This window comes from Pelobates fuscus, chromosome 12 (genome assembly GCF_036172605.1).
Source record: "Pelobates fuscus isolate aPelFus1 chromosome 12, aPelFus1.pri, whole genome shotgun sequence".
Taxonomy (NCBI): domain Eukaryota; kingdom Metazoa; phylum Chordata; class Amphibia; order Anura; family Pelobatidae; genus Pelobates; species Pelobates fuscus.
In genome coordinates, this window is record NC_086328.1 from 73,245,207 (window position 1) to 73,821,922 (window position 576,716).

Sequence of the window (576,716 nt, forward strand, 5' to 3'; positions counted from 1 at the left end):
GCGAATGCTCCCCCCAGTTGGTAGTTCCTATCTCCCGAACGTCGTTCGTCTGTTCATTAGCAGGAATATACAACAGACAAGAAGTCACTCATTGAAACTGGAAGAGAGGCATTCACTTACAGCAGAGGAAAGGGGTCTTCACACACTTGTGTAAAGATGTTGAATTCTCTATCCAAAGATGTTGAATTCTCTATCCAAAGACGTTGTCTTGTCAGATTCTAAAGAAAATGTTTTAAAAGGATTTGATGCTTTTAGGCAAAAACAGAATATTCAAGGATATAATTGAAATGTAAATAATGGGTTTCAAGGTTGAATATGATGGACTTTAGTCTTTTTCCCAAGCTAGACTACTATGTAGCTGTATAATAGTGGTTTTTGATCCGTGATCTGTGTAAAAACTCGGCCATAAATTTAAACATTACATTTCTTCACATCCCAAATTATTACTAGAGCTTCCTGATCTATATAGGCATAATTTTTCTCAGCCGGATCTAGAGATCTGGACGCAAAACTATCAGGCATGTATGAAAGCACTGCACCCAAACCATGGAAAATCATCACAGTCTAGTACCAAAGGCTTCTTAAGGTCATCGTGAACAACGAGCCGTGATTCCTGATGAAACCCCTGAACTGATCTGGATTATTTTTGGATATGTTGGTCTCCCAGTTCAGGGCTATCAGGGGATGTAACATTTGTGGTGATATTATGTGTTTTGGGCTACTTTTGGGACTTTTTAGAAATGTGTGTTTTTTGTGTTTGGAGATAATTGAGTTTAGTATAGTGCTTGACTCAATTATCTTCTAAGTAAAGGGGAAGGCTTATTGTATTGTATGTGGGAGTGTCGTACTTTTAATTACTGTTCTAAATGGATTGTAAGCTTTGTGTCCCTGTCCCTAACAAGGTCCATGTGGGCGTACACCTTGCTTGGGGACATGCATAAAAGGCCAGCAGTGACTTTCATTAAACACAATGCTTTACCCCTTCATTAAGTCTTAGCTCATGTTTGGGGGATTGGAGAACTACATACATTCTCGGGATAGCTATATCATAATACTCCCCTGAGTATAATCACTTGCTCTTCTAAGAGCTGTTCCTGCTTCGCTCTCTGGACTAGGAGAGGTCTACCCACTGGAAGCTGGATCCTGGTCTTGGGTCCAGGATGGGTTGAGGATGGCGAAACCCCAACCAATCTGCGGCAGTTTGTGGGGTTTACGGTGTCCCAGTACGGTGCTTATGGTGCTCTCAAGTACTAGGAAGCAGCGATGGATGGAGGTACCCGGTAAGGGTGCAGGCGGTCCGTCACCGATACTTTTTCACAAAGCTCAGTCCAGGCCAACTTGCTTTTAATATCTAAAAGACGGTGTAGTGGATATAGTAAGTGGACCAAATTCGGTTAGAATCTATGGGCAAACCCATATAAGAACATAGCTGGGATACATTGACAGGAGTGGGAGCATGAACTAGCGCTTTCACTTCTTCCGCAGTTGTGTGGAGACCAGTCTTGTCCACTTTATGCGCATAATACTCCAAACTATCATGTAATAACTTACAGTCAAACAAGCCGAGGTCAGAAAACAGTAAATCCAATGCACAGTATAAACACACTGTCAGTTAACTAGAACAATGACAGGGCAAGGAAACAAGGACAACCAGGAAGTATATATACCATATACTGGGTTCTGATTGGTTACAGAGGACCATGATGTCACAAGTGTGTATACATCATCAAAAAGACCCACATAGACTGACGGACCAATGGAAAAGTTCCATGTCATATGTGATGTCATAATGAGGTACCAGGAAACTAGGGAAGAGTGTGTGTGCATCAGAACACAGAGACATCATTTCTGTGATTGCATGGCGCTGCGAGGGACAGGTATTGTGACAAATACCTGCCAGGATCTAATCCTTTATCAGTTGTCACACTGCAGGCAGTGGAGCAATTTTAAACGCTATCCATGTATACTGAAAAGATCCTTTGTAAGTGTTAACAAATGGCTGAAGTCTGGATGTACCTCCAACTGTAAGTACGCTTGATGTAAGTCAATTTTTATAAATTTTTCTCTACCCGCAAGGGTTTGAATTCGTCTTAAAGGATATTGATCTACAGACAATTCTGGCTTAAGCAAAATCTCCGCAAATGCGGATGTCACAATTTTTTTCTGACAGTAGCTATTGGCCCATTCACTGCTGGAAAACATAATAATAATAATAATAATAATAATAATAATAATAATAATACATTGATGTTGTAATTGTTCTAGTTTTGCATCTATTTTAGGTTTCAGTGCAAAAGATACAACTCTTGATTTAACATTTTTTAGAATAGCATTTGCCTTTAACCCCTTAAGGACACATGACATGTCTGACATGTCATGATTCCCTTTTATTCCAGAAGTTTGGTCCGTAAGGGGTTAAGTGAAGCAAAATATGCTTGCTTTTGACTAAGCCTAGTGTCCCATCAAATAGTCTTATATTTCTGGTTTAGTGTTTCAATCCAAGTAGAATTTGAACTGTTATTGTCTAGTACGTAACTATTAGAGGTAACTGTTGTGGTAACTTCGGCACGACCAAAGCTTTGATCCAGGATCTACCAAATAATTCTGGTCCGCCTTTAAGCAAATGTAGAGTTGTAGTGGTTTAGTTATACTATTAAATGGTACGGTAGGATATACACATCCAATAGGTTTTACTATCTCATTTGTATATGTTTACATGGTGACAGCTGTTTGAGCAATTGGTTGTTCTACTCCCAGTCTGTTCCAATCAGCAGATGTGATGACATTAACTGCTGCTCCTGTATCTATTTCCATAGTGAGAGACTTACCACCTATGTAAACCTCTGCTTGCAGTTCTGGAATGGTCTTTTCAATACTACAGACTTGTAATGTGTATAATGGTATATCTTCATCAGAATCTGTTTGTGGTTTATCCACTTTAACATGAAATGCTGAACATGACGTTTGACCAATCTTCCCGCAACCATAGCAGGTGTTATCCTTCAAACTTGCAGATACTTGCTGTGTGTCCTTAGTCACCACATTTGAATCACTCTGTCTGGGGCACTTGCTGTCAACTTGGGTATTGCTTGTTTAGGTACATACTGCCACAAAAAATTCCACTTCCTTATCACAAGCTGCTTGAGCTGAGGTATGAATCATTTGTACATCTTCAGAAGCCCGTTCCATGATTGTAGCTATATCTGTAGCATGCTTTAATGTCAAATCGTCCTCTATTAACAGTCTACTTTGTACTTTAAATTCCAGAAATCTAATCACAAACCTTGTCATGCAAGGCAGTGTTTAAATAATCTCCAAACCTGTAGGTACTTGCTAGTTTTTAAAAAAAAAAAACTTGTGACATATGTCTTGATGTTCTCATTCTGCAGTTGTTTGCGTGTGTAAAATCTAAACTATTTTGCTATCTATAGTGGCTTAGGCTGTTAGTGGTCAGATAACGGAGAGATTAAGTCAGCCAGTTGTTTAGCTTTAAGTTTCTATGGTCAGAGAATGTCCCTTAATGTCCTGTAAGCTGCTGGGCCTGTAGTTGTCCGAAAAACTGACACTTTTGTGTTTTTGTATCAGCTCCTGTGCTGTTTACTGTATATTTTGCAATATATTGTTATATATTGTTTGCAATATAGCTCAAAAAGTTCAACCCATGTGTCCCTTGTTCCTGTGTCTGGTGCAAACAAAGGCAATGCACCACAGGCAAGGTGTTACTGATAACTATTGTAGGGTCCAATCACAGAACCTCGTTGCCAGATGTTATGTTCCTGTATGGTCACAATTATAACATTCAGTCAGGGCCGGCGCTTCCTATAAGGCGAACTAGGCAGCCGCCTAGGGCGCCATATAGGAGGGGGCGCCCTGCGCCCCCATCACCGGCCCTTTAAATGTTGCAGCCGCCTGAGCGCTCTATAGAGAGCGCTCAGGCGACTGCCGCACTGCATCACCTCACCTCCCCTGTAGCATGGCCGAGCTCCTCTCCGGTCCGCGACCCGGCCGGACTGACAGGAAGTGCACACTGAGTGTGCACTTCCTGTCAGTCCGTCCGGGTACAGGAAACAAAAGCTCCTGTACCGCGGACCGGAGAGGAGCTCGGCCACGCTACAGGGGAGGTGAGGTTAGGAGGAGAACTGGGGAGGGGGAGGGTAAGGAGAACTGGGGGAGGGGGGGGTAAGGAGAACTGGGGGAGGTGAGGGGAGGGGGGTAAGAAGAACTGGTGGGGGTAAGAAGAACAAAGGGAGGGGAGGGGGGTAAGAAGAAGATGTAGGGGGAGTAAGAAGAGGGGTGGGGGGAGTAAGAAAAAGAGGGGTGGGGGGAGTAAGAAGAAAGGGGGAGGGGGAGTAAGAAGAAGACAAGTGGAGGGGGGAGTAAGAAGAAGAGGTGAGGGGGGGAGTAAGAAGAAAGAGGGGAGGGGGAGTAAGAAGAAGACAAGGGGAGGGGGGAGTAAGAAGAAGAGGGGTGGGGGGTAAGAAGAAGAGGGGAGGGGGGAGTAAGAAGACGGGTGGGGGGAGTAAGAAGAAGAGGGGAGGGGGAAGTAAGAATAAAGGGGGGGAGTAAGAATAAAGGGGTGAGTAAGAAGAAAGGGGGAGGGGGAGTAAGAAGAAAAGTGGAGGGGGGAATAAGAAGAAGAGGGGAGGGGGGAGTAAGAAGAAAGAGGGGAGGGGGAGTAAGAAGAAGACAAGTGGAGGGGGGAGTAAGAAGAAGAGGGGTGGGGGAGTAAGAAGAAGAGGGAAGGGGAGTAAGAAGAAAGGGGGGGAGTAAGAAGAAGACAAGTGGAGGGGGAATAAGAAGAAGAGGGGAGGGGGGAGTAAGAAGAAAGAGGGGAGGGGGAGTAAGATGAAGACAAGTGGAGGGGGGAGTAAGAAGAAGAGGGGAGGGGGAGTAAGAAGAAGAGGGGAGGGGGGAATAAGAAGAAAGGGGGAGGGGGAGTAAGAAGAAAGGGGGGTAAGAAGAAGAGGGGAGGGGGGAGTAAGAAGAACACGGGGGGAGTAAGAAGAACACAGGGAGGGGGGTGAGGAGAGGGGGAGGTAAGAACACAGGGAGGGGGAGTGAGAAGAACACAGAGGGGGGTGAGGAGAGGGGGAGGTGAGAAGAACACGGGGGGAGGTGAGAAGACACGGGGGGCAGGTGAGAAGAACACAGGAGAGGGGGTGAGGAGATGAGGAGAAGGGGAGGTGAGGAAAACACAGGGAGGGTGGGTGGGTGTGAAAACAGACCCCCCGGGGAGGGTGGGGGGAGAGGAGAGACCACTAAGGGGCAGGGGAGAGCTCTAAGGGACAGAAGGGAGAGCTCTTTCACACTACACGCACACACACAATGCATCCCTATACATACACAGAAACACACAATGCATCCCTTACGCACACATGCAAACACACACACACACACTGCTTCTCTTACATACACACAGAAACAATGCATTTCTTACACACACTCAATGCACACACTTACAGACACACACCTTGCATCCCTTATGCATACAAACACAGATTCAAACAATGGATCCCTTACAAACAACCACAAACACACACTGCTTCCACTACACACTAACACACTGCATCACCTACACAAACTGGTATGCCTATACACTACAGTCCATAAGCACACACATTAGATCCTCTACAATAACACATAACACTTGCCCTACACACTACACTCCCTGTGAGCGAATTTAATGGGTGGAACATATAGTTGGACTTATGGGTGGGCCTTATGGGCATACTCACCGTCAGGCCCTGGGGCCCAGACCTTGAGCTGTGTAAGGGGCCTCAAAAAATGGAGCTGCTTCCTGTTCTCCCAGAACATTGAATTTTGTGACCGCAGTTACAAACAGCCTCCAGAGATCCGGTTCTACACCAGACCAGTGGAGCCAGACTGCAGCTAGAGCCCATCACTATCTTCATCTGGTTGTAAGTAGGCAATCTAGTATATTATTAGTGACACTAATCTCTAATTAACCTCACATTAAAGGGACACTATAGTCCCCATAACCACTGCAGCTTAATGAAGTGGTTCCAGTGTCTATAGCCGGTCCCTGCAGGCTTTTTAATGTAAACACAGTGTGCAGCACTGGCGTTAGTTCATATGGCAGATCATATGGGTGGGGCATTGTGATGTCACATGGGGGGGGGGGCGGCAAATTTTTCTTTTGCCTAGGGCGGCAAAAATCCTTGCACCGGCCCTGCATTTAGTGTCGTGTTTTTACTTTGTGTCAGTAACTGTCACCAGATATAACAGAGGCTCCAAAACACAGATTTATGTCAACCTTTATTCAGCCTCAAGCACATATGTGCATCACTAGCTGATCCCACAATAAGAACTCAAAATGGTTTCCAACTGTCACACAGAAAGTTAAACATTCCATGGGACATGTCCTGTTATTCTTAAAGGAACACTATGGTGCCAGTATTATAAACATTTCTGGTGGCCTCGCAACGATCATGCTGAAAAAGTTATTTTACTCGCTTTTTCTCTTGCGGCTGGTGCAGTCTGGCTCTGCCGTCACTCCAGTGTTTCCCATTGGGAGGATATTGCACATGCACAGCAAAACATTGAGCTGTGGCAATCAGCATCTTCTCATAGAGATAAATTGAATCAAGGCATTTATATGGGGAACATTCAGCGTCTACATGCAGAGCATGGAAGCGTTGAAACCCAGTGCTGCACACTAGGAAGTACCTCTAGTGGCTGTCTGAGTGACTGCCACTACAGGGGTTACTAGGCACCAATGTAAACACTCAGAAAAGGCAGTGTTTACATTGAAAAGCCTCCAGTGACAGGCTGTAGATCCCAAAACCACTACATTAAGCTGGTGACTATAGTGTGGTTTTAAAGCTGCAGCAGTATCCAATCAATAGCACCTGGAAGCAGTCCAAGGAACCAAGGCTGCCGAAGTCCAAGATGCTGTCCACCCACCAAAAGTCTGCCCCATGGACAAACTTTCCTCTTCTTCCATTTCATAATTCACTACCTTCACATTTTCCCTTCTGTTGCTTCCATAAGTTAATCCCCACTTCTCATGTTCCCCTTTATCTATTTGTGCCCCTCTCTATATATTACTGCCCTATCTAGAATGCAATTATCCAGTGGTTGCAATTTGCTCCAGGTATGGTGTCAAAATGTCATCCATCTCTAGTACTACCTGGGTTGAAGGGATCCAGCAGTTTTTACTGAATACCTCAGAGATACTTCAGATACTTAGATATTTTTGCCACACATACAGTGAAGGCATGTTTACATGTTTGCCTGATGACATACACCCCCCAACACTGGCATCTCGAGAAGTGGGCCCCTAATGGGAGGAGGATAAAGGGGGCAGACCAGTAACATAATCCTGGAAAGGGGGCAGGTCAGCCTGGCGTGAATACACGTCACACTGCCAGCCAATTAAGCAGGCTAGCATACCAAAGGCAAACCATGCAGGCAGCACTGTTTCAGTGCTCTCTTCAAGGTCCTAGACCAATGAGTCTAATGCAAGCACATGTAATGATGCACTCACAGTACTCCTTTTGGAGACAGTTCCCCAAAAGCAAGACACAGGGAACCAATGTTAGATGGCATTACAGGACCCAAAAATCTGGACTGTACTGCCAAAATTGAAACCATTTAAAGGCTTCCATATTTGCTTCACATATATTCACATGCTTACAGATAGTTCACATACATACAAACATGCCTGCATGAATACACATACATACATATGCTATTACACATACACAGGGCCAGATTAAGAGCCCAGTGGGCCTAGTGCTGATAATTATGATGGGCCTAATTACAAAATCTTATTGACCAAAAACACTAAAACAGTCCTACCTCCTAAGCGTCATGTATCTGATGGAGATGATGCTATAGGGAAACTCATAGGATGCAACTATGAGAAAACAAATACCCTTTGCTAATCTCATGCTTTCATCTTTCAAGTAAACCCATACCCCCTAACAGCAGTGTCCAGTAAAGCAGGAAGTCTATGGATGCAGTAAAAGGGTGGGCTACTGACACAAATCACAAAACCAGAACGGCCGAAAGGGCGAACATACACAAAAAGGGGGAATGTCTGTGTCCCTATGTCTCCCAGTCCCTTAGTGTTTGTGTCCTCATGTCTCCCAGTGTCCCCATGTCACTAGGGGACATTGAGAGACATTGGACACTGGGAGACATGGGGACACAGATACTAGGGAACACTGGGAGACCTGGGAAATCTGAGACTCTTGGGGACACTGGGTGACAGACACGAGGGGACACGGGGAGACATGGGGCACTGAGATACTGTGATATATAGGGGACACTGGAGACTTGATAAAAACCTGGGTATAGGTCAAAATGTTGCGGTGTCCAATAAACCTGCTTAAAGCTATCACAGTGAGTGCCTGATATTTTTTTCTTTTATACTAGGGGACACTGAGACACTACGGGCACAGAGACACTATGGGCACAGAGACACTATGGGCACAGAAACACTATGGGCACTGAGAGACTTGGGGCACTGAGACACTGATACATAGGGGACACTGATACATAGGGGACATTGGAGACTTGATAAAGACCTGGGTACAGGTCGAAACGTTGCGGTGTCCAATAAACCTGCCTAAATCTATAACAGTGAGTGCCTGAGATTTTTTCTTTTATACTAGGGGACACTGAGACACTAGGAGACATGGGGACACAGAGACATTGGGAGACTAGGGGACTTTGGGAGTCTAGGGAACACTGAGACACTAGGGACACTGGCACACTACAGGCACTGAGAGACACCAGGGACACATGGCGATACTGAGATACTAGGGACACTGGCTGGGAGACATGGGGACACTGCCAGCGTCCCCATGTCTTGGATCTGCTGTCTGGACTCTATGTGCAGAGCTGCTCCCCGCGGATCAGTGAGTAGAGAGAGGCAGGGAGGGAGATGCCGTAACTTCTTATCACTGCCTCTCTCCACACAAACTCCTACTGGCCGGCGCTGGTATTGCAGAATAATCTATGTTTATACTGAGACAGACATTTGTATTGCCGGTATTACTGCAATACCGGCACCGGCTAGGCAGCCTCAAATACCTGAGAAATACTTCTGAGAAATACCTGGCAACCCTAAGAAATACATGAGAAATACCTGGCAACCCTAAGAGTAGTAATTTTTTTTTTTTTTTTAAACCAATGGGCCTATTCCATGGGCCTGGGCCTGGAGCTGCAGCTCCATCAGCCCCTATGTTAATCCGGCCCTGCACATACACACATAGATGCATAGAGAACCATACAAACATATCTCATACATATGCTTTCATATCTACACACATGTGCTTTCACACTTGAGCACATGTGACATGCCGTTATACACACACAGACAACTACTTGCAGACATTGTGCAAATAGACATGACTTTACACACACATGTACATGCACGTGCACACACCAGATTTGTTCAAGGCAAATAAATTGTGCCATCTTAACTCTATATTTATGAGCCACTGTCTACCTTATTCATACAAACCATGTGATTAGCAATGTTTTATATATGGCTGCGCATAGGACAGTCTGCCATGTCATTTCTATAGGCCAAGTTGTTCTACCTGGGCATATCATTTTGGTAGCACATTTGATCTAGATGTTGTGCACACTGTGCTTGTTACTGCTTCCCTCTGTCATCTGTTCACTTTGTGTCTGCATTATGCACACTAGCAGTTTATATGTGAAGCATTGATTCAGAAATGAGTTTCAATCAATGCTTTCCTCACACACATGCAGCACCCTCAGGCACACACACAGCCCCCTCACACACATACACACACACACACATTACCCTCACACACACAGCACCCTCACACACACACACACACACACGGCACCCCCACATACACATATACAGCATCCTCACAAACACACACACAGAACCCTCAGACACACACAGAACCCTCAGACACTCACAGCATGCTGACACACACACAGCACCCTCACACTCACTGCACGCATCTTACTCACACACACACATGCTGCAGCCTTCACACATACACACAGCACACCCAACACACTGTGCCTCTCACACATACAATACGTCCAAACATATATATATATATATATAATAATATATACCACAGCACCCCACACACTGCACCACTACACATTACGCTCCAGATACACGCTAGATCCCTTACTCAACTCTGGATCATCTAATCTACACACACACATACACACACTAGATCCCTATATACCCTCTGAATCCTCTACACACACACACACACACACACACACAATCTCCTATACACGCTCTGTGTCTTTTGCACACTAGATCCCCTACACACACACACTGCACCATCTACACACATTACATTCCTGACATACAAGCTCTGGATCCTGTATGCAAACACTACATTCCTTGTAAGCAAACACATACTACATTCTCTAAGCACACACCCTCTACAACCCCTACACACACTTCATCACCTATATACACACACACTACAGCCCGTATGCACACACACTATGCCCCCTATACACACACTCCCTACAGCCACTAGCCACACATATAACACCACAAACACTAAATAAATTGACCTATTTACACAAAACCACACCACAATCAGCTCACTCTACACACCCAATCCCACAAGCAGGCTCCAAACACATGCACGACACACTTTCCTGGCCCTTTTGTCCTCTGGTATCCCACTTATGGAGACACCAGAGACAAGTTAAACACAGCGCAAGCATGTTATTAAATTTGCTTGCGCGGGACAGAACAAATACAGGGCCTTTTTCTCATGCTATAGCTCTTCAGCGGGGCTCTGCGCATTGAACCAACATGCTCACTTTGAAAGGGGGCGTGCTTGTCATTAGTGATGACAAAACACACCCTCTCTGGTCCGCCACGCTTCTCAGGGGGCCCCTGTGATTAAAAAATGCCCGGGCCGATTTTTTTTTCCCAGTCGGCCCTGTGCTTAGGAAAAGTCAGCAAAACCTAGTCCTTGTTCAAAAATAAAGCATAGTGTGGTATTTCCATTGGGAACTGTGTGTACTGTCTCGATTTTTAGGGGTTTCAGTAATAGATTTTTGGGACTTGCTTGCTGTCTGCACTAGTCCTTCACCCAGGGGCATATTAAGAAAGAGCTAGGCCTAAGAGCTACAAGTACTTTTGTAAAGGCAGTAGTTGGAGCCAGCGCAGGGTTCGTTACCTGCCTGAGAGAAGGAAACATAGAAACATAGAAACATAGAATGTGACGGCAGATAAGAACCATTCGGCCCATCTAGTCTGCCCAGTTTTCTAAATACTTTCATTAGTCCCTGGCTCAGAGGGGTCGATACCTGCCTGGGTGGAGGGAGAGGCAGATAAGCCTGTGCAGACCAGGTGGAAGAGATATAGCATGACCCTGTTCTCACCGAGGATCCCGCTCTGAAATGGCAGATCCACATCTTGGTGGTATTTAGTTAGTTTAACTAGGCATTTATCTAATTTTGCTAATAGCTATTCCAGTTTTAGTGTATGCTTTTTCCAATAGAAAAATACATGGTGGTTTAACATATTGTCACAGGCTTGTAGCCTTTTGTTTTGAAAGGTTGCCCCACCCGATTTTCTGTGGTACCTGTGATGGAGCTCCTGTACTTTGACCGAGTACCTCCGCCCAGACTGCTTCCTAGACCTTAGTTACCGAGGCTTGACTGAGGTTCCTCTGGAGCTTTTCCACCCGACCAAGCTGGAGTTCTCCTTTGAGGCAGGTATAGTTCCCTCTGCCTATTCCGCTGCAGCTCTTCTTCCAGGCAGGTATCGTCCCCTCTGCCTATTCCGCTGCAGCCCTTCTTCCAGGCAGGTATCGCCTATTCCGGTGCAGCCCTTCTTCCAGGCTGGTATCTACTTGTGCCTGCAATGTGATCTATATTGCCCTGTGGCTCTCAGGCCTAGCTCTCTTGATTTATCCCAGGGCTAAAGGGATCGTGCAGCCAGCCAATAGGTCCAAAGACTCTGTTACAGGGATCCCTTAAAATTCACACTGGATGCAAATTAGCAATATGCAAATCTAACCGAATATGAAACTTAACAAGCCTTGCTATTCAGGTTGTGTACATAGTGGTTGCTACCAACAGAGGGTGCTCTACAGGCTCCCTAGCCAAATCCACCTAGTTGGTAGCAAGCATTAGCAGAACAGGAAAGGCACAAAACAATTTACAATACACTAATACATATACACACCCTCAGGACCGGATTAACATAGGGGCTGATGGAGCTGCAGCTCCAGGCCCAGGCCAGGCCCATGGAATAGGCCCATTTAAAAAAAAAAAAAAAAACATTTTTATTTTTACACACTACTCTTAGGTTTGCCACCTGACTGGTATTTTACTGGCACAGCTGGTATTTAAGGCTGCCTGGCCGTGCCGGTATTGCAGTAATACCGACAATACAATTGCAGGTATTTTTCTCAGTATTAACGGAGATTACTCTGCAATACCAGCACCGGCCAGTAGGGGTCACTGTGTGTGGAGAGAGGCAGGAATAGGAATTTACAGCACATCCCTGCCTCTCTCTACTACCCACTGATCCGTGGGGGAGCAGCTACACAGCACAGAGAGTCCAGACAGCAGCTCTACAGCTCAGGTAAGTGAGGGATGGGGGGGAAAGCAGCAGGGAGACATGGGGACACTGAGACACAAGGGGACACAGACACTAGGGGACACTGGGAGACATGGGGACGCTGAGACACACGGGGCCTCTGTGAGACATAGGGACATTGGAAGACACTGAGACATTGGGACATGTAGACACTAGGGACACAGTGTCCCCATGTCTCCCAGTGTCCCCAAGTCTCCCAGTGTCTGTGTCTCCATGTCTATCAGTGTGCCTAGTGTCCCCATGTCTCCCAGTGTCCCCATGTCTCCCATTGTCCCCATGTCTATGTCCACACGTGTCCCCATGTTTCCCAGTGTCTCCAAGTGTCTGTCTACCAGCCAGTGCCCCTAGTGTCCCTCAGTGTCCCCATGTCTCCCAGTGTCTGTGTTCCAATGTCTCTTAGTGTCCCCAAATGATTTAGCGTCCCTATGTCTCCCAGTGTCTGTGTCCCCATTTCTCCCAGTGTCCTCAAATGTCTGTGTCCCCATGTCAGTGTACCCATGTCTGTATCCACAAGTGCCCCCATGTCTGTATCCACAAGTGCCCCATGTCTCCCAGTGTCCCCAAGTGTCTCAGTGTCCCCATGCCTCACTGTGTTCCCATGTCTCACTGTGTCCCCTAGGTTCCTAGTGACATGGGGACACACTGAGACATGGGGACACTGGGAGAAATGGGGACACTGAGATACTGGGAGACTAGCGGACTGGACGACATAGGGACACTGACACTGTGATACATAGGGACACTGAGACACTGGGTGACTTGCGAGATTGAGACACTGGGAGACAGGGAGACACAGGGAGCAATCCATCTATACAGCAGAATCAAACTGTAAGTAGTTTGTTGGTGATTTTACAAAATGTTCCCTTGTGTCAGTCCTTGTGATTTACACCATGTGATGTCACACATACATAATTAATTTTGCTAATTATTTATGCACACCCTGCACCTAGATATAAGACTTAGATATAAGAGTAGTCCAGAGTCCTACATAAAGTGTTCATCTGAAACTCCTGGTGATGGTTACTACACATCACAGTACCTGTTCGGATGCTTGTGTTATTGGGCTATCAAGCTTGACATAGTTAATGTGTAAATCACAAGCGAGTGTCACGACTAGTAATGTGGTCCAGCACGCAGAAACTATGTATATATATACATAAGTCAGAAAAGGAAAAATAACAGGACAGAGCGTAAACCGGACCTTAGAATGGCCGGACTAATACGCTAGAGACAGAGAATGGTCAAAGGGAAAGCCGAGGTCAAGGAAGCCAGAGAATACTCAATACCGATAAGACAAGCCAAGTCAGGGAAACCAGAGATCAGAATAACCAGAGAAACGCCAAGGATCAGGATACCAGGAAATCAGAAACACGAAACTAGCACTTTCAGGAAACCAGGAAACTGAAACCACGACATGGCAAAGTACTAGGGTGATTTAGGGGTTTAAATACCCCTCTCTAAGCTATGATTGGTCAGAGGGCGACCTCTGACCCCAGAACGTGCGTGTGCGTTGACGTCGTGACGTCACGCACACGTTAGTATAATTCTCGGGGGCGGGGCTATCCATAGACGCGACCACGTGGTCGGCGCCATATTGGATTCGGGCGTGATGCCCGGAAGAACTACATGCGCGGTTCCCGGCTCGCCGACGAGCAGGTAAGCTCGTGTAGTCGGAGCGGTCGTGCCGGTCGGGCACGACCGTGAGGCTCGGCGGGCCGGTGACCGCAACAGTACCCCCCACTCGAAGACCGCGCACCGGGCGGGAAGGACCCGGCTTAAGAGGAAAGCGGTTGTGAAATGACCGGATAAGACGGGGCGCATGGACCCGGTCAGCAGGAACCCAACAACGTTCCTCGGGACCATAACCCTTCCAGTCAACGAGATAGGACAAGACACCTCTGGATAGTTTGGAGTCCATGATAGAACGGACTTCGTATTCTTCTTGATCACCCACTACCAAGGGCGGAGGAGGAGTGGATACCCTGGTGTAGCGATTGCAAGTAAGGGGCTTGAGCAGAGACACATGGAAAGTATTCGCTATTCTCATATGAGCCGGTAGTGCCAAAGTATAGGTCACTGGATTAATACGTTGGGTAACTCGAAAGGGACCAATGTACCGAGGGGCAAATTTCATGGACGGGACCTTAAGCTTGATATGTCTTGTGGAGAGCCACACCCTGTCACCTGGAAGATAGACAGGATTAGCGCCCCGTTTCTTGTCAGCTTGGACCTTTGCTCGTAATGAGGCTTTTTGCAGAGCTGAATGGACGGAATCCCAGGTATCATGAATCGATTCTAAACGGGTGTTCAAAGCGGGGATTTCTGTGTCTGAGAATGCAGACGGAAAAACAGTGGGGTGATAACCCTGATTAACAAAGAATGGACTGTGATTAGAAGATTCATGAGTGGCGTTGTTTCTGGCGAACTCAGCCATGGGTAAGAGCTCGTACCAGTTAGATTGATTGGCATTTATAAAGCAACGTAAATAGGCTTCTAAAGACTGATTCGCCCTCTCTGCTGCTCCATTTGTTTGAGGGTGATATGCTGACGAAAAGGAGAGTTCGACGCCCAATTGTTTGCAAAAGGAACGCCAAAACCTAGAAACAAACTGGGTACCTCTGTCAGATACTATGCTTTTGGGTACACCGTGCAACCGAAAGATCTCTCTCAAGAATATTTGAACTAGATCTTGAGCAGATGGTAATTTTTTAAGTGGGACGAAATGTGCCATCTTCGTGAATCTATCAATAACCATAAGGACTGTATTAAACCCGTTTGAACTGGGTAGATCCACAATGAAATCCATGGCCAAGTGGGTCCATGGAGCACTAGGTATGGGCAGTGGTTGTAACAGTCCAGGAGGTAACCTAGGAGGAACTTTAGAAACGGCACATATTTGACATGCCCCAACATAATCTTTGATATCGTTTCTATGAGCAGGCCACCAAAATCTCCTGGAGATGGCAGAGAGAGTTTTATGGACTCCAGGATGGCCCGCTGTGAGGCTGTCATGGAACAAATCTAGTACCTTCTTTTGAAACTGAGGTGACACATACAGTTTGTCCGGAGGTTTTCCCACAGGTGCCTGAGTTTGATCTGCTATTATGGCACAGAAGAGTGGAGAAGACACTTCGGAAACTGTAGTGGCAATGAGGCATTCAGGAGGTACAATGGGATATATCACCTGTTCCGGAACTTCATCTGTCTCAAACTGCCGAGAAAGTGCATCTGCCTTGGTGTTTTTAGTACCAGGTCTGTATGTAATTACGAAATTGAATCGGGAGAGGAACAATGACCACCTAGCCTGACGAGAGGACAGTCTCTTAGCGTCCCCAATATAAGCCAAATTCTTATGATCAGTAAAGATCAAAAGTGGCTCTTTGGAACCTTCCAAGAGATGCCTCCATTCCTTAAGGGCAAGTACAATGGCCAAAAGTTCCCTATTCCCTATGTCGTATTTCCTCTCTGCAGGTGTGAGTTTGCGAGAGTAAAATCCACAGGGATGTAAAGGCGTATCAGGACTTTCTCTTTGAGACAGAATGGCTCCAACTCCTGTCTCTGATGCATCCACCTCTAGGATAAATGGTTTGGATGGATCAGGATGGGTCAGGACAGGTGCTGAGGAAAATAAAGATTTTAATCGTTCAAATGCCTCTCTTGCTTCTTTGGGCCAAGATATACAATTTGCTCCTTTTTTAGTTAAATTGGTTATAGGGGAAATCACGGAGGAAAATCCCCTTATGAATTTGCGGTAGTAATTCGCAAAACCTATAAAGCGTTGAGTAGCTTTAAGGCCCTTGGGTAATGGCCACTGTAAGACTGCCTCCAGTTTGCGAGGATCCATCTGGAAACCAGACGGAGATATAACGTATCCAAGGAATTGTATCTCCGTTTGGTCAAACTGGCATTTCTCCAGTTTACAGTAAAGGCCGTTCTGTAACAGGGTTTTCAGAACAATTCTCACATGTTCGTGATGTGTCTCTAGGTCTGGGGAATAGATGAGAATATCGTCCAAATACACTAGAACGAACATGTGAAGGTACTCTCTTAGGACATCGTTAATAAAATCCTGGAATACCGCTGGAGCGTTACATAATCCAAACGGCATAACCAGGTATTCGTAATGTCCCATTCTGGTGTTAAATGCGGTCTTCCATTCGTGACCGTCCTTAATCCTGACTAGATTGTATGCACTTCGGAGATCGAGCTTGGTAAAGACTCGAGCTCCCTTCAATCTGTCAAATAGCTCTGATATAAGGGGAATAGGGTAGGCATTTTTTATGGTAATCCTATTCAAACCCCTATAATCAATACAAGGGCGTAGGTCTCCTTCTTTTTTAGAGACAAAGAAGAATCCAGCCCCGGCTGGTGAGGAGGACCTACGAATATGACCCTTTCTGAGAGCATCCTTAATATATTCCTCCAAACAAAGATTTTCCTGGGGGGACAAGGCATAGACTCCTCCCTTGGGAGGCATAGTCCCTGGTAATAAGTTTATAGTACAGTCATAAGGTCTATGAGGAGGTAACCCTTCTGACTGGACCTTGTTAAATACCTCTTTCAAATCCATATACTGCTGTGGAATTTGTGTGGTCAAGGGAGGTGTAACAGGAACATTAATGGTGCCAATAGGTTGTGGGATTTGCTTAAAGCAAACACCTTTGCATCTCTCACCCCAACTCACAATCTCTCCTTCAATCCAATCCAAACGTGGATTGTGTTTCAGGAGCCAAGGGAAACCGAGTATTATCGGAACTGTAGGTGAAGATATGATTTGAAAGGTAATTTCTTCAGAGTGGAGAATACCCACTGAAACAGTGATTGGCAGAGTTTCGTGTGTGATGAAAGGCTGGGTAAGAGGCCTTCCATCAATGGCCTCGACTGCTATAGGTTTCTCTTTATGTCTTAAGGGCAGGAGATGTTTTGCAGAGAATTCTTTGTCTAGGAAATTCTCCGCTGCCCCAGAGTCAATCATAGCCTCACACTGAACAGTAGTGTTCTCGAAAGATAAGGTTACTTTGACAAGGAAACGGTTCTTAGTCAATTTAGGGGACATATACATCACACCTAAGGTCGGTCCCCGTACGTGCCTTAGGTGTGCAAGTTTTCCGGCCGAACCGGGCATGACGATCTTAGATGTCCCTTCTTGCCACAATACATACATAACCCCTCGTTACGTCTGTGTTGTCTCTCTGCCTCAGTGAGTTTAGCACTACCCAATTGCATGGGTTCAGGTTCTGGAAGAGGCGTTTGGCTACTCACCACTGGGTTAGAGAAACGAGGAGCTATGGACAAATTAGAACGTCTGTTACGTTGTTTGTTTTTCTCTCTCTCTCTGAGCCGGTTATCAATGTCTATCATGTAGGCAATAAACTCATTAAGATTAACCGGAAGGTCTCTAGCTGCAGTCTCATCTTGTATATTCTCAGCTAAACCTTCAGAGAAAGCAGCCACCAGACCGCTATTGGTCCAATCAACCTCAGATGCTAATGTCCTGAACTCTATTGCATAATCGGCTACAGAACGACTGCCTTGCTTGATTCTCATAAGGGCTTTGGCAGCGTTCTTCTCCCTGCCTTTAGGTTCAAATGTAGCCTTAAAGGCCGTAAGAAAGGTACTGTAATCACGGGCTATTGCGTCACCACTTTCCCATAAGGGGTTAGCCCAAGTCAAGGCTTTTCCAGTTAATTGGTTCATCAGATAGCCTATTTTAGATCTATCTGTTGGGAATGAACCTGGGGAGGCCTCAAAGTGGTATTCTATTTGGTTTAAAAAACCTCTAAATTCCTTAGAATCACCTCCATAACGAGGGGGCGGTGACAAGGTTATGGACGGTGGTTTATGCGGTACGGGAACCACTACAGGAGGCGGAACCACAGGTGGTACAGGAGGAACCTCTAAATAGGCAGTCCTCTGGAGCAAGGTCTGAAATGCCTGGGCAAATTGGTCTAACCTGTGGTCCATATCCTCCACCCTATTTTCACAGGCGATCATATGTTTGCATAGTTCTGCAGGATCCATGGCCATGTCGTAATGTCACGACTAGTAATGTGGTCCAGCACGCAGAAACTATGTATATATATACATAAGTCAGAAAAGGAAAAATAACAGGACAGAGCGTAAACCGGACCTTAGAATGGCCGGACTAATACGCTAGAGACAGAGAATGGTCAAAGGGAAAGCCGAGGTCAAGGAAGCCAGAGAATACTCAATACCGATAAGACAAGCCAAGTCAGGGAAACCAGAGATCAGAATAACCAGAGAAACGCCAAGGATCAGGATACCAGGAAATCAGAAACACGAAACTAGCACTTTCAGGAAACCAGGAAACTGAAACCACGACATGGCAAAGTACTAGGGTGATTTAGGGGTTTAAATACCCCTCTCTAAGCTATGATTGGTCAGAGGGCGACCTCTGACCCCAGAACGTGCGTGTGCGTTGACGTCGTGACGTCACGCACACGTTAGTATAATTCTCGGGGGCGGGGCTATCCATAGACGCGACCACGTGGTCGGCGCCATATTGGATTCGGGCGTGATGCCCGGAAGAACTACATGCGTGGTTCCCGGCTCGCCGACGAGCAGGTAAGCTCGTGTAGTCGGAGCGGTCGTGCCGGTCGGGCACGACCGTGAGGCTCGGTGGGCCGGTGACCGCAACAGCGAGGATCATTTTAAGCTTGGATTTTCTGACTTAGCATTGCTAGCAGTAAAATCGTCAGTGAATTTAGGATTGTTATTGCTTTAAAAAACTGCAATATATAACTGTGTGATACTGATCAGCATGATACTGTAAGAAAACCTTATCCATTAGTGACTCGTGTAACCCATGGAGTTTATTCGGCACACATTCGAGAAAGTTTCTCTGATCATTTATTTTGGTGTAACTGTGCCCACTATAATTGTTCCCAGATTCCTGCCAAATGGAAGCAGATAGATATACATGTGTAATCATGAGCTCTTCTAATAAAAGTGATGTATCATTTGTGGGACTGACGATTATAACTTCTTGTAAGTGAGATGCTTTTTTTTTCTGACACCTCACAAATCAACTCCTAAAGATCCTACAGGTATTTGAGTGATTCTTGGCTTTTGACTCACCCTGCATTTTAAATATTATGAATGTGGAAAAACTAGAAAGAGACAAGCCTGTTATGCTAGAAAGGTAAACATAGAAACATGGAATGTTCACAGCAGATAAGAGCCATTCGGCCCATCTAGTCTGCCCAATATTTCTAAATACTTTCATTAGTTCCTGGCCTTATCTTATAGTTAGGATAGCCTTATGCCTATCCCACACATGCTTAAACTCCTTTACTGTGTTAACCTCTACCACTTCAGCTGGAAGGCTATTCCATGCATGCACTACCCTCTCAGTAAAGTAATACTAATAAATATATAAGTAATAATATTAATATTAATAAAGGTAGAGTTTGTTAAAGATAAATAAAGAACATAAGGGTGATCCCACTGCATTTCTAATACTAATTTGGATCAGTTGTCTTGCAGTATTAAACCTACAGTAAAAAGTCTACTTGTTTATATTTATAGGATGAGTAACTATGCTATTAGATACATTACTTATAACATAGCTTACTGGTTTTACAGATATTTTCTAAATATTTGCACATGCTAACACTCTTATAAATTCCATATAAGACCACTAGTGATGTACCGAACTGTCCGCCGGCGAACAGTTCCCGGCGAAATTAGCGTGTTCGAGTTCGCCGCGGCGGGCGGACACATGCGCAGTTCGATCCGCCCCCTATTCGTCATCATTGGGCAAACTTTGACCCTGTGCCTCTCGGTCAGCAGACACATTACAGCCAATCAGCAGCACTCCCTCCCTTCCACACCCTCCAACCTCCCTCCCAGCATCCATTTTCGATTCATTCGGAAGATGCATGCTTAGTGAGAGGAGGGAAAGTTTAGCTGCTGCTGATTACATAGGGAAATTGATAGCTAGGCTAGGGTATTCAGTGTCCACTACAATCCTGAAGGACTCATCTGATCTCTGCTGTAAGGACAGCACCCCAAAAAGCCCTTTTTAGGGCTATAACATCAGGCTGCTTTTTTTTTTTTTTTTTTCCTTCTTCTGTGTGAGGTTCACATTGGATACTGTGCCTATTTGCCCAGTGCCACCACTCATATCTGTTTTAACAATAGGTTAAGCTTTACATTTAAAATAAATATTTTTTTTTCACTGTAATAGAAGAGCAGTTGCCTGCCTGCCAGCTTCTGTGTAAGGTTCACATTGGATACTGTGCCTATTTGCCCAGTGCCACCACTCATATCTGTTTTAACAATAGGTTAAGCTTTACATTTAAAATAAATATTTTTTTTTCACTGTAATAGAAGAGCAGTTAGTTGTCTGCAAGCGTCTGTGTTTCAGGCCTACTTCAGCGTGTGCTCTGCAGACCTGTGCCAGCGTGCTTTGACAGTTGCCAATCATATCTGGTGTCTCTATAGCGTGCTTTTACAACCAAAATTTTGTTTCCACTGTAATAGAAGAGCAGTTGCCTGCCTGCCAGCTTCTGTGTGAGGTTCACATTGGATACTGTGCCTATTTGCCCAGTGCCACCACTCATATCTGTTTTAACAATAGGTTAAGCTTTACATTTAAAATAAATATTTTTTTTTCACTGTAATAGAAGAGCAGTTGCCTGCCTGCCAGCTTCTGTGTGAGGTTCACATTGGATACTGTGCCTATTTGCCCAGTGCCACCACTCATATCTGTTTTAACAATAGGTTAAGCTTTACATTTAAAATAAATATTTTTTTTTCACTGTAATAGAAGAGCAGTTGCCTGCCTGCCAGCTTCTGTGTGAGGTTCACATTGGATACTGTGCCTATTTGCCCAGTGCCACCACTCATATCTGTTTTAACAATAGGTTAAGCTTTACATTTAAAATAAATATTTTTTTTTCACTGTAATAGAAGAGCAGTTAGTTGTCTGCAAGCGTCTGTGTTTCAGGCCTACTTCAGCGTGTGCTCTGCAGACCTGTGCCAGCGTGCTTTGACAGTTGCCAATCATATCTGGTGTCTCTATAGCGTGCTTTTACAACCAAAATTTTGTTTCCACTGTAATAGAAGAGCAGTTGCCTGCCTGCCAGCTTCTGTGTGAGGTTCACATTGGATACTGTGCCTATTTGCCCAGTGCCACCACTCATATCTGTTTTAACAATAGGTTAAGCTTTACATTTAAAATAAATATTTTTTTTTCACTGTAATAGAAGAGCAGTTAGTTGTCTGCAAGCGTCTGTGTTTCAGGACTACTTCAGCGTGTGCTCTGCAGACCTGTGCCAGCGTGCTTTGACAGTTGCCAATCATATCTGGTGTCTCTATAGCTTGCTTTTACAACCAAAATTTTGTTTCCACTGTAATAGAAGAGCAGTTGCCTGCCTGCCAGCTTCTGTGTGAGGTTCACATTGGATACTGTGCCCATTTGCCCAGTGCCACCACTCATATCTGTTTTAACAATTGGTTAAGCTTTCAATTTAAAAGAAATATTTTTTTTTCACTGTAATAGAAGAGCAGTTAGTTGTCTGCAAGCGTCTGTGTTTCAGGCCTACTTCAGCGTGTGCTCTGCAGACCTGTGCCAGCGTGCTTTGACAGTTGCCAATCATATCTGGTGTCTCTATAGCTTGCTTTTACAACCAAAATTTTGTTTCCACTGTAATAGAAGAGCAGTTGCCTGCCTGCCAGCTTCTGTGTGAGGTTCACATTGGATACTGTGCCCATTTGCCCAGTGCCACCACTCATATCTGTTTTAACAATTGGTTAAGCTTTCAATTTAAAAGAAATATTTTTTTTTCACTGTAATAGAAGAGCAGTTAGTTGTCTGCAAGCGTCTGTGTTTCAGGCCTACTTCAGCGTGTGCTCTGCAGACCTGTGCCAGCGTGCTTTGACAGTTGCCAATCATATCTGGTGTCTCTTTAGCGTGCTTTTACAACCAAAATTTTGTTTCCACTGTAATAGAAGAGCAGTTGCCTGCCTGCCAGCTTCTGTGTGAGGTTCACATTGGATACTGTGCCTATTTGCCCAGTGCCACCACTCATATCTGTTTTAACAATTGGTTCAGCTTTCGATTTAAAAGAAATAATTATTTTTCACTGTAATAGAAGAGCAGTTAGTTGTCTGCAAGCGTCTGTGTTTCAGGCCTACTTCAGCGTGTGCTCTGCAGACCTGTGCCAGCGTGCTTTGACAGTTGCCAATCATATCTGGTGTCTCTTTAGCGTGCTTTTACAACCAAAATTTTGTTTCCACTGTAATAGAAGAGCAGTTGCCTGCCTGCCAGCTTCTGTGTGAGGTTCACATTGGATACTGTGCCTATTTGCCCAGTGCCACCACTCATATCTGTTTTAACAATTGGTTAAGCTTTAGATTTAAAAGAAATAAAAAATTTTCACTGTAATAGAAGAGCAGTTAGTTGTCTGCAAGCGTCTGTGTTTCAGGCCTACTTCAGCGTGTGCTCTGCAGACCTGTGCCAGCGTGCTTTGACAGTTGCCAATCATATCTGGTGTCTCTTTAGCGTGCTTTTACAACCAAAATTTTGTTTCCACTGTAATAGAAGAGCAGTTGCCTGCCTGCCAGCTTCTGTGTGAGGTTCACATTGGATACTGTGCCTATTTGCCCAGTGCCACCACTCATATCTGTTTTAACAATTGGTTAAGCTTTCGATTTAAAAGAAATAATTTTTTTTCACTGTAATAGAAGAGCAGTTAGTTGTCTGCAAGCGTCTGTGTTTCAGGCCTACTTCAGCGTGTGCTCTGCAGACCTGTGCCAGCGTGCTTTGACAGTTGCCAATCATATCTGGTGTCTCTATAGCGTGCTTTTACAACCAAAATTTTGTTTCCACTGTAATAGAAGAGCAGTTGCCTGCCTGCCAGCTTCTGTGTGAGGTTCACATTGGATACTGTGCCTATTTGCCCAGTGCCACCACTCATATCTGTTTTAACAATTGGTTAAGCTTTAGATTTAAAAGAAATATTTTTTTTTTCACTGTAATAGAAGATCAGTTAGTTGTCTGCAAGCATCTTGGTGTCAGGCCTACTTCAGCGTGTGCTCTGCAGACCTGTGCCAGCGTGCTTTGACAGTTGCCACTCATATCTTGTGTCTCTATAGCGTGCTTTTACAACCAAAATTTGTTTTTCACTGTTATAGATTGAATAGCAGTTACTTGTCTTCAAGCGGGTGTCTCAGGCCTACAGTGTGTGCTCTGCAGCACTGTTCCAGTGCACATTGCCAATCATATCTGGTGTCTCTATAGCGTGCTTTTAAAAACAAAATTTGTTTTTCACTGTTATAGATTGAATAGCAGTTACTTGTCTTCAAGCGGGTGTCTCAGGCCTACAGTGTGTGCTCTGCAGAACTGTTCCAGTGCACATTGCCAATCATATCTGGTCTCACAGTAGCTTGACGCATAGTACCACAAATCCCCAAAAAAATGACAGGCAGAGGCAGGCCACCCCGCAGGGGCCGCCGTGGTCGTGGTGCTGTGATTCCCTTTTGCCCTAGAATAATGCCCAGTTTTCAGAAGCCACGTACCCTGAACTTGAAAAGTTCTGAGGACTTAGTTGACTGGCTAACACAGGACACCCAATCTTGTACAGCCTCCGCTCGGAACCTTGACGCACCATCCTCCTCCAGCTTAGCTTCAAGCACCTCTCAAGATAGCACTCACCCGCCTGCCGCCACCACCAAAACTAGCACCACAGCCGCTTTACTTGGTATGTCAGAGGAGTTATTCACACACCCGTTTGAAGAAATGAGTGATGCGCAACCATTATTGCTAGAGGATGTAGATAACAGGGATATGTCTCAGGCAGGCAGCATTAAACACATGGAGGTACGGTGTGATGATGATGATGTTGTACCCGCTGCTGCTTCCTTTTCTGAGTTGTCAGATGCAAGCGAAGCGGTTGATGATGACGATGCGTCCATGGATGTCACGTGGGTGCCCGCTAGAAGAGAAGAAGAACAGGGCGAAAGTTCAGATGGGGAGACAGAGAGGAGGAGGAGGAGACCAGTTGGAAGCAGGGGGGGGTCGTCGCAAGGAGCTAGTGGCACAGTCAGACAGCATGCATCGGCACCCGGGGTCAGCCCGACAGCACGCCAATCAACGCATGCTGTGTCCACCACCAGAATGCCGTCATTGCAGAGCTCAGCAGTGTGGCATTTTTTTTGTGTGTCTGCCTCTGACAACAGCGATGCCATTTGCAACCTGTGCCAAAGGAAACTGAGTCGTGGGAGGTCCATTACCCACCTAGGTACAACTGCTTTGCGTAGGCACATGATCTCACATCACAAACGCCTATGGGATCAACACATGAGTACAAGCAGCACGCCTACTCTAAGCCGCCATCCTCCTCCTGGTCCAGCATCTTCAGCCACGTCAACCACTGCTGTCCTTCTTGCCCCCTCTCAACCATCCGCCACTCCGTCTCCCGCCTTGAGCAGTTCCCGCTCATCTGCCCACAGTCATGTGTTTCTGTCAAGGACATGTTTGAGCGTAAGAAGCCAATGTCACCAAGTCACCCCCTTGCCCAGCGTCTGACAGCTGGCTTGTCCGAACTATTAGCCCGCCAGCTTTTACCATACAATCTGGTTGAGTCTGAGGCGTTCAAAAAATTTGTAGCTATTGGGACACCGCAGTGGAAGGTACCCGGACGGAATTTCTTTTCACAAAAGGCAATCCCCAACTTGTACTCGATTGTGCAAAAGGAAGTCATGGCATGTCTGGCACACAGTGTTGGGGCAATGGTCCATCTGACCACTGATACCTGGTCTGCAAAGCATGGTCAGGGCAGGTATATCACCTACACTGCGCATTGGGTAGACCTGCTGACGGCTGACAAGCAAGGAATGCGTGGCATTGCAGAGGAGTTGGTGACACCGCCACGAATTGCAGGCAGTCCTGCTGCCACCTCCTCTACTCCTCCTACTCCATCCTCTTCCATAACCTCCTCGGCTGAGTCCTCTTGTGCCGCTGCTTCTTGCTCCACATCAACGGCACCCCCCCAGCTCCCCAGGTACTATTCCACATCCCGGATACGGCAGTGTCACGCCGTCTTGGGTTTGACTTGCTTGAAAGCAGAGAGTCACACCGGACAAGCACTCCTGTCCGCCCTGAACGCACAGGTGGAAAAGTGGCTGACTCTGCAGCAACTGGATATCGGCAAAGTGGTGTGTGACAACGGAAAAAATTTGATAGCGGCATTGAAGTTGGGCAAGTTGACACATGTGCCGTGCATGGCACATGTGTGTAATCTGATCATACAACGCTTTGTGCATAAGTACACAGGCTTACAGGACGTCCTGAAGCAGGCCAGGAAGGTGTGTGGCCATTTCAGGCGTTCCTACACGGCCATGGCTCACTTTGCCGATATCCAGCGGCGAAACAACATGCCAGTGAGGCGCTTGATTTGCGACAGCCCTACACGTTGGAATTCAACACTCCTAATGTTCGACCGCCTGCTCCAACAAGAAAAAGCTGTTAATGATAATGAATATTTGTATGACCGGGGTGCTAGGACAGCCTCTGGGGAGCTGGGAATTTTTTTGCCACGTTACTGGACGCTCATGCGCAATGCCTGTAGGCTCATGCGTCCTTTTGAGGAGGTGACAAACCTAGTCAGTCGCAGTTGTGTGTGTGCGTGTGTATGGCTGTCTGCCTGTGTGTGTGTGTGTGACAGGGTGAAGATTTCTTGCACATGGGTGTGACAGGGTGAAGATTTCTTGCACAGGGCGCCCAAAGGCCTAAGGCTGGCCCTGCGCATGGGTCAGTGGCTCTGCACCAGACTTCCCTCCAATTGATCAAAGTTAAAGGATTTCAAGTGGACTGATTACAATTACAGGGCCTCTAAAGAGTCCTGTATTGTTATTTGTCATCACTACCTTCCCGCGTCGGGAAGATTTCTTGCACAGGGCGCCCAAAGGCCTAAGGCTGGCCCTGCGCATGGGTCAGTGGCTCTGCACCAGACTTCCCTCCAATTGATCAAAGTTAAAGGATTTAAAGTGGACTGATTACAATTACAGGGCCTCTAAAGAGTCCTGTATTGTTATTTGTCGTCACTACCTTCCCGCGTCGGGAGTGGGTCATTTGCGCCCCTGCTGCCTTCCTTGCATGTGGTAGCTGTTTGTCAGGGATTTGTCAATCCATATCTGCCAAGTGACCCTATGTAGGGGGAACAGTCTCTATTCTGCTCTGTGTCAGTGTGTATCAGGGATCATTAGGATAGGTGTCAATCCATATCTGCCAAGTGACCCTATGTAGGGGGAACAGTCTCTATTCTGCTCTGTGTCAGTGTGTATCAGGGATCATTAGGATAGGTGTCAATCCATATCTGCCAAGTGACCCTATGTAGGAGGAACAGTCCCTATTCTGCTCTGTGTCACTGTGTATCAGGGATCATTAGGATAGATGTCAATCCATATCTGCCAAGTGACCCTATGTAGGAGGAACAGTCCCTATTCTGCTCTGTGTCACTGTGTATCAGGGATCATTAGGATAGGTGTCAATCCATATCTGCCAAGTGACCCTATGTAGGGGGAACAGTCCCTATTCTGCTCTGTGTCAGTGTGTATCAGGGGTTTTGAGGACAGGTGTCAATCCATATCTGCCAAGTGACCCTATGTAGGGGGAAGCGTCTCTATTCTGCTCTGTGTCAGTGTGTATCAGGGGTTTTGAGGACAGGTGTCAATCCATATCTGCCAAGTGACCCTATGTAGGGGGAACAGTCCCTATTCTGCTCTGTGTCAGTGTGTATCAGGGGTTTTGAGGACAGGTGTCAATCCATATCTGCCAAGTGACCCTATGCTCTGTGTCAGTGTGTATCAGGGCTGGGCTTTGAGGACAGGTGTCAATGTTAGGTGATTTCTGCCCTTTATGGATTAAAAGCAGACTCTGCATCAACTGTGCAATTTTCCATGGGAGTTTTGCCATGGATCCCCCTCTGGCATGCCACAGTCCAGGTGTTAGTCCCCTTGAAACAACTTTTCCATCACTATTGTGGCCAGAAAGAGTCCCTGTTGTTTTTAAAATTCGCCTGCTCATTGAAGTCAACGGCGGTTCGCGCGGTTCGCCGGTTCGCGAACATTTGCGGAAGTTCGCGTTCGCCGTTCGCGAACCGAAAATTCCGGGTTCGCGACAACACTAAAGACCACATATCCAAATAGACTCCCTACTAATAAAACTCCGGGACCAGATGGTTTTTCGAATGTGTACTATAGACAGATGCAGCCTTTGTTAATTAATCCCTTAACAGAAATGTTTAATCAAATAGCCCTAAATAAAACTTTTCCATCTGAATTGTTGCAGGCGAACATTATTCCAATACTGAAACAAAATAAATTAAGTTCTGATCCCAGTAATTATAGACCCATAGCGTTAATTAACACTGACATGAAGCTATATGCGGCAATAATTGCCGAAAGAATTAAGAAAATCATTTCGTCACTGATTCACCCTGATCAAATTGGATTTGTTCCCGGTAGGTTAGCGTCCAACAATACTAGGAGAATAATTGACATTATAGACTGGGCCAATAGAAACAAGCTTCCCCTCCTGGCCCTGTCATTAGATGCCGAGAAAGCTTTTGACAGGGTCGGGTGGGGTTATCTTAGTGAAGCCCTTAATGCTTTTGGCTTTACGGGATGGATACACAACGCCATTTTGGCCCTCTATTCTTCTCCCTCTGCCAGAACTGTGGGTCCGAACATTACAGCAGGGTGGTTTGCACTCAAAAATGGCACGCGACAAGGATGCCCTCTCTCTCCTCTGTTGTATATCTTGTCTATTGAGCCATTGGCCATTAACATTAGGAACAACGCATTGATAAAAGGTGTACAAATCAACTCGCTGAATGCTAAAATATCTCTCTATGCGGACGACGCGTTACTCACGCTATCAGCTCCTGAGTCGTCTGTAAAATTTTTAATGTTTGAGATTGACAGATACTCGGCTATCTCAAATTTTAAGCTAAATATAAATAAATCCACGGCAATGTTTATGAATCTGAATAAGGAGATAGTAAACAGTTTAGCCCTTAGCTATAAATTTATATGGACTGATTCACAAATAAATTATCTGGGACTAGTCATAACATCTAAAGTGTCAGAAATAATGGAGAGGAATATTGCGATTCTCATGAGAAATATGAATCACAAACTTAGAAAATGGAGAAACCTAGAAAATTCCTGGCAAGGGAAAATTAATATTATTAATTCATATATTTTGCCCAAATGGCTATATTTATTTACAATGATTCCGCTTGGGGTCCCTAGATCTTGGTTGGCAATGATCCAAACATACTTCAACAATTTTATTTGGAATAATAAAAAACCAAGAATTGCCCAAAAGATTTTAACTAAAAAATTGACAAATGGAGGCCTACATTTTCCTAGTATTGTTTATAGTTATCATGCTAGCATTATCAGGCATATATATTTCCTTCAGGACCCTAAACAGGTCTTGGAACCATGGTATATTATGGAGGCTGAGGTGGCCTATGTAGACAAACTACACTATGTGATGTGGACAGTTACAAGTAAAAACTTAATAAATTCGTCTATAAATAACTCAGCGATACTATCTCAAATATTAGAAGAGTGGATACTAATTAAAAAAAAACTAGGCCTAATAAATATGATACCTAAGACATGTGCCTTGGATATAATGCAATTACTTATACAAGATTTTTCGTTAAAGAATTGGGTCCGAGCGGATAAAATAAGAATTGCAGAAATTATGCAGGGAGATAACATACTACCCTTCCAGAATATTATGGACACTCTGCATATCCCGCGCAGAGAAATTTTTACTTATCTCCGCATAAAAAACTTTATTCACAAAAATGTGATTAAATCATCGTCCATTATTTCCAAAAAGTTAGAAGTTATATTCAATTTCCAATCTATTAACAGGATTATGTCCGCTGCAGCAGCAATGTTGGAAGCTCTTAAGGAGTCTCCCCACAGCTTGATTAAGACGTGGGAACAAGAACTAGAACTGCAAATTTCTTTGGATGACTGGAATGTCTCTTTGAGTCTGGTGAATAAATATATTCACTGTCTGAACTTGTCTGAATGCCACTTTAAAGTCCTCTATAGATGGTACTATACTCCGGCAAGATTGGCGAGAATGTTCCATAATTCCGATCCAACTTGCTGGAGATGCGGTACGCACCCAGGTACTTATATACATATTTGGTGGGCCTGCCCAGCTGTCAAAAATCTATGGTCTTGGGCCTTTAATATTTTTACAACGGTGACCACTAATAGAATTATGGAGAATGCCGCTTCTGCTCTTTTACATCTAAATTTGTCATTTGATTCTAATAAAGACATTTGTTTTGCGATTCATTGTTTAGTCGCTGTCAAAATCATCATAGCGAGACAATGGAAATCATCTAAGCCCTATAACAAACGACTATTGATTGATCAGGTCCTGTTCCAAATATCTATGGAACACGAGATGATCAGCAATGAGAATTCGAAGAAAAAACAGTGGTATGGGGACTGGCTGGATAAATATAAGACAATATTTTGCTCCTCTAATAGTCTTTCTTGATTATACCACTACTCGAAATTTAGTAGTTGGCATAGGGAAAGCGATGAATATTGATTAGTGACAATATAATATAATATAATACACAAAAGCGATTATACAAATATTCAAATTAATTGATCCGATGCTCTTGATTTGGTGGGGTTTTTTTTTTTTTTTTTTTTTCTTTGTTTTTGTTTTTTGTTCCTTTTTTATGTTTGTAATTTCGTCTGTATGTGATATATGATATATGCCGAGTTATAACTGAACATAAGACAAATCCCGATGATGTAAAATTTAATGGATTGCTATGCGATTTGTGTTGTCTGCTGGACAAAATGTGAGACCAGTATATTGTTATATATGTACAAAAAAAGAAAAAAAAAAAAATTCTCTAATAAAAATTATATTAAAAAAAAAAAAAAAAAAAGACCACATATCCGGCTGATCACACCTACAAGGGCAGCCCAAATCATGTAACCATCTTGTCGGCAATGCAATTGCTGCAATGCTCTATTTATATTCTGTAGCAGAGCTGCAGGCTTCAACAATGGAATTGTTCTAGAGCAGGAGTCCTCAACCCAGTCCTCAAGTACCCCCTACCAGTTCAGAATTTCTGGATTACCCAGTTGTGTCTAAGGTGTTTTTAGAAAAAGAAAAAGAAAAAAAAACACTTTACACACAACAGGGTAATCCCTAAATCCTGGACTAGTGGGGGTACTTGAGGACTGGGTTGGAAACTCCTGTTCTAGGGGATGTCAAGTTCCTGCAACCAGTATGCCATAATGAACAATAATATGAGGGTGTGGCTTAATGGTTCACCAATATGGAAGCGTGAACTGCAGGCGCTGTGCTCCAATACCAACGTGAAGCTAACCAGACCGGATATCAGCCTTATGGACTGTGGCAGAAAGACAGGCTCAGCTCATCCAATACCTGATACCCCTTGTGGGGGAAGCACAGGCCGATGGACAAATATTTGTCTAGTCTGAGTGACCTCCTTGGCCACACATGACAACCGTTTCTTCTGCCACGTCTGAGGCCTTGGTGAGCACTAGACCGGAAATGGGGTAGCACCCTGCAGCAGCTAGTTGAACAAAGGGAGAATGTAATAAATTTGTTTTCTGTGTTCTTTCCAGGTTGATTGAAATAAGTCTTGTGTATGTCTTCTTATTTCTTCTTGTTGGGTGGCTCACCATATTATATAGATATAGATCTATATTATAATTCTCCTTTGTGTCAGTTACAAACATCAATACGCATCAGTCTTATGTTTCCTTCAGGTTTATTCTTACAGTTACGAATACATAATAAAACAACAAAGGATGTTACAGAATAATGGATGTTCAACAGATGTTAATTGCTGGATGTTAGCAGATGTTAATTGCTGGACTCCTGAAGGGAGAGTTAAACTCCACATAGTTAGAGAACAGTCGGACAACAAGCCTCAAGCAACAAGCAACAGCAAGACCTCATGGTCCTTTGTCCCCTATTCTATATAGCTATGACCATTATAAAACCAGCGCTTTTGAATATAACTCTGGCCATATAAGGACAAGACCCTCAATTACCACATTGCAGAGTTCTCATGGTACAGCACGGCAAAGTTCCATCTGTTCTTTTTAAACCATGAGACATCCATGCCTAATATGAACATAAATAGGAACATAGTAATAATCTACAGAGAACTTAATACAGAGATTGCTGCGATCTATGTTTTCTCAAATTTGTAATTGAAACCATACTACGCATACCAGTGTTATGTGTTTGCACTGCATCTATGTGTTATTCTCCCCAGATTATCACACTGTTTCTAATAGTATGTAATGGCTCTTTTAGACATTAAAGGAGGGGATTTGCTGTGTGTGGCGAAACCAACCTCGCCACTGTTCACTGGAGGAGTCTGGTTGCTTGCCTGCTCCCTTTGGACTATGGTCCTGCAGGTTAAATTGTTTATTTTCCCTGCAGAAAGGCTTGTTCGTGCCTTTCTGCTGGGGTGTTCGGTAGATTCCAGCTACTGAACAAACTACCGTACGAGGGACCACCTAGGAGCTGGAGTGTGCCGTCAATTGACCGCCCAGAAGCTGCGATTAACCGCAGCCTAATTGATGAACGCTGGGTGGCCTTTGTTCGTTTGCCGAACACGTGGCAGCGGCCATTTTAACTCGCGAACAGCCAGCGGTGTTCAGCACTCAAACTATGGAACTGAAAACTGACACTTTATTGCGCGAACACCGCTAAGCCGCCAGCCTCCTTACCTCGGCATTCGGTAGTGGAACCGACTGGCTGTTCATTCGGTAGTTTGACCGTATGAACAGCCTCACCCCAGATAGCCATTCCATGGAGCCTATTCGTGTAACGAAAGACTATGTGAAAGACTTTGGCTCCATGGCGATTGAACTATATGTATGTGATCTGAGCGCCATTCGGTAATAATGTGCGCTCAGATCTAAGCTATCTGGGGATATGTTGCATGTATGTGTTTTGTGTACTAAATGTGTCAGTGGGTAATTTTGTGTCTTTTACTGTCTTTTTGTCTGCCATGTGGGTAATGGAGTTTTGCCTCTGTCCTTGGAGATAATTGGATTACTTCCCCAATTATCTCCAGGCCAGGGAGGAGGGATTGTGATGCATTGTGGGATTGTTTAAAGGTGTATGTCTGTGATTGGTCCGTGTCCTATATGTTTCCCAGTTTCCCATCTGGTCCCCTAGGGGAGTGTCCACCAGGTGGGAAACCTGCATAAAAGCCGGGCAGGTAGCCCCAGTAAATGAGTTCCTGCTTAACCCTCAACGTAAAGTGTCGTCTCATTCTTGGGGGGGATTTGATTGTATGCCGATTGCCAGGAGTGTAAGCTGTTCGTATGGCTTTTCCTGTTCGGCTGCTTCCAGTGTTTGTGTGTCTCTTGTTCGGGAGTTGGTGAATTTGTGTAGTTTGCAGTTCGGGAGATTGTGATTGCAGTAGCTGCTGGTCTATCTGGAAGGGGATTATCGCCTAAACGTTTTTTATCCCCTTGTGAGCGAAACGGTCCGTTACACTGTGTTTAACTGAAAAAAGGGGTAGTCTTGGTTTTTCAGTCAGTCAAAGTCTCTTTGCACTCCTTACTAGGGGTAGGGAGTGTAAGTCTGAGGGAGTGTGAGAAGATTAAATTGGGGGGAGGGCACCTAGTGATGCAGTGAGGCATAGGATGAACGGAGAGAGGGGTGGGGGATTTTTATTTAAAAGGGCGTGGGGTAAGTTTAAGAAAATCCTTTTTTTTTTAAATGCACGTTTTTCTCATCCTCTTGTGGGAGGCGGAATGGGGGGTGGGAGGAATGTGATACCCACAGGGGATGATGGGAAGTAGGATAGTTAACAAACATGTAGGGAATCTTACACTACAACCAGTTCTCGACTGGTCGGGTTTCAGTACAAATTCCTTGTACTGAGTGGGTAGGAGCAGGAATCAGGGATATTTTGAAAGTGAATTGCGTCATTCACTAGAGCATTTGGAGATAGTTGACCATGATTACCCCACGTATACAGGGTGTGTATATTATATGCTTTTCTCTCATTGGAGAGTACTCCCCATCTTTTCGGGTAGGGGCATCCACCTTTGCGATCTCTTACCCTAGAGGTACTCTTTGCTTATCCTTAGTCTAGAGCAGGTGCCGCAAGAGCAGGTAAGTCTTCATTGGCGGCGTTTCCATTTCCACGTGGGAGCAGCGCCGCAATATGATGCACCCGTTGGGTCCCAGACAGCTCTCTGATAGGAGTGGATCCAGCGGGCAGCATAACAATATCCCCTTTAACCACATGGCCTCATACCAGGATCCTCTGGGAAAAAGTATATTTGTTAAACAGACAATTGCTGCCCAACGTTACACTTTTGCTTCAGTATATGCTCCAAATACGTGACAGAAGCTCTTATGCCATAGCCTTTTGGAAAGGCTTAAAGGCCAGCCTCTTACCTCCAGACTATGGACCAGGTCCCTGGAGTCCCTGAAAAAGTTGTGTGCTATGCAGTCCAGCAAGACTCTTGGTTGGCTGAGCATGATATGCCAGAGGGTGAGGACTACAATGGCCCTAGCCTGTTGTGGGAGGCCTTTGGGAGTTCCGGAGAATTATTTTTTTTGAAATTTGAAGTTTATTGATTTTTGGTAACATAGAATGGGGGTTGGGTGGGGGAGGGGGTACAGAAGAAAAGGGTTGGGGTAGGGAGGGTGGGGGTTGGAGGCAAGCAATTACCATACAGATTTTTATACATTTTACATACATTCCTCAAGCATTTCAGTTGGGTGTGTGATGATGTGGCCCTATCCAACTTATAGTGCTGTGGTGGGTCTCTAGTATTGGCGTGTTGTTATTATCCACCGTAAGTAAGTGGTGTATTTCTGTTTGTCTTAGTTGAAGAAATCCCATCTGTGACCTATCTTGGGTCTTGTGCCCCTGGTTGGTCTGTTTTGCTACGTCGCCAGTAGGTCCACAGATCCCACGTTTCCCTGTGTTTTTGTGAGTTTGGATGCAGTGAGCTGTATTGCGTTTCGTAGATTAGTTGTCTATTTATATCTTGGACAAGGTGGTGTATGGGCGGTATTTTTGTGGACTTCCAGGATCTCGCTACTAATTTTTGTGCTGTCAGCAGGATATGGTACATCAGTTTCCTCGCAGCAGATGGAACACTATTGGGTATGTCTAATAATAGAAATATCCGGGGGTCGAGGTCTACGGTGGTTTTGGTGGTACGTGTTATTATTCGTTGTATGTTTTCCCAAAACATCTTCAGTTTTGGGCACCTCCACCAAATGTGTAGCACAGACCCAATGTCTTTTGTGCATCTTCAGCATATCGGGGGTGTTTGAGGGTATATCTTATGTAATCGGGTAGGTACCATATACCACCTGTACACTGTTTTTTGGTATTGGTCTATAAGTTGTGCTGATTTAACCAATTTTTTTACCGAGGTCAACATACGCTTCCATTGGTCTTCAGTGATGGTAATGTGAAGGTCTGAGGCCCAATGTTGTGCTTGTGTGGAACTGTAAAACGTTTGATGTGGATGTATGGTTTTGTAACAATCAGATAGAGGTTTAAAATTAGGTGGGGTCGTTCCTGAGATCCCTATTTTTTCCCATGTTGACAATCCACTTGTTGAATTAAGATTATTTGTCTGTTCTTTGTTATATCTATTAAGTAGGGATTGGAGTTGTATGTGTGAGTATTGCATCTTGTGTGTAACATCATAGAGAGAGCAAAGTTTCGGAAAGGACATTAGTGTGCCTGCTGCATGCATGTGAGCTAGATGGGTGATTCCTTTAGTTTTCCAGGGTGTTGCATGGAACGTGGGGATGCAGTAAACAATAGCGTCTATAGGAGTTGCCATGGATAGTGGGTGGTTAGTTTCAAAGTGCGTTCTATGAACTTCCCATGTTTGAAGTGCCAAACCAAGCTGTGAGGGTATATTTGGGATGGTTGGTCTAGTGTGTTGTGGTAGCCACATTAGATTTTGAACCCGGAAGGGGGTTATAGCTAGGTTCTCCATATCTAGCCATTGGGGTCTGTTCATCGTTGTAAGGTGCATGAGCAATGGGGATAGTACTGCGGCTTGATAGTAAGATTTGACGTGGGGGAACGCCATCCCTCCACTTTGCACAGGTGCCATTAATACTTTTTGTGAGATTCTCGCTTTTCCCATGCCCCAAGTGAATTGTAGCAATTTCGTTTGGATGCTTTTAAAGTACGAATTTGGTTTTCTCAGGGGAAGGTTTCTAAAGAGGTACTGGAGTTTTGGCAAAATTGACATTTTAATTGCTATTATGCGTTCCGTCCAGGACAAATATAGATGACCCCAGCCCCTCAGGATTTCCGTACACTCATTCCATACTCTATTGTAGTTGGAGGGAAACATATCGTTTGGGTTCTTAGTAAATGTTAGGCCTAAGTATTTTATGTTCCCAGTGCGCCATTCAAAAGAGTAGTTTTGTTGCAGTCGCGTTAGTACCTGTGGCTCTAATCTGAGTCCTAGTGCTTGTGTCTTCGTTGTGTTAAGAGAGTAATAGGACAACGTCCCATATTCTGTAATAAGGTTCATAATATTAGGTAGGGATTTTTCGGGGTTTGTTATATATAGTAGTATATCGTCTGCAAATGCGCTAATCTTTATTTGTCTCCCGTGCCACTTGACCCCATCTATGTCTTGGTGGTCTCTAATCGCTACAAGTAGTGGCTCTAAGGCCAGCACATATAGCAGAGGAGACAAGGGGCATCCCTGTCTCGTGCCATTTGTTATCTTGAAAGTTTGGGACAGGAACCCCGCTTGTAGTACTTGAGCTGTGGGGTGGGCATATAGGGCAAATATCCGGTCAACGAGTTTCTGTGGGAACCCATATTGTCCCAGCACCTGATTGAGGAAGGGCCAGCCCAGGCGGTCGAAGGCTTTCTCAGCATCTAGCGCTAGTAGAAGACCGCCTGGGCCTGATCCCTTCATCTTCTCTATTACCAGGGATAGTTTGCGGGCATTGTCCATCCCCTGCCTCCCCAGGACAAACCCCGTCTGGTCATCTTGAATTAGAGTCGGAAGAATTTTACCTATTCTGGTTGCTAAGATTTTAGCATATATCTTGGCATCCGAATTTAATAGCGATATGGGTCTAAAGTTTTTGCATTGGTCTGGGGTTTTGCCCGGTTTAGGCAAGGTCACAATTGTAGCTAGGAGCATTTCTGGAGGGAGTTTTCCTGAGTCCGTCGCTGTGTGAAACACCTGTACTAGCTTCGGGCCGAGTATATCAGCAAATTTGTTATAATAAAGGTTAGATAGCCCATCTGCTCCCGGGGATTTCCCTGCAGGTAGTCGTTTTATGGTGAGTAGGACCTCATCCAAGGTGATCGGTTCTAGGAGTTCAGTAATTTGGGTCTTTTGTAGTTGTGGGAGGGGGATTTTTTCTAAATAATTGCGAATCAAGGTTTCGTTTAGTGGTTTGGCATTGGGTTGGTCTTGTAGGTTGTATAGGCCTGAGTAGTATTTTGCGAATTCCTGAGAGATTTCTAGGGGGTTTTGTAGTTTTTTGCCATCTGTGGTAGTTAAGTGTGCTATTCTAGCTGATGCTAGTCTCGCTCTTAAGCGGTTTGCTAGATATTTTGTGGCTTTACCACTATGGTGGTATGCTGTTGCTTTTAACCTGTGTAAGTAGTAGGCAGTTTTTGTGGCGTTAAGTTCTGTTAGTCGATTTGTCAGAGTCTGAACCTGATGGGCCAAGGTTGGTGATGGGTTAATTTTGTTTTGTGTAACCGCTATGGTTAGTTGTTTCTGGCATTCTAACTGTGTAATTTGTCTATTCTTTTTTAGGTAGGAGGCCTGTTTAATAAAGAGGCCTCTAACAACCGCCTTGTGCGCTGACCACACAGTTTGTTCAGATACATCTCCATTTGAGTTAATTTGGAAATAGTCAGCCAGTTCCTTTTTTATCTGGAGCAAGAAAGCCTGATCGTGTAAGAGTGATTCGTTTATTCTCCATGTCCCTCTCCCTTTAAATTGAAATGAGTCAAATAATTCTAAGTACACCGGGCTGTGATCTGACCAGGTTATGTCCCCTATGGTGCAGGTCGAGACTTGTGCCAGTGTTGGTTGGTCCACATAAAATGTATCTATGCGGGTATAGGTATTATGTACTCTCGAGTGGAAGGAGTAGTCCCGCTCCCCAGGGTGTAGGGTTCTCCAACTGTCATATAGGTTGTGGAGCATAAGTATTTTGGTTAATGCTTTACATACAGATACCATATATTTTTTTCTTTCCCCCCTATGTTGTGCTGTTGTGTCTTCTTCGGGGGACGTGATGAAATTAAAGTCTCCACAGAGGATCAGGCCACCTAGTTTATGTTGCTCAATCTTTTGTAATAAGCGTTTGAGAAATGGTTCTGCGCCTGTGTTAGGGAAATATGCGGAGACCAAAGTATCCATCTTGCTGTTGTTCCTGCAGGGGTGAGAGGAGAGCTCTCTTTGGTGGATGAGCTCAAGGAGCTCACTACACCCTCAGCTGAAGCGCTGACATTGAGACAGAGTGCTGCTGGCCTCTGTCTCCAACTACTAAAGGAAAAAGATATTTGTCCTGTACTGGTGGGGGGTAGTATGGGCAGGGCCAGTGCAAGTATTTTGGATATACAGGCAAATAGGCATTTTGCCGCTCCCCCACCCCCCCCAAAAAAGCATCTTCACCTGTGCGCCTCTTAACTTTTGTGTTTCATATCACCTTTTAAATGTCTTACCCCCTCTATTGTATCTTACCCCTATTTTTCCCCATTGCGTGTCTTACACCTCCCGTGGGTATCTCTTACAACTCCCCTTCTGTGTCTCTTATCCCCCCTCTTTGTATGACTCATCCTTACACATTGTATGTGTCTTACTCCTCCCAGCCCCTTTGTGTGCTTCCTTCTCTCTATCCCCTCTTTCACCCCTTCCCCCATTTTTTTGTGATTTCTTCCACTCCGCCCTTGTCCCTTAGTGGTCTCCCCTCCGTGTTCCTTAGTGGTCTCCTCTCCCCTCCCCTCCAGTATCATATTAGTCTCCCTCCCCATCCCTTAGTGGTCTCCTCGCCCACCGCCCCCCCCCACCCTTCCGTACCTTAGGGGTCTCCCCTCCCCTCAGTGGCTTTGTCTCCCACCCTTCTCTGTCCCTTAGTGGTTTCCTCTCCCCTCCCTGTTCCTTTGTGGCCCTCTCCCCTAACTTCCCTGTCCCTTAGTAGTCCTCCCCCTACCTTCTTTGTCCCTTAGTTTATCTCTCCCCTCCCCTCCCTGTCAATTGGTGTTCCACTCCCCTCCCTGTCCTTTAGTGGTCCACTCCCCTCCCCTCCCTATCCCTTAATGTACCCCCCCCCCCCCACCCCATTGCCATGTTTTGTCACCTAAAGACTATTCTGACTAACTCTGGTTCTCGCACCTTCGCATCCAAGGCAACCCTGAAGTGCCCTTCTCCTATGTGACATAAGTCCCTTATGTCATTGACTTTTCCCATATTTTGTCACCTAAAGATTATTCTCACTACCCCTGGTACTCGCACCTTCCCCTCTAAGCCAACTACCCTGAAGTGCCCTTCTCCTAGCAGTAATTGGAGTCCAGAGAGCCAAAGACAAAGACTATAGCGGGACGTATATGAAACTCTTCTGGAACTCCGGTCCGGCTGCGGTTAGTAACAACTCAAACTGAGTTTTCACCATTTCCAGAACAGCTAGAAGAGCACTTTTTGGAGGGAAGGTGCGTAAGACTGTATAGAACAATCACTTCCTGGAAGCCAGGGGGAGAGTACTTTTTTTCATCCACAGGAACTCCCGACATTCGACCAGCGAAAGCATTTATCGCTTTGGAACTCTTTTGGACATGGACCACATGTGCGGCTGATCAAAACGTTACCCCGGTGGCATTTTGTCATCTCTTCATGGATCCAGGTGCTATTTTGCCAACATGGGTGCTCAGATCAGAGCTATCTGCGGATACATGATGTAAGGGGTTCCTTTTGTTTTTATGATGTTTTAAGGGGCGTGGGGAGGTTTGTGTTGTGCTCTCTGTATCTGGAAGATAATTAGTTTAGCGAGCTTAAGGGAGAAGGTGTAGTTGACACTTTTCCCCAGCGACAGTTACATACTACGAGAGATGAAAAGGTTGGCTGGGTAAGTGACTCTTTTAAAACTATATTCTATCCTAAACAGAGTCTCAACCCAAGTTAGTTTCCATTGGAAGGGCAAGATATGTGACAGAAGCTCCTTTGTCATGGCCTATTGAAGAGGCTTAAAGGCTAGTCTCTTGCCCACAGACTATGGAGCTGGTGCCAGGAGTCCCTGAAAGAGGTGTGTGACAGCAGCAATCACTATAAGCAAAGCTGCAGAGCAATAGGCAGAGGGGACAATACGTGCCTGGAAGGAAAGCTGCAGAGGAATAGGCAGGGGGGGACTGTAACCGTCTGGAAGATTTTGCGCCATACCAAGGGGGAAACTTCTCCAACCACTGAACATCAGGGGCTTCAGTACTTTCAGCGTCCTCTCCTTCCTCTTCCAGTGCTCATAAAGGTAAAAGGAACATTTGGTGACTAGTATGACTGTGACTGACCACGAGTGTGAATATGTGTCTGTGAGACTATATGCCTGTGACAGTGTGTGTGTGTGTGTGTGACAATTTGAAACATTTTCAACTGTGTGTATGGATGTGACTGTGTGTCTAGGTTTATGTATATGTGACTACGTGTGTATAATTGTGTGATTATGTATGTTGTGACAATGTGTGACTGTATTTTTTATGTATGTGACTGTGCATGTGTTTGTGTGTATGTGACTGCATGTGGGATTGCATATCTATGCACCCAGCAAACGTTCAGAGACCTTGTATCTACTTAACTGGCCAATAGAATAAAAGAGAAACTCAATTTTCACTTCATCCAGCAAACTTTCAGTGGCTTTCTATCCCCTTAACCACTCAACAGAAAAAAGTTAAACTTAGTTTTCATTTTACACAGTAAACTTTAAGGTATTGACTGAAGCTTGTAAGATACTCCACTTAATTTATGCTACCATTTGTCACATATTATTTTAACTATAACAATGAAACCAGCTTTGCCTGTAGTTTACCAATGTATATTTCTGTACTTGTAGTTTTACATTGTTATTTTCAGTGAAAGTATTTCACCAATATTTAATGTACATATATGTAGTGGAGAGCAGTGGTAGCAGGCCTTCTTCTCCGCTGGTTACTCCAACAGCTACTCAGAAACAAACAGGATACTTTAGGACAGCAGGCATAAATACAAGATGATACACGAATATCCGATCACCCTAGTAACTGAAATACAGTAACAATTAGGGTGGGTGGACAGCCCTTAGCAAATGGAAAGGTATTGTGGCTAAGCCCATTTCGCTACAATATAGTTATTAATATTTTGGGTGGTAGAATTTGGTTGGCTAACTTTACACTTGTATACAACAAATGTTAGCTTTACCCATTCCTCTCTTTCTCCATCCCATGCCCATCCAACAGTAAATACGTTCACCTGTGTTCTTATCAACATTCCTGTCCAAAGGCTTTCCATCCATCTAACCAGTTAACAGAAAAAAATAGAAATTGAATTTTCACTAAAAACATTACAACCACACTGGTTCCTTCTCACTTTTTAACATGCTGCTCTAGCTGTTTGAGATATTACACAGTTACCTCCTCATTCCCTTTACATCATGCATTTCAAACTCAAAGGCTAGCATGTGGACCGGAAATAAAATAAAACTTACATTTTCATAGAAACGTAGGTTTATTTTGAAAACTACAGTATAAAAAAAAACGAAAAAAAAACAGCACCCTCCTCTTCTAAACCCCAGCACCCTCCTCTACTAAACTTTATAGGGGATTTATTAAATATGTGCGAGAGGCGTGATGTCTGTGTGTGATATGTATGCTATGTGCTGGCTGTATGAAATTTGTGCTAGAATTATTGACTGTGTGTGATGGGTATTTGATTTAGATAAAAAATATGCATTTAGGCACATGTGTGAATTCAGGTTTGTATTTTTGCAGATTCACATGCACACAGTATCACGGTCAGATGCATACAATTATACACATACACTGTCAAATACAGCCACATGCACAAAGTCCCAGGCACATAGTCACGCACAGTTACGAGTAAATAGTGGCTCCCTTGATAAAGGCATTTTTGCCGAAACTTCTCACTGGGTCTGGTATGCTTGATGTATTTTTTCTATATGTACTTATATTTGTGGGATTGTATTGTATTGGTATCTCATTGAACTACTTATTGTACTGATATGTTGCTACTTTTACATTACGCTTTTGGCGTTTATATTACATCCAGAATTGTTCAGGCTGGTACTTTATAATATGATATGACTTTATATCTTGGTTTCTCATGTAATGAGATATTTCAGTATTGTGTACCCACTGAATAAAGATTTTTTTTGTATATATATATACTTATGGTTGTGCTCCTTACAAGCTTGTACAAGTAAATAGTTAAACACACCGTTAAAGGTAGTCACACACACATGCACACACACACACAGTTACACACAGTATCACACACACACAGGTACAAGCAGACACACACAGTTACAGACAGTCTCTCTCTCTCTCTCTCTCACACACACACACACACACACACACACACTGGCAGACTCTCTCTCTCTCTCTCACACACACACACACACACACACACACACACACACAGTTGCAGACTGTCTCTCACTCACACACACACACAGTTACAGGCAGTCTCTCTCTCTCACACACACAGTTACAGACAGTCTCTCTCACACACACACACACACAGTTACAGGCAATCTCTCTCACACACAGACAGTCTCTCTCTCACACACACACACACACACACACACAGTTACAGACAGTCTCTCTCTCACACACACACAGTTACAGATAGTCGCTCTCTCACACACACACAGTTACAGACAGTCGCTCTCTCACACACACAGTTACAGACAGTCTCTCTCTCACATGCACACACGCAGTTGCAGACAGTCTCTCTCTCTCTCACACACACAGTAAGACAGTCTCTCACACACACAGTTACAGTCTCTCTCTCTCTCTCACACACACACACACACACACACAGTAAGACAGTCTCTCACACACACAGTTACAGTCTCTCTCTCACATACACACACACTTACAGACAGTGTCTCTCTCACACACACAGTTATAGACTGTCTCTCTCTCACACACACAGTTATTATTATTATTATTATTATATTTATATAGCACCATCAGATTCCGTAGCGCTGTAGTTACAGACAGTCTCTCACTCACACACACAGTTACAGACACCCACACACACAGTTACAGACAGATTCTCTCTCTCACACACATAGTTACAGACAGTCTCTCTCACACACACACAGTTATAGACTGTCTCTCTCTCTCACACACACAGTTATTATTATTATTATTTTATTATTTATATAGCACCATCAGATTCCGTAGCGCTGTAGTTACAGTCTGTCTCTCTCACACACACACAGTTACAGTCTCTCTCACACAGTTACAGACAGTCTCTCTCTCTCTCTCTCTCTCTCACACACACACACAGAGTTACAGACAGTCTCTTTCACACACACAGTTATAGACAGTCTCTCTCTCTCTCACACATACACAGTTACAGACAGTCTCTCTCTCACACACACACGTTTATATAGCGCCACAAAATGCTGCATATTTCCTGGAGAAAAGGAAAAACAACATTATATTTAGACTCAAACACAGAAATATATACCTGAATTCACACTAAACCTATCTACGTTCATACGCATAGGCACCCCACACAAATTAGAGGGCTTAGTTTCTTTAGCATCACATAAAATGGCTAACACCAATTTTACTGTTTCAGATGGGCTGTAGCATTTTAGTGCAGATTAATCATGCAATACCCTGTACAAACAGTTATTTCATGAAAAGCTGGGCTTTGTTTTTGTTTTTTTGTCAAACCATTTTAGAACTGGATTGTAGGATTGTTACCATTGCGACCTAAACACTACCATACGCTGTGTTAGTCTTGGTGCTTGGAGTGTCACCATTAAAGTGTAAAATCTGCCCTGGTTGCAATATACTCTAGCTCCAACTATTTTAAACTGATGAGTCTACGGTTGAAGAAAAACAGTAAACTCTACAAACTATAATTGTAATTATTATTTGTACACGTTTTCCTATTAAAGGACTGTGTGATTTGTTCAGATCACAAATGTAAATTAAATGCACATGTTCACTACATATACATATATGGCACAGTTAAAGTACCCCTATAGACACCCAGACAACTTCAACCCAATGAAGTGATCTTGGTTGTGTTAACCCTGCGATGTAAAACATTGTAGTTTTTAGAATGGAGGAAATGAGCAGCGATGAGGGAGTCTTGGTACTGGTAAAGTAAAGTAAAGTTAGTAAAAGTTTTTTATACAGATTTTTACATGGGGGGGGGGGGGGGGGGGACTAAATCTAACTAGGGACAGGGTCACTAACTATACTGTGAGAAATGCAGATTTATATTCCTAACACACTTTGCTAAAGCCTCTTTGCAGGAGAAACACGTTAGTGTTTTTAAAGCTGTTTTATGTTACTTTTTTTTTTTTTATCTCCAATAAAGATAGCTCATTTATGCTATTGGAGCCTCCAAGCCTATCCTTTTTATTCTATTTTATTTTATAATATAATTCCTTTTACTCTCTCCAACACCCCCACTGGAGGACTCGAGGAGTGATATCCTTGGTAGGGATCATACCACCTACAACTACATATATTGAGCAATATCCTATTTGCTCTTCACTTGTGAGTATACCTCCATTTTTTTTATCATTTTATTTTGTATTATCCAGAGAGCACTATTTTGTGTTTTTATCCTTTTTATATATCACTAATTATTCGAATACCGGCCTACTGCCATTGTGAAGGAGCAAATACCACCACTACCACCATTGGAGACCCCCTTTTTGAGGACATCCAAGGACCATCTACATATCCATAGGCGGGGATTGTACCGTACAGGCGCACATATCTGGAACTGAGTATAGGCTCCAGAAAATTGTAAGTGCAATTCCTTTCCCTTCATTTACCATCACTTAATATACTACACTATATCCGTGTCTTTTTCCTTTCCTCCTCCATATCGCTCTGAGCGTGGGAATTCCTTCACAGGCGCTGCTCCCTGATCCTACTACCTACATCCATCGTACCACCAGAAAAGAAGAGACTCTGGTTTTTGGGAAGTTTCAGCAGCCACATACTACAATTGCAAGTACTGATATTCCACCTACCCCTCCATTTATATTCCTAACGCTTTATCACAGCTTTTTCCAGCTTCCTATGTTTTGCTTCCCTCTAGTGGTCACAGTATAGAATGTTTGTAGATATTAATCAGCCGGTATTTCTCACATAACAGAGACAAAATAACACGCAAAATATAAATATCTATAGGAATATGGAATAGTGTGTGAATTGAATTGCAGGGTGTCCTGTAAAATAGTCTCATTGTCTGTTATTTTAACAACTAACACATGATGGCTGCACTTACCACTATTAATCCCCACAATTCTAACAGTTAGTAGTGGACTTTATGTTGAAGGCATCTTTTGCCTTTCTCCAGTAAGAAACCATTCAGGATGCAATTAGGGTATAATAATGATCAGGCTCTCTCTCGTTTCCATTGCTCAATGATCCATGTTGTATGTATTCTTCACCAATTAATATTTGTGCTCTGATATTTTATAAACTTGCTGAACTTCAGCTTTTTTTTTTCACTCTGGTGAAATAAGAGGGGATGGGGGAGCATGTACCCCAGATGCCAGAAGGAGAGGTGCGCCGGGCCGGGTCTGCCTCCAACTAAGTGGCCCATTCACGCCTTACTAAAAATGGCTGCTTGCAGAGGAGATGCAGAAAGCAGTCCCTGCCTACCCAACATCTAGGCACCAGGGAATGTGCTCCAGTCTCTGCTTATCCAAAGCCACCAATGCCCATAAAGGTAGGACCAAGGAGGTAAATTTGGTGTCTGTGTGTGTGTGTGACTGGAACTATGTGTATGCCATTGTGTCCTTGTAGCAGTGACTATGTTTGTGACTGTGATAATGTGTCAGGTGTCTGTGTGTGCCTGTAGTTGTATGTGAATGCCTTTAACTATATGTATGCAGGGCCGGATTAAGAGCCCAGTGGGCCTGGTGCTGATAATTATGATGGGCCTAATTACAAAATCTTATTGACCAAAAACACTAAAACAGTCCTACCTCCTAAGCGTCATGTATCTGATGGAGAAGATGCTGTAGGGAAACTCATAGGATGCAACTATGAGAAAACACATACCCTTTGCTAATCTCATGCTTTCATCTTTCAAGTAAACCCATACCCCCTAACAGCAGTGTCCAGTAAAGCAGGAAGTCTATGGATGCGGTAAAATGGTGGGCTACTGACACAAATCACCTAACCAGAACGGCTGAAAGGGCGAACATACACAAAAAGGGGGAATGTCTGTGTCCCTATGTCTCCCAGTCCCTTAGTGTTTGTGTCCTCATGTCTCCCAGTGTCCCTATGTCACTAGGGGACATTGAGAGACATTGGGACACTGGGAGACATGGGGACACAGATACTAGGGAACACTGGGGGACCTGGGAAATCTGAGACTCTTGGGGACACTGGGTGACAGACACGAGGGGACACGGGGAGACATGGGGCACTGAGCCACTGTGATATATAGGGGACACTGGAGACTTGATAAAAACCTGGGTACAGGTCAAAATGTTGCGGTGTCCAATAAACCTGCTTAAAGCTATCACAGTGAGTGCCTGAGATTTTTTTCTTTTATACTAGGGGACACAGACACTACGGGCACAGAGACACTACGGGCACAGAGACACTATGGGCACAGAGACACTATGGGCACAGAGACACTACGGGCACAGAGACACTACGGGCACATAGAGACATGGGGCACTGAGACACTGACATAGGGGACACTGATACATAGGGGACATTGGAGACTTGATAAAGACCTGGGTACAGGTCGAAACGTTGTGGTGTCCAATAAACCTGCCTAAATCTATCACAGTGAGTGCCTGAGATTTTTTCTTTTATACTAGGGGACACTGAGACACTAGGAGACATGGGGACACAGAGACATTGGGAGACTAGGGGACTTTGGGAGTCTAGGGAACACTGAGACACTAGGGACACTGGCACACTACAGACACTGAGAGACACCAGGGACACATGGGGATACTGAGATACTAGGGACACTGGCTGGGAGACATGGGGACACTGCCATGTCTCCTATGTCTCAAAGTCGCCCAGTGTCCCCATGTCTCCCTGTGTCTCCATGCCTTTCAGTGTCCCCATGTCGCCCAGTGTCCCCTAGTGTTTGTATCCCCATGTCTCCCAGTGTCCCTTAGAGTATGTGTCCTCATGTCTCCCAGTGTCCTGATGTCACTAGGACACTAGGGGACACTTAGAGACATGGGGACACTGGGAGACATGGGGCCACTGAGCCACTAGGGACAGTGGCTGGGAGACATGGGGACACAGACTAGGGGCCACTGGGAGACATGGGGTCACTGTGTCCCTAGTGTCTCAGGGTCATGGGCGTCCGAATGGGGGGGGTAAAGGGGGGTAATTTCCCCCCCCCCCTGATTTTTCAGCTTGTGCAGCTATTTTTCATTTTAGTGTGAGAATACAGTGCAATACCAGCGCTGGCCAGTAGGTGGCGCTGTGAATTGAGAAAGGCAAAAAGCTACAGCTAATCCCTGCCTCTCTCTCATGACTGAAACCGCAGGGGAGCAGCACAAAGGCAGCCTACAGAGCAGGTAAGTGAGGGATGGGGGGGTGGGGGAGACCGCATAGAGGAAGGTAAAGTAGAAGGAGCAGAAAGGTTCTGCAAGGGGCAGGAGGGGTCAGCAAGGAATAGAAAGGGGCAGCAAGAAGCAATAAGGGGTCGAAAGGTTTTCATGGAGCAGGAGGGTAAAGTAGAAGGAGCAGCAAGGAGCAGGAGGGGTCAGCAAGGAGCAGGAGGGGTCAGCAAGGAGTAGAAAGGGTCTGCAAGAGGCAGGAGGGGTCAGCAAGGAATAGGAAGGGGATGCAGGAAGGGGTAGGGACAGTCTGCAAGGAGCAGGAAGAGGCAGCAAGGAGTAGGAAGAGGCAGTATGGAGCAGGAAGGGGCAGCAAGGAGTAGGAAGGGGCAGCAAGGAGTAGGAAGAGGCAGCAAGGAGTAGGAAGAGGGAACAGGAAACAATATCAGTGTTAATGTGTTCACTTTTATTTACTGAGTGTCAGGAAACACAGAGGGCCGCTGGGCAGGGGTGCCGCTGATTGGCTAAAACATTGTTGGCTAAAACATTTTTATGAATCGGGAACTAGCGATTGGCTTAGAGTGTCAGCTGACCACTCTAGCCAATCAGCGGCACCCATGCCCAACGTCAATCTGCACTTCCTGACACTCTGTTTCAGAAGTCGAATACCACTGAGCGACCTGGAGATCTGGAGCTGAAGGAAGCCTTTGGGGGTAAACCATTTGAGAGCAGTTTCACCCCTTCAAAGAAAGAGCACGCAGGGGCCTCTTTGCATCACAGCATTTTCATTTAGATAAAGTTGTTATGGTGACCAGAATGTTCCTGTAATTTGATGAAAGGAACACTATAGTGTCAGGAATACAAACATATATTCCTGACACCATAGTTGTGAAAACGCTATTCATCCTTGCTTTATGTGAAAATGACTATGCTCCTTCCCTTTCATGACACTGTCAAAAAGGGGCCAAGCATGGATGTCATTACAATTATGCCCCCCCCCCCCCCCCACGGAAAAATTCCTGCGGACGTCCATGCTCAGGGTCCCCATGTTCCCCAGTGTCCCAATGTATCAGCATCCCCATGTCTCGGAGCTGCTGTCTGGACACTCTGTGCAGAGCTGCTCCCCCGCGGATCAGTGAGTAGAGAGAGGCAGGGAGGGAGATGCCGTAACTTCTTATCACTGCCTCTCTCCACACAAACAGCGACCCCTACTGGCCGGCGCTGGTATTGCAGAATAATCTATGTTTATACTGAGACAGACATTTGTGTTGCCGGTATTACTGCAATACCGGCACCAGCTAGGCAGCCTCAAATACCTGAGAAATACTTCTGAGAAATACCTGGAAACCCTAAGAAATACATGAGAAATATCTGGCAACCCTAAGAGTAGTGTGTAAAAAAAAAAAAAAAAATGTAAAAAAAAAAAATTTTTTTTTTTTTTTTTTTTTAAACCAATGGGCCTATTCCATGGGCCTGGGCCTGGAGCTGCAGCTCCATCAGCCCCTATGTTAATCCGGCCCTGTATGTATGACTGTTGGCATGTGTATGTTACTATATGTCACACAGTGTATGTGTCTGAATTTGTGCACCTGACTACTGTGCAACTATGCCTGACTCTGTGTGTCTGAATTTGTGACTGTGTGTATTTCTGCGTGTGACTTTGTATGTTTGTTTGACTTTGTTCATCTGTGTGTATTTATATAGGTAACTGTGTGTATAATTGTGCAATTATTTATGTTGTTACTGTGTGTGATTGTGTGTCTGACTGCGCATGTCAATGTTTGTATGTGAATACATATATATATGTATGCATGCATGCATGTCACATTCTCAAAGGTTCTATTCCACGTAACATTCTTTTCTCACGCTACACTGCTTGTTTGTGTGTTCTGGTCAGTTCTTGTATGTCAGTTTTATTTTGAAGATAACCAGATCTATCTAACAAGGTAAAAACTCTCCTCCCCTTCTGGATCATGTCACCAGCTGTCTCTCCCCCATTGCTGACTTAATGACTATGCACAATTTTCAAAAACTCAGTCTTACAAAAATGGAACTTCTTGTTTTGCTTGCATCAAGCAGTCATCCTTCTTTGTCAGCATTCCTTCAGGTCAAACGTGCTCTACCTCACAAGCTACATCCAGTCAGTTTTCAAACATAGCATGTATCATCCACCCTTCCTAAGGCCTTAAGAAACTAGAATGTGGTTCATATTTCAGTTTTCTCCTGCCTTAACTACTGCCAAATTAGTCTCATATGCCTCATTCAATTCCAGATTGCACCCCAAAAATTCAAACTGTATGTCACCACTAGACTCATCTTCTTGACTTCTAGCTCCTCCCCTCACACTAGCTTCCTATACATTTTAGGGTTCAATTTAAAATCCTGACCACTATAGGCACCCAGACCACTTCAGCTGGGTGCCATGTCCATCTAGGATCAACCCTTTCTGCTGTAAACATAGCAGTTTCATAGAAACTGCTATGTTTACAAATGGGTTAATCTCATTGACAGCCGCTAGAGGCACTTCCGCGCTTCTCACTGTGATTTTCACAGTGAGAAGACACCAGCGTCCATAGGAAAGCATTGAGAATGCTTTCCTATGAGACTGGCTGAATACGTGCGCGGCTTGTGCCGCGCATGCGCATTCAGCCAATGACGGGAAAGGAGGAGGAGAGTCCCCAGCGCCGAAGGAGCCCGGCCCTGGAAAAAAGGTAAGGGATAAACCCTTCCAAGGACCCTATAGAGCCAGGAAAACAAGTATGTTTTCCTGGCACTATAGTGGTCCTTTAACTATAAAGATTTTATAACAATGGCACAATCTACATTCTCATTAATGAAGTATGTCTGATCTGGGTCCCTTGGCTTGGCTGAAGACCTCATTCATTTCCTAAGTTACACTTACATGACTAATTTTTCCTACAAGACTTCACTAAGGCTGCTCGATTCCTATTTAATTCTCTATCTTTTCCAATTACATATTCCCCTAGTCTTGATTACTCTAAAAAATTATTAAAAGCTCACTTCTTCAGGAAAGCAGATATAATAAACAAGAGTCTCCCCTTTGCATTCAAGAATCCTAGCACTTTCTCTAGTTGTTGCATACTTTTTCCAGACTTAGCAATCCAATTTTACATTGAACATAATATACTATTAAAGGAACACTATAGTCACCTAAATTACTTTAGCTGAATAAAGCAGTTTTAGTGTATAGACCATTCCCCTGCAATTTCACTGCTCAATTCACTGTCATTTAGGAGTTAAATCACTTTGTTTCTGTTTATGCAGCACTAGCCACACCTCCCCTGGCTATGATTGACGGAGCCTGCATGAAAAAAATAACTGGTTTCACTTTCAAACAGATGTAATTTACCTTAAATAATTGTATCTCAATCTCTAAATTGAACTTTAATTACATACAGGAGGCTCTTGCAGGGCCTAGCAAGCTATTAACAAAGCAGGGGATAAGAAAATCTTAATTAAACAGAACTTACAATAAAGAAAGCCTAAATAGGGCTTTCTTTACAGGAAGTGTTTATGGAAGGCTGTGCAAGTCACATGCAAGGAGGTGTGACTAGGGTTCATAAACTAAGGGATTATACTCCTAAATGGCAGAGGATTGAGGCTGCAGGGGCATGTTCTATACACCAAAACTGCTTCAATAAGCTAAAGTTGTTCAGGTGACTATAGTGTCCCTTTAATTAATTTTGTGTGATTTTACTTTACATCTTCCATTACCTTGGTACTTGGAGAAGACTGCAAGTCAGCCTCTTTCCCACTGACTATGGGCCCTGGTCTTGAATGGGGTTCTGTTTTGGGGAGGCAGGTACTTGGGTGCCATTTGGACTGCTTTCTCTCCTGGTTTGGGTTTGCAAGGTTGGGATATCCTTGTTTTAAAAGGTAATTATTTTAGGCTTCTTATGACTCTCCATTGCCCTCTGTTGGTCAAATAAAAAAATGCATTGTTGGCATAATAGCAATATGCAAATTAGGATGTTGTAAAAACTTACATGATATATCTTTGTATTCCAATTGTTTGGAGAGTTTTAACAATGTTATATACTTGAGAAATTATGTTGCTTGTTCTCCACATTATGTATGTTGTTAATATTTTAATGGTTGTCACCACATGTTTAAATACTAGTCCCCAAAGGCTAGTCCTAGTTAAAAAATAAAGTTTTGTAAGTTAGTTAAGTTTGGAACTGTGTGTCCTGTGTGAATTTTTAGTTATTTCAGTAACAGAATCTTTGGATCTGAGCTAGGCCTGAAAACCGCAAGTGTCTTTGTAAATACAGGAGCAATCATTATAAGTAGAGTGGCAGAGGGGATTATACCTGCCTGGAAGAAGAGTTTGTTTGGGTGGAAGAGTTCTGGAAAGACCCCAGTAAAACTTCGGTGACTAGTGCTGAAGTGTTCCAGGCTTCCTGCCCAACGTCTAGGAATCAGATTGGACAGAGGTACTCTGTGGGAGTACAGTGGTGGAATGACTTACTAGTAATATATATATATATATATGTATATATATATATATATATATATATATATATATATATATATACACACACACACACACACACACACATATACACACTGACCACAAAATAAATACTTCTTCTGAAATCTAGGGATAGAACATAAACCAATAATACTTTCCATGTGTCCTCATGTAGGCAGGGCTGAGCAGAGAATACTGTAATCAACAAAAGCCATGATTGTTGTGATGTGGTATTAACTGGAAACACAATATTTTATTATATATTTATTCATACATACATACATACATACATATATATATATACACACACACACACACACTGGGAAAAAAAATCAGCACTCCCAGGTTTTCCAAAAAACAATGCTTTACTTGGAAAAAAAAACACCAACGTTTCAGTTCAATATGGTAACTTTCCTCAGGACAAACATTGTATATACAGGGAGTGCAGAATTATTAGGCAAATGAGTATTTTGACCACATCATCCTCTTTATGCATGTTGTCTTACTCCAAGCTGTATAGGCTTGAAAGCCTACTACCAATTAAGCATATTAGGTGATGTGCATCTCTGTAATGAGAAGGGGTGTGGTCTAATGACATCAACCCTATATCAGGTGTGCATAATTATTAGGCAACTTCCTTTCCTTTGGCAAAATGGGTCAAAAGAAGGACTTGACAGGCTCAGAAAAGTCAAAAATAGTGAGATATCTTGCAGAGGGATGCAGCACTCTTAAAATTGCAAAGCTTCTGAAGCGTGATCATCGAACAATCAAGCGTTTCATTCAAAATAGTCAACAGGGTCGCAAGAAGCGTGTGGAAAAACCAAGGCGCAAAATAACTTACAAAAATGGAACTTCTTGTTTTGCTTACATCAAGCAGTCATCCTTCTTTGTCAGCATTCCTTCAGGTCAAACGTGCTCTACCTCACAAGCTACATCCAGTCAGTTTTCAAACACAGCATGTATCATCCACCCTTCCTAAGGCCTTAAGAAACTAGAATGTGGTTCATATTTCAGTTTTCTCCTGCCTTAACTACTGCCAAATTAGTCTCATATGCCTCATTCAATTCCAGATTGCACCCCAAAAATTCAAACTGTATGTCACCACTAGACTCATCTTCTTGACTTCTAGCTCCTCCCCTCACACTAGCTTCCTATACATTTTAGGGTTCAATTTAAAATCCTGACCACTATAGGCACCCAGACCACTTCAGCTGGGTGCCAGGTCCATCTAGGATTAACCCTTTCTGCTGTAAACATAGCAGTTTCATAGAAACTGCTATGTTTACAAATGGGTTAATCTCATTGACAGCCGCTAGAGGCGCTTCCCACTGTGATTTTCACAGTGAGAAGACACCAGCGTCCATAGGAAAGCATTGAGAATGCTTTCCTATGAGACTGGCTGAATGCGTGCGCGGCTTGTGCCGCGCATGCGCATTCAGCCAATGACGGGAAAGGAGGAGGAGAGTCCCCAGCGCCGAAGGAGCCCTAAAAATAGCTAAAACTAAAAACAAACTAAAAACTACTTCCAAAAATATTCAGCTTTGATATTAAGTTTTTTGGGTTCATTGAGAACATGGTTGTTGTTCAATAATAAAATTAATCCTCAAAAATACAACTTGCCTAATAATTCTGCACTCCCTGTATATGTGCACCTTTCTGGAAAATCAAATTTTCAACATTTGAATCTGCATTAGATTCGATGGCGCATAACATTCAGGGCAAAATTCAAAGTTTTCGGGGGGCGGGGCCGGGCCGCTGAGCCTAGCAGTCGCAGGAAAGAACAGCTCCTGCACAATATACTCAATTTAACTTATAAATCGTGAATTTAGCTGAACTCAGCGACCACCAACCTCGACCCGCAAATTACACGGGCTACCGGAGCCGGGGAGAGGCTTGCTCCCGGAGTTCCAGTCCCCCGGAGGAGGGGTCCCCTGCAGCATCCAGCGGGTACCTGCCTGGCGGTGAGTGGAGTGGACGGCCGCCGCTGCACTATCCTGCCCAACGGAGCCCGGAACACACAAGGCACACCGGCGGACCCGGTCCTGTTCCCCCCCCCACTGGACCGGGGGGGTGATCCCGGTCCATGCCCCAAGTTACACACAGAGGCGTTAGCAGACCACCATGCAGGCCCCAGACACGCGGCCAAGATGGCGGAGGCCACGAGAGCGGGAAACGAAAGCCTGAAGCTGACAACAGGTACAACCTGGCACGGCACACAAGGCTGCACACACTCAACGACCCACACCATTAAGCGGCACCAAAGTCCAGAGTCATAGCGGACGCAAGGCACTAAGGCCCCTATACGACACGCTACTCACGAGGATGGAGCTGCCCGTGCGACATCTTGCCCTTCTTCTGAGCTGGGCGCTCACCAAGAGGAACCCCTCTGTAGCCTGCCATACTTCCTGGGGGAAAAACCGTGATCCGGCAGAACCCAGGACCCACGATCCCGCTGATAGGATCAATGGCTAAAGGGCACGAGCGCCTGTCAAGGCCTCGGGCTGAAGGTCGGTGGCCCACGGATACAGAACCGCCACAACACTGTGAGACTTACACCAATACTCACCTTGCTGTATACCCGGTGGAGTATGAGGGGGGAAAAACAGACACACTAGCCACGCGAACTTAAAATCACTTTTGCAGGACTTGGTCCTAAAACCCCTGCTGTGGACCGGGCAAGCTTTCACTTGCCCGGTCCACTAGCCGTACACACCTCGGGGCTTAGCGGGTAGGGCCAGCACATATCGGGTCACAGCAGGCTTATTTCTCTGGACAGAGGACAATAGCAAAAGGGATATGATTGGTCTATGTAATTACCATGTATACTGTATTTTCTGCCAGTGTGACTTAACTTATGTCCTCTTAATGTGACCAGACATACATGAACACTCTTTAGCCCATACTAAACAGCGGTATCTTAATTTCATTAATTTGAGTTAGCTTTCTTATATGTCTATGTCAAGTTTTTCCCTAGGTTATCCACAGACTAGTCGGACTGTTAATATAACACTTCCCATGTGCTGAGAACCAAGTCTATGGTTAGTAAACCTGGTAACCAACCGTTAACACCTATCCTATCAGCTTAGACATATTAACGAGGATATAACCAGCAGGGATCCACTTCTCAGAACAACATGGCTTCTCATAACCTGAAATGCAAGCTTACTGTTTCATACACTGCGTACCATGACTACTTAGACCAGCTGTAACTGCACAAAATGTAGGCCCCTCATTTAAGCATAGTCGAGCACAACCCTGTTAATACATAGATATTGCAACGACGATACTCAACATCAATATTAACTCTACAATATATCAATACTGAAACGACGACACTCGACACCAATATTAACTCTACGCTAATGTTACTAATCGATAATGTGATAGAACAAGATGTTACCGATATAAAAAAAAAAATTAGGCATTGTTATCCAGGAAATGTAATTTCACATTGTAAACGATGTACAAACCCTAAACTGTAAAACACTCGTGCATTTCCCTCTCTTTATTCTGTACCCCATTGCACATGCCTTAATAAAAGAAAGATTGACAAAAAAATTCAAAGTTTTCCAGCGACTTAAAACTGCTGAATTCAAACTTGTGAATTAAAACATACAAATTCAAACTTATGAATTTACACAGGCAAATGCATTCAAGCAAATTTCTTTCATGAAAGAGAGCTTAAGAAAGAATGGACTTAACATGTAACACTAAAATTTAAATGCCATCAATGTTACTATGGTATATGGCAATAAATATTTATACACACACACACACATATACTATTGAAGCATCCTGGTCTTCCATAACACCTCAGCAGTGCCACAGGCTGATAGCTTCCATGCCAATACGCATTGAGGCAGTAATTGCTGCAAAAGGGGTCCAAACAAAGTACTGAGTCCATGTGCATGCTTATACTTTTCAGAGGTCCGATATTGTTCTATGTACACTCCTTGTTTTATTGATTGCGTGTAATATTCTAATTTACTGAGATTGTGGATTTGGGGTTTTCATGAGCTGTAAGCCATAATCATCGAACTTATGACAAATCACTTCTTGAACTATCTTGCTTTGCATGTAATGCGTCTATCTCATATATTAGTTTCCCCTTTTACGTTGCATTATTGAAATAAATGAACTTTTGCACGATATTCTAATTTTTTGAGTATCACCTATAGAAGTATGTGCTGACATTTTAGGATGAAAAATACTTTAAGGGGAATTGTTACTTCCCTGGAAAATTCACCACTAAAACACTTTTGTTAATTTGTTTTGTGAGAGACACGTTTTTCTTTAAAATGTATAATAAAGATTTTGCAAATGACACCATAAGTAAGTACAGACAAGGTAAAGCCAGGACAACCAATGCAAATGAGCAAGAAAAACAGAATTAATGTTTTCATTTCTCCTCCCCCTTGCATGCTTTCTCTGTGCTGACTGCCAGCTGCCAAAAGACAGAGCTTATAAGAATGACTGACATGTAGCAAAGATGGAGGCACCCAGTTGTATATTTCTACATTTAATTCGATCTTTCACACCCCAATTGTTACAGGACACCTCCACACCCACGAAGCACTTCAGCTTGCTGAAATTATATATGGGTGAGGAGTATCCCATGTCAAAGACACTTTTCTAAATAATTAAACACTCCCCAGCTGTCAATAGCCCCCACCCCTCCAGTCGCCCTTAACTTCTTCACATACATCAGATCATACCAGCATGGTGAGTTTGCACAGATGATAGTTCCAGAGGCTTCCCATTGAGAAGCCTCTTGCAGGATATTTCCCCTTGAAAAAACTGTTAATGTCTTCTGGTGAAAAAAAAAGAGAAATGTCATAGACTGCAGTTCATGTTTACTTTTTTTCCATTTGTGCAGTGGAGTGTCTCTTTAGTATGATTTAAAAATTCTTGGAAATTACATTTCCCCTTTAATGTTAATGGGAACCTGTGATCCTGAAAATAACAATAATTATTTAGAGACTATAGCTTCCCTTCTGTCCACCCCTCGTTTAGTTAAATGAGTTTACTCACCTAGTTTCCAGTGCTGGGACTCCTCTGAGCAGCCGCCTGCATCTTCGAAGACCTCAGCATGCATGCTGACTAGTGATGTCCCGAACGGTTCGCTGGCGAATAGTTCCTGGCGAACATAGCGGGTTCGCGTTCGCCACGGACGGCGAACATATGCGATGTTCGGTCCGCCCCCTATTTTTTGGGGGGTCTTTCAGCCAAATTTACTAATACTAAGTAAAAATTACTTAGTATTAGTAAATTGTGCCCCTACTCGCAATACCGCGAGTAGGGGCATGTCTATTAAACAGTGAGCAGCCTATGGCTGCTCACTGTTAAAAAAAAAAAAAGGGTCCCCCCCCCCCGAGCGGGTTGGGGCCCTAAAGTAAAAAAAAAAAAGGTGGGTGGGGGTCCTAAATACCAATAGGGGGGACCAATTTTCTTCCCCCCCCGGCCCCCACCCCTGAGCGGCGGGTGCTGCCCCTAAATACCAATAGGGGGGGACCCATTGTCCTCCCCCCCGGCCCCCACCCGCCCCTAAATACCAATAGGGGGGGACCTATTGTCCTCTGCCCCGGCCCCCACCCCTGAGCGGCGGGTGGGGCCCCTAAATACCAATAGGGGGGGACCTATTGTCCTCCCCCCGGCACCCACCCCTGAGCGGCGGGTGGGGCCCCTAAATACCAATAGGGGGGGACCTATTGTCCTCCCCCCCCGGCCCCCACCCCTGAGCGGCAGGTGGGAGCCCTAAATACCAATGGGGGGGGGACAACCTATTGTCCTCCCCCCCCCGGCCCCCACCCCTGAGCGGCGGGTAGGGGCCCTAAATACCAATGGGGGGACCTATTGTCCTCCCCCCCGGCCCCCACCCCTGAGCGGCGGGTGAGGGGCCCTAAATACCAATGGGGGGGGGACCTATTGTCCTCCCCCCCCCCGGCCCCCACCCCTGAGCGACGGGTGGGGGCCCTAAAAAATGACCCCCCCCCAGGTGACATGGGGTCCCAAAACCCCTAGTCACCCCAAAAATTTTTTTCCCACGCTGTGTAATTTGACTCATAACTCTGATTGGTTACTTAATCCACCAAAGTGTTATGAGTCAAATTACACAGCGTGGGAAAATTCCACAGAACTTTCCCACGCTGTGTAAAATGACACAGAGCACTCTGATTGGCTTAAAACCAACCAGACTGTTCTAAGCCTAATTGCAGGGCGTGGCAAGGCTTTATAAGCCTTGACCCGCCCTGCGGAGCTCAGTGCGCGGCATGCCCTCGAAGGGTTACGAAGGATTATTGGTTCAAAATGGCTTTATTCAAACAAACAATTCAGGGCGTGCCCTGAGCAATGTATAACAGCATGAATCTATAGATTGAACAAGCAAACAGAACATAGTGGACGCGCAGGTCCCATCGTAGAATGCGTGAACATCACTCGAGAAATTTTATGTACTATACAGATATGGTATTTGGTTACTTTTAGCACGTTAGGGTAGTCATATGAGTGACCGGTTTGCTGCTCGAGGAGAGGTATACTCGTAAGTGTGGACTTTGTGTCTGCCTATTGGGTTCCATTAACGGTACCTTATCACCTCTGGGCCTCTTACTCTTCGGGGTGATGAAGGGTATCGGTCCTGCGATATTAGTCAGTTTCTGGTCGTAAGTGTGTCTTATTTGCGTTTTGTGATCGCAGGGTGAAGGATCACAGGATGTTTGCTCCTATTTAGATGTGTGATTGTAAGTAAGTGACACAGCCGTTAGTAATCTCGGGTTGAGAGGGGCTGCGGCTATTATTCAATTAGTACAGAAATCATTGTTGGAAGATTTTAGAGAGAAGATGAGTGAGAAATGAGTGAAGAGCGAGAGAAAGAGAGAGAGGAGAGAGGGGAGGGGAAGGGGAAAGCGGATTGAAGGAAGGATGGACAAGGTGGTGTAGTGGGGCGAGGGTCCCCATCGCCCGTGCCCATGTTATCGCACGTATCGTGTCTGATGTTAGTCCCCATTCGTGTGGGGGCGCGAGGTTCCCTGGGGCTGCAGGCAACCGTTCCCAGCAGTGCTTCGGTCCGCCATGTAGAGTAGCCATGGGCTCCACCTCTCCACGTGTTTGTCCTCGAGGCCCATAAGTGTGGCCTGCAGCGATTCCGCTCTATATATATCTTCCACACGTTCCATCCATTGCCTTATCGTCGGGATATTTGATTGTTTCCAATATAGCGGAATCAATGACTTAGCCGCGTTAATTAGGTGTCTACGAATGTTTTTCCTATATATTCCTATGGGTTCAGGCGTGGAGTGTAGAAGGACCGCCTCTGCATTGAGGGTTCCTTCTGTCCCCGAGATTTCCACTATTTTCTGTAGAACTTCGTCCCAGTATGGCTTGACGAGTGTGCAGTCCCACCAGATGTGTAGCGGCGTTCCCCGCTCATCCTCACATCTCCAGCATGTGTCAGGTATATTCGGGAAGATCCTGTGTAGACTGTCAGGCGTTCTGTACCAGAATGAAAGGAGTTTATAGTTAGTTTCTTGAAATTGGGAGCTCGATGAGCATTTATGGTGCAAAATGAGGATCTTATCCCATTGGGACGCGGTGAAGGATGTCTCCATCATGCGTTCCCAGCGCCTGCGGAATTGGTCGTTGTTGGTGAGGTGCCCTACTAGCATATGTTGATATAATAGTGATATTGCCTTAGCTAGGGTAGTTTTGCGGTCACAGAGTGTTTCGAACCAGGTTAAGTCCCTATGTAGCTTTTCCTTGTCCGGGAGTGTCCGATAGTATGATCTGAGTTGCATATAACGGAAGGTTTGTAGGCTGGTAGGTTGGTCGCCCTCCATTAGTTCCCTCAGGGGGGTCACGCCTGTGTTGGTTAGCAGCCTATGTATGGGGAATGATTCCTCCTCTCCAAGGAAGGACCATGCCGCCTGCGGCAGTCCTCCTCCTATCTGAGGATTGTGCGGTATTTGGGTCATCGGGCTTGGTGTTTGAGATATGTGGGGGGCTCTCCTGATAGTATCCCATGCTTTCAGTGTCTGCGCAACCGTAGAGGTTGGTTCCAGAGTCACGGGTTACGAAGGATTAATTTTTTTTTGCGCTTTTTTTTTTAAAGTGTGACGGTTATATTGGCTTTTTAATTGCCCTTTTGGTGGCTGAAGAAAGAAGATTTTAGAAAAAAGAAGACATCTAATGGTAAGTTTATTTTTATTTATTTACATGTTTTTAGCTTTATTGACTCCCCCCTCATTATTTTTAGGGTGAGGGGGGTAGGTAGGGGGACCATTTTTTTTGGGGGGGAGGGGGTGACTAGGGGTTTGGGGACCCCTGGTCACCCGGGGGGGACACACTTTTTTTTAGGGCCCCCACCCGCCACTCAGGGGTGGGGGACAGGGGGAGGACAATAGTTCCCCCTCCCTCATTGGTATTTTGGGCCCCCACCCGCCGCTCATGGGTGGGGGCCGGGGGGAGGACATTAGGTCGTCCCCCCTATTGGTATTTAGGGCCCTCACCCGCCGCTCAGGGGTGGGGGACAGGGGGAGGACAATAGTTCCCCCTCCCTCATTGGTATTTAGGGACCCCACCCGCCGCTCAGGGGTGGGGGCCGGGGGGGAGGACATTAGATCCCCCCCCCCAATTTGTGTTTAGGGCCCCCACCCACCGCTCAGGGGTGGGGGCCAGGGGGGAGGACATTAGGTCCCCCCCCCCCCTTTATTCTTGTTTAGGGCCCCCACCCACCGCTCAGGTGGGTGGGGGCCCATCACTATTGTGGCCAGAAAGAGTCCCTGTGGGTTTTAAAATTCGCCTGCCTATTGAAGTCTATGGCGGTTCGCCAGGTTCGCCAACATTTGCGGAAGTCAAATTTGCATTTGCGAACGGCAAATTTCATGTTCGCGACATCACTACTGCTGACATCTTTGCTTTCACCTCCACTCCGTTGCTTCTCATAGAGGAGCAATCAATAGAGCTATGCAGGCATGGCCAAACGCCATACTGCTCCAATGAAATGCTGCTATCAAGTTTTACTTGGTCTGGAGGAGTTGACGCCTCTAGTGAGTAAAAGGAAGGCAGCAACTAGAGGTAGGTTTAACCCTGCACCCAGAACACTTTATTGGGATGAAGGGGTCAGGGTGACTATATGGAATCATGCTGTCACATACTGTATCATGCTGTCACATGGTGTTTTGAGACCAGATTGTTCGGACTACAAAAATAATAATGCCATTGGTCCTTCAGAGATTAAAATGAGATACCTCAGCAGAGTTCAGTGATGCCTATGGTAATAATTCTAAATAAATTACCTCCCTGTCCTAAACTTAATCTTGGGGATGCAGTTTGACTGCTTCTGAAAAAAGCTAACAATAGTCAGCACTCAAGATTGTCCTCCCCTCTGGTGTACAAATACGGTGGATTTATAATGTTTAATTTATAGATACCATCACATCATAGTAGAGCAAAACAGCTGAACTGAAAACATAGCTGACAGTTTATAAACACCAGGGACACTTGTTGGTAACATGTTCATTCCAAAACAGTTTAGCATTTATCTTACATACAAAATATTGGCATCAAAGATACCCCCCTAAGTGCACACAGATGTTGAAGGAACACTTCAAGCTCCATAACCACTACTGTAGTGGTTATGGTGCCAATAATGTACTATTGCCATCCCACAGTGAATAGTCAAACTGTTTAAATGAACACTTCAAACACCTGTGTGTGTGTGTTGCAAAAACACTAATTTGAACGCCAAATTTGGCCAGTGTTTGTCACTAAATGGCTACTAAAAAAGACTGGACATATCCCATTTGCACTTACTTGGATTGTCTACTTTTGCAAATGGTATGTCATCATGGGGGTAATTCTTATTCCTGGGCTACCATACGGTCTCAAAGGCAACGTATCCAATCTGGCAAATTTCAATGTGAAAAAACTGAAACGCAAGCCTTATATTTGATTCTTTCACTTTTGAAAACACCATAAAACCTATACATGAGGGGTACTGTTATACTCAGAAGACTTTGCTGAACACATATTAGTGTGTCAAATACGTAAAATGTATCACAATAATTATATCGTCAGTGTAAGTGCCCCTTTGTGTGTGAAAAATGCAGGTAAGTCCCCTGGACAGCGTGGATGTGCTATGCCGCCCGCTGGCTTCTAGAGCCGGGTCCCCAAGGACTGCATAGCATGCCCGCTGTCCTTAAGGGGTTAACATTGTTACACGCCCCTGGCTGTCAGACAATCGGTCCTGTTACTTCCTGGTTGTTTGTCTCACTAGAACTAAACTGAAGAAGCAGGCACCTGCCTTGCAAAGACTTCTCATTGAGCTGCATTAAGAAGTCTGATTGGACAGTCACAGAAAGTCAAAGATGGGGCAGAAGGCTGAAGACATGAGATCTGTATCTTTTGAAAGTTGTTTTTAAATATACACCAAATTAAAAAAAAAAAAGGAAAAAAAAAAGTTAGGGTAACTTAGACGTTGGAGCTGTACCTAAACTCCTATAAAGTGTGAATGCATATAATTTTATTTACACTCACCTTACTGTATTTTTTTTTTACATACTTCACTATCCGTTTCCGCTTTGTGTTTACATATTTTCACTAGGGGTACACTTGCTAAATAGTGACATATATATATATATTTTTTTTTAATTTGGGCAATGTCCCGCAATAAAATTTTGCCAACATGCCTGGAGTCTGCTAAGAAATTGCTACTGCTTCCTCTGAGGTTGGAAGTTTCTTCCCAGTGGTGCAAGGCCGCACTCATTGGCTGAGAGCTTCCAGCTGATGCCTTGTATGGCAGGGTTTAGCTTTAGGAGAGCTATATGAAGCTTTTTGCAGGAGTTTTCAGCTCCAAGGAATGCAGATATGGCGTAGGCAAACTCCAGATAAGTTGTCAAACCATTTGAGCTGCAATGATCAGGGTGCGTGGAGTGTTCCTTTCAATGACAGATGTTATATTAGTCATCTCTGCTTGGAAATATAAAAATAAAAAAATAAAAAATCATTGTGATAATGTGCAACTGTGTTGATCAAAAGGTTTTACCAAGCAGACTGAATAGCCTCTTTCAATTCAAAGTGCCAAATATCTATCTAAATATAATTGAAATGTGTTTTCTGTTTGGAAGGCATGTACTAAGACATTCTTTGGAAGGATTATATAAAAAGTTGACTCCTTATTTATAGTATGTATGCACACAAACACACAATAGAGTACCATATTTCTGTACATGTGAAACAATATTTAACTTATATACAGCTGTCTAATGGATGTCCCAAAGACAAGGTCTCAGCTGCGGATTTTCAATCAAAATCTGAAAAAGAAGAAAGTATACATTTTTAAGTATGATATGATGGTCTTATCTCTGGGATATGTGCATATCTCCATTCACTAGGAAGTCTGTTCTGCAGGACAACAACAAAAAGTACGTATCTATTTGGAAGCCAACTTGACATCTTTTTTTTATTGCCCATGTTACCTTACATTATAAACAATGTGTATGGCAGGGGATAGCTGGCAATAGGACTGAATGGTCTTGAGACTCAGATCTTATATGAAACACACAACATATGAAAATGACAAATTAAGTTGCAGGTTCTGACATCATAAATTCCTGCAACCTCCATCAATATGACCTACGTAGAGTGAAAGATCACTTGCAGGGGTCTCTGCATGCTTTACAAATAAATATTTTCCCTGTGCCAGCAAAGTCAAAACTATTAATATTAAATTTCTAATTATCTTATAGTCTGGTCAATATATACTGCAGTCCCTTGAGAAATATCCCAATTAACCAGTCCAGGCTTGAATAGCAGTGTGTATACAAGCCACCAGTCCACACATAAACCTACATAGTGCTGGGCTAGAATAGGTGCTGCACAATTCTTGCCTGCTGCCACATTCTTATAGTGCTGTGCCAGTAGTAGGCTCAACATATCTTTTGCAATTTTAAACTGCACAAGAAGGGTGTGAGGCTGCAGCCAACATTCCTCTTGTCAGCCCTCCCGTGCTAGTGGCTCAGGGCAGCAATTGTCCCATTTGCCAGCCTTTGTAGGAGTATGGGGCCAACGGCATTAGAGAAACTAGTTCACTTACCATTTTATAAATGGGATTTCTTGTTATCCCATACATGACAGTTAAAGATGAGATGACTTGGGTTGAACAATGTTTCTAGCTGTAAAATGAATTCCATCACCAATTAACTGTGATTCTATCCAAGGAGAAACCCAGATAAGGTACCACCGCTCTCCCAAAAAGTTTCTGACATTTGTCTTCCAGCCATGGTCATAAGCACGTGCATGACCACCAAACCATTCTTTGGTTGTAGCTCCAGAATATAGAAGAGAACAATGTAAGATGAGAAAAGCAAAACAGAAGAGAAAGCCCACAACACAAGTGTCGGCCACAAATGCAAAAATGAAGGTTGACGGAGTGACTTGACCTAGAATGAAGAAAAAACAGTTAACGATTGTATGGACCCCATCCTTTAGTGGTAACAATAAAACGTTTGCATTGTGACTACACATCATTTTAATATTCCATGATTTTATATACACACACACACACACACACACCGTTTTTTTTTTTTTCTTAAGTAAGAATGCCTGAACTGAAAGCATAACGGACATAACGTATTCTTGGAGCTATTTTCACCTTAAATTTGAAATGCACTTTGAATTAACCTTGAATTATCACTATAAGTGAATAACATTGAAAAAGTCAAAATCATACCATAACATTATTTATTGAAATTAATTGATGAATTCATAAAAAGTTCTCCATAGACAGGTAAGGATTTGGTAACAAGAAAAAAAAAAAAAAGTGGATTTGGAAAAAAAAAAAAAAAATCATCATCTTTGCAGGATTTATGTGCAACTGAATGTACAGTCAATGCTTTTTTATTTCTTTGAGAGAAGCAACATATGAAGTTTATTACTTGGCGTGTCGGAGCCATTCACATGCCTTAAGTGACAGCCCATATTACCTGCTTCACCTATCTTATAGATAAGAGAATGTCCGAAACATGCAGTATTAAGACAACCCTGTACACTGCTAATGTATGACAAACTGTACAATACCCAACATCTTTCTACACATTTCAAGTCTCGATATGATAAGATGTTACTTTCAGGTAGGCCATGAACAGGAAGTTATTTTTATTAACTTGTGGCAACATGTTGGGGAAGAATGTAATGTTTTTTAAATTGCTTATATGTAAGTGCCTCTGTAGATGTCAGGTCCATTACATGGTCGGTCTAAGCACGATTTATCTAGACACAAACACACATATAATGCTACTTAAAATTAGAATAATTCTGATTTGTCTTCCCAGGCGGGTCACTTTGTCAGTAGTGAGTACGAAGAGAAGATAGGAATATACAACATTCTGTCCATGATATCTAACAAGATGTTTCTGTGTGCTGCAATAGCAAAGACAGTTACTTGGATACCCTTGCTCTCCCATACAGCATTTATACTCATAGTGCTTAGAGAAGGTGATATAAAGTCCCATCCTCCCAGCATTGTGAGTCAAGATCCTATACGGCAAAGCGTGGGGATCTCAGAAGCTGTCCCTGCAGTTGCAAAACGCAGAGACAGCTCTTGCTCACTAACAGTCTTTGTGGAACAGGCCACAGGAAATGTTTTGTTTTTTTCCACATCAGGACAGAGATAAATGCTCTATTTCAGGTCCCAATCGGTATCACCATGGCACCCTGGTTTACCAAACAATAATATTTTAGGAAATTATCTATTTTTCATTTATCATAGCCATATAGGTTTTATGAATAAAATACACATACCTGTGACTAGCATCATCCAAGGCATCAGAAGCAGGAAAAAGCTGTGGAAGCTGATGCCTTCATTAAGTAGTTCCATAAATATCTCAGCATTAAGAACGGTCGCAAGAAGCAGAGCCAACCAGCCATGAAACAGGGTACAAAAAAAATAGCGATAGTTTGAATGCCCTACACACTGTCCAAGAAGAGCGCAGTGATGGTCACGTCGAAGGACACAGACATTGCAGTTGTAGCAATGATTACATCTTGGGGGAACATGCGTCTGGCATGTATAGCAATACCTAGGTAAAATAACAGGGAAAATTAATATTGTTATGAACTTGTAGTAGCTCAGGATGTCATTGTTATGAAAGATATGTGGGAAGTGCCACAACTACTATCAACACATTTCGTTCAGAATAGTTAAATATCCACAGTGTTGTTCTAGCAATTCCCACTCAATACACACACACACACACACACACAGGCATACCCCACTTTTAAGTACACAATGGGACCAGAGCATGTATGTAAAACGAAAATGTACTTAAAGTGAAGAAATACCTTTTTTCACTTCCCAATGCATGTACTGCATTGCTATAGTCATCTACAGTCATTTATAGAGTTCCCCCATTGAACTTCGTAAATAGAATTCACAATGATACTTTTCTTAGGGTCACGTTGAAGGTTTTGCATTCAAAATATATTGTCAATTGCTGTGTCCCTCAGGAATATCCAAAATGCATGCAGAAGTGAATGTACACTGTTTGTATAAATCAAAAAGCCTTATACTGTACATTATTTTATTCCACATGTCTCTCATTCGACAGCTTAGGAAAGTTTGTAATGGGCTGTGACTCAAGTTGAGAATGACTACGGAAAGTACTGTACAGTATACTTACCTTTAGTCGGGTTTTTGGACAGACGGCAACTCTGGCGGCAACTCTGATCTCGCTGGCATCTCAGGGGTGTGGGACTGGCGGGAACTCAGTGCATCAGCTCTGCCTCTTCGGCCATACTGTGGCTGTGCGGTGCGGGAATGTCCGTTCTTGCAAGGCAGTTTAACGTACACTCGCGGATATGTCCGTACTAATCGTTATGTTTAAAGGATCACTATAGGGTCAGGAACACAAACATGTATTCCTGGCCCTATAGTGTTAAAACCACCATCTAGCCCCCCTGGGCCTCTCATGCCTCCATAAATATAGCAAAATCTTACTGTATTCAAGCCAGAAGCTGTAGATCTACATGCTGTTTGCCTAAAAAAAACAAGCAGTCTGCTGACATCATCAGAAGTGGTAGCCTAATCCAATCACAATGCTTCCCCATAGGATTGGCTAAGACTGACAAAGGGGAAGATCAGGGGCAGAGACAGCATGATTTAAACACAGCCCTGGCCAATCAGCATCTCCTCATAGAGATGAATTGAATCAATTAATCTCTATGAGGAAAGTTCAGTGTCTGCATGCAGAGGGAGGAGACACAATGTTTGGATGCATTTTAGGCAGCCATGACCCAGGAAGGATCTCTAACAGCCATCTAAGGAGTGGCCAGTGAAGTTATCACTAGGCTGTAATGTAAACACTGCATTTTCTCTGAAAAGACAGTGTTTACAGCAAAAAGCCTGAAGGTAATGATTCTACTCACCAGAACAAATACAATATGCTGTAGTTGTTCTGGTGACTATAGTGTCACTTTAAAAGTACATATCTAAAAATAAAAAAATAATGACAAAAATCCTTGATTAGCAGAAAATAACAAAACAGCAAAAAAACACAAACAAAAAAATAAAAGATTGGCAGTCGTTCTGGGAGGGAGATTATCAGGTTTGTTGCAGGGTAAGATTGGGGATTTTTCTCTTTATAACATTTTCTCTTTCTTTTTGTTTCTCTTTCATACTTTTCATTTTCCCTGCTCTCCATCTCATTCCTTTTTAAACGTTACGGAGGTAAAAAAGAAGGAAAAAAAACAACCTAAAGCATAATGCTCTGTTTTTGAAAGGTTATTCGTTTTTGTAGACAATCTTAGCATTTTAAAATCTAGATTTTCTCAGAATTCATCTTTATTGAAAGTATTTGACCATGTCTTCCAATAAGTGTACTCCTTTATATTCCAATTTATTTTGCTCGATATTCCTCTAATATCTTTATATTGACATACTACACCATCAAAGTCTTCTTTTTGTTTCACTCTCCATATATTGGAATACTACAGAATATAATCCATGGTTCTTCATACATACTGAGACAGGGATTGTACTGTCCAAGCACTAAACAGCAGGGCTCTGAGCTAAGCAAAGAGTGAGCTAGCCCTCTTAAGCACCTATCTAATATCTACAATTGATGTGACATATTGCACTATTTGTCGTTTGTGGGGGTTTTTGCACATGTAAAAAAATTTTTTTTTTAAAGTATATATACACACACACACACACACACACACAATAGGGGTACCGTATAATAAGGTGTTAACCGTAACTATTAGGAGCAGTTCATCACCTATTGTTGTGCTTTATGACTTGTATGACACTAAGGAAATTGTACAATAGAACATTGGTGGGTTAATGTGTGAGGAAATACTGCTACCTAAGTAGTGTGCTGTATATAACGAGTGAGAAAATTGCTCCCACTGTAAATGTATTTATTTTTTCGGTTGGAGGATCTAATGGTATACTCACACCCAGCCTTGCCCCACATTGCCATGCTCCAGGAAGACTCCTTTAATTGTGGGGTTGCTTCGGACAAATTTCCACATGTTCCCCACAACATTAAATAATAGGTAGAAGGACAGAATTAACAGGGGCCAGTAACTACTCCCTGCATCTCGGTGCATGACGTAAAAAATTTCCAGAGTCACAGAAGAGACAAGCAAACATGTTATACACAAGGGAAGTACCACGGAAGGGTCCAGGTCCTTCATAGTCATGGTCAAACACCTACAAAACCAAGAAGTACAAATTATTTGAATACAAATTATTTTGAAAGAGGTATATACATTTCTATGGCATAATAAGAACTTTGCTCAGAACAAATTATATTAAATCGTAGGCAAAATGATACCTTGCAGGCTATGTCACTTAAAAGACCTGTAAATAATAGGGCCACATGGTCATCTTAAATGTAAACTAGGTTTGTCAGATCTACCGTGTTTTCCTGGACACAGAGTTGGAATATGATCCTGGCAGGTTGGCAGTTTGTGGCCCCCATTCACTCTTGTTGTACACTGAATTCACTCACACCTCACAAACTCCTGTCTCTAATGCCAGCCACTTTCTTACTATACTTGGTAAAGCATTGTTTTCAGAATGCAATGCACTCCAATGCTTTGCCAACACTATGGCTGTAAATGTATTACAGGAGATGTAATCCACTGCATCTAGAGTTCCGAAGGTATCACTGCTCTATATGAACAGTGTTTCAAGCAGAAACACTGCACATATAGACTTCTGCCACTATGACCACATCCATGGTGGTTGGAGTAACCCCTTAAGTGAGGGTAAGCATCTAGGTATCCATTAGTACTCGAACCCCAAAATGACAAAGGTGACAGATGTTGGGTGTTCAGGGACCATAGTACACAACACCTGAAGTGATAGATGCTGGGTGTTCAGGGACCATAGTACACAACACCTGAAGTGACAGATGCTGGGTGTTCAGGGACCATAGTACACAACACCTGAAGTGACAGATGCTGGGTGTTCAGGGACCATAGTACACAACACCTGAAGTGACAGATGCTGGGTGTTCAGGGACCATAGTACACAACACCTGAAGGGACATGGGCTCAACATGCAAGAGACCACAGTACAAAACTCCTGAAGTGACAGATGCTCGGTGTTCGGGGACCATAGTACACAACACCTGAAAGGACATAGGCTCAACATGCAAGAGACCCCAGCACAAAACTCCTGAAGTGACAGATGCTGGGTGTTCAGGGACCATAGTACACAACACCTGAAGTGATAGATGCTGGGTGTTCAAAGACCATAGTACACAACACCTGAAGTGATAGATGCTGGGTGTTCAAAGACCATAGTACACAACACCTGAAGGGACATAGGCTCAACATGCAAGAGACCACAGTACAAAACTCCTGAAGTGACAGATGCTGGGTGTTCGGGGACCATAGTACACAACACCTGAAGTGATAGATGCTGGGTGTTCAGGGACCACAGTACACAACACCTGAAGTGATAGATGCTGGGTGTTCAGGGACCACAGTACACAACACCTGAAGTGATAGATGCTGGGTGTTCAGGGACCACAGTACACAACACCTGAAGTGATAGATGCTGGGTGTTCGGGGACCATAGTACACAACACCTGAAGTGATAGATGCTGGGTGTTCGGGGACCACAGTACACAACACCTGAAGTGATAGATGCTGGGTGTTCAGGGACCACAGTACACAACACCTGAAGTGATAGATGCTGGGTGTTCAGGGACCACAGTACACAACACCTGAAGTGATAGATGCTGGGTGTTCAGGGACCACAGTACACAACACCTGAAGTGATAGATGCTGGGTGTTCAGGGACCACAGTACACAACACCTGAAGTGATAGATGCTGGGTGTTCAGGGACCACAGTACACAACACCTGAAGTGATAGATGCTGGGTGTTCAGGGACCACAGTACACAACACCTGAAGTGATAGATGCTGGGTGTTCAGGGACCACAGTACACAACACCTGAAGTGATAGATGCTGGGTGTTCAGGGACCACAGTACACAACACCTGAAGTGATAGATGCTGGGTGTTCAGGGACCACAGTACACAACACCTGAAGTGATAGATGCTGGGTGTTCAGGGACCACAGTACACAACACCTGAAGTGATAGATGCTGGGTGTTCAGGGACCATAGTACACAACACCTGAAGTGATAGATGCTGGGTGTTCAGGGACCATAGTACACAACACCTGAAGGGACATAGGCTCAACATGCAAGAGACCCCAGCACAAAACTCCTGAAGTGACAGATGCTGGGTGTTCAGGGACCATAGTACACAACACCTGAAGGGACATGGGCTCAACATGCAAGAGACCACAGTACAAAACTCCTGAAGTGACAGATGCTGGGTGTTCAGGGACCATAGTACACAACACCTGAAGTGATAGATGCTGGGTGTTCAGGGACCATAGTACACAACACCTGAAGGGACATAGGCTCAACATGCAAGAGACCACAGTACAAAACTCCTGAAGTGACAGATGCTGGGTGTTCAGGGACCATAGTACACAACACCTGAAGTGATAGAGGTTCAGCATGTAAGAGACCACAGTACACAACACCTGAAGGGACAGGTGTGATGCACCATTTTTATGATATCCAGACAGCTATAAAATTGAAGCACTCTCTGGATTAGTTGCACAATCACATTAACAGAATCGCTGGAGAGACCAGAGGAGACTCAGCACAGCAAGTAACCAAAGAAGTGACTAGCCTGCCTTACACAGAGTTCAGCTCCATCTTTACATTATTTATTTAAACAATACAGTCCTCGCCTGCCTATAACACAGCGATACCTGTTACCGTATATAAACCGCCTGGACTCACCGCTCACCCAGGAAACCAGCAGCACAGCTTTGAAATCCCCTAACTACAAGGAAAAACTAGGCAGGCCCCGCCCCCCGTCGTGTGATTGGTCCAGGAACGTTCTAAGGTTCTACCCGCAGTACACAGGCAGCCAAGGACTTCGTACTTTCCGGATACAGTGACCTCTTCCTGACACTGATAAACAACGCCCTCTGCAGGCAGACCGAGGGCGGGACAGGATCTCTGGTGTGGCTTGCCGCCATCTTTGTTGATGTTCGTTTCCATAGTAACTGTAACTCCAGAACCTATTTATTGCATACGATCTAACCATTGTATTAATGGTGTTCAGGAAGTAATTCGTAAAATTCGCTTTTCTTGTGGAATATGTCTGTGGCAACTACCAGTTCTAGGCTTCCTCTTGTATTTTTTCACAGTTCCTTTATGGTATTACACTGACAGGTTAAGTTTAGTGGTGTGAAAGGGGGTGTGGTCTGTTCTGAAAAAATATAGGTCGCTAACTAATAAGAACAATGCATCTTATTTACACAGTTGTTTAAACAATTTAATTGTAAAAACCTGTTATTGTGATATTATTGCTGTGGTTCTCTGTTATACACAGAGTATGCCAACAATATGGAGATCCTAGAAAAGAGGGGCAGCAGGATTTGGGACTCTAAATGGGAACATTTGTGAGGTTTCAGTATCCTAATAACCCGAACACCATAACCACTAAAGACCTCTGATATGACAACTTACTTTGGTGCTGGTGCCACATCCACCGCATCCAGCCTCATCCAACAGGAAAAGCTAGACAAAAGCGACATAGCCAGAGGGACAAGTGGTTTTCAACCACAGAAGGTGCAGACCATGACCTCCAACAAACGCACCATCAGAGAACATGGAGTCATGCTGATGGACACATTGATGGACACAAGTCTTTTCGCAGACTATGTAACTATGTAAGAACGAAAAATTCATGCCACCTTCCCTGACAAAAGTTGGGTGTGAGGGAAGTGGGCATAAAAAAAAAAACCCTTGATAATAACTTTTTTTAACATCTGAAAACACCTCATCCTTGCCTCACACACACATACATTTATTTATTTTTATTATATAAGCCTAGTGGGTGAGTCTAGCTAAAGATCCCATATTCTATTGGGCTGTTAAACCTAATCAATAACTGGGTGGGTTTGCAGCAAAATTAAATATTTTCTTAAGTGGATGCTTTCCACTGGATGATACACTGGGATTGATCTTTATCATCACACATTTCACCAGATTATAGGCAGGTCAAGGCATTGATTCATGTATACCTCAATTGATCCATTACACACACATATATATAATCATATACGGTTTAAATATCATAATATTGTCATAAAAATACAAAATACATCTGCATGCACTATACAGATATACACAAAACAAACAAATAAACATATATTGACTGGTTAGCACCATGGTAATGGCACTGCCTTAGAACTGAGAAACCCAGATTCAAATCCTGGTCCAACCACTGTGCCAGTAAATGTCACTGGGTAAGACAATAATAAATACCTCCCACCTCAATAATATGAGAGCAACATGAACTAAGAGAGTCATGCCTGCTTGCACGTCACCCAGATTAACAAAATCTGCATCAGATACAAGGGAACCACACCATTCCTGGGCATGAAAGGAACACCTCTATAAGTAATCTGATAAACTTGCAGTGTGTGCCATAGATCAATGGAAAAACTACCATCAGACAGCATGCTAGCTGCATGTAATGTATATTGTCCACAATCCCAACCTGCACCATCACTCAACAGCGAAGCAATGCCACCATGGAGATTACGACTGGGTTAAAGACAAAGATTACTAAAGACAATGGAACTGGATAAACTTTAGAGAGGTAAAACATCCTGGTTACTGTCCACTGGATTGACAGAAGAGCAGAGGCTAAAAGAATCAATAACCCTGTTTACCAAAGAACCATTCAAGCAGGGAGATAACAGCTACTTTGGCTGTGATCTTTCACTCACATACTCCTTTGGTCTCTCTCAATTTTTTTTTCTTACTCACTATGACAGACATTCTATTGACCTGCTTTTTTCCTGCCTATGCTTTATAACTGATTGACCTGTCGCACTTTTCTCTTTTCAGACCAATCCCTCCTTCCCTATAATCTCAAAATATCGGCTAAACCCACCATCTCCATCTTGCCTCTGCACCTGTAAAAATCGGTATGCTGTGCATACCACCTATATTGTGAGCAAGTGTTCAGATGAAAGGCTGACCAAAGCTTTTCATGTAAACATGCTCAAGCCCTGTTTCGAGAGGACTGAAGATGTGAGCGCAATATGTGCCCCCGCTTCCGAGGATAGTGAGGGACTGCCCCTCCCCGATTTTTTTAGACACCTCCCCGTGTACTATTGACCAAGTAAGCTTGGGTCAAAACTTAACCCCCTTAGAGAAGAGTGAGGCATCTCAGCTGCTTCAGGGATACCAAGGAATGTTTTATGCCATACCAGGATATACCTCCGCTGCGGTACACTGTGTAGAAACATAGGGAGAAACGCCGTTACGGCAGCAACCATATCGTATCCCTGAGGCAGTACGTGAAAATATGCTCGTTGAAATAAGGGATATGCTTAAGTTAGGGGTTATAGAACCCTCTCAGAGTCCTTGGGCTTCGACGGTAGTACTAGTACCGAAGCGCAACGGCACCATGCGCTTCTATGTAGACTATCGAAGACTCAGCGATTGCACCATAACTGATGCCTACCCCATGCCCAGAATAGATGAGCTATTAGACCGTATGGCTGGGGGGAATTACCTGACTACCTTGGACTTGTGCAAGGGGTATTGGCAGATCCCCTTGGAGCCTGCGGCCATCCCCAAGTCAGCGTTCGTCACTCCATTTGGGCTATACCAGTTCAAGGTTATGGGGTTCCAGAACTTCGCATGTGCGTATTTAGATGATATTGCCGTCTACAGCCGCACTTGGGAAGACCACCTGGGGCACTTGTCCAGGGTACTCAAGCGAATTTGGCTAGCGGGTCTCACATTGAAACCTGACAAATGCCACGTAGGCATGGCCAAGGTACAGTATCTCGGCCACAGAGTAGGTTCCGGTAGGCAGCGTCCAGAGCCTGCTAAAGTAGAGGCCATAGCTAATTGGCCCCAGCCCTGTACTAAAACCCAGGTATTATCTTTTTTAGGGACGGCTGGCTACTACCAAAAATTTATCCCAGAGTATAGTGCCCTGGCCAAGCCTCTCACCGACCTTACCAAAAAGGCCCTACCTAAACAAGTAACCTGGACCCCAGAGTGCGGGGACGCTTTTCAGAGACTTAAAGCTGCATTAAGTGAGGCCCCTGTGTTGGCAGCGCCTAACCATACTAAACAATTTCTTGTACACACAGATGCCTCCATGTTTGGGTTGGGAGCCATGTTGAGCCAAGTGGGGGACGACGGCATGGAACAACCGGTGGCATACCTCAGCCGTAAACTTTTTCCCAGAGAGGTCAGCTATGCAACCGTGGAAAAAGGGTGCCTAGCCCTGAAGAAACTTCAACCTTATCTGTATGGACGACCATTTACCCTTATGACCAACCACAACCCCCTCGTCTGGCTAAACCGGGTAGCTGGTGACAACCCCAGGCTATTACGGTGGAGCCTAGCCCTTCGGCCATATAACTTTACTATGCAATACCGTCCGGGCAAACAAAACGGTAATGCGTACAGTCTGTCCCGACAGACTGAACTGGACTCCTAAAGTACTTTTCTCGGACATCCCCAAGCCACCCCGACAGGGTCTAGGCGGATATGCCGACCTATGGAACTATAGGGGAGCAGTGTGAAGAAATCCATCTTTTATGTTTAATATTTCTTCCCTATTCATTTGGTAGATGTAACTACTGAACAGAGACCACCCCCCTGGCTCGTTAAACTTCAAAGAATGCCTCAATTGAACCCTCTACCTGTGCCGTCGGCGTTCGTACTACCGAACGCCAAGTGGCTAAGAAAACCGCGGCCATCTTTTTTTATGCGAACAAAGGCAGCGGGACTTGGTCGTTGAGTGTCTGGAACTAAATCGGACACTCGACTTCCCGAACACCGGTCTCAACAAGCGAACGCTGGATCTATATTTCCCGAACAGCTAAAGGAGCGCTGTTCGGTACTTTTGTTCATTCGAATGAGGGAAACAATCGCTGCTAAGAGCCAGGGGAAACCATTCGTGGAATTATACGGTTTTTGCCACTTAACGAAATAGACCAGCAAAACTACCCAAACTCATGGAACTATTTTGGGCAGTCACCTCGCGGTTAGCCGGTCACAAAAGACTTCCATATTTTTTGAGAACCCCTGAACCGATCTGGGTGAAATTTTAATATGTTAGTCACCCAGATCGGGTCTATCAGGGGACATATTGTGGGGATACCATATGCCTAAAGGGGTGTTCTAAATATTGGGGAAAATTTTTATTTTTCTGCCTGTAGATAATCAAGTTATTACTTTATCAGACTTGATTATCTCCAGGACTAGGGGAGGGAATTGTATGTTTGTGCTGGGAGTGTTTTAAATTTTTACTGTAAATGATTGGTTGTACTGTGTCCCTCCCTGTGGGATGTCCCCTTGCATGGGAACTTGCATAAAAGCCAGTGTGTGGTCATTAAAAGCCAGTTCTGTTGCACCCTTCTTCTAGACTTCGGCTGATGTTTGGGGATTTGTATGCTTTATTAAGGAAATCATCTTGTAAAGCTATTGTACTTTTCGATTTCGTTTATTTCATATACCGAACGGAGAGCTATAATCACTGATGCTCTGGCGGTTCGGGAGGAAACTACCGAATGAGGATTGGATATCCTAGGTTTCCTTACACTTACATTTTCCGAATGAGCATAATTAGGGAACAAACATATCCAAAAATCATATGAATTGGTCCAGTGGTTCGGGAGATGAGAAGTCTCATTTGACCGACCGCCAGCATGGCTTTCCTGTCCAAAATAGTTCCACAGATTTTGGCTGTGCGACCGGTCCCTTCACCACAGTTCAAATACCGTTCGAATGCACAAACGGGGGGGGGGGGGGGCAAATAATGTGGCGTTCATATTGTCAAACGCCGTTCGACTCCTGCCGAAGTTCCAGAGAAGGTAAAAGTTCAGCAGTGTTCGTGCCATCGCATATCCGATTTTAGTTCCATGAGCTCGACGGCAAAACACAGCTGACCGCATTCGGCTAAATTAAAATGGTCGTTGCCACGTGGTCGTATACAGAACGGCGGCCCCTTCGACTACTTTGAATAGAATATGGCGTATACTGCGCCCAAAAGTAATACGTACATACACCCCAGGGAGGGAGAGTTGGTAAATACCTCAAAGTAATAAAACAGAAAAAATAATAATAGTGCAATACAGTATTTTAAAGTGCAAGATTTATGCTGAATCACTGTAAGAAAACCACTCACATAGGGTAGAGCTATATAAGAGCTCTGCTTTATTCAGCGTGGACAGTACAATCCCCGTCTGAGGATACAGGATGGTAGGGATGGTATTGATCCTCCAGATGCAAATGTATAAATATATAGGTACAAATGTCCAGAAAGAGTGTCCCACTTAACGCGTTTCGCCTCTCCAGAGGCTTTATTAGTACCTATATATTTATATGTTATATTTATATGAAATAGTCTATTTTATTCTACTTAGACATATATCCTTTATTATTTTATCCTACATTTTTAAGTCCAATAAGCCCCACTTGAGATGGTGTAAGGGTGATCCAATAGCCTCCCAAAAAACAATAGATGGCAGGAAATATGGAAAAGTTGAACACATTTATTGGTATAAATAAAAAATGAGCATAAATATAAGTCCAATAATCACCAAGACGCGTTTTGCCAAAGTGTGGCTTCTTCAGTTGGTGCATATGATATTGCTGAGTCCTTGTGGCTTCTTTTATATGTCCCTTGTTCAATTTTCATGGTCTTTTGATGGTGGAATGTATCACGCGTTCCACCCGTCTGTCGGCATCTTCTTCCTGTTTCCACACGTCACGTCCTATCACGTGAGCGGATCAACAGTCGTGGAACACAATTGGCATGATCTACATACATCTGGGCATAGGCAAGTCCGTAGGCAAACCTACATTTGTTATCAGCAAATACCTTTCTTAATAGCATACTTTAATTGAATGCAATATAAAATACAATATAAAATATACCTAATAAGGAAAGAAGGGGAATATGTTATAAATCTCTAATTCCACGATGATATAACATATTTCTTTAGCAGCAATGTGGAAAAATAAACGGTTTTAGAGGTAGATTGTTTAAATGGTTAACTTAAAGATACAGGGATCGGGGGCGGAGCCTGACCTGCAAGTAGACAAGACGTGTCTAGCTGGAGCTCCTGCAAATACCTGCTGTTTTAAGGCAATATCTCGAGCCACAGTGTCCTAAACCTGAATCTGAGGTGCCCAGCAGAGAGGAGACATGATATCACACATTTAGACACCTGAAGCGAAGCCAAAAACCGCAGGGAACCGCGGCAGTAATTTGCGGCCTGTCAACCACAGAGCAAGGGAGACGCCCCCGGTCCCCCCATGCTGAATACCGCAGCTTGACATGGCAAGAGACCACAGAGGACCCCCACCCCCTTTGGACCGGTGGGGGTTATCCCGGTCCCCACGGGTGGAACCCACAAAATCAACACAAACAAGCGACTGGAACGGAACAGACACCGCTCACTATAGATCTAAGATGGCGGAGGCATACCCCGACCCTGCACAGGATCAACAGCAACAAACGGTGGCCCATCAATGCCCTATTGACCCCATACTGAAGCGCATAGACAAGCACTTTGCACGCTTCTGGGCGCAACTTAAGGCACGATCGGCAGACCCACTGACCCGAGACCGGGAGGAGCAGAGCAGCGGAGCACAGCGGAGCACAGCGGAGCACAGCGGGAGTGGGGTACAACCCCTCCTGGCATAACTCATCCTCAAGCATCTAAACCACTCACCCTGCACCGGCCTAGGCTGAAGGCCCGCAGGGCTCAGCCCCTGGGGCACCGACCACGGAAGCGGCAGGCCCACCGCCACAGACGGCAACAGACCAACGGGAGCCTCGCCTGGAGCCAAACAAAGAGAGACTTGGCCTCCCTTACAAGTACCCGAGTGTTTGGGCTGAGAAACAGGTCTCGAGGATTGCCTGGGGTAGGAGAGCCCCTATCCCCCACGCCTACCGGGATATTGCCGGGACTCAACACCTGAAAGACACCCTGACAGTCAGCAGGAGTATAACGCCTCCACAAAGCCAAAACTCGCCCGGGAGCCAGAACACCTCAGCAGCGTAAGGTAACCATGCAAAGCCAAGGCCCTCAAGACGACCTAGCAGGCACCAGCAAACACCAAACATACTGCACCTGTCGTCTGACGGGCCACTGGAATCCCTGCATGAACTGTCCTCACATGGCGGCTTGCAGCCCACCCGGGGTATAGGTTGACTGACTGCTTAACTGTGCAGGCATGCCAGATCACTTATTATTGCTTGTGATGCATGTTACCCATTTATATTAGCCACCTGTTGATGTTTAAATGTTTTTGCTAGCTCAAGCTTTCTCTCTCTTCTCACCACCTACTCTCACATTGATCTCACACTAACTCACCTGTGCATCAGGTCTCCCATGCCATACATCGCTATAACTCAGAACTGCAATTCCAGCAACGAGACTATTCATGTATGTGGTAAGCCTTAAAGCTATATACCTAATCTGTTACTTTAATCTAGACCAGCTGTTAGTACATAAAACGCAAATCTCTCACCTACGCACAATCAAGACTAACAGTGCTGTTGTATTTAGCGTAGTTTAACATGTTTAAACCCTTTTATCGTAAAGATCTACAGCGACATGAACAGATATTGATGCAAGCGCTTATAATTAAACCTACGTGTGACAATGTTTGAAATATTAGTACTTCTGGTTTAAAATTATGCCTCATATTTTGGCACAATCTTTCCGGCTTTAGCATGACATTATTATAAAAATGTGCTGTCAAATCGCATGCCATGTCAAAACATTTGTCTCTAATTAGCTTGCCAATGCTGTTGTGGCATCGCAAGAAAAATGTTAACTGTCTATCCATGCACAAGAAAAAGAATTACAAAAAAAAAAAGATTCAGGGATCGATATTTAAAAGTAAGAGAATGTGACAATACCACCATCATATACACTGCTCAAAAAAATTAAGGGAACACTTAAACAACACAATATAACTCCAAGTCAATCACACTTCTGTGAAATCAAACTGTCCACTTAGGAAGCAACACTGAGTGACAATCAGTTTCACATGCTGTTGTGCAAATGGGATAGACAACAGGTGGAAATTATAGGCAATTAGCAAGACACCCCCAATAAAGGAGTGGTTCTGCAGGTGGTGACCACAGACCACTTCTCGGTTCCTATGCTTCATGGCTGATGTTTTGGTCACTTTTGAATGCTGGCGGTGCTTTCACTCTAGTGGTAGCATGAGACGGAGTCTACAACCCACACAAGTGGCTCAGGTAGTGCAGCTCATCCAGGATGGCACATCAATGCAAGCTGTGGCAAGAAGGTTTGCTGTGTCTGTCAGCGTACTGTCCAGGAGGCGCTACCAGGAGACAGGCCAGTACATCAGGAGACGTGGAGGAGGCCGTAGGAGGGCAACAACCAAGCAGCAGGACTGCTACCTCTGCCTTTGTGCAAGGAGGAACAGGAGGAGCACTGCCAGAGCCAGGGATACCGGGAATATTCCCGGTGGGCCGCAGCACCTGGGGCTGACAGGAAGCCCTAATGTTTTATTTAAATAATTTTTCCATCGGACTGTGAAAGCTTCTGTCAGTCCGAGGGAATTCAGGAGGCAGGTGCTGGGGGCTGGTGTCGGCCGCAGGGAGCACTGAGTCTCCCTTCCCAGCACCTTCCTTAGCACTTACCGGCCCAGCATGGTAGCTCCGCCCCCACATTGTAGCTCTGCCTCCACGTTGTAGCTCTGCCCCCACGTGGAAGCCCCACCTCCTGCACGTAAGCAGTTGACCTTGCTGCAGGAACAGGCCTAAGCGTGTGGCCTCCCAGAGAATACTCCAGTGCCAGGTAGAATTAAATACTGTGAGTGTGTGTAGTGAATGTGTGCAGTGGTGTATCCTGGTTTTGTGCTGCCCTAGGCAGGACAAAACTCAGGCACCCGCGCCACCCCCACCCAACCTTTTCCCCGTCCCGCATTCTAAATACACACACACACATTCACTGACAGATACGCATACACTCGCTAACAGAAACACACACACTAACAGACACACTCAGTAACAGACACACTCACACTCAGTAACAGACACACTCACACTCAGTAACAGACACACTCACACTCAGTAACAGACACGCACTAACAGACACGCACTAACAGACACGCACTAACAGACACGCACTAACAGACACGCACTAACAGACACACACTCAGTCACTAGCAGACACAAACTAGCAGACACACACACAGTCAGACACACACACACACTCACAGGCAAACACACTAACAGACACACACACTAACAGACACACACTCACTAACAGACACACACTCACTAACAGACACACACTCACCAACAGACACACATTCACTAACAGACACACATTCACTAACAGACACACACTCACACTCACACTCACTAACAGACACTCACACTCACTCACTCACATTAACACTTTTTTTTATTTTTTTTTACTTCAACCCCCCCCAGCCTCCTTACCTTTGGGAATGCTGGGGGGGGGGGAGGGAATCTTTTTTCCCTGGTGGTCCAGTGGCTGCTGGGCTGCTGCTGGGCGGTCGGGCGGCGCTCTTGGCCGGCTGGCGAGGGAGCACTTCATCTGAGCTGTCTGCTCATCTCCCTCGCGCGCCGCACAGTGAGGCTGGGAGGCGGAGCCGGAATATGACGTCATATTCCGGCTCCCAGCCTCACTCTGCGGCGCGCGAGGGAGCTGAGCAGACAGCTCAGATGAAGTGCTCCCTCGCCAGCCGCCCGCCCGCCCGACCGCCCGCAGCCCAGCATGTCTGTTAGCCGCAAGGCTAACAAGACATTTGCCTTGGGCATTTGGGGGGCGGCTTTTTTTGCCGCCCCCTAGAAAATGCCGCCCAAGGCAAATGCCTTGTTTGCCTCGCGGCTAATACGCCCCTGAATGTGTGTAGTGAGTGTTGGTAGTAAGTGTTTGTGTGTAGTGAGTGTATGTCAGTAAACTGAGGGAAGGGGGTATTGATGGAGTGAGGGTGGGGAGTATTAATGGAGTGAAGGGGGGTATTACTGGTGTGAGGGGGTATTGATAGAGTGAGGGAGGGGGGTATTAATGGTGTGAGGGGGTATTGATGGAGTGAAGGGGGGTATTAATGGTGTGAGGGGGGTATTGATGGAGTGAAGGGGGTATTAATGGTGTGAGGGGTATTGATGCAGTGAAGAGGGTATTAATGGTGTGAGGGTGGTATTCAGGGTCGGTGCAAAGAATTTTGGGTACATAAGCGAAGATGCATTTTTCCGCCCCCCAAAAAACATCTTCACCTGTGTGCCTCTTAACCTCCCTTTTGTGTTTCTTATCCCATCTTTAAATATCTGACTCCCTTTAGTGTATTTTATCTCCTATCTTTGCCTTTGTGTGTCTCCTATCTCTCCTCTTTGTATGACTCTTACATCCTCCCACGTTTTGTGTGTCTTACTCCTCCCAGACCCTTTGTGTGACTCCTTTTCTCCCAGCCCCTTTGTGTCTTTTACTCTTCCCAGCTTCTTTGTGTGTGTCTCTTTCTTTCTCAAGCCCCGCTGTGTGTTTCTTTCACATCCAGCCCATCTTCCTGTCCCTTAATGGTCCCCTCCCTTCTCTGACCCTTACTGTTCCTCTCCCCTCTCTCCTCCTTTCCCTGTCCCTTAGTGTTCCTCTCCCCTCCCCCCTCTGTTCCCTATCGCTTAGTGTTCCTCTCCCCCCTCCCTCCTTTTCCTGTACCTCAGAGTATCTCTCTCCTCCTCTCCCAGTCCCTTGGTGCGCTACCCACCCCCATAGTGGTCCCCTTCCCTTCCTGGTGTGCCTCCTACCTTTCTTGTAGCGTGGCTGAGCGGAGCGAATCCCGGTACAGTGAGCTTTTCCTGTGAGTCTTGCCAGGTACAGGAAACAGAAGTTCCTGTACCACGGTACACTCCGCTTGGCCACGCTAGAGTCAGGGGTGTATAAACACTGACAGTCACACACACTCAATGACAAACACACAGATGTCTCTGACAGCCAGACTCACTTATCTGACACACTCATTCATTGACAGACACTCACACGCACACTGACAGACACACAAATACTGACAGACTCATTGACAAACACACACTGACAGACACACACACACTCACATGCCCACACATACACACACACAAACTCACACACACACTGACAGACACACATACTCACATGCACACACACACACACTGACAGACACACACACGCACACAGACAGACACACACATACTGACAGACTCCTTGACAAACACACACTGACAGACACACACAATCACATGCACACACATACACACACACACACACACACACACAAACTCACAGACACACATACTCACACACACACTGACAGACACACATACTCACATGCACACACACACACACACACACACACGAGCTCACAGACACACATATTCACACACACACACACACTGACAGACACACTCACATACACACACACACACACACACACTCACAGTAATTAATAGTCTAAATTTAATTAAAATTTTCCACCCAGCCTCCCTACCTGGAGAGCTGGCGTGGGTCTCTCATTGGTGGTCCAGTGGGGCTGCTGGGAGGCGTGCGGCTGAACTGGATTCCGAGGTGGCGAGGGAGCTCTGATCTCTCTGATTTGGTCCCTTGCAGGCTGTTTTCTGATGCCGCGGGAGCCGGAATATGACGTCATCAGTAAACAGCCTGCGAGGGAGCAGATCAGAGAGATCAGAGCTCCCTCGCCACCTCAGAATCCAGTTCAGCCGCACGCCGCGCCGGGGGTCCAGGAGGTGACCTGGCAGGAGGGAGCACTTCCCTCTTGCCGGTCACTGGAATTTTGCGCCCCCAGAGCCGGTGCGCCCTAAGGCGGCCGCCTGTGCCGCCTTATGGACGCGCCGGCCCTGGTGGTATTGATGGAGTGAAGGGGGTATTAATGGTGTGAGGGGGTATTGATGGAGTGAAGGGGGGTTTTAATGGTGTGAGGGGGTATTGATGGAGTGAAGGGGGGTATTACTGGTGTCAGGGGGTATTGATGGAGTGAGGGAGGGGGGTATCAATGGTGTGAGGGGGTATTGATGGAGTGAAGGAGGGTATTAATGGTGTGAGGGGGTATTGATGGAGTGAAGGGGGTATTAATGGTGTGAGGGGGGTATTGATGAAGTGAAGGGGGGTATTACTGGTGTGAGTGGGTATTGATGGAGTGAAGGGGGGTATTAATGGTGTGAGGGGGTTTTAATGGAGTGAAGGGGGGTATTACTGGTGTGAGGGGGTATTGATGGAGTGAAGGAGGGGTATTGATGGAGTGGCTGTATTGATGGTGTAAGGGAGGGGGGTATTGATGGAGTAAGGGAGGTGGGTATTGATGGAGTGGGGCTATTGATGGAGTGAGGGGGAGTATTGGTGGAGTGAGGGGGGGTGATAATGTTGGGAGGTAGGGAGGGGGTGCAGTTAAGGAATTTAATACCTTTTTAGAACTCCCTGGTGGTCTGGTGGCCATAATATCCGGTCTGCAGCTCCACAGACCTGCAGACCATGTATCTTGCGACATCCAGTCAGAGCGTTGCCGTGGTAACCCGCGGCAACACTCTGATTGGCCAGGTCTCGCGAGACACATGGTCTGCAGCTCTGCACATTGGGATTGGCGCTCTGGGGCCTCACAACCAGCGGCATACAGAGCAAGCCACCGGGGCCACTGCTAGTGTCGGGTGACCTTACACAGTCTGCCCTAAAGTGATTTAGGTGGCTGCGAGGCCCCAGGCAGCGCAAGGCCTTAGGTGGCTGCCTAAATCGCCTAATTAAAGAGCCGCCTCTGACCACAGTCTAGCACCCGGTTTTAAAACAGTGATTATATTAAAACAGGAGTGCAAGGCAAGATTGAACTGTATATGTATATGTATGTGTGTAATATATATATATATATATATATATATATATACACATACACACACATACAGTGGCGTACACACAACACATGGTTCCCCGGTTCAAAACTGATCCATGGGGCCCCCTCTAACTCCCTCCCCCGACAGACACACACACACACATACAGAGACACACACAGACAGACAGACCGATACATACAGACACATACATACACACACGACACATACATACAAACAGACAGGCACAAATACAGACAGACAGTCACACATATATACAGACAAGACACACAAACATACATACAAGCAAACAGACAGGCACACACATACACAAGATACATACATAAAAACACACACACACGACAAACATACAAACAGACACACACACACATACATACAGACACACACACAAACACACAAGACATACATACATACAAACAGACAGGCACACATACATAAATACAGACAGACACACACACACACATAATATTTAAGTCACCCTCCTATTTCCTACCTTTTTAAGTGCAGGAGGGTGACTTTCCCTGGGATCCAGTGGTGGCTCAGGTTGATGGGAGTCAGAGTTCCTACTCTGACTCCCTCTGCTTCCTCCCGTGCGGGCTCTCAGTGATAGCTGGGATGAGTGACGGGGAGTCACTTCTTCCCAGTGTGTGATGATCTCAAAACGATGCAGCGCTGACAGGGCACCCTGAAAATCCATATCCATCGGGTGGTCCTGACAGCATGGGCCACCCGATGGTTACCTTAAAATGCGGTTTGCCGCGGGGGCTGGAGCCGCAAATGATGATGGCGGGCACCTGGTTGCAGGGGTCTGCAGGGCGTGACGGGCCCGGTCACAGCTGCGACCCCTGCGACCTCTATTTGTACGCCAGTGTACACATACACCTTACGTGGCACAAGAACTTATGGAGCTGGCATACATTTTTGTTCCAGGGCTGCTTTGAATTCCCAGTCCAGCCCTGGCCAGAGCCCTGCAAAATGACCTCCAGCAGGCCACAAATGTGCATGTGTCTGCTCAAATGGTCAGAAACAGACTCTATGAGGGTGGTATGAGGGCCCGACGTCCACAGGTGGGGGTTGTGCTTACAGCCCAACACCGTGCAGGACGTTTGGCATTTGCCAGAGAACACCAAGATTGGCAAATTCGCCAATGGCGCCCTGTGCTCTTCACAGATGAAAGCAGGTTCACACTGAGCACATGTGACAGAGTCTGGAGACGCCCTGGAGAACGTTCTGCTGCCTACAACATCAGCATGACCGGTTTGGCAGTGGGTCAGTAATGGTGTGGGGTGGCATTTCTTTGGGGGGCCGCACAGCCCTCCATGTGCTCGCCAGAGGTAGCCTGACTGCCATTAGGTACCGAGATGAGATCCTCAGACCCCATGTGAGACCATATGCTGGTGCGGTTGGCCCTGGGTTCCTCCTAATGCAAGACAATGCTAGACCTCATGTGGCTGGAGTGTGTCAGCAGTTCCTGCAAGACGAAGGCATTAATGCTATGGACTGGCCCGCCCGTTCCCCAGACCTGAATCCAATTGAGCACATCTGGGACATCATGTCTCGCTCCATCCACCAACGTCACGTTGCACCACAGACTGTCCAGGAGTTGGCAGATGCTTTAGTCCCAGGAGATCCCTCAGGAGACCATCTGCCACCTCATCAGCAGCATGCACAGGCATTGTAGGGAGGTCATACAGGCACGTGGAGACCACACACACTACTGAGCCTCATTTTGACTTGTTTTAAGGACATTACATCAAAGTTGGATCAGCCTGGAGTGTGTTTTTCCACTTTAATTTTGAGTGTGACTCCAAATCCAGACGTCCATGGGTTGAAAAATATGATTTCCATTTTTTAATTTTTGTGTGATTTTTTTGTCAGCACATTCAACTATGTAAAGAACAAAGTATTTCAGAAGAATATTTAATTAATTCAGATCTAGGATGTGTTATTTTGGTGTTCCCTTTATTTTTTTGAGCAGTGTATATACCGGAAGAGTGAAGATATATATATATATGAAGTTTGTATACCTGTGTAATACGAAAATGGTTAGTTAAAAGTGCAGTGTTAATAGATAATGTAGATTACCGAACACTATAAAAAATATATACACATTTTTTAAATATTCAACAAGATGTATTAAAATAAAAAATGGGAGACCTTATCATTAAAAAAAAATTTAAGATAAGAAATTATACAATTTGAAATCTTGAATAAGACCACGGGGAATAAGTGTTTCCTTCCTATACATGTTCACTCCAGAGATAAGCATTGGTCCAGACGTAGGAAGTGACTCCAAACGTCAGACAGCGACAGGGCACGGTATGTTGCCATTTGTGATATTGGCGGCCATGTTGTTGGTGGAGTAGGAAGTCGGACACAAGAAATAAGTATTAAACACGTATTGAAAATCATCAAGTTCTGATTGGAGGGATTTATAAAGCGGGACTTTCAATACTCTGCCTCTGCTCTGCCTTGAGGAAGTCTACACAGACGAAACCGGTTGGCACACAGGAGCAGTTAAAGCCTTTTTTCTCCAGTCTGGATTTCTGCACTAAGTATACCACCTTATAAGGAGGGTTATGAACCCATAACAAGTGGGAAGATTACAGACTGAGTTTATGGTTTGGACACCACCATCTGCTACAAAGTGCAGGTCTTGCAGACCTATCTACATCCCTTTGTGACCACTTTCAGTGGTCCAACGTTTGTGAGTGTAATACTTTATTTTCTATTAGATTAGTGCTTATATATTTATGCACTATGTTGTGTCATTTATTTATTCTTTTAAAGTGATTAAAATTGGAAGAACTGAATGTCCATATGTGGTGTACCCTGTCCTATCTTGATGGTTGCCCGTGTTCCCCTACCTCTATACCTTCCCTCTCCTGAATTCATCCGAAGCGCTCTCCCCTTGACGGTGGTACTTAGCCATCATCGCCCTGGAACTAAAATCGGCCACTCTTCCCTCACTTCCCCGGTCACTTTTACCCCTTGTATTTCCACCTTTCCTGACCAGCCTGACCAGAGTGTTAATATGAGGGAATGTACAATGCACGATGAGGAACAATCGCTCCTTAAGAGCCAGGTGGAGTCCCCATTTATTTCACCAGAGGAACTGCCCAAATTTGACCGGCCAAGATTACTTTCGCTCTGGAACTATTTTGGACTTCACCCATATGTGCGGACGGTCAAAACTTTACCCGAGTGGACAATTCCTTTTAGATCTGGGCGCTATTTGGACAACTGAATGACATGTGCGGTTCCTTTGTGTTGAGACTTTATTTTGGAGTACTTTTATGTTTTCTATGTTCGGTTAACTTACCGGTCTTTGATTCAATTATCTCCCAGACACAAAGACACCTAGGCGGGGATTGAATGTAATGAATGGAAACCCCATGCTGGGGTCAGTGCATAAAAGGCAGAGTTTGGCTCAATAAAAACAGTTGTACTCCTAAAACTGTGTGTCATCCAGTTACTGGGGGAATGCGTTTTATTCACTAAGTAGAGCTTTGTTCCAGCTCGAGAGGATTTCGGCAGAGATATTAGGTCTCTGGATTGCAGGTTTGCTATACCATATATATGAAAAGTATTTGCATTTTCACTCATGTTTCTCACTGAGTTTTAATTATTATTACACCACACCATTTTTCTGTTTGTTAATTTTTTGTATCACGGTTTTCAAAGTTTACCGAGGTGTTGGTGGTTCGGGTACCACTATTTATTTTGTATTGTACTTTTTATATTAGCCTGTGCTTTGTTCAAGGCCATGAATGTACTTACATAATGTGGCGGACCGCCTTGTACCCTGACACTGGGTACCTCCGCCAAACACGCTCTCTAGCTATCGCCGGGACACCATCAGCACTCCAGCCCCTAGCCAGCCCTAGCCGTGGCCACGGTCTCGCCATCGCTTCCCACCCTGGAACAGGGTCCTGGATCCAGCTTCTAGTGATTAAAGCTCTCTTGCAGAGAATATAGCTGTATAGCTGGTACACCAAAAAACTAGTTGAGACTGAATGAAGGGTGTAAAGGAACTGGTTTATTATGGCCAATTTTGCCTGCTTTTTTTGCCTGCTTTTATACACAGCCCCCAGCATTGGGTCTCCATTCAATGCAAGTCAAGCCCCTCTCATAAATCTTTGTGCGTGGGAGATAATTGCGTTAAAGACCGATAAGCTAATTATCTCCCAGGAACAAAAAGACAAACATAAAAATATAAAACCTAAAAATTCCACAAAACATCATAAAAACATAAAATAACCCCACAAATAATACATTCCCAAATAGCTCTGATCTGAGTGCCCAAATTCTCCAAATAGCGATTAGAGCCATGTAGTATAGGGGAAAGGCCACCGTGTTGAAGTTCTGACTGGCCGCACGCGTGGTCCTAGCCCAAAATAGTTCCAGAGCACTCAGAGAGTGTTTGTTCCTCTCAGGCACCTTCCTTTCAAAAAGTGCTCTCCAGGCAGGTTGAAAAGTGGTTCAAAACCCCGGACCAAGATGTCCTAGAACCACAAGGTCACCTCATGCTAAAAAAAGATCCATAACATTCGCAGCTAAATACCGCTGGGATGACCGGGAACCACAAAGTCCTCATTCCGAAATTAGTTCCGTGGTTGTTGCAGCTAAGTACCACTGAGGACTGTTCGTGGATTTGTTCATGCGAACGGCCACCAGGAAGCTAGTGTTTGGTTCAATTCCAGAGAAGGGAAATTGCCGAACCAGGGGCACTGAGGGAAAGCTACTAACAGCTGCTGGGCAGGGTAATTTCTGAACCTCCTGGACCATAGTAGGTGGGCAGGAGGCCAGCTTCCACACTCCTCCAGGAGTTTGTGGCAAACGTCTGTGGACCACAGCATTTGTCACAGGATTCATGTATAGAAGGTTCGGAATCCTCCTCAGAAGGTTTAGATCTAGTAGAGTCATGGATAAACTCATCTGACTTAACAGAGTTGTCACTCTCAGAGTTGTCCTTAGAAGCTAACTCAGAGTTGGACATTCCTGCCTTATCCCTTTTCCATTTGCACACCAATTTTGCCAGATGTTGGCGTTTCTTACATGGTGTAATTGTCACTGACAGGATGTACCCTGTCCATCTCTGAGGTTTTGAAGAACTCACTCCTATAATACTATGATCCACTAAGCTCCTGCCTCAATGCCCCTGTTCCCTAACACCCAGTGGCGTACACACACTCCATGGGGCCCCGGTGCGAAACTGATCTGTGGGCCCCCCCTACCGTGAACCTCTCCCCCCTGACTGTGGGCCCCTCCCCCCGACACATACATACAGACACAAACACATACACACACCCCCGACAGACACATACATACATACATACACACATGCAGACACATACATACAGACACACACGCAGACACATTCATACAGAGACACACACATACATACACACATACAGAGACACAGACACACATACATACACAGACATACATACAGATACACACATACAGAAACATACACACACACAGAGACACAGACACACAATCATACACACATACAGAGACACAGACACAAACATACATACACAGACATACATACAGATACACACACACACACATACAGAGAGAAAGACACAGACATACATACACACAGAGACACAGACACACACATACATACACACACATAGAGACACAGACATACATATGGATACCACACACAGAGACACAGACATACATACAGATACACACACACATACACATACACACAGATACACAGACACAGACATACACAAATACAGAGACACAGACACACACACACATACAGAGACACAGACATACATACACACATACAGAGACACAGACATACATACACACATACAGAGACCCAGACACAGACATACATACACATACAGAGACACAGACACAGACATACATACACACATACAGAGACACAAATACACAAAATGTTTCCTACCATGTGTGGGTCCAGTGGTGGCTCAGCCTGATGGGAGTCAGAGTTCCCACTCTGACTCCCTCCTCCTTTCTGTTTCCTCCCGCGCGGGCTCTTAGTATGCTGGGATCTGCTACCCGGTCGTGGGGGGCCGCAGGGTGGCCGGGCCCCTTGGAGTGCCGGGCCCGGTCGCAGCTGTGGTACGTACGCCACTGCTAACACCAAAGAAGTTCTCAGAGAGGCAGAGTGTCCAGGCGCTATCAATGGAACCAACTTAAACTCGCTCTGGAACTCTGGTTCATCCACTTACCCTTGTTTTTCCCAATCATTTTGGGTCACTGTTTTACCTACCTTCCCAACGTCCCAGAAAGGCGCTTTTTGGACAGAAAGTACAGTTCCTTAGGACGAACAATCGCTCCCTTGAAGCACTAGGGAGCTCTCTTTCTCCAAGGAGATATACCTCCCTTTAAAAAAGACTGACAATCGATGCCAACCTCTTTTCGGCTAAGTTTATTACAGTGGTCAGCTAAAGCTGGGAGAGGATGGCGTTTCCACAGTATCCTATGGATTCGAGTGCTATTTTCCCAGAATGTTCGCTCGGATCAAACCTTTCAGGGGATGTATGACATGGGCATACGTTGTTGTTTAAGGTGTGTTTTTGGTATATTTTTGTATTGCACTCTCTGTATCCGTGAGATAATTAGTTTACCGAGAATTAATTATTATCTCCCAGACACAGAGACGCGTGGGCGGGCTTAGTATGTTCTGAATAGAGACCCCATGCTAGGGGTCTGTGTATAAATATGTGTGCTTTTACCTAATAAAACCAGTTTTTGTACCTTCCTCAAGTCTCGACTGATGTTTGGGTATATGAGAGTTATAATCACTACTTTACTGCGGGACCTGGGAGAGACTACAGCGGAGGTACCACTCTAGGAACATTTGGTGGCATACCTCTCCCAACTGAATGCATATCCCTAACAAGGAGAAGCAGTGAATGGACCAGCAGTACGAGCTACTAAATCAAATTACGCTAAAAGACTTACTGGAAGCTCGAGGGCAAGCTGTGAGCAATAAGTCTTAAATCGCACTCATCAACAAACTCATGGAGAGGGACAGATACAGTACTTCATCGGTAGGAAGTTCAGAGGAATCCCAGTTCCAGAGAGATGTTTGATGGTGGCTCAGCATCTAGTGTCCTAATCCCTTACAGGATATCATTGTACAAATAATAGCTCAAGCCACAGAGGCACAGAAAGCTTGTGAATCAAAAGCCGGATCGCATCAGGGAGATACAGCCTCTCCACAATGATCCACGAATGGAGGACAACAAAAGCTCAATTACGCAGCATTTAACCCCTTAAGGACAGAGCTTCGGAAGCTTGTCTTTCACTTTATGACAATGGCATTTTTTGCATTTTTTGACTTTTGCGTTCAACTGCAATTTGCATTTGACTAATTTATTGCACCGACGCATATTATATACCATTTTTTAAAGGACAGAAAGGGCTTTAATTTGATGTAACATATATATATATATATATATATATACATGCTTATTTATTATAAAAAAAATACAGAAAAATGCAAAAAAAGAGAAAATTTTTGTGTTTTTTTACAGTTTTTGCAATAATAATGTGTGCACAACTAGTGCAGGTTAAGGAAAGTAATTAAAAATAAATTCATTTAGTTGTTCTGATTTACAGAATATATAATGTGTCTGGGATTTTAAGTTTTTTTTGGTAGTTACAGGTCACAAAGCACAAGGATTAAAATAAACTTTTAATGTGGAGCGATTTTAGAATTTGGTATGTAAGCTTGTAAGCTTAATAGCCATAAAAGATAACAAAATTGCCACACAAAAGTATATATTTATATAAAGTAGACACCATAGGCTATTTACCTAAGGTTCTTTTGATACTTTCTACGTAGCCATTTTACCGCCAACCTCTGCTAAATATTGGAGTAAAATTGTGTTTTGGGTTTTTTTTCGCACACAAACTTATAACAAAGAACTTCTCATGTGTATTTTGTAAAGTTGGTGTTTGCTATTCCTGTACAAAGTTTTATTATGTGTTCAGTTACTTCTGCTGAGTACAACGGTACCCCCATTGTATGTCTTTGGCACTATTTCGTGAAGCTACAGTGCCATATAGGAGACCTGTCCTTTTCAGTATTCACAGTAGAATTTTGAGAGACGGATTTAATGAGCCTATGCTTCCATTTGGGGTATTATAACAGTTTGACTGTTCAAAACCCCCCCCCAAAGGCCTACCATTTGTAAAAGTAGACACTCCAGGGTATCTCATAAGGTGCATATTGTGCCTTAACATGCCCCCATTGTTTTACCATTACATGCCAAAGTATGTGGTAAAAAATAATTTTGTGCATTTTTTACATACGGATTGCATTTTTGCTGGGCATTTTGTATATTTCATATGTGCCACTAAGTTTAAACCCCCAGAATTATGCTCAGCTAAGTCTTCTGAGTAAAAGGACACCCCCATTGTATGTCTATGGCACTATTTCGTGTAGCTACAGTGCCATACAGGAGACCTGTCCTTTTCAGTATTCACAGTAGAATTTTGAGAGACGGATTTAATGAGCCTATGCTTCCATTTGGGATATTATAACAGTTTGACTGTTCAAAAAAAAACCCACAAAGGCCTACCATTTGTAAAAGTAGACACTCCAGGGTATATCATAAGGTGCATATTGTGCCTTAGCATTCCCCCATGTTTTCACCAACATATGCCAAAGTATGTGGTAAAAAATAATTTGGGGCATTTTTTTACATACGGATTGCATTTTTGCTGCCCATTTTGTATATTTCATATGTGCCACTAAGTTCAAACCCCCCAAATTATGCTCAGCTAAGTCTTCTGAGTAAAAAGACATCCCCAATGAATGTCTTTGGCACTATTTTGTGAAGCTACAGTGCCATATAGGAGACCAAGCCATATCAGTTTTTACAGAACTTTGAATTTTGACGCTGGGCCTATGTGCAATTTCCAAGCATCTTCGCAGGTTTTAAATTCAAACTACCCCACAAAGGCCTACCATTTCTTAAAGTAGACACCCCAGGGTATTTCAAAAGGCATATTTTGAACCTTAGCGTGGGATAATTTTTCCGCTAGCTTGTACCAGGTGTAGTGGTAATAAGCGTTTTTTTCTGCCTTTTTGACACACAAAGTGAGTTTGCACAGTATATTTTGCAAACCTTATGTGTGCTACGACTGTATAATACTTCATATGTTGCTCAGCTATGTCTTCTGAGTACAAAAATACCCCCGTATGTACCTTTGCCAGGTATATGTGGACATCGGAGGGGCACATTTGGGACACAGCCATTACATTTTTTTCAAACTTTACATTTTTACGCTGTGCCCATGTCCCATTTGAAAGTATTTTACCAGGCTATATAATCCAAATACCCCATAAAGCCATACCATTTCTTAAAGAAGACATCCCAGGGTATTTCAAAAGGCATATTTTGAACCTTAGCGTGGGATCATTTTTCCGCTAGCTTGTACCAGGTGTAGTGGTAATAAGCGTTTTTTCTGACTTTTTGACACACAAAGTGAGTTTGCACAGTATATTTTGCAAACCTTATGTGTACTACCACTGTATAATACTTCATATGTTGCTCAGCTATGTCTGCTGAGTACAAAAATACCCCCGTATGTACCTTTGCCAGGTATATGTGGACATCGGACGGGCACATTTGGGACACAGCCATTCCATTTTTTTTCAAACTTTAAATTTTTACACTGTGCCCATGTCCCATTTGAAAGTATTTTACCAGGCTATATAATCCAAATACCCCATAAAGCCATACCATTTCTTAAAGAAGACATCCCAGGGTATTTCAAAAGGCATATTTTGAACCTTAGCGTGGGATCATTTTTCCGCTAGCTTGTACCAGGTGTAGTGGTAATAAGCGTTTTTTCTGACTTTTTGACACACAAAGTGAGTTTGCACAGTATATTTTGCAAACCTTATGTGTACTACCACTGTATAATACTTCATATGTTGCTCAGCTATGTCTGCTGAGTACAAAAATACCCCCGTATGTACCTTTGCCAGGTATATGTGGACATCGGACGGGCACATTTGGGACACAGCCATTCCATTTTTTTTCAAACTTTAAATTTTTACACTGTGCCCATGTCCCATTTTAAAGTATTTTACCAGGCTATATAATCCAAATACCCCATAAAGCCATACCATTTCTTAAAGAAGACATCCCAGGGTATTTCAAAAGGCATATTTTGAACCTTAGCATGGGATCATTTTTCCGCTAGCTTGTACCAGGTGTAGTGGTAATAAGCGTTTTTTCTGCCTTTTTGACACACAAAGTGAGTTTGCACAGTATATTTTGCAAACCTTATGTGTACTACCACTGTATAATACTTCATATGTTGCTCAGCTATGTCTGCTGAGTACAAAAATACCCCCGTATGTACATTTGCCAGGTATATGTGGACATCGGACGGGCACATTTGGGACACAGCCATTCCATTTTTTTTCAAACTTTAAATTTTTACACTGTGCCCATGTCCCATTTTAAAGTATTTTACCAGGCTATATAATCCAAATACTCCATAAAGCCATACCATTTCTTAAAGAAGACATCCCAGGGTATTTCAAAAGGCATATTTCGAACCTTAGCGTGGGATCATTAAAACTATTTTTTAAACTTTTGTTTTGCTTATTAATTTTTTACAATTTTCCTAAACTTTCGTAAAACTTTTTTTTACAGATTTAACATTTTTCTAAGCTTTTTTTTTTACCGTTAACCCCTAACTAGCAGTAAGCAGCACTAACAGTAAATTCCCCATTTTACCATAACTCCCACCCACCCCAGCTAGCAAAATATTTAATTATACAATATTTAAATTAGTTAATTAAATACATTTAACCCCTGAGGGTTAAAAATAAATAAAAGTTAATCGTCAGGGGTTAAAAAAAAAATTAGATCACAGTATAATACTGTGATCTGTATTTTGATCACTGTAGGCAGTGATCGACTGGCAGGGAAGGGGTTAATTTTTATTTGGACTGGGTAAAGGGTTTATTTATTTTTTATTTTTTACTTAAACATTATTAAAACTTTTTTTTAACTTAATTTTTTAACTTTTTAAAGCTTATTTTAAAACTGTTTTTAACGTTAACCCCTAGTTAGCCTAACACTAAATCCCCCAATTCCCCAGCTAGCTAAATTTATCAATTTAAAATATTTAAATTAATTAATAAAATAAATTTAACCCCTGAGGGTTAAAAAAAAAAGAATTAACCCTCAGGGGTTAAAAGAAAAATCAGATCATAGTAAAATGTAATCCCTGCCAATTGATCACTGTAGTCAGTGATCAATTGGCAGGGAAGGGGTTAATTTTTTTATTAAAATGGGTAAAGGGGGGTGGGATTTTAATTTTACTTTTTTTTTTTACACCAGGGGGCAGGATCAGCACTGATCCGTCTCCCTGCACTTCACACTGAACCCGGAAGTGCAGGGAGGCGGAGGTAAGTATACAGAGCACATGTGCTCGCTCTGACATGCTGTCAGAGCGGGCACATGTGCTGGGGCAGCCGGATCCGGTGCTCCCGGTCTGCCTCTAATACAGAGGCAGACCGGAGCACCATTAACCCCACGATCACAGCGATTGCAGCGATCTGGGATTAATTTTAGCGCGTGACGGACGAGGTCCGTCACTCGTCATTAAGGCAATCCCTTGAGTGACGGACCTTGTCCGTCACTCGTCCTTAAGGGGTTAAAACGTTTAGAAGAAGATATTGATAACTATTTGCAGGAATTTTAGACACAGTGCTATTTGGTGGGCCTGGACAAGGCTAACTGGGCTGCCATACTAAGCAGCAAGCGGTCTGTGCAAGCAGAGGAAGCCTACTGAGCAGTACCTGACTCAGACATACACAATTTTAAGCATGCCAAAGAGACTCTACTAGCTCAGTATGACATTACCCCCAAAGCCTACAGGAGATAATGGTCAATGTGACGGAGCTCCAGAACTCCAACCGAGTACCTCTGCTCAGTCCACTTCCTAGCTGCTTGCAGGGGACCTTGAAAACCTTCAACCTCAGTAGCTGAAGCTTGACCTGGGTCTCTCCAGAGCTCTTCCACTGGACCAGGCTGCAGCTCTCCTTCCAGGCAGGGATCGTCCCCTCTGCCTACTCTGATGCAGCCCTTCTTCCAGGCAGGGATTGTCCCCTATGCCTATTCCGTTGCATAATGTTACATAATGCAAGTAACATATCCAAATAAAAACAACAATATATACATTTCTACTTATTTGGTTTCCCTAATTTGCATACTAGAATTATGCAAATGTGCACACTTCTAATTGCACACTTCTAGTTTGCACACCTCTTTCAGGGACTCCTGGGACCAGGTTCATAGTTCGTGGGTAAGAGGCTGGCCTTCAAGCCTCTCCAAAAGGCTTTGACATAGAAGCTTCTGTCACAGTACTGTTGTACTCTTGAGACATTACTAAACACAAATGAATATTTTAGAGCAGTAAAACGTATAATGCTGCTGATATCATCTGTGAAAGAGCAGTTCTTTTGCGAAAAAATGCAAAAAACAAATATACCCTTTGGCCAGGGTTTGTGACTAAGCAACTACCAAAAAAGACTGGACATACCCCATTTTGAATACTCTAGATTGTCTACTTTTGCAAATTGTGTGCCATGAAGGGGTTAATTTTCATTCCTGGGCTGGCATATAGTCTCAAATGCAACAGAGGCCCAGCAAACCAATCTGGCAAATTTCAATTTGTACAAACCGAGGAGGGAAAAGCCATATATTTAACCTTGTAACTTTCCAAAAAACTCATAAAACTTGTACATGAGGAGTACTGTGGTACTCATGCGGCATCGCTGAATACAACAATGTGTATTTTATTGCAGTAAAAGTTAACAGAATTATGACATTCACAGTTAAAATGCCATGCAGAACTAAGAAAATAACAACATTTCTTAATTTCTCATAATTGTTTTTAGATTTTATTCACATTAACTTATGTTTTATATATATATATTAATATAAATTCAGCTTGGTGCTACCCGTGTTGTACATATATATCAAAATAATATCAGGGGTGCACTCTCAGGTCTTGTGAAAGTACACTGAACAAAATAATAAACGCAACACTTTTGTTTTTGCCCCCATTTTTCATGAGCTGAGCTCAAAGATCTAAGACTTTTTCTATGTAGTGAGCACTTCTCCTTTGCCGAGATAATCCATCCACCTTACAGGTGTGGCATATCAAGATGCTGATTAGACAGCATGATTATTACACAGGTGTGCCTTAGGCTGGCCACAATAAAAAGCCACTCTAAAATGTGCAGTTTTACTGTATTGGGGGTTCTGGGAGGGTACGAAAACCAGTCAGTATCTGGTGTAACCACCATTTGCCTCACACAGGTCAACACATCTTCGAATAGAGTTGATCAGGTTGTTTATTGTGGCCTGTGGAATGTTGGTCCATTCTTCTTTAATGGCTGTGCAAAGTTGCTGGATATTGGCAGGACCTGGAACATGCTGTCGTATACGCCGATCCAGAGCATCCCAAACATGCTCAATGGGTGACATGTCCGGTGAGTATGCTGGCCATGCAAGAACTGGGATGTTTTTAGCTTCCAGGAATTGTGTACTTATCCTTGCAACATGGGGCCGTGCATTATCATGCAGCAACATGAGGTGATGGTCGTGGATGAATGGCACAACAATGGGCCGCAGGATCTCATCACGGTATCTCTTTGCATTCAAAATTCTTTCAATAAAATGCACCTGTGTTCATTGTCCATAACATACGCCTGCCCATACCATAACCCCACCGCCACCATGGGCCACTCGATCCACAATGTTGATATCAGCAAACCGCTCACTCACACGACTCCATACACGCTGTCTGCCATCTGCCCTGTACAGTGAAGACAATACCTCTCCAAAGTGCCAGATGCCATCGAATGTGAGTATTTGCCCACTCGAGTCGGTTACGATGACGAACTGCAGTCAGGTCGAGCCCCCGATGACGATGACGAGCATGAAGATGAGCTTCCCTGAGACGGTTTCTGATAGTTTGTGCAGAAATTCTTTGGTTATGCAAACAGATTATTGCAGCAGCTGTCCGAGTGACTGGTCTCAGACGATCTTGGAGGAGAAGATGCTGGATGTGGAGGTCCTCGGCTGGTGTGTTTACACGTGGTCTGAGGTTGTAAGGCCGGTTGGATGTACTGCTAAATTCTCTGAAACGCCTTTGGAGACGACTTATGGTAGAGAAATTAACATTCAATTCACTGGCAACAGCTCTGGTGGATATTCCTGCAGTCAGCATGTCAATTGCACGCTCTCTCAAAACTTGCGACATCTGTGGTATTGTGCTGTGTGATAAAACAGCATATTTTAGAGTGGCCTTTTATTGTGGCCAGGTGAATAGAGGCGTAAGTATGGCCAGCCTATGGCACACCTGTGCAATAATCATGCTGTCTAATCAGCATCTTGATATGCCACACCTGTGAGGTGGATGGATTATCTCGGCAAACGAGAAGTGCTCACTAACAAGAAATAGGCATTTTGTGTACATAGAAAAAGTCTTAGATCTTTGAGTTCATCTTCTGAAAAATGGGGGCAAAAACAAAAGTGTTGCGTTTATAATTTTTTCAGTGTAGATAGTGATTTTAATAGCAAAAAGTTACATCTGTAATAAGATCGTATTACAGATGTAATTTTTTTACTATTAAAATCACTATCTTCTTTCACAAGACCTGAGACTACACCCCTAATATTATTTTGATATGTTTTAAGGCCGTAAGGCCTGTATTTGTGGGAGGAGTTAAGCGTTCCATATAAACGCTACTCCCCCCCCTTCCTACCTGCCGTACGCACGCTGTTCACCTGACCTGCTCGCCTCCCTTTCGTCAGCACGACTTCCGGGTCCTCAACAGCACTTGCGGTCCTCGCCTCATGACAGCCGAACTTCCGGGTCTCTTCCCTGCTGCTCTTCCGGTCCGCTCATGTCATCCTCGCAGATTTCCCGCCAGTCGGCTCCTTTCGTACGCACAGGATGCAAACTAGCGAACACCAGGTAATCGGTGGGAATAGCCGCGTTCGGGCTATTTCCCGCCGTTCAACACATTTCATTTTCGCATTTTTTCCCGCACATACGTACAGGTCGCTTAATTCTCACGCTTTCTGTTTTATTCATTTATACTGGTAGATTCATTAAACTTTGACCAAACGAGGTCTCATGTTTTACTGCTACCTATTTCCTCTAATTTTATACAGCCATCTACTGTAGCTGGCATAGAGAGATATGCTGCAGGTATAACTGTGTAATGGGTACAAACTACGATATCTTCACCCACAATTCCAGGTGTTTAATTGAACTGCTAAAATGCCTAGCCTGTGTGCTAGGTATTACTGCACAGACCCTTCTCACATTGTTAGTGAGTGTGGATTTATTGATACGTTTATCACTAACAGATTTGTGGACTGAAACGGCTTCATATGCAACTCCAGTACGGGAGGCAAATACTATTAACCCCCCTGCCTGTCAGCACAATACACTCCAGAGATTCCTTTTCTAATGATGCCATTTAATGGCTGTAGTAACGTTGTGCACACACAGTGGCAGTATATCGACGTGATAGATGAGCATTTCTCCAGCAATGCATTGTCAGGGGTTCTTTTGTTAGTGTAAATATTTAGCAAGCTAAAAAAAAAATAAAAAAAAAAATGCAACTACACAGTTCCTCCCTTCCACCTACCCGCTCATACGCTAGTTCACTGGTAGGTGGTACTTATCCCTCCACAGGTCCAGAGGGATGCTAAACTTCAATCATTGTGTGCAGGGATGTATATTGCAAGTTGAATCACCGGGGCTTAAGAGTATGCATTGTTATTTATAATATCCTGTACCCCTCAAAAGTACTGTAAGTTTAATTATTATTCCGTCACCTTCCAGCTTTAACGATTTCACTATCTGGTTATATTACATACGTGTCAATCTAGTAAATTCATGCACTTTCTATGCTATGTATTTAACTTGAATATTAAGTTCACTGCTGAATTTGAATTGTCTTATCTATCAACCATTGCAGACGGTTTATAGTGAGCAAGCTGTTAACCAATTGCAGCATTCAGTTGAGAATGCACGACGTATTGATTACTAAAATTTTCACTCCTACTTTCCATCATGTTTTTCATGTGCAAAACCTGGTTTATTCGGCTGGTATCTCCACCCGATGGTTTTATGGTATTTGCTGTCTAGTGGTTTATGGTATTTGCTGTCTAGTGGTTTTATGGTATTTACTGTTTTATTCTGTATAATATGTAGCTTCCCTGCCGTCCTGTTTTCAGGTTTATTATGGGTATCTACAGTTGGTGCATCCCATGTAATACTACTCAATGCCTGACACTATGCATGTACTGTTTTATGGGGTCAAGTTAATCTACAGTTACACGCTATATAGGTTGGATTATTTTATCTCCCAGATTACACTGACGCTTGTGCCACTCTTGTTATACATGCGTCAAATTACCTCAGGTTCAGGCGTTACCGCCATTTGACATTCCCCGCTAATTACTATTAATGTCGCATGCTGTCATTTGTCTTCATTAGACAATCACTAGTTCACTATTGTCGCCTATTTCTATCAGGTACAATTAAGTTTCGTCCACATTTCAAGCAACTGCCTCGACAAGGCCACGTTGTTACGTGATGGGGTATCGTACCGACATTCAAACGAACGTTCAGGTAATCAGTGGGAATAGCCTCGTTCGGGCTATTCCCGCCATACAACGTCTGTGCAAGTCACGACCTATGTTTTATACGCTCAAGCTCACAAACGGTCTGACTCATGAACGCTTGTCACTCATAGACAACACGATTCATATGAGACCGGCAATCAGGTTACATTTCAGCAGACTATTTGTTTTTGGTAATTATTATCAATTATGTCTGTATATTTATGCGAAACTATGTTTGTTGCAGGTACCACTTCCATAGTTTTTTTTCTTCTCACATTTGCACCTATTTCATTGCGTCCTTTATTCAGTCGGTATAATTGGGATTTCAGCATTTTCCTTAGCGATTTGCAATTTTCTGTAACTGTCAGTTTTACTGTTTTGGCTGCAACCAAACACCGGTGTGATACATTAATAACATGGTTTAAACAGGTCTTCAAATGTTTCTTTTATTTATTGTGGTCTTACGTTGTAGGTAATTCCGTTTAAATCACGGTTGACTCAGACTGATCAGCTGACAGTACAATTGCCTGTCTCAATTACGATTACGTAAGTTCGCAAATATTAATGTTATAACTAAGGTTATCTATTATTCAGCCGCTTCACCACGTGGATAACCATTCTTTCACTGTTATTGGACTGCCTGTCCTATCACTCCCAGCTTTGGCTAGGGTAGTAATTTATGTAATACCCTCGTTGGGAGGACTACTCTGTAAGTTATACTGTGCAGGCAAGACTTTAAGGTAAATGTTTTTATATGTGTAATTGGAAACATTCAAATGTTACGTTAGTTTCACAATTACTGTTGTTGTCATCTGCTATTAGTAGACAATTACTGGTTCGCTATTGTCGCCTGTTTCTAACAGGTATGAATGTGTTTTTGTTTACATTTCCTACAATTGTTACGCAATTGGCCTTTAGTCAAACGATTGTCACCTGTTTGTCAGGTTTAATTTCGTTTTGTTTCCAGACAACTGCCTCCACTAGGCCACGTTGTTACACGATTGGGTTTTGGGGTACGGGGGCTTGTCTCCTGCCTTGCCTCATCAGGCCACGGCTCCACTCGACAACTCTTCTTTCGCACTCGCTACCCGTAACAATCGTTTTTGTTACTCACTACCTTGCTAATTTCACCCTCCTCTCTCCGTCAGCTGCCACGTTTTCTTGGCACAACGCCTTCTTTCATCTCCTGTCAGGTTTATTTAGTAACCATCACGAGAATCTTCTGCACCCTCAGGGTCTATCGATACTGTTCTATCAGCTATATCTCCATAGTACTTCACTGTACGGCACATTATTTTCCTTCCCTCGACTTCAGTTCCTTTCCTCTTCCTTTTTTTTTTTTTCTTCCTCCTTCCTCTCCCTTCGTTTCCTCTGTCTGTCTGGGAATCTCTGGGTACCTATCATTAACCACAACTTGGGTTACCAAACACGTTCCGTTACCCCCTTATCAAGCCCCCGTCTAGGGTCAGAGAACTGGCTATCTAGGGTTAGGAGCTGGCCTCAGCTGTACAACGTAGCTGGTCCCGCGAGGCGAACTCCCCAATCTCAACACGGAGATTTCGCCCCTCGGCCCAAATCATAGTTAGTGCCTCGCATTCACCCACCTATCGGGTTTATAGTTAGGGCCTCACATGACACGGCCACACGTTTTTGGATCTTTACTGTCACCGAGAGGCCACCTCCCCGCCACCACGCTAGTGGCTCGAGCCCCACGCCCAAATCATAGGTAGAGCCTCTCGCCAGCCGCTTGGCTACTAGCAGGGCCTCACCTGTCACGGGGTAGTGAGTTTTTTGCTTCGGCACTAGTTAGCCAGCCAGTTCTATTGTACTTAACCGTGTTGTTGTTATTTGAGTTCATTGTTGTTATGTTCTTTTTCAGGATGTCCTACAAAGGCAACGTCGGACGAGGGATTGTAGCATTTTCGGATCTATTAGGGCCGACTAACCAAGAGTCGCTCGGTCTTGTACCTCACCCAACTCACTTCTCTCAAGCATAATCCGCATTTTAGCATCCCCTTCCGGTCACTCGGCTGTTGGGGCTCGCCACAAGCTATTATCTAGAACATTATTTGTTTGCTCTACGATACATATAACAGAATCGTGACATTCTTCCAAGAATCAGTGGAGCATGACTTCCACAGGCATACTGATCACCCTGTAGTCTTTTCTACATTTTTGCCACCTTTTATTCAAACCTTCATACGCACACGGTCGCACTATTCCGAACTGACATACACGTTTCTGACAAGCCTTTCAAACCATACCCCGTTTTACACAAGATATCAAAAGATAATTAGTTTATCGCTCTACAGTACGTACGTACACAGATGGGAATACCGGGCAGTATCAGACTCCCTAAACAGCATTCGCGCCACACAACCAGGTCTTAAATCTATGTGCCTGCAACCATACAAGGGTTCGGGAACCCTACAACTCCACGATCACAACGAACCAGACTGGTAAGTCAAGTCTCCCCAAGGAAAATTTAAGAAGGTACAAACACTACACCGCGTCACGTCAACATTCGAACCAGACAATCAAGACACTTGACCTACTAATCATTCCCTAACTACTTCTAAATACGATTCTACATTCACACTCCTGTCATTAGAGTAAGTAGGACCACCGGCTCCTATTTTTCACTTCCATTCTATAAGCACGACATCCAGTAGCTGTACGCCGGAACAAACAATTAGAGGCACTAGGAATCAGCTATATTATACAGGAACATTCCCAACGCATGAGTAGTAAGACAACGGTTTTATATAGTGCTATAAGTGTGTTTTTCTGGCATTTCCTTTTGCCCTCTTTTTCAGGCCTACCCTCTACGTCGGTTCCGGCACACCACACCGACTTAATTCCAATCACAAGGTATTTCACTATACGATATTAACCGACCACAAGTTTTAAGGCCGTAAGGCCTGTATTTGTGGGAGGAGTTAAGCGTTCCATATAAACGCTACTCCCCCCCCTTCCTACCTGCCGTACGCACGCTGTTCACCCCACCCACCTCTCCCTCTCATACAATTCATTCAGGGGGGCCCTCTTTTTCAGGCCTACCCTCTACGTCGGTTCCGGCACACCACACCGACTTAATTCCAATCACACGGTATTTCACTATACGATATTAACCGACCACAAATATATATATATAGAGTTTTATTTTAATTTTATTATTATTGTGAAATAAAAGCCCTGTTTCTTTTAAACACAATTATATACCGTTTTTCCCCAAAAATAAGATTTTTAAGAAATAATAATAAGAAAAAAAAAATGCACTAGGGCTTATTTTCAGGGGGTGTCTTTTTTTTTTATATACTACATTTGGTTCTCACTTACCGACCGGGTTCCATTCTTACGAATCGTTCCATTCCCTGAACATAGACCAGTTCATTAGCACATGGGATCCCATGAATCTATGTTCAGGGAAAATTTACTGAGCATAGATTAGTGAACTAGCAATGATCTCAACTAGGGCTTATTTTCAGGGTAGGGCGTATATTACGAGCTTCCCCTGAAAATAAGCTAGGGATTATTTTCGGAGGATGGCTTATTTTCTGGGGAAAACAGTATAAGTGTGGATATACTTAATATGAAAGAGGTCATTTATGGTTGACCAGACATATACCTCACATTCTTGGTTTTGTTTTGATCAGAACGTGTACAATTTCCTTGAATCTTAAGGGGTTAACATTCTGTATTTGGCTCCTAAGCTACTCTTGCTGCTGATAATATTAATAATGTTTATTGTACCCACGAATAAATTATATTCAAAATAATAATACACAAGGCTATGAAATAAATGTGAACACTATATTCACAAAAGAAAGCCTAATATGTGGATCTACCTAATAGGTAAAAGTACTGTGTAACAAACAGATACCTATAAATCTGGCAACAGTGTAAAGCTATTAGTATAAAGTGTCAATATAGGTAGACTGTAGCAACTTCCACTAGACCTGGAAATAGGTCTGCTAGATAGTTAAGCCTCAGAGTTGATAGGATAAATCTCAACCTGATAATTGTAAGTGAGGAGGTCCTGTTCAAAAGTTTTCAGTGTCCTCCACTTGATACGCATTTCGCCCACAGCTCATTATATTATTACTCTTTGGATCACGAGGAATAGTCCTGCTATTATCTGGGAGGGCGGTCATTTTTTGGCTTAGTTCCCCCTGTTGTGGGGGTTAGCCACAAGACAATATCATTTCATGGCGACTTTAGCCGCATTTTGATCATCAACATTTAGATCTTTTTATGATTGCCTCCAAGTATTAGTAGCAAGGATCTATCTATTTATTAGCCGAAGTATGGGGCTGTGACATTATCCCCAGCACCTTGAATATTGGCACACTATTTTATGCCGTTATATATACTGGGGCTTTTTTTCGTTTTTGTGCAGTTATATATATTTTGTCTGCACTACCTGTATACATTGCAATGCCTCTTCTATCATTAGGAAGCACTTTATATGTGTAAAATTGATTGTGCAGCTATACCTCTTTCTGCACAATTTATATACATCGTGTAGTGCTTATTTTATTACAACTTAGCACAAAAGATGTTATACTGACTAGTGTTGTGCAGCTTTATATGCAACTAAAACTAAGGCATTAATCCACACTATACATATATATGCTTGTATAGTATAATTTCAAAACTGCTTTTTTGCATATAGTATCAAGTGGAGGACATTTAAAACTTTTGAACAGGACCTCCTCACTTACGATTATTAGGTTGAGATGTATCCTATCAACTCTGAGGCTTAAAGGGACACTATAGTCACCTGAACAACTTTAGCTTAATGAAGCAGTTTTGGTGTATAGAACATGCCCATGCAATCATAGCCAGGGGAGGTGTGGCTAGGGCTGCATAAACAGAAACAAAGTGATTTAACTCCTAAATGACAGTGAATTGAGCAGTGAAATTGCAGGGGAATGGTCTATACACTAAAACTGCTTTATTTAGCTAAAGTTATTTAGGTGACTATAGTGTTCCTTTAACTATCTAGAAGACCTATTTCCAGCTATAGATCTAGTGGAAGTTGCTCCAGTCTCCCTATATTGACACTTGTTACTAATAGCTCTTTACACTGTTGCCAGATTTATAGGTATCTGTTTGTTACACAGTACTTTTACCTATTAGGTAGATCCACATATTAGGCTTTTTTTGTGTATGCATTCACATTTATTTCATAGCCTTGTATATATAATTATTTTGAATATAATTTATTCGTGGGTACCTACTTACTGTCTTTTAACTCTACTATTAAAGGTTATATTTTAATTGCTCTATGGCACTCATTTTTCCTTTTTTCCTTCTACTACCTTTGTAGTTTTCTAAGGGTTAACCCCTATACGAGTGTATTCCTTACGCTTCCAGTCCTTTACTTTTGTTCTTATAAATTAAGATCATTCTACATTTTTTTACACTTATTTTGCAAATGTTATAATTTGACAAGAGTTTATTTCTCAAGACGAGTTCATAAGTTCCAGGTCTCATCCCAAATTAATCAAGGTGTATTTGTTTAAAATCCCTGTGTCCACAGAGAGTACATAGTGTTGTGTGTTTAATCTCATAAAATCCAATGGATATCTTTGGGATGTTCCAGTCCATTTGAATGGCAATTGTACAGTGTTTAGTAAGTAAATAGTCGAGCTGAACGTCTAATTTTTAGGACTACGTAGCAGATCCTCTCTATTGTTTCACTTATACTGTTGTGTGCTTAGGTGCAACTTTGTGCCTGAGAACTTTTGGGAAAATTAAACAAAAGAAGAGTCCCAAAAGATTTAACGTTCTGATCAAAAAGTAGATTACACTATCCGATTTAAAATATGTTTTCGTATATATTTTCGCACAAATATTCTGACGAACAACAGCCTGCAGATGGGCTCACTGGGTTAGAGGAGCCAGATTTAAAAAAAAAAACATATGCAATGTAATTTGACTACACACATTTATATGCATACACTTGCCCACAAAAATGTTGACTACATGGACATGATATTGTTTTATTTTATTTTTTTCAAATGTCACAAAGTCACAAAAAAGAAACTGGCTCTTAAGTTTTTCTTTTGACTAGTTTGTGAATACTGGTATCAGACTGTGAATGATATTTGGGAATACTTTATGTAATGTATGAATGCTGTGATAAGTGTGTAACTGATAGTGAGTCAATGCTATTATTAATATTATTATTATTATTGCCATTTATACAGCGCCAAGAGATTCCGTACTATGGCGAGTGTGAATTCTATGGACAATAAACAAGAACTATAGGTATAGCTGAATGTTTTTGGTGATATTTGTCTGGAAGGTTAAATAAACCTATTCAGGAGTCTACACAGCATATAAATACAAAAAAAAAAAAAAGCTAGAAAGGTATGGAAAATAACAAATATAAACAAAGAAATGCACATGTAAATGCACGTATATAAACTAAAAAAAATGTTTAAAAAAAATTTAAAACGATAAATTGATCTGAAACCAACAAATATTTCAAATGTCAATAAAAGATCAGCAAGTAATATAATCCATTGACTATTCACCTCTCTCATGTAATATTTGCTCTGAGTAATATCACGTTCCTTTATCTCCCACATGTGAGAGTGCCAAGTGGTTTTCGCAGAGTTAAGAGGTGTGGCTACACATACATTTATTATAAAAGCCAAAACAACTGGTTTGATTTTAGGAGCAGAAAGAAAAGAGCAAAATGATTCGGTCTAAACTCTGGTGTTTGCTGCTTTTCCTGAGTCCTGCTGTATGCATGGCGGTGGAGCAAGTGATAATACCAACGGAGACTCGGCTTCTGGGAGGATGGAACAAGCTGCCTCTGCAGACAGAGAAAGCAGATGAGCTAAAAGCCCTTGTAGAACTTTGGTACAACCGGCAAAGTGACAGTCCCTATCTCTACAAGGCCAAGGGCATAAATGCCAAAATGCAGGTAAAACAGGAACAAGATTAATGTAAACTTACCTGGGATTCTCCAGCCATACTCTCTTCTTCAAACTCTAAACTTTCATTCTTTATTTTCCTTTCCAGCACAGTGACATGTTCCAGATACTATGTATTACTTTTTGTATTGGTATCCACAAACTGCCATTATTTTGACTTTATTTTGTCCACTAAACGGTATTTCACAAGGTTCTCCTATATTTTATTGATTTTTTCCCCCTTTTGGATATATCCTGATTTGGAAATGATTGTTTTCAGGTTTCATTTACCTAGGAAGAATTCCAAAATAAAATACAGTTTTGTTTTTTTTAAACTTTCTATAATATTTGTAGTTATGGCTTCAAAGGTTTACTCCAAGCACCATGACCACTGCAGTGATTTGAAGTAGTCATGGTGCCTGGAGTCTGTATGAGCAGTGTTTTGCTGTGAAGCCATGCACGCTCAGAATTTAACCCCTTAGCTCCTGGAGGTGTATCTCCACCTCCAGAATCTTCATGGGATGTCATCAGCCAGCCCAGAACAAAAGCTTTGGGTCGGCCAATGTTAATTCTGTGCAGTTATTCTTTTACACAGTGTGCCGTTCATTGGCTAGCTGCATAGGCTTTTGGCTTGTGCAGCACTGCATAGAACATATTGCTCCGTTGTATTAGCTAAATAATAGCTATTCATATGTAGTGACATACTAACAAGGGGGTAAATCTATCTTACATTATTATTGTTATTATTACATTTAGAATCTCTGGCCTTCTTACATAAATTAGAAGAGAAGCATGTAGCTCAGTATGTCTTTGAAACGGTCAGTTCAACATTAATTGGACCTATACGTTCTTCACAATGAACATAGTTTTCCATATAAGGTCTTATTCTTCTTAAATTAATAATCCAAGCACCATAACCACAGCAATCTTACGGTGCCTGTAGTTCCTTGGCTTTGTGCCATGGTAAGTTGTCAAACCATTTTAGCATGTTTAGACAACTTGCCTGGATTTTATCAGGCTCATGTGCCCCATATGTTTCATATGCAGGAGAAGCTGAGTTGCTCTATTGAGCAAACAATGATCATGCAGTCATGCATCATCCATGATTCAATGTACAGCGATATCTGACTTCTATTTCAAGAGACAACAGGATGGAGCAGATACTGAACAAGTGCCCTTTAGGATCAAAGTAAGTTGTTAAACCATGCTAGACTGGCCATCTTACCATGGACAGTGCTAAAACGGTTTGACATCTTTCCATGGGATGATGCAATCCTGATACCATAATCACTAAACTTAGTCATGAAAAACATTTGTATTTTTAGGTAATATGTATTTAAACTTTATTTTGTTAATGAATACATTCTATTAAACAAACAAAAAAAAAAACAATGATTGGGTATTTCAAGTACTTTTTTAAAAGCTGATATACTGCAATATAACGGTGGCAATGCTAGGATAACATTAGCTGATAGAAAAAAGGGCAGAACAGATGTGTTGACTTTGGGATATTAACTAGGATGTTTGAGCCTCCAGCAAGTATCACATAACAACATATTCAATTCTGACCTTTGTTACCTGTCAAGAAATTATTTTTACGAAAGAGTTATTTACATTATTGCTGCTCAAATGTGATATGTATTGTGTGCCAAATAAAATAAAATTTGAAACCTGCGAAGTTTGGCAGATCGGTAGAGGGAATGGCTGGCTGGTGTGCTTGGTGCGTGGTGTGACATGTTCTCCAGTAACGGGGAGGGTATAATTCTGGTACATACAAGTGTCAGTATGGCAGGTTACTCTGCAGTTGTACCCTGCTCCTGTTTTGGAGCTCGTAGACAATACATGGAGTTCTGAATGTTTTTACCCAATTCTTTGTTAAACTGTTTAGGACAACCTCCTCAGACGCATTGATAATGCAGAATTAGAATTTACATTTCTGCATTGCCAGTGTCAATTTTGTTTAAACCTGGATAGCAGCAATTGACTGAAACAACCTGCACTCAACATTGAAATTCTAACACTGCTATCCAGGTACATTTCACATTATCAGAGGCCGAGTAGTGGACAGTGCTGGAGAGAACCTCAGTCTCTGTCAAACTGCTCTGGCACAATTTGACAATTTGACAAGGAACGGGGAGGACAGCATCTGGAGACTGCTTGGAACAGTTAGGCTGTAGTAGTTACGTTGCTTGGAGTGTCCCTCAGAGAGTTTGTTCTGAAACATTTTTTAAATAAATAGACATTTAAATAAAAAGACATGTCTGCAGTAACAAAATAATAAATAAAAATAAAAACTCTCAAAATATCACGCCGTATTGTATATTCAACAACAGAGCAGGATTAAAAGAGAAAAGTCAAACTCATACTTACATAATCCACTCAGTACTTAGGAACAGACAGCCTACATGGTCATAAGTGATGGAATTGCACAAAGTCTGCAGGATATTTTTGTAGCAGACTCATTCCCTTTCCATTTGGTTGTCCGTACCCCTCTTGTTCGTTTCTCGAATGAATGATGTGTAGTCCCCCTTATATACCTCCCAAAAGACCGACCACCCCTGGTTGTTAACCGCAATCAAGTAATTAAATTAAGTGCTTTCCCTGGGTGGCTGCCATTCATATAAGCAAACACACGTGCTCCATTGAATGGCGGCCTTTTTGTCTCCTGAACCCCGGCAAAGATTGTACCACTGCTCGTCCCACTTCCCAACCAGCTAGACGAACAACGTTCAATAGATAGGAACTACCAACTGGGGGGAGCATCTGCTCCCTGAAAGCCAGGGGGAGCATTCGTCGGTGTTCACACAGGAACCCCCGAAAGTCATAACTTTACCCGACTGGCGATTCAGTTCTACCGAATGGATCTGAGCGCTAGTTGGACAACTTGGGCGCTCAGATCCGGGCTATTCTGGGATATAAAACTTGTGTGGTTCCTGTGAATTATGAATATGTTTTTGGGGTGTTTTATGTATGTTTCCTGTAAGTTCCTGTAACCAATAGATAATTAAGTTATTCCGTTCTGACTCAATTATTTCCCAGACACAGGGATGCCTGGGATGTGCTTGTGTTTGTGCAGACTTGAACATTTCTGTTCATCGGTGGTACCAATCTGATGGAGATTGAACAATTTTGCAAAGAAGAATGGTGAAATATTGTAGAATTCAAATATGTAAAGTTGATAGAGCCTCACTCCAAAAGACACACAGTTGTAATTGCAGCTAAGATGGTTCTACACGTGTTGACTCAGAGGGGTGACTACTTATGCAATAAATAAATGTTTTTCTTATTGTTTACATTTTGTGTCACAATGAATATTATTTTGCACCTTTAAGTGGTTTTGTGTAAATGAATAACAATTTTATATTTAAAACGTGAAAAGTAAAGACCTATTGAATAAAACAAAATTGACATTGACAGTTTTAAGTGTATGAGACTGACTCTCTAAATACAGCCATCTTAGCCACTTTTTTATTTTAAATGTAATGTTTGCAGTACTTAAGTGGTTCATGAAAAATGAGGGAGGGTTCACTCTGAACAAATAAGAAAACAGAAGGAACAGATTTTTAAGGCAAGAGAAAAGGGTGACAGCAAATATGTGAGTTAAGAAAAGCAAATAAAATACAAATCCAAATATTTAAAAACAGATTAAATAGGTAAGCTGATATGTGAGAGAGTGAGAGTGTGAACAGCTGAACTTGATGGACTTGAGTCTTTTGTTTTTTTCAACCTACGTAACTCCATAATTTGTCTGAGGCATCAATTTTTGGTTAAGGAGCACTTCAAGCACCATAACCGCTACAGCTATCTGTGGGTACCGTGCCTAGAGTGCCATGCTATAGGCAATCTCACTTATACACACAAGCTCACTGAAACAAACACTCTCAAACTCACTACAGACAAGCTCACTGACACACTAGCTCACTAACACACAAACTTACTACAGACAAGCTCACTCACACAGGTTGACTGGCGAAGCTCCAGTGTGGGGGTTGGCTCCACCCAGGCTGGCCATGCAGAGTTGGACTTTCAGTGCTCTCTCACTCCTCCCTGTTGCTAGCCGGCTGCCAACTTTGCACCATAACCGCTACAGCCATGGCACCCTCCCAGAGTAAGCAGTTAAACCGTTTCTGTACATTTTACCAACTTATCAGGGTCCCCCTGACACCTGTGTCATATCCATTTTCTCCCGCAGTAAAAAACAGATATTTCCCCTGAGCCTGATATAGGGCCACGCTCATTGACTGAAATCACTCAGCTAACGCTCTTAGTCAATGACTGCAGTCTTGCATACATACTTAGGACAAGCTCACTGTCACACAAGATCAGTATAGACAAGCTCACTGACACAAACAAGCTCACTAACACACAAGCTCACTACAGACAAGCTCACTGACACAAATACACACAAGCTCACACAACAGACAAGCTCACTGACACGGGTTGAGTGGTGAAGCTCCAGTGACTTTCAGTGCTCTCTCACTCCTTTCTGCTGCTAGTTGGCTGCCAACTTTGCTGGTGTTCAGCGGCTGTCAGCCTCAATGTGGCTGCCTAGTTAACTGTCCGCACCAGCCCCCAACGCAAAGTCGGGGGAGGGAGGGTTAATAAATAATAGATGCTATATGTAATGTGCAGCACTGCTGGCCTCAAGCCAAGTGCCATGGCCCACTGGGAGATTTCCTGGTATCCCGGTGGGCCATTCTGGCCCTGATAGTTTACATATTTGTCTAGGCTGAAAAAAGACTGAAGTCTATTAAGCTCAACTGTGAAGCCCCTTCTTTTGTCCTTTTAATCCAAAAGAATGCAAAAAAAACAATTGTTTTCATTTCCAATTATGCCACGAAAAGGGAAAAAAATCCATCTTGACTCCATAATGGCAATTAGATTTCTACTTGGATCAACAAAGCATGGCCAGGCTTAAAGGACCACTCTAGGCACCCAGACCACTTCAGCTTAATTATTATTATTATTATTTTATTATTTATATAGCGCCAACAAATTCCGTAGCGCTGTACAATGGGTGGACTAACAGACACATAATTGAGATCAGACCACTGGACGTACAGGAACAGAGGGGGTTGAGGGCCCTGCTCAATGAGCTTACATGCTAGAGGGAGTGGGGTAATAGTGACACAAACGGGTTAAAGTAGGGGAATTAAATAGTTTGTTAGAGAAGGGTTTATTGAGTGCTTGGTAGGTCATTTTTGACAGTTGCAGGAAAGGAGTCATGGGGTGGGGGATGAGAAGCCTGCTGACAGTTTAATTGATATGCTTTAACGAAGAAGTGAGTTTTCAAAGATTTTTTGAAGGAGTGGAGGCTGGGTGAAAGTCTGATTGAGGAGGGAAGGGAGTTCCACAGAATAGGTGCAGCCCTAGAGAAGTCTTGAAGGCGAGCGTCAGAGGTGGGGATCCGGGCAGAGGATAGGCGTAGGTCTTGGGATGAGCGCAAGGGTCTCGACGGGACATACTTGTGTATGAGGGAGGATAGGTATGTTGGAGCAGCATTATGTAGGGATTTGTAAGCAAGTGCCAGAATTTTGAATTGGGCCCTATATCTAACTGGAAGCCAATGCAGGGACTGACAGAGCGTGGAGGCGTGGGAGGTGCGACCGGACAGGAAAATAAGCCTTGCAGCCGCGTTCATTACAGATTGCAGCGGTGCAAGCTGGGAACATGTAAGACCGGTCAGAAGGGGATTGCAGTAGTCGAGGCGAGAGAGAACAACAGCATGAACCAATATCTTAGCCGCGTCCGGCGTTAGATATGGGCGGATACGCGCTATGTTCTTGAGTTGGAAGCGACAGGATTTGACTATCGATTGGACATGGGGAGCAAAAGAGAGGTCAGAATCGAAAAGAACCCCTAGGCAGCGAGCCTGCGAGGTAGAGGTGATAGTAGCGCCGTTGACTTGGATGGAGACAACAGGAGTAGCAGCACTTGAGGGAGGAAAAACTAGAAGTTCTGTTTTGGACAGGTTGAGTTTAAGGAAGTGAGCAGCCATCCAGTTGGAAATAGCAGAGAGGCAGTCAGAAACACGAGTCAAGGTGGGCGGAGAGAGATCAGGGGAGGACAGGTAGATTTGCGTGTCATCTGCATATAAATGATATTGGAAACCAAAGGAGCTGATGAGTTTACCAAGGGAGGCAGTATAGATAGAGAACAAAAGGGGGCCGAGGACAGACCCTTGGGGGACGCCGACAGAGAGGGGTTGGTGAGAAGAGGCAGAACCAGAGAAAGAAACACTGAAAGAGCGCTGGGAGAGGTAGGAGGAGCACCAGGAGAGAGCAGTATCCCGTAGACCAAAGTTACGAAGAATGTGAAGAAGCTGTTGATGATCAACAGTGTCAAATGCGGCAGAAAGATCAAGGAGGATTAGGATAGAGTATTGGCCGTGAGATTTAGCAGCAATTAAGTCGTTGGATACTTTGGTCACAGCAGTTTCGACAGAGTGACCAGCGCGGAATCCAGACTGAAGGGGGTCAAGCAGAGAGTTGGATTCGAGAAAGTCTGTCAATCTGGCGTACACAACTCTCTCGAGGATCTTGGAGGCAAATGGGAGTAGCGAGATAGGGCGGTAGTTGGATGGGGAGTTGGGATCAAGGTTGGGCTTTTTCAGAATCGGGGTTACGGTTGCATGTTTGAAGGGTGAGGGAAATGTGCCAGAGGAAAGGGAGAGATTGAAAATGCTAGCGAGAGGAAGAGCAAGAGAGGGAGACAAAGTGCGGATGAGATGCGAGGGAATAGGATCGAGAGAGCAGGTGGTGGGGCGGGAGGACAGGAGCAGTGCAGAAACCTCTTGTGCTGTAGCAGGTGCAAATGTGCATAGGATGGCAGGGGGAGTGGGGTTGGGTGATATAATGATAGGGGAAGGAGAGAGATTAGATATCTCTTTCCTGATTGTAGAGATCTTCTCAGTGAAATGAGATGCAAAGTTTGTGGCGGACAAGGTGGTGGAAGGAGGGGTAGTCACAGGGCGAAGAAGAGCATCAAAAGTGTGAAACAGGTGTTTGGGTTGATGGGACAGTGTGCTTATGAGGGTTTTGAAGTAGTTTACTTTGCAGAGGAAAGAGCCATGCTGTAGGAGCGCAGCATAAATTTATAGTGGACAAAGTCAGATGCAGAGTGAGACTTTCTCCAGCAGCGTTCAGCAGTTCTGGAACATTTTTGGAGGTAACGGGTCAGCTTAGTGTGCCAGGGTTGTAGTTGGGGGCGCTTGCTGCGTTTAACTGTAGGAGGTGCCATGATGTCAAGTTGAGAGGAGAGAGTGGAGTTGTAGAGTGAGGTTGCAGAGTTAGGGCAGTTGAGATTTGAGATGGGTAAAAGGAGTGTTTTGAGTGTGGTGGAGAAGTGCTGGAGATCGAGGGAGTTGAGGTTTCTGCGAGGTTGGAGAGTTGATGGTGTTGAAATTTTGGTATGAGGTATGCAGATGTTAAATGTTAGCAGATGGTGGTCAGACAAAGGAAATGGATCAGTGGAGAGATGAAGTGGTCTGGGTGCCAGGTCCATCTAGGATTAACCCTTTCTTCTATAAACATAGCAGTTTCAGAGAAACTGCTATGTTTATACTGAGGGTTAATCCAGGCTCCAGAGCCTCTAGTGGCTGTCTCATTGACAGCCGCTAGAGGCACTTGCGTGCTTCTCACTGTGAAAATCACAGTGAGAAGACGCCAGCGTCCATAGGAAAGCATTGTAAATGCTTTCCTATGCGACCGGCTTAATGCGCGCGCGGCTCCTCCCGCGCTTGCGCATTCAGCCGGTGACGTTGCGAGGAAGGAGGAGAGGAGGAGGAAAGCTCCCCGCCTGGCGCTGGAGAAAGGTAAGTGTTTAACCCCTTCCTCTCTCCAGAGCCCGGCGGGAGGGGGACCCTGAGGGTGGGGGCACCCTCAGGGCACTATAGTGGTCCTTTAACTCAGTGGAGATTACCAGATTGTGGATTTCAGAAACTGGAAGTAGGACTGTAGCTGTTGGAAGCCAGGTAAGTTGTCAAACTATTTTAAATTGTTTGACTACTTCCTCAGGTAGAGGGCATCAGGGAATTCCTGACACCATAATCCCTACAACAGGCTGTAGTGGTTATGATCTTTGGAGTTTTCTTTTAAAATGAGGCTTCAATCTAAAATATTATTTAAAGTATAAAGACGTTTCATAGCAGATCAAAAAGAAAATGCATTTATAGGTCTTAAAAAATGTATGCTCAACCTTTCCATGATAGGGGCTGAAATCACTTACCCAAGTCCCAGACCTGTATAGAGGTGAACTCCAGCCCCATTCCATAAAAAAAAGGATAACCAATGACTGCCAGTGCATTAGCTACCTTTCAACATTTACCTTTTACATGCCAAATAATGAGTGCCAATGCACTGAAATATTCCAAATTTACATATTAGGCTAAGTGGACAACAGAGGTTATAGCATAATCTTAGAGAGGCTCACATAAATGTAACCTCCCTTCACACTTGCCATACCAAATACTATGTGCCATATATGACTATCCACTTTCCATTTGCATGTAATACACAGATAGGATAAGCGCTACAGTTTCAACTGAGTATAGATATGATAGCAGGTAGCAAACACTAGTAGTAAGGGTTGCCCTCAACTCTTTACTGAAAGATATAGAGAAAACAAGGTACACAAAATATAGGTTACACCAATATAAAGTCTGTTCTCAACTGGAAATTTTGGCGGCAAGTTTCAATTCAGTTTTCGTCATAGTCTTTTGACTTAAAAGCCATTTTGGTTTAGTCGTAAATTAGTCTAAATTGTTTTAGCGTTAGTCTAGTTTTAGTCAACTAAATCTGCAGTAGATTTTAGTTGACACGACTAAAATCTAATTGGTATAGTTAAAGCCTCTATCTGTCTGTTTTGCCCCTTCCCCGGACCCTCTGTGTCTCTTGGTGTCCCCAGCCCCTCTGGGTGTCTCTCTCCTTAGCCCCGGTCTGTCTCCTTTGCGCCTTTCCCAGACCCTCTGTATCTCTTTGTGTCCCCCTAGACCCTCTGAGTGTCTCCTCCCCCAAGCCCCTATCTGTCTCTTTTACTCTTCCCTCTCTGTCTCTTTTGCCCCTTCCCCAGGCTGTCTCTTTTGCCTCCTTCCCAACCCATCTGTGTGTCTCTTTCTCTCCACAGACCCATTTGTGTGTCTCTTCCCACAAGCACCTTGTCACTTTCTCCCCCAGCCACTCTATGCTGCTTTGTGTGTCCCCCAGCCCCTCCATGCTTCTCATCTCCCCCACGTGTCTCATTCCTCCAGCCACCCATGTGTCTCAATTCCTACCACTGCCCCTCCACTTGTCTCATTACCCCCAATCCTCCCCATGTGCTTATTTCCCCCAGACCCTCCATGCATCTCATTCTCAATAGCCCCTCATGTGTCTCATTCCCCGAGCCCCCTCATGTGTCTCATCCTCCCAACCCCTTCAAGCGTCTTATTCGCCCAGACCCCCCTTGTGTCTGATTCTCCCAGACACCCCACGTCTCTCCCCATGTGTCTGTTCGCCAGTGTTCATTTTGGTTTTTAAATTCTTTATTTATTCCAAAACAGGTTAACTGATTCGATACAGACATAACAATATAAATTAAGTACATTTAAACATTTGTACATGCACAGTAATAGAATACAACGATCTAATGCCAGTGGAAATACGACTTAATGGATAAATTAACATTTGTGACCGTTTAGTGCGATCCGCATATTGTATTGCAATGTATTGTAATGTAATGATACTACAGCAGAAATCCCATCCTGGTATACAAACATTTGCTAGTACAAAGTGGAAGTGGATCTCGTGGTCAAGGAATGCGTCTTATATATAAAAAGGTAAACAATAGGACGTAATTGTACCTCACTCTTCCTCTTTTTATTAAGTCAGCAATCTCACATTGTAGAGTTGGTTGAAACAAGAAAGAGAAACGGAAGAATATAGAGAAGTCCCTCAGGGAATGGAGAGGGCGGAAAGGAGGGAGGGTGGGGGAGAGTCGGAGGGAGCCATCCACAGCAACAACCCCTAGAGGTCGACGGACCTAAAGACTGGTTCAAATTGTTCTCTGTGGCAATCTGTTTTATGAATATCCCCTAGGGGGATCCTTAAAGTCCCCCCATTTGGAGATAATGAAAATATTCAGCTGCTTATTATTGTCGAAAGGTAAAATGAGCAGTGTTAGTGGGGGGACTGAACCCACCCCACCCAACTCTCAACCACTCACAGCGCTGGCCATCCAAGGGCCCCAAGTCTTTTCAAACTTCTTCATGGTCGCTCGGACCTGTGCTGTTAATTTGTCCATAAGGAACGTGTCTTTAATTTTTTGTATCACCACAGAGACAGAGGGAGTCTCCCTCAGTAGCCAAACCTGTGCCAGAGCTCTTCTGGCGGCTAGGTTCACTTTATGTATAAGGTTTTGCCGCCAGTGTTAATTTTGGCGGCACATTTCAATTTAGCTTTAGTCATAGTCTTTTGACTAAAAAGCCATTTTAGTTTAAGTCATATTTTAGTCATCTGAATTGTTTTAATTTTAGTCTAGTTTTAGTCGACTAAATCTCAAAAATGTTAATTGACTAAAATCTAATTAAAATTAAAATTATTAGTCGACAAAATTAACACTGCGGATAACCGTCCAGATTTCAAATAGTGGGAGTATATGGATTTAAAGCAGAAAATAACCGGTGATGGTGCACAGTGTATGGAACTAGGTGCAGTACATGCAACAATAATGTGTACGGTATATCACTCACATTTGAGAGAGCTATGAGACCAGTTCTGAGTTTAACAGCATGCAGTGGTACAATCCTCTCTGACGGATATGTAGATCTAGGGGCTTGTCCCTCAAGGTATGGTTAGATATATAAAAGATAAAAACGGCAAACAATAGTGCTCACTGTAATCAATGTAATAATGGTTGTAAAAGTAAGAATATTTTAATCACATGTAGTGGAGCAGTAGATATTGTTCAGATGGTAGCGATTGGATGGTATGATCCACATCAAGAATAGAATTTTGGGTATATCTTTCAAGGAGTAGTATCCAAAGCTTTCTTGTTAAAGGACCACTATAGTGTCCTGAGGGTGCCCCCACCCACAGGGTCCCACTCCCGCCAGGCTGAAGGGGGTTAAACACTCACCTTTCTCCAGCACCGGGCTCCCTCGGTGCTGGGGACTCTCCTCATCCTTCAGTCGTCAACGGCTGAATGCGAATGCACGGCAAGGGAAAACTGCTTCATGCTGATTTTTGCAGATAACCATGTTCTTCTCAAGGAATTCTTGAATTAGTTATTGTCAGGATCCCGCGGGCGGCTGCGAGGGGAGGCTGCAGTCCGCTCGCGGCACTCACCCTCCGGCCGTCCGCGGTCCCCTTCCTGGTGTGCGCTCGGCGGGCGGCATCCTCCCAGCCACGGATGCCGCCCGCGTCTTCCTCTACGTCCCTCAGCGGCAGCATGCATTTTAATAAACGCCGGGGTCAGCGACCTGACCCGGCGTTAAAGGCACAGTGCCTCAATCACAGTGGGAGGTCTAGATATCTCCCACGTGTGATTGTTAATTCTGATTGGAAATTATCCAATCAGAATTAACCAATGGATTTAAATACTTACCTTTCCTGTTCCTCTCTGCCCTGTTGTGGTCTTTGCTTGCTAGTATTGCTACTGAACTTGTGTTTCTGGTTACGTACTCTCTGGCTTGTTTATCTGACTTTGTGACTTTCTCCTACCCTTTGACCTCGGCTTGTTTCTCGTTATTCTGTCTTCTGGTTCCCCTTACTCGGCTTGTCTCCTGACTATTCTTTGTGTGCTTAGCCCGGCCACTCTAAGGTCCGGTACTGCACCTTTTATGTGTGTGTGTTAGCGTGTTTGGTTCCCGGAATCGTGACATTTATTTAATTGTATGTATTTATTTATTAATTAATTTGTCATATTGGTAAATTTATCATTCTACTAATCTCCCTGAAGGTCACTGATAGGATCAATTATGAATTGAATGTAATTATGATTCCAACTGGATGTCTGAAAGATGAAAACAGTGAAAACGAGAACTGTCTGACCCCCAGTGAAACTGATCGCCCAAGTGATGCAAAGGTACTACTTTAATGTTGGTGTGGATTACTCTTTAATCTGTTATCTTTAGATAATTGTTTGTATCATTTTCTTTTCATATAATATTTTTATATGGATATAGAGGTATATATATTTATACACACACATGGTTAGGTGTATACGTGTGCCCTTTTAGAATACTTGTATTTGTGTGTATGTATTCGCAGAGAGGGGGATACATAAGAATGAACTGTGGAATATGGGAAAATAATGCCAGCGAGGGTTCGGGAGACATCATAATAAACTAATAGACCGAATTGTAAAAAATAAATGTCTCCAGAACCCTGAGTTGGAATTATTTTCACTGTCAAACATTATATTACATGATATTTTAAGGTAAGGATTAATGGAAGTGTTAAGGTAAAGTAGAGTTTAATGGTTAGTGTAATGGTAGTATTGGGGTTAATATTCGCAGAATTATTAATTAACCCCTTAGTGACCAGGCCGGTTTTAAAAATTCTTGCCGCTGGGACCAAGGCTCTTTTTACATTTCTGTGGTGCTTGTGTTTAGCTGTAATTTTCCTCTTACTCATTTACTGTACCCACACATATTATATACTATTTTTCTCGCCATTAAATGGTCTTTCTAAAGATACCATTATTTTCATCATATCATATAATTTACTATAAAAAAAGTATAAAATATGATGAAAAATTGAAAAAAACCCCACTTTTTTCGAACTTTGACCCCCAAAATCTGTTACGCATCTACAACTGCCAAAAAACACCCATGCTAAATAGTTTCTAAATTTTGTCCTGAGTTTAGAAATGCCCAATGTTAGCATGTTCTTAGCTTTTTTTGGAAAGTTATAGGGCTATAAGCACAAGTAGCACTTTGCTATTTCCAAACCAATTTTTTTCAAAATTAACGAAAGTTACATTGTAACACTGATATCTGTCAGCAATCCCCGAATAACCCTTTACATATATATATTTTTTAAAAGAAAACAACCTAAGGTATTAAACCTGGGGTATTTTGAATCTTTTCATGCAGCTATTTTACCACCGATCTATGCCAAATAAAAAAAATAATAATAATAATTGGTGATTTTATTGAGACACATAGCAATTTAAGAATATATGTACTTTATAGGGTTACTGCCAAAGAACACCCCAATATGTTTTCAGCAACATCTCCTGAGTACAGTGATACCACCCATGTGTGTCGGGTTCTCTGGGGGCTAAAATACCTTATTTGGAGGGTGCGCATTCCAGTTTTCCAACTTGGAATTTTCACAGTTAGTCATCATGCACCCATGTCCCATTTGGGACATTTTTGAAGCCGTACAATATAATTTACCCCCATCAAATCATATATATATATATTTTTTTTAATTCTTTATTTTTGTTGTGCATGTTTTAACAAAAGATCCTGCACAGCCACGACAGCATGGGCAGGTACATTTATGACAATAGTAGAAGATAACAGCATGGCATTTAATAACAGCACAATTTTTTGAATGGAAAGTCTAGTGGTTACCGCTAATGAACTACACTAATATAAACTATGTATGTAAAACAAGAGCTGCGCTATGTCACAGTTGCTTCAGATGGTCTCTGGGAATTGGTCGGTTGTCAGTGGATGTGACAGCTATGTTGGTAGATGACTCTCTCGTTACGTAAGTTTAATCTAGTTGGAGAGTGGTCGTCAGGCTGGGCTTTTAGAGGTAAATTTCTATTACGTTGCCCCTAGGCTATAGGTTCACTGTTGTTCCATGGGGCTTAAAATTAGGTGGTTACTCAGCGGTTCAGCTGCGCTCCTAGGATGGCTTGGTCTGTTAATATTATGACCCGCCGCATGTGAGGCTGTTCTGGCCCTGTCTATGTATCCTAGGTCTTCCGAGAGATGCTATTCGTGGGATAGGCGGGATCTGCCCCATGGGTTACCCTTTATGAGGGAGTGAGGAGGGGGAGATCATAGCGAGGGAAGTCTACGGTCATAGGGCCCTTGCAAATAATGTTAAGTAGTGTCATTTAGTAGTGATACAACTGAGGCGACCATTATCAGGAAATTCTGCGAGTAGAAGCCCATCTCCCAGACCCTCAGGGTGTTGGATCGGGAGGTCTGTAGGACCGAGAGGGCATAGTCTAGTGTCTTGGTGCTGTGTGGGGACCTTTACATTGTTGCGGCGCCTCTGATCTTCCAGCGCTGCAAATCGCTGTTCTGTCTTGGCTTGCTGTGCTTTGAGCGTCTTCACCTCTTGCTCAAGCTTTGTTATGTTTTGGGCTTGGGTTTCAGTGGAGGCCTCCACTTTCCCTATGCGGCCCACCAGGCCCGTGAGGTCTGTACGTAGCTGGGCCACGTCGGACTGGATTATTTTCTGTAGGTCCCCCAGCATATCTTTTAACACCATTGCTGTGACTGGTCTGGCGTCCCCTGTTGTGGGAGCCTGCTGCGCCAACGGAGTGAACATGCTGCCGGCATAGTCGTCTATGCTGAGATCTTCTGAGGAGTCTGTATAGTCCTCTAGTGCAGCGGCCATTTCGGCTCCATGTGCGCTTTGTGCATGGCGGAACATATCGCCGATGTTGACTCCCGGCTTGGGTTTGTCCGCCCTTTGCTTTTTTGTCTTTCTCCCCATACCTCTTGTGGTCCGGTTGGAGGTTGTCAAATCCGTGTTTTCCGTCGGGAACGGTGATTTTAATCAGATCGGGCGCAGAGCCCATCGAATGTGCGACCGTCTCGTTCTGCTGCCTGGCTCCGCCCCCAAATCATATATTTTTTAAAAGAAGACACCCTAGGGTATTTCAAATGGTGGTATTTTAACACTTTCCATGCACTGATTCTACCACCAGTTTCTGTCAAACATTTGGATAGTCATTTTTTTTGTGTTATTTTTCTCTCACATTGTACTTTAGGCATGGATTTTTAGTTCCGTTTATATGTTACTGACAAAAAAAAAACAATATGTGTTCAGCAACATCTCCCGAGTACAACAGTGCCCCCAATGTACAGGTTTTATGGACTTTTGCAAACTTACAGGGGTCAAATGTAGGGCTTTTCCATGTTTGCATATTGCAATTTGCCAGATTGGTTTGCTGGGCCTATGTTGCCTTTGAGACCATATAGAAGCCCAGGAATTAAAATTAACCCCATCATGGCATACTATTTGTAAAAGTAGACAGGGTATTCAAAATGGGGTATGTCCAGTCTTTTGTAGTAGCTGGCCAAAGTTAACATTTTCTTTGTTTTTTGCATTTTTTTTACACAAAAACTGCACTTTTACTGGTGATTTCATCGTCTGTATACGTTTTACTGATTTAGAACACTCATATTTGTGTTCAATGAAGTCTCCCGAGTATAACAATACCCCCCATGTACAGGTTTTATATACACATTTTTACACATTAGTACCACCCGCAGGGTTTTGTAAAACAACCAATAAACATGTACAATACACTCAGACACTCCCACACAAAATCCTCCCCTCTGCCTGTGATACAATTACCTTACACAATGGGTTAATATAATTATCACAGGCAGGAAAATACACAGTTTTACACAATATTCATAACTTTAAAGGTATGCATCACATTCACATAAAACTTATATTTTCAGAATCAGCATACTCCAAATACACACATACGTCAAAATCATACAAATTGGTCCAGTGGGTCAAAAGTTAGATCAACGTCATTTGTGACCAAATGAAGCATGGCTTTTCTACCCAAAACCAGTTCCACAGAGTCTTCTATCCTGGAGATAATTGGGAAGTAATCCAATTATCTCCAAGGACAGAGGAAAGACTCCATTAGCCACATGGTAGCAAAATACAATAAAATACATAAAAATATATAACTGTGCAGCTATTGCATAAAACAGGTACATTCAACATATCCCCAGGTAGCTTAGATCTGAGCGCACATTTTTACTGAATGGCGCTCAGATCACATACATACACTTCAATTGCCATGGAGCCAAAGTCTTTCACATAGTCTTTCGTTATACAAATGGGCTCCATGGCATAGTTATCTGGGGTAACACTGCTCACATAGGGAAAGTACCGAATGACCTGGCTTTCGGATCTTTGCAGGGGAAAATCAAGCATTTCAACTTGGGGCTAAAGTCACAGGGCAGGAGGCTGGCAATCAGTCTTCTCCAATGCCAAGTGGCGAGGCTGGTTCTGCCACATTTCTCCCCTTTCCCAGAAAGACTAACAAGGTATCTGGCCTCCTGTCGGTCAGTGCCTTCGTTAGTCCAGCAACCCACCCACAAAACATAGTCAGTAATGCAGCCCACCCACAATGAAAAGTTACTGCACCTGGGGAAACGTGCAGCCAGTCTTTGTCCAGGGGCTCCATCACGGCTGTGTGGGGTAAGGGTACTCCGGATCTGTGGGTTGCTGAGTGGGCAGAGACCTGAGGGGTCGAAACGTCGAAACAGATGATTTACATTTTGATGTAAAGCTTTTTCGTACCAATAAATCCACTATTGAAAAGTCCTTCTGAGTGCTCCAGTTTATCGCTTGCTATATATATATATATATATATATATATATATACACACGTGTGTAATTTTATTGTGTATTTTATATTAATATAATGTTATATATACGTGTGTGTGTATATATATATATATATATATCTTATATATAACGTTATATATAAGATATACATATATATATACACGTATTATATATAGATATAAAATATATATATATATATATATATATATATATATATATATATATATATATATACACACACACACACATTTTTTTTTACATTTATTTATTTTAACTTTACTTTAACTTTTTTTTACTTTTACACCAGCAGGGGGACTGCCTGTCAGTTCAGGCAGTCCCCCTGCTGGCAGCACAATGGACACCTATGGGGGCCATGTGATCGCTCGTTTGGAGCGGTCACACGGCCCCTGGGGGTCCTAAATTGGAGAGGGGGTGACCTCTCCAAAGAAAAAGACCGATTGCCAGCGAGGGAAAGCGGCAATCAGTAAGTACATGGGGAAGGAGGGAGGGTATGTTTTTTTTATTTTTTTATGTAATTTTTTTATTTTTTTTATTTCTTTATTTTTACAATCCTTACTGAGTGCTTCGACCCCTCGAGGTACTCAGTAAGGGTAATCTTCCCTACACTGCCGGGCGCCACGTGCGGCAAACCCGGAAGTGATCGCTCTGAGGGGGAAGGGGGGGGGGGGCGCGAACACTTGGGTCCCTGGCAGTGTAGGGGGGTATTCCACGATGCTTTGATATCGAGGCATCATGTAATACCCTTAGAGCAGCTGGAAGCGATCACGATTGCTTCCAGCGCTCAAAAAAGCCGTGGACGTACCAGGTACGTCCGAGGTCATTAACGGACGTTTTTTGTAGGACGTACCTGGTACGTCCGCGGTCACTAAGGGGTTAAAGGAAAAATCAAGCTGAAAGTGTGCCCAAACTTGCAAATTGAATTTCAACTTTAAAGGAACACTAAAGTGTCAGTAATACAAACATATATTCATGACTCTATAGTCCTGAAATGCCTGTTTAGGTTACTGGTTCCCTTCCGTTTGCAGTATAAAGGTGATTTTACTCACCTTTTCTCCCACGCTGCACTGGTCTCACCGTGGCTGGCACCGCCTGGCTTTGCCTCCATGGCTGAGATCATCAATGATGTTCTCAGCTACTAAATTTGTTTCCTGCGTCAGTGCTTTAACGTCTCCATGCTCTTGATGGAAGTGCTCAAGGTTCCCCATAGAGATGCATTAAATCAATGCATCTCTATGAGGAGATGCTCATTGGTGCAGCATGGCATTTTGCTGCACATTCGCAATAGCCTACCAATGCTTTCCTTTGGCTGAATCAATGCATCTCTATGGGGGATGTTACTGTCTCCATGCCAAGAGTGGAGACGCTGAACGCCACTGACAAAGGGAACACCTTTACTGGCTGAGAACATTAAAAATGAGGATCTCAGCCAAGGAGAGAGGACTGGATGGGGTGTGGCGAAAATATCCTCGCCACTGGGTTTTGGAGAGGACTAGTGGCCAGCCTTTTGCCCAAAGACTATGGGCCCTGCAAAAAGACATGTTAGAAAGTGACTTTGATGGGATAATGTGCCTCTTCCCCTCCCCCTTTTTCCTGTCCTATTGTTTCTCCAGCAGGGCGTTGTCCTAGGGACACTGCCAGATCAGTTAAAACTGGCCGGTTTGTCCCTCCTCAATCTCCCATCAGCCCTTGCTATTTTCTGACCCCACCCTTATTTGTACTATAGTGCACTTTTAACATTGGACATATTGAGCGCTTAGATCCAAGCTATCTGGGGATATGTTGGACATATAGGTTAAACATTGTATTATAAGAGTTATGTATTTTTATGTGGTTTTTGTAACAGTTTTTGACTTAGAGATATTTCCTGTACCTGGAGATAATTAAGTTACCACAGCCACTTAAGCCAATTATCTCCAGGATAGAAGAGAAGATAGACCGGCTGCACAGCCTAAATCTGTGGAACTGTTTTGGGCATGAAAGCCATGCTTGCGGTCGGTCAAATGTTAATTCCATAAAACTTTTGAACCTCTGCTCTGATTTGTGTGAGTTTTGGATATGTTGTTCACCAAGATCAGGGCTATATCAGGGATCTATTTGTGGGGATATGTGGTGTTTTGTGGTGTTTTCTGTGTTTTGTGGAAAATGTGTGTTTTCTGCCTGTGGCTTATTGAGTTAGTCCATTGTGTTTATTAATTGAAATATTTCATCTCTGAATCGGTTATAGTAAGCATTAGATTACATTTGTTACCAGAAGGAGCTATACAGGAGCAGAAAAACTGTCCATGCAGAATCCAAACATTGAAACCAAAACATTCATGTCAACACATACTCACAAAATGGTCTTCGCTATGGAGATTCAGTTTGTTGTATTAACTTATTATATTACCAGATAAGAGGGCAATCACATTATTGTGATTTGATAAATTCGAACTGTATTGATGATTTAACGGACGTTAAAAATTAATGCCGGGGTTAAATTTCAGAGCCCGATTTGAAAGTCTTAATCCATTCAGACCAGATAGTTTTGTGTTTAAGGATTTTAATGGAAAAAAAAAAATGTAATATTTTTAATTCCATTGATTGTACTGTGACTAATTAAAACCTTTTTCCTTCCATTGTAGGTAGTAAAATGTGTTTTTCGCATTGAGGAAGCACGTCCAACATTTAAGTCAGGAGTGACAGGCCACCGATGTATGACAGACAACATTTGACACATTTTTTCCGGCTGCCAATAAAACTGGTTCTTTAATAATTGATCTTACATATGGGCCTCCAGCCATTCTTCTTTAAAAAAGTCAAAGTATTCTCTTCTTTCATGTGCCTTCTCCCTTCATTTCACTAGTTGGAAATGTAACTCTGCTTTTGCTATGATTTGAAATGTTAATGCTTATCTACCATTATGACTGGTATTGCTAATTATGTGACCATGGAAAAATTGTGCCACATGTAATAAATAAAAGTGTCACCAAACATATATTTTGCCAATTGATTTTCTATTATTTGCCATTAATGAACAATAATAAGAGCTTTGGACTGTCTCAGTGACTTTTTCAAAACGACAAGATGGCTGCATCTTCAGCTGTCGGTAGACAGAGTTGATGGCTTTCCAGAGTTATCTGAAGGTGGAGAAGGGAGCGGCTGCATTTATGAAGAAAGTAAATATCAAGTTACCCAAGCACTGCCTTTACCTGACAATAAGAGAAAAAGAAACTCCTTCAATACAGTAAATGTTTGTGTGAGAAACTGAACTATAGGTTTTTAAATTTGTCTTCATCGTCTTGTTTTGGGGTAAACCACATGCTTCTGGCAAACACAACTGTAAATTTTCAGTGAGTCGCTCATGTAAAAGGACTCCTGAAATATGTTACTGCTCAAGGATATGTAAAGTTCTTGCACACAGTTACTTAAAACAAACACGTTCCAAAATTGCTGCCATTATTAGACTGCTCTTCCTCCACTGGTGCCGAATGAAACATTTCTATGACCCCCGCTTTGCTGCTCTCCGAGAAAATCTGAGCCACATAATGTGCGGTCTGCATCTGTCGTGAACATTACTGGTAGTAGCTGTGATGTTTCTGCTTCCAGCCTAATCAGCTGATTCACTTAGATCTGATAAATGGAACTACCGCCAGGGGCTAAACTTTATTTCTCATAAAACTACAGGACAAGAGGTTTATGGGATGAGATTTGTGATAATATGGGGAACTGAAAAGCCAAATAGATAAAGAAGTCGTAGTTTTAAGACTCCCGGTGTTTCCTTTCTATCTTTGTGTGATGTTTGAGGTCACGCAGGACAGTAAAAGCATCCCCCCTCCTAACCCCCCAGTTCTGTCCTGCTGACTGGACGTTTCTCAGTTCCTCAGAAAGATTAGACCTTTAGGCTGTTGCAAAAAAATATATCGTTATGGAATGGGTTCATTTTAGGTGCACGTCTTATTGTTATTGATTTATTTATTAGAAATTATTTATTATCATTTACCATAATATCAGAATTTTTTGTTACGTCTCCCCTCTGATATCATGCATTAACACTTCACTTAGTATATAAGCCTATAGTTTCTAACAGAAATTACCGTATATACTCGAGTATAAACTTACATTGCCATAATACAGACAAGGACCGCCGGGCTCATTACAAGCCCGGCGGGCCTGTTGGGGGCCGGGAGCAAGCTGTAACTTACCTGTGCAGCAGCTCCGGTTAGCTCCCTTCTCCTCCGCTCCGTTCAGCTCACTGTCTAAATCTCGCGAGACCCGCGGCCGTCAGTGCGTTGCCACGTGTTACTGTGGCAACGCTCCGTGCGGCACGCAGACGGTGGGATTTAGACAGTGAGCTGAACGGAGCTGACAGGGAGCTGACCGGAGCTGCTGGTCAGAGCTTGCTCCCGCCCCCCCCCCCTGCACAGCCCATCCACTGGACCACCAGGGATTGAGATATCCCCCCTCCCTGGCCAGGCAACAAGCAGGGGGGACAGCATTTTTTAAAATTAAAATAATCAAAATAATAACTCATTAACAATACTAAAATAATCAAAATAATAAAATAATACAATAAAATATTAAAATTACTAAAATAATCAAAATAATAAAATATTAACAATACAAAAATAATAAAATAAAATAATAACCATATTAAAATAAAAATGCCCTCCCCCCACCCAGTTTACACACACGACACAAACACACACAATCTGCATCATAAACACAAACACTAAATTCATACAAACACACACACTCTACATCATACACACTGCATTCATACAAACACACTCTGCATTATATACACACACTGCATTCACACAAACACACACACTCTGCATTCATTATATACACACAGTCTGCATTCATTATACACACACACACACACACACACACACACACATACACTGCATTCATTATATACACACACTGTAAATAAATATTCAGTTAATGTAATTTTTGGGGGATCTAATTTTATTTAGAAATTTACCAGTAGCTGCTGCATTTCCCACCCTAGGCTTATACTCGAGTCACTAAGTTTTCCCAGTTTTTTTTGTGGTAAAATTAGGGGCCTCGGCTTATACTCGAGTATATACGGTAAGTAAGACTAACCACACCTGCTAGCTGCACTAATAAAAAAGTGATGGCCATGCTAAAAAATCATGACCTTGCCAGGAAGGGGTTCTTTGTGAACCATAAAGAAATAAGTAAAAAAAACACATTAAAGTGAGACTGTCTTGCGTGTACCAAGTGTAGCGGACCTCTGGTGTCCCGACTGGATACCTCCGCTAGTTTCTCTTCTCAGCTGGAACAGGAACCTTTCAATGATTATAACTCCATTCCCCAGACATTGGACGACACATGATGCTGGGAAGAACAACTGGTTTTATTGTACTGAATGCAGCCTTTTATGCACAGACTCCAGCATGGGGTCTCCATTCAATAAATACAGACCCCGCCCAGGTGCCTTTGTGTCAGGGAGATAATCTAGTCCTCTCTCGCTAAATCAATTATCTCCCGGATACAGAGAGTTGAACACAGAAAAACACAGAAATTACATGGAAAACAGTCTCAATCCCCACAAGTCTTATGTCCCAGATGGTCCTCGATGGAGCGCCCAAGCTGTCCAACTAGAGCCTTGATCCGTGGAGGTAAGTGGAAACGCCACCTCATTAAAGTTGAGCCCAACCGCTAGCCTGTTCCTAGTTGAAATTAGTTCCAGGCGATTATGGTAATTTATCGGTACTTTAACAGGGTCTCTGGCGGGTTAGGGTAGGGGAGCCCCCACTTGCCTCATAGGTAGTGATTATCCCTTCTGATGGACTGTAACTCACCTCCGAAGAGCGCTCTCACTGGGCATTGGGAAAGGGGTGAAGACCAGGATAGAATATGACCAGGTGAAGGTGATACTCGTGGCTGAGCAGGAGTTCCAGGGGAAAAACAGATAAGTCCAGCTAAGGGGTTCTGGATACTCCAGGTTGTGGTAGTAGCTGAGAACGGGACAGAGAGAGGCGCTTGCTGATTCCACATGGAGGGGAGGGGGACCAGAGAGCCAGGGTAGTGTTATAATCTTTAGTGTGGATTTTTACTCAAGAATTTGGTGGTATCCACCACACCAAGTTTGCCTAAATTAACCCATATCACAAAGATGCGATATATTTGAGATATACTCCCAAAAAGTCCCAAACATCTTGTGTGGTAAACAGGGTCGCTGGTGGATTATATAAGTCATGGCCATTTTATAGTAAATATCACATTAAAAGGGCTAGTCTAACATTTGAAGAATCACTGAATAATACTCTTGACTCTAGAAGGGTCTTGAAATCTAGATTCACTAAGCACTTAAAATCACAAAACCATATTATGACAACTGTTAAACCCAAGCAGATAGAATAGAATGCTTCCATGCAATGGCAAATAGACATTGAAAAAATAACTCTTTTGATAGTTAATATTTTTGAACATAGGTGTAAGAATTGTTTCCAGATTTGAATGATCCTCCTAGAAACATGAACACTTAAAGGATCACTATAGTGCCTTCCCTCGGAGCCCCCCTCCCGCTGGGCTGAAGGGGTTAAAACCCCTTCAGCCACTTACCTTAACCATCGCCGGGCTCCCTCGGCGTTGGTGACATCTCCTCCCCCTGCCGACGTCACCTCTGAAAGCGCATGCGCATCAAGAGCTGCGCGCGCATTCAAACGACGTTCGCATATACATATTTATGTGTGTGTGTATGTATGTATGTATAAAGTGTTCCATCCTCTGCACTGTCTGCTTGTTTGTTTTTCTTCTCCCTCTCCCCCCTCACTCTGCTCTTCAGAAAGATATTTATGATCCTCTGCAAAAATGGTGTCTATTTTCAAACAAGCCTGTGTCTTATCTGCACTCATGTTGCTTTAACCCCTGTATCTCAACTTTGAATTCTATGTGTCGTCTTGCTCAGAAATGCTTCAGACAAATTTTATCTGTTTATTTTACATCTACATCACTGGACTAATATGGCTACACTCTCTACTTGTATAGGATTAACATTTATGAACCTTTATATAGGGTCAAAATAATATTAGAGGAAATGCCTGCCACACAAGGGACTCCTTTAATTGGAGATACAATCAAACTTCTGTTTTCAAATTTCATAAAGTAAATGTTGTCAATTCAATTCATAAGCTCATGGGTGTGGGTGAGGGCCCTAAAAGACAATCGGGGGGGCTATTGTTCCCCCCCCCAGACCCACCCATGAGCAGCAGCTGGTGGCCCTAAAAACAATGGGGGGGGGGGGGGGAGACCTATTGTCCTCCCCCCTGTCCACACTAATGAGCATCAGGTGGGGGCCCTAAATGACAATGGTGATGGGGGGTATTTTTTCATTTAGCCCCCACCTGTCGCCCATGGCTGGGGGCTGGGGGGGGGAGAAACAATAGGTCACCCCATTGTCTTTTAGAACCCCCACACGCCGCTCATGGGTGGGGGCAGAGGGGGTGGGGGGACAATAGGTCCCCCCCATTGTCTTTTAGGGCCCCCACCGGCCGCTCATGGGTGGGGGCCAAGGGGGACCCATTGTCCCTTATTTAGTTGAATAGCCCCCACTCGCGGGGCACGGGTGGGGGCTCGGAGGGGGACACTATGTCCCCCCCGCTAGTTAATAGATGCCCCACCATGGAGCCATTTATTAGAAGGGGGTTGGGGGCTTTTTAAAAATTATGTTTACAACAGTGAGCAGCCTACTCGGCCATCTCAGTCTCCCTTATGTTAATAGAGTGAGGCAGGAAATGGGGGGGGAGGGCTGAAGAAGTGGCGGGGAGCACTGCTCCCTGCCGCTTCTATTTTTACATATTACAAGGAGGGAGCTGCGAGCCAGTAGCTCCTTCCTTGTAATAAACTAAACGAACAAACAAACAAACACCGACATTCGACATTTTTACGTCTGTAATTTCTATTAATTAATTCGTCTTTCTGACGAATGAATGAATACACGAAATTCCAGTCCGAATTTCGGAAAATAGCGAATGCCCAAGTGTTTAATTGGGTATGCCTGGGAATTTCCTAGCACTATCTAGTGTGGGCAGATGAAGTGGAGTACTAAGGGGGGAGGGCAGGGGCAGAGGGGGCAGTGCGCCCCGGGTTCCACTCACTTGGGGGAGTACCTGGTGATGTGGATTAATTTAGAAATAAACAAATATGTTTAAATGTCTATCTGTTCCTGTCCAAATCTGAGATGATTAAATTGCGTATACGCAGAAGTAAGCTCACACTGACACATGGAGTTCAGGTTAAAAGCACTTCAGAAATTTTAATGCCATCTTGTTGGAAAAAAGTTATGCAGGCCTTTTTAAATGCAAAATGACATCATCATTGGTTATCAGATAATAACAAATAAACATCATTAATTGGATTAAATGTTATGTGACTATATCAGTGTCCACCCATCAATATTGTTAATTGGCTCAGGGGTTTGAGTGACTAGCTGGGTGTCCTCCCACCGGGAGGTGGTATTGTTCTGGACAAGGGTGTGGACAGAAGGCTCAGGCGCCATTTTTCCCAGCATGAGTTTTACTCGGTGGAAAGGGGGGCTTGAGCGTCATTTTACACAGTCAGTGATGTCAATCTTGTGGTCAGGTGCAAAGTTCTTTTATGAATAGAACATTTCATTAGTACAGTGTTCTCATGGCCTTGGCTCTGGCCTTGGTTATACTTTGTTGCATGTTACAGGAGATTCAATAATTCCGGAGTCAGCTATGTCTTTATAGAAAATACAGTCTCTGTTCATTGTATTGAATGTTGCTGGGAAATTCTGTCATGTAATGTAGTTTAAGATGGAGAATCTGTCAGGTAATGAGGACAAAATGGAGGGTTTGTTACAGTGTGAGGTTAAAATGGAGTTAGCACAATAATTCAGTACAAGTTCAATAAAGATTTTTAATAATTCTACATCAGTCCCCCCTATGAAATGTTAATATTCTAAAAGATAAACTTTATTGGTTAGTTCCAGAAGACAAGTTAGCCCAAAGGCACAAAACCCTATGAAGTAACGATTCTTAAAGTCTTCTTAGTTCTTCAGAGGGACATCATGAATAGACAAGCTTACATTACCATATGGACCTGTGTTATCTGGAATATAGGCACAACAAGTCATGGTGACAGGTAAACGTTGTTGGTTGCAATAGATATAATAAATGCAAATCAAAATATTATTATTATTATTAGGTACCCCCCTTGGCACACCTATGGCATCAATATATATATATATATGTGTCAAACTTTCCCTTTAGAGGGGTGCTCCTCTTTATATTCTGAAGCATGAATGTGGTGTGTCAAGAGTACCTTGTCATGTATTATGTGTATGGACATAATAACCTTGGCTAGGGCGCATTTGCTTATGCATTGTAGTATTAAACCTGTCCCACGCTACATCAGCGTAGGTGGACTCAGATCATTTAGTCAATATTAATATCACCACAAACTCAGGATGGGCAAATAATCCTGAGGGAGCTTGGCGTTTGGATCTCTTTAGCTTCACGAGGTCTCCTTTTGGGGTCCTCGGCTTTCCATCGATGGCAGGTGGTCAGGCATTATTATGGCCATCAAACACCTACTTGCTGGTATCTTTTTATTTAACAAGTCATTTTTTCTTTAGAGTCAAAATCAACAAATGTCACTTCTCATGTTGCAGAGAGAGAGAGTCTTGAATCTGGAACAATGAATCCACTGAGTGATCTCTGCAACTTTCACAATGCACTACTGGGTATATGGTCTTGGTTGTCACATTGATGACCGGCTAGGCTTCTGGCCATTCTGACAAAATGTCTATGATAACTAGTGCATATTTGACCCAGTAGCTCTTTGTCACCTGGATTCTTGAAAGGGATATTGAGAGTTAGCTAGGTGCTTAGGGGTATTTTAGAGATCAAAGAGTTCATGAGGGTCTTGGATAGGTATAAAGTTCCATGGGCTCACTGCCCAGTACATGTTTTTGGGTAAACAGAGCTTGAGAGTGTTGGAGTACAGCCCGTCTTCAAGGGTTGCCCCTTTCTGTTTTTCCAGCTTTGTATTTCTTCAGGGTCAGCAGCTGCTTGTCATTCTTTCAGAAGCTTGAGATCTGTAGGTAGGATCTACATGGTGAGTATAGAAGTTTCTTTAGCGGACACCCTTCTGTCCACTTCCCTTGGTGCACTTGTGGCTTGGTTGGCAGCTTTTGGGCAGCTGAGTGGTGCTTCTTATCTTCCAGATTGATCCAAAATAATATGCTGCACCCAGGGCATATCTTGAGTCAGTGTAGATATTGGCATGTCTTCCTTCAGGCATTTTGTATGCCACTGAGAAGGCTGTCAATTCAGCGTCTTGAGCAGATGTGAATGAGGAAAGTGAAGATGCTTGACATACCTGATCTTCTGTAGCAACAGCAAATCCAGTATGGTACCTTTCCTCTTTATCCGCAAACAGAGTGGAGTCAGGATCTGGTAAAGCTACTGCATGCTCTGTTGAAAGGTGTCTTGTTTCTTCTTTCATCTGTTCAAAGCAACCATGAGGAGCAGTAGAAGAGGTTTCCTCACCTATTTCTGTGTGAGATTGGGGGGTATTTGTCTTTCTATTCACAGTTCTCTTGCTGACCCCCCTCTGTAGAGATTTGTAAATTGAATGTTCATGTTTTGTTCTAATGAGTCAGGTTCCTTTCATGAGATTTCTGGGGACTTAGTGAAGAAAAAAAACATGAGGGACAGCCACCTCCCTTACTTCCATGGGAATCTGGGTCAGGGTCGCACTATTTCCTTGAGAGTGCCCAAAACAGTTCTTTCAGTGTGGTATTCCCCCCTGGGAAGTGGCGGAAGAGTGGCCAGAGCAACTTTTCTTCAAAATATAATGTTGTCAGGTAGAGGCAGAGTTGTCTATGAGTGGAGGAAATTGGTAAGGAATAAGAAGGGAGGAAGCATATAAAGGATATAGATATGGTGGTGGGGAGATGGAAGAATGAGTAGTGGATAGAGTGAGAGGGAAGAAGGTGGAGTAGGAGGAGGAGAAGGCGGAGTAGAGGGAGGAGTAGGAGGAGGAGAAGGAGGAATAGAGGAGAAGTAGGAGGAGAGAGGAGAAGGTGGAGTAGAAGGAGAAAGTGGAGTAGAGGGAGGAGTAGGAGGAGGAGAAGGAGAAATAGAGGGAGGAGTAGGAGGAGAAAGTGGAGTAGAGGGAGGAGTAGGAAGAGGAGGGAGGAGTAAGAGCAGGAAGAAGGAGTAGGAGGAGGAGAAGGTGGAGTAGAGGGAGGAGTAGGAGGAGAAAGTGGAGTAGAGGGAGGAGTAGGAAGAGGAGGGAGGAGTAAGAGCAGGAAGAAGGAGTAGGAGGAGGAGGAGGAGAAGGTGGAGTAGAGGAAGGAGTAGGAGGAGAAAGTGGAGTAGAGGGAGGAGTAGGAAGAGGAGGGAGGAGTAAGAGCAGGAAGAAGGAGTAGGAGGAGGAGAAGGTGGAGTAGAGGGAGGGGCAGTAGGGGAAAGTGGAGTAGAGGGAGGAGTAGGAAGAGGAGGGAGGAGTAAGAGCAGGAAGAAGGAGTAGGAGGAGGAGAAGGTGGAGTAGAGGAAGGAGTAGGAGGAGAAAGTGGAGTAGAGGGAGGAGTAGGAAGAGGAGGGAGGAGTAAGAGCAGGAAGAAGGAGTAGGAGGAGGAGAAGGTGGAGTAGAGGGAGGGGCAGTAGGGGAAAGTGGGGGACTGTAGATGAAGGGGAGGGATCGGTGGGAGGAATGGATGGATTGGTTAGAGGAATAAGCGGGGGTGGGCAGGTAAGGGAGCAAACAGGTGATGTAGCAATGGAGGATACATCAGGAATCAAGACTAGGTAGAAATGCAATGGAGGCTGCAAATAGCCCATGTACAACAACTATTAACTGGCCCTATGCTTTCCCTAGAGAAAAATAATAAAAGGCTAACATGCTCATCTTGTCTCCACAAGCCTCGAACGTTTCACTCCCATGGGTGGCCCATGATGGCTTGCCCACCACTTCTCCACACGGGGTCTTGTGCCCGCGGAGACAGACGCTATCCCTGACTCTCGTTCTTAATTTAATAATTTATATCTAACATCTCAAAATGTAATTTCTACTTATATCACAAATATACATTATCACAATTTTATGTCTCGTAAATGGGATAAAATTTATTCTACTCTTCACTGATAATGTATTTTTAAAACATACAAAATAGACAAATAACATTGCCTTCTGCAAAATAAATGGAAAAGATAATGGAGATTTTGTTAAGTTTATAAATGGCTATACATTAATTCACATTTCTTGTTCTCCAGTTTCTGGCTGTTGATGACAATGTACAATGTAATAGAGCAGCGGAAAATGCTAGTAGAATGCTTGGTTGCATAGGGAGAGGTATTAGCAGTAGGAAGAGGGAAATGCTCATGCCATTGTACAGAACACTGGTGGGACCTCACTTAGAGTACTGGATACAGTACTGGAGACCATATCTTCAGAAGGATATGGATACCTTAGAGAGAGTTCAAAGAAGGGCTATTAAACTGGTTCATGGATTGCAGGATAAAATTCACCAGGAAAGGTTAAAGGATCTTAACAGGTATAGCTAGGTGAAAGGACGAGACAGGGGAAATATGATAAAAGCATTTTAAATACATAAAGGGGAAACAACACAGTAAAAGTGGAGACTATATTTAAAAGAAGGAAAACTACCATAATAAGAGGACATAGTCTCAAAAATAGAGGGACCAAGGTTTAAAAATAATATCAGGAAGTATTACATTACTGAGAGGTTAGTGGATGCATGGAATAGCCTTCCAACTGGAGTGGTAGAGGTTAACTCAGTAGAAGTGTTTTAAGCATGCGTGGGATAGGCACTTGCTGCTAGTAACAGATCTAGAATTAATATACTATAATGCCCAAAGTCTCAATTCCTATGCATATGCAATAATAAAATATCTGGGCTTACAACAAAAATTATGTTAGTCAGTCTTTAAACTTGGCTTATTCATTTGTTCAAGAAATCTTGGTTTATTAGAACTTTCTTTTAGTAAATGTTCTTTAAGATAACCCTTCTTTCAGCATGTTATCAATCTTTGTACACAAAGCTAAAACACACTTGTTACTTATACGTGAAACGATAGACATATATATTCTATCTACATATTAACCATTACTTGTCACAGACACTTTCCTGATATAGGGAAACTAATAGTAGGATAATTTTAGTAATTGTAACTTTTTTGTTCATAATATATGGGAATTAAGGAAGACAGCATGTCTTTAAGATAGGATGAGCATGACACAATACACGGGCGGATATGACCTCACTGATATGGTAAGGGCAGAGTGAGGGCAGGAGGAGGCGTGGGTACTAAGGACAACCTTCTTTAGTTCTAGGGGCCATTTTCTTTTAGGGCATTTCAGCTGTCAAATGAAAGCATTATACATTTAACAGCCCGTGAAGCTTTGAAATAACATGGTGCAAAAAATAAACTCACGGGATGCAACCAACCTCCCCCATCATTCACCAGCTATTAATCACTCAACACGTCCAAATACATATACAACGCCACGGAACCTCCTGGCGTCGCACAAATGGCAGCAGCAACAACACACAAACCCTAGAAACCTCACTCCTATGTAAGTAGCAAAATACACAATTAGAATATTTTCTAGCAAAAATTCCATTGCTAAGTCTTATCAGTAATAACTCTACGAAACACAAATCTGAATCGCACTGAGTCGCAACCACGCCCCCCCCCTCCTCCTCCCTCCCTTGTCTCACAGAAGGCAAAAAGGGAGGGGTAGGAGGAGAGAGGGAGAGAAACAAGAGGTAGGGGGGGCTGCAAGCATGACATTTTAACCATGTCAGTGCTGGAAAGACAGTTACGTTACAATTATTGCAAAAGCAAAGAGACACAAAAACACAACATTTAATAATACTCTTCAGTGAAACTCAATACAAAACCCCCACCCTCTACCAGGGTAATGGCTAACACAAAATACAAAAACAATTATTATAATATACATACATTCTTAACCCTTTGTGATCTAGTTCTTCCTCAACCCTACCTTCCTGCTGAATAGCATTGCTACTCTGTACCAGTAAGCTTGCTTTCTTCTCTGTCAGTAATCTACCACATGAAGGCACAGCAATTTTACACACTTTAGCAATCTCTATCTTCAACTAGATCACACGCGCTAGCCAGCCCTTATTGGGCTTTTCTAACCCTGTTCCATTCCCCTCTTATACAGGCGTCCCAGATATAGGGGGAAAAGGTTTTAAACAGTGTCTACAATGGTGGACTGACACTCGAGAGGGGTGGGTCCCCCCCCAGTGCGTCTTCCCCCCAGTGCGTCTTCCCAAAACGTAGACTAGTCACTAATTGGAGGTGAGAAGTGTGTGACCAATCACTTCTCTCACAATAGAAATAGGAGAGGATAGAATAATAATATAGGAAGTATAGAAAAGGTAAAGAGTAAGGAAAAATCCTTAGGGACAGACACAGGAGTTTAAATGACTCCACATTAAACAAACAAGACAACAGTACAGTTGAAATACAGTGCATGCATCACAGTTCAAATGAAATCAACAGTAATTCCTTTCCTTTAATCATGTGCTTACTCCAAAGTCACCTTTCTCAACCTCGTAGTGTCCCCGCTCGGAGAATGACTTCCTCAAGTCTCACTACCAGCGGCCAAGGATAACAGCTAACACCGGTCCGAAATCCTTTCTAGCCTCCCTCGTTACAGCAGTCCACTTAAAGTGGCCGCGCCACCCTCACTCCCGTAGTGCCCCTATAAAACCCACTTTATAAGTCTCACTACCACGTGATGCGGAAAACAAGCAATGCCTGCCTGAATCCCCCCAGGAAACTGAGTCCCCTGCCACAAGGCTAAGTCTCCTACCACAATTAAATAATCAGTGGACCTTCAACTCAACTAGAGCCGAAGGGTCCGGGTCAGGACGTCCCCAACTCAACTAGAGCTGGATGGTCCGGGTCAGGACGTCCCCAACTCAACTAGAGCTGGATGGTCCGGGTCAGGACGTCCCCAACTCAACTAGAGCTGGATGGTCCGAAAGCGCACAGTGAAGCTAGCTAGGCTATCAAAGTGACACAAAATTGGATCACAGGAAACTATGATTCTACACAGATCCCACAGTTCCACAAACTTCTTTTTCCATACAGCCACAGCCACGAGGCTCCTAAAAGAAGTAAACAGGCAAAGAAGACCCCCAGGAACACATCCACAGGTCAACCCCCCTTTTTCCCTACAACCACAGCACCGTGGTTCCTAAAAGGAGTAAAACAGGCAACAGAAGACCCCCAGGAACGCATCCACAGGTCAACCCCCCTTTATCCCAAAAGGGGTAAAATACAAACAGATAGACAGACAAACTGAAGACCCAGGCAAATCCCCTCAGGTCCACCCCCCTTTATCCCAAAAAGGGGAAAACAAGCAAAACAGAGAACCCCAGGCAAATCCCCTGCAGGTCCACCCCCCTTTGTCTCAAAATGGGGAAACAGGCAAACAATTCAAACACACCCAGGCAACAGATAGACTAAAATGCAGGTAAACAAGTGAGTAACGAGACACCGGGCAAGATATTACCTGTCTTTGATGTCCTCCCGGGAAGCAGTCACAGACACGTGGACGGGTCAATCAAAGGGGCCGGAACATACCGGTGGCTCTGCAGAAGTCTCTACCGTGTACCTGGAGGTGATCAATCTCCTTTCCTACCCCCAGGATTCCCCCGTCCACCAGCGTCTTCCTTAGGATGGCTCACCGGCCAGAGGCCATAGCCCGATGCCCCACGTTGGAAAGCGCCAAATTGATGTGGATTAATTTAGAAATAAACAAATATGTTTAAATGTCTATCTGTTCCTGTCCAAATCTGAGATGATTAAATTGCGTATACGCAGAAGTAAGCTCACACTGACACATGGAGTTCAGGTTAAAAGCACTTCAGAAATTTTAATGCCATCTTGTTGGAAAAAAGTTATGCAGGCCTTTTTAAATGCAAAATGACATCATCATTGGTTATCAGATAATAACAAATAAACATCATTAATTGGATTAAATGTTATGTGACTATATCAGTGTCCACCCATCAATATTGTTAATTGGCTCAGGGGTTTGAGTGACTAGCTGGGTGTCCTCCCACCGGGAGGTGGTATTGTTCTGGACAAGGGTGTGGACAGAAGGCTCAGGCGCCATTTTTCCCAGCATGAGTTTTACTCGGTGGAAAGGGGGGCTTGAGCGTCATTTTACACAGTCAGTGATGTCAATCTTGTGGTCAGGTGCAAAGTTCTTTTATGAATAGAACATTTCATTAGTACAGTGTTCTCATGGCCTTGGCTCTGGCCTTGGTTATACTTTGTTGCATGTTACAGGAGATTCAATAATTCCGGAGTCAGCTATGTCTTTATAGAAAATACAGTCTCTGTTCATTGTATTGAATGTTGCTGGGAAATTCTGTCATGTAATGTAGTTTAAGATGGAGAATCTGTCAGGTAATGAGGACAAAATGGAGGGTTTGTTACAGTGTGAGGTTAAAATGGAGTTAGCACAATAATTCAGTACAAGTTCAATAAAGATTTTTAATAATTCTACATCACCTGGTACGCACTTTGACAGGGACCAGGTTGCCATAGCAACCCGTGGCAACGCTCTCGTGGATTGTGAGAACAGAGGACCTGCTGCTGCTAGAGGTGGGTAAAAGGTGGACACTCCTGGGCCCTTATGCTGTACCACTGGACCACCAGGGACCTATTCTGTGCCACTGGACCACCAGGGACCTTTGCTGTGCCACTGGACCACCAGGGAATGTAGTGTGTCCCCCGAATACATGTGTGTCTGTGTATCTGTATGTCTGTGTATCTGTATGTGTTTTTGCATATGTGTATCTGTATGTGTCAGTGTGTGTATGTGTGTCTGTGTATCTGTGTTTGTATCGGTGTGTCTGTTGTATCGGCAGGCTGATGCAATATACGATCCTATAATGCAGTGGTTCCCAACCTTTTTTTTACTTGAGTACCCCGTGGCAGCCCATTTCCATAAATTGTACCACTCATATTAGCAAAATATAGCTGCTGTTATATCAAACGTATACATTTTTTCTGCCCCCCCCACTCCTCTTCTGCCCCAGGTAACCCCTGCGTCTCCTCTGCACCAGGCTCTCCCTGCTCCTCTTCTACCCGAGGCTCCCCCTGCTTCTCTTCTGCTCCAGGCTCCCTCTGCTTCTCCTCTGCTCCAAGCTTCCCCTGTTTTTCCTCTGCTCCAGGCTCCTTCTGCTTCTCATCTGCATCAGGCTCTCCCTGCTCCTCCTCTGCACCAGGCTCTCCCTGCTCCTACACTTAGGCTCTCCCTGCTCCTCTTCTGCCCGTAGTTCCCCCTACTTCTCTTCTGCTCCAGGCTCCCTCTGCTCCTCCTCTTAGGCTCTCCCTGCTCCCCCCTGCTCCTTCTCTGCCCCAGGCTCCCCATGCCTCTCTTCTGCCCCAGGCTCCCCCTGCTCCTCTTCTTCCCCAGGCTCCACGTCTGCCCCAGGCTCCCCCCACTCCTCTTCTGCCACAGGCTCCCCCTGCTCCTATTCTGCCACAGGATCCCCCTGTTCCTCCTTTTCTCCAGGCTCCCCCTGCTCCTCCTCTGCACCAGGCTCCCTCTCTGCTCCAGGGTTCCCTTGCTCCTCCTCTGCACCATGCTCCCTCTGCATCTCTTCTGCACCCGGCACTCCTGCTCCTCCTCTGCTCCAGGCTCCTCCTCTGCAGCAGGGATCCCACTGCTCATTTTCTGTACCAAGCTCCCCTGTTTCTCATATGCCTCAGGCTTGCCCCAGGTTCACCCTGCTCCATCTCTGCCCCAGGCTCCCTCTGCTCCATCTCTCCCCCAGGCTCCTCCTGCTCCATCTCTGCCCCAGGCTCCCCATGCTCTGCCTCCAGGGTCCCCCTGCTCATTTTCTGTACCAAGCTCCCCTTGTTTTTCCTCTGCCCAGGCTCCCCTGCTGCTCTTCTGCCCAAGCCCCCCGCCCTGCTTCTCCATGCTCCCTCAGATAGACATGCGGCATACACTGACACACCTGCAGATACACAGATACAAACACTGATGCACATACAGATAAAGACACTGACATGCATATGCAGAGACACATATACAAACAATAACATACATACAGATACAGACACACAAAGACACAGATACAAACACAAACACAAAAACAAACACTGGTACACATGCAGATGCAGGCACACAGATACTAACACTGACATACATACGGATGTACAGACACACAGATCCAAAGAATGACACACTCACACGGATACACATAGAGACAAACACACATGCAGATACATAGATACACAGAAACAAACACTGGCACATACACATACAGACTCACAGATACAAACAGGGACACAGATACAGACACACATGTAAATACAGACACATAGATGCAAACACTAACACGCATGCAGAAGCACAGACACACTGATACAAACACTGACACCGATAGACACACAGATGAAAACACTGACAAACATCCTGTTGCACAGACAGATGTACAAACAGACACACACATACAGATGTACAGACGGATACACTCACTGACATACATACAAATTCACACACTGACACATATTGATGTACAGACAGATACACACAGACACACATACAGATGTACAGACATTGACACACATGCTGATACAGACATACAGATGCAAACACTGACAAACATTCAGATACACATACTGACGCATACAAATGTACAGACAGATACACACTGACACACATACAAATGTACAGACAGACGCACACATGCCGATACACAGGCACACGGATGCAAACATTGGCACACATACAGTTGCACAGACACACTGATAGACACACACACATGCAGATACATATATACAAACACTGGCACAGATACACATACTGACACATACAGGCGTGCAGTCAGATACACAGACTGACACACATACAGATACACCTGTGTCTTAGTGCAGGGACAGTTAGCCATTGCCTCAACCTTGGCTGGCTCGAGCTTCTGCTGCCCACACCCAACTCAGTGTCCCAGGTACTGAACTTCAGACATCCCTATGTGGCAATTGTTGGGTTTTAGGGTCAATCCGGCCTCCCTAATCCTGTCTGTCTCTGGGCCACCTGGGGGTTCACACGTACCAGGTGAGTGAGTTCCTCCATCCGGTTCTTAAACTCCAGTACAGAGGGGACGATGGGGGTCCCTTCCCGTTCCCCATTCCCATTTTCCCTCCCAGTGTTCTCATACCAGCTCTAGGGGGCCCATAATCCGCCGCCCGAACAGGGAGAATCCTGTAGATTCCTGGGGCACCTCCCGATAAGCAAACAGGAGATGCGGCAGGAATCTCTTCCAATCCTTGCGAATCGTCTCAAAGGTATGCATCATCTGCTTCAGCGTACCATTGAGACGCTCGCATAGGCCATTGGTCTAGGAGTGTTATGGGGCGCTCAGGATTGGCTTAATGCCACACAGCTTCCATAGCTGATGAGTTGCCTCGGCAGTGAACTGTGTGCCCTGGTCCAAGATGATCTCCCAGGGAAAACCCATCCGGGAGAACACTTGCATCAGGGCTTCGGCCACAGTCTCTGCATAAATGTTGCTCAGGGCGACTGCCTCGAGGTACCGAGTAGCATGGTCCACGATGGTGAGAATATATTTCTTCCCAGAGGGACTAGGCTTAATCAGGGGACCTATGATATCAACAGCTACTCTGCTGAAGGGGTCTTCAAAAATGGGGAGGGGATGTAGCTTAGCTTGTGTCAGTCGCCTCGCTTCCCCACTTTCTGGCAGACATCACAGGACTGGCAGTATTGCTGGATGTCATTGGAGATGCCTGGCCAGAAAAAGCTTTGGGTGAGTCGATGCTTCGTATGACCCTTGCCCAAGTGCCCTGCCAGGGGAATATCGCGAGGTATCTTCAGTAGCTCATGTCAATATTTCCTGGGTACCACTAGCTGCCTGGTGGTAAAAGGAGCGGTCCCTGCACTTCCCTTCTCTACTGTGCAGTATAACAAGTCCTTTTCCCACGTAAACCACTCTGTGTCCAACTTAGCCCGACTGGTGGCTACCCGGTTTCTATATGTCTGTAGGGTAGAATCTGCGACTACTTCTCTCCCAAACTCGGGAGGGGTATCCCAGGGCAGGGGGGGCTGGGGCAAGGGGAAGGTTACTGGTGCCTACCTGAGCCTCAGAGAGTGAGCTGTCCTGGGTGGTGCGGGCCTGCTGCCTGGTGATCGGGTAGGCCTCTTCGGGATCGTTGGTGGCCACATAGGTAGAGGTAAGCTGGCCCAGCAGTACATCGGCTGGCAAGTTGTTCATGACCTCCAGGTGCCCCAGTCAAGGTGGATTTGAGCTGTGGGTAGACAGTGCACTGCTCCCTCTGCTACCCGGACAGCCACGGATCCTCTGGTCTTGTCCTCTTCTGCGACCAGCTGGTGTTCCACTAGGGTCAGCATGGCTCTGGAGTCTCGTAGACCCTGTGCGGGTCGCCAGTTCAGCTGGACTGGTTGCCGGTGATGATCTCGGTTATCTTTCACCACTTGAAGGAGATTAGCTTTGTGTAGGGACATCCAGGCTTCCTCATTAGGGTTAGGGGCATACATGGAGGCTGCCTGATAACAGTGGGCAGTGGCCCGCGGCGCAAGAGGGGGCCCCGGACAGATCCATGAGGATTGGTCCCTCAGCTGAGGGCAATCCCTGGCTGGCCGGGGGTCTTCTGGGGTGGTATCAGGGCCGGTGGACCTCAGAGAGGGTTGGTGCCCAGCGGGGTAAACTGGGGACCAGGCGGATGGGTGGTCGTTGATTCGGGATGATGGTGGGGCCTTGGGGTCGCTGAGTATCCGCATACTCATTGGCTCTCTGGGCTGCTTCGGTGAGCATTTTGGGCTGTCGGTATCTTATCCAGTCTCGCTCCTCGGTGGGGAGCCCATTGTAGAAATGCTCCAGCAGGAACAACTGAAGGACTTCTTCGGGTGTCTCGGCATACTGCGATTGCATCCAGCTTTGGGCTGCCTTGTTCAGGCGGCAAGCCCACTCTGCGTGCGAGTCTTGAGGCCCCTTCTTTAACTCCCGGACCTTTCAGCGGTAGGCCTCTGGGGTAATGGCATACCTCGTCAACAGGACCTGCTTTACAGCGGCATAGTTGCGCAGGTCGCCCTCGGGCACGGCCCAGTAAGCATCGGCCGCCTTCCCGGTCAGTCAGTTGGGGCAATTTTATGTAGCAGGCACAGGCGTTCAAATGGAGCCACCCAAGGAAGCACTCATTAAATGCTTCCTTTGCGGTTTTGACACTTTTGTTGCGAGGTGAGAACATTCTTTACTAACATTCTAAATGAGGTATGGGTGTGGTCCCCGTTCGGGAGGTAAATGAATTCCCTTCGTGGAAGCACTCCTGAATGGGGAGCAGGCACAATAAACGAAATACACAGAGGACACACATATTACAAGCGGGAACCACACAAACCGGCAGTTCCGCAACATTAGATATAAGATAACGCCAGAGACTAATGAAAGTATTTAGAATATTGGGCAGACTATATGGGCCGAATGGTTCTTATCTGCCGTCACGTTTCTTTGGGCATTTCTCAAGGGGGAGTTATGTCATGTTACCTTGTGTTCTTGCTCCTGTGCAAGTCCTTTGGGGGGTCTGCAGACAGCCTGTGACCTCTCATCAGTGCTCTCAATGCTGGGTCGGGGTGGCTCCACCCCCTTATATTCCAAGAATGAATGCATGACAATACCTCACTGGCTTTAGCAACAGCTGATTGACATTGCTATCTAGTTTGTAGTCTATGACAATTCCCAGATTCTCATATTACCCCCAATTCACTACGATGTAGGGTGTAAGTTACTTGTGTATTTTTAACCCTGAACTGCATAACTCTGTATTTATCTACATTAAATTTCCTGTAATCTATATATATCCATCTGCCTCAAAGCAATATCCTGCTCACATTGAATTACCTAATTTAGGCTTATTTCTTCTGCAAACACTGAAATATGACTATCAGTGTGGAATTTAAATTTATATAATTTTTAAAACCTACTTGTCCAAGAGACTAAAGTGGTATGCCAATCTACTTGTCTGTCTATTGGTATTATATATGCATAATACTATGAAAAAGTACAAGTTGTTTAATTTGTTTACTCAAACCTTGTCCTTCCTAACCTGCACACACACCAACACACTGCCATTCTGATGCGTCTACACACACTGAGCCATCTACACACAAACTACATCTGACCCTCATATAGTACAGCCATTTTGCATATTTCATATTACCAGCAGCCTTCACAGCCCAGCAGTAGGCCTGCAGCTTGTCCTCCATGCAGAGTGTTGGCTCTATTCCAGCATCCATAAGCTCTGTGACTTGTGAGGTGCAGCTACTGCTACTCACACCTGGCGATGTACTAGGGGCAAGCATTGGCAACCTTTGGCACTGCAGATGTTTTGGACTACACCTTCCATGATGCTTTGCCAGCATTATGGGTGTAAGAGCATTATGTTGTAGTCCACAACATCTGGAGTGCCGAAAGTTGCCTATCCCTGTACTAGGGCTTTCCTTCCACTGCACAAAAAAAAACAAAAAAAAAAACAAAAAAAAAAACAACACGGCGGGGCTAAAAGAATAGAAAAACACATTCCTGATGCCTATTTCAAGATCATTTATAAGATGTTTAATACAAGCAGTCCCAGAACATAACTCTGAGGGACACCACTTGTCACTTTTGCCCAGCTTGAAAATGTACAATTAATGATAACTCTTGTCAAAGGTTCCAATAATATACACGGAGGAAACATTATTTTAAAAGGTCTACATTTTCCTTGTCTTCACCCACCTCTATACAAGCAATTTAACCCCTTAAGGACACATGACAGGTGTCACATGTCATGATTCCCTTTTATTCCAGAAGTTTGGTCCTTAAGGGGTTAAAGTGTGTGTATAGTACTTCAAGTACCAACACTTAAAGTTTGGAGTGAGCCTTTAATCATATTTTTTAAGGGATCAAATAAAAAAAATGAATAGTCAGTACAGAGGAGTATTGTTTAGAATATATTTGCAAAACAGAGTAAATTAACAAACTCATGTAGTTCAATTGTTATTTTAAAATCAAAAACAGGAGAGGAACCCCCAACAAAAAAGAAAAACATGTACAATAATTTCTGAAAGAGGCAATTCTAAGTTGGAGGAAAAATATATATGCTTAACAAGTTAGTGAAAAAAAATATCAATCTTCTCTAATACTTAACTATATACTAATCCGTAAAAACAAAGCTGCAGCCCTCGGCATGGACATTTCAAAAAGTAGATATTAAATGTAGACTGCAAACATGGAGAAGGAATATTTTTTTATTCTTAAAAAGGCAGGCATTGTGATTTTTTCAAAACCCCAATCTGTTAACATGTGACATATTTTTGAAGACATACATGGACTTAAATTATATTCTGTGTCACAATAATTTAGGAAAACTTGAAAATGAATAGTTCATAATTTAGCGGTGTATACCTGTGACAATAATTTTCAATACTTTGTTTTTTTTCCAGATTCTAGCTACAGCTGTTAAAAAACCTGTTACAAACATCTAGTCATAAACGATTTAACTATTAAAACATGCAAAGAAAAATATGTTAATTATGAATCAGTAATGCAGTGTTAAAATCTAGGGCCAACCGAAATTACACATATTGTGGGAAGTAATGTCAGCATTACTATGATAAAATATATATAGATAATATCTATTATTTTGTAGAAGGTGCACTAAAAATAAGTATAATTGGGCCTACTGATTTTCAAGTTCAATTCAGATACTTCAAGGAACACTCCAAGTACTATAACCACTAGAACCCGCTGCACTGGCCATGGTGCCAGGAGTGCCTAGGTGCTGTATCACAGCAAGATAAACTGTTTTACTTGGTTCCTGCTGTGCGCCAGCAACATCCTCTTTAGCAGAAAAATCTAGCTTTACTCTAGGGACTTTCAGCTTCAGAGTGACACAGGTAAGCCGTCAATGTGTACTAACCATGGGACCGTGCATGCACCTTCATGGCAGCAAAACTACTACAGTGGTCTGTAGTGATTATGGTGCTTGGAGTATTTAATACATGTTATTTAGACATATGTGAATCGTTTAATGTGTCAGTCCTATTGGATTCACCTGTGTAAATTAAACATATTGTACATTTAAGTGGAACCTGAACACATTTCAGAACTATTTAAGATGTAATCAAGGCATACTACATTGTCAAGATTTCTCTTAAAGATGTGGCTGTATGATGAATTTCCCTGGGGCTCGGTTTGGGAGGGGCATTGAAGTTCTTAGAATTCCTGATTTACAAGAAGGCATCGCACCATTCTTTCAAACAGCCGCAACAGTCGCGGGACTGCTTTGCATTGGCAGAACAGCTATCCTTCAGCCACTCCTTAAAGAGCTCTTCATCCTTCTTCAATAAGAGAAACTGACCCAGCACCACATAGGCCTGTAAAAGCAGAGACGTATAAAAAACACATTTCATGAACAGCTTTGCAATGCTGAACTACTGTGAACAATCAAACTACAACATAATTCACAGGAACTGAAAACGACAGAAGCAGTCATTCATATAAAATGGGGCACTAAAATAAAGTGCAATTTTCTTACAGAAAAGCAACCATTACTGCGTGTGCACAAAATATTTCCATGTCGCCCAGTCTGTATTAGATTATAGAACGACACACCAGAGCGGCAGCTGTTGCCATGTCATTCTAGAGCTGAATGTGTGTATAATGAACCCAGTGTGTGTTTGTGTATAGTGAATGCAGTGTATGTTTGTGTAGTGTGTGATTAGTGAATGCAGTGTGTGTATATAATGAATGTAGTGTGTGTTTGTACAGTGAGTGTTTGTGTAGGTATGTAATGTGTGTAAAATGGGACCTTTTTAATTAAAAATTTTTTTACATTTAGTTTTATTTCCCTGCTTCTTACCAGGCCAGGGAGTGGGGATATGGCATTCCCTGGGGGGCCCAGCAACACTCTTACTTCCCTTCCCAGAAGCTCCACTGTCTAACTCTTGTGGCCTGTGTGCCGCACGGAGTGTTGCCATGGTAACCCGCAGGGAAGGTAAGCAAGAGTGTGCTGCGGGCCCCCCAGGACCCTGATGGCGGCCCTGGTCTGCATTATCAGTATCTTTATTGGCCGATACCGATACTGCTGAAAATACAGAATATCGGCCAGACCGATAATCGGTCGATACCTAGAACAGTAAACAACTCCCTGCCACCACTACTCTAGGCTAAAAATACATTAAAGATATGTAACAGCAAGTCATGCATTAGGAGAAAGTAATGTCATACTGAAGCTCTGAAGACATTTAGAAACTATTTGACATTTGCTCCTGTGATTTTGTTATGAATTTTGTTATGATTTTGTAGATGAATTGAGTTAAGCATTTATCTTTGACAGAAAGAAAACAAAAATTATCTATGATTATGAAGGGGACAGGGAATTGTCTACTAAACAGTGCATCTAGAGGGAAGTTGCAAAGGAAGTATATAATTTTTGCAACATTTTTTCAATGCACGATCTATAATTTATTAAAACAGCATTATTTCACCCGTTTCCTTAATTGAATTCATATCAGAGTGAACTGCAGAATGTGTCTTTTTCCAAACTGAACAGGTCAGTAAAGAAAAACAAAATAAAAGCAGCTAGCGCCATCATATCACTCTTATTACCTTGTCAAACCCTTTCTGCTCGAGCCTCTGTCCCAGTACATCACCGATACCTGGGAGACACTGTACAGTCTTGTCTCCCATTGGCTCAGCAACAAAGTCCCGATGTTTTTGTGACGTGGACGACATCTTCACACAATTTTAGATTACTAAAAGAAAATAGGCAACGTAGTTCTGGTTAATAAATGCAACAAACATTCCTAATATAACGATAGCTTATTATGTGATAGCCATCATTGGTGGTGTCACATTTCAGAATTAGTGCTACATTCCAACTCTCCTTGTGCAAACTATATGATAAATTAGATTAAGATAAGGAAGAAATCCGTGCATACAGGTAAATCATTCTGGAAATCAAAAGTACAAAGATCAACAGGTAAATGTAGGGGCTATTAAATGTCTGAAACATGATTTCATGATATGAGAATGAAGTACATTCTCTGTGAGACTAGTACAAATATATACTGGTTGTGTGTGTGTGTGTGTATATCTCAGTCGGGACATTAGCATCCTGACAGTTTTCTGATTGACTGTATTGAACAATAGAACAAAATGGAAGGCAATGCTTCTCTATGACAGCGCTGATGTCCCTCGGTGCTGGGTTGTGCTCCGCCTCCTCTGACAGAGGAACCTAATGCACATGCGCGATGACGGCACAAGGGTATTAAGCCATCCAAATTGAATCAAAGCTTTCCTAAGGGGATTTCACTATGGTTGGATGTCCTCATGCAGAACATGAAGGCACCCAGTGTCATGTAAGGGACCCAGAGTCTGGTAAACTACTGGAAGCGCCTCTAGTGGCTGTCTACCTGTCTTACTACCGTAATGTAAACATTGCATTTTCCCAAAAACTGATATGTTTAATTTTGTAGGACTATGGGGAGATGAAGATGAGATGAAGTGGTCTGGTTATCTGCCATTTGGAAGTTAAATTACTTTGTTATACAGCCCTAGTCACACGTCTCAGCATGTGACTTGCACAGCCTTCCTAGACACTTTAACTTTGATATTCTAAAATAATTATGCACAAATAAATTACATTTAGAAGGAAAACAAATTCTCTCTCAATCATTCTAAATGTATATTATTAATTATATATTGAGGACTTGCCTGACAACCAAGGCAGAAATTCAAGAGAATTTAATTTGCAAGCTCTATATTTGTAATATACCTGTACATGGGGGGTACTGTTGTACTCACAAGACATGGCTGAACAAAAATATGAATGTTTTATGACGATGATATTATCAGTGAAAGAACAGTTTTTGTGAGAGATGCAAAAAACAAAACCAACAAAACCAAATACGAACACTAACTTTGGCCAGAGTTTATGACAAACTGGCAAAAAAAACAAAACAACAACCCCAATTAGAATAGATACAAAATGGAAAAGAGATCCAGACTCTAGGTTCTACAGATGTGTCCTACAAAGACTTAAAAGAGAAGCCGGCAAAGGAACAACAGCATCCACAGCTCCTGAGGAAGTCCCGAAACGCGTTGAGCCTGAATTTTGTTTTTATAGCAGTCCAGAGACCGTTTACTTCACCATCATGATTGTACTGAGAGCCGCAAGTATATCTAGCCCTATGAGTCGCGACCTAGGGCTATTTGGAACATCTTTATACTTGTGTGCTAGTGGCTGGTGTTTGTTTTTTAACTATTGGTCTTGCTATTGTACTGCTTTATAATTATCCTTTTTTTATCTGAATTGTATTGATAAATTTGCAGTTTTTTATACCTTATATCTTTTTTGTCAGCAGTGATTAGCGCCCTCAATAGGGGAGATTAACACCCTCCCCTTCCCTATTTCCCAATTTGAATACCTTGGATTGTCTACTTTTGCAAATATACCAAGATGGGGGTAATTCTCATTCCTGGGCTGCCATACAGTCTCAAAAGGCAACATGAGCCCAGCAAACCAATCTGGAAACTGAAATGGGCAAGCCCTACATTTGACCGTGTATCTTTCAAATACCCATAAAACTTGTACATAGGAGGTACTATTTTACTTGTGAGCCATTGTTGAACACAAATGTGAGTGTTTTGGAATAGTATTAACTTACGATATCAGTAAAAGTGAAGTTTTCATATGAATAATGCAAAAAAACATACATGAGCACTAACTTTGGTCAGGGTTTGCTACTAAAAAAGACTAGACATTTTGAATACCCTGGGTGGTCTACTTTTGCAAAAGGTATACCAAGATGGGGGTAAATTTAATTTTTTGCTGCCATACAAACTCAAAGGCAACTTATGTCCAGCAAACCAGTCTGGCAAATTTGAATGTGTAAAAACTGAAATGGGCAAGCTCTTTATTTGAAGGACCACTATAGGCACCCAGACCACTTCAGCTCAATTAAGTGGTCTGGGTGCCAGGTCCATCTACGATTAACCCTGCCTGCTGTAAATATAGCAGTTTCAGAGAAACTGCTATATTTACTTTAGGGTTAATCCAGCCTCTATTGGCTCTCTCATTGACAGCCGCTAGAGGCGCTTCTCACTGTGATTTTCACAGTGAGAAGACGCCAGCATCCATAGGAAAGCATTGAGAATGCTTTCCTATGGACTGGCCGAATTCAGCCGATGACGTCGGAAGGAGGAGGAGAGTCCCCGGCGCTGGAGAAAGGTGAGTGTTTAACCCCCTTCCGCCCGGCGGGTGTGGGACCCTCAGGGTGGGGGCACCCTCAGGGCACTATAGTGCCAGGAAAATGAGTTTGTTTTCCTGGCACTATAGTAGTCATTTAACTCTGTATCTTTCCAATCCACCATGAAACTTGTACATGGGTGGGCATTGTACTTGTGGAACATCACAGTATACAAATGTGTTTTATTGCAATAAAAGCCAACTGTATTATGACAGTTAAAATGCTATACAGAACTTGAAAACAATAACATTTCTTAATTTCTCACACATTGTTTTAGATTTTATTTATACTAAATTATGTCTCATATATAAATGAAAGCTGTTTGTCCTGAACAAAAATTATATATAATAAGTGTGGGTGCACTTACTATAAAAGAGGTAAATTATGGTTGACATACAGCTCAAATTCTAGGGGCTTTTTTTTGTTCAAAACTTGGACAATTGCCTCCGTCATTAAAGCTTAACTGAAGGAAAGTGGGAATGGAAAGAAAAAGCAGAGTGAATGAAAGGAGAAGACTGAATATGAAGAAGAGATAAGAAATAAGCAGAAAATTTGAGGGTGGTTTTAATTAGGAGAGGAGCGTAGACAAAATGGTGTGAGGGAAATGAATGAGTAAGATTGTAAAATGGAAATAAAGAAAATGGCAAATGGTATGAGAAGAAGCAGATAGTATGAGAAATTTGGTGGCAATGGGGATGAGATGAGATTGGATGAGAGAAGAAAGGTTAGTGATTGAGTGAGGAGCTAAATGTAATAGGCCAGTGATGGGAGAGGGGACAACGAAGGTTTAAAGAAGGAAAAAGAGGCATTGGTGTGATGGGAAGGGGATACCTCAGAGAACAGATTTAAAAAAACTCTAGGGGCAGGGCCTGAACCACATGGCGATCAGATGTGTTTTGGGAGAGTCCCCTCAAGTACCTTTAGTTTATCTGCTATACCGGACTACCATCACGCTTATCTAACCCTAAACTTGTAGTCTGTGTAGCTGATCAGGGTTCTCTGGAGTAATCTTCCAAATCGGGTATCTCCTTCGCCTTGCTGAAGACCAATGCTGTCCAGTTACCCCCCACCCTGTAGACCAATGGGGGTTGTCCTGGTCCCCACTGCTTTGCATTACTCACTTGTGTCACATACCAAGGCTGATTGCAGTAACTAGGTAGAAGAGCAGACTTCAACAAGACATGCCCTACCACTGGGGCCTACTTGTCTGCACTCCGAGGCTACTAACCTTGATCCAGCGTAGCAGTCTCTCTGAAAGCTTGAAGAAATATTTACCAGATTCTGGGACACTGGCACGGTGCACCGCTGTATCCTTACCTCAAGAGGGAAACGGATTGGACGTCAGTCAAGAGGTGAATGAGGCTCCTTCAGGCGTCACTCTACTCCAAACTACCTGTCTCAATCAAAGCTCGCCCCCCCTAGAACAAAAGTATTGTTCCCCCGAAGTATTCACCACGCAGAAGAAAGACTGCCTGCCACAGCCTTCTGTATTCCCCATAGTGGGAAGAACTTAGACATTCAGAATTCCCAAGTCCGTGGCATCGCGATGCAGGCCTCAATACTCGACATCACCACTATGCATCACCCAAACATTCCCCTACCCGTTAACCCTTTTATGATAAATATTACAGTTGTGTTTCATTTTGTAATTTGCTTTTTAGCTCTTTATTTTCTTTATTATTCTATTGCTCACCAGCAACTGCCTCATTAAGCCACCCCAGGTGGTATCTCACTCTTGCATCCTCTTACAGTTCTACTCTGCAATAATCTATATGGTCTCCTGGTTGACTTTAAAATGGACATTATAGTCACTAAAGCAACTTTGGTGTATAGATCATGCCTCTGCAGTCTCACTGCCCAATCCTTTGCCATTTAGAAGTGAAATCATTTGTTTATGCAGCCCTAGTCACACCTCGCTGCATGTGACTTATTCATTCTTCCTAAACACTTCCTGTAAAGAGTCATCTAATGTTTACACTTTACTGCAGATTCTGTTTAATTTTAAAAGTATTCTCACGCTCTGTTAATAGTTTACTAGACCCTGCAGGAACCTCCAGTGCCTGATTAAAGTTCCATTTACAGAGGAGAAATTTACAGGAAAAAAAAAAAAATCTCCAGACATCATGGTTTATTACTTTATCATGTAATATGCAAATCAGCATTACTACATCTGTGCAAATAAAAAATACAAGTATGGTCTCTTCTAGCCAAACATCAAATTGATGTTTCTTTGATTTATGTACCTTAAGCTCTTAAAAGGACACCCTATTACCCAAATTTAAAATAAATAAACAGTTTTTGTAGATATATCCTAAATAAAAACTTGCATTCATTTTTATTGGTGGTAAATCTAAAGACAGTTTGCAAAACCTGCATATCTCTAGTCTGCTGCCTTTGCTAGCCCTCTCCTTCTAACCCTGCCCAGACTTTCCAATGCAGCTCAATGAGAAGTTTTTGCAAGGCAAGTTTAACTCAACTTTTTGCAAAATGAGAAAGAGGTCACATTCTTCAAATAAAGCTTTACAGCAGCTAAAGTGCTAAAAGTAACACTATAGGGTCAAGATTCAGGAACACAAACAAAACCACCACCTAGCTCCCCCCCCCCGCCCCTCTTTTTCCTACCTACATATAGTAAAATATTACTTGTATTCAAGACTGCAGCTGCTGACTCTGTCCCTGACCTGCCTGCATGCCTGGCATAATCAGAAGTGATTATGTGATCCAATCATAATGCTTTCCTATAGGATTTTACTGAGACTGTCAAAGAGGCAGATCAGGGGCAGAGCACAGCCCTGCCCAATCAGCATCTCCTCATAAAGAGCCATTGAATCAATGCATCTCTATGATGAAAGTTCAGTGTCTGCATGCAGAGGGTGGAGACACTGAAGGGCAGCACTGCACAGTATGCAGCACTGCCCCAGGAAGCACCTCTAGTAGCAATCTGAGGATTGGTCAGTGGAGTTATCCCTAGGCTGTAATGTAAACACTATATTTTCTCTGAAAAGAAAACAAACTGCATAGCATGAGGACAGTCAGCTTCATTTAGGCGACCAAAAGTCGCCTATCCACCAGTGGCTGTCTGGTAGACAGCCATTAGAGGAGGAGATAACCCTAGCAGGTAATTATTGTAGTTTATAAAAACTGCTAAAATTACATGCTCAGGGTTAAGGGAAACTGCACCCAAAACACTTCAATGAGCTGAAGTGGGTGCCTAGTGTCCCAGAAAGTATGGCTGGATAACTAAATTGGTCAGTTTGTAAATTCCTACAAGTAATATACTGTATGTCATTATCATAATCTGATGAACATGACGGGACGGGATCAGGTTTAAGCCCATCAATAAAAGCAAAAATTATAAATACTCCCTTCTGATAAGGAACAAAATGAAAATATGGCATGATAAAGGACCACTATAGACACCCAGATAACTTCAGCTCAATTAAGTGGTCTGGGTGCCAGGCCTCTAGTTTTAACCCCGCAGCTGAAAACATGGCAGTTTCAAGGAAACTGCTTTGTTTCACTGAGGGTTGATCCAGCCTCTAGTGGCTTCCGCGATTCTCACTGTGATTTTTGAAGACGCTGGACGTCCATAGGAAAGCAATGAGTAATGCTTTTCTATGGGCGGTTTGAATGCGTGCGCAGCTCTTGCAGCGAATGCGCGTTCAGATCCAACGTCAGCAGGGGGAGAAGAGTTGACCAGCGCCGAGGGAGCCTGGCGTTAGATAAAGGTAAATGGCTGAAAGGGTTTTAACCCCTTCAGCACAGCAGGAGTGGGGGGGGGGGGGGGCTAATGACTATAGTGACAGGAAAATGAGTTTGTTTTCATGGCAATATAGTGGTCCTTTAAACTTAAATGGTTACTCTAAGATTCATAACACATGATTACAGCTCGTATTAAAAATTACATAATAAATCAACATTTCAAATTAACCACACATTACCCGACTAAAGCTCCACATTGTACCTCTAGGAAACATCAATTAAATTAATAACCAAAAGTAAAGATAAACCCAAAAATGAAAATTCAAAGAACAGGTACTGCAAGGCGATGTAGTTAAAATTTACACTATAGAAAATTACAAAAAAACTAAAAACAAAACATGACAAGCAAGTCGTGGTGGGTGTATGGAATAACCCAGAATAAATCCAACTTTTGAGTCTATGCAGAAAACGATCAAATCATAGGAAATAAACTATTTATTTCTTGATGTAATAACCAGAGTTACTCACTTGAGTGCCGTGTCACGGGAAATCAAAGTAAACTATAAATTTTGGGTCACGATAGCGAAACCAAAAATGCTTTTACATCGGTAATGGTGGCCTAAAATTAACATTTCACTTTGAATTCTCCCCAATTCTAACAGCAATTTACTGAATAGCCATGATGTCTATTTGTAAAGGTTGAAAATAGCGGAGCTAGGAATAGAACCGCCTGGAAAAACAGTGGAATCCTAAGAATGTTGGAGAGTTCCACATTCCCCCTGGATCCAATACTAATCTATTCAAATGATAACTGTTTATATTTAGTGTGTATGAATAAACCCACCTTTTAGAGCACTAACTCCTTCCCGCCAAGCTGGCTAACGGCTGCAAATTAAAAAAAAAAAAAAATACTACTTCCGAAAAGCTCACCCCGATCACGACTAACAGGAAACGTGACTCCCAGCATGCCCTCACCCGGAAGTACAATTCCGCCATGTTACTACTCCGCGTTCAGGGAGGCCGCCATATTGGTACTCCGAAAACAGGTTGTGTTGAAGTTATACGCTGCTCTCACTCCTATCAGCTTGTCCATAGAGAAAAACCGATTCACTAATTGAAGGTAAAGCAGTAAATATCAGGGAACTGGCGAGCGCACATGTTTGTGTTGTGTCTGTGTACTCAGACTGATGCTGGATAGCTCCCCAGGAAGTAGGTAGGAGCCATGTGCTCTATATTGGAGCTTGGGGGCTGTTTTGTTGGTTCTTGTGATGACTTTCTTACCGTAGCAGTGTCCCCAACCAGTAATTGTCGTTAATTGTAAAACTTATTGCAAAAAGTTATGATTATGAAACGTTCTCATGCAGCTTGGCTACTGTAGCTTGAATTTTGCCATTCGCTAGAGGTTGAAATTTGTTGGATGCACCTCTTCTACTCATACTTGCTGCTGGCTGTAGTCGTTATGGTGCTTTGTTTTTTTTATTTTAACAGAACAGTAATTCTTCTTGAACACAAGATAGTGTAATGCTACTTACAATAAAAACAAAAATAACTATTGATTCCCACGGTGTTGTAAACATTGGATTGGAACATATTCTTTAAATGGTTTCTCCAACCCGTTTTAGTTTTTATAAGAATAAATGCCCAATTGGCATTGATCTACAGGTCCCCCCCTAATGAAACCCTCAATGAGTGTTTTAAAATAAGGCTTTACTTGCCAAAACAGCGCTGGGCAAAGCTCTTGGCGCTGCTTGGCACGCAACTGTCTGATGTCACGGGACTGCATAGAGAAGCCTTTAATTTTAGGATTTCATAAGCTCATAGCGCATGTGCATGCTCTGAGGCAGCAAGGGGAGAGAGGGAAAAAAGTGTGGGAGGGTGAAAATATCAGAGGAGAGGGATACAATCATTATGGGAGACCAGAGTCCCGCTTGCAGGCTCTTCAGCAAAGGAGAAGCTGTTCTGTCTCGACAGTGTGCAATGCATGCTGATGACAAATGTGAAATATGCACCGAATTGACATTATGCAGCCTGGTCTGTGCTGGCGGTGCAACTTGTCCCCAGCACACAATTAAAAATAAGTCCGTAAGTGCACCTACTACAATAACCTGTTCAAAAATCAAAAGTGGTCATGGTGGTTGGAGTAACCCTTTAACCCCTTAAAGACACGTGACATGTCATGATTCCCTTTTATTCCAGAAGTTTGGTCCTTAAGGGGTTAAACAATGGTTTTACCAAATTAAAAATGTCCACATTCCTACATTATATCCTTGTGTTGCACAGCATTCTGGAAACTGCTGTCTAAAACTGCTGTGTAAGATGACTATTTGAGATATGTTTCCTAGTGAATTGCTCTGTGTTCATACACCCTTTTTGCAATTAGCTGTGGAATATAACAGTGATAGCCAACCTTTAGGGCAGCAGAAAAACCATGGGTAATATACCTCTCAGACATCTGGGTCAATGTTCGGTACTGTTCCATATCACTCCAACTTGATCCCCAAGCAATATTAAAGATAGTGAGACAGTAAGTTCTGTGGACAGCATTGTGGTACAAACAAGCATAAATTTGTCTGGATGTGTTACATGTGCTTATGCTATTTTTTATTTTGCTTTTAGACGGAAGAACACATTTGATTCTTGCGCCATAGCCGAGACTACAGCAACCGCAGATTTCAAAGATTTTCGCAGATTTCAAAGGAATTCAATGAAACTTCAGCTACAGTTTCTTTCTATGTGGATATTTTTTTCATGCATTTAACAGTATAATTCAAATCTGTAATTATGTCAAAAGCCACTAAGAGAAAACACGTGGTAAAAGAAGTTCTATGTGACTATGTGCAGCCAACGGAGAACCAGCGCATAGTGAGGGTAAGCATACTGTGGTTACAGTACTTTATTTTGTTGTCTTAACTCAATGATTCACACGGGAGCAGGCTGCTGAGAGAAATTGTGGGTTCCTGTATTTTCTTATTTGTAAATATTAGACACTAAAGTCAATGGACCAATAACTTCCTATGTGGGCTGTAGTCACATGACCGAGTTTTACTCTGTTGCTGCAGATGGAAGTGCCTTTAGGGACAGCTACTAGAAGAGGATTTAACTTTGCCAAATACATTGCAAAAAATAAAGATGAAAAAAGCAATGATTTTACATTGCACGGTTAAAACTACTGGACTACTATATCTATATATCTATATATATATATTATAGATGAATACTGCACAGTTTGGATCAGTTTCATTGTTTAACAATAAATACATTTTTTACATCTAATTATGTTTTTCATAAACAAGAGCGAAGGTGACTCTCCACTGACTGATCCCGATACTTGGAAGGAGGAAGTTTGTAGAAGTTAGAGGAAGTGTAATCTGGCACAAATCACATAACAGGTTATTGTAGTATCTCTGTTCCTTATTTCTCAGATGCCATACACATTTGACATGTTATTTACTATTGTGAGAAATTCAAAGTCAATTTCAAATGTAAGGCCAAAGTACCTGCCGTGAAAGAAAAGCTGACTTAGTTTTTCCAGTTTGGCTAGAGCGATCTTTAATTTAGAATTCACGTTGAATTGTCACTTTATAAATAACACTGTTATCAATATGTTCAGTTTATTAGGTGGGCAGGACAGTATAACTGGAACTGGGGAAAATAAAAAGAGCGTAACAAATTATTACAGTAGGTATAGTATATAACGCATTTTATTTTTCTCATTCTGAGTCTTTAAGTGTAACGGTGATATAATGTCCCTACTATAAGCATCTCAGTTACCTGTTACATTGTAGGGTATTTAGCTTTTATATGGCACACTCTTTCATCTCTTTGTTTCTCTGTATTGTCAGGTTTTGGGAAGTCCTGGTAACAATCTTCATGAGGTTCAGACGTCAGAGGGCGAAAAGTTCCTTGCGAGCATGCCAACAAAATTTAGAAAGAACATTTGGATCAAGCGAGGTAATACTGTTTCCACATCTGTGTACAATGTTTTATTGATTTTTATAGTCAACTAGTCCATTACCTTATCTGATTTTTTTTTTCACTTGCTTAAGTAATTTGTTGGTTTTATTTGAAGCTGTGATTATGACATTTTCTAGCTTCAATTTGAAGAAAACTGGAGACTGCCATTCAGTAATGCTTGAAGCTTGCTAGAGTGCTTTAGGCGCTAACAGTGTCACCTCCTTCTTACTTTATAAAAGTGCTGATTTCAAGACGTTTCTTAGTTGCTCCCTCCTGGCTCTTCCCTATCACAAAGCGTATTCTTGGGTTCTTGTAGACCAGCACTTGTTTCAATACTTCTTTATGAGACCTATTGCTGGCACAGTAACGTGATTCCCTTACATGTGCCCTGACTCCCAATGCTTCACTATGAGTATTACTGGATTGGCAGAGATATCAGTAGTAGTTCTATTAGTAATTGATTAGAGGTATGTTAACGCTTTTTTGGGGGGGGGGGGGGGGGAGGCAGGGGCGTACAATGGATTTTAATCACTCCACTGTTATGAAATATTAATATTATTATTACTGGTATTTATCAAGCCAGCATATTCCGTAGCGCTTTACAAAATTATCAAAGGGAGAGATTTAAAGGGATACTCCAGGCACCCAGACCACTTCTGCCCATTGGAGTGGTCTGGGTGCCAACTCCCACTACCTTTAACCCTGCAAGTGTAATTATTGCAGTTTTCATAAACTGCAATATTTACCTTGCAGGGTTAAGTCTTCCTCTAGTAGTTGTCTTATCAGACAGCCACTAGATGGACTTCCGTGTTCTTAGAACACAAAAAGTGTTTTAAACAACGCTGGACGTCCTTATGCCATGTGAGGACCTCCAGCGTCGCCGAAATCCCCATGGGAAAGCATTGAATAATGCTTTCCTATGGGGAGATCTAATGCGCGTTGTCAGGGTATTTATATCGGCAGACATTTTGTGCTATGATAGAAATTAAAATGTATATTGTCAGTCACTCTGAACTGAGCAGACTCCATTTTGTTATTTTCAAGCTAACAAGAGACACAAGATTTCTATCCCTTCTGTAAAACTAACCACTTTGCCGGAAGCTAAGGAATGTTTAGTATATACAAACCTGTTGATAAGAGATGAGAACGGGGGATGGACAGACTGTCTAAATGCTAATGGAATATAATCAATTCTAAACCCAGACATTTGTGACAGAGAAGATTAAATAATTTAATTTTACTTTCGATATTGTATAACGTCCCATTGTAAGTTTAGGGGTCATACTTAGTTACAACTGTCATATTAGAAATTATAGCAGAATTTGCCAGACACATAGTCTGAATAAAGCCTAAAAAAAAAACTCTTTGAACTGACAGAAAACTCAAGTTATAGACAACCATAAAGATAAGGTAAATGATGTCAAAATAGCCACCAGGAAAAGTTAACTCTTTCCTGGATAGGTATGTTCAGTGGGACGAGACTGCCCTCTATAGACCAAATACTTAAATTGTTATCTGGAAGGTAACCACACCCCCAGTGTTTATATTGGTCTATCACCTAGTGAATTTTCCCTTTAAAAAGTTAAGACAAAGGGAAGAGAGAAGAATGCAGAGAAAGCAAAGGGTATGCAAAGGAGGCAGTCAGGATCGCAGGCTAAGAAAGAAAAGCAGAGTCAGAGCAAGAAATCCAAATAAGTTCCTGAGACTACCTACTAATCTGATGAAAATATCTACTCAACTGGTAAATATACTGGTTTCATTTAATTAATCTAAATTAATTAACATTTTCTAATAGTATGATATATGACTGGATAAATCACGATTAGATTTCGATATTTAGAAATCTTAGTTAACTAAGAAGTATATATTTATAACCATTTCTATTCTGCAGATAGAAATGAATAATTATGTATTTATGTGACATCACATGTTAGCATATCGTGATATTTATCCAGGTGTATTGATTTGCTCTAAAATAAGATAAAATATCTGTTTAGGCAAGTTAAAATTCTGCTTATAGAACATGGTAGATTACTCTTATTGGATGGTTCCAGGAAATGACTAATGAGCTGGTATAAATGTTATTTTATTTAAAATTACATGAGAATAGGTATTAATTACCTAGGAGGTCTAGCCAGCATTGAAAGGGTTATTCTGTCAGCTAAAGTTTTATGGCCTTAAGCTGCAGCTCTGTGTCTGTGTGTAAGCTTCACTGTTGTTTCTCTGTGAAAGACAGTCATAAATCTTGTCTTAGCCATTGGAAGATGTTTTTACATTATCATATTGTATTGCATACTATGTTATACTGAATTTTCATTGATTATTGTCACGCATGTTACTTATTATTTATTATTATTTAAATTGTATCTATTTTTACAACAAATTGTGATTTTATTTATATGGAATACATTTCACTTACACGATAACGATCTTTGGGATCTGAGAATTGAAATAGTGGGCAATTCTCTACTGTTTGATATTACTATCCCATAAATATCCCCACAGCGTGCACGGCCATTGGTTGAAGAAGGCCTTGCTCAAACGAGTTATAGGAGGTGGGGCGTAAAACCCAACAGGACAGGAGGTAGCAATCAAACAAGGTGGAGTGAAGCAGAGCTGCAGGAGAGAATAGAGTGCTGCTCTTTAGGAGATAGCAAGTGACAGGTATGTGAGGTAGAGGTTACTTTGGGAGGCCATTTGCTTTCCCAAAGAGATGGGTTTTGAGGCACTTTTTAAATGATTGAAGACTAGGGGAGAGCTTGATTGTCGTAGGCAGGCTATTCCAAAGAAAGGAGCCACCCGCGAGAAGTCCTTCAAGCGTGAGTTGGCTGCACGGGTGAGAGCAGCAGAGTGGAGCGACCAAGAAGGTGCATACCTGCGGATCAGTGAAGAAATATAGGAGTGGCTAGAATTGTTCAGTGCTTTATAGATGTGGATTAGTACCTTGAATTGACTCCTATAGGATACAGGAAGCCAATGTAAGGACTGACGAGGGGAGAGGTGTGAGAGGACCGACTAGAGAGGAAAATCAGTCTGGCGGCAGCATTCATTACAGACTGTAGAGGGGCAATACGACTTGTGGGAAGACCTATTAGGAGAGAGAGTTACAATAATCCATGCGAGAGATTACTAGAGCATAGACAAGCTTCTTAGTAGCATCTTGTGTAAGAAAGGGGCAGATGCAGGCTATTTTTTTTAAGGTGGAATCTACAGGATTTGGATGTGAGGCCAAAATCAAGTATAATGCCAAGACAGCACGCTTGCAAGGATGGACTGATGTGGGTACCCCTCTATTGAAGGGAGAGCGAAAGAGGGGGATCAGTATTAGGAGAAGGAAAGATGAGGAGTTCAGTCTTAAGGAGATTGGATGTCCTCCCGCTTTTTGAAACTCTATCAGAGAGGGAGAAAGGCAAGTAGTGACACGTTGCAGGGCGACAGGGGAGTGGTCCAGGGAGGAGAGCTATATCTTAGTGTCATCAGCGTACAGATGGTATTGAAATCCAAATTAGATAATAAGTTTGCCAAGAGAGGCAGTATAAAGAGAAAATAGAAGGGGACCAAGTACAGAGCCTTGGGGGACTACAACAGAGACAGGACAAAGGGAGGGATCATTAGAAAAGGAGACACTAATTGAGCGTTGGGAAAGAGAGGTGGAAAACCAAGAGAGTACAGTGTCACAGAGACCAAGTGATTGAAGAGTTTGGAGAAGGAGAACATGGTCAACAGTGTTAAAGGCAGCAGAGAGGTCAAGAAGAATTAGTAGAGAGTACTGCCCTTTGCATTTAGCTGCGATTAGGTCGTTAGTGACTTTAATAAGAGTAGTCTTAGTAGAGTGGAGGGGGCGGAAGCCAGACTGAAGAGGGTCAAGGAGAGAGTTGGAATTGAGGATTCAAGTCAGATGGATAAAGGCAAGTCTTTCCAGAAGCTTTGATGAAAAATGGAGCAGGGATATGGGACGATAGTTAGAAGGGGAGGACTGGTCAAGAGATGTTGTTTTATTAAGATGGGTACTACAGTAGCATGTTTAAGGGCAGCAGGGACAACATCAGAAGAGAGAGCAGTAGAAGATGTGTGTTAAGGAGTGTTGATGCGAACATGCTGGCTTCACTGCCAGCACATCAAAGTTATAATGTCCTATATTCTTCCTATAAATAATAGAAACAGTTGCCGGGTATCAATTGATACCTGTGTCTCCCTGGTGTGTGCAGGTATTTAACCCTGCTCACAGCGCATTGCTATGAATTGGTATTTAAATTATGCTGACTTTCAGTGTTGCATGCAGCTTATCGGTCAGTCTTTGCCCACAAAAAAATGGCACAAGAGGGACTAATCCGGTATATGACAGTATTACTTATTAAGTCTGTGTGATGTTATTATTGTCTGTATCACAAGTTTTGGCCTGATATTTGTAGGAAAATTTGGTAAATGCGAATGTGTAAAAATATGAACAATGTTTACATTCCATGCATCAGATTTTGCAGTATGCTGAAATGGTGATGCAGATTAAAGCGTTATTTACATTAGAAATGTTTCACTCAACAGGAGATTACCTAATTGTGGACCCTATTGCCGAGGGAGAGAAAGTGAGGGCAGAAATAGCTTTCATCCTTTATAAGGATCATCAACGTCTTCTACAGAAGGAAGGATTCTGGTGAGATGTTTTCTTTTTGTAAAGAAAAGTTTCAAAGTTTGTCGCAATGTGGAAAATTCTTACTCATTCCCCTCATTTGTCACTAGGTAGTTTCAAGGACAAATAATTGATTTTAATGTTCCTTTCCAGAGTGTGTTCTTATTTTCCTCTTTCTTCCCCTCCCCCACCCCTAAAATCTACTATATTTTACTCTTCTAAGTGTTTGGTTCCTCAAATCTTTAGTTTTTTTTTTCACAGGCCATCGGGGTTTAACGAAGAGAAGACCGAACTTGTGAATCAACCTAAACAGAGGTATGGATATATTTCTAATTAAAAACAATATTCAAATATTGAAAGGGGTGATTGAAATCTAAACAATATTAAGTAATCTATGAATACATTTGTAAAAATTGCTTATCCTTTTATTTGCCACCATGACTATTTCAGTGATTTTTTTAGAGATATAATCGTCTTTATGCCAGGGGGCTAGTTGTAAGCAGTGCAGTTTCTAAAAACAAAACAGGACCACTACACCAGGTCACTTCATTGGGATTTAGTGGCATTAGTGGTCCTTTTATGTTTTTGGGCAGTTTAGCACATACAGGTGATACTCGAAAAAATTTAAATATCGTGCAAAAGTTCATTTATTTCAGTAATGTAATGAAAAAGGGGAAACTAATATATGAGACGCATTACATGCAAAGCAAGATAGTTCAAGCCGTGATTTGTCATAAGTACATTGAATATGGCTTACAACTTATGAAAGCCCCAAATCCACAATCTCCGTAAATTAGAATATTACATGCAATCAATAAAACAAGGAGTGTACATAGAACAATATCGGCCCTCTGAAAAGTATAAGCATGCATATGGACTCAGTACTTGGTTTGGGCCCCTTTTGCAGCAATTACTGCCTCAATGAGGCGTGGAATGGAAGCTGTCAGCCTGTGGCACTGCTGAGGTGTTATGGAAGACCAGGATGCTTCAATAGCAGCCTTCAGCTCTTCTGCATAGTTTGGTCTCATGTCTCTCATCTTTCTCTTGGCAATGCCCATTAGATTCTCCATGGGGTTCAGGTCAGGCGAGTTTGCTGGCCAATCAAGCACAGTAATCCCACGGTCATTGAACCAGGCTTTGGAAAATGAAGTCAGCATCCGCATAAAGCTCGTCTCGGAAGGAAGCATGAAGTGCTCAAAAATCTCCTGGTAGACGCGCCGTTGACCCTGGACTTAATGAGGCACAGTGGACAAACACCAGCAGATGACATGGCTCCCCAAATCAACACAGACTGTGGAAACTTCACACTGGACTTCAAGCGTCTTGCAGTGTGTGCCTCTCCATTCTTCCTCCAGACTCTGGGTCATTGGTTTCCAAATGAGATGCAAAAGTTGCTTTCATCAGAAAAGAGGAATTTGGACCACTGAGCAACAGACCAGGTCTGTTTTTCATTAGCCCAGGTAAGACGCTTCTAACGTTGTTTGTTGTTCAGGAGCGGCTTGACAAGAGAAATACGACATCTGAAGCCCATGTCCAGGATCTGTCTGTGTGTGGTGGCTCTTGATGCACTGACTCCAGCCTCAGTCCACTCCTTGTGAAAGTCCCCAACACTTTTGAACGACCTTTTCCTGACAATCCTCTCCAGACTGCGGTCATTCCTGCTGCTTGTGCACCTTTTTCTTCCACACTTTTCCCTTCCACATAACTTTCTATTAATGTGCTTTGATACAGCACTTTGGAAACCTCCAACTTCCTTTGCAATAACCTTTTGAGGCTTTCCCTCCTTATGGAAGGTGTCAATGCTGATTAGAGTAGGACACTGTGAGCCTAGAATATTGCACCTTTTCACAATATTCTAATTTACTGAGATTGTGGATTTGGGGTTTTCGTGAGCTGTAAGCCATAATCATTGCACTTATCACAAATCACGGCTTGAACTATCTTGCTTTGCATGTAATGCGTCTCTCATATATTAGTTTCCCCTTTTACATTGCATTACTGAAATAAATGAACTTTTGCACAATATTTAAATTTTTCGAGTATCACCTATAGTCCCCCAGTCTGTCTTTCTCTCTTTGCAAGCCGAAAGAGGAATCCCCACCGATAACTGGAAGATGCCACTTGATAGTGGTTTAACACTAAAAGGTAAGAAGAAGCCAGTGGATTCCAGACACTATAGCTACTTCATTGACATAAAGTGGTTTTGTTGCTTGGAGAGATCATTTAGTTTTATAATAAGTAGATGACTATTTCTTTGTTTCACCAGTCACCTTCAAAGATGAAAAAGAGGTATGAGAGGTAAATACAAGGGCATATGGTCAGATGGTGGTGCCAGTTCCACCTAGGGCTTGTACCCAGATAAGCTAATAGACTCCTTTAGTTTTATAATCCCTTTTCTAATTGGAAAAATGTTCTTTGATGTTTTGGAAAGCTTAGGTCGATGTAGTATAAGGAATATGTCAAAAAGGATTTATTTTTTTACTAGTAGTAATGAATACATATCTTGAATTGTGATAATTGTAGATTATGCTAGCTTTAGTGTACCTATAATCTTAATTTTATTAATGACAGGAGGCGAGTATTTGCTTAAGTCTCTTTACTAGAACTCCACAGCAGCACAGAAAAACAACCAATCAGAAAAAAGTTAGGTACTTTAAAACTCCCCATCCCATGCATCATTTCCTCTTTCAAGCTGCGACAAAACAGAACAAAAAGCAGAAAAAAATAATGGGGAAGAAACGAAGTCCTAGATACAATGAATACAACAATGTCCACCATCCGAGAAGAACTGCCAAACCAGATAGCGTTGATGGACTGTAAACTGAAACGAGAGGAAAAAACAGAATAGAAAGGGTTGGTTAGCCATTGAAATGTACTCTGAACAAAACATGTAGGCACCCAGTGTAACAACCAAATTTACCTTAATATGTAGATATCCCAACCCTACATATGAAAAACAGACATAAGAAACAAGTGACAGGTAGCAGAGACAACAAGCAGAGTTGCATACGTACCTGATTAATCTAAACTATTAACATTAAACAAGGGAGGGATAAGAATGGGTGGGAAATACTCGCCTCCTGTGATTAATAAAATTAAGATTATAGGTACACTAAAGCTAGCATAATCTACAATTTTATAACATGACAGGAGGCTTCGTATTTGCTGTTTCAACGCTCAATTCACCAATCCAACGCTGTTTGTGTCGCTAGTACCTATTCCAGGAGATATCAGAGTAATCCTAATTGGACTTAACAACTGCGATAAACGACAGAAGACGGATCAGTGAAGATGCCAGCCGACAAAGCATCTCAAACACGGAAAAAAACACCATCCGCCGATAGATCCATTGTACGTGGTGTTGCGACCTGTTTCCTAGCAGTCAGTCCATGAGCTGGCAATCTGACCTATCAGCCATTTTCCTGTAGTAGTAAAATATCGAAGGTCATTTGCAGACTTAGGGCCGCAAGAAGAAACTGCCACCATGTCTCAACTCTTGATCTGTAAGGTGGCTCCTCCGATCGTGCTAGGGTCATCCGGCGATGTGGCCTTGCAGGTAGATCTCCAATCTCAAGGAATGCGCCTAAGTCCACCACCAATATCACAATAGAACCGAGTAGGATCTTTCGTTCCCTCCTGACCTACCCGGTGAGATGTTTCATCCGAGAATAAATTAGTATGCAGGCAAGAGTGTGGTCAAACCAGCCGTATCCTAAGTGATTCCAATATTCCAAATGGACTGTGTAATCTTCGGCTGCGGTAGAGAAAAGACTCCAAAAGGACGTCCATTCAGGGTTCCGAACTGAACTTGTGTGGATGAACTGTGGTCGACTATTCTGGGAATAGAGAATCCCAGAAATATTCAAAGGGATGGGAAGCGTAAACCGGAGTGGAGATTTCCATCCAGATATGTCATCGTCTAAGATTGAAAGATGTACGGATCCAATGGTGATTGGGACCTGGAAACCACAAAGAGTCCTCACGTGCTGTAGTGAGAGAGTGAAATAATCCGATTACCCGTAGTACGATCCTGTTCCATGCCCGACCTGTCAAAATTTGTGTAGGGGTTCCTGGTATACACGCTACCTACAAGATGGGGTATAATATAGTGAGACCCTTAGGTCCCTGTACCCCTGATTGTCCAGGCACGTAACTCCCAGAGTAAACCATAGGACAAGGGACCCAGGAATGTGAGTTTGATAATTGAAGTCAAAGTCTCCCTATAGAGGGGTACCTCCCTTCTGAGCTTGGAGTCCCGCGAACACATAGCGTTCTCCAATGCGCAGGCAAGGCGTAAAGTCCCTTCGTTCATGACAGGCGACTCCAGAGAGCAGATATAGTGAAAAAAGAAGGGTCCAGCTTCAGCCGTCCGAAACATGTGATGTCCTTTTTAGAGAATGTCGGCAGCCCTGTCTGAGTCTGCTACCATCCTGAGCTGTACTCCAGCGGTAGGACTTGACCTGACTTTGGTGTCTGTGTAGGAGTCGGGGCACACCAGGTACCTCCATAGAGACTCGTAGGTCTCCTTGACGGTAGTTGAAAAAGTGGGTTAGTGCGAATCCAAAACAAAATGGCTCCCGTGAGGGATATATAGAGTATAGATGGAAGACCCACCATCTCCGAACCCTGTTCACCAGGTATGTTCTCCGAGGAGATGGGGCAGTACTGCCATCTTATCCCAAGATCGTAATGACCGGTGAACTCAAGACAACCGAGGTTTCCGGTCTTACTATGCGATCCATGCATACGGTTTACCTTCAGACCGGGTAGTAGGTCTTCTCTAGTCTTGGTACCCGAGCAAGGCAGTGCCCGTCTGCTCCATGAAGGTCTCTGTATCTCCTGTCATCTTGACATGGGAGAAACTGTCTGCGCAGTTTGTTCGCAATGGTCTGGATATCCAAAACTGAAAGCAATTCTCCGTTTTATATGGTGCAGAATATACCAAAACCTGTACTCTCGTACAACCTGAGGCTCATCCGTTAGCCATACCATCTCCAGGAGTGTGTGTAAATGAGTGGGAGTCTCCCCCTGTGTACCTCTGTGGGTATTTCTCGCGTGTGGTACAGTAGTCCGGATCCAGTCGATCCATTACCGGAGATAAAATAGAGCGATCCAGTCTAAATATGTATACCTTGCATGACCAGGCAGTCCTCCATAACGAAATCAGTAGCACGGACGACAGATCTAATTGAATGCCGGAGGGACGCCCCTCTATGCAGTCATCGATGTCTTGTACAGGTACAAGCCTGAGTGATGAAAAAAAAAAGGACGGCACCGTAGAGTGTCGAGCGTATGAGAGAGCCGCGCCCTCTAATAATGTGATCGAACTCCGTGATAGCGTCCGGCTGATAGCCTGAACGGGCCGCACCCGTTAATAACCACACAGTAGAGTCTACATCCGTGACCGGTTCTCTCTATGGGAAAGTGTCACTCCAAACATGTCCTCTGTATCCAGCTCAGTATCTGGCTACCAGGTTACCAGAAGCAGAATACTAAGTATGTGAAACAAAAGTAGTGATAAGGGTAGTTCAGCACCGTGTAGTCCGTGCTGGACTACCCTTATCGTTATGAGCCCTTGAGAAAGGCGCAATTTTTCGCCGAAACGCGCGTTGGGCTATGTATATTTAATAACCTTTTGTTTCACATACTTAGTATTCTGCTTCTGGTAACCTGGTTACCACTATATGCTATACAATAGCAGGGATTCCATTTATACTTTATTTTGCCGGCAGAACCCCTGCTATTCTCAAAGCAGTTTGCTATTACTTATGATTATCTATCTCCAATTCATCCTTTTGTTTCCAATATACTTACCTCTTCCTGTCCTCTCGATTTCTCACAGCTTGAGACATTTTTTAGGGATAGTTTGAATTGGTATAATCTATATCTAGGTGTAAGATCCTGGTCTGTACCTTAGGATCACGCTTCACCAGGGGAACTTCAGGTTTTTATATGTTTCTTTCCACTTATTTGAAAAGTTTGATATACACACCGGCCCTTTCTCTCTATATATTCGTTGATGCAGTTGGCTGTTTTTTGCTGTTAACTTTTGATTATACTATGGTCACTATCACTACTTTTCAAGACCCACTGTATCAATTTATCTAGTATACGAAATTTGAGGCTGGAGTCTATATCCTTAATTGTGTGTTTTTTGTCCATATTGACTGTTTGATCAGTCCAATGTACCTAGGCAAGTGGTGCTACCTTTACTAATTACCTATTAAACTTGTTTTTTATTTTTCTTGTGGTTTGCACCGTGTCTATAATACATTTTTAATGTGATTTATATATATTGCTCCACTGGGGTACTGGTTATGTAGGGATTTACTCTCTGGTTAGGAGAGTTTTCTCCCTCATTTCCTTTAAAAAAAATTCTGTGTAGTATTTAGGGTTAAGCCCTGTTTGTACCCCTGTAACCCGCCCTTGTGTATTCTTTACCTGATTCTTTCAGGTTGTGTAAATACACTTTTTTCTCTATATGGATACCTGTAGGCAGATAGAGAGTTAGTTGTTAAAAGACAAGGGAACACCGCGTTCCCCTGTAGGTGTCTGAGTACCGGTCCTTGTCTGTGCAAAGTTCTCCTTGGAGACGTGCCGTCGCCGGTCTGGTGTTAGCCGTGGAAAGCCAAGGAGCTGGCTAGACTCCTAAATATATATGGGAAAACAAGGGACTGGCTGCACTCACCTAAACATGCTTAAATGGGGTGCTGCTGGGGGCCAATAAGTACAGTAAAAATAGAAATCCAGCGCACTCACTTATCAACTAAACAGCTACTTTTGATGCTGACAGATTTGACTAGTTTTATTAAAAACACCTAATCGAGGCAAAAAATAATGGGGGTTTAGTTAAACTATATGATCATACATTGCATAAGCCTGCCACAAATGTCAATGTACCCCATCTTTGGCAGGTCCTACTCTCACTGTTAACTGTCTACTAAATGAGCTACTCACTTGGGGAAATCCTTCCATCTCAAGTTCTCTGCAGTACAAGGCTTAAATAGGGTCCTGAGATGAGACACCTGTGACAGGGGGCGGTGCAAAACCAAGGAGCTGGCTAGACTCCTAAATATATATGGTTAAACAAGGGACTGGCTGCACTCACCTAAACATGCTTAAATGGGGTGCTGCTGGGGGCCAATAAGTACAGAGAAAATATAAAACTAAATACAGTATATACATATATAAATAATAAATATATGACTAAATATATTAAACATTAAATATATAAAAATAAAATAATATGATATAAATATATAATTAAATACAGTATATACATATATAATATATAAATAATAAATACATAACATGGTAACTGAATAATATAAATATGAATCATAAACAAGTCATAATAAAACCCAAAGCCACCCACTCTAAGCAGGAGGCAGTGGTACTCTGATCTGTACTGTCTGCGGAGCAGCAAAGAAAGAGGAAATGATGCATGGGGAGGGGAGTTTTATAGTACCTAACTTTTTTCTGATTGGTTGTTTTTCTGTGCTGCTGTGGAGTTCTAGTAAAGAGAGACTTAAGCAAATACGAAGCCTCCTGTCATGTTATAAAATTCAAGCAGAAGTAAAATTATTATTATTTTTTTTTTTTTGGTCTTTCAAATACAGCCACCAAAAGACTGAGACCAAGGCTTCTGAGGTTGAGAAAAGTCAGACCGATGAGAGTGATACAGACTCTGAAGATGATAGTGAACTCTTTGTGAACACTAATCGGGTGCACTATGAAGATAGTGACGAGGAAACTGAAAGTGACGGAGAAGAAAATTGAACTTAAAAAAGCACATCTAGAACATTCCAAAAAAAAAAAAAAGACTAATCAGACTCGGTCTTCATCTTCAGAAAATATTTGGATTTAATTGATCGTCCTCTTCAGTCTGTGGGACTAAACACAAGATTGGACAAATAAATCTTTAATCTTGTGGCAACGTTTCTGTGGTTCCAAATCTTTTTAATGGTTTGTTTTTTTTGTGTGCCTGAAGATATGAAGATATATCATTTTTGGAAACTTAACATCTCAAACATTGCCTGAAATGAAGGTGTTTGGAATTAAATTTGTGTTTTGGTTAAATAGAACACATGTAATGAATCAGTTTGCCTTTTTCAAAATATTGTGTGCTAAAGACTATTTAGAGCATTTCCTCTGTAGGCTCGTTCATTTGTAAAATAATTTTGCTAATGAATATCTGTTATGCCAAGGCCATTTCTAAGGTGTCAATCATCTGCTTTAAAAAAAAAAAATGTTTATTATTTAGCCATTGGCATCGATTACAGATGGACACATTCCAGCAACAGGAGCTCCTTAGCTGGGTCCTGTAACAAAAAGTACTTATTATATATATTGGATAACTTCTCTTTCTCCCACAATCGGATGTAATTTATGATTCAGCTTGATTTAAAAATATTTTGGTAATTTAGTGCATTCTGCAAAAAAGGTTTACTGTATGTTTCTTTTTGCATAAGAAATTAAAATAGTTTTGACATTCTTAAAGGTTTCCATTTTTTATGATTTATGTGAGAATGTATTAATTGAAAACCAGCCAAGTCATAAGTCCATGAATATACTGGTAGTTTATACACATAACTAAAATGTGACTAATGAATCCTCGAGGAACTGGTTTCTGTGAGAACTTTAAACACTGCTTCATGGGCCCCTAGTAGTATTTCTTGGCTCAGATAATACAAAGTGCCAACGGAACTTACTACGCATGCAAATTTGCAACGTTATAATATCATTCAGCAGCTCTGTACAGTTAGTGGCCCATGCTCATGTGAATCTGCTTTTTAAGGGGAGTGGGGAAAAAGTATTTCATACATATAAAAAGTTGGTTGCTGGAAGAGTAAGACCTTAAAGGATCACTATAGGGTCAGGAACACAAACATGTAGTTCTGACCCTATAGTGTTAACACCACCATCTAGCCCTCTCCCCCTTCTTGCCTTTTGAAATATAGTAAAATCTTACTTTAAGTCTGCAGCTGCTGCCATGAGAAGTGGTGGTCTGAGTCAATCCCAATATTTCCCCAAAGGATTGGCTGAGACTATTGAGGCAGATCAGGGGCAGAGCCAGCACAAGTCAAATACAGCCCTGGCCAATCCACATCTCCACAAAGATGAATTAAATAAATGCATCTCTATGAGGAAAGTTCAATGTCTGCATGAAGAGGGTGAAGACACTGAATGGCGGTACTGCTCACTGTGCAGCACTGCTCCAGGAAGCAGCTCTGGCAGCCATCTAAGGAGTGGCCAGTGAAGTTATCACAAGGCTGTAATGTAAACACTGCATTTTCTCTGAAAAGACCGTGTTTACAGCAAAAAGCCTGAAGGGAATGATTCTACTCACTAGAACAAATTCAATAAGCTGTAGTTCTGGTGACTATAGTGTCCTTAAATGTTAGATAATGCAATTGGAGGAGAGGAAGTAGGTTGTGTGGAAGGAACAATATTTTATTTATTTTTTTAAACGTAATGGAGGCTGGGGTAGTCAGTAAATTGGGAAAGGGACTTCTTTAGCAACTGTGCTACATTAGACAAGTCTTGAACTTGAGAGTTGGAGTTGCAAGTATGAGCAGCAAACTGACAATTGTTCAGTGAGCAGATAGTTTCAGGAAATCCCCATATTAACCCCTTGAGGACGCAGGACGGTTCAGGACCGTCATCGGCATTTTTGCGTTGCCGACCGACGACGGTCCTGAACCGTCCTAAATTTAAAATGTACTTACCCGATCGCCGTCGTTCCCCCGGCGGCGATCGGCGGTGCTCCCGTTGTGGGGAGACTGCCTGCAGCCCAGACAGTCTCCCCATGGCGGTTTAGGACCCCTGGGGCCATGTGATCGCCCAACAGGGCGACCACATGGTCACAATAGGTGTCCTAGACTCTGCCTGCAGGGGGACTGTCTGTGCTGACAGGCAGTCTCCCTGCAACTGTAAAATCAAAAAAAAAATTAAAGTTATAGTTAATAAAAAAAAAATATATTATTATATATGTGTATATATATGATATATAGACATATATTATACCTATATAATATATGTCTATATATCATATATATAATGTCATGCTAAGTGTATTTTTATATTAATATGTACATATATTAATATAAAAATACACTTATAATTAATTTGCACACGTATATATATAATATATATAATTATATATATTGTATATATATATTATTATAAAATACGAATAATAAATAATTTAAATTAAATTAAAAAAATTAAAAATAATAATAAAAAATTGAAAAAAATTTATATATCTATACGAAATTTTATTCTAACTGTATTTTGATATTAATATATATATATTTATATCAAAATACACTTAGAATGAAATTGTATATATATCTATGTATATTTAAATAAATAAAAAGAATGCGAACTATTCATATGTCGATATACAAAATTACATAAATAATTATATAAATATACACGTAGACTTCAAATATATAAATATGCATATATATTTAAATTCTACGTGCGTATTTATGTAATATTTTTACATAATTAAGTTATTTTATTGATTGCAATTTAAGGGACCTGCCTGCCAACCCAGGCCGAAAGACCAGAGAATTTAATTTGCTATCACTGTATTTTACCCTGTAACGTTCTACGACACCCTAAAACCTGTACATGGGGGGTACTGTTTTACTCGGGAGACTTCGCTGAACACAAATATTAGTGATTCAAAACAGTAAAACATATCACAGCGATGATATTGTCAGTGAAAGTGACTTTTTTTGCATTTTTCACACACAAACAGCACTTTTACTGATGATATAATTGTTGTGATACATTTTCCAGTTTTGAAACACTAATATTTGTGTTCAGCAAAGTCTCCTGAGTAGAACAGGACCCCCCCATGTACAGGTTTTATAGCGTTTTTGAAAGTTACAGGGTCAAATATATAGGTCAAATATTTTTACATTGAAAATGGCCAGGTTGGTTACGTTGCCTTTGAGAGCGTATGGTAGCCCAGGAATGAGAATTACCCCCATGATGGCATACCATTTGCAAAAGAAGACAACCCAAGGTATTGCAAATGGGGTAAGTCCAGTCGTTTTTAGTAACCACTTAGTCACAAACACTGGCCAAAATTAGCGTTCAATTTAGTTTTTTACTTTTTTCACACACAAACAAATATGAACGCTAACTTTGGCCAGTGTTTGCGACTAAGTGGCTACTAAAAAAGTCTGGACATACCCCATATTGAATACCCTGGGTTGTCTACTTTTAAAAAAATATGTACATGTGGGGTGTTATTTAGCAATTTATGACAGATAACAGTGTTACAATGTCACTATTGATACATTTTAAAAATGTATGTTTTGAAACCGCAATATCCTACTTGTACTTATAGCCCTATAACATGCAAAAAAAAAGCAAAAAGCATGTAAACACTGGGTATTTTTGAACTCAGGACAACATTTTGAATCTATTTAGCAGTTTTTTTCATTCGCATTTGTAGATGAGTAAAAGATTTTTCACATAAAATTCAAAAAACGTGTATTTTTTTCAATTTTTCATCATATTTTTTCATTTTTTTTAAATTAAATTAGATGAGATTATATAAATAATGGTATGTAAAGAAAGCCCCTTTTGTCCTGAAAAAAACAATATATAATTTGTATGGGAACAGTAAATGAGAGAGCGGAAAATTACAGCTAAACACAAACACCACAAAAGTGTCAAAAAGATGCCTGGTCGCAAATGTACAACATCGCAAAAAAAGTCCAGTCCTTAAGGGGTTAATTGACCTTCAAGCTCCTGATTACTTCCTTGGGGATATCTGAAGAAGCGAATAAACAAACCACGCACACTTGAGCAACACAAAGGGAATATCTGTGCAGAAACAACTATTCTTATGAACAATGCAATTAAAAGAGTCCAACTTTGCAAGGTGGCAAATGGAGCTCATTTAAAGTGGCACTGTCATGCCGAACTAACCTTTCTTTAATCGATTCTTCTTCTCTCCCTCTCTCAGGATCTGTTCTTCATTTCTTCCGGTCTGTTTTATAGAAAACTAGAGCAAAGTAGGGACTATTTTTGTCTTATGGAGGTTTCCTACACCTGACCATCTCTGACCAGCGGAGGAACAAAGTGTGCTTCATTTCCGGTGGTCAGAGCAATTTTCCCACAATTCTCACCTTTACTCAGTGTTCCCGCGAAGCCTCCTTTCACTTTAACCGTCACTTAGACAATGCCAGCAAAACTACTGAATTGCGGCCTAACAGAATGAGAACAGTTTCTCCATTCATGTTAGTACGCAATTCGGACTTTGTTCGGATCGGAATTTCATTCGAATGAATGAAACTCCAATCCTATTCGTGCCGCGGCTGCATCTTGCAGCCACTTAGTAGACAACTCCCTAATTCCCACGGTATTAGGGAGCTATCTACCAAAAGGCTGAAAGACTTAAATTGGTCTTTCAGACAAATTTACTAATACTATGTAAAAATTACTTAGTATTGGCCAATTCTGCCCCTACTCGCTATACCGCAAGTAGGGGCATGTCTATTAAACAGTAAGCAGCCTGTGGCTGCTCATGGTTTAAAAAAGAAAAGCCATAGTATTTGGCCTTTTTTGGGGCTGAAAAATGTATTAAAAAATAAATAAATAAAGACATCAAATGGTGTTGGGGATTAAATCAGCCCGGACCCTTTGTGGATGATGGATGTTTGCCAAATGTATGAAACCCGTTAATGCTGCCTCTGTTTCTAACCTCTACTAAGTATACTGTATTGCAGACCCCACTGTCACTGTGTTATGGGCAAATTACTTTCTTTCCCATATTTCTATGCAGTTGAGATGCTTCCTACTGTGACAGATCTCTCTGAGTGAGCCAAATTGGGGAAATAAGGGAGTTCCATGCCGTACAAATATTTTTGTACGAATAGTTTCATTTTCTGGGACGTGATTTTAACGTTTGAATAGCTACCCACTGTCTCCATAGAATTTCCGAGTGTTGTTTTTTTTTTGGAGGGGTGGGGTTACATTAAATTGTGACAAAGTTAATGGAGAGCAGCACTTCTAGTTGATATTTACAAGTTTGAAGAATTTCGGAGAGGGCCTTCCTAATACCCATTCAGTGACACAGGGGTCTGCAGTGCTTTGCCCTTCCGAGGGTGGAGGTCATTGTAAAACATAAAGTTTGAATGTGTCTTCACCCAGAGTGCAGCTACAGTTTACATTTTCACAAAATTACCCGTGTGAAAAACAAATTACATAATTAATGCTCATGACCCCCACCGACATGAAAATGGGGTATAAATGCTACTGACGTATAATTAAAATTTGAATTGGTTATTGAACAAGTCTCTGATATTCATTTCCAATTTCCAGAGCTCTGAATGAGTTGGCAAATATCCACAAAGGGTCCGGGCTGATTTAATCCCCAACAATTTGGTGTCAGAAATGTGGGTGCAATTGGTCGGAACGGAGATGACAGGTAAGAGGTTCATTGGAGACCTTCTTTACCTGCATCTCCTATCCCCCACACATTGCATTGTTATTTAAATGGGGTTGTTTACTATTTAAATTTTTAAAGGGTATTTTCACTGCATAAAGTTTTTGGTAGACATGGGTTTTTTTTAAGTCTCAGGTGGACTTTTTTTTTAGCTCCTTTGGCAGGCAGTATTGTGCACAATTGTCTATGGTAGACTATTCCTCTTTGTTAGAGGTTCACCTTTGGCAGGTGGTAAAAGTGTGCATGGGAGACGTCCCATGATCCCTCTTTGGAAGAGGTTGCCTTTGGTAGGTTGTAAAACAGATTTTTAGTTTATGTACATGTAACTTTTGCAAACAGTTTATGTACATGTTTATGTACATGTCACTTTTGCAAAGAAAAAAAAAAGTGATTTTAACCCTGTATGATGGATGTTTGGCATTACTCAAGCTTGCTACTTTATGTGCTGTTTAATTTGACTGTGCAACTCTGATTTTAAGCATAAAGTCCGTGATAAGGGGGTTAAGATAAATAAAATGGGAATGAGGCTGTTTTTAACAACTCCAAATCATTACTCCCTCCTGTGAACACACACAAGTTGCATTGCAGGAGGTGATTTGATTTGCTCCTCTTCTGCGCGGGGACCGTTGGGGTCGTCGATCCTGCTTTCTTGTCTAGTCCAGGAACAGTCATTATTTGGGGACATTCCCATTCTTTTTTTGGTCAAAGGGGGCATCTTCATCAAGGTCGTAGGAAGGCCAATTCATGTATGCAGGGGGCACAGTTGCTTGAGGAGTTGAAAAATTTCTCCTGATTATACCCAGCCTGTCCCCTAAAGATAATGATTTGGGTGCTATCCTTGCTGTGATAGTTAGACCTCCCCAAGCAGGGACAAAGGGTTCCCACTGCTCCATAAAGCTCACTTTTACCCCCTCCCCAGGGAGGAAGGATTGGGCAGCACCTCTGACATTGTATGTATTCTGTAGCATTGTGAAAATCTGTAAATTGTTGTATGGGGATGCTGAGATTTTATGGATTGTGACCCAAACTGTGTAGAAGTGGGTTTGCAATTTTGTTCATAGAATGTAGGATCAGAAAACCTAAGTGGCTACTAAAAAAGTCTGGACATACCCCATATTGAATACCCTGGGTTGTCTACTTTTAAAAAAATATGTACATGTGGGGTGTTATTTAGCAATTTATGACAGATAACAGTGTTACAATGTCACTATTGATACATTTTAAAAATGTATGTTTTGAAACCGCAATATCCTACTTGTACTTATAGCCCTATAACATGCAAAAAAAAAGCAAAAAGCATGTAAACACTGGGTATTTTTGAACTCAGGACAACATTTTGAATCTATTTAGCAGTTTTTTTCATTCGCATTTGTAGATGAGTAAAAGATTTTTCACATAAAATTCAAAAAACGTGTATTTTTTTCAATTTTTCATCATATTTTTTCATTTTTTTTAAATTAAATTAGATGAGATTATATAAATAATGGTATGTAAAGAAAGCCCCTTTTGTCCTGAAAAAAACAATATATAATTTGTATGGGAACAGTAAATGAGAGAGCGGAAAATTACAGCTAAACACAAACACCACAAAAGTGTCAAAAAGATGCCTGGTCGCAAATGTACAACATCGCAAAAAAAGTCCAGTCCTTAAGGGGTTAATTGACCTTCAAGCTCCTGATTACTTCCTTGGGGATATCTGAAGAAGCGAATAAACAAACCACGCACACTTGAGCAACACAAAGGGAATATCTGTGCAGAAACAACTATTCTTATGAACAATGCAATTAAAAGAGTCCAACTTTGCAAGGTGGCAAATGGAGCTCATTTAAAGTGGCACTGTCATGCCGAACTAACCTTTCTTTAATCGATTCTTCTTCTCTCCCTCTCTCAGGATCTGTTCTTCATTTCTTCCGGTCTGTTTTATAGAAAACTAGAGCAAAGTAGGGACTATTTTTGTCTTATGGAGGTTTCCTACACCTGACCATCTCTGACCAGCGGAGGAACAAAGTGTGCTTCATTTCCGGTGGTCAGAGCAATTTTCCCACAATTCTCACCTTTACTCAGTGTTCCCGCGAAGCCTCCTTTCACTTTAACCGTCACTTAGACAATGCCAGCAAAACTACTGAATTGCGGCCTAACAGAATGAGAACAGTTTCTCCATTCATGTTAGTACGCAATTCGGACTTTGTTCGGATCGGAATTTCATTCGAATGAATGAAACTCCAATCCTATTCGTGCCGCGGCTGCATCTTGCAGCCACTTAGTAGACAACTCCCTAATTCCCACGGTATTAGGGAGCTATCTACCAAAAGGCTGAAAGACTTAAATTGGTCTTTCAGACAAATTTACTAATACTATGTAAAAATTACTTAGTATTGGCCAATTCTGCCCCTACTCGCTATACCGCAAGTAGGGGCATGTCTATTAAACAGTAAGCAGCCTGTGGCTGCTCATGGTTTAAAAAAGAAAAGCCATAGTATTTGGCCTTTTTTGGGGCTGAAAAATGTATTAAAAAATAAATAAATAAAGACATCAAATGGTGTTGGGGATTAAATCAGCCCGGACCCTTTGTGGATGATGGATGTTTGCCAAATGTATGAAACCCGTTAATGCTGCCTCTGTTTCTAACCTCTACTAAGTATACTGTATTGCAGACCCCACTGTCACTGTGTTATGGGCAAATTACTTTCTTTCCCATATTTCTATGCAGTTGAGATGCTTCCTACTGTGACAGATCTCTCTGAGTGAGCCAAATTGGGGAAATAAGGGAGTTCCATGCCGTACAAATATTTTTGTACGAATAGTTTCATTTTCTGGGACGTGATTTTAACGTTTGAATAGCTACCCACTGTCTCCATAGAATTTCCGAGTGTTGTTTTTTTTTTGGAGGGGTGGGGTTACATTAAATTGTGACAAAGTTAATGGAGAGCAGCACTTCTAGTTGATATTTACAAGTTTGAAGAATTTCGGAGAGGGCCTTCCTAATACCCATTCAGTGACACAGGGGTCTGCAGTGCTTTGCCCTTCCGAGGGTGGAGGTCATTGTAAAACATAAAGTTTGAATGTGTCTTCACCCAGAGTGCAGCTACAGTTTACATTTTCACAAAATTACCCGTGTGAAAAACAAATTACATAATTAATGCTCATGACCCCCACCGACATGAAAATGGGGTATAAATGCTACTGACGTATAATTAAAATTTGAATTGGTTATTGAACAAGTCTCTGATATTCATTTCCAATTTCCAGAGCTCTGAATGAGTTGGCAAATATCCACAAAGGGTCCGGGCTGATTTAATCCCCAACAATTTGGTGTCAGAAATGTGGGTGCAATTGGTCGGAACGGAGATGACAGGTAAGAGGTTCATTGGAGACCTTCTTTACCTGCATCTCCTATCCCCCACACATTGCATTGTTATTTAAATGGGGTTGTTTACTATTTAAATTTTTAAAGGGTATTTTCACTGCATAAAGTTTTTGGTAGACATGGGTTTTTTTTAAGTCTCAGGTGGACTTTTTTTTTAGCTCCTTTGGCAGGCAGTATTGTGCACAATTGTCTATGGTAGACTATTCCTCTTTGTTAGAGGTTCACCTTTGGCAGGTGGTAAAAGTGTGCATGGGAGACGTCCCATGATCCCTCTTTGGAAGAGGTTGCCTTTGGTAGGTTGTAAAACAGATTTTTAGTTTATGTACATGTAACTTTTGCAAACAGTTTATGTACATGTTTATGTACATGTCACTTTTGCAAAGAAAAAAAAAAGTGATTTTAACCCTGTATGATGGATGTTTGGCATTACTCAAGCTTGCTACTTTATGTGCTGTTTAATTTGACTGTGCAACTCTGATTTTAAGCATAAAGTCCGTGATAAGGGGGTTAAGATAAATAAAATGGGAATGAGGCTGTTTTTAACAACTCCAAATCATTACTCCCTCCTGTGAACACACACAAGTTGCATTGCAGGAGGTGATTTGATTTGCTCCTCTTCTGCGCGGGGACCGTTGGGGTCGTCGATCCTGCTTTCTTGTCTAGTCCAGGAACAGTCATTATTTGGGGACATTCCCATTCTTTTTTTGGTCAAAGGGGGCATCTTCATCAAGGTCGTAGGAAGGCCAATTCATGTATGCAGGGGGCACAGTTGCTTGAGGAGTTGAAAAATTTCTCCTGATTATACCCAGCCTGTCCCCTAAAGATAATGATTTGGGTGCTATCCTTGCTGTGATAGTTAGACCTCCCCAAGCAGGGACAAAGGGTTCCCACTGCTCCATAAAGCTCACTTTTACCCCCTCCCCAGGGAGGAAGGATTGGGCAGCACCTCTGACATTGTATGTATTCTGTAGCATTGTGAAAATCTGTAAATTGTTGTATGGGGATGCTGAGATTTTATGGATTGTGACCCAAACTGTGTAGAAGTGGGTTTGCAATTTTGTTCATAGAATGTAGGATCAGAAAACCATGGACAAAGGTTTTTTACCTGTGTTGTTATGACTTTTGGGAACTCAAATTGACCGGTCAAAATTTTGCCATGCCTACATGGAGTAGTTTAAATATTTTGACAAGTGCAGATGATACCATGTCTGTGTAATCTGCTCCAAATGTTCTATAAGCGTATAAGAGAGAATTTCTATTGGCAGGGTACATATGTTGCAACTGGTTAGTGCAAGTGTTATATAAATGTTTAAGTCAAACGCATTATATGGCCGTACGGGATCCCTTCTTTAAAAAGAAAAAAAACCTTTGGTACCAGAACTCTTAAATAAATTTGATACTAATTTGATACTAACTGTTAAAAGTTTATTCTGTGTAAATGGTGATTTTGATAAATGTGTGTTTTGGTTACTCATTTTGAAGTATGCAGTTTGATTGTCATTTATGTTAATGGGTATTTTGCTGTGTTATTTTAAATTATTATTGAATACTAGTTCAAGAGCAATAGGAGTTGTAATCCTTAAAGCAAAAGGAAAAAAAACAGTCTTTGTAAGTTTTAGCTGTTTTCCAAAATTCTGTTGTAATAATGGACTTCTTGCCAATATTCGACTTTCCTGTCCAGTTGCCAGGTTCTCTGATCTAATCTTAAAGCAGTACTGCTTGCATAGTTTGCAAAAATGCATAATGCACAAACATGGGAACCTACATTATGTCTGTGTTTCTTTTGAGTGTGACGTTTATTAATTTATTTTGGATTGAGTTAATTGCCTGTCCATGAATATGCTTTTTGTATTGGCATGTCTGCTGGATATCTGCTACATTTGTTGTGTTCTGTGTTATAAGAGGACATGTGTGATATTACAATGAGTATGAAGACTATTTAAAGAATATTTGCATGTCATTAACTCAAGCCTTTAGTGTCTTTTTACAACAGATTAAATGCTGACAGCTCACGAAAAAGGGGCCCCTGGAAAAAATCTGCTTTTCAATATCGTGGATCCACGTTTCGAATTTTAAATGGCTCTCTCTTTCTCCGTATTATTAGGGGAGTATTAAGAGTTAACTCTACTTTTAAAGTGCATTGCATAATCTAAATCAAAGAAAAAGAAAATTTTATTTTTAACATAAACAATTGTTATGCTATATGGTTATTTAACAAGAAAAAATGAATGGATGTATAGGATAAGTTTTTCCAAGATTAAGATTCATCTAATATGCCTCATTGATTATAGCGTAATGATGAAATCGTATTTTTAATAAAGATCAGACAATTGATGATTATAAGTGAGGCAGTTCTAAACTACTGTATTATATTTGTATTGGTAAATTGAAAGCATTTTGCGGACCCAGAAGAGAATAAATAATAAAATAATTATAAAAGGAACCATACTATGGGAAGAGGTCAACCTATTAAGTCGCTAAGAGGTTAAACTCATTTTTATAAGCATATAAAATTAGTTTTTTGTGGTTAGACTTTTGATACTCAATTTGAACTCAATTGAAGTATTACAACCATATCCTTGCAGGTATAGGTAACAGCTGCAATATGATTTTAATATTTGCAATATATTAGTGTTTTCAATGTATTCTGACAATGGAAAAGTACCTAACCGCATGTCTGCATTAATGCTATGACCCAGACTGTCAGTATTGCAAACCCTACATGAAGACTCTACTTTCACTGTTTATGTATACACCCCTAGACAACCGTGCTATACATTGTTGCGGACCGTTTCAGCATAAAAGGGAATAAAATCCGTTTAGGCGATAATCCCCTTTTTACAGAAAGGCACAGCTACTGCAGAACACCAAACTCCCGAACTGGATACAAGATAACACTCCGAACTGGAACAGCTGAACAAGAAAAGCATACAATCCGCTTACACTCCTGGCAGTCAGCTTACAATCCAATTCCCCCCAAGAACGAGACAACACTTCCTTTTGAGGGTTAAACAGGAACTCTGGACTGGCTCATCCATCCTGGCCTTTATTTCCAACTCACACTCACAGGCCACACCCAGGGGGAGGCATAAAATAACCAATGACATAGATGTTACCTCCCACACATCCCCTCCCCTTAGTGTGACACATAATCCCATTATGCATACAGTTTAAAATATACTTTTACACAACTTTCCTAACTCTAAAACCATACATCACATTCACATAAAAATACATATCCACAATCAATCCATTCAGGGGAACAACATATTAAAAAATGGCATGGATCAGACCAGGGGTTCAAAAGTTAGTAAAGTATCTTTTAAAAACCCTAGCTTTCCAGCTTCCTTCTCTGTGCTGGAGAAGTAATCCAATTACCTCCCAGCACAGAGACAGACTCCATTAACCACATGGTTACAGAAAGACATAAAAACACTTTAAAATACAGAAAGTTACTTTTTATCCATAACACCCAGACATTTCACATATCCCCAGATAGCTGGGATCTGAGCGCACAAAACTCCCGAATAGCGCGCAGATCCTATTCACACAGTACAATTGCCATGGAGCTAAAGTCTTTCCCATAGTCTTTCATTATATGAATAGGCTCCATGGTATAGCTATCTGGGGTATCACATTCACATAAAGTCTGGTCCATAGTCCAAAGGCAGCGGGCAACCAGGCTTCTCCAGTTCACAGTGGCGAAGTTGGTTTCGCCACAATTCTCCCCTTTACCAATTAGACTAACAGGGTACCTGACCTCCTGCCGGTCAGTGCCCTGGTTAGTCCAGCAACCCACCCACAAAACAGAAACCGCAGAGCAGCCCACCCACAATAAACAGTTACTACACCTGGGTGAGGGAGAATCTTGTCCAGGTTCAGGTGCCGCACCACGGCTGTGTGGGGGACTGGTAGGCTGCCTTGGTGGGTTGCTGAGGGGGCAGAGACCAGCGGTACTCTGTCCTGTTGCCAGCACTACCACGGGAGTAGTCTGGTTGGAGCCTGGTTGCTGGAGACCGACTGTCTCCCCTTTGGATATATCGCTCTGTGGCTGGGGGACAGGACCGACCGTCCCTACCCCTGGTGCTGTAAGTGCAGAGACTACGGTCCCATCTGCACAGATGTGGGGCTTAACATCTCCCCTTGGTGGGTTAGGCTGCCGCTGGAGAGAGGGTGTAACAAGCTCCTCTCTCTGGACGGTAAACTGCCGCTGGGGAGGGGGGTTAGCAGGCTCCTCTCCCTGCCACTCTCTCTGCTGGTGGAATGGGAGACCAGCTGTCTCCCCTTTCATTCTCTTGTCCTGCTGCTGGGGTGTCGAGACTGACTGTCTCTGCTCCCTGCAGGACACACTGCCGCTGGGGAGGAAGGACTGCACCTTCTGCTCCCTGGGACACACACTGCCGCTGGGGAGGACGGACGACACCATTAGCTCCCTGGGGTACACACTGCCGCTGGGGAGGAAGGACGGCACCTTCCGCTCCCTGGGGTACACACTGCCGCTGGGGAGAAAGGACGGCACCTTCCACTTCCTGGGGTACACACTGCCGCTGGGGAGGAAGGACTGCACCTTCTGCTCCCTGGGACACACACTGCCTTCCTGGCATATCACTTTGCTGCTGGGGGGCAGGAACAACTACCTCTGCCCTCTGTAACTCAGCCTGCCGCTGGGGAGGAAGGACGGCACCTTCTGCTCCCTGGGTTACACACTGCCGCTGGGGAGGATGGACGACACCATCAGCTCCCTGGGGTACACACTGCCGCTGAGGAGGAAGGACTGCACCTTCTGCTCCCTGGGACACACACTGCCGCTGGAGAGGATGGACGACACCATCAGCTCCCTGGGTTACACACTGCCGCTGGGGAGGGAGGACGCTGCTCTCCTCTCCCTTCACTTCACACTGCCTTCCTGGCATATCACTTTGCTGCTGGGGGTCCTCACAGGACCAGTCTAGGAGATCTGCTACCTCGGGTACCGCTGGTTGCTGTTGGGAAGGAGGACCGGTGGTCTCTTCCCGGGCCTCATTGATGAGTCACAGGTAATCCCCCTCCAGGTTCCATTCCTTGGCGACCAAATACTGTAGGTCTGCCTCGAGGTCAATAGCGCTAGGGAGACCCAGCATGTCCTCTCGGTCGTAGTACAGGTCCCAAAAACGAGAGTCGGTCACTTTCCCAAAGTCCTCATCGTCAAGGTTATCCCAAAATCGGCCAAGGTCAGTGTAATCTCCGCCTTCTGGGAACTCATACTCTGCCATCTCGGGGACACACTGAGCTGCGTACCATTGTATCGCCTGGTATGCGTCGTCTAGCGCCAGTTCTGCATATACTAGAATCTCGAGTCTAGTCACCCACTTTTCTGTGGTCTGTTTTCTCAGGAGGGGCATCCGTTCTGCCATTCTAGCCAGAATTCGCTGCCTTCTGCTGCGGCGCCGATCCCCTCGTGAATACTGCACTTCTTCTAGGGCTTCGTCCCACAATCTGGCTCTGGCCATATCTCTGTACCTCAACATGTCCTCCTCTGGGACTGCTCCAGACCCCAGGCATACGTAACTGTACACTGTCTCCTGCAGCTTCTCCTCCATTTTCCCGAATTCCTTCGTAGATAGGGTCGCTGTACGGGTACTAGCGTTGCCCTTAATTTGTACTCCAGGAATTGATGTTGCCTGTAGCTGTCCCTCTGGTTGTAGGAACGATCCCACCGCTTGCCACCAATTGTTGCGGACCGTTTCAGCATAAAAGGGAATAAAATCCGTTTAGGCGATAATCCCCTTTTTACAGAAAGGCACAGCTACTGCAGAACACCAAACTCCCGAACTGGATACAAGATAACACTCCGAACTGGAACAGCTGAACAAGAAAAGCATACAATCCGCTTACACTCCTGGCAGTCAGCTTACAATCCAATTCCCCCCAAGAACGAGACGACACTTCCTTTTGAGGGTTAAACAGGAACTCTGGACTGGCTCATCCAGCCTGGCCTTTATTTCCAACTCACACACACAGGCCACACCCAGGCATAAAATAACCAATGACATAGATGTTACCTCCCACACATCCCCTCCCCTTAGTGTGACACATAATCCCATTATGCATACAGTTTAAAATATACTTTTACACAACTTTCCTAACTCTAAAACCATACATCACATTCACATAAAAATACATATCCACAATCAATCCATTCAGGGGAACAACATATTAAAAAATGGCATGGATCAGACCAGGGGTTCAAAAGTTAGTAAAGTATCTTTTAAAAACCCTAGCTTTCCAGCTTCCTCTCTGTGCTGGAGAAGTAATCCAATTACCTCCCAGCACAGAGACAGACTCCATTAACCACATGGTTACAGAAAGACATAAAAACCACTTTAAAATACAGAAAGTTACTTTTTATCCATAACACCCAGACATTTCACATATCCCCAGATAGCTGGGATCTGAGCGCACAAAACTCCCGAATAGCGCGCAGATCCTATTCACACAGTACAATTGCCATGGAGCTAAAGTCTTTCCCATAGTCTTTCATTATATGAATAGGCTCCATGGTATAGCTATCTGGGGTATCACATTCACATCAAGTCTGGTCCATAGTCCAAAGGCAGCAGGCGGGCAACCAGGCTTCTCCAGTTCACAGTGGCGAAGTTGGTTTCGCCACATACATATACAATAATTCTTCAAATATTAATATTATATCTGTGTGGTACACATAGAGGTGTACACAAAGAGGGGATGTGAGTTAGGTAATCTCGACCTGCATATCGAATACGCTTCCTCCTTGTTCACTTTTGGTTAAACTGTTGGTCTGTGACTGGCCCTCTTTGACCCCAACTGATTTTCTTGGGAAGATTCATGAGAAAGATACAGCAAGTTGTTTTGAAATAAAGAAAGAGGGAAACGAGTATGTTGTATCGGTCACAAAGCATTGTGATCTTAAGCAGGCGAGACAAGGACATTTGGGAGGTGATAGGAGATTGAATCAGAAAAGTTTTAGCGGCAGAGGTAGAGAATTTGATCAAAGGGTCTAACTTTTGTAGAGGTGGCAACTTCAGCACTGTTTTAATTGTGGATAGCAGGGGTTCACCCCAAGGTGCTCGTGGTGAACCCGGTTCTCCCGGTCAAGCTGGCCTCACTGGTACTCCTGGTATTGCTGGTGCCCCTGGCTTCCCTGGTGCCTGTGGTGCTCCTGGACCTCAAGGCCCCGGAGGTTCCCCTGGACCTAAGGGTAACAATGGTGAACCTGGTGCTCAAGGAAACAAAGGAGAACCTGGTGCTAAGGGAGAACCTGGCCCAGCTGGTGTTCAAGGACCCACCCTGATAGGTTCCTCAATACCAACCACAGCTTCCAACCTATACCCACACCAAACAACCTCAGCCTAATACACAGATGGTTCATGTTCTTAATATTTTATATATAGATAAAACAGTATTAATGCTGGCTCTTAGAGGATGTACAAGCTGAAGTTGAGATGTAGACATTGTTTGCATAGGCTGCGTAATGTGAAATAACTAAAATAAAATAGGATAATAATAAGTATGCTTAGTCAATTTGTAACGTGGTATCATAGAGGCATCTGCAATAAAATAAGTGAGTTTCCAAGACCTGACAAGTGAGGGCAACTTAAAGGACCACTCTAGTGCCAGGAAAACATACTTGTTTTCCTGGCACTATAGTGCCCTGAGGGGGCCCCCACCCTCAGGGTCCCCCTCCCGCCTGGCTCTGGAAAGGGGAAAAGGGGTGGGCGGGGAGCTCTCTGCCTCCGATCCTCCTCCGTTCCGCCCCGTCCGCTAAATGCGCACGTGCGGCAAGAGCTGCGCGCGCATTCAGCCAGTCGCATAGGAAAGCATTTACAATGCTTTCCTATGGACGCTTGCGTGCTCTCACTGTGATTTCCACAGTGAGAATCACGCAAGCGCCTCTAGCGGCTGTCAGTGAGACAGCCACTAGAGGATATGGGGGAAGGCTTAACCCATTTATAAACATAGCAGTTTCTCTGAAACTGCTATGTTTATAAAAAAAAATGGGTTAACCCTAGCTGGACCTGGCACCCAGACCACTTCATTAAGCTGAAGTGGTCTGGGTGCCTAGAGTGGTCCTTTAATATAACATATGTCTACAGTTTGCTGCCCCTTCCTTATCAGAGGCCACTTGCAACCTTAGCAAAGCAAGACAACTCTGTATTAAACAAAGCACTTAGCAACAACAGTAATTCATTTTGTTTCTCCTATTTCATTCCTAGTTGTTCTGAAAAAAAATATTGTTTAAGTGGGATAACTGTATGGAGGTTCCACCATGTATTAAACATGATCACACACATACAGAACTGGTGGCTTTTTGGACATCGGGATCTATAAAAGGTTTCGGTTTCAATAAAATGTTACCTGGGTCCACAACTTTTTTGACAGAATTCAGCATTCCAATTAAAATTAAAAGTAATTAATTGGGATTATCAAATTAAGGTTTAAGTTTAAGAACAGTATTTTATTGGGAATTATTCCAATATGTATATGTTAGTGTTTTAGTACTCAACAAGCATTTATATAGAATGAGTGCTTCTCTCATCCATGCAAAGGCATTCTAAAGGGAAATTATGTATTAAAATTGTATAAAGGACAATGCAATGAAATATAAGCAACACTGAGAGAAATACATGTTACACAAGATAAGGATTTAACTTTAGTCTCTATTTGAGTTTAGCATAGATAATTAATTTATTGATGTCGTACTGATCCTTCTGTTTGTATGATTATAGAGACCATACTGGAGTATTTGTGCCGCCTGATATTTGGGACTACACACCAATCTCTCTGGCTGACCTACCTGCTTACCTACCTTTTTTGCAATTAAATCTGTTTGGTCAAAATCCATGCTGGCCGCAGAAACTGAGATGCTTATTTATGAGGACATAAACTAACTATGAAAGTCCTGAAGGTGCAGTGCTGTCTAATGCCACTATTTCTGTATTAACCCTTCCAACAATTGGGGTGTTGCACAGAGCATTGTGGTGAACATTCAGCAAACAGAAGAATTAAGAACTATGTGGAATTGTTGTCAGCCATATTGCTACCCTTAGCTATGTTATGGTGTCTAAGATTATGGAACAAAGTTTATGGTGTCTAACATTCTTTATTCTCCTTGAAAGACTTATTCTATTTTTCTGGACTATTGAACTATTTTGTTATTTTTATTTTTGTAGAGTCAGCCGGAGAGAGAGGAAGTGTTAGCTTACTCAGGCATGGATGTACTTACTATGTGTGTCATTGAAGTATGTTGAGTGTACCAAGGATGGATTCCCATTTATTAAGTATGGATATGACTGGACCGTCGAAATAGGGATGTGATTAGGAGGCATAAGACGCAAGGTCATGATTGGGATTATTGTTAGAATTACAAACTGATTATAAGTTATCTCATGATTTAATATGTAATTGGGCCTTTTGAAACTAATCAGGAAGTGTTTCCCAATCCCGATACCCGAGCTATTTACTTACAAGTGCGGGTTGTATAAGTCACTAATGCTGTCAACGTGAGGGGATGACATGTCTGCACAGTAATGGCCCTCACTCAGGGTTTTCCAGATGTGCTTTTTTCCTCAAATATGAGTTGTCACTGGGTTTTTTGATCTGGACTGAGTTCACTGGGTGGACTGGTAATCCAAGACCCTGGTCCAAAGAGGGGGATAGATATTATTCCCGTTTTGACTATATGAGCTTACATTATGAATTATAATAATAATAATATTCCCGTTGTTGGGAATAATACACTTTGCCTGTATTGACCCAAGGCTCAAGATACAGATAACATGATGTTCAGTCTGTTTAAAAATGGTTAACATGTCAGCTGTTTGAAATATTTAACTTGTACGCTTAAAAGATGTATTCAACAGATAATTGAAAAAGCTGAAATCAACAGCTCGAACTCCTCTTAAAGGGAAAACCTACGGCACAGAGCAAATGGGGGAAATCGAGGTGAAGAAATAATGAAAGTCCCACAGACGTGATTAGCACGTCTGAATATACCTCCTTTTGTTTCTCTGCCGCAGGCCTCCCATGGATATTTAAGATAGATCATGATATGATCTAAGATGGGAATTGTAGATACAAATATCCATTTTGATATCTATCCTAGCTGTTCATATAAGGGTTAATTTGAACGAAGAATAAATTTGGCATTTTATCTCCTATTCTCAGAAATAGGATTTATATAAAATCCTAGTTACGGGAAAAGTACTGATTTCGAAATAACTTGTTAATTGTCCAAGATATCGGTATTTGTAAATATCTGGTTTTAATCAAATGTGTAATGCGTTATATAACGAAAGATTATAACTAGAAACAGCTATTTATAACTTGTGAAAAACAAATTACGTAATTAATGCTCATGACCCCCACCGACATGAAAATGGGGTATAAATGCTACTGACGTATAATTAAAATTTGAATTGGTTATTGTGATACCGGAGAAACTGACGGAAGCCGAGCACAGAGAGATGGACACAGGTTTCTTCAGGAAGGAAGAGATTCTTTATTCGATTCACCAACTGGGACTCAGAGGGACTAATGTCACCAAAATACAACAAGATCTGAGCCCCGAACAACAGTGTAGGTCCCTTATATAGGCATATAACCCCACCCATAATAAGCTCCACCCACACATATTCTTACCCAATCAACCAAACAAAGACTAACTTCCTGTTTGACCACATGGCTTGCACAGCACAATGGAGGAGGGGAATACTATATCCTGTATTCTTGCACATGCTCCGTACACTACTGATTGTATCGTTGCCACGTGCAACCAACTGACCGATACATCAGTATATGCACGTACACATACCACATGGCAATCTCGGCCTACTAAATTTATTTTTACAGAGATTCCACCACATTCCCCCCTTTGATGCTTCTGATATTTCACAATTCCAGATGCATCACTTAACCATAGTTTGCTTACACCTCAAGTTGCCATGAACCAGACCAGACTTTGCGACTCCTTAAGATATGAATCCCTCAACATTCCTCTTCCTGTACTAGTTCTCCTTGATTTAGAGCCTCATACCTATATATAGCCATTATCTGTGCAGCAGCCTTTCTCTCTGCTATATTCTCTATAATGCTCTGCACAGACCTAACTACCAAAGGAATCAGACATGGTAGGAGAAGGCACATCATCAAGATTAGCATGACTCCACCTTCCAATGCCTTGAGTCCTCCAAACTGCTCATACCAGTTACCAAACCAACTACTTGGATTATACCCTTTCCATACCTGAGTAGGCACATGCACTAATTTAACCATATGGCTAGTAAGCTCAGCTATTGCTTGCCCTTCATCATCTATTTGAAGACAACAATTGCTTAGGTTAAACTTCCCACATACACCTCCCTCTACTGCCAATAGGTAATCCAAGGCTAATCTATTTTGGTAAACGGCTGTCCTCATCCTAGTATTATGTTTCGCTAGGAGATTGAGCGCTTGCGATGTCTCATTGGCAATTATCTCAACCACTGCCTGTAACCTTATAATACGGTTGAGCATATATATTGGGGTTCTATATCCAAAAGTACCATCCTCTGCCCACGTAGCTGGCCCATAATAATCTATAATACGCTGGGGAGGACACTCATTATCTTCCCAGGTACCTATCTCTAGGGGTCCCCTCTTCTTTCTATGATTCACATCATATACCTTAACTCCCAAAGTCTCCTGTTTCAATTGGCAACAAGAAGAAGGATGGTTTGAGCATACCTAATACACATGCCCCTTCCCAGTCCTGTGGTAACATCGAATAGGCTTTCTTACCACAGATCCAGTACAAATTTGCTGGGGCTTTCCAACTAGATGTAACAGATAAGTCAAACCACACATCCTTTAAAGTGGTATAACTTGCAAATGGGTTAGGTGGTTCTGAGACATTTGAAGCTGACCACCAAGTTGTATCCTTTGTATCATCATCATAAGCTTTTTGCCCTAGACAAGTCAATTCTCCTACAGATGTATTAAACATTATTCCTTTCCTTGCTATGCAAACATAACCTATAATGGAGGTATTTAATCGCCACTCAGATTTAACTCTAACACTCATTTGATAATCAGCTTGAGAAGATGTTATCTGTTCAATTGTCTCAGAACCGGAATACATTACCTCCTTTGCTTCCCAGGGCCATTGGTCTCCCATATTAGTACCTCCACACACATAGCAGTTGGTTACATTAAGACTACCGGCAATACTCTCGGCTAGATCAATAAACAAGTTCTTAGCATTATGGGGGATCTTATTTTCTACACTCATCTCCTCGTAGAAAGAATGGAAAACCTGATGAGTCTGGGCTGCCACAGTATCGGTCTCTATCCCTATAAATAATATTGTCCCAGGATCCAAACCTGTCCCATATATCTGGAACCCAAATACGTTTCCGAACCTATCTATAAACTGTTCAGGATTATTAATAAGTATATGGACTGGGTTACACTCCATAGACTTACAATATGGCTTGGTAGGCAACTTAGTAACAATCATATCCTTATCTACTGTCTGTCCCCAAGTTGCCCACCCTACACAAGACCAATATGGACAATAATTATACTCTTTATTTGGGCATTTTGGATCTATATACTTGTTCTTACTACTGGGGCAAATATACTTATCATTAGACCCATACGTTCTTTCCCATTTAAGATCCCCACATACATTCCACGTTTTTCTACCACTTGATATCGCCTTACATGCATCAAATAGCAGAACACCCGAAGAATGTACGGTTTCTAGTATTGTCTTATTTATCAGGGTCCCCTGTGAGTCTCCATTACGAAGGGTCAACCAAATTGTATGGGGTTGATACTCTGGACTGAAACACTTAGGTTCTCCTGCTCCTAAATGGCATACACTATAATCTATACCTGAGTATCTACACTTAGATACATATCCTTTACACTCATATTGTGAATGCCAAATAAGGGTCTGTGAAATATGATTACCTGTTTTTGTAGTCTTAATGCAAACCTCACAGCCAGGTGTGTCGGTACCTCTACCTTCCTGAATAATTAAAAACACAAATATACATATTATCAAATGCATTTCTCCTGACATCTTTGTCCTAATTCTTCGTCCGTGCGATGGCACCTCAGCTTCCAGGATGTAAGGGCTGCAAGGAATGGAGTCCTTCAAGTCCTCTCTTCCCTTCACAGAGGTCCCTTCAAGACACTCTGGCTATGTAACGTGGGTCAGGCTTTATTATGGCCGTCAAAACACCTACTTGCTGATCTCTTTGACTACACTTGAAGTCCCAATATCTCCTCGTCACTCCGACTGATCTTGCAGGGATTCTCTGGATCTTGTGTAGCTTGCCAAGAATCTACTGCTGCTGGTTTAACCCTTGAGTGATGAATCCACGGAGTCACTTCAGCCACCTTTATAGCTGTAGGGGTAGACAAAAGAACAACATAAGGACCCCTCCACTTTGGCCCCAATGGTACACTGTTCCACTCCTTTATCCAAACTTGATCTCCTGGATGATAACAATGGACAGGTGGATAAATATTCACAGGTAATCTATCTTGTACCCATTTCTGACCTCCTCCATAGTTTTACCCAACTCTACAACCTGCTGCCGGGTAATTCCTTCTCCCAACTGACTCAAATCCCCCCTTAAGTTACCAAGTACGGGAGGTGGACGCCCATACATAATTTCAAAAGGTGAGAGACCCATCCTTCTGGTAGGTGTACTACGAATGCGCAACAGAGCTATTGGCAAAAGAACATTCCACTTAAGTTGAGTTTCTTGACACATCTTTGCCAATTGGTTCTTAATAGTTCTGTTCATCCTTTCCACTTTCCCAGAACTCTGAGGTCTATATGCCGTATGAAGTTTCCACTTAATACCAAGCATATGAGTCAGTTGTTGTAGGCACTGGTGAACAAAGGCACTGGTGAACATTATCCGATCCTATAGAACTTGGCAGTCCATATCGGGGTATTATTTCTCGCAACAGAAATTGCACAACTTCTCCTGCTTTCTCTGTACGAGTAGGACATGCTCCCACCCAACCTGAGTAGGTTCACACAACTACTAGTAGGTAGCGATGTCCGCCGGATTTAGGCATTACCGTATAGTCTATTTGGAGATCGGACATAGGGAGTCCTCCCATATACTGGACTCCCGGTGGTTTCACTGGACCTTGCCTTGCGTTGTTCTTGGCACATATCACACATCTTCGTACAATGGCTTGAGTCAAGTTGGACAATCTTGGTATGTAGAAATGCTTCCTAAGAGATTCTTCCATACTATCTCTTCCGGAATGTGTCCCGTTATGATAATTCTGGACAATTTCTACAGCTAGCGATGCTGGAATAACTATTCTTCCATCTTCTAACTGATACCAATTGTTCTCCAGGTACTTCCCAGCTTCAGTCTTTAACCACTCTTCTTCTTGAGCTGTATAAACTGGAGTCCATTGAGACAGAGGGGTCGGTATGAGAGCAGCTATACGTTCCACATACTCCTGTTTTCCTGATTCAGCGGCACGCTTGGCTGCATTATCTGCCATCCGATTTCCTTTTATTACATCACCATCACCTTTCAGATGCGCTCGACAATGTATGATACCAACTTCTTTCGGTTCCCATACGGCTTCCAGTAGTTGTAATATCTCAGCTGCGTGCTTGATTTCTTTACCTTCTGAGTTCAGTAGTCCTCTTTCTTTATACAAAGCTCCATGGGCATGAGTGGTTAAAAACGCATACTTGGAGTCCGTATAGATGTTCACCTTCAAACCTTCAGCCAATGGTAACGCTCGTGTGAGTGCAATTAGTTCTGCCTTCTGTGCCGATGTTCCTTTTGACAATGGGCGAGCTTCTATCACCTTGTCTATGGTTGTCACTGCAAATCCTGCATAGCGAATCCCTTCTTTCACATAACTACTGCCGTCTGTATAGTACTGGACATCGGGGTTCTGGATGGGAAAATCACGGAGGTCCGGTCTACTTGAGAACACTTCATCCATCACCTCCAGGCAATCATGTTGACTCTCAGTAGGTTGTGGCAAAAGGGTAGCTGGATTCAAGGTATTAACAGTCTCTAGATGCACTCTCGGGTTTTCACATAACATAGCTTGATACTTAGTCATGCGACTATTGCTAAACCAATGATTGCCTTTATAGTCTAGCAACGTCTGTACTGCGTGCGGGACTCGCACGTAGAGTTCCTGACCCAGAGTGAGCTTATCAGCTTCGGCTACCAGCAGGGCGGCGGCAGCTACGGCTCTTAGACAAGGTGGAAGACCACTGGCCACTGCATCCAGTTGTTTGGACATATATGCAACAGGTCGTTGCCATGATCCCAAGTATTGTGTCAATACTCCCACAGCCATTCTTCTTTGCTCATGTACATATAAGTAGAATGGACGTGTATGATCAGGTAGACCTAATGCTGGGGCGCTCATCAATGCCTTCTTAACATCTTCAAATGCCTTCTGCTGTTCGGGTGTCCACAGGAAGGGATCGTGTTCTGTACCTTTTATAGCTGCATAAAGAGGTTTCGCCAATATCGCATAACTGGGAATCCATATCCTACAGAAGCCTGCTGCCCCCAAAAATTCCCGCACTTGTCTTTTATTCTTGGGTATTGGTATTTGGCATACAGCTTCTTTTCTCTCTGGCCCCATTATCCTTTGACCTTCAGAGATATGGAATCCCAGATACTTGACAGTCGGCTGACACAACTGGGCTTTCTTCCTGGACACCTTGTATCCTGCCTTCCAAAGAATGTGTAGTAAATCATGTGTTGCTTGCTGACATATTTCTCTTGTAACTGCCGCTATCAACAAATCATCTACGTATTGTAATAGTACACACTCTCCTGGGATGGACTTGAAATCCAGTAGGTCTATACTTAAAGCTGATCCAAATAAGGTAGGTGAATTTTTAAACCCTTGGGGCAGTCTTGTCCAAGTCATCTGGCGTTTCGAGCCGTTACACTGGCTTTGCGCAGCAATTCGAAGGCAAAAGAAGGCATCCTTGAGATCCAAAACTGTGAAGTAGGTAGCCCCGCCCGGAATTAAAGCAAGCAGATTATATGGATTAGGTACAACTGGGTGTATACTTACTACCGCATCATTGACTGCTCTCAAGTCCTGCACAGGGCGATACTCATCTGTACCGGGCTTTTGAACAGGCAACAATGGGGTGTTCCAGGGGGAAGTACAGAATTTTAGGATACCATACCTTATGAACTTATCCAAATAAGATTGTATATTCTTCTTTGCCTTTTGTGGGATGTGATATTGTCTTAAGCTCACTGGATAAACCCCAAGCTTTAGTTCAATACGAATTGGTGGGATATTGCGGGCAAGTCCCGGTGGGTTATTCTCTGCCCATACTCCTGGTATATTAAACAAGGATTCATCACTCTTAGGGTTTTGGCTGGTCAACACTGTATAAAGTCGCCACTCTTCTTCCTTTGGTACAGATATTGTCATTATACCTGAAGGTCCATTGAACTTCAAAGATGTTGTTCCATTAGGCAGAAATGTTATCTGTGCTTGTAATTTAGACAACAAATCACGTCCTAGCAGTTGAACTGGACATTCAGGCATATAAAGGAACTGGTGTTTTACTACGTGGCCTCCCAATGTACAGAGTCGACTTTTAAGAACCGGTTTAGCGGCACTCCTTCCAGTTGCTCCTATTACGGTAATAGTCCTGAAGGAGGAGCGACTAGGTCAGTCACCACCGAATGTTCAGCACCAGTGTCAATCATGAAGGAACTCCTTTTTCCCCCTATTGCTACATCGACCATAGGCTCCGCTCGGCCAAGGGGGATAGAGCCCGGTCGGTATCAATAGTCTTCCATGACTGTGTCAGCCAAACCCACAAAGTCCCTATCCTCTCTCGGGGTCTCTGTGCTGCTGGATATTACCTATCTCCTCTAACACCTCTATTATTCCCACTATTTCCTCCAGGACCTCCTCTACCTCTCGCTCTACCTCTATAATTACTGCTATATCCTACCCCAGGTCTGTCTCTCTCATTTTGTTCCCTCCGTGGACACTCACTTCTCCAATGCCCTTCTTCCCTACAATACGCGCATTGGTTCCTACTCAAAGGCTCCCTATTCTACTTACTCTCGCCTTTATCCGTTCCCCTATATACTTCCTTTTCCCTTCTATCTACGCCTCCGATAGCTACTGCTAGCATATCTGCTTTCCTACGCATCTTTTGCTCTTCCTCCTTCTTCGTCTCTGTCTCCCTATTCATATAGACCTTATTTGCTATCTCCATTAGTTGGGTTATAGACATCCCTACAAACCCTTCTAATTTCTGTAGCTTGCGCTTTATATCTCCGTAGGCTTGGCTGACAAAGGCAGAGTTAACCATCCGGGTATTCTCAGGAGCCTCTGGATTAAAGGGGGTATATAACCTGTATGCCTCCAGTAATCGATCATAAAAGGCACTGGGCGATTCATCACATTTCTGCAATACTTCAGCCGTCTTATATTAATCGCCTTTTTCCCTCCGGCTTTCATGCCAGCAATAATAGCGTCCCTGTATGCTTTTAAATGGGCCATGTCTGCGCCATTGACATTCCACTCCGGATCAGTATTTGGATAATGGGCTGCGGCCCATGCTGCTGGGTTGGCCTGATTCTGTGTACGGGCCACTTCTTCCAGCGCTTTAATTGCCGCTTGGTTTATCCGTGTTCTTTCCTTGTTGTTAAACAATGTCATAAGCAATTGCTGGCAATCATCCCAAGTGGGATTATGTGTCTGGACTATGGAGGTAAACAAATCCGTCATGGCTTGAGGCTTATCGGTGTATGAGGAGTTATGGGTCTTCCAGTTAAATAGATCAGTAGTAGTGAAGGGAACATAGACGAATACAGGATCAGCGTGTTGTAACTGGCCTTCACCGTTAATGTGTGTCGGGCCAGGTGTCAGTCGGAGAGGCATTTGATAATGTCGGGGTTGGAGGGTACCGGTCAGTTGTCGGGTTAGTATGGGGCTTCGTTTAGAGACGTCAGTTAGGGGTTCCGGTCGAGGGGTAGTAAGACGAGGGGAAGGGGACGCTTTACTGAGGGGGAGGTCGGTAAGTAAAATATTTCGGGCCGGGCTAGGAGGAGCCTGACCAGGAACTAGAAATGGTGCCAAATCTGGGTAGGTGGAGTTAACAGAGGTAGGTACCGGAAGGGGAGGGTTTAAAACAAGAGGGCTGGGCTCTGAGCTAGAGGAGGGAGTAGGAGGGGACAACGGGGCAAGGGGAGTAGCGTTACCAACAGCACCTCCTCTTCCTCTTCCTGTGGAGGAGGAGTAAGGGGGCGGCATGGGGATCTCCGACTCAGGAGGCGTGTCCAAAATGGGTGTAATTACGGCCTTAGTGGACAAGCGAGTTCTGGCCACCATGAGGCGACATTGTTCCTCGTGGCATACCCGGATCCATTTTGGCAAGTCATTTACGGCCTGCTTCCAACAATCAATATACGGAAACTGGCCATAAAGTTCAGGCCTACCTGATACAGCCACGTGTACACGCTGTACCAGATTAGGATCCAAACTGCCACGTGGTGGCCATGCAGCCACCAAAGTAGGCCATTCCCTACTACATAAAGTAGTCAGGCGTGTTGGAGACATCTTTACCCCAAAATCATACACATTGTATCCCGTTTTAAAGATTTTCAACATACATCACAAGGGATCCATAACCGTTGAATCTGACGCACCCATACTTAACAATGAAGCGTCGTCTCCAACAGAAACCAAACAAACACACTTCCAATGGTCACACCCGTTCCCTTGGGAACAGCACCACGTGGTACAGTTACTAGGCGAAACGCACACAACAAAACACTCAGGGAATTCCCGTACACACACAGCTGTTACACCAGTCACTAAATAACTATTACTGTACCTTTTGGCGAAACTATACAGTCACCCACGCTATAATTTCCTATATCTGAATTACCCGTCTATAACACACCCCAGTAACATCGTCTTTACAAACAGTAGTTATAGTACGGTTAGCATTGGTTAGAGTACAATTTAAAGTCACAGTTCAATTAGTAGTGGTTATGGTGTTAAACATACAACATAGACGACAGTTATTAGTAGTTATTTACAATATCAGTAGTTATTATACATGGTTATGGTACCGTGCGCTATAATACAATTACACACTATTCACACTCTCGCTAGACGGCAGAGCTCACGCTATCTAGCAAGATATACACGCTACTACAACAATCTTTAACACATTTACAATTCCCAACTAATCTATTGGCCAGTACCTTGATGGACTACCTAAAACTATTTACATCCGTTTTGGTTAGCCACACTGCCCAAGCACCACATATAGCGAACTAAAGGGCGGAATTTACAACAGAACCCTCTTAGTCTATATACTCTATCAAAAGTCTAGTGGGTTCCAAATTTACACGCCTTCCCACTTAGCCAAGATAGGTTGAGATCTAGCGGACCGAATTTACACAGACGCCGCTTAGTCTCCCGGTCCCTCCGACCTAGCGAACGTAATATACACCCTAGAATGCTAGTCTAGACAAGACACCGGTGTCCGGCTTGGGCTATTTACACAGAACCCAGCCTGACTCCAAACCAAAATTAAACGGGCTGACTACAGGGCGTTTAATTACGAGCGGTGCGCCTTCGCTCCTTCCCTCCACTGGAGGGGGCAGATTCCATACACAAATAACCCCTCATGGGCCTACCGCACAATCGGTATCCAATACCCCTAGTGGGTCCACCGTCTAAAACAGTAGTCGTCTTACCTCCTCGTTCCTGAACCTGAGTTCACACTCATCGACGGGGACACCCCAGCACTTACTACGTAGAGGCCGATGATCTCCTGGACAACAGACCAGTGGCGCCGAGACGAAGGGAGGTCCACGCAGAAGTTCAGGGGTGCAGCCGTAGAGAGCGTGGGCAAAGATAGACCGTCTCCTGCCTCTGCTTTTCAGCTACCGTTGAACGATGAGCTTCCCGGCCAATGCACCAAATGATACCGGAGAAACTGACGGAAGCCGAGCACAGAGAGATGGACACAGGTTTCTTCAGGAAGGAAGAGATTCTTTATTCGATTCACCGACCGGGACTCAGAGGGACTAATGTCACCAAAATACCCCGGTGCCGGCCGGACCTACTCGCTATGCCGGGCCACCCAGCCAGTACCCTCAAGAAGGTTCCCGCCCCGCTTTCTACAAATGCAAGCAGCCAGGGCACCTCATTGCCAACTGCCCCCTCAACAACAGCTACACCCCAAGGAATTCTCACCCCAGCTCCCCGGGTAATAACCGCCAAGCCCGCGCTTTCTGTGTGGACCAAGAAAGCCCTCTGGAGGAATATCTGGGACCCTTACATGAAGCCAACCCTGTATATGCCGCAACCGACAACCGACAGCACCATCGACAGGAGGTACTGTTGGAAGGCCGTCCGGCGCAAGGGTTGAGAGACACAGGGGCCACTATTACTCTGGTCCAGGGGAAGCTCGTGCCAATGCATAAGCGCTCCACTGATACGGTGGCGGTCCGACTGGCTGGAGGGGACATATACAAATTACCCACAGCTCAAGTGCATCTTGATTGGGGTGCGGGAAAAGGACTTGTGAGGGTGGGGATCATGGATAGTTTACCCGCTGATGTTTTACTGGGCAACGACCTGGGACCTATGACTTTTGCATTTGCCCCATCATATAACTCCGAGGCGCACCCGGTCACCACCCGGTCCCAAGCAGGACGTACTCGAGACCCTTCACCAGTGCGGGAGACTCAGGTAAGAACTGTAACGAGTATATACCCCTACACGCAGGATCCAGCCAAACAGAAGACAGCACAGAGGAGAGATACGTCTACCGGACCTTAGAGTGCCGGACTCGACGTAATAGGAGAAGTACAGAGTCAGGAACGATCCGAGGTCAAGGGCACAAAGAGACAGCGTAAACGAGAACTAGCCGGGGTCTGGTACACAGGAATCAGCAAGCCGGCAAACAGTACAGACAAGGATAAAGCGAAAACGAAGTCAGAATACAAAGCCAAGGTCAAATACGGAGAAACACAACTGAACACAACAAGCACTAAAGGGAACTGTAGCAGAAACCACGATAGGGCAAGGAACTAAGGGAAAAGGGTGAGATAAGTAGCCTTCAAACTAATGTGATTGGCTCCTGTCACTTCCACACCCCCAACAGGTAAGTGTATGGGGTGATTGGTATGACAGGAGCCAATGGGAGCCTTTTTGCAATTTAGGCTCCCACTGTCTCTTTAAGAGCGCGCCCGAGACTCGCGGCACGCTCTTAGCTGCAGGCGGGACACGTGACCGCATCTCGCGGTCACTGCCCGTCTTCCTGTAAGGCGAGTCGGATGAGCCGCGCGCGGCTCGTGCAGCCGCAGGACCGCGCGCGGCTTGAAGAGAGGACCGCGGCCGGCCCCCGGATAAGGTAAGTAACGCTACAAGAACTAACCCGACTGTGCCTAACCCCCCTTCCCCATTACCCTTGGATACCCCTACCGCCTTCGAGGCTGAAACTAAAACCGCCCCCACTCTCCAGAAATACAGAGAGAGAGACGACTCAGGGACAGGGGGATCCGACCAAGAGATGTTTGTATGGGAACAGGGCAGACTGTACCGACATACGGAAAAGAAGGGGAACCGTAGGAGGCAGTTAGTAATCCCTCACAAATATAGACAGGATATTCTCCGGATAGGTCACGATATCCCCCTAGCAGGACATTTAGCAGTAACCCGGACCCTCAAACGTATCACCCATACCTTCTTCTGGCCAGGGGTACATGCAGATGTACGCGCGTATTGCAATACTTGCGAAGTGTGTCAGAGGGTAGGCAAAAGAGGAGACACCTCGTAAATATGCCTCTCATAGAAGAACCGTTCAGCAGGGTGGCCATTGACCTAGTAGGACCCCTCGTCACTCCGGGAAGAGATATATTCTCACTATTGTAGACTACGCTACCCGCTACCCGGAGGCTGTGGCACTGTCCAATATCCAGGCGGACACCGTAGCCAATGCGCTGGTACAGGTCTTCTCTCGTGTAGGATTCCCCCGAGAGATCCTATCTGACAGAGGCACACAATTTGATGTAGAATTATTAAAAACCTGTATTGAACCTGTGTTGAATATTTGAACTAACTCCATTTTAACCCACATTACCTGACAGATCCTCCATTTTAAACTACATTACATGACAGAATTTCCTAACAGCATTTAGTGTAATGAATAGAGACTGTATTTTCTATAAAGACATAACTAACCCCGGAATTATTGAATCTCCTGTAACATGCAACAAAGTATAACCAAGGCCATGGCCAAGGCCATGAGAAGCTGGCCTAATGAAATGTTCTATTCATAAAAGAACCCTGCACCTGACCACGAGTCTGACATCACTGACTACCCAAAATGACGCTCAAGCCCCCCTTCCCACCGAGTAAGCCTCGTGCTGGGTAAGATGGCGCTTGAGCCATCTGTCCACACCCGTGTCCAGAACAATACCACCTCCCGGTGGGAGGACACCTAGCTAACCACTTAATTCTTGAGCCAATTAATAATATCGATGGGTGGACATTGACATAGCCACTTAACATTTAATCCAATTAATTATGTTTATTTACTGATATCTCGATAATCAATGATGATGTAATTTCGCTCTTATAAGGGTCTGCGAGCCCGCTTTTCATCAGATGCTAATAAATTTTCTCGAAGTTATTTTAACCTGAACTCCGTGTGTCAGTGTGAATTTACTTCTGCGTATACGCAATTTAATCATCTCAGATTTGGACAGGAACAGATAGATATTTAAACATATTTGTTTATTTCTAAATTAATCTACATCAATTTGGCGCATCCAACGTGGGGCACCGGGCTATGGCCTCTGGCCGGTAAGCCGTCCTAAGGAAGACGCTGTTGGACGGAGGAATCTGGGGGGAAGGAAAGGAGATTGATCACCTCCCTGTACACGGTAGAGACTACTGCAGAGTTTATCCGGTATGTTCCAGCCCCTTTGATTGACCCGTCCACGTGTCTGTGACTGCTACCGGGAGGACATCAAAGACAGGTAATATCTTGCCCGGTGTCTTGTTGTTACCCACCTGTTTACCTGCATTTAGTCTATCTGTTGCCTGGGAGTGTTTGTACTGGCTTGTTTAGCTTAAGTGCCCGGGTGGAGTGTTTGACTGTGTGCCCCTTTTGGGATAAAGGGGGGTGGACCTGTGGTGTTTGCCTGGGGGTCCTCTGTTGCCTGTTTACCCCTTTTAGGAGCCACGTGGCTGTGGCTGTAGGGAAAAAGGGGGGTGGACCTGTGGAAGTTTTCCTGGGGGTCTTCTTTGCCTGTTTACCTCTTTTAGGTGCTGGGTAGCTGCAGCAGTAAGGAAAAAGAGGTTGGGGGAATCTGTGGAGGGGGTGTAGACTCATTGCTTCCTGGGGATTCCCCATGGTGTCACTTTGATAGCCTAGCTAGCCTCATTGTGCACATAGCTCTGCTTGCAGAGAGGTGGTACCCTCCAGCTTCGAGCGCTGAGGCTGGTGGCATTCCAATTTTTATTTGTGGTGCGTGGATTCGGGCAGGCATTGCTGTCTCCATCACCACGGGGTAGTGAGACTTATGAGTGGGTTCATAGGGGCGCTACGAGGGTGAGGATAGTGGTGGCCACACTTAGTGGACTGCTGTAACGAGGGAGGCATATGGATTTCGGACCGGTGTTAGCTGTTATCCTTGGTCGCTGGTAGTGAAACTTACGAAAGTTGTTCTCCGAGCGGGGACACTACGAGGTTAAGGGAGGTGACTTTGGTCACATGAATAAAGGAAAGGGATTACTGTTGATTTTATTTGAACTGTGATGCATGCACTGTATTTCAATTGAATTGTTGTTTTTGTTTATATTGGGAGTCATTCAAACTCCTGTGTCTGTCTCTAAATTTCACTTTACTTTTACTCTACTTCCTGTGTTATTTACACTTTCCACTCCTATTTCTCTTGTGAGAGAAGTGATTGGTCACACACTTCTCACCCCGCTCCAATCCGTGACTACCACCTCGGGTAGGCGGATTTAGTGACTAGTCTACATTTTGGGAAGACGCACTTGGGGGGACCCACCCTTTCTGAGTGGCAGTCGAGCATTGTAGACGCTCTGTTTCATTTTCCTTTCCCTATATCTGGGACGCCTTTTATAGGGGGATATGGGACAGGCATTGAGTAAGCCCGGTAAGGGCTGGCTAGCGTGTGATTTAGTTGAAGATAGAGAGGGTGAAGAAATGGTTAAAGGAGTTGAAAAGATTGCTAAAGTGTGTAAAATTGCTGTGCCTTCATGTGGTAGATTGCAGCCAGAAAGCTGGCGTAGATTACTGACAGAGAAGAAAGGCAAGCTTACAGATAATGATTTATTGCGTACTGCTGAAGCATGGTACAGAGTAGCGAAGGCTATTCAGCAGGAAGGTTGGGTTGAGGAAGAAATAGATCACAAAGGTGTAAAATTGTTTGTGTATCATAATAATTGTGTTGCTGGGGCATTCCCTCAGCTAGCGCCCCAAAATGGCGCCCAGGGGATGTCCATCCCCAAGGTTCAGTCAGCAATAAGTGACAGCCAGCTGACCATGTTCCCCACTCCCAATCCTCCCATCACCCATCCCGTCATCTCCCCTGTTTGTCCGGTCCTGAATTCTGATGGATCATTATTTTCCCCATCATCATCCCTAACATTCCCATCATCCTCATCCATCCCTGCACTACCTTCTCTGCCTAATCCAAGCATTTCATCCGCCATTCCTTCTCTACGCTCTCTCTCCGTCAATAATCCTACCCTCCCGTCTGCATCCACCCAGTTCACTAACCCCTCCTCCCTTGCTACTGTCAATCCTACTACACCCGCTCCGGCTCCTCCTACTACACCTGCTTCTGCTAATCCCTCTCCGCTCTCTCCCCTTCCCACTCCTCCCACAGCCCAGGTTCCCACCCCTTCAGTTTCATATCCGTATCCCGGATGTCCCACCTCCTTTCCTAATCCCTGCCCAACTAACCCACCCTCCCCAGGTTCCGCCCAAAACCCTACCCAGTTGTCTTGGCCCTACCCCTTCCCTTACCCCTTGGCCCTGCCCTATCCAAACCAAGCATACTTCCTTTCCCAAGCCACTCCCCAGACCCCGGTCATGCCCAGTCCGACACAGTCTGTCCCGGATGTGCCCACATCCAACATGGCCGCCACTTCTTCCCTTAACCCTAACGCAGCTTCCTTTCACGCTGTCAGGGTACCTGAGGCCTCTACCTCTAAGGGAGGTAGAGACTTGGTGGTGTATCCGTCCAGGCGAGCTGTCTCCTCCGTTCCTCGCGGTTCATCCAGTCACTTAAACACCGGCCGCGAGGAATCCACGTCCTTTTCTAGCAGGACGCTCAATACGTGACGTCATGACGCTAGCACGAGCAATCTGTCACTCAAGTGTCCGATATCCAATCGGTACTTTTCAGAGGCGTGATTTCCATCCAGAACCAGGGTATTTAAGCTTACTCCTTACTTCAGCTCATTGCCCTGTCGTGGTTCTAGCTTGTCTAGTCACTCAGTGCTCTGGTATTCTAGTTTGCTCTTTTGGTTTTGACTCGGCTCGTTGTACTACCCTGTTTCTCTGTTATCCCTTGACCCGGCTTGTCTCTCGCTTATCTGTCTTCTCGTTCCCTCGACCTCGGCTTGCCTCTGACTATTCTTTACTCTCGGTACGTTAGTCCGGCCATTCTAAGGCCCGGTATACGTACCTTTCCACTCTTTGTACTCTGCGTGTTGGATCCCTGTCCCGATCCTGACATTACGACAGGGCCAATGGATCCTACAGGTACAAACAGTCAGCTTGGTTCTTCGGATCCCAGGTTTGACGCCATGGAACATAGGATGGATCAGATGGCTTTGGCACTACAGGCACTTTTGTCTCGTGCTAGTAATCCACCTGAGGAGACACGTACTCCTTCTATCTCTCCTGCAGTCTCAGGTCTAGAGGTAGCCACTGTAGGTGCTTCTTCCCGTATTACCCCACCAGTACGTTATGGCGGGTCACCGGAGAAGTGTCGTGGCTTTCTAAACCAGATTAGCATCCATTTCGAACTACAACCCCGCTCTTATCCTACAGATAGAGCAAAGGTTGGATTTATTATTACTCTGCTCATTGAAAAAGCTTTGAGATGGGCCAATCCTTTATGGGAGAATGATAATCCACTCGTCTATAATTATAATGCCTTTGTAGCTGCGTTTAGAAGAACTTTTGACCCTCCTGGCAGAAAGGTCAATGCAGCTAGATTAATGTTGCGCCTTAAACAGGACAATCGAACACTTGTGGATTATGCACTAGAGTTCAGATCCTTGGCGGCAGAAGTTAAGTGGAACGAACAGGCTTATATAGATGTGTTTCTGAATGGGTTATCAGATGTAATTCTTGACGAGGTCGCTACTAGAGAACTCCCTGAAAATTTGGAGGATTTAATTTCTTTTATATCTCGTATTGATGAACGCTTAAGAGAGAGGCAGAACACTCGAGATAGGACCCGTAGACCCTCCTTTAAACTAGCGCCTACCTTTCAAATCTCTGAGTTCGAAGACTTACGTATTCCTGAACCTATGCAGATAGGCAGTACTCATCTCACTGAAAGGGAGAGACAGTACAGGAGAAGGGAGGGTTTATGTATATATTGTGGAGTCAGGGGTCATTTACGCCTAAATTGTCCCAATCGTTCGGGAAACGCTCGCACCTAAGTTCCTCTAGAGGACAGGCCTTGGGTGTTTCTACTTTGTCCTCTATTCACAACTACAAGGAGCTCAGGCTTGTGTTACCCGTTTCTTTAAAGTGGGAGAAGGGAGTAGTTAAGACTATGGCACTAATCGATTCTGGAGCTGCTGAGAGCTTTATAGATCAGGGTTTTGCTGCCAAGCATGCTATTCCATCCCAGTTAAAAGAGACACCTCTGGCTGTTGAGGCCATCGATGGTAGACCGTTACTTGAGCCTGTTATTTTTCATGAGACCATACCGATTAACTTGACTGTTGGCATCCTGCATAAAGAGGATATATCCTTGATGCTCATTTCTTCTCCGTCTATTCCCATAGTTCTGGGGTACTCCTGGCTGAGGAGACACAACCCTATTATTAATTGGGAATCAGGGGAGATAGTTTCATGGGGAGAGAATTGTCAAGAAAAATGCTTGCGGAAGGTCTTACCTCTTGGATTAACTAATACATCGAATACCTCTGACAATCCTACAGAGACACAAATTCCGCCTCAGTATCTAGATTTAAAGGCAGTATTTGACAAAAAGAAAGCCGATACCTTACCCCCACACAGGTCCTTTGATTGCAAAATTAACCTACTCCCTGGTACCATGCCTCCCAGAGGTCATGTATACCCATTATCTATAAAGGAGAACTCAGTCCTAGAGGAATATATTCACGAGAATTTAGACAAGGGATTCATCAGGAGGTCCTCCTCCCCTGCCGGGGCTGGATTTTTTTTTGTTAAAAAGAAAGATGGTTCTTTGAGACCTTGTATTGATTATCGAGGCCTGAATAAGATAACCATTAAAAATGCCTACCCGATTCCCTTGATCACCGAACTCTTCGATCGTTTGAAGGGCTCTACAATTTTCACCAAGTTAGACCTCAGAGGGGCATATAACTTGGTGAGAATCCAGCAGGGACATGAGTGGATGACGGCATTCAATACTCGATATGGCCACTATGAATATACCGTCATGCCTTTTGGGTTATGCAATGCACCAGCAGTATTCCAAGATCTGATTAATGAGGTTCTTAGGGAATTTCAGCAAGAGTGCGTCATTGTATACCTAGATGATATACTCATTCATTCTAGTGACATTGAGATTCATCACAAACAAGTCAGGAGGGTTTTGCACAAGCTTCTCCAGCATGGCTTGTACTGCAAGTTGGAGAAATGTAGCTTTGATCAAACCCAGGTAACCTTTCTCGGCTATGTGATCTCTGGGGAGGGATTTAAGATGGATCCGGATAAGCTCCAATCCATTCTAGAGTGGCCTTTACCCACAGGTCTTAAAGCCATACAGAGATTTATTGGTTTTTCCAATTATTATAGGCGCTTTATTAAGGGCTATTCTTCCATTATTGCACCTATCACTAACATGACCAAACAGGGGGCTGACACTAAGAATTGGACTACTGAAGCTCTCCTTGCGTTCAAGACTCTCAAGGAGCTTTTCGCTTCCGCTCCAATTTTAGTTCACCCTGACACTTCTCTGCCATTTTTGCTCGAGGTAGACGCATCAGAGACTGGTTTAGGTGCTGTTCTATCTCAAAGGTTGGGTGTTGATAAACCATTACATCCATGTGGATTTTTCTCTAAAAAATTGACCGGTACTGAAAGCAGGTATGACATTGGTGACAGAGAATTACTAGCGGTTATCAAGGCTTTGAAAGAATGGAGACATTTATTGGAAGGTACATTACATCCTGTTACCATCCTGACAGACCACAAAAACTTGTCTTATATCGGAGAGGCCAAGCGTCTGTCCTCCAGGCAGGCTCGTTGGTCGTTGTTTCTTACCCATTTCAATTACGTTCTGACTTACAGACCTGGGTCAAAGAATTCTAAAGCCGATGCGCTATCTCGCCAATATGAACCCTCTGCTTCAGTTGAACCACTTTTGTCTTCCATTGTACCCAAATGCAATATTATTGCTAATACCAGTCTCAAAATTCATTCCCCGCTACTTGACCAGATCTTGAAGTCACAACATCTAGCTCCCGGAAACACTCCTGAGGGAAGAAACTTTGTTCCTCCTGAACTTCAACTGGAGCTCTTACAATGTTTTCATGAAAGTAAAATAGCTGGTCATCCTGGTATTCGCAAGACGTACTCTCTGATATCCAAGGATTTCTGGTGGCCTTCACTTCGTAAGGATATTGAGGAGTTCGTCGCAGCTTGTGAGACTTGTGCCAAGACTAAACTATCTCATGCATCCCCATGTGGCCTGTTACACCCCTTGGACATTCCTGAGAAACCTTGGTCCTGTTTGTCCATTGACTTTATCGTTGATTTGCCTGCTTCCAAAAGACAGACTGTTATTCTCACGGTGGTGGATAGATTTACCAAGATGGCCCATTTCGTGCCATTACCTAAACTTCCGACTTCCCCTGAATTGGCGGAGATTTTTGCGAGAGAAGTTTTTCGCCTACATGGGATCCCTTCAGAGATTGTTTCTGATAGAGGTTCTCAATTTGTCTCACGTTTCTGGAGATCCTTTTGTTCTCAAATGGGCATCAAATTGAACTTTTCCTCTGCCTATCACCCTCAGTCTAACGGAGCTGCTGAACGTACTAATCAAAAGATCGAACAGTATCTGCGTTGCTTTGTTTCCGAACACCAGGACGATTGGGTCGGTCTGATTCCTTGGGCGGAGTTCGCACACAATAACCTTGTTTGCGATTCAACTCGCTCTAGCCCTTTCTTCATGAACTATGGCTTTCATCCTTCGATTTTTCCTTCGGTTTCCTCTTCTCAGGGGATACCGTCGGTTGATGATCATGTCGCCAACCTGAAGAAATTATGGGATCAAACTCGACAAATTCTATTACATAGTTCCTCGCTGTTCAAGAAACACGCTGACAAGCATAGAAGAGCGGCTCCTGTTTTTGTTCCTGGGGATAGGGTATGGTTGAGTACTAAGAATATTCGCCTAAAAGTTCCGTCCATGAAATTTGCTCCTCGTTACATAGGTCCTTACAGGGTTCTCACTCGTATCAATCCGGTTGCGTATCGCCTTGCTCTGCCACCTGCCTTACGCATTCCTAACTCTTTTCATGTCTCCTTGTTGAAGCCCCTCATTTGCAACAAATTCTCCTCTAAGGTCTCCTCGCCTCGTCCTGTTCAGGTGGAGGGTCGGGAGGAGTACGAGGTCAGCTCCATCATTGACTCCAGAATTTCAAGGGGAAAATTGCAATATCTGGTCAACTGGAGGGGATATGGTCCTGAGGAGAGGAGTTGGGTACCTCAGGAGGACGTCCATGCTTCTCGCCTTCGCAGAGCATTTCACCTTCGCTTCCCATCTCGCCCCGGTTCATTCCGCCCGGTGGGCGTATCTGAGAGGGGGGGTACTGTCAGGGTACCTGAGGCCTCTACCTCTAAGGGAGGTAGAGACTTGGTGGTGTATCCGTCCAGGCGAGCTGTCTCCTCCGTTCCTCGCGGTTCATCCAGTCACTTAAACACCGGCCGCGAGGAATCCACGTCCTTTTCTAGCAGGACGCTCAATACGTGACGTCATGACGCTAGCACGAGCAATCTGTCACTCAAGTGTCCGATATCCAATCGGTACTTTTCAGAGGCGTGATTTCCATCCAGAACCAGGGTATTTAAGCTTACTCCTTACTTCAGCTCATTGCCCTGTCGTGGTTCTAGCTTGTCTAGTCACTCAGTGCTCTGGTATTCTAGTTTGCTCTTTTGGTTTTGACTCGGCTTGTTGTACTACCCTGTTTCTCTGTTATCCCTTGACCCGGCTTGTCTCTCGCTTATCTGTCTTCTCGTTCCCTCGACCTCGGCTTGCCTCTGACTATTCTTTACTCTCGGTACGTTAGTCCGGCCATTCTAAGGCCCGGTATACGTACCTTTCCACTCTTTGTACTCTGCGTGTTGGATCCCTGTCCCGATCCTGACACACGCCTCCAATATGGCGGCCCCCAGTCATCCAGCACCCATAATGCCGGTACTTCCCGGTGATTACTCACCCCAAGCTCATAATCCACTGGCCACTCCAGCTTCTGGGATTCCCTCATTTCCCCCGGTTCTGACTCCTCAAGTGGCCCCATTACTCAGAGGGGTCCAGGTCACAGATGAAGATGAGTATGAGGAGGGATCCCAGAGCTCACAGGATGCCACGGGGCCCCCGCCCCGCCGTTCCCTCGATGATCCTTTCGGACATACGGGCCGGGGGGATCGGGCCCCTCCTAAATATGTAGCTTTTAATCCTACCCAGGCTAGTGCCCTGATGAAATCACTCCCTGACCCAGAAAAACAACCTATGCCTTTTTACCGAGAGATAAGTTCAGATTCAAAAGACTTATTCTGCAGCATGGCGTGATTTACTGAGTATTTGTGCTATTAAAGCCGGGGATGCATACTGGCCCAGCATGGCCCGCCACCTCAGTACAGATCTGCTAATAAGTGACATTGATTACCCCTCCGGAGTAACTTTTTGCAACCAACTAAAAGAATGGGCTATGGACAAACTTGCAGATCAGGCTGCTGGCCTTACTGATATTGTGCAAGACAAAGGAGAATCAGTGGAAAGGTTTCATGCAAGACTGTTTCAATTGTTTACAGATTTGGGATTTGATCTTACAGACAAGATCCATTCTCAAATGCTGTCTGGTGCATTTGTCCAAGGTGTTAAAGACTCCATACACAAGGGAATCATTGCTGCACGCCCTGAATATAAGGTAGTCCCTCTGGATACCTTACTCCTAGTTGCTAGGGGTCTGGAATCTACCCAGACTCCTAGAAGGCCCAATTCAGCTCCTCTCATGGTGTCCCGCACCGGACCTGTCCCTAAAGGCACCAAACCCGAGGATGGATATTGTTTCAATTGCAAAGCCAAAGGACATTTCAAAAATGACTGCCCTGAACCAAAAAAAGTTGTCCAAGCCTGCCCCTAGCCCCAAGGCCTCAAAAACAGTTCCAATAGTTGAGGAACCTGATGATTAGGAAATTGGCAAGCCTGTGTCATTAACCCCTGTCATGGCAGTGTCTTCAGGGGATAAAGGGGGGCCACTTGCCACTGTGACTCTACCAATTGAAGGACAACCTTCTACATTTCTTGTTGACACAGGTGCAGCCCGAAGTGTTCTACGAGAACAAGACCTGCCAGACCCATCATTTCTGTCAAATATCGATGTCTCTTGTGTAGGAGTGGATGGCCAACCAAGACACAATCCCTTAACAACTCCATTACGAGTTGGCAACTACCCTAGCTTGCTTGCTCGTTTTGTGGTATCCTCCACATGCCCAATTAACCTGTTAGGCGCTGATGTCCTCTCACGCCTGCAGGCATCTATCATCTTCACTCCAGATGGACAGGTAGAACTATCTACCCCTCTATCTGTATCAGACACCTCAGCCTTGTGCTCCCTGCCTCTGATGCTGCATTTAGAAGAACCCCATGGGGAAGCAAAGGAACAGAGGTCCAATTTCCCAGACTCACTCAAGACAAAGGTACCTGCAAAACTATGGTCCTCAGGCCCAGAGGACATAGGTCACCTAAAGGTTCCACCTGTGGTGGTAAAGCTCATTCCAGGAGCTAAGTTACCAAGAAAACCACAATATCCTTTAACCCCTTAAGGACACATGACGTGTGTGACACGTCATGATTCCTTTTTATTCCAGAAGTTTGGTCCTTAAGGGGTTAAAACCAGCTCAAGCTGCAGCTATTTCAATTCAAATTAAAGCACTCTTGGAGAAGGGTGCTCTCGTGAAATGTGAATCAAAATGTAACACCCCATTATTTCCTGTGAAGAAGAAAACTCCAAAAGGTGAACCAGAGAAGTATAGAATGGTTCAGGATCTCCGTGCAGTGAATGAAGCAACAGTCCTGGACACCCCTATTGTGCCAAACCGACACACTCTGCTCTCTGGGGTCCCACCTTCTGCAAAATACTTCACAGTCATTGATTTGGCCAATGCCTTCTTCAGTGTACCACTGGATCCAATTTGCCAATACCTGTTCGCTTTCACACATGAAATGCAACAGTACACATGGACTGTCATGCCCCAAGGGGCACAGAACTCTCCAAGTCAGTTTGCAAAGGCCATGTGCTCTATCCTTGATCCATGGCAAGCAGACCATCCAAAAGTTGTCCTGCTCCAGTATGTGGATGATTTACTGCTCTGTGGAGATGACATACCAACAACTGAAGAATGTTCAATTAGTCTCCTTTGCTATTTAGCAGAACAAGGATGCAAAGCTTCACTTCTCAAGCTGCAATTCTGTCAATCTACAGTAATCTTCCTTGGACATTGTCTATCTCAAGGTACCAGACACCTCACCCGTGACCGAGTCAGAGCAGTACTGGACATTCCACCTCCAAGGACTTCAAAATCTCTACATGCCTTCTTAGGCCTCATTTCCTATTGCCGAGCATGGATCCCAGAAGCCTCTCTGCTCATGCAACCACTCTATGATGCACTCAAGTCAGACCCATTCTGCCTGACCAGTGAAGCACTGGATAATTTCAATACACTAAAACGTGCCATTGCATCTGCTCCTGCTCTAGGCCTACCAGACTACACCAAACCCTTCAAATTGTTTGTCTCTGAAAGACAAGGCCATGCTACAGGAGTCCTTACCCAAACAAATGACTTAAGAGGCCGTCAAAGGCCTATTGGATTTTTCTCCTGCCAGCTGGATATCGTGGCCAGAGGGACCCCTTCTTGCCTTAGGGCAGTTTTTGCAGCAAGAGAACTCATTGAAAGAACTGCAGACCTGGTCCTTGGCCACCCTCTAGTTGTCTTGGCCCCTCATGACATTTCTGCCATCATCAACCAAGTACAACTCAAGCATGTGTCTCCTGCAAGACACCTATGCCTCCAATGTCATCTCCTGTTACCTGACAACATTACCATACAAAGATGTCAAGTTCTCAATCCGTCCACTCTTCTCCCACTACCTGAGGGAGGTATCCACTATGGGTTTATCATGGATGAAACCTACATCTACCTTCTTGCTGGTTCAATCAAGAGAATGCATCCTGATTTATCCTTTCATGATGGACAAGCTCCTCTCTGCGAGGGACCAGGATATGCCTTCTGTACCATGTGGTATAAGCCAAAACAGCACTCCTGAGCCTTGCTACGAAGATGAGCTTTATCACCTAGTGGAGGTGAAACTCACTGCCCAAGACTTCTACTGTGACTCTGAAGGCAACAGCATGGCCTTGATTCAATTACCTTCAGAACTCAAATACTTGTACCGTCATTGGGATACTGCCATTCCACATGTCCCTGTCACCAAGTTGAAAACAAAATCATGGAATGATCTTGGGCCCATGGCAAAATTATGGGCCACTATGGATGAATCACAGCTACAGGAAAATGGCATTGTCAAATACCCAACAACTGACCATCTTGAAGCATGGCCGCGCCACTTCCTGGAAAATGAATTTCAAGATCTGGTCATAGTGAATGATTATGACCCAGAGACACCTCATGACTGTTTTGAACAGATGAAAATGGAGACAATACACTTACCAACTGTACATGAGAATCCATTAAGAAATCCTGATTTCACCCTGTTTGTGGACGGTTCAAGGTATGCTGATGAAGAAGGAAAATACCACACAGGATATGCCGTAACCACAACAGATGAAGTTAGCAAATCATCATCTTTACCACCAGCAATGTCTGCACAAGAAGCTGAATTGCAAGCCCTGACTTCAGCATGCAAAATCTCCGAAGGGAAACGTGCCAACATCTACACAGATTCAAGATACGCTCTGGGTGTGGCACATGACTTCGGCCTGATTTGGAAAACAAGAGGATTTCTTACCACTGCCGGTACGCCAGTCAAACACAGCTCTGCAATCAAGGAACTAATGGATGCCCTCCTACTCCCTGAAGAAGTGGCCATCTTGAAAGTGAAGGCACATGGGAAGTTGGATACAGATGAAGCAAGGGGCAACCATTTGGCTGATCAGGCTGCTAAGCAAGCAGCAAGAAAATTGCAGGAAGTGGATGAAGAAGTGTCCGGACACGAAGAAATTCCTATTTTTGCCTTGCAGACCCTTCCTACTGACCTAAGAATCTTACGGGAACAGCAAGCTACAACTACCCCCGAAGAAATACAGAAGTGGATGTCAGGGTACCTGTAGTCTCTACCTCAGAGGAGGTGAGAGACTTAGACGTTTATCCTCCCAGAGGGGTTGTTTCTTCCGTTCCTCGCGGTTCTCTCGGCCATTTACAAGCCGACCGCGAGGGATCCACTTCCTTATATGACGCGACGCTCAGTAGTCGACGTCATGACGCCAACCCGGGTCGACCTGTCAGTCAAGTCCCGAGCACTAATCAGGACTCGTCGGGGGCGTGATTACCCTCTAGAACAGGGGTAGGCAACCGATATAGGAATGTGATGTCCCGTAGCGTGCCAGTCCTATTTTTTTTTTAAATCGAGGTGGGTATGCTGCTGTATTCTGCTTGCGTTATTTTTACTGCAGTTGCTTTGCATCGTTGTATTTGTGCGTATATAATCTATTATATTGTATATTTACATTAGTACCGTATATACTCGAGTATAAGCCGACCTGAATATGAGCCAAGGCCCCTAATTTTACCCCAAAAAACTGAGAAAACTTATTGACTCGAGTATAAGACTAGGGTGGGAAATGCAGCAGCTATTGGTAAATTTCTAGATAAAATTAGATCCTAAAAAAAATATATTAATTGAATATTTATTTACAGTGTGTGTGTATGAGTGCAGTGTGTGTGTATGAGTGCAGTGTGTGTGAATAAATGCAGTGTGTATGAGTGCAGTGTGTGTGTATGAGTGCAGTGTGTGTATAAGTGCAGTGTCTGTGTATGAGTGCAGTGTGTGTGTATGAGTGCAGTGTGTGTGTATGAGTGCAGTGTGTGTGTATGAGTGCAGTGTGTGTGTGTTTGTGTTGCAGAGCCTTATTATTATTTTTTTTGTTAATTATTTTTTTATTATTATTATTTATATTTTTATTAATTTTTCGTCCCCCCTTCCTGCTTGATACCTGGCAGGGAGGGGGGCTCTCAGTCCCTGGTGGTCCAGTGTCATTGGCAGTTCAGTGGAGGGGGGCTGGCAGAGAGCGCTTACCTCTCCTGCAGCTCCTGTCAGCTCCCTTCTCCTCCGCGCCGGTCCGGTCAGCTCCCTCTGCAAGTCCCAGTGTAAGTCTCGCGGCTGCACTATGACCCCGCGGCTCTCGCAAGACTTACACTGGGAGCTGACAGAGGTGCTGAACGGACCAGCGCGGAGGAGGAGGGAGCTGCAGGAGAGGTAAGAGCTTCCTGCCAGCCCCCACAGCCCCATTGTCTGTATTATGGCAATGTAAATTGCCATAATACAGACGTTGACTCGAGTATAAGTTGAGTTGGGTTTTTTCAGCACAAAAAATTTGATTATACTTGAGTATATACGGTAGTTTATGGTATTGTGTATGATACATATGAATGTGGGCTGTGTATGAGGGCTGCTTGTGGAATTGTGTCTGGATGGATATGTCACATTGTGTGTTTGGTAGTGTGTGTGGGCTGTTTGGGGTATTGCATGTGAGAGGCTGCATGTGGGGTTGTGTGTATGTATGTGGATTGTTAGCGGGTTACGTTTGTGCAGATTGTGTGTATGTTTGTGTGTGGGCTGTTCGTATTATTTGTATAAGGGGAGGGTTATTCTTCATTTCTGTGTTATGAATGTAAATTAGTGATAGTAAAATGTCTATTTACTGTGTATACCTGTATTCAATATCTACTTGAAATGGCTGCTAGAGCACCCCCTCCCACCGACTAACTACCTCGTGTAACAAGATGGCGCCTACATCCGGAGGAAAATCCCGGGATGATGGTGACATCACGCCTCGTAGGATGTGCATTAGATAAGACACTTAACACCTAACCAATTAGAGATGTATTCTCTCTGTTATCTACATTTTTGCATATGATGTATTTTTGCCTTTATAAGGGGCTTGCCGCCCCCTGAGTAAACATTCAGAAGTTTTTATTAACCTGATACCTGTGTCTCAGTGTAATTTACTTCAAAACGTGCACGCATTTATTTTAACAATTTGGAAAGGAGCAGATACTCAGATAAACACTTGGTTTGATCCACAATATCTGTGTATATCTAGCAGTATGGTTGGCTTCCCTGGGTTCCAGTGGGGACCAGGCTGGCCTGGTACAGGTCAAAGACCGGAGCTGCAACAGCAGCTGCAGGCTGCTCTACTACGTTGTGGATTCCCATTCACAAGTGCTTGGAGGAAGTGATCCGAGATCATTTCCTCTATGTGCTGCATTGCTTAAATTGAGGATTGTCCTTCACCATCTTTTCATATTAGCAGATATTTGAAGTTTTACTGAGACTCCTGATAGGCCAGAGCCTGTTTGGCTCTAGCAGCCTTGAGTGCCGTGCAAAGACACCCCGAGTGCCGTGCATGGCACTAGTGCCGTAGGTTGCCTACCCCTGCTCTAGAATCAAGGTATAAAGTAAGGCTTTCGGCATCTGCTCATTGCCCTGTCGTGGTTCTAGCCTGTCTAGTCACTCAGTGCTCTTGTATTCTAGTTGTCTCTTTGGTTCTGACCCGGCTTGTTTGTACTACCCTGTTTATCTCTGTTACCCTTTGACTCGGCTTGTCTCTCGCTTACCTGTCCTCTCGTTCCCTCGACCTCGGCTTGTTCCTAGACCATTCTCTACTTACTCCTTACGTTAAGTCCGGCCATTCTAAGGTCCGGTATACGTACCTACCACCTGTTTGTACTCTGCGTGTTGGATCCCTGTCCCGATCCTGACATTACGACAGGGCCAATGGATCCTGCAGGTACAAACACTCAGGTTGGTCCTTCTGACTCTAGGTTCGACGCCATGGATCACAGAATGGACCAGATGGCTCTAGCACTACAGGCGTTACTATCTCGTTCTGGTAATCAACCAGAGGAGATGCGTAATACTTCTATCTCTCCTGTGAGTTCAGGTCTAGAGGTAGCCACTGTAGGTGCTTCTTCCCGTATCACTCCACCTGTACGTTATGGTGGTTCTCCAGAGAAGTGTCGTGGTTTCTTAAACCAAATAGGTATCCATTTCGAATTACAACCCCGCTCCTATCCTACAGATAGGGCGAAGGTTGGATTTATTATCACATTACTTGTTGAGAAAGCTTTGAGATGGGCCAATCCATTGTGGGAAAATGATAATCCGTTAGTATATAATTATAATGCCTTTGTAGCTGCTTTCAGAAGAACTTTTGACCCTCCAGGTAGAAAGGTCAATGCAGCTAGATTACTGTTGCGCCTTAGACAAGAAAACCGAACACTTGTGGATTATGCACTAGAGTTCAGGTCCTTGGCGGCAGAGGTTAAGTGGAATGAACAGGCTTATATAGATGTATTTTTAAACGGGTTATCAGACATAATCCTTGACGAAGTTGCTACTAGAGAGCTTCCTGAAAATTTGGAGGATTTAATTTCTTTTATTTCTCGCATTGACGAACGTTTAAGAGAGAGGCAGAACACTCGAGAGAGAAACCGTAGACCTTCCTTTAAACTAGCTCCTTCATTTCAAAGTTCTGAATCCACAACCTCACTTTTTCCAGAACCTATGCAGATAGGCAATACTCGCCTCTCAGAAGAGGAGAGACAGTACAGGAGAAGGGAGGGGTTGTGTATGTACTGTGGAGTCAGAGGTCATTTACGCCTAAATTGTCCTAATCGCTCGGGAAACGCTCGCACCTAAGTTTCTCTAGAGGACAGGCCTTGGGTGTTTCTATTTTGTCCTCTAATCTTAATTATAAAGATCACAGGCTTCTGCTACCCGTTTCTTTAACTTGGGAGAAGGGAGTACTAGAAACTATGGCATTGATAGATTCCGGAGCTGCTGAGAGCTTTATCGACCAAGTTTTTGTTACCAAACACGCTATCCCATCCCAGTTAAGGGAGACACCCTTGGCCGTTGAGGCCATAGATGGTAGACCTTTAGTTGAGCCTGTTATTTTCCGTGAAACCATACCCGTTAAATTAACTGTTGGTATCTTACACGAGGAAGACATATCTTTATTGCTTATTTCTTCTCTTCTGTTCCCATAGTCCTGGGGTACCCTTGGTTAAAAAAACATAACCCTATTATTGATTGGAAATTAGGGGAGATAATCTCATGGGGTCAGGGTTGTCAGGACAGGTGCTTACGGACAGTGTCACCGCTTTGCGCAGTTAACACACCGATTAATTCTACCTACTCTACAGAGGTACAAATACCGCCCCTGTACCTGGATTTAAAGGCAGTATTTGACAAAAAGAATGCTGATACTTTACCTCCACACAGGTCTTTTGATTGTAAGATTAATCTACTACCTGGTACTATGCCCCCCAGGGGTAATGTATATCCTTTGTCCACTAAAGAGAACTTAGTCTTAGAGGAGTATATTCGTGAGAACCTTGAAAAAGGATTCATTAGGAGATCCTCCTCTCCTGCCGGGGCTGGGGTTTTTTTTGTTAAAAAGAAGGATGGTACACTAAGACCTTGCATTGATTATCGAGGTTTGAACAAAATAACCATTAGAAATGCCTACCCAATTCCTTTGATTACCGAGCTCTTTGATCGTCTAAAAGGCTCCAAGATTTTCACCAAGTTAGATCTCAGAGGGGCGTATAACTTGGTGAGAATTCAGCAGGGACACGAGTGGATGACGGCGTTCAATACCCGTTATGGGCACTATGAATACACAGTAATGCCTTTTGGCCTCTGTAATGCACCGGCAGTATTTCAGGACCTGATCAATGAAGTTCTTAGGGAATTTCAACATGACTGCGTTATTGTATATCTGGATGATATACTTATACACTCTAGAGAGATTGAGACTCACCACAGACAAGTCAGAAGGGTATTGCGCAAGCTTCTTCAACATGGCCTGTACTGCAAATTGGAGAAATGCAGCTTTGACCAATCCCAGATAAACTTTCTTGGTTATGTGATTTCTGGGGAAGGGTTTAAGATGGACCCGGATAAGCTCCAGTCCATTTTGGATTGGCCTTTACCCAGGGGCCTCAAGGCCATTCAGAGGTTTATTGGATTCTCCAACTATTATAGGCGCTTCATTAAGGGTTACTCTTCAATTATAGCTCCTATTACCAATATGACCAGACAGGGGGCTGACACTAAGAACTGGTCTACTGAAGCCCTTCTTGCCTTCAAAACACTCAAGGAACTGTTTGCTTCTGCACCAATTTTAGTTCACCCTGATACGACTGTGCCTTTCCTACTCGAGGTAGACGCCTCAGAGACAGGTATAGGTGCTATCCTGTCCCAAAGGTTAGGTGTGGATAAGCCCTTACATCCATGTGGTTTTTTTTCCAAGAAACTATCAGGCCCTGAGAGCAGATATGACATTGGTGACGGGGAACTACTAGCAGTTATCATGGCTTTAAAGGAGTGGAGACATTTATTGGAGGGCACCTTACATCCTGTTACTATTTTGACAGACCACAAGAACCTGTCCTATATTGGGGAGGCCAAGCGCTTGTCCTCCAGGCAAGCTCGTTGGTCTTTATTCCTCACGCATTTCAATTACGTGCTCACTTATAGACCTGGTTCTAAGAATTCTAAAGCCGATGCTTTGTCTCGACAATATGAACCTTCTGCAATATCTGAGCCGGTTTTGTCTTCTATAGTACCCAGGTGCAATATTATCGCCAACACGAGTCTTAAGATTCACTCTCCGTTGCTTGGTCAGATCATGAAGTTGCAGCATCTGGCGCCTAGACAGACTCCTGGGGCAAGGCATTTCGTTCCTCCTGAACTCCAACTGGAACTCTTACAGTGTTTTCACAACAGTAAGGCGGCTGGGCATCCGGGTATTCGCAAGACATGTTCCTTGATCTCTAAAGATTTCTGGTGGCCTTCTTTACGGAAGGATATTAGGGATTTCATCGGAGCATGTGAGGTCTGTATGAAGACTAAGCAACCTCATACGCTTCCATGTGGGTTGTTACATCCCTTGAACATTCCAGAGAGACCATGGTCCTGTTTGGCTATGGACTTCATTGTAGATTTGCCTGTTTCTAAAAAACAGACTGTGATCCTCACGGTGGTTGATAGGTTTACTAAGATGGCTCATTTTGTGCCCTTAACTAAACTCCCGACTTCTCCTGAATTGGCGGAGATATTCGCGAGAGAGATTTTTCGCTTACATGGGATACCTTCCGAAATTGTTTCCGATAGAGGTTCCCAATTTGTTTCACGTTTTTGGAGATCCTTCTGTTCTCAACTAGGCATCAAATTTAATTTTTCTTCTGCCTATCACCCTCAGTCTAACGGAGCTGCTGAACGTACCAATCAAAAGATTGAACAATATTTGCGTTGTTTTGTTTCTGAACACCAGGACGATTGGGTCGGTTTGATTCCTTGGGCGGAGTTTGCACACAATAATCTTGTTTGTGATTCTACTCGTTCCAGTCCCTTCTTCATGAATTATGGCTTTCATCCTTCCATTCTTCCCTCGGTTTCTCCTTCCCAAGGGGTACCGTCGGTTGATGTTCATGTTGCCAATTTGAGGAAGTTGTGGGATCAGACTCGACAAATTCTCCTACATAATTCCATGTTGTTCAAGAAACACGCTGATAAGCACAGAAGGGCGGCTCCGGTTTTTGTTCCAGGTGCTAGGGTATGGTTGAGTACTAGAAACATTCGTCTGAAGGTTCCTTCTATGAAATTCGCTCCTCGTTACATTGGCCCTTACAGGGTTCTGACTCGAATTAACCCAGTTGCGTATCGCCTAGCTCTTCCAACTGCCTTACGCATTCCTAACTCCTTTCATGTTTCTTTACTGAAACCGCTAGTCTGTAACAGATTTTCCTCCACTATATCCTCTCCTCGCTCTGTTCAGGTTGAGGGTCAGGAGGAGTATGAAATCAACTCCATCATCGATTCTCGAATCTCCCGGGGGAAGTTACAATATCTTATTGACTGGAAGGGATATGGTCCTGAGGAAAGGACTTGGGTACCTCAGGAGGATGTACATGCTCCTCGCCTCCGCAGGGCTTTTCACTCCCGTTTTCCATCTCGTCCCGGTTCCTTCCGCCCGGTGTGCGTTTCTGAGAGGGGGGGTACTGTCAGGGTACCTGTAGTCTCTACCTCAGAGGAGGTGAGAGACTTAGACATTTATCCTCCCAGAGGGGTTGTTTCTTCCGTTCCTCGCGGTTCTCTCGGCCATTTACAAGCCGACCGCGAGGGATCCACTTCCTTATATGACGCGACGCTCAGTAGTCGACGTCATGACGCCAACCCGGGTCGACCTGTCAGTCAAGTCCCGAGCACTAATCAGGACTCGTCGGGGGCGTGATTACCCTCTAGAATCAAGGTATAAAGTAAGGCTTTCGGCATCTGCTCATTGCCCTGTCGTGGTTCTAGCCTGTCTAGTCACTCAGTGCTCTTGTATTCTAGTTGTCTCTTTGGTTCTGACCCGGCTTGTTTGTACTACCCTGTTTATCTCTGTTACCCTTTGACTCGGCTTGTCTCTCGCTTACCTGTCCTCTCGTTCCCTCGACCTCGGCTTGTTCCTAGACCATTCTCTACTTACTCCTTACGTTAAGTCCGGCCATTCTAAGGTCCGGTATACGTACCTACCACCTGTTTGTACTCTGCGTGTTGGATCCCTGTCCCGATTCTGACAGTGGAAGAAGAAAGGAGCAGTCCTAAAGGATGGAGTATATTACAACAACTTTAGATTCTGCCTTCCTAAGAATTTATATCCAGCAGTTGTCCAATGGGCACATGGACCTGCACATCTGTCAAAATACTTAATGGCCGCCCTCATACAAAAGTATTATGAAGCACCTGGAATCACAACATTGATCAACAGCTTCTGTAGGGCCTGTGTCATTTGTGCAAAATGCAACCCAGGAAAACCAACCAAGGTGCCCTTGAAACACCTGGCTAAGCCCATGTACCCATTCCAGAGAATTCAGATTGATCACATACAAATGCCCAAGAGTGGGCCTCATGAGTATGCACTAGTAATAGTGGACATGTTCTCAGGCTGGCCAGAAGCCTACCCAGTGGCCAATATCACTGCCAAGACAACAGCAAAACGTCTACTTGCAGATATTGTATGTAGATTTGGACTTCCAGAAGTCATTGAAAGTGACCAGGGCCCAGCCTTTACAGCAACAGTGACTAAAGAAATTTGGAATGCTCTGGGAGTGACCCTAGCCTTTCACACCCCTTACCACCCACAAAGTAGTGGCAAAGTGGAACGCATGAATGGCACCCTAAAAGCCAGAATGTTAAAAATGTCACAAGAAACAAAGATGCCCTGGCCAGAAAGCTTGTCAGTAGCTTTATTCAGTGTTAGGCACACACCTAGAGGGAAGCACTCACTATCCCCATATGAGATTCTATTTGGGACTGCACCCAGACTAGGTTGTTATTACCCGCAACAGTTGCAGCTTCAAACTGATGTTTTAGTAGACTATGTAACTGAACTTGCAAATGCCTTAAACAAAATACATGCCCAAGTTTTCTCTTCAATTCCAGATCCCAAATCTGATACGGGTACCCACAACCTGCTTCCCGGAGATTGGGTTCTAGTCAAGAAATTTGTGCGGAAACACACCCTGGAACCAAGATTTGACGGGCCATTCCAAGTTCTCCTGATCACTGCAACCTCCGTCAAATTGGCCGGCAGGCCACATTGGATCCACGCTTCCCATTGCAAGAAAGCTCCTGCCCCAGAGGAAGCAGATACCGCACAACCATGTACCTCTGGTACATCTTCTCCTTAGTTAGCCTAACTAAGACCCAGCAAGTAGCCATCACCAAAGATGCCAGTGGGTATACCTTCTGGTACAATTCTTCATGTACCCGTGTAGCTACTTATACTTTTGATTACTGTGACATTGTAGAATGCCCATTCCCTACATCACAGATTCAAAATATCTATAGAGATATTCCTCATTCAAATGACCCCTATGTTTGTGTAGTTGACAAACAATGGGGGCATAATTGTAACCATTGGGGGGCGGCGGGATGGAATGCCGGGCCTGCCTGGGGTTACAAACCAAAAAGTGCCTTATCTAAAGTAGATGATCATGGTAGATCCCTCCTCCAAAGAATGACCTTAAACCATGAAATTAATCCTAAATATTGAGCATCCCAGTCCAACAGATGCAGACCAGTATGTAATGGGAATGTATTGGAAGAAAGGTTCCTATAACAAGCTAGGGCACTTCTACCTTAAAGATATGTGCCACTCTCCAGAGTGGCAAGGGGCCACCCATATGGTCTCAAATCCATTAAAACCACACATCCAGTCCTTTAAAGACATGATGGCCATTGCAAACCCCACCTTTGAAGATACCATGGCCGCTGAAACAGGTTTTAATGATGTTAATCTATGGTTGGAATGGATGAAATATAATGCCAACAAACATAACAGAACCGCATGCTATGTGTGTGGTGGTGCCCGGCCTCACCTCGGCACCGTACCTTTAACCTTGCCAGTAGATATAGAAGAATGTGTTTCTTTTTGCCTACCACTACAATTTCAATAGGTCCCTCTGCAAAGCATGGACAGTGGAATATCCTCTTTTAGCCAAGGATGTCAAACCCCCAGATGGTGTTACAGTTTATAAAGGTAACTACACTTGTTATGCTAATTATGATGGAATTGGTAAATTCTTGGGTAACTTCTCCAAAGTATTGTGCCGCCTACAGAACTGTTTCCATGAACCTGCTGCAATTCCATACTAGGTCATTGGGGGATATTTACTGGTTGTGTGGCGATTTACAGCTAAGATCCAGGATGGACAAGGAATGGTGGGGGGAGTGTACTCTGGCTAAAGCCATCATGCCTATACATATTATCTCTGACACACACCCTGACACACATGAGTCCAAACACACACCAGCCAAGGTTAAGCGTGAAGCCCCAGTAAAGGGCAGTTTTGACCCTCACATCTATATTGATGCCATTGGGGTGCCTAGGGGGGTGCCCAATGAATTTAAAGCAAGAGATGAAGTTGCTGCAGGATTTGAATCACTTTTTACCATAGTTACTGCAAACAAGAATTTGAATTGGATAAATTACATTTATTACAACCAACAACGCTTTGTTAACTACACCAGGGATGCCCTCCAGGGATTAGCCGAACAGCTGCAGGCTACATCCCAAATGTCCTTCCAGAATAGAATGGCCTTAGACATGATTTTAGTTGAAAAAGGGGGTGTATGTAAAATTTTGCCCGACACCATGACATGTTGTACTTACATCCCAGAAAACACAGGCCCTAATGGTAAAGTCACCTTAGCCATAGAAAAGTTAAATGAGCTCTCTGAAGAGTTAAAAAGGAATTCTGGGATAAAAGATCCCTGGGAAAGATGGTTTGGTTGGATGACAGGTTGGCAAAAAGCTTTAATGCATATTGGTATGGCAATACTAATTTCTCTTTTTATCTTTGCTCTTCTCGTTTGTTGTGTCCTCCCTTGTCTGAGAAAATTCCTACAGAAGACTGTAGACCAAGCAACACCAACTTTTGCACATCTGGCAGTTGATGACCAAGATTTTCAGGATCTCAACTCACCCTGTATACCGCTGTAAACTATCCCTTTTGTTGATAAAGTGCAAGAGTTCTAGGAAGGGACCAGCTTAGGGACAGCATCCGTCTGTAATGGGTAAAGTCTCCGTGTGGAGAAGTGGTGGACAAGCCACCATGGGCCACCCATGGGAGTGAAGTGTTCGAGAGCCATGCTGACGGATGAGTTAGCCTATTAGGGTCAGATTAAGGGACAGAATTGCACTTTGCATTAACACCTAGCTAGCGGCCACGGGGTTTCTGTGCCTTTGGGCTAACACGTCTTCTGGTATTAACAAATAAAGTTGATCTTTTTAGAATCTAACATTTCATAGGGGGGACTGATGTAGAATTATTAAAAACCTGTATTGAACCTGTGTTGAATATTTGAACTAACTCCATTTTAACCCACATTACCTGACAGATCCGCCATTTTAAACTACATTACATGACAGAATTTCCTAACAGCATTTAGTGTAATGAATAGAGACTGTATTTTCTATAAAGACATGACTAACCCCGGAATTATTGAATCTCCTGTAACATGCAACAAAGTATATACAAATACAAAAAGAGAAGTCCTGCGCTTAAGCAGCAAGGACTACAACACACATCAGCCCCAATATATAGTAAAAACCAAAGAAAAGAAAATGTTACTTGCCCTTTTTCCTTAATCCCTATGTATATTTAGACAAATGGAGGTCATTTAGTTGCTCCAATGGCCATTGGAGGGATGCCCGCCTGCCAACGTCAAGGCTGACCCCCCCTAAGCGGGTCCTAACACTGACCCTTCAGCCTGCTTCCTTGAGCTTCTGGCAAAGATATCTCTAATGAGACAGAAAGGGGTATTTTTTATATACACCCCTTTACTTATTAACCCTTAATAGGGAACACATGGGATGGGTAGCAGCATTGTAACCAGGCTGTGTGATACAAAGTAAATACAAATACAAAAAGAGAAGTCCTGCGCTTAAGCAGCAAGGACTACAACACACATCAGCCCCAATATATAGTAAAAACCAAAGAAAAGAAAATGTTACTTGCGCCTTTTCCTTAATCCCTATGTATATTTAGACAAATGGAGGTCATTTAGTTGCTCCAATGGCCATTGGAGGGATGCCCGCCTGCCAACGTCAAGGCAAACCCCCCCTAAGCGGGTCCTAACACTGACCCTTCAGCCTGCTTCCTTGAGCTTCTGGCAAAGATATCTCTAATGAGACAGAAAGGGGTATTTTTTATATACACCCCTTTACTTATTAACCCTTAATAGGGAACACATGGGATGGGTAGCAGCATTGTAACCAGGCTGTGTGATACAAAGTAAATACAAATACAAAAAGAGAAGTCCTGCGCTTAAGCAGCAAGGACTACAACACACATCAGCCCCAATATATAGTAAAAACCAAAGAAAAGAAAATGTTACTTGCGCTTTTTCCTTAATCCCTATGTATATTTAGACAAATGGAGGTCATTTAGTTGCTCCAATGGCCATTGGAGGGATGCCCGCCTGCCAACGTCAAGGCAGACCCCCCCTAAGCGGGTCCTAACACTGACCCTTCAGCCTGCTTCCTTGAGCTTCTGGCAAAGATATCTCTAATGAGACAGAAAGGGGTATTTTTTATATACACCCCTTTACTTATTAACCCTTAATAGGGAACACATGGGATGGGTAGCAGCATTGTAACCAGGCTGTGTGATACAAAGTAAATACAAATACAAAAAGAGAAGTCCTGCGCTTAAGCAGCAAGGACTACAACACACATCAGCCCCAATATATAGTAAAAACCAAAGAAAAGAAAATGTTACTTGCGCTTTTTCCTTAATCCCTATGTATATTTAGACAAATGGAGGTCATTTAGTTGCTCCAATGGCCATTGGAGGGATGCCCGCCTGCCAACGTCAAGGCAGACCCCCCCTAAGCGGGTCCTAACACTGACCCTTCAGCCTGCTTCCTTGAGCTTCTGGCAAAGATATCTCTAATGAGACAGAAAGGGGTATTTTTTATATACACCCCTTTACTTATTAACCCTTAATAGGGAACACATGGGATGGGTAGCAGCATTGTAACCAGGCTGTGTGATACAAAGTAAATACAAATACAAAAAGAGAAGTCCTGCGCTTAAGCAGCAAGGACTACAACACACATCAGCCCCAATATATAGTAAAAACCAAAGAAAAGAAAATGTTACTTGCGCTTTTTCCTTAATCCCTATGTATATTTAGACAAATGGAGGTCATTTAGTTGCTCCAATGGCCATTGCAGGGATGCCCGCCTGCCAACGTTAAGGCAGACCCCCCCTAAGCGGGTCCTAACACTGACCCTTCAGCCTGCTTCCTTGAGCTTCTGGCAAAGATATCTCTAATGAGACAGAAAGGGGTATTTTTTATATACACCCCTTTACTTATTAACCCTTAATAGGGAACACATGGGATGGGTAGCAGCATTGTAACCAGGCTGTGTGATACAAAGTAAATACAAATACAAAAAGAGAAGTCCTGCGCTTAAGCAGCAAGGACTACAACACACATCAGCCCCAATATATAGTAAAAACCAAAGAAAAGAAAATGTTACTTGCGCTTTTTCCTTAATCCCTATGTATATTTAGACAAATGGAGGTCATTTAGTTGCTCCAATGGCCATTGGAGGGATGCCCGCCTGCCAACGTCAAGGCAGACCCCCCCTAAGCGGGTCCTAACACTGACCCTTCAGCCTGCTTCCTTGAGCTTCTGGCAAAGATATCTCTAATGAGACAGAAAGAGGTATTTTTTATATACACCCCTTTACTTATTAACCCTTAATAGGGAACACATGGGATGGGTAGCAGCATTGTAACCAGGCTGTGTGATACAAAGTAAATACAAATACAAAAAGAGAAGTCCTGCGCTTAAGCAGCAAGGACTACAACACACATCAGCCCCAATATATAGTAAAAACCAAAGAAAAGAAAATGTTACTTGCGCTTTTTCCTTAATCCCTATGTATATTTAGACAAATGGAGGTCATTTAGTTGCTCCAATGGCCATTGGAGGGATGCCCGCCTGCCAACGTCAAGGCAGACCCCCCCTAAGCGGGTCCTAACACTGACCCTTCAGCCTGCTTCCTTGAGCTTCTGGCAAAGATATCTCTAATGAGACAGAAAGGGGTATTTTTTATATACACCCCTTTACTTATTAACCCTTAATAGGGAACACATGGGATGGGTAGCAGCATTGTAACCAGGCTGTGTGATACAAAGTAAATACAAATACAAAAAGAGAAGTCCTGCGCTTAAGCAGCAAGGACTACAACACACATCAGCCCCAATATATAGTAAAAACCAAAGAAAAGAAAATGTTACTTGCGCTTTTTCCTTAATCCCTATGTATATTTAGACAAATGGAGGTCATTTAGTTGCTCCAATGGCCATTGGAGGGATGCCCGCCTGCCAACGTCAAGGCAGACCCCCCCTAAGCGGGTCCTAACAATGCAACAAAGTATAACCAAGGCCATGGCCAAGGCCATGAGAAGCTGGCCTAATTAAATGTTCTATTCATAAAAGAACCCTGCACCTGACCACGAGTCTGACATCACTGACTACCCAAAATGACGCTCAAGCCCCCCTTCCCACCGAGTAAGCCTCGTGCTGGGTAAGATGGCGCTTGAGCCATCTGTCCACACCCGTGTCCAGAACAATACCACCTCCCGGTGGGAGGACACCTAGCTAACCACTTAATTCTTGAGCCAATTAATAATATTGATGGGTGGACATTGACATAGCCACTTAACATTTAATCCGAATAATGATGTTTATTTACTGATATCTCGATAATCAATGATGATGTAATTTCGCTCTTATAAGGGTCTGCGTGTCAGGGTACCTGTGGTCTCTACCTGTGGTCTCTACCAATCAGGGTACCAATCAGGGTACCTGTGGTCTCTACCAATCAGGACGCCTCGGAGGCGTGGTTACTGCTCTGAACAGGGTATTTAACAGAGCTTCTTTCATTAGCTCATTGCCCTGTCGTGGTTCTAGCTTGTTCTAGTCACTCAGTGCTTGTGTATTCTATTATCCCTTTTGGTTTTGACCCGGCTTGTTTACCTTACTCTGCTTATCTCTGTTACCCTTGATTCGGCTTGTCTCTCGCTTACCTGTCTTCTGTTACCCTCGACCTCGGCTTGTCTTTGACCATTCTATACTGTACTACTTACGTTAGTCCGGCCACTCTAAGGTCCGGTATACGTATCTGGCTACTGTTTGTACTCTGCGTGTTGGATCCCTGTCCCGATCCTGACATTACGACAGGGCCAATGGATCCTGCAAGTACAAACAGTCAGCTGGCTTCTCCTGATCCTAGGTTTGAAGCCATGGATCACAGAATGGATCAGATGGCGCTTGCGCTACAGGCTCTATTATCTCGTGCCAATAACCCACCAGAGGAGATACGTAATACCCCTGTTTCTCCTGTCGGTTCAGGTCTAGAGGTAGCCACAGTGGGTGCTTCTTCTCGCATTACCCCCCCAGTACGCTATGGTGGGGCTCCTGAGAAGTGTCGTGGTTTCTTAAACCAAATTAGTATCCACTTTGAATTGCAACCTCGCTCTTATCCTACAGATAGGGCAAAGGTAGGATTTATTATCACCCTACTTATTGAGAAAGCTCTGAGATGGGCCAACCCATTATGGGAGAACGATAACCCATTAGTTTATAACTATAACGCCTTTGTAGCTGCTTTTAGAAGAACATTTGACCCTCCAGGTAGAAAGGTTAATGCAGCCAGATTACTGTTGCGTCTGAAACAGGAGAACCGAACACTGGTGGATTATGCACTAGAGTTCAGGTCTCTGGCGTCAGAGGTCAAGTGGAATGAGCAGGCGTATATGGATGTATTTTTGAATGGCTTATCTGAAGTAATCCTTGATGAGGTTGCTACCAGAGAACTCCCCGAGAATTTAGAGGATTTAATTTCGTTCATCTCTCGTATAGATGAACGTTTAAGAGAGAGACAGAACACTCGAGAGAGGAACCGGAGACCTTCTTTTAGTTTAGCCCCCGCTTTTCCAAGTCCTGACTCCACGGTATCTTTGCTTCCTGAACCTATGCAGATAGGGTATACCCGCCTCTCTGAGGAGGAAAGACAGTACAGGAGAAGAGAGGGTTTGTGTATGTATTGTGGAGCTAAGGGTCATTTACTCTCGAACTGTTCTAACCGCCCGGGAAACGCTCGCACCTAAGTCTCTCTAGAGGACAGGCCTTGGGTGTTTCTATATTGTCCTCTACTCCTAATTATAAAGATCACAGGCTTCTGCTACCAGTTTCCTTAACTTGCGGGAGGGAAGTAGTAAGGGCTATGGCTTTGATAGATTCCGGTGCTGCTGAGAATTTTATCGACCAAGCCTTTGCTAGTAAAAACAATTTCCCATCCCAGCTAAGGGAGACACCCTTGGCCGTTGAGGCCATAGATGGTAGACCACTACTAGACCCTGTTATCTTTCGTGAGACCATACCCATTGATTTAAATGTTGGTATCCTACACGTGGAGAAGTTATCTCTTCTGCTCATTTCGTCTCCTTCCGTTCCCATAGTTCTGGGGTATCCATGGTTGAAAGAACATAACCCTATTATCGATTGGGAGTTAGGGGAGATACTCTCGTGGGGCCAGGGCTGCCAGGATCGGTGTTTGTGCAAGGTTTCTCCATTAGCTAATATTAACATACAGGAGAATCCTACTCAGTCCACAGAAAGACAAATACCAGACCTTTACCTAGACTTAAGGGCAGTGTTTGACAAGAAGAATGCCGATTCTTTGCCGCCACACAGGTCATTTGACTGTAAAATTAAGCTTCTACCCGGGACTATGCCTCTGAGGGGCCATGTATATCCTTTGTCTGTTCAGGAAAACTCGGTTCTAGAGGAGTATATTCAGGAGAATTTAGAAAAGGGATTCATCAGGAGGTCTTCTTCTCCGGCCGGGGCGGGGTTCTTTTTCCTTAAGAAGAAGGATGGCACGCTGAGACCTTGTATCGATTACCGAGGCTTGAATAAAATAACTGTCAGAAATGCCTATCCTATCCCACTGATTACCGAGTTATTTGATCGTCTTAAGGGCTCCAAAATCTTCACCAAGTTAGATCTCAGAGGGGCTTACAATTTGGTGAGAATCCAGCAAGGTCACGAGTGGATGACGGCATTCAATACCCGGTATGGCCATTACGAATACACTGTTATGCCATTTGGACTATGCAATGCTCCTGCAGTATTTCAGGATTTGATTAATGAGGTACTTAGGGAGTTTCAGCATGATTGTGTTATTGTTTACCTGGACGACTTACTAATACACTCTAAGGAGATTGAGACTCACCATAGACAGGTCAGAAAGGTGTTACACAAACTTCTGCAACATGGTCTATACTGCAAATTGGAGAAGTGCAGTTTTGATCAGTCTCAGGTAGACTTTCTTGGGTACGTGATTTCTGGGGAAGGTTTTAAAATGGATCCTGGTAAACTCCAATCTATTTTAGACTGGCCTTTGCCCAAAGGACTCAAGGCTATCCAAAGGTTTATTGTTTTTTCCAACTACTATAGGCGCTTCATTAAGGGTTACTCCTCTATCATTGCGCCTATTACCAATATGACCAAACAAGGGGCTGATACTAAGTTCTGGTCTGAGGAAGCTCTTGGTGCTTTTAAGACTCTCAAGGAACTTTTTGCCTCAGCTCCCATTCTAGTTCATCCTGATACGACTCTGCCTTTCTTGCTCGAGGTCGATGCTTCTGAGACAGGAGTTGGGGCTGTTCTGTCTCAAAGGTTAGGGGTGGATAAACCGTTACACCCTTGTGGTTTCTTCTCTAAAAAAATTTCTGGGCCTGAGAGCAGATATGACATCGGGGAGAGGGAACTGTTAGCGGTCATTTAGGCTTTAAAGGAGTGGAGACATTTACTGGAAGGGACACTACACCCTGTTACTATTCTAACGGATCATAAGAACTTGTCTTATATTGGGGAGGCTAAGCGCTTGTCCGCCAGGCAGGCTCGCTGGGCCTTGTTCCTCACTCACTTTAATTATGTACTTACGTATAGACCTGGTTCTAAGAACTCTAAAGCCGATGCTTTGTCTCGTCAATACGAACCATCCACTATAACTGAACCACTTCTGTCCTCCATAGTTCCTAAGGGGAATATCATCGCGAACACGAATCTCAGGATTCACTCTCCATTGCTTTCTGAGATCATGAAGTTTCAGCATTTGGCACCCAAACAGACCCCTGGGGATCGACACTTCGTTCCTGCCGCTCTCCAACTGGAGGTGCTACGCTGTCTCCATAACAGCAAGGTGGCTGGGCATCCTGGCATCCGCAAGACTTATGCGCTGGTCTCTAAAGATTTTTGGTGGCCTGACTTACGCAAGGATATTAAAGAATTCATCGGGGCATGTGAAGTTTGTACCAAGACCAAGCTACCCCATTCGCTTCCATGCGGATTTCTGCACCCTTTAGAGGTTCCTGAAAAGCCTTGGTCCTGCCTGGCAATGGACTTCATTGTTGATTTGCCTATCTCTAAAAAGCAGACTGTCATCCTCACTGTGGTAGACAGATTTACTAAAATGGCTCACTTCATTCCCTTACCTAAACTCCCATCTTCGCCCGAGTTAGCGGAGATATTCGCCAGGGAGATTTTCCGTTTGCATGGGATACCTTCCCAAATTGTCTCTGACAGAGGCTCCCAATTTGTTTCCCGTTTTTGGAGATCATTCTGCTTCCAACTAGGCATCAAATTGAATTTCTCCTCTGCCTATCATCCTCAGTCCAATGGAGCGGCTGAACGCACTAACCAAAAAGTTGAACAATATTTACGTTGTTTCGTTTCAGAACACCAGGACGATTGGGTCGGTTTGATTCCTTGGGCGGAGTTTGCACATAACAATCTCATTTGTGATTCTACGCATTCTAGCCCTTTTTTCTTGAATTATGGCTTTCATCCTTCCATCCTTCCTTCTGAGTCTTCTTCTCAAGGGATACCGTCGGTGGATGTTCATGTTGCCAATTTAAGAAAGTTGTGGGATCGAACTCGACAAATCCTTCTGCACAATTCTACGCTGGTTAAAAAACACGCTGACAAACGTAGAAGGGCAGCACCGGTGTTTGTTCCAGGCGATAGAGTATGGTTAAGTACTAGAAACATTCGGTTAAAAGTGCCGTCCATGAAATTTGCTCCTCGATATATTGGACCGTACAGGGTACTGTCTCAAATTAACCCAGTTGCGTATCGTTTAGCGTTGCCTAATGCCTTACGCATTCCTAATTCATTTCATGTTTCCTTGCTAAAACCATTAATATGTAACAGGTTCTCCTCCACGATCGCCCCTCCCCGCTCAGTTCAGGTGGAGGGTCAGGAGGAGTATGAGGTCAATTCCATCGTTGATTCTCGAATCTCCTGGGGGAAACTGCAATATCTGGTCGATTGGAAGGGTTATGGTCCTGAGGAGAGAAGTTGGGTACCTCAGGAGGAGGTGCATGCTCCCCGTCTCCGCAGGGCGTTTCACTCTCGATTCCCTTCTCGCCCTGGTGTATTCCGCCCGGTGGGCGTATCTGAGAGGGGGGGTACTGTCAGGGTACCTGTGGTCTCTACCTCTGAAAGAGGTAGAGACTTAGCTGTTCCTCCATCCAGACGGCCTGATGGCTCCCTTCTCCACGGTCTATCCGGTCATGCAAGGCCGGCCGCGAGGGAGTGACTGCCTTTTACAGCATCTAGGCAGGAAGTTGTCATCAGGACACTCCTCCGGAACGACCTGTCACTCAATTGCTGCAGGACCAATCAGGACGCCTCGGAGGCATGGTTACTGCTCTGAACAGGGTATTTAACAGAGCTTCTTTCATTAGCTCATTGCCCTGTCGTGGTTCTAGCTTGTTCTAGTCACTCAGTGCTTGTGTATTCTATTATCCCTTTTGGTTTTGACCCGGCTTGTTTACCTTACTCTGCTTATCTCTGTTACCCTTGATTCGGCTTGTCTCTCGCTTACCTGTCTTCTGTTACCCTCGACCTCGGCTTGTCTTTGACCATTCTATACTGTACTACTTACGTTAGTCCGGCCACTCTAAGGTCCGGTATACGTATCTGGCTACTGTTTGTACTCTGCGTGTTGGATCCCTGTCCCGATCCTGACACTGCGAGCCCGCTTTTCATCAGATGCTAATAAATTTTCTCAAAGTTATTTTAACCTGAACTCCGTGTGTCAGTGTGAATTTACTTCTGCGTATACGCAATTTAATCATCTCAGATTTGGACAGGAACAGATAGATATTTAAACATATTTGTTTATTTCTAAATTAATCTACATCAAATTCATGGCTGAACTAACACAACAGCTGTGGCAGGTCTGCAAAATTAAATCCCTCCTCAGTTCCCCATACCACCCCCAGACCAATGGACTATGCGAGAGGTTTAATGGGACCCTTAAACAAATGTTCAAAACCTTCACCCAGGAATATAGAGACTGGGAACGTTTCCTACCGCACCTCCTGTTCGCTTATCGGGAGGTGCCTCAGGAAACTACCGGATTCTCTCCGTTCGAACTGCTGTATGGACGCAAGGTCCGGGGCCCCCTAGACCTGATGCGAGAGCATTGGGAGGGAGAGACGGAGAATGCTGGGGTCCCCATCATACCATATGTCCTAGAGCTTAGGGACCGCATGGAGCAATTAGCCAGGTCGGTCCGGGCTAACCTCCAGGCGGCCCAGAGGCGACAGAAGGTCTGGTATGATAGGGGAGCGAGGAAAAGGAGCTTTGAGCTAGGACAAAAAGTAATGGTACTCAAACCCATTAAAGCCGACAAATTGCAGGCAGCCTGGCAGGACCCTTACCAGATAGTGGAGAAGAGAGGGGACACCACATATGTAATTGCCAGCTGTCACGATCCGAGCCTAAGGAAATTGTTCCATGTCAACATGTTAAAAGCATATCTTCAACACCCCGAAGATGTATTGGCCATCTGTAGCCCCGCAGCCGAAGACCCCGATAACCTGCCCATTCCCAACTTGCTCACCCAAGATAACCCGGCCGATATAGTGAGCCAAGTACAGATAGGCGAACGGCTTAACCCAGTAGAGAGGGAGCAATTACATCAATTGCTCCGAGAGAAACAGGCAATGTTCTCCCAGAAGCCAGGATACACTAATTTAGCTACCCACCAGGTAGATACCCCCGGACAGCAGCCCTTAAGACAGGCCCCCTACCGCATCTCCGAAGCGGTCAGAGCCGGGATGAAACAACAAATCACGGAAATGCTGAGACTAGGGGTCATTGAGTCCTCCGATAGCCCCTGGGCATCACCGGTAGTACTGGTACCCAAAAAGGACGGTACTACCAGATTCTGTGTGGACTATCGGAAGCTTAATGAAAAAACTGTGACAGACGCCTACCCCATGCCCAGGGTAGACGAGCTACTGGATCGCATAGCCAGGGGAAACTACCTAACCACCATTGACCTATGTAAGGGTTACTGGCAAATCCCCCTGGCCAGGGAAGCTATCCCTAAGTCGGCATTCGGCACCCCGTTTGGCTTATATCACTTCAAGGTTATGCCATTTGGGATGAAAAATGCCCCAGCCACGTTCCAGCGCTTAGTGGATAGACTCCTTGATGGCTTCCAGGATTTTGCTTGCGCATACCTGGACGACATAGCGATCCATAGCACGTCCTGGGAGGAACACCTAGCCCACGTAGGGATGGTCTTGGAAACCTGAGAAATGCCATTTTGGAATGGCTGAAGTGCAGTACCTGGGTCATAGAGTGGGGTGCGGGAAACAACGACCAGAGCCTGCTAAGATAGAGGCAGTCGCCAATTGGCCCACCCCCACCACTAAGACACAAGTACTAGCCTTTTTAGGTACAGCAGGGTATTACCAGAGGTTCGTGCCCGACTATAGTGCCATTGCCAAACCCCTGACGGACTTAACCAAGAAAAACCTTCCTCGACAGGTCCTGTGGTCTCCCCACTGTGAAACGGCGTTTCAGACTTTAAAAACTGCTCTTGTGAATGCTCCCGTGTTGGTTGCCCCAGCCCCTAACAAACGTTTTATCGTTCACACAGATGCTTCCATGTTCGGGCTGGGAGCTGTCCTCAGCCAAGTAGGCGAAGACGGAGGGGAGCACCCTATTGCCTACATCAGTCGCAAACTCCTACCACGCGAAGTTAGCTATGCAGCCGTGGAAAAGGAGTGCTTGGCACTGGTGTGGGCACTAAAGAAATGGACTCCTTATTTGTACGGACAAGAGTTCACTCTGGTTATGGATCACAACCCATTGGTAGGGCTAAACCGGGTCTCTGGAGATAATGGCCGACTATTACGGTGGCCCTACAACCGTTTAATTTCACCATCACTTACCGACCCGGGAAACTGAATGGCAATGCCGATGGATTGTCCAGGCAAACGGATATCAGCCCAGCCTAACCAGAAATCTGGACAGCCTTAGTCTACCCCGAAAAGGGGTCAGACGGTGTCTGCTAGAGTGTTCCACAAAGAGGGAGCACTGTTACATTACTGTTTCATCGCTGCTACTACTGACCTTTTTGCTGGAAAACTACCAAATACCTGAAAGGATTGATACCGAAGTTCGACAAACGAACGACGGACCCCCCAGTTCTCGGCGTGTGCCGCCACTTAACCCCGGTCACCTCTGGAAGTACCGAACGGCCGACCACCCAGCTGAAGACGTGTGCCGCCACTTGATCACCCAGGGAGTTGCGGTTTGCGGTTAACCATAAGCTAATTGAGATGGAATGTTGTGGTTAACCACAGGCTAAGTACCCTCCCGGGTGGCCCCCGATTCGTACCCCGAACAGTAATGACTTCCAGACAGAGAGCGGGGGTTCATATATCCGTCTGGCCGTAGAGAGCTCCATAAGATCACACCGAGGTGCCACTGCCTATTACCAGCACTTAAAACATGGCCGCCACCTCGTGTTCGGGACTAAAACCATACGAAAGACTTTGTATGCCAGAGACTGAACGTGCCATTCGTGAGATCGGAGCGCTATTCGCATGGATGATGCGCTCTGAACCGAGCTGCCTAATGATGGGTGGAATGTAAGGGATTCCTAGTGAAATATTATAATTGTGTATTTTATACTGTTTTCTTTTATGGTTATTCCACCTGGGATTTTGGGCCCTTGGTGATAATCGAGGCATTCCAGCCGTTGGATTCATTATCCCCAAGAAGGGCGGGGACTTATTTCAAAGGATACAGTATATTGTTATTGGCTGAATGTATGTTCGTCCCGACATGCCACTCGGCCCAGAGGGGGTTGTCCCTGGACCGAGAATGTTTGCATAAATACCGCTGTACTGTGTCAGTAAAGCCAGTTCTTATTTTGACCCTCAAATCGCAGCCTCGACTCGTTTTGTGGGAAAAGGGTATCCTAGCTGGGCTATAGCTAGTGGGAGATACTACACTTACAGGTCTCTACCGATTGCAGCTCCGTTCGACTCTTTGTGTTCGGGAACCAGGACATCCAAACGATCAAACCTCCTGCTAGCCCGGAGGCAATCGTAACAATCACATTCACATAAAAATCACATATTCAAAATCAATCCATTCAGGGGAACAACATATTAAAAAATTGCATGAATCAGACCAGGGGTTCAAAAGTTAGTAAAAAATATTTTGGGCCCTGGCTGGCACATGGCTATCTGGCTCAGACCAGTTTTACAGAGCCCTATCTCCTGGAGACAATGGAGAAGTAATCCAATTACCTCCCAGGACAGAGACCAGACTCCATTATGCACATGGGGACACAAAGACAGTAAAACACTTTAAAATACATAAAGTCACCTTTTACACATAACACACAGACAGATAGCTGGGATCTGAGCGCACAAAACTACTGAATAGCGCTCAGATCCTATTCACACAGTTCAATTGCCATGGAGCTAAAGTCTTTCCCATAGTCTTTCATTATATGAATGGGCTCCATGGCATAGCTATCTGGGGTATCACCGCTCACACAGGGCAAGTACCGAATGACCCCACTGTATTTAAAGGGCCAGAATGAGTGACATGCACTCTGTTAGGGCCGAATAAGTTTTTTTAAAGGGCCCAATCTCCCAGGGCCATAGTCCAAAGGCAGCAGGCGGGCAACCAGGCTTCTCCAGTTCATAGTGGCGAGGTTGGTTTTGCCACACTTCTCCCTTTTACCAATTAGACTAACAGGGTACCTGACCTCCTGCCGGTCAGTGCCCTGATTAGTCCAGCAACCCACCCACAAAGCAGAAACCGCAGTACAGCCCACCCACCATAACTGGTTACTACACCTGGGTGGAGGAGAACTTTGTCCAGATCTAGGTGTCTCACCACGGCTGTGTGGGGGGCTGGTAGTCTGCCTTGGTGGGTTGCTGAGTGGGCAGAGACAAGCGGTACTCTGCCCTGGTGCCAGTACTACCGCGGAAGTAGCCTGGTTGGAGCCTGGTTGTGGGAGGGAGAGACCGACTGTCTCCCCTCTGGATACACCGCTCTGTGGCTGGGGGACAGGACCGACCGTCCCTACCCCTTGTGCTGTAAGTGCAGAGACTACGGTCCCATCTGCACAGTTGTGGGGCTTAACATATCCCCTTGGTGGGTTAGGCTGCCGCTGGGGAGAGGGGTTAGCAGGCTCCTCTCCCTAGCACTCTCTCTGCTGGTGGAGAGGGGGACCAGCTGTCTCCCCTTTCATTATTTTGTCCTGCTGCTGGGGTATGAGACTGACGGTCTCTGCCCCCTGCAGGACACTCTGCTGCTGGGGAGGAAGGACGGCACCTTCAGCTGCGGTGCACACTGCCGCTGGGGAGGAAGGATGGCACCTTTATCTCCCTGGGGTACACACTGCCGCTGGGGAGGAAGGATGGCACCTTCAGCTCCCTGGGGTACACACTGCCGCTGGGGAGGAAGGACGGCACCTTCTGCTCCCTGGGACACACACTGCCGCTGGGGAGGAAGGACGACACCTTCAGCTCCCTGGGGTACACACTGTCGCTGGGGAGGAAGGACGGCACCTTCTGCTCCCTGGGACACACAGTGCCGCTGGGGAGGAAGGATGACACTTTCAGCTCCCTGGGATACACACTGCCGCTGGGGAGGAAGGACGACACTTTCAGCTCCCTGGGACACACACTGCCGCTGGGGAGGAAGGACGACACTTTCAGCTCCCTGGGGTACACACTGTCGCTGGGGAGGGAGGACGGCACCTTTTGCTCCCTGGGGGACACACTGCCGCTGGGGAGGACGGACGACACCATAAGCTCCTTGGGTTACACACTGCCGCTGGGGAGGACGGACGACACCATCAGCTCCCTGGGTTACACACTGCCGCTGGGGAGGAAGGACGACACCTTCAGCACACTGCCGCTGGTGGAGGAAGGACTGCACTTTCAGCTCCCGGGGCTTCCTTTTTGGCCAAATTTACTAGGGATTGCAGGTACTCTCCTACTAGTTTCCTGGCGAGCTGCACGGCTCTCTCTGGGGGGATGGATCCATAGCCAGACAGCACCTCATCAACCTCTCTGTCAAATTCCTCCTGAGTGTAGTCATATGCCATGCTTGCTCTGCTGAAGTTGATTCTTTTGTAGATAGGGTCGCTGTACGGGTACTAGCGTTTCCCTCAATTTGTAATCCATGGAATGGTGTTGCCCTGTAGCTGTCCTTCTGGGCTGTGGAAATGATCCCGCCGCTTGCCACCAATTGCTGCGGACCGTTTCGCACAGAAGGGGATAAAAACTGTTTAGGTGATAATCCCCTTTCCCATAGACCCACAGCTACTGCAAGCACCAATCTCCCGAACTGCAAACTGTACGAATCTTCCAACTCCCGAATTGTAAACACACGAACCCTGGAATAGCTGAACAGGAAAAGCATACAATCCGCTTACAGTCCTGGCAGTCAGCATACAATCCAATTCCCCCAATAAAGAGACGACACTTCGTTTTGAGGGTCAAGCAGAATCTGAGGTGCTGGCACACCCAGCCTGGTTTTTATTACAGTTGTTGTAAATACAGGTCCGCCCACAGGGAGGGATAAAACCACCAATCACATCACAGTTACATCCCACATATTCCTTCCCCTTATTCTGAGAGGAAACTCAATTACACATACAGTTAAAACATACTTTCTACCCAACTTTCATAACTCTAAAACCATACATCACATTCACATAAAAGTCACATATTCACAATCAATCCATTCGGGGAACAACATATTAAAAAATGGCATGAATCAAACCAGGGGTTCAAAAGTTAGTAAAATATCTTTTGGGCCCTGGCTGGCACATGGCTATCTGGCTCAGACCGGTTTTACAGAGCCCTCTCTCCTGGAGACAATGGAGAAGTAACCCAATTACCTCCCAGGACAGAGACCAGACTCCATTATGCACATGGGGACACAAAGACAGTAAAACACTTTAAAATACATAAAGTCACCTTTTACACATAACACACAGACATTTCACATATACCCAGATAGCTGGGATCTGAGCGCACAAATCTACCGAATAGCGCTCAGATCCTATTCACACAATTCAATTGCCATGGAGCTTAAGTCTTTCTTTATATGAATGGGCTCCATGGCATAGCTATCTGGGGTATCACCGCTCACACAGGGCAAGTACCGAATAACCTCACTGTATTTAAAGGGCCAGAATGAGTGACATGCACTCTGTTAGTGCCAAATACGTTTTTTTTAAAGGGCAGCAGGCGGGCAACCAGGCTTCTACACATAGGCGTGCGTACGGGGTGTGCCGGGTGTGCCTGGGCACACCCTAATCCCCGTGGCACGCCTATGTATTGAGTCCTGCAGGAACAGCGTTCCTGCATTTTTATTTGAGCAGGAACGCTGTTCCTGCGGGCACTCAGTGCCCCCAAATGCCCCCTTCCGGCCCCCATGTTTCCCCCTGTCATGGCGGGGGGAAGCAAGTGGTGAAGGACACCCCTCAGTCGGGTGCCTGTGTCCATCTCAGACGCAGTGAGGGAGCTGTGTGCTCTCTGCTTCCTCTCGCTGCGTGCCGTTTGCTGTAGCTGGGAGCCGGAATATGACGTCATATTCCGGCTCCCAGCTACAGCAGACAGCCCGGGCGGCGAGTGGAAGCAGAGAGCACACAGCTCCCTCACTGCGTCTGAGATGGACACAGGCACCCGACCCACTGGACCCCAGGGACAAGTCCACGCTAGCACTCCAGGTAGGGAGGCTGGGTGGACATTTTTTTATGAAAAATAATAATTATTTGTATGTGTGCCTGTGTGTGTGTGTCTGTGAATGTGTGTCTGTAAGTGTGTTTGTGAATGTATGTGTCTGTCTGTAAGTGTGTCTGTGAATGTATGTGTGTCTGTGAATGTGAGTGTGTCTGTGAATGTGAGTGTGTCTGTGAATGTGAGTGTGTCTGTGAATGTGAGTGTGTCTGTGAATGTGAGTGTGTCTGTGAATGTGAGTGTGTCTGTGAATGTGAGTGTGTGTGTCTGTGAGTGTGTGTGTCTGTGAGTGTGTGTGTCTGTGAGTGTGTGTCTGAGTGTATGGGTATGTGTGTATGTAATTGTGTGTGTGTCTGAGTATGTGTGTGCACGCGTATATATATGTGTGTATGTGTGTCAGTATATATATATATATATATATATATATATATATATATATATATATATATATATATATATATATATATATACACACATACACACGTGTATATTATTTTTTGGGGGGGGTGGGAAAAGAGTTCCCACACTTTATTCCCCAGGACTTCTCTGGAGATGTCCGGATCTCCCCTGACGGCTCACGCAGAGTCAGCGCTATCTGAGTGCCGGCTCTGCTCTTAGCCTCCATGGGCTGGCGGGGAGATCAAAGATCTACCTCACCAACCCACAGCAACACGGAGGGAGGTAGGAGAGGACCCGGGGAGCTCTAGACAGCAGCTCTGCCAGGTTCCTCTCACGAGATCTGAGCATTGCCACGGCAACACTCAGATTTCGCGAGAGTTAACTAGCTCCGCAGGCTAGAGTTCACTCTCCACTGGACCACAAGGCAGCAAGGATCCCCCTCCCTACATAAGGTAGGGAGGGGGGATATTTACTAATCAGCCCCCACCTCCACAATCCCTCCCAACATACAGCCCACACACACACACACAGCACGCTCACACACACAGTACACTAACCGCACCCTCACAAACACACACAGCACCTTTACAAACACACAACACCCTCACACACAGCACACCAACAGCACCCTCACAAACACACAACACCGACACACATTATACACAAACAGCACCCTCACTTTAATTCACTTTAAATTCTCACTTTAGTGGAAAAACCCCTTAAACCTCAGCAGATGTTTGTGTGGGGAGTTGTGTATCTTGGACAACATTTACAACTGCTTTGAATTACGAGGACAGCAGCAAATGCGGCTTCACTGCTCCCAAATGACCTGCATAGCATTCAACAGTATATACAATGTTAGTGACTGTAGATTCCAGAATTATACCCTTCATGGATTACCATGGCAGAATATATATATATATTTTTTTAAATATAATGCGCTGTTTAACACTGCTGTTGTGTGAGTGTGGAATCTATGCAGCCCTGATGCACTACCAGGAGCAGAAAAAATATGGCTGCATCAAGCACTGTTATGGAGACTGATTGGAGGATGGTAGAAGAACATGCAGGAGCGGCAAGGCTTACAGGCAGTGGAGGGATAAATGGCACACTTACCAGTGATGACTTCCACTTTACACAAGGCTCAAAATTACCACTAGCCAGTGTATTGTGTTTCAAGGATATTTTGGATCTTACTGCAAATGTGGAACATAACATTGAAGTATTGCTATAATGTTAGCAAAGTGTCCTTTTCTATGGTAAGAAAACAGACAGCAAATGTGTGCATTCTAACATGTCCCCGATGCTTGGAGCTCACATCCAAGTAACTACCAAATGTGTAGCTTGTAACTCTATGTGAACTGCATAGTGGTGATAGGTAAAAAGTAAAAATAACATACAATACACAAATACATTTCACAATAGGTCTTTATTACATATTTGAAAACAATTGTGAAGTGTAGCTTAGGAAAAAAAAAAAAATTATAATACATTGGAGTATTTCTGGATTCCAGCAAACGCAATGTACAAAATTTCTAAATGTCCTTTATTAAAAAAAACAAAAAAACAAAAACAAAAAAAACAAAAAAAAAAATATTCAAATGCAGTGGGTGCTCTCTAATTTGCAGCCAAGAGGCCTACATATGTAGACCAGAATCAAGGCATCCAAATGGCTTGAAGACGCTGATCAGATGTCTAAAAACCCCTTGCTTCCAAACTGGATTATGTACTGGTGATATCCCAGGAATATGTACATCAGTCAGAATATAGAATATTAAAATCTGATAGTTTTACTCTCCTCACTTAATGAGTGTATTCCTGGAAGAAAAAGAAAAAAACAAAAAGGAAAAAAAGCGCATTTGGATTACATTTTATGTAAAAAGACATTTATAATTTATTTTAAAAAGGAAACTGTTGCTGCCCAGGAATTTAAACAACAACTTAAAATTACTTATGTGTTAATCTTATTTATTTTCCACAAGATGCTCCATTTTATTTTAAACTTACATTAAAAATGTAGCTAATAACTTCACAATCCAGTTTAGACAAGGCAAATGAAGAAAAGACGTAGAAACATTTAATTTCTCCACTTCTCTGCATGGTTTGTCTATTTTTACTTCCAGATGCAAAGAATAGAGCTTATAACAATGATTGGCAGGGAGGTAAGACGGAGGCCTCAATTTTTTTCAGATTGCAAAAACACATATTAGGAAATATAATTATATAATTAGGAATAAGTAAATATGAAATACAAATCCTTGGTTTAGTTCTCCATTTAACTGTTTGTGACAAAAGGTAATTCATACCCAATATATATTAAGCAGCAACCTTCTTTTTTTAAACCTTTTCCTTGCTAGAGGCAGAAAATACAAGTGTGCTACAGTTTAGGTTTTTGTTACTGTGAAAAAGCATGCATTTATGGGTGAATTATCAATGTAAGACAATTACTACCTTGGGTGCAAAAGAGGTTCTCTTATGACTTCCATGGTGACTACAACCCCGATTTAGCACTTTACCTCACAATACCAGTTTTTTTCCCCCACCTCAATAAATCTGTTGCTTATCATGCGGAAAAAAGAACCCCAAAACCATAAAAGGAGAGGTCAAGTGGCTGTCTGTCAAACAACGTTTATCACTTTCGCCCAATTATATCACAATTTTAAGTGCTTAGCACAGTAGATGAAATAAAATATTGAACTCTGTTACTTACGCAGTCATACTCTTTCCACTTCCACTGAGCACAATATATGGGGTCTTCTGAGCTTTCTGCTTCTCCTGTAGCAATGCTACAGTACCAAGAGGTGTGTCACTGGAGCTCATCTTCTTCAGAAGCTGAAAGTACAGGGGAGACATGATAGTTATAAGTACATACATCCAGCAAAACCCAGCAGAAAATTTTGTCTATAGCCATTAATCCCTCATCAACATTAGCTCTAAATGTAATTATCATTTGTTTTTAGAGTATAGTATATTTAATGATAATGTGTCCTATAATAAACACAGTCTCGGCCAAAACAAAATAAAAAAATACCAATAAACCAAGTTTATACTACAGTATAAGAACTTGTGGATATACAAGACATATTGCTAGGCCCCTGTAAGTTACAGAGTTATGCAGTTAATACTCAGTTGGTATTGGCTGGAGATTACCATACAATTACCTCACAGATGCAACCAAAGCCCATATAGAAAATGGATCATGCACCCATCTTCTATTTCGAAAACTCTGATTGTATCCCTTTTGACTTACCGCTTCCTCATCAAGCTTCTTCATGCGTTTCTCAGTCTTCATTTTACCAGAGCCTTTCCCATGGAATCGATGAGATAATTGCCGAAAAGCCTGAGGCAAACAAAATAAAAAAATAATTATAATAAAAATAAATAAAAATAAAAAACAAAAAAACTCTCATAAATGAGAATAATGGAAATAAAGTGTTAAAACTCACCTCCTTGGGACAGAGTTTCCTTCCAGTTTCATCTACATATTCTATCTTGACATCTGGCCGGTAACCTTCTTTCTCCTTGAAGTCTTGTGTGAACCCCCTATACTCCTCTCTTCTACTATACTTATCATCTATAGCCCTGTACGAGGAGAGTGGTGGTATTGTTATAGGCATTAAAAATATGTAAAAACAGCTAGAACCAAAAGGCAGTCAACCTTTTAAGCAATGTACTCCATATCGGTCACTTACATTTTGTCTTCTATGCAGTAGACAGCAGATGGAAGTGATTTGGTAAATGTTTTTATACGGGCAACCTTTTGTACAGTTGTTTCTAACAGACCTGTGGAGGAGAGAGATCATTATAGAATAGATATTTAACACATTTTAATATGTTAAAGGACCACTCTAGGCACCCAGACCACTTCAGCTTAATGAGGTGGTCTGGGTGCCAGGTCCTTCTAGGGTTAACCCATTTTTTCAGAAACATAGCAGTTTCAGAGAAACTGCTATGTTTATGAATGGGTTAAGCCTTCCCCCTATGTCCTCTAGTGGCTGTCTCATTGACAGCCGCTAGAGGCGCTTGCGTGCTTCTCACTGTGATTTTCACAGTGAGAGCACGCCAGCGTCCATAGGAAAGCATTATGAATGCTTTCCTATGTGACCGGCTGAATGCGCGCGCAGCTCTTGCCGCGCGTGCGCATTCAGCCGACAGGGAGGAGAAGAGGAGGATCGGAGGAGGAGAGCAGGAGGAGATCTCTCCGCCCAGTGCTGGAAAAAGGTAAGTTTTTACCCCTTTCCCCTTTCCAGAGCCGGGCGGGAGGGGGTCCCTGAGGGTGGGGGCACCCTCAGGGCACTCTAGTGCCAGGAAAACGAGTATGCTTTCCTGGCACTAGAGTGGTCCTTTAAGGAATATAACAGGGGCAATGATGACGAGGAAGACAAAATTAAAAGGTAAACAACTTCTATTTCTAAATGCATGCTAAAACACAATAAGATAAATGAATCAAATCTTTATAGATATTTGCACAAAAAGAAAAATATATATATATAAAATAAAAAAAAAAAAATTCCCAGACCCCTGAGACTTGCGACAGTTGTACCAACTTAACCAACTTGCTGTCCCGCCTCACGGCTGACATGAAATCTTGGATAATCCCACACCTTTTCTGGATCGGGCATATCAACGTCGCCAAAAGAACGTGCTACCCAGGATACTCTATGTTTCAGACAATTCCGATAGCCCTCCCGCCAGCCTTTTTCAAATCATCGAACTCGGCATTCATATCCTTCATTTGGAAATGCAATAGACCTCGGTTTCGTATGACACAAATTATGAGACCTATGCAAGACGGAGGTCTGGGACTACCATAATTTCAAGGTTATTACCGAGCGACCCATTTAGCAAGAATAGTGGAATGGTACAACGCAAACTCCCAGAAAATGTGGCCTGCACTGGAACGGGAGATCTCGGGTGGGAGCGTTCCAGCGGTGGGATGGCTCTATGATGTTGCATCCAGGAAATGAATTACTGAACAGCCGTTCATAGGGGCAACTTTGAAACCCTGGAACCAAATTCGGTTCAAACTTACCCTCACAAGAGCCAAGCTTCGAACAATCCGGAATTCCCAGCAGGCATGGGCAAGGGAACACTGAACTTCTTGGGTAGGGGCTTCTATATCCGATTCGCAGACCTATGTCAAGGAACTAAGCTACTTCCCTTACAAACACTGGTGGGCGATAGACTCCAAAGCTGTGGGTGTCCTTTCACATACTATCAACTGCGCCATTTTCAAGCCTCGGTAGCCAACCAGCTGCAATTACATCGACCTTTGTATCCATTGAGGACATTTGCTCAAAACAGACGGTGCTACACAGCAGCATCTCTGTGCTGTATTTTCTGTTATCGGAAGACAGAACACCCCCCCTCAAAGTTTCAGACTGCGTGGGAAGAATCCCTCCAAACAACATTCTCCAATCAAGAATGGACCCAAATAACTCATGCACCTCAGCTCCCGCTGAACGAAATACCAAGAGAAACTATAAGATACTCACCCATTTGTATGACACACCGCAGAAAATTCACAAATACTTCCCAGAAGCAGCGGACACCTGCTGGAGATGCGGGGCTGCAGTGGGTACTCTCGTTCATATCTTTTGGGAGTGCCCACGCCTAGTCCCCTACTGGAAGAGGATCTTTGACACCCTGACACGGTTAGAGGACGAAGACATAACATTTAACCCAGTGGAGAGGTTACTGAATAAATCAAACTTATCAATCTCAAAATAGACTCTCTCGCAGCACTTGCTCATAGCAGCCTGGTCGCTAAATCTCGATGCACTGGCGCCTCAAGGAACCACTGACTTACCAGGAGTGGCTGGGGAGGGTCGAGGAGATACAGCACGTGGAGGAAGAGGTTGCGATGGTAGGCACGTGACTGGACAAATATGAAGAGATATGGCGAACTTGGACTTACTACTTATGTTCTAGTGAACGAAGGGTTAAAAGCAGCATACAGATGCCCGCATGATACTGGGCTACGGACAAACTTGGAAAACAAGCCACAGGGGCTGACCGTACCCCGCCCGATACCAAACTCAGTACAGATACAACGTACAGTTAGCTTTAATGATGCGTTGAGGTACGATAATTATCCACCTGCATTTCCAGAAGCTATTTTATATAACCTCTTGCTCTGCTGTTTGTAATAAGAAGACTATCAAATGCCTATTTGTTTTTCTTTACTGTATCTATATTTTGAAAAACGAATAAAAAAAAAAAAAAAAAAAAAAAAAAAAAAAGATTTCCCAGACTGCTCTACCATAAACCTGCCTCTTTGCCCGCCCCCTCCCCCACTTCAGAAAAATACTTCCTTATTAAATATATGCACAAGACTGTCCATAAACAGTACTGAATGATTTGAACTACAAACAACCTGCATTAGAAGAAGGAGAGGACACCCAAGGAGACATATAGTAAGGATATGACTACCTGTTTGTAGTTTCTCTGACTGTCTGCAGCCAGGCGTGTATTAAAAGTAGCCCACTCAGCACTGTTGGGGCTTAAACTATGCATAGATTTGACAAAAACATTTTTCTGGCATAAGGGGTGTGATTAAGAGGAAAAATTAAGGTGCAGCATTATACAAAACATTAAAAAATTGTGTGTGTGTTCAAAAACTATAAAGATTTAGGCATACAAAAAAAACAAAACCCCAGCACTGTAGTTCCCAGTTAGTGGCTCTGTATCGTATGTCATTTCCTGAAAGGCCTATTTTGAAAACCTTGTTTGGAAAATGTCCAGCAAAAAGACATCACAGTGCATTCATGGTATGGGTAATTTGTGCCCTGGTGCTCATTGTTCACTGAGCTTGCAACGGTCTGAAACTGCTGCAATTCTCACAAAATTGACATTTACTCCTTGCATTACACAGGTATTAAATTAAGCAGAATTAACATTGGAATTATGTTTACCTTTATTTTGACACAAATGTAAAGCAGCAGCAAGACCTCGGTTCACAATTGGCTCTTCATCCAAGATGGTAGTGGAAGATGCAGAATACTGAAAGTGAGAGGGAAAATGAGAATTGACGGGTCAGCAGAAATAATAAAGTTATAATACCGTAGAAGGTTACGCTCTCAGTCTATCACTACTGTCCAGCCAATCCTTCCTGATTAGTGAAGCTGCTGCATGGGAAGGCAGTAAAGGCAAGGAGATCATTTTGTTATGGTGGTGGAGTGTGGCTGTAGAGCGACTTTAACGATAGAGTGATTTGTGTTCAAAGTCTGTGACTGGCAGATGTGACATGATCCAATAGATTCACAGTCACGCCTTTTACATGACTTTACACTGTACACAAATGTTGTCCAAAAATCAACATTCTAATTGATCATTAAAACAATTAAATACGACTTACATCTTGTTGGTTCTTTTCCTCATCAAGGTTCACCATGCTCCAGCCAAGGTTTTCATCTCCATCAGAATCTCCACCCTCATTTCCAGACTCCTCCTCATCCTTCTCAAAGTCCTGAGGAGCAAAAAGACAACGTGATGACTGACAGAAGATAAGATGGTGTAGAACTCATCGCTTACATGGTAATCACAACTGAGCCAAGTGCCTATACTTGGTCAACCTGTACACACCATCAAATCCTCTTGATCCTCCCGGTTTCCTGCAAGGCCATATGTCGGAATTTCACCAAGTGTTCTGCAGAACTCAGATGTTGCATTAAACACAATGGATCCTTTCTTGTCATCATCATCCTCATCTATTTCTTGACCTGTTGGAGTGTCCAACTTCTTCACCAAAGTCACAATCTAAGAGGAAAATGCAAACAAAATATCAGGCATTGTGAATTAAGAAAAAAAGAATAAAAAAAAAAAAAAAAAAACACCCAAAGGGAGGTTAAATTGGAACCTACAAGGATTTGTCATGTTGCAGGTTTTGTTTTATACCAATTATTTTTTGTCCATCTACATCTCCTTGTTTTTACTTATTTAATTTACCTTACTTTTTTTTTTTTTTTTGTAATTCTTTATTTTGTTCACACAGCAGGCAATAAAGAGAAAACAATACAATTTGTGGGCTATATGTACTAAAACGTCATACACATCAATTAAAACATTGTCACCGGCTGAAACATGGTGACCCACTGAGTGTTTTTTTTTTGGGGGGGAAAAACAATATTATGGCCATCAACAAAACATTTCACCATCAATTTGCTCCCTTGGCCCCTACATGTGATTTACTCAAACGGCTGCTCGTATGTTGAGGTGCCCCAGGGAACAGGGGTGACCCCCTCCAAGGTGTCATCAGAATCATTTAACAGAATTATCTGGTGGATGGGGGGGGGGGGGGGGGGGGTTACTTGCGCTGGCGTGAGCCTGGACGCAACTAGCTCTGTGTGGGCCGGTCGCTGGTGTAGTAAAGAGCTGGTGATCACATCTTTATAGACGGTTAACAAGCAGCAACATAAAGAGAGTTAAAGCTAATTGTAACGAGAAACTGTGAGACATAATGTCCATCTTGCAAAATAACATGGTTATAACTGAATATGTATAGTCACTGAGTGTATCGGCGGGTTCTGTGGCATCCTGTAAGTCGGATTGTCCCTCATGTCGTGTTGCCCACTAAGTTGGTACGCCGGGATGATCTGGGCACAAATTCCTGTACTATAGTTGGGTCTAATCTGGTCAGGGAGGTTGTGGTTTGTACTTGCGGCTTTGTCTGGCCCAGCTGTGTTAGGTGAGAGTCCAGTTCCTGTAGGCTTCGTGCCCGGTACGTGTTCCCCTGAACGGTGAACGTGACGAGTCTCGGTGTGCCCCAGCGGTACTGGATGTTTCTATTCCTTAGGTGTTGCAGGCTCAGTTGTAGCCCTCTGCGCCAGCTGAGTGTGCTCCTGGTTAGATCCGGGTACAGCTGTAACTGGGATTCCTTGAATAGTAGTGGGGTTTTCTCCCTACAGGCTGCCAGGACAGTAGCTTTGTCTTGGTGGGTTTGCAATCGTACAATGAGGTCGGGCGAGGCGTTAGGGGGTGCTTTGGCCGGTTTGGGTAGGCGAAACCAGCTTTCAAGTTTCACCTGTTTAGCTTGTTTGGGTTGCAGCAGCGTTGCTATGAGGCGCCTTACGTAGTGTGGGAGGTCGTCGTTCCCAATAGTGTCAGGGACCCCTCTGATTTTTAAATTATTTTTTCGCCTGTGATCTTCTAGGGCCTCTACCTTTTCTGCAGTGTCTTGTTGCAGTTTGTGGAGTTCGTAGATTTTTTGCTCCAGAGTGGTGAGTCGACCATCGTGGGCCATGGCGTTGGTCTCCAAGGAGGTAAGCCTCGTGTTGGCCCTTTCCATTGCCTCTTTGAAGGCTACCCTGTCCGCAGCCAAATCTTGTCTGAGTTCTGTAAACATCTTTGTTAGAAGGGCTGCAGTGACCGGTTCCCCTACTGGGGGTGCTTTGGGCGCCTTAGATTGGTGTGCTGTTGCACCATCCCCTATGTCTGGGTAGAAATCTTCCGAGGAGTCTGAGTATTCAGCTTCCCCCAGCGCCATTTGCTCCCATGCGGCCTTCTGCGAGTTCCGCAGGAGTTCGCCGATATCGTGGCTGAAAGGGGGCTTGTCGGGCTTCGTTTTTTTGTCCATAATTGCTTACCCCGCCAATGTGTAGGGTATGGGGTGGGTAGGTGTCCATATTCCACCGATGGATCGGTTATTTTGCTTGTTTTGGCCCGGAGCTTTGCACGATGCGTCCGTGCTGGTCCGTGGTTAGCTCCGCCCCCCTCACCTTACCTTTTTAGGTATACAAAACAAATTTAAAAAGGACAACTTTTTACTAAAGAGGGCATAATATTTGACAACGCGCAAAGCTTAAATGAACATTATAGGATCAGGAATACAAAACTTATCTAGCCCGCTGAATATAGTAAAATCGAACCTATATTCCAGTCTGCTGATGCTCCATCCCTGATCTCCCTCCTTGACTGACATCATCAGAAGGGATCTCAGCCAATCACAATTCTTTCCAATAGGAAAGCATTGGATTGACTGACATTGTCAATTCTGAGGATCTCAGCCAAAGAGGCGGGTTAGGGGTGAAGCCAAATCAGCATCTCCTCATAGAAAAATCAGTACATCTTTACAAGGAAAGTTCAGTGTCTCCATGTAGAGGGTGGAGACACTGGATGTCAGTGCTGCACACTGCGTGTCACTGCCACAGGAGGCACCTCTAGTAGCCATTTGAGGAGTGGCCATTGGAGTTGAACATATGTTCACCTTCTCACTGCTGTCCTTCTGCTGCTGGATCTGTTTCAATCTCCTGCTTTTGTCTAGCTGTTTCTGCAACTCTATCTCCAGTTCATCTTCTTCTAAAACAACAGGAGAGCCTCCATCTTCTGCAAGTTAAAAAATATAAAATAATAAAAAAAAATAAAAAAGTCAGTGGAAGGTAAGCAAAAGATATATGCACACACTAATCACCAGACATTAGAAAATCAATACTAATAAAAGCTCTATTACGTATCGTAACTTAAAAGGTACACTAAAGCACTAGGAAAAATAATGAGTATTTCTAACACTTCAGTTTTTCTGTCCCTATCTATACGGATAGATATCTCCTCTGGAGTCAGTCCAACCAATGCTCCTATTGGGGCTCCAGTTAAGTGATAGAGAAGCGCATTCAGAGGCTGTCAGTATGGCAGCCACTAGAGGAGGATATAATCCAATGTAAACATTGCAGTCTCTAAAAAAAAAATGCAATGTTTTACATTGCAGGGTTAAACCTAAAAGGACAACAGCAATCGGGACACTTCATTAAGATGTGGCCCTTAAAAACAAACTAAATTTAATGTCAAAGACCAAAATAAAAAAGTGATGACACCTGGCTGTAATGCTTCGGATGTTAGCTGTCTTACCTTGGTCGCTTATATCCATACTTTCCACTCTAATATCATCAGACCGTGGCACTAATTCAGGTAGCTCCACCTCGGGTTCCTCATCTGACTGCTCCACACGCCTTCGGCCACGTCCACGAACCCTAGCAAAATAAATATGAAAATCATTTAAAAAAAAAAAAATTATATATATATATATATATATAATAAATAAATAAAAAATCTCTTACTTAAATGGACACCAAGTCCAAATTTCCCTTTAATCTTAATTTTATGACAAAATTGGAAATTGCTTCAAACTTGGATATTTTTCCCTTCTTTTGGTTCAACAGGAATTATAGGGATATGTAAAAGGCTGAACTTGATGGACCTGAATCTTTCTTCATTCTAAATTGCTATCCAACCAATTAAATAATTTTGGAGCATAGATGCTGCTGCAGCTTTGCACATTTAAACAGTGCCGTTTCTGAGAAATGGAACCTTTTACAGTGTACAATGACCACATTATTAGTGGCTGTTACAGTGTCACTAGGTTGCTCCGACAGAAATAGATTCAATAACAAAGTAATTAATGTCCAGCTTCTAATTGCAAATGCCTGCTGTGTGCCCAGTGCTTCTCCATCTGTATTCAATGTTTCTTGAAGAGGAGTACTGGATTTGTATTTTGAGGCAATTGCAGCTCGTATACTATGCAATGTCAAAGCTTTTCTAAGAGAAGCATTTATTGGACACGGATCAGTGTTTTTATTTTAAAAAGGGCAGAATATTTATATGAATCTAACCTTCAAAAGTGAAGCCCCATCAATCTGTTGAAAATGATAAATTATCTAATACCACTTTTAATGTTGCCATCATTTAGCTCTGAGAGTTGCTTACCTGGACCCATAATCATTTTCTCGTGTACTACTCCCCATCACAAGGAGGTCCTCAACCCGAACGGACTTCTCTTTTTTTCTAATCTTTTTCACTTTGCGCTTTGTTTTTTTAAATGAAACCTTGGAATAACAAAAATAGGAAAAGGGTGAAACACACTCACCGTAATGGTAGTTACAAATCAAAGAGGCAAAGCCTAGAATGTGAAAAAACCTCCAGTTAAAAGTATACTTCTGAGAAAAGACCAAAAGCCTCACACAAATCAAGTTATCTACAATTTTTGCTCTTGTATTTTAAACACACACACACACACACACACACACACACACACACACACACACACACACACACACACACACACACACACACACTCTCTCTCACTCACTCTGCTGGTAGTTCAAGTTTACACTTCGTTCGATGCTCTCACAAAACACTTTTCCGATGGTCTTACCATTTCCTCTGGTGAGAAATATTCAGATGCGATCTTCATTCCTGGCAACTCAAGTGTTTGTGCCTGTTTATGTAAGGATTCACGAATATTTTGCAGTTCCTTTTCCCAAGACCCATCTGCCAATCCACCAGACTCCAAGCGAAAAGATTTCTTTTTCTCACCCTCAATCTCCTCATCATACTTTGACAGCACGGATTTGTGTCGTAACTAAAATTAAAAAGACATACAAAAGCATAAGAGCATGGTATTGGTCTGATTTCTCAAGGTGACATGAGTCGAAGGGAACCTCAGTTAGACTTCAAATATGAAAGACTTACAATGGCCATGTCTTCTACATTCTCCTCCTCTGCATATGGTTTGTAATCAGGCTTTTTCTTCTTCAGCTCCACATTTTTATCTGCTCTCTCTTTGTCCACCATATTCACATTCACCAACACATCAGATTCATCTTCATCTAAGATAGCTATGGAACAAACAATTATTACTAAAGGGCACATGTATAATCATTGCACATTATATAGCTAAACTTTATAAATATTTAATGGCTCATACAAACAGTTTGCCAAAATCTTTAGCAACCATAAGATCAATAATTAGATTCCTCCATTATGATGAACATCAGGGACTACAGATCCTACCTTTATCCTTAAGTGTGAGAATTACAGTCTTTCCTTCAGTGAATGACTCGATTTTATGCTCTACAGTCAGGCCTTGCAAATCCTGGGAGGTGTAATGCTGTTAAGGGGAGAAAAGAATGTATAAAAACTGGGACAAGTCACGTCTGAAAAGATTGTAAATTATAACGGAAGATATATTACAGAAGGGGATTTATTATCCATATTTAACAAACATTATGACCCACAAACCTTCTTTTGACCAAATTCTTCCTCTACAAGATTGGACACCCCAAACTCTTCATCCATTTCTGCAAGAAGTTTTGCCTGTGGGGGAAGTAGATATATGACAGGAATTACTTTAAATCACATAATGTCAAATTCTACACTCATCAATACATGGGGTAAAGGGGTTTTAAAGATCTTTCCACTATTTAGCAGATATTAAATTCTTGAAACGTCTCAAGATTCACACATTAATAATGAAAAAATTATTATTGTCACAAATGTATCAAGTCTATATTGTTACCAGTCAGTCAGGTTAAACATTTTACTTAAAAGTTCATTAAAAAAATGTCTCAACATGCGGACAGATCAAGGCACACACCCTCTTTTCAGCCTTATCCTTTTCTAGCTGAAGTTTCCTGCTTCGCTCAATCCAAGCAGCGGTATCATCCAACCACAGCTCATCATCTCCTAGTGATTTAATTTTGCTGTAAATGGGAGGGAAAAGGTACAAACAAAAAGGTAAAATAATAGATGAAGTAAAATGCATAAAATAGAACAGAGATTTTCTTCAATGATAACAAAATAATTGCAAAATTTTTGAAAAGTATATAAGAACACTTCTTTACCCCAACTTCTGGTTCAGCAACCTCTTCTCTTTTGCGGCTGCTAACTTCTCTCTTAGCTCCTGCTGCTGTCGGAGAATTAATGGATTAATAACTGCAGCAGCTACAGGGTCTTCTTTACTGCCAGTTTCTGCAAATTCAAAAAGAAATAAAAAAAATGAATACACAAAACATCTAACCGGCACTGCTAATACCTCTATCTTATTTAAATAAAGACTCCAAGTACCATAACTATTAAAAGTAACGCTAAAGGGTCAGGAATACAAACACGTATTCCTGACATGGCAATTCGCTGCACTGTGAAAATCAGCATCTCCTCAGAGATGCATTGAACACCAATGCAAATATTGCCTTTTACATATGCAGCAATTACAGTGAAACCCTGCAGGGACAGTCTATAGACACCAGAACCAATACATTGGGTTTTGTTTTAAGGCCCACTGTAGTAGTTATGGTGCCACAAGAGCCCCAGCGCCATCCTTCAGTAACTAGACAAACTGTATTAGTATTGTTTGGCAAATTATCTGGGGATCATATACTCTGCATTCTAGCCTTCTCCTGCAGAAGTCTGGATAGAAACATAGAATGTGACGGCAGATAAGAACCATTCGGCCCATCTAATATGCCCAATTTTCTAAATACTTTCATTAGTCCCTGGCTTTATCTGATAGCTAGGATAGCCTTATGCCTATCCCACTCATGCTTAAACACCTTCACTGTGTTAACCTCTACCACTTCAGCTGGAATGCGATTCCATGCATCCACTACCCTCTCAGTAAATAAATACTTCCTGATATTTTTAAACTTTTGCCCCTCTAATTAATGACTATGTCCTCTTGTGGTAGTAGTGGATTGCTCCATAGAGCAAAGCAGTGCTCAATGGCCAAGAGAATCAGCCAAGCACCCTCGCCAATGAGGGTGGTATTGCATCAGCTGTACTTTATTCTGAGAAGACCAAATGTGGAAAGGTGCATGGGGATCTCCCCACCGGCCAATGCAGCTGCAGGGGAATCCAATGTTATCACCAGCTCTTCTATAAATTAATTTCATTTGCAATAGATAAAATAGCAGGGTATAACTGCATACCATTGCAATCATGAATACACGAGTGCCGGCATGTAAGGATTAACACTAAAATGGCAGAAAATAGAGCAGTGACTGCAGGAGCATGATCTATACACCAAAAGTGATTCAACAGGCTAAAATTGTTTTAGAGCTTAGAGTATCACTTTAATGTGTTTAACAGTGTTTATTTTCTGTACCTGTTAACTGATTTTTATTGGAAGAGGTCCCTGAGGAAGTCCTTTTTGTATAAGGACGAAACGCGTAGGACCAGCATATCTTTACTTATATTGTTTTTATGAATTTTATAAGTGAATAAATCGCCTTTGAAGTATTCCTGTGGATTTTCTTGCTGACCTGGATACCCTATTGGCTATCACTTGAAAAAAGGATATTACCCCCCATTTCCATCGAGGGGAGGCACCCATAATGCGCTTTAATTTCTGGAATATGTGAGTGCATATTTATCATTAGGAATTTTATAGTATTTAGCAATATTTGCACTATGTTCTGTTGCTCCTCAGATGCAAGCCCTCGCAAGTCCACCTATGTCAGCATACATTGTGTGCTGATGTACCATCTCAGTGGTATGAGAGGCAGGAAGTTTATTTCCAGCTCTTTGATTGACAGAGCTGAAAGGCAGAGCTACAAATACAGCTTTAAAGTCCTATATAGAGAGAGAGAACAAACTGCAAAGCCGGTAATAGAATACAATAAGAGGTTATAATGCCAAATTACCTTTGAAAAGAAAAATAAATAAATATCAATTAAGGACAATTGTAAACTCACCATTTTTGACAGTGTTCATTTCCAGGGGTTTTAAGCCAAGTTTTGCACGAAGTTTGCTGAAAAAAAAAAAAAAAAAAAAGAAATAAGAGTATCTGTGTATGCACGTGCACATGTATTGTTAGGTAGGTGCATTAGTTGGTAATTATATCCTGCGTGGATAATTTCCTATATTTATACGTGATTGGTGAATAAGTTCTGTTTAAATGTTATAGTTTATGATGAAGTATTTCGCACAAGCAGTGTTGGGGCAGCACTTTGCTCTCGGAAGCAGGCAGCAAAGTGTCTTGAGCCAGCCCTACTGCAGGGATACAACCCAACAGCTTTGTCAGAAAATGCAGTGCTAGGATTCAGTGCTCACATAAAAGAAAACATGTTATACATCCAGTCTCTGAAATCATGCAAGCACTTAAAAGGGACACTATAGGCACCCAGACCACTATGAAGTGGTCTGGGTGCAATGTCCTTGTTCCCCTTATTCCTGTAATGTAAATCATTGCAGTTTTTGAGAAACCGCAATTACATTTTAGGACTAAGACTGCCTCTAGTGTCTGTCAGTCAGCCAGCCAGCCACTGGGGTGGAGGGGCCAGAGGGAACTTTAGTGTAAGGGATACAACTTTGTATTCCTTACACTACAGAATCCATTTGAGGGTTTGCAACACGAGTGATTATTCCTTTTAAAGCAGAATGGTCCCTACTCTGGAAAATACACCAAAGACTAAAACACTGAAAATACTGGTGAAGAAATGTATGGTATACTATGACCTGATGCTATTAGCACTGCACTCACCAGATGAAGGATATAAATAAAGGATTTAAAAATAAAAAAAAAATTAAAAAAAACACTGAAAATATATAAAAGGGACATCTGAAAAACGTTGAATCCAAGTACAGCTAGGGCACATAATCAAAAGGAGGAGGATAACAAGCATTGTTTTGGCTTTTCCTCTTCTACTGTGTTCAATGGCACATTTAGAACAACGATGGAAATTGAGCCTAGATGGAGGTGCCTGGTTCCAGGATAGATGTGTGGATTTCTACTTTTAAAAGGGAACATGCAGTTCAAGGTTTTTATTTTTTTGTAATATCAGGTTTACTTATCCCTATATGTAACATGAGTATTCGTGAGGTCTGAAAATTTAAAATTTTTATAGTCACCTGAACAGCTACAGCTTAATGTAGTTGTTCAGGTGAGATCTATAGCTCCCTGCAGGCAATCTAATTTAAACACCATATTTTCAGAGAAAATACAGTGTTTACATTGATTGATAGGAATACCTCCAGTGGCCGTCACTCAGAGGGACTTCCCATCATGTATGGCCCTATTTTTTATCATGTATGGCCGTATTTTAATACGTCTGACGTGTGCAGGAGAGAGACGGCACTGTGTGCGTGCCTTCTCTCTCCTGCCAGCAGAGGAGAGGGGGCGGGCAAAGACTGCGAGCTGAGCTGTCAGTCAGCTGAGCTGAATGCCGCCCTATGAAGTATGTACAAATGTGCGGCGAAGCCGCGCATGCGCACAAGGGAGCAATGACTCTTCCAAATGGAAGCGTCTGATTGCTCCCGCCCGCCTATTTCGGCTTCACGAGGCTCCCGGCGCTGGAACCAGGTGAGTAAAAAGGGCTGCCTGGAGAGTCCCTTTAATTAAATACAGAAATCCATAATTCTTTATACTGGAACTGGGTGCCTCCATCTGACAATCATGGTTATAAGCTCTGTCCTTTTCAACTGGCACTGGCAATCAGGATAGAGAAAGCATACAGAAAAGAGGAGACATGAAACAATGTGTATTTTTCCTTCTCAATTGCAAGGTTTCCCCTGGCTCTGCCCTGAATAAACGGATTTACACTGATCAGCCACAACATTAAAACCACCTGCCAAATATCGTGTAGGTTGCCTTCGTGTTGCCAAAACAGTTCATCAAGGCATGATGTCTCCTGTGGTATTTGGCACCAATACATTAGTAGCAGATCCTTTAAGTTGCGAGAAGGGAACTCCATGGATCATATTTGTCGTTCCAGCACATCCCACAGATGCTCAATCTGATTGAGATCTGTATAATTTGGAGGCCAAGGCAACATCTTGAACCTCAAACCTTTCCTGAACAATTTTTGCAGTATAGTAGGCTGCTTTATCCTGCTGCAAGAGGCCATGAAAGGGCAAATATGTTGTGCAACAATCTATGTAGGCGACGTGTCAAAGTAACATCCACATGAATACCAGGAACCATGCTTTCCCTGCAGAACATTGCCCAGAACATAACATTGCCTCCACTGGCTTGCTTTCTTCCCATTGTGCATTCTGCTGCCTTTGCTTCCCTAGGTAAACAAGGCACATGCATCCGGCCATCAACCTGATCTAAAAGAAAACATGATGTATCAGACCAGGCAACCTTCTTCCATTGCTCCATAGTCCAGTTTGAAGTTTTCGTCCTTATTGAAGACAATTTTGGAGGTGGATAGGGGTCATCACAGGCACTCAGACCAGTCTGCAGCTAAGCAAACCCATCAACAAACTGTGTGCCTACACCTTTCTATCATGGCCAGCATTATGTTTTTCAGCAACTTGAGCTACAGTAGCTCTTCTGTGTAATCAAACCAGATGGACGAGCCTTCGCTCCTCACATGAACTATTAAGTATAGGGCATCCATGGCCCTGACACCGGTTCACTTATCCTTCCTTGCACCACTTATGGTAGGTACTAACCACTGCATACCAGGAACACCCCACAAGACTTGCTGCTTTGGAGATGCCCTAACCCAGTCGCCTAGCCATTACTATTTGACCCTTGTCAAAGTCACTCAGATCTTTTCGCTTGCCCATTTTTCGTTTCCAACACAAGAGTGACTGCTCACTTTCTGCCTAATATAGTCCACCCGTTGAAAGGTGCCGCTATAACAATATAATCAATATTTTCACTTTACCAGTCAGTGATTTTGATGTTGTGGATGATCGGTGTATAGTGTAATTTGATAATGTTTTAATACAAAATTTCAAAGAAAAAAAAGAAAAACAAGGTCTTAAAAAGGATAACACTATTAGTGAATTTCATTGTTTTATTCCAGAGATGCGGCAGTAACTCTTTAAATTTTTAGACCTCAAACACTTATTTGTTAAATAGGACAGTTCCTCGTTAAAATCACAGGCTTCAGCACACTGATTTTAAATGGGAGGTTACGTGCAGGTAGGTAGCATATATCCCATTTGCTTGAATGGGTAGCATGGTTACATGTATATTCCCCAATCCATACTCACTTGGTCTCTTCAATACTCAGTGAAGAATCTCCAGAAGCAGATTTGACACCAGCAGCTAAAGGAGATTTCATAAAATCAAAAGAAAACAGTAAATTATCTTAATTTTCATTTTGATATTCATATGTGAATTATTATTACAGACCAAATCAATTAGATCTACAATGGTTTTAAAATTGTAGAAAAGACTCAATTCTTGCTCACAGTAAAAATCCATTTGATAAATCACAAACAGAAAAAAAAAAATACACAGAAAACACTGGGAGACATTCTTGTAAAGCAGAATATACTTGCATATGCCTACTATTGAATGCAACAGAGGAGAAGAAAGGCTGCTAAATATGGCTGCTAGCTGGTAACATGGATGAGTTACTAGGAAAACTGTTGCTTACTGCTTGTAAGCGCTAAAATGTCTTACTGATATTTACCTGAATTAGTATTTTGTTTAGAAATCAGAATTATTCACTCCGTTGTAAACTTCAAATTTCCAAAATATCCAAACTAAAACACAACTGACTTAGATAATCTGTTCAATTTGCAGCGTAGAATTTGAAATTCACACAAATCTGTCAAGAAACTCTGTATTGCTCTATGCCATGCAAATAGTTTTTTGTGTTTCATATATAAATAAGTTTGGCAATAGTTGTACTGTGAACTAGTTTTAGAACACGGTTAGAGAGTTTTGTCTTAAAAGATTACCAGTGTTGAAAAGGAGTGCTTGATATGGAAGCTAGTTAGTGTTACTCACCATTATCAAACACAGGGTCCAACTTCTCTTTTTTTATCCTCCGAGACTCTCCATCCTTGCTGGACCTGGGCCGTCCTTCTTTATCACGTGGTTTTTCTCTCCCCCTCTCTCGAGACCTCTTGCGCCTCTCACGCTCTCGTTCTTTGTGCTTATGTTTTTTGTGCTCTCTGTGTCGCTCATCTCCTCCGCTTGCTGCTGCAGCAACATCGCGATCACGATCCTTCTCCTTATGCTTCTTAGAGGAGCCCATACCTGCAAAGAGTTAATGAAATGCTGAATTTAGAATCTAAACCAATGTAGTAAGTACATTTTAGTCACCAATTTAATTAGTCTATGTAACATTTCTATGGCTGTGGTATGGAAGGCATTAGCAAAGGAAATGTTTTTTTTTTTTTTTTTTTTTTATGAGAACCTCTCAAAGGTTCACCTTCCAACTCCTAAAAACAACAAATATATCATAAATAAAAGTGACATTTTCTTGCTGTAGGAGGCCCAACATACCATCACCACTATGACTAGGTCTGTGTATTACACCAATAGAAAATCCACATTCTTCTCTCACTCCCCATAACCCTCTAATGAACAAGTGGTCCTGCTTGGAAAACATTTCCCAAATATGGCATTTCTAATAAAAAATGCCTGTCCCTCCATTCCTCTAGCATGCGGAATATGCACTCGCTAGAAAAACGCTACTACAATTGCAGACTGTACAGACTTGTATATAGGTCAGTGATGGCGAACCTTTTTGAGCCCGAGTGCCTAAACCGCAATACATGCCAACTTTTTTTTCCTTAAAGTGCTTCCTACACGGCAATGTGCGTGTGTGTGTGGGGGGGGGGGGGGGGGGGTGCGTGTGTGGGGGTGGTGTGTGTGTGGGTGTTGTATGTGAGGGGTGCTGTGTGTGTGTGTATGAGGGGTGCTGTGTGTGTGTGTATGAGGGGTGCTGTGTGTGTGTGTATGAGGGGTGCTGTGTGTGTGTGTATGAGGGGTGCTGTGTGTGTGTGTATGAGGGGTGCTGTGTGTGTGTGTATGAGGGGTGCTGTGTGTGTGTGTATGAGGGGTGCTGTGTGTGTGTGTATGAGGGGTGCTGTGTGTGTGTGTATGAGGGGTGCTGTGTGTGTGTGTATGAGGGGTGCTGTGTGTGTGTGTATGAGGGGTGCTGTGTGTGTGTGTATGAGGGGTGCTGTGTGTGTGTGTATGAGGGGTGCTGTGTGTGTGTGTATGAGGGGTGCTGTGTGTGTGTGTATGAGGGGTGCTGTGTGTGTGTGTATGAGGGGTGCTGTGTGTGTGTATGAGGGGTGCTGTGTGTGTGTATGAGGGGTGCTGTGTGTGTGTATGAGGGGTGCTGTGTGTGTGTATGAGGGGTGCTGTGTGTGTGTATGAGGGGTGCTGTGTGTGTGTATGAGGGGTGCTGTGTAAGTGTGTGTGGGGTGCTGTGTAAGTGTGTGTGGGGTGCTGTGTAAGTGTGTGTGGGGTGCTGTGTAAGTGTGTGTGGGGTGCTGTGTAAGTGTGTGTGGGGTGCTGTGTAAGTGTGTGTGGGGTGCTGTGTAAGTGTGTGTGGGGTGCTGTGTAAGTGTGTGTGGGGTGCTGTGTAAGTGTGTGTGGGGTGCTGTGTAAGTGTGTGTGGGGTGCTGTGTAAGTGTGTGTGGGGTGCTGTGTAAGTGTGTGTGGGGTGCTGTGTAAGTGTGTGTGGGGTGCTGTGTAAGTGTGTGTGGGGTGCTGTGTAAGTGTGTGTGGGGTGCTGTGTAAGTGTGTGTGGGGTGCTGTGTAAGTGTGTGTGGGGTGCTGTGTAAGTGTGTGTGGGGTGCTGTGTAAGTGTGTGTGTGGGGTGCTGTGTAAGTGTGTGTGTGGGGGGGGTGCTGTGTGTGTGGGGGGGGTGCTGTGTGTGTGTGGGGGGGTGCTGTGTGTGTGTGGGGGGGTGCTGTGTGTGCGTGTGGGGGGGGTGCTGTGTGTGTGTGTGAGGGGGTGCTGTGTGTGTGTGAGGGGGGTACTGTGTGTGTGTGAGGGGGGTACTGTGTGTGTGTGAGGGGGGTGCTGTGTGTGTGTGAGGGGGGTACTGTGTGTGTGTGAGGGGGGTACTGTGTGTGTGTGAGGGGGGTACTGTGTGTGTGTGAGGGGGGTACTGTGTGTGTGTGAGGGGGGTACTGTGTGTGTGTGAGGGGGGTACTGTGTGTGTGTGTGAGGGGGGTACTGTGTGTGTGTGAGGGGGGTACTGTGTGTGTGTGTGTGAGGGGTGCTGTGTGTGTGTGTGAGTGGGGTGGTGTGCGTGGGGTAGGGGTGCTGTGCTGTGTGGGGGGTAGGGATACTGCTGGCGGGGTATGGGTACTGCTGTGGGGGGTAGGGGTACTGCTGAGAGTGGGTAGGGGTTCTGGGGGGGTAGGGGTACTCTTGTGGGGGAGGAGGGGTACTGCTGGGATGGTAGGGGTACTGCTGGGGTGGTAGGGGTACTTCTGGGGTGGTAGGGTGCTGCTGTGGGGGGTAGGGTGGTGCTGTGGGGGGTACGGGTACTTCTGGGGGGGTAGGGTGCTGCTGGGGGGTGGGGTGGTGCTGTGGGGAGATAGGGGTGGTGCTGGGGAGATAGGGGTGGTGCTGTGGGGGTAAGGGTACTTCTGGGGGGGTAGGGTGCTGCTGGGGGGGGTAGGGTGCTGCTGGAGAGATGGGGGTAGGGGTGCCTCCCTCCTTCTTACCTTTAATGAAGTGGGGGGGGGACCACAGCCATCCCTGGTGGTCCGGTGGTGGCAGGCAGTGCGTCCGTGTTGGGAGGCAGGGGGAGAGATCTGTGATGCTGATCCCCTGTCCTCCCGCGCGATGCTGTGTGGAGCGTTGCCATGGTAACGCTCGACAACGCTCCACACAGCATCGCGCAGGAGGACAGGGGATCAGCATCACAGATCCCTCCCCCTGCCTCCCGACACGGACGCAGAGTAGGCGCCTGCCGTTTCGGGCAGGCAGGTGCCTACTCTGCAGTGATGGCGGACCTGTGGCGGCGTGCCACCTGTGGCACGCGTGCCATAGGTTCGCCATCACTGATATAGGTTGATAGACAGACATTCTTAAAATGCTTAATTCAGCATATGGCACCACAAACACTAGCAGTCAAAAATCCCTTAACAATTTTACACATTCTATTGGGTACCTGAGCAATAGCATTTGTTATCAAACAGGTGTATCTATTGCACAACAAAATAGTGTGTGCGTGCATTAAAAGTGCATTTGCATATACAAACAACTGATGGCAGAGAACTTTAAAAACTGGTAAAAAATATCTGTACATTTGTAACTGGAGAAGATTCAGATTTAACTTGTCACTGTACCATGTACATACTAACTAGGGCAATGAAAGAAAGTTGGCCACTGAACAGATATGCAGAAGTTATTTATAAAACACTATAAAATAAAAATATATATATATATATATATATATATATATATATACATACACATATATATATATATATATATATACATATACACATACATATACACACACACACACACACACACACACACACAGTTAAAGGGACACTGTAGGCACCCAAACCACATCAGCTCATTGATTTTGTTTAAGAAGTACTAGGCGATATAACCATACATTATTTCAACAACCTTGTACTTTAACAAGAGTGATAAAGCGCGTGTGTGTGTGCGTGTGTGCGTGCGTCTTGCATTGTAAAATATTTGAGGGAATTGGATTATTTGGGGGGGGGTTCTGTCTGAGAGAGACAGGACAAGGTAAGGGTACTATTTTACCAAAAAATTAAGGAAAGCCATATGGATAACAATATTGCCTACTTTGTAAAGAAAATGCCTCTGTTGGCAAATGCAGGTTACTGCAGCCACCAAATGAAAATAAAACAGTCCCAGAGCATGTGTCTTCCTTTCAGTTTAAACTTTAAAGCAAGAAAACAATCTCCTAGAACAGCATTTCCCCAATTGGGGTTCCGCGGCAATTTGCTTGTCGGGTGGCCCAAGCATTTAGGGCCACCTGATCAGTATCGCTAAACAGAGTATATGGGATGCTGGGAGGAAGTGACAGCACTTCCTCCCACACAGAGTGCGGGATTAAGTCATGACAATGCAGGAAGAAAGTCCAAATAATATGGTTTGCAAGCCCTATATTTTACCCTGTAACTTTCCAAGACACCATAAAACCTGTACATAGTGGGATACGGTTTTACTCTGAAGACTTTGCTGAACACAAATATAAGTGTTTCAAAACTGTAAAACATATCACAACAATGACATTGTCTGTGAAAGTGCAGTTTTTTTAAATTTTTCACACACACACACACACACGGCACTTTCAGTGACGCTATAATTGTTGTGATAAGTTGTAATTTTTGGAAACACTAATATGTGTGTTCAGCGAAGGCTCTCTCTCAAGTATAACAGTACCCACCATGTACAGGTCTTTTGGTGTTTTCAAAAGTTATAGAATGTAATGTAAGACTTGCATTTCCATTTTTTCACACATTAAAATGCGCCAGATTGGTTATGTTGCCTTTGAGACCGTATGGTAGCCCAGGAATAAGAATTACACCCACGATGGCATACCATTTGCAAAAGTAGAAAACCCAAGTTACTGCAAATATATCCAGTCTTGTTTAGTAGCCACCGAGTCACAAACACTGCCCAAAATTATCGTTCAAATCTGTTTTGCATTTTTCACACACATACAAATTAGAATGCTAACTTTGGCCAGTGTTTGTGACTAAGTGGCTACTAAAAAAGACTGGACATACCCCATTTATAATACCTTGGGTTGTCTATACTTTTGCAAATGGTATACTTTCATGGGGGTAATTTTCATTCCTGGGCTACCATACGGTCTCAAAGGCAACATAACCAGTCTGGCAAATTTCAATGTGTATAAACTAAAAACATGCAATGTGCTACATTTGACCCTGTAACTTTCCAAAACACTATAAAACCTGTACTTGGGGGGGGGGGGGGGGGGTACTATTTTACTTGTGAGACTTCACTGAATACAAATATGTACTTTTTATTGCAGCAACAGCTAACAGTATTATGACATTCACAGTTAAAGGACCACTATAGGCACCCAGACCACTTCGGCTCAATGAAGTGGTCTGGGTGCCAGGTCCCTCTAGTTTTAACCCTGCAGCTGAAAACATAGCAGTTTTAGAGAAAATGCTATGTTTACACTGAGGGTTAATCTAGCCTCTAGTGGACACTGTAGGCTGTAGGCCGGAGGTCCATAGGAAAGCATTGAGTAATGCTTTCCTATGGGCATTTTGAATGTGCGCACAGCTCTTGCCGCGTATGTGCTTTCGGCGCTGACGTCCAGAGGAGGAGGAGAGGTCACCAGCGCCGAGGGAGCCCGGCAATGGATTAAGGCAAGTGGCTAAAGGGGGGGCCATATAACCCTATAGTGCTAGGAAAATGAGTTTGTTTTCCTGGCACTATAGTGGTCCTTTAACCCCTTAAGGACCAAATTTCTGGAATAAAAGGGAATCATGACATGTCACGTGTCCTTAAGAGGTTAAAATGCCATGCAGTACTAAAGAAAAAAATAAAGCTTAATTTTTCACATTTTGTGTACATTTTATATTTTATTCATATTAAACTATGTTGAATATATAAATATTTGATGTGGCATGAAAATACTGTTTCTCCTGAACAAAATGATATATAATAAGTGTGGGTGCATTTAATATGAAAAAAGTGGGGGGCGTGGCTTGGATGCCGACCGGGATGGACGCTTAAGCTACGAGCTCCGCTCCACCGGTCCCCACATAGCCCTATTAATCAGCTACAAACTGCATCTGATGGGAAGGAATCGAAGGGGTGACCCTCCAAAGACCCCCAGGGGATCCCAAGCACAGCAACCTGTGGGCCCGATGGACGAATTTGTCCAAACGCCGGCGGACACACGCGGACAGGCTAGAGGCCTCAAAATGGCGTCCGCCTCCTCCACACCCAAAGTTCCGTCTCCCTCCACGCTGGATGGGGTCATGGACGAAATCCGCGCCCTCGCAGCCACCATGGTCACCAAGGCAGACCTGCTGATGCACACCACGACTATCCAAGACGCCCTAAGAGCTGAAATAGCCGGCATCCGAGCAGAGGTGACGGCGCAAGGTATCCGCGTGCAAGACCTAGAGCGCTCCCATGAGGCCCAGAACACTAGATTGGCCTCAACAGACACAGCCGTGGCCCGGCAGGGCAGCCTAATCCTACAACTCAGAAGAACAGTAGAGGATCTGGACAACCGCGGGCGCCGCTGCAACATTCGGGTGCGCGGTATGCCAGAAGCGGAAGGAGAGGAAGGGATTGAATCCGAGCTGACAGCCCTGTTTCGCATGATACTGCCTGATAACAACACCATGGAGATAAGGTATGACAGGGCGCACAGGGCACTCAGACCTCGCTCCGTAGAAGAGGGTCCAAGGGACATAATCTGCTGCCTGCACTCATTTGCTGTAAAAGACATCATCATGAAAGCGGCCAGATCCCAACACACATGGGAATACAAGGGGGCTCATATATCCTTGTTTAACAATCTGTCCCCAGTGACCTTGGAGGCTAGAAGGGCGTTACGGCCCATCACCACACTCCTTAGAGACCACAACATTGCATATAAATGGGGCTTCCCGTTTGCCCTCATGGCGAGACACCAGAACGGGTGGGTGGCAATCCGCTGGCCAGAGGAGGTCCCCAAGTTCCTGGAGGATCTGGGCCTACCACCTGTGACCATACCAGACTGGGTACTGGGTCCGCTGGAAGCGGGCCCGGGACCACAACGAGCACCACGCCGACGCAGGGGACGGTCCCCGCCTGGCCCACCCCGCCGCCGCCAAGAGGAGGACATGAGTAACAACCATTAACCGATAGTGCTGTCCCCCTGGACTGTTACCGCCCCGCACACCCTAGGGCGACCCTTAATGCACAACACCAGAAGAATTGCTTGCCCGGAAATGCAGGCCTCGCTAACGCTCTTACATTGTCACTGCACGAATATGGACTGGCATCGATAACAGGGACTAGACTACCCCAACCCCGCCGTATGTAACCCCCAGCGGCACCAGCTTAATTGGGGAAATGTTGACTCTCCAGGACTGTGAACATATCTGGCACCGATTACCTCCCGCACTATACGCTGATGGCCCCGCTATATCTATCTATCTCCAATCCATGAAACCCTAACCCTTCCTCCAGAAGCGTTCTCAGGGGTCTATGGGGGTGCCCTAGGTGGGGTGGGGTGAGATGGTGAGGGGGGTTCCTGGACTACCTGGTTCCGGTGCGGCAGCTACTACTACTGCCCCCCCTTTACACATGAGACACTGCCACGCAAAGAACAGCTTCCAACACCGTTGATGTAACAGAACTGTGCGGCATTTTCAACAACTGAGCCCAGAGACTGCCCTCATCTGCTAAGTACCCACAAATATCGTTATATCATGCACATGTTTTGCTCTCCTATCCATTTAATTGTTTATTGTACCCATTACTGCTAATATGCCTCTCATGTCCTCTGAATGGGAACACCGTATCGGGAGGAGGGTTGGATAGTTGGGTAGTAAACAGAGATTCAGGGGCTAACTGGTTTTAAAAACTATCGCCATAGGTATTACAGAGAGTAATATGCTTTCAGCGGGAGACACGGGGAGGGCACATGGGATCCACCCACGCAGGGTCCCGTACAGGACGCACAAAATATGGGACGGGGTTAGCGTGATCGCACTTCACAGTTAACTACACCTTAAACTCCTGTGCAGACAGGGGGTTACATTCACTATTGGCGCAGAGAGGAGGTTGGGATAACGGGTCAAAAGCTATGGGGGTTAGCCCCGGGACTGCGGAGCTGGGCGGACTTTTCGGAGGGAGGCACATACAAAGGTGGTGGATAAATGGTAATACAGGTTATTGTTGTTGTTGTTACTAATATTGTCACTGCATATACCCACAAAGTTTAACATGTTATAATACTGTTTGATCCCCCGCATGACTATTCCTCCCACGACTGAACGCACTAGGGCAGGGTACTGGCTGGAGCGGCCTAGACTGGAACCTGACACACATACAATACTCAGGCCACACCAATCCTGGTTTGGGATCCGACCACTGCTCTACATTCTCACTGGCGCAAAACCCTCAGAGGAGCCACAGGCTTGTTTCCCACCGATCGGGTATCGGGGGAACACCTGGCCACTCCTGCTGCGGAGCAAGTGACTCTCCTCTTTTAGGAGACTGCGGGGTACTACCCTTCTTTCCCCCCGCTGGGGACGTTCCCCTAAGAAAAAGGCCCTTCTGGCCCGCCCTTATTTTACTCCATTTTACCTCACCCACTCCACGTACCCTCACTACCGACACCCTACACATACTTCCCCGCACACATTCACACATATTCACTCTCACCCATACTACACCTCACGGCTGCTGTACACATACCGACCCGGCAAGGATAACGAGAGGAGACATCTCCTCGAGAACCAGACGTAACACAAGGTCCACGGGATACTTGATTCCCTAATTATACATAGAACTAACTCAGACACATAGGACAGTATACCTCATAGTCATATATCAGACCCCACTGGTTGGCATTGCTCTCCCGGCTACCTACCTCACTCGGACGCTCCAACTGAGGACCGAAAAGAAGGGCCACGGAAGGCACTATGGCATACAGTCGTGCACCCCTGTCCGTCATGACCCTCAATTGCAGGGGCCTAAATATTCCTGAACGCCGCTCTCATCTACTACGAACCCTGCGACAGAAACACACATCGATAGCGATGCTACAGGAGACGCACTTCAAGGAGAATGCAGCTCCCAAACTTCGGAGCCCTCACTATCCAGTGAGCTACTGCAATAACCACCCGACGGCCCGTCGAGCGGGGGTAGCAATCCTACTTTCCGCGAACTTAGGCTTCCAGGAGCTGGAAAGAATGGCCGATGACCAGGGACGTTACCTCTTCCTGAAAGGTACAATAGCCGACAGACTGTACACCCTTGCGACCATATATGCTCCCAACTCGAACCAAACACAATTTCTACGCGGGACGCTAGACAAGCTGCACGGATTCTCGGAAGGGGCATTGAAAGTGGGGGGGGGCTTCAACGCCCGCCTAGAGCCACTTATGGATTCATCTACTGGCCACAGCTGCCTATCCCAATCCCGCATCAGGTCCATTCGCAAATCTCTGGACAAGTTGTCGTTGGTGGACTGTTGGAGGACGATTCATCCTTCCGTCAAGGACTATATGCATTACTCGGTGATACACAACCGATACTCCCGAATAGACTACGTATTCATCAAACAAGAAGGACTCTCCCGTCTGCGTACGGCCTCCATAGAGCCGGCCACATGGTCGGATCATGGCTCTGTTCGGGTAGAGTTGGAATCCCCGCTATTTAAACCGGCAACTTGGACATGGCGCCTGAATGAATCCCTGCTCCAAGACAGTGGGGTGAGAGAGGAGATCTCACAGGCATTGGAAACTTATTTTGCTGAGAATGGAAGGGACGAAATGTCACCAGTAACGGTGTGGGAAGCACACAAGAGTGTGATTTGTGGTACCCTTATCGGCATAGCAACGCGCAAACGGAAAGACCTAACTAACGCGATGACAGACGCGTACAAATCCATCGCACGCCTTGAAACACAACACAAACGCTCCCAGATATCCGCGACTTACGATGCACTGATGGACGCCAGGCGAACTTTACAGGCTCTACTCACACAACGACACCACCGCTCGCTCCAAAGGTCGAAAACATTTTTCTACACCCATGCAAACAAAGGTGGGAAGTTTCTCGCCCGCCTCTTGAAAGGAGACACACCCCACACCCAAGTGAGAAAGCTGCGCCTGACAACGGGCAGAACATCTCCCTACCCAGAAGATATAGCAGGCGAATTTCGGGAATACTACAATTCTCTCTATAACCTTCGCCCACCGGAGAGTCCGGCACGCAGAAGGGAAACATCACTACACATAAGGACATACCTGGAAAATAATGTACGAAAACGGATGAACCCGGAGGCAGCAGCTATGCTTGATGAACCGATCACCATAGAAGACTTGGCAGCAGCGTTGAAAGGCACGAAAACCGGACGGGCACCAGGAACGGATGGGTTTTCCGCGGGGTATTATAAACACGTCGCTGCGATGCTCCTACCGTGGCTAACGAAAGCTGTCAACAGAGTCGCGGAGGGAGGCAGCTTTGGCACGGAATCCCTTACGGCAACAATCACAGTCCTGCTCAAACCCGGTAAAGACCCGGAACAATGCGGCAGTTATCGCCCAATCTCTCTACTAAATGTGGATACGAAACTTCTAACAAAAGTATTGGCAACTAGACTTCAAAAGGACACTACCGAGCCTGGTTCACGTAGACCAAACAGGGTTCATCCCAGGTCGGGAAGCGCGAGACAGCACGTTACGTCTATTCTCCATTCAACATCATGCACAGAAATTTCGGAAACAGCTCCTACTACTGTCCACAGACGCCGAGAAGGCATTTGACCGGGTCAACTGGGACTACATGTTTCATACATGTAGTCCTGTTTGCACTTTCCCTGGAACCGCTTCTACAAGCGATTCGGGATTGTCCAGACATCCACGGCTACGCCTGGCAAGACACGGAGCATAAGGTGTTCTTCGTCTCCCAACCTCGGATCACGTTGCCATGTATACTCTCGGACACGGACAGATTCGGCCGGATCTCGGGATTCAAGCTCAACCTGGCGAAATGCGAAGCATTAAACATCACCATGCCCACAGCAGAGTATACAGCCCTCGGCTCACTCTTCCCATTCCGGTGGTGTACGGGGGCAATGAAATACCTTGGTATATGGATCACCACGAACCACCAGGACATATATCTACGCAATTTCGCGACACTGCTGCTGAACATTGAATCCGACTTAAAAAGATGGTCCTACCCACACATCACGTGGCACGGCAGAATAGCAGTCCTTAAAATGAATATTCTCCCGAGGGCCCTATATCTGTTCCAGACTATCCCAATGGCCCTACCAGCAAAATTCTTCGCGACCCTGAAATCGGCGGTCATTAAATACGTATGGAGGGGGGGAAAGATCCAGGATACGCCACAACATACTGTGCATGCCTAGACACTGGGGGGGGCTTAGCCTTACCCGACTTCAAAAAATACCACCAAGCAGGAACGCTACAGAGGATACTAGAGTGGCATGACACAGAGACGACCAAACAATGGGTCCTCCTGGACCAGGAGGGTGAAGACGCGAACCTAAAGGCGACGGTCTGGAGAAGACGAGCGACGAGAGCCAACAGAAGAGAAGACGGTGACCCAGTTACACAAACACTCATCACTTGGGAGAACATCAGGGAAATAACGCAAATCTCCCCGACTCCCAGTCCCTTGCTACCGATCGCACATAACCCCGACATAGGTGGGGGATTACCATCACATGCCTGGTCCTTCCTGGACGAGACGGACTACATCCCAATCTATAAAGTCACGCGGGGCGGCGCTCTGAAGACCCTAGACACACTACTGGACTCACGACCACGCTCCCATATGGCGGTCTTTCGCTACATGCAACTAAAGCATTACTATGATTCACTTCCGCACAAAGATAAACTCCAAAGAGAACTAACATGGTTTGAAAGACTCTGCTCCCATGGCACCCCATTAGGGAACGCTATCTCGAATATCTACCAAAACCTACTGACCAATCCTGATTCGGAAAACAACATATTTAAACGACACTGGGAACGAGCCATGGACACAACCTTTACCCCGGCACAATGGGACAAGGCCTTGATATAGCAACATAAAAGCTCCTCTAGTTCCCACTACCAGGAGGTGAATTATAAACTACTTTCCATGTGGTACCGCACACCGGTGTTACTACATAGGATCTTCCACGCTACACCACCAACATGCTGGAGATGCCAGGAGGAAAGGGGAACCATGCAACACATATGGTGGGATTGTAAACATATTGTCCCCTACTGGGATCGAATCAAAGCCGATGTTCAACTGATCCTGGGAGTCGACCTTGAATGGTCGGAAGAACTAGCTTTATTACATATCTCCTCACAACCGTTGTCCACCTACAAGAAATCTATCATGCGGGGGGCGGAGCCAAGCCACTGAACCGAGCGGCCGCATGTCACTTAAGCTCCGAGCCGACGAAAACGTATCTTGCCGCAAAAAAGGGTTTCTTACGCCCCAAACTACCGGCAAATCACCCCAAGCCTCGACCCACCGGCCATGGGGAAGAAAACCAAAAAACTGAGGTCTGAAAAACCACATATGGGCATGAATATTGGAGATCTGTGGCGCCAGGCCCGGAGTGGAGAAATGCCCAAGATGGCAGACGGCTCAGACGTGGACACAGAAATTTCGGAGGATTACTCCCTGGGAATGGCAGATAGGAGCACAGTGGAGGGGCAGAACACTAAACCATCCATCTCTCCGCCGGAATCTGCTCCAGTGACGACCGCAATCATGAGGGAGCTCCTCGCGGAACTCAGGCAGAACCTCCAGGCCGACATGGCCCAACTCCGACAAGAGGTGCGGGGCCTAACAAACCGCATGGGAATCATAGAAAGCGATGCCCGCAAAACTACCCAGCACACCGCCCAACTGCAACGGGCTGTACAGGAGCTACAAGTACAACAAGCTAGAACCGAACAGAAACTGGCGGCGGCAGAAGATCAGAGACGCAGCCTGAATTTAAAAATAAGAGGTATTACTGAGGAAACCTCGGAGACCGAAATACCACACCTGCTGCGGCGACTCCTTGCAGCGCTGCTGCCACCTAAGCAGGCAAAACAGGTGGAACTGGAGGGGACATTCCGCCTGCCAAAATCGGCGAAAGCACCGAGTGCGGCTCCTAGAGACCTACTGCTGAGATTCCGGAGCAGCAAAGATAGGATGGCAGTTATGGGCGCTGTCCGAAACAACTCACCTTATGCCTTTGAGGGCATGCAGCTTTCTTTTTACCGGGACTTCTCAGGTTACACCATGGGTTGGAGGAGGTCACTGCAGGCCTTCACATCCCTGCTGCGCGCCAAAGGCATCTCATACCGCTGGAAATTACAGCACGCTGTGGAGGTCCACCATGGATCTACAACACACTCTATCCGGGATCTACGTGAAGCGAGCGACCTACTACCTACCCTGGGTCTGTCAAAGGAGGCCCTGAACACAGCCAATCAACACACCACGACCTCAACAGCCCACACGTGGAACCCGGACTAGGTGCTCCCTTTTGTACCCCGGGGGACGCACCCGGACGCTTATGTGGCGATCACCACTTGACTGGCCGCGGACACACGGCAGAACACGGAGAATCCCAACCCAACGGGCCTGGAGGCCATATGAACGTTTGACACTTAGACGCTCTGAGTAACTTTATTTGTGTTATGTTACATTACGTTTTACTTAATGGTTCAACTTTGTTTTTCACCTTTTTCCTTAATATGGCTTACGCGACCGGTCACAAGACGTGGGGACTGAGACCCAAGACTACCCCCCATTCCTCATGTAACAACAGGCATGCACGACAGGGAAGAGATACCACCCCTACGGAGCTGCCTACATCAATCACTGGTCGATCAGGTATAAACCTCACGATCACGGGCCCCAACCATGCCCTCTAATACAACCTTGCCTTCGGGCTAACAGCAAACACAGGCTACCATTATGGGCTTGCGGCATTCGCCCAGGACTTCCCTTAAATGTAATTGATGCACGGACGTCCCCCTGTCCCCGGTGGGGTATCCTATCACATGATACACGACCACTGGACATCATACACCCCTACCTGACTTAAATTAACGGAGACTTATATATACACAACTTTAAGCCGAGCTGTCCCTTATAAGTCATAACGCCACATTCTTGTACTTATAACGAGAGACCTCATAGGGACTTAATGTGTTAATGACTTAATCTCTGAACAGACACACCAAGAGTATATATTTAATATCAAAGCCTAGGTACCGACTGGATAGACAAGATAGCCAGCCAGTTGACCCCATGATCTTTACTTTTTTTATAAAAATAAAAATGCGCATTTCATTATGTGCCCAGTACAATCAAACTGTTGTCATTTGAATGTGTGCTGTTGTGGCACAATTTTCCTGCTTACTGTTCTCTTGCACAAATAAAATAAAGAATTATAAAAAAAAAAAAAAAAAAAAAAAATCTATCATGCGTCACCTACTCAACGCGGCAAAATCACTCATACCGGTACACTGGAAGAAAACAGACATCCCCACACGAGAGGAATGGATCCACCGAGTTGAGGACATCAGGACAGCCGAGGCTCTACGGGCGGAGATGACGGGCAGGGAGACACAATTTGCTGAGGCCTGGTCACCGTGGTACGCCTATCGAGCAAGGCCTTAGGGGAGGTCAGAGAGGAGGATGGGTCCCGGGTCTGTACAATGCCAACAGCTCCCGTGAGACACACATTACATCCATGACTGCTACCTGACATCCGCACTTTCAGACGGTGACTCTAACACTCCACATATGACCAACACGACGGTTGAGAGATAAACACATAACCACCGACTGGACAGCTGCATAAACCTCCATCCCCTACAGTAACGACTCTAAAACTTCACGCAACCATAGCTAAGGGAAGACACCTGGGAGTGACGGCCGCATCCCCATGGAGACCACAACGGGGGTACACCTCACAAGCATTACCACGGAACCCACACCACACTCGTGGAATGGCACTACCGATCGGGTCCCGGATGTGTGCAGCAGTCCTGAGACACTACAACTTACACACATACCAGACCACTCCACCCCCCCCTCGCGGAGAACCATGGAACACGTAGGCCCCATAATTACACTGAAACAGGCAAGATACCTGGCGATGGTCCCCATCCATTACTCCTGTCATGCTACAACACGGCCACATGAATTTTAGTTAGAAAATCAAACAACTACCTTACCCGGCTCAGATAGCCACTGCCAAATTAGGCAAAGACGTAGGCTCCATGACCAAACATCTATGCCCATTCCATGGGGGATGACACAACTGTCCTGTGGACGGGGTCACTACAGGACGGTATGAACCAAGACGGGGGGGATACTGATTGCACTACAATTTAGGCATACATGGACCACTTCCCACCATTCTCCCTGTCCCTACATGGTACACCTGATAACACCCTGACACTACTCACTCATACACACACAATCTCTAGTTAGATCACCTTTTTCTTCATATCGACCTATGCGACATACACTCACAGACGACAGTTATGGATATGCTCCAAACATGGAACCAAGCTCTTTCTTTGCTGTTCTGCAGACAGTACAGAAGGCCTTCTCTTTCTATTTTCTCCACTTCTAGAGAAACCAGCAACAAAGGAACGACTGCCAAGAAGGGATAGGGTCGCCTTTACAGACCCTACAGGCGATCACAGTGAGCTATAATCGTTAGCTCCTGAAAGTGTGAGTGGGCATATTTCCCCTTCTTTTATACACCACGTACTTATATTTATGGTATACACTATGTGTGGTTATTTTGCCTTTTGTTTTTAAGGTACAGCATACCTCAATTAGGACACCTGTATAAAATATTCCAAGGTAGAGGTATTGCTATATATTCCGCACTGTACATCACAAATTGTATATATTAGCGCTTCACCGTCACCCTTTTATGGAACCACACTTGTAGCATATCTACGGACGTTACTACACCCATTTTGTTCTAGCACTACTCGGACGCTCTTAGTCCCATGACATACTGAAACTAAGAAGCTTTTCAATACCACCCTATAGAAAAGGAACTGACTACATAATGTTATTGGTTAAGTAACGAAGCAAAGAATAAAAACTCCCTTGAATTTATATGTACCCATAATATATGTAACATTGTTACTCTATTGCAATATTTCATTGACTGTTTGTTGGGGGCCTGCGAGCTCGCCATTCCTCATGCTTTTCTATCAATAAAAACTTGATTAATCAAAAAAAAATATGAAAAAAGTGTATTACGGTTGGACAGACATATAGCGCAAATGCCAGGTTTTGTTTATGTTTTGTTCACAATTTGTACAACTGGTCCTTAAGTGATTAAATAAAATTAAAAATGCAATATTTTACATTGCACGGTCAAAAGCAAATGGGCACTGCACACAGACCACTTGATTGAGATAAAGAGGTCTGTGTGACTATAGTCTCCCTTTAAGCAATATAAATTGTGTCTCTAGTTAGGCATCATTAACTGACAATTAATTAGGCAATGATTTTGCTATTTATATTTTTTTAATTTGGTACAATTCATAATTTACTGAATAAACTCCAGTGTTGACTATTGATGATTTGCCTTTTTTTCCCTTTCTGGTGCATACATTTAGGTTCTAGTTTCTACAGAAAATCCTTAAGACTGGTTTAACCTCTTCAATGCCACACAAAACAAAGTTCCAAAGGATGAACCATTACTCATAATAATAGCACGTTTATACTAATTCCTTCAATCCATGTTACAAATAATGACTCCCCCTCCCCAATACAGTGAGAGAGTCACTAGGTCTCATTATAGCTGATAAAACCCCATCCCCAGTTTGAATCCCACTGTAAGGCGCTCCCCCGGTTTACGAGCACTATAGAGAGGAGCACAGTGTTATTATTATTATTAGTGGTAATATCGCTCTAGTTTATAATCAAAACGCTGTAACTACAATTCAAATGGCTGCCGGTATCGAATACGGCAGAGCGGGGATCCCGGGACGGACACCGTGTTTAGAGAGGATTCTATGGTTTACAATTAAACGAAAATCACCCGATAAAATGACACTCACTGAAATCGCCGTGTAGCTTTCGTTACCCAAGATGTCGGCCACTGGAGTCGCGACTCTGACGTCACGAAAGCTTAGCGTCGCAGAGCTACTTGCGTCACACAGTAGACTCTTTACTTCCTGTTATACACCCGGAAGTGATGATGCTCTGGGCACATTGTGTCTATGCTTATTTTTCAGCTTGTTTTTTTTTATTTTAACTTTTTTTATTTTTTTTAAATTCAATATCTGCTAGGAGCATGGGCAGCTTAGTGACACACGTGTTACATTATTTAGTGATGGTAAAAACATGTGTAGGACATTTTTTTTTCCAAAGTTTTTTTTGTAAACTTTTATGTTTTCAATTAACCCCTTAAGACCGCAGCCAAATGTGCAAGTTGTGATCGAAAAAAAACTTAACAAAACCTGGCATTTGTGCTATATGTCTGTCCAACCGTAATTCACCTCTTTCATATTAAATGCACCCACACTTATTATATATCATTTTATTCAGGGGAAACAGGGCTTTCGTTTAACATCAAATATTTAGGTATGGAACATAATTTAATATGAAAAAAATATAAGAAAATGGGAGAAAATAAGATTTTTTTTAATTGTTTTAGTTCTACATGACATTTTAACTGTGAATGTCATAATGCTGTTTGCTTTTACTACAATACATTACACATATTTGTATTCAGTGATGTCTCACGTGTAAAACAGTACCCCCTATGTACAGGTTTATGGTGTTTTGGGAAGTTACAGGGTCAAATATAGCGTGTTACATATTTCAGTTTTTTCACATTGAAATTCGCCAGATTGGTTACGTTGCCTTTGAGACCATATGGTAGCCCAGGAATAAGAATTACCCCCATGATGGCATACCATTTGCAAAAGTAGACAACCCAAGGTATTGCAAATGGAGTATGTCCAGTCTTTTTTAGTAGGCACTTGGTCACAAACACTGGCCAAAGTTAGTGTTAATATTTGAAAATGCAAAAAACTAATTTGAACGCAAATTTTGGCCAGTGTTTGTGACTAAGTGGCAGTGTTTCCAGGCTGGCTAATGTCAATTCTGTGGATTTTTGGCTTCTGACATTCAAGAAATTTTCCAGTTCAGCTACCCCTAATCATGTGGATGTCGGCTTCCTGGGAGTGAGGGACGTACCTGACTCTACTCCTGACGGACAGGAAATGCTTCAGTTCTAGGGCGGTGCGCCGCACATACTCCTGGCCCGGCAGCCACTTCACGCATGGGAGAGGAGGCGACTCTTGTTTGCTGTTTGATCCGCCTCTCCACAGGCAGGCATCCTTTTCTGCTCACATGTTTTGTCCCCCAAACTGCCCTATGATCCCTTTAGGGTGTGAGAGTCCTGGGGTTCCATGGTGGCATATTCAGGGGCAGTGTGGGGAACAACCAGTTGAGTGGTCAAACGGACATAGCATCATGCGCACATGGACGCCTATTATTCTAGAGGGGCTTTTTGCTTATATAGGCTCAGAGACTCCTTTTCATGAGAGGGCTCCCATTTGTTCTCACCCATTGAATCCCAGACCACCCTAGGTTCTTAGTTCAGTTGTCTTGTGAACTCCCTAGAGCTTACAAGCCTTCTCTGCCTTGGTTAACCCTTTCCTGCTTGAACCTGCCATGGTTAGCCCTTGCCTCCCTGAACCAGCCTTGTTTAACTCTTACCTAGCTGAACATATTTTGGTTAACCTCTGTTTACCTGATCCTGTCCTGGACTTCCTGGTGAACCTTTGCCTACTTATTTAACCAGCCATAGACTTTACTTTTGTTTTGCTGATTCTACCCGGCATGTCCAAATAAGATTTTACTTTGTGTTGCTGGTTCTGGCCTTGTAGTACATGGTTTTGTCCTTGAACTTTCCAGTTTGTTATTTGTTTCATTCAGGGCCGTCTTTAATATGAATAGGACCCTGGGCAAAGAATTTTGTTGGGCCCCCTCGGCCCTGCGACCCTCTCAATCCACCAACCCCCCAATTACGCCCAACCCCCAATCACACTGACATATTGACACATACACACACACAGACATATTAAAACATTCACAGATACATACTGACACACACATACACATACTGGCAGACATATTGACACACATTCAGACATACTGACACACACACACACACACAGACGCACATACATACACACACAGACACATACACTGATAGACTTATTGACACACACACAGACATGCTGATACACACACGCATACTGACATACACACAGACACAGTGACACACACAGGCATACTGACATACACACAGACATACTGACACACACAGACAGACATACTAACACACACACATACACAGACACATACACTGACAGAAATACTGACACACACACGCAGACATACTCACACACACAGACATACTGACACACACACAGACATACTGACACACACACAGACATACTGACACACACACAGACAGAAATGCTGACACACACACACACAGACATGCTGACACACACTGACAGAAGTATTGACACACACACACACAGGCATGCTGACACACACAGGCATGCTGACACACACAGGCATACTGACACACACACAGACAGACATACTGACACACACACACAGACAGACATACTGACACACACACAGAAATACTGACACACACACACAGACACAGACATACTGACACACACACACACAGACATACTGACACACACACACAGACATATTGACACACACACTGACAGAAGTATTCACACACACACACACACTGACAGAAGTATTGACACACACACAGACATAATGACACACACAGGCATACTGATATACACACACAGATACACTGAAACACAGACAGACATACACACACAAACATACTGACATACATTTAGCCACCCTCCAACCACCCTTACCTTTTCTGGAGGGTGGTTTCCCTGGGGAACAGTGGCAGGCTGAGGCAGTTGGGAGTTCTCCTCTTAAACTCCCCTCCTCCCTGCCTTTCTCCTCCTGTGCGGCTCTGATCTCCGGTGGGAGGAAGTGACGCGCGGCACTCACTTCCTCCCAGCTGGCTGACGAACAGGAAGGGGCCTGGTCGCGCTGTAAGCGTAACAGCGCCCGACCGGGCCCCTGCTGACACATGTCCACCGGGTGGCCCTTAGTGCATGGGCCACCCGGGGGCCCTCTTTAGCATGCGGGATGGTGCGGCTCTGTGCAGCCGCACCACCGGGTCCAAGGGGGGCTGCCCAAATCGCGGGGCCCACGGAGCAGCTGCTCTGGGCCCCCCAGGAGCAACTGGGCCCGGGGCAGCTGCCCCGTTTGCCCCGCGCTAAAGACGGCCCTGGTTTCATTACTCAGAATTTAAGTTGCGTGACTTTGCTTTGTTCAAATCTCTGCACACCGAGCCCATTAAGCCCAAACCCATGACACCTACACTTATTCTTTACATTTTAAACATTAAAATCCCTAAACCAAAATCATTAAATGAAAATCTCTAATTCTTAATACCTAATCCAAAAATCCATAAAATTAAAATCACTAATTTTAACCCCTAAACTCTGATCACCAGAACCCCTGTCAAACTAATTTGTTTTGATAGGCCACATTGTCCACTGAAATAGGTATGGATGGCCAAATGTATTTATATTTATTCTAGATTTATTATTATTCATTTATATAGACACGTGCTCAAACAAGAAAAAAAATTGGGCACAGAGAACAAATTCACATAATGTCATAAATGCAATGTATTACTATCTTACAACAATAAAAAATAGAATTGATGTTTGAATACAGTTGTATGTGTGTGTATTGTTGCCATTTGAATGCAGGGGTGTGTTTGTGGTAATGGCGTTTGAATGCAGGGCTGTATTTGCATCTTTGAATGCAGGGGTGTGTTTGTGTGCATTTTTGGTGTTTCAATTCAGGGGTGTATTTGTTTACAATGTTGGCATTTGAATGCTGGGATGTATGTCTTTAACTGAGTCCCCGGCCTGCTCTTTTCTGCAGCCAGGCTTTACACCGGCCCAAGACACAGCAGCACTCTGCCCCTCTCTCCTACATGCAGGTCTTTGGTGTCAACCACTGGTACTCAGTTCCTGCCTACTCTCTTGCTCCCCTGTGCTGCTGTCTGGGAGCCGGGAGGAAGCATAGTTTATCACTTTGTCCCAGCACTGCGGCCGCTCAGGGGAACAGCAAGCTATTGCAGCTGGCATAATTTGCGGGCTACATGGACCGTATTTCTGACAGCCCTGCTCTAGAGCTTAATGTAGTGGTTCAGGAACAGAGAGTCCCTGCAGTCTTTCAAAAGTAAACTCTGCCTTTTCAGAGATAACAAATTTTTTTTTGTTCCCTGGAAACACCTCTAGGGGCAGGCACTTCCTCATTGCAGTCCTGCAATCTTTGCATTCCGTGTCTTCACGCTCTGCATGAAGACGTTTATTCAACAAACGTAGCATTAGAACGCTGCAGGAACTGTGAACGTGACTGCAGTGACCTGTATTAACCCTTGCGCCCTGTTTCTATGTCCAGAGCCATAGTGTGGGAGAGATACCAATTTCAATGCAGCATTGACACTGGCTGAAGATAGAAGCTTAGCAGGAGATATCTGCCAGCTGTCTGGGAGATCAATTGGCCATCAAATAGTTAGTAAGTAGCCTTTTTTTTCTTAATAACTGACTCTTTGATTTAAAGGAACACCACACACAGCAATTCAGATATGCTAATTTTCATTGTAGTTTGTCCTGCACGGCTCACAGTCAGAGGCTTCTCAATGAGATGGTTCTAATTGGTTATTTACCTAGCACAGATGCTAGGGGGAAAAGGGGGATGGGAGGAGGAGAGCTGGCAAAGGCTACAGACAAAAGATCTTTTTCAAACTTTTTTTTACATATAACCCCAATTGAATAAAATATATACATATTTTCATTGAGGGTATTTCTACTAAATTGTGATTAATTTTTTTCTGCCATTTTTTAAGAATATGTTTATTTTGTAATTAATTAATTAGGTTTTTTAATTAAATCCTTAATTGTTCTTTATTATGATTTTTTTTTTTTTATTATGTGCTTAATTAGTAAACTTTATTATTAAATGGAATATGTTTCCTCCATTTTTAGGAAACAGTTGTTCAGGGTTATTCACTAAAGTGAGGATTCAAAGTGAGTGTAAAATTTAAGGTCAAAGCAGCCAGATTGGATTTTTTTTCAAAGTCAGCAATGTGTCCAGTTTTCATATATATAGGCCTTAAATTTGAAATTCACTGTGAATTCTAGACAATTCTCAAGATGGGCATCGATGGGGATGGGTGGGGGCTAGAGCCCAGAATGTGGGGCCCTATAGCCCGGATCTTTTTTAGTTTTAGGGGCGGAACTTCTGCTAGTGAAGCTGCTCCAGGGGCTTCAAACTGAGGGGTCATATTTGGTGGCCCTCACACTTGGGTCCACTCTTTGAGGTTCTCTGAGAAAAGGGACTGGGTGGGCGCAATGGCCCTTCAATAGTACGCCGGTCCCTGTTCAAGCTGAAGTTTAAAGGTCACTTCCTCCCAGTATACAAAGATCCGCACGGGAGGAAGAGAGATCACTGGGAGTGGAAGAGGACAAGGAGAGAGCATTGACACAGACTCCCATCAACCTCAGCCAGCCCTAGGAAGCCACCCTCCTAACCCAAAAACTATGGAAGCAGGAAGTTGGCTAAAAATATGAAAAGTATGACTTTTGTATGTGTGCATCAGTGTGTGTTTATCTGTGTTGGTGTGGCAGTTTGTGTGTCAGTATTTGTTTTTACCTTTTGATTTTTTCTGGTGTTATTTTTTGTGGATGGGGTCTTTTTTAAAAAAAAATTGTAGAGTTGGTTATTCTGGATTTTGTTTTGGCCTTATTTGGGCTGAAGAAAATAATAATTATAAGAAAGAAGACATCTGATGGAATATATATATATATATATATATATATATTTTTTTTTTTTAAATGGGTTTTAGATTATTATTGCCCCCCTCACTATTATAAGGGTAAGTGGAGGTTTTTAGGGGCTTACATTATTTTTAGGGGGTGCTAGGGGATTGGGGACCCAAGCCACCTGGGAGGGATATCCTTTTATTTGGGGGGCTTGGACAATGGCATGTCCACCTCTTGTTTTATAGTTCTGGGGTGCCTAAAAGGTAAATTCCCCGGATGTTTTAAAACTACAGCTTTCATGATGCATTGTCATTCTAAAGGCATGCAAAGCAAAGCGTCATGGAAGTTGTAGTTCTACAACATCTTGGGAGCTACGTAAAAGGGACACTCCAGGCACCCAGACCACTCCAATGGGCAAAAGTGGTCTCCCAACTCCCATCACCCTTAATCCTGCAAGTGTAATTATTGCAGTTTTTATAAACAGCCACTAGAAGGACTTCCATGTTCTTAAAACACGAAGAGTGTTTTAAACGACGCTGGACGTCCTCACGCTACGCATGAAGACCTCCAGCGTCACCAAAATCCCCTTAGGAAAGCATTGAATAATGCTTTCCTATGGGAGGTCTAATACACACGCGTGGCAACGGCCATTGCCGTGCATGCGGTATTCCCCGCCGGCGGGGGAGGAGCGTCGGTGGAGCCTGACCCAGTGCTGAGGGACAACAGCACTGAATTCAGGTAAGTCACTCAGGGGGTTTTAACCCCTTCAGCAACATGGGTGGGCACTGGATAGTCCCTTTAAGGGCACCCGTTATAGTTAATAAGGGCCCAAACTTTTGCCCATGGGTGTGTGCCTAGTGGGGGGATAGTAGGGTTTATTAGAAGCAGTGTTAACCCTGCAATGTAAATATTGCAGTTTCTCTCACGCTGCAGTGATTTACATTGCAAGGTTAAAGGGACAGGGACACTGCACCCAGATCACTACAATGAGATCAAGTGGTCTGGGTGCTTATAGTGCCCCCCTTTAATATATTGCCAATTCAGCAGTATAATAAATAATTAAATGACAACAAGAAGCATGCACTCTGCACAACTAAGAGTATGAATCTCGCCAAACAATGATGTGTGTATGGTATGGGTTTAACCAAGTGTGTAGATTCCCGCCTTTCCCAATGCAGCTACTTTTCTAAAATGTAACGAGAGGGGAGATAGGACCCTGCAGCCTCCAACCTTCCTCTGCCTCTGCTTCCTGTAGCCAGTCACACACATACGGCAGGAGGCAGTGCACTGTGTGAGAGAGAGCAGGGATTGGCTGCCATCGCATGTCCCCAGCCCCCTCCATTCATGCTGCTGCCGGTGTGCTGTCTTGCTGGAGAAAGGAAGGTAATAAACCTCTGGAGCTCAGCACTGTGCTAGGGAAGGTCTGGGCAGGCAGAAACTGGGGGTGAATTGATAATTGTGGAGCAGACAATAACGCCAAGTCCCATTATTCCACCCACTGTACTCCAACTCCCATTATCCCTCAGCTCTCATTGTGTTGCCTAAGTCCACTCCACTGCAACTCCTGATATCCTTCCCCAGCCAACTCTACCTCATATCTAGCTTTCCTGCCATAACTCCCACTATCCTGCCCCAAACCCCATAAACACTTCAGCTCCCACTATCTTGCACCAGACTACTACAACTCCCACTGTCCTGTTCCAGCCCAATCTACCGTAAATCCTCCTATCCAGCACATATGCCTGAGATCCCTTAAACTTCCCGTAACTCAGTCTTCTTAAACTCCCACTCTCCTATCTCAGTCTGCTTTAAGTCCCACTATCCTATCCCAGCCCCTCTACCCCAACTCCCACTATCCTATCCCAGCCCCTCTACCCCAACTCCCACTATCCTGTCCCAGCCCCTCTAACCCAACTCCTCATATCTTGCTACAGCCCCCACTATCCTTCCCTAGCCCAGTCTACTTATTAAACTCCCATGATCCCATTCAGTCCACTTCAACTCACATTATCCTGTCCCAGTCCATCTACCATAACCTGCTCTACCTGAGCCCCCACTATCCTGCCCCAGCCTGCTCTACCTGAGCCCCCACTATCCTGCCCCAGCCTGCTCTACCTGAGCCCCCACTATCCTGCCCCAGCCTGCTCTACCTGAGCCCCCACTATCCTGCCCCAGCCTGCTCTACCTGAGCCCCCACTATCCTGCCCCAGCCTGCTCTACCTGAGCCCCCACTATCCTGCCCCAGCCTGCTCTACCTCAGCCCTCACTATCCTACCCCAGCCTGCTCTACCTAGGCCCTCACTATCCTAACCCAGCCTGCTCTACCTCAGCCCTCACTATCCTGCCCCAGCCTGCTCTACCTGGGCCCCCACTATCCTAACCCAGCCTGTTCTGCCTGGGCCATCACTATCCTGCCCCAGCCTGCTCTACTTCAGCCATAACTATCCTGCCCCAGCCTTCTCTACCTCATCCCTCACTATCCTGCCCCAGCCATCTCTTCCTCAGCCCTCACTATCCTACCCCAGCCTGCTCTACCTCAACCCTCACTATCCTGCCCTAGCCTCCTCTACCTCAACCCCCACTATCCTGCCCTAGCCTGCTCTACCCGAACCCCCACTATCCTGCCCCAGCCTGCTCTACCTGAACCCCCACTATCCTGCCCCAGCCTGCTCTACCTGAACCCCCACTATCCTGCCCCAGCCTGCTCTACCTGAACCCCCACTATCTCCTGCCCCAGCCTGCTCTACCTGAACCCCCACTATCTCCTGCCCCAGCCTGCTCTACCTGAACCCCCACTATCTCCTGCCCCAGCCTGCTCTACCTGAACCCCCACTATCTCCTGCCCCAGCCTGCTCTACCTGAACCCCCACTATCTCCTGCCCCAGCCTGCTCTACCTGAACCCCCACTATCTCCTGCCCCAGCCTGCTCTACCTGAACCCCCACTATCTCCTGCCCCAGCCTGCTCTACCTGAACCCCCACTATCTCCTGCCCCAGCCTGCTCTACCTGAACCCCCACTATCTCCTGCCCCAGCCTGCTCTACCTGAACCCCCACTATCTCCTGCCCCAGCCTGCTCTACCTGAACCCCCACTATCCTGCCCAAGCCTGCTCTCCCTGAACCCCCACTATCCTGCCCCAGCCTGCTCTCCCTCAACCCCCACTATCCTGCCCCAGCCTGCTCTCCCTCAACCCCCACTATCCTGCCCCAGCCTGCTCTACCTCAACCCCCACTATCCTGCCCCAGCCTGCTCTACCTCAACCCCCACTATCCTGCCCCAGCCTGCTCTACCTCAACCCCCACTATCCTGCCCCAGCCTGCTCTACCTCAACCCCCACTATCCTGCCCCAGCCTGCTCTACCTCAACCCCCACTATCCTGCCCCAGCCTGCTCTACCTCAACCCCCACTATCCTGCCCCAGCCTGCTCTACCTCAACCCCCACTATCCTGCCCCAGCCTGCTCTACCTCAACCCCCACTATCCTGCCCCAGCCTGCTCTACCTCAACCCCCACTATCCTGCCCCAGCCTGCTCTACCTCAACCCCCACTATCCTGCCCCAGCCTGCTCTACCTCAACCCCCACTATCCTGCCCCAGCCTGCTCTACCTCAACCCCCACTATCCTGCCCCAGCCTGCTCTACCTCAACCCCCACTATCCTGCCCCAGCCTGCTCTACCTCAACCCCCACTATCCTGCCCCAGCCTGCTCTACCTCAACCCCCACTATCCTGCCCCAGCCTGCTCTACCTCAACCCCCACTATCCTGCCCCAGCCTGCTCTACCTCAACCCCCACTATCCTGCCCCAGCCTGCTCTACCTCAACCCCCACTATCCTGCCCCAGCCTGCTCTACCTCAACCCCCACTATCCTGCCCCAGCCTGCTCTACCTCAACCCCCACTATCCTGCCCCAGCCTGCTCTACCTCAACCCCCACTATCCTGCCCCAGCCTGCTCTACCTCAACCCCCACTATCCTGCCCCAGCCTGCTCTACCTCAACCCCCACTATCCTGCCCCAGCCTGCTCTACCTCAACCCCCACTATCCTGCCCCAGCCTGCTCTACCTCAACCCCCACTATCCTGCCCCAGCCTGCTCTACCTCAACCCCCACTATCCTGCCCCAGCCTGCTCTACCTCAACCCCCACTATCCTGCCCCAGCCTGCTCTACCTCAACCCCCACTATCCTGCCCCAGCCTGCTCTACCTCAACCCCCACTATCCTGCCCCAGCCTGCTCTACCTCAACCCCCACTATCCTGCCCCAGCCTGCTCTACCTCAACCCCCACTATCCTGCCCCAGCCTGCTCTACCTCAACCCCCACTATCCTGCCCCAGCCTGCTCTACCTCAACCCCCACTATCCTGCCCCAGCCTGCTCTACCTCAACCCCCACTATCCTGCCCCAGCCTGCTCTACCTCAACCCTCACTATCCTGCCCCAGCCTGCTCTACCTCAACCCTCACTATCCTGCCCCAGCCTGCTCTACCTCAACCCTCACTATCCTGCCCCAGCCTGCTCTACCTCAACCCTCACTATCCTGCCCCAGCCTATTCTATCCCAACTCCCACTGTCCTGCTACTGCCCCACAATGCACAACCCGTGCTACAACTCTCGTGATCCTACCAATTGTTCTTATTTTGGTACAACATCTGCTAACCTCACCATGTTACCCCAATTCCCACAATGCTGCAATTTCCCACAATTTCCTCAATGCTACTAACTACTTTCTTGTGTACGTGGGAAGTTTTAGCTGGAGAAATGTGAAAGCAGTTTAACAGCCTAGGACAGAATTTTTCTGCTCCAGTCATATGAAGATAATTGCAATAGGAACTGGGAGTAGCGCCTTCAGGTGTTTTCAGATGTTAGATAGGTGGGACAATGGAGAAGTACGTGGTGTAGTATGGAATATAAAGAAAGATGCACTTAAAGCTTTTTGAAGCTACCAAATAGCTCCACTTATGTGCATGTGAGCCATACAATCCCTGCTTAAGGATGCTTATGTTGTCTCTTGGTCCCGGTAGGTGCTCCAGGAAGTATATAATAGAAATAAAACAATGACCATATGGATGATGTAAGTTGAGCAAATATAAAATGAAATTGCACTCACATGAATAGGAACCTCTAGAATGGCTCCTATTTGATAGCTTGAAGTGGTATAATCCCCACTCTAGGCTTATTAGCTGACAAATTTCTTCATGGTGTGTATATATGGAATAGAACAGAGACAAACATATAGTGCACACTGTTGTTATGGTACTTTTTCAGTAAACCAAAATGTTTAAGTGTCTATCTGTTCCTGTCCAAATTAAAGAGAATTGAATTGCGTATATACGCTGAAGTAATTCAGTCTGACACACGGAGTTCAGGTTAAAATAACTTCGAGGAAATTTATTGGCAAGTCCAGAATCAGACATTTTCGTCATCATTGATTATCAAGATATCAGTGAATAAACATCATTAATTGGATTAATTGTTAAGTGTCTGGATTAGTGTCCACCTATCAATATAATTAATTGGATCAAAAACTAAGTGGTTAGTTCCGTGTCCACCCACCAAGAGGTGGTACCTTTTTGGACACGGGTGGGGGACAAGGGGTCTTGAGCGTCATTTTACTCGGTCGGTGATGTCAGATCTCGTGGTTAGGTGCAAGGTCTCTTATGAATAGAACATTTCATTACTACTGTGTTCTCATGGCCTTTAAATTATACTATGTTGCGAGTTAGGGGAAATTCAGCAGTTCCTGGGTTAGTCATATCTTTATGGAGAATACAGTCTTTGTCTATTGTGTTAGATGTGCTGAGAAATTCTGTCATGTAATGTGGTTTTCATATGGAGAAGTCAGGTTATGAGGACAAAATGGAGGATTCGTCACAGCATCAGGTTAAAATGGAGTTAGTGCAATAATTCAATACAAGTACAATAAAGATTTTTTTAATAATTCTACATCAGTCCCCCCTATGAAATGTTAAATTCTAAGAGATAAAAAACTTTATTTGTTAATATCAGAAGACGTGTTAGCCCAAAGGCACAGAAACCCCGTGGCCGCTAGCTAGGTGTTAATGCAAAGTGCAAGTCTGTCCCTAATTCTGACCCTAATAGGCTAACTCATCTGTCAGAATGGCTCTCGAACACTTCACACCCATGGGTGTCCCATGGCGGCTAACCCACCACTTCTCCACACGGGGCCTTTACCATTCACTGACAGATGCTGTCCCTAAGGTGGTCCCTTCCTAGAACTCTCGCACTTTATCATCAAAAGGGATAGATTGCAGCGGCAAACAGGGTGAGTTGAGATCCTGGAAATCTTGGTCATCAACTTCAAGATGTGTGAAAGTGGGTGCCACTTGGTCAACAGTCTTCGGGAGGGCTTTTCTCAGACAAAGGAAGACACAACAAAAGAGAAGAGCAAAGATAAAAAGGAAAATTAGAATTGCCATTCCAATATGCATTAAAGCTTTTTGCCAACCCGTCATCCAACCAAACCATCTGTCCCAGGGATCTTTTATCCCAGAATTTCTTTTTAACTCTTCAGAGAGGTCATTTAATTTTTCTATGGCTAAAGTAACTTTACCATTAGGGCCTGTGTTTTCTGGGATGTAGGTACAACATGTCATGGTGTCGGGCAAAATTTTACATACCCCTCCTTTTTCGGCTAGGATCATATCTAGGGCTATTCTATTCTGGAAGGCCATTTGGGATGTGGCCTGTAACTGTTCGGCTAATCCCTGGAGGGCGTCTCTGGTGTAATTAACAAAACGCTGTTGGTTGTAATAAATATAATTTATCCAGTTTAAATTCTTGTTTGCGGTAACTATGGTAAAAATTGATTCAAATCCTGCAGCAACCTCATCTCTTGCTTTAAACTCATTGGGTACCCCCCTAGGCACCCCAATGGCATCAATGTAAATGTGAGGGTCAAAACTTCCTTTTACTGGGGCTTCACGCTTAACCTTAGTGTGGCTGGGCTCATGGGTGTTGAGGTGTGTGTCAGAGATAATGTGTATAGGCATAATAGCCTTAGTCAAAGTACACTCCCCCCACCACTCTGTGTCCATTCTGGATCTTAACTGTAAATCCCCACACAACCAGTAAATATCTCCTAATGACCTAGTGTGATGCTGCAGTAAACGTACAGGAACAGTTCGATATGTAGCACAATATCCTTCGGGAAAGTTACCCACAAATTTACCAATCCCATCGTGCATGGCATAGCAAGTGTAATTACCTTTATATATTGTAATACCATTAGGAGGTCTGACATTTTTGGCTAGAAGAGGATACTCCGCTGTCCATGCTTGACATAGAGACCTGTTGAAATCATATTGGTAGGCAAAAAGACTTAAAACACAATTTTCTACATCTACTGGCAGGGTTAAAGGTACAGTGCCCAGATGAGGTCTGGCACCACCACACACATAGCATGCGGTTCTGTTATGTTTGTTGGCATTATATTTCATCCATTCTAACCATAGGTTAACATCATTAAAACCTGTTTCAGCGGCCATGGTATCTTCAAAGGTGGGGTTGGCAATGGCCATCATGTCCTTAAAGGACTGGATGTGTGGTTTTAATGGATTTATGACCATGTGAGTAGCTCCTCGCCACTCAGGGGAATTACACATATCTTTAAGGTAGAAATGCCCTAATTTAGTGTAGGAACCCTTTTTCCAATACATTCCCATTACATATCGGTCTGCATCTGTTGGGCTTGGATGCTCAATATTAAGAATTAATTTCATTGGTGTGCCTCCTCCAGGCTTTCTTAGAGTCATTCTTTGAAGGAGGGACCTACCATGATCATCTACTTTAGATAAGGCACTTTTTGGCTTGTAACCCCAGGAAGACCCGGCATTCCATCCCGCCGCCCCCCAACGGCCACAATTGTGCCCCCATTGTTTGTCAACTACACAAACATATGGGTCCTTTACATGAGGGATATCTCTATAGATATTCTGGATTTGTGTTGTAGAGAATGGGCATTCTACGATGTCACAATAATCAAAGGTATAGGTAGCCACACGGGTACATGATGAATTATACCAGAAGGTGTACCCACTAACATCTTTAGTGATGGCTACTTGCTGGGCCTTAATTAAACTAATTAAGGAGACAATGTACCAGAGGTACATGGTTGTGCGGTATCTGCTTCCTCTGGGGCAGGAGACTTCTTGCAGTGGGAAGCGTGGATCCAATGTGGCCTGCCGGCCAATTTGACGGAGGTTGCGGTGATCAGGAGAACTTGGAATGGCCCGTCAAATCTTGGTTCCAGGGTACTTTTCCGCACGAACTTCTTAACCAGAACCCAATCTCCGGGAAGCAGGTTATGGGTACCTGTGTCCAAATCAGGATCTGGAATTGAAGAGAAAACTTGGGCATGTATTTTGTTCAAGACACTTGCAAGTTCAGTTACATAGTCTACTAAAACATCAGATTGCAGCTGTAACTGTTGCGGATAATAACAACCTAGTCTGGGTGCTGTCCCAAATAGAATTTCATATGGGGATAACGAGTGCTTCCCTCTAGGTGTGTGTCTAACGCTGAATAAAGCTATTGGCAGGCTTTCTGGCCAGGGCATCTTTGTTTCTTGTGACATTTTTAACATTCTGGCTTTTAGAGTGCCGTTCATGCGCTCTACTTTACCACTACTTTGTGGGTGGTAAGGGGTGTGAAAGGCAAGGGTCACCCCCAGAGCAGTCCAAATGTCTTTAGTCACTGTTGCTGTAAAGGCTGGACCCTGATCACTTTCAATGACTTCTGGAAGTCCAAATCTACATACTATGTCTGTAAGTAGGCGTTTTGCGGTTGTTTTTGCAGTGATATTGGTCACAGGGTAGGCTTCTGGCCAGCCTGAGAACATGTCCACTATTACTAGTGCATATTCATGAGGCCCACTCTTGGGCATTTGAATGTGGTCAATTTGAATTCTCTGGAATGGGTACATGGGTTTTGCTAGGTGCTTTGCAGGCACCCTGATTGGTCTTCCTGGATTGCATTTTGCACAAATGACACAGGCCTTACAGAAATTGCTGATCAAAGTTGTGATTCCAGGGGCTTCATAATGCTTTTGAATGAGGGCGGCCATTAGGTCTTTTGACAGATGTGCAGGCCCATGTGCCCATTGGACAACTGCTGGATATAAATTCTTCGGAAGGCAAAATTTAGAGTTGTTGTAGTAGATTCCGTCTTTTAGGACAGCTCCCTTCTTTTTCCATTTCTGGATTTCTTCAGGAGTAATTGCAGCTTGTTGTTCTCGCAAAATTCTTAGGTCAGTAGGAAGAGTTTGCAAGGTAAAGATAGGAACTTCTTCTTCTTGACCGGACACTTCTTCATCCACTTCCTGCAAATCTCTGGCCGCTTGCTTAGCAGCCTGATCAGCTAAATGGTTGCCCTTAGCTTCATCTGAATCCAATTTCCCATGTGCCTTTACTTTCAAAACGGCCACTTCTTCAGGGAGTAGGAGGGCATCCATTAGCTCCTTGATTGCAGAGTTGTGTTTGACTGGTGTACCGGCAGTGGTAAGAAATCCTCTTGTCTTCCAAATGAGGCCGAAGTCATGTGCCACACCCAGAGCATATCTTGAATCTGTATAGATGTTGGCACGCTTTCCCTCGGAGATCTTGCATGCTGTAGTCAGGGCTTGCAATTCAGCTTCTTGCGCAGACATTGCTGGCGGTAAAGATGATGACTTGAGAACTTCCTCTGTTGTGGTTACGGCATATCCTGTGTGGTATTTTCCTTCTTCATCAGCATATCTTGAACCATCCACAAACAGAGTAAAATCCGGATCCGGTAATGGATTCTCATGCACGGTTGGTAAGTGCACTGTTTCCATTTTCATCTGTTCAAAACAGTCATGAGGAGTTTCTGGGTCATAGTCATTTGTTATAACTAGGTCTTTGAATTCTTTTTCTAGGAAATGGCGTGGCCATGCTTCAAGAAGGTCAGTTGCTGGGTATTTGGCAATGCCATTTTCCTGTAGTTGTGATTCATCCATGGTGGCCCATAATTTTGCCATGGGCCCAAGGTCATTCCATGATCTTGTCTTCAACTTGGTAACAGGAATATGTGGAATAGCAGTATCCCAATGGCGGTATAGGTAATTGAGTTCTGGAGGCAGTTGGATCAGGACCACGCTGTTGCCTTCCGAATCACAATAGAAATCTTGGGCAGTGAGCTTTACTTCAAACCAGTGGTAGAGCTCATCTTCATAGCAAGGTTCAGGGGTAATGTCCGGCTTGTACCACATGGTACAGAAGGCATAATCCGGACCTTCACACAGAGGTGTCTTGTCTTTGTGAAAAGTTAAATGTGGATGCATTTTCTTGATACATCCACAGAGAAGGTAGATGTAGGTTTCATCTGTGACAAACCCATAGTAGATACCCCCCTCAGGGAGTGGAAGAAGAGTGGATGGGTTAAGAACTTGACATCTTTGGATGGAAATGTTGTCAGGCAGAAGAAGATGACATTGCAGACGCAGGTGTCTAGCGGGGGACACGTGCTTGAGCTGGACTTGGTTAACAATGGCAGAGATGTCATGAGGGGCCAAAACAACCAAAGGGTGGCCAAGGACCAGGTCTGAGGTTCTTTCAATGAGTTCTCTTGCAGCAAAAACAGCCCTAAGGCAGGAAGGGGTCCCTCTAGCCACAATGTCCAGTTGGCATGAAAAGTATCCAATAGGCCTCTGGCGGCCTTTTAAGTCATTAGTTTGGGTAAGAACTCCTGTGGCATGGCCTAGTCTTTCAGAGACAAATAATTTGAAAGGTTTGGTGTAGTCTGGTAGGCCCAAGGCAGGAGCAGAGACAATGGCACGTTTGAGAGATTTGAAATTGTCCAAAGCTTCGTTGGTCAGGCCGAATGGGTCTGACTTGAGTGCATCATAGAGAGGTTGCATGAGCAGAGAGGCTTCTGGGATCCATGCTCTGCAATAGGAAATGAGGCCTAAGAAGGCATGAAGAGATTTTGAAGTCCTTGGGGGTGGAATGTCCAGAATTGCTCTGACTCGGTCCCGAGTGAGATGTCTGGTACCTTGAGATAGGCAATGTCCAAGGAAAATCACTGAAGGTTGACAGAACTGCAGTTTGAGAAGTGAAGCTTTGCATCCTTGTTCTGCCAAATAGCAAAGCAGACTAATTGAACTCTTTTCAGTAGTGGGTATATCATCTCCACAGAGCAGCAAATCATCCACATACTGGAGCAAAACAACTTCTGGGTGGTCAGCTTGCCATGGGTCAAGGATAGTACACATGGCTTTGGCAAATTGACTTGGAGAATTTTGAGCCCCTTGGGGCATGACAGTCCATGTATACTGTTGCATTTCATGGGTGAAAGCAAACAGGTATTGACAGGATGGATCCAGTGGAACACTGAAGAAAGCATTAGCTAGGTCAATGACTGTAAAATACTTTGCAGAAGGTGGGACGCCAGAGAGCAGAGTGTGGGGGTTTGGTACAAGAGGGGTGTCCAGGACAGTGGCTTCATTGACAGCACGGAGATCCTGAACCATCCTGTATTTCACTGGCTCTCCTTTTAGAGTCTTTTTCTTTACAGGAAATAATGGAGTGTTACATTCTGATTTACACTTCACTAGAGCACCCTTTTCCAGGAGTGCTTTGATGTGAATAGAAATGGCTGCAGCCTGTGCTGGTTTTAGAGGATATTGTGGCTTCCTTGGTAACTTAGCTCCTGGAATAAGCTTAACCACCACAGGTGGGACATTTAGGTGACCTATATCCTCTGGGCCCGAGGACCATAACTTAGCAGGCACCTGAGTTTTTAACTCATCTGGGAAATTGGACCTAGGTTCTGCTGCTTCCTTATTGGGTTTTTCTAATTGCTGCATCAAAGGTAAGGAGCACAGGGCTGAAGTGTCAGAAACAGATAGAGGTGTAAACATTTCTACCTGTCCATCTGGAGTGAAGGTTATAGATGCCTGCAGGCGTGAGAGGACATCAGCGCCTAACAGGTTAATTGGGCATGTGGAGGAAACTACAAAACGAGCAAGTAAGCTTGTGCCAACCCGCAGAGGGGTTGTTAGAGGACTGTGTCTCGGTTGGCCATCCACTCCAACACAGGAGACATCAATACTTGACAAGAAAGATGGGTCTGGCAGGTCTTGTTCTCTGAGAACACTTCGGGCTGCGCCTGTATCAATAAGAAATGTGGTAGGTTGGCCTTCAATGGGTAAAGTCACTGTGGCAAGTGCCCCCCCCCCCCTTTATCCCCTGTAGACACTGCCATGACAGGGGTTAATGACACAGGTTTGCCAATTTCCTAATCATCATCTGGTTCCTCAACAATTGGAACCGTTTTCTCGGCCTTAGGGGCCGGGGCAGGCTTGGGAAACTTTTTGGGCTCCCCTGTGGGAAACTTTTTGGGCTCCCCCGGTTCCCTTTTGGGTTCTGGACAGTCACTTCTGTAGTGTCCCTTAGCCCCACAATTAAAACATGTTACGTCCTCTAACTTGACACCCTTGGTGCCAGGGGTGATGGGGGCGGCACGGGCCACCATGAGAGGAGCTGGATTGGGTCTTCTGGGGGTTTGGGCAGATTCCAAACCTCTAGCAACTAGGAGTAACGTATCTAGGGGAACAACCTTATATTCAGGGCGTGCAGCAATGATTCCCTTGCGTATGGAGTCTTTAACACCTTGGACAAACGCACCTGATAGCATTTGTGAATGAATTTTGTCAGTGAGATCAAATCCCATATCTGTAAACATTTGATATAGTCTTGCATGAAACCTTTCCACTGATTCTCCTTTGTCTTGCACAACATCAGTAAGGCCAGCAGCTTGATCTGCAAGTTTATCCTTAGCCCAATCTCTTAATTGATTGCAAAAGGTTACTCCGGAGGGGTAATCAACATCACTTGTAAGCAGATCTGTACTGAGGTGGCGGGCCATGCTGGGCCAATATGCATCCCCTGCTTTAATAGCACAAATGCTCAGTAGGTCACGCCAGGCGGCGGAATAAGTCTTTTGTATCTGAACTATCCCTCGGTAAAAAGGCATAGGCTGCTTCTCTGGGTCAGGGAGAGATTTCATTAAAGCACTAGCTTGTGTGGGATTGAAAGCAACATATTTAGGAGGGGCCCGCTCTCCCCGACCCTTATGGCCGAAGGGATCTTCAATAGAACGGTGGGTCGAGACTCTTGCAGCCTCTAATGAATCCTGGGACAGCCTGTCATCCCTGTCATCCTCTTCCTCATCTAATTCTATGATCTGGGCCCTTCTGCGTGAGGGGATCACCTGAGGTGACAGGGCCGGGGGATGAGAGGGAGTCCCGGAGGCGGGAGTCGCCATTGGGTCATAATCATGGGACCGGTAATCACCGGGAAGCACCGGCATCAGGGGTGCTGAATGACTGGGGGCCGCCATATTGGAGGCGGGGAAGGAAGTTGCATTGGGGTTAAGGGAAGAAGTGGCGGCCATGTTGGATGTGGGCACATCCGGGGCAGACTGTATCGGACTGGGCATGACCGGAACCTGGGGAGTGGCTTGGGGAAAGGGGTATGGATAATTAGGATAGGGCATGGACGTGGGGTATGGGTAGGGGTATGGCCAAGCCATCTGGGTGGGTGCTGGGGCGGAACCTGGAGTGGGCAGGAAGGTTGGGTAGGGGTTGGCAAAGGGGGTGGGAACCTGGGCCGTGGTAGGGACGGACAAGGGAGAGGATGGAGATGAATCAGTAGAGGCGGGTGAAGAAGGAGGAGCCGGAGTGGGATCAGCAAGATTGACAGTGGCAGGGGAGGAGGGGTTAGTGAACTGGGCAGATGCAGATGGGAGGGTAGGATTATCAACGGAGACAAAGTGTGGGGAAGGAATAGCAGATGAGATGTTAGCATTAGACATAGAGGGTGATTTAGGGATGGATGAGGATGATGGGAGTGTTAGGGAAGGAGAAGGGGAAAAGTAAGATCCATCTGAATTCAGGACTGGGCAAACGGGAGAGGTAACGGGATGGGGGTTGGGAGGATTGGGAGTGGGATACATAGTCAGCTGGCAATCTCTCATTGCTGACTGAACCTTGGGGATAGACATTCCCTGGGCGCCATTTTGGGGCGCTGGCTGAGGACAAGCCCCAGCGACACAATCATTATGGTACACAAACATTTTCACACCCTTGTGAATTATTTCTTCCTCAACCCAACCTTCTTGCTGAATAGCCTTCGCTACTCTGTACCATGCTTCAGCTGTTTTTAATAAATCATTATTTGCAAGCTTGCCTCTCTTTTCCATCAATAATCTACGCCAACTTTCTGGTTGCAATCTGCCACATGTCGGCACAGCAATTTTACATACTTTTGCAATCTTTTCAACACCTTTAACCATCTCCTCACCCTCTCTGTCATCAACTAAATCACATGCTAACCAGCCCTTACTGGGCTTACTTAAATCCTGCCCCATAATCCCTTTCCCCCTACACCAGCGTCCTAGATATAGGGAAAGACAAGGAAAATTGAACCGGAACGTCTACAATGCTCGACTGCCACCTGAGAATCGTGGGTCCTTCTCAAGTGCGTCTTCCCAAAACGTAGACTAGTCAATGAATCCGCCTACCCGGGGTGGTAGACACGGATTGGAGCGAGGTGAGAAGTGTGTGACCAATCACTTCTCTATTAAGAGGAATGGGAGTGGATAGTATAATAGTACAGGAAGTGTAGAAAAGGTAAAGAGTAAGGAAAAAAAAAATCCTTAGAGATAGACACAGGAGTTTAAATGACTCCACATTAAACAAACAAGACAACAGTACAGTTGAAATACAGTGCATGCATCACAGTTCAAATGAAATCAACAGTAATCCCTTTCCTTTAATCATGTGCTTACTCCAAAGTCACCTCCCTCAATCTCGTAGTGTCCCCGCTCGGAAGAACGACTTTCGTAAGTCTCACTACCAGCGGCCAAGGATAACAGCTAACACCGGTCCGAAATCCTTTCTAGCCTCCCTCGTTACAGCAGTCCACTTAAAGTGGCCGCGCCACCCTCACTCCCGTAGTGCCCCTATAAAACCCACTTTATAAGTCTCACTACCACGTGATGCGGAAAACAAGCAATGCCTGCCTGAATCCCCCCAGGAAACTGAGTCCCCTGCCACAAGGCTAAGTCTCCTACCACAATTAAATAATCAGTGGACCTTCAACTCAACTAGAGCCGAAGGGTCCGGGTCAGGACGTCCCCAACTCAACTAGAGCTGGACGGTCCGGGTCAGGATGCCCCCAACTCAACTAGAGCTGGAGGGTCCGGGTCAGGATGCCCCCAACTCAACTAGAGCTGGAGGGTCCGAAAGCGCACAGTGAAGCTAGCTAGGCTATCAGAGTGACACAAAATTGGATCACAGGAAACTATGATTCTACACAGATCCCACAGTTCCACAAACTTCTTTTTCCATACAGCCACAGCCACGAGGCTCCTAAAAGAAGTAAACAGGCAAAGAAGACCTCCAGGAAACTTCCACAGGTCAACCCCCCTTTTTCCTTACAGCCACAAACACGTGGCTCCTAAAAGGAGTAAAACAGGCAACAGGACTCCAGGCAAATCCCCCGGGTCCACCCCCCCTTTATCCCAAAAGGGGGAGACAGACAAACACAGGACCCCCAGGCAAACTACCACGGGTCCACCCCCCCCTTTATCCCAAAAAGGGGAAACAAACAAACACAGGACCCCCAGGCAAACTACCACGGGTCCACCCCCCCTTTATCCCAAAAAGGGGAAACAAATAAGCATTCAACCCGGGCAAACAAACTAGACACACCCAGGCAACAGATAGACTAAATGCAGGTAACAAATGGGTAATAAGACTCCGGGCAAGATATTACCTGTCTTTGATGTCCTCCCGGGAAGCAGTCACAGACACGTGGACGGGTCAATGAAAGGGGCCGGAACATACCGGTGGCTCTGCAGAAGTCTCTACCGTGTACCTGGAGGTGATCAGTCTCCTTTCCTTCCCCCTGGATTCCTCCGTCCACCCTTGTCTTCCTTAGGACGGCTCACCGGCCAGACATAGCCCGGAGTCCCTGTTCGGGCGCCAAAGTTGTTATGGTACTTTTTCAGTAAACCAAAATGTTTAAGTGTCTATCTGTTCCTGTCCAAATTAAAGAGAATTGAATTGCGTATATACGCTGAAGTAATTCAGTCTGACACACGGAGTTCAGGTTAAAATAACTTCGAGGAAATTTATTGGCAAGTCCAGAATCAGAGGGCGCGCAGGCCCTTTTAAGAGACATTTTCGTCATCATTGATTATCAAGATATCAGTGAATAAACATCATTAATTGGATTAATTGTTAAGTGTCTGGATTAGTGTCCACCTATCAATATAATTAATTGGATCAAAAACTAAGTGGTTAGTTCCGTGTCCACCCACCAAGAGGTGGTACCTTTTTGGACACGGGTGGGGGACAAGGGGTCTTGAGCGTCATTTTACTCGGTCGGTGATGTCAGATCTCGTGGTTAGGTGCAAGGTCTCTTATGAATAGAACATTTCATTACTACTGTGTTCTCATGGCCTTTAAATTATACTATGTTGCGAGTTAGGGGAAATTCAGCAGTTCCTGGGTTAGTCATATCTTTATGGAGAATACAGTCTTTGTCTATTGTGTTAGATGTGCTGAGAAATTCTGTCATGTAATGTGGTTTTCATATGGAGAAGTCAGGTTATGAGGACAAAATGGAGGATTCGTCACAGCATCAGGTTAAAATGGAGTTAGTGCAATAATTCAATACAAGTACAATAAAGATTTTTTTAATAATTCTACATCACTGTGATCTAAGTAAGTGCAACTAAATTTGAAAACGATTTAAGTGTATAGAGCAAAATAGGTTTTGCTGACTCCATACAGCTTAGGCCAGTGTTTTCCAATTGGTGTTCTGCGGAACAAAATTGGGGTTCCCCAGCAATATGCCACATCCAAGATGGCCACCGCTACCTGCTGTTCCCGGAAGGGATCGCAGGAGTGCGATCGTCAGCCCAGCCAGCTCGCCTTGCCGTCAGCCATTTCCTGTCACTCGTGGTAGAGGAGTGATAGAGAGTGGACCTGAAAGTTTAAGCTCTGTTATTGTCATTGAAATTGTTTTGGTAGGGACATTGAAAGGCTCTGTCAGGGGCTGTAGCGGACCTCAAGTCCTAGCAGGGACTTTCCTCCGCTGGTTACTCCAAAATTTACTCTGGGACAAGTAAAGTAGTCCAAGGGGACAGCCAAACACAGTAGAATAATCCAAGAATCTCCCACCTCCTCCCCATTAACTGGACGACACTCAGCTCTGGGGGTATAACTGGTTTTAATTAACCGACACACAACCTTTTATGTCAATCCCCATGCAAGGTTTTTCCTGATACACATTCCAGAGGCGTTCCCTACTGGACCTGAGAGTAGACTAAGATAAAATTCACAACCCAATTATATTAACTCTCCAGGTCCAGGACATACATGGTAATAACACCCCAAAACATATAATTGGCAACAAGATACCACCTCAAGTCTTATATCTCCAGATAGCCTGGATCTAAGCACCATATCCGAAAAGCGCTCGGATCCCACGAAAGCAACTGAAACGCCGCCGGGGTATAATTTAGACCGACGTATATAGGATATAGAATGCACACCATAACAATCTCAAAAAAATATTTAAATTTTATTATGTACAAAAAAGTACCAGAATGTAAACATATAAGAAAAAATAAATATAAACAAAGTAACAGAAGTAAAGGCAGATACAATAAAATAATAGTAATAAATTACCACAAAAATCCTTACAAGCCTTATCAAGGGTACCCTTGATAAAGGCAGCCAGTTGGTGCCGAAACGTTGGGGGGGGTTTGGTGACTTGTGTTTCTGTCTGAGGCTTGTAAGGATTTTTGTGGTAATTTATTACTATTATTTTATTGTTTTAATATTATTTTATTGTATCTGCCTTTACTTCTGTTACTTTGTTTATATTTATTTTTTCTTATATGTTTACATTCTGGTACTTTTTTGTACATAATAAAATTTAAATATTTTTTTGAGATTGTTATGGTGTGCATTCTATATCCTATATACATTTGAATATTTAAAGCACTTGAGGGAGTGCTTATATGGTTTGCACCTGGCTGTTTTTATATTGTTTTGTCTCTCCATGTGCTGTTGATTTGAGAATAATTTAGACCGACCGCACGCAAGGCGCCTGCCCAAAAGAGTTCCATGAAATCAGGCTGTGAGGTCGGTCTCTTTCGGGGGTATAAGATATACTAAAAATAACGAATGAACTGTTTGTGCGTACGCTCATCCCATGTATCTTGTTCGAGAGTATGCTCCCCCTGAACGCCACTCTGTTTGTATGAAATCTGCTGAACAGAATTGGAGGTGGAAGTCCCAGCGGTGTTCGCTCCGTCAAGTATCCGATTTTAGTTCCACACACTCAACGGCCAAACACTTCTGTCTTTGTTCATGGTTAAAGATGGCCACCGCCACGTGTTCGCGCATACCAACGGCGGCCACCCAGCCGACCGCTTAAAATGGTAGTGTTATTGCGGTCTATGGAGGTGTGAACAGAGGTTACTGGGGTTAACAAGCGGCATACTCCACATATGGGTGGTCTGGCGTTTAGTGATTTGTTCGGTTGTCGAACAGAATGCTATTCCGATGGGAGGTGAATGCAATTTACCGAACAACCATGTGAACATGGTGAAGAGCTGGATAATTCAGGGATAGGGGCATCTGTCCCACACATGCAATATAAGTAAAAACATACAAAATAACAGGGGGAAATAAACGGACAGCCCATAGAAGGAATAAAATGTAATTTCCAAAGGTTCATTCCGCTATATGGGCATTGAAAGGCTCTGTCAGGGACATTGAAAGACTCTGTTAGGGGCAAAAAACTGTTAACTGAAAAAAGTTACTTGGGTTGGGCTTCTCATCTTTTTTCATTTTTTTGTTAAACTTATTTAGAAATTATTTGGAAAAAAATATATATATGTATATATATATTATCTTTATTAATCCATTCTATACACACACAAAAAAAACATTGCTTTTGCTAGAAATATCTGAGCTGTTAGCAAAACAGTGTAGTCAGGTAGTGAGATCTGTTTTTGTTTTACTCCAAAGACAGGTAAAATACAGCATCCTTTGCAGTGAGTTACTGAGATCTGTTTCAAAGTGCTCAAATCTTTATGCTCCAGGTCTGACTCAAAAATCCTGCTTAAGTTAAGTTCTTTCTAAGAGCTTTATAAAAATCGGCATTCTTTTCAGGCAGGTAGTGAGATCTGTTTCAAAGTGTTCAAATCTTTTGGATAAGGCCTTCCCTGTCTGTATTTCCAATATTTTTTTTTAATTAAAGTTTTGATTTAACTACGTCATATCTTTTTTTTTCAACAGATTTATTGTTTAGACTATTAGTTTGTTCTTTAAAACTTCTAGATTTGTACAATTTCTTTTTAATCTACTTAGTCGAGTTTTGGGAATACTATTCAACCAGGGCAAATAATGACCGCTAGTAAAGAGTGTTGGTATGTACTTTCTTAAATAAAGAAATATATACATACAGTGGTGGAGTGCTAACTCAAAATTTCTTGGATATCAGGTTCACATACAGGTGATACTCTAAAAATTCAAATATCGTGTAAAAGTTCATTTATTTCAGTAATGCAACGTAAAAGGGGAAACTAATATATGAGACGCATTACATGCACAGCAAGATAGTTCAAGCCGTGATTTGTCATAAGTGCGATGATTATGGCTTACAGCTCATGAAAACCCCAAATCTACAAACTCAGTAAGTTAGAATATTGTGAAAAGGTGCAATATCCTAGGCTCACAGTGTCCCACTCTAATCGGCTAAGTAAGCCATAACACCTGCAAAGGGTTTCTGAGCCTTTAAATTGTCTCTCAGTCTGGTTCAGTACGAATCACAAGCATGGGGAAGACTACTGACCTGACAGTTGTGCAGAAAACCATCATTGACACCCTCCATAAGGAGGGAAAGCCTCAAAAGGGAATTGCGAAGGAAGTTGTATGTTTCCAAAGTGCTGTATCAAAGCACATTAATAGAAAGTTATGTGGAAGGGGAAAGTGTGCACAAGCAGCAGGGATTACCACAGCCTGGAGAGGATTGCCAGGAAAAGGCCATTCAAAAGTGTTGGGGACTTTCACAAGGAGTGGACTGAGGCTGGAGTCAGTGCATCAAGAGCCACCACACACAGACGGATCCTGGACATGGGCTTCAGATGTCGTATTCCTCTTGTGAAGCCGCTCCTGAACAACAAACAATGTCAGAAGCATCTTACCTAGGCTAAAGAAAAACAGACCTGGTCTGTTGCTCAGTGGTCCAAAGTCCTCTTTTCTGATGAGAGCAACTTTTGCATCTCATTTGGAAACCAAGGACCCAGAGTCTGGCGGAAGAATGGAGAGGCACACACTGCAAGATGCTTGAAGTCTAGTGGGAAGTTTCCACAGTCTGTGTTGATTTGGGGAGCCATGTCATCTGATGGTGTTGGTCCACTGTGCTTCATTAAGTCCAGGGTAAGCGCAGCCGTCTACCAGGAGATTTTGGAGCACCTCGTGCTTCCTTCCGCAGACGAGTTTTATGGGGATGCTGACTTCATTTTCCAGCAGGACTTGGCACCTGCCCACACTGCCAAAAGCACCAAAGCCTGGTTCAATGACCGTGGGATTACTGAGCTTGTTTGGCCAGCAAACTCGCCTGACCTGAACCCCATAGAGAATCTTTGGCGCATTGCCAAGAGAAAGATGAGAGACATGAGACCGAACAATGCAGAAGAGCTGAAGGCCGCTATTGAAGCATCCTCGTCTTCCATAACACCTCAGCAGTGCCACAGGCTGATAGCTTCCATGCCACGCCGCATTGAGGCAGTAATTGCTGCAAAAGGGGCCCAAACCAAGTACTGAGTACATATGCATGCTTATACTTTTCAGAGGTCCGATATTGTTCTATGTACACTCCTTGTTTTATTGATTGCATATAATATTCTAATTTACTGAGATTGTGGATTTGGGGTTTTCATGAGCTGTAAGCCATAATCATCGAACTTATGACAAATCACTTCTTGAACTATCTTGCTTTGCATGTAATGCATCTATCTCATATATTAGTTTTCCCTTTTACGTTTCATTACTGAAATAAATGAACTCTTGCACGATATTCAAAATTTTCGAGTATCACCTGTAAAAGAAAAAAGTACAAAAGAGTACAGAGTTCCCAACTGGTGGAAATCGGAGTGTGTCCACAGAACTCAATAGGGGATAACCCTTGTATGTATACAGAGACTCTTAAAGAAAAGGTGATCCTAAGCCGAATAGGCTTTAGTAGCACCAGAAAGGAGTTTTGTGGATATTGTACTGTATATAAGTTAAAAGAACCATTTTATTAAGGTCATCAAAACGATCCCAGAGAAAAGAAAGGAAACTTAAAACACCATCACAACTATGAACACACAGGGGAGACTGGAATATATATCACTAGATCGGCAGATAGAAATGGGTGTTAATAGGGTATAGACTTGTATGCTTGATGTCTCTACCCTAAATATTAAACACCATAGAACTAAGCCTAGAGAGAAAAATAAACTCAAGGCTTGAGTGTAAAGAAAAAAGTCCTCACAGGTAATAGTTACAGTCACTGGATGTTAATCTGTGAGATAGGTGCAGAGAGCCCCAGGAAACAGTCAGTGAGATGTATCCTTTGCTAGGATCTGGTAACTGTTTCGCAAGAAAGGGCTTCTCTTATACACAAAGTATCCATATGGCTGAACGTAGTGAAGAGCTAAAAATAGAAGTATAACACTCAGACAGATTTGCTCTAATAAAACCTAGAGAGCAATGAGTAAACAGTGTCCTTTGACAGAATATCACAGTAATAGGACAGCTAGGAAGGAATGCAACTATTGTGAATAAAGTATCCACATGACTAGCATAGCTAAAGCTATCTAGAGATACTACAATCGAGACTCTATACTCAATCTAGTCTACTAGGATAATCTAATGATTCATCTAACATAGGCTAGAATCCGTGAATAAACCATCTCCCCCACCCTGTGATAACATCAAATCGTGCTGTGGTTAAAAGCAAAGTGAAGCATAGGACCTAGTGCTAGTTTCGGCGATGCTAAAGCGCCTTTGTCAAAGGTAACTGTGGTACTGCCCCAAACCGTAATTTATACTCAGCAGGTATACGTATAGTAGCCAATCAGTGCGCCAGAACGTATATTCTGTTCGCGCAAAAATTTCCAGCAAAGTGTATATCCGTCAATCTCCCAACATAGAAATGGATGATCCAGCCCTTTTAAAGGAATGGGAAGAAGCAGCAGACACCTGCTCCAAAAAGTTCATGGACATCCTACATAGATTCGAGTCAGAAAGGCTTAAACTAGTGAACGAAAAAGTCAACACAGCAGTCGAGGGTATCCAGAGCTGCAAGGAGGATCCCTCCTTCTTAGTACAGGAGCAGAGGTTACAACAAAATCTTACCAAATATCAAAATAATGTAAAAAGTCGCAAACATGGTAAATTCCCAAGAGATAATGATGACTACAGGAAAGGCAAGGTCTATAGGCGCTTTAGGAAAACCACAAGGGCTGACTCGGATCACTATATGACATCCGACTGTGAAACATCAGATACTGATAATGAACAAACCCCCAATTCTACCAGTAATTCGAACGTACAATCTAATAAGGGAATCCTTAAAAAAGGAGTTGCTTTTTTAGGGCAGCCCCCCCGAGAGGAGGAAATTCAAACCCGAAGACAAACCCGGTACAGGGGAAGAGCACGCAGACAGTATTAAAGGATGATATGAGAGTTGTAAATTTGTCAGATTTCATCCTTACTCCCACACAAGTTAGAGTATTGATGAGAGGTTTATCCTTCGTCCCAATCCCTCCATTCAATCATTTTGAATGGATTAAGGACATCAACTTGTTTGGGAGGAAATTAGCTCTACATACAGGGTGGGGGAGATGGTTTATTCACGGATTCTAGCCTATGTTAGATGAATCATTAGATTATCCTAGTAGACTAGATTGAGTATAGAATCTCTATTGTAGTATCTCTAGATAGCTTTAGCTGATGGTGTTTTAAGTTTCCTTTCTTTTCTCTGGGATCGTTTTGATGCCCTTAATAAAATGGTTCTTTAAACTTATATACAGTACAATATCCACAGAACTCCTTTCTGGTGCTACTAAAGCCTATTCGGCTTAGGATCACCTTTTCTTTGTCACCTGTAAAAGAGGATTAAAAATACTAAATACAGCGAGAAGTGAAGTACCATAGGGATAAGTGGATAACATATATAGATCCTACAGTCCCTTCATGCAATAAAAAATTTAATGTAGATCAATATCAAAGATGGCAAAATATAAAATATCTGGTGTATTAAAATGAGTAGAATTTATTAACAAGTGTAAAATTAAAATATGATAAATATATGGTCTATATATCAAATACAAATAAACTCAGAGTAATGCTCATATGAACTGTTAATATTGCTGTAAATATCGACCCCTTACAAGCTTCTAAGGAGGTGAGTGTATGCAGCTTAATGCTGCTACTCATGAGCGCTTTTTGTTCACTCAGGAATAGGCTGGAGTCTCTGTTTGATGTAAAGATCCAGGCTCCAGTAAGATGATCGTCTGGCAGGTCCGACCGGATACCAAACATTGCTGCTTTCTCAATATAGCGTTTCGCAGGTCTGAGATCTGTATCCGCCCACCTTATGGCGTCACCACGTCTACGCATTTCGCCGTAGGCTTCCTCAGGACGTCAGTGTTGTATATTCGCCGTCTTTGTTTCTGGTATTTAAAGGCAACCAGAATCGCCTTCCGAGAATGTTCATTGGTCCCAGCTCCCAAGCCTCATTTGCATAGTTTGTGAGGCAGAGTGCATTAGTGTTCGTTCATATAGTGCAAAGTCCAATAGAGATCATTAGTAAGTAGTTTAAACGGTCATATACAATTCATCTCAGAGTTCAAAACTAACCAGTATTATATAAATAACAAATGTAAATCACAACTCCAGTAACTCCTAAAATCTGTGAAAATCACATAATTACATACATACATAATCATTGGATATACATTTCATCATACCTAAACTAAATCAATTATTTAAAATGCCTTATTTGTGTCTAAAAAAAAAAAAAGAAAAAGTTGGATTAAATCACATGTATCAATATAAAGTGGACAAGGTAGAAATATATAAATAACAAATTCAGGAATACAATTATTACTGCATTATTTATATAATATATCAGGGAGGCCACTAGAGTCCTGGGTAACTGCTACACCGCGTGCTCTGCATGGAGGCGCTGAATGTTCCTCATAGAGATTCATTCATTTAATGCATCTGGATGAGGAGATGCAACTTTGCACAGCCATTGAAGAGGAGTGGACCAACATTCCACAGGCCACAATCAAAATCCTGATCCACTCTATGCGAAGTAAATGTGTTGCACTGCATGAGGCAAATGGTGATCACACCAGTTACTGACTGGTTTTCGGACTCCCCTGAGCACCCCAACACAGTAAAACTGCACATCTTAGAGTGGCCTTTTATTGTGGCCAGCCTAAGGCACACCTGTGCAATAATCACGCTGTCTAATCAGCATCTTGATATGCCACACCTGTGAGGTGGATGAATTATCTCGACAAAGGAGAAGTGCTCACTAACACAGATTTAGACAGATTTGTGAACAATATTTGAGAGAAATAGGCCTTTTGTTTACATAGAAAAAGTCTTCCTAGAATCTACCTGTTAAACAGATCTATTGAGGGATGGACAAAAAAAGAGCAGAAACTGGTACGCACGATAACTTTAAGCGCGCGCAGAGCAATAGCAACGGCATGGCTCTCACCTGGGGGACCGGAATTCCGAGGGGTGATATCCAGGATAAGAGAATGCAAAATCATGGACGACCTGACTGCAAGATTAAAGGGGACAACCGTGACTTTCCAAAGGATATGGGAACCATGGGACAATAGTTTAGTGGGCTCCAGCGGTGACTGAAAGGGATCGGTGAGTTGTAAAAGCTGGGGACAAACGATGCAGAGACCCCGTGGCGACCTAGACTCTGATGGCCTCGCTAGCCCACCCGCACCCCCCCCCCCCATTCTCTCAGATTACTTCTCTTCTCTCCCTTACTTCTCCCTCTTCTTTTTAACTTTTCTCCTCTTCTCTTGTATAGCTCCTTATCTCACATCTCTTTAACCCTCTTTGCTTAGGCCTGTTCTCACCCCCTGGTATAGGGGTAAGGTTCTTCTTCTTTTTTGTGTTTTTTTCTCTTATCTTTTCTTATTTTTAATTTGTCAATAACCAGGCACGATAACGCAGTCGGAGAAACGAGGATGCCTAAAGATGAAAATGGTTAGTGTAGAGTTAGGGCTCCTTATTGAGCTACATTGCCTGGATTAAACACAAAACCATCGATGGGAGGCAAGGCACAAAGGGATCTAAAGGAGGCTTGTCATGTGTGCTCATGATACATGTTGTATATGTAAGAATGCTCTTTTAAATCTTGGTTTCTGCGCAAGCCTGGTATTTGTACTGTACTTGCTATACCTATTGTGTGAAAAATAAAGAATAAAAAAAAAGAAAGTCTTAGATCTTTGAGTTCAGTTAATTAACCCCTTAAAACCGGAGGGCGTACTATTACGCCCTATTCTAAGCGGCTCTTAACGCCGCAGGGCTTAATAGTACGCCCTCCGGTTCTTCCTACTTACCCGGTCGCCGGCGATCCCGGTCACCTGTTTACTGGTTCTGAATTGCAAGTTTCCACTTATGAGTTTATAGTTCTCAGCCTGCATTTGCTGGACGTTGGATACAGCTTTGCCCCTATGTCCCCAACCGCGAACCGAGAGGCAGCGCGCTCACCGTGAACACTCCCTTCTTGCCTTACCAGGGAACGGATGAGATGACTCAACATACTTACGTAAGAAACTGCCCATGCATCACTCAGGTGCCTCGGGGCACTGCAGGCAGCGGTGGCGCCAGGAGAACCAGGCTGTCTCGGGTTTGACAGCAGTGACCTCTACCTCTAGGTTATCTGGAGGGTACTGCTCCCCGTTGCTGTGAGCCGGGCTGGACTTTCGGGGCCTGCGGCGGACCGGTGGCCGCGGGGTCGTGTGGTCCATGCTTCGGAGGGCTGGTCGGCAATAGAGGGGGCTCATGGAGGCGCCCTATCTGAAACACCGAGACTCTGCCGGGACAGTGGAGGTGCAGAGGCCGTTCAGTTGGTGGACTCTAGGAGAGGGGAGGGGTCTCATGGACTGGGGGGTACCTTGAGTGGCTGCTGTGCCGAGACGCTCATGGTGGGGGCTTTACCTGATGTCGGGCGACACTGCATATGTTGGTACCCCCGGGTGCTAGTTATTGATGCATCGAGTATGGCCATATAGAGGCTCTATGCTACATTTAAGTCTCATCTGGGAACAGAGGCATGAGGGGAGGCACGAGACACATTCTTATGCAGTGATAGCTTCCACCTCAGACAGTCAGTTATCCTCCCGTAATTATCCCCCCCACAATATTATTTATTTATTTTTAATTTTCATATACAACCTGGCCGCACGTGCATGGCCAAGATCCCTGGAGTCCATGAGAGGACTCGGCTAGGGATCTTCACGTTGGGCCCTATCCCTCAGGCCCCCCTCATTCTCGGTGCCCCCCCCTTTTTTTTCTCCCTTTTCCCTTTCTTTTTATTTTTAGTCAATCGCATTATAACTGTACCGATCTTTTGCGGGAGATATGCACCGCTACAAACCTGACACCGTTCGAGCCGTAGATCCACAACCCCAGCAACAGAATAGGGTAGATTATACAGCCTAGTCGATGACACCGCTTCTGGCACACGATAAATCACAAGCGATCACTGGCTCACAGATATTAACTACCACACGAGCTACTTATGCTCTGTACTTGCTTTCCCGCACATTAAAGGCTCAATGTTTGTGTTACACTTTTTATTTAGACATACCAATGTTAACTTGGCATTCAACCTGTATGACATCTTACGCAGTATTGAGTCCTAGTAATAGGACTTTCTTCCCGTTTTTCGCTAAACCTACATTGTATGCACTCATATAATTTTTGTGTATTTAAATGAGTATTTCTGCCAGTACCTGAAGTTACCACTGTTAGTGATGCATATCTTACTCTTTTGGTTACTGTACGCACAACCACAATGAGGTACCGTTATTCTTAAGTTAAATGTAATAGCGTTCACCCCTCATACACGCAATAACCTATGGTAATATTTTTGTATGTCATATATTAATGCAATACGTTCACATTATCAACTGCAAATGTCAGCAAATTGATACGTTCTCCGTAGTTTACTTTTATTGCTGCGATATCTTTAAGTTCTGCAGTCACATTATTGCAACCACAACTAATCTTACCGCATTGTAATACAACACTATTGTCATACGATGTCACATGAATAGGAGTTTCTGACCCGTTAATGTCTTCAACTAGCTTTAATGCTTCATCTGTGGTTCCATTTCACAAAATCAGTATGTCATCTATGTACCGAAAATACTTCAAGATGTACCCCGAATATTTTTTGAAGATGTGTTCCTTCTCAAATTGGTACATATACGAATTTGCATACATGGGGGCCATTCGGGGTAGCCTCCCTCCTACAGCCCATCCACTGGACCACCAGGGAGTGAGAGCCCCCTCCCTGGCCAGCTAACAAGCAGGGAGGGGGGACGAAAAAAAAAATGATAATAAAATACAAAAAATAATATCAGAAAAAAAACAATATTAAAAGAATAGTAATTAAATAATAATAAAAAAAATGCTCTCCATCACACACTGCACTCATACACACACTGCACTCATACACACACTGCACTCATACACACACTGCACTCATACACACACACTGCACTCATACACACACACTGCACTCATACACACACACTGCACTCATACACACACACACTGCACTCATACACACACACTGCACTCATACACACACACTGCATTCATTATATACACACACTGCATTCATTATATACACACACTGTAAATAAATATTCAATTAATATAATTTTTTTAGGATCTAATTTTATTTAGAAATTTACCAGTAGCTGCTGCATTTCCCACCCTAGTCTTATACTCGAGTCAATAAGTTTTCCCAGTTTTTTGGGGTAAAATTAGGGGCCTCGGCTTATATTCGGGTCGGCTTATACTCGAGTATATACGGTATATATATTTTTAATTTATTTAATTTTTTTTTACTTAACTTTATTTTTACTTTTTCACCAGCAGGGGGATTGCTTGTCAGTTCAGAGAGTCCCCCTGCTGGCAGCACTGTGGACACCTATTGTGGCCATGTCACCGCTCTATTAGATCGGTAAGTTCATGTGGAGGGAGAGGGAAGGAGGGTAGAGAGTTAATTTATTTTATTTTATTTTTTTTATTTTTTTTTATTTTACTATTACTGAGTGCCTCGACCCCTTCGGCACTCGGTACAGGCAAAGCATCGGAAGCCTGCCTGAAGGCTTGCGATGCACTGCTCTTCATTGCTGTGCACCATGTGCGGCAACCCGGAAATTATCGCTTCGGGGGGAGCGATCACTCGGGTGCCCAGCAATGTGGAGGGGTATTACAGAATGCCTCGATATCGAGGCATCGTGTAATTATTATTTTTTTATTATTTATATAGCGTCATCAGATTCCGTACCGCTGTACAATGTAATGCCCTTAGAGAGGCTGGAAGCGATTATGATCGCTTCCAGCGCTCATTTTGGCCGTGGACATACAGGGTACGTCAGCGGTTGTTAACAACCGTTTTTTGGCTGACGTACCCTGTACGTCTGTGGTCACTAAGGGGTTAATATTTATTTGAAAAGTAAACACATTTTATGGAGGCTGTGTGAGTCACGGCCAGGGGAGGTGTGGCTAGGGTTGTATAAACAGAAACAAAATTTATATTAAATGAAACCACTAAATGGCAGAGAATTGAGCAGTGAGCTTGGATTGTCATAATCTATACATCCAAACTGGCTAATTAAGCTTAAATTGTTTTTATGACCATAGTGTCCCTTTAAGAATGGTTTCACTGGAAGTAAACGTTAAGTATTTGGATTTATTTTATTATTATGGATTTTTTTATTTTTATTTAAAAAAATATATCAGTCATTGATTGTGATATTGCACATTTAGTCTTTCTAAAATGTAATTGTAAAAATATGTATATGTTTATAGTATTATTATTTATGAATTTTTTTATTTATTTATTTTTTACAGATTTTTTCACAAAATGACTAGGTGTCTGGTTAATGGCTGCAAAAACAGTCACGTAAAAAATGTTCAGGGAAGCTCTTTGCATGGCTTTCCAAATACGCCTGACAAAATTAAAGCATGGCTCTTGGCTACTGGGGACCATTTTGAGAATATTGAAAGTGTCATTCAGCATATCATGCAGCAGAAAAAAGCAACCTATTTACGAATATGCTCAGACCATTTTGTACCGGAGATGTTTTACGAAACAGGAAAAAGAAAATTCTTGAAAAATGATGCTGTACCTACCATTTTTCCAAAGCAACATGTTTTATCTGTTGTTCATGATTTGCCATCAACTGGACAAAAAAGCATTTCACCTATTGAAGTGGGTGAACCTACCTATTCATCAGATGTTGCATCCACCCAGAGTGCTGCCACAGCCAATAGTGCTTTTATTATATATGATCATAACTATGTCTCAGGCCAATCTTATATATTACCGCCTGCAAAAAGATTATGTAGCATCGGGACAAACACTTTCCCTGTTCTAACTTCTAATAAATGCATTTCTACAACACAGTACTATGGACGGAAGAATACTTTGAGTCAAACAGAAAGTTTTTATTTAAAAAGACATACTGGAACCTCAACCATTGATTTATGTAGCAAACGTGATGTCTATACATGGACTGGTGTCTATGAAGAACCTGTGGAAGCAGTTCATAGTAAACGCAAACGGGTATTAAAACAAAAACAATCTGGAGACCAACAGTTGAATAACCCTGAAAAAAACATTATAGAGGAGATGGACACACATCCTCCTTCAACAATATTACAAGCACCAGAAGTAGAAGAAGATATGGTTTGTACTCCGAATTCACAAATATCATCGATCCATAGAGAATCTGAAATGGAGTCTACTATGAGTGCAGCTGAATTCTGTGATCCAGACTTCAGTTCAGAAGATGAGTCTACAGACATTGGTGAATTTTCATACTTAGCGGAGCCCACACCAGAAGATTATGTGTCAGAGAGAAAGTTTATTGTTTTTGAGTCCTGTCTGAATAAACTTTTACAGGCAGTTCAAAGTTGCACTTTTGCTGTTCCTTGTACTTCTCCGATTACTCACAGAGAGATTGTGATTACTGGTACTTTGGTTACTGTGTACACAGTTTGTGAAAGTAATCATCGTTGCGTGTACTGGAAAAGCCAGCCAATGATTGACAAGCAGCCAGTTGGGAATATATTGGCAAGTGCCTCAATACTATTTAGTGGATCAAATTTTTCAAAAGCCAGTGAACTTTTTGACATATTTGGTGTGCCTTTTATCTCACAATCCCTACATTATATGTTCCAAAATAAACTTTTGTTTCCCACTGTAGATATGCACTACAAAAAGGAGAGAAGGCTTATTATTAAAAGTCTGAAGGGGCAAGTGTTATGCCTGAGAGGAGATCTGCAATATGACAGCCCTGGATTTAAAGCTAAGTCCTGCACTTATGCACTTCGTGAAGAAACCACACAAAAAATAATTGAGAGCAATACCATCCAAGTAAGTGAAAAAAGCTCCTCAGTGGCGATGGCATCGACCGCATTCACTATGTGCATGGATCATACTTTGGCTGAAAAATTGCTTATTGCCATCCTTGTCACCGATAAACAATTAAGCATTCAAAAGATATTGCAAGAGAAATACAAGAAAATCAACCATCAGTTTGATGTATTGCATTATTGTAAGAAGCTTCGCAGAAAACTATCACGTATATCAAAACAAAGAATATACAGAGATCTTGCTCCATGGAAAAAATCAATAATTAATCACATGTGGACAGCATGTTCAACCTGCAGAGGAAATCCAGAATTGCTGCGAGAGAAGTGGAATACAGTTTTGCATCATGTTATTAATGAGCATGAATGTCTCTCTGGAAGTCAATATCATCAATGTGACCATAGACAACTTACTGACTCTGATGTAAGTAAAAGAAAATGGCTAAATAAAAATGGAATGGCTTACTCAAAACTGGAGAGCTTTGTCACTGATCCTATACTTCAGAAAGATTTGACACACATGGCAGACTTCTGCCATACGGGAAATCTAGAGGTTTTCCACAGCTATGTTCAAAAATATCGCCCCAAACAAGTACATTTCTCAATGGATGGATTGGTAGCTAGGACACAGTTGGCAGTACTGTCCTACAACGCCAATGTAGATCAGAGGCAAGCTACTGTCCAGAGAGCTCAAAAAGGCACCAGGCAAGTGAGTGATTTACGTTACAGACCTTACTACTCCAAAAGAACGAAAACAAAACAAAATTACGATCTGTCAATTGCTCATATTTATCCAATGGTTTCAGATGTTATAAGACTTGCTTCAGGAGACCTTGAAGCAAACTGGAAGTCTAGGAGACGTCTACTCCAACGAAATATAGCATCAAAACTGTGCTTGTCAACCAGGGAATCCGCCGAAAACCATGTATGATGATTTCGGTCAGAAAGGTTGTAGATTGTAATCTGCGATTTGGACAGTTGTCTGAGTATCAGTGTTATTCACTGAATAAATGAGAAACCTTGCCAAGTGAAATCCAAATTCTACTAAATAGGCTAACAATTTTGATTGAGCTAGTGTCAGATTGCAATTTTTAGGCATTTATTTATTCAAATTTGATTCGCATTAATTCAGATTCCAATAAAGAATCCTGCAAATCAAAAATCTGATTTTGGTAGATCGCTACAGTTAATTCCGTTCCGAAGTTAATGACCAAACAAATGCAGTTGAAAGATAATTAGCCATAACTGAAATAGATTTTTTTTTTTAAAACTGTCCTAAGCCAAACCTGTCTTTGTTCTCCCCAAAATCATATTGTTCCATATATGCCTGTGATTAATATTGTTTACTGTGATTGTTTATATAATTTCCTTTTTCAATATAGTCCATTGTTTTTCAGAAAATCAGTTATTGAATATGTACTGGACACTTATTTTTACTAATAAAAATCTGATTTTAAATTGGAAGCCAAAATTGTAGAATTTAAAAGTAATTCTTTAACTCAGTTTTAGTCCTGCTAACCTGTGACAAGTTCCCTCAGTTTGTTTGTTTTTTTCTCCCATGGGATGGAGAATTTCTTATAGACTAGGCAGCAATAGCAAGGTTATAATTATAGTGGATGCTCACAGTTTAGTATACATGCCCTCATACGGAATGGTGTGTGAGACCATAATGGAAGTATTATACCTTTGTTATACTTTTAAAAGGGTTACAAGTACTTTTTTTTTTTTTTTTTTTTTTTTTCCCCCCCCCTTTTTTTAATAATTTTTTTTTGCAACTGGCTACTAGATGATTGGGATTTTTAAACTCCGAATTACAAAACAAACTAAATAGCTTGTCTATTCCTTTTATTTTGCTGAAACATTTGGGGTTGTTGTTCTTTTAGGTATTATTTGATATTTTCTTACCATCTGTGTTTAGTGTTTGGTTGTATTGTCCCATTTTGTATTAAGGTTTTTGTTTTCTCTGTATTGTATTTGAATGTATGCTGTTTTGACCTAAGATTGTCTGCAGCAGGCTCCCTTTTTGGGAGCACATTCTATACTGACACATTTTTTTTTTCATTATAATTATATAAATAAAGGTATTTTTTGGACATATTTACAGTGTGTTTGTTTATGCTTTGAGCGATTGGTTTAAGTTTACTCATTAACTCATAAAAAATATATATGTGTGTGTATATATATATTAAATATAATATACCATGTATCTATATTATATAACTTTTGTAAAGTAAATATTTTTTATTTAAATAAAAACTGAAAAATTAAACTGAAAGGGACACTATAGTCACCAGAACCACTACAGCTTAGTTATGGTGTGTAAGCATTGTGAGGATATTTATGTGGTAATAAATATTAAAAATAATATTTTATAAAAATTATCAAAAATTTAATAATTTGTATTAATAGCAAAAATTAATTAAATTAACTCACTCACTGCTGACTACAATGCTCACAGGCTAAACACTATTTTATATATTGTAACAAAAAGATACAATGTTTCTCACACAAATAGCCATTAATTTATTTTCCATCCAGTGACCAAAAGAATATTTTTAATTTTTTTTAAATCTTTTTTTATTGAGGCATAAAAGTTTGTGGGTACAGAATGTAAGAAGGGAGACAATAAAGTTTCATACAAATCGGGAGTAATACAATGCAGTGCATATCATCTCATCATAATTGCTAGCCTCATTATGTTAAGAATAGTAAGGTTACGTCAGGCGGTTATTCAGTTGCAGATTATTTAAATACAGGCTAGTACTAGGCTATGGCATCTGAAAGCTGGATAAAGTCAAAATACACAGGCTTAGCGGTAACACAGTACAACATCTCCTATGTAGGACCGCCTCATTTTATATTACTTAAACATTCAGTAAGATTATTAACAAGAATGGCGTATTTATAGTAAAATAGCTAACCATAGGCAAAACATCAAGTGGGTTATACCAAGTATATGTCAGGCGAAGCCATGCTGGTGCCAAAAGAATATTTTTTAACCAAGTTTTCAACACTGCAGACAATTAACTTTTCTGATTAAAGATTAACTATCCCTAAATTAAGATAGGTCAATATCTCTGGATAATAGCTTAATATACTAAACTTGGCAAATTACCAGTAAATCATACATAATTCCCAATTTTTAAAGAATTTCTTATCTTTAGTTTGTTTACGTCACTGTACATTCTTCTACTGATTGTCTTATAGACATTGATCAGTAGATGGCGTTATAGCATCACAATAATTTCTTATTACGAATACCAGCTACCACTGGGTTAACTGAATTTCGTGATGCAATTGACATCACAAATGTCTTTTCGCTATGGTCATCAATCAAGCTAACTGTCAAACTACAAAAGATTTTGTGAGACTTGAGTCTCGTTTTCCACTATAAAGTATCTCTAAAGTATCTCTTTGACGTGTTTTATCAGTTATACTGTCTTATTGTATATAGCTAATTATTATTATGTTATTAATTATATAGCGCCAACAAATACCACAGCGCTTTACAGTAGGTGGACAAACAAACATGTAGTTGTAACCAGACAAGTTGGACACACAGGAAGAGAGGGGTTGAGGACCCTGCTCAATGAACTTACATGCTAGAGGGAGTGGGGTAAAGTGACACAAAAGGTAAGGACAGTATTAGACTAATGACCGTTTCAAGAGAGGAATCAGTCGGGACCTATTAACAATTTAATTGATACGCTTTTATCAAGAAGTGGGTTTTTAATAATTTTTTTTAAGGAGTGGAGACTGGGTACGCATCTAGCAGAGGAGGGAAGTGAGTTCCACAGGAACGTTGCAGCCCTCAAGAAGTCTTGAAGGCGATCATCAGAGGTGGGAGCACGGACAGAAGATAGACGTAAGTCTTCAGCAGAGTGTAAGTTCCCAGATGGGACATACTTGTGTATTAGGAAGGATAGATAGTTGGGAGCAGCATTATGTATAAATTTGAAAACAAAAACCAGAATTTTAAATTTAGCACTATATCTTACAGGAAGCCAATGTAGGGACTGACAGAAGGGTGAGGCGTGGGTGGTGCTGGCAGACAGGAAGATGAGCCTCTCGCCGCATTCATTATGGACTGTGACGGTGCAAGTTGGGAGCATGTAAGACCACTGAGAAGCGGATTACAGTTGTCAAGGCGAGACAGGACAGTGGGATGGACCAGCATCTTAGTCGCATCTGGAGTTAAGCAGGGTCGGAGGCGCGCAATGTTTTTGAGATGGAAGCAGCAGGATTTGGCGATAGACTGAACATGAGGTGAGAAGGAGAGGTCGGATTTAAAGAGAACACCTAGGCAGCGAGCATGCGTGGTGGAGCTGATGTTAGCACCGTGGACTTGGAGGGAGACAGACACAGGAGTAGCAACACTTGAGGGAGGAAAGACCAGAATTTCAGTTTTAGTCAAGTTGAGTTTAAGGAAGTGGGCAGCCATCCAGTTATAAATAGAAGGCTGTCAGAGATGCTAGTCAAAAGTGACGGGAGAGTTCAGGAGAGGACAGATAGATTTGCGTGTCATCTGCATAGAAATTATATGGGAAGCCAAATGAGTTTACCAAGGGAGGCAGTATAGATGGAGAACAGTAGGGGACCAAGGACTGAACCTTGGGGGACACTGTGGCGGAACCAACCTCGCCACTGTGCACTGGAGGAGCCTGGTTGCCTGCCTGCTGCCTTTTGACTATGGACCGGCATTTAAATACTTTCTTTTCCTATGCAGAAAGGTCTATTCATGTATTTCTGCCCTGGCGTTCGGTAGATTCTCGGATTTACTGAATAAACTCATTTAACCCAGATAGCTATGCCATGGAGCCTATTCATGTAATAAAAGACTTTGGCTCCATGGTAATTGAACTGTATGTGTGTGGTCTGATCGCCATTCAGTAATAATGTGCGCTCAGACCTAAGCTATCTGGGGATATGTTGCATGCCTGTATTTTATGTAATAAATGTAACCTTGTGTATTTTATTGTATTTTACTGTCTTTTTACTGCCATGTGCTTAATGGAGTTTTGCCTCTGTCCTTGGAGATAATTGGATTACTTCTCAATTATCTCCAGGATAGAAGACTCTGTGGAACTGGTTTTGGGCAGAAAAGCCATGCTTCATTTGGTCACAAAGTACTTCGATCTATCGTTTGAATCAATGGACCAATTTGGATGATTTTGACATATGTTTGTATTTGGAGTATGCTGATTCGGAAAATGTGAATGTGATGCATACTTTCAAAGTTATGAATAATGTGGACAAACTGTAATTCTCTGCCTCTCCTAATTACATTACCCATTGTGTAAGGTAATTGTATCACAGGCAGAGGGGAGGATTTTGTGTGGGAGTGTCTGAGTGTATCGTATGTGTTTATTGGTTGTTTTCAAAAACCCTGTGGGTAGTACTATGTTTGTGGATTGTGAATAAAAGAGGCTGTATTTGCCAGTACAGTCAGTTCTGCTTGACCTCAAAACAAAGTGTCATCTCGTTATTGGGGGAATTGGATTGTATGCTGATTGCCAGGAGTGTAAGCTGATTGTATGCTTTTCCTGTTCAGCCGTTTACAGCATTCATATGCTTGAGAGCATTCGTATGCTTCTCCGGTTCGGTGGTAGTGGTGTCTGCTGCAGTGCTTGGAGTCTTCAGGAAGCGCTAGGAGCATCCTTCAATGGAGGTACCCAGTCAGGGTGCCCGTCGATCCGTTACCAACACCAACAGAGAGGAGTTGGGGAGAAGAAGCAGAGCCAGATAAAGAAACACTGAAAGAGTGCTGGGAGCGGTAGGAGGAGCACCAGGATAGAGGAATATCTTGTAGACCGATATTGCAGAGGGTGAGAAGAAGCTGTTGATGATCAACAATGACAAAAGCCGCAGAAAGGTCAAGGAGTATTCAGATAGAGTGGGGACCACAAGATTTTGCATGATGATAGCAATTCTAATGGGAGTGGGTTTAAAAAGGCAGACAGTGTGAACTTCAAAAGAAGAAAAGGATAGGGCAGGGAGATTTATGATTGGTTGAAAGGTACATTGAGGGGAAAGAAGGATGCCTACACCCCCTCCTTTACAGTCGAGTCTGGGAGAGTTAGAGAATTGTATACCACCAAAACATAGAGGCAGGAGGAGGGGGATAGCCAGGTCTCTGTAAGTGCAAGTAGTGTGAGTGAGTTTGAGATGAAAAAGTAGTAATCGTGAAGTACAAAACGGTTTAGGCACTCCAAGGCTCAGAAATGGCAAATTTATTGAAGCTCAATGTAACAGAACATTTTGACATACACGGTCTTTGTCAAGCTATCAAATACACATACCACACATAATTCAATAACACAATAATCTGTGCAATTAAAGAGGTAATTAGTGTAATTAACTCTTCTTAAATCAAAAAATCAGTGACAGCTGTGTTGAAGACCTCATATCCAATGTGAGATTGCCGAATAAAATTCAAATGGCAAGTAAATAAGCAAAAATACTAACTAACCGTTGAAGAGACTCACAAAAGGAATTCCCCGCCGGAACGAACCCATCTGCACAAGTGCTGCACTGTCACGTATTACGCACATAAAAATGTGATCAATGGCATTTAGTGTTCTGACAGGAAAAGTTGTGCTGAGCAAAATTACTGTCCTGACAGGAAAAGTACCGAGCAGCAATCAATCCACAGGAGGGTTTGTGCTGAGCAGCAATCATGCAAATAGGAACCTGGTAACTGCCTTTGGGGTCAAAGCCTGGTTACAACCAATCAGATACCCATGCGGGGAATTTAGGCCCAGTTCTCCTCTTGCTCTGTGCCTTGTCGTGGTTTCCCTTGTGGTTGTCCGAGAGCACGTTATTGATTCTGTTTTTCCTGGTTATTTGACTTTTGCATTGATTTTGACTTCCCTGTTTTCTGGCATCCCTGACCCCTGGCTTTTCCTTATCGTTGTGTCTCTTTCTGTGTCCCTTGACCTCGGCTGTTCCTGACTATTCTTTGGTACGTTAGTCTGGCCATTCTAAGGTCCGGTATACGTTACCTATTAGTCCTCTGTGTTACACAATTCCATGTGCTGGATCATACTGTAATCCTTACAGGCACTACGTCTACGTAGCCCACACTTGATGGTTTCGATGCACCGTTACCCCTATGCTCACAGATCGCAGATCACAGACATCACGTGCATGCAATCACCAGCAAATATCAAAAGCGGCTCTAATGTGAATAATTAAACTAGCGGTTAATAGCATCTTGCATTGGCTGAGCGTCTTCTTCACATGTCACTATTTTATAAAATGATCATATATTCCCAGATAAAAATGCATTGGAATGAAATATAAAATAAATGATAATACAATATTAACAACAAGTAAGTCTCCTTTCTTATACATTAAAACAAAAATCAAAAGAGAGTAATATATTTGTTGTTAAAATAATACCTATGAAATCCAATAAAGTGCATATCATAGACATCACATAACTCTACATATAGAAAAAATTAAACCGACCCCTTAATATATGGTAATGATCAAAGTGCATAAATCTTCTTTAAATTGCATGTGTAATTAAATCAGTCAAATCAATTATAAGACTGATATCAAAAGTGTCAATTTTAATTTAAAGTGCATATATAATTAATTAAATCAGTCTAATGAAATACGGGACTGATATCAAAGTGCACAATTTAAATTAAAGTGCATCATACTAGAGCATCCCCTAAGATACAGTGCTCATTACCAATCTTTTAATATGCAAACAAAGTGCAGTGTCCAGTAAAAACGTGCAAAATCTATTAAAAAAAAAAAAAAGGAAAACATTGATTTATAATTTGGATCCAAAGTTATTATAGTCTTAATTTGGACAGAAGACATTATTTATTACTTACTTATCGAGAGACAAAAAAATTCAAAATTCAATGCAAAGCCTGCAAAACTGGGAGTCAAAGAAGTGAAGTGTGTCTAAAAACTACCACCAACACCAGCACACCAAATTGAAGAGAATCTGCAAGGAAAATATATTATAGATATTAAAATTTAAAAATAAAATAAATATATTAAAAACTAATTTAAGTTAGCCAATGAGCTGATATTCCTTAGGGTTGAGAGTATCTAGTTCTTTAATCCAAAATGCTTCTCTCAGTAACAGTTTATTTTGTCTATCCCCACATCTTAAATTTTCCTGATAATGTTCAATAATCTGAAACTTTAATTGTGAAACATTATCGTGGGCTTCTGCGATGGTATAGGTAATTCTAAAAGACCCGTCCTTTTTGTTGATTTGTGTTTGGAAAATCTATCTTTCATTTGAGTGGTTTGTCCCACATATAACAACCCACAGGGACATTTAAGAATGTATATTACATGTGTGGTTGTACATGTTACAAACTGCCTGATGAAATATTTTTTGCCCATATGTGGGTGATAGAAGACAGATCCCTTAATAAAAGAATTGCAAAATATGCAATTGTAACAAGGTAAATTGCCAATCTTACATTATCCTTGTGTAGGTGACATGGGCAACTCTGCCCTCACCAGCTTGTTTTGACATGTATGCACAATAGACTCCTAATGCTTTCCTGTGGGAAAACATTGGATTGGCTGAGATCATCAAGATTGTTTAACTCAGCCATGGATACCTCGGTGATGGAGAAAAGGTAAGTTGAAGGACCACTCTAGGCACCCAGACCACTTCAGCTTAATGAAGTGGTCTGGGTGCCAGGTCCCTCTAGGATTAACCCTTTTTTTTTATAAACATAGCAGTTTCAGAGAAACTGCTATGTTTATACTGAGGGTTTATCCAGCCTCCAGAGCCTCTAGTAGCTGTCTCATTGACAGCCGCCAGAGGCGCTTGCGTGCTTCTCACTGTGAAAATCACAGTGAGAAGACGCCAGCGTCCATAGGAAAGCATTATAAATGCTTTCCTATGCGACCGGCTGAATGCGCGCGCGCATGCGCATTCAGCCGATGACGTCGCGAGGAAGGATGAGAGGAGGAGGAAAGCTCCTCGTCCTCTCTCCAGAGCCCGGCGGGAGGGGGTCCCTGAGGGTGGGGGCACCCTCAGGGCACTATAGTGCCATGAAAACGAGTATGTTTTCCTGGCACTATAGTGGTCCTTCAAATAACTTTTTTACTCCACAGTGAGAGTGTGGTGGAATCTCGGTAAAAATAAATTTAGTAGGCCGAGATTACCACGTGGCATGTGTACGTGCATATGCTGACGTATCGATCAGTTGGTTGCACGAGGCAACATACGATCAGTAGTGTACGGAGCATGTGCAAGAATACAGGATATAGTATTCCCCCTCCTCCATTGTGCTGGACAAGCCATGCGGTCAAACAGGAAGTTAATTCTTATTTGTGTTGATTGGTTAAGAGAATGTGCGGGTGGAGCTTAATATGGGAGGAGTTATATGCCTATATAAGGAGCCTGCACTATTGTCCGGGGCTCAGAACTTGCTGTATTTTGGTGACATTAGTCCCTCTGAGTCCCGATCGGTGATCCAATAAAGAATCTCTTCCTTCCTGAAGAAACCTGTGTCCATCTCTCTGTGCTTGGCTTCCGTCAGTTTCTCCGGTATCATTTGGTGCATTGGCCGGGAAGCTCATCGTTCAACGGTAGCTGAGAGGCAGAGGCGTGAGACGGTCTATCTTTGCCCACGTTCTCTACGGCTGCACCCCTGAACTTCTGCGTGGACCTCCCTTCGTCTCGGCGCCAATGGGCCGTTGTCCAGGAGATCATCGGCCTCTACGTGAGAAGTGCTGGGGTGTCCCCGTCGATGAGTGTGAACTCAGGTTCAGGAACGAGGAGGTAAGACAACTGCTGTTTTAGACGGCAGGACCCACTAGGGGTATACCGATTGTGCGGTAGGCCCAAAGGGGTTTTGAATCTGTGTATCTGCCCCCTCTGTCGGAGGGAAGGAGCGAAGGCGCACCGCTCGATCGAACGCTCTTTTGTCAGACCGTTTGATTTGGTTAGTCAGGCGGGGTTCTGGTGTAAATAGCCCTAGCCGGACACCGGTGTCTTGTCTAGACTAGCGTTCTAGGGTGTATATTACGTTCGCTAGGTCGGAGGGACCGGGAGACTAAGCGGCGCCTGTGTAAATTCGGTTCGCTAGTTCTCATCCTATCTGGGCTAAGTGGGAAGGCGTGTAAATTTGGAACCCACTAGACTTTTGATAGTGCGACTAAGAGGCGCCTGTGTAAATTCGGTTCTCTAGCTCGCTATATATGTGGTGATTGGGCAGTGTGGCTAACCAAAACGGGTGTATATAGTTTTAGGTAGTCCATTCAAGGTACTGGCCAATAGTTTAGTTGGGAATTGTAAATGTGTTAACGATTGTTTTAGTAAAGTGTATATCTTGTTAGATAGCGCGAGCTCAGCCGTCTAGCGAGAGTGTTAATAGTGTGTTGCTGTATTATAGTGCACGGTACCATAACCCTGTATATTTACTGACACTGTATATAAGTACTAATCACTGTCGTTCATTGCATGTTTTAACACCATAACCACTAATAATTGTATTGTGACCTTAACTTGTGCTTTGACCTATGCTAACCGTACTGTAACCGCTATTTGTAAAAGACGATGTTACTGGGGTGTGTTATAGACGGGTAATTCGTATATAGAGAATTATAGCGTGGGTGACTGTATAGTTACGCCAAAGGGCATAATATTGATTATATAGTGACTGGTGTAACAGCTGTGTGTGTACGGGAATTCCCTGAGTGTTTATTGTTATTGTGTACGTTTCACTTGGTAACCGTACCACGTGGTGCTGTTGCCAGAGGAAACGGGTGTGACTGTTGAATAGTACGCGTGTATAGTATTCGTGGTCGACGACGTTCCATTGTTAAGTATGGGTGCGTCGCAGTCAACGATTCCGGATCCCTTAGGTTGTATGGTAAAGAATTTTAAAAAGGGATTCAAAACTTGTGATTTTGGGGTTAAGATGTCTCCTGTGCGTTTAGTTACTTTGTGCACTAGGGAGTGGCCTACTTTGGTTGCGGCATGGCCGCCACGTGGCAGTTTGGATCTAACTCTGGTACAGCGCTTACACGTGGCTGTATCAGGTAGGCCTGAACTTTACGGCCAGTTTCCTTATATTGACTGTTGGAGACAGGCCGTAAATGACTCGCCAAAATGGCTCCAGACATGCCACGAGGAGCAGTGTCGCCTCATGGTAGCTAGGACTTGTTCGTCCACTAGGACTGGTGTTAGGCCCATTTTGGACACGCCCCCTGAGTCCGAGATCCCTTTGCCGCCCCCTTACTTTCCGTTAAGAAGAAGTGACGCAAACGCAGGAAGCCCTGCACCCCTCCCCTCATTACCCTCATCCACTTCCGCTTCCTCCTCCAGTACAGGATCCACCCCCCCTCGTACTAAATCTCCCCTTCCGGAACCAGAACCCACCCCCATTAAAAACGAATATCCTGATTTGGCGCCACTTCAGACTTCCGGTCAGGCTTCATCTAGCTCGGCTCGAAGTGTTTTATTTACGACCTTTTCCCAAAACCAACCTCCCACATCCCCATACCCTATCTCTCCCCGACCGGAACCCATGACTGACGCCTCTCTACGTAGCCCCATCCAAACCCGACAGTTGACTGGTGCCCAACAATTAAAGCACTATCAGATGCCTCTTCGTCTGAATCCCGGGTCAGCTTATATCGATGCCGCAGGTCAAATGGCACACGCTGACCCAGTCTTCGTATATGTCCCATTTACCACAACCGATCTTTTAAACTGGAAGACCCATAATTCCTCGTATACTGAGAAACCACAAGCCATGACTGATCTGTTCACCTCAATAGTACAGACGCATAATCCGACATGGGCGGATTGCCAGCAGTTACTAATGACTTTATTTAACAATGAGGAAAGGACAAGAATAAATCAAGCAGCCATTAAAGCACTAGAGCAGGGGTAGGCAACCTTTTAGTAGTACTGTGCCGATATAGGATTGTGATGTCCTGTAGCGTGCCGATCCTATTTTTTTTTAATTGAGGTGTGTATGCTGCCGTATTCTGCTTGTGTTATTTATACTGTAATTGCTTTGTATCGTTGAATTTGTGTGAATATGAGCTATTATCAGGGGTGTACCTAGAGTATTTGGCACCTGGGGCGGATCCTGGGCTTGGCACACACACACAGGCAGAGAGACACATACACAGTTACAGTCACACACACAGTTACAGTCAACATCACACAGTCACAGGCAGACACACACACACACACACACAGTTACAGGCATGCAGTCACATACACACACACATATACAGTTACAGGCAGACAGTCACACACACACAGTTACAGGCGTGCAGTCACACACACACACAGTTACAGGCATGCAGTCGCACACACACACACGCACACACACACACACATACACAGTTGCAGGCAGACAGACACACACACACACACACACAGTTACAGGCAGACAGACACACACACACACACAGTTACAGGCATGCAGTCACACACACACACATACACAGTTACAGGCAGACAGTCTCACACACACACACACACACACACACACAGTTACAGGCATGCAGTCACACACACACATACACAGTTACAGGCAGACAGACACACACAGTTACAGGCAGACAGACACACACAGTTACAGGCATGCAGTCACATACAAACACAGTTACAGGCATGCAGACACATACACACAAATACAGTTACAGGCATGCAGACACGCACACACACAAACACAGTTACAGGCATGCTGACACACACACACACACACACACAAACACAGTTACAGGCATGCAGTCACACACACACATACACAGTTACAGGCATGCAGACACACACACACATACAGTTACAGGCATGCAGACACACACACACAAACACAGTTACATGCATGCAGACACGCACACACACACAAACACAGTTACAGGCATGCAGACACACACACACACACACAAACACAGTTACAGGCATGCAGACACACACACACACACAAACACAGTTACAGGCATGCAAACACACACACACACTGACACACACACACACACACACAGTGTTACAGGCATGCAGTCACACACACACACAAACACAGTTACAGGCATGCAGACACGCACACACAAACACAGTTACAGGCATGCAGACACACACACACAAACATAGTTACAGGAAGACAGTTTTACAGACACAGTCACACACACACACTATTACTTACAGACAGGAGCTGGAGGAGGAGTGGGTTCACTGGAGTTCTCCTGAAACCTGTTAGGTGGAGAAGCAGGGATTCCTTCTTGATGCACCTCCATCTGCAGCAGCAACAGCAGCGGGTAAGGGCCTATTAAGCCCTGCCCCACTGCCAATTTGACTCCGCCCCCGATTCTGCTTAGCTCCGCCCCCACTTTCCTTCTGTGCGGCCAGTTCAGCTGCTCCTTGCGTGTGTGAGCTTTTCTGGCCGCCCGGCACCCTAACTACCATGGGGCACTGTGCGGCCACAGCTCACACAGCCCCCACACCAGGGTCATGCACCCCCACCCAGTGGCAACGGGGCGGACCGCCCCCTCCGCACCTCCCCCCCCTTAGTACGCCACTGGCTATTATATTGTATATGTTCATTAGTAGTTTATGGTATTGTGTATGATACATATGAATGTGGGCTGTGTATGAGGGCTGCTCGTGGAATTGTGTGTGGATGGATATGTCACATTGTGTGTTTGGTTGTGTGTGTGTATGTGTGGGGGCTGTTTGGGGTATTGCATGTGAGAGGCTGCATGTGAGATTGTGTGCATGTATGTGGATTGTTAGTGGTGTTGCGTTTGTGGGGATTGTGTGTATGTTTGTGTGTGGGCTGTTCGTATTATTTGTATGAGGGGAGGCTTACTCTGCAGGTCTGTGTATATCTAGCAGTGTGGGTGGCTTCCCTGGGTTCCAGTAGGGACCAGGCTGGCCAGGTACAGGTCAAGGACAGGAGTTGCAACAGCAGCTGCAGGCTGCTCTACTACAGTGTGGATTCCCATGCACAAGTGATTGGAGGAACTGATCTGAGATCACTTCCCATACGTTCTGCAATGCATAAATTGAGTATTCGTATTAGCAGATATCTGAAGTTTCACTGAGACTCCTGATAGGCCACAGCCTGTTTGGCTCTAGCAGCCTTGAGTGCCGTGGAAAGACACCTCGAGTGCCGTGCATGGCACTAGTGCCGTAGGTTGCCTACCCCTGCACTAGAGGATAGAGCCCGTGCTTTGAACCAAGCTAATCCAGCAGCATGGGCCGCAACACATTATCCCAACACTGATCCCGATTGGAACGTAAATGGTGCTGATATGGTTCAACTCAGAGCCTATAGAGACGCTATAATTGCTGGCATGAAAGCAGGAGGAAAGAAAGCCATTAACATGTCGAAGACAGTTGAGGTGATCCAGAAAAGCGATGAAGCGCCCAGTGTCTTTTATGACCGATTATTGGAGGCATACCGCTTGTATACCCCCTTTAATCCGGAAGACGCAGACAATTCCCGAATGGTTAACTCCGCCTTTGTCAGCCAAGCATACGGAGATATTAAGCGCAAGCTACAAAAGTTAGAAGGGTTTGCAGGTATGTCCATCACCCAACTAATGGAGGTAGCAAATAAGGTCTATATGAACAGGGATACAGAAAGTAAGAAAGAGGAAGAGCGCAAGATGCGTAAAAAGGCTGATATGCTAGCGGTAGCGATCGCAGGCGTAGATAAACGGGGCCCAGATAGAGGCAATAATAGATGGAATAGGGAGCCTTTGAGTAGGGATCAGTGCGCGTATTGCAGGGAAGAAGGGCATTGGAGGAACGAATGTCCGCAAAGAGAGCAGTACGAGAGAGACCAACCCAGGGCAGGCTACGGAAACTTTAGAGGCAGAGCGAGAGGTAGAGGAGGCCCCGGAGGGAGTAATGGTTATAGAGGGAGTAATGGGAACAGAGGAAGTGTTAGGGAAGACAGGTATATTCCAGCAGCGCAAAGGTCCCGCGATAGAGAAGGTAGGGACTTTGTAGGATTGGCTGACACGGTCATGGAGGACTATTGATACCGACCGGGCTCCATCCCCCTTGGTCGAGCGGAGCCTATGGTCGATGTATCAATAGGGGGAAAAAGGAGTGCGTTCATGATCGACACTGGTGCTGAACATTCAGTGGTGACTAATCTAGTTGCTCCTCCATCTGGAAGGACTATTACTGTGATAGGAGCAACTGGAAGAAGTGCTGAAAGACCGGTTCTTAAAAGTCGACTCTGTACATTGGGAGGCCACGTAGTAAAACACCAATTCCTTTATATGCCTGAATGTCCAGTCCAATTGCTGGGACGTGATATGCTATCAAAATTACAAGCGCAGATTACGTTCCTACCAAATGGAACAACATCCTTAAAGTTTAATGGACCTTCAGGTATTATGACTTTATCCGTACCAAAGGAAGAAGAGTGGCGACTTTATACAGTGTTGACTAGCCAAAACCCTAGGAGTGATGAGACATTATTTAACATACCAGGAGTTTGGGCAGAGAACAACCCACCAGGACTGGCCCGCAATATTCCACCTATAAAAATTGAACTGAAACTTGGGGTTTATCCAGTGAGCCTAAGGCAATACCACATCCCACAGAAGGCTAAGAAGAACATCCAATCTTATCTGGATAAGTTCATACGGTATGGTATCCTAAAATTCTGTACTTCCCCCTGGAACACCCCATTGCTGCCTGTTCAAAAGCCCGGTACAGATGAGTATCGACCTGTGCAGGACTTGAGAGCAGTCAATGATGCGGTTGTTAGTATACATCCAGTTGTACCCAATCCATATAACCTGCTTGCTTTAATTCCGGGCGGGGCTACTTACTTCACAGTCTTAGATCTCAAAGATGCCTTCTTTTGCCTCCGAATTGCCGCAGAAAGTCAATGTATTTTCGCTTTCCAATGGGAGAACGCTGTAACGGGCTCAAAACGCCAAATGACTTGGACAAGACTGCCCCAAGGGTTTAAAAATTCACCTACCCTATTTGGTTCAGCTCTAAGTCAAGATCTACTGGATTTCGAGTCTATCCCAGGAGAATGTGTATTGTTACAATATGTAGATGACTTGTTGATAGCAGCAGTTACAAAAGAAATCTGTCAGCAAGCAACGCACGATCTACTGCACATTCTCTGGAAGGCAGGATACAAGGTGTCTAGAAAGAAGGCTCAGTTGTGTTTGCCAACTGTCAAGTATCTGGGATTCCATATCTCTGAAGGTCAAAGAATTATGGGGCCCGAGAGAAAAGAGGCTGTCTGCCAAATACCAATACCCAAGAATAGAAGACAAGTGCGAGAATTCTTGGGGGCAGCAGGCTTCTGTAGGATATGGATTCCCAGCTATGCGATACTAGCAAAACCTCTGTACGCAGCTATCAAAGGTACAGAGCACGACCCCTTCTTATGGACCCAAGAACAGCAAACGGCATTTGAAGATGTGAAGAAGGCTTTGATGAGTGCCCCAGCATTAGGTCTACCTGATCACACACGACCATTCTACTTATATGTACACGAGCAAAGAAGAATGGCTGTGGGAGTATTGACACAGTACTTGGGATCATGGCAAAGACCTGTTGCCTACATGTCTAAGCAACTGGATGCAGTGGCCAGCGGACTTCCACCTTGTCTAAGAGCAGTAGCTGCAGCCGCCCTGCTAGTAGCTGAAGCCGATAAACTCACTCTGGGTCAAGAACTTTATGTACGAGTCCCACATGCAGTACAGACGTTGTTGGATTACAAAGGAAATCATTGGTTTAGTAACAGCCGTATGACCAAGTATCAAGCAATGTTGTGTGAAAACCCAAGAGTGCATTTAGAGACTGTAAACACCTTAAATCCAGCTACCCTTTTGCCACAACCTACTGAAAGTCAACATGATTGTTTGGAAGTAATGGATGAAGTATTCTCAAGTAGACCAGATCTTCGTGATTTTCCCATCCAGAACCCCGATGTTCAATATTACACCGACGGCAGTAGTTATGTGAAAGAAGGGATCCGCTATGCAGGATATGCAGTAACAACAATAGACAAGGTGATAGAAGCTCGGCCACTGGCGAAAGGAACATCAGCACAAAAGGCAGAATTAATAGCACTAACACGAGCGTTACAATTGGCTGAAGGTTTAAGAGTAAATATCTATACGGACTCTAAGTATGCGTTTTTAACCACTCATGCCCACGGAGCTTTGTATAAAGAAAGAGGACTACTGAATTCAGAAGGCAAAGAAATCAAATACGCAGCCGAAATCCTACAACTATTGGAAGCAGTGTGGGAGCCGAAAGAAGTCGGTATCATACATTGTCGAGCGCATCTGAGAGGAGATGGTGATGTAACCAAGGGAAATCGGATGGCAGATAGTGCAGCTAAGCGTGCTGCTGAATCAGGAAGACAGGAGTATGTGGGGCATATAGCTGCTCTAATACCAACCCCACTGTCTCAATGGACTCCAGTTTATACAACTCAAGAAGAGGAGTGGTTAAAGACTGAACCGGGAAAGTATTTGGAGAACAAGTGGTATCAGCTAGAAGATGGAAGAATAGTCATACCAGCATCTCTAGCGGTAGAAATTGTCCAAAATTATCACAACGGGACACATTCTGGGAGAGACAGTACTGAAGAATCTCTCAGGAAACATTTCTACATACCAAGATTGTCCAACTTGACTCAGGCCATTGTACGCAGATGTGTAACGTGTGCTAAGAATAATGCAAGACAAGGACCAGTAAAGCCACCAGGAGTCCAGTTTATGGGGGGACTCCCCATGTCCGATCTACAAATAGACTTTACAGTGATGCCTAAATCGGGTGGACATCGTTACCTGCTGGTAATTGTGTGCACCTATTCAGGCTGGGTAGAAGCATGTCCTACTCGTACAGAGAAAGCAGGAGAAGTTGTGAGATTCCTGCTACGAGAAATAATACCCCGATATGGACTACCCTGTTCTATAGGATCGGACAATGGTCCAGCTTTTGTTCATCAGTGCCTACAACAACTGACTCATATGCTTGGTATAAAGTGGAGGCTTCATACCGCATATAGACCCCAGAGTTCTGGTAAGGTAGAGAGAATGAATAGAACTATTAAGAACCAGTTGGCTAAAATGTGTCAGGAAACCCAACTTAAGTGGAACGTTCTCTTACCTATAGCTCTATTGCGAATCCGCAGTACCCCTACCAGAAGGATGGGTCTCTCTCCTTTTGAAATTATGTATGGGCGACCACCTCCCGTACTTGGTAACTTAAGGGGGGATTTGAGTCAGTTGGGAGAAGGAATTACCCGGCAGCAGGTTGTAGAGTTGGGTAAGACTATGGAGGAGGTACAGAAATGGGTACAAGATAGATTACCTGTGAATATTTATCCCCCTGTTCATAGTTATCATCCAGGAGACCAAGTGTGGATTAAAGAGTGGAATAATGTACCGTTAGGGCCCAAGTGGAGAGGTCCTTATGTTGTTCTTTTGTCTACCCCTACAGCGATAAAAGTAGCAGAAGTGACTCCGTGGATACATCACTCCAGGGTTAAACCAGCAGCAGTCGATTCTTGGCAAGTTACAGCAGATCCAGAGAATCCCTGCAAGATCCGGTTGAAACGCACTACTCAGTCGGAGTAACGAGGAATTATTGTGGATTACAAATTTTATTGTTACAGGTGTGAGTGAGAAGGCCATAATAAAGCCTGTCCGCTTACCAACACATAGTGTATAAGCCAGGAAAGTCTCGAAGGGACACCTGTGAAGACGAGCAGAACTCCATTCCCTGCAGCCCTCACATCCTGGAAGCTGAGGTTCCATCGCACGGACGAAGACTGAGGATGACGGCGAAAGATGTGCTTTTGATTGTGTTTATTTACATGTGTTTTTATATTCAGGAAGGTAGAGGTACCGACACTCCTAGCTGTGAGGTATGCATTAAGACTACGAGAACAGGTAACCATATTTCCCAAACCCTAATTTGGCATTCACAATACGAGTGTAAAGGAGATGTATCGAGATGTAGATACTTAAATATAGACTATAGTGTGTGCCATTTAGGAGTAGGAGAACCTAAGTGCTTCAGTCCAGAGTATCAACCTCGTACAATTTGGTTGACTCTCAGGAATGGAGATCCTCAGGGGACCCTAATTAATAAGACGGTGTTAGAATCCGTACATTCCTCGGGTGTTCTGCTATTTGATGCGTGTAAAGCAATATCGAGTGGTAGAAAACCGTGGAATGTATGTGGGGATCTTAGATGGGAGAGGACGTATGGGTCTAATGATAAATATATTTGTCCCAGTAGTAAAAATAAATATGTAAGTCCTAGATGCCCAAATAAAGACTATAACTTTTGCCCATATTGGTCTTGTGTGGGGTGGGCGACTTGAGGACAGACAGTAGATAAAGACATGATAGTGACTAAGTTGCCGACTAGCCCTTATTGTAAGTCTATGGAATGCAACCCAGTCCATATACTTATAAATAACCCCGACAAGTTCCTAGATAAGTATGGAAATTTATTTGGGTTTCAGATATACGGGACGGGTTTAGATCCTGGGACATTATTGTTTATAGGGATAGAGACTGATACGGTATCCTCCCAGACTCATCAAGTATACCATTCCTTTTATGAAGAGATGAGTATAGATAATAAGATCCCCCATAACGCTAAAAACCTGTTCATTGACCTAGCTGAAAGTATTGCCGGTAGTCTTAATGTTACCAACTGCTATGTGTGTGGAGGTACTAACATGGGAGACCAATGGCCTTGGGAAGCAAAGGAGGTAATGTCCGGTTCTGAGGCAGTTGACCAACTAATATCTACACAAGCCGATTATCATTTGAGTGTTAGAGGTAAATCTGAGTGGAGATTAAAGACCTCCATCATAGGTTATGTTTGCATAGCAAGGAAAGGAATAATGTATAATACTTCTGTAGGAGAATTAACTTGTCTAGGGCAAAAAGCTTATGATGATGATACAAAGAATACAACTTGGTGGTCGGCTTCAAATGTCTCAGAACCATCAAACCCGTTTGCTAGATACGCCAATTTAAAGGATGTGTGGTTTGATCTATCTATCACATCTACCTGGAGAGCCCCAGCAAATTTGTACTGGATCTGTGGTAAGAAAGCCTATTCGGAGTTGCCACAGGACTGGGAAGGGGCATGTGTGTTGGGTATGCTCAAACCATCCTTCTTCTTGTTACCGATTGAAACAGGTGAGACTTTAGGTGTTAAAGTGTATGATGTGAATCATAGGAAGAAAAGGGGACCCATAGAGATAGGTACCTGGGAAGATAATGAATGGCCTCCCCAGCGTATTATAGATTATTATGGGCCAGCCACGTGGGCTGAGGATGGTACCTTTTGTTATAGAACCCCTATTTATATGCTCAACCGTATTATAAGATTACAGGCGGTGGTTGAGATTATCACAAATGAGACATCACAAGCGCTCAATCTTCTAGCAAAGCATAACACCAGGATGAGGACAGCAGTCTACCAAAATAGATTAGCCTTGGATTACCTTTTGGCAGTAGAGGGAGGTGTATGTGGGAAGTTTAACCTAAGCAATTGCTGTCTTCAAATAGACGAAGGGCAAGCAATAGCTGAGCTTACTAGCCATATGGTTAAACTAGCGCATGTGCCTACTCAGGTATGGAAAGGGTACAATCCAAGTAGTTGGTTTGGTAGCTGGTATGAGTGGTTTGGAGGGCTTAAGGCAGTGGTAGGTGGAGTCCTACTGATTTTACTGTTGTGTCTACTCCTGCCGTGTCTTATACCCCTAGTAGTTAGGTCTGTGCAAAGCCTGATAGGAAGTATAGCAGAGAGGAAGGCTGCTGCACAGATAATGGCGATATATAAATATAAGGCTCTAGATCAGGGAGAACCAATGCAAGAAGATGAATGTTGAAGATTCACATCATAAGATAAGTCTGGTCTGGTTCAAGGTAACTTGCGGTGTAAGCAAAACTAAGGTTATGTGATGCCTCAAGTAATTGTAAAATATCAAGAGGCATCAAAGGGGGGAATGTGGTGGAATCTCGGTAAAAATAAATTTAGTAGGCCGAGATTACCACGTGGCATGTGTACGTGCATATGCTGACGTATCGATCAGTTGGTTGCACGAGGCAAGATACGATCAGTAGTGTACGGAGCATGTGCAAGAATACAGGATATAGTATTCCCCCTCCTCCATTGTGCTGGACAAGCCATGCGGTCAAACAGGAAGTTAATTCTTATTTGTGTTGATTGGTTAAGAGAATGTGCGGGTGGAGCTTAATATGGGAGGAGTTATATGCCTATATAAGGAGCCTGCACTATTGTCCGGGGCTCAGAACTTGCTGTATTTTGGTGACATTAGTCCCTCTGAGTCCCGATCGGTGATCCAATAAAGAATCTCTTCCTTCCTGAAGAAACCTGTGTCCATCTCTCTGTGCTTGGCTTCCGTCAGTTTCTCCGGTATCAAGAGGGGTTGGGAACCTAAATAGCCACTTCAGCACTATGGTGTTAGGGATACACGTTTGTATTCCTAACACTATACTGTCCCTTTTAATTTAAAAATATAATTCTAACATACATAAGCAAACAATAAATATATTTCCAAATATAATTCTAAACGGCAATATATAAATTGTTATAAAACCACTTTTTCTTAATACAAAACTTTAAACTGTAACAAAATATAAAACATGATGACGCATCTGTGACACACAGAACTCCCATGTGGAGAGTAGTGGACAATTAATAAATTGCCTGCAAATGCCAACAAAGCAAAGATAACCCATACTCTGACTTATGTAAAGTTCACAACAATGAAATTGGAGGACGGAATCCCAGATAGTCGGTCTGGTCACCTTCTGGATCCCAAGTGACCATAGACCCATAAGGTGAAGGAACGGTATGCAGTCTTTCTGTAGTCACTATGAGAAAAGAAAAAAAAGAGTAGTAAAATTATTTGATTACTGTACATTACAACATGGAGATCTGTAACCATAAAGATATTGTAGTAGAGTGTAAAAAAACTACCGGTACCATCCCCTGTTTTTGTGGCAGACCGTTGGAAGAGCTAGAGCAAAAAAGCAGGTATGGCTAGTACCTTAAATAGCCCTATTTGTAATTGTTGAAAATGATAATGTGATAATTTAAGTCTTAGTAATATTTCAAAAATAGTGAAAATCTGGTTCCAAGCTTGCGTTTGAAGTTGGAATGAACTTGACAATTCAAATGCAGAAATTTAATGAAAACTTTGCAGTACTTGCTGTAAACCAGGGCTGAGACCACAGGTACTTTTTGACATCCCTTTAATAAAGTACTTGACCATTCTAACAGAGTATTTTGCTACTTAGATGTTCAGGCAGGCCCTAAAAACTAAAATTTAAAAACACCTACACCCGGTTAACTCCAAAACAGTGATATACAAGAACAACAAACAAACTTGGTGTGGTGTGCTGCACAGAAAGGTGTGAAAACCACCAAATAAATGCATACATACACTGGTTATTGATCCCCTGGTTAATGCAGGTATTAAAATGATCCCAATATGGAATAAGTATTTTCCAGCTTTAATGACAGAATGCTCCAATTGTCCGACCGGTTTCGTCCTCACCACTTTCTCAAGGAAGAGCTTGCATACAGTATCCGCCATTTGAGTTTATGAACCCAACCGATCTGTGTTCAATCTGCACAACATGTGTTTCCCCTTAGAGTCACGTGATCCTGGTTTTGAGCCTACTATTCCCACCAAAAATATGGTCGCCGGAATTGCATGCGGCAACTAGAAAAGCTGGCGCTCAATCTGAACACTGGGAATAATCTCCCACTGCTTAGCCCAATACTTCATCTCTCCGGCAGTTCCCTCAAGATGGATTTACTAAAAACGAATCACCGGTGCCCATGCCAGAGATCATTGTACCCACCAAAACAATGGACGCAAGAGTTCCTAGCGGCGACCATACTAATCATGACACCAGCGGCATTAGGTACAGGATAATAAAGAGTGACTGCAAAAGAATAAAAAGGCCATCGTATATGTAACGGAACCGCTGGCACCCCGACCGGGTACCTTCCGTTGATGGATGCTCCTAGTGCTTCCCGAGGACTCCAAGCACTCCGCCAGACACCATAACCACTGTAGATTCCCACGATCCGCCGCAGCTTGGTTGGGGTCTCGCCGTCTCCACCCACTCTGGATCCAAGACCAGGATCCAGCTTCCAGTAGGTCAACCTCTCCGAATTCCAGAGAGCGGGAACAGGACCAAGCTCTTAGCAGAGCTTAGTGATTATACCCTGGGGAGTATAGTGATTATAGCAATCCCCAGAGTGTAGTTCTCCAATCCCCCAAACATGAGCCGAAACTTCATGAAGGTCCAAGATGATCTGAACTTTTAATGACCACACACTGGCTTTTATGCAAGTCCCCATGCAAGGGTGCATCCCACAGGGTGGGACACAGTACAACCAATCATTTACAGGAAAACCGTAAAACACACCCAGCACAAACATACAATCCCCCCCACCCCCGTCTGCCTGTGATATAATTACTGCACTCAATGGGTTAATGTAATTTATCACAGGCAGGAAAAATACACTTTTTATACATACACTGTAACTTTAAAAATATGCATCATATTCATAATATATATCACATAAAACATACATATTCAGAATCAGCATACTTTAAATATAAACATAACCAAAAATCATACAAATCCCTCCAGTACATAAAAAGTTAGGTGGAAGTCCTTTATGACCGACCGCCAGCACATTTTCCTGCCCAAAACAGTTCCATAGATTTGGGCTGTGCGGTAGGTCTATTTTACACAGAAAAATTACTAAGTCCCATTCGAATGCACGAACGGGGCCGTTCGAATATTCGAACGGGACTTAGTCTCTGCAGCTGAAAACTCAGTGCAGGAAAAGGTAAGGGTCAGCGGTGTTCGGTGAAATGTGTAGCCGATTTCAGTTCCATGGATTTGGCTACACATACCGCTGACCTCGTTTGAATGAACAAAGATGGCCACCGCCACGTGTTGGTTTGTCGAATGGCGGACACTTCGGCTACTTCGGCACTTCGGCTGCATCCGAAGTGCCAATTTAAAGCTGCAGAACTGCTCCAATACCATTTAAGGGGCAGCAAGTCTTTTAAAATCCAATCTGCTAAAATAGTCTTTAACAGGCAATATCTTCCAGGGGCCATAGTCTTAAAGGGGCAATGTTCCCAAAAGTCACACTATGTCCCCAGATGGTTCTTAAAGGGCCAGCAGCAGCACAATATAAATCCATTAGCCCAAATAATGTTTTTAAAGGGCCAAATCTCCCAGGGGCCATAGTCATGCGGAAGGAGGCTGGCAATCAGGCTCCTCCAACAGCCAGGGGGAAAGGGCAGCTTGTCACCTAAAAATCCAGTGACAAAAGGCGTTTCGTCACAATATACTTAAATAAAATCTATAAAAATATATATAAAATAATCTTTTCTAATAATAATAGCCCAAAAAAACTATTGAATTATTACATCCAAAGTTAGCTGATTCATCCAATTACAAAGTCAGTTAGTTATTATAGTTCCAGATGACAATAAACATTATACAAAAATGATCAAAAAAACAACATATAGAGATATTCAAGAAGTAAATGATCATTCACTTTGTATATGCATATAGTTAAAAATAGCTCATTAAAATTCACATAAACAATTATTCGAAATTCTCATGGGAAATATTCATAATATCTAAAAATTATAAAAAATACATAATATATAATAAAAATTTAAAAAGAAGAGAAGGAAAAAAGAGAAACAAAACTAATTAAGTTACATAAAAGCCACGATATCAAGGTGAACATTCAGACCTGTGTTACCCAATGCTTTTAATTCATATATCCATTTATTCTCATGTTGTCATACCTTTTTCACTAAATCCACCTTTCGGGCATTGTTCTTAACTAGATCTATTCCCAAACAGAAAACGCTGTTAGGATAAAAGAGGGCGTAACTATTGCAATGCCTTGGTGCACTATGCTTTGTTTCCTTATTTGCTATGGCTTGTAAATGTTGCAAAATACACTCTCTCAATGTTCTAATGGTATGCCTTAGGTATTGTGCCCCACATGGACACTGTAATAAATAAATAAAAAAATTTACGGAGCAATCGATAAAATATTTAAAGGGCAAGTTGTTCTTCCTGCATAATGTATACCACAAGGGCATATTATGAGGTATGGTACATTTTTGGAATCGTAGGTTAATAACTGTTTCATATTATGTACATGTTCCTCCCACAGGTGTTTGAAGACCATTTGTGTAGTGTTTTCAAACATGCAGAACATATACCACAACCATAAAATCCTTAAGCTTGTTTTAAAAAAAAACCAATGGTCATTAGCTTTATTTCTAATCCAACTCCATGCCAATTTTGTTTTTAAATCAGGATTCCTCTATAAATGATAAAAGGTTGATCCGGAAGTATTGTATTCAAAGTTAAATCGTTTTTCAAAATGGGCAAATATTTAAAAATAAATATATATACTTTCACTTTACAGGAATGTCATAGTGATGTACCCAAGGCCGTCTTTAATGCAGGGCAAATGGGGCAGCTGCCCCGGAACCAGTTACTCGTGGGGACCCCAGAGCAGCTGCCCCAGGGGCCCGCTGCCCTCCACTTTTAATTTATTTTCCCCATGGGCCTGCCCATGCAATCGGGCAGCCGCACTCTAAGGAGACCCACCGGGTGGCCCATGCACTAAGGGCCACCGAGTAAACATATGTAAGCAGGGGCCCGTTCCCGCGCTGTGGCCGTTTAGCAGCGCGACCGGGCCCCTTGCTTTTTGGCTTTCTGGGAGGAAGTGACGGCTGAGAGTCACTTCCTCCTACAAAGGAAAAGAGGAGCCGCACGGGAGAAAGCGAGGAGAGGGGTTGGGCCAAAAGAGAGACAAACCCCAACTCCCAGCAGCATCAGCCACCAGTGTGTCACTATGTCTGTCAGTGTATGTGTCTGTGTGATTCAGTATGTCTGTCAGTGTGTGTGACTGTGTGTGTCACTATGTCTGTCAGTGTATGTGTATGCCAGTATGTCTGTCAGTGTATATCTCTGTGTGTCAGTGTGTCTGTCAGTATGTCTGTCAGTGTATGTTTATATTTGTGTCAGTGTGCGTGTTAACATGTCTGCCAGTGTATGTTTCTGTCTGTGTCAGTATGTCTGTCAGTGTATGTGTCTGTGTATATGTCAGTATATGTTTATGTGTGTGTCAGTTTGTCTGTCAGTGTGTATGTGTCACTATGTCTGCCAGTGTATGTGTCTGTCTGTGCAGGTATGTCTACCAGTGTATGTGTCTGTGTGTGTCAGTATGTCTGCCAGTGTATGTGTTTGTGTGTGTTTCAGTGTATGTTAGTATGTCTGCCAGTGTATGTGTTTGTTTGTGTGTGTGTGTTACTATGTCTGCCAGTGTATGTGTCTTTCTGTGTTAGTATGTCTGTCAGTACAGGGAGTGCAGAATTATTAGGCAAGTTGTATTTTTGAGGATTAATTTTATTATTGAACAACAACCATGTTCTCAATGAACCCAAAAAACTCATTAATATCAAAGCTGAATATTTTTGGAAGTAGTTTTTAGTTTGTTTTTAGTTATAGCTATTTTAGGGGGATATCTGTGTGTGCAGGTGACTATTACTGTGCATAATTATTAGGCAACTTAACAAAAAACAAATATATACCCATTTCAATTATTTATTTTTACCAGTGAAACCAATATAACATCTCAACATTCACAAATATACATTTCTGACATTCAAAAACATAACAAAAACAAATCAGTGACCAATATAGCCACCTTTCTTTGCAAGGACACTCAAAAGCCTGCCATCCATGGATTCTGTCAGTGTTTTGATCTGTTCACCATCAACATTGCGTGCAGCAGCAACCACAGCCTCCCAGACACTGTTCAGATAGGTGTACTATTTTCCCTCCTTGTAAATCTCACATTTGATGATGGACCACAGGTTCTCAATGGGGTTCAGATCAGGTGAACAAGGAGGCCATGTCATTAGATTTTCTTCTTTTATACCCTTTCTTGCCAGCCACGCTGTGGAGTACTTGGACGCGTGTGATGGAGCATTGTCCTGCATGAAAATCATGTTTTTCTTGAAGGATGCAGACTTCTTCCTGTACCACTGCTTGAAGAAGGTGTCTTCCAGAAACTGGGAGTTGAGCTTGACTCCATCCTCAACCCGAAAAGGCCCCACAAGCTCATCTTTGATGATACCAGCCCAAACCAGTACTCCACCTCCACCTTGCTGGCGTCTGAGTCGGACTGGAGCTCTCTGCCCTTTACCAATCCATCCATCTGGCCCATCAAGACTCACTCTCATTTCATCAGTCCATAAAACCTTAGAAAAATCAGTCTTGAGATATTTCTTGGCCCAGTCTTGACGTTTCAGCTTGTGTGTCTTGTTCAGTGGTGGTCGTCTTTCAGCCTTTCTTACCTTGGCCATGTCTATGAGTATTGCACACCTTGTGCTTTCGGGCACTCCAGTGATGTTGCAGCTCTGAAATATGGCCAAACTGGTGGCAAGTGGCATCTTGGCAGCTGCACGCTTGACTTTTCTCAGTTCATGGGCAGTTATTTTGCGCCTTGGTTTCTCCACACGCTTCTTGCGACCCTGTTGACTATTTTGAATGAAACGCTTGATTGTTCGATGATCACGCTTCAGAAGCTTTGCAATTTTAAGAGTGCTGCATCCCTCTGCAAGATATCTCACTATTTTTAACTTTTCTGAGCCTGTCAAGTCCTTCTTTTGACCCATTTTGCCAAAGGAAAGGAGGTTGCCTAATAATTATGCACACCTGATATAGGGTGTTGATGTCATTAGACCACACCCCTTCTCATTACAGAGATGCACATCACCTAATATGCTTAATTGGTAGTAGGCTTTCGAACCTATACAGCTTGGAGTAAGACAACATGCATAAAGAGGATGATGTGGTCAAAATACTCATTTGCCTAATAATTCTGCACGCAGTGTATATGTGTCTATGTGTCTGTGTGTCTGTATGTTTTTTTTATAATATATTTTTATTTTTTCATATTACAATTACAAAGATACATACACTACCTCTAACACAAATCGATATATCAATAGATATGTTTCCATTCAAGCAAATTACATAAAAATATGAAATGTGAAAGGAATTCTTATAACATTACTTAATTTATACCAAAATATAATACCCATATCTATAAATATCATAAATAACAGTGTAGAGGTATACTAAAAACAAAATTCATACCATGCACACGCATCCTCTCGAGGAACCCAGCATATACTACCCAATTATTCCTATCCTTCATTTATAAATACAATTTTGCTGGTGTTCGTTCAGGAGCAAACACTCGGCGGGGCAGCCCATTCATACTGCATTATACAGATATTTTATAAATTATCATTGTTAACGGTAAACTTATCGACTATTTTTTTTCCATATACTGGATTTCTTCAAACCAACAGAATTACCTTGAATTATTCCAATTTCCATTTTACATTGGTATGTTGCTTGTTTTTTAATTTCAACCCACTCTGGGACTTTATTACTTTTCAAGTATCTGGCTAAAACTATCTTAACTGCCAATAAAATGTGTGTTATCATCATAGAATTCTCATTGGACATAGAAGGCCATCCCAGATGCTACAGAAAACTTTGTGGTGTAAAAGGTATATATATCTGACAGATATTATAAATCTGGTGGTATACATGCTTCCAAATATTGCCTAAACATTTACAGTGCCACCATATATGGAGATAATCTCCATTCCCTTCCTTACATCGCCAGCAGTCAGGATTCTGATCCTTGTACATTTTGGCCAAGTTTTCTGGTACCATATACCATCTGTTTATAAGTTTGTAGAAGTTCTCTACCATATTCAAACAATGTACCGATTTGTTAACGTTAGCCATCGCTCTTATAATTTCTTGCTCAGGAATTGCAATATGCAAGTCTTTTTCCCACTTAATCTTAGATTTCCAGACAGAGAGCTTCTGAGAATCCTTTAAGAATTCGAGACATCTAGCAATATGGCCTTTAGTTCTATAGGTTTCCAGTATCTTTTTAAAATTACTACCGGTAGTAGTTTTATTAAGCTTGAAATCCCTGAATTTCGCCAAATAAAACTTAATTCTTAAGTATGTAAATATCTCCTTACTTTCAATCCCAAACTCTAATTGTAACTGGTTAAATTACTTTATTTCCTTTGTATCAAGAATCTCTCGTATATACCTAATTCCCTTCTGTGTCCATCCACTAATATTGATTTCCTCAATGTTACTCTTAATCACCTCTATGGGTAGAAATGGGAATAGTCTATGTTCAATTTTACAATATTTCTTAATTTTGTTCCAGTATCTCCAAATACTATCAATAATCAGCAAATTTTCTGGGCGTTCTGGGTTATTTTTATTTCCCTTCTTCCTTGTTGTCCAGAACAGGGAAGACAGGCTGTTCGTCTCAACTAATGATTGCTCTATTTGAAACCAATCCTGATCCTTTTGATCTATACTTAAAGTATTAACTGCGTGTGCGAGCAAACAAGCATTATGATGCTCTATTATATTTGGAGCGGCAAGACCTCCGTCTTTTCTTTTCTTAGGTAATAATTGTAAACCTATTCTTGGTTTCTTTCCTTTCCAAATAAATTAGAAAAAGCTGACTGTATCATATTTAACTATGGATTTGAAACTTGTATTGGTAACATTCTAAAGAGATAAGTCCATTTAGGCAAAATATATGAGCGAATGGTATTTATACGCCCTATCCACGAGATCTCTCTACTAACCCATTCTTTTAAAATCTTATTTGTATTTTTTATGAGAGGGAGAAAATTAACCTCAATAACTTCATTTATATTATTTGGTATTTTGATACCAGGGCCGGACTGGGGATACAAAGCAGCCCTGGAAAAAAAAAAATCTATGCCAGCCCCATAAGTCATTGCGCCATATATTGCCGTATGTAATATGTAAGGCAATGTCTTGCCACCCCAGATGGTTGAGTAATATATATATATACCTGGGGCCTGCAGACAGCTGGGTATCCTGGCCGGCAGCCGCTGGCTGGGGGAGGTCTGCTGGCGGCCGCAGGGGGAGCAGGCTGTTCTGTCTCTGCTCCCCGCCCTCGCGCGCTATAAAGAGACCGGCGCCGGAATATGACATCATATTCCGGCCCCGGTCTCATTAAGCTGCGCGCGAGGGCGGGGGAGCAGAGACAGAACAGCCTGCTCCCCCTGCGGCCGCCAGCAGACCTCCCCCAGCCAGCGGCTGCCGGCCAGCAGACCCAGCTGTCTGCCCGGCCCCAGGTGCCGACGGCCCACCGGGAAATTTCCCGGTATCCCGGTGGGCCAGTCCGGCCCTGTTTGATACCAAGAAACAAAATATATCCCTTAGCCCAAACGAAGTCATAGGATGTTTTGATAAAATCCTTGTCTTCACTAGATAGATTTATTGTCATTATTGTAGTCTTATTAGTATTTGATTTGTAATTTGAATATTCACTGTAGTGGGCCAGTGTTTTTATCAATTCCAGCAGCGATGATCTAGGGTTTTGCAACATAAGCATGACATCATCAGCGTATAGATTGATCTTATGTTCTAAATTGTTAAGCCTAAAACCCTTGATCTTCCCATTTTGCCTTATTTCTTCTGCCAAAGGCTCAATGGCTAAAACATAAAGTAATGGAGACAGGGGGCAACCCTGCCTCGTGCCATTCCCAATATTAAACCAATCTGCCTCTATTCCTGGGCCTATTGTCCTGGCAGAGGGAGCAGTGTACAGTGCCATAATGGCATCATAGACTGCCCCCACAATACCATATGACTTCAGTGCGTTTCCCAGAAAATCCCATCTGACCCTGTCGAACGCTTTCTCAGCATCCAACGACAGGGTCAGAAGGGGAGCATTCTTCCTAATCGCAACATTGTGAACATCCAATATTCTTCTGAGGCCACCTGAGGCTACTCTACCATAAATAAATCCAGCCTGGTCCTGATGTATCAGAGAAGGGATACAGATTTTTAAACGGTCTGCTATAATCGAGGCATAAATCTTTACATCTCCATTAAGAAGAGATATTGGACGGTAGTTCGCCAATTTAGCTGGATCTTTATCCGGCATCAAGATTGGAACGATATTCGCTTGAAGCATCTCCCTGGGAAATGTGCGATTTTCCACTATTTCGTTGAATATCCTAGCGAGACGTACCGAGAGATTGTCTCTAAATATCTTATAAAATTTATTTGAGTAACCATCTGGACCAGGGAGTATCTGGAGTAATTGGTTTATTTATCTCGTTTAGTTGTTCTCTAGTTATTTTTGTCATTTTTTTGTTTTTAAAATATTCTGATGAGGGAAGTTGTTTTCCTACCGATTCTAAATTATATAATCGACTATAATAGTCATTAAAGGCTGACCCAATTTTTTGGGGGGGATAATATTGTTTCTTTTTCAGTCACAATTTTATGGATCCTCCTCAGTGATTTTCTATTTTTCAGTTTATTTGTAAACAGCCTGTCTGCCCTGTTACTTTTATAGTACCAATTAATCTTTAGAGATTGTAAATTTCTCTTTTTTCCCTCAAATAATAATTCATTTATACGATTTTGCACTAGTAGCATTTTTATACTTATATCTTGGGTTGGTGAAATTTTATTTTCATTAGATAAATTATAATAATCCACATAGATATCCCTCAGGGGTTTTCCCTTCTTTTTTTTTTTCATTTGTACCCAATTTGATTAAATAACCTCTTATGACACATTTATATGCGTTCCAGACTACTGGGAGCGACACTTCTCCCCCCTCATTTTCCCGGAAGAACCTGTCTGTCATCTTCTCAATATATTTTCTGTTTTCTTGATTAGATAAAATATTGTCATTTAGTCTCCAATTTGTTCTTCTTGCACTATTATTCACTATATCTAATTCCAAAATTATAGCATTGTGGTCGGACCATGTGATTTTCGTCCATGTGAAGATCTTTTTTAGTGCTGTTGGCCAGGCCATCATTGCCCAGGAATAAATCAATTCTCGAATATGAGAAGTATGCTCTGGAGAAGCATGTAAAGTCCCTCTCCAATGGATGGAACACACGCCATATGTCCATTAATCCATATTTCTTAAGTATCTTTTGAAATTGTACAGCCTGTGAAATTACTACTTTATTTGGGCCAGCAGGGTTTAATGTTTTCCTGTCCAAATTAGCATCCAATATACGATTGAAATCCCCCTGTAACGGACCGTTTCAGCAGACAAGGGGTTAAAATCTGTTTAGGCGATAATCCCCTTTTCACAGACAGGCACAGCTACTGTAAAATCACCAAAACTCACGAATTGGATATAAGTGAATGCAGCAAACTCCCGAACTGCATACAAGGGAATAAGGTAGCACTCCAAACTCCCGAACTGGAACCTCACGAATAGCTGCTAGCAGACGAACAGGAAAAGCTCCCAAGCGGCTTACACTCCTGGCAGTCAGTCCCTATCAGCATACAGTGAATCCCCCCAAGAACAAGACAAGGCTCCGTGTTGAGGGTCAAGCAGTGGTCTGTTTATTGAGGGCTACCTGCCCCTGTATTTATGCAGGTCTCCCACCTGGTGGACACTCCCCTAGGGGACCAGATGGAAGACTGTAACAATGGACAGACAAGTACCAATTACAGACATACATCAGTAAAACATCCCCACAATGCATCCTGGCTTCCTCCCCTCTGCCCTGGAGAAGTAATTCAATTATCTCCCAGGACAAAGGAAAAACTCCATTACACACGTGGGGACACAAAGACAGACTATCACTTTAAAATACATAAAGACACATTTTATACATAAAACACAGACATGTAACATATCCCCAGATAGCTCAGGTCTGAGTGCACATTATTAGGTGAATGGCACTCAGACCACACGAATACAGCTTAATTGCCATGGAGTTAGTCTTTAATTACACAAATTGGCTCCATGGCATAGCTAACTGGGTTAACATTCACATAAAACAAACTACCGAATTTACATGCATTCGGTTAAATATATACGAATTAGAACCAGGGGCTGGAGGTTCAGCGGTGCCTGCACGTAAAAGTGTCCGGGTTTGGTGCATGAAAGCCGGGCAGAAAAGCGCTGGCTGTCCGGGGAGCTCCAGAACACCGCCATCTAGTGGGCGCTAAGTGTAACCGCGGCCACCCAGTAACAATCAATTAAGCTGCGGTTAACCGCAGCTTCAGGGAGGTAAATGGAGGGCACACTTCAGCTTCTGGGTGGCCAATTAACGGCGCCGGCCGGCTTCCCATGGCTCTGGGGAGGCTAAAAAACGTCTGTTTGTTCGGTACCGAACGGCTGTGCAGAAAGGGAAAAATAAATCTTTCTGCACAGTAAAATTAACCCTTTAGCTGCCGGTCCATAATCCAAAGGCAGCAGGCGGGCAACCAGGCTCCTCCAATGCAATGTGGCGAGATTGGTCTCGTCACATCTCTCCCCTTTTTCAAACAGACTAACAGGGTACCTGACCTCCTGCCGGTCAGTGCCCTTGTTAGTCCAGCAGCCCACCCACAAAGCAGAAAAAACAGTATAGCCCACCCACAATAAATGGTCACTACACCTGGGTAAGGGAGAAACTTGTCCATGTCCAGGTGCCTCACCACGGCTGTGTGGGGGACTGGTAGGCTGCCTTGGTGGGTTGCTGAGTGGGCAGAGACCAGCGGTACTCTGTCCTGGTGCCAGTACTACCACAGGAGTAGTCTGGTTGGAGCCTGGTTGCTGGAGACTGACTGTCTCCCCTTTAGGTGCACAGCTCTGCTGCCGGAGGGGGAGACTGACTGTCTCTCCTTTGGATACACAGCTCTGCTGCCGGAGGGGGAGACCGCCTGTCTCCCCTTTGGCTAAACAGTCCTGTCGTCGGGGGGTAAGTGCAGAGACCACGGTCCCATCTGCACAGCTGTGGGGATTACAGTCTCCCCTGGTACATTAAGCTGCAGCTGGGGAGAGGTGGTAACAAGCTCCTCTCCCATACATACTTCCAGTCTCTGCGGAGGGAGACCGACTGTCTCTCCTCCCAACACAGAGTCCTGCTGTTGGGGAAAGGAGACTGGGCTCTCTATTCCCGGCTGGATACTCTGCCGCTGGGGAATGGAGACTGGGCTCCCAATTCCCTGCTGTATCTCCCGCTGGGGAATGGAGACTGGGCTCCCAATTCCCAACAAATAATACTGCCGCTGGAGAATGGAGACTGGGCTCCCAATTCCCGGCACATCACACTGCCGCTGGGGAATGGAGACTGGGCTCCCAATTCCCGAAAAATCATGCTGCCGCTGGGGAGGGAGGACACTGCTCTCCTCTCCCTGGACTTCACACTGCCTTCCCGGCATCTCACTCTTCTGCTGGGGGGCAGGAACAACTACCTCTGCCCCCTGTAACTCAGCCTGCTGCTGGGGAGGGAGGACACTGCTCTCCTCTCCCTGCATTTCACACTGCCTTCCCGGCATATCACTCTGCTGCTGGGGGGCAGGAACAACTACCTCTGCCCCCTGTAACTCAGCCTGCCGCTGGGGAGGGAGGATACTGCTTTCCTCTCCCTGCACTTCACACTGCCGCTGGGAAATGGAGACTGGGCTCTCAATTCCCTGCAGGACCGGTGGAGAGACCTCGGTCCCATCTCCACCGGCCACCTGGGGTTCTTCCCAGTAAAACTGTACCATCTCGTCCCCTCTGAATGGGTCTGGCTCTGGGTCTGTCATGCTGCTCTCCTGCTGAGCCTTCTCACTGTATTGGAACAGCTGCTGGTAGCCCTGTTCTAGCTCCATCTCTTGGGTCACCAGGTGGACCAGGTCTTGCTCAATTTCGTGAGTGTCGTCCCAGTCATACCTGCTCTCCCTCCACTCCAAGAGATCACTGAACTGGGCTTGTGTAGGGCTCCCAAATTCGAGCTCTGAAAAAGACTCCCATAACAAGCCAGGGCCATCAAACTCCTCTCCCTCTGGCTTGTCATGCTCAGCTGTCCATGGCAGGTACTGTGCCCCATACCACCAAAGCGCCTGGTAGGTATCCTCCAGCCACATCTCCTGCCATATCCGGAGCTCCAATTCCTTTACCCATTCCTCCAGGGGCTGCTCTCCCAGGAAGGGCATCCGCAGGGCTAGTCGCTTCTGCAATCGCTGGTCTTCCTTGGGGAGTCTCTCGCCCCGCTGGTACTCCACAATACCCAGTGCCTGGTACCAGATGCCTTTGCGGACTGCATCTCAGTCATCCATGACACCCTCCTCATGCTCCACTGCTGGTTCCATCCTGGTGCTGTCAGGGTCACTGTACTCAGACATGCGTTGCCCTCAAATTATAAAATCCAAAGCAATGGTGTCTCCTGTAGCTGTCCTTCTGGCTGTAGGAACGATCCCGCCACTTGCCACCAATTGTAACGGACCGTTTCAGCAGACAAGGGGTTAAAATCCGTTTAGGCGATAATCCCCTTTTCACAGACAGGCACAGCTACTGTAGAATCACCAAAACTCACGAATTTGATATAAGTGAATGCACCAAACTCCCGAACTGCATACAAGGGAATAAGGTAGCACTCCAAACTCCCGAACTGGAACCTCACGAATAGCTGCTAGCAGACGAACAGGAAAAGCTCCCAAGCGGCTTACACTCCTGGCAGTCAGTCCCTATCAGCATACAGTGAATCCCCCCAAGAACGAGACAAGGCTCCGTGTTGAGGGTCAAGCAGTGGTCTGTTTATTGAGGGCTACCTGCCCCTGTATTTATGCAGGTCTCCCACCTGGTGGACACTCCCCTAGGGGACCAGATGGAAGACTGTAACAACGAACAGACAAGTACCAATTACAGACATACAGCAGTAAAACATCCCCATAATGCATCCTGGCTTCCTCCCCTCTGCCCTGGAGAAGTAATTCAATTATCTCCCAGGACAAAGGCAAAACTCCATTACACACGTGGGGACACAAAGACAGACTATCACTTTAAAATACATAAAGACACATTTTATACATAAAACACAGACATGTCATATATCCCCAGATAGCTCAGGTCTGAGTGCACATTATTAGGTGAATGGCACTCAGACCACACGAATACAGTTTAATTGCCATGGAGCCAAAGTCTTTAATTACACGAATTGGCTCTATGGCTGTGCTATCTGGGTTAACATTCACATATACAAACTACCGAATTTACATGTATTCGGTTAAATATACAAAAATTAGAACCAGGGGCTGGAAGTTCAGCGGTGCCTGCACGTAAAAGTGTCCGGGTTTGGTGCATGAAAGCGGGGCAGAAAAGCGCTGGCTGCCCGGGGAGCTCCAGAACACCGCCACCTAGCAGCCGCTAAGTGTAACCGCGGCCACCCAATAACAGTCAATTAAGCTGCGGTTAACCGCAGCTTCAGGGAGGTAAATTGGCAGCACACTCCAGCTCCTGGGTGGCCAATTAACGGTGCCGGCCGGCTTCCCATGGCTCTGGGGAGGTTGCAAACAGGCTGTTTGTTCAGTAGATAGAATCTCCTGAACGGCTGTGCAGAAAGGGAGAAATAAATCCTTCTGCACAGTAAAATTAACCCTTTAGCTGCCAGTCCATAATCCAAAGGCAGCAGGCGGGCGACCAGGCTCCTCCAATGCAATGTGGCGAGATTGGTCTCGTCACCCCCCCGTTAAAAGTAATTTACCCTGTTTTATTCTTTCCACTTTATCTAGAAGGTCATAAAAATACTTATGAGAGGGATTATTAGGCGCATATACGTTAACCAGGGTATAGATTTCTGTTTGAATTTTAATTATCAATATTATAACTCTAGCTTCCTCGTCTATTTCTTGATAGATGATTTTGGCATCTACTTCCTCACTTATCAAAAGAGCCACCCCTCTTTTCCTCTGCTTCTCTAATGAGGCGGAAACTACTATTGAGAACCCTTGAGGAATAAATCTTAAATTATCATCTCTTTTCCAATGCGTCTCCTGTAAAAAGATGATTTGAGCTTTTTATTTCTTAATATAATGAAACAGAATTGCTCTCTTACTGGGGGAATTTAGGCCCTGAGATATTATTTTAACCATTACTCTTTTTTAGCCTCTTACAAGATTTCTTAAGGTTCCATAATCCATTGCCTGTAGTCTTGTTGCACTTGTTTATAAATTTCTTCCTAATCTGAAAATAAGCCCCCGCCCCGATGCACATACTTCACAAATCATACACCTTCCCCCCTTAAAAGAGAGGCATTTATACAGATAACCCTGAGTAGTATACTCTGGGTTTAGATCCAAAAGGGAAAAAAAAACTAAATAGAATATTGTCCTCATCAGGATAACTCCTAGATAAGGAGAAAGTAAGAGCTGAGCTGTAACCGTCCCATTAAATATTTCTTCACCTTCTGAAGTGCCACATCGATATCCCCAAACCGCTCCCATCCAAGAATATTTACTAGACTATATACTTTTCAGACTTTGAAATCTCTTACTATGAAACTACCTTTTCAACTCTTTAGTCACACCGTTGTTTAAAATTCCCTTCTGTCTTTCCCCCCTCTTACACCTTAGAACCAATGATGGGATACTCTTATCTAATACAAAATCAAATTTATCTTCTAGTGCGCGTGTTATATTTATCTATATTCTTGATATTATTCAAATGCTACAAATTAAAAAGATTGACCTCTTCAAATTCCCATTAAACCCGGTGATATATAATTATCTCTACCATTGAATTCTATTCCGTTATTTCCCTATTAATACTTTGTGTGACGTATACATTTTAATCAACTGTATATGTGTTATTTTATCTATTATCCATTATACTTATTTAAGTGCTATTGATTCATGAAAAGGATACCCAATCCTATTAAATTTAAAATTTACTCAGTGATAGATAAATGTCACTATATTAATTCTATTCCACTTAATGCTTCCTTTCAGTGCTCATATTACAACATACCAACCAGTTATTATATATCGTGAAACACTCAGAAATCGTGAATGTGATACGATTTCAATTATTAACCTATTAATCCTTTTCCATTTGTATATTTACAGGTCAGTCTAAGTATGAATCAGGAGACATCATCTTATTAATTACAATTATCTCCATAATTAAACCATGTTCTCCAGCCAGTTAATGGCCTTATCAAGTGAATCAAATGTGTGCGTAATCCCATCTTTGGAAACTATAAGTGTGGTGGAATCTCGGTAAAAATAAATTTAGTAGGCCGAGATTACCACGTGGCATGTGTACGTGCATATGCTGACGTATCGATCAGTTGGTTGCACGAGGCAAGATACGATCAGTAGTGTACGGAGCATGTGCAAGAATACAGGATGTAGTATTCCCCTCCTCCATTGTGCTGGACAGGCCATGCGGTCAAGCAGGAAGTTAATTCTTATTTGTATTGATTGGTCAAGAGAATGTGCGGGTGGAGCTTAATATGGGAGGAGTTATGTGCCTATATAAGGAGCCTGCACTATTGTCCGGGGCTCAGAACTTGCTGTATTTTGGTGACGTTAGTCCCTCTGAGTCCCGATCGGTGATCCAATAAAGAATCTCTTCCTTCCTGAAGAAACCTGTGTCCATCTCTCTGTGCTTCGCTTCCGTCAGTTTCTCCGGTATCATTTGGTGCATTGGCCGGGAAGCTCATCGTTCAACGGTAGCTGAGAGGCAGAGGCGTGAGACGGTCTATCTTTGCCCACGTTCTCTACGGCTGCACCCCTGAACTTCTGCGTGGACCTCCCTTCGTCTCGGCGCCACTGGTCTGTTGTCCAGGAGATCATCGGCCTCTACGTAAGAAGTGCTGGGGCGTCCCCGTCGATGAGTGTGAACTCAGGTTCAGGAACGAGGAGGTAAGACAACTGCTGTTTTAGACGGCAGACCCACTAGGGGTATACCGATTGTGCGGTAGGCCCATAAGGGGTTATTTGTGTATGGAATCTGCCCCCTCTGTCGGAGGGAAGGAGCGAAGGCGCACCGCTCAATCGAACGCTCTTTAGTCAGACCGTTTGATTTGGTTAGTCAGGCGGGGTCCTGTGTAAATAGCCCTAGCCGGACACCGGTGTCTTGTCTAGACTAGCGTTCTAGGGTGTATATTACGTTCGCAAGGTCGGAGGGACCGGGAGACTAAGTGGCGCCTGTGTAAATTCGGTTCGCTAGCTCTCAACCTATCTTGGCTAAGTGGGAAGGCGTGTAAATTTGGAACCCACTAGATTTTTGATAGTAATCGACTAAGAGGCGCCTGTGTAAATTCGGTCCTCTAGCTCGCTATATGTGGTGCTTGGGCAGTGTGGCTAACCAAAACGGGTGTACATAGTTTTAGGTAGTCCATTCAAGGTACTGGCCAATAGTTTAGTTGGGAATTGTAAATGTGTTAAAGATTGTTTAGTAAAGTGTATATCTTGTTAGATAGCGCGAGCTCAGCCGTCTAGCGAGAGTGTTAATAGTGTGTTGCTGTATCATAGTGCACGGTACCATAACCCTGTATATTTACTGACACTGTATATAAGTACTAATCATTGTCGTCTATTGCATGTTTAACACCATAACCACTAATAATTGTATTGTGACCTTAAATTGTGCTTTGACCTATGCTAACCGTACTGTAACCGCTATTTGTAAAAGACGATGTTACTGGGGTGTGTTATAGACGGGTAATTCGTATATAGAGAATTATAGCGTGGGTGACTGTATAGTTTCGCCAAAGGGCATAATATTGATTATCTAGTGACTGGTGTAACTGTGGTGGAATCTCGGTAAAAATAAATTTAGTAGGCCGAGATTACCACGTGGCATGTGTACGTGCATATGCTGACGTATCGATCAGTTGGTTGCACGAGGCAAGATACGATCAGTAGTGTACGGAGCATGTGCAAGAATACAGGATATAGTATTCCCCCTCCTCCATTGTGCTGGACAAGCCATGCGGTCAAACAGGAAGTTAATTCTTATTTGTGTTGATTGGTTAAGAGAATGTGCGGGTGGAGCTTAATATGGGAGGAGTTATATGCCTATATAAGGAGCCTGCACTATTGTCCGGGGCTCAGAACTTGCTGTATTTTGGTGACATTAGTCCCTCTGAGTCCCGATCGGTGATCCAATAAAGAATCTCTTCCTTCCTGAAGAAACCTGTGTCCATCTCTCTGTGCTTGGCTTCCGTCAGTTTCTCCGGTATCATTTGGTGCATTGGCCGGGAAGCTCATCGTTCAACGGTAGCTGAGAGGCAGAGGCGTGAGACGGTCTATCTTTGCCCACGTTCTCTACGGCTGCACCCCTGAACTTCTGCGTGGACCTCCCTTCGTCTCGGCGCCACTGGGCCGTTGTCCAGGAGATCATCGGCCTCTACGTGAGAAGTGCTGGGGTGTCCCCGTCGATGAGTGTGAACTCAGGTTCAGGAACGAGGAGGTAAGACAACTGCTGTTTTAGACGGCAGGACCCACTAGGGGTATACCGATTGTGCGGTAGGCCCAAAGGGGTTTTGAATCTGTGTATCTGCCCCCTCTGTCGGAGGGAAGGAGCGAAGGCGCACCGCTCGATCGAACGCTCTTTAGTCAGACCGTTTGATTTGGTTAGTCAGGCGGGGCGCTCTGGTGTAAAATAAGCCCTAGCCGGACACCGGTGTCTTGTCTAGACTAGCGTTCTAGGGTGTATATTTTGTTCGCTAGGTCGGAGGGACCGGGAGACTAAGCGGCGTCTGTGTAAATCCGGTTCGCTAGTTCTCATCCTATCTGGGCTAAGTGGGAAGGCGTGTAAATTTGGAACCCACTAGACTTTTGATAGTACGACTAAGAGGCGTCTGTGTAAATTCGGTCCTCTAGCTCGTTGTATAGTGCGACTAAGAGGCGTCTGTGTAAATTCGGTTCTCTAGCTCGCTATATATGTGGTGATTGGGCAGTGTGGCTAACCAAAACGTATGTAGATTGTTTTTAGGTAGTCCATTCAAGGTACTGGCCAATAGTTTAGTTGGGAATTGTAAATGTGTTAACGATTGTTTTAGTAAAGTGTATATCTTGTTAGATAGCGCGAGCTCAGCCGTCTAGCGAGAGTGTTAATAGTGTGTTGCTGTATTATAGTGCACGGTACCATAACCCTGTATATTTACTGACATTGTATAATAAGTACTAATCATTGTCGTCCATTGCATGTTTAACACCATAACCACTAATAATTGTATTGTGACCTTAACTTGTGCTTTGACCTATGCTAACCGTACTGTAACCGCTATTTGTAAAAGACGATGTTACTGGGGTGTGTTATAGACGGGTAATTCGTATATAGAGAATTATAGCGTGGGTGACTGTATAGTTACGCCAAAGGGCATAATATTGATTATATAGTGACTGGTGTAACAGCTGTGTGTGTACGGGAATTCCCTGAGTGTTTATTGTTATTGTGTACGTTTCACTTGGTAACCGTACCACGTGGCGCTGTTGCCAGAGGAAACGGGTGTGACTGTTGAATAGTACGCGTGTATAGTATTCGTTGTCGACGACGTTCCATTGTTAAGTATGGGTGCGTCGCAGTCAACGATTCCGGATCCCTTAGGTTGTATGGTGAAGAATTTTAAAAAGGGATTCAAAACTTGTGATTTTGGGGTTAAGATGTCTCCTGTGCGTTTAGTTACTTTGTGTACTAGGGAGTGGCCTACTTTGGTTGCGGCATGGCCGCCACGTGGCAGTTTGGATCTAACTCTGGTACAGCGCTTACACGTGGCTGTATCAGGTAGGCCTGAACTTTACGGCCAGTTTCCTTATATTGACTGTTGGAGACAGGCCGTAAATGACTCGCCAAAATGGCTCCAGACATGCCACGAGGAGCAGTGTCGCCTTATGGTAGCTAGGACTTGTTCGTCCACTAGGACTGGTGTTAGGCCCATTTTGGACACGCCCCCTGAGTCCGAGATCCCTTTGCCGCCCCCTTACTTTCCGTTAAGAAGAAGTGACGCAAACGCAGGAAGTCCTGCACCCCTCCCCTCATTACCCTCATCCACTTCCGCTTCCTCCTCCAGTACAGGATCCACCCCCCCTCGTACTAAATCTCCCCTTCCGGAACCAGAACCCACCCCCATTAAAAACGAATATCCTGATTTGGCGCCACTTCAGACTTCCGGTCAAGCTTCATCTAGCTCGGCTCGAAGTGTTTTATTTACGACCTTTTCCCAAAACCAACCTCCCACATCCCCATACCCTATCTCTCCCCGACCGGAACCCATGACTGACGCCTCTCTACGTAGCCCCATCCAAACCCGACAGTTGACTGGTGCCCAACAATTAAAGCACTATCAGATGCCTCTTCGCCTAAATCCCGGGTCAGCTTATATCGATGCCGCAGGTCAAATGGCACACGCTGACCCAGTCTTCGTATATGTCCCATTTACCACTACCGACCTTTTAAACTGGAAGACCCATAATTCCTCGTATACTGAGAAACCACAAGCCATGACTGATCTGTTCACCTCAATAGTACAGACGCATAATCCGACATGGGCTGATTGCCAGCAGTTACTAATGACTTTATTTAACAATGAGGAAAGGACAAGAATAAATCAAGCAGCCATTAAAGCATTAGAAGATAGAGCCCGTGCTTTGAACCAAGCTAATCCAGCAGCATGGGCCGCAACACATTATCCCAACACTGATCCCGATTGGAATGTAAATGGTGCTGATATGGTTCAACTCAGAGCCTATAGAGACGCTATAATTGCTGGCATGAAAGCCGGAGGAAAGAAAGCCATTAATATGTCGAAGACAGTTGAGGTGATCCAGAAAAGCGATGAAGCGCCCAGTGTCTTTTATGACCGATTATTGGAGGCATACCGCTTGTATACCCCCTTTAATCCGGAAGACGCAGACAATTCCCGAATGCTTAACTCCGCCTTTGTCAGCCAAGCATACGGAGATATTAAGCGCAAGCTACAAAAGTTAGAAGGGTTTGCAGGTATGTCCATCACCCAACTAATGGAGGTAGCTAATAAGGTTTATATGAATAGGGAAACAGAAAGCAAGAAAGAGGAGGAGCGCAAGATGCGTAAAAAGGCTGATATGCTAGCGGTAGCGATCGCAGGCGTAGATAGACGGGGCCCAGATAGAGGCGATAGTAGATGGAATGAGGAACCTCTAAGTAAAAATCAGTGCGCTTACTGTAGGGAAGAAGGGCATTGGAGAAATGAGTGCCCGCGAAGGGAACAGTCTGAGAGAGACAGACCTAGGACAGGTTATGGAAACTTTAGAGGCAGAGCGAGAGGTAGAGGAGGCCCCGGAGGGAGTAATGGTTATAGAGGGAGTAATGGGAACAGAGGAAGTGTTAGGGAAGACAGGTATATTCCAGCAGCGCAAAGGTCCCGCGATAGAGAAGGTAGGGACTTCGTAGGATTGGCTGACACGGTCATGGAGGACTATTGATACCGACCGGGCTCCATCCCCCTTGGTCGAGCGGAGCCTATGGTCGATGTATCAATAGGGGGAAAAAGGAGTGCGTTCATGATCGACACTGGTGCTGAACATTCAGTGGTGACTAATCTAGTTGCTCCTCCATCTGGAAGGACTATTACTGTGATAGGAGCAACTGGAAGAAGTGCTGAAAGACCGGTTCTTAAAAGTCGACTCTGTACATTGGGAGGCCACGTAGTAAAACACCAATTCCTTTATATGCCTGAATGTCCAGTCCAATTGCTGGGACGTGATATGCTATCAAAATTACAAGCGCAGATTACGTTCCTACCAAATGGAACAACATCCTTAAAGTTTAATGGACCTTCAGGTATTATGACTTTATCCGTACCAAAGGAAGAAGAGTGGCGACTTTATACAGTGTTGACTAGCCAAAACCCTAGGAGTGATGAGACATTATTTAACATACCAGGAGTTTGGGCAGAGAACAACCCACCAGGACTGGCCCGCAATATTCCACCTATTAAAATCGAACTGAAACTCGGGGTTTATCCAGTGAGCCTAAGACAATACCACATCCCACAGAAGGCTAAGAAGAACATCCAATCCTATCTGGATAAGTTCATACGGTATGGTATCCTAAAATTCTGTACTTCCCCCTGGAACACCCCATTGCTGCCTGTTCAAAAGCCCGGTACAGATGAGTATCGACCTGTGCAGGACTTGAGAGCAGTCAATGATGCGGTTGTTAGTATACATCCAGTTGTACCCAATCCATATAACCTGCTTGCTTTAATTCCGGGCGGGGCTACTTACTTCACAGTCTTAGATCTCAAAGATGCCTTCTTTTGCCTCCGAATTGCCGCAGAAAGTCAATGTATTTTCGCTTTCCAATGGGAGAACGCTGTAACGGGCTCAAAACGCCAAATGACTTGGACAAGACTGCCCCAAGGGTTTAAAAATTCACCTACCCTATTTGGTTCAGCCCTAAGTCAAGATCTACTGGATTTCGAGTCTATCCCAGGAGAATGTGTATTGTTACAATATGTAGATGACTTGTTGATAGCAGCAGTTACAAAAGAAATCTGTCAGCAAGCAACGCACGATCTACTGCACATTCTCTGGAAGGCAGGATACAAGGTGTCCAGGAAGAAGGCTCAGTTGTGTTTGCCAACTGTCAAGTATCTGGGATTCCATATCTCTGAAGGTCAAAGGATTATGGGGCCAGAGAGAAAAGAAGCTGTCTGCCAAATACCAATACCCAAGAATAGAAGACAAGTGCGAGAATTCTTGGGGGCAGCAGGCTTCTGTAGGATATGGATTCCCAGCTATGCGATACTGGCAAAACCTCTGTACGCAGCTATCAAAGGTACAGAGCACGACCCCTTCTTATGGACCCAAGAACAGCAAACGGCATTTGAAGATGTGAAGAAGGCTTTGATGAGTGCCCCAGCATTAGGTCTACCTGATCACACACGACCATTCTACTTATATGTACACGAGCAAAGAAGAATGGCTGTGGGAGTATTGACACAGTACTTGGGATCATGGCAAAGACCTGTTGCCTACATGTCTAAGCAACTGGATGCAGTGGCCAGCGGACTTCCACCTTGTCTAAGAGCCGTAGCTGCAGCCGCCCTGCTAGTAGCTGAAGCCGATAAACTCACTCTGGGTCAAGAACTTTATGTACGAGTCCCACATGCAGTACAGACGTTGTTGGATTACAAAGGAAATCATTGGTTTAGTAACAGCCGTATGACCAAATATCAAGCAATGTTGTGTGAAAACCCAAGAGTGCATTTAGAGACTGTAAACTCCAGCTACCCTTTTGCCACAACCTACTGAAAGTCAACATGATTGTTTGGAAGTAATGAATGAAGTATTCTCAAGTAGACCAGATCTTCGTGATTTTCCCATCCAGAACCCCGATGTTCAATATTATACCGACGGCAGTAGTTATGTGAAAGAAGGGATCCGCTATGCAGGATATGCAGTGACAACAACAGACAAGGTGATAGAAGCTCGGCCACTGGCGAAAGGAACATCAGCACAAAAGGCAGAATTAATAGCACTAACACGAGCGTTACAATTGGCTGAAGGTTTAAGAGTGAATATCTATACGGACTCTAAGTATGCGTTTTTAACCACTCATGCCCACGGAGCTTTGTATAAAGAAAGAGGACTACTGAATTCAGAAGGCAAAGAAATCAAGTACGCAGCTGAAATCCTACAACTATTGGAAGCAGTGTGGGAGCCGAAAGAAGTCGGTATCATACATTGTCGAGCGCATCTGAGAGGAGATGGTGATGTAACCAAAGGAAATCGGATGGCAGATAGTGCAGCTAAGCGTGCTGCTGAATCAGGAAGACAGGAGTATGTGGGGCATATAGCTGCTCTAATACCAACCCCACTGTCTCAATGGACTCCAGTTTATACAACTCAAGAAGAGGAGTGGTTAAAGACTGAACCGGGAAAGTATTTGGAGAACAAGTGGTATCAGCTAGAAGATGGAAGAATAGTCATACCAGCATCACTAGCGGTAGAAATTGTCCAAAATTATCACAATGGGACACATTCTGGGAGAGACAGTACTGAAGAATCTCTCAGGAAACATTTCTACATACCAAGATTGTCCAACTTGACTCAGGCCATTGTACGCAGATGTGTAACGTGTGCTAAGAATAATGCAAGACAAGGACCAGTAAAGCCACCAGGAGTCCAGTTTATGGGGGGACTCCCCATGTCCGATCTACAAATAGACTTTACAGTGATGCCTAAATCGGGTGGACATCGTTACCTGCTGGTAATTGTGTGCACCTATTCAGGCTGGGTAGAAGCATGTCCTACTCGTACAGAGAAAGCAGGAGAAGTTGTGAGATTCCTGCTACGAGAAATAATACCCCGATATGGACTACCCTGTTCTATAGGATCGGACAATGGTCCAGCTTTTGTTCACCAGTGCCTACAACAACTGACTCATATGCTTGGTATAAAGTGGAGGCTTCATACTGCATATAGACCCCAGAGTTCTGGTAAGGTAGAGAGAATGAATAGAACTATTAAGAACCAGTTGGCTAAAATGTGTCAGGAAACCCAACTTAAGTGGAACGTTCTCTTACCTATAGCTCTATTGCGAATCCGCAGTACCCCTACCAGAAGGATGGGCCTCTCTCCTTTTGAAATTATGTATGGGCGACCACCTCCCGTACTTGGTAACTTAAGGGGGGATTTGAGTCAGTTGGGAGAAGGAATTACTCGGCAGCAGGTTGTAGAGTTGGGTAAGACTATGGAGGAGGTACAGAAATGGGTACAAGATAGATTACCTGTGAATATTTATCCCCCTGTTCATAGTTATCATCCAGGAGACCAAGTGTGGATTAAAGAGTGGAATAATGTACCGTTAGGGCCCAAGTGGAGAGGTCCTTATGTTGTTCTTTTGTCTACCCCTACAGCGATAAAAGTAGCAGAAGTGACTCCGTGGATACATCACTCCAGGGTTAAACCAGCAGCAGTCGATTCTTGGCAAGTTACAGCAGATCCAGAGAATCCCTGCAAGATCCGGTTAAAACGCACTACTCAGTCGGAGTAACGAGGAATTATTGTGGATTACAAATTTTATTGTTACAGGTGTGAGTGAGAAGGCCATAATAAAGCCTGTCCGCTTACCAACACATAGTGTATAAGCCAGGAAAGTCTCGAAGGGACACCTGTGAAGACGAGCAGAACTCCATTCCCTGCAGCCCTCACATCCTGGAAGCTGAGGTTCCATCGCACGGACGAAGACTGAGGATGACGGCGAAAGATGTGCTTTTGATTGTGTTTATTTATATGTGTTTTTATATTCAGGAAGGTAGAGGTACCGACACTCCTAGCTGTGAGGTATGCATTAAGACTACGAGAACAGGTAACCATATTTCCCAAACCCTAATTTGGCATTCACAATACGAATGTAAAGGAGAGGTATCAAGATGTAGATACCTAAATATAGACTATAGTGTGTGCCATTTAGGAGTAGGAGAACCTAAGTGCTTCAGTCCGGAGTATCAACCTCGTACAATTTGGTTGACTCTCAGGAATGGAGATCCTCAGGGGACCCTAATTAATAAGACGGTGTTAGAATCCGTACATTCTTCGGGTGTTCTGCTATTTGATGCGTGTAAAGCGATATCGAGTGGTAAAAAACCGTGGAATGTATGTGGGGATCTTAGATGGGAGAGGACGTATGGGTCTAATGATAAATATATTTGTCCCAGTAGTAAAAATAAATATGTAAGTCCTAGATGCCCAAATAAAGACTATAACTTTTGCCCATATTGGTCTTGTGTGGGGTGGGCGACTTGGGGACAGACAGTAGATAAAGACATGATAGTGACTAAGTTGCCGACTAGCCCTTATTGTAAGTCTATGGAATGCAACCCAGTCCATATACTTATTAATAACCCCGACAAGTTCCTAGATAAGTATGGCAATTTATTTGGGTTTCAGATATACGGGACGGGTTTAGATCCTGGGACATTATTGTTTATAGGAATAGAGACTGATACGGTATCCTCCCAGACTCATCAAGTATACCATTCCTTTTATGAAGAGATGAGTATAGATAATAAGATCCCCCATAACGCTAAAAACCTGTTCATTGACCTAGCTGAAAGTATTGCCGGTAGTCTTAATGTTACCAACTGCTATGTGTGTGGAGGTACTAACATGGGAGACCAATGGCCTTGGGAAGCAAAGGAGGTAATGTCCGGTTCTGAGGCAGTTGACCAATTAATATCTACACAAGCCGATTATCATATGAGTGTTAGAGGTAAATCTGAGTGGAGATTAAAGACCTCCATCATAGGTTATGTTTGCATAGCAAGGAAAGGAATAATGTATAATACTTCTGTAGGAGAATTAACTTGTCTAGGGCAAAAAGCTTATGATGATGATACAAAGAATACAACTTGGTGGTCGGCTTCAAATGTCTCAGAACCATCAAACCCGTTTGCTAGATACGCCAATTTAAAGGATGTGTGGTTTGATCTATCCATCACATCTACCTGGAGAGCCCCAGCAAATTTGTACTGGATCTGTGGTAAGAAGGCCTATTTGGAGCTGCCACAGGACTGGGAAGGGGCATGTGTGTTGGGTATGCTCAAACCATCCTTCTTCTTGTTACCGATTGAAACAGGTGAGACTTTAGGTGTTAAAGTGTATGATGTGAATCATAGGAAGAAAAGGGGACCCATAGAGATAGGTACCTGGGAAGATAATGAATGGCCTCCCCAGCGTATTATAGATTATTATGGGCCAGCCACGTGGGCTGAGGATGGTACTTTTGGTTATAGAACCCCTATTTATATGCTCAACCGTATTATAAGATTACAGGCGGTGGTTGAGATTATCACAAATGAGACATCACAAGCGCTCAATCTTCTAGCAAAGCATAACACCAGGATGAGGACAGCAGTCTACCAAAATAGATTAGCCTTGGATTACCTTTTGGCAGTAGAGGGAGGTGTATGTGGGAAGTTTAACCTAAGCAATTGCTGTCTTCAAATAGACGACGAAGGGCAAGCAATAGCTGAGCTTACTAGCCATATGGTTAAACTAGCGCATGTGCCTACTCAAGTATGGAAAGGGTATAATCCAAGTAGTTGGTTTGGTAGCTGGTATGAGTGGTTTGGAGGGCTTAAGGCAGTGGTAGGTGGAGTCCTACTGATTTTACTGTTGTGTCTACTCCTACCGTGTCTTATACCCTTAGTAGTTAGGTCTGTGCAAAGCCTGATAGGAAGTATAGCAGAGAGGAAGGCTGCTGCACAGATAATGGCGATATATAAGTATAAGGCTCTAGATCAAGGAGAACCAATGCAGGAAGATGAGTGTTAAAAGATTCACATCATAAGATGAGTCTGGTCTGGTTCAAGGTAACTTGCGGTGTAAGCAAACCAAGGTTAAGTGATGCCTCAAGTAATTATAAAATATCAAGAGGCATCAAAGGGGGGAATGTGGTGGAATCTCGGTAAAAATAAATTTAGTAGGCCGAGATTACCACGTGGCATGTGTACGTGCATATGCTGACGTATCGATCAGTTGGTTGCACGAGGCAAGATACGATCAGTAGTGTACGGAGCATGTGCAAGAATACAGGATATAGTATTCCCCCTCCTCCATTGTGCTGGACAAGCCATGCGGTCAAACAGGAAGTTAATTCTTATTTGTGTTGATTGGTTAAGAGAATGTGCGGGTGGAGCTTAATATGGGAGGAGTTATATGCCTATATAAGGAGCCTGCACTATTGTCCGGGGCTCAGAACTTGCTGTATTTTGGTGACATTAGTCCCTCTGAGTCCCAATCGGTGATCCAATAAAGAATCTCTTCCTTCCTGAAGAAACCTGTGTCCATCTCTCTGTGCTTGGCTTCCGTCAGTTTCTCCGGTATCATAACAGCTGTGTGTGTACGGGAATTCCCTGAGTGTTTATTGTGTTATTGTGTACGTTTCACTTGGTAACCGTACCACGTGGTGCTGTTGCCAGAGGAAACGGGTGTGACTGTTGAATAGTACGCGTGCATAGTATTCGTTGTCAACGACGTTCCATTGATAAGTATGGGCGCGTCGCAGTCAACGATTCCGGATCCCTTAGGTTGTATGGTGAAGAATTTTAAAAAGGGATTCAAAACATGTGATTTTGGGGTTAAAATGTCTCCTGTACGCAGGGGCGTACCTAGAGCATTTGGCACCCGGGGCGGACCCTGAGTGTGGCACCCCCCCCCATAATAAAAATTTAAGAAAACAGCCACAATATTTTGCTTTCCTATGGACTGTTTGAATGTGCGCGCAGCTCTTGCCGCGCATGTGCATTCGGCTCCACTCGGGAGCTGACGTCGGCGGGGGAGAAGAGGTCACCCCTTAAAACCCATTCAGCCACTTACCTTTCTCCAGCGTCGGGCTCCCTCGGCGCTGGTGACCTCTCCTCCCCCTGCCGACGTTAGATCCGAATGCGCATGCGCGGCAAGAGCCGCATGTGCATTCAAACTGCCCATAGGAAAGCATTACTCAATGCTTTCCTATGGACGTCCAGCGTCTTCTCACGGTGAGTTTTACAGTGAGAATTGCGGAAGCGCCTCTAGCGGCTGTCAGTGAGACAGCCACTAGAGGCTGGATTAACCCTCAGTGAAACATATGTTTTCAGCTGCAGGGTTAAAACTAGAGGGACCTGGCACCCATACCACTTTATTGAGCTGATCCTTAGAAATAGCATAAGAAAGGGATTTGGGTTCAAAAGATGTAGCGGCTTGGGCAGAGGTTTTGTAGAAGGGGGCCAGGGCAGGTGTTTTGTATAAATGCGCCATTTTTGTAGAAGGTGGAAGACCAGTGCTTTTGTAGAAAGGGGCTGGTGAGAAACTTCTAGAAAACTCCTCCCCTGCCCATTTCTACAAAGCCCCTGGTCTCGCCCCTTCTAGAAAACCCCTGCCCTTCGCCCTAACAAAAAAACATGCACAACCCCCTTAATAAAAACCCTGCACACCCCCTTAATAAAAAACAAAAATCTGCAGTGCACATCCTCCCTTAATAATTAAAATACTGCAACCCCCTTAATTAAAAAAAAAAAACCTTCACCCCCCCTTTAATTAAACATACCCCCTCTAAATAAACTTCCCCCGTGCTGCACCCCCTTTAATTAATCCACCCCCTCTTTAATTAAACCACACCCCTCTTTAATTAATCCATCCCCTCTAATCCACCCCCTCTAATTAATCCGCCCCCTCTAATTAATCCGCCCTCCTCTAATTAATCCACTCCCCTCTAATTAATCCACCTCCTCTAATTAATCCACCCTCCCTTTAATTAATCCACCCCCCTCTATTTAATCCACCCCCCCTGTAATGAATCCACCCTCCAATTAATTAATCCATCCCCTCTAATCCACCCCCCTCTAATTAATCCGCCCCCTCTAATTAATCCGCCCTCCTCTAATTAATCCACTCCCCTCTAATTAATCCACCCCCTCTAATTAATCCACCTCCCTCTAATTAATCCACCCCCTCTAATTAATCCACCCCCTCTTTAATTAATCCACCCCCTCTAATTAATTCACCCCCTCTAATTAATCCACCCCCTCTAATTAATCCACCCCCCTCTAATTAATCCATCCCCTCTAATTAATCCACCCTCCCTCTAATTAATCCACCCTCCCTCTAATTAATCCACCCCCTCTAATTAATCCACCTCCCTCTAATTAATCCACCCCCTCTAATTAATCCACCTCCCTCTAATTAATCCACCCCCTCTAATTAATCCACCCTCCCTTTAATTAATCCACCCTCCCTTTAATTAATCCACCTCCCTCTATTTAATCCACCCCCCTGTAAGTAATCCACCCTCCCATTAATTAATCCACCCTCCCTTTAATTAATCCACCTCCCTCTATTTAATCCACCCCCTGTAAGTAATCCACCCTCCCATTAATTAATCCACCCCCTCTAATTAATCCACCCCCTCTAATTAATCCACCCCCTTTAATTAATCCACCCCCCTCTAATTAATACACCCCCTCCTCTAATTAATTCACCCCCCTCTAATTAATCCACCCCCTCCTCTAATTAATCCACCCCCTTTAATTAATCCACCCCCTCCTCTAATTAATCCACCCCCTTTAATTAATCCACCCCCTCCTCTAATTAATCCACCCCCTCTAATTAATCCATCCCCTCTAATTAATCCACCCTCCCTCTAATTAATCCACCCTCCCTCTAATTAATCCACCCTCTCTCTAATTAATCCACCCCCTCTAATTAATCCACCTCCTCTAATTAATCCACCCCCTCTAATTAATCAACCCCCTCTAATTAATCCACCTCCCTCTAATTAATCCACCCCCTCTAATTAATCCACCCTCCCTTTAATTAATCCACCCTCCCTTTAATTAATCCACCTCCCTCTATTTAATCCACCCCCCTGTAATTAATCCACCCTCCCATTAATTAATCCACCCCCCTCTAATTATTCCACCCCCCTCTAATTAATCCACCCCCTCTAATTAATACACCTCCTCCTCTAATTAATTCACCCCCTCTAATTAATCCACCCCCACCTCTAATTAATCCACCCCCTTTAATTAATCCACCCCCTCCTCTAATTAATCCACCCCCCTTTAATGAATCCACCCCCTCCTCTAATTAATCCACCCCCTCCTCTAATTAATCCACCCCCTCTAATTAATCCACCCCCCTCCTCTAATTAATCCACCCCCCCTCTAATTAGTCCACCCCCTCTAATTAATCCACCCCCTCTAATTAATCCACCCCCCTCTAATTAATCCACCCCCTCTAACTAATCCACCCCCTCTAATTAATCCACCCCCCTGTAATTAATCCACCCTCCCATTAATTAATCCACCCCCCTCTAATTAATCCACCCCCTCTAATTAATCCACCCCTCCTCTAATTAATCCACCCCCCTTTTAATTAATCCACCCCCTCTAATTAATCCACCCCTCTCCTCTAATTAATCCACCCCCTCTAATTAATCCACCCCCCTCTAATTAATCCACCCCCTCTCCTCTAATTAATCCACCCCCTCTAATTAATCCACCCCCCCTCTAATTAATCCACCCCCTCTAATTAATCCACCCCCCTAATTAATCCACCCCCCCTCTAATTAATCCACCCGCCCTTTAATTAATCCACCCCCCCTTTAATTAATCCACCCCCCCTTTAATTAATTCAGCCCCAGACATAAAATAACTACTTTCTACTTACATTTTGATGATGCCTTGCTTGCATGAATGGAATGGATCCTTCCGCTGAAGATCCGTGAAGGCGGACTTCCGGCGCTGCGCACGTTGTCATCACGTTGCGCGACGCCGCGGCCCGCAACGCTCCTCCCCCTCCTCCTCATAAAGAAGGAAGTCCCGCCGGAGTTTGGCCGCAAAGGTGCTGCGGCTGTGCGCAGCGTAATGATGGGGGGTGACACATGACACTGGAAGTCATGGCACCCCCCTAGTCAGTGGCACCCGGGGTGGGCCGCCCCCCCCCGCCCCCCCCTTAGTACGCCACTGCCTGTACGTTTGGTCACTTTGTGCACTAGGGAGTGGCCTACTTTGGTTGCGGCATGGCCGCCACGTGGCAGTTTGGATCCAACTCTGGTACAGCGCTTACACGTGGCTGTATCGGGTAGGCCTGAACTTTACGGGCAGTTTCCTTATATTGATTGTTGGAGACAGGCCGTAAATGACTCGCCAAAATGGATTCAGACATGCCACGAGGAGCAATGTCGCCTCATGGTGGCTAGGACTTGTTTGTCCACTAGGACTGGTGTTAGGCCCATTTTGGACACGCCCCCTGAGTCCGAGATCCCTTTGCCGCCCCCTTACTTTCCTTTAAGAGGAAGTGACGCAAATGCAGGAAGTCCTGCACCCCTTCCCTCATTGCCCTCATCCACTTCCGCTTCCTCCTCCAGTACAGAATCCACCCCCTCTCGTACTAAATCTCCCCTTCCGGAACCAGAGCCAACCCCCATTAGATCTGAATATCCTGATTTGGCGCCACTTCAGACTTCCGGTCAAGCTTCTTCTAGCTCGGCTCGAAGTGTTTTATTTACTAATTTTTCCCAAAACCAAGCTCCCACATCCTCATGTTTTATTACCCCCCGACCGGAACCTCTAACTGACGCCCCTCCACGTAGCCCCATACTAACCCAACAACTGACCGGTACCCAACAATTAAAACATTATCAGATGCCTCTTCGTCTGAATCCCGGGTCAGCCTATATCGATGCCGCAGGTCAAATGGCACATGCTGACCCAGTCTTCGTATATGTCCCGTTCACGACAACCGATCTCTTGAATTGGAAGACCCACAATTCCTCGTATACTGAGAAACCACAAGCTATGACTGATCTGTTCACCTCGATAGTTCAGACACATAACCCGACATGGGCTGATTGCCAGCAGTTATTAATGACTTTGTTTAACAATGAGGAAAGGACAAGGATTAACCAAGCGGCCATTAAAGCGCTAGAGGATAAAGCCCGTGCTTTGAATCAAGCCAATCCATCAGCATGGGCCGCAACACAATATCCTAACACCGATCCCGACTGGAATGTTAATGGCGCAGATATGGTCCAACTTAAAGCCTATAGAGACGCTATAATTGCTGGCATGAAAGCTGGAGGAAAGAAAGCCATTAATATGTCGAAGACAGTTGAGGTGATTCAGAAAAGTGATGAAGCGCCCAGTGTCTTTTATGACCGATTATTGGAGGCATACCGCTTGTATACCCCCTTTAATCCGGAAGACGCAGATAATTCCCGAATGGTGAACTCCGCCTTTGTCAGCCAAGCTTACGGAGATATTAAGCGCAAGCTACAGAAGTTAGAAGGGTTTGCAGGTATGTCCATCACCCAACTAATGGAGGTAGCGAATAAAGTATACATGAACAGGGAAACAGAAAGTAAGAAAGAGGAAGAGCGCAAGATGCGTAGAAAGGCAGATATGCTAGCGGTAGCAATCGCAGGCGTAGATAGACGGGGCCCAGATAGAGGCGATAGTAGATGGAATAGGGAGCCTTTGAGTAGGAATCAGTGCGCGTATTCAGTGGCGTACTAAGGGGGGGGCGGGGAGGGCGGCCCGCCCCGGGTGCCACTGACTAGGGGGGTGCCATGACGTCCAGTGTCATGTGTCACCCCCCCATCATTACACTGCGGCGGCTGCGCACAGCCGCAGCACCTTTGCGCCCGGCGGGACTTAATTCAAGGAGAAGGGGGAGGAGTGTTGCGGGCCGCGACGTCGCGCAACATGATGACGTCGTGCGCAGCGCCGTCAGCCCGCCTTCACGGATATTCAGGCGGTCAAGGCATCAGCAAAATGTGAGTAGTCATCTTATGTGACGGGGCTAAATTAATTAAAGGGGGGGTGGATAATGGATTAATTAAAGAAGGGGAGGGAGGTTTAATTAAAGGGGTGAGGATTAATTAAGGGGGTGTATTAATTAATTAATGGGGGTGAGTATTAATTAAGGGGGTGTGGATTAATTAAGGGGGTGTATTAATTAAGGGGGTGTATTAATTAAGGGGGGTGTGGAGTAATTAAGGGGGCTGTATTAAGGGGGGTGTATTAATTAAGGGGAGTGTGTATTAATTAATTAAGGGGGTGTGGATTAATTAAGGGGGTGTGGATTAATTAAGGGGGTGTGGATTAATTAAGGGGGGTGTGATGATTAATTAAGGGGGTGTGGATTAATTAAGGGGGCTGTATTAAGGGGGGTGTTTTAATTAAGGGGGGTGTGGATTAATTAAGGGGGGTGTATTAATTAATTAAGGGGTGTATTAATTAATGGGGGTGAGTATTAATTAAGGGGGTGTATTAAGGTGGTGTGGATTAATTAAGGGGGGTGTGAGGATTAATTAAGGGGGTGTATTAATTAAGGGGGGTGTGGATTAATTAAGGGGGCTGTATTAATTAAGGGGGGTGTATTAATTAATGGGGGTGAGTATTAATTAAGGGGGTGTATTAAGGGTGTGTGGATTAATTAAGGGGGTGTGAGGATTAATTAAGGGGGTGTATTAATTAAGGGGTGTGTGGATTAATTAAGGGGGTGTATTAAGGTGGTGTGGATTAATTAAGGGGGGAGTGAGGATTAATTAAGGGGGTGTATTGATTAATGGGGGTGTGGATTAATTAAGGGGGGTGTGAGGATTAATTAAGGGTGTGTGGATTAATTAAGGGGTGTGTGGATTAATTAAGGGGGTGTGGATTAATTAACGGGGCTGTATTAATTAAGGGGGAGTGAGGATTAATTAAGTAATGTGTATTAATTTAGGGGGTTGTATTAATTAAGGGGAGTGAGGATTAATTAATGGGGTGTATTAATTAAGGGGGAGTGAGGATTAAAGGGGGGTGTATTAATTAATGGGGTGAGTATTAATTAAGGGGATGTATTAAGGGGGTGTGAGGATTAATTAAGGGGGTGTATTAATTAAGGGGGGTGTATTAATTAAGGGGGGGGTGAGGATTAATTAAGGGGGTGGATTAATTAAGGGGCAGTGAGGATTAATAAGGGGGTGTATTAATTAAGGGGGGGTTTGGATTAATTAAGGGGGGTGTATTAATTAAGGGGGGTGTATTAATTAAGGGGAGTGTATTAATTAAGGGAAAGTGAGGATTAATCAAGGGGTGTGTGTATTAATTGAGGGGGGTGTATTAATTAAGGGGGTGTATTAATTAAGGGGGGTGTGGAGTAATTAAGGGGGCTGTATTAAGGGGGGTGTATTAATTAAGGGGAGTGTGTATTAATTAATTAAGGGGGTGTGGATTAATTAAGGGGGTGTGGATTAATTAAGGGGGTGTGGATTAATTAAGGGGGGTGTGATGATTAATTAAGGGGGTGTGGATTAATTAAGGGGGCTGTATTAAGGGGGGTGTTTTAATTAAGGGGGGTGTGGATTAATTAAGGGGGGTGTATTAATTAATTAAGGGGTGTATTAATTAATGGGGGTGAGTATTAATTAAGGGGGTGTATTAAGGTGGTGTGGATTAATTAAGGGGGTGTATTAATTAAGGGGGGTGTGGATTAATTAAGGGGGCTGTATTAATTAAGGGGGGTGTATTAATTAATGGGGGTGAGTATTAATTAAGGGGGTGTATTAAGGGGGTGTGGATTAATTAAGGGGGTGTGAGGATTAATTAAGGGGGTGTATTAATTAAGGGGTGTGTGGATTAATTAAGGGGGTGTATTAAGGTGGTGTGGATTAATTAAGGGGGGAGTGAGGATTAATTAAGGGGGTGTATTGATTAATGGGGGTGTGGATTAATTAAGGGGGGTGTGAGGATTAATTAAGGGTGTGTGGATTAATTAAGGGGTGTGTGGATTAATTAAGGGGGTGTGGATTAATTAACGGGGCTGTATTAATTAAGGGGGAGTGAGGATTAATTAAGTAATGTGTATTAATTTAGGGGGTTGTATTAATTAAGGGGAGTGAGGATTAATTAATGGGGTGTATTAATTAAGGGGGAGTGAGGATTAAAGGGGGGTGTATTAATTAATGGGGTGAGTATTAATTAAGGGGATGTATTAAGGGGGTGTGAGGATTAATTAAGGGGGTGTATTAATTAAGGGGGGTGTGGATTAATTAAGGGGGGTGTATTAATTAAGGGGGGGTGAGGATTAATTAAGGGGGTGGATTAATTAAGGGGCAGTGAGGATTAATAAGGGGGTGTATTAATTAAGGGGGGGTTTGGATTAATTAAGGGGGGTGTATTAATTAAGGGGGGTGTATTAATTAAGGGGAGTGTATTAATTAAGGGAAAGTGAGGATTAATCAAGGGGTGTGTGTATTAATTGAGGGGGGTGTATTAATTAAGGGGGTGTGGATTAATTAAGGGGGTGTATTAATTAAGGGGGTGTATTAAGGGGTGTGTGGATTAATTAAGGGGGGTGTGGATTAATTAAGGGGGGTGTGGATTAATTAAGGGGGGTGTGGATTAATTAAGGGGGTGTATTAATTAAGGGGGGTGTGGATTAATTAAAGGGGGCTGTGGATTAAAGAATTAGAGGGGGAGGTTTAAATAATGGGGTGCAGGTTTTTTTGATTAAGGGGGTTGCAGTATTCTATTTATTAAGGGAGGATGTGCACTGCAGATTTTTGTTTTTGTTAAGGGGGTGTGCAGGGTTTTTATAAGGGGGGTGTGCAGGTTTTTTGTTATTAAGAGGGGTTGTGCACGTTTTTGTTTTTTATTAAGGGGGTGTGCAGGATTTTTATGTGTAGGGAGTGAATGAAATTTATGTGATTGGGGTGCAGGGTTTTTATGTGTAGGGAGTGTATGACATTTATGTGATCGGGGTGCAGGGTTTTTATATGAAGGGCGAGACAAGGGGCTTTGTAGAAAGGGGCAGGGCAGGAGTTTTCTAGAAGGTTCTCACCAGCCCCTTTCTACAAAAGCACTGGTCTTCCCCCTTCTACAAAACTGGCGCATTTTAAAAATTTTACAAGCAGTTTACAAATGTGTGCAATAAATATTATTGAATACATTGAAAAAAATGTGGGTGTTTTCTTACATTTTTATTATGGGGGGGGGGGGGGTGCCACACTCAGGGTCCGCCCCGGGTGCCAAATGCTCTAGGTACGCCCCTGCGCGTATTGCAAGGAAGAAGGGCATTGGAGGAACGAGTGTCCACAAAGAGAGCAGTACGAGAGAGACCAACCCAGGGCAGGTTATGGAAACTTTAGAGGCAGAGCGAGAGGTAGAGGAGGCCCCGGAGGGAGTAATGGTAATAGAGGGAGCAATGGGAACAGAGGAAGTGTTAGGGAAGATAGGTATTTCCCAGCAGCGCAAAGGTCCCGCGATAGAGAAGGCAGGGACTTTGTAGGATTGGCTGACACGGTCATGGAGGACTATTGATACCGACCGGGCTCCATCCCCCTTGGTCGAGCGGAGCCTATGGTCGATGTATCAATAGGGGGAAAAAGGAGTGCGTTCATGATCGACACTGGTGCTGAACATTCAGTGGTGACTAATCTAGTTGCTCCTCCATCTGGAAGGACTATTACTGTAATAGGAGCAACTGGAAGAAGTGCTGAAAAAACGGTTCTTAAAAGTCGACTCTGTACATTGGAAGGCCACGTAGTAAAACATCAATTCCTTTATATGCCTGAATGTCCAGTCCAATTGCTGGGACGTGATATGCTATCTAAATTACAAGCGCAGATTACGTTCCTACCAAATGGAACAACATCCTTAAAGTTTAATGGACCTTCAGGTATTATGACATTATCCGTACCAAAGGAAGAAGAGTGGCGACTTTATACAGCGTTGACTAGCCAAAACCCTAGGAGTGATGAGTCCTTATTCAACATACCAGGAGTTTGGGCAGAGAACAACCCACCAGGACTGGCCCGCAATATTCCACCTATTAAAATTTAACTAAAACTTGGGGTTTATCCAGTGAGCCTAAGACAATATCACATCCCGCAGAAGGCTAAGAAGAACATACAATCTTATCTGGATAAGTTCATACGGTATGGTATCCTAAAATTCTGTACTTCCCCCTGGAACACCCCATTGCTGCCTGTTCAAAAGCCCGGTACAGATGAGTATCGACCTGTGCAGGACTTGAGAGCAGTCAATGATGCGGTTGTTAGTATACATCCAGTTGTACCCAATCCATATAACCTGCTTGCTTTAATTCCGGGCGGGGCTACTTACTTTACAGTCTTAGACCTCAAAGATGCCTTCTTTTGCCTCCGAATTGCCGCAGAAAGTCAATGTATTTTCGCTTTCCAATGGGAAAATGCTGTAACGGGCTCAAAACGCCAAATGACCTGGACAAGACTGCCCCAAGGGTTTAAAAATTCACCTACCCTATTTGGTTCAGCTCTAAGTCAAGATCTACTGGATTTCGAGTCCATCCCAGGAGAGTGTGTATTGTTACAATATGTAGATGACTTGTTGATAGCAGCAGTTACAAAGGAAATATGTCAGCAAGCAACGCACGATCTACTACACATTCTCTGGAAGGCAGGATACAAGGTGTCTAGAAAGAAGGCTCAGTTGTGTTTGCCAACTGTCAAATATCTGGGATTCCATATCTCTGAAGGTCAAAGAATTATGGGGCCAGAGAGAAAAGAAGCTGTGTGCCAAATACCGATACCCAAGAATAGAAGACAAGTGCGAGAATTCTTGGGGGCAGCAGGCTTCTGTAGGATATGGATTCCCAGCTACGCGATACTGGCAAAACCTCTGTATGCAGCTATCAAAGGTACAGAGCACGACCCCTTCTTATGGACTCAAGAACAGCAAACGGCATTTGAAGATGTGAAGAAGGCTTTGATGAGTGCCCCAGCATTAGGTCTACCTGATCACACACGACCATTCTACCTGTATGTACATGAGCAAAGAAGAATGGCTGTGGGAGTATTGACACAGTACTTGGGATCATGGCAAAGACCTGTTGCCTACATGTCTAAGCAATTGGATGCAGTGGCCAGCGGACTTCCACCTTGTCTAAGAGCCGTAGCTGCAGCCGCCCTGCTAGTAGCTGAAGCCGATAAACTCACTCTGGGTCAAGAACTTTATGTACGAGTCCCACATGCAGTACAGACGTTGTTGGATTACAAAGGAAATCATTGGTTTAGTAACAGCCGTATGACCAAGTATCAAGCAATGTTGTGTGAAAACCCAAGAGTGCATTTAGAGACTGTAAACACCTTAAATCCAGCTACCCTTTTGCCACAACCTACTGAAAGTCAACATGATTGTTTGGAAGTAATGGATGAAGTATTTTCAAGTAGACCAGATCTTCGTGATTTTCCCATCCAGAACCCCGATGTTCAATATTATACCGACGGCAGTAGTTATGTGAAAGAAGGGATTCGCTATGCAGGATATGCAGTAACAACAATAGACAAGGTGATAGAAGCTCGGCCACTGGCGAAAGGAACATCAGCACAAAAGGCAGAATTGATAGCACTGACACGAGCGTTACAATTGGCTGAAGGTTTAAGAGTGAACATCTAGACGGACTCCAAATATGCGTTTTTAACCACTCATGCCCACGGAGCTTTGTATAAAGAAAGAGGACTATTGAATTCAGAAGGCAAAGAAATCAAGTACGCAGCTGAAATCCTACAACTATTGGAAGCAGTGTGGGAGCCGAAAGAAGTCGGTATCATACATTGTCGAGCGCATCTGAGAGGAGATGGTGATGTAACTAAAGGAAATCGGATGGCAGATAGTACAGCTAAGCGTGCCGCTGAATCGGGAAGACAGGAATATGTGGGGCATATAGCTGCCCTTATACCAACTCCACTGTCTCAATGGACTCCAGTTTATACAGCTCAAGAAGAGGAGTGGTTAAAGACTGAACCTGGAAAGTATTTGGAGAACAAATGGTATCAGTTAGAAGATGGAAGAATAGTCATTCCAGCATCACTAGCGGTAGAAATTGTCAAAAATTATCACAACGGGACACATTCTGGGAGAGACAGCACAGAAGAATCTCTCAGAAAACATTTCTACATACCAAGATTGTCCAACTTGACTCAGGCCATTGTACGAAGATGTGTAACGTGTGCTAAAAATAATGCAAGACAAGGACCAGTAAAGCCACCAGGAGTCCAGTTTATGGAGGGACTCCCCATGTCCGATTTACAAATTGACTATACAGTGATGCCTAAATCGGGTGGACATCGTTACCTGTTGGTAATTGTGTGCACCTATTCAGGCTGGGTAGAAGCATGTCCTACTCGTACAGAGAAAGCAGGAGAAGTTGTGAGATTCCTGTTACGAGAAATAATACCCCGATATGGACTACCCTGCTCTATAGGATCGGACAATGGTCCAGCTTTTGTTCATCAGTGCCTACAACAACTGACTCATATGCTTGGTATAAAGTGGAGGCTTCATACGGCATATAGACCCCAGAGTTCTGGTAAGGTAGAGAGAATGAATAGAACTATTAAGAATCAGTTGGCTAAAATGTGTCAGGAAACCCAACTTAAATGGAACGTTCTCTTACCCATAGCTCTATTGCGAATCCGCAGTACCCCTACCAGAAGGATGGGCCTCTCTCCTTTTGAAATCATGTATGGGCGACCACCTCCCGTACTTGGTAACTTAAGGGGGGACTTGAGTCAGTTGGGAGAAGGAATTACCCGGCAGCAGGTTGTAGAGTTGGGTAAGACTATGGAGGAGGTACAGAAATGGGTACAAGATAGATTACCTGTGAATATTTATCCCCCAGTTCATAGTTACCATCCAGGAGACCAAGTGTGGATTAAAGAGTGGAATAATGTACCGTTAGGGCCCAAGTGGAGAGGTCCTTATGTTGTTCTTTTGTCTACCCCTACAGCGATAAAAGTAGCCGAAGTGACTCCGTGGATACATCACTCCAGGGTTAAACCAGCAGCAGTCGATTCTTGGCAAGTTACAGCAGATCCAGAGAATCCCTGCAAGATCCGGTTAAAACGCACGACTCAGTCGGAGTAACGAGGAACTTTGTGGATTACAAAATTTTATTATTTCAGGGATTTGGTGCGTGAGTGAGAGGACCATAATAAAGCCTGTCCGCCCACCGACGTATAGTATATAAGCCAGGGAAAGTCTCGAAGGGACTCCTGTGAAGACGCGCAGAACTCCATTCCCTGCAGCCCTTACATCCTGGAAGCTGAGGTGCCCTCGCACGGACGAAGACTGAGGATGACGGCGAAAGATGTGTTCTTGATAATGTTTATTTATGTGTATTTTTATATTCAGGAAGGTAGAGGTACCGACACTCCTAGCTGTGAGGTATGCATTAAGACTACAAGAACAGGTAACCATATTTTCCAAACCCTAATTTGGCATTCACAATACGAGTGTAAAGGAGATGTATCAAGATGTAGATACCTAAATATAGAATATAGTGTGTGCCATTTAGGAGTAGGAGAACCTAAGTGCTTCAGTCCAGAGTATCAACCCCGTACAATTTGGTTGACTCTCAGGAATGGAGATCCTCAGGGGACCCTAATTAACAAGACAGTATTAGAATCCGTATATTCTTCGGGTGTTCTGCTATTTGATGCATGTAAGGCGATATCAAGTGGTAGAAAGCCGTGGAATGTATGTGGGGATCTTAGATGGGAGAGGACGTATGGGTCTAACGATAAATATATTTGTCCCAGTAGTAAAAATAAATATGTGAGTCCTAGATGCCCAAATAGAGATTATAACTTTTGCCCATATTGGTCTTGTGTGGGGTGGGCAACTTGGGGACAGACAGTAGACAAGGACATGATAGTGACTAAGTTGCCTACCAGCCCATATTGTAAGTCTATGGAATGCAATCCAGTCCATATACTTATAAATAACCCCGACAAGTTCTTAGACAAGTATGGTAATTTATTTGGGTTTCAAATATATGGGACGGGTTTAGATCCTGGGACAGTATTGTTTATAGGGATAGAGACTGATACGGTATCCTCCCAAACTCATCAAGTATACCATTCCTTTTATGAAGAGATGAGCATAGATAATAAGATCCCCCATAATGCTAAAAACCTGTTCATTGATTTAGCCGAAAGTATTGCCGGTAGTCTTAATGTTACCAACTGCTATGTGTGTGGAGGTACTAACATGGGAGACCAATGGCCTTGGGAAGCAAAGGAGGTAATGTCCGGTTCTGAGGCAGTTGACCAATTAATATCTACACAAGCCGATTATCATATGAGTGTTAGAGGTAAATCTGAGTGGAGATTAAAGACCTCCATCATAGGTTATATTTGCATAGCAAGGAAAGGAATGATGTATAATACTTCTGTAGGAGAATTAACTTGTCTAGGGCAAAAAGCTTATGATGATGATACAAAGAATACAACTTGGTGGTCGGCTTCAAATGTCTCAGAACCATCTAACCCGTTTGCTAAAGACGCCAATTTAAAGGATGTGTGGTTTGATCTATCCATCACATCTACCTGGAGAGCCCCAGCAAATTTGTACTGGATCTGTGGTAAGAAAGCCTATTCGGAGTTGCCACAGGACTGGGAAGGGGCATGTGTGTTGGGTATGCTCAAACCATCCTTCTTCTTGTTACCTATTGAAACAGGTGAGACTTTAGGTGTTAAAGTGTATGATGTGAATCATAGGAAGAAAAGGGGACCCATAGAGATAGGCGCCTGGGAAGATAATGAATGGCCTCCCCAGCGTATTATAGATTATTATGGGCCAGCCACGTGGGCAGAAGATGGTACCTTTGGTTATAGAACCACTATTTATATGCTCAACCGTATTATAAGATTACAGGCGGTGGTTGAGATTATTACTAACGAGACATCACAAGCGCTCAATCTTCTAGCGAAGCATAATACCAGGATGAGGACAGCAGTCTACCAAAATAGATTAGCCTTGGATTACCTTTTGGCAGTAGAGGGAGGTGTATGTGGGAAGTTTAACCTGAGCAATTGCTGTCTTCAAATAGATGACGAAGGGCAAGCAATAGCTGAGCTTACTAGCCATATGGTTAAACTAGCGCATGTGCCTACTCAGGTATGGAAAGGGTATAATCCAAGTAGTTGGTTTGGTAGCTGGTATGAGTGGTTTGGAGGGCTTAAGGCAGTGGTAGGTGGAGTCCTACTGATTTTAATGTTGTGTCTACTCCTGCCGTGTCTTATACCCTTAGTAGTTAGGTCTGTGCAAAGCCTGATAGAAAATATAGCAGAGAGGAAGGCTGCTGCACAGATAATGGCAATTTATAAATATGAGGCTCTAGATCAGGGAGAACCAATGCAGGAAGATGAGTGTTGAAGATTCACATCATAAGTTAAGTCTGGTCTGGTTCAAGGTAACTTGCGGTGTATGCAAACTAAGGTTAAGTGATGCCTCAAGTAATTGTGAAATATCAAGAGGCATCAAAGGGGGGAATGTGGTGGAATCTCGGTAAAAATAAATTTAGTAGGCCGAGATTACCACGTGGCATGTGTACGTGCATATGCTGACGTATCGATCAGTTGGTTGCACGAGGCAAGATACGATCAGTAGTGTACGGAGCATGTGCAAGAATACAGGATGTAGTATTCCCCTCCTCCATTGTGCTGGATAGGCCATGCGGTCAAGCAGGAAGTTAATTCTTATTTGTATTGATTGGTCAAGAGAATGTGCGGGTGGAGCTTAATATGGGAGGAGTTATGTGCCTATATAAGGAGCCTGCACTATTGTCTGGGGCTCAGAACTTGCTGTATTTTGGTGACGTTAGTCCCTCTGAGTCCCGATCGGTGATCCAATAAAGAATCTCTTCCTTCCTGAAGAAACCTGTGTCCATCTCTCTGTGCTTCGCTTCCGTCAGTTTCTCCGGTATCATAAGTTTGGTTGGGAAGCCCCATCGATATTTGCATTTTTTCCCCCTTAAACGCAGGGTTGCTGGTAGAAATTGCTTCCTCGCTATCCGTGTCTGGAAAGACAAGTTCGGGAACACCTTTATGTCTTTAAATTTGCCTTGAACTTTTTCCATTTTTCTTGCTGCTTTTAAATTTTTTTCTCTAAAGGAACGAGAGTGACAGGCAATAATTATGTCTCTTGGAAGGTCATCTGGGAGTGTTCTTGGTTTATATAATCGGTGTGTTCTTTCAAGAAAGTCCATTTTATCATCCATATTTATTTTGAGAGCTTCAAAGAACTCCTCTAGAAAAGTTGCCAGATTTTCTTGTGAAATAGATTCAGGGATGTTTCTTATTCTTAAATTATTTATTCTTCCTCTGTCTTCTATGTTTGTAGATCTCTCCTCCAATTAATTTATCTTCGTTTGTTGTTTCTCAATAATCTCATTTTGCTTCTGAATTAGAAATTCCAAATTCTCAATTTGTTCTTCGTTGACTTTGACTTTTTGTCCGATCGTCATTATGTCCTGCTTCAAATTGGCAAAGCTCGTCTTCATTTCTATTTTTATTTGTTCCAGTTGTAGATCTAGACAGTCTTTTAAGTCTTTTAAGTACGCTGCGGTGATCGTTTGTTCATCTGGACGTTCCTGTAGTTCTGTCTCATTAAGTTCTCCGGTATGTTTACTTGATGCCGTTTTATTTGGTGTTAATGTCGAAGAAATTTCCAGGGTGCTCTTATCTGCTGGAGCGTTGAAAAAGTTAGATAGTCTCTTTTCCTGTTTTTCTTTTTTTTCCTGATCTTTTTTTTGGGAGGGGCTTTGTATCTTGTCTTTGATCAGCTGTTTTCCTTGTTGCCATTGTTCTAATCTATTTTACCTCTATATATAAAAAAAAAAAAATTATGTATATATATATATATTTTTTTTTCCTCCTTTCTACTTTTAGTAGCTCTATTTAGTAGAGGAGCACTATCTGGCGTTTCTTGCTTTTTTTTTGCCCTCCTTTCTACTTTTAATAGCTCTATTTAGTAGAGGAGCACTATCCGGCGTTTCTTGCTTTTTTTTTTTTTTTTTTTACTTTGAGAGGAACTAATTGCTTTTTTTTTGTTTTGTTTTTATAGATACAATTACTCTCCTTCTCTTCCTTCTTTGTCTTCAGGCAATTTGCTAGACAAATATTCCGATTATATTTTACTACTTTTCCTATATTATCCCTTTTTTTTTTACTGATCCTTTTCTTGCTTATTCATTAGTTTTTTGGTTTTGTTTCTTTCCCCTCTTTTTTTTTTTAGGACTCCTTTTATTTCTGTTTCCCTTTTTTTCCTTTAACTCTACAGCTGATTCACTTTTGTCTCTTGTGGGTCCAAATGTTAGGCATATAATAAGCAGACGTTAAATAAAAATTAAGCAGACGTGCCTTATTTGTTTAGAGAATTTGTTGCATATACTGCTCTGGTATTCAGATTTTTACCAGATATATAATTTCATTCAGCCCAGATTATTTACCAATCACATTTGATATTTGTTTTTGCATATAAAATGAAAACGTACAATTACCGGTCGTGATGGTTTTCAGCTAACATAGCTTAGCCGTGGCTGTTACCCAAAGGCATGAGGCAAGATATTCTTTTCACCACATGAATCCAAGTCAGCGTGCTCGACCTGGCATAGTCGTTTCTCCGGCATGTATCTAGTAGCGGCCCCTTCTCTACCGCATGGGACATCAGCTCCAGCTCAATCCGGTGGCGTGCACGCCACGCTCCGTACCCTGCGTGACGTCACGTTGACATTCCCCGCCCCTTTTGGTTAGACGAGTGTGTATGTTTGACAGTATATGTATCTGTGTATCTGTATGTGTGTATCTGTATGTTGTCAGTATGTGTGTCTGAGTAACTGCATGTGTGTCAGTGTTTGTATCTGTGTAATAAAAAATAAAGGTTTGGGAAAAAGAGTCAAGTTTTGGTGCTACTATCACCTGGTGTGAATCACTCAACCACACAAATGTAAAGTGCACAAGAAATATATAATGGTGAGAGCACTCAATACATGCAGTTAAACTTTTTACCAGTACTGTCTTGGGTAAAATCAAAGAATATTAAAACTCAAATACAAATTAAAAATTGTCCATAAAATGTTCCACAACGCGTTTCGGCAAGGAAGGCTTTGTATTTGAGTTTTAATATTCTTTGATTTTGTATCAAATAAATAAGTTTTACTTTGATCTTGTATCCTGGAATAATTGTAAAGTCTACATCCAGGGAAGACTCATCCATACCATCTACATCAATACAAGACGTCCAGTCTAAAAGGCTTTTTCATCTCCATTACAAGTTCATAGTCTGAGTCAGCTTGCATAAGTGACTCAGAAGCATGTGAGTTTAACCAGTAACTTTTGGTCATTATATACATTCATGACAATATTACCCTATGGTTCTTTTTTATATCTTGTTGTTTTAGATATATACCCAAGACAGTACTGGTAAAAAGTTTAACTGCATGTATTGAGTGCTCTCACCATTATATATTTCTTGTTTGTATCTGTGTGTCTGTGTATCTGCATGTGTGTCAGGTTGTGTATCTGTTTGTCTGTATGTGTATGGGTGTGTCTGTATGTCTGTATCCGCATGTGTGTCAGTGTGTATTTCTGTGTATCTGTAAGTGTTTCAGTGTATATCTGTGTGTATGTGTGTTTGTGTACGTGTAACACAGAGTGTATATGTTGCAGGGTATGTGTATATGTGCATATATCTCAACACTGAAATGTGAACACTACACACAAATACAGTCCTGCATTCAAACTTCAACACTACATATAAACACACTCCTGCATTGAAACGTCAACACCAGGGCTCGAGTTCTGCAGGAATGCATGGGAACAGCGTTCCGGCACTTTTTTCACAGCAGGAACGCTGTTCCCCCTGCAGGCACTAACCAGGGGGCGGCAAAATATGCTGCCCCCAAATGCCCTCCGTGTTCCCTCTGTCATGGGGGGCCACCTGATGGACCTATCAGACGCGGCAAGGGAGCTATGTTCTCCCAGCTCTGCTCCCTCGCACGCAATTTGCTGATGCCGGGAGCCAGAATATGATATCATATTCTGGCTCTCGGCATCAGTAGACAGCCCATGAGGGAGCAGAGCTGGCAGAACATAGCTCCCTCGCCGCGTCTGATTAGAACAGCCGCCTGCCTCACTGCAGCCCCACTGGACCCCAGGGACCCATCCATGCCAGCTTGGGTGAGTGGGAAATGTTAATTCTAATAATATTAATGATTTGTATATATGTCTGTTTGTCTATATGTGTGTGCATGTATGTCTGTTAGTGTATGTATGTGTGTGTGTATGCCTGTTAGTGTATGTATGTGTGTGTGTATGTTTGTTAGTGTATGTATGTGTGTGTGTATGTCTGTTAGTGTATGTATGGGTATATGTCTGTTAGTGTATGTGTGTGTATGTCTGTTAGTGTTGATATAGATTATTTTAAGCAAACAAATATGTTTGAATGACTATCTGTTCCTGTCCAAATCTGAGATGATTAAATTGCGTATACGCAGAAGTAAATTCACACTGACACATGGAGTTCAGGTTAAAAGAACTTCGAGAAAATTTAATGGCATCTGGTTAAAAAGCGGGTATGCAGACCCTTTTAAAGGCAATATTACATCATCATAGAATATCAAGATAACAACAAATAAACATTATTAATTGGTCTATGTGTTAAGTGGTAAGTTAAATGCCCTCCCATCTATATTATTAATTGGTCTATGTGTTAAGTGGTCAGTTAGGCATCCTCCCATCATGGGATGTCGTCATCTTTGACAGGGATTGGACATGAGATTCAAGCGCCATTGTTGTTTAGCACGAGGCTCGCTCGAAGGGAGGGGGGATCTGGCAGCCAGCCATTTTGAGTAGTTAGTGCTGTTAGATTCGAGGTCAGGTTCAAGGCTTTTTTAGTGAATGGACATTTCATTAGTACAGTTTCTCGTGATCTAACTAGGGCATACAATGTTTCATATTACAGGAACTTGATAATTCCGGTGTTACTCATATTCTTCTAGAAAATACATTCTCTTTCTAATATTCTAAATGTTGTTAGGAAAATCTGTCATATAATGAAGTTAGATGGAGTTAATGGAGAAATTTAATACAGGTTTTAATAATTCTACAACAGTCCCCCCTATGAAATGTTAGGCACTAAAAAGATAAACTATATATGTTAGTTCCAGAAGACATGTTAGCCCAAAGGCACAAAACCCTATGAAGTAACGGTTCTTAAAGTTCTTTTTAGTTCTTCAGAGGGACATCATAAAATAGACAAGCTTACATTACCATATGGACCTGTGTTATCTGGAGTATAGGCACAACAAGTCATGGTGACAGGTAGTATTTTACATACACCCCCCTTCTTAGCTAGAATCATGTCTAAGGCCATTCTGTTCTGGAAGGTCATCTGGGATGTGGCCTGCAACTGTTCGGCCAAGCCCTGGAGGGCATCTCTGGTGTAGTTGACAAAACGTTGTTGGTTGCAATAGATATAATAAATGCAAATTAAAATATTATTATTAGCAGTGACGGTTGGGAAAATGGACTCAAACTTTTCTTTAACTGCAAAATCGTCCGGTACCCTCCTTGGCACACCTATGGCATCTATATATATGTATATATGTGTCAAACTTCCCTTTAGAGGGGTGCTTCTCTTTGTGTTCTGAAGCATGAATGTGGTGTGTCAAGAGTACCTTGTCACAGGCATAAGTATGCTGATGGAGAATTGAGGATGCCTAAAGTTCACTATAGCATTAATATGATTAGGGCTCCTACTACAGATATAGTGCCTGAATAAAATTACAAAATCCACGATAGGGGGCGAGATATGTAGAAATTATAACGAGGCATAGCCAGTGGGCTGATGTCAGTATTTGTATTTCCAAAATTGAGCCCGGGTATTATTGATCTTATACGAAAGCCTCACGGGTATATTGCTCTGGCTATGCCAATCGAGGGCTCAGCGTGGAATTTTAAGAAACCATAAAATCCTCGATAGGGGATACGTTTTTCCAGAATTTATACAGTGGTTTGCGCTATCGTCTACTGTCAATGATTGTGTGTACGAGGTTGAAGTATTGGCTATTGGCTTCTGCGCAAGCCTTCAAGTTGTATTATTCTTGCCTTACCTGTCGTGTGCAAAAATAAAGAATTAAAAAAAAAAAAAAAGAGTACCTTGTCATGTATTATGTGTATGGACATAATAACCCTGGCTAGGGCACATTTACTTATTCATCATAGTATTAAACCTGTCCCACGCTACATCAGTGTAGGTGGACTCGGATCATTTAGTCAATATTAATATCACCACAAACTCAGGATGGGCAGATAATCCTGAAGAAGCTTGGCGTTTGAATCTCTTTAGCTTCACGAGGTCTCCTTTTGGGGTCCTCGGCTTTCCATCGATGGCAGGTGGTCAGGCATTATTATGGCCATCAAACACCTACTTGTTGATATCTTCTTGTTTTTTAACAAGTCATTTTTCCTTTAGAGTCAAAGGTTTGTCAAAATCAACAAATGTTACTTCCCATGTTGCAGAGAGAGTATTGAATCTGGAACAGTGAATCCACTGAGTGATCTCTGCAACTTTCACAATAATTCTACAACAGTGTATGTATGTGTGTGTGTGTATGTCTGTTAGTGTATGTGTGTGTGTGTGTGTGTGTATCAGTGTATTTACATCTGTTAGTGTATGTATGTGTGTGTGTATGAGTGTATTTGCTTCTGTTAGTGTATGCATGTGTATGTATGTGTGTATGTGCTTCTGTTAGTGTATGCATGTGTATGTTTGTGAGTGTCTGTCAAATCAGTAAGAGTTTGTTTGTCATTTAGGGTGTGTGTGACTATTAGCGTGTGTCTGTCAGTGTGTTTGTGTGTGTCTCTCTGTCAATGAATGAGTGTGTGTCAGTGAATGTGTGCGTGTCAAATCAGTAACGTCTGTGTGTTTGTCATTGAGTGTGTGTTACTGTCAGTGTGTATCTGCCAGTGTGTATCAGTGAATGTGTGTGTTGTCTGTCAGAGAGTGTGCTTAAAGGGACACTATAGACACCCAGACAACTTCAGCTCATTGAATCCATTTTTTTGCATATGAACTTTAAAGAAAGTAAGTGAGCGGAGTGGGTAGTAGCAGAAAAATGGTAACTACAAAGAAAATTATAATTTATTCATTAAAATGTAAACATGGATAAAATGTTGAAAGATATATTTGTGTGTTTGAGATGTGTCTTTCAGACCATGCATGGAAGATATTGCTGTAAGGGTAAGGGGTAGGCAACCTTTTCGTCCTTCTGTGCCTAAACAAAATTTTGAAGCCCCTTCGCGTGCCGATCCTATCTTTTTAAAACTATGTTGCTGTATGCTGCTTGTGTTATTTATGGGTGCTGTAGTTGCTTTGTGGGGTTTTGTGCTTGTACGTGGATAGTCAGAGGTGTTGTTTGTGGGGACTATGTGTGTGTTTGTGTGTGGGCTGTTTGTATTATTTGTATGAGGGGGAGGCTTCGTCTGCAGCTATGTGTGTATCTAGCAGTGTTCGGTGGCTTCCCTGGGGTCCAGTGAGGACTGGCTGGCAAGCTGCGGGCTGCTCTACTACAGTGCGGATACCCTTTTACAAGTGCTGGGAGGAAGTGATCTGAGATCACTTCCTGTAAGTGTTGCAATATGTAAATTAAGGATTGCCTTTTTCTGTGAAAATGGTTGTTTTGAAAGATTACATCTGTAGTGGAATATGGTTGTGGCAATAAAACGGCTCTGTGGGAGCATATAACTGTAAAATAGAAAAAAGAATGAAGGACCATAGAGATAATACATAGAATAGAGCAGATTTGACAGATTGATACACCATTTGAGTTGATATTGATAATACTTTAGAAATCCTGGTCAATACATCACTCTTGATAAATCAGTTCTCAACTATGTAGATAATCTTGTTACATAAACATTCCAGTTGCTGACCTCATGCTATTTTCTGACATCAACCTAATTTCACAGTCATGTCATAGATATTCAGTGGGTGACATCATAATGATTGTTTATCTTAATAGATAGCAGGATGAGCTATTGAAGCCATTTCTTTGTCGATGTACCAGACTAAGGCCTTTAGTAGCGTATGGTAGTGTAACCCAGTTCTTTGATCATCCATTTTTAAGGGAATACATGATTAGAGAGGGCAGTAGAAGAAAATGATGCATAAAAGAGTAATATAAATATAGATATAAGAAAAAGAAAATATAAATATACTAATAAGAATATGTGAGCCAATTTGAGACAGCTTTTAGGGCTGACAGATATGGCTGTAAGAGTTAATTTGAGTAAAGAGCGGTAAGATTATCTGTGAGCAGAGGCATACCTAGGTTAAGTGGGCAGAAATTTATTTTGGACCCAACGCTGACGCTGCACTGTAGACCCCCTTACGCTTTTTATTTATTTACTTTATTTTGTTCAAACTATTTAATTTGGTGGCTGGCTGGCATGTGATTAACCCGTTCATTGCCACTGGGCAAATAGTACTTAAAGTTATTGCACACTTGCATGAAAACAGCCTGGAATAAAAACAGATGCAATTTAAATTAATCCAAGTACGCCTCGCCAGCTTGTGGTGCCTACTGAACTTTTATAACATGAAAAGCCTTTCTAAGTTTAGCCAGTGCACTCTGATGGTTACATCTCATGCTATGCAATATCACTTAGAGCGCTTTGATTGGTTGCTTTGTATTGGCTCCGTTAGACCACAGACAAGGAACTCAATTGTTAAGCGCTGCTTCTGGGACAGAGCTACACAGGAGGTACCACTCTGGGTACACGTGCTACATTATACTATATGACAGAGTTGTTAAATTTGCTGAGTATAAAAAGGGGTGTCTTGTTACTCCATACCATGAGGAAATAAAGGAACTACAGAAAATACTTACTCTGCTGGTGTTTCACCCAACAAGGTCCACTCTGTTACAGGAAGAGATAAGTACCAGAACTCTTGGCCAGTGTCCTCTGTAAGACAGCCAGCTTCTTATGTTTCAGAGTATGGCTGCAGGAGCAGTTTTAGAGAGTGTAAAGGTTGCTGTCCCAAGCAATTGGATGTCCGTGTGTGAGAGTGGACATGAAGTGACAGAGATAATTTCTTATCAACCCACTAACAGCCTCTCACACAGGAATACCTTACAGGAGGAGCACGGACAGCATTAAATGATGCAAAATGTATAACTGCTTCTGCATCTCTGTTAACAATCACAGGAGGAATAAAGGACTACAGAAGACATAGGAGTGTAAGTGCTTTACTAATAATTCTTCAAACACCATATGCCCTAAACACCCTTTTCTCTAAATTTAACCTGATGTACTTAAAGGAATGAAAAGGGTGAATGGCAGAAAAGAATGCCCATAGACCTCAATAGAACTGCATTAAAATCCACAAAACAGATCACATAAATATGTGTCTTGGTTATTTCCCAACATCAGTTTCAGAATCTGAGAATCAGATTAAGCAATATTATTTCTACATTCTATGGAACAACAAGGGTGAATGACACAAACAAATGTCCATAGACCTTTTTTTGTAAAAACTAAAACTAATGTGGGTTAACAACCACAAAACAGACGCCATAAATAATTACCATGGGTATTCCCTAACTAGATTTAGTTAATCTGAGACTCAGATTAAGTGAGATTATTGCTGCATTCTAAGACATGACAATGGCAAATGACACAACCAAATGCCGTAGACACCCTTGGCTATCCCACACTGTAAATAGTCAAACTGTTTTTGAAATGAAAATAATATCCAACTAAAAATGTGCAACTAAGAATTAGCAAGATAATCAGGAGTCAATATTTGGAGTAGATAAAATAATAAATACCACAAGAATAGCAATTAATAAATAATGGATAACAATGAAATTGTCATTGACATTGATACCATGATTATATTTAAAGAGAGGTAATCCCAATATTTTTTGCCTAATTGAGAGAAACAACTTACTAACCATATAAAGAAACTGTTTTTATTATATAAAAGATGGTGCGTAAAAAAAGACAGTTCTTCTTTAAATGGAAGTGTTAAAGTGTAACAGTGACATTAATAAAGTGCACTGATAATAATTATAAAACAAATGAAATCGTGTAATAGTTATCATAAAGTGCTTTACAGAATTACAATGCCATCTAGTGACCAAAAAGGAAGACAGCATTATCAAAAATGAAATAAAGATGCCTATTAGAAAGTGTAGACATGCAAAACAAAGTGCAAAGGTGCAAATAAAGTACTACCATGCTATCTCGTCAAATATATTATTATTATTATTGGCATTTATATAGCGTCATCAAATTCCGTAGCGCTTTACAATATTATAGGAGGGGGAGATTAACCCCTTCACGACCGTTGACGGTTCAGGACCGTCATATCGGTATTATGTACTTACCCGATCGCCATCGTTCCCCCGGCGACAATCAGCGTTGCTCCCGGTGTGGGGAGACTGCCTGCATATATATATATGTCTATATATCTTATATATATAATGTCATACTAAGTGTATTTTTATATTAATATATACATATATTAATATAAAAATACACTTATAATTAAATTGCACATGTATATATAATAGCTATATATATTGTTTATATATTATTATAAAATACAAATAATAAGTAAATTAAAATAAATTAAAAAAGGAAAAATAATTTAAAAAATTGTTTTAAAATTATATATATATATATATAAATATATATATGAAATTTTACTCTAACTGTATTTTGATATTTATATATATATTTATTCATATAAAATACACTTAGAATGAAATTATATATACATATATGTATATATAAATAAATCAAAATAATACGAAATATATATATATATATCCATATACACAATTACATAAATTATTTCATAAATATACACATAGACTTCAAATATATAAATATGCATAAATATTTAAATTCTACATGCATATTTATGTAATATTTTTACATAATTAAGTAATTTTATTGATTGCAATTTGAGGGACTGCCTGACAACCCAGGCCGAAAGTCCAGAGAATTTAATTTGCTAGCACTTTATTTAACCCTGTAACTTTCTATGACACCCTAAAACCTGTAAATGGGGGGTACTGTTTTACTCGGGAGACTTTGCTGAACACAAATATTAGTGTTTCAAAACAGTAAAACATATCACAAGCGATGATATTGTCAGTGAAAGTGACTTTTTTGCATTTTTCACACACAAACTGCACTTTCACTGATGATATAATTTTTGTGATCCGTTTTACTGTTTTGAAACACTAATATTTGTGTTCAGCAAAGTCTCCCGAGTATAACAGTACCCCCCATGTACAGGTAGTATAGTGTTTTTGAAAGTTACAGGGTCAAATATTAGGGGCAAATATTTTTACATTGAAAATTGCCAGGTAGGTTATGTTGCCTTTGAGAGCGTATGGTTACCCAGGAATGAGAATTACCCCCATGATGGCATACCATTTGCAAAAGAAGACAACCCAAGGTATTGCAAATGGGGTATGTTCAGTCTTTTTTAGTAGCCACTTAGTCAAAAACATTGGCCAAAGTTAGCGTTCATAATTGTTTTTTGCATTTGTAACACACAAACAAATATAAATGCTAACTTTGGCCAGTGTTTGTGACTAAGTGGCTACTAAAAAAGACTGGACATACCCCATATTGAATATCCTGCGTTGTCTACTTTAAAAAAATATGTACATGTGAGGTGTGATTCAGAGATTTATGACAGATAACAGTGTTACAATGTCACTATTGATACATTTTAAAAATATGTATTTTGAAACAGCAATTTCCTATTTGTACTTATAGCCCTATAACTTGCAAAAAAAGCAAAAAAGCACAGAAACACTGGGTGTTTTTAAACGCAGGACAAACTTTTGAATCTATTTAGTAGTTTTTTTCATTAGCTTTCGTAGGTAATTAAAATATTTTTTAAGCAAAAGTCAAAAAACATGTTTTTTTTTTCATTTTTTTCACCATATATTTTTTTAAAGTAAATTATATGACATGATACAAATAATGGTATAAAAAGAAAGTCCTTTTGTCCTGAAAAAAAATAATATATAACTTGTATGGGAACATTAAATGAGCGAAAGGAAAATTACAGCTAAACACAAACACTACAAAAATGTTAAAACAGCCCTGGTCCTTAAAGTACAATATGGCCAAAACAGTCCGGTCCTGAAGGAGCTAACAATAAATGATACAATTACAAAAACTTACAGGAACAATAGGTTGAAGAGGACCCTCCTTAAACGAGCTTACAGTCTATAGGAGATGGGGTATAAACATGGGCGTAGGAACCAAAAAAAATCTAGGGGGGATAGCATTTTTACTTGCCGTGTATATTCTTATTCCGTAAACTAGGAGTTGTTTATCCCATTGTACAGCGCTACGGAATTTGCAGTCGCTATATAAATGATTAAATAATAACATTAAAGGGTCACTACAAGGAAGGGGTTTTACTTACCCGGATACAGCGCCGGGATCCTCCTGATTAGAACCACCCCTACCCTTCCCATGAATATTAGAACCACTCCTACCCCTTCCATGCACAAAAGAACCCCACCTACCCCTTCCACGCATATTAACCCCCTACCCCTTCCATGCATATTAGTACCCCCCTAACCACTTCCATGCATATTAGTACCCCCCTAACCACTTCCATGCATATTAGTACCCCCTAACCCCTTCCATGCATATTAGAACCCACCCTACCTCTTCCATTCATATTAGTACTCCCCTAACCCCTTCCAATAATTTTTCTACCTCCCCCCTCCTCCCATCCATATTAGTAGCCCCCCCTAAACCCTTCCAATTATTTTTCTACCTACCCCTCTCCCCCTATCCTTATTAGTAGCCCACCTAACCCTTTCCAATTATTTTTCTGCCATGTTAACTAACGCCAGTGCTGGAGTGCCGCCGTGTTTACATTAAAAGGCCTGCAGGGACAGGCTATAGACACCAGAACCACTACATTAAGCTGCAGTGCTTGTGGGGACTATAGTGTTTCTTTAATGTGAGGTAAATTACAGATTAGTGCCACGAATAATATGCTAGATTGCCTACTTACAACCAGATGAGGATGATGATGGGCTCAAGCTGCAGTCTGGCTCCACTGGTCTGGTGTAGAACAGGCTCTCTGGAGGCTGTTTGTAACTGTGGTCCCAAAAAACAATGTTCTGTGAGAACGGGAAGCAGCTCCATTTTTTGGGGGCCCTTTACACAGCTCAAGGTCTGGGTCCCAGGGTCCACCTTCACGTTCCACCAATGAGTTTGTTCACAAGGGGTGGAGTGTGTAGGGGATGTCCTGATATGTGTGTAAGGAATGCATTGTGTGAATCTGTGTTTGTATGTGTAAGGGCTGCAAGGTGTGATTCCCCCTCCCTCCCTGTTTCTTTATCCCCCCCTCCCTGTTTCTTTATCCCCCCTCCCTCCCTGTTTCTCCCCTCCCTCCCTGTTTCTCCCCTCCCTCCCTGTTTCTTTCTTCCCCCCTCCCCTACCTGTGTTGTAGCGTGGCCGAGCTCTGTACTGTCCGCGGGTACAGGGAGCTTTTGTTTCCTGTACCCGGCGGACTAACAGGAAGTGTACACTCAGTGTGCACTTCCTTTTAGTCCGGCCGGGTACAGGAGACAGATGCTCCCTGTACCGGCGGACTATACAGGGCTCGGCCACGCTACATTGAGGGAGTGACAGGAGGGAGCGCTGAGCGCTTCCCTCCTGTCAGCCCCTCTCCTCTGGCTGCACCTGGGCGGCTGCAGCAAAAGGGGGGCCGGCGGAGCTGGGGGGGATTTCCCCATTACCTGTCCCCCCCGCATTATTTGCTGGGGGGGATGCGTCCCCCCCATCCCCCCCGGTTCCTACGCCCATGGGTATAAAACACAATAGGACAGGAGATAGCAATCAAGTAAGGTGGAAGTGAAGCAGAGCTGGAGGAGAGAGTAGAGTGCTGCCCTTAAGGAGAGAGCTTACTCTGAGAGGCCGTTCGCTTTCCTAAAGAGATGGGTTTTGATGCCTTTTTTAAACGAATGAATACTAGGTGATGGCATTAGGTAGGTTATTCCAAAGGAAAGAAGGCACCCACAAGAAGTCCTGCAAGTGTGAGTTGGCAGTATGGGTGCGAGCAGCGGACAGGAGAAGGTCATAGGCAGAGCAGAGAGACCGAGAAACGGCATACCTGTGGATCTGTTAAGAGATCTAAGAGGGGGGTAGAATTGTTCAATGCTTTATAGTTATGGGATAGTACTTTGAATTGACTCCTATAGGATACAGTAAGCCAGATATGGAGATATGTAAGGACTGAAAGAGGGGAGAGGCGTAAGAGGAGCGACAGGAGAAGAAAACCAGTCTAGCTGCAGCATTCATTATAGACTGTAGTGGGGCAATTAGGAGAGGGTTACAATAATCCATGCGAGAAATTACTAGAGCATGGACAAGCTCCTTTAGTGGTATCTTGCGTAAGAAACGGGGGTTTGCAGGCAATGTTTTTAAGGTAGAATCAACAGAATTTAGTAACAGACTGCATGTGAGGCTCAAAGGAGAGGCCAGAAGCAAGTATAACGCCAAGACAGCGCGCTTGCAAGGATTGGCTGGTGTGTGCACAACTTACTTGAAGGGAGAGCGAAAGAGGAGAATCAGTATTAGGAGGAGGAAAGACAAGGAGCTCAGTTAGATCGAGTTTTAGAAAGCGAGAGGACATCCAGTCAGAGAAGGAAAAAAGGCAAGCAATGACACATTGCAGGACGGCGGAGGAGAGGTCTGGGTGGAGAGATATATCTGGGTGTCATCAGCGTACAGGTGGTAGTGGAATCCAAATGAGGTTATAAGTTTGCCAAGAGAAGCAGTATAAAGAGAAAATAGAAGGGGACCAAGGAAAGAGCCTTGGGGAAATCTAACTGAGGCTGGACGCAGGGAGGAGATATCATTAGAAAAGGAGACACTGAATGAGTGTTAGCAGAGATAGGAGGAAAACCACGAGAGGACAGTGTCACAGAGACTGAGTGATTAAAGAGTTTGAAGAAGGAGAACATGATCAACAGTATCAAAGGCAGCACAGAGGTCAAGAAGAATTAGTATGGAGTAGTGACCTTTGGATTTAGATGCGATTAGTTCGTTAGTAACTTTGATAAGAGCAGTCTCAGTAGAGTGCAGGGGGCAGAAGCCAGACTGAAGAGGGTCAAGGAGAGAGTTGGAATTGAGAAAGTGAGCCAGATATATGTAAAATATAGAAAAGTATATATGTAAAGTGTTATGTGCCTCATAAATATAATAATATAAAAGAACCATGAATCAAGAATACATAACCCCTTAGTGTCATCCAATATAAATGTATAAAGTGAAAAGAAGGACCAGCATCAATTAAAAGTTCCAGTCTTCCTAAGAAAAGAAAAAAAAAGAACACAAAAAATAAAATTAAGGTAAATTAATGCCAGAGAAAATCCTATTCAAATAAACCGGGACAAATCACAATCCAGATTTAGGGAATCAAGTTCCCTAATCCAAAAGGCCTTTCTTAATCCAAGTCTCTTTAATCTATAACTGCCCCATATTGCCCTACTGTATTGATTTTATTATCTGACATTTAAATTGGGACAGACTGTAGTTAGCCGCAACAAAGTTTGCGCGGACCTGAGAAACAACCATATGTCCAGACAACCCACCAGGCAACAAACCTACCATGGGTATTTACTAACTAGACTTATCGGTTCCGAGCCTCAGAATAAGCAAGATTATTGCTGCCTTCTATAGCATGACAATGGTAAGTGACGCAACCAAATGTCCATAGACATTAAAACAAGTCTTCAAGCACCATAAACACTACAGTGAACTGCTGTGGTTATGGTGTGACCTGGCTCTCCGCACTGTAATTAGTCAAACAGTTTTTTTTAAAGGGGTTGAGTTCTTACCTTGAATTATTTGGATGTTGCTCCCTGCCACCTTCCAGCAGTCTGAAGTGCTTGATGCTGCTGCTTAGAAGCTTCTGTTGCTCTTCTGAGCTAAACCCTGCAGTTTAGGCAGAGGGCTTCCGGCAGGGCTGTCATCAGAAATTGGGGCCCTTGAAACAGCTCAATGTCTGGGTCCCTGGGGGCTTGCCTCTAAGCCCGCCCACAAGTATGTGTGTGTAGAGTGGATACAGGGTGTGTGTTGTGCATGGAGTGTGTGCATGTTTATTGGATGCAATGCAGTATGTGTATAAATATATATATTTCAAGAGAACTAGGCCTGAGAGATGCAAGTGCCTTTGTAAAGACAATAGAAATCACATTGCAGGCAGAGGTGGTTAGAAGGGCTGCAGCGGAATAGGCAGAGGGGACGATACCTGCCTGGAAGGAGAGCTGCAGCCTGGTCAGGTGGAAAAGCTCCAGAGTCAAACCTCCCGGTCAAGCCTCAGTGACTGTGGTTGAAGCATTCCAGGCTCTCCCCCTCCCCCGAAACAGCTAGGAAGCGGATTGGGCGGAGGTACTCGGTCGGAGTACAAGAGCTCCGTCACAGACAGTGTAAACTTCAAAGAAAGGAAAAGATATTGGGGGGAAAGGAAGATTGACTGAAAGGTACATTGTGGGAAGGGAAGGATACCCGTCTATACCGCAGGACCAGCCCGTCCATTGGTCCCTGTTGAACCATGGCTCCAGGTGGCAGTTATTTACCATTAACAAATATGCAGGTAGAGGCCCGGGCCACCTATGCATATATCTATAGTGATTACCACTATAGATATATGCTGTTCTTGGCCCCTTATAGCCTTTGCTAATAAAGAGGGGGTCCAGAAGGCTAATCTCCAGTCCACTAGCAGCAGGTACTCTCTGCTCCTCCCTCAAGCCTGGCAGCTTGTGGGAGGGGAGGACAGCCTGCTGCTGCTGGAGTGGAGATTAGAGTTCTGGGCCCCCTCTTCACTGTACTCCAGCTCCACTGAGCCACCAAGGAATCAAGGATACCCCCTCCTGACCACAGATTAGAGGTAGTGAGGAGGAAAAAAATGAATTAAAAAAACAAACAACTTCTCATATTAAAACACACACTACATGCATTACACACACTGTATACACTTTACACACACAGCATGCACTACACATACACTGTATGCAGTACACACATTGAATGCACTACACATACACTGTATGCACTACACACACTGCATGCACTACACATACACTGTATGCACTACACACACTGCATGCACCACACACACTGCATGCACCACACACAAACACACACTGCATGTACTACACATGCACTGCATGCACTACACACAGCATGCACACTGCACTATATATGCGCTGCATGCACTACACACACTACATGCACTACACTCTATATGTGCACTGCATGCACTACACACACATTACTGATCTACACACAGCATGCACATTGCACTACACATACATTGCACACACTACACACTATATGTGCACTGCATGTACTACACACAATATACACACTTTACACACAATACATGCAGTATACACACATTGCATGCACTACATATACACTGTATGCAGTACACAAACACTATATGCATTACACACATTGCATGCAATACACACATAGCGTGCATACTGCACTGTACACACACTACATGCAGTACACACACATTGCATGAACTACACACATTACATGCAGTACACTACACACTACACACACTTTACATGCCCTATATACATATTAGATGCATTACACACACTATATGCCTTACACAGACACTACATGCACTATACACACATTATGTGCACTACACACACACTATATGCATTACACACACAATAAATAAACTACACAAACACTGCATGTACAATAAGACACTACATGCACTACACACACAATGCACTCACTGGGTCTTTGTCCACAAAACATCGCATTGTTACAATAGGATACAATATTACAAACATATATACACACATGTATAAATTTAATACATAGCAGGTAATAAATATATTCAACCATGACAGGTGCATTCTGTGCTGAGGTATATCGCCATAGATCTCTTAAAAGATTTTAGATTGAATGAAAATTTGACTGTGTCCCTAAGGTTATTCCATAATTGCGGTGCTCTGTAGGAAAAGGAGGATCGAGCCACTTTATTTTTGTATTGCGGTATGCTAAATATCGTGCTAGTACTGGATCTGAGGTTATAGGAGGTGGGAACAGCCTGGGAGAGCATTCTACTCAGGTAGGGTGGGAGCTTCCCAGAAATGCTCTTATGCACAAGGCTGGAAAGATGAGTGCATCGGGATTCCAGTGGCAGTCAGTTTAGCTCTTTCAGCATGTCACAGTGGTGGGTAAAGTAATTACATTCTAGTACAAAGCGGCAGAATGAATTATATAACGTATTAAAAAACCAAACAACGTGTTAAAAAACCAAACAACTTCTCATATTAAACCAAACCAACGTATTAAGTTTATTAAGGTGGGTTTGCGGTGCGGGTGCATACACTACATCCCCATAATCAATGACCAGCATTAGCATTTGTTGCACTATCTGTTTCCTTACTTGGGCAGGATTTGTTTCTGTACAAAGCACCTTGTTTTGGGTAGTTTTGAAAAGTTTTTTTCAGTTAAGGCCAAAGGATAGATTGGGGTCTAGCAACATACCGAGATAATTAAAAGAGAAGACTGCTGTCAGTGTGCTATTTGAATTTGTTCTGATACACAATTGTTGATTTTGTAGTTTACGTAATTTAGGTACAGTTCCAAAGATCATTGCAACGGTTTCGTCAGTGTTTAGGAAGAGTTCATTAACGTATATTCATTATAACACACACAATGCATTCACCACACACACATTACATGCATTACACACACATACTGCACTGCACAAACACAGACACTGCACCCATTGCACACACTGCACCCACTATACAAACACACACTCTGCATCCACAATACAAACACACTGCATTCACTTCACACACTGCATAGCATAATGGACATGGGTGTGGTTTTGGTAAAGTGTGTGTGTGTGTCTGAGGAGGGGGGTGGGGGGTGGGAGGAAGTGTAGCATTTTGTCCGTGGACCCAGGCAGCACAGTGTCTTGGGCCAGCCCTGCTATTCTGCCCCCTTTATAGTTGAGTATGGGAAAATTGTAGATTATGTTAGCTTTAGTGTACTTATAATCTTAATTTTATTAATGACTTTACTTAAGCTCCTAAACAGAGTAGTTTAACATAGAAACAGTCAGAACCACCTAAAAACGAATAATACAGTTTAAGACGCTCCTCTCCAAGCCACTCCCCCTCTTTCGAACTGCAAATTCATCTGGAACAGAATAATCGATGAAGATAACCGACCAAGACAATGAGATGAATCTGAACTGGAACCGAGGCCTTCAAGCTTGGCAACTGATGTAAACTTTAAACTGAAACAAGAGAGCAGAGTCAAAAAAGGGATTAATCTTGTGAAGTAAACTACTAAAAACATGCGAACCTGGATAGAGATACCGGTCCATAACATTCATAGTAGACTGTGGCTTCTAAGCAAACATAAGCCAACATGCTATCAATTTAAAATCCCCAGATGAAGAAAACAGTTGGATCATAAATCAATGTAAGGAAACAAGCAACCATTAACCTAAAACAATCAAGTGGAGAAGAACCAATTGAGAACATCCATAAATGTGTCTACTGACTTACTTGAGTAGAAAACAACTGGGCCTGGGAAAAAGAACCCGGGTGGGAAAATATTGGCCTCCTGTCATTAATAAAATTAAGATTATAGATACACTAAAGTTAACATAATCTAAAATTTTATTACATGACAGGAGGCTTCATATTTTGCTGTTTTAACACTTGGATAATAAAGCAAAGGAAAAGCATGGGACGATGGCCGTAAATAGAAATGACACAAGGTCCATTCTCTAGACCAATCTGCGTAACGGAGGATGTCCTGGAGGCCCGCAATGAAGGCTTCCGAAGCCGCAGCCCCTCTGACCGAATGGGCTCCGAATGAGGGAGCAATACCCGCTGGGGAGAGTTACCATCTGATCCAACGATCCAACATGGTAGAAGAGACGGGGCCGTGAGGGCGGACATAGGAAATCAGGATTGACTTCCGCGGGTGGAATGCAGAGACGAGGTAACATATCTTGAGCATATCTTGAGAGGGAAGAAGCCACACAGAGTTTCGGGAAGACCCTGAAGTATGGGTAAATGACCATGGACGAATCCGATTTTGTGCGTCTGGAGATTGAGAATGAAACTCCTTCCGGTGAGAAGGTGAATCCATCATAGTTGAAAGCTCTAGCTTTCGATACTTGGCGAAAGGAGACCAGACATATTAGTAGCGTAAACTTTGCTGATAGCTGGTGAGGGGAAAGATTTTTCGCTCTCGGGCCAATCCAGTAGAAATCTGAGGATTATATTCCCATCCCAGAGGTGAGTATATTTAGGTGCAGGAGGTCGAGCCAGCTTGATGCCGCTAAGTAGTCTGCATAATAGGGGGTCCTGCCAGATTGGAGAGCCCTGTAGTGGGACATGTGCCACCAAAATGGCTGAATGTACCAGGTAACTCAGGATGAAGGGAAGAGTGGCCATGAGGGGATCGGAGTCCCGTTCCATACACCAAGTACACCAAGATTTCCCGGCAGCGAGATAGCATCTTCAAGTTCCAGGGGCCACGAGTTCCAGTGGCCCATGAGTCCCAATAGTCCTCCAACATTCCAGGTACCCCTGAAGCGGTGCAAGCCACCAAGGGAAGATGACCGTCTAATACCATGGGGTGAGGGTGAACACCATGGGGCTTTTGAGTCCAATATAAGATCTGGGAACATTGGAAGAAGGAGTGGGTCATGGCAGGAGAGGTCTAGGAGATCCAGGAACCAAGCTTGGCCCTGCCAGAATGGAGTTAGTAATATCAGTGTAACCTGCTGTCTGCGGACCTGCAGTAGGACTCTGGAGATAATCGCAAAAGGAGGGAAAGCATAAGCTCCATGTACTGGCCACTCCTGGAGAAAAGCGTCCACCGTTGAACATTTTGGGTCTGGAAGCCACCTGAAGAACCTGGGAACCTGGTAGTTTGTGTGGGACACAAAGAGATCTACTCTGAAGGATCCTCTCAGGTGGGAGATGCGTAGGAACACGGATCTGTGGAGTCGCCAGTTGCTGACATCTCTCCAATGTCTGGAGAACCAATCCGCCATGAGGTTCGCCACTCCGGGAAGGTATTCTGCCTGAAGGGTAATATTGTTGGAAACAGCAACTGTAAATATCTTTCATTACTTCTGAAAGCACTCGTGACTTGGCCCTGTCCAGGCAGTTAATGTATTGCACCCGGAAAATGTTGTCCATTCTCAACAGTATGCAACAGTTCGAGAGATGTTTGGTCAAACTGTGTATAGCGAAGACCCCACAATCAACTCTAGACAGTTGATATGAAATATGTTCTCTGCTGATGTCCAAGGGCCTCTCCATAGACTTGTGTCCGATTCCACGATGAAGTCTGGGGTGGGACCGAAGATCGTTTTTCCGTTCCACGCCGACATGTGGAGAAGCCAACATCGAAGTTCTTCTTGGACTTCTGCTGTTAAGGGAACCATTTGGTCGTATGAGGGTTGAAGCTGAAGAAACTTCACTTTTAAGTGCTGCATGGCTCGATAATACAAAGGTCCTGGGTAGATGGCCTGTATTGAGGCTGAGAGTAGACCCACAATCTGTGCCAGCGTTCGGATGGAAACCTGATCTAGACGTAACGTTCTGCAGAGTTCCGGATTGCCGAAATGTTTGATTGAGGGAGGCGGAGGATGCACTTGAAAGCGTCGATTTAGAAACCCACAAACTGAACCATGTGGGAAAGAGTGAGTGCAGATTTCTCTCGGTTGACCACGAAACCCAAGGACACTAGTAAGGAGATCGAAAGTTTTGTCTGAGATTGTAGTCTGGAAACATTGTAGCAGAAAAGTAAAAGATCGTCTAGATAAATAATGCAGCGAATACCCTTGGCTCGTGGTGTGCTGTGACCGGTTTCAGGAGCTTGGTGAAACACCATGGGGCTGAGCTGAGGCAGAACGGAAGGCATGTGAATTGGAAAGGTTGGCCGTTCCAGAGGAAACGAAAGAAGGGCCTGCTTGCCACGTCCACAGGAATCGACAGGTATGCGTCCTTTAAGTCGAGGTGGGTAAACCAGTCCCATGGGTGAAGGACGTCTCAAAGGAGGTGGATACCTTCCATTTTGAAGTGTTTGTAGACAACAAAGGAGTTCAGCCGTCGTAAATTTATGACAGGGCGAAATTTCCCTAATTTCTTGTGGACCAGAAAAACGGAACTGAAAAATCCCCCATCGTCTTCTGAAGGTTGTATCACCCTTTTGGCTAGTAGGGAACGAAGCTCTGTGTCCAAACGGAGCTGATGTTCCTTTGAAGTGGACGCAGGGTATGGACAGTCTGGTTGGTAATGTCACGATTTGGGGAACCCAACACGCCAACACACACACACAGAAAAGGTGCAGTACCGGACCTTAGAGTGGCCGGGCTAAGCACACACAGAATAGTCAGGAGACAAGCTGAGTAAGGGGAACCAGAAGACAGGATAACGAGAAACAAGCCGAGGTCAAAGGGTAGGAGAAAGTCACAAAGTCAGATTAACAAGCCAGAGAGTACGTAACCAGAAAACACAAGTTCAATACCAATACCAAGTATCAATACTAGCAAGCAAAGACCACAACAGGGCAGGGAGGAACAGGAAAGGTAAGTATTTAAACCATCAGGTTAATTCTGATTGGATAATTTCCAATCATAATTAACAATCACACGTGGGAGATATCTAAACCTCCCACTGTGATTGAGGCACTGTGCCTTTAACGCCGGGTCAGGTGGCTGACCGCGGCGTGTACAAGAGTGGGCGGTCCCCCAGCGTTCAGCGTCATGCATGCTGCCGCTGGGGGATGGAGAGGAGGACGCGGGCGGCATCCGAGGCTGGGAGGATGCCGTCCAGCGAGCGTATGCCGGGAAAGGACCCGCGGATGGCTGGAGGGTGAGTGCCGCGAGCGGATTGTAGCCTCCCCTCGCAGCCGCCCGCGGGATCCTGACAGGTAAGGCAGAGAATTAAACTCGATTGAGTAACCCCTCACTGTATTCAAAACCCAAGAGTCTGACGACAGCCTCGTCCACCTGTTGAAACAATGAGACAATCTGCCTGCATGGCAAAGATAAGAAAGGTGGCGAGAAACATTTCTTACCTGTAGGTAGTCTGATGCGCCCTCTGGCCCTACTTCCTCTGCCACGATCTGATCAATGACTGAAGGAGCAACGTATGTGGTAACTTGGGAAGAATGAAGGAGAGTGGGATCTTCTGTGGCTGGTAGGCCAGAAGCGGCTGGCAGTTCGACCCCTTGGACGGCCGGACCTGGCAAAAACCCGGGAAGGCTGTTGGTGAAATACTCTCCTCATAGAAGATTGGGCTTTATTAAGCGTAGTGTAGAGATTAACATGTTTGTGTAGATCTTTTATAAAAGGCTATCCAAATAACAGGTCGTTGGTCAAAGGACCAAGCTCTTTCGATCCTAGATTAGACAGTTTGCTGTCAAAGCGGAGTAGCACCTCTTTCCTTCGCTCCGTACATAAAGATGCATTTACGTTGCCCAGCAGGCAAATGGAGTGTAGATAAACACAAAAAGGTAAGAATTCAGCGCTAATTAACACACAATTAGTAGAGGTAGGCAGCAACCCAAATGAAGGAGAACCCCTCAAGTCCTTCAGTGGATAAACACAGATAGAAAAAGAATAAGATAGGGCTGCGCCAAGTAGAGAGAGATAGTCTAGTAAAAATTTCACTAGGATACCAGTGGATGGTCAGGAATACTTGATAGGGTATGGTTTCTTGGTAGAGGTAGGTGTGTCTGATGTTGACCGTTCAGTATATGAAAACAGAAGAGAGGTAGAGGCAACCAATGGTGCAGTATGTCTAAAATTCAAGGTGCAGTAGATAATATAAGTAGAGAACTCACATTAGGGAGAGCTATGGCCAGCTCTGGTGTGAATAGCGTACTGCGGTATAATCCCCGCTTATGGGATATGTAGGGAAGGGGTCTCCGTCAACACCGTCTGGTAATCCAAAACTCGGAAAAGAGGTAGAAAGCAACAATAGTGCTCTCAATTGTGATGGGGTTCAATGTGCAATAGGTAGAGAAAGGTAGAGAACTCACATTTGAGAGAGCTATGGCCAGCTCTGGTGTGGATAGCGTACAGCGGTATAATCCCCGCTTATGGGATATGCAGCGGAAGTGCATCCGTCAACACTGTCTGGTAGTCCAAAGCTCCAAGAGAGAAAGGTAAAAAGCAGCAATAGTGCTCTCAATTGTGATGGAGTAAGGGTCTAAAATAGAAGATAAAATAATACTCACAAAGATAGAGCAGAGGTACTGCTCAATGGATAAGCGTTGGTGGTATGATCCCCACCTGGGATTTCTTGGAGTACTGGAACAGTAAAATTGCCAGTGGAAGTAAAAGTAACCAGGAGAAGTAAAAGTAACCAGGAACGTTAAAATGCCAGGAATTAGTAAAAAAGTTTAAAGTGCATAGAGAGTGCATAAATAATAAAAAGAGGATTGGTACGGTAAAGTAGCCAAAAACTTTTATTGTTCTAAAATACACAGTAAAATACAAGAGTAAATAACCATAAACGCGTTTCACCATAAGTGGCTTCTTCAGAATGGAATAAAAATAATAACCTGGCAGGGGATGTTTAAATAGGGATGTGATAGTTAAAAATTGCGCCAAAATTGTAATTGGCCAATCAGAAACCGTTTTGAAAATAACAGATAGAAGTACATATTAGAGTGTACAGGATGAAGGGTGTATATAGTGTGAATACATATAATTTGATAAAGTGAAAAAACGAGGGGTGTAGCAGCATATAAGTGATAGAATTGACTTGTGTGGGTCACGTGACGCGGATGTCACGGTCGGCAATGCAGTATGGGAAATGTAGTTGTATCACGCTCGTCGGCGTGGTATAGAGGGGCGTGATAGAAGAGGTGGGAATGGCTTATCGCATCATGCGATCGGTCTGGTGCCGTTAGCCATGATGCGGCTGGCAGAACACGCTGAGGATGGAGGGAGAGAGAGCCAACCACGTACTGGGCATGCGTGGTTGGAGGGGAGTGTCAGGATCGGGACAGGGATCCAACACGCAGGGTACAAAGAGTGGAAAGGTACGTATACCGGGCCTTAGAATGGCCGGACTAACGTACCGAGAGTAATAGAGAATAGTCAGAGACAAGCCGAGGTCGAGGGAACGAGAAGACAGATAAGCGAGAGACAAGCCGGGTCAAGGGATAACAGAGAAGCAGGGTAGTACAACAAGCCGAGTCAAAACCAAATAGAGCAAACTAGAATACCAGAGCACTGAGTGACTAGACAAGCTAGAACCACGACAGGGCAATGAGCTGAAGAGAGAAGCCAGCTTAAATACCCTGGCTCCGGATGGTAAGCACGCCTCTGACAAGTGCCGATTGGATATCGGACACTTGAGTGACAGGTCGCTCGTGATAGCGTCATGACGTCACGTATTGAGCGTCCTGCTAGAAAAGGATGTGGATTCCTCGCGGCCGGTGTTTAAGTGGCTGGATGAACCGCGAGGAACGGGAGGGACAGTTCGCCTGGACGGATAAACCACCAAGTCTCTACCTCCCTTAGAGGTAGAGGCCTCAGGTACCCTGACAGGGAGTGATTAAGCAAGTGAGTGCCGAACCTCTATGTAGAGGATATCGGCATAAGAGTGGCAGGAATGTAGAGCCACGGGGGGGGGGGGGGAGGGGGTTATTTACTCTTGTATTTTACTGTGTATTTTAGAACAATAAACGTTTTTTGGCTACTTTACCGTACCAATCCTCTTTTTATTGCACTCTCTATGCTTTTTAAACTTTTTTACTAATTCCTGGCATTTTAACGTTCCTGGTTACTTTTACTTCTCCTGGCAATTTGACTGTTCCAGTACTCCAATTATCCATTGAGCAGTACCTCTGCTCTATCTTTGTGAGTATTATTTTATCTTCTATTTTACTCCCTTACTCCATCACAATTGAGAGCACTATTGTTGCTTTTTACCTTTCTCTCTTGGAGCTTTGGACTACCAGACGGTGTTGACAGACGCACTTCCGCTGCATATCCCATAAGCGGGGATTATACCGCTGTACGCTATCCACACCAGAGCTGGCCATAGCTCTCTCAAATGTGAGTTCTCTACCTTTCTCTACCTATTGCACATTGAACCCCATCACAATTGAGAGCACTATTGTTGCTTTCTATCTCTTTTCCGAGTTTTGGATTACCAGACGGTGTTGACGGAGACCCCTTCCCTACATATCCCATAAGCGGGGATTATACCGCTGTACGCTATTCACACCAGAGCTGGCCATAGCTCTCCCTAATGTGAGTTCTCTACTTATATTATCTACTGAACCTTGAATTTTAGACATACTGCACCATTGGTTGCCTCTACCTCTCTTCTGTTTTCATATACTGAACGGTCAACATCAGACACACCTACCTCTACCAAGAAACCATACCCTATCAAGTATTCCTGACTATCCACTGGTATCCTAGTAAAATTTTTACTGGACTATCTCTATCTACTTGGCGCAGCCCTATCTTATTCTTTTTCTAAATGGAGTGTAGAACCCAGTCCCTAATCGTGGAAGGGTCTAAAGTTAGTTCCTGAGAGAGAGCTTTGTCTGCCATCATTAATATTCTGACCAGGTACGTATATACCGTCACATCAAACACTGGGGGGAGAAAGGAGCAGAGAGAAATTGTCAGGTTGCTCTTAGCAGATTAGGGGGGTAACCCCAATAAGTAATTTAAACAAAACGAAAAGAAAGTACTGGTAATCCCTAACTGGAGCCAGTACATTATAAGCAACCCATAGGTAAGTGTACATGATTGGTCTTAACATATAACTTTTAATAAAGACATTAAAATCATCCAAGTCTTAAATTGATATAGCAAATAATAATACTAATTCGAAATTATAATCAACGACCTGTCTAGTCAGAAATACGGGGTTAAATAACCCTGGCCAAGTACTGGCAACAAAGGTGGATAATGTGCAGACTGTCAGGCAGGGACCAAGACTACCATACTCCCTGCGTTTACTCCAGGCTCCTGATGGCTACTTGCTGCCTGCTCCACAGAGTGGCTAAAGTACCTTCTAGAGGTGAGAGAGGACCTTCATTGCTAAGCTCATGCGGCCCCAACATGAGTGTTTACTGGGGGCTGCACTGTGTGGCCCCAAGTGCCACGGCCCACCGTGACATTTCCTGGTATCCCGGTGTGCCAGTCCGGCCCTGTAAGCATGTTCAAGTAAGGCAATTGTAAATAATTTCTCGATACAATATGCAAAATGTACATTCAATGTTCTCCGCTGCAACTCTGTAGCAAGTGCAAGTCTCTTTTTCTTTGGCGTTCTCCAGGTAAACCTCTCCACTCCTTCTGGGTTCCTGATGTCACAATGCATTTCGGTCCTGCTATGAAGGCTTTATCAAGTATATAAGTCTGTCCTCTGAGTCCCCTCATGAGTCAGAAATCTAATGTCCCATAAATCTGCATCAAAGTCCAAAGAGAAGGGACAGATTTAAAAAATATGTACTTATTACGAGACAGTGAATCTTTGAACCAATTATTCACCATATTTATTGTTTATGGCACTGTGTAGGTCATGACTAGAATTGCAATATATAATATAATAGTAAAATTAGAAGGATGATGTATGATACAAGCTGTGTAACTAAGGACCAAACTCATTTTCTTTTATACCCTATAGATTATTATTTTTTTTTATTTTTATTTTTTATATTTACAATCTTCTGTGGGTGTGTGAGCCAAGGCTGAACCCACTACAATTCCTCTGATAGATAATGATGCCCTCATGAATGCTCTTTAAAGACTATAGGAAACAAATCATTTCTGCTGTAGCAAATTCCATGACCTACTGTTTTCTTAGCACTCACATTGAAAAGAGAGGTTATGATGAAAGATATGCTTACAGTAACATTCTGCATTGCCACACCCTTAAATATGTAACAATAAAAGAATCTAATCTTTATGAATAGGATAGTTGCTTGGCATATACAAAAATGTAGGTAATACAACAAAAGGAGCTTAGTGTAGGCAGAAGCGAACGGGAAATATTGACCATGTAAGTTCATCAAGAACTGCCTTTAACACATCACTGTTTTTCATTCATTTTATTTTTACATTGCAATGCTGTGCTGCACTTTGCATTATTCAAGCATTTACTGGACTACACAAAAGTGGAAATGGAGTTGGTGTGCATTTAATATTGTCATGTATACATATAGGGTATCAAAGGAAAGATGTCTTTCTCTTTTAATAATTGTATATAATATGCATAGGTGCACTTAAAGGACCACTATAGGCACCCAGGCCACTTCAGCTCAATGAAGTGGTCTGGGTGCCAGGTCCATCTAGGATCAACCCTGCCTGCTGTAAACATAGCAGTTTCAGAGAAACTTCTATGTTTACATTAGGGTTAATCCAGCCTCTAGTGGCTGTCTCATTGACAGCCGCTAGAGGCGCTTCCGCGCTTCTCACTGTGATTTTCACAGTGAGAAGACGCCAGCGTCCATAGGAAAGCATTGAGAATGCTTGCCTATGGACTGGCTGAATGCGCGCGCGGCTCATGCCGCGCATGTGCATTTAGCCGATGACGTTGGGAGGAGGAGGAAAGTCCCCAGCGCCGAGGGAGCCCAGCGCTGGAGAAAGCTAAGTGTTTAACCCCTTCCTCCAACTTCAGCCCGACGGGAGTGGGACCCTGAGAGTGGGGGCACCCTCAGGGCACTATAGTGCCAGGAAAACAAGTTTGGTCACAAACGCATCGCATCTCAAGTCTTGGTCCTAAAGGGGTAGTCTACACACCATAACAACTCGAACTCTAGATTGTAAACTTGTTTGAGCAGGGTCCACATCAACCTATAGTTCCTGTAATATTTTGTAATTGTCTCATTTGTTGTTAATTTGCAATTTTATAATATTGTAAAGCACTGCGGAATAAGTTGGCACTATATAAATCCAAATAATAATAATTATGAAATATGGGTTAAAATAGCACATACAGGGTTAAATGACACAAGTAAGATTTTAGATAACGTGGCAAATTACATAAAGAAGACATATCAAATACTGTTGTATACAATATTATGGGAAGTACCACATATGCAGTGTAATCATATGTCTAAAAAGATAATGTCCAGCACACATCGATAGGTGATCGATAGCTTTTTGAGGACCCTACAGCAAGCTGGACAATGTTTTGACCTCTCAGCAAATCTCAAGTTCAAACTTAAAAATTGGCAATTAATTCATGATCAATCACTGAAACCCTTAAAGGAACACTCTGGGCATTATAACCACTTCATTGATGTCCATGCATTTATTTAACATTTCCTCATATTTACGTAAATAGTGATCACATGTAGAGAATTGTTATTAGACACTGTACAACTGTGTTATTGGATGCTGCAGGTTAGAAGGGAATAACAAAAATGGAACTGTATACAAGTACAGGAACCAGAAATATGGGTGTATTTTAAAATAAGGGAGGTGGGACCAATTTTAAGGTGGGGTTAAGATGCAAAATGTGTTTATTTCCCAATGATCAGGCAAATTGGTTTGAAAACAAAATTCATACTTTTCTTCTTAGTTACTTAAAGGCCAATTCCTGCGTAATAGCAAACAAAAGATAAAAACACAGTGAAACACATTTGTTTTAGTTGTTGAACAATGCTTAAAAATATTTAAAGTATGTAATAAATTGAAATAGCATGTCTACCGCCAAGCCTATTTTTCAGTCAATCATACAAAATTATATAGAATTGCATAACAACCACAACAAATTTTTAGGAAGTTATTTTTTAAGTACTAATATATTACTGTTGTTATACCTTAACTTTTACACAAGGGCTTATTCATGAAACATTGAACGGTGGTGAATGAAATATCTGATGCAAAATTTAAGCTAAAAATGATGAGCGGAAACTTTTGCATAGAATTTACACTTTATTTTATGATTTATCACCATTACCTGACAGCACATTTCGGCAATTTGGACTTTATATTGGACTTTAATTCAATTTTTATCTTTACAATACTGTATATACTACATGTTTTTTATTTATCAATACATTTTAATTTTATTTTTGTATTCCAATCAAGTCCTTGAAGTCTCAAAGAATCTTCACTGGGAGAGTGTCATCCCCAGAAAAGTGGCACTCTGCTAATTACCCTCAGAGCCAGGCATTGAAGGCTCTGAAAAAGGTGAGCGTAATACTTACTAACAGGAGATTTATCTAAATTTGTACAATATCACACATTTGTCGCTTCTCTCTTTTTTTTGTATTTCTTTTGGAGGAAACATCATAGTGAGTGGTGTGTTGCTGCTCTAAAAGCAAAGAGGTCCATTTTACGGGGCCAATATTATATAGGCTCCATACCATGTGAATGGTTCTAGTTATTTATCTACTAATGATTACTATTCTCAAGACCGTCTACACCAAGAATGTCAAACTCAAATTCTCGCATGGGCCACATGAAAAGGTTTAAGTTTGTCAAAACCAAAGAAAAAAAAGTTACCTGCGCTCTTTCCACATCCCTATGTATTTTTAAACAAATTGAGGTTTTTAGTTACCTCCAATGGCCATGAGAGGGTAAGCCCACCTGCCACATCAAGGCAGACCTCTTAGGTGGGTCCTAACTCTAACCATTTGCCTTGCTTCCTTGAGCTTCTGGCAAAAATATCTCTCAAAGAGAGTTAGGACCCACCTAAGAGGTCTGCCTTGATGTGGCAGGTGGGCTTACCCTCTCATGGCCATTGGATGTAATGAAAAAACTCCATTTGTTTTAAAATACATAGGGAGGTGGAAATAGTGCAGGTAACCTTTTTTTTTCTTTTCTTTTGGTTTTTACTATATGTATTTTGGCTGATGTGTACTATGGTCATTGCTGCTGCCCAGGAGTAATGGGAGTTAGAGCGCAGGACTAGCTTCTTTGTATTAAGTTTATGTGGGCCGCAAAAAAAAACGAACCTTAAATTTTCATAGAAATGTAGGTTTATTTTGAAAAGTACGGTATATATATATAAAAAAAAACCTCTGCATCCCCCTCTACTAAATCCCAGTACCCCCCTCCAGCCAACAAGCCGACTCCACTCACATTGCCTCTGGTATAGCCCAAATGGCACAGTCCGCACCCTGTGCCAAATCTGATCCTCCCGCTACTTCTTGATACCCTGTGAAGGTGGAGCATGTCTATGTCATGTCGGAATGTGACATGGCATTGCATGCCTCCATGCACCTCCAGGTACTCCACTGTCCAGTCGCAACCAATGCAGCACTGACCAACACACACTCACTGACAGACCCACACAATGACAGACACACACACACACACTTTTACACATTCTTGCACTCACATCATTTTATTTATTACTCCATACCTTTGGAAGCTGGTGTGAGCCCTCTTCTATCTGGAGATCTCCTTCCTGCTCTTCACTGTTCCCTCGCACACAGTTTAGTGATGCTGGGTGCCGGAATATGACGTCCTATTTCGGCGCCCAGCATCACTACAGGTGGCGCGCACGAGGGAGCAGTGAGGAGCAGGAAGGCTGAGCTCCCTCGCTGCATCCACCTTCCTCTCCTCCCCGGCCGGGTAAATCTTAGCAGAGTAGGCACCTGCAATGTGGAGAAAGCATGCACTAAGCATGCACTCATGGCTCGGTGGGCCGCAAAGATGTCCATTGTGGGGCCGCGAGTTTGACATGCTTGATGTAGAGTAAATATAGTTATCTCAATAAATCCAGGCCTCTATATACAAAGTTCCCTTTACATGTTCTATATTTTATGCAACATTTCACCACTATATTGCAGTTGCACAAATAGTTTTGCGAAACTTTAAACATGAATATAATTTTTTTCTATATTATATCGAAATCATAAGGTAAGAAAACCAAGAGTAATGCAGCCTAAGTAATGATCTCCTCCCATATTTTATCTAATAATTGTAACGTGCGGTATGGATCCAAGACATCCCCGGACCATTTAAAGTAGAGCTTATTTTAAGTAATAATGCAAAAGGGTTAGTTAAAAATTGCCTCCAAGGCTCCCAAACTCCTATGTAGTTTTGGTATGATTGATCAGTGGAATGATGCATCTCTTCCATACTCCAAATGTTCTCCACTCATTTATCTATTCTTTGATAGCTGGGATGAAGGTTTTCCAACGAGAGCCTTAGCAGAGTTTAGAAGATGGAATGTCATTGTACATTTGTATTATCTCCCAATACTTCCTGATCTCCGAGCAGTACCTCAAGATATGGGTTGTGGATCCTTTATCTAGGTTGCATATCCAACAAGTGGAGCAATTTGAAGTAGAGTTTGGGGTGTTTAAATGCCACCAGCTGATCAGTTTGCAGTTCATTAATGGTGTGTGCATGTCTATAGAACACGTACTAAGTAGTAATTTCTCCCATTTGTCTTGTGGTAGCTGTGTGTCTAATTCTCTAGCTCAAACTGTAGAAAAGGTCGGTAGTAAGGGTATGAAGAACAGGGATCATTTCATTTTTTTCTTTGTTGCCATGCTTTGTTTTATGATTGTGCCATTCTGTTAAAACCTACAGTTGAATATGAATCCCATAAGAAATAAAAGAACTGTGTTTTGCCTGCTCACTCATGTTTTCTTTAACGATGGCACATGCATTACCAATTCTCCAAGGGTATGCAAACGTTTGAGCACCTTAGGATGACTAAGACTGTTCATACCATTTTTATAGATTAGATGAATCTTATATTCTGACATATTTTGTTCTGACAAGAAAAATATGGTTTAGCAATCCCTTCTTTGTTTTGGGCCTGCTTAGCTCAATGAAGACATGTACAATAACAACTCTTTTATTTTTTTTTCATTGAAGTTGTTATGGTGACAGGAAGTCCTATGCCCCCCTTACTTTAAAGGTTTAAACCATGAGCTAAAAGTTTACCCTAAAGTTAATAAAACAGCTCGTGTTCGCTCTTCCCATCTACTTTTTCAGAGGATCAAGGCTTCAATCTATTTTTTTCATTCAAGGTTTCAACCACTTTTATTCAAAATTTTCACACACTTTATTTACTAACCAAATGCTCTTCTCTCTCTTCCTCTTTTGCATTCTAGCTTGTGACGGTAGGTATCAATTACATTTCAAACATAATAGTCCAGGCTATGTGTGGAACTGTCTTTTTCATTTTAGTCCACGATGAGAGGTAGTCATTAATATCAGATGCATTTTAAACTTGGTGACATAGCTCTGTGTCACCACCTCTCCTATTTCTCTTATTGTATACAGAGAAGTTGTTCAATACGATGCTATGGTCATAAATAAGGTAATTTGGAAGTACCTTCATTCATATGGATAATGTTCAATATCCCAAATCAAGTAAATTGTGGAATGCTTTACTTCTTAAGGTCTTGAAAAATTACGCAGAAATTGAGACATTAGCTTTGGATAGTTGTGGTACAGATGCTAATTATCTAGTTGGAGTTTTTTTTTTTTTCTCATTTAAAGAGATTACATGGATATTTGAAATAACTTGCTTTACAATTGGACACCACACACTAAGAGCCAATGCCCGCATTATATAAGGAAGGGATTAGTCTGGATTGGACACCTAACAAATAAGTCCCATCTGGATTGGTCAAAGCTGTACATTAGTCCTAGGCTACTTACCCATTTTATGGGCAAGTCCATCTCTTTAGCTCGTGTCAGTGATGCAGGTCGTTTCACAATCCCGCCTAGCCCACTCTCAATTTACATACCTCCCAATATTTTGAAGGGTGTGATAGTAAAACACATTCCAGTGCAATAGTGAATGGCACTGTGTATAAACTGTTTGAATAATTCACTAACCCCATACCGAATGGATAGAAAGTATCCGACTGTGTACAGGGCCATTAAGACTGCAAAATCTGGACATTGTTCATGAAATTTGACAATTGCAATTTTAAAGCAAACAGGCCTGCATTTGGTCTGGATTTCAGCCGTTCTGAATGCAGCTAGACGTCTGAAATCCGGACCAAATAAATGTATAAAAAAACTATTTGCCTGCTAGTAGTGCTAGCAGCCAGCGGACAAATAGTTAAAAATCCTCAGCGGTAGTGAGGGTTTATTATGTGGCAGCTGGCCAGCAGAAATGTAAGATAAATAAATAAATAAGCAAACAAACAAATAGGTTAATAAGAAGTCTGTGGGGGTCAATAAGATCTCTTTCCTGGCTATTATTCATGGCAGCATTTAACATATGGGTTTAGCTCCTCCCTCTAACCCTCAGGACAGGAAACACAAACAATCAAACAATTAAGCCTACCTTCCCCTAGTATATAAGGTACCCCAGTATCCTCCACACCTCAGTCTTTTCCTGTCCTCCTAGCCCTAGGACAGTTTATTTATTTATTTTTTCAGTTTTGTCTGGATATTTTTTTTTTTTTTTGCTCACCTGACCATGTTTGATATGGTCTTGTCCCTGTGGAGGTCAGCCTCCCTCCTCAGGAAGCCCAGGCACATGTAGCCCATTCTCCACGGAGTTGGGAACCCCTGGGAGCCTGGGTGGTTAGTTCCACAGGCTGTGGGAATCCTCTGGCGTCCTGTGTGTGATGCAGACCTCGATCAGACGATCAGCATGAAGGTAAGAAGCTCGCGCATTCGCAATGCGTCCGACCGGACTCAGAGTGAATTTTGCCCATATCCAAAATGGCGGTTTCGCGATCTCGCGACCAAGTGCGCATGTGCGATCCTTTAAAGGGGCAGAGCGGGAAATTTGAAATGGCGGTATTTAGACTAAAAAACGCTAGTTTTCGTTCCCTTCAAAGTTACAGTGCTCTAGTAGGCTGTTATTAAAGCTCTGCAGGTAAGTGAATTACTTTTTTTTTTTTTACAAAGCTTCATAATATTGGGCTGAGAATACATTATTTTTTTTAATTTTTTTTATGTTCTTAGCCCTACAGTCAGTATGGATCCATCATCCCCTTCTGCAAAATCAACGAGATCTGCAATAGGTCATAGGTGAGCAACATTTTTATTTTTATTTTTTAATTTTCTTCATGTTACTAAAAAGAGTGCATAGAGGGTACAGTCTTATGACTTCTGTATCTTACAGCCCTCGTGACCGGTCCTGTCCCAGATCCCCATCGAGGAGAAGGGAGAAACCGGCAGCCTGCCCTGGATGTGGAGCAAGGCCTATGGATAACTGCAGGCTCTGCAGAAGATGCTTAGCCATGGTCGCAGGAGAATCTGATCGCCAGAAGTCACCGCAAGCCTCTACCTCCTCAACCAAAGATATGGCTTACTGGATTAAACAAGCGGTGGTGGAGGGAATTGCTGAATCTCACAAGAATAAGAGATCAAGAGGTGAGACCTTCGGCATTGATTCAGATCAGTCTGAAGATGAATACAGACAGCCTTCAGCTTACCTGGATTTAGAGCAAATATCTTCCAGTGAAGAGGAGTATATGGAACAACCTTGCTCCTTGGACTCCAAAACTATGGAGCATTTGATTATGGCTGTTAGAAGAACATTGGATTTGCCGGAAGAGGCCAAAGAATGTTCAGCTTCTGACAGACACTTTGGTGATTTGCATAAGAAAAGACCTTCCTTCCCAGTTCACAGCTCTATTAAAGAACTGATGAAGAACGAGTGGAAAGCAAGAGGATTACTAGTCAAGGAAGGCTTTCGAAGTTATATCCGATCAAAGAGGAGGATTCCAGAATGTGGACTACGGTCCCTAAAGTTGATCCTCCTATCATTAAGGTTGCTAAAAGATCTACGCTTCCGATTGATAGCAATGCTTCCCTTAAGGAGCCCATGGATAAAAGGATTGACGCTGATTTATCTAAAGCATTTATGACAGCAGGTTTAGGTTGCCATCCGGCTGTATCCATTTCTGCTTTGTCTAGAGCCATGCGTTCCTGGTTGCTTGACTTGGAGGATGACATCGATAAAGGTGTTAGTAGACGTCAGATGGCTGAATCCTTAAGAGATATCAAACTCGCCAGTGACTGGCTTTTGGAATCCTCCACTGACCTCATTAGAATTCTTTCTAAGGTTATGGCTCATTCAGTCACCGCTAGAAGGGCGCTTTGGCTGAGGTCCTGGGGGGCAGACCTTTCCTCTAAGAATAATTTATGCTCACTTCCCTTTATGGGGGAAGTGCTTTTTGGAAAACCGCTGGATGAAGCTATTAAAAAAGTGGCCGAGGTTAAACAGGTTATGCTGCCACAAGATAGATGTCCTAAGAGACCTCATTTGGACCGCAGACCTTTTAGGGATCAAGGCTACTTTAGGGAAAGTAAGACCTACAGACCGGGCAGAGAATTCTCGAGGCATTCCAATTGGAAGAGCGGCCAGAATGTAAAATCCTCTAGGGGCAAGACGCAGACTTCTTCCTTTCGCCCCAACAAGCAGTTCTGAAGGTGGCTTACTCCAGGCTCCTCGAGTGGGAGCACGTCTTTCATTCTTTCAGAGGGCCTGGGAAATCATTCCAGATGCTTGGGTGAGATCCATTATCAGCGGAGGTTATCATCTGGAATTCGAAGAATATCCGCCTCCACCAAGGTTTATTCGCACAAGGCTTCCTGCCAACATCCAAAAAAGAGAGATTCTGAATCTTTATGTCTACAATCTGCTTATGGAAAAAGCCATCGTGCCTGTACCCATAAGAGAAAGATTCCAGGGTTATTATTCTCCCCTGTTTTTGGTCAAGAAGCCGGAAGGAAAATGGAGACCTATTCTAGACCTCCACCAGCTCAACCTTTATCTAAGAGTCAGAAGATTTCGCATGGAATCCATTCGCTCCATCATTCCTGTTGTTCATCACCAAGATTGGATGATATCTATAGATCTGAGGGATGCCTATTTTCATGTCCCAATCACGATCGCCCATCAAAAGTGTCTCAGATTTTGTGTCCGGAAAGAACACTTTCAATTTCAGGCCCTTCCGTTTGGTATAAGTAGGCCGTACTTATACCAAACGGAAGGGCCTGAAATTGAAAGGACCCTCTCGAAGGTTCTGGTCACCATCATTGCCTTGCTCAGAAAAGAAGGTGTAGCGGTGTTCCACTACCTGGACGACATCCTGGTAGTGGCCCCGGACCGAGGATTAATATTTCAACACAGACGACTAGTCCTCGACACTCTCTCTCATTTCGGCTGGCTCATCAATTACGAGAAGAGTCACTTGCATCCTTCAAGAGAACTGATATTCCTGGGAGCAAATTTCAATACAGACACGGCGATTGTATCCCTCGCACACGACAGAAAGATCGTACTGCAAGATCGGATAAGGGATTTCAGACTGAAGACTTCAGCCTCGGCAAGAGAGTTTATGAGGCTCCTGGGGACTCTTTCCTCCACAATAGAGCTTGTCAGGTGGGCTCAGTGGAACCTTCGCCCTCTTCAGCAATTTTTTCTGGAAAATTTCAGGACCAGCTCAAGAGATTGGGAGATGCTGATTCGCATTCCTTTGGTTCTGAAACAGAAGCTCCTTTGGTGGATGTCGTGGGAAAATATCTCCCGAGGGTTCCCCTTGCGGGAAATGGATTGGGTGGTCATTACGACGGATGCCAGTCTGACAGGTTGGGGGGGCGCATTTAGGCAATCGATTTTTTCAAGCAAAATGGCCTCCGAAAACTCAAGGCTTACCTTCCAACATCAGAGAACTAAGAGCTACTTTCCTGGCCCTTCTTCATTTTCAACATGTCATTGATGGGTCAAGTTGAGAGTGGACAACAAAGCAGCTGCTGCCTACATAAACCATCAAGGCGGAACAAGGAGTGTAGCCCTGATGAGAGAAATCGTTCCCATTATGACCTGGGCTCAGAATCATGTGGAGGGCCTGTGTGCCACCTATCTTCCAGGGAAGGAGAATGTATTAGCGGATTTCCTCAGCAGACACCTGATAGAAGCTTCAGAATGGCAACTTTCCAGGAGGATCTTCACCCAGTTGGTCCAGAAGTGGGGTCTTCCCCAAGTGGACCTCATGGCGACCATCCGGAATGCGCAGGTACCATGCTTTGTGTCGAGGAGATACCATCCAAAGGCGGTTGCTTAAGATGCTCTATCCATCAATTGGGTGTTCAATCTGGCTTATGTCTTTCCTCCGATTCCCCTCATACACGCTGTTCTGAGAAAGATCTCCAAGGAACATTGCAAGGTGATAGCGGTCCTTCCCTTCTGGCCTTGTCGCCCTTGGTTTCCCCTGTTACAGAGGTTATCGATGGACCTGCCTTGGGAACTTCCAGTCTCAGAAGACCTGCTGTTTCAGGGACCAGTGTTTCATCCGGAGCCTCACAAATTCAGGCTCCATGCATGGCTATTGAGAGGAAGTCTCTAGTTGAACATGGCCTTTCAGACCAGGTTATCTCAACCCTGTTACGTTCCAGGAATCCTTCTACTTCTTCTACGTACCATAAAGTATGGGAAGCCTTTGCACGATGGGGTAATTCCACGGTTCAAGATTTAAGTTCCCCTTCCGTATCTCAGGTTTTGGGTTTCCTACAAGCAGGCCTGGAGAGAGGCCTTCAACTTAACACGCTTAAAGTGCACTGCTCGGCTCTTTCAGCTCTTTCTGGTGTTTGTTGGGCATTAAATCCTATGGTGATTCGATTATTTAAAGCAGTCATTAGGATTAGACCTCCTATCAAGGGATTCTCGGCTCCTTGGAATCTGCCTCTGGTTCTGCAGGCCTTGACGGAACATCCCTTCGAACCTATTGATGAGGTCCCTATGCAGGTTCTTTCTCTGAAGACCCTGTTGTTGCTGGCCTTGGTATCTGCTAGGAGAATGTCAGATATTAGAGCACTGTCATCTGAGGAACCGTTCACTACCTTCTTCGATGATAGAGTTGTGCTACGGCTTAGACCTGAGTTCCTTCCTAAGGTTGTTACATCCTTCCACCTGAATCAAGAGATTGTCCTGCCGGGGTATTTTCAGGAGCCATCTTCTCCTGAAGAAGAAAGATGCCATACGCTAGACCTGAGGAGATGTCTTTCCACATATATTGGTCGCTGTTGCGGTCTTACCCATGGCTGAGTTCGCCAGAAACAACGCCACTCATGAATCTTCTAATCACAGTCCATTCTTTGTTAATCAGGGTTATCACCCCACTGTTTTACCTTCTGCATTCTCAGACACAGAAATCCCCGCTTTGAACACCCGTTTAGAATCGATTCATGATACATGGGATTCCGTCCATTCAGCTCTGCAAAAAGCCTCATTACGAGCAAAGGTCCAAGCTGACAAGAAACGGGGCGCTAATCGTGTCTATCTTCCAGGTGACATGGTGTGGCTCTCCACAAGACATATCAAGCTTAAGGTCCCGTCCATGAAATTTGCCCCTCGGTACATTGGTCCCTTTCGAGTTACCCAACGTATTAATCCAGTGACCTATACTTTAGCACTACCGGCTCATATGAGAATAGCGAATACTTTCCATGTGTCTCTGCTCAAGCCCCTTACTTGCAATCGCTACACCAGGGTATCCACTCCTCCTCCGCCCTTGGTAGTGGGTGATCAAGAAGAATACGAAGTCCGTTCTATCATGGACTCCAAATTATCCAGAGGTGTCTTGTCCTATCTCGTTGACTGGAAGGGTTATGGTCCCGAGGAACGTTGTTGGGTTCCTGCTGACCGGGTCCATGCGCCCCGTCTTATCCGGTCATTTCACAACCGCTTTCCTCTTAAGCCGGGTCCTTCCCGCCCGGTGCGCGGTCTTCGAGTGGGGGGTACTGTTGCGGTCACCGGCCCGCCGAGCCTCACGGTCGTGCCCGACCGGCACGACCGCTCCGACTACACGAGCTTACCTGCTCGTCGGCGAGCCGGGAACCGCGCACGTAGTTCTTCCGGGCATCACGCCCGAATCCAATATGGCGCCGACCACGTGGTCGCGTCTATGGATAGCCCCGCCCCCGAGAATTATACTAACGTGTACGTGACGTCACGACGTCAACGCACACGCACGTTCTGGGGTCAGAGGTCGCCCTCTGACCAATCATAGCTTAGAGAGGGGTATTTAAACCCCTAATTCACCCTAGTACTTTGCCATGTCGTGGTTTCAGTTTCCTGGTTCCCTGAAAGTGCTATTCTCGTGTTTCTGATTTCCTGGTATCCTGATCCTTGGCGTTTCCCTGGTTATTCTGATCTCTGGTTTCCCTGACTTGGCTTGTCTTATCGGTATTGAGTATTTTCTGGCTTCCTTGACCTCGGCTTTCCCTTTGACCATTCTCTGTCTCTAGCGTATTAGTCCGGCCATTCTAAGGTCCGGTTTACGCTCTATCCTGTTATTTTCCTTTTCTTTCTTATGTATATATTTACATAGTTTCTGCGTGCTGGACCACATTACTAGTCGTGACATTACGACATGGCCATGGATCCTGCAGAACTATGCAAACATATGATCGCCTGTGAAAATAGGGTGGAGGATATGGACCACAGGTTAGACCAATTTGCCCAGGCATTTCAGACCTTGCTCCAGAGGACTGCCTATTTAGAGGTCCCTCCTGTACCACCTGTGGTTCCGCCACCTGTAGTGGTTCCCGTACCACATAAACCACCGTCCATAACCTTGTCACCGCCCCCTCGTTATGGAGGTGATTCTAAGGAATTCAGAGGTTTTTTAAACCAAATAGAATACCACTTTGAGGCCTCCCCAGGTTCATTCCCAACAGATAGATCTAAAATAGGCTATCTGATGAACCAATTAACTGGAAAAGCCTTGACTTGGGCTAACCCCTTATGGGAAAGTGGTGACGCAGTAGCCCGTGATTACAGTACCTTTCTTACGGCCTTTAAGGCTACATTTGAACCTAAAGGCAGGGAGAAGAACGCTGCCAAAGCCCTTATGAGAATCAAGCAAGGCAGTCGTTCTGTAGCCGATTATGCAATAGAGTTCAGGACATTAGCGTCTGAGGTTGATTGGACCAATAGCGGTCTGGTGGCTGCTTTCTCTGAAGGTTTAGCTGAGAATATACAAGATGAGACTGCAGCTAGAGACCTTCCGGTTAATCTTAATGAGTTTATTGCCTACATGATAGACATTGATAACCGGCTCAGAGAGAGAGAGCGTAACAGACGTTCTAATTTGTCCATAGCTCCTCGTTTCTCTAACCCAGTGGTGAGTAGCCAAACGCCTCTTCCAGAACCTGAACCCATGCAATTGGGTAGTGCTAAACTCACTGAGGCAGAGAGACAACACAGACGTAACGAGGGGTTATGTATGTATTGTGGCAAGAAGGGACATCTAAGATCGTCATGCCCGGTTCGGTCGGAAAACTTGCACACCTAAGGCACGTACGGGGACCGACCTTAGGTGTGATGTATATGTCCCCTAAATTGACTAAGAACCGTTTCCTTATCAAAGTAACCTTATCTTTCGAGAACACTGCTGTTCAGTGTGAGGCTATGATTGACTCTGGGGCAGCGGAGAATTTCCTAGACAAAGAATTCTCTGCAAAACATCTCCTGCCCTTAAGACATAAAGAGAAACCTATAGCAGTCGAGGCCATTGATGGAAGGCCTCTTACCCAGCCTTTCATCACACACGAAACTCTGCCAATCACTGTTTCAGTGGGTATTCTCCACTCTGAAGAAATGACCTTTCAAATCATATCTTCACCTACAGTTCCGATAATACTCGGTTTCCCTTGGCTCCTGAAACACAATCCACGTTTGGATTGGATTGAAGGAGAGATTGTGAGTTGGGGTGAGAGATGCAAAGGTGTTTGCTTTAAGCAAATCCCACAACCTATTGGCACCATTAATGTTCCTGTTACACCTCCCTTGACCACACAAATTCCACAGCAGTATATGGATTTGAAAGAGGTATTTAACAAGGTCCAGTCAGAAGGGTTACCTCCTCATAGACCTTATGACTGTACTATAAACTTATTACCAGGGACTATGCCTCCCAAGGGAGGAGTCTATGCCTTGTCCCCCCAGGAAAATCTTTGTTTGGAGGAATATATTAAGGATGCTCTCAGAAAGGGTCATATCCGTAGGTCCTCCTCACCAGCCGGGGCTGGATTCTTCTTTGTCTCTAAAAAAGAAGGAGACCTACGCCCTTGTATTGATTATAGGGGTTTGAATAGGATTACCATAAAAAATGCCTACCCTATTCCCCTTATATCAGAGCTATTTGACAGATTGAAGGGAGCTCGAGTCTTTACCAAGCTCGATCTCCGAAGTGCATACAATCTAGTCAGGATTAAGGACGGTCACGAATGGAAGACCGCATTTAACACCAGAATGGGACATTACGAATACCTGGTTATGCCATTTGGATTATGTAACGCTCCAGCGGTATTCCAGGATTTTATTAACGATGTCCTAAGAGAGTACCTTCACATGTTCGTTCTAGTGTATTTGGACGACATTCTCATCTATTCCCCAGACCTAGAGACACATCACGAACATGTGAGAATTGTACTGAAAACCCTGTTACAGAACGGCCTTTACTGTAAACTGGAGAAATGCCAGTTTGACCAAACGGAGATACAATTCCTTGGATACGTTATATCTCCGTCTGGTTTCCAGATGGATCCTCGCAAACTGGAGGCAGTCTTACAGTGGCCATTACCCAAGGGCCTTAAAGCTACTCAACGCTTTATAGGTTTTGCGAATTACTACCGCAAATTCATAAGGGGATTTTCCTCCGTGATTTCCCCTATAACCAATTTAACAAAAAGAGGAGCAAATTGTATATCTTGGCCCAAAGAAGCAAGAGAGGCATTTGAACGATTAAAATCTTTATTTTCCTCAGCACCTGTCCTGACCCATCCTGATCCATCCAAACCATTTATCCTAGAGGTGGATGCATCAGAGACAGGAGTTGGAGCCATTCTGTCTCAAAGAGAAAGTCCTGATACGCCTTTACATCCCTGTGGATTTTACTCTCGCAAACTCACACCTGCAGAGAGGAATTACGACATAGGGAATAGGGAACTTTTGGCCATTGTACTTGCCCTTAAGGAATGGAGGCATCTCTTGGAAGGTTCCAAAGAGCCACTTTTGATCTTTACTGATCATAAGAATTTGGCTTATATTGGGGACGCTAAGAGACTGTCCTCTCGTCAGGCTAGGTGGTCATTGTTCCTCTCCCGATTCAATTTCGTAATTACATACAGACCTGGTACTAAAAACACCAAGGCAGATGCACTTTCTCGGCAGTTTGAGACAGATGAAGTTCCGGAACAGGTGATATATCCTATTGTACCTCCTGAATGCCTCATTGCCACTACAGTTTCCGAAGTGTCTTCTCCACTCTTCTGTGCCATAATAGCAGATCAAACTCAGGCACCTGTGGGAAAACCTCCGGACAAACTGTATGTGTCACCTCAGTTTCGAAAGAAGGTACTAGATTTGTTCCATGACAACCTCACAGCGGGCCATCCTGGAGTCCATAAAACTCTCTCTGCCGTCTCCAGGAGATTTTGGTGGCCTGCTCTTAGAAACGATATCAAAGATTATGTTGGGGCATGTCAAATATGTGCCGTTTCTAAAGTTCCTCCTAGGTCACCTCCTGGACTGTTACAACCACTGCCCATACCTAGTGCTCCATGGACCCACTTGGCCATGGATTTCATTGTGGATCTACCCAGTTCAAACGGGTTTAATACAGTCCTTATGGTTATCGATAGATTCACGAAGATGGCACATTTCGTCCCACTTAAAAAATTACCATCTGCTCAAGATCTAGTTCAAATATTCTTGAGAGAGATCTTTCGGTTGCACGGTGTACCCAAAAGCATAGTATCTGACAGAGGTACCCAGTTTGTTTCTAGGTTTTGGCGTTCCTTTTGCAAACAATTGGGCGTCGAACTCTCCTTTTCGTCAGCATATCACCCTCAAACAAATGGAGCAGCAGAGAGGGCGAATCAGTCTTTAGAAGCCTATTTACGTTGCTTTATAAATGCCAATCAATCTAACTGGTATGAGCTCTTACCCATGGCTGAGTTCGCCAGAAACAACGCCACTCATGAATCTTCTAATCACAGTCCATTCTTTGTTAATCAGGGTTATCACCCCACTGTTTTACCTTCTGCATTCTCAGACACAGAAATCCCCGCTTTGAACACCCGTTTAGAATCGATTCATGATACATGGGATTCCGTCCATTCAGCTCTGCAAAAAGCCTCATTACGAGCAAAGGTCCAAGCTGACAAGAAACGGGGTGCTAATCCTGTCTATCTTCCAGGTGACAGGGTGTGGCTCTCCACAAGACATATCAAGCTTAAGGTCCCGTCCATGAAATTTGCCCCTCGGTACATTGGTCCCTTTCGAGTTACCCAACGTATTAATCCAGTGACCTATACTTTAGCACTACCGGCTCATATGAGAATAGCGAATACTTTCCATGTGTCTCTGCTCAAGCCCCTTACTTGCAATCGCTACACCAGGGTATCCACTCCTCCTCCGCCCTTGGTAGTGGGTGATCAAGAAGAATACGAAGTCCGTTCTATCATGGACTCCAAATTATCCAGAGGTGTCTTGTCCTATCTCGTTGACTGGAAGGGTTATGGTCCCGAGGAACGTTGTTGGGTTCCTGCTGACCGGGTCCATGCGCCCCGTCTTATCCGGTCATTTCACAACCGCTTTCCTCTTAAGCCGGGTCCTTCCCGCCCGGTGCGCGGTCTTCGAGTGGGGGGTACTGTTGCGGTCACCGGCCCGCCGAGCCTCACGGTCGTGCCCGACCGGCACGACCGCTCCGACTACACGAGCTTACCTGCTCGTCGGCGAGCCGGGAACCGCGCACGTAGTTCTTCCGGGCATCACGCCCGAATCCAATATGGCGCCGACCACGTGGTCGCGTCTATGGATAGCCCCGCCCCCGAGAATTATACTAACGTGTGCGTGACGTCACGACGTCAACGCACACGCACGTTCTGGGGTCAGAGGTCGCCCTCTGACCAATCATAGCTTAGAGAGGGGTATTTAAACCCCTAATTCATCCTAGTACTTTGCCATGTCGTGGTTTCAGTTTCCTGGTTCCCTGAAAGTGCTATTCTCGTGTTTCTGATTTCCTGGTATCCTGATCCTTGGCGTTTCCCTGGTTATTCTGATCTCTGGTTTCCCTGACTTGGCTTGTCTTATCGGTATTGAGTATTTTCTGGCTTCCTTGACCTCGGCTTTCCCTTTGACCATTCTCTGTCTCTAGCGTATTAGTCCGGCCATTCTAAGGTCCGGTTTACGCTCTATCCTGTTATTTTCCTTTTCTTTCTTATGTATATATTTACATAGTTTCTGCGTGCTGGACCACATTACTAGTCGTGACAGTCGCTCAGCTAATTGGAGGAAGTCTCCCCAATTGTTTGTGATACCTTGGGGTTCTCGTAAAGGTGAAGCAGCCTCTGTAGCTACCCTTCGTTCCTGGACTGTTCAGGCTATTTCTAGAGCTTACAACAGGTTCCAGTTCCCAAGGACATCAAGGCACATTCCACAAGGTCCATTGCTACTTCATGGGCTGCAGAGTCAGGAGTTCCTGCAGAGAGCATCTGTAAAGCTGCCAATTGGTCATTGTTGAGGACCTTTGTACGTCACTACAGAGTGGATGTCTCTTCTCATTTAGATTCAGAGTTTGGCCTGTCGGTCTTGAACTCTTTTTTTTTTTTTTTTTTTTTTTTTTATTTAGACAATCTTTATTTTCGTTTTAAATTTGACATACATCATAAGGGTGATACAAGTGTACATATATCAGTGGACATTGAAGACAGGTTAGTTGGGTGAAAAAGTTAACATCGGTTTAGTGACAACAGGGTCAACTATTCATTTGTTATGTATGCACAGTAACATCTAAAGAAGGTAAAACTTGTAACAGGGATTGCATCCTATCAAATATGGGTGACAGCAATTGTACAGGGAAACAGGAGCTCGGGGCGTCTCTACCAGAGGGGGCGCTTTAGGGGCTATCCCCCGCTAGCGGGTAGGACGTTCCGCGGGCGAGATGAGGAGGTCAGTACCGCAGGAAGGTTGCACGGTTATTCAGTTGCATCTAACCAGTGAGATTAACTTTTCAGTCAGATGGTAAATGAGAACCGTCTCGTTGTCAAGGTATTCCTATCCTCCTGTCTGAGGTTAGTACGTGTGGGTATACTATATCGGTAGTTCCGGTCTCTGGGGTCCGTTTTTCGGGTACCTGGTCGTGTCTGGGTTGAACTCTTTTAAGCCTTAAGTGGATATTAAACAATTTTTGTAGCATGACTTACCCTCCCTGAGTGGTTATTGCTTTGGGAATCCCATATGTTAAATGCTGCCATGATTAGCCAGGAATAGAGAAAATTTATTGATACTTACCGTAATTTTCTTTTCCTGGCTATTATTCATGGCAGCATTTGGTCTCCCACCCTATCTTGGTTTATTTGTCTTGTTACTGGACTGAGGTGTGGAGGATACTGGGGTACCTTATATACTAGGGGAAGGTAGGCTTAATTGTTTGATTGTTTGTGTTTCCTGTCCTGAGGGTTAGAGGGAGGAGCTAAACCCATATGTTAAATGCTGCCATGAATAATAGCCAGGAAAAGAAAATTACGGTAAGTATCAATAAATTTTCTCTAATATTACTGTAAGGGAAGTTTTAAACCTCCCTATTCCCTTACATGCCATGTCTACTAAACATGTATCATATCTACAAAACATTTAAAACTAGCAACTGGGCCAGTCCGCTTGAAAAATACTCAGCCCATCAGTCCCCCTGTTGTCCCCCCCTCCCCCCTGTGGGCGTCAGTTGAGGTACTTTTAAAAAGAGTAACGTAAACTGACAGATTACTGTCCCCACCTGTGGCAAGCATGTGGGGATATTTAGTGAAATAACGAGGGGACATTCTTTTGCCCCTTCACCTCACCTGTGGGCAGCAGATGGGGTTATTATAATATTCAAGGGTAGGACCTAGTCTCCACCCCATGGCCCCCATCCATTGGTGGATGGGGACCCTAACATTAATATTAGAGGCGGTAGGACCTAGTATCTGCCCAGTCCCCACCCATGGGTGTTTGGGGGGCTCTAATAAATTAAATAAGGGGGGTGAAAATGCTATTGTGCACCTGCCCCATAAAGTAGTGCTGCCAGTAGATAAATAGTATTTCAAATTATCCCTAACTCTAAGATTGCAAGTAAATGCTGATCATTTGGGAATGTGCACCCTGCCAGATGCATGTGGTCCTGAATTGTATTAAAACAGGTGCTTTGTTAATCCTCAGAATCCTATACTTGTCTTTGATTGACCAATTCCGATCTCATTTGGCTTTTGTATATATGAGAATTGTCTGGGTGGTCAGAATTCGGTTATTCGGTCATGGCCATTTGGAAACGCTTGTAGGTCAGCCTCTTGCCCGCAGACTATGGACCTGGTTCCAAGAGACCCGGAAAGGGTAACTCTGCAGTGCCCTCTACTGACTGAATAGAAGTGTATATTTGCATAATGGTTGTATGCAAATGAGAGCAACCAAATAAGTAGTTAAATGTATATATTATAGCTTTTTAGTGTGTTTGAAAATGTTACTTGCATTATATAGTTCATGTATTAACTATAATTCCTTGTTCTCCAATGTTCTACATATTTGTATTTCAAATGTTTGTCACCACCTGCTTAAGGACTAGTCGCCAAAGGCTAGTCCTTGTCCAAAAGTTAAGAACGTTATATTAGGTCATTTTAAAACTGTGTTTTGTGTGCATTTAGTCAGGGATTCCAGTAACAGAGTCCTGTCGCATGTTCAAAGTGAAAAGAGTTAGGCCTGAGAGCCACAAGTGCCATTATAAAAGCAGGAGAGTGGATACCTGTGTGAAAGGAGAACTGAGAGGATCATACCTGCCATTAAAAGGAGAGAGCTGGTCGGTGGAAGAGCTTCGGAGAGAACCCAGTCAGTAACTGGGGCTGAGGTGTTTCTGTGGCAGTGAGGAAGCAGACTTGGCAAGGTATTCAGTTTTAATATGGGAGCTGTCACTGTGACTAACCCCATATATATAAATTAATACCAGTTTAGTATCCGTTTATTGAGCAGTTCCAGTCATCCTTAGTGATGATTGGATCTGCTCTTTGGACATACACTAAATAAACTCTTGCTGGGCAGAAATTTATGGAATAACATCAGTCCTCATAGACCAGAATGAGAATGTATTTTTATTTAAATGTATTTTTTTTTTGTGCCTATTTTAAATGCATTATCTATATAACATATAGAAAATAAAGTTTTTTTTTAATTATTTTATTTTTTTTCTTTACACAGACTATCCCTTTAATAAAAGCTCTTTGCTTTCCAGATTAGCGCAAATCACTCATTAGTAAATAGCATCCAAGAGTGAAAGTGTTAAAATAGTTTCTGAATTGATTCCAAATCTGGAACGAACACCCCTTTTCCCACCCACTGCAGTCTCTGGGTCTGGGCTGTCCCAGGGAAGGGCTGTCAGCTGTTCTGATCATCACTACTATGCACTGAATAAATAGAGAGAAGGCATCAAACGGAGACACATCGGGGAATTTACTGAGATCGTGAGAGAAGACACGTTTATCTCAAAAAGGTGAGCACTGAGCTTTCTCTGCAGGACATGTATAGCTATTGCTGCACTAAAGTGAGCCATGACTGCAGAGGAAACTGCATTTCCTGCTCTACCAATTGTGCAGAGCTGTTATCTTTCCCAGTTTCCTATCCTGCAACCCTGCTTTAAATGTACTTAACTCTAATTGGGACCTTGCCAAAGCATTATTACTGTATTAGAACAACAAATAAAGCTGCACAGTGGATGTCATAATTTAAATGCTTCTCCTTGAAACCTTAATTATCATACAAGAGACCCTTGAAGGTTCCACAAGGACACTGGGAGAATTTTGTATAAATTCTGGAGCAAAGTTTTAAAAGTGGACTAATCGGCAGTAATATTCCATTTGTTTCCATGGTGATTAATCCAATTTGTATCTGACTTCATATGTACAGGTTATAAATATCTCTCTGTATGTCATCAAACTGCATGTGTTGTTTTTTTTTCTAGAGGGAGAGCAATGGGGAGTGACCAGGGTGGTGTATTCACTAAACTGAGAATTATACTGAATTCAAGCTAAAATAGCCAAACAGTTATAGTTGAGTTGGACATTTTTACCAGATTGGCTGTTTGTGCCTCAATGTTGCAACGTGATTTTTACTTCACTGCAACTTTGGCTTTTACTAAATAAGCCTGAGGGCGAATAAGTGTGTTTTTAGGCCGTCTTCCAGAGGCGTACCTAGGGTCTCCAGCGCCCTTGGCGAGGAACCAAATCACACCTTTTTGCAAACATAACACAGGGACATCACACCATATTAGTGCCGGACTGGGGATAAAAAGTAGCCCTGGAAATAAACGCAGGCCCATAGCATTGCATCATTATACCAGCCTCATCTTCTAACACTTTATTCTTGTTCACAAAAGGGTAACCATGCCTTTTTAAAAGTACATTTAAAGAGTGAATTATTATTTATAGATACGACAGATATATACCCCTTCCCAGGGCAATATATAACCAGTATTTACACAATACCTTGAGATATGCCCCATGCACAGGGCAATATATAGGCCCCAGTATGTACACACGGTTATTTGAATTGCTCTGTGCATGGGTATATATCAGGGCACTGTGTGTGACATAACCCTTTGTATATAGTGGGGGGGCATATATTAATTTACCCAAGCACACGGATTGCACTCCCATGACTTGCTACAGCAACCAGGACTTACCGAAGCACTGAGATTGCACTCACAAGACTTGTCCGAGTACCCACCTCAGAACCCTGGATTTACCCAAACACTGAGACTCCACTTATGGTACTTGCTCCAGCACCCAGTACTTACCCTGGCATTTAGATTGCACCTACAGGACTTGCCCCAGGACTTCAAACAGCCTCTTGAATGTACCATGCAAGAGGGAAAAGATGCCAGACCAGATTTTCCAGTGGCAACAAAGAAACGACATTGGCCGCGAGAGTGCTCTCTCACACTCTTGGTTACGCATCTGCATCCCGCCACGGACAATTTCTTAAAGGCCACATCACATAGCTGCCCCAGGGAACAATATTACAAGCTGGAGTCTTTACTGGTATAATTTTATTTTTTCTAACAAATACCTTGGTTGTGACCGTTGGACTCAGGCTGTCCGGAACTGCATGTGATGTACTGAGGTGTCTGGGTGTAATGGGGACTCCATATTGGTCTGTCTGAGTGAAATGGTTACAGTTTGTGTGTGATATATTTGGCTGTCTGACTGTAATGGGGACTGCATGTGATTGAATGGGTAGTCTGTGCGTGATGGGAATCAGGGCCCCCATCGTACATTTTGGGGCCCCTGACAAAGAACAAGGTCTGGGCCACCACCCCCCCCCCCTCCCTTCGTGGCCCGCCCACACCCTACCTAGTCCGCTGACAATGATGCAGGACTGAATGTGGTGTTTATAGTGGAAGTGAATTCGAATGTGTGTAATGGATGTAGTGTTTGTGTGTATTAGATACTGTTTGTGCAGTGAATGCAGTGTGTGTTTGTGTAGCGGATGCAGTGTGTATAGTGAACGCAGAGTGTGTTTGAGTAGTGGATGTAGTGTGTGTACAGTGATGTGGATGTAGTGTTTGTATGTACTAGATTAAATGTGTTTAGCAGAGTGTGTGTGTAAATTTGTAGTGTGTGTAGCGGATGCAGAGAGTGTGGTAGTGTGTGTAGCGGATGCAGAGAGTGTGTTAGTGTGTAGCGGATGCAGAGCGTGTTAGTGTGTAGCGGATGCAGAGCGTGTTAGTGTGTAGCGGATGCAGAGCGTGTTAGTGTGTAGCGGATGCAGAGCGTGTTAGTGTGTAGCGGATGCAGAGCGTGTTAGTGTGTAGCGGATGCATAGAGTGTGTTAGTGTGTAGCGGATGCAGAGAGTGTGTTAGTGTGTAGCGGATGCAGAGAGTGTGTTAGTGTGTAGCGGATGCAGAGAGTGTGTTAGTGTGTAGCGGATGCAGAGAGTGTGCTAGTGTGTAGCGGATGCAGAGAGTGTGTTAGTGTGTAGCGGATGCAGAGAGTGTGTCAGTATAGTGGATGCAGTGAGTGTGTTAGTGTGTAGTGTATGCAGAGTGTATGTTGTATTAGTGTATGCAGTGTGTGTGTAAATGTGCAATCTGGAGGGGGGAAGGGGAGGAAGAAGGATTTTCAAATTAATTTTTAATTTAATTAAATGTTATTCCCCCCCTCCCTGCTTACCCGTGTCCAGGGAGGGGGGAGATTCCATCCCTGGTGGTCCGGTGGCATGGGCCGGCTCCCTGTTACGGCAGAGGGGGCCCAGGCAGCACACTGCTTCTCTTCTAATAACTCTCGTGAGACCCGTGGAGCGTGGCCATGGTAACCAGATCTCGCGAGAGTTATTAGAAGAGAAGAGGAGAAGCAGTGTGCTGCCTGGGCCCCCTCTGCGGTAACAGGGAGCCGGGGGCCCGTGGCTGCACACATAGAAATATTCACTATCTATATGTGCAGAGAAAGAAAGTGGGGCCCAAGACTGCCAGAGCAGTCCGGGGCCCGTGACAACCATCATGGTTGTCACCTCCTGATGGCGGCCTTGATAGGAATAGTTTGTGTGTGATGATATTGGGCTGTGTACATGTGATGGAAACTGTGTGTTAGCACTGAGCTGGCTCTGTGTGATGAGAATTTGTGTGTGATGGTTTTGTGCTGGATGTGTATGGTGCTACTGTGTTTACCTTAGAATAATATAACTGGTTATCTGTGCTGCCTGTGACCGGTATGAAAGTTGGTGAATCCTAGAGCAAAACAAACTAAAATTATGTGTTTCATTCTCATACAATATGTAATCTGGGGCCATACATTTAATCTATCTAAAAGCTTCACTTCAAGTTACTTACTGTCTCAGTAGTAATGCCACGGTCTAGAGCAGAGGTAGGCAACCTTTTAGCAGCACTGTGCCAGAATAGGATTGTGACGTCCCGTAGCGTGCCGCTCCTATTTTTGTGCATGTTGCCATATTCTGCTTGTGTTATTTATTCTGCAGTTGCTTTGTTTCATTGTATTTGTGCGTATATGAGCTATTATATTGTATATGTTCATGAGTAGTTTGTGGTATTAAGTACCTATGTATGGGGGCTGCTTATGGAATTGTGTGTGTTTTGGGGATGGATATGTCTCATTGTGTGTTTGGTAGTGTGTGTATGTGTGGGGCTGTTTAGGGTATTGCATGTGGGGTTGTGTGCATGTATGTGGATTGTTAGTGGTGTTGAGTTTGTGCGGATTGTGTGTTGGCTGTTCATATTATTTGTATGAAGGGAGGGTTATTCTGCATTTCTGTATATACCTAGCAGTGTGGGTGGCTTACCTGGGTTCCAGTGGGGACCAGGCTGGTCAGGTACAGGTCAAGGACAGGAGCTACAGTGTGGATTCCCATTCACAAGTGCTGGGAGGAAGTGATCTGAGATCAATTCCTCTATGTGCTGCAATGCATAAATTGAGGATTGTCCTTTACTACCTTTTCGTATTAGCAGATATCTGAAGCTTCACTCGGACATCTGATAGGCCAGTACCTGTTTGGCTCTAGTAGCCTTGAGTGCCGTGCATGGCACATGTGCCAAAGGTTGCCTACCCCTGGTCTAGAGTGTCCCCTCGCTCCCTCAGTCCCTCTGCAAACTGCAGTCTCAGCCAGGTAGGTACGGTGTCACACCTTAGGTGTAGTTGCACTCTCTGCTCCACTCGCTCCCTAGTCCCTCTGCAATCTCCAGACAGGGTAAGGTGTTGCTGCACTCTCAGCTTTGCTCGCTTCTATCCCCCTTCCTTCCATGTCTCTTCCTTCCCTTCCATGTCTCTCCCCCACTTCCATCTCTGTGTTCCCCTTCCATCCATATCTCTCTCCACCCTTCATCCACATCTCATTCCCTCCTACAGCCATGTCTCTCCCCAAATTCCATCTCTCTGTTCCTCTTTCATCTCTCTCCTGCCTTCCATCAATGTCATTCCTCCATTTCATTCATATCTCGCTTCTATCCATATCTCTCTCCCATGTCGTCCTCTCATCCATGTTTCCCTCCAATGTCCCTTGCCTCATATCCATGTTCCCCACCCATCCATGTATCTCTCCCCCCCTCATGTCCCCTACTCATCCATGTATCTCTCCCCCCTCATGTCCCCCACCCATCCATGTCTCTCTCCCACCTCATATCCCCCACCCATCCATGTCTCTCTCCCACCTCATGTCCCCCACCCATCCATGTCTCTCTCCCCCATCATGTCCCCCACCCATCCATGTCTCTCTCCCCCATCATGTCCCCCACCCATCCATGTCTCTCTCCCCCCTCATGTCCCCCACCCATCCATGTCTGTCTCCCCCCTCATGTCCCCCACCCATCCATGTCTCTCTCCCCCCTCATGTCCCCCACCCATGCAATGTATGATCATATAGTGTAACTAAACCCCCATTATTTTTTGCCTAGATTAGGTGTTTTTTTAATAAAACTAGTCAAATCTGTCAGCATCAAAGTAGCTGTTTAGTTGATAAGTGAGTGCGCTGGATTTCTATTTTTACTGTACTTATTGCCCCAGCCGCACCCCATTTAAGCATGTTTAGGTGAGTGCAGCCAGTCCCTTGTTTTCCCATAATTATTTTATCATCTCTAACACAATATTGTTAGAGTCCAGAGTTCAAATCCCCTGTTGTGCACTTCTGGGGTGACCATGTCTGGATGGACCACATAGCCGAAATTTGGTTCCACGCACTCTACAATCAAGTACCTCTGCCTGTGTTGTGGGAAACAAAATGGCGGCCACCCAAGAAAAGCACTCAAGTACTCCTTAATTGCAGTTAGCAACTAGGGGTGGTTGGTTTTCTAAGTCAATAAAGGGGTGAACCACCCAAGTTCTCTTCGGTTCCCGAACAGGGGGTTATGGATCTGTTCGTAAGAACTCCATATGGGTTCAAGGAACTCGGAGGCTAGCAGTGCCCCGCTAAGACTTTGACTGACTAACATCTATTTCGAGCAAGCCATGTTGAGCTGGGCCACAAGTGTATGTTCTGCAATAAACCACTTAAAGGGACACTGTAGGCACCTAAACAACTCTCAGCTCATTGAAGGGGCCTGGGTGCAATGCCCCATGTTCCTTAAACCTACGGTGGTAATTATTGCAGTTTCTGAGAAACTGCAATAATTACCTTTAAAGGGTTAACTCCAAATCTAGTGGCTGTCTAACAGACAGCCACTAGAGGGCTTCCTGAATTGAAACGGACCTTTGGTCTGGTATCTGACGTGGGATGTCTTCACGCTCTGCATGAGGACCTCCAGCGTCAGATTATTCCCCCCCCCCCCCCCCCCATAGAAAAGCATTGAATAATTTCCTATGGGGAAATCCTAATGCGAGCGCGGCCATTGCCGTGCATGCATGGCCAGACTGGCCCACCGGGATATTTCCTGGTGGGCAGCCGCAACCAGGGGCTGGGCAGACAGGCGACAGCCCTAGTAAGCAGGATGATGCCATTCAAATATTTCCCCTCGGACTGTGCCAGCCTGTCAGTCCGAGGGGAGTAAGGAGAGAGAACCTTGGGGGCTGGTGTGGCCGCAATTCGTCTGCCAGCAGCCGGAGGGAGACCTGTCAGTCTCCCTGCACACGGAAAATCAATTCCGGCCGCATGCCCCCCCTCTGCATGGAAGCCCCGGCTCCTGAATTGAAGCTCCACCCCCACGCACGTTGCTGACCTAGTTGGAAAGCTGCCCATCGGACCACCAGGAAATAGTTACAGAAAACTAAAGGTATTTATATTTACCTTTTCACAGTTTCCCCTACCCACCTCACAGTTTCCCCTACCCACCTCACAGTTTCCCCTACCCACCTCACAGTTTCCCCTACCCACCTCACAGTTCCCCCTACCCACCATATTAGAAAAATAAATCTATATCAGTAATATGTAAGGCATATATATATGTATGCATGTCTTGCCACCCCAGATGATTGATTATTCTATAAATATATATGTTTTATATATTACTCAATCTAATGCAGCCTTTCCCAATTACCCTAGGGTTCAGCGAGAACAAAATTGGGCTTCCGCAGCGATTTGCCAGTCGGGTGCCCCAAGCATTTATGGCCATCCGATGGGTATCGCTAAATCCGGTCAGTCGCCGGGGTCATCTTAAACCGCGACTGGACCCCTGTAGTATTGGATGCTGGGAGGAAGGGACAGCACTTCCTCCCAGACAGAGTGCGCCGCCTGGAGGGGGAGAGGGAGAGGGAGCAGCGAGGACTGAGCAGCACACCAACCTCAGCCAGCAGCACTGAAGATCCTCCTGCAAAAATGTTGAAACACTGTATCAAAGTGTTCCACGGGAGAAATTAATTTGGAACCCCTGATCTAATGATTGAGTATATTACACACACACACACACATATTTGGGAAAACCAAGAGAGCGCTCCTGTTTTGACTTTTGTATGTATATTTCAAAAAGTAATCACCACCTCTTCATCAACGTTTCGACCCTTCAGGGTCTTTATCAAGATAATGAGTGTCAAAACAGTGTAAATATATACAAAATATTAAATATCTAACTTACCCCCTCTGTGTGTAGTGATTCCTGATCACCGTCTAGTTCTTGTTACCCGTGCGCAAGAATGATGTGCATAAACAAAGGGTTTCCATAGAAACACCACCCAACATGCATGTTACATAGAGGATATATTAATAATGTAAATATTACAAAGATTCATGAATAGACATGAATCTGACTATGAGGATTCTATTAAAACAAGCCTTTAAGACACAAATGAGAGTTATTACCACAGAGTCTGAGAGCAGAAAGAGTGTACTGTGAAGTGGATATGTGTGATGTGAAGAACTATCCGAAGAGTGTGAGTGTGAAAGATAAAGATAAATGTGCCGTGTAAAAAAGGGTCCGAGACAATCAAGGGCACCAAAGAAAATCTACATGGATCGGTGTATGTGTAAAAAAGTGCCCAAAAAGATGTGGATAAAATAAAACACACTATACAAGTGAATAACCTACTGGTGAAAAGAATTGTAAACACTGACACTGACCTGAGAATGTAAAAGTGTAACCAATGAATGCATGTGACCATCTGTCCCCCAATTGTTACATACCAACAGTACAATTCTTCTATGCATAATAGAGTATATACATAAATAGTGTGCTCTATGGTCGCGTAATAATAAATCGCTCAGTCATCATGTATTACCATAATTCAGTCATATAATCTAAATATGCCAACAAATAATAAACCACAAAACCTCATTTTGCATGTGAAATACTTAGTCTACCATAATTAGATACCTACTAACTGTAGACAACAAACATAAATCAACTGTATAGAATATATCTATACATACATATTCCAGGGGCTGAAATACTACTAGACTTCCTGCTTCTAAGCAACGATATATGAACATGACATTTGCACCGTCGTTATTCGGCATGTGCTATAAACTTTAACTTTAAATAAAACACAGACACGTTTAATACTGATGGAGTATGAAGTCCACAGCTTTATTAATTATTAGATATATGAATAAATTAACATATTTAGGGTCATTGTCAAAACTGACATTATTTACTATCCCCCCGCACAATACCCCTGACAATGACCCTACCACATGAACAATAATTAACATAAATTAACAATAAACTTGCAAACACCCGGCCTACCAACGAGGTCCCATATCATAATGATAACTGTAGGGGTGTACCCAGACACCCCTACCCCCCAGGTTCGTCGACCACCGAAGAGCTAGAACCTACCAACACTTGACACCGTCTGGCCTACTCCAGCCTAGACCCTGGCCTGTACAGTTCTAATTCCCCGAGAACTTCCAATTTAACCACACCCTGTTCCGCCACAGCACTTGGCTTGACCCCCTTAACACCATGTGCGACCCCCACCACACTGAAACAGGGCACTGGCTATGCCCTCCTGAAACCCCAAGTTCAGTAAGTCACACCCTACATCCGACAAATGTACTCCGTCCCTCCTAAAGTAACCTGGCAACATGCCCTCCAGTTCCCGGTGCCTCACCACTACTCCCCCCATCCATCGAACAAAAACTGCCATTGTCCTATTGACCTTGCCCCTACATCGTGCCACCGCAGCTGGATCCTTGGCGTGCCGCCATGTAAAACGAGGCACCATCTCCGACCACACCACCACCACGCCAGGGACCAGCTCCGGCAGACGATCCATATCCCTCTTCATTCTCCGCAATAGTTCACGCTGAGGGATCAGCCCTAAGTCATTCCCCCCACTGTGCACCACAACCACATCTGGGACTGGACCACTTGCCACCTTCCTAAACAATACAGTACTTAAACTCTACCAACTAAAACCTCGAAAACCAAACCATGATAACGCCGCCCGCTCCAGAGGAAAGCCCAGCTGTGCTCCTTGATTCCGAACTGCAGCCCTCTTCTGTGCCCAATAAACGTATGAGTGGCCAATCAACCAAATCTTCCAACCTGAAAAGAGACAGAATTAGTTATACAGCAGTGTCAACGTCCACCTTACCCGACCCTTTGTCTCGTCCAAGTTCCACCATCCCGTCGGGCCTCACGTACGAGCGGAATCGCATGGATTCCCACCTCCCAATTCTCTTAATCCGCTCGTCCCCTAGGCCCAAGCGTGCCGCCTCCGTAGCTGCCCCAAACAGAACGAGTGCGACCCAAACTGCATGGGCTGCAAGCCCAGCTTCTCTAAACCTAAACGAAAAACACGAATGAACTGAAACCGTGACAACGCCGTACCGTCGGCGTGTAAGAAAAAACACCCGTTGACGTTTGGACGGATGTTTAAGTACCCTGCGCCGCAAGCTACCGGGCACGTCCCTGACCCCGGCAACTCATACAGCACCACTGAGCAGCCTTTGCCAAAAACATCAGTTTTTGACCGGCCCAGCCTAATCTACACGCAATCGCTTCTCACCTCCACATCGTCGCGCTGCAAGCCACCAACTCCCGCTTTGTTAGCACTGACTAACTCACCAATCCTAAATGCCCCAAAGAATGCCCAAACAAACGCTCCAGAAAACAGCACAACCTCAAATGGTGATGTACATAACCCAGGCAACGTTCCCACTAACCCTTGTAGAACCGCAAATGACACCGGCCTCCTAGTGTCCGTCGACTTCTTCCCCCTCCTAAAACCCCGTATCGCCTGTCGCACCAAGAAATGCTTTGTCAAGTCTTCCCACCCCTGGAATTTAAACCAAAAAGCCAAGGCGGACATATATCTGTCCACCATGGCCGGCGAAGCCCTTTTTGCAAATAAACGGCACAGCAACCATAAAAACACATCTAACCTATGACCGCCGAAAGGTCCCCACCTACCTCCTCTACTGCTTCTTCCCACTCCCTCCAAACCTTAGCATAAGATGACCACATGCTCGGTGCCAACGAATTCCTTATATATTCCCTAAGCACGATGTCCCGAGTTGCCACATCTCGTCCGGGCAGGCCTGCCCGTGTTCCTGTGCTTCCGGCGCTGCTCCCCGAAAACGATCCCACTGAAAACGAGAGAGCGCATTAGCCACCACATTAGAGAATCCCGGAATGTGCCTAGCCCTGAATACTAAATTGAAAGACATGCATAGGAGCACCAATTGCCGTAGTAAGCATAAGACCGGGAGCGAAGATGCCGACAAACTGTTGATTGCCTGCACCACAGCCATGTTGTCCGTATAAAACACAACGCGCTTGTTCGCTAACTCCGATCCCCACAATGCTACCGCAACCACAACTGGGAAGAATTCTAAGAACGCCAGATTTTTGATCAATGGGCTCGCCTTCCATGCTTCAGGCCACGCCTCGGCACACCATTGTCCCGAAAAATATGCCCCGAACCCGACGCTGCCAGAAGCATCCGTAAACAGACCTACGGCTTCCGAAAGCACCGCCCGTTCCCTGAAAAACACCTTGCCATTGAAGTCCCTCAGAAACCGATCCCACACCACCAAGTCCGCCCTCATGTCTGCCGAAACCCTGATGTAATGTGACGGCACCTGTATCCCGCTCGTTGTTCGCGCCAACCGTCTACAGAAAACCCTCCCCATGGGTATAACCCTGCACGCAAAGTTCAGGCTCCCCACCAAAGACTGCAACCCCCGTAGTGTCACTTTCTTCGCCCTCCCGACCGTGGACACTAACCCCCTCAATTGTTGTAATTTGTCCGACGGTAGTCTACATTCCCCGATCTCTGAATCGATTTCTAAACCCAAAAAACGGAGGCACGTTGTGGGCCCCACGGTCTTGTCCTCAGCCAAAGGAACCCCCATAGTCTGCGCCACCCATTGGAACTCCCTTAGTATCTGTTTGCACCGGTCTGAGTCCCGTGGGCCAACGCATAAGAAATCATCCAGGTAGTACACCACCGTGCCCCCAGCCGATTCCCGCCACACTAGCCATTCCAGAAAGGTGCTAAACTTTTCAAAATATGCACATGATACGGAACAACCCATCGGCAAGCACAAATCCACAAAGAATCCCCCTTCAAAACAACACCCCAAGAGGTGATGACACTTCGGGTGTATGGGAAGCAGCCGGAATGCTGCTTCCACATCCACCTTCGCCATTAACGCTCCTCGCCCAGTTCTCCGGACCAACTCCACTGCTCTGTCGAATGATGTGTAGGATACTGAGCAGAGGGCCGCGTCGATGTCATAATTTACCGATGCCCCTTTAGGATATGATAAATGTACGGGAACGGCCCCGCCATCCTCCCCAGGAGGACCTCTTTAGTGAGCTTATCCCGCACCACCTCCGGGCGTTCCCGGACTGACTTAAGGTTAGCGCAAACCGCCCCCGGTTCCTTGACTGTGAAGGGGATCATGAAGCCCTCCCTAAACCCCCGCCACAAGAATGCCGCATCTTCTTGGTTAGCCAAGGCAACATCGCACCTAGTCTCACTGGGGACGCCCCCAGTTGCAGCCGCGGTGGCCGCAGCCCCTGCGGTTCCCCCTCCGGCATTAGGCTTACCTTTCTTGAAGCATCTGCTGGCGCCGTGATTCCCTCCGCAGCCCGAACACTCGTGCCTAAATCGGCATGAAGTTCCCCACTTGCATTGGCCTTCATTATATGTCCAACAGAGGCCCTTCTTTTGTCCCGCTGGCACAGCCCCTCATGAGGCCGTCCCGGCTGCCCCAGGAAAGGGCGCAGCTTTCTGCGCCATCATGATCCTCATCCATAGCGGCAGGTCCATCTGGTCCCACCGCATGCTAGGGTTAGCCGCTAGGCGTTGACGAAACTGTTCGTCATACCTCCACCATGCCAAGCCCCCATATGTCCGATACGCATCACCTATCCCATCTAAGTAGCAGAAAAGCTGCGAACAGCTCCCTGGGCTCCTTTCCCCGATTACGCTAGCCAGGATGCAGAATGCCCTCAGCCAATTACTAAAGGTCTTTGGTATCTTACGATACCTCCGCCTTTTTTCCTCTTTTTCCTTCTTGGCGTCTTTCTTGTCTTCTTCCTTTAAGTCCAAGAATTCCTCCAAAGGAAGCAGGGAAAAGATTTCCATGAACTCCCCCTTCCAAATTTTTTCTTTTACGTCTAACTTCAAATGACAACCCAGGGGATCCGCAAAGGACACATGTACGTTATGACGTGCCGCGTCCGGAATGTCACCACACCAGACTGCCGGCTCGACCCCCCCATCGGCCGCACCGGACGTCTCCGACGCCTCGCCAGTCTTGCTACTGCTCGCCCTTTGGCTCGATGCCCCAATTGCTTTAACCGCCTTGTCCGGAGACCAGACTTTCCCGAACTGCAATGTCGACTCACCCCCCCCCCCGACCATGCCTCTAAGAGTGTTTTTAAATAGCCTAGCAACTGTCCAGAGTGTTGTGCAGACATGAACTCACCGCTGGAGACCCCGGCCATGCCAGGCCCCGGGGATGCCGACCTTCCGTCCACCTTTTCAGGCCCCGGAGTATCCCGTTGACGCCGACTCCCATCCGCCCTGGGTAGCCTGGGTAGTCTGTTCCGCTGAGACCCTACCCGCCCTTCCTCCCTATGCTCCTTCCCGCTGTTCCAGGCTTCGCACCGCCTCCTCGGCCTAACTTCTCTGCTCCTGGTGACCCGCCGCCGTCCCTGCGCACTGCCACCCGACGAACCAGATGTGCTGCGCCGTCTCCTCCTCTGGCTGTCCGTGGAACTGGACCTCCTCCTCCTCACCCTGTAGCTGGATCTGGAACCACTGCGCCTACTGTGTGATGGGCTCCTATTCCTGCTCCACTGCCGTCCTGCCGACCTCCCGCCGCTGCTGGGCCTGGCGCTAACGCTGCACCGCTCACTTCGGTAATCCCTCCTGTCTGCGTCCCTGCTGCGGTGCCCCCCGTGAGAGCAGCCTGAGGGGCCCACCCTACCGCTGCTGCTGCTCCTGTCGTCCCTATCCTGTGCTGCACCCTGTGTCTCTCCCTTGTCCGCTGCGCCTGGCCTGCCGCTGGCCGCCGCGCCCAGCTCTGGGGCCACCTGCCCTCCCTGGCAGCCTGAGTATACACCTGCCGCTCCATGCCTGACCCTGCTGCTGTCGCCTCGCCCGTCACTCCCCTGCCTGGCGTTATCCCCAGTCCTGGCCAATTCCAAGGCCGCCTCAGAACCGATCCTGCTGACTGGGCCACCCCTAAGTGGCTGGGGGGCCACCTGTGCGGAGCTGCCACTTGTCCCACCAGCCCCCAGCCCCACAGTGATATTCAGACTCACTGGGACGCCTCAAGGTACTGCCGCCATCCACGTGTCCCTCTGCCATCCCGGCCACCATTCCTGCTGTGCTGGAGCACTCCTCCCGTGTTGTTTTGCCGCCAGCCACCATCTTATGTGGGGCGCCCTTCACTGCAGGCACCTGCTTTGCGGCCGTCCTCGCCCAACCGGCGCCGCGTCGAACAGATGGCGCCGGTCGTCCTCCAGCAATCTCTGCCCCTCCTGCCCCTTGACCGGGCGCCAACGGGCTCCTCCGACGCCGGGATGCAGGCGCCATGCCCGGGCTCAAACGCTGGGGCTCCGCGCTGTCCTGCGTTCCGCTGGTGCCGGAGGGGGAACTGCCGCCCCCAGTTGTTCATGCAGCCAGGCCTGCCCACGGTCTTTCACCGCTGCCCTCACTCCAGCAAGGATCTCCTCCAGGGACGCCATGGACTTGCAGAAAAAGAAAAAGAGAAGAACCTCCCAGACCTGTCACAACTAACAGGTAAGTGAAGCTCTGATTAGAATGGCCACTCTCTAAGATGGCCGCTATTTTAACTCCCTTAACCCCACCCCCAAGCTCCATTAGCTTAAACCAACCCCTAACTAACTGCACCTGCCCACTCTGTTGCTCTGTCAAGGCCCACTCCCCTTACTTCGTTGTTCCATGGGCTTCAATACTGATTACACTGGAACAACTTAACGAATATCCAAAAATGAATTAAACAATATATATTCGTTAAGTCCTTTGGGATGTATAGTATTTGTTTTATCCAAAAGGTTTATTTTTGTAATAGTAGTCTAGAACGATCTCCTCCTCTGGTAAGAACGGGTATCACATAAATAGCAATGAATTTAAGAGTGGGTAATCTATGGTTAAATTTCAGGAAGTGTTTTTTACACAGTTTTTTCTGTCTTCCCATCTCTAAAGGCTGTCATGATAGCCGATTTATGACCCCTGATTCTATCTCTGAGAGTCAAGTCCGTTTTTCCAACATAAAATAGACCACAAGGGCGGGAAATTAAATATATAACGTGATCCGTTAAGCATGAGCTGTAGGGTGCAATCTTGTATCTTTTGCCAAAATGTGGATGTACAAAGGAGGAACCAGCTAGCATGTTACACACCCTGTGCAGCGAAAGCAACCCTTGCTCTCTGATATTTTGGGAACCAGCTTGTCCCATGGTAAATCCGTCTTCATCAATAGATCTTTCAGGTTCTTATTCCTGACATACGATATCCTGGGAGACTTCGAAAAAATTGAACTTAATGTTTTGTCTGTTGATAAAATTTCCCAACGTTTTTTTGATGCTCTTGGTAATATTCTCACTAGCAGAGTGAAATTTCATAGGTATCGTGAGTTGAGTATTTTTAGTATGAGTGGAGCCTTTTTCTAAAATCTCTGAGGCTCGAGCTAGGGTTTTCTTCAAGCTATATTTCTGATATCCCCTTTCCAAGAATGATTGGCGCATCCTCTCTATTTGAAGCTCTTATTTAGACCCATCTGAATTATTCCTCATCACCCTAAAGAATTGAGAGATCGGTAAATAATTTTTTAATGCTGGGGGGTGAAAGCTGGTAGAGTACAGTAGGGTATATATTATGTGTTGATATATTATTCAATCATCTAGGGTGGCTACACTTAGCCGTATGTATTACATGTGACAATACGTGGCGCAGTGACTTATGGGGCTGGCATAGATTTTTTTCCATAGCTGCTATGTATCCCCAGTCCCGCCCTGCGCTCATGTGCATTAGGTCTCCCCTGCTGGCTGATGTCGGTGGGGGAGGAGCATGGGCGGAGCCTGACCCAGCACCGAGGGACATCGGTGCTGGATTCAGGTAAATGGTTTTACCCCTTCAGCGCCGCGGGAGGGTTTGGGGGGCACTGTAGGATTCTATAGTGCCAGGAAAACGGTTTTGTTTTCTTGGCACTATAGAATCCTTTTAATTAGACTATGTGTGTTTCAGTTTTATATTTTATTTTTTTTAATCTCTTGACTGTGTGTAGAAGAAAGAAAATTACCGGCAATAACTTTGCATTGTCTGATTGTTTTATGTCATTTGCTAAATGGTTAATACACTTTATATGAATCCCCATTTCCTTAATAAAAATAAAGTTTACACTAGTTATTGGTGATCTTTATGGTTCCCTTTTAACTTTTCTGTTATGTGATTTACATCTTAGCTTGTAAAAATGCTTTTGCATTCCACATATGGGCAGGTACAATTTTACATATTGTGATTCCGGACATATTCAGTAGAACAAGAAAATTGAGAATTTGCTCAAATTGGTGAATGATTACTGGATATGAATACAGAGCACAAGGACAGAGACAAATATGGCTTTGAGGATGTGTATAGGGTTGCTTAGGGAATATGGTAAAGGGAGATGAACTATGAATACTGCCATCTAGGTGGATTCATTCAATGGTAGCAAAAACACTTTTAAGTGATGACATTTAAAGTAACACTTAAAGCACCATAATAACAATGGTTTGCAGTGGTTATGGTGCCATAAGTGCTCTGGTACCTAGCATTTATAAAGCACCAACAAATTCCATGGCATCATCTGATTGCTCTCAACCAATGAGACTAGCTCTGCACTGCCAGGCTTCACTCGGTATCCAGCTCTCTGTCAGAAGTGGTGGAGACTGGGTGCGCTGACTAGCAGACACCAAGTAAGAGGTCCTATGGTTTTGACTACTTATAAAAGGAACACTCCAAGCTACATAAACACTGCAGAGCACGGCAGTGGTAATTGCACAACACCCCTTTATGTCAGGGGCATTGCTAGGTTCCAGGAACACCTGGGGTTTCACACAAAATAAAACTTGATAACCCATACATGAGCAGAGAGAGGTGTTATGCCCTACTCACAAACAGCAAACTTCTTGTGCTCAACAGGATCTCAATCATAGCAGAGCTGGATATAGAATAGCACATTCTGCACAGCCTGGTATTTGGTGTGATCCACCCCAACCCTCAGTTATCTGGGGAGTAATCATCACCTCCCCCTTAGTAGTAGCTTTCCAGAGCACTAGACTTTCTTTTTATATCCGGCAGTAGCTTGGAGTACAATATTAAATAAATAAACACTCTGAGCTCCTCCTGTCTCTATCTATCTGTAGAGATCCAAGGCTGCTGGCGTCCGTGAAAATTCATGTGACCAATGATACACAGGTATCAAACATTTTGGATTCTAGTGAGGTGGGTATAAATTGTGATCAGAGATAGTAGTAGAAGTCATTCTAAAATAATTGAATTTGATACAGTACCTAGATCTACCAGTGACTGCTAAATCAAAGACCAAATTGGAGTACTAGAATATCTCCAGGTTTTACTTTCAGGTAGTATTCTATATCTTTTTGTCCAAGTTCTATATTCTCTAATTTTATTCATATTTTAAGACTTGGCTTGCTCCTTTATGAGCACACTGTAATCAATACATTTCATTTTTTAGGTTTTATGGACACTTCAAATTACTTGTATTTTCTTACCTAGTCTCTAATACCATGTATGGTTTTAATATGTTCTTTATTAAATACCATTGCCCACGTTTTTATAGTGTTGTGTTTTTTTTTTTTAATTTTTTTTTTTTTTTATTCATAAGTCAAGATTTTACAGCCTGTATCCAGGTGAAGCCATTCGGTGTCGATTTATTTCCGAATGGCATTTGATGGAAAAAGGTGGAAACAGACAAAATGTTACGATTGTGAAAGGAAACTCCCCTTCCTCCACCCACCTCATGCATGAGTGGGCTTTTACATTTTGGAGGAATCAAGGCAACAACTGGAAGACCTTGATAAAGACTGCTTGTAAATGGTGAAATGTGTTTGGCAATGCATTTACAGATTCCACCCACTGGGAGCAACTGGTCAGATGGATGTAAAAGGATCTCTACTACCTCACTTGGATTTGACACAGAACTGAAATAGGGAGCCACTTTGATTTGTGCCTTGCTACCTTATAATTTTCTATAGGAGAGACCAAATCCCAGAGCCTTCATAGACTGCATTACGCATTCTTAATGTGGGTACTACCTTTTCTTTTATTCTTTTTATCCTACATATGAGACTATGCTGTCATACAGTGGCGTACACCCAATCCATGGGGCCCAGGTGCCAAACTGATCCATGGGGCTCCCGCCCCCCACAACAGACAGGCATACATACAGACCGACACGCATACATACAAAGACCGATACATACAGACAGGCGCACACATACATGCAGACAGGCACACAAACATTTAGTATATGTGTGGGTGTATGTATAATTCAACATCTGGAGAGATATATATAGCACTATTGTGTCTAAATATAGAACCTGGCTATCAAAAATAATATGGTCAGAGACCCCAAATAAATAAAGTATATACAAGTGATCCTGCAGTCCTATGCCAACCCGGGATAGTAGAGATAAGGAGATTATAGACCTAATATTCACACTCACCCCTAATAGTACGCTTTATTGTGATCTGCCTTAGGGATGAGAGTATTGAGTAGCTGAATCTCCATAATCAAAACGTCCTAGGGAATATCCTGTAAGCCTAGGAGCATACTTCAAAACAGAGAGAGATAGGAACTGAAATAGAAGTGTAAAGTCAGTCAAAATCAGACTGATATTTTTAATTTAAAAAGCCTCTCTCCCTGTAAAGCTAACTAGACAGGCATAGGAAAGAAAAAAGAGAAAAACAAATAAAATTCAATTAAATTAAATAGTGATCATGGTGCTCCAACACCAGTGCCCAGTGCAGAAAAAACGCCCAACGTACGTTTCGGTGCTAAGGAGATGCACCTTCGTCAGGGGCCAACAAATAACTGAAATGGAGCCTCTTAAATACCCTAGCTACCAGAAGACATGATTACCTTATGTCCAATAGGATGTGGGGGTGTGTGTGTCCACAGCTGACTGGGGTATCCTGGTTAGAAGACTATTGCCGCCAATACTAATTGCGAGAAAGGAGGGGGAGACCCTAGCCGATCATGTGACTCATTACGCCATGTGTCACATGACGTATCCGGCAGTAACCTATCTGGGCGTAGCTTGTCCTCCCCAAGTGCTACCGCCCCTCAGCCTCACATGGGAGTGTTCGTCATCATCGATCCATTCCTGTCCATCATGCTTACGTGGGCGGACCCCATGTGGCGATACGGGCGGAGCTGAGTAGTCTCCGTGCAAGGAAATGCCGAGACTATCGCTATTGTAGCTGGACACCCACATCTCCCTATTAGGTCCTGGCAAAGTCACAGTATGTATGCCCTAAGATATTAACACAACGCCAAAATGTTGTAGGAGGTATGTAGGTCTAATATCCAGTGGAAAACAGATCCCATACAGGCGCTGATGAAAAGTGTCTTAGTGAACTTACAGAGTTAATTCTTATGAGCACCGACTAAATGGTGTACCTATTGTACTAGATACTAAGTGACCACTGGCTAAAAATGCTCAATTAAAGTGGTACATTCTGCCCATGTATACATCATATTGGGTATACTAGAGGTATCTAGTTCTAAGTGGCCAGATGTTAGTATGGTGGCCAGGTGAATGCATAGCCCACAGTCTTGTGTCAAGAGACCCTGATAAGAAATAAACCTTCAACACATTCCTAAAGAACCTTAAATATTATACCCATTGTGTGGTTATTATCTTAGGACCGTCCTGGCATTCATAATTAAAAGGTACTTATCCGGTAATCATGTCAAAATTAACTATGTATAAAAATAAAACAATAAATGATTCAAAATAAAGTATACTCATTGTGAAACACAACACGCTATATTTACAAATTTACAAGTGTATCAGGTCATGCAGACTCTATCCGGGTCAGTCTGTGCAGCTGTTACATCGAAGAAGGTCAACTATATGTATATATATAAGAATACCTAGGCATCCTATATAGTGTCAATGGTCTGAAATGAAGGGTGTGTAAGAAAAACCTTCGTTTAGGCCCGAGGGTGACAAGGATTTGAGCTTATAAATCCAGAAGCTCTCCCTTTGGAGTAGCTTCTTGTCAAGGTCTCCACCTCTTGGTCCCAAGGTTACCCTTTCAATGCCACTAAATCTAATTCCTTCAGATGAACCCCCATGGTGTAGTTTCAAATGTTTTGAAACTGGAGTATCAATTTGCCTTTTCGGGTTCACGGAGTTAACGTGTTCACGTATCCTGAGTTTAAACATCCGAAAAGTTTTTCCCACATAAAGTTTTTTACACGAACAGGTAAGTAAGTAGATAAGCCCCTTGGACTGGCAGTTGAAGAAATTCTTCACTTTGAATTCTTGTATTCCAGAGGAATCTGAAAACTTTTTGAGGGTCTACGGATAAATTTGCACGCCTTACATTTCCCACATTGGTATGTCCCTAAGACTGGAGACTTCAGCCATGATGTTTTCTTGGGTGCACTCTTAAGATGGCTCGGGACCAACATATCCTTAATATTGCGTCCCCTTCTTGCTGTTACTGAGGCCTTAGGTGTAATTACCTTACCAAGATGTGGGTCCTGATGTAGGAGGGGCCAGAATCTATCCAAGATTTGTATCATTTGATGCCAACCGGCATCAAAGTTCCCTATGCATCTTATAACTTCCTTGGGTGACCCTGTATTGTGTTCGGCTAAAAGGTCTTTGCGGTTTGACAAGAGGGCCCGTTTGTATGCGTTCTTTAAGCATCTATTCGGGTATCCCTTTTGTTTAAATTGGAGTTGTAAGACCTTTGCCTTCATTTTGAAATCATCCAGGGTGGAACAGTTGCGTCTAAGACGCAGGTATTGTCCTGTTGGAATCCCTTTCTTTAGGGATGGAGGGTGATGACTAGTCCAATTCAGCAAGTTGTTAGTTGCCGTTGGTTTACGGAACAAGGTAGAAATAAGGCGCCCTTCTTCTGTCAGTGAAATGGTGAGATCCAGAAAGTTAATTTTATCACCACCAATTCCACTAGTCAATTTTAGATTGATATTGTTGGAATTGAGAGTGTGAACAAACTCCAAAAACAAATCAGGCGTATCTGTCCATATGATAAGTACATCATCGATGTATCGTTTCCACATTTTGATATACTTTGTGTATTTTACCATATGTTCAGTGAATACCATTTGGGTCTCCCACCACCCCAGGTGGAGGTTAGCATACGATGGGGCACAAGCTGTCCCCATCGCAGTGCCTCTCACCTGGTGGTAGTGTTTTCCCTGGAAAATGAAATAATTGTGTGTTAAAATAAACAGCATCAAATCTTGGACAAATTGATTATGTCTTAGTGATACTATTGGTTTCCTGTCCAAACTTGCTTTGAGATGTTGTAGTCCAACTTCGTGTGGAATTGAGCTATAGAGGCTCTCGACATCAAGGCTACACAAAATAGCGTGGCCACTGATTTTTATTTCTTCAATAATATTAAGTGTATGCTTCGTGTCTTTTAAGTATGAAGGAAGTTGAATTACTAATTGCTTCAGTATCTGATCCACATATAAACTGATATTTTGGGTCAGATTACCTCTGCCAGAGACTATAGGTCTCCCATTGAGTACCGGTTGCTGTTTATGCACTTTTGGGAGTGCATAGAAGGTGGCAATAACGGGGTTTTTGACGAACAAAAAATTATATTCGTCTTTGGATATTAGAAATTGAGATAGTGCTGCATCAAGAATATTTTTCAATTCTACCAGGTATTTTCTAGTGGGGTCACCCTTTAAAACTCCATAGGTGTTACTGTCTTCAATTAGTCTCTGTACCATAGAAACATAGTCGGGTCTGTTTAGAATGACAGTATTGCCCCCTTTATCTGAGGGTTTAAAAACTACCTCATCCAGATCTTTAAGTTTTTTGAGAGAGATATGTTCTTGGGGGGAAATGTTACTGTTCGGTTGAGTTGGAAGGTCTTTTAGGTTAATTTTCTCAATTTCATTGCATGTCATTTCCACAAAAAGGTCTATGTATTTAAAGTCCATTAAATGTGGAGTGAACATGCTTTTCTTTTTGAGTTGTGTGAAGGGGGGGTATCTTTCTTCAGATTCGTCATTAGCAATAAGGAGGTCAACCAACATATCCAGTGCACCCATATCCGAGACTTGTAGTCCTAGATCTTTTGCCCTTTTTTCGTCTTTGATATAGTGAAATTTAAACAGGGCCAGTTTTCTCGCAAAAAGGTGTATGTCCTTTGTCCAGTTGAACTTGTCAAAGTCTGCAACTGGGACAAAGGACATACCCCGCTGTAACACCTGAAGCTCAGTTTTGGTCGGGGTATATGAGGACAGATTAATAATTTGGTTATTTAAGGGGGTCTTATCTAGTATCTTTTTCTTCCCCTGTATTGTTGAGGTGGTCTGCCTCTGTACCTTGTCCGTGGGGCTACACTTTCTTCTATGCTGGGTTGTCTTTTTTAGGAGGCTGGGTGGATATTATTATTCATTTGTGTGTGTCTGAAAGTGTATGTGTGAGTGTGTGTGTGTGTGTCTGTGAGTGTGTGTGTCTGTGAGTGTGTGTGTCTGAAAGTGTCTGTGTTAGTGTGTGTTTGTCTGTGAGTGTGTGTGTCTGTGTATGTGTTTGTCTGTGAGTGTGAGTGTGTGTCTGTAAGTGTGTGTATGTGTCTGTGAGTGTGTGTCTGAAAGTGTATGTGTGAGTATGTGTTTGTCTGTGAGTGTGTGTGTCTGTGTATGTGTTTGTCTGTGAGTGTGTGTGAGTGTGTGTGTGTATGTGTTTGTCAGTGTGTGTGTGTATGTGTTTGTCTTTGTTTGTGTATGTGTTTGTCTGTGAGTGTGTGTGTCTGTGTATGTGTATGTGTGAGTGTGTATGTGTCTGTGTCTGTATGTGTTTGTCTGTGAGTGTGTCTGTGTATGTGTTTGTCTGTGAGTGTTTCTGTGTGTGTGTCTGTGTATGTGTTTGTCTGTGAGTGTGTGTGTGTGTCTGTGTATGTGTCTGTCTGTGTCTGTGAATGATTGTATGAATGTGTGTGTCTGTCAGTGTATGAGTGTGTGTTCGTGAGTGTCTGTCAAATCAGTGAGATTATGTTTGTGATTGAGTGTGTGTCTGTCAATGAATGAGTGTGTGTCAGATCAGTGAATCTGTGTCTGTCAGTGACGTCTGTGTGTTTGTCATTGAGTGTGTGTGGCTGTTAGTGAGTGTAGCGTGGCGGAGCGCAGTACAGGAGCTTCTGTTTCCTGTACCTGGCCAGACTGAGAGGAGGTGCTCACTGAGAGAGCACTTCCTGTCAGTCCAGCCAGGTACAGAAAACTGAAGCTCCTGTAGAGGGTCTGCTCCACAACGCTACAAGACAGGTAGGAGGCACACCAGGAAGGGGAGTGTGACCGCTAAGAGGGTGGGGGGTGCACCAAGGGACAGAGAGGGGAGGGGAGAGAAAAAACAAGGGACAGGGAAAGGAGGGGGGAGGGGAGAGGAACACTAAGGGACGAGGAAGAGAGAGGGGCTGGTTAGGAGGCACATAGGTGAATTTTAGAGGGGGAGGGGGAAATGCATCTTCGCCTATGTACCCAAAAATCCTTGCACCGGCCCTGAGCGAGACCAACCCAAACTTGCTCTGGAACTCTCCGGTTCACTTACCCTTGGTTTTCCCGGTAATTTTGGGACACTCTCTTTATCTGCCCTGCATCCTATGAAGTACACTTTTTGGAGAGAAAGTGTAACCATGGCTGGTTCCCTTATTTACCACTATAACGTCTTAAAGAATAAAACTTAGCAGGGCTAATCATACAGATATCTTAGCCATAATTTTATATAGTTAGTAAGAGATCCTCTATTTAAAATATATAAATAATTGAGAATAAAATATAAAATAAGGATTGTCTTGGAAGCAATAAAGTTTTGTCTTTTAGATATTTATTATATAAAAATATAAATATAGACATATAAAATCCATTACAATAACTTATAGCCGAGTTTATAAGATTAAAATAAATGCTTGCAATATCTTAATAGATTAACATACCCTCCTGAACATGTCATCATGTCAGCCTCTCTTTCATTTTAAGATGGAGGAGCGTTTGTCTCCAAATCTCTCCTCTGTCCCATAACATTTAAAAGTACACCTATTTATACCTTAGGTGTCTTCATTTTAGGGTTACCGTAGTTCATATATGAAAAAGTAACACTTCTTTTACTGTATTCATTTTAGGACCTCCCTTAACTTGGCAAAAATACAAGGCCATAACGTAAGGGTGCATACGTCATGGAAAATCCCCTGACAAGATGACGTCTGAATATCTTATCTATTGTTTATTTTTCATGACCTAGACATCTTCTTATTTATTTTTTACACTAATAAATTTCCACTATCCTCGGACAAAATGGCGTAAGTCAGGATGACATAGCATAGCCTTGAAGATATTAGTGCATTACTTGTTTTATATTAAGCTAAGACACATTGGCATAAATATATTATGCACTGAAGGTAAGTAAGAGGTTATTGTTTAAAGAAACATGCATGAAAAACAATATGGTTTATTTGTAACACCTTGTCAGTTTGCAATATCTCTTAAAGACAAAGTACACAGTTTAAAGGATACTATATTTGCATTTGCCCATAACAAAAGTAAGGTTTCTCAAGATGGACAATCGCTCCATAGAATCACCAAGGAGATCCCTTTCCCCAACGAGATATACCTCTCGTTAAAACACAGTTGGTGCCAACCGCCATGCACCGGCTAAAACTTTTAGAGGATGGTGATTGAACAATATACCATGGATCCGAGCTCTATTTTCCCAGAATGGGTGCTCAGATCAGACCTTTCAGGGGATGTGTGACATGTGGGGGTATGTTATGATTTAATGTGTGTTTTTGGGGTAATTTTTGATTGCACTCTCTGTATCCAGGAGATAATTAGTTTACAGAAAATCAACTCCATTATCTCCTATGCACAGAAACGCCTGGATGGGCTTAGGATGTTCTGAATAGAGACCCCATGCTGGAGGTCTGTGTATAAATGTGTGTGCTTTTGCCAATAAAACCAGTTGTTGTACCCTTCCTCAAGTCTTGACTGTTTGGGTATATGGGAGTTATGTTCACTACTTTACTGCGGGATCTGGGAGAGAATACTGCGGTCCTGATATGTAAAACCATAGAATTCAAAGCGGATATACTTTAAAAAAAATGTTTTATTATTTTTTTACCCATGACCGTATTGTATAATTTTTTTTATTTATCTACCAAGAAGAAATTGCCAAATTCTAGTAATCCTCATTAATCTGCTAAAACACCTTTCCAGTTTTTGACCTCTGCACATATTATGTGGGAGTGTGTTGCCTTCCACACAATGTGCACTGGTAGGGAATTTGTTCTGACATTCGAGCAGCTGTGGAAACAAAATGCTCTTGCAAAATGTTTTTAATAAAAATTGTGCATGTGCTTAGGTTAAATATGCAGAATGACATCTTGAGCTTTAAGACTTTTACAAACCACTTAACTATCCAGTATATGATATCTCAAGAATTTCTCACCCACACGAACTTATTCTTTGGCATCCAATCATTTTCTTAATCCCCCGCCACTTTGGAAATGAGAACAATCATTGGTGTTGTTATGGGGGCTGGAGTATCTGGGTGCTGTCTTGCCTTCAGGGGTTAAAAATTATTATTATTATTATATTTTTATATACTTTCTCTCAATGGGCATTCAGTTAATTTATTGGCTAAAAACATCAGCCTGTCCCTTGCCACCCAGCAAGACCTTCTCCATGATGTGGGGGCAAAGAGAAAGGAGGCTGGGTGGTAGCAGCATTTGGGGTTATACCGTTGTTGGACCCTAGATTCACTTCAATCAGCCTGGAGTGTTGTAAAAAAGGAACACTTAAACATTAAGAATATACATTTGTGTTCTTAACACTATAGTGCCTTGTTGACTTCCTCGGCCCCACGTGCAGCGTGTATTTAAAAAAATGAATAAAAAAAAATTGCTGGCAGCACCAATCTCTGCAGGGGAAACTCCACCTTCTCAGCTGAGATCGAGATTGATCTCAGCCAATGCTTTCCTTAAATGAAAGCAGTCACAGGCCAATGTGCATGTACAGCAGAATGCCGTGCTGCACCAATGAGATGGTCTCTATGAGACCTCTGTTAGAAATATTGCAGTTTTACTCTGCTATTCCTTCAGAAGAGCATGTGATGGCTGTCTGAGTGACAGCCACAAGAGGCATTTAAACTCTGCAATGAAAATCTGGGTGTTAGAACAGCAATATTTGCACTTGCAGGATTAAAATGGGTAGGGGGGACATGGCATACAGACCACTTCATTGTGATAAAGTGGTCTGGGTCCTTAATAGTATCCTTTTAAGAGTTAAGGCCTTAAATAAACGTGTACCTGCCAGATTTGATGCTGCGTAAGATAAATATAATTCTGGGTAGGGAGATCGTAGATGCTGGCATATAGGTTATATTAGTAGCCAGGTTAGAAGAATAGATTGTAAAGGTCCACGCCTTTCATAAATAAACCAAGTCATGTATTTGCGTTTTGTTTGTTTTAGTTTACTATGTGTATGGCTTATGTATTTACATTTGGTATTTGTGTTTTTTTTTTTTTTATATATATGAAAGACCAAGAACAAGCTTTCATTAATGAGCAAATTACATTTATTTTTTTGACAAGACACTTACACACTTATTTTTTTGTGTTCCAGGAATATCAACAATGGGAACATCTGCCACCTCTGGTGAGTATAGGAATGTGCACAGTATGTTAACTAAAGACAGACCAAATTGGACACATAGCTGTTGAATTTCATGATGCACAAACATTATTATTTTTAGGTTGTGTTTTTTTTTTTTTTGTTCTATACAACTGGTAGTGCAGAATCTACTATGAGTTTAGCCACATGTTAGATCTCTATACTTGCTCAATAAAAGTACCAATGAATTCTGTAAAAAATGGCACTGTAATATATGGAAACTAACGGGGATAATGAGTTTAGAGTATGAATACACAAGTTAAAAGACCATTAGGTCTTAATTTGTGGGAGGAGTTACGGCCCCTACTTAAGCTCCTAGCTCCTACTCACCTCTGCCGTTCAAACTGATTGACTCCTTAGCATCCAGCACTTCCGGTCCAATTTCCCGCCAAATAGCTCCAGTTTTCCAGCAGAAGTCCTGTCGCCAGCAGTATCTTCTGCCTCCGACCTCATGTTCTGCCACCTGGCTTCTCCCAGGTCACAGTACCCGGCTTCCGGTCACGAGACCAGCACGTCCACATAAGCATAACGTGGGAAATAGCGTTCGTCTATTTCCTACGTTCGGGCCTAAAAATGTAGGGGTAGGCTCCCTTTACTAATAAAGTACCTATTCGTGAATACTTACCCGTTCGTGCACTTCTGCAGTTCATGCAGCTAAACAGTCGACCGCAGGTGTATACTTACGTTCGTTCAGTCATTCGTGCGGTTAAACAACCGACCGCAGACACTATGCATACATTTCTTTTGATTCGTGTATTTTTTAGTCGGACGCCAGCCTGTCTCACTGTTTAAAAACCCTCTTTCGTGCACTAAGTTAACCTATTATATTGTTCGTTCATATAAACGAACTAATCACTGTATCTAATATACTTAAGTTCGTTAATTTCTTTTTTTCGGTCAAACAGCCGACCGCAGTCACCATGTATTCATGCAGATCTTACATGTCGTGTAAATTTAGCCAAACGCTAGCCTGTTTCCCTGCTTATAAACCCCTAATCTTGTATTGCATTGTTCCAGTTATACCGTTTGGTCATATGAATGAGCAAAGCACTACATATTATAATCATTCACTTTTTTCTGCCTGTTATAAATTCATACAGGTTTTGGGGTCCTCATTTTTCATTTCACTTGTTAAGTTAAAAATTGTGGTACATAGGTTAGGATTAATCTACTCTTCTTTTTCTTTTTGACTGCATGATTAGCCTTTAATTTAAATGTCGGTTTGACTCCTACAAGGTCATATGTTTGTTACTTCGGTACTATGCCCATGCAACAACTTTTCATGTCTGTCTCTCAAATTCAACCACCACGGTTCATTTTACATCAGGCACAGTACTTACCAGGGCCGGACTGACCCACCGGGATACCGGGAAATTTCCCGGTGGGCCGTCGGCACCTGGGGCCGGGCAGGCAGCTGGCTCCTCTGGCGGCCGCAGAGGGAGCTCTTCTGGCGGACGCAGGGGGAGCACTTTTGGTGGCCGCAGGGAGAGCTGGCTGTTCTGTCTCTGCTCCCCCCCCCTTGCGCGCTAGAAAGAGACCGGGCCGGAATATGACATCATATTCCGGCCCCAGTCTCAGTAAGCAGCGCAATGGGGCGGGGGGAGCAGAGACAGAACAGCCAGCTCTCCCTGCGGCCGTGAAAAGTGCTCCCCCTGCGGCCGCCAAAAGTGCTCCCCCTGTGGCCGCAAAAAAGTGCTCCCCCTGCGGCCGCCAGAAGAGCTCCCCCTGTGGCCGCCAAAAGTGCTCCCCCTGCGGCCGCCAGAAGAGTTAGCTCCCCCATCCGGCCACTGGTTCTTTTGGCGGCCGCAGGGGGAGCACATCTGGCGGCCGCACGGGGAGCACTTTTGCCGGCCGTGTGTGTCTGTCTGTGTCATGTAATGTGTGTCTGTGTCACAGTGTGTGTGTGTTTGTGTCATGGTCTGTCTGTGTTATGGTGTGTGTGTGTGTGTCAAGGTGTGTGTGTGTCTTTTTTAAGGTGTGTGTCTGTCATAGTGTGTGTGTGTCTGTCATGGTATGTGTGTGTGTCTGTGTCATGGTGTGTCTGTCTGTCATGGTGTGTCTGTCTGTCATGGTGTGTGTGTGTTTCTGTCTGTGTCACGGTGTGTATGTGTCTGTGTCACGGTCTGTCTGTGTCATGGTGTGTGTGTCTGTCATGGTATGTGTGTGTGTATGTGTGTTTTTACTCACCTTTCCCCCCCCCCCACGTCGTGCTGGTCTTCCCTCGACTGACCCTGCCTCTATGGCTGAGATCATCAATCTTGATGATCTCAGCCAATCCGCACTGACACAGGAAGCACCTCTAGTGACCGTCTGAGTGTCTCAAATTCAACCACCACGGTTCATTTTACATCAGGCACAGTACTTACCAGGGCCTGACTGACCCACCTGGATACCGGGAAATTTCCCGGTGGGCCGTCGGCACCTGGGGCAGGGCAGGCAGCTGGCTCCTCTGGCGGCCGCAGAGGGAGCTCTTCTGGCGGCCGCAGGGGGAGCACTTTTGGTGGCCGCAGGGAGAGCTGGCTGTTCTGTCTCTGCTCCCCCCCCCCTGCGCGCTAGAAAGAGACCGGGGCCGGAATATGACGTCATATTCCGGCCCCAGTCTCAGTAAGCAGCGCGATGGGGCGGGGGGAGCAGAGACAGAACAGCCAGCTCTCCCTGCGGCCGCCAAAAGTGCTCCCCTGTGGCCGCCAAAAGTGCTCCCCCTGCGGCCGCCAGAAGAGCTGCCCCTGCGGCCACCAAAAGTGCTCCCCCTGCAGCCGCCAGAAGAGCCAGCTCCCCCATCCGGCCACTGGTTCTTTTGGCGGCCGCAGGGGGAGCTCTTCTGGCGGCCGCAGGGGGAGCACTTTTGGCGGCCGCACGGGGAGCACTTTTGGCGGCCGTGTGTGTCTGTCTGTGTCATGTAATGTGTGTCTGTGTCACAGTGTGTGTGTGTTTGTGTCACGGTCTGTCTGTGTTATGGTGTGTGTGTGTGTGTCTTTTTTAAGGTGTGTGTGTCTGTCATAGTGTGTGTGTGTCTGTCATGGTATGTGTGTGTGTCTGTCTGTGTCATGGTGTGTCTGTCTGTCATGGTGTGTGTGTGTTTCTGTCTGTGTCACGGTCTGTCTGTGTCATGGTGTGTGTGTCTGTCAGGGTATGTGTGTGTTTATGTGTGTTTTTACTCACCTTTTCCCCCCCCACGTCGTGCTGGTCTCCCCTCGACTGACCCTGCCTCTATGGCTGAGATCATCAATCTTGATGATCTCAGCCAATCCGCACTGACACAGGAAGCACCTCTAGTGACCGTCTGAGTGTCTGTTGCAAGGAAGCAATGTAAACACGGCCTTTTCTCTAAAAAGTCAGTGTTTACATTGAAAAGCCTACAGGGACAGGCTATAGACACCAGAACCACTACATTAAGCTGTGTGTGTGTGTGTGCGCGCCTGCTAGTGAGTGGGCTTGCTTGTGTGTGTGTGCCTTCTAGTGAGTGAGCTTGTGTTTTTATGCCAATGAGCTTATGTATATCAGTGAGATTGTTTGTCTATGAGTCTGTGTATCAATGAGCTTGTGTGTGTCAGTGAGATTGTCTGTGTCTGCATGTGAGTATGCTTACTGTATAATTAAATGTTTTACTCTGAAAGGACCAATATTTTATATTAGAAAAAGCAATATATATATATATATATATATATATAATCTATCAATCATCTAGGGTGGCAAGACATAGCCTTACATATTACATGCGACAATATATGTTGCAATGACTTATGGGGCTGGCATAGATTTTTTTTTCCAGGGCTGCTTTGGAATCCCCAGTCCGGCCCTGGTACTTACCAAAGGCACGATCACTCACTGTTTCTTTCAGCCTTATGCTAGTTAAAGTACTTAGTTCTATGTTATGATTCTAGGCTCCTCAGCTTTTCCTTCAAGTAAAACTTAAGGAAGTGTCAACCCGGTATCCTGACCTGCAGTATCAGGTATAGTGGTTTACTCGTTACAGCTATCTTGCCCCGAGTCCTCATTCAGCCTCCACGGGAACCCCCCCCCCAGGCAGGTTTTCAAACCATGGCATGGGTCACATTGAGACCCCTCACTATGATCTCCCCCATATTCCCCTCCCAACCAATGTCACTGCTTCTGCAAATTAATAACTGTACATCACTTGTTTTATTTCTACGTTTATTACCTAGACCTGCATTAATACTGCAGTCCCTGCAAGCTTCCTGCGCTTTTCAACCATCGACAGCCAACCTGGTATCCTGTATTTCAATACCAGGTATTGTTAATCTTACTCACTACGATTACGATTTCTCCCCAAGGCCTCACTCAGCCTTCCTCCACTACATTCCCAATAATAATGGTAATTAGGGGCTTGTCTCTATGTATGGCCCAACGTTCAGGTCCCTCATCTTACACAGATTCTTACGTTATAGTATCATTGATACACACCGCTCCATACGTTTAAAATGTTTACATACATCATGTATACCAGTGGCTTTGGGCCCACCAGCATCTATCTTACCCCTAGGATACCTTGTCCGGACCAGCTATTCTTCCAAGACAAATTTGTATCCAAGATCTACTGTATCACGCACTTAGTGATAAGAGTAATAATCAAGGTTAGTATCCACATCTGTTCGGTACACCATTTAGGAGACCAGCCCCAGCAAGTTTAGATAACTGGCATACAGGGATAGGCGCTGGTCTTAGCTAACCTAAGTAGATTTACCGGTCCCGCAAGGCCTACTCCCCACCTCAACACAGAGGTTCAGCCCCACGGCCAAAATCATAGTTAGCCACCTCGCTCGCCCTTCTTTAGGGCTACAGTTAGGGTCTCCCAAGCCACGGCCACACATATTTGAATCTCTTATGGTCATCGAGAGGCCAACATCCCATCACCACGTCAGTTGCCACGACTTCCCTATCACCGCCTCTCCTGTCACTTGACTAAAGTTAAGTTCTTCGCCTTGGCACTAGTCAGCAGGCCAGTTCTCCGAAGGTCTCGTTCTTCCTTCACACTCCCTTACCTAATTTAAATCATTATTCCTTTTTCATAATGTCACAAGAATCAATTCCAATCGATGATTTACCATCAGATGAAGTACCCATCATGTGAGCCAGGCCCGGGTCGCCGGAAGAATCCCTTACCCCTTCTATTCCATGTCCCTGAGATCTTGGACTATCCCAAAAATTTCAGCTTAACTTAGACTCAGGGGTATCCACTTTTCAGCCACTGCTAGAAAGGCAGAACTATAAAGACTATTGACGGCTCAGGGCAGCGAACCTAGACCTGGCACTAGCTCCCAAGGCTGGTCTGCCGGCACCTCCAGTTCCACGCAGGTCAGCTATTCTGGTCAACCATGAATAGTAGACTGCTTAAAGTGGAATCTGCCATAGCCACCCCAGGTGACCTACCAGGCCATTCAGGTCCTCCTCTGGTAATCCCTATTTTGCCGACGTGCACCCCCCTCCCTACCCCACCAACCACAATCACTACCCCATATGTCTCACCTGCTCACTCCGTCCCAGCATCCATAAAAAAGGATATACTGGATGGGAAGGACGTGAACCTAGTTTCCCTGCTCGTAGCCTCAAAAGCTGTCCTTGAAAACCGAGCTTATAATTATGGGGACATCTCAGTGGTACTTAAAACTAGAGACCCATGCCTGAACAAGAAGGTATCCATTCCACAGTTCGTGATAGCTTTTGGGATTTATAGAGACATAATTTGCTCAGTGTATCCTCACAGGAGGGAAGAGCTTGATTTCTACATGCATAAAGTAATTGACTTAGGCATTGTAACGAAAATATACCCCAACACGCAGGATTCAACTCAACAGAAGACAACACAGAGGAGAGATACGTCTACCGGACCTTAGAATGGGCGGACTCGACGTATATGAGAGGAGTACAGAGTCAGGAGCGATCCGAGGTCAAGGGCACAAAGAGATAGCATAAACTAGGACTAGCCGGGGTCTGGTACACAGTAAACAGCAAGCCGGCAAACAGAACAGATAAGGATAAAGAGATAACGTAGTCAGAAACAAAGCCAAGGTCAAGTACGAAGGAACACAACTGAACACAACAAGCGCTAAAGGGAACTGTAACAGAAACCACGATAGGGCAAGGAACTAAGGGAAAAAGGAGAGTATATATGCCTTAACATCTATTTTGATTGGCCCCTGTCACATCCACGCCCCCAAAAGGTAAGTGTATGGGGAGTGTGGCATGACCGGGACCAATGGCAGGCCTTTGCCAGTTTAGGCTCCCACTGTCCCTTTAAGAGCGCGCCCGAGACCCGCGGCGCGCTCTTAGAGTCAGGCGGGACACGTGACCGCTTCTCGCGGTCACTGCCCGCCTTCCTGTTGCAGCCATTGGATGAGCCGCGTGCGGCTCGTGCAGCAGCAGGACCGCGCACGGCTTGAACAGAGGACCCCGGCCGGCCCCTGGAAAGGGTAAGTACCGCTACAGGCATTAAGTACAGGGGGTCCTCTTTCTATGATTATCACAAGTCCGTGTCAGCCAAGGCAGCAACTCCTCTGGCCCAATTTAATATCAGAATCGACTGATGCCAGATGGACATGGAACTATTTTGCTGGCACTTTGCCGGATTGAGGCCCCCGTCCTGTGCCGCCTGTAGCTCAACATCCCACTCCACCGACCTATGCCCTTGCGAGGCAGACCCTTCTACTTCTCACCACTCCTTCACCCCACGCTGGTACATGCAGCTTCAAGCGCATGTCGGTTGTTGCATGTCTGCTCTATTTGCTTCAGAGCGCATGCCAAGACTATGTGCCCGGCCTGACTGTCACCTAAAAATGACTGACCAAGGTCAACATAGATATTGTGGCTTACTACCTACCCTCCCACCCAGCCAGGCATTTGGTAGATTATTTGGTGTCGGGTTTCTCACAGGGTTTTCACACGGGCCTCATCACCATCCACACAGGCACGCTCGAATGCCCTCACCTGCTCTCCGCTTCTAACGACCCTCTTGCGGTGGACCACCTACTGTCCACAGAAACTAAAGCAGGCTTCATGATTGGCCCTTTCACTGTATCTCCTTTTTCATCTTGGCGAACCAACCCCATTGGCAACCTCTCTGCACCTCATTCTTCTTCCGTCCTCAGCATAAACTCTCTTATACCTGCTGAGGAGTTTTCACTACACTATGAGTCGATGACTCTATGCAAGCCATTATCACAGCAGGCAGCAAGGCATGGTTGAGCAAGACCGACATCACCAACGCCTCAAGCTCCTACTCATTCACCCCTCACTTTGGCACTTACACGGTGTTAGATGGCGGGACAGGTATTATTTTTCTACCTGGCTTACTTTTAGGTAGAAAAATAATACCTGTCCCGCCATCTAACACCGTTTGACATTTTTGCTGAAACGCTCTGTTGGCTGATCCTCAACATAGTTAGGTGTCCATCCATTATCCACTATTTGGACAATTTTTTTGTTGGTAGAACCAGGGTCACACACACCAAATAGCATTCACAACACCACAGCCCTCTTCACTACACTAGGGGTACCCCTGTCACCAAGTAAAACACTTGGACCCTCTACCAAGCTGGTTTTCTTGGGCATCGTTTGGACACCGTATCCTTCCAAGACAGCCTACCACCCGAGAAATTGGCCACATTAGGGACGAAATTGGTCAGTTCCTGAGGAGTAATACATGCACCAGGAGGGGACTCCAGTCCTTATTGGGTCCCTTAACTTCGCGATGCGGACCATTCCGCAGGGTAGATCATTTGTCTTTAGGCTACTGTGTTTACTCCATGGGGTGCCCTACTCCTGCCCAATTACTTTGGATGGTTCCGCCAGGGCTGATCTGCACATGTGGTATAACTTCTTGGCCAGAATGGAATGGAGTCTCTCTGTTCATACCTCCACTATCCGAGCTTTCACCTACTAATAAAACAGATGCAGCAGCTGCCATTTTCGGCAACCACTGGTTTAGAGATAACTGGCCCACTGACGGATGCCTTTCCGGCCTTTAGAGAAACATCCTCATTGTTCGAGATTTACCTCATAGTGGCGGCCGCCCATACATGGGGTTATCTCTGGACCGGCAAGGCAGTAAAATGCTACTCAGACAATTCAGCAGCCTGCAAAATTATCAACAAGGGGAGGTACTCCTTTTACCATTATGAGGCTGGTACGCAAGCTGACTTGGCTGGCAGCAACCGCTCAGTTTCACCTAGTCATTCACATTCCTGGTATCTGTAACACAGCTGCTGACGCTCTTTCCTGCTCTCATTTTCAGGTATTCTTCCAGGCACTCCCCACTGACCACCACCTACCATCCAGGATACCACCTTTTCACAAGCTAATCATGGACTAACTGATCTGCTACGTCACACTCAGGCACTCACTCACGCACCACGCACGCACCCAACACCACTACCACTTACACTAGGGCACTGACCATTTTCAATAAGTTCACTGTAGAGTTTTCACTTGCAAGGAGACTTCTCCATTAAAACCATGGTGGCTTTTGCCTCCTTCTGTCACCTACACCTCAAATTATCCCATAATACCATTAAAGGACCACTCTAGTGCCAGGAAAGCATACTTGTTTTCCTGGCACTAGAGTGCCCTGAGGGTGCCCCCACCCTCAGGGACCCCCTCCCGCCCAGCGCTGGGCGGGGAGCTCTCCTCCTCCTCTCTGCCTCCGTTCCTCCCCGTCGGCTGAATGCGCACGCGCGGCAAGAGCTGCGCGCGCATTCAGCCGGTCACATTCACAGTGAGAATCATGCAAGCGCCTCTAGCGGCTGTCAGTGAGACAGCCACTAGAGGAAATAGGGGAAGGCTTAACTAATTGATAAACATAGCAGTTTCTCTGAAACTGCTATGTTTATAAAAAAATTAGTTAACCCTAGCTGGACCTGGCACCCAGACCACTTCATTAAGCTGAAGTGATCTGGGTGCCTAGAGTGGTCCTTTAAGCTTTACCCCACAGGGGTACAACACCACGTCCTCACTAACTTTCCTAATCATGCACCTTTCATAGCATCATACCCTATTAAGAACATCCTTAAAGGTATTCACAAGGTTACAGTTCCCCCTGTCACTACCAGATTGCCAATATATGGTCCTATTTTCAGACTACTTAGCGATCTACTGGACAAATCCCCGTTTGACTATTACACTAACCTGGTTATAAAGGCAGCTATCTTTTTTGCTTTCTATGACTTCCTACAACCTAGATACCACATCAAGCCTTAAACTATCTCATCTAAAGAAAGTCGATGACCACGATGTACTTTCATTACCTTCCACAAAAACAACCCACACCAATCATCCCACTATCATTCCTCTCTTTTCTACCGAGAATGCCTGGTGTCCAGTCAAAGTGCTTGACATTTTTCTTAAATCTCGCCACGCACACTCACTGGACACTCCACTATTACTACTCCAAGGGCACCCACTCACCACATCTAAATTCACATCTCACGTGACTCTACTGTCAAGGTTGGGCTACAACCCGGCTTCCTTCTCCTGTCACTCCTTCTGTATAGGCGCAGCATCTTCCGCATCTAGCTCAAACACACCAGTCCACATCATTAAGAGACTGGGCCGCTGAAAATACTCTATTTACAATACTTACATACCACGACCGGAGAGGGAGCTTCAACAAGCTTTCAGAAGTCTAGCTTTGTAACTTGCAATAAAATGTGTTTTCCTTGAATAATCCTTTTGCCCTCTTTTTATTACATGCCTACTCGTACGTTGGTTTTGGCACCCCTCAACCAACTTAGCATCTTCTGTAACATTGCATTACCTATTAAACCTATGTAAACTGCAAAAGTCAGTTTTTTTAATTACCTGTTTTTTTGTTGTAAAAAGAAACAAAACTCAACTGCTATTTGCTGCTTTTCTGCAATGTAACGCTGCCCCTGTAGCCATGCCTCACATGTCCACAACACGTCTTTATTATCAGAACATAAACACAATAATATGAAATGAGAGTTCAGTGTCTTTCTTGACTTGCCCCAACAGCCTGTCCTTGTCCTGTTACTATCTGTATAGTGCAGGCTTCCCCAAACTCCGGCCCTCCAGATGTTGCTGAACTACAACTGCCATGATTCTCAGCCTATCCATTTCATTCGTAGAATCATGGGAGTTGTAGTTCAACAACATCTGGAGGGCCGGAGTTTGGGGTAAACCCTGGTATAATACCTCAAAGCCATGATAAGGTAAAAGAGGCAAAGAAAGAGGACAGTGATTGGCTGTGATGCCGAGTCATATTAACAACTTGGGCTGAGTATGTCTAATGAGGATGTTGCTTTGTGAAAAGAGGGAGGTGTAACTAAAGGGTTAGGGTTAAACTGTATTTTTTAATTTTAGAAAAAAATGTTTTATTTTTTTAATATGTATATTTTAATCTTTTTCTTCACATTGATTTAGTGTGAAACATAAATATATGCACTCTCTTAAGTGATTTTTCTTCAGTGCCATGGTAATGTTTCCGTTATAAAAAGTTATGTCGATATGCTTCGAACACTTCTTAATCTATTATTAATTATTATTGGTCCAGATCCAATATTTATTACCAATGTACTTTTCTTGCATCTCCTCTTTATAGGGAGATTAGCAATGTATTAAAATATTTAAAAAAATTAGATGGGGGGCGGAGTCTGACTTCCAAGCAGAGCAGACGTTTCACTTGAGCTCCTGCTCATAGACCTGATTTTGAGGGTGCTAAACCAGATCACAAGCAGCCACACACTGAACAGGGCTTACCTACAATGCGGAGATCTCTGGTGCACATACCGGATCCTGCTACCCACCTGAGACTCGACAACTGCTGCTGCGGCCTACTAGGGGACGGGCTGGGAGAGGCAGCCGATCTCATTGCTCCCTCCTCCCCCAGTCCCAAAGGGGTTATCAGGTCCCCATTGGACTACTGGGGCTGCCCAATCTGCACCAACTTATGAGTTGGGGTGTCAATTGACGCCTTCTCACCTCTGCAGAATATCCAAGATGGCGACAGACTCCTTGCCGGACGAGAAGGGCCTACCTCAAGGTCCAAAGCCTCAATGCGACGCACTCAAATCCGCTTTGCAACGCTTGGATGCCATCTTTGAAAGATTCTGGCGGAATATAGAGGAGCGTTCACAAACACCAGTGCCTGAGCGACGGGAAACAAGGAGGGAGAGCACCATGTTGAAGCGAAGCAGGCCTCGTCCAGGCAAAACCCACGAGTGAGCACGTATATACCTTAAGGCGCACCACCCTGGATTGAGAGCCCCTCGAGGCCTGGCCTCTATGCATCGCCCACAGAAGCGCAGGATCACCCGCTGGGAACGGCTCACAACACCAAGACTCTGTCAGGGTTTCTTTGCTGTTTTAAACAGCAACCCTTTCTGTTTCAGTGATTGAGTTTTCAGCTGCAATTACTATGAGCTGCTTCTGCTTGTTGCCACGGTTACTCACCTGTGAGTAGTAATCAACCCTGCTGCTAATCAGTTCTGCCTATTTAAGCAGCTAAGCCCAGAACCTCCTTGCCCTTGCGTGGTTTCCTGTTTCCCAGAAGTCTCCTTGTTCCTGTGTTTCCTGTTTGCTCCTGGTTCCTGACTCCGGCCTTGTTCCTGACTCCGCTGCTCTCCGTGCTCCTGATCCTGGCTTGTCTGACTACCCGCTCTGGTGACTGACCCCTGCTTGATTCCTGGACTTTGCTTTTGTTATTTATTAGTTATTTATTAATAAAGGTGTGTTTGCATCTACTTCTGTCTCTGTCTGGTTCCTGGTCCCTGACATTACGCAAGGGCCATGAATACAGATGGTACAGGCAAGACACCTATACCTAACCTATTTACCCGGTGGGACCAGCAGAACCACCATTTGGACCAGTATGCCCATCTGGGTCCAGTACCCGGCCAGCCTGCGATTGCGGCCGCCTCTGCCTCACTTCCTGTTCTAGCACCGGTTGTAGCCTCCAAACCTGTAGCAGCTAGAGAAATGACTGGGTCTGTCCCGCTCCCTCAGTATTTTGGGGGCAACCCAGCACAGTGCAGAGAATTTATAAATCAGGTTAAAAGTTACCTTGAAACCCTGCCCCAGGCATTTCCTACAGACAGTGACAAAGTTCACTTCATGATTTCTTTGCTGTCTGAAAAGGCCCTAGCTTGGGCAAAACCTCTCTGGGAGGCAGAGAAGCCTATTATTTACAATTACCCTGAATTTGTTGCATCCTTCAAAAGGGTTTTTGATATTCCAGCTCGCTCCACCCCTACTGCCGAACTACTCATGTCTAATGCTCAGGGCCCAAAAACTATTGTCGAGTATGCCAGTGAATTCCGTACCATGGCAGCAGAGGGTGGCTGGAACAACGAGACTCTCGTGGCTGCCTTTGCACAGGGTCTCTCCGATGTGTTTAAAAATGAGATTGCAGCCAGAGAATTACCTAAAGATCTTGAGGAACTGATATCATTTGTCACCCTCATTGACATCAGACTCCGAGAGAGATCCTCATCCAAGGAGCGCCTGCGGAGGCCTCTTGTAAATTTGGCACCGAGCTTTTCTTGCCCACCCGAACCTCCCTCACCTCCCATGCCTCCTGGTCCTGAGTCCTCTGTCTGTGTGGAGCCAAGGCGGTTAGGCTTCTCACGCCTCTCGGTCGAGAAGAGAGCCTTTAGGAGGAGGGAGGGTCTGTGCCTATACTGCGGACACCACGGTCACGTGTTAAAGTTTTGCCCGATTCGTCCGGCAAAGGGCCCGCACCCAAGATACTGTCAGGGGCAGATCTTGGGTGGTCTTTCTGCAGACCCAGAGATATGTGTGCGCAAACCCTTGGTGCCTGTTATCCTCTCCTGGCCTGATTCATCCATTGAAACCCGGGCATTTCTTGATTCTGGGGCCGCAGGCTTGTTTATAGATTGTGCATTTGCAGCAAAGCACTCTATACCCTTACAGTCTCGCAACTTCCCACTAGCCTTCGAAGCCATCGATGGCAGACCAATACAGCCAACCCACGTGACCCAAGAAACCGTGCCCATATCTCTGGCTGTAGGGGCTCTACATCATGAGACGATCCAATTCCAGGTCATTTCCTCTCCATATTACCAGGTTGTTTTGGGATACCCTTGGTTACAGAAGCATAACCCCACAATTGATTGGCGCAAAGCTGAGATATTATCATGGTCCCAGCAATTCACATTGTCCTGTCTCCAGAAACCGGTCAAAGTTTTGGGTGCATGTTCTGCCTCTTCCTTACCCGCTGAGTACCAAGAATTCCAAGATGTATTTGACAAGGGTCAAGCCAGCGTTCTGCCACCACACCGTCCGTATGACTGTGGTATCGAACTCCAACCGGGTACCAATCCTCCCCGGGGCCGGATTTACCCACTGTCTGTAGCAGAGAATCGAGCCATGGAGGAGTATGTTACCGACGCACTGTCTAAGGGTTTTATTCGGAAGTCATCTTCTCCTGCCGGGGCCGGCTTTTTCTTTGTAAAGAAAAAAGATGGCGAGTTGAGACCCTGTATTGACTATAGGGGTCTCAATCGCATTACTATTAAGAATGCCTACCCCATTCCATTAATCACGGAATTATTTGACCGCCTCAAGGGAGCAACGGTCTTCACCAAACTTGATCTGAGAGGGGCATATAATCTCGTCCGGATAAAAGAGGACCACGAATGGAAAACCGCATTTAACACCAGGAGCGGCCATTCCGAATACCTAGTAATGCCCTTTGGTCTTTGCAATGCTCCGGCGGTTTTCCAAGAATTTATAAATGACGTCCTGCGAGATATGCTGCAGCAATGTGTGGTGGTTTATCTTGATGATATTCTGATCCATTCCACATCTCTCGAGAACCATCACGCAGACGTTTCTCGTGTATTACAGAGACTTAGAGAAAACAATCTGTTCTGCAAATTGGAGAAATGTGAGTTTCACTGCAAACAGGTTACATTCTTGGGATATGTTATCTCAGATGCTGGATTCTCTATGGATCCGGAGAAACTTTCGGCTGTACTAAAATGGCCTCGACCTACGGGTCTTCGCTCTATACAACGGTTTCTGGGCTTCACCAATTATTATCGGAAGTTCATACGCAACTTTTCTTCCTTGGTTAAACCTCTCACGGACATGACCAGGAGAGATGCTGATCCACAGCATTGGTCACAGGAAGCCATTACTGCCTTTGAGTCTCTCAAAGTCGCCTTTGCTGCTGCTCCTATACTGGCACACCCTAACCCTGCCTTACCATTCATTCTTGAGGTCGATGCTTCTGAGACAGGAGTGGGCGCCCTCCTGTCTCAACGTCCTAACCCAGAGAGCTCCAGGCATCCGTGTGGGTATTTCTCGAGGAAATTGAACCCGGCGGAATGCAATTACCAGATTGGTGATAGAGAACTTCTAGCCATAATTTTAGCTCTCAAAGAATGGAGGCACCTTCTTGAGGGTACTTCAGTGCCAATCCTCATACTCACAGACCACAAGAATCTAACATATCTTTCTGAAGCTAAGCGATTTCCCCCCCGGCAAGCTAGATGGGCTCTCTTCCTATCAAGATTCAATTATGTGGTTTCTTACTTGCCCGGTACAAAAAACATTCGGGCTGATGCCTTGTCTCGAAAGTTCTCCCCTCCATCTAGAGAGGAGATAACCCCTACTCCTGTGATTCCTCCGGACCATATACTGGCAACCATCCGTACTAACCTCACCTCACCCCTAGGCGAGGAGATTCTGGCTGCACAAAGTAATGCTCCTCCAGAGAAACCTAATGCCCGTTGTTTTGTACCTATTAACCTCCGTACGAAACTATTGAGTACATACCACGACCCCAAAGCAGCTGGACATCCAGGCAAAAACCAGTTAATCTGGTCCGTATCCCGGCAATTTTGGTGGCCTAGTCTCCGCTCGGATGTCACTGCTTTTGTAGCTGCCTGTCCTGTGTGCGCTCAAAATAAAACCCCATGACGCCCTCCAGTGGGTCTCCTGCAAACCATACCTAATGGTGAACGACCCTGGACCCACTTGTCCATGGATTTTATCGTAGATCTTCCGGTCTCCCGTGGCAATACAGTCGTTCTCATGGTTGTTGACCGATTCTCGAAGATGTCGCATTGCATTCCCTTGAAAAAACTACCAACTTCCCAGGAACTTGCAACAATTTTTGGTCGGGAGATCTTTCGTTTGCATGGGTTACCCAAAGTGATAGTCTCAGATAGGGGTAGCCAGTTCGTGTCCAGATTTTGGAGAGCTTTTTGTACGCAAATGGGAATTCAGCTTTCCTTCTCCTCGGCCTACCACCCGCAATCCAATGGTGCAGCGGAATGAGCTAACCAAACACTGGAACAGTTTCTGCGTTGCTACATTTCTGACCACCAGAACAACTGGTCTGATCTGCTACCCTGGGCGGAGTTTGCCCACAATAGTGCAATTAATGCCTCCTCCCGGCTATCCCCATTCCTGGCAAGCTATGGGTTTCAACCGTCCATGTTGCCTGATACGTTCTTGCCACAGGAGATACCGGCATTGGAGGAACATCTCAGGGAACTCCGTTCCACTTGGGTGCAGGTTCAGAGTTCTTTGCAACGTGCAATGCAGAACTACAAACTCCAGGCCGACCGCAGACGCCTTCCTGCACCTACCTATCAGGTCGGAGAGAGGGTCTGGCTGTCTTCCCGCAACCTACGCCTCCGTGTTCCCTCACAAAAACTGGCACCCCGATACGTTGGGCCATTTCGTATACTTCGAAGGGTTAACCCTGTAGCTTACGCACTTGACCTTCCTGCTAACATGCGCATCTCAAATGTTTTCCATGTTTCCCTCTTGAAACCGTTGGTTTGTAATCGCTACACCACCTCTGTGCCACGTCCACGTCCTGTTCTGATTGACAATCATGAGGAATATGAAATACGCAGCATCATTGACTCACGGGTCTTCAGAGGACAGATCCAATACTTGGTGCACTGGACAGGATACGGTCCAGAGGAACGCTCCTGGGTTCCAGCCTCTGATGTCCATGCACCATCCCTCCTTCGTTCCTATCACGCCCGCTTCCCCATGAAGCCCGGACCCACCAACAGAGATGGGGGGAGTCGTTGAGGGGGAGGTACTGTCAGGGTTTCTTTGCTGTTTTATACAGCAACCCTTTCTGTTTCAGTGATTGAGTTTTCAGCTGCAATTACTATGAGCTGCTTCTGCTTGTTGCCACGGTTACTCACCTGTGAGTAGTAATCAACCCTGCTGCTAATCAGTTCTGCCTATTTAAGCAGCTAAGCCCAGAACATCCTTGCCCTTGTGTGGTTTCCTGTTTCCCAGAAGTCTCCTTGTTCCTGTGTTTCCTGTTTGCTCCTGGTTCCTGACTCCGGCCTTGTTCCTGACTCCGCTGCTCTTCGTGCTCCTGATCCTGGCTTGTCTGACTACCCGCTCTGGTGACTGACCCCTGCTTTATTCCTGGACTTTGCTTTTGTTATTTATTAGTTATTTATTAATAAAGGTGTGTTTGCATCTACTTCTGTCTCTGTCTGGTTCCTGGTCCCTGACAGACTCTATGCATACCCCAGGCTGGGGAAGGACCCTGTTGAAGCGAAGCAGGCCTCGTCCAGGTGAAACCCACCAGTGAGCACCTATAACCCATAAGGTTCCCAAGTCAGTTGTAAAAAGCAGGCTCTCACACAAGTCTGGGGTTGGAGGAGCATGCTACGCTGCATCTGCTATACACGTGAACTCTCCCGTGTACAACACACCCTTGCCTCTGGTGGGGATCGGCTGAGGTGCCCAGCAAGCAACCATGCACCCAAATATGATGACAGTGGAGTCAGAGGCCAGAGAAAAAGCTATATACAAGCATTTCTTTATATTCAGTTTTGTTTTATTTTTTTTTGCTTTTGTTTCTTGCTGACCTGCTCTCAATCACATATATTTAATAGTGCACTGAACCCCTTACTTAAGCTTGAGAGACCCGACCTCCAGGGGTCTTACCCACTCGGTATATAACTCCACTCTTAAAACAAGTACGTTCTTGTAAATACACTGCTCAAAAAATAAAGGGAACACTTAAACAACACAATGTAACTCCAAGTCAATCACACTTCTGTGAAATCAAATTGTCCACTTAGGAAGCAACACTGAGTGACAATCAATTTCACATGCTGTTGTGCAAATGGGATAAACAGGTAGAAATTATAGGCAATTAGCAAGACACCCACAATAAAGGAGTGGTTCTGCAGGTGGTGACCACAGACCACTTCTCAGTTCCTATGCTTCCTGGCTGATGTTTTGGTCACTTTTGAATGCTGGCGGGTAGCATGAGACAGAGTCTACAACCCACACAAGAGGTTCAGGTAGTGCAGCTCATCCAGGATGGCACATCAATGCGAGCTGTGGAAAGAAGGTTTGCTGTGTCTGTCAGCGTAGTGTCCAGAGCATGGAGGCGCTAACAGGAGACAGGCCAGTACATCAGGAGACGTGGAGGAGGCCGTAGGAGGGCAACAACCCAGCAGCAGGACCGCTACCTCCGCCTTTGTGCAAGGAGGAACAGGAGGAGCACTGCCAGATCCCTGCAAAATGACCTCCAGCAGGCGCAAATGTGCATGTGTCTGCTCAAACGGTACGAAACAGACTCCATGAGGGTGGTATGAGGGCCCGACGTCCACAGGTGGGGGTTTGTGCTTACAGCCCAACACCATGCAGGACGTTTGGCATTTGCCAGAGAACACCAAGATTGGCAAATTCGCCACTGGCACCCTGTGCTCTTCACAGATAAAAGCAGGTTCACACTGAGCACATGTGACAAACGTATGGGGTATGCATAGAGTCTGGAGATGCCGTGGAGAACGTTCTGCTGCCTGCAACATCTTCCAGCATAACCGGGTTGGCAGTGGGTCAGTAATGGTGTAGGGTGGCATTTCATTGGGGGAACTCACAGCCCTCCATGTGCTCGCCAGAGGTAGCCTGACTGCCAAGAGGTACCGAGATGAGATCTTTGGACCCCTTGTGAGACCATATGCTGGTGCGGTTGGCCCCGGGTTCCTCCTATTGCAAGACAATGCTAGACCTCATGTGGCTGGAGTGTGTCAGCAGCAGGGCCGGCGCGTCCATAAGGCGGCACAGGCAGCCGCCTTAGGGCGCCAGAGGAGGGGGGCGCAAAAATCCGAATCCCCTGCCCTCCCCCTGGAGACTCGGATTTGTAAACTCACCTCTTTCCCTGCAGCCAGCACACAGGAGCAGGGCAGTGAAGTCAGCCGTCCTCCTCTGATGATGTCAAAAGGGTGCGGGACTTCTACTGCTCCCAGACTCCCCAGTGGTCCTGATTGCAGCTCCAGCCTCCGGTGTAGCCCGTCCCAGCCGATCAGCAGGGATAAGGCTCTCCTCTCCCTGGCCCAAGGTAAGCTTCTGGGAGGGGAATGGGTGGGGGAAGAACTTCTAGCATTTTTATTTTTATTTTTTTTAAATCAAAAGTTTTTTTGCAGCCCCTTTCTACAGCCCCTGCCCCCACCATACTACCCCTGCCCCCACCATACTACCCCTGCCCCCACCATACTACCCCTGCCCCCACTATACTCCCCCTGCCCCCACTATACTCCCCCTGCCCCCACTATACTGCCACTGCCCCTGCCCCCACTATACGGCCCCTGCCCCCACTATACTCCCCCTGCCCCCACCATACTCCCCCTGCCCCACCATACTCCCCTGCCCCCTCTACAGCCCCTGCCCCTCCAAACTGCCCCACCATACTACCCCTGCCCCCTTTACAGCCCCTCTATAGCCCCTGCCCCACCATCGTGCCCCTGCCACCTCTATTGCCCCATGTGCCCCTCTACAGCACTTCTATTTCCCTCTATAGCCCCTGCCCCACCATACTGCCCCCTTTACAGCCCCTCTACAGCCCCTGCCCCACTATACTGCCCCTGCCCCCACTATACTGCCCCTGCCCCCACTATACTGCCCCTGCCCCAATATACTGCCCCTGCCCCCACTATACTCACCCTGCCCCCACCATACTGCCTCTGCCCCACCATACTGCCTCTGCCCCCATACTCCCCCTGCCCCCACCATACTCCCCCTGCCCCCACCATACTCCCCCTGCCCCCACCATACTCCCCCTGCCCCCACCATACTCCCCCTGCCCCACCATACTCCCCCTGCCCCACCATACTCCCCCTGCCCCACCATACTCCCCCTGCCCCCACCATACTCCCCCTGCCCCCACCATACTCCCCCTGCCCCCACCATACTCCCCCTGCCCCCACCATACTCCCCCTGCCCCCACTATACTCCCCTGCCACCTCTATAGCCCCTGCCCCCACCATACTACCTCTGCCACCTCTATAGCCCCTGCCCCCACCATACTGCCCCTGCCCTATCTACAGCCCCTGCCCCTCCAAACTGCCGATTTCCACTTTAATTTTGAGTGTGACTCCAAATCCAGACCTCCATGGGTTGCAAAATTTGATTTCCATTTTTAAATTTGTGTGTGGTTTTGTTGTCAGCACATTCAACTGTGTGAAGAACAAAATATTTCAGAAGAATATTTATTTCATTCAGATCTAGGATGTGTTATTTTTGTGTTCTCTTTTTTTATGAGCAGTGTACATAGCATTATATGCAGCAGTAAGTTGTTAGACTAGCCTGTTTAGTAAATGCCTTATCTTTATGTTATTGAAAACACATGTACTAGGATTATCATGCTATGCAGTACTTTAATCGAGTTTAATGTAACCAAAGATGACCGCAAGTCACTAGTTTTTTTTTAAGCATGATAATATCCCTTATTACGATCAGTCAGTCTGAGTAACCTATTAGGAAAAAGCTTCTCATTCCGCACCACTGACATGCTTCTACTGCTTGTTTTAATTTTCTATACTTAACCCGAATCTACTGTTCAATCTTATTATATCTATAAAGAAGGTGCCTTGTCATAGAATTACTAATGCACACCTATTACGGCCAATGTACGGCTAAATTGTAATATAATGCCATGTCCTTGCTATGCACCACCAAAATAAAGAATTAAAAAGCAAAACAAAAATAATTAGCAGTTTCGCTTTCATGCTTTATTCAAAGCTTAATCTATCTATAGCTTATGGGGGAAAATCCATCCTGTAAAACATAGATAACTTACATGATAATCCTTCTAAAATAACACTCCAAGCATCATAACCCATATAGTTGTTATGGTGCCAAGGGTGTCATGTCCCTATCCCTGGGTAAGTAGTCAAACTGTTTATGAACCGGTTTTACAACTTTTCCAGAGGTCTAGCAGTCGCCTCCTATGTAGTCCAGGATGATCTTATTTTCGGAGAGCATCAGAAGAGCACTCTCAGCCAATGAGCAAAGCCTTGCACTCCACCTCCTCCTCCCCAAGTGGCTGGTGGACCACAGGGAACCTTTCAAAGTATTCACAAATGTTTTAACCACTTACTCTGGAGTGTTAGGGTGCTTATGGCACCATGACCAGGGCCGCCATCAGGGCATGACAACCATAACAGTTGTCATGGCCCGGCGGTCCTGGGGGGCCCCGAGCCCCACATACTGCTGCAGTAAGTAATGGCTGAGCTGGGGAGTTAAACAATCTCCCCAGCCAGCCTGCACTCAGCAAGGGGCCGCACAGCCATCCGCGGGCCCCTGCTGCTACTAATCATGTCCTCCGTGCAGGGCACACTGAGGGACAGCTATAGGGGCCTTCCAAAGACCCCACTAGGCTGCCCCTCAGTGTGCCTGTCTCCAAACACAGCCTCACTGAGCTGCCTGTAACTGCTCAGGGCAGCTCCCTGCAGCTGGTTCTGCAGGAAGTGACATCACCAGTCACAGTGCAGAGTGAGCTGTGCGGAGCTGCCCTGAGCAGACTTACAGGCAGTGTGTCAGCATTGTGAGGTTCCTACAGAAGAGGACCACCAGAGAGGTAAGGTTTGGGAGGGTTTTGGGAGCCCCTACCCCCCTTGCTCCCACTGCATCCCCTACCCCCACTGCATCCCCTACCCCCCCTGCTCCCACTGCATCCCCTACCCCCACTGCATCCCCTACCCCCCCTGCTCCCACTGCATCCCCTACCCCCCCTGCTCCCACTGCCTCCCCTACCCCCCCTGCTCCCACTGCCTCCCCTACCCCCCCTGCTCCCACTGCATCCCCTACCCCCCCTTGCTCCCACTGCATCCCCTACCCCCCTGCTCCCACTGCATCCCCTACCCCCCTTGCTCCCACTTCATCTCTACCCCCCCTGCTCCCACTGCATCCCCTATCCTCCCTACCCCCTGCTCCCACTGCATCCCCTATCCCACTGCATCCCCTAACCCCCTTGCTCCCACTGCATCCCCTACCCCCCTTGCTCCCACTGCATCCCCTATCCCCCTTGCTCCCACTGCATCCCCTACCCCCCCTTACTCCCACTGCATCCCCTACCCCCCTTGCTCCCACTGCATCTCCTACCCCCCCTTGCTCCCACTGCATCCCCTACCCCCTGCTCCCATTGCATCCCCTACCCCCTGCTCCCACTGCATCCCCTACCCCCCTGCTCCCACTGCATCCCCTACCCCCCTGCTCCCACTGCATCCCCTATCACCCCTACCCCCTGCTCCCACTGCATCCCCTACCCCCTGCTCCCACTGCATCCCCAACCCCCCTTGCTCCCACTGCATCTCTACCCCCCCTGCTCCCACTGCATCCCCTATCCCCCTGCTCCCACTGCATCTCCTACCCCCCTGCTCCCACTGCATCCCCTATCCCCCCTACCCCCCTGCTCCCACTGCATCTCCTACCCCCCTGCTCCCACTGCATCCCCTACCCCCCTTGTTCCCACTGCATCCCCTACCCCCCCTTGTTCCCACTGCATCCCCTACCCCCTTGTTCCCACTGCATCCCCTACCCCCTTGTTCCCACTGCATCCCCTACCCCCTGCTCCCACTGCATCCCCTACCCCCCTGCTCCCACTGCATCCCCTACCCCCCTGCTCCCACTGCATCCCCTACCCCCCTGCTCCCACTGCATCCCCTACCCCCTGCTCCCACTGCATCCCCTATCACCCCTACCACCCTGCTCCCACTGCATCCCCTACCCCCCTGCTCCCACTGCATTCCCTACCCCCTGCTCCCACTGCATTCCCTACCCCCTGCTCCCACTGCATCCCCTACCCCCTGCTCCCACTGCAGCTCCTGCCCCCTGCACAGTGCACAATGGTAGGGTTTCGCTTTTGGTAGTGGCTAGTGGGCTACCCAACTGCTCCCACTGCAGCTCCTATTACCCTTTGCACCCACTACATCCTGTCCCTCCTCTGCACCCACTACAGCCTCTATTCCCCCCTGTACCCTCTGCAGCCCCTTCCACTCACACCCTTTGCACGCACAAACATAAAGGGACACTATAGTTACCAGAACAACTACAGTTTAATTTATATTATACAGCTTAATGTAGTTGTTCTGGTGAGTATAGTCTACCACTGCAGGGTTTTTGCTGCAAAGACTGCCTTTTCAGAGAAAATGCAGTGTTTACATTGCTGCCTAGGAACACCTAGGCGCTTCCTGTGTCAGTGTTGCAAAATGTGCAGCACTGACATTCAACATCTCCATGCTCTGCATGTCGACGCTGAACGCTTGTCATAGAGAAGCACATATATATATATATATATATATATCAAGCGATAAAGTGGAGCACTCAAAAAGGACTTTTCAATCGTGAATTTATTGATACAAAAACGCTTACATTAAATCATCTGTTTCGACGTTTCGACCCCTCAGGGTCTTTTTCAAGTTCTTGAAAAAGACCCTGAGGGGTCGAAACGTCGAAACAGATGATTTAATGTAAGCGTTTTTGTATCAATAAATTCACGATTGAAAAGTCCTTTTTCAGTGCTCCACTTTATCGCTTGATATATATCCGGACGCTGGATGCACCAAAGGCAAGATATACTGGATTAACTTGCAGGGGTGAGTGCCTAAATTATCATTTTTTCTATATATATATATATATATATATATATATATATATATATATATATATGTGCACAGAGGGCCCCCTGCTACCTGTACGATGAAGAGGGGGCCCAGCAGCACACTCTGTCCTCCTTTCCAGCTGCTCTCTGTCTAACTTTCCTGCGGCTGCCAGAGCGTTGCCACGGGTTACTATGGCAACGCTCCGCACAGCACGCAGGCCTGTCTCGTGAGATTTAGTCAGAGAGGAGCTGTAAAGGAAGACAGTGTGTGCTGCTGGGCCCCCTCTTTAATGTACTGCGGCTGGCTCCCTCCACCATGCCACTGGATCAACAGAAGATGCGATCTCCCCCCTCCCTGGCACGGTAAGAACCAGGGAGGGGGAATAAAATTGAAATATACACAAATAAATAAAATCATACTCCCCTTCCCCCCTATTTTACACACACACTGAATCCTTACAAGCACACTCTGCACTACACAAACACACACACACACACTACATTCACTCAACACACTCTGCACTACACACACACACTACATTCACTAAACACACTCTGCACTACACACACACTACATTCACTAACACACTCTGCACTACAGACACACACTATATTCACTATACACATTTTGCTCTACACACACACACTACATTCACTATACACATTTTGCACTACACACACACACACACACTACATTCACTAACACACTGCACTACATTCACTAAACACACTCTGCACTACAGACACACACTATATTCACTATACACATTTTGCTCTACACACACACTACATTCACTATACACATTTTGCACTACACACACACTACATTCACTAAACACACTCTGCACTACATTCACTATACACTCTCTGCACTCACTACAAACCCTACAGTCACTAAACACTCTGCACTACACACGCACTACATTCACTAAACACACTTTGCACTACACACACACACTACATTCACTAAACACACTTTGCACTACACACACTACATTCACTACACACACACTACATTCACTAACACACTCTGCACTACAGACACACACTATATTCACTATACACATTTTGCTCTACACACACACTACATTCACTATACACATTTTGCACTACACACACACACACTACATTCACTAACACACTCTGCACTACATTCACTAAACACACTCTGCACTACAGACACACACTATATTCACTATACACATTTTGCTCTACACACACACTACATTCACTATACACATTTTGCACTACACACACACACTACATTCACTAAACACACTCTGCACTACATTCACTATACACTCTCTGCACTCACTACAAACACTACAGTCACTAAACACTCTGCACTACACACGCACTACATTCACTAAACACACTTTGCACTACACACACACACTACATTCACTAAACACACTTTGCACTACACACACTACATTCACTAACACACTCTGCACTACAGACACACACTATATTCACTATACACATTTTGCTCTACACACACACACTACATTCACTATACACATTTTGCACTACACACACACTACATTCACTAAACACACTTTGCACTACACACACTACATTCACTACACACACACACACACTACATTCACTATACACACGTTTCACTCACTACAAACACACTACATTCACTACAAACACACTACATTCACTATACACACTACATCCACTACAAAAACACACACCTACATTCACTACACACACACTCTGCATCTAATGCATGCATACAAACATTACATACATTACACAAAACATACAATCTGCATCCACTATATGCACTGCATCCATGACACACATACTGCATCCACTATACACACTGTATCCATGACACACATACCGCATCCACTATACACATTCTACATCCACTATACACACTGCATCCATGACACACATACTGCATCCACTATACACACTGTATCCATGACAAACATACCGCATCCACTATACACATTCTACATCCACTATACACACTGCATCCATGACACACATACCGCATCCACTATACACACACACACACACACACACTTCATCCTTGTGGGCGGACTCGGGGCTGGCCCCGGGGGCCCAGATCTTGATCTGTGTCAGGGGCCCTAAAATTTCTGATGGCAGCCCTGACCATGACTGTAGTGGTTATGGTGCTTGGAGCATTCATTTAAAATGTCCTCAGGACCTACCAACAGGCCAGGTTGAGGATATCTCTTCAAGTGTAAATGTCCCAATGAAAATGACTTTTGCTGCTGATTAACCTACCTGAATTGGAATATCATGGAATGCTGGCCTCTAGGTTGGTTTTGGAAGACGAAGGGTTCTGACTTATGAAGTATGGTATTATTCCTAAACCTATTCAAGCCTTTCCATTAGAGTCGACATGCTCTTTCTTTTTAAATCATAGGATTCATATAATTCCGCGACTGTGAAGAGTATTTATTTAAACCCTATAATAGTTGAGAGGGGGAGGGGGAGAGAATTTCCATGCAGTTGTTTTCAGCCAGATTTCTGTGTTGCTGTGAGTTAGTTAAAGTCTTAGGGAATTGAAGATCAAAGCTACGAAATTGGAAAAATTATTTTAATCACCTATGCTTCCAGTGCAGCTACTTTAAGTTCACAATGAATGTCTCTGACCATACTCCTCTCAATAAATAATCCGGTCAGGCTCTTGTACTCCTGTATTTCTGATTAGTGCTGAGTAAGACGCCATCACACATACACAAATTCAAAATGTACTCCAGATCTTTAGTTATGATTAATTCCTACTTTGATTTTTCTATACCTGTTCTGCTTTTAACGTCTGTCCTTAAAGGACCACTATAGGCACCCAGACCACTTTAGCTCAATGAAGTGGTCTGGGTGCCAGGTCCCTCTAGTTTTAACCCTGCAATTGAAAACATAGCAGTTTCAGAGAAACTGCTATGTTTCACTGAGGGATAATCCAGCCTCTGGTATCTGTTTCACTGACAGCCGCAAGAGGCCGCTACCGCGATTCTCACCTTGAAAATCACAGTGAGAAGACACTGGACGTCCATAGGAAAGCATTGAGTAATGCTTTCCTATGGGCGGTTTGAATATGCGCGCGGCTCTTGCCACGCATGCGCATTCTTATCTGATGTCAGCAGGGGGTGGAGAGTTCCCCAGCACAGAGGGAGCCCGGCGCTGGAGAAAGGTAACGAGTTTGTTTTCCTGGCACTATAGTTATCCTTTAAGGATAATGTACATTATTTTGTCTCTGATATTGTGTATGTATGTACACAAAAGGTAATCTCTGCACTAATTTTAGGTGAAAAAATTGTCAGATATTTCTGTAGATGCACATAAGCAGAGTTCCCATTCTCCAACTGAGTACCTCTGCTTCCTAGCTGCTATCAGGACCCTGGAGCATTGAGACTCAGTCACAGATGCTTGACTGGGGTCTCTGAGGACCTCTTCTTCCAGGCAGGTATCAGCCTTTGCCTCTTCTTTTCCTCTCCCACACATGTTTCATCATCTCTGTTTTATGATCCTATCCTGACAACCAAGGAATTGTTGAATTTTATTGCTGCAATTCCTGTTTCTCGCCTCTAGTGGCCTCCGTAGCCACTAGTCAATCCTCAGTCGCTCTCACCTGCCTCATATGAGCCTCCAAGTCTGCTATAAAAGGCCACACTCAACTCTTCTCATGGCCTTTACATTGAAGTCAGTGTTCTGACAATGAAGTCAGTGTTCTGACATGGAAATTCTGATCCTGACTCCTGAAAACATCCTGATCCTCTATGGAGGCTCCATGTGTCCCGTCGCCGGAATCCTCCTGAAACTCTTATCTTCAACTTCTGCAACTCTGCAAAATCCTGTAAGCAACCAGTACTAGACATGTGCAATTTTGGGCAATTCGGACATTACTTCCGAATGTCCGAATAGATGAATTGCAGAATTGTCAAAGTCCCGAAGGTGCCGAAGTTCTGAAGCACAGTATTGCCTAAGAACTAATACTTACCCAGTGGAAGAATGAAGAATGTTACACTGTATACAATTTTAAATAAAAAGTATACAAATGTAGCCAGGATTCAGCTGTAAGCATTTGCAACACTTACAACAATCATTCATATAAAATGTAAGTTACTTAGCCAGTCAATGTAATGACAGGAATGAATAAGTAGATAACTCCCTAATTCCCACGGTATTAGGGAGCTATCTACTAAAAGGCTGAAAGACCTAAATTGGTCTTTCAGCCAAATTTACTAATACTAAGTAAAGATTACTTAGTATTAGTAAATTATGCCCCTACTCGCTATACCGCGAGCCTGTGGCTGCTCACCTTTTAGCCCCCGACCGTGATGGGCGACCGTGACCGTGATGGGTGAAGCCTTGCCCCGCCCTGCAATTAGGCTCAGAGCACTCTGATTGGTGGGTTTAAGTCATCCAATCAGAGTGCTCTGACAGGTAAATGAAGAGACTGACCGGTAAGGCTCTACATTTACCTGTCACAGTACTCTGGTTGGTTTGAAATCCACCAATCATAGTGCTTTGTGTCATTTTACACAGCATGGGAAAGTTCTTTGGAATTTTCCAACGCTGTATAATTTGACTCATAACTCTCACAGGCTGCTCATTGTTTAATAGACATGCCCCTACTCGCGGTATAGCGAGTAGGGGCAACATTTACTAACAATAATTTTTACTTAGTATTAGTAAATTTGGCTGAAAGACCAATTTAGGTCTTTCAGCCTTTTGGTAGATAACTCCCTAATACCGCTGCAAGAGAAGTGCCAAAGTGTCGAAGTGCCGAATTTCGGAATGCCGAACCGAACCGAAAATTTTCCCCATGCACATGCCTAACCTGTGACATTCCACAAACTATTAATCTACTTGGAAATAACTTCAAACCTACTTGTATATAAAAGACTTTATTCATTTACTGCAAGATATCCTGTTTGAGGCATATTGCCTTTATTCTGTTTTAACTCTCAAAGTATCCTTTTTATGGAATATTGCCTTAATTCTTGCTTTCAAGTAAATTGTTATGTCTAAAAAGACAAAGTTTCAACCAATAACCCTGGCAATTGTCTCCTCTCTGACCTGCTCCAGAACATGACACTCTGCCTGCCTTGACTCCAATTACTGCCTTTACAAAGGCACTTGTGGCTCTCAGGCCTAGCTCTTTCTTTAACTTGTTCTGGGGATCAGGTACCATCAGGGCTGGCGCGTCCATAAGGCGGCACAGGTGGCCGCCTTAGGGCGCAGCGGCTCTGGGTGCGCAAGATTTCAGTGACCGGCCCAGAGGGAAGCTCTCCCTCCTGCCAGGCCACCTTCTGGACCCCCGGCGTGGCGTGTGGCAATACTGTGATCAGACGCAGAGAGGGAGCTCTAATCTCCCCGCTCTGCTCCCTTGCACGCCGTCTGCTGATGCCGCGGAAGCCGGAATATGACGTCATATTCCAGCTCCTGCGGCATCAGTAGACAGTCCGCGAGGGAGCAGAGCGGGGAGATTAGAGCTCCCTCGCTGCGTCTGATCACAGCACTGCCGCACACCGCCTAGCAGCCCCACTGGACCAGAGGGAATGATTCATCATCCACACCAGCTCTCCAGTTAGGGATGCTGGGTGGAAAATGTTTATTTATTAAAATAATTAGTGAGTGAGTGTGTGAGTGTCTGTGTCTGTGTGTGAGTGTCTGAATGTCTAAATGTCTGTGTTTCTGTGTGTTAGTGTGTGAGTGTCTGTTTCTGTGTGTGTCTGTGTGTGCGTCTGTCTGTGTGTGAGTGTCTGTGTGAGTCTGTGTCTGAGTGTCTGTGTGTGTGTCTGTGAGTGAGTGTATGTGTGTCTGTGAGTGACTGTCTGTGTCTGTGAGTGAGTGTGTGACTGTGAGTGTGTGAGTGTCTGTGTGTGAGTGAGTGTATGTGTGTCTGTGTGTGAGTCTGTGAGTGATTGTATGAGTGTTGCATGTGAGTGTATGAGTGTCAGTGTATGTGTGTGTGTCTGTCAGTGTGTGTTTGTGAGTGTCTGTCAAATCAGTGAGAGTATCTTTGTCATTGAGTCTGTGTGTGACTATCAGTGTGTCTGTCAATGAGTGTCAATCAGTGTGTGTGTGTGTGTGTGTGTCAATGAATGAGTGTGTGTCAGATCAGTGAGTCTGTGTGTTTGTCATTGAGTGTGTGTGACTGTCAGTGTGTATACACCACTGAGTGTAGTGTGGCGGAGCGCAGTACAGGAGCTTCTGTTTCCTGTACCCGGCTAGACTGACCGGAGGTGCTCACTGAGAGAGCACTCCCTGTCAGTCCGGCCAGGTACAGAAAATGGAAGCTCATGTAGTGGATATCCTCCACTCGGCAACGCTAAAAGAGAGGTAGGAGGCACACCAGGAAGGGGAGTGCGACCACTAAGGGGGTGCGGGGGTGCACCAAGGGACAGGGAGGGGAGAGAAACACCAAGGGACAGGGAAAAGAGTGGGGAGGTTAGAAGAACACCAAGGGACAGGGAAGGGAGGGGACCACTAATGGACGGGGAGAGGGGCTGGTTAAGAGGCACATAAGTGAAGATGTTTTTTTGGGAAGGGGGAGGAGGAGGGGGGGGGGGCGGAAAAATACATCTTTGCCTATGTACCCGAAAATCCTTGCACCGGCCCTGGGTACCATTGCATTTGGCCAACGGGTCTGAAAACTTCTGGGATCCCTGAACAAATGCCTGGAAACCGTTTCCAATGGATCTTAAACACAAATCTCTGTTTTGGACAAGAACTAGTCTTTGGTGCCTTGTCATTAAGCATGTGGTGAAAAGAATTTAAAATACAAATATACAGAACATTGGAGAACAAGCATTTACAATAAATACATGAACTATATAATACAAGTAACATTTTCAAACCCCATAAATCCACAATATATTAATTTAGCTACTAATTTGGTTGCCCTAATTTGCATGACAACACTGAAGAAATCACGCTCTGCTACAATGTAAAGTAGTAAGTGTACAGCCTGTATAACAGTGTAAATTTGCTCTCCTCTCAAAATAACTCAACACACAGCCATTAATGTCTAAACCGTTGGCAACAAAAGTGATTACACCCCTAAGTGGAAATGTCAAAATTGGGCCCAATTAGCCGTTTTCCCTCCCCTGTGTTAAAAGGTCTCAGGTGTGCATGGGGAGCAGGTGTGTTAAATTTGGTGTCATCGCTCTCACACTCTCTCATACTGGTCACTGGAAATTCAACATGGCACCTCATGGCAAAGACCTCTCTGAGGATCTGGAAAAAAAAATTGTTGCTCTACATAAAGATGGCCTAGGCTATAAGAAGATTGCCAAGACCCTGAAACTGAGCTGCTGCAAGACCATACAGCGGTTTTACAGGACAGGTTCCACTTGGAACAGGCCTCGCCATGGACGACCAAAGAAGTTGAGTTCACGTGCTTAGCGTCATATCCATAGGTTGTCTTTGGGAAATAGACGTATTAGTGCTGCCAGCATTGCTGCAGAGGTTGATGGGATGAGGGGGTCAGCCTGCCAGTGCTCAGACCATACGCCGCACACTGCATCAAATTGGTCTGCATGGCTGTCGTCTCAGAAGGAAGCCTCTTCTAAAGATGATGCACCTGAAAACCCGCAAACAGTTTGCTGAAGACAAGCAGACTAAGGACATGGATTACTGGAATTGTGGTCCGATGACACCACGTAAACTTATTTGGTTCAGATGGTGTCAAGCATGTGTGGCGGCAACCAGGTGAGGAGTACAAAGACAAGTGTCTTGCCTACAGTCAAGCATGGTCTGCACGAGTGCTGCCGGCACTGGGGAGCTACAGTTCATTGAGGGAACCATGAATGCCAACATGTACTGTGACATACTGGAGCAGAGCATGATCCCCTCCCTTCAGAGACTGGGCCGCAGGGAAGTATTCCAACATAATGAGCCCAAACACACCTCCAAGATGACCACTGCCTAGCTAAAGAAGCTGAAGGTGAAGGTGATGGACTGGCCAAGCATGTCTCCAGCCCTAAACCCTATTGGGCATCTGTGGGGCATCCTCAAACAGAAGGTTGTGAGTGCAAGGTCTAACATCCACCAGCTCCGTGATATCGTCATGGAGGAGTGGAAGAGGACTCCAGTGGCAACCTGTGAAGCTCTGGAGAACTCCATGCCCATGAGGGTTAAGGCAATGCTGGAAAATAATGGTGGCCACACAAAATATTGACACTTTGGGCCCAATTTGGACGTTTCCACTTAGGGGTGTACTCACTTTTGTTGCCAATGGTTTAGATATTAATGGCTGTGTGTTGGGTTATTTTAAGGGACAGCAAATTTACACTGTTATACAGGCTGTACACGTACTACTCTACATTGTAGCAGAGTGACATTTCTTCAGTGTTGTCACATGAAAAGATATAAAATATTTCCAAAAATGTGAGGGGGTGTATTCACTTTTGTGATATACTGTAAATGTACACAGTTCTATTCTGTCAGCAGAGGGCGTTGCAGAGCTATCAAGTCATAATGCATAGCTTGTATATCAACTGCTATGGTCTCAAGCCCCTTTAAGGGGCTCTTGGGACCAGGCCAATAGTCTGTGGGCAAGAGGCTGGTTTTCAAGCCCCTCCAAAAGGCAATAGCTTGTGAGTTTCTGTCACAATATACAAATCTAAAAATAATCCAAGTGCACACTTAGGACATTTAAGGTGGATAAAGACAACTTAATTTGAAAAATATACTTTACATTATGTAGTTAACAAAGCACCAGAATATTTCTCAAAACCACTTTTAGTGTTTCAAAAAATCTAAATATAGAAAGGTGCAAGAAGAAGAAAAAAAAAAGACTACCCAATAAGTCATGTGGACGCTGTTGCCTCTATCTGAATCAACCCGGAAGTGTTAGTCCAAAGTGTCCCGATACCTGCCGTAGGTGCATAGCAACGTGAAATTGTGCTTGTGTAGTATAGAGTAAGCACTGTTGCTACCATTTAAAGTAAAGAGGGCTGCTTGAGACCATAGCTCAGAGCTGATCAGAGAGTATATATGTTGCCAAGAAACACCTAAACAGTGCTTGTGCGCTAAAATAAGTGTGTGTATAGAGAATTAAAATTGGCATGTAACAAAAAAAATTATAATAAAAAAAACCATATTGAGGAGTTATTGCCAGAACTATAAATGAATGAAATATTAAGTGTGTGTATAGGGTCAGGGTAGTAGAGAGAGAGTAGGTGCTGAAGAATGTGTGCCATAAAAGTAGAAAAAAAGTGTGTTGCAGATAAACCAGTGTAGTAAGTAAAGTGTGTGTGATGTGATGCAAATACATGGAAAGTGTACTAAAGAGTTGTCAGAGGTAATACTAATCTAATAGATCCAACATTCTAAAATGTCTCAAAAGAATTTATGGCAAATGCCAACTAAATCCATGAATATATGGTATTGTCAAATAAAACTATACAACTAAATATGATCATAAATATGATCATATTCTGCGAGGAGTAAATAAATAATGAAACAAAATAACAGTAATTCCTCAAAAGGATACATATTATACATAGTTACCACGAATATGGAAAAGTAAATTCCACAAGGATAATCTCGGTGTGTAAGAATAAAAGTAAAGGTGCATACCAAAAAGAACAAGAAAAATGTGAAGGAAGTGAAATGTGTAAAAATATAATCTGAACATAATATAAAGTTGCATTCATGTGTCACAAAAAATGTCAAGAAACCAGGCTGTTTACGAAAACAAAGTGTTAGGACGATGAAAATATATAAAATTTATGTTTCCCCCTGCCTCTAATATATTTTTAACCATAACAAACATGTGAATGAGTAGTTTCCTATTTCATATTGAGAAGGTCACACCTATCTACATGTTTGAGTTGAATGCACTGATTTTCTGGGTGAAATAAAGTTTAAGCCTTGGCCATATGCCAGTATCAATCCACAAGCAGGCCTATCCCATGGAATGCTGGCAGATATATAAAACATTTTAACACGAGGGAGTGTCACTAAATATATATGCATGGATTCAGAAGAATTTTGTAAATCGCATAGTTATATTTTAAGTTTGTTTGAAATATTTAGCAAATGCCGCCATCATCCATTTTAGACCGGTGCAAGAATTTTTTGTGCAAAAGCGAAGATGCGTTTTTTCCCCTATCTCACAAAGGATTTGTATGTGAATGCATCACATACAAATACGAAGAATATTGCTTTAGAGCTTCTTCATACACATCCGAGCCACACAATAATGTGTTTTGGAATTTATGCCTGTAGCGTGTGTGCATGAAAGGGATGGATGAGTAAAAATAAATAAAACAAAATGTAATACATTTTTATATAATCCATTTATTTTCCCCCTACCTCTTATCATGGGCAGGTGGACATTTATATCCCTGGTGGTCCAGTGTTGAGCTCTTCTGGTCTCTGCTTTTAGGAAGACCTTTTTATATCCCTGAGTTTCATCTCTCGGATTAGAGCATTGCAACAGTTTATTTGTGATTTGTGTCGGAGCTTGCTAAAGGATATGCAAGGTATGCCCAGACTGATCCCGTCCATAATGGAAGTCCAGATCCGAAATGCCTGCAAGTTCCCTCTGTATGAGAAATACAGCAACCCCAGACATTTGTTTCAACCTTCTTACAATAGTTTTCAATACTTTGAATGGAGCAGGAGCACCTCTGGAGCCTGAATAGAGAACATGCTCCACAGAGCTCTGAAGGAAGTGTTTATTTTGTTTTATGTTTGCAAGCATAGATTGTCATGAGTTTTTGTATATATTTATATTTCTGATATCTGTGCTCTCGAATCCAAACTCTTACAGCCTATGGTGTTTTTTTGTTTGTTTTTTTAAATCTGCCACTTTTTAAAAAAAAATTTAGACACCAGTGCAATTTGAATTTGGTATCTTTTTTTTTTTTTTTATTGGTAAAATATTGGTGACACATTTTCAACAACTTGTGCTATAATTCAGTGTTTCCCAACCCAGTCCTCAAGGCACACCTACCAGTCCAGGATTTAAGGATTACCCAGTTTTATCTAAGGTGTTTTTAGAAAAAAAAGAAAAAACACCTTAGACAAAACTGGGTAATCCTTAAATCCTGGACTGGTAGGTGTGCCTTGAGGACTGGGTTGGGAAACACTGCTATAAATAACCAACAAGCAAAAATATTAACCCCTTAAGGATGGAGGCAATTGTACAAATTCTGAACAAAATTAAAACAAAGCCTAGAATATTGAACTATATGTCTGTTGAACCATAATCCATAATGCACATATTTAATATCAATTGCCCTCAGACTTCTGTATTCTGTATTATTGTGTTCAGGAGACATAGGGTTTTCAGTTTACATCAAATATTTTATATATGGAATACAATTTAAAATAAATAAAAACTAAAGTGTGAGAAATTTAAGAAGTGTTCTTTTCCAAGTTCGGCATAGCATAATAAATGTGCCATAATACCTTCTCACTAATAAAACACATTTGTATGCTGTAATGTCCAACAAGTACAATGGTGCTCCCATGTACAGGTGTTATGGTGTTTTGGAAAGTTACAGATTCAAATAAAGAGGTTGCCCATTTCAGTTTTTACACAAATTTGTCAGATTGGTTTTCTGGGCCCATGTTGCCCTTTGAAACCATATGAGAATAACCCCCATCTTGGTATACCATTTGCAAAAGTAGACAACCCAAGGTATTCAATATGGGATCACAAAAATAATTCCCTTTCACCAATTATATAATTCTCATAATTTCTTTTTTGCTGCTCTAAAACACTGATATTTGTGTCCAGGGGTGTCTCATGAGTACAACAGTATCCCCCCCCCCCCATGTACAGGGTTTATGGAGTTTTGAAAAGTTAAAGGGTCAAATAGTAATAGAGCTTTCCCCTTTTCAGTTTATACACATTGAAATTTGTCAGGCTGTTTTGCTGGGCCAAACATTGCCTCTGAGACAATATGGCAGCCTGAGTAATATTTCCAACATTATGGTATACCATTTTCAAAAAATGGCAACCCAGAGTATTCCAAATGACTTATTTTAAGATGTTTGGTATAACCACTAAATGGGACCTGCATTTATTTGTGTTTTTTCACACACATAAATTCCATTCTCACAAGTCATTTGACAAGCCTTATGTGTGTTGGTGTTATAAAGCCTCAGTATTTTACTTTGCATTGTCTCACCAACAGCTCCCCCCCCCCCCCACCCCCAACCCCCAACCCCCAACCCCTTTGTCACCTTTGAGGAAGTGTGGCAGCCAAGGAAAGAAAATAACTCCCATAATGGCATATCATTTTTTTAAAAGTAGGCAACCCAGGGTATTCCAACTGGGGTAGTTTTGAGTTGTTTGGTCTAGCCACCTTATCACAAATGGTGACCCCATTTAGTGGTCATATTTTCTTATGTGAATTTTTTTTTTCACACAGAGGAATTCAGTGGTTTTGTTAAGCCACGGGGCCAAATATATTAGATGCCCTTTTTAACTCGTAAATTTGACAAAGTGATTTTCTGGACCTATGTCACCTTTGAGATAACATGGCACCCAAAGAAAGAAAACAGCCCCATGTGATTGCATACTATTTATAAATATTCTAAATTTAGTATTTTGAGTTGTTTGGTGTAGCCACTTAATAATGGCTGGTCTCAACTTACACAGGGACAGGCCAGGGTCAGGGGAATCCATAAGTCCGAGTAGTTGGTATAACAAGCCAATAGGTCGGTACAGGCAGATAACAAAGCGTAACTGGGACACGCCAAGGTCATAAATCCATACAATTCAAACAAACTAACAAAGTACCATGCAGAGTATTTCAATAGTTCAGCTCTGTATGGTAGACTTTAACATAAAATAAAGAAATGGATATGGCTTACTTATGGCTGTTTTTTTTGTACAGCACAATATAAATTGAAAATTGCATTCTGGGTTAGAGTGCAAGTTTCTTGTACCAGGTCCTACTTTTTTTGGTTCATTAGATAAGGCTGTATATATTGTTCTATATATTGTTTTTTTTTTTTCAGCTGCTCAGTTCTGGCACTTTACTTTGTCATACATTGTAGACTGCATATATACAGCTTTCTTATCAGTGAACCAAAGGGCCAGCACCTTATCCTGGTGTAGAACTGAAGAGGAGTCTCTACTGCTTCTGACACTTGTCAGGGTTTGCAGGAAACCTCTGATTTTTACGCACTGCGCCACAAGCTAGGGTTTTAAAACGACCTAAATATTTTAAATTATAATTATCAACCCATAGCTTGTAACCTTTATTTGACAAGGGAAAGATCAGATCCCACACAATGTTGCCACTTTTCCCAATAGAATTAGGGGAACTGGTGGGCCAAGAAGGCTGTCCTTCCCTTGATGAATCCATAATTCTCATGTATAACCAGTGCTGGATTCTCATAATTTATAAAAAAAAAATGTTATGCCATGTTGCGACTACATCAATGGGATATATTTTTATGAAAAGCAGTCTACCTTTTAAAAATATATAAGGCATTCGTCAATACAAATGTTTTAAAGATGATATAGGGCTATCCCCGAACAAAAAATAAATAAATTCTGAATAGTACTAATCAGATTGATCACAGGGTTAATACTGTGATCACCAGCACTGAAAGGGTTAAAAAAAATTCGTTTTTTTTTTTACTTTTAACAGTTTAGCAATGATCTTTTGCCTCACATCAATGTCTCCGCTAATGTTTCAAATAATTGGCTGAGGCATTGTAACCGTTATCACAATGACGGGCTGTTATAGCATTCACGTGCTGCAGATTGCCATCATTGGCTGCTGGGAGACTGCTTGAGTTGCCAGGTAGACACGCAGATGGTGATTGGCAGCTTGGGTAAGAAGGTGGACCGGAGGGAGGGCTAAAATGACCGGGCGTTCTATGCGCCCAGCTGCGTTTTAATCCATAGCACGCCCGCAGGGCCGGTGCAAGGATTTTTGCCGCCCTAGGCAAAAGTAAAGTTTGCCTCGCCCACCCCATGTGACATCACAATGCCCCACCCAGATGATCTGCCATGTTAACTAACACCAGTGCTGCAGTGCCGCCGTGTTTACATTAAAAGGCCTGCAGGGACAGGCTATAGACACCAGAACCACTACACTATAGTGTTTCTTTAATGTGAGGTAAATTAGAGATTAGTTCCACGAATAATATACTGGATTGCCTACTTACAACCAGATGAGGATGATGATGGGCTCTAGCTGCAGTCTGGCTCCACTGGTCTGGTGTAGAACAGGCTCTCTGGAGGCTGTTTGTAACTGTGGTCACAAAAATCAATGTTCTGGGAGAACGGGAAGCAGCTCCATTTTTGGGGGGCCCTTTACACAGCTCAAGGTCTGGGTCCCAGGGTCCACCTTCATGTTCCACCAATGAGTTTGTTCACAGGGGGTGGAGTGTGTAGGGGATGTCCTGATATGTGTGTAAGGAATGCATTGTGTGAATCTGTGTTTGTATGTGTAAGGGCTGCAAGGTATGTTTCTGTGTATGTACGGGATGCAGTGTGTGCGTCTGTAAGGGGTGCATTGAGTGTGTGTAAGGAATACATTGTGTGTTTCTGTGTGTGCAAGGGATGCATTGTGTGTAAGGGTTGCATTGCTTGTGTGTGTGTGTAATGCATTGTGTGTTTTTCTGTGTGTAAGGGGTGCATTGTGTGTGTGTGTGATGGGTGTCAATCTCTCCCCACTCCCTTGTCACTCTCTTCTCCCCCCCTCCTTTGTCACTCTCTTCTCCCCCTTGTCCCTCTCTTCTCCCCCCTCCCTTGTCCCTCTCTTCTCCCCCCTCCCTTGTCCCTCTCTTCTCCCCCCTCCCTTGTCACTCTCTTCTCCCCCCTCCCTTGTCACTCTCTTCTCCCCCCTCCCTTGTCACTCTCTTCTCCCCCGTTGTCACTCTCTTCTCCCCTGTTGTCACTCTCTTCTCCCCTCCCCACTCTCATTCTCCCTCCCTCCCCCATCAATTCCCCTCCCTGTCAATTTCTTTTCCCCCCTGTCAATTTATTCCCCCCCTTTCATTTTATTTCCCCCCCTTTCAATTTATCCCCCCACCCTCCCTGTCAATTTATTCCCCCCTTTCAATTCCCCCATGCCTTTTAATTTATACCCCCCTTTCAATTCATCCCCCCACCCTCCCTGTCAAATTATCCCCCCTTTCAATTCCCCCCTTCCCTTTCAATTTATCCCCCCGTTCAATTCCCCCTTACCCTTTCAATTTACCCCCCTTTTAATTCTCCCCCTTCCCTTTCAATTTATGCCCCCCCTTTCGATTCCCCCCTCCCTTTCAATTTATCCCCCCCTTTCAATACCCCCCTCCCTTTCAATTTATCCCCCCCTCCCTTTCAATTCCGCCCTCCCTTTCAATTCCCCCCACTCCCTTTCAATTTATCCCCCCTCCCTTTCAATTCCCTCCCCCATCCCTTTCAAATCCCCCCCCTTTCAATTTATCTCCCCCCCCCCCCCCCACCTCTATTGCAGCGTGACCGAGCTCTGTATGGTCCGCGGGTACAGGGAGCTTTTGTTTCCTGTACCCGGCCGGACTAAAAGGAAGTGCACACTTCCTGTTAGTCCGGCCGGGTACAGGTGACCGATGCTCCCTGTACCCGCGGACCATACAGGGCTCGGCCACGCTACAGTGAGGAAGTGACAGGAGGGAGCGCTGAGCGCTTCCCTCCTGTCAGCCCCTCTCCTCATGGACGCACCAGCCCGGGCAAAGCTGCAGCCGCCTGAGGCTCTCTGCGGAGCGCTCGGGCGGCTGCAGCATGAGGGGGGCCGGCGCTCCTGGCGGCGCCCCTTGCCAAGGCTGCCTAGTCCGCCTTACAGGTAGCGCCGGCCCTGCACGCCCGCTGTCCTTAAGAGATCACATTTACTTTTGCTGCAAAACATGATGTATAGATTGTGTACACTAGAGGTCACTCTTGACTCTCTCAATGGATAATCTCAGTACTTAAAAGTTGATGCCACCATATCTATATCAGTAGCAATAAAATAAACCAGGTTTTTCACTAAAGTGAGAGGTGTTGGGAATTCAAAGCAAATTTCACATTTTTAGACCAAATTGTTGAACTGGAAACTTGAAATTTACTTTGAATACTTTACAATTCTCACTTTAGTAAATATGACTGCAAGTAAAAGGTAAAGACAATTTTTTCCACATTCGTTTGTTCTCCCCCTCCCCCCAGTATCCTGTTGTGGTCGGTACATATGGAAGAAAGATATCTTCATGATTTCTAAATAAATTTACATAAATACATTTATTCATACAAAGTTATTTTTAGATATCTCAGTTAATTTTGTGAACAAGCATTTAACCCAAGACTCAGATATGTATATACAGGTAAACGGTTTTCTAAAAAGACTCATTACTTTTGTACTTATACCTATTTTTATCCTCATGTGTTTTTATTTTAATTTTTTAGTCCCCATTAGTAAAATCTCCCAAGTTTGGAAACCAAATTAAATAAAAACGCCAGATGTCTGACACTTTTCAAACTAAATAAAGCTTCAGTCAAATGCCTCTGTTTTTACTTATCTATTATACAGTAGCATGTGCAGGATTTTCAAAGTGTGAATTTGAATGTGTCAAAAACAAAATACATGATACATACTAGTATTCAACAGTAAGAAGAACATACTATATTGGTGGAGTCCCATTATTACCATCTGCACACCTGCATCACTGTGGACCTATGTTTAAGCTGGTACACCCAGTGCTGTTTTTAATCTTCATTTAAAGGGACACTATAGTCACCAGAACAACTACAACCTACACTATAGGATCAAGAATACATGTTTGTGTTCCTGATACTATAGTGCTCCTTTAAGGCCAGAGTACCTACGCTAAAAGCATGGCTAAATTAGAGAATAATGACCTTAAATTGGAAATTCACTTTAAAATTTAGTTTTTGTGAATAAAACTGTCAGTCTTCTACAAGTTTAACCCATCTGTTAATTTGCTGCAGTAGAAGACCTATAACTATACCATAACCCACCGCTTGTGAGAACAGTCCTTAAGTGCTCACATTTGGTCTTTCATCAAAAATATATACATCAACTTCTGTTTGTGGATTGTTTGTTTTTTGTCGGATACATAATCACCATTTCACAAATAGGATATAGGATATTCTGGACAATTGGCGAAGAGTGATTAATCAGGTGTGGTCGTGTTTTTTGTTTTTGTCAGTCTGTCATGGAACTAAGAATACAATAGGGCAGAGATTCCCAATTAATTTTTCCTGTGGAACCCTTTGACATAGTGTAACAACATCGTGACTCCTCTCCTCCCCCAGAAAAAATACATTTTCGCTGTTTTTTGTATGTGCCGTTGTGTGTCTGTGTGTATCTGTGTTTGTATGTGCCAGTGTGTGTGTATCTGTGTGTTAATGCGTATCTGTGTGTATGTATCTGGCAAACAGATACACACACCTTGACACACAGTTGCAGTGTGTATTTGTGTGTGTGTATGTATCTATCTGTGTTTGTATGTGCCAGTGTGTATGAATCTGACACAGATACACATATACTGGCACACAGATACACACACTGACACAGATGCACACCCCTTGACACACAGTGTGTATGTATCTGTTTGTATGTGCCAGTGTGTGTATCTGTATCTGACACACACACACACACACACTCAGATACACACACTTGCACCCACAGATACACACATTGTCATATACATACACTGACACACTCAGATATACACACACACTCTCAGATACACACAGTGACATATACACAAACCTTGACACACATACTCTTTGACAGACACACATACAAACACATATACACTATCACTGACACGCACACATACGCTGAGCATACGGTCCCTGGGGTCCAGTGGGGCTGCTGAGCGGCTGGCGTGTGGGCGGCGAGAGAGCAGTGATCTCTCTGCTCAGCTCCCTCGTGCACCTCTTAGTTGTTTAAAGTCATTGCTCCACGATATATATGTACACCCAACTGATGACAAATTCAGTCCCATTCTTACCATATGCAACCCTTCTCAACTGAGACCTGTTATCGGTTGCCCTAGGATCAGCCAATTTTGTCTCCCCTCCCTCCCCCCACTTTTACATATGGACTGATTTATTTTATTACATTGGTAAAAATATAAAAATGGAGGAAACGGCGCTAGAGGAACAAAACTAGAAGGATGGAATAAGGAAGGGGTGGCAAACCTAAAATAGGGGTTCCTTCAATACCCTACTAACTAAGTAATACACAAGATAGAGAGATTAAAGGTTGCGGCAGGAAAAAGAAGCATATAAAAACACTGAGATAAATATATACTGAACAAAATTTTAAATGCAACACTTTTGTTTCCCCCCCCCCCATTTTTCATAGGCTGAACTCAAAGATCTAAGACTTTTTCTATGTACACAAAAGGCCTATTTCTCTTAAATATTGTTCACAAATCTGTCTAAATTTGTGTTAGTGAGCACTTCTCCTTTGCCGAGATAATCCACAGGTGTGGCTTATCAAGATGCTGATTAGACACCATGATTATTGCAAAGGTGTACCTTAGGCTGGCCACAATAAAAGGCCACTCTAAAATGTCTAAAATTTGCAGTTTTATCACACAGCACAATGCCACAGATGTCGCAAGTTTTGAAGGAGCATGCAATTGGCATGCTGACTGCAAGTATGTCCACCAGAGCTGTTGCTTGTGAATTGAATGTTCATTTCTCTACCATAAGCCGTCTCCAAAGGTGTTTCAGAGAATTTGGCAGTACATCCAACCGGCCTCACAACCGCAGACCACGTGTAACCACACCAGCCCAGGACCTCCATATCCAGCATCTTCACCTCCAAGATTGTCTGAGACCAGCCACCCGGACAGCTGCTGCAACAATCTGTTTGCATATGTTACGGACAACGAACACAGGTGCATTTTACTGATGGCATTTTGAATGCACAGAGATACTGTGACGAGACCCTGAGGCCCATTGTTGTGCCGGTCATCGAAGACCATCATCCCATGTTGCAGCATTATGATGCACAGCCCCATGTTGCAAGGATCTGTACACAATTCCTGGAAGCTGAAAACATCCCAGTTCATGCATGGCCAGCATACTCACCAGACATGTCACCCATTGAGCATGTTTGGGATGCTCAGGATCGGTGTATACGACAGCATGTTCCAGGTCCTGCCCATATCCAGCAACTTCGCACAGTCATTGAAGAGGAGTGGACCAACATTCCACAGGACACAATCAACTGCGTGAGGCAAATGGTGGTCACACGAGATACTGACTGGTTTTCAGACCCCCCTGAATGTCCCCAATACAGTAAAACTGCACATTTTAGAGTGGCCTTTTATTGTGTCCAGTCTAAGGTCTTAGATCTTTGAGTTCAGCTCATTAAAATGGGGGCAAAAACAAAAGTGTTGCGTTTATAATTTTGTTGAGTGTATATACACACAAGTCCGATACATTGGCCAAGGTTGGTGTTCACGGGTGAACAGCACAAAAGTAAGTCCTAGTGGGAATCCTTGCCAATGGGTAATTCCACAGTCTTAAGGGAAATGTCCTTTTGTAGGAACCGAGTAATAGATAGTTCTTGGAATCTATATGTGGGAAAAAGAAGAAAACAACATAATAGTGCATTAAATCCTATACAAAGTGGTGTATTTTAAAATGTCGGGTCTAATGTAGTCCTACTCACATGTAGTAGAGCTAAAAATGAGCTCTAGTATGAATGGCATACAGCGGTACAATTCCAACTTAAAGGATACGTGAAGAGTTGTTGACCATAAACGGGTTAGAAAGAAACAACAAATAGTGCTCACTGTTTAGAAGAAAATAGGAGTATAAATATCAAAAAATATTTACTCACATTGGTTTGAGCAGGTAGACTGCTTAATGAATCAGGCCTAAGTGGTATAATATCCCACCTTGGATTTCTTTGAAATAATTCTCTACTGGAATAATACAATTTAGGTTCCAGGCAGTAATAACAATAGAATAAATAAAATAGTAGCAAAAAAAAGTAAAATGGCACAATCAAATAATTTAAAAGTAGCCAAAATACCTTTATTATAACACAATATTAAAATATTGTAACACCCACCTGGGGATTCGTGGAGCTGATGGAACCCAATTGCAGCGGAACAGCACTCCTTTACTATCACGACCCTTAGGAGCACCTGGAAGTGGAGACAGGGTCCCAAAGGGTCTGTGGTGGCGTGGAGGCCTTTAATGAATGGAAGAATTCCAGGAAGCAGGAGCAGGAAAAGTAAACGAAAATTGCAGTCAGGCAGCAGGCAGAAGTAGTCGATCAATCTGGAGTTAGGTCAGGAAGCAGGCAGGAGCAATCATCCAGGGAAACATGGCTCAGGAACCAGGAACATAAGCTAGAAATTAGGGCAATAGGCAGGTATAAAACGATAAGCAAAATAACCAAGCACTGACTGGAAGGTGTGCTGGGTTTAAATAGGTGGCTGGGATCACATGACCGGCCACCTCCCACCAGTAGGTGGAGCACACAGGGGTTTTATAAAGAGGTCAGGGACTCGGCCCCATCTTGTTTTACACCATAGTTCCTGACCTGTTCCTCCCCTATGGATCTGCAGCTCTCCTCCTCCCTGTGCAGAACGGCGGGTCCGCATGGCGGCCGCCATCTTGCCGTAACGGCGTGCTCACCGTGGACCTCGGTGGTGAGAGGAATAGAAGAAGCCGCCGCAAACCCGGGAGGGGGTCTCCAGGAGCGGCGAGTACCGCAATACTGCCACGAGGGCGGCGCGGGTGCCCAGGGGCAGGTGAGTACCCGGCCACGCCGTGACAAATATCCACAACGCGTTTCACCTTTTGGGCTTTCTCAAGTGGAGATGAAAAAGAACATGAATGCACTTCATTGCACATTAAATATGAACTCTGTGTTTGCTTCAAGAAGGATTACATTGTATGAAAGTGTGACACAAAGAGAGCTGAGCTGAAGTAAGCCTATCTGTGAGTTTAGCTACAACATGAATCATTGTAGCAGCATCTTTACCACTATAAAGAGGCCACATGGGTGAGAACTAGGCAGTATCCCACACATTTAACCTGCTTAAAAAAATACGTTATGAAATCTGTAAAATAGCTTCAGCCTATAAATGTATATCTAACAGATAATCTAACCAGTGTCATCCTGAAAATGCAGTGGAGTGTCCTTTTAAGCTAAAGTTGTTGTTTTGGTGACTTTAATGTCCCTTTAATGCCTTATCTTTTTGCTATACCAGCAGACAGTTGTTTGATAGAAGACCTCTCACAATGTTTAAAAGGGCTCTTAAGGGTGTCAAAGTGTATCTAATAAAAGGAACTGGTGGGACAGATCTGCATACAACAGTGTGTGTGTTATTTTGTTTTTGTTTTTTTTATAAATATATGCAATAAATCTACTGCCTGGGGCTATAATAAATCCAATTATACTTCTGTTTTAAAGATGGCATTCTCCTTTTTCAAACTAAATTTGGTTAGACCCATTTGCTTTTGCCCATTCTCCTACTGGAATTTTTTTATTTTTTTTGTGAAATTACCTTTTGCACCTACTCACTCTGAGAGCATCATGGCACACCGACCCGGCACTGCAATGGCTGTTTGAGGGATTTCTAATCTCCCATGCATTTAGCTTGCAATTTGAGCATTCGTTTTTGAGGGATTGCCAAGCAAGCTTTCGGCAGTGAAGGGGTTACATTTAAATAATTTAAAAAATATATATATATATATATATATAATATGTTAATGATTTATTTGCTTTTTATTCAGGTTCCCAAATCTTTACGGTGTTGCTCTGGACAGCACTCAGCATTGCCATGCTTATTATAGGTAAGAAAATTATCTTGATAACGCTGTTTACCCTATGTTATCCGCGTTCTAAAACTATTTCAGTAATAGTTACATTTCATCCTTCTTCTCCGCAGGTTCTATGCATGTGGACAACTGTCCAGCTGAGCCAAATATCCCGATATACCTGATAGTGGCTGGTGTCTTTCATTTGTTGGGCTTTGCTCTCAGCCCATTAAAATTTGTTGCTGAAAAAGTGGCATATGCAATAGGGGGTGTTATAGGACTTTTCTCTTTCTGCTGGTTCATTGCAGGTAAATCAGATTCTATTTTGTAGCAGATCTATATCAAATTTATCAGTATAATTGACAAAATACTAACTTCTACTTATGGTTGAAACATTTTTGTTTTGTGTGTGATGCTGTATATTAAATGTTGGGTGTTTTTTTTGTTCTATTTTTTTTATTTTATTTTATATCTTTGTAATTATGACATCTGCCTCCATCCACTTTGCCGTTACTACATGCCCATGTTTTGTCCACAGATACATTTGGAGAGACTATATCTCACTCATCCTTTTCTTCATTTTATCTTTTGGTTTTATGCTTTTACTTTCCTCCTCCTTCCTTTGAACACAAGTATATATCCTTGTCCTTCCTAGCATATTTATGAAACACTGTAAAGAATAGCAATAAAGCCAAGACAGAAACGAATTGAGCTATCAATAGTGAGAGTGTTGCTCCCTAGAAGACAGCCCCTGGTTAATTCTAAACTAAATATAAGGAGATGCTGGAATAGAGTAAAAGGTAAATACTGGTTGAGACCGTGTTCTTATTGGTCTGTTCATGGTAATTACTAATCTTTTCTAGCTTTCAATTCTGCTTCTGTCTATTTCAAATCATGCAGGACTTGTGATATAATTGAAGACGGTTCTAAGTTCTGACCCACGTTTTTGGATTAATTCTGTTAATGAAGATGTAGTGTACCAATTAAAAAAATGGGCAATAGATGTCAGAGTACCAAGTGTAGCATAACAACATCGAACGCTATTCTGATCCACAGATTTTGATAAGTTCTCTTATTATAATAAATTTTTAGCCTGCTGTGTCATCTTGAGTTTTTGATTTGTATCCCCCAAAAGTCAATTTCATTTCCACGGCCAATTTTTTTTTTTTTTTTTTTACACCAATACATTACATACATCAATGTCTAATAATAGGAAGGATAAGAATAGTAATTTAGTTTTATTTACCTTTTTTTTTTTTGTACACCTCAGCATTTCATTGTTTTTTGTTCTGGCAATGAAACTAGAATAATATAGCAGTGGTTGGTTGAGTGAAGAGAGAATGGGGAGAAGAGATGAGCGTTTTAAATCTGGTGATTCATTATTGGCTTATAGATTTTCTTTTGAGTTCTAAGCCAAAGTGCAAACTCTGAAAAAGTCAACATAGAATCCAAACAATGTTTTGTTGACTTACTGGATGCACATGCCACCCATTACATGTACTCCCACATGGCAGGTACATACAGCAATCTCCAGGCATACATTTTTGCTTGCATATCCATTTCTGGAGCTTTGAGCTGAAGCCTTTACTGTGGGGCTCTTTAGTGGAGGTCCAGGCTTGTGAGTACTTAACTTCCACAACATTTATATATATTATGTACTGGCTATATTGCACTATATTATTTTGTCTCTTTTAGATGCATCAGAACATGTGATCCACCTATTGTATGTATTGTGTTTGTTAATCCTTTAAAGTGGTATAAGGGGTTTCCACTCAGGTGGCTTGTAGTGTTTTCTGCTACCACACTTATTCACGCTTATCCATTCACTGTATGTTTCACCCTCTCAAAAAGAACAATATTTATCTCCTACAGAAGCATGCCGGAGTGCTTTAAATTAGCACCCATACATGTTAAAGCGGCACTGTCATGCCGAACTTACCTTTCCTCAATCTCTTCCTCTTCTCCCCCTCTCTCGGGATCTGTTATTCTTTTCTTCCTGTCTTCTTTAGTTTTCTTTAAAATCATAAGACAAAGTAGGGACTCTTTGCCTTATGGAGGATTCCTCCGCTTGACCAGCTCTGACCAGCGGAGGAGCAAAGTGTGCTTCATTTCTGCTGGTCAGAGCAATTTTCCCATGATCCCTAGCTTTCCTCCCTGTTCCCACAATGCTTCCTGTCAGTATTGCCGAACGTCCTGTCACTTAGACAGAACGCCGGCAAAACTGCCGAATTGCATCCTAACAGAATGAGAAGAGTTTCTCCATTGGTGTTAGGAAGCAATTCGGTACTTTGTTCATATCGGAATTTCATTCTAATGAATGAAACTCCGATCCTATTCATTGCCGCGGCTGCATCTTGCAGCCGCTTAGTAGATAACGCTGTGTAAAATGACACAGAGCACTGTGATTGGGTGGCTTTCAAGCCATCCAATCACAGTGCTCTGTGTCATTTTACACAGCGTGGGAAAATTCCAAAGAACTTTCCCACGCTTGTAAAATGACACAGAGCACTGTGATTGGATGTCTTGAAATCCATCCAATCACAGTGCTCTGTGTCATTTTGCACAGCGTGGGAAAATTCAAAAGAACTTTCCCACGCTTGTAAAATGACACAGAGCACTGTGATTGGATGGCTTGAAAGCCACCCAATCACAGTGCTCTGTGTCATTTTACACAGCGTGGGAAAGTTCTTTTGAATTTTCCCACGCTGTGCAAAATGACACAGAGCACTGTGATTGGATGGATTTCAAGCCACCCAATCATAGTGCTCTGTGTCATTTTACACAGCGTGGGAAAGTACTTTGGAATTTTCCCACGCTGTGTAAAATGACACAGAGCACTCTGATTGGCTTAAACCCACCAATCAGAGTGTTCTTAGCCTAATTGCAGGGCGGGGCAAGGCTTTATAAGCCTTCCCCCGCCCTGCGGAGCTCAGTCTGCGCGGAGCCTTCCATGGGTGAAGATGGATTATTTTTTTTTGCGCTCGGGTTTTTTCTTTTTCGTCAGTTTTTTTTTTTGCGCTCAGGTTTTTTATTTTATTTTTAGTTCGACGGGTATGATGGATTTTTATTTGGCCTTTTTGGGGGCTGAAGAAAGAAGATTTTAGAAAAAAGAAGACGTCAAATGGTAAGTTTAATTTTTTTTTTACAGGTTAGTTATTTGATTCCCCCTCACTATTTTTAGGGTGAGGGGGGTAGGTAGGGGATAGTTTTTTTTTTTTTTGGGGGGGGATGACTAGGGGCTTGGGACCCCTAGTCACCTTGATTGGGGGGGGTTCATTTAGGGCCCCCACCCACCGCTGGGGGCCAGGGGGAGAGGACAGTTGCCCCCCCCCCTTATTGTTTTATTAGGGCCCCCACCAACCGCTGAGGGGTGGGGGCCGGGGGGGAGGACAGTAGGTCCCCCCCTTATTGTTTTATTAGGGCCCCCACCCACCGCACAGGGGTGGGGGCCAGGGGGGGAGGACAGTAGGTCCCCCCTTATTGTTTTATTAGGGGCCCCCACCCACCGCTCAGAGGTGGGGGCCGGGGGGGAGGACAGTAGGCCCCCACCCTCATTACCATTATGGCCCCCACCCGCCGCCCAGGGGTGGGGGCCGGGGGGGTGGACAGTAGGTCCCCCCCCTCATTACCATTATGGCCCCCACCCGCCACCCAGGGGTGGGGGCCGGGGGGGGAGGACAGTAGGTCCCCCCCTCATTACCATTATGGCCCCCACCTGCCGCCCAGGGGTGGGGGCCTGGGGGGAGGACAGTAGCACCCCCCTCATTACTATTATGGCCCCCACCCGCCGCCAAGGGGTGGGGGCCGGGGGGGGGGAGGACAGTAGGTCTCCCCCCCCTTATTACCATTTTTTTTATGTGGCTGCTAACTGTTTAGTGGAGATGCCCCTACTCGCGGTATAGCGAGTAGGGGCATTTGGGAGATTTTAATCTCCCTTATGCTATTATGGGGGTCATATTGACCCCCATAGAGTGAGGCGGGGACCTGGGGGGCTTATGAAGTGGTGGGGAGCACAGCTCCCTGCCGCTTCTGTCTTTACATATTACAAGGAGGGAGCTGCACGCCGGTAGCTCCCTCCTTGTGATAAACCGAACAAACAAACGAACACTGATATACGGTGTTTGTTTGTTCGTTTTATTTTTTCTATTCATTCATTCGTCTGTCTGATGAATGAATAGGTGAACTTCCCGTTTCCATGTCCAGGTGTTTCACTGGGCATGTGCGGGAATCTCAGTGCTATCTAGTGTGGGCAGATGACGTGTCCCTCAAGGACTTCACCTACCCACACAAAGATGGCGGCGCCCTGAATATAGATCGGGGCAGAAAATAAAGAATAAAATATAGGTAATGTGGGGGGCTTAGGGGCATTTGGGGGTGACTAGGGGGCCAATTGGATGTAGTGGAGGCGGGAGGGGGGTTAAAAAAAAAAACCGTGATTCAGCATGACAGTGCCGCTTTAAGCTAGTAAAACATGCAAGTACCAAATGCCAAGAGTATGACAATGCATTTGTCTATTTTTCAGGTAGTGTCTGGGTCTTTAGAATCTACCAGTATAATCCAAGAGCCTGCAATGATATGGTTTACAAATTTGCGTTTGGCATCTTGATCTTCGAGTACATCTTTCTAGCGGCTCTTGTTGCGGTAGCTTGCCTGTGCACATTGTGCGTAGGGTGTCTGGTAAGTGTGTACATATATACAATTGTGCATTCATTTTTGTTATGTTATTGTATTAATATTTGTCTCCTAACATGAAAAACTATTAATCGGTACATATATTAACTTATGGTTAAGCTAAGTAAAGTGCAATATAAAATATAAAAATACTTTTATTTGTGTGTGTATGTGTGTATATGTATATATATACACACACACACACACACACACACTAGAAAATGACTGATTACTCATCCAGTATGAACCTTCTTTTAGGGAAGACAAAACATGTTTATTAGTTGCATAAGTATTCACCTCCATTGCTATAAAACTCCTAAATAATTATCTACTGCAAGTAATCATAACTTCTGAAGACAATTGGTTGCAGCACATAATTATTTAGAATGGTATCTGCCATTGTTTACACATCATCTCAAAATAAATTCTCCTGTGTATGTGATTACTCAGATTATTATTATAATATATATTTTTTTTACAAAACCCAATCTAAATATTCTCCAAAGCTACTTTAAATCTACTTGGTTCAGTTAGTTGGTAGTTGCACTTGAAATTGATGAACATGTAAAACAAAAGTAGAAAAAGTCCAGAAGAGCTTTAGGCCCGCTTGTGTGTAACAACTTATTTTTTATGCACTCTCTCCTTCCCTCCCCCCTCCCCCCCCCCCCCCCCCCAGATAACCCTTGCAACCACTAGCTGTAATCCTAGAACCCAACTTCTACAAATCCGGGTTACTTTAAATAGTACATACTCCAAAATGTCATTCCGCCTCATCAAAAAACACTTCTAGGAGGACACAGCTGCGCAAGAAGAATGGCCACATGATTTCAGAGCTCTGCTGTTGGACACGCTTTGACAGGCTCATTTTGCACTTGCCCTGGCCCTTAGAAATGACTCAGAAATGACACTCTTCCACAGACCCCCTTGTCATCCTTCCGCAACTATTTGCAGACCTTGGCTTCACTCTGTTGTGAGAAAAAGGCTGCCAACATGGTACCTGTAGCAGAACCTAGGTAACCTGCTAAACTCTCCTCAGCCAGAATAGAACCTTCAGTGAATATAGCTCTGTTTTCCCCCAGTAACTAGAAGACATATAGTTCTGGAAGTACAACTGCTCTTATTGTACCGAATGCAGCCTTTTATACACAAATCCCCAACATTGGTGCATAGTGATCCACTGGTACTTTAACGGGATCTCTGGCGGCATGAGGTAGGGGAGTTCCCCTTGGCTTACAGGTAGCGATTGTCCCCTATGATGAACTGTAACTTCCCCGCCAAAGAGCGCTCTCATGGCGCATTCATAAAGTGGTGAAACCGTGATAGAATATGATTGGGCCAAGGTAATACTTGTGGCTGAGCCGGAGTTCTAGGGAAACACGGACAAGTCACGCTGAAGAGTTCGGGATACTCCAGCTCATGGTATCCGCTGACAACGGGGAAGAGAGAGGTGCTTGCTGGATCCATATAGAGGTGAGGGGGGAACACAGAGCCAGGGTAGTGTTATAGTCTTTTAGTGTGGGTTTAAACAACGTGCCCAATTTTCTAAAAAAATCAAACAAACAAAAACCACAAGTAAAATTAACCCAACCCGCGTAAGACTGTCAGGCAATCAGCTCAGCAATATGAGCAAAGTTGAATGGACTTTAAATCCTATATTGCCCACTGAATTCTGCTCTTGTGCTGTCCTATATTTTCACCTCTTTCTCAAGGGTCCTTTAGTATTCAACTGACCAAAAATGTAAACTGTATTATTTGTACATTTCCTTACTGACTATACACATGCATTTTAATATCATTGGGCACTTAGCTTTTGAAATATACTCCGGATCTAGTTTATTGCAGCTTGTTGTTTCCTCCTGCTGTCTTTATTCATGGAGGAGCTAGCTGTATTGCATAGCTCTGTCCAGCACAAAGGTAAGTAGCTCCCTTCTTCTTAGCCCGGCATCATTTCCTCTTTGGTCGTTATGTGGGGATCCGTAAAGCACCCAAAGTAGCATGCCATGTAGATTGAGCAGTCCCCTCAGCTCTTGGTCGGCTCCCTCAATCGCCCCCTCCGCCGCATTCCACGAGGACGCACGTTACATCACCCCCAAGACAGGTTTTGGCGCCCAGTCTGTTCAACTCATTGACTGAGGGACACCACTTTAATGAACATACTTGGTATCTTAGTTATACCCAATGAGGGGTGTGCCAGACCGCCAGTAGATCGCCGCCACAGACTCACTTTCTCAGTGTGAAATAGCTCTACCAAAGAGTAGAAGTGAATATAGCTGTTATAGCTGTCCCCCATACATTAATTGAGACTGAATGCTGGGAGTAGATCTGTTTATTTCAGTCAAGCACTCTCAATTTATACACAGACCCCCAGCATGGGGTCTCCATACAGAAATACAGCAAGCTCCACCCTGTGCCTGAGAGATAATTGAGGAAACTGTAACTCAATTATCTCTCCGGTACAGAAAAAATATAACAAATCTTACAACACCCCAAAAGTACTCCTCAAATACATGGAAACCCCTTAAGAGTCACATCCCCGGATAGCTCTGTTCTGAGCACCCAACATATCCAGGGTAAAGTTTTGACTGGCTGGCCACGAGGTAGAAGCCCAGAATAGTTCCAGGGAAATAGTGGCAACGGTCGGTCTCAGTTCGTGGGTTCTTGTGCAAAAACCATACAATATATCCAACTCATTGGCATTGTCTCCAGTGGCCCGGTTGAGCCATTCTAGTGGATTTTAGTCAGTGATGAGGGTGAAGGCTCGTCCTTAAAGATACAGTGTTTGTTTTTTCAGTGCCCACACTAGAGCCAAACACTCTTTTTCAATAGCTGTGAAGCTGACCTCTTGGTAGTAATTTCCGGCTCAGGTAGGCCACTGATGCTCTACCCTGTCCTAGCCGACTTGACTTAAAACTGCCCCCAGTCCAAACATGGAAGCTTCTGTATGGACTATAAAATGTTTGTAGAAGGTAAGACATGGGCATTGACAAGAGCTTGTTTCAAGGCTTGCAATGCTGTCTCGCATTCTGAGGACCACAGGACCTGCCTAGGTAGGTTCTTTTTGGTTAAGTCGGTCAATGGGTTGGCTATGACGCTATAGTCGGGGACAAAATGTCTGTAATAGCCGGTGGTTCACAGAAAAGCTATGACTTGTGTCTTGGTACGGGTGGGGGCAAATTGGTCACTTCCTCGATCTTGGCGGGTTCTGGCCATTACTTCCCACATCCTACATGGTGGGCCAGATACTGTACCTCCCCCATACCAATGTGACAATACCAATGTGACAATTGTCCGGTTTTAAGGTTAAGTCAGCTCCCCTAATTCTGTCTAGTATGGTCCCTATGTGCTCCAGGTAAGCCTCCCCAGTGTCACTGTAAATCACTATGTCATTCAGGTATGCACAAGCAAAATCCTAGAGACCATCCAGGAGGCAATCTACCATCATTTGGAAGGTAGCTAGGGCATTATTCGTTCTGAACGGCATAACATGGAACTGGTATAAGCCGAAGGGTGTGCGAATGCCGACTTGGGGATAGCCTCCTCCATTAGGGGAATCTGCCAATACCCTTTGCATAGGTCAATGGTAGTGAAGTAGCGCCCCATAGCTATGCGGTCTAGCAGTTCAACTACCCTGGGCATGGGTTAGGCGTCCATGACTGTTTTGTCATTCAGTGGCCTATAAGCCACACATAGACCGGTTGTGCTGTCCCGTTTCGGGACTAAGACTACAGGTGAGGTCCAGGGGCTCTCGGAGGGTTCGATGACCCCTAAGCGGAGCATCTCATTAATCTACTTCCGCATTCCTTCCCGGACTACCTTGGCAATGCGGTATGGGTGCTGGCGTAATTGGGTCTGACCCGGGGTGTCTACCCTATACCTAGGGTAGTGTATTCAGGTTCTTGTGAAAAGGTTGCCTGTTTGGCTTCCAGCAGTCGTATAGCTTGGTTACATTCCTGGGTCCCTAGCCAGTCCCCAGTTTTACCAACTCTATCGCTCGTTTTATAGGATCACCTACTAGCAGGTCAGGTAGGGGTAGGGCATCGGGATTCTCTGAAGGCTGGGGCGCACACTGCGACTACTTCTTCCTCTCTGCCCTTGTACTCCTTGAGCATATTAATGTGAAAAGTACGTTTCACGTTCTCATTCTCACAGCTAGCTACAGTGTAGGTAGTGTCACACACCTGTCCTATCACTTTGTAGGGACCCTGCCAGGCTGCAGTGAACTAGGTACCCTGATCAGAGAGGATTTCTCTAGGAAGTTCATGTCACACGCACAGACCACTGGGAGGGGGAGGACCCTGGGAGGGGACACTGATGGCAGGAACAAGAGACTAGGTTTCTGGCTCCGATACATGTACTTTGGAGGGGGAAGACCCTGGGAGGGGACATTGTATGTAACCTGTGTTACACCCCCTTGCATGGGGAGAGTATAAAGCAGAGTGTGGCCAATAAAGCTGTTGTTGTGCTTCTGGAACTGTGTGTCGTCCAGTTACTGGGGGGGGGGGGGGGGAATGGGTCTGGTCCATTATTAATAGCGCAGGTAACTAGCCGGGTTTCCCAGGGTCCGCTACAAGAGTATCCGAAAATAGTTCCATGCACTTGACGACCAGGTACCGCAGACTGCGTTTGTGAGACAAAATAGCCCTTTACTAGAGCAAGTGTGTTCGGTTAAAGAATGGCGGCCACCCAGAGAGAGCACTTGAGTTTATTCAAATTATTTTCAAGTAAATGAGCCAGGGGGATGGACAGTGTTTGGTAGTGTGAAAGTACCGAACCAGGGTTTAACAGATGCCCTGTTCTATGACATTATTTTTATTCATTTTGCTTTGATCGGTATACGAACTCAACCAAACAGATTTTGCCCCAGCTGGTTCATATAACAAATGTTGTACCGAACCCTTGGACCACCCAAAGCAGTCGTGTGCCCCCAATTGACCTTATTGACACTTGCTCTAACCGAAACTCTAAACACTCTAACTGGTTCACTGGGTGGCCGTCGATTCATATGCACGAACACGTGTCGGCGGCCATCTTGTTTTGTCGAACGCGTCCAGCATTGTTTGGTTGTCGAGTGTATGGAACTATTTTCGGATACTCAATGGCCCGAACACTGCCGAGACTTTGAGGATCACTTCGTTTCGTTCTAATCCATCTGAAAGAGGCGGTGCTCGGTGAAAACCAGCTCACGAACAAGGGACACACGGCCAGCTTTTCCACAAACAGCTATTAAAGACATTTTGTTACATTTGAAGTCCACGAAAGAGACCGGCCGCACAGTCTGATTTTATGGAACTATTCTGGGCAGGAACCTCGTGTGCGGTTGATCAGAAATAAGACTTACATATGAATCGCGAACCCCTGAACCAATCTGGGTGATTTTTGGATATGTTGCTATTTTGGGGTATTTTCAGAATGTCCATGAAATATGTTCTTTTTAGCCTGGAGATAATTGAGTTGATACAGTAATTGACTCAATTATCTCCCAGGCCGAGGGGAGGGATTGCATGCCATGTGTGGGAGTGCCTTATATTGTACCTCTGTTATTATTGGTGTATAAGTTTGCATCACAGGTCCATGTGGGTGTCATCCTTGCATGGGGACTTGCATAAAAGGCCTTTGTGGCTACCATTAAACCAGTCCTACTTAATCCTCAACATGCAGCCTCGTCACATGATTGTAGGGAACCGCTATACTGCTATAACTACTAGCTCTTATAAGAGCTCTACAGCTATATTGGATTATTGGTCTGCTGGGATATCAACTGGAGAATACTGGAGCGCTACTCAGACTAGGGGAAAAGGACATCTCTGGCGGTGTATACTCCTCCTCACTCGGGGTAACCGTCACACAGGGAAAACATAGCACGTTCGGCTAAAACCGGGAAAGTTAAATAGAGAAGTTCTTCACAGAGGAATGTCCACTTTAATGATATCTGACAGAGGTATGTGTCAATTGTTAAAAATTAAATTGATTCTGACTCAATAGATGGCATCAGGGCACTCTTGACACTGAAAGCACTACAGCACACTGCTCTGCTGCTTAGGGTGCACATTTAATATACCAGGTGTTGGAAACCTTTGGGTTTGTTAGCATTATGGCTGTAAGAGCATTATGGAAGATGAAGTCCATAACATTAGGAGTGCCGAAGGTTGCCTACCCCTGTTCTATACCCTAAACTCTCACTCAGTATCTAACTTCTACTAAGCTCGTGGCAGCAGAAATAGCTCAAAGAACTTAACATGCAGTGGCTATAATTTAAATATATATATATATATATATATATATATATATATATATTTTAACCTCTCAACTAATTTTAATGCCATCAGTACCATCAAGCCCCTAAAGCAGTGATGGCGAACCTTTTTGAGCCAGAGTTCCCAAACCGCAATATATGCCAACTTTTTTTTCCTTAAAGTGCCAATACGGCAATTAAACCTTAATACTGAGGTTTAAGTTTAGAAAAAACAACTCGTACTGTTGTCCGAACTAATTAACAACTTTTGTTTTAAAAGAACACAACAACAGAGAGTTCAATGATACCAAATTTAAATAATGATATAAATAGATAAAATTAAGCTTACATTTATTAGTATCTCCAACAAATGCAATACATACACACAGTCTGCTGAATACACACACACACAAGACTGCTGAATACAGAGACTGATGAATACACACACACACAGTCTGCTCAATACACACACACAGACTGCTGAATACATACACACACAGACTGCTGAATACACGCACACACACACAGACTGCGGAATACACACACATACACACACACAGACTGCTGAATACACGCACACACACAGACTGCGGAATACACGCACACACACACAGACTGCTGAATACACTGCTGGGGAGGGGGGAAGGGTACTGTGTGTGTGGGGGGGGTAGGGGTACTGCTGGGGGGGGGGGGTAAACGTGTTTAAAAAAAAAAAAAGTATTTTAAATCAGTTCCTTCACCCCCCCTCCTCCTTCTTACCTTTAATGAAGGGGGGGGGGGGCCACAGCCATCCCTGGTGGTCCTGTGGTACTGCTTCCGGGACGGGAGGCAGGGGGAAGGATCTGTGAAGCAGCCGTTTCGGGCAGGCAGGTGCCTACTCTGCATTATTGGCGAACCTATGGCCGCGTGCCCACAGAGAGGGCCCGGCGTGCCACCTGTGGCACGCGTGCCATAGGTTCGCCATCACTGCCCTAAAGGCACAATGCCAGTTTCGAATGTCCTGTTTTATAAAGTGCTTGTTGCTGTATACAGTAAATAAGTGGGTCATTCCCTTTTCATATGGGATCTTGAAAAGCTAGTTTATCATTAATATTATAAAAAAATAACATTAAATTAAAATAACGAAGTAGTTAAAACTAGTCGTGGGGGGCGGCATGGCCTGATTGTCATTCAGGATGGACGCTTTTTGCTTGAGCTCTGTGCCAAAGTTCTATATATTCATCCTTTTGGTAACATACCTGTCATTATACGCTCACTACTCGACACTGTCATAAAGCACATTTGGCAACATTAACGTGAGACAGCACTGCGGCCTACCTGAAGGTACAGGTGTGCGAGAGGCGGCCAATCTTTCCACCTTACATCCCTTTGGAATCTGCAGCAGCCAATTTACCACATTTCCACCCACTCGACCGAGAGGATTATCCTGGCTTCTCCACTTATTGGCACTTGTGTAAACGAACCCCTGGGGACCCATGTCACACAATCTGAGTCATGCAACAATGGAGGCGGCATGGCGAGGGCCACGTGGTGTGCAGTACATCCGAAGGATAATCTAGAGACCTTTGATGAATTCTGCAATAGTTTTTGGCTGGTGTTGGAGTCCCGGCAGGCATCTACGAAGCAAGCACTTTCACCTCAACATAATCTGCAGCAGCATCATCCAGAAGCAGAGACTGGGTTTATGCTAGCAGTAAATAACAAGATCCTGGAACCCATGGGGGAACATTTGGGGAGGTAATCTTTTCCACTCTACAAAAGCCTACACCTGGAGAGTATGGCAAAGAAGGCACTGTGCTCATGGCTCACCTTATACCTTGGTGGCTGGTTAGTGTCAGAACCCTGGCACTGCATCCCTCTGTGGGCCCCCTGAGGACTATCTAAGGATCAACCGGCCTAACCTCGCAATTGGGAATTGGCTTATAGGCTATCTGTATATTGGGCTGGTCCAGAAGCTGTGACTCATGTCGAGTTGGCCTCCTCCTGCTAAAAGTAGCTGTATTTTTTATTTCTTCTCCAGATTTTCCCTTTGACTTTTGATATAATTTTTTTTTTTTTATGTATTATTTTTATTTTCCAATACAACAACATTGCCGAAATATAAAATAAATATATATGGTACAATTAAATCCAATACTTGATTGCAGTTCGGCAAGAAATTTATATATATCATTTTCAAAGGTATAGCAGATTTTGCGGCCTTATACATACATACAAGACAACGAAACAGGTGGGGAATGACGGAGTGCGGCGGGACGTAAGCGTACGCACGCACCAGGAGGTGGAGCTCAATGGGGGTATCGGAGGAAGGAGCAGCCACGAGGAAATGGCGTTTGTGCTGAGCCCGTGTTGAGCCTGTCGGGGAACTGAGAAGCAGCGCTGCCTGGTATCTGTTCGGAGAAATGCGGACACATAACTACAAGGAGAGGAAGAATTGGGGTATATACTAATTATGGCAACCAATGTGATGTGGATTTATAACCGGACAGCCAGACGTATACCGGAGCGGTAGCTGGTAAAAAAGTGCAGCGATTTTTATGTGGCTTATTATGTGGCTCGGTTCACTTTGCAACGTGGCCGATACCATTTAATGATATAACTTTCGGAATCTGGAACTGCAAATATAGATCAAATCCAGTAACCTTTTTTTTGGTTTGTTTTTGGTTTGTTCCCTTTTTTTGCTACTAACAACTTATTAGAGAACAGCAATATATAAGCAAATATATGTGGCTTAATAAAGTGGTTTAACAGAATGGAAAGGTTATGACCACAAGATTTGATGGCTAACTGTCTGAGAAACAGATGAGGAGAAATCTAACAGCTTACAGCTTAACTCTCACTTGGTAAATAATTTACTACTTTGGTGCTATTTTTGGTGCTCCAGTTTGGTTTGTCCTTGTTAAGGTGGCACATACCACTTAAAAAAAATATATATGTTGGAACTGTAAGATCATAGATGTGAATTTTATAACGTTTGATTTCCCTGACCGACATCACTTGTATCTTTGGACCTTTAATTGGATCCCTAATTGGATCATTGGATCAATAGACTTCTTGCAAAACGTGGAGATAAGAGGATCAAGAAACTGGGGGGAGAAAAAAAACAGCATAAAGGTCATAAAGGTCAAAGACCAATAAAGCCAAGACCAGAGACATTGAATACAAAGACAGATTGTTTTCAAGACAAGATAAAGAAAAGAAGCTGGTGAGAAAGTGAAAGTGGAAAGGATAAGGGCCCCTTGACACAATAGTAAACAAAGATGGCGATGCCAAAGATCTCAAAAAAAACCAAGGAGGTCAAAAAAGATAACAAAAATGAAAAAGTGGCTTCTAACTTTTTTTCACCACATAATAAACAGAATGAGGAACTATCCTTTCTGGATGAATCAACATTTGAAGATAAAAGAGTTTCAATAACCAATTTTCAAGATTTTATAAAAACAAGCCTGGACAATCAAACTGAAATTTTCAAAAAAGAATTAGAAAATAGCACAGCTCAAATGACAAGGCAAATGGAAGAAATTAACAGAAAAATAGTAAAAGTGGAAGAATTTCAAGAACAAATAACTAACCATTATAATCTAATCACAGAAGAACAAACCAAAATAAAGGTGGAAATAAACAGTTTAGAAGATCGAGTAAATATGATGGAAGAGAGAATGAGAGCTAAAAATATACGGATAAAAAATATTCCAGAAGATATCTCTCACGATAAAATCAAGGACTATTTGAACGGGCTGTTTGCAGCACTAAACTTACAAACTCAAGTTTCGGCAGTGTGTATGGAAAACATATACAGAATTAAGAAGCCACAGGGAATCCAGAATGCTTATCCTAGAGACACGATGGTTACTCTCCACTCCCTGATTGTCAAGCAGCAAATAATAAATGCAATAAGAAATAAAAAATTCTCAGAAGAGGATAAATTTAAAGATATCCAAATTTATCAAGATCTACCCAGAGCAGTAAGAATGGAGAGAAAAAGATATTTTGAAAAATTAAAACCACTGAAAGAAAGAAACATCGGATATCGATGGGGACCAGGAAAGGCCATTACAATAAATTGGAACGATACAAGGAAAGTCCTTCTGAACCCAAAAGAATTAGAAGATTGGACAGCTCAACAATTTAAATGATGAGGAGAGAAAACGCAAGAACTTTGGCAAAAAGGGGAAGAGGAGGGGAGAAAGAGATAAGAGATGGGAGAGAGGAAGGATTTTTTTTTTTTTTTTTTTTTTTTTTTTTTTCTTTTCCTCTCCCCCGACAAGAGTGTTGAATATGAAATTGTGTATGGGACATATTATCCCATGGATAAATTAATAGGAGATTATTAATGTACATATAATAGATGAATGATGGGATATAATTTAAAAGGAATTTTTTGGGAATAACAGTATAAATCACTAATGGAGGGGGGAGATGCATTTCAGGACTAAGGGAAGGGGTTTTGTACAGGGGGTATCACAAAAATCAGAAGGATAAAATGATATTGTATATACGGAGGGGTGCGAATTTGAGTGTGATACTTTGATAAGGGATACACAAAGAGATAAATTAATAAGAGTTTGGTTAAATATAACTACACAATAGATAGAGTTTGGTATAGGGGATAGAAATGAATGAATTTTTGTTTACGGATAAAATAGGAGAGGTAATTTTTATAAGTATAAGAGGTAACAAGGTATTCAAATATTAAGATTTACAGTATATTTTCACTAATGGAGTGGGAAGATGCATTCCGGGATTAAGGGAAGATGTTTGCACAGGAGATATCATAAATAATCTGAAGGTTATAATGATACTGTATAACACGGAGGGGTGTTTGTTCGTGATATTTTGATATGGGATACATAAAAAAAACATAGATAAATTAGTAAGAGATTTGTTTAAATATAATAGAGAATAGATGGAGTGCTGTGCAGGGGATATAAATGAACACGAGAATAAAAAATTTCGTATGGATAAGGTGAATTAAGGGACTAAGGGTAAAACAATACGAACACTTAAATACCAAGGGAAAATATACAGTTTTCGCTGAAAGTCCTGTGAGAAGAATCAGTGATTTATGGAAGAGTATAAATAATTAGTATGGGGGGGGGGTAATGAGAGGTAAGGGTTTTTTATTTTTTTTTTTTTTTTTTTTTTTTCTTTCCCCTCTCTTCCTCCTTCTCTCTCTGCCCAGTATGAGGGACAGACAGAGGGAAGGAGAAAGATTGGCTGCTCTGCTCGGATTCCTCCTGTGTAGCTACCACTTTAAGGTCAGAGATAGACCTTAGCCCTAGACATAAGATATTGTCAAGGCTTACAGGTTGAAGAGATGATTAATTTCTATTATCTCTTGAAACAACAAGTAAGAATGTTTGGGAATGGGCTACTCTGTACTATGAGAGCTCAGACGTGTGTGAATGAAATGGGAGAGAGGGCAGCAGGAATAGATGTTACAGGAAAACATAAACCATGAAGTGTATCTCACTAAATGTACAGGGGCTAAATACCCCATATAAAAGAGCTATGATGAGAGGATTGCTAAAAAAAAAAGGAATAGATCTAGCGATGGTGCAAGAGACACATTGGATACGGGAAGATAGGACTAGATGGAACGATGAAGGATATGAGATAATCTCTCAAGCAGCCTTGAGTAAGAAAAAGAAAAGAGGAGTGGCCATAATCCTTTCAAAAAGAATAAATAGAGAAATTATATATGAGGATATAGATATAGAAGGACGGTACCAGATAGTAATATGTAAGTTGGAGGAGAAAGTTTACACTTTGGTAAATGTATACCTCCCAAATGTACTACCCACTAAATGTTTTAAAGAGATTATGGAAAAGGTAGAAAGGGTCAAGATAGGATTATTAGTTATTGCAGGAGATTTCAACTGTGTGGTGGATACAGCTTTGGATAAAAAAACAAAAAATAATAAACCCATAACTAAATATTTGATAAATCAAGCAAGGAACTTGAGAAACTCACTTTTAGAAAATAATTTATTGGATATATGGAGAGTATATAACACAGAGGGAAGAGAATATACACATTTCTCAAGGGTACACTCTTCACTTTCCAGAATTGATCTTCTGTTGGGGGAAGCCAATTTAGTGGAACAAATAAAAAGCATATATATAGAAGAGAATGTCTGGTCAGATCATAGCTATATAATTTTTTCTATAACTGACGTTAAAAAGTACAGATCTAAGACGACCTGGCGTTTAGACGACAGTATTTTGAAGAATAGTAAAGATCAGTTACAAATTAGAGAACTGATTCAACTGTACTTTAGTGAGAATATCTCAGAAGAACTCCCGATAACCACTATTTGGTGCGCATTTAAAGCAGTGGTACGGGGGTATTTGATTAAACTTAAGAAAAGGATTCAAAGAGATAGAGGTCTGACCAGAGAAAAACTATATATAGAGTACTATAAGTTGGCCAGAAGTAACAAAAGATCTTTAAGTAATGAATCTTTCAAGCAACTCTCTGAGATTAAAATGAAAATAGAAAAAATGGAGAAAGAAAGAATAGAGAAAAATCTGGAGAGGATGAAATCCAATTTTTATTACGACAATAATAAGATTAATAAGTGGTTAACAAAAAAACTTAAAAATACAAAAAATGGGAAAAATAGGATTAGTTGTATTAGAACCGAATCAGGAATCTGTAGAAAACCAGAAACAATAGCTAAGGCGTTTCAAAAATACTATGAAAAGTTGTATAATTTACCAAATCAATCAAAAGAAGCAGCTATAAACGATTATCTGAGGGAGATTAGGTTCCCGAGGATTTCGGAAGAACAGAAAATAATGCTAAATGCCCCTCTACAAATTGTGGAATTTACAGGTGCAATTAAAAAACTTGTGAACTATAAGACTCCGGGCCCAGATGGTCTGACTAATAGATTTTACAAGGTCTATGGAGATATATTGGCAGATTACTTGACTAGAACATATAATGAAATCTCTCTGAAAGGTACAGGCCCTAGAGAATTATTACAAGCAAATATAATCCCTATCCACAAAAAAGATAAGGATCCGCAAGATCTAAAGAATTATCGCCCGATATCACTTATCAACGTCGATTCAAAGTTATTTTCATCTATATTGGCAGATAGGTTGAAAAGGATAATTATGGAATTGGTAGACAGAGATCAGATAGGGTTTGTCCCAACCAGACAAGCTAGCACTAATATTAGAAGAATGATTAATGTTCTGGATTGGAGTGATAGAATGCGAATTCCCCTCCTGACCCTGTCATTGGATGCAGAAAAGGCCTTTGACAGGGTCGGGTGGGGATATATGATGGGAGTACTGAGGGCAATGGGCATAGATGGATGGATGCTGTCGGCAATAGGCTCTATTTATCAAAATCCTATGGCGAGGGTAGTGGGCATGGATTTATGTTCAGACTGGTTTCCATTGAAAAATGGCACACGGCAAGGGTGTCCACTCTCACCCATTTTATACATTCTCTCAATGGAACCCTTTGCAATCAGAATAAGAGAGAACCCGGATATCCGGGGAGTACCAACTACGGATAGAGAACTAAAAATAAGTATGTACGCTGATGATACCATTTTGACTCTAATAGACCCAATTAAATCAATTGATAATTTGATAAAAGAAATAGAAATGTTTAGCATTATCTCAAATTATAAAATAAACTCAGATAAAACGATTGTCTTATTTAAAAACTGTAGCAAAGAGTGGAAAAGTGAATTTTTGAAAACTTATAGCTTTGTGGATGCGAAGGGGAGTTTTGAATATCTTGGGGTAACAATATCGGAGAATTTGGATAAAATGGTGGAGATCAACTTTACTAGGCTTTTGAAATCCACTGGGATATCGTTAAAAAAATGGAACCCCTTGTTTCTGAGTTGGTTAGGAAGGATAAAAGTAATTAATGCGTACATAGTGCCTAGATGGACATACTTTTTTAGAATGGTTCCGTTAAAAATTCCTCTACCATGGCTGGAGATAACACAGAGGCTAATTAAAAACTTTATTTGGAAGGGGAAAAAACCACGGATTGGATTAGTTCAATTAACAAATAATACAGAGCAGGGAGGGGTAAACTTCCCGAACATAATAAGCCATTACGAGGCCTCTATTATATTCCACACTCAGTTATTAAATAAAAAAGATTCTGAAAAAACGGGCTGGTTTCGCTTAGAGACCCGAGCCCTAAATGGTAAAGAACTGACTAGGTACATCTGGCAACCCAAAAAAATTGAAAAAGAAGTCAGCAGTGTAATTCTAGACTATTTGTTGAATGAATGGAATAAGATTAGAAAAAAATTAAATATCCTGGGAAGCATTTTTGGGTTTATGAGAATAGAAATATTAGAAGCCCTATTGCCAGACTTAAAATTAGACTCTTGGAAGGATAGGAAAATTGAAACTTTGGACGATATAATAATAGGAGATAGAATTAAAGACTTTGTAACTCTGTCTGGGGAATTTGGTCTTCTTCAGGATGAGGCTTTTCGATATTTAAGAATAAAATCCTTTTTGGATAAATCACTTGCTAAGAGTAATATAAACAGTAGTATCCTCATAAAACAGATCTTTGGAAATAATAGTACTCGAAAAAACATGGCAAAATGCTACGCCCTTATAAGAGCGACCCCCAAAAATATAAGGTCTAAACAAATAAAAAGTTGGGAAAAAGAATGCAATATAAAAATAGACCCAACAAAGTGGGGGGATATGTTGATACAGTTAAAAAGAAATGTTCACAACGATATATTGTTTGAGACTCAGTATAAAGTTTGCTATCGTTGGTATTTAGTGCCAATGAGACTAAACAGAATTGATCACAATGAATCTAAAATATGTTGGAGATGTGGAAGCAATTTGGGAAGTTTTGTCCATATTTGGTGGAGTTGTGGATTAATTAGGAGATTATGGGACGAGGTTTTTAGAAAATTGTATGTTTGGGACAAAATTCTTATAGAACAATCTTCAGTAAGGGCCCTCTTACACCTCCAATGGCCAGAGTTATTAAAATACCAACAATTTCTGGTCTGCCATTCTTTTATGGCATTAAAGATATTGATAGCTAGGGGGTGGAAGAGCTCCGTGACAATTGAGTTCAAACACTGGGAGAAACAATTAAAACTTCAGATTAATAACGAGATAGGGCTTTTTAAGAGGAAGGATAGTGTACAGAAATATGAAATGGGGAAAAAGTGCTTAAAACTCTTAGAAACTAATGTGCAACAATAGTAATCTTTTGTGATGTATACACAGAAATGTTTAATAGATAAAAATGACTTTGTATGTTTAAATTCTATTGTAACTTGCTGCCTACTCCCACAAATGTAAGAATGCATGAGGTATGATGTATGAATGAACTGTGAAATATGTTTTAATGATTTAGTTTGGAGGACTGGATGTCTACTAATATTGTCGAAACTGTCTACATGTTTATATGAAATAATGTTTTGATATGATGAGAAAATTTTTTTAAAATCAAATAAAGATATATTTGCAAAAAAAAAAATATACAAAGTAAAGGCATTATTCCCTCTTCTAGCACTCCACAGTATCAAGATACTTTAATGTGGCCTAATTAAATATGTCGATGTAGCATTTTTTTTTTGTTAAAAAAAAAAAAAAAAAAGAAAAAAAAAAAAAAAAAAAGACAACGAAACATAAATACATATAAAAGGACTACATAGAAAAGGACTACAACCACTGAGGATCGATCGATATGGTAGAGAGGTTATATATATCCAAGGGATCTATTGTTACATAGTTACATAGCTGAAAAGAGACTTGCGTCCATCAAGTTCAGCCTTCCTCACATATGCTTTTGCTGTTGATCCAAAAGAAGGCAAAAAACACAGTCTGAAGCGCTTCCAATTTTGCAACAAACTAGGAAAAAAATTCCTTCTTGACCCCAAAATAGCAGTCAGATGTCTCCTTGGATCAAGCAGCTATTACCCCACTAATTAATTGTTAAGCCTGGGGGATCAGTAGACCTGACTTGATTAACTAGGCCCTCTATCCCATCATGAGTCACTAAACTATACCTACTTCCATAATTCTATGTTTTAAGTGGTGTAGGGGATACCACTTTACAGGTGTTTTTGAGCTAGTACACTATACCTACTTCCACGTTGTGCATATTTTCTGTACTAAATTAGATACATTTGCCAGAAGAAGAAACAAAAATTGCATTCCATTGGGTATTGGTATTCTATTTTATTTAAGATCTTGCCATATTGGAGGATAGCTAGATTTCCATTTACGTGCAATAGTGATCTTAGAAGCGTAAAGAATCTGTAATAAGATATTTATATTTTTTCTCCTTTACCGGGAAATCTAAGTTGAATAAGAAAAGTGAAGGTCAGAGTATTATATTAACCTGAGTTAAGTCTGATATCAGAGAACAAATACGTATCATAATGTAATTTAATACCTCGCAATTGTACCATATATGTAGTATTGTAGTAGTAGTATATGTAGTATTGTGCCAATCGTTTTATGACATCTCCAACATATAGGTGAATATGCTTCGTACATTTTATGTAAATTAGAAGGAACCTGATACCATCTATATAGAATCTTTAGGTGTAATTCTAACAAAGATATACAATGAATATTTTTTTTTTTATTGGATAGTAGTTTGATACCATTCATAGGGGGTATAATGTACGTTAAGATCCTTCTCCCATTTCACTATTGGCTCAGCTCCCTCGCGCGCCACTTAATGAAGCCGGGAGCCGGAATATGACGTCACTCCAGCTCCCGGCATCACTAAGTGGCGCGCGAAGGAGCTGAGTATGGAGATTAAAGCTCCCTCACTGCCTGCTTAGCCTGTCCGCCCTCTGCCTGCCTGCGCAGCAGCCCCACTGGACCGCAGGTAAGCAAATCCACTCCAGCTCTCCCAGGGAGGCTGGGTGGATTTAAAAATAAAATTTAAAAAAAATATAATTTATGAGTGTTGGTGGAAATGTGTGTGTCTGTAAGTGTGTGTGTGTGTGTGTCTAAGTGAATGTGTGTGTGTATGTGTCGGTCAGTGTTTGCGTGCATCTGTCAGTGTGTATGTGTCTGTCAGTGTGTGTCCGAGTAATAGTGTGTGTCTGTCTATCAGTGTGTCAAATCAGTGAGTGTGTGTATGTCATTGTTTGTCAGTGTATATGTGAGTGTCTGTCAGTGAGTGTGCGCGTCTGTCAGTGAGTGAGCATCTGTCAGTCAAAGTGCGGCCTTGACAGGAAGGGGTGGGGAAAATTTAAATTGGAGGGGGAGGGGAGGGGTGCCCGAGCACCGTCCTGCCTAGGGCAGCACAAATCCTAAATACACCACTGATTACGCACTACTATGCAATAATTTTAATACCACAGTGTCATTTTACTATATAACATAGAATTTCTCGTAAATGTGGTCCCAAAACAGGATTTATAATGCTAGCATCCCAGAAATGTTTAAGTGTCTATGTTCCAACTGTTATATAAAATAAGAGGTCTTTATCTGCCAGTCTTATTTGCAACATGTGATATATAACATTCTTTGCTGATGTATGCTGTCAATATCAGCCATTCTCATTTAAAAATAAGTTTCTTTAGTCCCCCACTTATACATATGTATGCAATCTATATGGGTATTGTATGCGAACTGAATTTTCTGGCACTTTAATAACAATTTCTCAGAACAGCTCTGCCCCTGAACATACCCCACTCGCACCCTTAAAATGAATGTTTCCTCCTTCGAAATGTTGAGTGGTATGAAATGCTAGGAAGGCAGAATAAACAAATCTAACACCTGTACAGAAGCTATTCAATGGATGTATCATGGCTGCCATGAATGAACTGTATTATTTGTATTATATACATAAATCCCTGTTATTACTTATAATAAAAACAGTACACAATATATTGTTTATATGATCACAATGTAATGACGAATCAATTTTAGTTACAATATCATTTACAGTTGTGGTTTTATAAAATTTAATGTCATCTTCTCTTTTATGTTTGTGCATGTAACTTAAGGGTTATCTCACGTGATCCACTTATGGGCAGTAATGCAAACAAAACAATATGTCATTAGCCAACAGTAACATTAATCCATTTAACCCCTTAACGCCGTTACGACGTTCTATGCCGTCACGCTTTAAGTGGGCTTTAAAGACGTTGCGGCGGCATAGAACGTCGTAACGGCTTTGAGCCCTGGAGCGCCCGGTATACTTACCTTTCCGGCGCTCCGCTTCGGGAGGACTGCCTCACAGCCCAGGCAGCCCGCCCACGGCAAATCAGGCCCCCGGGGGCCCTGTGATCGCTCTCAAAGAGCGATCACATGGCCCCCTATAGCTGGCTGTGGATCTGCCAGCAGGGGGGCTGTCTAAAATATCAGACAGTCCCCCTGCTGGTGGGATCTGTAAAAAAAAAAAATATTAAACATGTTTAAAAATAAAATAAATATATTTATATATATATATATATATATATATATATAATATATGTATATATATTATATATATAATATATATGTATATTATATATATTTAACGGCATACATAGTGTATTTTAATACTAATATAAGTACATATATTAGTATTAAAATACACTTAGAATGACATTACATATATATAATATACATATATTATATATATAATAGATATATACACATATATTATATATATAAATACGTATAATTACAATAATAAATAAATAAATTTAAATTAATAAATAAAATATTGAAACAAAATTTAATATAAATTATATATACATATGTAATTTCATTCTAACTGTATTTTGTTATTAATATATATATATATATTGGTAACAAAATACACTTAGAATGACATTCTATATATATCTATCTATATATAAAATGCAAATAACCGCAAATATATATATATAGATAAATACATATAATTACATAAAAGATTACATTAGTATACACGTAGAATTTAAATACCTATAAATGCATATATATTAAAATTCTACGTGTATATTTAAGTAATCTTTTAACATAATTAGGGGATTTGATTAATTAAAATTTGATTGACATACCTGACAACACAGGGAGAAAGTGCAGAGAATTAAATTCACAAGCACTATATTTGACCCTGTAACTCTCCAAGACAACATAAAACCTGTACATGGGGGTTACTGTTTTACTCGGGAGACTTCGCTGAACTCAAATATTAGTGTTTCAAATTGGTAAATTGTATTACAACGATGATATTTTAAGTAAAAGTGACATTTTTTTTGCATTTTTTACAAACGAACGGCACTTTTATGGACTACATTATTGTTGTAATATGTTTTACTGTTTTAAAACACTAATGTTTGTGTTTAGTGAAGTCTCCCGAGAATAACAGTACCCCCCATGTACAGGTTTCATGGTGTTTTGGAAAGTTAGAGAGTCACATATAATGCTTGCATTTAATTTTTTTGACATTGAAATTTGCCAGATTGGTTATGTTGCCTTTGAGAGCGTATGGTAGCCCAGGAATGAGAATTACCCCCATGATGGCATACCATTTGCAAAAGTAGACAACCCAAGGTATTGCAAGTGGGGTATGTCCAGTCTTTCTTAGTAGCCACTTAGTCACAAACACTGGCCAAATATTCGTTTTTTTGCTTTTTTAACACAAAAACAAATATGAACGCTAACTTTGGCCAATGTTTGTGACTAAGTGGCTACTCAAAAAGACTAAACATACCCCACTTTCAATACCTTTGGTTGTCTTCTTTTTCAAATGGTATGCCATTATGGGGGTAATTCTCATTGCTGGGCTACCACATCGTCTCAAAGGTAACATCGGGCAAATTTCTATTTGAAAATGGAACGTTCTATATTTGATCCTGTAACTTTCCAAAACACCATAAAACCTGTTAATGGGGGGTACTGTTGTACTCGTGACACATCGCTGATTACAAATATGTGCATTTTTGTGCAGTAAAACCTAACAGTATTATGACATTCACAGCTAAAATGTCAGACGGAAATACAAATGTAAAAAAAAAATCTTATTTTCTCACATTTGTTTTAATTTTATTCATAATGAATTATGTTCCATATATGAATAGTTAATGATAAATTAAAGCCCTGTTTCGCCTCAACAAAATGATATATAATAAGTGTGGGTGCATATAATATGAAAGAGGGGAACTATGGGTGAACAGACATATAGCGCAAATTCCAGTTTTTGTTTACGTTTTGTTTTGATCAGAACGTGCACTATTGACTCCATCCTGAAGGGGGTTTATATTTCCTTTCCTAATGTGTTTTATACCCCACCTCTTATAGACTGCAAGCTCGTTTGAGCAGGGCCCTCTTCAACTTATCATTCCTGTAAGTTTTCTTGCTATTGTCCTATTTGTAGTTAAATCCCCCCTATTATAATATATATAACGCTACAGAATCTGTTGGCGCTATGTAAATGGCAATAATAATAATAATATCTGTCCTTCAGATTCATACATACAAATGAATACATAAAAAGTAGATTAGAATATTCCTGAATTGCACTTTATTAACAAAATGAATTATATATCTTTGATATAGGCAGGACATACAGACACAGAAGTTCCTTCCACAATGCGATCTCCAGAAGATGAGGAAGCCTTGAAATAGAGGACCATCTGAGTTTGATGAGTCATCGTAATCTTGTTTACTCTGGCCATAATCATGAAGGCCAGCAAGTATTGGATTTAGACACTTCTTGTACAATCCAGATATATTGAGTATCATGGTTCCTGCCTCTGTTGTGTTGTGATTTAAAAGTATTCTCTGAAATTATTCCAATCTTTCACAGATTCTTTTTGTATCCTGAATCAAATACTTTCTTTAACATTATACAGGTTTGTTTATTTTATGTCAGACAGTGTTTTAACCGCTCAAGGACACATGACATGTGTGACATGTCATGATTCCCTTTTATGCCAGAAGTTTAGTCCTTAAGTGGTTAAAGCCAAAAAATAAATAAAAATAATTACTGGATACGCCTTCAAAGAAATAACTTTGATAAATCTAGTTCTTCAGTAAATAAAAAGAACTCCGAAATAATATTACATTTTAAGACTCCTCCATAGTTACATTATCTAGTTACAAGTGGCAGACTTTCATATTTTCAGTCCGATTGTTTAGCCGATGGAACAGCCTAGAGATATAATAGTCAAACATAGTTGGATCTATTGTATCCAAGAGAAGCTATAACACCCCAAATGAGAGTGGTTATATTGTAAAGCTAAAGAAGCACCATCTTTGGGGCCTGCTGTATTCTTTTAATAATAAACTAAATATCGTGAAAATCTAATGTTGTAGTACCCGAATACAGTGATTGTGTATTGAAGTAAACTCAAATACACTGAACATTGTATGAATTACACTGCAAATTTTGATTCTAAAAAAAAGGGGATAGGACAAAGACTGGGAAAGAGGAGCAAAATCACACAGCCCAATCTTGTGAGCAAGGTCCTTTAGAACGAGATGTGGGTGATGCTTTCATGTTGAACGTCTTCAAGATATGTTCAAATGTCACCACAGTGTTCCCGATAAAATGAGTCACATTTTCCATCTGTTTGTTTTAGTATGGCTAAAGCTCCATCGAGGTGAAGGTTCCTTCCAATGTCTAGCTGTTGCAGATTTAGTACCTAGGATCTGTCTTTGTCTAATCTTAAACAGCCCTTGTGGTCATGTATGTAACTGCAGGTTCATAAAGCTCTGGTGGCTCTAATTTGTGATAAGGCAGTCCAAGGGGTATATGAGCATGGTTTGTACGGACAATTACATTCAATGTTAAAATGTAATATTTAGTTTTTATTTACAATTTACTTATTAAAATGTTATCAGGTAATCTATTATTCCACCATTTCAAATGTTCAGCTAGTCACCACTTTGAAATTAAAGAAAGGAAAAATGCCATAAACATGACAAAATTTAGGGTTTAGTCTTTTGTAAAATTTATATACTATGGCACATCCTTCATATGAGCTGCTTGTACTTCAGGTCCACAAAATCACTTTTAATTAAAGGTCTAATATACCAGTTTCGTTTTCTAACAATTATTTTAGAGCTCTGTGGCTGATTTTAATCCATTAAATATCATCAGATGTAGATTATTCTATTGATATATGCAGCAATTTAGAAGTGATTGGAACAACTCGTTAATCTATTATATCCCATTTTTTTTTCTAAATGTACATGGTGATTCATGCACCCTTAACCCCTTAAGGACCAAACTTCTGGAATAAAAGGGAATCATGACATGTCATACATGTCATGTGTCCTTAAGGGGTTAAGCAATTTTTTCCCCTAGTTGAATGAATTGGAGCCAATCTCATGAGCAGCAGAGCTGTTTCCCTGCCAAGACTTTTTTGTTTTCCTTTATAAGACATAAAAAGTATAATTTTTTTTGTGTATTTAAAAGCACGCAAGAGTTGCTTGTTGGCATGGCAGTAAAGCATGATGAATACAATTTCATTTATCTGTTTCTTTAATTGTTTTCAACACGTCACAGGTTATTTTTCTGTTTTATTAATTTTCTTTTATCAGGGAAAAAAAAAAACCCATACATTTCTCATCCTATTTGTGGCAACTTTCTAGCCCTCATGAGCCTTAAACCTTTCGTAATAACCCATCCTTGTTGTACTATAAGAAAACATTTATCTCAACAAAAAAAATATTTATCCGCTCAAAATATCTTATTTTAATATTTTCCAGTTCATTTAAAATGCATGAGATTTATGCAAAGGACTTTGATTATCTTGAAATAGTTTTCATGGACATTGCCCTCTCTGTTGAACACAGGCTTCTTTTAAATATGACTAATTTTAGCAGTTCCCCATGGACATTACTTTGAATTTGGTCTTCAAGACTTTATCAGGACTTTTAGATACATTTAGACACTGAAAAGAGCAAACTACAGCAAGACACAAATTAATTGTCGGTAAAAGTAACGAACAAGCTAAAATGTGACTTGCACCCATAACAATTGACATGATCCCTGGAAACACTCCCCCAGAAAGGGGAATCCATGTTGTGGGTCCAACAGACATTTTAATGTTGTACACTGGAGAAAGATCTCTTGTTCTCAATTGCTAACTAGCGGAGGGCTCCTATCCCTGCTATAAGTACGGAGTATCAGCTTCACGTTGGTGTGATTTGCAGATCACAAATGTTAGTACTTGTTAACTATACTACCAACAGCAAGGTGAACACATTATGAACATAACTGGACACATTATAATACAAATTAAAACTATATTGTCGCTGGCAGAAGTTGAATTAATTCTATTAAGTATGCACTTATCAAATTTAATGTGAACTCTTATGATCTCTAGGGGTCTATAAATTGAAGCCATTACTTTTCCAAACCATTATTATAAGAAACCGAACTTGGTAATTATGAGAAAAGACATTGAAGGGCTATATGTAGTTCAATTGAACAACTTTTCAAGTATTCTTCACTGTATATATGAATTTGCTTTGTTGCTGCTATAATGTTATATGAATACTATAAAAAGTTGAACACTGACACCAAATGTAATTATTAAATACAAAATATATGCTTACATGTACACCATTAATGAGACATTAAAGTGGCTCTGTCACTTTTTTTGTGTGCATATTGCTGCATTTTGTTCTCCGGGGCAACCCATTTTTTTCCCCTCTAAAAGGTTTCTGTGAAGTGTTATACATAACGAGAAGAAGGGACTACTATTTCTTATGTAGAAACTGCAGGATGACAAAAGTTTACTCACTGATGCTATTATCTGTGAATTGGGTATGTAATGGAACGTCTGTACCCAGAATGGAACCTTCGTTGTTACAGCCCTTGCATACCCAAATATTCATCAAGACTTGATGAGGGGTAAAACAACTGGTTAGATTGGAAAACCACACAGGTTTATATACACAGACTCCCACCATGTGGTCTCTATTCACTACAAGGTAAGTCCAAGCGCCTTTGTGTCTGAGAGATAATTGAGTCAACTTCAGTTAAACTAATTATCTCTTGGATACAGAGGATGCACACATAAAAACCCTGAAAACATTTGAAGCAGCACTGTACCCCCACATGTCATACATCTCCTTAAATTTGTGAGTCGAGCGCCCATTCTGTGAAAATCTGATCCATGAGATCCCACATCTCCCACTTGAGATATTGTCTGAACGCCACGTGATCAAAGTTTCAAGGGCCATTTGTTGGTGATTTACCGGGAGCTCCATTTCCTCGATGCGGGGGAGCTCCCTCTTGGTCATAGAGAGCGATTGCCTGTCCTGCGAGTAGTAACTTCCCTCCAAGAATCGCCTTCCTGGACCATTGGGAAGTGATGTATAACCGGGGGATAAGGGGACTGGGACAAGGCAAAATACAGGCCGAGCTAATATCGGTAATCCTTGCTGACAATATGTGGATACTCCAGCTCTATGTGGACGCTTTCTGAGCATGATAAACAAGTGCTGAGGGGTTCACACACACATAGGGGCTGGTATACAAAAAGGGAAGGTAGTGATTCACAGTCTTTTGTGTGAGTTCTTTACAGGGTACATGCGTGATTTCATGAAAACACCCTAGGACAGTGTTTCCCAAACCAGTCATCAAGACCCACCAACAGTCCAGGTTTTGTCAGTATCTCCATTGGAATATAACAGGGAAATATATAAATTCTGGATTGTTGGTGGGCAATGAGGGTTTTTTTTAGGAACCACTTCTCCAAGAAGGTGTAGAGGTGGACATTTCCAGAGAGCACGATAGTGTAATTACCAAGTTAGTGGCACCATGAATAAAGACCCGGCAGGACCAAAAGGATAAAGAAAAGGTGAGCCCAAGGGTCACTAATGAGCATTGGAGCATAGGGGGCCCATGAAAACCCTAAGAGAGGTGTGGGAAAACTGACAAAGCCGCTTTAAGTTTGTCCCTGATGTGAAGAATATATTGGTGTAAATAAATTTTGTGTTGACCACTGCAACAGAAAGGACAATCTATATTGTGTGTAGTTTTAGAACTGCATTTACTTCTTTTCCTCATATATAAACTCATTGTATATATGTGCCTGCTGTTAGGAGTATTCAAAATGTCAATTTAGAGGATATTTATGCAGTTCTGGTTTAAAATGCACAGTTTCTATAAAAAAAAACACACAGACAACGCTCTTTCACAAGTCAATTTGTAATGTTGACATATTTTCATACAACGTTGGGTACTGGAAAAAAGTAGTATATAAAAAGAAAAAACTCTCACAAGTTAGAATTTCTAAATATGGTCAGCGCCTCAGGTATGATTATGTGTCTGTGCCTCACGGTCAGCAGACACATTCCAGCAAATCAGCAGCAGACCCTCCCTTCCACACCCTCCCACCTCCCTCCCAGCATCCATTTTAGATTCATTTGGAAGCTGCATGCTTAGTGAGAGGAGGGAAAGGGTAGCTGCTGCTCATTAGATAGGGAAATTGATAGCTAGGCTAGGGTATTCAGTGTCCACTACAATCCTGAAGGACTCATCTGATCTCTGCTGTAAGAACAGCACCCCAAAAAGCCCTTTTTAGGGCTAGAACATCAGTCTGCTTTATTTTATTTTTTTCTGTGTAATGTAATTGCAGTTGCCTGCCTGCCAGCTTCTGTGTCAGGCTCAGTGGATGCTGTGGCCATTTGCCCAGTCAGTGCCACCACTCATATCTGTTGTCACAATAGCTTAAGCTTTACATTTAAAAAAAAAAAAAAATTGTTTTCACTGTAATAGATTGAAGAGCAGTTAGTTGTCTGCCAGCTTCTGTGTCAGGTTCAGTGGATGCTGTGCCCATTTGCCCAGTCAGTGCCACCACTCATATCTGTTGTCACAATAGCTTAAGTACAAAGGGAGAAAAATCTGTCCTTGAGATAAAACACAATATTGGAGTATTAGTATCAAAAAGACGTTCCTAATTAATATTGGTGTCAAAATAGACGTTTCTGAAGTAGACAGTCACTAACACAAAGGTATGGTGTACTGTAGAAATAAGAGATAAAATATAATGTTTTATTATGTCGAGAAAAACATTCCTAATGTAAACTGTCACCAACTCTTAAGTGCAGTATATACTGGCTGGCTATTGGCTAGCAGTCAGAATTACTGACACAAGAAAATAGAGGCGTATACATAGGGGGTAAGGGGGGGAAAGAAGGAGGGAAAGAAACAACATAGAACGTAAATACAGGTTGTTTAGTAGTTCAATTATAAATGAACATATGTGTCGTTATTCAATTAAAATAAATATATGTATTGAATGAACATATGTATCGTTATTCAATTGTAAATGAATATATGTATCATCAGGTAACCGGGGTGAGAGAATTCGTCAAACTCCCCAGAGACCAAATAGTGTGGCTAATCTATTCTCCAATATTCTAAAGAAGATGACCTGGTAAATTAGTATAGTTGCAAACTATTAAAGATGATAATTAATATTTAATATCTGTAGGTCAAAAAGTCTCTAGTGTTGTAGAGCTGGATGTAATTGCCAGTCTGAGCGGGCTCAGAAATACTGAGACAAATAGCGGAGTAATTCCTAAAAAATGGTCAGTATTGAAAATGTTAACTGACTGGATCATAGGTATAATACTGAACAGACAGATTGGTGTAACCAGTTGTCTATAGACGTGATAGTAGACGTGGTTAACTGATGGTAGCCTGCTGCTTTACCGTGTGTGAGGGGCTGCCCGATTAGTATATGTCAATGCACAAGTTCAGAGATAATGAAACAAGTAGCGGAAAAAATATTAATATTAAGAGTGATCTGTATACAAAGTAACCACTATCTTGCTCCAGGATTTTATACCGTGTTGAGACAGATAGCGGAATAAATACTGAGAATGGTTAGTATACAAGATAACCACTGTCTTGTTCCAGGATATTATACCGTGATAAGATACAAAGCGGAATAACTACTGAAAATCGTAGGTATATAATGTATCCGCTGGATTACTTCTAGGTATGATGCCGGGCAGTTCAAAGTTAGTGAGACAAGTTGTGGAATAAATACTAAGAATGGTCTGTATAGACTGTATCCACTCACTTGCTCCAGGATATGTGGCCTGGATGAAACAAATAGCAAAGTGGATACTAAGAATGCTAAGTATGCAGTGTCACCGCTGGCTTGCTCCTAGAATTTGTGCCGGGCAGTACAAATATTTGCGTTGAGAGTGCTAATATACTTAATTGAGTACTGGTCGCATATATAACGTTATCTCGTCTGGGGGGGTAGCCCAGTTCTTATCGTCAGCTTCTCTACTGAAACAGTTCTAGAGACTCAAAGAAAGCCATGGAACAGCTGAGCAGCCAATTGTCGGATCTCTACTGTAGTAGCATGTAGGTAGTTCCAATACGATAAATAGCAGCAGTGATGATGGTCCCCTAGGAAAAGGAAAGCTTAAACTCTAACTGGATAAAAATTCAGGAACCAAAGATAGCTAAAAATAGCTCTTTATTAAAATTAAAATAAACATCAAAATAAAAGCACAATGCGTTTCGACCAATTCACTGGTCTTCCTCAGGTGCAATAAACTCAAATACAAATTACAGGTTTAAATACCTTACAAAGTGCAAATAAAAAACATATGTAAACAATTACTATAAACCCCTCCTAAAATGTCCATACATGGTAGTTCCGTTTTTATTCTTCCTCCTCCAATCTGGTGGATGTGCGATGCAGCCTTACTGAAATCCATAGAAAACCGACCTCTTCATAATGGCCATGCAGTCCGGACGCCAGTGACGATCATGTGACTTCTGTCATTAAAGCGGAACGTCACTTCCGGTTTGCATCATAACGTCACTTCCGGAAAAAGGGGCGGTGCAACCTCACTATAGTTATTTCCTAATCGAGTGAGCGTGGTTAGTACGTCCTAATTATACCAATCACAGGTTACCTCTTTTTACGGAGGAATGTGTGTAACAAAGTGCTTAGAAAGTGAGAAATGATTTACAGGCAGCTCTATACACTTGTGTGGAGATATCCTCAATTCCACTAAACAAATATGTAGATTATAGTGCGGTGTAAGTGACAAAGACCTACACCTATAAGTGGAGCGCTCAAACACATATATAGCTTACCAAACGTTATTCCGTTCAATAGTTCAGTATAAAGTACATGTCAAAAAAAAAAAATAGATAGTGCAGATGGTATATAAAGTGGCAGTGCAATAATAGCAATGATATCGTAGTGAACTTGTACACTCACATTTTAAGGAGCCTGTATATGGAAACACTGGCTCCGTATTGAGGCTTGTGTGCTTATTATGGTAGCACCACCCTTCTACTTCGGCTTGGAATAATTCTCAAAGACATAAAAGAGAATGGACCAATGTGTAGATTTGGCAGTGGAAGAACACAGGTATGAGTTAATAAATGTGGTGCTCACCTGGTCCTGAGCCTATGGGTCCCGGCTCTAGGTATATAAATTTTATTCCAATTCGAATAGGGATGGCACTGCCCCTATGAAGATTCCTTGGAGGCTCCAAAAAAGGGCTTGAGTAGGATATAAAAAGAGTAACAAATTTACTGAAAATAAAAACAAAATTAATATGTCTGATAAAAAAGTCCTCAATAAAAGTCCTTTAAAATGGCCAATACGCGTTTCACTCTCAAAATAGAGCTTACTGAAGAAGCTCTATTTTGAGAGTGAAACGCGTATTGGCCATTTTAAAGGACTTTTTTTATCAGACATATTAAGGCATTAAACCTTAGTAAAAAAGAGAGTTCCTGGATTTTTGATTTACAAGAGTTATTTCCAAAAGGACTAAATATAGATTTTGATATTGGACCCATTTTATAAATATTCTTGTTGCTTTTTAACCAAAATATTTTATTTAATGCTTTTTTTATTCAGTGTATCTTTGTAGTTCCTATATTTTTCTTAATATTGATCTTATTATTAAGTTTTCAATTATTTTATATGATTATGTCTTATATGTCCTTCCCTTTGTTTTTTTTATTGTTTGTGCTGGCTTGATTTTTATATTAGTTTTTATATATGCTGTACATTTCTTATATGACAGTTATGCACTTTTTTATTTAATTCGTTTTTTTAGTTTTTGCTATCTTAAAATATCTCATTAATCTTTTTCATTTTTTATTCCCTTGCCCTCCCTTTTCCCATTACCAATATGGTGGACTATGAGCGTTTTGGACTAATTAGGACATACTAACCACGCTCACTTGATTGGAAATAACTATAGTGAGGTTGCACCGTCCCTTTTTCCGAACGGCCGCTAACCGGAAGTGACGTTATGACGCAAACCGGAAGTGACGTTCCGATTTAATGATGGAAGTCACATGATCATCACTGGCGTCCGGACTGCACGGCCATTATGAAGAGGTCAGTTTTCTATGGATTTCAGTAAGGCTGCATCACACATTCACCATATTGGAGGAGGAAGAATAAAAACGGAACTACTATGTATGGACATTTTAGGAGGGGTTTATAGTAATTGTTTACATATGTTTCTTATTTGCACTTTGTTTGTAAGGTATTTAAACCTGTCATTTGTATTTGAGTTTATTGCACCTGAGGAAGACCAGTGAATTGGTCGAAACGCGTTGTGCTATTATTTTTATGTTTATTTTCATTTTAATAAAGAGCTATTTTTTAGCTATCTTTGGTTCCTGAATGTTTATCCAGGCAGAGTTTAAGCTTTCCTTTTCCTGGGGGACCATCATCACTGCTGCTATTTATCGTATTGGAACTACCTACATGCTACTACAGTAGAGAGACGACAATTGGCTGCTCAGCTGTTCCATGGCCAGGTGTGTGTTATTCCCCCATTATCCCATTTACAAGGAGCAGATAAAAGGTCCAGAGTTCATTTCAAGTGTGCTATTTGCATTTGGAATCTGTTGCTGTCAACTCTCAATATGAGATCCAAAGAGCTGTCACGATCAGTGAAGCAAGCCATCATTAGGCTGAAAATAACAAAACAAACCCATCAGAGATATAGCAAAAACATTAGGTGTGGCTAAATCAACTGTTTGGAAGATCCTTAAAAAGAAAGAACGCACCGGTGAGCTCAGCAACACCAAAGGACTCGTAAGACCATGGAAAACAACTGTGGTGGATGACCGAAGAATTCTTTCCCTGGTGAAGAAACACAACACAACAGTTGGCCAGATCAAGAACACTCTCCACGAGGTAGGTGTATGTGTGTCAAAGTCAACAATCAAGAGAAGACTTCACCAGAGTGAATACACAAGATGTAATCCATTGGTGAGCCTCAAAAACAGGAAGGCCAGATTAGAGTTAGCCAAACAACATCTAAAAAAGCCTTCACAGTTCTGGAACACCATCTTATGGACAGATGAGACCAAGATCAACTTGTACCAGAGTGATGGGAAGAGAAGAGTATGGAAAAAGAAAGGAACTGCTCATGATCCAAAGCATACCACCTCATCAGTGAAGCATGGTGGTGGTTGTGTCATGGCGTGGGCATGTATGGCAGCCAATGGAACTGGTTCTCTTGTATTTATTGATGATGTGACTGCTGACAAAAGCAGCAGGATGAATTCTGAAGTGTTTCGGGCAATATTATCTGCTCATATTCAGCCTAATGCTTCAGAACTCATTGGACGGCGCTTCACAGTGCAGATGGACAATGACCCGAAGCATACTGCAAAAGCAACCAAAGAGTTTAAGGGAAAGAAGAAGTGGAATGTTATGCAATGGCCAAGTCAATCACCTGACCTGAATCCGATTGAGCATGCATTTCACTTGATGAAGACAAAACTGAAGGGAAAATGCCCCAAGAACAAGCAGGAACTGAAGACAGTTGCAGTAGAGGCCTCGCAGAGCATCACCAGGGATGAAACCCAACGTCTGGTGATGTCTATGCGTTCCAGACTTCAGGCTGTAATTGACTGCAAAGGATTTGCAACCATGTATTAAAAAGTGAAAGTTTGATTTATGACTGTTAATCTGTCCATTACTTTTGTTCCCTTAAAAAGTGGGAGGCACATATACAAACTGTTGTAATTCCTACACCGTTCACCTGATTTCGATGTAAATACCCTAAAATTAAAGCTGAGTCTGCAGTTAAAGCACATCTTGTTTGTTTAATTTCAAACCCGTTGTGTTGGTGTATAGAGCCAAAAAGATTAGAATTGTGTCGATGTCCCAACATTTATGGACCTGACTGTATAATCTATTAAAAAATATGCTTACATTCAAACGCACAAACAGTGCTCACAAATACAACCCTGCAAGGCTGGGCAAATGGTAAATCCCCAGCTGGCATAGTAACATTGGACTTGTATAACAAAGACCTCTTAGCAGGTCGAAACGTTGCTGCTCTTTCACTTTTGTTAAACCAATAAATCTGTCTGTGGCTTGAACACCTTGAGCGCCTGGAGATTTTCTTTTTATCTGCCAAACTTAATCCTAGGCTTGGCAAATGACAGCACTGAGTGATCTAAACTACAAAACGATCTGCATTAGAAGAAGGGGACACCCAGGGAGGCATGTCACTACCTGTCTATAGTTTATCTGACTGTCTACAGCCAGGTTATGAATTAAAATCAGCTCACTCAGTGCTGTTTGAGGTTGAGCTGTGTGTATACATTTGCTAAGAAAACCTTTCTGGTATGATTAGTGTAACTAAGAGACAGGCTTATGGTGCAGCATTCTGCAAAACTCGAAAAATAATTGTGCAAAAACTATAAAGATTTGAGCATGCTAAAAAAAAATGTATATCAGTGTATATTGTTATATAGTTTTATGTGTATCAGGATTGGACAAGCAACTTGTTTATTATTGTGTGAAGTATACATTTCTGGTGGGCGTCTCGACTCAAGCGTCTCAAGCAAAGCGCTGAGAGGACTGTAAGACGGCTGTGGGAGCAGGAGAAACCTGACACAAGTGTGGCTAGGGTGATACGAGGGGAGCCAGCAAGATATTAAGTAGTTCATGCGGAACAGCTCAACACGTGGATTTGAGATAGCTGAGGGGGTAAGCCTGAGAAGCTTAAACAGGTTGAGAGCGTGGAGTTGGAGGTAGGAGGGGTGAAACACTGCTGTAGCTCTTTTGATAATAAGGAGTCGGTGAGACGACGTGAAGATAAATATAGTGCTTGACAGTTATAAAAACACTGTGGAGTAAATAGCACACAAGCAGGAGCCATAGTGTATTGAGAGAAAAAAGTGGAGAAGGAAAGATAGAGGTAAAAGGAAAAGAAAAAGGGACATATCCACTAAGTGGTTACTTCGCTATATAATCTACTCTAAAACATAAGCTGTGAAATTCTATGTGTATATGATAGCATGGCATCCAAAAAATCAGACAGTAAATTAAAAAAGAAAGAGGTAGAATCTAAAAATGAGAAAAAGATTTCTACAATATTCTCACCACAAGGATTAAAAAAAACAGATATAATAAGCAATTCCTCAATTGGAGTTACTGAGAGTGAGCTGGATTTGTCATACCTAGAGCATTTTGCACCCGGGGTGGATCCTGTGTTTGGCACCACCCCGTCCCATGTCATGGCCGTTACCAGTAATTCCTGTCTCTTCCGGGTTGACGGACTGTAGCCACACCCCCTCTCTGACGCGGTCTCATCACGCTACATAATGCGAACGCGCCAGACACCAGACACTGGATTAATGAACAGCGTACCGCGGAATTTAACCGGCTGCCACCTTTCTCTGCAACTTACCTGTGTACCGAACCGGACTGATACTCGACTAACCTCCTTCTCCTTCCCTCGACCACGGCTAGTACCTGGACTCCTCTCGACCTCTCTCTCACGGAACCTCCCCGGAGGGGACTCTGGGATCAACTTCAACCTCTGGAAGCTAAGTTATCGTTTATACGAACTTTTCCTCAGACTCTTAAACAATCATTCTTCGGTCTGCTCTCAAGTTCTCCTATCTTTAGTGCTGTAAACCCGCTCATTAACCATTAAGGCTCCAGCTGATTTCGGATCCTACTATAAAGCTAAAACAAATCTCTGCTGGTTAAACCCTCATTATAATTCCTTCATTTACTTTAATCATTGCAATTCAAATTGTACAAGTGGCAATAAGAAACCGCTCATCAACATTGGAGCAATTAAAGATACAGCACCTATGTTTTCTTCAATCAATAATTAAAGACACAGTACCAGTAAATTCTATATTGAACTGTCATTTCTTATATTATCCTCTTTAATTCTGAATCCTCAATTATTTAGATTGAAATCTGCAGTTGAGCTCCATCTCAATCTGTAAACGTGACAGATTAATCCAGCCTTTGTAATGGATCCAGCGGATTTCGATTCAAAATTTACTTTGCTGAATCAAAGAGTCGATACACTTGCTCAAGGCATGCAAGATCTCCAGGTCACAAATGAACGGATTCTTACTTATGTCAGAGACTTACAAACCCACACTCCTCATACTGTTATGCACTCAGCTAGCGACCCTGCTGTCTGTAATCCCGAAAAGTTTTCTGGAGATAGATCAAAATACAGGGAGTTCCTTAATTCCTGCAAATTATTGATTGCTCTAAAACCTCGATCTTATCCCACTGAAAGATCTAAGGTTTGTTCAGTTATCTCCTTCCTAAGAGGTGAACCTATGGCCTGGGCCCACTCCTTCTTGGAAAATGATGATCCCATCTTAGACTCATTGGATGAATTTTTTGAAGCTATGTCTCTCCTTTACGAAGATCCTAACAAACAGTCTACAGCTGATTTAACCATCAGAACCCTCCAGCAAAAACATAGACCTGTCGAAGATTACATAGCTGAGTTTAAAAGATGGGCAATAGAAACTCAATGGAACGATATAACCCTGCGCAACCAGTTTCGAATTGGGTTATCCGAAGGAGTAAAGGATGAACTCTCTAGAACTGAACTTCCTACTACATTAAACGCGCTTATTCAACTATCAATCAGTATTGACAGAAGGCTTAGAGAAAGAAAGGCCGAAAAAGCTCTCTCAGGTTCATCATGGAGAAAACCAGTTGCTCCTCCAAAAACAGCTGAAAAACCATCATCACCTAATGAACCTATGGAGATAGGCACTATAAGAAGTCCTCTCACACTAGAAGAAAAGACTAGAAGACGTCTACTAAACCTCTGTATGTACTGTGCCTCACAAGATCAATTGATCCCGGAATGCCCTCTATTGAAACGACCAAGGGGTGGTAAGCATGCTCATACCACTTCTATACTAAGTGCACTCCCTTCCAAATCAACCACTCAATTTCTCTCTATTTCTCTCATATTACAGTGGGACAAAGAAAGAATTACGACTGAAGCCATCATTGATTCTGGGGCTAACGGGGTGTTCATCGATTCATCCTTTGTAACCAAAAATAAAATTCCTTGTGTTCGTAAAAGCACTTCTGTTTCTGTCAGAGTAATTGACGGCTCCCTCATAGCCTCGGGGCCTATAACAAAGGAAACTATTCCTGTAAGAACAACCACCCTGAACACTCATATTGAATATCTTATATTCGATGTTATCTCTTCTCCTCTTTATCCGGTCATCCTAGGAATCAACTGGTTAAGGGACCACAACCCTCAAATTACTTGGTCTCCCTTCTCTCTCACCTTTAACTCCGAGTACTGTAAGGAAACATGCTTACAGCATATTCCACTTCTTCAAACTATTGAAGAACCAACTATACCTTCCTGCTATTCCGAGTTCTCTGATGTATTCAGTAAAAAGGAAGCTGAAACACTCCCACCTCATCGTCCCTACGATTGTCCCATAGACCTCATACCTGGTGCCCCCATCCCTTTTGGGCACATCTACCCTCTCTCTGAATCTGAATTGAAATTCCTCAAGGAGTACTTGGATGAAAACCTCCGTAAAGGGTTCATTAGACCCTCCAGCTCACCTGCTGCCTCCAGTATGTTTTTTGTGAGGAATAAGGACCAGACCATCCGTCCCATCATAGATTACAGAGCCTTAAACAAAATAACAGTGAAAAATCGCTATCCTCTTCCCCTGATAAACGAGCTGATTGAAAGGTTAAAAACAGCTACCATCTATACTAAGCTTGACCTCCGTGGGGCATACAACCTCGTTAGAATCAAGGCTAACGATGAATGGAAAACTGCCTTCCGAACTAGATATGGCCTCTACGAGTATCTTGTGATGCCTTTCGGCCTCTGTAACGCCCCTGCAACCTTTCAACATTTTATAAATGACATCTTCAGGGATCTTCTCGACGTCTGTGTTATCATTTACTTAGATGACATTCTTATATATTCTAATACTCCTGAGGAACACAAAAAACACGTTAGATGGGTGTTATCCCGACTTAGAACTCATAAATTATACGCTAAACCAGAAAAATGTCTCTTTAACGTCAATGAAATAACCTTCTTAGGTTACGTTATTACTCCTCATTCGATTGGAATGGATAGTTCGAAAATCAATTGTATCCTCAACTGGCCCATTCCTTCTAATGTAAAAGAATTACAACGTTTCCTGGGGTTTGCTAACTTCTACAGAAAATGTATTAAAAATTACTCTGACGTAGCTCATTCCCTTAATTCACTTAATAGCAAAAAACATGCTTTCAACTGGAATGAAAAGGCCCAAAAGGCTTTCGATGAATTAAAAAGAAGATTTACAACTGCTCCTATCCTTCAACTCCCAGACCCCACATGTCCATATGTCCTTGAAACAGATGCTTCAGAAACTGCCATTGGAGCTGTCCTCTCCCAACACAAAACTCCTCAAGATCCTCTTCATCCCGTTGCCTTTTTCTCCCGTTCCATGTCTCCTGCCGAAAAGAATTACCCTATAGGAGAAAAAGAATTATTGACATCTTCTAGAAGGAACACAAACTCCTATAATAGTTTATACTGACCATAAAAACCTTGAATATCTTCACTCCAACAAAACTCTCTCTGCAAGGCAAGTAAGATGGAACCTCTTCTTCTCCCGGTTTAACTTTCAAATCGTTTTCAGACCTGGGGCTAAGAACAAAAAGGCGGATGCCCTTTCCAGAATTCACCAAGAACCTGAATTGGAACCCCCACATGCAGTCATCGGAATTGCAACATCCCTTATAGATGACATAAAAGGCCTGCATCCGGATGCTCTTGAACTTCCTCAAACAACTAAGTTATCTCTGAAAGACGGTCTCTATTATTTCAATGACAGAATTTACATTCCTCCCCCATTCAGAAATAAAATACTCGAATTCATTCATGATTCTCCTCTGGCGGGTCATCCCGGTATAAAAAAGACCCTCGAATTATCTAAAAGATATTATTGGTGGCCTCGCCAGGACATCACCATCGAATCCTATGTGAAAACTTGTTCAACCTGCCAAAGATCCAAATCTGACCATCATCAACCCTTTGGTCAATTGCTGAATCTACCAGTTCCAGAAAGACCTTGGCAATCCATTTCCATGGACTTCTTGGTGGAACCCCCTTCTCAACACCATTCTACCATTTTAGTAGTAGTAGACCGATTCACAAAAATGTCCCATTTCATTCCTTTGAAGAAATTACCCTCATCATCAGAACTTTCAAAAACATTCCTCGATAATATTGTGAAACTTCATGGACTTCCAGACGAAATCATATCGGACCGCGGAACCCAGTTTACCTCCAAATTCTGGAACGCATTGTGTGCTTCTCTTCGTATTCAACGTAAACTGTCTTCCGCTTATCATCCTCAAACCAATGGGCAAACTGAAAGAGTTAACCAATGCTTAGAACAATATTTACGTTGCTATTGTTCCCACTTACAGGATAATTGGATGACATGGTTACCCATGGCCGAATTTGCATACAACAACTCAGTTCATACAAGCAGCAAAATGACTCCCTTCTTCTCCAATTATGGATTTCATCCTTCCTCATTTCCTTCTCAAATAATTCCTTCATCTAACCCCGCAGTTTCGGATCAAATCTCTCATATGTCCTCCTTATTTCGACAATTACATGAAAATCTTGAAGTGGCATCCTCCAACCAGAAGAAGTTTTTTGATGCTAAGAGACAACCTCCTCCCGCTTATAAAATTGGCGATCTTGTCTGGCTCTCCTCAAAAAACATCTCCACCAACTGTCCTTCAAAGAAACTGAGTTCCCTATTTCTTGGTCCTTTTCAAATACTGTCTATCATAAACCCTAACGTTGTGAAATTGAAGCTTCCACCTACTTTCAGACTTCACCCCGTCTTTCATGTCTCCTTGCTCAAACCCCATCATCCTGACCCTTTCCAAAGAGATGTAATCACTTCTCCTGATCCTATCTTGGTACATGGTAATGAAGAATACGAGGTCCAAAAGATTCTGGATTCACGGATCCATCGTGGCTCTTTACAATATCTCATTAGATGGAAGGGTTATGGTGTTGATGAGGATACATGGGAAGACTCCTCTGTGATCCATGCCGATAAGCTGCTTACAGCATTCCACAAACGTTATCCATCCAAACCACGTGGATAGCACCCGTGGGTGCTCCTTACAGGGGGGTACTGTCATGGCCGTTACCAGTAATTCCTGTCTCTTCCGGGTTGACGGACTGTAGCCACACCCCCTCTCTGACGCGGTCTCATCACGCTACATAATGCGACCGCACCAGACACCAGAAGCTGGATTAATGAACAGCGTACCGCGGAATTTAACCGGCTGCCACCTTTCTCTGCAACTTACCTGTGTACCGAACCGGACTGCTACTCGACTAACCTCCTTCTCCTTCCCTCGACCACGGCTAGTACCTGGACTCCTCTCGACCTATCTCTCACGGAACCTCCCCGGAGGCTAAGTTATCGTTTATACGAACTTTTCCTCAGACTCTTAAACAATCATTCTTCGGTCTGCTCTCAAGTTCTCCTATCTTTAGTGCTGTAAACCCGCTCATTAACCATTAAGGCTCCAGCTGATTTCGGATCCTACTATAAAGCTAAAACAAATCTCTGCTGGTTAAACCCTCATTATAATTCCTTCATTTACTTTAATCATTGCAATTCAAATTGTACAAGTGGCAATAAGAAACCGCTCATCAACATTGGAGCAATTAAAGATACAGCACCTATGTTTTCTTCAATCAATAATTAAAGACACAGTACCAGTAAATTCTATATTGAACTGTCATTTCTTATATTATCCTCTTTAATTCTGAATCCTCAATTATTTACATTGAAATCTGCAGTTGAGCTCCATCTCAATCTATGTAAACGTGACATCCCATCCCAAAAAATAAAACAAAACACCTGCAAAATTTGTAAAATGTTTTCTTTTTTAAAATGTATGACACAGATTGGTAGACTTTGTAAGACCCCTGTCAGCCCCCTTCTACAAAACCCCTGTCCTGCCCCCCTTCTACAAACCCCTGGAGTGCCCCCTTCTATAAAACCCCTGCATTCACCTACCATAAATCCCCTGCTCAGCCCCTTATACAAGACCTCTGTCCCAATACAATCCCCCTGCCCCCTTTAATAAAATCCCTGCACCCCCTCACACACAGTTACAGGCAGACAGTCACACACACACCGTTAGAGTCACACAGTCACACACGACACATGCAATTACAGGCAGACAGTCACACACGCTCAGTTACAGTCAGACAGTCACACACAGTTACAGTCACACACACACTCAGTAACAGGCAGACACTCACACACAGGAACAGGCAGACAGTCACACACACACCGTTAGAGTCACACAGTCACACACGACACATGCAATTACAGGCAGACAGTCACACACGCTCAGTTACAGTCAGACAGTCACACACAGTTACAGTCACACACACACAGTTACAGTCACACACAGATAGACCGTCAAACACAGGCAGACAGCCATGCAGACAGTCACACAGTCAGACAGGCAGGCAGAGAGTCATGCCTACAGGCAGGCAGGCAGGCAGGCACACAGACAGTCAGTCAGGCAAACAGACAGGCAGGCACACAGACAGACAGACAGGCAGGCAGGCAGACACACAGACAGGCAGGCACACAGTCAGACAGGCAGGCACACAGACAGGCAGGCACACAGATAATTATCTCTTTCCATTATGGCTGGAAGGGGGTAGTGGAGGCAGTGCAGCTCCTGTAGTCAAGTTGGTAGGGAAGCAGAGACTCCTTCCTGCTTCCCACTTCTTGTGCAGCAGTTACCAGGGGCTTCTGATAGGCTTTAACCCTGCCTCCGCTGCCATTGTAGCTCTGCCTCCCGCTAGCTCGCACACCCCTGAGGCCAGCCCTGGACCAGGGTCATGGCACCCCTCTACCTCGTGGCACCTGGTGCAGACCCCCCCTTAGTACGCCACTGGAGCTTACACAGCCAGAATCCCATCCAATAACTCAGGAATATCTGCAAGAATGCATGACCACACAACTAAGTTTGTTTAAAGAGAAGCTAAATAAATTGTTTTCATCTATGAAGAAAGATATTTCTTCACTAGGTGAAATAATTAAAGGATCACTATAGTGTTAGGAAAACAAAGCGGTTTTCCTGACACTATAGTGCCCTGAGGGTGCCCCCCCCTTCAGGGTCCCCCTCCCGTGGTGCTGAAGGGGTTAAAATCATCAGCTTACCTTAATCCAGCGCCTGGCTCCCTCGGCGCTGGTGACCTCTCCTCCCCCGCCGACGTCAGCGGAGCCGAATGCGCATGTGCAGCAAATTTTCTCAATGCTCTCCTATGGACCCTTTGCGCGATGGAGGCAAAAATGGAGGCAGATGCGCCTCTAGTGGCTGTCCGGAAGAAAGCCACTAGAGGCTGGCTTAACCCTGCAATGTAAACATATCAGTTTCTCTGAAACTGCTATGTTTGCATCTGCATGGTTAAAACTTGAGGGACCTGGCACCCAGACCACTTCATTGAGCTGAAGTGATGTGGGTGACTATAGTGTCCCTTTAAAATAAATGAGCAAAAAACGTTGCAATGATGTTTGAACTAAATGATGTTCATGAAGAATGCGCTTCATTAAAGAAGAACGTTCAAGACTTGGAAGATAAAACTACTGACATGGAGGATAGAATGTGAAGATATAGAACCCCACAAAATAACAGAATTTCTGCTAGATCTCTTTAAAGATATGGGAGTTCAAGAAGTGTAGGAAGATACAATTAAACGGGCACATAGAACATCAAAGCCTTAGGGTATTCCCTAGTAGACATGTGCAATTCGTTTAGGTCCGAATATGAATTCGGACAAATTTCGGACAATTCAGACATTCGGGTACTTCTGAATGTCCGAATTGCCGAAGTGCCGAATTGCCGAGGTACCGAAATTACCGAATTTCCGAAGTGTCGAAGTGCCGAAGTTCCGAAGTGCCGAAGTTCCGAAGTTGCTGAAGTTCCGAATAGTGATGTACTGAACTGCTCGCCAGCGAATAGTTCCCGGCGAACATAGCGTGTTCGCGTTCACCACGGCGGGCGAACACATGCGCGGTTCGATCCGCCCCCTATTCGTCATCCTTGAGTAAACGTTGACCCTGTGCCTCACGGTCAGCAGACACATTCCAGCAAATTAGCAGCAGACCCTCCCTTCCAGACCCTCCCAACTCCTGTACAGCATCCATTTTAGATTCATTCTGAAGCTGCATTCTTAGATAGAGGAGGGAAAGTGTAGCTGCTGCTCATTTGATAGGGAAATGGATAGCTAGGCTAGTGTATTCAGTGTCCACAACAGTCCTGAAGGACTCATCTGATCTCTGCTGTAAGGACAGCACCCCAAAAAGCCCTTTTTAGGGCTAGAACATCAGTCTGCTTTTTTTTTTCTGTGTAATGTAATTGCAGTTGCCTGCCTGCCAGCTTCTGTGTCAGGCTCACAGTAGATACTGTGCCCACTTGCCCAGTGCCACCACTCATATCTGGTGTCACAATAGCTTAAGCTTGCATTTAAAAACAAAAAAAAATTTTTCACTGTAATAGATTGAATAGCAGTTAATTGTCTGCAAGCGTCTGGGTGTCAGGCCTTCAGCGTGTACTCTGCCAACCTCTGCCAGTGTACTTTGCCACTCATATCTGGTGTCACAATAGCGTGCCTTTAAAAAGTAAAAAGTTTTTTCACTGTAAGCTAATAGCAGTTAGTGTACTTAAAGCGGGTGTCAGGCCTTCAGCGTGTACTCTGCCAACCTCTGCAAGTGCACTTTGCCACTCATATCTGGTGTCTCTATAGCGTGCCTTTAAAAAGAAAAAAAGTTTTTCACTGTAAGCTAATAGCAGTCAGTGTCCTTAAAGCGGGTAGGCCTTCAGCGTGTACTCTGCCAACCTCTGCAAGTGCACTTTGCCACTCATATCTGGTGTCACTATAGCGTGCATTTAAAACCAAAAAACTTTTTCCACTGTTATAGATTGAATAGCAGTTAGTTGTCTTCAAGCGGGTGTCAGGCCTACAGCGTGTACTCTGCCAACCTCTGCCAGTGCACATTGCCACTCATATCTAGTCTCACAGTAGCTTGCACGCATAGCACCACTAATCCCCAAAAAAATGACAGGCAGAGGCAGGCCACCCCGCAGGGGCCATCGTGGTTGTGGTGCTGTGATTCCCTTTTGCCCTAGAATAATGCCCAGTTTTCACAGGCCACGTACCCTGAACTTGAAAAGTTCTGAGGACATAGTTGACTGGCTAACACAGGACACCCAATCTTCTACAGCTTCCGCTCGGAACCTTGACGCACCATCCTCCTCCAGCTTAGCTTCGGGCACCTCTCAAGATACCACTCACCCGCCTGCCGCCACCACCAACACTAGCACCACAGCCGCTTCACTTGGTATGTCAGAGTATTATTTACACATCCGTTTGAAGAAATGAGTGATGCGCAACCATTATTGCCAGAGGATGTAGATAACAGGGATATGTCTCAGACAGGCAGCATTACAAACATGGACGTACGGTGTGATGATGATGATGTTGTACCCACTGCTGCTTCCTTTGCTGAGTTGTCAGATACAAGTGAAGCGGTTGATGATGACGATGCGTCCATGGATGTCACGTGGGTGCCCGCTCGGCAAGAAGAACAGGGCGAAAGTTCAGATGGGGAGACAGAGAGGAGGAGGAGGAGGAGACGAGTTGGAAGCAGGGGGAGGTCATCGCAAGGAGCTAGTGGCACAGTCAGACAGCATGCATCAGCACCCGGGGTCAGCCCGACAGCACGCCAATCAACGCATGCTGTGTCCACCACCAGAATGCCGTCATTGTAGAGCTCAGCAGTGTGGCATTGTTTTTGTGTGTCTGCCTCTGACAACAGCGATGCCATTTGCAACCTGTGCCAAAAGAAACTGAGTCGTGGGAAGTCCAACACCCACCTAGGTACAACTGCTTTGCATAGGCACATGATCGCACATCACAAACGCCTATGGGATCAACACATGAGTACAAGCAGCACACAAACTCAAAGCCGCCATCCTCCTCCTCGTCCAGCATCTTCAGCCACGTCAACCACTGCTGTCCTCCTTGCCCCCTCTCAACCATCCGCCACTCCGTCTCTCGCCTTGAGCAGTTCCCGCTCATCTGCCCACAGTCAGGTGTCTGTCAAGGACATGTTTGAGCGTAAGAAGCCAATGTCAGAAAGTCACCCCCTTGCCCAGCGTCTGACAGCTGGCTTGTCTGAACTATTAGCCCGCCAGCTTTTACCATACAAGCTGGTGGAGTCTGAGGCGTTCAAAAAATTTGTGGCTATTGGGATACCGCAGTGGAAGGTACCCGGACGAAATTTCTTTGCACAAAAGGCAATCCCCAACCTGTACTCGATTGTGCAAAAGGAAGTAATGGCATGTCTGGCACACAGTGTTTGGGCAAGGGTCCATCTGACCACTGATAAGCAAAGCATGGTCAGGGCAGGTATATCACCTACACTGCGCATTGGGTAAACCTGCTGACGGCTGCCAAGCATGGAATGCGTGGCTCTGCAGAGGAGTTGGTGACACCGCCACGACTTGCAGGCAGGCCTGCTGCCACCTCCTCTACTCCTCCTACTCCATCCTCTTCCATAACCTCCTTGGCTGAGTCCTCTTCTGCTGCTGCGTCTTGCTCCACATCAACGGCACCCCCCAGTTCCCCAGGTACTATTCCACATCCCGGATACGGCAGTGTCACGCCGTCTTGGGTTTGACTTGCTTGAAAGCAGAGAGTCACACCGGACAAGCACTCCTGTCCGCCCTGAATGCACAGGTGGAAAAGTGGCTGACTCCGCAGCAACTGGATATCGGCAAAGTGGTTTCTGACAACGGAACAACTGCGAACAGTGCTGGATCAGGCCATAGATGAGCATGAAGAGGAAGAGTTGTGGCCACCATCACCACCAGAAACAGCCTTATCAGCATCGCTTGCTGGATCTGCGGCAACGCTGGAAGAGGATTGTGAGGAAGAGGAGTCAGAGGAGGAATGAGGCTTTGAGGAGGAGGAGGAAGACCAACCACAACAGGCATCCCAGGGTGCTCATTGTCACCTATCTGGTACCTGTGGTGTTGTACGTGGCTGGGGGGAAGAACATACCTTCATTGAGATCACTGAGGAGGAGGAACGGGAAATGAGTAGATCGGCATCCAACCTTGTGCAAATGGGGTCTTTCATGCTGTCGTGCCTGTTGAGGGACCCTCGTATAAAAAGGCTGTAGGAGAACCTGTACTGGGTGTCCACGCTACTAGACCCCCGGTATAAGCAGAAAGTGGCTGAAATGTTACCAAATTACAACAAGTCGGAAAGGATACAGCATTTGCAAAATAAATTAAAAAGTATGCTTTACACAGCGTATACGGGTGATGTCACAGCACAACGGGAATCTAACAGGGGAAGAGGTGAAAGTCATCCTCCTCCTCCCACGACCACGCCGGCAAAGACAGGACGCTTTAAAGACGTGTTGTTGATGGAGGACATGCGGAGCTTTTTAAGTCCTACGCATCGCCACAGCCCTTCGGGATCCACCCTCAGAGAACGACTCGACCGACAGGTAGCAGACTACCTCGCCTTAACTGCAGATATCGACACTCTGAGGAGCGATGAACCCCTTGACTACTGGGTGTGCAGGCTTGACCTGTGGCCTGAGCTATCCCAATTTGCGATAGAACTTCTGGCCTGCCCCGCTTCAAGTGTCCTGTCAGAAAGGACCTTCAGTGCAGCAGGAGGTATTGTCACTGAGAAGAGAAGTCGCCTAGGTCAAAAACGTCTAGATTACCTCACCTTTATTAAGATGAATGAGGGATGGATCCCGAATGGACTGACAGTGGGCGATACATTCGACTAAAAAAGGCCTGATGAGATGAGCTGCCTTGGGCTAAAAATGGTGACCCCATGTAGGAGGAACAGTCCCTATTCTGCTCTGTGTCAGTGTGTATCAGGGTCCCTGAGGACAGGTGTCAATCCATATCTGCCAAGTGACCCTATGTAGGGGGAACAGTCCCTATTCTGCTCTGTGTCAGTGTGTATCAGGGTCTCTGAGGACAGGTGTCAATCCATATCTGCCAAGTGACCCTATGTAGGGGGAACAGTCCCTATTCTGCTCTGTGTCAGTGTGTATCAGGGATCCTTAGGATAGGTGTCAATCCATATCTGCCAAGTGACCCTATGTAGGGGGAACAGTCCCTATTCTGCCCTGTGTCAGTGTGTATCAGGGTCCCTGAGGACAGGTGTCAATCCATATCTGCCAAGTGACCCTATGTAGGGGGAACAGTCCCTATTCTGCTCTGTGTCAGTGTGTATCAGGGATCATTAGGATAGGTGTCAATCCATATCTGCCAAGTGACCCTATGTAGGGGGAACAGTCCCTATTCTGCTCTGTGTCAGTGTGTATCAGGGTCCCTGAGGACAGGTGTCAATCCATATCTGCCAAGTGACCCTTTGTAGGGGGAACAGTCCCTATTCTGCTCTGTGTCAGTGTGTATCAGGGATCTTTAGGATAGGTGTCAATCCATATCTGCCAAGTGACCCTATGTAGGGGGAACAGTCCCTATTCTGCTCTGTGTCAGTGTGTATCAGGGTCTCTGAGGACAGGTGTCAATCCATATGTCAAGGTGTCAATATGTCATATGTCAGGTGTCAATCCATATCCATTGTGATTTAGGAATGTTAGGTGATTTATGCCCTTTATGGATTAAAACCAGACTCTGCATCAACTGTGTAATTTTCCTTTGGAGTTTTGCCATGGATACCCCTCCGGCATGCCACAGTCCAGGTGTTAGTCCCCTTGAAACAACTTTTCCATCACTATTGTGGCCAGAAAGAGTCCCTGTGGGTTTTAAAATTCGCCTGCCCATTGAAGTCTTTGGCGGTTCGCCGGGTTCGCCTGTTCGCGAACATTTGTGGAAGTTCGCGTTCGCCGTTCGCGAACGGAAAATTTAGTGTTCGCGACATCACTACTCATGGCATGAAAAACAATGGCACAGTATACAGTGTCCCCCTGGACAAATAGGGAAGGGGGAGCATGACTGCTGCCCAGGATGGAGGGCTGGAGTAATGGGGGCAACAATGTTGCAAATGTTGGAGGACTTATAATGGGAGAGCAGGGGAGGAGACTTACCAGTCAGAAGGAGTTTTTCATATACCCTGACTGAATTTCCCACCCTCCCTCCCTGGTTTGTTGTGGTGTGTTGTGTGGTTTCTCTTTTATTTTCTTATTGGCACAGCTGGCGGTTTTCCCTGGACAGCGGAATCAAAAAAGAAAGGAATATGACCTTGGGGAGACTACAGTCGGCGCAAGGCTAATGGCTAGTGACGGCTGTGTTGGGCTCTTGGAGAATAAGGATGGAGAACTGTCTGTTCGGCCCTCACCCAATTGCTGACAGGAATTAAGAATTAAGAATTTATATTGTTTAATAAAGCTGTGGCCATTGCCCTTATCCACTTAAAAAGGTGTCCAGTGTATTATTGAGGCACTGGTGGGATGGTATATGGGTCAGCAGTCATGTCAGCAGAAGATGGGCATAAATCAGGGACAGGCAACCTTCGGCTCTCCAGATGTTTTGGACTACACCTCCCATGATGCTTTGCCAGCATTATGTGTGTAAGAGCATTATGGGGGATGTAGTCCACACCATCTGGAGAGCCGAAGGTTGCCTATCCCTGGCATAAATGGTTGGAACTAAATCCTGCAAAATAGGAAGAGTTAGAGATGAAGAAGAAGAAATGAAGAAGGAAGAGGGAAGGACTTTGGACTTTTTTTTCTTCTTCTCTCTCTCCTCTGAAAATGTGATAAATAAAATAGGGAATACATAATAAACCGTAAGTAGAGGGGTAGTCATAGGGGCTAATAACCTCTACAATCTAAGAGTTCATATTATTCTAGAGCTATTAAGACAAGGGTTAATTTATTGTTTACAATGAATATAGATGGGTGATACAAAAGCATCAATGAGTAGAACTTCACGATAAAAATGAGGGAAATATGATATATTTAAAGGATTGGATGATCATGAGTTCCTCCTACAGTATTATAGTATTATAATGATATAACATCTAATTATGTCAAGTATCTTTAAGCATATTTTTTTTAAATAATTTGATACTTTCAGGATACACAAGTTAATATTCAAACTTAATTTAAAATTCTAACCTCTAATTCTAACTTCTAACTCTAATTATCTAATATGGATGAAAAAAGATACAGGTAGACAGGTTTGCACCATAGGTACAGTGTTTTTTTTTAATGTTTAATCAGTACTTATATAGGGAACATGTGGATATTTGTTATATCCAAGAAACTCATATGAAGGGCATTGCTATACTTTGACTAAATAATATACCGTTATAGAACACTCATCCCAAAAAAAATGTGGTGTAGCTATCCTCTCCTCAAATAATATAAAATTAGAGATGATATATAAACAGAGTGATGAGATGGGCAGATTTTCCTTTGTGGTTTGCAAAATTGACGATAGAATATATTCTATACTAAATATACAGGTGATACTCGAAAAATTAGAATATCATGCAAAAGTTCATTTATTTCAGTAATGCAACGTAAAAGGGGAAACTAATATATGAGATAGACGCATTACATGCAAAGCAAGATAGTTCAAGCCGTGATTTCTCATAAGTGAAATGATTATGGCTTACAGCTCATGAAAACCCCAAATCTACAATCTCTGTAAATTAGAATATTGTGAAAAGGTGCAATATTCTAGGCTCACAGTGTCCCACTCTATTCAGCTAAGTAAGCCATAACACCTGCAAGGGGTTTTGAAGTCTTTAAATGGTCTCTCAGTCTGGTTCAGTAGGAATCACAATCATGGGGAAGACTGCTGACCTGAGAGTTGTGCAGAAAACCATCATTGACACCCTCTTACCTGGGCTAAAGAAAAACAGACCTGGTCTGTTGCTCAGTGGTCCAAAGTCCTCTTTTCTGATAAAAGCAACTTTTGCATCTCATTTGGAAACCAAGGACCCAGAGTCTGGAGGAAGAATGGAGAGGCACACACTGCAAGATGCTTGAAGTCCAGTGTGAAGTTTCCACAGTCTGTGTTGATTTGGGCAGCCATGTCATCTGCTGGTGTTGGTCCACTGACTTCATTTTCCAGCGGGACTTGGCACCTGCCCACACTGCCAACAACACCAAAGCCTGCTTCAATGACCGTGGGATTACTGTGCTTGATTGGCCAGCAAACTTGCCTGACCTGAACCCCTACAGAATCTATGGGGCATTGGCAAGAGAAAGATGAGAGACATGAGACCGAACACTGCAGAAGAGCTGAAGGCCGCTATTGAAGCATCCTGGTCTTCCATGACACCTCAGCAGTGCCACAGGCTGATAGCTTCCATGCCACTTTGAGACAGTAATTGCTGCAAAAGGGGTCCAAACAAAGTACTAAGTCCATATGCATGCTTATACTTTTCAGAGGTCCGATATTGTTCTTTGTACACTCCTTGTTTTCTTGATTGCATGTAATAGTCTAATTTACTGAGATTGTGGATTTGGGGTTTTCACGAGCTGTAAACCATAATCATCACACTTATGACAAATCACGTCTTGAACTATCTTGCTTTGCATGTAATGCGTCTATCTCATACATTAGTTTCCCCTTTTACGTTGCATTACTGAAATGAATGAACTTTTGCACGATATTCTAATTTTTCGAGAGTCACCTGTATATGCTCCAAATACGAAACAAGTACATTTTTTTAATACAATTCTACAAAAGGTTAACGCGCTTGTCCAAGGAACCTTCATATGTTGCGGTGATTTTAATTGTATTGCAGAATGTAATATGGATAAACATAATCTAAGCAACATTGGGGGAAGTAATAGAGAGGTCAGCCTTGCAAAAGCCTTTCAGGACACACTGGGTGGATATGAATTATATGATATATGGAGAACTATTAGACCAATGGATAAGGAATACACTTCTCTTTCAAATAGACCCCAATCTTTCTCAAGAATTAATATGATATTAACAAAAGCAGTATCAGTCAATTAAAAAAATATGGTATGGTCAGATCAAGAATCAGTGTGCCTTGAAATTAAAGGGAAATATAATAGAGGAGAAAGGACCTGGCATATGAATTAATGTATTTTTAAAATCTAAGGATGATATTGATGAAATCATAACAACTACTAAATAATTATTTGAGGAAAATTTAACAGCGGATATAAGTCTCGCCAACGCATGGGCTGCGTATAAATGTCTATAAAGAGGTTACTTAATTAAGAAAGAAGCTTTTCTTAAGAAAAAAATGATTCAATGCATCTCTAAGAAGAAGTGCTGATTGGTCATAATGGCATTTGGCCCCGCCCCATCACATCTCCTTGCCGATTTTCCCTATGGGAAAGCATTGGATTGGCTAAAAAGTGGCAATTCTGATGATGTCATCAAGGAGGTGGTAAGGCCCTGGCCTTATCTTATAGTTAGGATAGCCTTATGCCTATCCCACGCATGCTTAAACTCCTTTACTGTGTTAACTAGTGATGTCGCGAACATGAAATTTTCCGTTCTCGTACGGCGAACGTGAACTTCCACAAATGTTCGCGAACAGGCGAACCCGGCGAACCGCCATAGACTTCAATAGGCAGGTGAATTTTAAAACCCACAGGGACTCTTTCTGGCCACAATAGTGATGGAAAAGTTGTTTCAAGGGGACTAACACCTGGACTGTGGCATGCCGGAGGGGGATCTGTGGCAAAACTCCCATGGAAAATTACATAGTTGATGCAGAGTCTGGTTTTAATCCATAAAGGGCATAAATCACCTAACATTCCTAAATTGTTTGGAATAACGTGCTTTAAAACATCAGGTATGATGTTGTATCGATCAGGTAGTGTAAGGGTTACGCCCGCTTCACAGTGACAGACCAAACTCCCCGTTTAACACACCGCAAACAACCGCAAACAGTCCATTTGCACAACCGCAAACTCCCCATTTACACAAGGTTGGATACCGATCGGTGGTTCTCTCTGATTTACTGTACACGACTATTCGATATTCCCACAAATTTTATATAGCATTTTATGTTTGTTTGAGACCACCTTAAAAATATTGTATATCGCTAAAAATCATGATCACTATATACTTCCTCTACAAACCTCTAAAATGAACCAAACTACTCATCGATCCGCTATACCACTTTATCCCACCTAGAACTAGTGCCCAGTTAAAATACTTGACTCTTACTTACCCACACTCAGTCATGCCACACACATTTCACCACTACTCTCACTGAATCCCTCTGACTACGGCTAAATTCATCTTCTACATCAGAACACTACTCCTAAGATTGGGTTGTATCCATGTCTCGGGTCTTTCATTTAGAATAGGGGCAGCTTCGGTCTCCTTCACCACTGACACTCCAGTGCATATTATTAAAATATTGGGCACATGGAAATCCTCAGTCTACAACCGATATATTCCTCATCCCGAGAAAGAAATGAGGAAAGCTTTTAAAAGCTTTTAAAAGTTTGGCTTTGTAAATTGTATGCAATAAGTGTGTTTTTCTTTAATACCTTTTCACCCTCTTTGCATGAACCCGATTTACATATACTACTAATATGTTTCTGAACATATATATTATATTATTCACTCACTCACTCAATCACTCTCTGGGCCGGCCTAAGACATCATGCTGCCTAGGTCCAACGATAAATGACTATGGGGGATAATGTATAACAAACACAGGTTACTGGCTATGGGAGGATAATGTATAATAAGCACAGGTTACTGGCTATGGGGGGATGATGTATAATAAGCACAGGTTACTGGCTATGGGGGGATGATGTATAATAAACACAGGTTACTGGCTATTGGGGGGATAATGTATAATAAACACAGGTTACTGGCTATGGGAGGGATAATGTATAATAAATACAGGTTACTGGCTATGGGAGGATAATGTATAATAAGCACCGGTTACTGGCTATGGGGGGATAATGTATAATAAACACAGGTTACTGGCTATGGGAGGATAATGTATAATAAACACAGGTTACTGGCTATGGGGGGGATAATATATAATAAACACAGGTTACTGGCTATGGGAGGGATAATGTATAATAAACACAGGTTACTGGCTATGGGAGGATAATGTATAATAAACACAGGTTACTGGCTATGGGAGGGATAATGTATAATAAACACAGGTTACTGGCTATGGGAAGATAATGTATAATAAACACAGGTTACTGGCTATGGGGGGATAATGTATAATAAGCGCAGGTTACTGGCTATGGGAGGATAATGCATAATAAACACAGGTTACTGGCTATGGGAGGGATAATGTATAATAAATACAGGTTACTGGCTATGGGAGGATAATGTATAATAAACACAGGTTACTGGCTATGGGGGGATAATATATAATAAACACAGGTTACTGGCTATGGGAGGGATAATGTATAATAAACACAGGTTACTGGCTATGGGAGGATAATGTATAATAAACACAGGTTACTGGCTATGGGAGGGATAATGTATAATAAACACAGGTTACTGGCTATGGGAAGATAATGTATAATAAACACAGGTTACTGGCTATGGAGGGATAATGTATAATAAGCGCAGGTTACTGGCTATGGGAGGATAATGCATAATAAACACAGGTTACTGGCTATGGGAGGGATAATGTATAATAAACACAGGTTACTGGCTATGGGGGGATAATGTATAATAAACACAGGTTACTGGCTATGGGAGGGATAATGTATAATAAACACAGGTTACTGGCTACGGGGGGGATAATGTATAATAAACACAGGTTACTGGCTATGGGGGGGCTATGGGGGGATAATGTATAATAAACACAGGTTACTGGCTATAGGAGGATACTGTATAATAAACACAGGTTACTGGCTATGTTATATTATTTTTAAACCTTTGCCCCTCTAATTTAAGACTAAGTCCTCTTGTTGTGGTAGTTTTTCTTCTTTTAAATATGGTCTCCTCCTTTACTGTGTTGATTCCTTTTATGTATTTAAATGTTTCTATCATATCCCTCCTGTCTCGTCTTTCCTCCAAGCTATACATGTTAAGATCCTTTAACCTTTCCTGGTAAGTTTTATCCTGTAATCCATGAACCAGTTTAGTAGCCCTTCTCTGAACTTTCTCTAAGGTATCAATATCCTTTTGAAGATACGGTCTCCAGTACTGCGTACAATACTCCAAGTGAGGTCTCACCAGTGTTCTGTACAATGGCATGAGCACTTCCCTCTTTCTACTGCTAATACCTCTCCCTATACAACCAAGCATTCTGCTAGCATTTCCTGCTGCTCTATTACATTGTCTGCCTACCTTTAAATCATCAGAAATAATCACCCCTAAATCCCTTTCCTCAGATGTTGAGATTAGGACTCTATCAAATATTCTGTACTCTGCCCTTGGGTTTTTACATCCAAGATGCATTATCTTGCACTTATCCACATTAAATGTCAGTTGCCACAACTTTGACCATTTTTCTAGTTTACCTAAATCATTAGCCATTTGACTTATCCCTCCTGGAACATCAACCCTGTTACATTTCTTAGTATCATCAGCAAAAAGACATACCTTACCATCAAGACCTTCTGCAATATCACTAATAAGAATATGAAAGAGAATGGGTCCAAGTACAGATCCCTGAGGTACCCCACTGGTGACAAGCCCAAGCTTTGAATATACTCCATTTACTACAACCCTCTGTTGCCTGGCACTCAGCCACTGCCTAACCCATTCAACAATATTGGAATCCAAACTTAAATATTGCAGTTTATTGATAAGCCTTCTATGTGCAACAGTGTCAAAAGCCTTACTGAAATCTAGGTAAGCAATGTCTACTGCACCACCCTGATCTATAATTTTAGTTACCCAATCAAAAAAAATCAATAAAATTAGTTTGGCATGATCTCCCTAAGAAAATTGTATATATATTAATATAACTGCGCTAGTACCAATTCGTAGAACAATTACTCACATTCACCAGGATATTTCACTTTTTTTCTCTCCTTTTTTAAATTAAATTAGGTTCCACCAAGATTTGAACTTGGATCGCTGGATTCAAAGTCCAGAGTGCTAACCATTACACCAAGGAACCACTGTAAAAATGGGAAATTAAGACAAATTTGCAACTTTGGCTGACTGTTGCTCATGCTTTTATGGAAGAACAGTATGATTTAGGGACTTCTAAAAGGTTTGAAATGAACTATTTTTACACATATGTTGCGCTAGGTTATTTCTTTATTTTTATCGGCACTGCAGTGACCACGCTCTATAATCTATTTTATCTGATCTTAAATTCTAAACTCTATAATCAACCATACTTTCCATAGATGATATAAATTCTACCCTTACATTTTGTGTAATTATACCCCACTCCCCTTAGAATATAAACTCATTTGAGCAGTGTCCTCGCCACCTTCTGATTTTTACACATAAAATCCATGAAAAGTTTGTTAAAATGTGTTTTCTTAAATCCTGTCTTCCTGCCAAAAGTTTCATTTGTTTTGTGTTCAAGACTTGTCACATGTTTCACGAAGTCAAACTTTTCTCTATTTGTTTCAGGTAGAAGCATGACTTGTTTTCCGTTATCCTGATCATTTCACATACGACTGTTATATGTCAATCGAACTCGAGGGAGATTTTCATAGACACACTCTATAAAACAGACACCCCAAGCATCATCATAACTACAGCCCATCATATTGATTCTGGTACAAGGAGGCTAAGGAGCATTCTCTATGTGTCTTTTCTTTAACATCGATTACAAAAGTGATTTTACCAAATTAAGAGTCTACCTGGCACCCAAAAACCAATGGAGAATTGTTCATAACTCTTATGGTGAACTACATTTACAAAAGCTCCCTTTGTTAAAGAAACACTATAGGTACTCAGACCACTCGATGAAGTGGTCTGGGTGCAGTGGCCTTATCCTTTTAACCTTGCATTGTAAAACATTACTGTTTTATAGATATGTTAATGTTTTAAATGCAGGGCTCAACACATCTCTAGTGGCTGTCTTCCTGAGAATCATTAGTCTAGTGGTAGTTCCACTGATATGACCAACTCGTGATGTGACATTCGACATCCTAACACATTGCATGAGGATGTCAGATATAATGACATAATTGTCATGGAAAAGCATTGGATTGAATGCTTCTCTGTAAGAAGCATTTGACTGGATGAGTGTGATTCTTGCCACGCATGTGCTTCTCAGGCCCAATGCTTCTGAGAGGCATTGGATTGGGTGAGAAGACGAATATGAGACAGCATGCGGAACGACATAACATGGATTGAATCTCATGCTGGAAACAAGGTAAGCAAAACCCTTTTTTATTTCCTTTTTAAAAGATTAATTCAGGGGGACCTGCATCTAAACAGGGAGTAGAACACTATAGGTTTAGGAATACATGTTTCCATTCTTAACTCTATAGTGTTCCTTTAAGTGAACCTTTGACAGTTTAGTACATGTTGCTGTTCGTTCTCTCTCCTACGTGTCTACAAAATGTAACATGTCTATAACCTTTGCCATACATCTTCCCATAGTATACCATTAACTCACTCTTTTACCTGCATAGACTGTCTTGCTTGCTTTCCTGCTCCATAATTTTGATTATATTTATATAGATCCTAATCCGGCAGACTCTCTGTCAACAGGTTATGAATGTGATTCAAGAATAGGGAAGGTGGGAGGAGGAATATGTAGATTAATCCATAGCACATAAATCAGACTCAGCATTATCGTTACATTCCCACAACGCAAGACAGTCACAAGGTATATGTTGAACTGTTTTTTAAAAAATTTTCATCTATAGATTTTGGGCAGTGTGAGATGTCCACAGAGAAAATTATTTTTTAGACCAAAATTAGAAAAGGTAATTCTGTGATGCTTTTAAGGAAATGATTAATTAAATGATGCTATGAATATGTATACATGGGACTTACAATATGTAATAATTGAAGTTTTTTTGTCTGTGCATGTTTATGTATATTGTATTTCATAGTAGTAAAAGATCATCTGTCTTTAGTTACTGACCTGCACTAACTAAGAGGGCAGTACAGGTAGATCACTTTGGATAAAGTAAGTACATTTGTTGGGAATAACATAAAATAGCAGAACAAGAGTTAACTTAACCTGGACAGAAGACATCTTCAATCTAAACAATGTTATGATGTGCAAATGTAACGCAACTGAATTAGTATGTGTAGGAATGACCATATAGCAGACATGACAGTAACTGAATAATTACCCTTATGTACATCTGTTCCTATAAAACCATTAACAAACAAATTAACAAAAAAAAAAAAACTAACTTTGAAGGATATAGTGTCTGGTGATCACTACAACATAACATTGGATGGGGAAGAATGGGTCCTTTAAAGGGAACCTGTCACTTCCCATGTTTTCAAGATTTACCAGATACATATTTGTGAGGTGCAAAAAAAAATGTAAATGTTAAAATACACTCCTCTTTAACGTGCAACTGGATGCCTCCATCTTAGCTCCCATTCAATAATTTTTTTTTATAACCTCAGTCCTTTGCATTTGTCAGTTAGCATAGAAAAAGCATGCAAGGTAGAAGAGAAATTAAACAATATCTTAATGTCTGCCCTGACTTTGACTTGTCTGAACTGGATTATGATGCCATTTGCCAAATATATAATATAAATTTAAAAGAAAATATAGCATCTCCTGAAAAAAGTGTTATCACAAGTTATAGGTAATTTTTTATTGTTTTGGTCAATGGTGTATATTGTTGAGTGACAGGTCCTATTTCTGGTCCATATGTATATCATAATAAGCTCCTTGTATAGCTGCCAATTGTATTTCACTATAAAAGACTGTTTACTTCCAATCCTTTTCCATCGAGGTGGTAAATTTGTGAATGATTGTAATTTTTTTCCTCTTCTGTTGCTGCCCTGCTTCATTTGCAGCATTCCATCTTAAAGGGACACCGTGGGCACCCAGACCACTACAGCTAATTGAAGTAGTCTGGGTGCTGTCTCCCTATTGCACTTAGTGCTGCAATGTAAAACATTACAGTTGAGCACAATGCAGCCTTTCATACACAGACCCCTCGCATGGAGTCTCCATTTATTGTATAGCTGATCCTGTCCTGGCGTCTCTATGTCTGAAAGAAGATTGAGTTATCCTTCACTTAAACTAATTATCTCCCAGAGACAGAGAGCCCAATACAAAATAACCACCAAAACACCAATAAAACAACCATGAACCCCCACATATTATATTTCCCCTAATAGGTCTTATCTGAGCGCCCATCCTGGGAAAATAGTGCCTGTATCCATGGAGAATTGGCGAATCGCCACAGGGACAAAGTTCTGGTCACTTTAAAAGTTCTAGCCAAAATTATTTCCAGGTGGTGGTCGCAGTATATCTGTCATTTATTGGGAGCTCTGGTGGGTTAAAACAGGGGTGCTCCCTCCTGGCTCTCAGGATTCTTCACCCTGATCACCTGTATTTCTGCTCAGAAAAAGTGCTCTCCTAGCTTGTTGGTATAGGGGTCAAGACAGTGAGGCAATATGACCGAGTAAGGGTTCCAGAGGAAACATAGTCAGGTCGCGCTGAAGAGGGTTAGGATACTCTGGCTCCCTCTAACCATTAGCCGGCAATGGTTGGACCCTGGGAAAGCATTTGCTGCCCCCCACTCCCTGGCATGCAATCTACAACGCGGTGGTGGAACTAAAGTAGAGAGGGCCCTGGTGCAAGACTTTTTTTGGGCCCCACTATTGAAAGGGTGGCCTTAAGGTAAATCCCCATCTCTCATGCAACTCCAACAATGCTTTGACTGCTGGGGCTCTGCCATTTCCCCATGCTTGCAGGCAGGGCCGGCGCCACCTGTAAGGCGACTGAGGCAGCTAGGGATAAGGACCACTAGGGGAGGGGGATAAGGACCACTAGGGGAGGGGGGATAAGGACCACTAGGGGAGGGGGATAAGGACCACTAGGGGAGGGAGGGAGGGGGGATAAGGACCACTATGGGAGGTTGGGGGGGATAAGGACCACTAGGGGGTTTGGGAGAGGGAGGACCACTAAGGGGGGAGGGGGGAGTGAGAAGACCACAAGGGGGACTGCAGAGGGACAGGGGACCAAGGGAGAGCACTAAGTGACAGAAGGGGAGAACACGGAGGGACAGAAGGGAAGGAGAAATCAATAATTGAGGGGAGAGCACTATGAATTTTTTTTTAAAAAGAAAGCTGTTCCCATCTCAGTCCCTATCCTACCCCACAAACCCTCTCTTTTACACTACACACATACACAATGCATCCCCCCCCACACACACAGAAACATACAATGCATTCCTACTCACACACAGACACAACCGAAACACACAATTCATCCCTTACGTTCTCTTACACAATTAATGCACCCCTTACAGACACACACTGCATTCAATTACATACACAGAAACAAACCTTGCACCCCTTACACACACACACACACACACACACACACACACAGAGAAACATACAATGCATTCCTTACACGCAAACACACACTACATCCCCTATAAACACACTACATCCCTTACACAAATTGCACACATAAAACATCCCCAACTCATGGATGGGCCATGTAGGTGGATTTATGGGTGGGCATTGTAGGCGTATGCCCCCTGGGGGCCCAGACCTTGAGCTGTGTAAGGGGCCCTAAAAAATGGAGCTGCTTCCTGTTCGTTAATTGTTGTGAGCACTGTTAAAAACAGTCTCCAGAGAGCCTCTTCTACACCAGACCTGTGGAGCCAGACTGAGCCCATCATCAGCCTCTTGTCCTCATCTGGTGGTAAGTAGGCAATCCAATATATTATTAGTGGCACTAATCTCTAATTTACCTCACATTAAATGGATACTATAGTCACCAGAAACCTCTGTTTCCTTTACCCTGCCGCCGGCGGACTGACAGGAAGTGCTCACTGTGCTCACTGCACCGGTGATTTCGGGAGCAGGGATCCGGCGCCCCCTGCTAAGGTGCGCCCTAGGCGGCTGCCTAGGTCGCCTTACAGGTAGCGCCGGCCCTGCACACACACATACCCTGACAGACATACTGACAGACAGACACACAGACAGACATACTGACACACACACTCAGGCACACATACACTGACAGACACACTGACAGACATACTGACACACTCACTGACAGACATACTGACACACAAACACTCAGAGACACCAACACACATACACTGATACACACACTCAGACACACTAACACACAAACACATAAACTGGCAGACATACTGACACATAAACTGACAGACATACTGACACAGACACACACACTCAGACACACATATATTGAAAGACATACTGACAGACACACTGACAGACATACTGACATACCGACACTTACTTAAAACACATGGAGGAGAGGGGAAAAGGAGAGCCAGGGGAGGTGATATAGTCTCTTGTGAGTCATGTGAGATTCCCTCCACAAACACCCTGATGAGCCTTATGCTGTAATCCATTCTCCAATTTATACAGGGCTTTCTGGATAGCCATTGATGATATTCTGTGTGGCTGGTATGTAGCTGTCGTTATAATGTCTGTGTATGTCTGATTTCACATTCATTGTCAGATTGTATAGAATATGATTTTATTCACATTTAAACTTATAAGAAAAAATATTTACTGTTACATAAATTTGTGATACTTTTCTTTGTCAACATCAGATTATTTGCTTCTTTCTTTCAGGGTTCCAGCAAGGTGATGGGTTTATCGCTTAGTGGGGGTAAGAAACTACATAGTGTGACTGTAATTTATTACATATATTCACATCAAAGAATAATATATCAAAGAAGTTTAATATACTCCACAATTTTAAGAGGATTCTGTATCTCAGACATAAACACATGTCGATACTGCTAGACAAATATGCAATCACACTCCCCGACTCATCTGAATTTATAAAATAACTTGTTTGTGCCAATTCTCGAAGCAGGCACTTGATGGTACAGGCGCACTTTTTATTCATTTTTCTTCTCAGACAGAAATTTCAATCTCTACACTTTCTGAATTTATTTCATTTTTAATCCATCCTATTCATTTTGCCTCCTTCTATTGAACTTATCTTGTATATATTCTGATTCTTCTGAAGTAGTTTAAGTTGGGCTTCCATCTGATCAGTTCCTAGGTAGAACGTGTTAAATAGTAGTGAGGCAAAGTAAATTCAAAAGTGTTTGATTATTAGTAAAGAAACCATTAGACTGCCTGGTAGACAGTAAAAACTATTTATCCCAAAAAAGTTATACCAAAAGTATCTGAAACTGCTATGTTTACAGCAGAAAGGGTCAATCCTAGATGGGCCTGGCACCCAGACCACTTCATTAAGCTAAAGTGGTCTGGGTGCCTATAGTGGTCCTTTAAGGAACATTACAGGGTCAGGAACACAAACACGTATTCCTGACCCTATAGGGTTAAAAATGCTATCTAGCCCCCCTCCCCCCCCCCCCCCCCCATTACCTCCCTAAATATAGCATTTCCCTAAATCTTACCTTTACTCCAGTCTGCTGCTGGCTCTGCCCCTGATCTGCTTGCTTGGTTGACATCAGAGGCGGCTCTCTAATTAGGCGGTTTAGGCGGCCGCCTAAGGCCTCGCGCTAGAAGGGGCCTCGCGGCCGCCTAAACCGTATAATTAGAGAGCCGCTGCAGGGCTCTCTTTCCCAGTAAAAAAAAATAAATTAATAAACGCTTTAAAGCCGGCCGGCGGCCGCATTAAGATTGCCGCGGCGCCGGCGCTATTAAAAGATGAAACCCTCTCACATGGGTTTCATCCGTGCAGGAGTGAGTCCCCTCCCCTCCTCCTGCACACTTCCTGGTAATCGGCCAATCCGCGATGCCGATGACGTCACGACGCGACGACGTCATGACGTAACCCCTCCCTGCATTCCCCCGCCTGCGGTACCAAGAAGAAGAGAGAAGAGTAGCTGCTGCTGAAGAAAACAGAGCAAAGGAGAAGAGAGAAAACGGAGAAAACGGACGGACTCAGGAGAGCAGAGGAGAAGAGAGAAAAAGGTAAGGAGAGCAAAGTAAAATAAATTAAAGGGGAAGGGAAGGAGTGCAAAGGAAAATTAAATTAAAGGGAAAGGAAAGGAGACCAAAGAAAATAAATTAAAGGGGAAGGGAAGGAAAGCAAATTAAAATAAATTAAAGGGGAAGGGAAGGAGAGCAAAGGAAAATTAAATTAAAGGGAAAGGAAAGGAGAGCAAAAGAAAATTAAATTAAAGGGAAAGGAAAGGAAAGGAGAGCAAAAGAAAATTAAATTAAAGGGAACGGAAAGGAAAGGAGAGCAAAAGAAAATTAAATTAAAGGGAAAGGAAAGGAGAGCAAAAGAAAATTAAATTAAAGGGAAAGGGAAGGAGAGCAAAAGAAAATTAAATTAAAGGGAAAGGGAAGGAGAGCAAAAGAAAATTAAATTAAAGGGAAAGGGAAGGAGAGCAAAAGAAAATAAATTAAAGGGGAACGGAAGGAGAGCAAAGGAAAATAAATTAAAGGCAAAGAGAGCACATTGAAAATAAATTAAAGGGGAAGGGAAAGAGAGCAAAGGAAAATAAAGAAAAGGGAAGGAGAGCAGAGCAGAAGAGAGAAAAAAAGCAGGAGAGCTGTACCCCTCCCCCCCCCCCATCTTTCCACAGAATAATGGTGGTATATCATGACAATATTACTTAACAATTTTAAATATTATTAATATAATAATTCATTATAATATATTACCATAATTATATAAATTATTATCATTAAAGGAAAACTCCAGTGCCAGGAAAACAATCCGTTTTCCTGGCACTGGAGGTACCCTCTCCCTCTCACCCCCCAATACCCGGTTACTGAAGGGGTGAAAACCCCTTCAGTCACTTACCTGAGGCAGCGACGATGTCCCTCGTCGCTGTCTCCTCCTCCGCGCCGCTCCTCCTACTGTCTCCGTCGGCCGGTGGGCGAGACTGATCCCGCCCACCGGCCGAGGAGACCTAATGCGCATGCGCGGCAATGCCACGCATGCCCATTAGCGCTCCCCATAGGAAAGCATTGAAAAATATTTTCAATGCTTTCCTATGAGGAAATGAGTGACGCTGGAGGTCCTCACACAGCATGAGGACGTCCAGCGACGCTCTAGCACAGATAATCTGTGCTATGAAGGAGGAAGTGACCTCTAATGGCTGTCTTGGAGACAGCCACTAGAGGTGGAGTTAACCCTGCAAGGTAATTATTGCAGTTTATAAAAAACTGCAATAATTACACTTGCAGGGTTAAGAGTAGTGGGAGTTGGCACCCAGACCACTCCAATGAGCAGTGGTCTGTGTGCCTGGAGTGTCCCTTTAATAATATATTAACTCCTTGGCTGACATCAAAATTGAAGATCTCAGCCAATCCGATGCTTTCCTATGGGAAAGCATTGTGATTGACTGAGATCATCAGTTTAGATTATGTTAGCCAATTGGGCGGATCCGGCGCTGACGGACTTGTGCAGCTATAGAAATTAGGTACGTTTTTACTTCATTGGGGGGGTGGGGGCTAAATAGTTTAACACAATAGGGTCAGGAATACACATTTGTGCTCCTGATACTGTAGTGTTCTTTTAATACACTGTTGACAACTTTATTTCAGTTTTAGGAGACATCAACAGGAATATCTAAGTAGTCAGCCACAAACCTTTTATCTATACCCAATGTTTGTATATAGGTATTTTGTAGAATAATTTATTAACAAAAATAAGTTTGTTAATAGTGAGATTATGAGGTTTATTAATGTTTGCCTTAAAATATCCCATTTATACAGTTAATTTTAATATCAGCTGCTTATTTTTTATTTTTAGCGCGTGTGGCGGGGGGGAGGGGGGCCTCATATTTGATTTTCGCCTAAGGCCTCAAAAAGTCTAGAGCCGCCTCTGGTTGACATCATCAGATGTGTTGCTCATTACCAATAAAAATGCTTTACCATAAGAAAGTTCAGTGTCTCCATGCAGAGGGTGGAGACACTGAATGCCACAGCACTGCCCCAGGAAGCAGCATTAGTAGCCATCTGAGGAGTGGCCAGTGGAGGTATCCCTAGGCTGTAATGTAAACACTGCACTGCAAAAAGCCTGAAGGGAATGATTATACTCACCAGAACAAATGCAATAATCTGATGACTATAGTGTCCCTTTAAACAACAGCTGACCTCATGAACTTCTTGAGCTTTGAAGTGTGTTTTATCACATGCACACAAATTCCATAAAGAAACATAAGAAACAGTAGACAGAAGAAAATCCAGGGTTACTCCAAACACCGTGACCACTTGATCATGATACTTTGATTGTTTGCATGCAGCATTTCTGTATGCTGCATATACAGAGTAATTTATTTATTCAATATATTCAATATAGAATTACAAAGTATCAATGTATTGCAACTTAAACAATACACATGCCTAAAACCATCAGTCTGCACACTGTTACCTTCACACAGCAGGGGAAATAATGTACTCTGTTTTGTCTAAAGAAAGCCTTTGGCTATTGCAAGACTTTCCCTTGACAGAGGTCTTCTATATCCGAAACTGGGTAAATTCTTTCCCCTGCTGCACTCTGTGTGAACATAACAGTGAGCAGACGGATGTGTATAGACTGCAGACTGGTGTATATATTTTTTCTTTTTTTCTCTACTTCTCTGATGTATAGCCTGTATTTACTAATGCTATATGATAATTACTACCATGTGTGAGTATGTTTACTGTAATTCACTTTTCTGTCCACTAGGGGAAATGATTGTGCTTGCAGACACCACTAAATGTACTTTTCTGCATTGGGTTGTGTATTCCTATTACTATATAATCTAATGTCAAATATGTGCTTATTTAGGTGTCACTGACACCTGGTGCAAGAATATTTATTTTGCTCTTGGAGAGTGTGACTATATCCTCCCCTTCACAAAAATGACACATCTAACAACACCCAATGTCTATGGAAACCACTCCACCTCTTTGGATCCCCCATCTTCACTAGGTAACATGTCACCCACTTTCTACCAGTTTTTTCCCAATAAGCTTATCAGTGCTATCTCTGTCCCCATACAGCTTCTCAGTGTTATCTTCATCCCAAAATAGCAAATCAGCACCATATGTGTGCCCAAATAGCGCATTAGTGCCTGAGGTGGATCCAGAACCTAGTCTCGGGAGGGGCAGTGCAGTGATAGGGGCTGTAATTGAGGAGTTAGTGATTGTAGCGATGTAGTGGGGGATAGAGGCTGTTGTGGAGTGATAGGGACTGTAATAGTAGTGTTTGGAGTTACAGCTATAGGCTGTAATTGAGGGGGGTAAGCAAATGTAGTGGTGGGTTAGGATCTAAAAAGGTGGATGGCTGCAATTGGGGAAAGGGTTTGTAGTGTGGTGACATGGGCTGCAATTGGCTGTAGAGGGGAGAATATGGACTGTAGTAGGGTAGGGACTGTAGTATGCGAAAAGGGGCTGTAGTGGGGGTATGGTGTGTAAAAGGGGGGCTAGGGGCTGTAGTGGGGGATGATGGCTGCAGTGGGAGGGGTATAGGGGCTGTAGTGAGGAGGATATGAGCTGTAATTGGGATGATAGAAGCTGCAGTGGGCGGATGGGGCTGCATTTGTGGGGGAGGGATTGTATTGAGGGATAGGAACTATATTTGTAGGTAGGGACTGTAGTAGGGATGGGGCTGCAGTGAGGGGATAGGGGCTGCTGTTTGATTATAAGCATAGTATTTTAGCTCCTTCCCATGAAAGTAGTGTTTATAGAGAAAGAATTTACTTAGACCATCTGGATACCAAATCCGGAGGTCTATAGTAAGTACTGGAGTAGGAAAGATGGGATTACCAAATCAATTAATGATAGGACCGTAAAGAGTCTTTAGCAAAAATAACAAAATAGGTGGTCAAATACCCGAATTGGGTAAAGAATCTCGCCTCAAACTATCTTGGTCAATGGGGTACTTTATAGATATTAGACTTTAATCATGGAAGGTCAATTCTGATAGCTACAGACAGCAGATAAGCTTAGCTCCAAGTTGCTAAGTAAAGTATTGACTAGAAACACAAAGCTCTATAGGCCACAACTAGCGTCTGTGGAATTATCTAAATAGAGCCAACAGGATTAAAAAGTAGTCTTGCAAAGTAGTCTTGCAAATAATCAACAGTTCAAAACTGCAAACATACAGGGGCGGACTGACACCTCACAGGGCCCTCGGGCAGTGGGTAATCAAGGGCCCACCCTCCTGGTTTTCTGGCCCCCTGCTACTCTTCTCCCCCTTCTTTCTGCCGCTTTTACACATATATTATGTGTAGGCTGCCCAGCACACAGAATGGCTGCGTGAGAGCCACACATACCTGAGGTGGGAGCAGAGGTGGGTACTGGGGGCAGAGATGGGCACAGGGGGGCTGATGTGGGTACTGGGGGGCTGAGGTGGGAGCAGAGGTGGGTACTGGGGGCGGAGCTGGATACAGGGGGCTGAGGTGGGTACAGGGGGCTGAGGTGGGTACAGGGGGGCTGAGGTGGGAGCAGAGGTGGGTACAGGAGGGCTGAGGTGGTAACAGGGGGGCTGAGGTGGGAGCACAGGTGGGTACTGGGCACTGAGGTGGGTACAGTGGTGGGTACATGGGGGCTGAGGTGGGTACATGGGGGCTGAGGTGGGAGCAGAGGGGGCTGAAGTGGGTACAGGGGGGCTGATGTGGGCACTGGGGGCTGAGATGGGAGCACAGGGGGGCTGAGGTGGGAGAAGAGGTGGGTACTGGGGGCTGAGGTGGGCACAGGGGGGCTGATGTAGGTACTGGTGGCTGAGGTGGTTACAGGGGGGCTGAGGTGGGAGCACAGGTGGGTACAGGGGGGCTGAGGTGGGAGCAGAGGTGGGTACTGGGGGCTGAGGTGGGTTCAGGGGGGCTGAGGTGGGAGCAGAGGTGGATACTGGGGGTTGAGGTGGGTACAGGGGGGCTGAGGTGGGAGCAGAGGTGGGTACTGGGGGCTGAGGTGGGTAAAGGGGGGCTGAGGTGGGAGCAGAGGCGGGTACTGGGGGCTGAGGTGGGTACAGGGGGGCTGATGTGGGTACTGGGGGGTTGAGATGGGAGCACAGGTGGGTACTGGGGGCTGAGGTGGGTACATGGGGCTGAGGTGGGAGCAGAGGTGGGTACTGGAGGCTGAGGTGGGTACAGGTGGCTGAGGTGGGTACAGGGGGGCTTAGGTGGGAGCAGAGGTGGGTACTGGAGGCTAAGGTGGGTACTGGGGGCTGAGGTGGTTACAGGGGGGCTGAGGAGGGTACAGGGGGGCTAAGGTGGGAGCACAGATGGGTACTGGGCACTGAGGTGGGTACAGTGAGGCTGAGGTATGTACAGGGGGGCTCAAGTGGGAGCAGAGGTGGGTACTGGGGCTGAGGTGGGTACAGGGGGGCTGATGTGGGCACTGAGGTGGGTACAGGGGGCTGAGGTGGGCACAGGGGGGCTGAGGTGGGAGCAGAGGTGGGTACTGGGGGCTGAGGTGGGAGCAGAGGTGGGTACAGGGGGCTGAGGTGGTTACATGGGGGCTTAGGTGGGAGCAGAGGTGGGTACTGGGGGCTAAGGTGGGTACTGGGGGCTGAGGTGGTTACAAGGGGGCTGAGGTGGGTACAGGGTGGCTGAGGTGGGAGCACAGATGGGTACTGGGCACTGAGGTGGGTACAGTGGGGCTGGGGTGGGTACAGGGGGGCTCAAGTGGGAGCAGAGGTGGGTACTGGGGCTGAGGTGGGTACAGGGGGCTGATGTGGGCACTGAGGTGGGTACAGGGGGCTGAGGTGGGAGCAGAGGTGGGTACAGGGGGGCTGAGGTGGGCACAGGAGGGCTGAGGTGGGCACAGGGGGCAAGGTGAGAGCAGAGGTGGGTACAGGGGGCTGAGGTGGGAGCAGAGGTGGGTACAGGGGGGCTAAGGTGGGCACAGGGGGGCTGAGGTGGGCACAGGGGGGCTGAGGTGGGCACAGGGGGCTAAGGTGAGAGCAGAGGTGGGTACAGGGGGCTGAGGTGGGCACAGGGGGGCTGAGGTGGGCACAGGGGGGCTAAGGTGGGAGCACAGATGGATACTGGGCACTGAGGTGGGTACAGTGAGGCTGAGGTATGTACAGGGGGGGCTCAAGTGGGAGCAGAGGTGGGTACTGGGGCTGAGGTGGGTACAGGGGGGCTGATGTGGGCACTGAGGTGGGTACAGGGAGCAGAGGTGGGTACAGGGGGCTGAGGTGGTTACATGGGGGTTTAGGTGGGAGCAGAGGTGGGTACTGGGGGCTGAGGTGGTTACAGGGGGGCTGAGGTGGGTACAGGGTGGCTGAGGTGGGAGCACAGGTGGGTACTGGGCACTGAGGTGGGTACAGTGGGGCTGGGGTGGGTACAGGGGGGTTCAAGTGGGAGCAGAGGTGGGTACTGGGGCTGAGGTGGGTACAGGGGGGCTGATGTGGGCACTGAGGTGGGTACAGGGGGCTGATGTGGGCACTGAGGTGGGTACAGGGGTCTGAGGTGGGAGCAGAGGTGGGTACAGGGGGGCTAAGGTGAGAGCAGAGGTGGGTACAGGGGGCTGAGGTTGCAGCAGAGGTGGGTACAGGGGGGCTGAGGTGGGCACAGCGGGGCTGAGGTGGGTACAGGGGGGCTAAGGTGAGAGAAGAGGTGGGTACAGGGGGCTGAGGTGGGAGCAGAGGTGGGTACAGGGGGGCTGAGGTGGGTACAGAGGGGCTAAGGTGAGAGCAGAGGTGGGTACTGGGGGCTGAGGTGGGCACAGGGGGCTGAGGTGGGTACAGGGGGGCTAAGTTGGGAGCATAGGTGGGTACAGGGGGCTGAGGTGGGTACACGTGATGTCACTTCCTTGCCCCGCCTCTTCCTCCTCACACACAGCACCGCACGGCTGGAGAACTGGCAGCAAGAACTGAATACTCACTGCCAGGTCTCCCTGAGAAAAGAGAAACGGGTGAGGGGGGAGGGGGTTAACTACAGAGTGATATGCTGCAGGGGCCCTGCAGCATATCACTGGAATAAAGGAGAAATCATGTTGTTCTGGCTGAGGAGATCTCTGATCTCCTCAGCCAGAACATGGCTGTGCTGCCGGGCCCCTGACTGCCTCGGGCCCTCGGTCCATGACCGATCTGCCAGACCTGTCAGTCCGGCCCTGAAAACATACCCACACATATGAGAGCTAGATAACTGTAATGAGACCTACTTGTAATGTCTAAGGCTCTCAGTATATCTTACCCATATTATGTGAAAAAAAACGGGGGGAGGGGGGGGGGAATTGAAACAGCTTGCAGGACTGTAGTACTAAGTCTAAGAGAATATAGTTAACTGCTCCCAGGCAACATGTCCACTGTGATGAGGTGAAAAATAAAGAAAGTGAAAATTAGAGTGATCTAATGTGCAGAACCATACTTAGATTGTTGGTTACCTACACATAGTGACAGTGCCCTAGTGAAAAAATAAGTGAAAGGAAAGAGAAACTCCTTTTAAATGTGTGCTAGTAGCTGCTAATACCTGTTGGACCAATCAGAATCAGGCATGTGACTACATTTGGGCGCCAAAATAAATAAATAAATAAATAAATCAGCCAATCAGAGAGCTTGCCATCTGACATCAGCGGCTGAGTGGTTTTAATTGTTGTGGTGCCGAAATTTATCCTTAGAGAATGGATAGCGTCCGGCTATTGGGGCTACTACTGTGATAATTAGTAGCATACATTAAAGTGAAATAATGCCATGATCTTCCTGGGAGACCATAAGCATATATGATCTTTGAAGTGGTATTGTGATTTCTGAGGCATTTCTAGTATTCATGCCTGTACTGGTGAAGTTAGTTATTTGCAAAAAGTAGTTGTGCGTAAGTTACTCATGAAAATAGGAGGTCATAAACTACACTTTCTTGACGTCACATTAGAAATTACACAGGATAATTATGTATCCACTACCCTGTTTAGAAAACCTACGGCCACTAATAATCTGTTAAATTCGGAGAGCTGCCATCCTTCCTCTCTAAAGAGAGGAATACCCACGGGTCAGTATCTTCGGGTTAGAAGAAACGGCATCACACTAGAAGAGTTTAAACTGAAAGCCCAAACCTTGAGGTTGCAGTTTAAAAAGAAAGGGTATTCTAATAGATGCCTGAAGTCAGCATACCAGAGGGCACTACTAACTGAAAAGGAAGTCCCTCCTTACTGAGAATTCCACCAAGGATACAACCCAGAACCTGATCAGGTGTATTGGCACCTTTGATTCTGGATGGGACCCTGTGAAACAAACCCTTGAAAGATACTGGCCACTAATATACCAAGATCAACATCGAAAAGAAGTCCTTACTCCTCATGTCACACTCACAGCCAGAAGAGGCCGTAACCTTAAAGACATTCTTGTACCAAGTCATCTCCCACTGAAAACAGGCCCGACCACTTGGCTAAAGTCTCTAACAGTAAGCACCTACCAGTGTGGACGTTGTAAGGCTTGCAAATTTATCAGAAGGCATTCAAAAACCTTTTCTAATGCAAACAATACGAAGACTTTTTTTAACTGCCAAACAGCTGGAATTGTCTACCTCCTGACATGCAGCTGCGGCCTAAAGTACGTGGGGAAGACATTTAGACCCTTTAAAAATCGTATTCTGGAAAACATTAATTCAGTGAATCCTTCCAGACAAACTGATACAGTGATTTCACGTCATCTAAAAATGAAACATGGAGGGTCAGCACAAGACTTACGCTTTAACGGTTTAGAGAAAATCAAACTAGGCCCAAGAAAAGGGGATATAGATATCAAACTTCTACAAAGAGAAAGTTATTGGATATACACACTCAAAACATTGTCCCCTGCAGGGTTGAATGAAGGCTTTTCGTATACGTCCTTCATCTCTGACTAGAAACTATCTATACACTGCAAATACCATGCCTCTCTCCTGTTTTAAAGGATTACATTTCCATTAAGGTTCTAATGAGCATACACGCTATTCTCATTATTGTATATATGTAAATATGTAAATAGACTTCAGCAAAATTAAATTAAGTTGTGTCATAGTTAGTAGCTGCTGTATCTGTCCCTCTAACCTATTACATTTAATAATCAGACAACACACATCAATTCTTAGATGTTATGATTATGAAGTCCGATTGTCCCAGTAATCAGACTTTAATTAACATTACATTCAGAGCTAAGTTTAAAAATAGTAATTGCAACACAATCATTGTAAAAACTGCCTGGACACACAGCCATTAATATGGAAGTCTGGTCCTTTAAGAAGTGACGGTATGTCACTAAGCGGTACATAATACACTTTATCAGACCCCATAAAAGGAAATGCCCTTGATCTTTCCTCTTATAATAGGGATAGATATCTGTGTCTTTTAGGCAATTACAATTTATTAGCTGCAATGCGATAATCTATCAACTACACACTACTTTCCCGACTTCAGAGCTTAGTTAATAGTCACATGCTTTCCAGCATATAACTATTCTAATAATCAAAGACACAGCTAACACCGTTTCCTGGTAAGTATCGCAAAGACACCTCTGCTCGGTATTCTGTTAGAACGTAATCGTCAGATTCCTGATATGTGTCTAGGGACGGAAGTCTGTGACTTAGTTCATTACTGCCGAAATTTATCCAGCTTTCAACCTGACATTATGACTGAGTCAATTGACATTGTCTTTTCATATAATAAGTCAGTTTAAATAATTGATACGGGTTTGACATAGGCGTGCGCACGGGGTGTGCCGGGTGTGCCTGGGCACACCCTAATCCCCGCGGCACGCCTATGGATTAAGTCCTGCCCCTCCCCCCCCCCCCCCCCCCCCGGTCGGGCGCCTGTCTTCATCTCAGCCGCGGCGAGGAAGCTGTGTGCTCTCTCTCCCTCTCGCCGCGCGCCGTTTGCTGATGCCGGAGCCGGAATATGACGTCATATTCCGGCTCCCAGCTACAGCAGACAGCCCGCGCGGTGAGAGGGAGCAGAGAGCACACAGCTCCCTCGCCGCGGCTGAGATGAAGACAGGCGCCCGACCCACTGGACGCCAGGGACAAGTCCACGCCAGCACTCCAGGTAGGGAGGCTGGGTGGACATTTGTTAATTAAAAAATAATAATTTGTGTGTCTGTGAATATGTGTGTGTGTGTGTATGTCTGAATGTGTATGTGTGTCTGTGAATGTGTGTGTATATGTATCAGTGTATGTGTCTGTATGTGTGTGTATGTGTGTGTCTGAATGTGTGTGTCTGTGAATGTATGTATGGGTGTCTGTGAATGTATGAGTGTGTGTCAGTGTATGTGAATGTGTGTGTGTGTGTGTATATGTTTGTCTGTGAATGTATGAGTGTGTGTGTCTGAATGTGTGTGTGTCTGAGTATGCGTGTCAGTGTGTGTGTGTGTGTGCACATATATATATATATACACACACACACATTGGAGTGTATATTATTTTTTTGGGGGGGGGGAATCTTGGGGGAGTTCCCACACTTTATTCCCCAGGACTTTATTCTCCCCTGTCGGCTCACACAGAACCGACGCTATCTGAGTGCCGGCTCTGCTCTAAGCCTCCATGGGCCGGCGGGGAGATCAAAGATCTACCTCACCGGCCCACAGCAGCATGGAGGGAGGCAGGAGAGGACCCGGGGAACTCCAGACAGCAGCTCCACCAGGTTCCTCTCGCGATATCTTAGCGTTGCCATGGCAACGCTCAGATCTCGCGAGAGTTAACTCTAGCCCCGCAGGCTAGAGTTAACTCTCCACTGGACCACCAGGGATGGCACATGGCAGCAAGGATCCCCCCTCCCTACATAAGGTACGAAGGGAGGGGGGATATTTACTAATCTGCCCCCACCTCCACAATCCCTCCAAACATACAGAACACACACACATACAGCACTCACACACAAACAGCACTTACAGAAATACAGCACCCTCACACAAACAGCACACACACAGCACCCACACACATACAGTACACATACAGCACCCACACACAGCACGCTCACACACACAGTACACTAACTACACTCTCACAAACACACAACACCCTCACACACAGCACACTAATAGCACCCTCACAAATACACGACACCCACACACATCACACAAACAGCACCATCACACACACATCACACAAACAGCACCCTCACACACACACACAGCACACTAACAGGACCCTAACAAACAAACACACCCTCACACCCAAACAGCACCCTCACAAACACACAAACACCCTCACCCACATAGCACACTACCAGCACCCTCACACACACATCACACAAACAGCACCCTCACACATACACACACACACAGCAGCACCCTTACACACAGCACACTAACAGCACACACACATACACATGCGGCGTGTGTTTGTGCTTTAGGGTGCACACCCTAATGCAATAGGCTGCGCACGCCTATGGGGTTTGATTTCATTATGTGCGAACTGTATTTGACCACAAAACAGCATTCTTGATCTCGCCGGCTAGGTTTCTTGCCGCAGAAATGGTATATTGCTACAGTATCAATAAAATGTAACCCTATCCCAAAACTCAGTTACACAAATTATAGCTGCAACAATGTGAGGAATTCATAGCATCACTAAGCAGCATGCAAATAACTAACTTCACCAGTACAGGCATGAATACTAGAAATGCCTCAGAAATCACAATACCACTTCAAAGATCATATATGCTTATGGTCTCCCAGGAAGATCATGGCATTATTTCACTTTAATGTATGCTACTAATTATCACAGTAGTAGCCCCAATAGCGAGAAGCTATCCATTCTCTAAGGATAAATTTCGGCACCACAACAGTTAATACCACTCAGCCGCTGATGTCAGACAGCAAGCTCTCTGATTGGCCGATTTTTTTTTGGGCGCCCAAATGTAGTCACATGCCTGATTCTGATTGGTCCAACAGGTATTAGCAGCTACTAGCACACATTTAAAAGGAGTTTCTCTTTCCTTTCACTTATTTTTTCACTAGGGCACTGTCACTATGTGTAGGTAACCAACAATCTAAGTATGGTTCTACACATTAGATCACTCTAATTTTCACTTTCTTTATTTTTCACCTCATCACACTGGACATGTTGCCTGGGAGCAGTTAACTATATTCTCTTAGACTTAGTACTACAGTCCTGCAAGCTGTTTCAATCCCCCCCCCCCCCCCCCCCCCCGTTTTTTTCACATAATATGGGTAAGATATACTGAGAGCCTTAGACATTACAAGTAGGTCTCATTACAGTTATCTAGCCCTCATATGTGTGGGTATGTTTGCAGTTTTGAACTGTTGATTATTTGCAAGACTACTTTTTAATCCTGTTGGCTCTATTTAGATAATTCCACAGACGCTAGTTGTGGCCTATAGAGCTTTGCAACTAAGTCTGATCCCAGCCTTAAGACCAGTGTTTCTAGTCAATACTTTACTTAGCAACTTGGAGCTAAGCTTATCTGCTGTCTGTAGCTATCAGAATTGACCTTCCATGATTAAAGTCTAATATCTGTAGCTTTCTTAAGACAAATCTATAAAGTAACCCATTGACCAAGATAGTTTGAGGTGAGCCATTGTGGCGATATTTTTTACCCAATTCGGGTATTTGACCACCTATTTTGTTATTTTTGCTAAAGACTCTTTACGGTCCTATCATTAATTGATTTGGTAATCCCATCTTT

General features: G+C 43.7%; 7 protein-coding genes and 1 non-coding gene across 11 annotated transcripts; 4 read left to right on the forward strand and 4 right to left on the reverse strand.

Moving 5' to 3' along the window:
• Positions 1 to 62,302: 62,302 nt before the first annotated feature.
• ZDHHC24 (zinc finger DHHC-type containing 24) lies at positions 62,303 to 240,290 on the reverse strand. 2 transcript variants are annotated; one of them, XM_063438591.1, is made up of 5 exons: positions 240,285 to 240,290; positions 68,384 to 68,641; positions 65,731 to 66,008; positions 64,025 to 64,370; positions 62,303 to 63,242 (listed from the first exon to the last, which is right to left on the reverse strand). In XM_063438591.1, exons 2-4 carry the CDS (start codon positions 68,629 to 68,631, stop codon positions 64,066 to 64,068), a joined length of 831 nt encoding a protein of 276 aa, XP_063294661.1. In that variant the 5' UTR covers positions 68,632 to 68,641; positions 240,285 to 240,290; the 3' UTR covers positions 62,303 to 63,242; positions 64,025 to 64,065. The 2 variants fall into 2 exon arrangements, with proteins under 2 accessions (XP_063294661.1, XP_063294660.1); XM_063438590.1 differs by lacking the exon at positions 240,285 to 240,290 and adding an exon at positions 71,264 to 71,370.
• On the forward strand, positions 107,756 to 127,554 carry LOC134578454 (cystatin-8-like). Its single transcript, XM_063437459.1, has 3 exons — positions 107,756 to 108,026; positions 119,950 to 120,075; positions 127,202 to 127,554. The coding sequence occupies exons 1-3, from the start codon at positions 107,796 to 107,798 to the stop codon at positions 127,289 to 127,291; spliced, it is 447 nt and encodes a 148-aa protein (XP_063293529.1). The 5' UTR covers positions 107,756 to 107,795; the 3' UTR covers positions 127,292 to 127,554.
• BANF1 (BAF nuclear assembly factor 1) lies at positions 147,676 to 157,569 on the reverse strand. Of its 2 annotated transcripts, none has more exons than XM_063437291.1 (3): positions 157,539 to 157,569; positions 150,265 to 150,410; positions 147,676 to 149,030 (listed from the first exon to the last, which is right to left on the reverse strand). In XM_063437291.1, exons 2-3 carry the CDS (start codon positions 150,388 to 150,390, stop codon positions 148,884 to 148,886), a joined length of 273 nt encoding a protein of 90 aa, XP_063293361.1. In that variant the 5' UTR covers positions 150,391 to 150,410; positions 157,539 to 157,569; the 3' UTR covers positions 147,676 to 148,883. The 2 variants fall into 2 exon arrangements, with proteins under 2 accessions (XP_063293361.1, XP_063293360.1); XM_063437290.1 differs by having other exon boundaries at positions 157,453 to 157,541.
• EIF1AD (eukaryotic translation initiation factor 1A domain containing) lies at positions 157,593 to 173,165 on the forward strand. 2 transcript variants are annotated; one of them, XM_063437288.1, is made up of 6 exons: positions 157,593 to 157,728; positions 159,225 to 159,476; positions 160,451 to 160,559; positions 165,105 to 165,213; positions 165,451 to 165,504; positions 172,809 to 173,165. In XM_063437288.1, the coding sequence occupies exons 2-6, from the start codon at positions 159,390 to 159,392 to the stop codon at positions 172,966 to 172,968; spliced, it is 519 nt and encodes a 172-aa protein (XP_063293358.1). In that variant the 5' UTR covers positions 157,593 to 157,728; positions 159,225 to 159,389; the 3' UTR covers positions 172,969 to 173,165. The 2 variants fall into 2 exon arrangements, with proteins under 2 accessions (XP_063293358.1, XP_063293359.1); XM_063437289.1 differs by lacking the exon at positions 157,593 to 157,728 and adding an exon at positions 157,742 to 157,821.
• A 5,178-nt stretch (positions 240,291 to 245,468) lies between the features above and the next one.
• SART1 (spliceosome associated factor 1, recruiter of U4/U6.U5 tri-snRNP) lies at positions 245,469 to 280,223 on the reverse strand. Its single transcript, XM_063438589.1, has 21 exons — positions 280,145 to 280,223; positions 263,358 to 263,609; positions 262,613 to 262,667; positions 259,360 to 259,415; positions 257,512 to 257,638; positions 257,265 to 257,370; positions 256,910 to 256,984; positions 256,682 to 256,778; positions 256,361 to 256,506; positions 256,044 to 256,250; positions 255,596 to 255,714; positions 254,741 to 254,862; positions 254,103 to 254,221; positions 251,483 to 251,656; positions 251,256 to 251,366; positions 250,813 to 250,900; positions 247,591 to 247,681; positions 247,345 to 247,480; positions 247,149 to 247,238; positions 246,609 to 246,730; positions 245,469 to 245,716 (listed from the first exon to the last, which is right to left on the reverse strand). Exons 2-21 carry the CDS (start codon positions 263,605 to 263,607, stop codon positions 245,698 to 245,700), a joined length of 2,310 nt encoding a protein of 769 aa, XP_063294659.1. The 5' UTR covers positions 263,608 to 263,609; positions 280,145 to 280,223; the 3' UTR covers positions 245,469 to 245,697.
• A 7,096-nt stretch (positions 280,224 to 287,319) lies between these two features.
• Positions 287,320 to 317,967, forward strand: LOC134579437 (uncharacterized). The gene is made up of 2 exons (XM_063438729.1): positions 287,320 to 287,377; positions 315,234 to 317,967. Exon 2 carries the CDS (start codon positions 315,247 to 315,249, stop codon positions 317,686 to 317,688), a length of 2,442 nt encoding a protein of 813 aa, XP_063294799.1. The 5' UTR covers positions 287,320 to 287,377; positions 315,234 to 315,246; the 3' UTR covers positions 317,689 to 317,967.
• A 111,384-nt stretch (positions 317,968 to 429,351) lies between these two features.
• Positions 429,352 to 526,824, forward strand: LOC134579264 (transmembrane protein 272-like). Its single transcript, XM_063438485.1, has 6 exons — positions 429,352 to 429,513; positions 455,278 to 455,310; positions 499,899 to 499,958; positions 500,054 to 500,230; positions 504,445 to 504,599; positions 525,343 to 526,824. Exons 2-6 carry the CDS (start codon positions 455,289 to 455,291, stop codon positions 525,409 to 525,411), a joined length of 483 nt encoding a protein of 160 aa, XP_063294555.1. The 5' UTR covers positions 429,352 to 429,513; positions 455,278 to 455,288; the 3' UTR covers positions 525,412 to 526,824.
• Positions 526,825 to 557,115: 30,291 nt separating this feature from the next.
• TRNAQ-UUG (transfer RNA glutamine (anticodon UUG)) lies at positions 557,116 to 557,187 on the reverse strand. Its single transcript has one exon. It is a non-coding gene; the product is annotated as a tRNA-Gln (tRNA).
• Between the last annotated feature and the right edge of the window lie 19,529 nt (positions 557,188 to 576,716).

Excerpts from the sequence above, each read along its gene's own strand:
- ZDHHC24 (XM_063438591.1), bottom strand. The coding sequence starts at position 68,631 with ATGACTATGAAGGACCTGGACCCTTCCGTGGTACTTCCCTTGTGTATA. Across the intron at positions 66,009-68,383 it reads AATGTGGGGCAAGGCTGGGT|GTATTGCTATACATGCCAGA; the intron begins GTGAGTATACCA and ends TATTTTACCTAG. Across the intron at positions 64,371-65,730 it reads TTGGATGATGCTAGTCACAG|GTCAAGTCACTCCGTCAACC; the intron begins GTATGTGTATTT and ends TCTTCATTCTAG.
- LOC134578454 (XM_063437459.1), top strand. The coding sequence starts at position 107,796 with ATGATTCGGTCTAAACTCTGGTGTTTGCTGCTTTTCCTGAGTCCTGCT. Across the intron at positions 108,027-119,949 it reads GCATAAATGCCAAAATGCAG|GTCACTGATAGGATCAATTA; the intron begins GTAAAACAGGAA and ends ATCTCCCTGAAG. Across the intron at positions 120,076-127,201 it reads ATCGCCCAAGTGATGCAAAG|GTAGTAAAATGTGTTTTTCG; the intron begins GTACTACTTTAA and ends CTTCCATTGTAG.
- BANF1 (XM_063437291.1), bottom strand. The coding sequence starts at position 150,390 with ATGTCGTCCACGTCACAAAAACATCGGGACTTTGTTGCTGAGCCAATG. Across the intron at positions 149,031-150,264 it reads AGCAGAAAGGGTTTGACAAG|GCCTATGTGGTGCTGGGTCA; the intron begins GTAATAAGAGTG and ends CTGCTTTTACAG.
- EIF1AD (XM_063437288.1), top strand. The coding sequence starts at position 159,390 with ATGTCAAAAGCCACTAAGAGAAAACACGTGGTAAAAGAAGTTCTATGT. Across the intron at positions 159,477-160,450 it reads AGAACCAGCGCATAGTGAGG|GTTTTGGGAAGTCCTGGTAA; the intron begins GTAAGCATACTG and ends CTGTATTGTCAG. Across the intron at positions 160,560-165,104 it reads GAACATTTGGATCAAGCGAG|GAGATTACCTAATTGTGGAC; the intron begins GTAATACTGTTT and ends TTCACTCAACAG.
- SART1 (XM_063438589.1), bottom strand. The coding sequence starts at position 263,607 with ATGGGCTCCTCTAAGAAGCATAAGGAGAAGGATCGTGATCGCGATGTT. Across the intron at positions 256,985-257,264 it reads AGGATAAGGCTGAAAAGAGG|GCAAAACTTCTTGCAGAAAT; the intron begins GTGTGTGCCTTG and ends CTTCCCCCACAG. Across the intron at positions 256,779-256,909 it reads AAGAATTTGGTCAAAAGAAG|CATTACACCTCCCAGGATTT; the intron begins GTTTGTGGGTCA and ends TCCCCTTAACAG.
- LOC134579437 (XM_063438729.1), top strand. The coding sequence starts at position 315,247 with ATGACTAGGTGTCTGGTTAATGGCTGCAAAAACAGTCACGTAAAAAAT.
- LOC134579264 (XM_063438485.1), top strand. The coding sequence starts at position 455,289 with ATGGGAACATCTGCCACCTCTG. Across the intron at positions 499,959-500,053 it reads CATTGCCATGCTTATTATAG|GTTCTATGCATGTGGACAAC; the intron begins GTAAGAAAATTA and ends TCTTCTCCGCAG. Across the intron at positions 504,600-525,342 it reads CATTGTGCGTAGGGTGTCTG|GCAGGACATACAGACACAGA; the intron begins GTAAGTGTGTAC and ends TCTTTGATATAG.